This window comes from Meriones unguiculatus, chromosome 14, assembly GCF_030254825.1.
Source record: "Meriones unguiculatus strain TT.TT164.6M chromosome 14, Bangor_MerUng_6.1, whole genome shotgun sequence".
In the NCBI taxonomy this organism is placed as follows: domain Eukaryota; kingdom Metazoa; phylum Chordata; class Mammalia; order Rodentia; family Muridae; genus Meriones; species Meriones unguiculatus.
In genome coordinates, this window is record NC_083361.1 from 62666472 (window position 1) to 63243187 (window position 576716).

The window sequence follows — 576716 nt, forward strand, 5'->3', positions numbered from 1 at the left end:
CTGGAACTGACCAAAGCTCTAGTTACCCTGCTCATTGCCTTGCAAAGCACCTGAGAAACAGCTTGAGAAGGGAGGGTGTGTTTGTACCCTTGGTTGGAGGGAACACAGTTTGGCAGTGACAGAGAAGGCAGAGTGCCAGCAGGGTGAGGCGGCTCGCTTCATAGTGTCCAAAGCCAGGAAGCAAAGAGAGGGAAATGCCGGTCTCTCCTCGTTTTTCCCTTTTTCCTCTTTTATTTTTGTCTGAAATGTAAGTATAGAGGGTGTTGTTTCCCATATTCAGGGAGGGCCTTGTTTCCTCAGTTAAGCCTCTCTGGAAACTCCCTCGCAAGCGCACTAGAGACGTGTCTAGGTAATGCCAAATCCAGTCAAGTTGGAAGATGAACTTCCTCCAGGAGTTTTGGAATGTGCATTTTAATCACGTTCATCTTCACAATGTTGGAGATGTTGCATGGCCTGCCTGTGGGGAAGAGAGGATGAAAACTCTGTATGGGGACCTGTGTGACCTCAGTTTACCTTTGTCCACACTGCATTCCGACAATTGGAGGGAACCTTCATTTTCTGCATTTGAAGTGGTGATAGTCACTTTGACCTGCCAAGCTAATCCGACATTAAATAAAACCTCTTCCCTGGGTGAACGGAAGACTACTAGAGTAATAACTTGTATTGGGCATTTATTATGGGTCAGCCTCTAAGCCACGCAGTGACAATACAGTAACTTATTTGACTCCTATAAGCCCTGCTTCCTACCTAACCACCAAATAGAATTTAGGCTTTGTAGTCTGATCTAAGGCCATGTTCCAGTACCATCAATTGTTTCTTGTGTGACTTTGGTTAACCTAGAGCCTTGGTGTGTCTGATTGCTACTTAATCTGTTTTCTGTAGCTAATAACACAATACCACATCTATGCAAATGATAAAGAAGAGAGGTTTGATTTGGTTTACAGTTCTGGTCCAAGGATGAGAGACTGAATCTGTTGACAGATTTATTATGAATAAAGTGCTAAAGTGACACAGGACATCAAATATTGGGAAACAAGGAGTGTATGAGATGTAGTCAGACCCACACCGGTGGTAACTTTTTAATTCTTTACCTACATAAGGATACTAATTCATTTAAGAAGGCATGATACGAATTATCCTTCCTAAAGGTCCTTCCTGGGAGACCTTTAGGGGGTTTGGGACAGACACATGTCACATCTGTCTTTAACGTTCTCATTGGTGTTTGTAAAAATTCTCTGTTTCTTTCCTGTGCAGTGATCTAGTGGCCAGAAATCTGCTATGACTAAGCCTCAAGATCCATGGCAGAGAGATCTTTGAATATTGTGGGAATCCTATTGTTGAGTTTGATCTCTGTGCCTCAGAAGGTCTCTAACAAGCTGCTGTGCTCATGGGTGACTTCACTAGCTTCTGTGAGAATAATGATAAGATGCATTACATGGGGAAGGGTGTCTCAAAGGCTGTTGAGCACGTCAGTAGAACTGTTGCACCTGTTCTGGTTAGCAGGAAACTGAAGTTTGTGGAATGGAGATCAATAAACTGATGATTGTGATGGATGGGACTGAGAAGAAATCTAAATTTAGTGTAAATGCTATCCTGGGGGTGTTCCCGGATGCCTGTAAAGCTGGTACTGGGGGAAAGGGGAAGCCTCTCTACTACCACATCACTGGCTTAGCTGGAAACCCTAAAGTCATTCTGCCAGTGATTACCTTGCCTAGAATGACTGACATGCTAGTTTAGCTCCATCAGTGGGTAGGTTCTTCCTCGCAGACACTGTTGCCTCCTTATCCTATTGTGGTACATCCATGATTTTCCAGGGCTCATTGACCACTGACCCCAGCACACTGAGGCCCCCCACACACACACACAGGTCACGCTACTATCCTCTGCTTGGATTCCAGAGGGTGTTCTTCTTCCCACACCAGTCATCAAGTTCATTAACATCTCCCTCCTCCTCGTTCCAATGTCAGCTCTTGAATTATTTAGAAAAGTCTGGCTCACTTAAGGAAGCTCTTCATCCCTCTGTGGAATAGTTTTTATTCTGCTACATAAGGAACATGAGAGCTTCCTAGATGGGGTTGGGGCTTGTGAAGAGTTTTTACTTCATTGTAGCTACACTTGACTTGGCTCTAATGACTTTGGCTCTGGCACGTGTGCTGCCCACCTCTGGTCCTGCTATACAGCCTTTGATTTCATCTGGTGAAAACTTCAGGTCAGGCAGCTGCATGGACACTAAGAGTCTAGACAGAGACTAGCCCTCCCATTCTCATCTGCCAAATAGATTGGTAGATACAAAGTTTACGTCACCAGCTCAAGAATAGTTTTCTATGAGTTTAATTTGTACCTGCTTTTCATGATGGTAAGGATGCACTCTCAACTAATTAAGGATATCTTGTTCTTTCTTAGAGATTATATTCATACTCAGAATCATCTAAAACCATCAGTCTTATAGTCCCATTGGTCCTCAGTATCATGTGAGCATGTGCCCTGCTGTCCTCATGTGTGGTCTCTGTTATCTGTTCATATCATTCCCAGATAGTCACCTTTGTGAAGGCTTTCTCCATCTGGAACTCTCTCTTCCCCAGTTCTGTCATATTTTCTAAACATAGGTATCCTCTTCTAATATCATCTAAGATTTTCACCTCCTGTGGTACAATAATAACTGTTTAACAACAAGCATTGGGGTCAGATGGATGGGGGTTTATGGTAGGTGGGTGGGTGTTTAAGTCAAAGTCAGGTGAGAAGGAAGTCCTAATTGCAGTGTTTGTCCACTTCCAGCATGTAAGAGTTCTCAGCATGACCAGTTTCAAGGTAGAAAGGATATACAACCAACTCAGGACCTTCTAGAAATTTCCTGATTGTACTGGCTGTCTGCATCTAGCATGCCACTATGTGTTTCTGATTAGTAAATTTTGTAACCAGTTCTCTGGAGGTAAATTGATTTCTGCTACTCTACCCAGGGAATATAAAAATCATTTTGCTCATCTGTCCTAGGAATGAATCTGATTTCCCCACCTGTTCAGTCTCAGCTCCAAGATCAGGGCATGGTATCCGTTTTATAGGGCTCTGTATGAGTTGCTTTCTCTCATAGCTGTGACAAAATGCCCAGCAAATCAATGTAAGTAAGGAAGTGTGTGTCGTGGTGAGGAAGGCATTATAGCAGGAGAATGAGGCAGTTGGTCACGTTGCAGCTACAGTCAGGAAGCCGAGAGCAAGAATGCTAGTACTCAGCTCATTTTCTCTCATCTACTTATGATGGGACAAGAGCCCATGGACTGGTGCTTCCCAGAGTTAGAGCATTTTCCCTCCATGATTAATCCAGTCTAGAAACTCCATCACAGACAGGCCCAGAGATCAGTCTCCTAGGTGATTCTGGGTCCTGTAAAGTTGACAGTATTAGTCACCATGGGCTTCTTTGTACTTCTTGCAAGCGCACTGTGGCTGTGCTATTTCTTACTGCCACTTCTCTGATTGCTGCTTCTTGAAGCCTGGGGAACATATTTCTCATTGGTGGATGGCTTTGCATTAAAAGCCATAACTTCTGTTTCTCACTCTGGCTCTCCCTCTTGAGTGATTCCATTGCCAAAGGCCTGGCTTTTACAGTGACTAATTCCTCTGCTCCTTTACCACATCACTCTCCCAAAGCAGTGAACACAGAACGAACTATGTGACTGAAGGGAAGAAAGGGCCAAGAGAAAAAAGTAAGTACAAAAGAAAAGACTCATTAATTTTTTTAAGGCACTGTTTCATCATAGATACAGTAATGTACCAAGGGTTGATAGAAAAAAAAAGAAATGATAGAAAAAAATGGGAAGAGCTTGAGGCAGAACATGATATAGAGACAGTTCTGTCACATGGGCTATCTTTCTCTCTCTTCTACAAGTGGGATCACCAGACAGTTCCATTATAGTGGGTCAAGCACAGCTCTTAGAAGCACTGATTGCTCGTTCTATCTCTTCCCCACACTGAGAATGATGTTGACATAGTCCTTTCCATTGAGAAGGGAGAACCAACATAATATAGAGTTTCCAGATCTTGTACATAGTACATTTAAGCTGCAGAACTGAAGGGATAGAGATCAGTTCCACAAAGGGGTTAAACCTGGTTAAACTGCTAAGGACTCTACTGTAACCATTTAGTGAGTCCTCAAAGGTATGTATTCATCACCTTTCTGCTGCTGTCATCAAACACTTGGCTGATACAACTGAAAAGGAAAAGCTAGCTATTTTGGTTCACCGTTCAGAGGTCACATGTGTGAGAGCTTGGCTCAGTGTTCTTGGACAGGTAACATGGTGGCAAGAGCATACACTATAGAGAAGCTTCATTACATGGTGGATAGGAAGAAGAGCAGAGCAGTAGGCTGGGTGTCAGGTGGTATATTACAAGGCACACCCCCAGTGACCCACTTCCCCCAGACAGGTCCTACCTCCTGAAGTTTCCACAACCTCTAACAGTGGTGCCACAGATGGAGACCAAGCATTCTACAACAAGTCTATGAGAACCATTCTATATTCAGACTGTTTCAGGGCATATTGAAGTCCATGTTAAAGGTCTTGCTTAGCCTCTGTGTTTTACTAAGCTGTTTTGAACCCTTTACTGACCGGTACATGGCATGTGTGGCCAGAAAATAGATGTTGAATTTTGTTATTGTTTTTCTGGCCTCACTGTGGCTTTTCTCTATTAGAAGCCATTTCCACTGAAGAAGAGATGAAAAATGTCCATTTTTCAATGTCAACTTTAGTCTTGTAGGCCTACCTAATCTATTATTTCCATTGGTTTGAGTTGTTATGGCTTTCTATAGAGAAAACAGTGATTCTTTCTACTCTGGGAGAGGGATAGAATAACAATTTCAGGTTCAGGCAGTCTCCAACTTAACATCGAACAGATATGGCTGTGTTTTGAAATAGAAATACCTGTTAGAAGCGAGCGAAGGCTGCTTTTCCCTGGCATGGGAAAGGAGGCTGGTATAATGTTGATTCAGTCCCCTGAAGCGCACACTCAGCACAGCTTTGATCTCGTGGAGGTGGAAGATCTTGGAAAGAATGGAGCAGAGGGAATTAGAGATCAGCAGTTGGTAACAAACTTTACTACTTCATCATTGGCTTGGATTACTGTGAGCACCAGCTGCCTGCAACCTTGGATGGGTCCTTGAAGAAAATAATGTGGCCGGGATCCAGCCGGAAAATCAGATCAAGCGCAAGGCCAGGCTCTTGGCAGGGAGAAATAATGAAAAGGACTCTCATTATTTTTTTTTTCCTCCCAAGAAAAAGTTGATATATCTGATATGGCAAATAGGAGAAAGCTTTCTAAAACTTGCTGCAGATAATTTTTTTTATCTGAGTGCCCAATTTTTAATTTTTCAGTATTATTATTTTTATTTTCTTCATTTTTAATTCTTTGAGAACTTAATAGAATGTGTTTTGATCATATTTTTCCCCTCTCCATTCCTCCCAGATCTATCTGCCTTTCTCTCCCCACCTTGCTTTGTGTTCTTTTTTTCTTTCTTTCTTTTTTTAGCCATCAAGTACAATTTGTGCTGCCCATATGCTCTTGGATGTGTGGCTTTCATTGAGGGTGCTCAACCCACCAGGGACTGCATCTTTAAAGAAAATGGTCTCTCCCTGTCCCAGCAACTATCAACTGCCAACAGGTCCTTAGCTAGGGGTGGGAATTCATTCCCATCTCCCCTCTCTGTGCTGAAATTTGCCTGTCCTGAACCTGCACAGATCTTTTCAATGTTATTTCATCTGATGTGAATTAATATGTACAGCTTCCATGGTGTGTCCAGAAAACTGTTTCCTTTTAGTTGTCTACTGCTTATGTCTCTTACAGTCTTTCTACCCCTTTTCCCATTTGATCCCTGAGCCTTGGGAGAATGTTATGTGATGCAGACGGCTCATTTGGAACTGAACATTCCATAGTCTACTTTTCTCTTCATCTTGACCCATTTTGGGTCTCTACCGTCTACTGCAAAAATGAAACTTCTCTATGGGGGCTGGCTGATAACACTCATCTGTAGATATAAGAATGAGTCATTAAGAGTCAGTTTAATACTGTGTCCTTTTAGCAGAGTAATAGTAGAATGTTCTTCCCTGGGGCCTGTGACCTTTTTTAGCCACAGGTTCTTCGCCCTAAGAAAGATGCCGGGTATGAGTTTCAAATTGTGGAGTGGCCCTTAAATGTAATCAGGAAGTGATTGTTTACTCCCATGATATTCATACCACTACTGCACAAGTGGGCAAACTTTTCCAGGCTGGTCACTGATATAGCTCACAGGATTCCTTTTCTCTGTTATTAGCTTGTACAGCACTGTCCAGGACTATGAAAGGTATCAAACAGGGAGGAAGTTTCCAAGTGAGAACCAACATTATTTTCCCATGCTCTATGACTCGTGTGTGGTGTCTCCAACAATAAGGTCTTATAGTCAAGTTCTAGAGGATAACCAAGAACAATGTACCTCATCTGCCAACAAATACAAAAAAGATGACCCATTCTTGGCTGTGGGCTTTCAATTTATTATCTTGTGGTGTCCAGTAAGGAAATTGTTGCTCTATTCTAGGGTAACTCCATTTTAATTTTTATATATGTGGATGTGTATATTATAGAAAACGTCTATAGTATTAAGTTTCCTTATGACATTTTCTAAATGTCTTAAAGTGTTAGTTGTACCTCATTGTGTTCCCTTAAATACCCTGCCCTTTTATCTTCCCAGTAAACCCTTCCTATCCTGTTATTCCACTGTAACTGTTTATTATTTCATTGTGTTACATCTCCCTTCCACTATCTTATTACTTAAAATATTTTTGAGTGTGTGTTAATATGTGTCTTTGAGTGTATGTTCCTATGGAGGCCAGAAGAAGGTGATGGATCCCCTGGGAGCTTGAATTACAGATAGTTGTAAACAATCCAGTGTGGACGCTGGGAACCAAACTCAGCATCTCCTTAAGATCAGTATGCATTCTTAACCACTGAGAAATCTCTCCAGACCCTTGGGTCCCATTCTTCATGACCATGGTAGCATGTAATTATTATGCACTATTGACTAATATGTTTTAATTTGTGTTTATTCCTTATTTTTATCTTTTCCCCTTTAACCTAACCTGAGAAGCATATGATGAGAACAGAAATAGTTAATAGACCAGAAAGAGAGAAGGATTTATGGTCTTCAAACTTTGAGTATTAAAATCTGAGGCAACCACTAGTAAGAGTATCCTGAGATGAAAGAAGTGAAGGTGTGAGAGGAACATGCTAAGGAAGAGATCAACCTTGGAGGTCTTGGGAAAGTTTCCTGTGCCCTTCTGGTTTTCTCAGGGTTGGGGTAACTTAAAGATGGATCTCCTGGGTAGGTCCAAAAGTTTTTGAAGAATCTGTTGTCTTTATCTCTTTGTGTTACCACTACTTTGGAACTTCAGGAGTTGGGAAGCTTAGCAGACTGCACCTAGTGTGGGAAGAATCGGTTAGAAAAGGCTTCTCGGGATGTCTTTATACAGAATGATCCTAAAACAGTCTCATAATTTTCTTAGGCCCCTGGTAATAGTAGATAGGATGCCAACTGCTTCTGAGCTGCAGAACAGAGCTTGGAAGTTGGCTTAGACAGAGCTAGCTCTTGATAGCCTGTGGTGGAGTCGTAGGACACATAGCAGTGACGTGTTCTCTTCTCTAAACCCTGCAGCAAAATCTTTTCCAGTAGTCAGAAAGAGGAGACGTGGCTTCAGTTTTTTAGGAAATCAAGGCCAAGATTTGTTTATGGCTATTTTTCTTTGATTGGGAAACTAAAGGAAGAGGAGGCTGTCACACCAATCAGCCTTCTTCCTGCACGGTTCAGGGGGAAGCTCTAGGACTGTGATGTTTCACAGATGCAAATTAACATCCAACTTAAAAAACTTAAACTAGTTTAAGATTCCTGTCCTTGCTAACACTAGCTATACTTAAGTGCTCAGAAGGCACATGAGGTTGGCAGGATACCCCCTGAACAGAGCACTATACAGAATATTCTTTTTTTTTAAATGATATGACATCTTATTTTATTCAAAAGAATTTCTCAGGATGTCTGTTCTGTCATGCCATCCAATATGGAGGTCTTCTACATATATTTCAAAGGTAAAGATGGAGGATCAGCAGGAGTAGGCCTTTCTGAAGATCATATAGCTCTTTGGAACAACCACATATGCTGTGTAGATACTAATTTTTAAGACAAGGCAGAGTCAGGCTTTCTGAAAAAGTTCTTGCTTTTTCTTCTGTACTTAAAAAGAATCAATGACTTTATAAAAGCTGACTTGATGAAAAGAAAAAGAGCCTGTTAAAATATGGTAAGCCAAAAGGAAGATGTGGCTTATAGAGCCTAAAGATAAGAGGTGCAGTGTGACCTACTGGTGAAGAAAAAAAAAAAATCACCAAAATTGAAGACAGTCACTTTTCCTGCTATCCCATCTTCAGGGCCTTCATCTCTGCCACAGTCTGTATTTATTTATTTATTTATTTATTTATTTATTAACTTTTAAGTTGACTGACTTTCTCTATTTTCATGTGGTAAAAGAACCCCTTGGAAACCCTTGGAAATATATCACAGCAGTCAACAAAGCCTGATTGGTGTTTTCTACTTCTTTTTTTAAAATTAATTATTTTTTTAATTATTTAAATATTTTTTCTTTATTAATTACACTTTACTCACTTTGTATCCCCCCCTGTGGTTCCCTCCCTCCTCCCATCCCAATCCCTCCCTTCCTCCACCTTCTGCCTGCCTGCCCCTCCCCAAGTCCACTGATAGGGGAGGACTTCTTTTCCTTCCTTCTGATCCTAGTCAATTAGGTCTCATCAGGAGTGGCTACATTGTCTTCTTCTGTGGCTGGTAATGCTGCTTCCCCCTCAGGGGGAGGAAATTAAAGAGCAGGCCGATCAGTTCATGTCAGAGACAGTCCCTGTTCCTATTACAACGGAACCCACTTGGATACTGAACTGCCATGGGCTACATCTGTGCAGGGGATCACCTGAGGCCCTTCTGGTCAGTGGTATGACTTTTGCCACTACTTCTTCTGAGAAAATCACCACTGACTATTTTCTCTTTCCTGGACACACACACACACACACACACACACACACACACACACACACCCCTACCTCGGCAGGATGAATCCTGAGAGAATATGAATGTTAGAGAGGTACTTAGGAACTGTGCCAAGAATTGTAACTAGAATGGGTCCAAAGCTGAAGTTCAGGGTGAACAATGTGAGGGTGGGGACAAGGGGATAGAGCAGACTTGAACTTCTACCAGAGATGATGATGGTCTATTAGCCAGATTATGTCTTTGTCGGATGTTTTATTCTGCTGAGGAACATGCATGTCCCATTCCAGAAGACTGACAGCTCCCAAGATCTGTAAAACATTGTTGGGAAATACTCTCCATTACAGAGCTCTATTCCAATTAGGGAGACAAGTCATAGCTGTCTTCTGGAAGGATAGGCTGAGACACAACATTAATACCCAGTATGTCTTCAGGCACCATGAAGTTTATTGTGACCCCCTTAGTCCCATGCAATCCCTGCCTGAGAATAAAATCTTGCACACACAAGGAATGGACTTAAGATTGAATTTCGAAAGATAAGCAGTGTGGCAGAAGGAAAATATTCGGTCTCAAAGGAAAGCATGCCAAGCTCTAGATTCGAGCTATGCCACCCACTAGCCAGGTGACCTTGCATTAACCACTAAATCTTCGGAGCTCCTGCTGTTTTGTGAATTGTTGGAGAATTGAGAAAGATCATAATACTGTAGATAAATCTAAAATCCTGGACACAGTGGGTTGTCAGTCCACAGTACCTGATCTGAATTGGGCTGAGGATATGAACCATAAGACATGGTCATCAGAATATATTATATGTAAGAAGATTTTAATTAAAAAAAATGAAAGGAAAAAGACATGGTCAGTTCTCTCCATCTCATGGTCTTAGCAAAGGTCTAATCAGTCATTAATGTGTGTATTGGTAAAGTACTCTAGATGTCAGGACCTCTCACTGGCCACATAATTTGCCTTTTGGAGTGACTGGACAGAAATATACTTAATATGATTTAAGATATCTGAAGAATGAAGCAGTACACAGAGATATTATCTACAAAGAAATATCCTTAAAGAGGAAATACAGTATATCCATCTAAACATAATTAATAGAAAGTATGGGTGCTTTGACAGCAAATGATTATGGGATCTAGCAGCAAACTCTTATTTCTGGTAATTTAGTATTGGGAGTTGGGGGAAAAGGTACAGCCGCTGGGATCTCCATCTATCATTCCTGAGTTTTCTGGTTTATTAAGACGTTTTATTCCAGTTTCTGCCTGTGGAGTCCAGAAGCATTTCAAAGTGTGTTCCTTCTAGGGATAACAGGGTTGGTTAAGATGCCACACTGAAACTATTACATGAATGAAGTATTGAACCACTGGCAAGAAGTCAAGCTCAGTGAGCTAATCCAAGGAAGCACCATTGTTCCCTTGATATAGATGTATTTGTCTCTCCTTTCTGCACTTTCATTATTCATGGTTTCAGTTACCTTTGGTAAACCACAATTAAGAACATTAAATGGAAATTTCTAGAAGTGAATTGTTCATAAGTTTTCAATTTTGGACTGTTATGAATACTGTCATAACATCTTGCCTGGTTCTACTGAGAAGTGAATCATTCCTTTGTCCAAGCAGCCATGCTTTCATCATGGTGTTTCATAACCTCAACTAGGACAGTGCCCATTAGTCACTTCTTTATTATCAGATTTACTATTGCTATCTTACAGTGCCTATGTCCAAATAGCTTTTAGTTTACTTACTAGTGGCTCTAAAGTTGCTGGCTATCTAACAAGTCTAAGAAGAAGCTGTAATGTATTCAGAATGGAATGTGAAATTTTATCGGATATACATACAGGAAAAAAAAACATGTAGCGTTAGATAACATCTACAGTTTCAGGCATCCACAAAGAGTCTTGGAAGTGTATCCCTGAAGGTCAGGAGAGGGCTGCTATATTCGTGCTGGATGTTGAAGGGTAAGGGGATTTAAACCGAGGCAGTAGTGTTATAACTGATATCTGGAAGAATGGATGGAAGCTGCCATACTCTACATGGGAGGTAAAGACTGAGAATGGCCAGGCACTCAACTCTCAATCACTTTGCAACTGCAATCCTGCCAGCCCTCTTCCTTTACAAAAGTGGATGATGAGAAATAACCATTTCTGTATCATCCTGGGTTTCATTATTATTTATATTTTCCTGGATCATACTGTGTGAGCATTTAACATTTTATAGACAATGCCAGATTTCCTGGAGTGACTGTACTAAATTATGCTCTAGCACTTGCCATGTGTCTTGGCAGGAGACAGCATCAGCGTAAATGTTTTGCCAGAATTTTAGATGCAAACTGGGTAAAAACTGGTTCTTTGAAAAGACCAGTTTTTTTTTTTGCTTTGTGTTTGTTTGCTGAGTGAGTCTAAACATGTGGAGGAGCATGATAGAATCTTCCGAGCTTTTCTGTCAGGTTTACAGAGGCAGTGAGGGCAATGATGGCCTCAGGAACTGTGGGATTAAGCAGTCCTTCTCCTTTCTCCTTCCTTCTCTCCCTTCTTCCACCTTTCTCATCCCCTTCTCTCTTATCCATACACTCACAAACACACAAAAGAGGTTATATATATATATAATCAATATATATTGATTATAAAAATATATAAAAATATAAAAAATAAAAAAATATAAAAATCAATATATATATTGATTTTTGTTTATAGAAATTTTAAGTCTCTTGATTGTGTCTGAATTTGAGAATACACATACTTTAGCTTTGAAATAGCCAGGTCTAACTAGCCTTTCATTTATAGATTTTTGCTATTTTTATATCTTTTGACAAATTCCCAAATCACATATTCTTCTTTCTCTCTAATCTTTATACTTTTCATGCATTTTTTTATTTACGTAAACTGCATTGGATTTGTCTTTGGCAAGCAGTGATGGATCAAATTTATTTCCAGTTTGTTTCTTTGAACTCTTAATTGAATAGTCTAATGTTTTTTTTTCCTCAGATTTGAAATACATTTTTTTAGCTAATATGCTCTAGGTCACACATATATAAATGCCTAAATGCATATATAAATACTTCTCTGGGCTTTTGACATATTTTTCTCATCTGGTCTTGTGACAGTGAGTGCTGCTTTTTTTTTTTTTAAATAAGGGAGTTTTATTAACATGTTTATTTAGAGGGTTCCTATTCTTAGTTAATTTTAATCATATTTTAAAAACTTCAGTGGTAATGCCTAAGTGTGTACTTAATGTGATTTGGGAATTATCTTTCAGTTTCAATAGAAACTGTTGAGCTTTTCAGGGAGACTGCATTGAAATTACTGTTTCATTTGTGGGAAAAAAAATTCACATTTTACCAATATTTAGCTATCTGATCTAGGATTATGGTAATAGCCTGTAGCTTTCGTATTGTTACCTTACTCTTAGAAAATGGCTTATAGTTGTTACAAATCATATTTCCACTAGGTTTACCTGCAGGCATGTTTATAAGTTACATGTGTCATTGTGGGTGAGAAAGCACAGTTAGTTCTATAATGATTGTTACTAAGTATGAAACCCTTCGCACATAAATCAGGCAAGCATGACCTCCATGTAGGTGTGGGTTTGCCTGAAGGCAAGTAGAGCATTCATATTCACCCACTCATAGAAATTTGTTAATACTCGTTGTGCCCACAACAGAAGAATGTACTGATTTGTGCAAATAAGGACACAGCCCTCAATGTGAGCTTACCCCTGCCAGGAAATGGGGCATCAATTCACCACATCATCAGTTTTTACAACACGGCCATCAATGTCTGCAGGCCAAGCTCCATTTGTGTGGACCTGGAACCTGGTTATTTTTTGGAGGCACATGCTTTAAGACAGGAACTCATGATGTAGCTCAGGTTGGCCTTGCCCTTTGGATCCACTTTTCTAAGCCTCCCAAGAGCTGGAGATTGAAGTCGTGAGCTCCAAGGCCAGGTGAATAACTTTCTATTTAAAAGAAAAACAAAACAAAACAAAAACAAAAACAAAAACTAAAACCACAAGACTCTTTCTGATGAAGTCTCAGTTTGGTTAAGCATTTAGAGAGATTATTAAATACCTTCCAAAGGTAAAAAACAGCAGCATCTTGGAGCTGACTGATGCCTAACGAAAGTGTTTCCCTTCACAGCTCATTTTAATGTAGCTTGGAATTCTCAAAGGTAGGCATGGCCTAGTAGCCACAGAGGGCATTCCAGGGATACAGGGATATTAATTACATCCATTCTCACCTCTGCAGGCACTATGGGTACAAGATTCTTGTATCAAGAAGAACAAGTGATTGAAGTGTTTCTTCAGGCCAGTAGCATCTAGAGGTCTTCTCTGGCTGCCATTTTGGGACAGATGGTTCTATTTCCCTTTGTGACAGGAGAAAAGTCAGAACTACTGGGAAGGACATGTTCCCTCTTTGGGATTTATCTGGTGGTAAAATAAAGTTTTATGGTTTCCTTATCGCCACCTCACAGAAGTATTCAGATCACCTAAGATATATACCACTGTAAACTGCCACCAAAATTCACAGATGAAGAACTGCGTACAAATTCATGTGACAAACAGATACCAATTCTCTTGTGGTGCTTAGAATGATAAACAGCAGACACAGATTCAGAACTGGAACCCCAGCCCTATGTTTATAAGTAGAAGAACAAGGATGGCATTAGGAGGAAAAACCATTCATTTTGCTCTGGGTTCACAAACTTGAATCCTATTACTATTTGAATCTATTACTATTTGCTGTGAATCCATGGCAAATACAAAGAATTTGTAAACTGAGTTTCTAAAGATTTTTCAATTCCATGTGTGGTTATTATGTTCTTGGACATTATAACACATATCATGATCTTTGCGTCCTATTTAAAATGAAATTCTCAATCTAGTTGCCCTTTATCTCTTTATAACACTATAATTTATTTATCCTTTAGAAGATTCCCTTCCTCCCATTGGCCCCTTACTAGCTGTCTAACTTCTGTGGTTATTCAGATTGAAGCACACATATCTAAAGCTTAAAAGCTAGCATCCTACATGTAAGAGAAAACACGCCGTGCCTGTCTGTTTTGGATCTGGGTTACCTCAATCAAATCAGGGAACACATCATCAAGATAAAATACTTATTTGCTGAAATTTTTTCATCCAGAATCCTGCCTTATCTGCCGGGACATAAAGATCAAGAGGATTTGTGGCTGTGTGTGGCCGATTGCCACAGCCACAGCCTTTCAGGGGTGTATATTTCTAAGGTGGGAAGCGCGATGATCTGGGAGAAAGAATTAATACATAATTTGAATTCAGACGACAAGCTTAAAAAGAAATATCTTGCTTGGAGAAGCATTCTTAAATATCTCTGGGGAATACATTTCTTTTATTAATCCAGTCAGCCACTGGATGTCATTCTCCCAATTTAATTACGTTTATCTGCCAATGGGTGATTCTGCTCCTTATGCATGTAATTTTAGTCGGTGCAAATGGCAATGGCAAATAATTGTCCTGAGGGAGATAATTGCTATTATAATTATTTACTCATGCAAGTTAGTCGTGTTTGAATTTTACCTCGGTCAGATGATCCGGAAATATGAGTGGGAGGAGCCATTTCTTAGTTCTTGGGTATTTTCTAGATGCGCCATCTAGCCCTAAGTACATTAAGTATGTTATCCCATGAATCCTCAGAGGCTTCCTAGACTGATCACGTGACCTTGAGATTATTGATGAGGAAGTCAAGATTCAAGCCTAGGCTCGTACGGGCTGTTGCTGCTGCTCCTGCTGAAATGGGGTGACAGAGCTTTGTAAAGAAGTTCTAGTGGGGGCCAGTGAGGTGGCTCAGAGTGGTTAAAGGGTGCTTGCCCACAAGCCTAATGATCTAAGTTGGATCCTTGGTACCCAACACGGTAGAAGAGAAGTAAGTTGCTCTCTGACATCCACACATATACACTCAGCACATACACATATAGATAAATGTAACTAAAAGGTTAAAAGTATTCCAGTGCTTAGTAGACTGCTACTATCATCTTATGTCCTGTTACTGCTGCAATCAGGCCTTATGTCCATTCAGACTCTAATTTTCATGAGAGGCTGACTACTAGGCATGGGTCCGGAATGATACATACCCCTAGGAGATATGATAGACGTCCCATTTAGCAATTCAGATATTTGAGATGTTCTCCTCTATGGCATCCCATCATCCTTCCATGTCTCCCATTCAGTGGGAGCACATGGATGTTCTGGGTTCTTACAGCTTCTTTTTCTTGTGTCAGGGCTCGTTCTTCATTCCAGGTTACAGTCTTACTAGATACAAAACCTTGTTAGATCTTTCATTAGGTCTCAGAGAGTGCAGGGCTCTGAGCCAGGTGCTGGATGAATACGCTTTGAGGACGTAGCAGATCTATGCAGAAATAATTAGCTGATGTTGAGAAGGTAGCAGCACATTCAGCGGCAATGTAGCTGACAACGCAGTTTACTTGAGAGACTTCCCGTAAGGTTGGGGCATCTCTCATCACTATCATTTGTTGGCCGCCCTGCCTCTTTGGGTTATTTCAGTAGTTACAGTGGTAGAGAGAGAGAGAGAGAGAGAGAGAGAGAGAGAGAGAGAGAGTTTGAGAGCTCCTTTCAAAAAACTTAGCATTAACACCATCTTTTTCTCTTCCTCCTACCTCTTTCCTTCCCCTTCCCATATAAAGATCTGAAGAAAGGAATGAGAGATCATCTTGTTTTTTGAGGGGAGAGATGTGATGTGCATGAAAAGGGATGCTATCTAGTCACCCTTCCTGCATTTGAGGGCTTAGAAAGCAATTGTTTGGAGAGTTTGTATGTACACACATTGGTTACAGGTCCCACCAACACACAGCACACAGGCTGGCTAACTTGCTACTATCCGACTAGGATGGCATGGTGCATGGAGACACAAGGCCATGGGAGAGAGCATCAAGGACAGCCCTGAAGAAACTTTTACACACGAGTAGGACTGGGCCCGTTTAGATTACCACTTGCTCAGAGTCTAACTAGTCAGGGCAGGTGATAGTGGTGACGTGGGGCTTTGCAGTGGCTTAATACATTGCAGGAGTGGGCACTTAATGTAGAGGAATGAAGCCCCTGGATGTTCATATGTGATGCAACTTAAAAGACAGCAGCAGAACCAAGGCAAACTCCTTCAGCTTGACTCTTCCTTCAGCTAGGCCAGGTGAGGACTGCCTGTCTCCGTACTAACCATGGCTAGTGATGGCAGCAAGCACTGCCCTCTCTTTGGCTTCCACACCTCCTCCTGGAGCCATGTTTGGAGGGGGAAGAAGTAGGAATGGGAGAGTGAAAAGGTCACTTCTCTTCCGGGACTTCGAGTCACAGACCTGACCCGCACTTACGGTGGAAGTGTGTGAATGGAATGAGGCTGGGGTTCTCAGATGAGTAGGACTGGGTCTGAACCAAGAGAGGCAAACCTCCCTTTTCAAGTAAAAATGATTGGAATTCAGACATTTACTGAGAAGACACTATAGAAGACTACAGAATATAATACACAGAGCTGACTTGTGTTTAGGGGGTCAAGAATGCTAACATATCATGAAATTTATTTATTCTTGATTTCCACAGGGGACGCTTCAGCCATGCATTGCCGAACTTCTCATGATATCTCCACCAAGTAGGCTGTCACCTCTCTAATTCAGGGAGGGCCACATAAAGACTAAGGCTCTGAGTCAAGCCTGGCTTGCTAACCCAGCAAAGCAGTAAGCTTCCAAGCCAGGATACCAGCCTGTCGCCTGCGCTTTCCATTGAGCCACCTGGCTCCTCCCCGCACCAGGGTGCCTACTATGTGCAGATGGCTTTGCAGAGTCTTGTTGATGTCTTTAAAGCTGACATGCATTTAACCAGAATTAATTAACCGTCAATGGCACATATTTCCAGACAGCACAGGACACCACATAGTGTGAGACCAATCAGAATGAAAATCTTTATGTATTCATTAAGTCCCTTCCTCAATCTCGTGGGAATCTCATTTTGTATCCCTTCTCGTAAGTAGTTTTCTGGGTGATTTTTCTTTCTAAGATTGACCCACTGATATTTTCTGAGAAAATACCTTCCAATAATTGCTCCTTCAAAAGTCATGTTTCCAAGCACAGCAGTGTTGTAGCTGAAATCTTATTTTCAGTGTCCTGGTTTGCAAATTACCCACTTCTGTAGCATTCTGTTGTGTATAATCACTTGCATGGAACTTGAAGAAGCAGGTAGTGATGATTTTAGAAACAGGAGCAGTAACTGATAATTTCTTTGGACTTCCTCCTCCTTTTTATTGCAGAATAATTCCTCCAAAGAACTTGAAGAGTAGGCTAGAAGGATGCTAAATGGAGTGGTGTGAAGCCCAAATGTAGAGGCTCTCCAGTCCCTCTTCACTGGGAAGACTTTGTATTTGTGGGTCCTTGCTGCCATGGAACAAAGAGAGATGTCACAGGGAAATGCTTCCTCCTCCTTGTAGATGAGGACTTCAGCCACATTAAGCTCATGTCCACTGGGCTGGGCTGTGTGTTGGACTCAGGAACTCTTGTGCTTGTCACCTTGCCTTTGTGTCCTTGGCCGTTTTCTTATTTCACATCTTAATTATCACATGAGGAATAGGGAAGACATGGCATAGCCTCTGTCAGGGATTCTGATCAACACAAGCCCATAGATTCCACAGCTGGAGATGACATTCCAGATAAGAAGCTAGTCTCTGCCTGCACCTTAGCTGTAGGCCATAAGTGCCACAGAAACAGTTTTACCGAAGTTCTTTAAGTAAAAAAGAATACAAAGAACTCTAAAAAAAACATAATAAAATAAAAAATAAAAATGGCTGCACAAGTGGCTATGAGTCCAGTGGAGGCCAAAGGAAGAACCTGCTTTGACTCTGGCTGAACAAAACCCTTCGCTGTGTGACTAGAACACAAGAGACAAGCAAAGGTGACACTGAACCTCATGGTGGTGTATTTGGTTCTAGACCATGGTCACCCATGGCTGTTGACAGGACAGGCAGAAGAGATGGTCATTGGTGTCTAATCTGAGCCAGCTCTTCACTCTGAATTCTTTGAACAATGCTTTTTGAATAGATTTCTCATGTATTATTAACTTCTGAAGTATTCATCTCAACTACAAATAAGAAAGAGTGGTTTTAAGAGATTAAGTGAAGGAAAGGTAATTCTTTCTGTTTCCCAGCACCATCACCAAAAGAACAACATCAAACCCCCAACAAACAAAGGAACCAAAGAAACACCCTAGGGGACCACACGTGCTAATGCCTTGAGCAACAGCTCTCTTCCTTCGACCTCCACCTCCTTTTCTGTGAAGGTGAAGCCAGCTCCCTTAGGAAGGAAGCACTAACCAGTTTTTCAGCTGACTCAGTATCTTTTCACGTCAGGACAGAGGCTCTTGAAATTTTATTTTCTTGGGGCTTTTATGCTGGAGACAGTAAATCATGTTGCTTCATGAAGATAAAAAAAACAAACAAACAATCACATAAATAACTGGAGCATGCTGAACTAGAGCCCCCAAACCCCACTGGTGTGGTGATCAGGCCTTTCAGGAAGTGTGAGCTCGCTCTTTCCCTTAAGCCTGGAGCAAACAAAAATAAAAACAAAACAAAACAAACAAAAAACAAAACAAAAAGACAACTCAAAGATGGGGTGGGTGGGTATAATCTTTAGGGAATGCTGGCTTGATAAGCTTTGATTTTTAGGAGAGCTCAACTACAAAGGGATGAAGGGTAAGACTCAGGCTGGAATGGGAATGACGAAAATGGGTGAGTATTCAGAGCTAATCCCCACAGAAAAGGTGAAACATCTAGGATAGTCAATTGCCTGTATAACAAAGGACAAGACTGGATCTGGAAGTATCTGTCCCCACAGCTCCAGTGTTATTGTACAACAGGACGGAAGTGTCTTTAAGGTGCAGGCTCCTGGCAAAATCAACTTGCCCAACCTGTCCATGGGAAGTGGGAGTCTAGCCAGTGAAGTAATAGGGATGTGGAAGTAAAGCCAGCTTAATGGGAAGAGGCTTGGTAAGCTATAGGAAGGCAGCTGCAGCTCTGTCCGTGGTGATGCATGTGGATCCAGAGAAAGGGAGGTGAGTGCTAGGGTTGTGTTAGACGAATGAGAATAAAGTCAGAATAAATGAGAATGAAGTAGGGTGCCGGGTACAGGGCTGGCTGTTCAAGTCTTGTTTTGTTTCAGTTTATGAACTCCATTTTATCTGGGATGCTTACAGCCTTCCAACCCCCCAATCCTAAGTAGGAAGGACGTTAGTAGGGAGAGGGGGCACGGACCTTTTTAATTCTCTGAGCTGTTCAGGGTTAATGGGTTCTTTTGGGTTATACCAATCTCCCATCAACAGCAAGTGCAGCAAGCAGTCTCCTCCAAGCCACTGCTTTGAAACATTTCCCCTGTCTGTCCAAGCCGCCACACTGTCCATCTCTGGTCTCTCCAAACTGCCACATCTTCTCTTTCTGGGCTCTCATATTTATATCCCAGACCACACCCCTCTCTGTGCTGCACGAGGCAGGCCATTACCAGCTGGCGAAGACCACACTGTGCAGGAGGGAATTATGAGCTGTGGACAAACTAAAGCCCAAACTAAAATCCCACAGTTGAGATTAAAACAAAAACATATTTACATAACTGAGTTTTTAAAGAAACAAAATTTTCCATTACATTGTTTATATACTGAGTAGCCATTGAACATCAGGCACTGTATTTAACAGTGCAGGTATGTTGAGCTGTCGATATTTCCCCCTCTCCTAGCTTTATATAGTGGAGAGTCAGAAAGGAAACTGGGTGTTGAGGGCAGGACCACTGATGTATTCACAGCAGCCATGTCAGTGCAGTGGAATCTAATTCCAGCTTCAGGCTGTGGAGGCAACAATGACAATTTTTGTGCAGAACACTGAATTTGATGCCTTCACATGCATTTTCATTTAAGTCTCAGCACAGTTGTTTTAAAGTTATTTTAATATCCCCACTTTGCAGTTGACACTGAGGCGCCATCATGTCAGATCACTTGATCAACATCATATCAGTAGTAAGTGCTATGAGGAGGATTAGATTCGGGTCTGTTTTGACTCCAAAGCCTGTGCTCCTCTGATCATGTCAAAGCCCATAAATATAGAATGCACACAGCTAGAAGCACATTCTGATTAGGCTTGTTCTGCTCAGAGACACAAGAAAGATAACAGAGATTATAGCCATGAGACAGAGGAAGAATTAAAATAGTGCTTTTAATATAATTTTCAGCAAATGTACAGTATATGCTTTATATCATGTATCTCTAAACTGCTCATCTGGAAAATATAAGCTGCAAAAATACACACTACCTCGCTCAGAATCTATTAAGTATGTGCTTTTAGTCCTCTTCTCTTCTGGGAATCCAGATTTTTACACCCCCTCCTCCCCTGTTAAAGCCCAGCTGATTTCTTTGGAACGGTTAAGAGTGTTCGGTCAGAGAAGCATCCCCAGAGGGGGTTTTCTAAAGCATGTCAGAAAGCCATCCCCACAGAAGCGAGAAGAGGGATAGGCTGAAAGAAATTGCACATCACGTCAACCTTGTTTAGAACTGATGCCCACTTTGGAGAGCTCCTGACCACATGCCACCTCCTTCGTCCTTATCATAGGCCTGTGCTTGAAGCCTCAAAGGACCACACATTGGATAATCCACATGGGAACCCTTGGGTTCCTGGGCAGCACAGGGCTATGTCAGGCCTCGAGGTCTGTGGGTTATGGCGGTGGTGGTGGTGGTGGTGGTGGTGGTGATGATGATGGTAGGCTCTGCCGTAAGAGGGCAGCCCTCAGCTTCGCACAAACGAGTCTTCTGAAGGTGACTGTGACTCAGGGCAGGTTTTCTCAGTCTCAATGTCTTGATACTCTGTGCCTAAAGGGGAAGGAGGGAAAAAGAGCCAAAAGGAAAAAAAAAGAAATGGGTCTTTTCTGCATTTTCTACGTTCTATTAGTCTTACATCAGAGCTTCGTGGCTTTCCAGTGAGAGGGATGTGTAGAAGTAACAGCTGTATAGGGTTAGCTTTTTCTCCATCTCACCCTCAACAGCCCAGATTCCAAGCCCAAGGACCCTGTGAAGTCAAGATCTTTCAAAGCATATTTATCTGTTCATTCATATCAAAACTCATTTTTAGGATTAGTAGGTGTATCCCAAACCTTTTTTAAATTTCACTTTTTTACACAAGTCACTGGTAAAAGATCTTGTGTCCAAGTCTTACTTGGACTCTAAGTGTTGCTTTATGTCTTTAGTGACTCAGAGGAGGCTGAGTGCCAGGGAAAACCACTTGAACCACAGCCATGCTTTCTCCTGTAGCATTCAGGGTCAGTTTATTGTCCACTCATCCACAGAGAGTCACTGTGTGCCAAGCGAAGTAGCCTCATCACTGGAGCCAGGTCTGAGCCCAGGTCATGCTTCCATAAATGATGCTGTGGTTTTATTAAAAAAGCATTAAAAATTTAACTCCTCCCTGTGACAGTCTGTCAGCCATGCAAAGCTCGTTTATAGTGACATATGGCTGTTTTCTTTGTGTTCAATGACAGGTATGGGGAGACCACGGAAATCCTTAGTTATTCATTTGTCCTCTTTCAACTTTGACCTGGTGGTTTAAAAAGCAACAGTCTTGCTAGCAGTGGTGGTGCATGCCTGTCATTCCAGTACTTGGGGAGGCAAGGCAGATAGATCTCTGTGAGTTCCAGGCCAGCCTTGTCTACAAAATCAAGTCCAGGACAACCAAGGCTACAGAAACCCTGTCTTTGTGGCAGGGGGGTGGGGAGCAACACTATTTACTCAGCATTTACAAGCTGAGACTTGGCCCAGAGTGGAAGAAGCCTATGTTCTGCGCTAAACTTTTTGGAAGGCTCATGTTTCTTATAGTCTCTGGAGAACTCATCAGAGAAGAATTCCCCAGATGACAGCTGGGCATGGTGCTGCATGCCTTTAATCCCAGCACTCTGGAGACAGAGGCAGGCTGGTCTAGAGAGCAAGTTCCAGAACAACTAGGCCCTAGGACTACACAGAGAAACCCTGTCTTGAAACACACACACACACACACACACACACACACATGCACGCCATGTCAGAATGCCATCTCCTCAGGAGCCAGAGGAGGAATGGGATGGAGGAAAATTGCATCTGGGTTAGGACTGCTCTGTGAGGCAGGGTAGGAAAGAGAGCTTCTTATTCAGTACAACTGGCTGGGAAATGTTTGATATGGCTGGGAGTAAGGAGGAAGGCCCTGATAGGCTCTATTGGCTGATTGTTCTAGTGGAACAGGTTTTCTCATGTTATGGTCTTGTGTTTGCAGGCAACCTTCTATAGAGGTCTCTTAGCTCTGGCTCAATTTTCTGGGAAACTATCCATATCCCTTCCCCACCATAGATGGCTATTCTGCTGGCTTCCAAGTGTCCACTCTGGTAGTTGTGTGCTGGGCTGGAAAGAGACCTCCTTTGGGAATTATAAAGACCTGGTACTGACTCTTGATGACCTAATTAGATGGTGACCTTGGGGAAACTTGAATTTTCTGGGCTTTCCTTGTCTGATCTGTAAAGAGGGAGGAAATGACTTACCTGTCAGGGATGGCATAAGAGGGCTGCTGAGGTTCTGCATTCTCAGACCTGGCATGAGGCTAGCAGGCTCAATAAACAAGAGCTCCCAACCCCTTCTCCCTCTGAGGCGCTGAATTAAAGCTCAAGCTGTGTTTCAGTTGTGTTCTTCCTACGGGCTCCCTGTATTGCACAGTTGTGTTTCATTTTATGGCCTCAGATTATATATCAAACATTCTTGCCAAATTTATCTCCACAAGAGCCACCTTCTGTTTGATTAGCATGAACTTAAGAGAAACAGTGAGGAAAAAGCACACATTTCAACCTACAAAATGTCACATCTCCTGAAAATTGGCTACATTATTCCATTTGCTCATAGCAAAAATAATAATCACTTCTACCTTATGGAAAAATATTCAAAATGTATGATTATTATCAATCCCTGATTGTCGACTTGAGCTGTTACGATAAAAATGGAAATGTCTAAATACTCAGCATCTCAAAGGCTGCAATCTGGAAAGAAAGACAGACATAGTCAACATTTGGCATGTCTGAAGCCCCTGGGTCAGAGCTGAGCATATGAGACAGGTGCTTTGATGCCTCGTACGAGATAGGGGTTGGACACTTCTGTCTGGTACTGAGAACAGCTCCAGGCCTCTTAGTACATTTCATAATGCATCCCGTTTCCTTTCACCTGCCTGTCTTGTGTGGAACACTTTACATAAATGGACTACTGAGATCAGGGATAAGCAACCCGGCGAAAGAGGAATATGCAACATTATCTCCAGATGACAGCTGCCACTGTGTTCTGCTTATTATACCCCGAGGCATATGAAGAGTGTGAGGCCTCCGGTTCATTTTTGCTGGAGACTTTTGAGGTGAGGCATTCCTGAAGGCAGGGAAGGCTCCCTCATTTTTTGCTTGGTAGGGACAGATCATCTATCACGGCTGCCAACAGGCACTTTAGACTCACAGGCTTGGGTTTGAAGCTCCTCTCATGACCTTGAGTCAGATCTCAATGCTTCTGAGTCTCATTTTCCTCCCCTGTGAGAGAAAACTAGTAACAATTCCTGCTTTGCAGGGTTAGTGTTAAGCTTAAATGTGTTAATGCATGTAAGCAGCCCAGCCCAGCAGCTGGTTCAGAGTAAGTATCTGATAAATGTTAGTGACTGTTATTATTAGCTATTACTACTGCCAACCAATTATTCTACCTGACAGATTTATTGGCTCTAGAGTGCCAATGTTTTATGTTGGTGCTGAGGAGAGAAAGGGTTTGAAGTCCTATTCAGTATCTGGATTCACTCCTCTTTTCCTGTCTCTTATATAACTCCCTCGTGTGTCTATATCCATCAAAAAAGTTTGGTCAGTCTAGTTAAAATGCCAAGTGTCAGGCTAGAAGGGACGATAGGTTCTGTAGTTCAAATTCTCTATTGTGCCCAAGAGAAAAATAAGGTTACCTTAAACAATAAAGTCTATGACAAAAGGACACTTTCCCCCTTTTTGGAAACAAGTGAGATACTTGAATTAGACTTCTCTGGTCAGGGACATTAGGGTTGATGGACACTTACTCCAGGACCCTTTGGAGAAAATGACACAGCCAATACTATGGCCAAGCTATGTCTAGGTGCCAGACCTGCCCTACCTGTGCTGAACTGCTGGTGTCTCCATGACATTACTGCCTTAGCACACCATGGCCTTCCCTTTAGCCACTGACTGCCTCTGTAAATAAAGCTTTGTTGCTACACAGCCCAGGCATTTGCTAATTTATTGCTTCAAGCTGGTCTTGGGTGACAACAAAAGGGTAAGTAGTTTTGAGAGTTGATGGCCCACAAGGCTTGAAGTATTTTACTCAACAATCCCAAACAAGAGTAATGTATTGCCCTGCTTTAGTGGCCCTGTCTGTGTGTGGTGGTAAGGATGACTTTCTCCTTTGTCTTCTTAATACTCACTTGGGAGATACACACTGTTATTTATTATCTAGAACACCACCTTCTTTCTCTCTCTCTTTGATTATTGCAGCTAAGGATGGAATCTTGCTTTTGCTATGAGTCATCTCTGAGTCATCTCTCACATCTAGACAGAACCCGGCTTGGAACGTTCTTTTGCTGAGTTTGTGTTCCAGTCTGTCCAGCTCATTGAGCTGTGAGCTCTTGCAGGAGAGGGGCCATGTACCTAGTCTAGAGGATAGCACATAGCCCAACATTTTCGATAAAAGAATACATCACGTTCAAACACCAACATCCTTGAGAAAAGTAAACACTGCAATGAAAAAAATATGCTATCATAGATGATCTCTGAGAAGTATGAACTCTTGTCTTCATTTCTGAGGCAGGCAAATATTCCTGAGGTAGAGGACCATCTTTGTCTGAATTTCCCAGTGCAGGTATGCTAAGCCATGTTGGTCCTGCCATGACTCGGCAGTAGCTGAGATTCAATACATGTGTAAAGAGCAGTGGAGGCAGTGTAGAGTAATAGCTTCCAGGTGTTTCATGAAGAAGTGATCCCTAGCAAATGCATGTGAACAGTTCAGCAACAAAAGTCTTCCTTTGTTTGTACTGCCAGTGAGAACGTCTTCTAACTGGCTCTCGAGTGGTAATAATACTCCAGAGGAGCTGGGATCCATGGCTTGTCATTTTGGGGCAGTTGTCCTATGAAATTAGGACAATTTGTTCAGAGAGGTAAGATGTGGTGTGAGTTGGGTGAGGCTGAATGCAGTGAATAAGGAGAAAAGAGCAGAAAGTTTGGATCCCAAATGAATTTCCTAAACCAGATTTTATTTCACTGTCACCCTCTCTTGGAAAACTTGGTGCCTCTGAGGTATTCGACCTGGATTCTTAACTTAAAAATTAAGGTTAACTATATTGAAGGGAACCCAGAGGAACAATCATGACCCCACTGTTTGGTGCTTTCCCTGACTTCTGGCCAGACAGCTGTTCCATCCATCAAAACAATCAAGAACAGCAAAATCCAGAAAAGAAATACTTCTTACCCAAGCTTCTTACTTGGGTCTCCTTGCTTATCACAACCAAACACAGCAAAAGTACAGTATGACCGCAATAAATAACAGTACTTGTTCTGTCCTTGTCCTTTTCTTTTGACTGTATGATCAGACAGTGGACTTCTACGTGCTGATGTTTATTATTTAACACTACTGAGTAATGTTTTCAGGACTCTCATGCAGATCTTATGACACATCCCATGGTTGGAAAGCCCCAGTTAATGAGGAAATCACTCTTCTCCAGGAGCAGAAGCAGCATATGGCAAGAATGGCTGGCCAACTACTGTGTTTCCTCGGAGCATTTGTCTGTGAGCCCATATATCCATATTTTATATTTTCTGGGTTCCTTCAGAATGGCATCTCATGGAAGCTACTGGAGAGGATATACTAGTAACCACATTAGAATCTTACACTTAGAAAATCCCCCAGTGGCTCTGTGACTACCTTCTGGTGGCTTGCTGGGTGGCTGTCCTTGTATAGGACATTCTGTGGATTACCTCAGGCCAACCAGTCTTTCTACTGTACGAGGAGAAACTCAGGGTATTACTGGATCTGGGGATCTGAATGGACAGATACTACACAACCCTCTTTGAAAAGTCATCCCCAAAGCAGCTATCCCACTGTGAGGTAGAGAAAAAGAAATGATTATTAGCAAGAAGAGAAGCGCACACTCCTTACTGCTTGTAGTATGTTAACTCTCAAACGGCTCCTCAGGAGCTCTTGGCTTCCTTTATTATTTTGCTGTTAAGCACCAGCAGTGGGGTCCTTAGGGGAACTGAAAAATATGGATTCTCTTGCTCTTTATTAGCTATGAGGAAATTCTGAGCATCCTGTGGCTTTGTTATTCTCCCCGGAGTAATGGAGCTTCATGGCCTTCCTTGTGGAGGTTGGAAGTGAGTAACAAAGGCACGGGTGTTCCCTGACAGCACACAACCCCACTTGAGAGAAGAAAAGCAGGTTTCCCACACGAGGGAAGCGACACAGATACAAATCATAAAACCTGCTTGGACTGCAAGTAAGAGTTACAAATATATGTCAAAGATTGCAGCAGAGACCTTTTCATCCATCCTTGGGTACATTCAACTAAGATGGTGGAGGAGGCGACTGCAGAAGAGACAACTCCAGCATTCATTTCCTAGGTCTTCTCCATCCATCCCGGGTTTGCTTTCTGCATGTTCAAGGGAGATCTTACCAGTTTTCATCCAGAATGCCACTCAAAGCCAAATAGACAACCACGGGGCTGGATCTAGCCTTGGATGCACAGTGTTTCTTTTTATAGATAATACAAAAGGAAAATTAAAAGTAGATTGAATTTTCTCTTTTGTCATACATGACAAAAATTGAAAAATTTAAAGATAGCACAACATTCACTAATATCATTTTGCCACAGGGAGAGTTTCAATTTATAAATAACTGTTGATAAAAGTGAGCCCTAGAGTTGGGTTCCATTGTTATCCTTAAGAACATTTTAGGGGGAAAAAAAATCCAAGATACAAAGAGCTTAAAAATTATTATTTTTTTTCCAAAAAGCAATTTGTGTCATGAAACAAAGTATACATCCCAGGGCCTCAGTTTGGAAAGATATACAACAGTTGAGAGAGGGCAGTAACCCATTAGCCATTCATTTCCAAAACAAGACTGAACCAAAACCTGTTCAGAATGGGACCAAAGCCTTCAGAGCTACAAAACTTCACTTTATGAACTGGTTGGAGAACTGTTTACCCTTTTCTAGTTCTGATATTGATGAGCACCCCGTGCTTCCAAACAAGGACAGGCTAATGCTAGGCAGATAGACGGAAGGTCTGTTTTAGAAGCACCCTGAAGGCAGCTGATCATAGCCACACTGCCAAGCAGCACTTTCTTGGTTGTCTTTGCTTGGTGTCTCCTGTATTTTGGGGCTACTACCCAGACCTCCCCCGCATTTACACTATCTGTCAAAAGTTTGGCATGGCATCCCCACCTTTACTCCTCTGGCCTTATTCTTTCGTTGCTTCAGGTGAACTGTAAGTAGGGATGTTTAAGGTGGAAAATAAAACCAAGCAAACTCTGTGGTCTATTTTAGTATATGCCTTCAACAAAGGTCGAAGAAGAGGCATGATGGGTGAGCTGACTGAGCCCTTTGCTATTCATGTAGGTGCCCCATCTGATCCAGCCTCAGGTGAGAGTGGCCATATTGTCTTAAGTGTGCCGGTGTGAGAGTTTCCCCACACAGGACTCTTACCCCAAATGACAGGGCTATTTTGGGAGGTTCAGCCAATTTCAATACACATCATTTAGGACTGACCTGGGACCTGTCACTAACATTTTCATGCCCTGGATATGTGAACTTGTAGGTGTTTGGTCACAGATATTAAAGCCCACTCAACAGCTGTGGGTAAGAACCACAGTTTCTCTCTCTCTCTCTCTCTTGTCCCCAGGAACATGGCTCCCACCCACATCAATACACATCTGAGTGAGCCTCCTTCACAGGCTAACAGAAATGCCCACTGGAACATGAAGCATGGATATAAAAGGGCTTCCCACGACAGTGCCATCACCATGGGGATTGAAGCCAGAAGGCAGATTTGTAACTTGTCACACTAGCCTGTTATCTCAAATGTGATTATTTTAAAGCTACATTTCCACTCTTCCTGGAGTATCTTTTTCTCATAACACATTGTGCAATTTTTTGCACGGTATCAAGATGAGGATAAAAATTACAATAGATTGATTGCATCCCTTGAATCCCTATATTTTTGGTGCATTAAAAAATGGAGAAAAGTAAAAGCTTTGTTAGTGACTGAAGGATTAACACAGATTCTAGAAGTAGTTAAAAATAGTATTAGAGAATTATACATACAACAGTTGGAAATTCGTACACGTATTTTTTGTTGTTTCTGAAAAAAATGGCAAAATGTTTGGCAAATGTGAGCAAATGACTTGGGCTATATTGGGGCTCACCGGCTCTGAGCGGGTCAGTCATAGCCTGGTGAGGCCCACAGCTTCCTGAGGTCACACTGTGGGGCTGGTAGGGAGGAGGTGCTAGGAGATGGGGAGCTGCATGCCCTCCACCCAGCTCCCCCTTGGGCCCTCAGTCTTAAACATGGAAATGGAGCTGGTGAGAGATGCCAACCACAGACTCTAGCCCGGATCACCCATCAGCATCTCTTAGCGAACTCTGGGGACTTTTGAACCACACATAGACTGGGTGAGTGGTCTACACAGTGACCCATATTGCGAAAGTTAGAGAGAGGAGTGGGGCTTCCACCGCTCCAACCTGCACCTCTCCCACCCCGTTGGAGGGAGAGAGTGTCTCTAGTGCTTAATCTGGCAATGTTTTCAACTTGAACATGTGATTTTAGTAGACTCATATTTTTTTTAATGCTTTTTAAGTTTTGTATGTGTATACATATCCAGAAACGTCCGTCCTCCAAGCTGGCCACAAGTGTTCCCTGAATTTGGCAGTGCCTGTTGCTTGTAGCTGTCGGCATCGTGAAAACCATGAGGTGCCTTCCAAGCAGATTCTGAGCCCAGCAGTGTGCATGTCCTCCAGGGCCATCCCATTCTCTCTTTATTCTGAATCCTGACTGGCTCGGTCACCTGACGTAGATTTTTAGAAAAAGGACAAAGGTCTTACGTGTATGCATGAGTGTATGCATGTGTGCGTGAGAGAGTGCATGTCTGTTTTGAAAACCTTTTTTTCTTTTCCATTTTTTTTTTTATAAGAAAAATGACCCTCTGTTCACAAACACAGAGTTCAGCCCTCCTGTAGTCACTATAAAACGGATTCCATGTTTTCACACCACTCATGGTCTTCCAAGTTATAGATAAATTTTGTCCTATGTGTCTGGTGTGCGGGCACAGGGTCCCTCCCCAGATTGTCTAGGGTCAGAGTAGAGGCAAAGAACTCACTGGTGCTCAGCCCGCCCTCGTGGTTTTTGATGTAGCGTTTATAGTTTTTCCGCAGGCACTGCCACGTGGTGGTGTAGAGGATGAAGGCAAAGGACTTGAGCGCAATGGCGATGCTGACATACAGGTATCTGTAGACCACATTGTCATAGAGGACGCAGGCGCCTTGTTCCCCACAGAAGGTGCTCCAGAACAGACAGGTGGAGTCGATGCCAGCCCCAAAGATGAGAGGTGGGGGGATGAAACCTGTTGGAGGGAAGAGACCACTTCAGTCTGGCTCTGCTAGATGGCCCACTGCAGACAAGGGCTCTTCCATCCCTGTCTGTGCTTTTGTTTACAGGGCTGGGGGAAGATTATGCTGGGTAAGTGGGCCCTCTAATTCGGTGGTGCAAACTATGGGAATGTGGATCCCTGTTCTAACTTCATTACCCAGACAAAACCACTGAGCCTGAAGCCAGCTAAGTTAACATGTGAGAAGTATTTAGGATGGTTATGTATTATACCTGGCAACTGTAACGGTCACACAAGATAAGTGACAGCTGCCTTCATTCTGAGAAGGAATTAGAGTTTTTCTGGAGTCTTCTTAGTATTAGCCTCCTAGAGCAAATTTCAAAGAGGTGTGTGGCTCTGCACATTGCCTTTGGAATGGGGTTTGCAGGGCTGTGTGGGCTGCTACCCAGAGGCTCTAGGGGCCAGAAGTAGAATGTGACTAGGTCATACTGTGTGAGCACATAAATGGACACATTTATGGTTTAAAATGGGAAACGGGACAAACATATTCGTGATTATTCTTTGCCAGTTATTAAACTGGTGTGAATTGTTCCCATGCGGAGCTCGCAGTAGATACTCGCAGCCACCATCAGAAATGTGAGATGAGATGAAAACCGTCCCCATTCTTAACTCAGGTCTGTGGCAATCTGCTGGTTTATTTGCCAGCTCTCATTCCTTCACTCAACGGTTATTTGACTGGCCTTAGACCAACAACCAAAAATTGTGTAGGCTGGTCTTAATTCACAGGCTCATGTAATCCTCCTGGCTCAGCATCTAGTGTATCTGGATTACAGGTACTTGGGTGCTCGCCACCACCCTGGGCTCAGTCATTAGTATTTTGTGCATGTGTGAACGTGGAAATGAGAGGACAGCCATCATTGGTACTATCTACTTTTTCTTATGAGACAGGGTTCCTGACTGCCTTGAAACTTGCCGGTTTAGTTATGTTGGCTGCCCAGGGACCTCCAGAGACTCGCCTGTTCTGCTGCTTCCCTAGGTTGGAGTTGCAACACTGTTTTTATTTGTTTTAATGTGAGAATCAGGTCCTGCCTGCGTGGCAAGCGCCTTATGGACTGGACTGAGCTGGCTTCCCAGCCCCAGTCATTAGAATTTCGAAAACAAAATATAAGCCTTAGGTTTCAGCACTGAAAAGAAAAATCCCAAGTGACTCTAGTCTGTTTTGAGGAGCATTATTTGTAGGGTGAGAAAAAAATAAATAAGTTACTACCAAAAATTCATTGTTCAGGAATCCTAGCATTCCCTGAAGCTAGGATACGATACTCACCACCTTCAGTGGCAGACCTAAAGATATGAGGGCTGCAATTAAGAAGGCGCTAATCCAGAGACTATAGGACTGGACAGCCAGCTCCCCTGGAGTGTCCCTGCCAGGGCCAGTCCTGGCTCAAACTTCACTTTTCACCGAAGGTCTTTCTGAGAATGTGATTGCATGTAGAACCTTTGTGCAGAAAAATATAGGTGCATTTTCCGAGCCACGCACACACTTCAGGGGTTCAGAGACCCACCAAGTCCATCCACAGTGGCCAGAAGCACACATGGTATTTCAGATACTTAGATAATACAGCACCGTGCTGAGGCAGTGGGGGAGGTGGGCTAGTCTTCCCTGAATGGATTGCTGGGGGAGGTGGGCTAGTCTTCCCTGAATGGATTGCTGGGGCCAATGTCACCCTCTTGGTACCAAGCAGCTGGCAAAGCCCTGGCTCCTAGGTCCTTGTGTCTCAGCCCTCTTCCTAAGTCTGCTGCTTGTTACTCCAGAGAGAAACCCTACAAGATGGATTCTGTGGGAATCCTCATTAAATTTCTCAGGCAGCTTGGTTTAACTGGAAGCTCAGAATCCCCTACAAGCTGTTCTTTGCTCCTGGTGCAGACTTAGCCCCTGCAGAATGGAAACATGCCTGCCTCACTCCCTGCGGCCCAGAGGCTGCTCAGGAGCTCACGTCTTCCCCACTAGCTGAGCTGGAACACGCTCGCTCTCTCTGCTCCAACATGGAGGGATTTCCATGGCAACTGATTCACATGTGGATGTCTCTGTGGCTAAATGGCACTGATTTGACCTATTCTCGGGCACAGTGGGACAGCATAAATCCATTCACCTTTCCTGTTTCTTGTGGTTTTATTTCGTGATTAGATGACAAGTGCTCTGTCTACCTATTGTGACCAATCTTGAGGCCATTAGCCTCTGCCCTAGCTACTAGTCACCCAGCAGCGAGGAGCCAATACTGATGGGCACCCTGCTCAAAGGGCATTCTGATGAAAAAGTCTGCCACAGGGAGGAACTAAAAGTTAGGTGTCCCTTACTCCATGATACATGAATTCCTGGACACTATGGCAAACCGGAATATATATTAGCATATCACAGGGCATCAGGAGTGTAAAGGAGCCATTTGCTAGTACTTGTTCCAAGCTCAAACTCATTATGCAATCCGTCATGACTCTGTGTCTGAATGAAGATTCTTATCTACAATATTCAGTTGTCTTTAAGTAGAGCTTGCATGCTCTGTGCTTCAAAGGTGTCAGTTTTATCCTGTTGTCGGGTTCCTTTAGCAGTCAATGATGCTCCTGAAAGAACTAGAAACAGCCTTCAAGTACTTACAAAGCCAAGTGCCCATCAAAGTTTTCCATGCTGTCTATACTCAAGATCTTGGAGACTTTGCTGGTGAAGATGAGTTTTTATTTACTTATTTTAAGGAGCTGAAAACTCTGAGGCAATCCCACCTGATCTCTCAGTGCCTCCAGATACAATGGAGCTAATATCACTGTCTGAGGCTCAAATGAGGCGCATGTTTTTGCAAGGGGCCTGACCCATTCACATGGCCAGAACTTTTGCTGACTCATTCATCTTATACTGGGACTTTAGGCGAGATTTTAGAATAAATGCGAGGCTTAGTAACCAAAGAATAACCTTTGTGAGACTTCTTTTACAGCTCTACATAAAACATTAGCTTTCTTTTCTGCCAAATTAAACTCTTCCCTTTTATTGACTTGTAATTCTCTCCGAAAGCCAGACCCTAAGCTATCATTCGGACTTTTAAGTTCCAAGCTTGGAGAGACTACACAGATCAGATCTGAGGCACTCTTTTTTTTCTCTCTGGAAGTCTTTGCTATTCTGGAGCTCCCCTGAGCGGTGGCTGATCAGACTCTTAGTTTCCTGACTACTTCTCACACCCAGCCATTCATGTGTAAGTACTTATACATCCATTGAACTAAATAGAAGCAAACAAACAACAAGCTGTCTGCAGAAGATGCTGGCTCACCCTGAGACCAAGGAGAGATTTTTGTTCTCTTAGTAACCAGGATATTAATCACCCCAGCACTGCATAGCAGGCAGCTCCATCCACCATGATTCCTTCCATAACTCATAACCTCATAGAGACAAAGAGGCCAGAACCCAGATCTAGTGGTTTACTTTTCTTCTAATTCGAAGTTCATTAATTCAAGAAGATTTTAGACCTCTTATCTGGGATTTCCAGGGTCAGAGAGAGCAGTTTATTTCAAGTGTGAAGGGAGAGAAACACCCCGGAGTTCTGTTCTTTGCCAACTACAGAGCACTCCCTCCCCTGGTCTTGTCAGTGCATGGAGAACCTGAGAGCCTCCTCTGTAAACAGGCTTCCCCAGTACCTGGCAGAATGCCACTGGCAGGGCTGGCAGACACTTGTCAGCAGGAAGAGACACTCAGTCATCAGCTCTCCTCGCCACCCTTCTCTTCAGTCAAGGGGCTTACATCTGGAGGTCCCCTGGTGAAGGAGGACATTCCTCTTCCCATTCTGCCACTTGGGAACCCCGATCCTATGGGCTAGCCCCACAGCTTCGCTGAATCTCAGCCTCTTTATACAACAGGGACATATACTTTCTTGGTGTATTTCAGGTGTGTGTGCACATGTCTGAGTAAACACAGGTGGATATGGAGGACAGGAGTAACATTAAATGTCCTCCTCAATCCCTCTGCACTTTGTTCTTTTTTGAGACTGAGTCTCTCACTGTACCTGGAAGCCACTTATTGGCTGGCTTGCCAGTGAGTTCTAGAGATCAGCCTGTCTCTGCCTTCTAAGTGCTCAAGGGTCACAGGCAAGTGCCACCAAGCCTGCCCTTTACACAGGAGCTGGGGATCAAAACTCAGATCTTCAAGTGCAGTAAGAAATGAGCCATCTCCCCAGTCCCCAATTATACTTTATTCTAGACTTAATGCATTTGTTTATTGAGAAAGTATGGATAGAGAATACTCACCAAATCAGGTTCTGACCCTATTTTTAGGGTTTTGTCCTAAATCCCTTTGGCTAATGACTACCTCTCCTCTTAAAAACCCTTTCTCCACAGGAACAAATGTACTACACAAAACCTTTCAAGCCAAGAGTTGGTGGGTCGCCCCTTAAAAGCGAGTCTATTTTGGAGGACAGTCAGGTGCTTCTAGAAGGGAAGCCAGGAATCCATCAGTATGAGCATCTTCATTCTGATATACTCTTGGTATGGAGGGAATGAGGAGGCAGGGCAGTGATGGTGGAATATTTTGTTAGAAACAGTGTGTTCTGAAGACTCCACTCTTCTGGAAGAGCAGCTCCCTCCCCTTTGAGTCTCCTGGGCAAGAATGTGTATGTGAAACATGCCACAATAGGGCCTCAACATGTGTTAGCAGGGTATTAAGGCAAACTCAATGCTACTTGCTATTTCAAGAAATAGTAAAAAGATGAACTCTTCCTTATACTGTAGCTCACATGTGTATATATCACATATATATATATATATACATGTATGTATATACTTAGATATATACATATATTTGTATACACATACATGTATATGTGCATACACACACACACAGCACACTGTGTGTGAGCAAAAACTGCTATGCTGCTTAAGGAGAATCTGTTTTCCTGAAATCTATTAACAGAGATTAATCCCCAGGGCCCAGCATCTTGGCTTTTTCATTCACTTCCATGGTTGAAAAGGCAAGACCTATTCATATTCTTTGGTCTCAACTTAAAAGGTGAATTGAAAGGCTTTTCTTAGAAAAATAAATCCATGTTTCTTTATGGGACAAAAAACGGAGGCTGAAAATGACTGTGCCATTTACATTTAGAAAGATAATGGTTCCTCTTCAGCTCACCTGCCAAGATTTGAATTCACCCCGGACTCTCTCTATTCAACCTGGAGCAATTACTGTTCCAGCCAGCTCCAGCTAGAGGAGAATGTCGAAAGGTGTATTCTCCTGAAAAGATTGATGCATTTCTCTCCTTCGGCAATGCCAAGGAGGAGATTGGACTGTTGACATCAGCAGGTGCTTTCTAGGGACACCCGCCACTCACTTTTCCTAATTTTGAGAAGTCAGGAGCTACTGCATTCTCACCTGGGCCCTTTGTTAAAAAGTCTGAAAGGTTTCCCTAAGCTGAAGTAGCCTGCCAAAGGCCACATGGACAGGAAAGTCTGAGAGGAGTGAGGTATGCCTGGCTGCAGAGGGGTCTGTGGTTAATGTAGCCAGGCAGGACGAGTGGCATCTGTATATGCAGACAGCAGGGGGTGCCTTTAGAGCCTGGTGTGCAGCTGGTGCCTAACAACTGTTTATGGATTAAACAGGAACAGCAGTGAGTGGAAAAGTCCTCCCTGCTCCTACCCACATGGGGTCTTTGAGGGTACTGTGTTGACTTTTTCGAATAAAGTGTGAGCTAATGTGTGTTTCCACTAGCCCATATACTCTTCCATTCTAGACTATGCTCAGGGCCAGAGCGCAACAAGCCCGCAAAGATCTGCACCAGGTTTCTGAGAAATGCCTTTCTAGAGTCATTCATGATTCAAAGACAAGATCTGAGACCCAGGAATGAGCCTGTATATTGTAGATGCACATGAAGGACCTTCTGGTGAGGGTGGCCCAGCAGGACAGTTCTGTCCAACCAAGCATCGTGATTGGTGGGTAGAGACTTCGTGGGAAAGCCCAGCCTGACTGCAGTACCTTTGAGACCTTTGGTTGGTTGCATCTATTCTTGGTGGTCCATTCATTCAGGGCTTCCCAGAATCACGGGGCACAAACTTAAATCTCAACTTAATCTTGGTCGCTTGTTTCTTCTTTGCTCAAATCTACTTAGCTGGCTATGAGGAGATGGTTTACAGAGATGGTTTACTAGACACTGTCTCTGTTCTATGGCTATCATTGGTCTCTGCCTTTCAGGACTCCCGTTACAGTTCTGATCAGCACAGTCTCACATGGTGTGTGTGTGTTTCCTTACTTGTTCTCTACCTTATTTTTTGAGACAAGGTCTCTCACTGACTCTGGAGTCCACCTATTTGTCTAGACTGGCTGGCTGGCTAGCAAACACCAGCGTCCTCCTATCTCTGCCTGCCAGAGTTGGGGTTATAGCTTTTTCCATGGGTTCTGGGGATTCCCCACTCAGGTCCTTTTACAACAAGCACTTTAGCAAATATGCCACCCTCTCTGCAGCCACACTTTTGATCAGCTGTCCTGCATCCTGCCAGCTTTGCTCTCAGGCTGATCTCCCTTCATCAGACCACTAAATGTGTATCTAGGCTTCTACCCGAGACCTCTGCTCCACAGATGAGCGGAATCTTTCCTCTCAAGGTGTTCTGTAACTCAGCTCACAGTAAGCCTTCCCCTCAGCTTCACCCCTACTCCTAGGCCCTAAAGGCAGCATGTCTCTGGCTCTTTGTATCCTTTTGCAAGAGGATCTCAGTACAGGTTTTTTTTTTTTTTTTTTTTTCTAGGAGTCTGGGTTGATGTGACATTCATGGCAGCGAGCCAACCTCAGGGACAATTTACTATTTGTTTTAGCAGGGCTGGGGGATCAAACCTATGGCTTTATACTTGCAAGGAAGCACTCTACCAACGAACAACACCTCAGCCCAAGGACTGAGATTCTTGATCAGACCCATGAGCTGACCTATATCTCAGACAGAAAAGCAATGATCAGTGCATTTGAATAGTAGGGAAGGGGAGGGATCCATCCCATCAGGAATTCTGCTGAGGGGGCAACCAGTTCATTCTTAGTTGACTGACCCTCCTCCAGCTCTGTGGTCTCCTTCCCTGTTCTGCTTCTTCCACACTGGCCTTTTAACAACTTGCTCTCAATGCTGAGGCAGTTCACCCATTTTCTCTCTGGTCAGCCAGGACTTAGGTGTTGTCATGTCTCAATAACTCTGAGATTTTAAAGTCAGATGCAGCAGCTCTGGCCACAGTTTCCACGTCTTCTTTCATTGTTCACCACATACCGCTAGTTCCTATAGTCCCATTCCCCCCAAAGTCGTATTATTCCTTTATCTCTGCCATTTTCTGTGACCTCCCATTTTACCTCTTCTTTATCCAGCCCAGACACTACCATCAGCCACGCTATCTTCACTTTGGCCACTAGTCTCATTATATTTTAAAGATGGTCTCAGGAAGCCCAGGCTTTCTATGCAGACATGGATGACTTTGGACTTCTGATCCTCCTGCCCCTGACTTCCTCTGTCTGGGACTACACCATCATACCTGGTTACATATACTGCTGGAGATCAAAGCCAGAGCTTCATGCACACTAGACAAAGCATGTGAACAATTGAGTTACATCCTTGGAACCTATCATCCTTGATTTCCTTGCTCTGTTCTTGCATTTCATCTATCACTGATCCCACCAGCTGCAACCTTATTTCTGCCCTAGGGCTACTAGGGAAATTCTCATCGCCAGTGGCCGGTGCCATTGAGGTCCCTGCTCCATCTCTCAGCTCTTCTCCATTAGTGTCTAAAGTAACACAGGGAACCAATGTTACCTTCATTTCTGGATCCTGCCATTTTTCTCTACCCTGCTCATGGCCCATTGTGGTCTTCCATGCTAACCTTCTTCCTTCCTTCCCCATTGAGTATGACAGCCACTCGCCAAATGTTGCTACTTAAATGAAAACCAATAAAAGTTAAGTAAAGCAGCCCACACAAGCCGTGTTCCAAGTAGTGTTCAAAAGCCATATGAGATGCAGAACATTTCTGTTGTCACCCTAGGGTAGCCCAGCCATGGTCTATGCCTCTCCTCACCTGCCCCTTAGCTCATCTGCCTATCCCCAACTCATAATCCTGAAAACTTTAAATGCTCCTGAACTTTCTAAGATACATAATACAATGTAAACACATATAAGATATAAGATAGTTTAAGAAGTAGTGATATGAAAAGCCAGTGTGGACATTCTTAGTATGGACGCTGTTTTTCTTTTAATGAAAATGAAAAATGTGTTTTTCTTCTGATTTGCCTGTTTGAAACCTGCAGAGGTAGAACACTACCACGTGAACTTCAATTCAGAGACCAAGCCATGAAGGTCCTTCTTCATTCAGTGTTAGCTCCACTATCTCAATGCAAACCTCTCTCTCAACTCAACTCTAATGGACTCTACCGTATTCAGTCCCTAGACAGCATCTCTTCCTGAAATATACAGTGGGTCTTGTCCCTCTCTTGGTAAAGGCTACTAGCAGCTTCTACTTGACTTAAAGATAAAGTTCAAAGCTACCCAAGGGGCAGAAGACCTTCCTCATCATGTTCCTAGCTTACTCCTTAGCTCCATATGATGCTGTTCCTGCCTCACCCCACTTTCCTCAATGAGGTCTCTGCAGCCTGTAAGCATTATCCCTATAAGCCCCCCACATGTAAAGCAGCCTTTCTTCTTCCTCTACATCTTCATAACCTGTATTTATTCTCTGCTCTGGACGTCATGCCTGAATCCCAAGGCAGGTAGGTGGCGCTTCCCCCCAGTCACTGTTGTGCTGGTGCAGGTTCCATCACAGATCTTGTCATACTCAACCTCAGTGTCCCCACTGTATTCCCATTACCCACATGGGGCACCCCGAGGGTTGGCAGTGTCACGAGATCTGATTTATTCATTGGCCTTGCATTAATAATAATGGCCGTTAATCTTACTGGGTGCTTGAGGAGATGGAATTAGGCCAGATGCCAAGACTTCTCTGCTAAGCCGCTTTTAATTAAAAGACGAGACAGTGTCATATCCTTTCAGCGCCAGGTTTTCCAAACTGATTTGTGACCCATAATGGGCAATAGAATCAATACACTGGGTCATAACCAACTTTTCAAAATGCAGGGAGTAGAATATCAGAATGTGTTCTACATATTAAAGGTATTTTTCCCATGAAATTTTTGTTTCAGTTATATCTATGCACATGCATTGTGTAACGGGCTATAACGATAAAGTTAACTCCTTGCTTTGGCTTACAGTCACAGGAATGGAAAAATCCCTGTTCCCAGTGGTACCTGCCTTTCCTGCTGCAGACAGATAGAGTTGGGATCAGCTTCAGAGCAGTGAGGGATTATCTTACGCACATCTCCTTATGGTATCTCGGTTTTTATCTCCAATCACCCTACAATTTTCAGAAATAACTTGTTCTTTTAAAATTTTGTGCTATCGAGATTATTATGAAGAACACCCTCTTTCCATATATGAGTGTATATGCATCTCGCTATTGGCCTGCCAGCTCAGAACCCTGGAGGTGGCTCAGGGAAGTGTCGCATAACTGAGTGTAGAATGCTTCCATCACTTTCCAAAAGGAGGCTTTCTAGGTTGTTGGTATTTCATGGCCATCGTTCTAGCCACCATTGTGTGCTGGTCCTCAGGCACCTTCCAAACTTTGTTTGAAAAGTCTTGATTTGTTTGAGATGTTTGATTGGCCTTGTATTTTCCACATAGACAAGGTCAGTGGTTCTCAACCCTCTTAACGCTGAGAGCCTTTAATACAGCTCCTCATGTTATGATGACCCCCAACCATAATAACATTTCAATTGCTACATCATAACTGTAATTTTGCTCCTGTTAGGAATTGTAATGTAAATATCTGATATACAGGATATCTGATGTGCCACCTCCGTGAAAGGGTTGGTCAGCCCCAACCACTGGGCTAGGTGCTGTCCTGGTGTTTCCAGGGATCTATCTGTCTTTATCTCCTGGGCCACCATTATCAGGATTGTTGGCATGCACAATGGCACCTAGCTTTTTACATGGGCTCAGGAGATCTGAATGAAGGTCTTCATTCTTGTGAGGCAAATGCTTTAATGACCAAGACATTTCCCTTACCCTGATGCTTTAGACTGTGTGTAGAGTCCTTAATGTGGTTTAGAGATGCAGAGACCTCTACAGCAACTCTACAGATGAGGGAAAACACCCACATTTTTTGAGCCCTGTTGTGGGGGGCTCTCAAGGGCAGGGTGTGGCCACTTGCCTTCATATGGCTTGGGAACTCAGAACACTGGAGGTGCTCAGCAAATGCCATTTTGTTGCAAAACTATCTGTGGAATGGTTCTACCACTTTCCAAAATGGAGGCTCTCTAGCTTGTTCGTATTTCATGTCTATCTGTCTCTCCAGCTGCTTGACCCTGAGGGCAGGGGACCCGATAATACATCTGTCTATGCTTCCAACGACACAAGAAAAAAAAAATCAATATCATTCTTTCTACTGTGTAGAAATTTTCAAGCTATCACAGCTTCCCAGAAACACCCACCTGTTTTAAGTTGAAAGAGGGCTTAAGGTTTTCATCTGTGGCACCTCCACATCTATGTGTGTCTATTTACCATGAAACAGAAATAAGACACGGATGCCCCTGCGCATCAACACACATGGACTGACCAGTGGGAGGGTTCTGAGATCTGCTCCACAGGGAACAGGGATGATGATGGGGACTGAATACAAGTGCTGACTCTGGAGGGAGACACTTAAGCTGTGTGTTTCCTTCACTGTGGATGGGGTTTTTTCCTCTCTCTTTTATCAATTACATAGGAATTAACAGCATTATAAAACTAATATATTCATGTATGTAGCGATATTCAAAAGTTTCAATTTAGAAAACACATAATCTTATTACTTAAAACTATGTGGTACCATTTGGATGGTCATCCTCCCAAATATTTTTCCCTATGTTTACATGCTTGATAACCATCTAAATCCATTGGAGAGTAGGCCGCCATTGTCCCCACCCCATGTCGTGAGTCCTTTCCAAGTCTATGAATGTTCTTTCCAGAACTTTAAAGGAGGCCTGGCTCCTACCAGGATTACAGACCCTTGCTGATGTAACTAATTCTCTGCTGTTGGACATTTGTGCTGATAGAAAAATGCTTTTTTCAAACCCCACATTTCCAGCCCTAGATCTTTGTGTCCATCCATGACCACAGACTTCCAGTGAGAGCTTTATGCTTACTCTTACTGTGCAGGACAGTTACCTCCCTTTCCACCCTCAGTTTCCATCTTACTCTTACTGTGCAGGACAGTTACCTCCCTTTCCACCCTCAGTTTCCATGTGATGTTCACTCAAGCCATTTTGATCTCAGCTTTGGCATGAGGAAAAAAGTGTGACACAGGTGGGGGCCAGGCCACCTGTTGGAAACCCAAGGTAAATAAATATATTTGAATAACTGGATGAATAATAAGAAGTAATATAAATAAGAAATATTAAAAGGTAATGAAATAAAACAATTCAAGGTAAATAAAAATAACCGAATAATTGAAACGAACATACTGGAAAGGCTGCAAGGTGATGGATTTGTGGCCTCTTCCTCCCAGCAGGCAGCTCAGAAATAAAGCATACCTCAGGCTGCTCAGGGCTTTCTTAATGGGAGGTTTCTTGTCAGTTTGACACAAGCTAGTGTCATCTTGAAAGAGGGAACCTCAAATGCTTCTATCGGGTTGTCCTGTAGGCAAGTCTGTGGGGCATTTTCTTCCTAAATGGCTGATGTGGGAGGGCCCAGCCCACTATAGGTGGTGTCACTCCCACATGGCCATGTGCTGAATAAGAAAGCACACCAGGGAAGACTGTAAAAACAGTGTTCCTCCACGGCCTGTGCTTCAGTTCCTGCCTTCAGGTTCCCTGAATGATAGAGTGTGATCCATTTTAAACAAAGATATCCTTTTCTCCTCCAGGTTGCTTTTGGCCATGGTTTTCATTACAGCAATAGAATGCAAACTAGTTTCCCTGATTTCTTTCTCGGCCCTTTTGTCTTTGGTATATAGGAGGGCTTCTGATTTTTTTTTTTTGAGTTGATTTTGTATCCAGCCACTTTGCTGAAGGTGTTTATCAGCTGAAGGAGTTCTCTAGTTGAATTTTTGGGGTCACTCATGTATACTATCATATCATCTGCAAATAGTCACACTTTGATCTCTTCCTTTCCGATTTGTATCCCCTTGATCTCCTTTGTTTGTCTTACTGCTCTGGCTAGGACTTCAAGTACTATGTTGAAGAGATATGGAGAGAGTGGGCAGCCTTGTCTTGTCCCTGATTTCAGTGGGATTCCTTCACAATAGCCACTAATAACATAAAGTACCTTGGGGTGACACTAACTAAGCAAGTGAAAGACCTGTTTGGGAAAAACTTCAAGTCTCTGAAGAAAGAAATTGAAGAAGATATCAGAAGATGGAAAGATCTCCCGTGCTCATGGATTGGTAGGATTAACATTGTGAAAATAGCCATCCTGCCAAAAGCAATCTACAGAATCAACACAATTCCCTTCAAAATACCAACTCAATTCTTTACAGACCTTGAAAAAAAGATTCTCAGCTTCATATGGAGAAACAAAAAACCCAGAATCTCCAAAACAATCCTGTACAACAACAGATCATCTGGAGGTATCTCCATCCCCAATCTCAAGCTGTACTACAAAGCAATAGTAATAAAAACTGCATGGTATTGGCATAGAAACAGAAAGGAGGATCAATGGAACCAAATAGAAGACCCAGAAATAAACCCACACACCTGTGAATACTGGATTTTTGACAAAGAAGCCAAAACCATTCAATGGAAAAAAAGACAGCATCTTCAACAAATGGTGCTGGTTTAACTGGATGTCTACATGCAGAAAAATGAAAATAGATCCATACTTATTACCCTGCACAAAACTAAAGTCCAAGTGGATCAAAGACCTCAACATAAAACCAGCTACGCTAAATCCGTTAGAAGAAAAAGTGGGGCACAGCCTAGAACTCATTGGCACAAGAGATAACTTCCTGAATAGAACAGCAACAGCACAGGCTCTAAGAGCAACAATCAATAAATGGCACCTCATGAAACTGAAAAGCTTCTGTAAAGCAAAGGACACTGTCATCAAAACAAAACGACTGCCTACAGATTGGGAAAAAATCTTCACCAACCCTTTATCTGACAGAGGGCTGATATCCAGTATATATAAAGAACTAAAGAAGCTGAAATGCAGCAAACCAAGTAATCCAATTAAAAAATGGGGAACAGAACTAAACAGAGAATTCTCGATAGAGGAATATCGAATAGCAGAGAAACACTTAAAGAAATGCTCAGCCTCATTAGCCATTAGGGAAATGCAAATCAAAATGACCCTGAGATTTCACCTCACACCCATCAGAATGGCCAAGATGAAAAACTCAAGTGACAACACATGCTGGAGAGGTTGTGGAGAAAGGGGAACACTCCTCCATTGCTGGTGGGAATGTAAACTGGTACAACCACTTTGGAAGTCAATCTGGCGCTTTCTCAGACAATTAGGAATAGTGCTTCCTCAAGACCCAGCTATACCACTGCTAGGTATATACCCAAAATTTGCTCAAGTACACAACAAGGATATTTGCTCAACCATGTTTGTAGCAGCTTTATTCGTAATAGTCAGAACCTGGAAACAACCCAGATGTCCATCAACGGAGGAATGGATACAGAAATTGTGGTATTTTTACACAATAGAATACTATTCAGCAATCAAAAAAGAGGAAATTGTGAAATTTGCAGGCAAATGGTGGGATCTAGAAAAGATCATTCTGAGTGAAGTATCCCAGAAGGAGAAAGACAAACATGGTAGTATATACTCGCTTATATAGATCTACAAGATATGATAAACATGATGAAATCTATACATCTAAAGAAGATAATCAAGAAAGCAGACAAGGGGTAAGATGATCAATCCTCATTTAGAAAGACAAATGGGATGTGCATTGAACATATGACAGGAGTCTACCGAAGAAGGCATCTGAAAGACTCTGCCTAGCAGTGTTTCAAAGCAGATACTAAGACTCATAACCAAACCTTTGGCAGAGTACAGGGAATCATAGGAAAGAAGGGGAGTTAGTATGATGTGGAAAGGATAGGAGCTCCACAAGGGCCAAATATATCTGGGCACAGGGTCTTTTCTGAGACTGACACTCAACCAAAGACCATGAATGATATAACCCAGAACCTCTGCTCGGATGTGGCACTGGTAGCTCAGTAACCAATTGGTTTCCCATAGTAAGAGGAACAAGGACTATTTCTAACAGGAACTCAATGGCAGGCTCTTTGACCTCCCCACCCCCCAAGGAAGGAGCAGTACTGTTAGGCCACAGAGGAGGACTTTGCAGCCAGTCCTGAAGATAACTGATAAAACAGGGTCAGATGAAAGGGGAGGAGGTCCTCCCCTATCAGTGGACTTGGAAAGGGGCAGGGAGGGAATGAGGAAGCAGGATACAGCTGGGATACCGAGTTAACAAAATGTAACTAATAAGAAAAAAAAAAAAAAAAGAATGCAAACTAGTACCAAACTGCACCACTAAAATTTCCTCCCTTTTGGCACCACTGCATTTTCTCTGTAGCTAATGAAAATTCAGGGTGACATGAGGTCCAGAGTTGGAATACATAACCCCTGTGACATCAGAGGGGTCTAGCATGATGGTGTCTGAACTTGGGAATAAAAAATTCAGGTTTAAAGTGATGGTTAGTTTAAGTTGACAGACCCAGAATCACTAGATAAAGGAGTCTCAGCGCAGGGCCGTCTGGATCACGTTGGCCTATGTGCATGTCTGTGGGGAACTGTCTTGTGCTATTTGAAGTATGAAGACCCTCGCATTGTGAGCAGCACTACTCCATGGGGTTTGAGCCCTTGGCAGTATGCAAACGGGACAGTGGGTAAGCTGAACACAAGCGTTGTATGCACCCATTCTCTCTTGGCTCTGCAAGGCGGGTGAGGCCAGCTGCTTCAAGTTCCTGCTGCCTTGACTTCCGGCAACGATAGACTGTAATCTGGAACTGTAAGCACAATAAACCCCTTCTCCCCCTAAAATTGCTTGTGTCAGGGTGTTTCGTGGTTGCAACGGGAAATGAAAGTAGGACACTAATAAATAAACAGGAAAGAATAAATGACAGGAAAGAAAAGAGGCAAATTCAGGACTTGGGACAGTTTCACCGATCCCCACTCACCTGGTAATACATATCCAATTCATTATGGAGGGAATGAAGAGACAATACGTACCCAACAAACGAAGGAGGAGAAAAAGAACTCCCAGCGCGTAAGACTTGAGTTCAGGGCTGACTGTCCTACATAAAAAGAGATGGAGGGGAGAAAAAAATGATTCTTATCACTCCATTTTAATTAACAGTCTAACAGTCCTAGAGTTATTTGTTGCTGCCCATCAGATCCTACCCCAGAAAATTACTAATAGGTTTTCTTCTTTCTCTTGCTAAAAGTCTGAAAATTGCCTGCAACTGTGGTGCCAAGATACGTTTAGGAATTAAATGCTTTTTTCCCTCCTTTAAATAACCTGAGCTAGAAAGACTGCATGCAAACTCTGTCATGAAGTCTATATTTAGAGCAGCGTGCTTTAGTTCCAAGGAGGACGCACCAAAAGTGTGTAGGGGATGTGCATGTGGGAACAGCAGGTCAGCAAATTATTGAAGAGCAGCTGGAACCATAAACACCTTCAGTGTTCCCGGGTCACTTTGTAAAATCCACCAGATTTTCACTCACGGGCACTCCAAGTGAACCAGCCTTGACCCAGCCATGTGCATCAAGTTTTAGTACCTTGTAATCTTGAAAGGTTCTTTCTAGTCACTGGACTTTGCTTTGAATGACCCCAATCGTCCTGACATGAGTTTACCATGTGCAGTCCCTAAGAATGATCTGACACGTTCTCTAGGGTGTAATGCTTCTTAAAAGTGAGGGTCACCGTAGAGACCAGTTTTCGAGGTTTTAGGTGGGTCCACACAGCAGATCACAAATCTCCCCCATAATCCCTCTGAAGCTTACAGGTGGGATTTATTCAATGCTTGCCTTCTCCCCCCATGGCTAAGGATGACTTACATTGTGGTTACCTTTTGACCTCAACCTTACCTCTGTATCTAACACCCAGCCTGTGCTGAGGGAATTCGTAATTGGGTAGCAGGCTGGGCAGACGTCTCTAACACTGCGCCTGTAGTTTTGTGGTGAAGGACTCTGAGGGAAAGAGACTGGACAATATACACATGGGTTTCCGGTTAATCAGAGTATCACCTCTTCCTGTCTGTTGCTACTGAATTTCCTTAGGGGACAGAGGGATGGGAGTGGCTATACTTCTTGGAAGACTTGGCTAGGCACGGAAGCAGTTCGTTGTGGTTGAGCCTTAAACACGGTGGAGCATTTCAGGGTGACTGGAAGAGTAGAGACCAGAACCACACCATGCAGTGAGGGTGTAGGATCTGGTCCTGAATAAAACAAAGGTGAGGAACAGAGTGACCACTGGATTACCTGCTGTAACAGGTGCACCTCTGTCTGTTGACTGCCCTCCTTGCATGATGGCTACACAGGAGCCATTGTGTCCAGTGATTATGTGGGTGCTGGGGATCTAAAACAGGTCCTTGTGCTTACATAATAAACACTTAACTGAGTCGTGTTCCTAGGCTTAGAATAATACTCTTAAATGACCCCAAGGTTGTTTATTCCTCAACCCATCGACAGTCATCCCGTGATCTATGACTAGGTTGAGCCTTGGTGTGCATGCTTCCGGCTTGTTGTTGTAACGGGTCAAAAGTGACCAACCCCAAAATTATAGACTGACTCTGTTTTCCTCAAAATTTTCTATTCAAGCCTAACACCTAAAGTGATAGTGGGACCTTTGAGAAGTGCTCAGATCCTGAGGGCGGGGCTTACATGAATGATGGATTAGTGACCTTGGGGGAGGGGAAAGAGCCTAAGAGAGATCCTTGTCTCTTTGTCCTCTTGTACTGAAGTGGCCCTTGCCAGTTAATAAAGCCTCAAGCTTTCATTTCTAGCCTCCAGACCCCTGAAACCGTGAGAAACAAATCCCTATTTTTTGTAAACTACGTCTATGGTATTTTGTCATAGTCTGCAAAAGATAATGAAAGAGTAGTTTTTATAATCATTGGCAAATTCAAAGATTTTCCGTAAAGCAAAACAGTACTATTCTTGAGGAATGCACACCTCTTTTTAATTATCGAGAGTGTGGGGCAGGTGAGTGACCCCCAGGGCAGCGTGTTATGACTTCCATTGAATGCTGGGCTCAGGCCTCTGGCTGACAAAGGCAGGTACCAGTTCCAGGTCATGACAGCTGCATCTCTGGGCAAAACTAGCACTCTCTGGAAGATACACATCACACAAGCCAAGTTCCTTGTGTTGTTACTGCCTTCATTTGAAGGTTTAGCTTAAAAGACACATAAATAAAGGCAAATCTCCTTATCAAGAAAACATGTTGCTATAATGAGCTAGACTACTTATCACTTGAAATGTGATTTCCTTTCAGCTGCCGTGTCACTGGGAACAAAGTGAGGAAGGTGCTAAGATCTTTCTTCATATCCTGTGGAGAAACTGGTTCCCATAAGAACTGCAGAGCTTAGTTATGAAGAAATGGAGGGCTCAGGCAGGATGTTATTGAAAGATCCAGGGAAGACCAGAAATGCGGGCTCGGGATCATTAAATTACTGGTGGTGAGACCTTGGGAGTACTGCTTAGTCACTTGCTGGGCCAGTTTCTTCATGTGTAAAAAGGGGGATATTTACAGGGGTGTAGCTCCTACCGGCAACCTCTGACCAGCATCAGAGTGAACCACTGATTTGGGCCAGGGCCTGGGCTGGTAATCATCTGCCGAGGTAGGCCTGCATGGGATATCCCGGTCAGTTCCTACCTAGAATTTCTGTGATGGCAAGCTGGATTAGGAAAGGGGTGGGATGCCATGCTACAATGCGAACAAGAACAGGTGCCTCTAGGTAAACAGGGGTTCATAGATGTATGTGGTCAGCACAGGTCACTGAGACTATCAGCTCTTGATCCATTTAAAGGGAATCTTGATCCATTTAAAGGTCTTGTAGCTTTGAAAAACTACGAGACCTGCTTATCAAGTTTAGGCTTGGAAACAGCTAAAATTTCCACAGCCAAAGTTTTGCCACCTAGAATCTCCCTGGGAACTCACAGGGAGAGAAAGAAGTGGATCATCCACTAATAATGGTGGCAAGGATCCCTCTTTCTGCTGTTTCCTGGAGACTCCTGTGTGTGAATATTACGATACAGTTTCATGAGAATTTCTAATGAAAAACAAACTGCTCCTAACACAGCCACCATAAACCCATACACGAAACCTGATGGGTTTTGTTCATATGCATATAATACTTAATCGCCTTCCACATATAGTTTTAAATTCAATGGCTCATTTCATAAACACTTCTTACATTCTTAAGATTTTTCATTATTCCTTTGAACTGCAGTTCCATAATTTAACTCACAACTTCAATTCAGGTGTTTCTGCCATTATAGTTAACATTGTAATAAAAAAAAATCTGTCTGTATTGAGCTCTTTTTTTTTTTTTTCATTGTACAGAGGCATTTTCTTGAGATAAATGGCCAGGAATGGTGGTAGGTTACTGTAAAGGCCTGAATATTTTTATGGCTCTTGACTCACACTGGCATATTGCATTTCTGAAAGGACTTGCAGGTTTTTCAAGGCCACCAGTAAAAACTGACTCAACTTGATTGACCACAGCCATCCAGCGCGCCACGTATGGATTTGTCAAAGTTCCTAAGTAGAAGATGGCAATTTGCTATTGTTCCCTTAATGCCTCTGTACATTCATAAGCCACTGCTAATGACCATCTGGGTGACACTAGTGCCTCCTATAAATTTACTTCCAGGGCAGTTGCCAGCAAAGAATGGAAAGCGTGGTAGGGAGGCCTCCAGCAACAGGGAAGCTGGGTATAGCAGCTGGTATTGTGCAAGGCATCGAGGTGGTTCCAAGCACCTCATTTCTACCCCAGCCCTGGGCCTTGAGCTGCCTGGCTTATGCATCCAGCGAGGTGAGCCTTTCTGTGGGATATGTTCTTTCTTTGGGTCCAGATGGACACTAGGGTATGTATGGATCATTGCTCTTCTAGGCACCTCCGACAAATCAAGATAGCAACAGCATTGCCAATGATGGAACTTGCTCAGAATATTGCTCAATGATTCACCTTGGAGGCCCTTCATCCACCTCCAGGCCAGCTTCCCAGCGACAAGGGGCTACGGATTTCTGGGTGTCTCACTGCAACCATTTACTCACGTAAAAGCAATCACCACCTGCGTGCCACAGGATCCTTGGCATGGTTAACCTCTCATCTTCTAGAGTGGTTTGCACACATGACCTGAAGGCAGGCAGGCAGGCAGGATGAGTGCTCTTATCTATGTAAGAGAGTCAGAAACAAGTTTGGGGACCATGTTGTGTCCAAGGGCATACGGCTGATTGACAGAAGGACAAGGCTTAGACATAACGACTTGGCTAGTCTAACGCCATTTTTGAGCGTGTGTGTGTGTGTGCATGTGGGTGTTATGAGAATATGTGTGGAGGGCAGAGGATAGCCTAGAATGTTGTACCACAGGATCCTTCCACCATTGGTTTTGAGACAGGGTCTCTTTCTGGCCTAAAACTTGCCCGAGCTAGACTAACTGTCCAGCAAGCTTTCAGGGATCTGCCTGTCTCTACTTCCAGTTTCATAATCATGGTGGTTATACGCAAGCTCTATGACCAGGTTTATATATGGGTTTTGGGAATGAACTTGAGCCCATGCTTGTGAGGCAGGTGCACCAACCAGGCCATGTCCCCAGCCCAATATTTTCACTTTATTGCACCAACAATGCCTCTTGACAAGATCAGTGTGGAATGCTTTTCAAAGTCACCTGAATTCCTGGGAGGCTATGAAAGGAGCCGTCTACTGCTGTCCTGTTGTGCTATGAAGTCCCAATTGACAGAAGGCTTGTAATTGATTCCTCTTAGCCTAGAGCAGCCCCATCTCAACTTGCTTGCAAGACTCACACAGTTCTGATGCTCGGGGACCCTGAAGTTGTGTGTCAGGTGGAGGGGAACAGGCTGGGCTGACTCCCAGGTCCTTGGGGCTCAGTGGACGGCTTACCTGATGAGGATGATGACAGAGGGCGTTTGGGCCATGGCCCCAATCAAGCTGCACACACACATCACACAGAGGAAGGTTAGGAAGGCCTCTTGGCACCCAGGACTGGGACATTTTCCCGGAACCACAGTGGCGTTCTCAGGGGGGACGGTGGTGAGGCATGCACAGCCTGTGAAGTTCTGAAAGGGAAGGTTCAGATATTTCAACTGGGGGTGTCTCTGGTTTCCACACCCATGGCAATCCATCAGCTAAGCTGTCACCGCCTAATTATACATGGTATGGCATTCCATTAATTGGGCCTGAATAAACGAGTTAGCTTTTTAAGGAGGCTGCAAAAAAAACACAGGCAAATAAAGTAATATTTATGGGGAGGAGAGCTGGATTTCCTGTCTCCTGTGTATTTCATTTCCATTCTCAAGAAACCTTCAGTAAGCTGCAATGTAGATAAATGTGCCCCCCCAATACAATTAGAGAGGAAATTGTGCTTCCACAATATGATAAAACATTGCCAAATTAACATCGTAATTACTTGCCAATTTGTCTTCCCTTTATGCAGTTATAATTACACCGAAGTGTATTAAAAGAAGTAAATCAGGTAACCCACATACTGTTGCTGGTTCAGTGCCTGGCATGGCACTCAGAACAAAGAACACATGCTGTCATGCGTGAAGCCATTGTGCCTGGGAGACCCTGATGGTGGAAGCCGAAGGAAAACTTGTCCAGTGGCTGAGGTAGCAAAGGGAGCTAAGAGATTCCAGGCAGCAGTAGCTGACACCAGCTCACAGGGAGCGGAGCGAGAGCCTGATGGGATACATTTATTAATATATGATCAGAGAGGAGAAAGGGAAGCCACCACGTTCCATTTGATCTTCTGAGGGGCTCTGGATCAGCAGCCCCCATTCCCGTGCAAGGTTTGCTCTCGTCTCTCCTGTATGCTTGCTAGCTTGCTCCAGGAATTTCTGATGGCAGAGGGAGGTGCAGGGGCTGGAGGAGGCTGTTCAGAGTGCCAAGCCAATTAAGGTTCAATAATAATAGTGCAGAGGCTTTAATGAATACAAAGTGAAAACAATCATAAATGATTCATTGCCTCCCTTTCCAGAGCTGATTGGCTTTCTGAGCGCATGCCCAGAAGGTAAACACTCCTGAGGGGTCAGGCAAACTCCCCATAAAGCCTGTGTTTCTCTGCCTTTCTCCCTTCACATTTGTTCCTCTCCTCTTCTTACCCGCTCTCCCTTTCTTTCACTACAGGATATAGTACAGATGGGGGTATATTTTCCCATAAGAGATAACTTCCAGGGTGTCCCAAACCCTCTGTGTTCACCGTTATTAGGGCCGCCATGCATGGCAGTGTGAGGCAGACGGTACCCGCTGGCTGTACATCTTCTGAATGGTGTGCCCAGGGTAAGCATCTGTGTGAGTGCTCTTCTTACACACCTGGGTATTTATGGCAATTCCCAGGGCCTAAGGCCTGACAGCAACCGCCCACACCCCATCTCCCAAACCCCTTACCCTATACCTGGAGACTTTACCTGGCTTTTCCGTAACACCTATGATAGACACCACATCCCTTTACTAGCCCTCCAGCGGAGCAGCTCCCCTTCTCCCATGGACCCTCTGAGCCTTGACCTAAACCTGCTCTACAGAGGATATGAGAACTGTCAGTCAGGAACACCCTGAGGCACTTTCTCGAGCATTTCCTTTCGTAATGCTGCAAGGTAATAGACCCGGAAGGTAGTTTGAGAAAACACCCAAGTGGCCAGATTGGCTTCTGCCTTTACAAAGAAGCAGGACTTCCCTCCAGTTAAAGCTCACAATGCCATCCTACCTTCTGCCCAGGGAAGAGTGTATGACCTGATCACCGAAGTCACAGGTAAACTTCTCCAGCTGCTGACAGTGCTCCTTGCTGGACCTGGTCACATCTCATTCTAATTATCTTCTCTCCCTACTAGTTTCAATCAGATCTCATGAAATTCCCAATCGGCATCACATCCTTAGTCTACCATCCATTTTCCCCCTCCCATGGCTCTGTTCTTTGGATTCCCCTTTTCTTTTTCTAGCTACACTTTGCCCTTCTTTCTTGGCATTGCCTCCCCTCTCCCATGCTAACACGCAGGAGCAACTCAGGGCTATGGGCTGGACTTTCTTCCCTTCTTATCCCACATTTTACTATCTGTCCATGACTCTCCTCTTGTCCATATCCTCCCTAGATACTTGACATGCACAGGCATGTTGAGCTGCCAAGCTGAACTTGTGTTGCCTGCTTGGCACATTTTCCCTCCTAAGTCTGGGAGCTGTTTGCAGGGGTCTCTCTCTACCCTGAATGAGAGCTGGGCAGGAAAGAAGCATGGCCAGGAGTCATAGGAGATCAGTGTACTACCCGAAAATATGCTTCTTTGGCACAAGGACTATTTTGAGTTGATCATTTGAGGACATTAACAGATACAGGAGAAGCTGGGATAACACAGAAGACACCAGTTTGAGGTTTCAGGATACCACAGAGATACCAGAGTCTATAGATGCCTGAGTTCCTGATTAAAAAAAAATGGTAAAGAACCTATACACCTCCTTCTGTATACATACAGCCATCACTAGAGAACTTTACATCTAATGTAATGCACCACTATAGACATAGTCATTTTACTGCATTGCTTAGGGATTATGACATAACAGATTCTGGACAGGTTTGATGCAGATACAATTCCCCTGATTACCTGCAGTTCACTGAAGCTGCAGGAATGGAAATTATGTGTGCAAGGTCCTATTTTTTGGAAAGAAACCTTATACTTGTACTTAATGAGGCATGAAGTTTTCTTCAGACTGGCTTCGGACTCTTGGGCTCAAATGATGGTCCTGCAGCCTTAGCTGCTGAGTAGCCAGGACTAGAGTCATACACCACTGCCCTGGCTCCAAATCGCCATCTGTAGAGACATCTCCTTTCTGTACTAGGAAGAGGAGGTGGTAGAGAAGACACTAACCAACCTAGATCCATAGAAGAAATCATTTGCTAACCATTCTTTCCCTGGTCACTTCCCCATCATCGGCCTTCCCATACCCTCCTTTAAGTCTAGATCCAAGGCTACCTCTGTATGATTGATTCATTTCCCTGTGAACCTCCCATGTAACTCCCCTCTCTGTTCTTGTTAAGATGACCTTTGTTAGAGGCCTCCATCCCAGCTAGGAACCACAAAGGGCAGAAAGATAATCATTTCCCCTCCCCTATGAAGAAAAGAAGAGGCCACTACCCTCACAGGGCCATTGGTCAGAAGTAGGGATGGATCCAAATGAAGGGGCCAGAGATGCAGGCCTTCCCTGGTACTCAGGTTGGGCACTTACTGGGCTAACCTGCAGACCAACAGAGCTTCCATCTAGCTCCTCAGGCCTCTCCTTAGATATTCCATTCTGGTTCTGATGGATAACAGCCTCTTATATTTTGCAGTCAGTCCTAACTCACCATGGAGCTAGTTTATTTCCTCTTACCTCACTCCTTCTACAGCCTCACTGCTTCTATTCTATCCCACTTAAATAGCTCCAATTTCTGTATTCAGCCCTTTCTCTTCTAGATGCACATATAAGCTGTTTTCCTGACCAAGCCCAAATGACACTTCTTAGCACCAAATTCCTTTGCTTTACTATCTCTTCTCTTAGTAAGGTCCATCAACTTCCCAGGAACCAGACGGTAATTTTGACACCAGGAGGAAACTCTTTTCCTCCTGACTCTAAGGCTAAATGAAAAGAGCCAATTGTAGTTTTGTTACTGATTTACAGTCACTTTTACTAGACAGGATTTGGCTTACAACAGACACTCAGAAAATGTTTTGAATGAATACCTGATGCCCTCCATATCCTAAAAGGGTCTCAACCCTGTCCCAGGTCTAGCTGCACTTATCACTCTCTTTGATCCCTGTAGTAGCTTGGCTGGGAAAACATTTGTGAATGGGGACCTTCCAACCACATGGACTTAGAATGACCAAGTATAATTGGGGAACAGTTCCTGGTGGGCTGTCTGACTGAATACCTCATGAACTGAGTGCTGGCTTACATGGCTTCTTGGGAAACACTTGGAGACATGACAGGTGTACTGTAACTCAGTGATCAGGCCAGAACCCTGTGAATAAGCCATTTATTCACAGGTGACTTATTACCTTTGCTTGGTTTATCAACCTTGGTGTCTTTATCTGTTTTATTTTGGACCTCCACTTGAGCTATAACCCATTATATTACATTGGCCAAAAAATAAGGTCAATGGGGAGATAGCTTAGTTAGTAAACTGCTTGGTGCTCAAACATGGGGACCTGAATTAATATAGATATTTACATAAGACATATATTTTATATGTGTGTGTGTGTGAGTGTGTGTGAGTGAGTGAAGGCCACAGAGATGCTGCATGTGTCGTATTTTGGTTGCAGGTCATCCCATGAAGTCAAGTGAGTAACATAACTCAGTCGTGTCAGTGCTCGAAACATTTTGGATTTTGGCATTCTGTATCTCACATTTTCATGTTCTTACAGATTTTCAGTGAATCTATAAGACCCTACTCTGTTCCTGTGCTTTAGATTTTTAGTGAAGGATTTATGCTGGGCCTCTTTCCATCCTAAGAAAGAAAAGTACTTTCTTACAGCTGTACAGTCCTCTATCACATTAGCCTGATAGAGTCTGTTAAACCAGAAATAGTGAAATATTCAGATAGCCATCAGTTCTTGCAAGCCATCGTTGGGTCATGCTACTCATCTGTCACTTTGGCCTGGCCAAGCCTATCTGCTGGGTAAGTTCTTATGAAATTTGCAGGCTAGCTTCCTTCTGTCATCTTGTTCAACAAGCCTGTCAGGCCTTCTCTGTGAGCACAGTGGCCTTCTCATTATCCACGTGAAGGATGGCACAGTATTTTAATGACAGGAAAAGTAGATACTGATCCCTCACATTGTGACAGCAGACAGACAATTCAACTCTCTGAGGACAACAGGGACTACATTCCTTCCCAGAAAAATCATACAGTGAGAATATACTGCCTTGAAATAAGGGTAAAAAAAAAATCCCCACTGACAAAAGAGCTTACTCCTGTAATCCAGTACTTGAGAAAAGTACATAATAAGTTTGAGGTTATCCTGGGGTAACTGAAACAAAGACACGGGGGGGGGGTGAGGGGAAGGATGGAAGGAGGACAGAGAAAGAGAGGGAAGGAGGGAGGTAGAAATCAGCCTCTAGCCAGATTGGGAGTCATGAATGAACAGGGAATCCAATACATTTTCTCACTAACACACAGGATTTGGCAGAGAAAGCTCTAGAGTGCATACCCATCATTCAGTCCATAGGACCAGTGGGGCTTCAGTGTATAATCTCAAAGATGCAGGCAAAGGAGGGGGTGTCTTTATTCCTGCAGTTTTTCAGATATCTCTGCTGGGAGCTGGAGGGAGGTCACCCGGGTTGTTCATAATGAGGAACAAGGAAATACCTTTGCCTGGAAATACCAGCTTAGGTATGTTCTAGAAGCATCTTCAGCTTGCTCAGGCCACAGGAGAGAATGTACAGCCTGCCTCCTTTATTACACTAAAGTGAACCTTTTTTTTTCCCCATACCTGGCTTTTCTCTCTTCTTAGACTTTCCACTGCTCAGGGCTACACAGGTTTGGAGGGTTCGTATTAAATTTCCTTTTAACACAAGTTGGAGGGACATCCCCAACTACCTATCTTTAATATAACTACATGTGTGAGTGCATGTGTACCTGCATACATGCACATGCATTAGTCAGAGGAGAGCATCAGGTGTCCCGATCTATCGCTGTGTGCTGTGATATCTTGACAAGGAGCCTCTCACTGAACCTAAACCTTGTTGCTTTTGCAAGCCTGGCAGGTGAGTGAATGCCAGTGGTTCAGCTGTCTCTGCTTGCATTGGTGCTTGGGTTACAGACATGTGCCAGGCTTCACTGTGTTGATGTGTGCTCTTGGCATTCAGGTTCAGGTCCTCATGCTTGCGTGGTCAGAGCTGTTACTCGTTGTGGCATCTCCCCAGCCCAGGAAGCATCTCTCTTGATCAGATCTTACTAATGTCTCAGGATCCATATGCAAATGTTATAATGTCTATACCCCTAAACCCGAAACTATCATAAAGGAATTTCAGACAAGGAACACTCAACTGCATGCACAGTCTACTGGCAGGCCGAGAAGTGGGTGAAGAGAGGGCAAAGGAGGAGGGAAGAAGTCTCTTGTCTTCCTACATGCTGATTTTAAATCATGTAAATGTACTATATTTTAAAAATCAAAGACTCCACTACCAGTGAAAACACAAAAGAAGAAATCAGGGAGCATGCAATAGTCTATGTCTCCAAGTTACATCATGATTCTACATTCCGCCACTGACTTCCACTGAGAAATGTTTCTATCACATGCAAGGCTGGGAACAAATAATCACAATAAAAGCTGGAGACCATAAATGCAAAAACAATTATTCTCCAGGTCTTGGATTTTTTTTTTTTAACTGATGAAGGAAATGGCAAGCACGCTATTTTGACAGCTCATCCTACAAGAACAAGACACTCATCAGCCGTGTTTTACAAATCTTGGCAAATGAAGTTGCTTCTGTTTTTGTTCCTGCCATCACTCAGAAGTGATGGGTCATTTCTTATGAATGGAAGAAATGGATTCCCGGGCTGACAGACTACTTTTGTCAGAGCGTGGTGTGGGAGGGATGATGTCATCGGTGGTAAAGCCTTGCAGAAAAAGTGAGAGGCACGAGGCCGGCCTCATTACTCTGGAAGCATTGGGGAACAATCAAGTCTTCTCAGTATGGTAATGCTTCCAATTTCTGGTCCAGAGGGATTTCTCTAGCATGAGTGCCAAGAAAGGCAGCCTCCCTCCTGATCCTGCCGGGGAGACTTTCTTTTTCTTTTCTTTCTTTTTTTTTAAAATTAATGTATTAATTATTACTATTTTCAACAATAATGAGGTGGTACAGTGTCGACTACAAAAGAAGCAGTAATAAGCAGCAGAGGGATGTGTTGGAGCTTCAGTGAGTCGTGAGGAATCCAGGCACAGAAAAAGACGCTGTCATTCTCAGAGAAATGTCCCTGTCTCCTGGAGGCCGTGTCACCAGTCCTTTGTCTCTTCATTATTAGGATGCCAGGAACAAAACCTAAGCTGGTATTTCCAGGCAAAAGATCTCGTTCCTCATTTTGAAAAACCCAAATGACCTCTCACCACCTCCCAGCAGAGGTATCTGAAAAAAAATGCAGGGATAAAGACACCCCCTCCTTTCCCTGCAAGGTCACCAAGTGAAAGAAAATGACCGGGAGGAAAATATGTCATAGTGAAGGCAAGACCCTGTCTTCCTGCACCTTTCACAGGTAGCACCAACAGTAGGACCTATCTCAACATTGGTGACTTACCTCCTGGTGGTAACCCCACCCCGCACCAAGGGGCTGCTCTTTGGGGAGCAGGGAAGGCCACTTAGGATCTCCCACCGCATGTGGGACACAGAAGACAGCATTGGAAGGGAAGGATATGACTGTAGGTTCAAGTGAATCCCAGACCCTGTGTTTCTCTCTCTCTCTTGTATTCTGTCTCCTGATGTCAGATCCTGCCATATTAGTTTAAACATCTAAATATATTTATTATTACTATTTCAAAATATTTTTATTATGTAGTACCCAAGCCTGGTAAAAGACACACCCCTAGCATAACCCAGTAGACTTCTGCAGGGATGTCCTTCCAGGCTCGTCCAGCAGGCAAATGCCTGCTCACCCTCAGGAGAAAGGCCTGCCCTGGTATAAACAATACTCTCTCCTTCCAGCCAGTTTCACATAGAGCTAATTTCTCCCCTACGGGCCATAACTTCACCAGGCCTCTAAGTGTTCTACCTAGCCACTTCCTTATATTTAAATATATTTTTCTTTAACCTTTTAATATTGGAGCTTAAAAATAATAAAGCTTTTCCTTATTGAAAAAGCATTGTGTGATTATTTGGGGCAATTTCAAAATATGCAGAAAATCTGAAAGATATTGACAAAAACTATTCTTAATTCTCAGTCAGAGGCAGTCATCTGTGGGTACAAACAACTGCTTATCTGGTCATCCAGCTTTTTCTTCATGTTTGTATGTGCACATGTATGTATACATACAGGTAACACTCTCTTCGTCATGTTCAACTTTACTTATAGTTTTGAGTCAGGGTCTCTCACTGGACCTTAAGCTGGCCAGTTTGGCTCCTCAGAGCTCCTCCTGTCTCTGTCCTTACTGAACTAAAGCTGGACAGAGTATTGCGTTTTGGTACTTTCTTGTATACACTCCTAGAAAACACCATAGTAGATGCAGGCCCTGGACCGGATTCATCTCCGTGACACCTAGCACAGCGCCTGTGATGTAGCAGGCGTCATAGCTGGTAAGGCTCTAGGAGGGCTTTATTTGAGTATCCCCAAGGTCCTTCTAGGAAGTCGTTGCTAGGATGAGCATGGACTGTTAAACCAATGTTGGATCTGGACCACGCTATAGGAAACACTTTCCCAGCTCAAGTCTGTGGGGTCAGACAGAGGAATATACATCGAAGAAAAAGCGGTTGAGGCGTGAGGGTGTCCGCTGGTGAGGACTGTGGCTACACAGAGAACAATGAAGGACAAGCCACATCTTGGCTGCAGATGTGCTATAGTCTAGCTTTCTCACGAGGTCCATATCTAGACTCATATATAAAACCTCCAAGCTGAACGCTCAGTTTCATCTGGCTCAGGCCACCAGGAATGCATTCTAATTAGCATGCATTGGCTGCCTGGGCTGGACAGGCGAAAAGGCAATTGTGACACTCAAGCCGGCAGGTGAGGAAGACAGGGCATCAGCTCAGGGGCTGTGGATCTCTCAGCATGCCTCATCCCTCCTAGGGCTGTATTGTCTCCAGGGCTACCTGGCCATTTCCGAGGACCTCTATGGTAGTCAGATAAAGGTGGAGGCTGGTGGCTAACCATCCCACGGGGCACTACTCAGCTCGTAGGGATTGAGAATTGTCTACCTAAAAGTAGCCTCAAAGCCAAGGTGGAGAAATAGTCTACGAAGCACAGTGGCTTCCGACCCTGGTCATATCCTAAGAACGCTTGGGAGGCTTAAAAGTCACATGCCAAAAGAATGAGGAAGGAAGAATCTCTGAGTAGGTATTGTAAACCTCTGCAGGGATTCGAAAATGTAGCTGGATTAAGACCTACGAGGTGGCATCCCCAGCTCCGAGAATGCCCCACCGTAGAATCCACCTCCTTGCTGAGAACCCTCAGGATGCTTATCTCAAACAGTACTTGGTAAATGTCGTGTGGCCTGAGTAGGGGTAGATCAGCCATCTGTCACCTATGCCCCCCAAACTGCCGTGCTTGGCTTACGTTGACTTTTAACCTATTGGTGCCTAATAAAAATTGTTTTCTTTTTCCTCCTTGAGTCAATTATTCAGGCCATCAAAGGGACATAACTTCCGACATACACACATGCTTTCTGCTGGAATAATTACTTCTGAAGGCGAAAAGTAGGCAAACACTCTGAGCGATATATTCACACCAAAGGAGGCTGATAAAATTAACTCCATCTTTTTGTCATCCCTCCTCACCACGGGCAGTGACAAGGTTTAGAAATGCAACAGCAAATGTGGGCTAGGAACTTCCACTGTCATCGCTTGAGAAATGAAAGAGGAAACTTAAAAACAAACAAACAAAACCCAAAGAAGACAGTAAAGACAGGGATAGCTGATGCTTTCATTAGCTGTCTTCGTTTTCATTAGCATCTTAATGACCTGACTGGTTGACTTGTTTGGATCTAATGCATGTCTGGGGCAGACTATGGTGAGACCTGAATAAGGATAAAGGTACGTACCTTTAAATTAGAACTATCCCATCTACCTGCTTGCCAGCTGCTGCCTAGGAGTTTTACTGTCTGGAGTCACCTGATTGAGGTTGCATGGGAGTACCCATGGACATTTAGGAAGTCTGAGCCTTTACCCAGAGCTCTATCTGGCACTGAGCGGCCACAGATCTTCAATACAGCCCTATCTCTGCAGCCTGGTGAGGGACAGAGATGCCTAAGCAAATGAGCCATTGGAACAGATGGGCTTTGAATCTTGCCAGGTGAGAATAGGAGCGGTGGAAGTTGGAAGGGCATGAACATTGTCTTGAAATAAGTGCTGAGGTAGGAGACAGCTCTGTAGGAGCAGGGAAAGGGCAAGATAGGCTAAGCCCTGGCAGGTAGGCAAGACAGGACTCAAAGACACAGGGGAGACTATTCTATCTAGAAGGAATGACATGGGCAAAGCTCCAGAGACAAAGGAGAGCTTGGCTGTTGGGAGAGTTTCGCTAAGTGGCTGGTTAGGAGATAGAAAGAGAAGGGACATTGAGGCAGGAGAGGCAGCTAGGGCAGACATGAAGAATAATTGTGTTGAGTGTGGGGAGTGTGCAGAAAGACAGTTTCATGCAGGCGGGCATCTTGAAAATGAGCGGCCGAGTGGAGAGAAAGATTCTGGGTTTGGCCCAGAGGGCCCCAAATGCCACTAAATTCTACGGTGTGATCCTGGTGGGCTCACACAGCACTGTATGGAATAGTGCAGGCAGAGATCTAGACAGTGCAGAAGGGCCCAGGGAACTGATGGAGAAAGGCTGAGGCCACACCAAGACAGCCTGCTCTCCAGAGACAGGGAAAGGAGCCATGGAAATAGGAGAGGCCAGGAGACCCTTCATGTGGAGAAGAGTTAGAGTATCTAGAGACCAGAAGGAAAGAAAGCTAAAAAGAGAGAAGAGGGGTTGGAGGGGGAAGGGAGTCCCACACCAGGAATATAAGCCTTTGTTTGGCATTTCTTCAAAATACTGCTGCGGAGATTTTAAAGACTCAAAACTGCCTTTTGCTCATTTTTGGACGTCATCCCAAGATTCCTTTTGACTCAAGGCCAAGCTTGAGTCAAACAGTTCACATGCCACCAATGAAGCAGGGAAGACCCATTACCTGGCCTGAACCAGGCCCTTGGCCTAAAGCTCCCGCAAGGTCTACAGCAGCCTTTTTTTTTTTTTTCCCTTTTCTTTCTTTCTTTCTTTTTTTTTTTTTTAAAGGCTCAACTACCACAAGGACCCCATTTAGGATGAACAGGATTCTATCTCCAAGTCCTTCCTGTGGTAGCTGGAAGCCAGGATTACCCAGAGGATTGCCTCAGCGGGGAAGAAGTGCAACCCTACAGTCATCCCAGTAGGCTAGGTGATGCTCCAAGTCACAGAATGGAGAGCAGGTGTCTGGGCAATGAGTATCAACTCTAGCCCACTGTTCTAGAATGACAACGTGGAGCTCTTCAGCTTCTTTTTCTCAAGTAAACATGCAGGAATGGAGAGGCTGTTACTGAACAAATACCTTATTCATGCAAGATCAGAGGAAAGGCAGGTTCTTCAGGTTTGGGTCAGTGTGCCCCAAGAATAAAGGCCTGTTGGGTCTCAGGACACGGCTACTCTGAGTCACTTAAGTTTTCATCACTGCACAATGCCTGAGGTGGAGTGTTAACAGAACTGTCTGGATATTAAAATGTCAATGAGGTTGTTCTTATGAGAAATAATAGCTGGTGTTTTTATTTGAACCGCTCTCTGGGTCCCAACCCCCTTTTAATATTTATTTCTACTCACATAAAGAAATTGCTTTATCATCTAATTTATAAAATCGGGTCCTCCCAGCCCCCAATCTGCGATGATTTATTTTCTTTATAGAAAATGTTAATAACTGGCCAGGAATCTAGATCTTAAAAGCAAGCAAAAATGAAATCTTTGAAAATGAAAACAAATGATTTATTATTATTTTTTTCTTTCAGGGAACTGCTGCTTTTTTAAGATGCAGGAGGCAGGGCAGTGAGGAAATAAATGACTGAATCACTTCCCTGAAGGCAGCCCCCATGACAATTATCTTTTCCTTCCCATCAGTGCACTGCATGAAAAATTATGAAGTATTTCTGGGGCAATAGTGTCCCTAGGTCAAGATACCCAAAGATTAAAGATAGTCACTGCTGGAAGATGGCTAACAGTGAAAGAGACACGCACATCCAGGAAGGAACAGGTGCCCAAAGACTCTAAGGCAAGAACTCCAAAGGGAAAGACAAAGGAGCATTTCAGAGTAGCAGCATTGGAATGGGGTACTGAGGGGTCAATAGGAGGTGTCCGATGGAAGAGAAAAATACAGAAAGAAATAAACAGAACGCTGAACAGCTATCTAGAGGGAAAGAAGGCAGCTGGAGATGTGAGATGAAGACACATGTGGACCAGGATCAGTGCCCTACAGGAAGGCTAGCTGGGTGATGACTGCACGGGTCTAAACAAGAGAAGGGGAGCCCCTGTTCTGGGGCAGTGGTAGTATGATGCAGACAAAGAACAGGTGCAAGAGGAGCTTGGAAGGTGGGAAAACGGGGCTGCTTAGCCGGTCACTTGGCACCCGGTATTCATCCAGAGAATGTGGCAGGCTGGCAGCCAAATTAAAAAATCATGTTAAGGGGAAGAAAAAGCAAAAGCATGGTGGGAGGAGAGAAGGGGTGAAAGACGTTTAATTCGGAAGAAAGGCAAAGAGAACTGAGCAGGGATGAGGCTGAGTCTCAGGCTTTTCCCATCTTTCCCGTTTCTATATAGTTCTGTGGTGGACAGCTCACTACTGCACACAGCCTTATTCCCTGCCACCTTTTGCAAGTATCTTGTGTCACAGCTGCTTTTCCAGCTGCATAGACATTAGTTGCCTTTGACTTTGACTTTTAGTTGCCCCATGAAGTATCTTAGGAACCAACCTGAATCAGCAAAGGCCTGAGGAACTACCTTGGCCTGTTACTTTCCCGATAAAGGAGTCTTCGTTAGATCAGCCACAGCAAGGCACAAAGATGAGACTGCCCACTCTGTACCATGACTGGACTATGAGCAGCCGTGGCTGCCTGAGTCCTTCCCTCTCCCCTGTATCCCAGAGGTTTTCAATTACCGTGCTATTGCAGCCAGCAAAGCAGGCTGACAGGTAGGTGACGCCATCCGCCCCGCACACTGGAGTGAAGGAATCGGTCTGACATTCACAGTTGTTGTTGCACTGAGAGTAGGGGTCAAGGGCCGAGCCACGTGCTGAGCTGGAAGAGAAGGGTTAAGGGGACACATCAGAAGCAGGGCCATCAAGATGGGACAGCAACGGAGGCGATAGCACTCCGCTGTGATGGGAAGCGTGGTGCCCTCCTTCAGAGCGCTGACCTGCCAGGCTTCTACTCTTCCCATCTTGTCCCTGGCTGAACTGCAAGTGCCTGTCCTGACCACTGCCCCCAGCGCAGACTGTACCCCTTCAAACAGTGCTGGGTTGGGTAGCTGGTGGTATGGCCTTTGGGCTTCTCCCAAAGTGAGGAGGATCTTGCATTTTGTAACCATGTGCCCTTTGAGCTGCAGGCAGCTGGGGCCTAGTTCAGGGTTATTCCCTCCGGGACACTTCTCGAGATGGCTGCAGACCCCGCTACACCTAACTACTCCTGCGCTGCTGGATACCTCACGCCCCTCGGTTTGTTTCTCCCTCTCCGGCATGCAGAATGCCCAGCTTGGCTTCACCCCTCTGACTGGTTCAATATCCAGAGCCACAGAATGAATGCTAGCTAGGGTGCACTTGCCTCTGTACTACAAAGAAGCAGCCACCACCAAACTGGGAACAGATACCCAGGGACAGCCCAGTCTGCAGCCCCAGAAGGAGGAAGCGACTTCAGCGGCCTCATTTTCTGCTCTGTCCTCAGGCTCAGAGCACTTCCTGGTAACACGGGTGACACAGGGACACCTGGCTGTTGAAGGAATTCTCTGTGTCGTTTGGTCTGTTCTCCGTATAACCCCACAAATTTTATCAAATGGGAAATCGAGGCTGGGGCAGGTGAAACATTTGTCCGAACATAGGAAGCGCTTGAGTGTTGAGAGTTAGTTAGAGCTGGGCAGTGTGACCGCGGGCCTTCGGCTTTGTTTATTTTTCATTTTTACGGTGTAATGGCACAGTAGTGGCACCCTGCACATGTGCTTCTAATCACTGCAGTGCGCTGCTTGTGAGCTGAGCAGTCCGCAGTGAGGGTTGTTGCTCAGAGCCAAGTACAAGCCGGAGGGTTACTCTGTACACGAGGAACTAGGGGTGACCTGAAGAGCACGTGGGTCTGGGAGAAGCCATCCCTGCTCTCCCTCCTGCTCCCTCTCAAGGGATGGCAGATGAGTTCAGTTCTGCCCAGTCTACAGGCTTCCTTGCATCCCAGTGGCCTGCCTGGAGGAGGACTCTGGCTGTATAACCTACTGGGTAGCCACAGGTCAGGGTGGTCTCTGAGTCCCATTAGGAAAGAGGACATTGGACACAGAGATAATATAATCCCATAATTTATTTGAAGGGGAATTGCTATGGAGACTCTGGTCAAAGTCCTGGGGTAATAAGAAAAGAGACCAGGGGCATAAGAGATCCCATAGCAACCGGCTGATTCCTGCCCCTCCTGCCCCCTCTCACCATTTGCTTCTATTGCTTTCTTCCACTACCATTTAAAGATGCTCATTGTGGACCTGACCTGGTAGCGACTATGTAGGCTGGATGGAAGTTTCTGATTCCTATAGGAATTACTGACACCGATTCTGTCTTTATTTTAAGCTGAATTCTGAAATAAGGTTTATTCTTTTTTTTTTTTTTATTTTCCCGTCTTCATATCATTCCTGAAGTCAAATGTCAGAAAGAGCAAGTGGACCAGAGAATGAATGACTGCTGTTTTTGGGGTTGTCCTGCTGTGTAGGAGAACATCTCAACACACTGAGGACAGGCTGAGTCTTCCAACTGCAAGGAAGAAGCTAAGGCCTCCCGGCCTTCTCTGCTCTGGATCAGCAGAGTCCAAACTGGCTCTACCAGCCTGTGGTAGAGAGTCTGGTGGCTCTGGGCAGGGCTGAGTGAGCTCTATGAACCCACAGTGAAGGTAGCTCAGGTGTTCCTGGGCAGGGTCAAGCTAAGTGTTTAGGTACTTACTTGTTTCCATAGGGAACAGTGACCCCAGCCACAGGGCCCGTGTCACAGCCCAGGAAGAGGAAAGAGACGTAGCAGGCCGTGGACACCAGGTTGACCATCATGGCCATGCGAATGGCCCCCAGGGCAGACAGGCTCAGCTTCTTCACCAAAAGGCCACCCAGGAAGATGCCCAGGCAGGCACAGGGGATTGCCGTCATCCCTGAAGGAGCAGAGCAGTGGGATGTGAGTTAAGGAAGAGGGGCTGGTGGGTATCAACAGGTCCTGTGACTTCACATGACTCTACAGTCTTCATGGAGGGTCTTACCTCTGTTCTCAGGGAACTCCCAGATAACAAAGGGAGACGGGTGGAAAAAGTCAGTTACTGTGAGCCAAAATGTACGCAGCTGGCACAACATACTTGGTGCTACCCAAGAGGATGTATGTGCATAAGCTAATGTGGGTCCAACTAAGAGAAAGCTGGGGCCCAAGGGATGAAACCCAGGAGATTAAATATTAGGAAGCAATGATAGGATCTCTCCATTAGTCTGTCTGTCTTTTTATTTTTTCCTTCCTTTTTGATGTTTTGGTGTTATTCTGTCAACCAGGCTAGCCTCAAACAGCTGGCAATCTTTCTACCTCACTACTCAAGTGTTGAGATTCAAGGCCTATCCTACCAGGTTCAACTTCTCTGTTAATTGTGTGTGTGTGAATGTGTTTGTATGCATGTGCACATATGTGCTTGTGTCCTGCAGGAGCTAGAGGCTAACCGCAGGTGTCATTTCTCAGGCACCCATTTTTGCGACACCATCTATCTTTGGCCTCTTTGTTTCTATTACTTGGGTTCTGGTCATAGAACTCAGATACTTAAGCACCTTGCCATGTGATTAGCTCTGTGCATTCTAAGGGGACTTACGGGTGTTTGGCTGGGGGATGGTTCAGTAGATACAATGGCTGCCATGCAAGCGTGAGGACTGGAGTTCAGAAGCCCAGAATCCACATAAATGCCAAGCAGGCCTGGTGGACCACCTGTGATCTCAGTACGCAGGGGTGGAGGTAAGATCCTGGGGGCAGGCCATAGTCAATTGACTAGTAAAAACTGGCAAAGCTCCAGGCTCAGAAAGAGGCAACCTCAAAAGATTCAGTGGAGAGTAACTCATGAAGACACTGACAGCGACATCATGCTTACACACACAGGCCCACACACTGCAGCTGAAGACAAACTTATACATGTGAACACACATGGATTCATGCCCCCCCCATAAATACAGACTTACATATGTGAACACACACAACACACACACACACACACACACACACACACACACACACACTCAGAATGTGAGAGTTTTCTCTTCCTTTTCTAATGATGCAAGGCTGGTTCATGGGAGGTTCCAACGCTGTTTAACCCAAAAGTTGCAGGGCTCACAAGTCTGTGGAGTACACCATTTAGACAGTTCTGCTATGCCTCAGGAATCATGTCAATCAAATCACTATGTTCTGCAGCACTTGCTGAATAATTGGCGAGCATATAGTCTCTTTCTCTCTCTCTCATACACAGGGCTATCTCCAAGGCAGCAGGCCTGAAACCTGTTTCCCAGGATTCCCAGAGACCCAGGGTGTTGACAGAGAACCAAAGGACCTTGCCATTCCCATCTCCTGGCTTGCTGTGGCTCTGTTCTGATATTTCATCTAGGACGAGGCTTTAAATTACTGAGTGTCATTTATCTGCCGTGTAGATTATGCATGGCTAATTTTCCAGTCTAGGCGGCCTCCTCCCTGCCAATCAACCGACCCCCAGGTCAATTGACTACATCAACCAGCTGGTATGTGCTGAGGGAATGCAAATTAATTTTTCATATTAGGGTAAGAAAATATAATCGGGAAGGCTTAGCTTGCCAAGACATGACCATGGCCATGCTTAAAACAGACATGGACTCGAGTGTCACTGGTTTCTTCAGACATCCAGGCTTAGTTTCTAGGCCTTGGTAATGAATGTGGACATCATGACCTTGTTCTTTGTGCCTCCATCCACAGCCCATGACACAGCCCCCCCCCCCCCCCACACCAGGTTTTCTAACTCTCTCTCCATGGAAAAGTCTAGGTGCCCAGGGTGCTGCAGCTTTTGTGTATGTATTGGTTCTACTCCTAGGATGCTCCTGTCCATCCTTCCTTGGCTGACCTTGCCTCCTCTTTGAAGAGGCTTCATCGACCCCCACTCCTCTGGTGACATGGAAAGAGGACTTAAGATGGATCAGAGGATTAAAAGTGAAGGGACCAGAGTCGGGATCTCAGATGCTAGCTAGAACCCGGTGGCCCACCTACAGTCGCACACTTACGAGGAAGAGAGGGGGCATCCAAGGCAAACTGTCCAGGTACACTAGCTGGCAATGAGGAGCTCCGGCTTCTGTGACAGTGTCCTGTTATCCCCTGTCTGCATTCCTGTTTCCATGGCTCTACCTGCCTCTAAAGCTGCTGAGTTTATTTTTGCCCACCCTGTTTCTTGCTCTCTCCATCAGCATGAAGTTTCCACAAGGAAGGGCACCCTTCGGGTACCATTTAGTCCCGCCCAATTCTCAGTGCCTAACACAACACCCTTCACTGGATGGCATTCAGGCAGCCCTTCGAGAATGAGTGAATCTGTGAGCAGGCTGGGTCTGTGTGAATAAGCCTTGGTGACAACATGCCCACTCCCAGAGAGCATCCTGGGCTTTGTTTCATTTTCTGGTTGAGACAGTGGGGGTGTCGCCTGGTGATGATGGTAACCATGGCAACAACAGGATTTCAGCACCTTTTCTCCCAGTCACTATTAGCTTCCCCTTTTCTTCCTCCCTGATATGTGCACATGTCCTTAGCACCCCTGGCCGTTGTCAGAAATTCTCAGGACCAAAACCTCATCCTCATTAGATTAACTTATGCACATTGAGCCCTTGTAATCTGCACTCATAAATCAATGTCATCAGCCCCTGGACGGTCTATACTCTTTCTCTCTGAACCCTGACCCATCCGCTGATGACGCTGTGGGTGGCCCACAGCCTTGAACGCACAGATTGAGATAACTGCATGCACATCATCTCCCAGGAGTTCGGGGAAGATTCTGAGAGCATCTCTCTCCATTAGGCTCCCTCAGTGCCCCCTGCCAGCTCCTCCTGCAGTGAGCTCTCCCCAGGACACCCTGACTACATCTTTGCTGTGTGGGACAAGAGATGCTTGCTGCCTGCCCGCCCTGAGACTGTGAAGAAGCCCCGCCCCTTCTTTCTTCCCACCTTGTTAAGCGCTCTAACAAGCAGGAATCACCAGGAAACAAACAGATGCGAGGCTGTGGAATTGTTTTTCTGACCTTCTGCCCCGGAGACTATTGATTTGTTTGTCGATAGAAAACTTAGGCATTTCTTCTAAAATAGGATCTGGCCCTGAAGATTCAACTGTGCAGGCACAATCAAAATAGAAGATGCAGCAGAAGAGAAACCAGGAGGTGGGAGATAAACCCTGGGGTGCTGGAGGTTCAAACCCCAGATCCTAAAGACAACAAAGACTGTAGCTTCCATTAAAGGGAGAGGTGTTTTTCTCTTCTCTCCTGCAAATACTAAAAGCTGTTTGAATTTTACTCATACTCACTAAAGAGTAGGTGGCAAGAATGACTAGTGTAAAAAAAAAAAAAAAAGAAAAAACAAACTGCAGACTGCATTCCCTAAACATTTCTAGGAAAAACAAACAAACAAACAAACAAACAAACAAACAAAAAACAACACTCTGGCATTTTTTCATGATGTTCAGGGTTTAAGTTTCTTTTTAAACTGAGATGTAATATCCTGTTACATCACACAGACCACCCTGGTGAAGTTTCCAATATGCAGACACCCCCAGAACCAGCACTCAGGTCAAGGTTAACACAATCCCAGATGCTTCGTGCTTGGGAATGCTCTATCCCTGGCACTTTCACAAGAGCCAGGAGCAGGGCCACACACCTGGAACCCCAGGGCTGGGTTGTAGGGGACAGGTAGAGCCCAGTTGCATGCTGGCCAGCAGGTCCAGTGTGACCTGTGGCTCTGCATCAAAACTAAGGTGGAGAGGGGCTGAAGAAGCAGGTGTCTGCTTGCGATGGACCTCTGGCCGCCACATGCACGTGTATGAATGTGTACCTGCATACACATAACACACACACAGCATACATCTACACAGGCATGCACGCACACACATACACAGCTGCTGGCGAGTCTCTTGGGTACCTCCCCATGGCTGTAACCTTCAAGGACAACTGTGGCTCTGGCTTCTTTTACCTTAATTGACAATTCATTTTTTTTTTTTTAAAGTTCCATAAATACATTCTCTTTGTGTGTGACATCTTTCAACTCGTATCTATTCACAAGGAAGCCTGGGTGTAAATTCGTCCTTTCCAGAGCTGTATGGTATAGAATGAACAGTCTATAGTTTATTTACCCATTCTGCTGTAGACAGACATTTGGGTTAGTTCCAGTTTGGGATAATTATGCATAAAGCTGCTCTGAACGTCGTTATATATGCATATGTAAATGAGTGGACCTAAACACTCGATTCTGTTGGATAAGTGCCCAGAAATGGAACTGATGGATCGCAGCCCAGGCATATGCTGAGCTTTAATGGGTGCTACAAAACCTGCTCAAAGCAGAGGCTCCCTTGTGTATTCTCACTGCAGTGTGGGTTCCAGTTCCTCCTTACTCTCCCCAGCCAGCGCTCAGTGCTGTCATCTGGTCAGTGTGTCATGGTGCTCCCTTGAGGTTTCAATCTGCATTTCCCTCATCACTCATGCTGGACAGCATCCTTCGCATTCATTGGCCATTTTGTGAAGCAAGGGGGTGAATTTCTCTTTCTCTCCCTCTATGTCTCTGTGTGTGTCTCCCTCTCTCTCTGTGTGTATGTCTGACTCTGTATGCCTGTCTGTGTATGTGTGTGGGCACACATGTGCACATGTGGTGTGTGTATACGTGAATGTGTGTTTGTGTGCTTGCACAGGTGCACATGGGTATGTGGAGGCTGGGGCTGACGTCAGTACCTTTATCTATGGATTTCCACTTTGCTTACTTTTTGAAAAAAGTTGTTATGTATATGGACATTTTTGCCTGCATGTATGCTTGTGTACCGTGTGCATGCCTGATGCCCACAGGCCAGAAGAGAGCACTGCATCCCTTGAAACTGGAGATTTTGGCAGTTTTGAGCTACCATGTGGGTAATTTGTCCTGGGTCTATGAAAGAACAGCCAGTGACCTTGACCATGGAGCCATCTCTCAAACCCCTCCACCCTAATTTTTGAGATGAAGTAGCTCACTGAACTCAGGAGTTTACCCATTGTCTAGACTGGGTGGCTGTCAACTCCAGGGATCTGCCTGCCTTCCCTTTCCACAAACCTAAGATTATATGGATGCACTGCCTTGCCAGCCTTTTAAGTAGGTGCTCACATCCATATTCTCATGCAGCAGGGACTTTACCAATTGGACTATTTATTTCTACAACCCAAGGAGGGTTTTCTGTTTTAGGTATGCATTCTTTGCCTGAATATATATGTGTGCACCATGGTTATTCCAGGTACCTGTAGGTCAGAAGAGGGTGTGAGATCCTTTTGAATTAGAGTTATGGATGGCTATGTGCCACCATGTGGGTGCTAGGCATCAAACCCAGGTCCTCTGTAAGAGCAACAAGTGCTCTTAACTGCAGAGCCATGTCTCCAGCTCTACCCCAGGAGATGTTAAAGGGTAAGACAAGAACACACCACCCTCCTATTTCTTTTCAGCAAACAATATGATTACCGCTTGACAAAGAAGATGAAATCTAGGGGTTGGAACCCTCTGCCACCTGGCTATACACTGTACTCATGGCCGTCCTCTGCCCTTTCAGAGGAACAATTGAGCTCTCTATCAGGGCTGTCCACTCAGGTTCCCTATCTCTTCTGCAATACCCTTCTGTTTCACTGCTTAGAAATCCAATTCTGTTTTCAGTGTTCTAAAATTCTATTCTATTAACCAAGATCCTTTTTAAGTCCTCAACTGAATGCAGGACAGTATCAATTATATTCTATTCCTAGCAAATTTAAATCAGGACTCATCATGGTCGACTCTTCCCTCCTCCTCAACTGCTTTGGTTTTGCTATAGCTAGTCAACTTCTGAGACAATCCACTTCACTAAGGCAGCCTGTTGGTCATATGAAGACTGCAGAATAAATTCCTTCCATATGAAAAGCAGACTAAGATACACTCTGTGAACACATTCTTTATTCTGCCTCAGCAATGCTGCTTTTTAGGGACCAGATTAGGTTTTTTGTTTGTTTGTTTTGTTTTTAAGCTCAACTTAAAATGATTAGAAGTAGATGCCTGGTGAGAAGAACAATAAAGCCTCACCTCACCTTAGGAAAAATTCTGTGATCCATTAGTTATGCCCGCCATAGGCAAGGGCATCAGCATGGGCATGCCTTCTTAACTTTACTGATTGATTGACTGAGTGATTGGTTTTTCAAGACAGGGTTACTCTGTGTAGCCTTGGCTGTCCTGGACTCATTTTGAGGACCAGGCTGGCCTTTAACTAACAGGCCATCCTGCCTCCCCGAGTGCTGGGATTACAGGCATGCGATACCACGTCCGGCTTCTTAACTTTATTTTAAAACATATTACTGCACATGTGTATGAGCAGGAGTGATACAGTATATTGCGAAATCCGAGGACAACTGCGTGGGGCTGGCTCACATTCATGTGAGCTCTTGGGATCAAGTTAAGTTACAAGGTGTGTGCAGCAAATGCTTTACCTATGGAGCCATCTCTCTGGCATGTGGATATATCTTCTAAGCTCTGTACTTGTGAAATGTGGGTTTTATGCTGTCAAGATCATTCTCATTGTCTGATAAAAACAAAAACAAAAAACCTACCAATCTTTTAAGATTGTCTTTGGTTGCTTTCTCCCATCATATGTGTTTCAAAACTTTCCATTCGTATCAGTCAAGAGGCTTCCTGACCCCTCCCAATGTTTTGTACATATACTGTGTATTTTTGTTCTTTATGACAATGTGTTTTGTTTTTCTACTTTAGTATTATTATTCTGCCTGTGTGTGCCATGGTACCCATGTGGTCAGAGGACAATTTTCAAAGTTGACTCTCTCCTCTAACCATGGGTTCTGGAGTATTGAACTTGGGTCATCAGCCTTGATCAACAAATATTTTCCCTGATGAGCCATCTCACTGGCCCTATAGTATGTTTTGAATAATTACTCAAGTGCAAAAAAAAAAAAATCTCGATCTGAAATTCCCTGTGTGGAAAGGCCACATGTACACCGCTGCTATTGGCTTAGCTTAGGCCTGTGCTCTTTTTGGACCTCCGAGCATTTGAGTATGTAGCTGTGACAGGAGGGCGATCAGACTCACTCACCGAGCAGCTGGTTGGCAGAGGAAGTGGTGAGGTTAAATTGCTGTTCCAGGTACTTGCCCAGGAAGGCAGCAAAGCCCGCCACCACAGCGATCTCCATGCACGCAGCCAGGACAATGCAGGTGAACACAGGGTTCGAGAGCAGATGCTTGGTGACCTTGGGGATCACTGTGGGAGGGACAGAAAGCAAGGTCAAGGTCATACATGTTGAGTGCCTACTTCTAGACCGACTTAAATCCCTCCCTGATGCATTCTCGTCTGTTCCTTTAAACAACACTCAGAGGGGCAGCACCTGGTGGCCCAGGCCAGAATCTATATCTTGTACATCATTTGTAACCAAAACACTGGTTTCAAAGAGCACACCAACATCCCACAAATTAAGCCATCTTCTACTCAAACAGGCCACTCTGCCTGACTTGCATTCCACAACTTCAGGGGTTCAAGTCACATATCTCTTAAGCAAGAACAAGTTGTTTTGTTGTCCCTTACTTCACTCCAAAATGAAATTGTTTTTGGATTTTATACATCCAAATATTTAAATATATGTCAATGTGCCTAAAACTATGACCTGGATGTATACCGAGAGGATATGTTTAACACCATTTCTTTCTTGACACAAGAAATAAACCAAACTTTGGGCAGAGTGCTGGAAACCTTATGGAAGAAGAGAGAGATAGAAACACCTGGAGGGGACAGGAGCTCCACAAGGAAAGCAACAGAACCAAAAAACCTGGGCCCAGGGGCCTCTACAGAGACCCATACTCCAACCAAGGACGATGTATGGAGAGGACCTAGACCCCCTGTTCAGATGAAGCCCATAGGCTGCTTACTTTCCAAGTGGGGTCCCTAGTAAAGGGTACAGGGGCTGCCTCTGACATGAACTCAGTGGCTGGCTCTTTGATCACCTTCCCTTGGAGGGGGGGAGGGTAAAGCCTTGCCAGGCCACAGAAGAAGACAATGCAGTCAGTCCTGATGAGACCTAATAGGCTAGGGTCAGATAGAAGGGGAGGAGGACCTTCCCTATCAGTGGACTGGGGGAGGAACACAGGGGGAAAAGAGGGAGGGAGAGTGGGACTGGGAGGAGATGAGGGAGGGGGCTGCAGCAGGGATACAAAGTGAATAAATGGTAATAAATAAAATAAAATAAAAATTAAATTTAAAAAGGCTCTCGTCCTTACAAACAGGCGTGAGCAAATGAAGTCCTCTGCACCCTGATCAGCTCTTCCCTGCAGGGCAGGAGCATCCCATGGGGGTCTGAGCTATTCAACCTTGATTGGCTCACACCTTACATAATAACTACTGGGATCAGCTTGGGTTTTCCCCTCTCTCTCTCTCTCTCTGCTCAAAGTCCACAGCAGGGAGTCCCTGGCATATAGTCTGGTCCTTGGGCTTTCGGTTTACTTCATGGTGCTGGGATGGTTCCAGGACGCTCTGTCCCTCCCTCCATTCCCACACTGTTCCTCTCCTGGCTACATCCATTGTCTTACATTAAACTTTCTTCATCTACTGTAATGCTCTTCTCCTAAACTTTTTGCTCATGCTCCCTACCTCCCAGATGGGCTTTCCTCATTGTCCAACCTAACCTGGAAGAGGCTCCCAGACAGCTGCAGATGCTTAAGGATCCATAATACTTGGCTTTGGTCATACATACTCTGAAACTTATGTCCCATGTTACATCTCACAGGGCCTGATAGCAGTTTGAGACTGTTGAATGATGCTTCCATCTTGTTTAATTCACTCTTATTTTCCTTACAGTATGGCTTTGTGAGCCACCGAAGTGTCCTCTTACATTGGTGCTTTTTAACAACTCGAGATTTGTTTTTGTACTTTGAAAGTAATTAGAATTCTTGGCACAGGGTCTTCAACCAGCTTTCTATGCTTTGGTGATATAACCTGTCTTTTCTATAAATAGTAAGGATGGAGGTGAAATATAGGTTGCTGCAAACATTGTCCAAGCGGTGTGCCTGTGATTAGACTTGGGGCCTGCTGGGAATGGGGCTCAGTTGGTAGAGTGGCTTGCCCAGCATGCACACAGCCTTGGGTTTGATCACAAAACAGGTATGTTGGCACATGCTGTAATCTCAGTCCTGTCTGTCTCTTCAGCATTGACACCTTTACTCGTGTGTGCGTGTGTGTGTGTGTGTGTGTGTGTGTGCAGGTTCATGTGTATTAAGATATGTGTATGGAGGTCAGAGGTCAGCCTTGGGTATCAGTCCTGCCTTTCACTTTGAGACAGAGTCATCTCCCCATTGTCTTCCTGCCACAGATGCCAGCCTGCAGAAGTGCTGGGGATTCTCCTGTCTCTGCCTCCCATCTCCATGATATTAAACACTTGTGCTGTTCATCCTGCTTTTATGTAGGTTCTGGGGATTCAAACTCAGGTCCTTATATGTTCATAGCAAGTGCTTTTATCCACGAACCGTCTCCTCAGTCCTTACACCTTTACTTATTTTTCTGTCTTTGCTGGACACCAGAATCTATATATGCTGAAATCTGTTCTATAGAATAGTAAACAATTTATCTATAACTCACGCCCATTCTCTCAGATGACCTTAGTCGCCTCTAAACAAATTACATCAAGTACAAGATAAATGCTGTACAAGTAGTTGCTAGAGCACACTGTTTAAGGGGCTTAGGATAAGGACACAATTTGTACTTGTTCAGTACAGATGCAGTGTTTCATGGAGTACGTTTCAATAAGCAATTGCTTCGGTCTGTGGATATAGAACTTTACACAGATGGAAGCCAGTGGTATTTGCAAAATAATTAACCAAATATAGCTGATTCATTAAGTGCCATGGCTTAAGACAGACTGATTTCGAGTAATCCGAAGATAAGTCTTAGGTAAAGCATAAATGCTTTTCTATAAATAGTAAGGATGGAGGTGAAATATAGGTTGCTGCAAACATTGTCCAAGCGGTGTGCCTGTGATTAGCCTTGGGGCCTGCTGGGAATGGGGCTCAGTTGGTAGAGTGGCTTGCCCAGCATGCACATAGCCCTGGGTTTGATCTCCAAGGCTGCACAAAACAGGTATGGTGGCCCTTGTGAGGTAGAAGCAGGAAGATCATAGTTCAAGGTTGTCCTCAGATACGTAACATGTTTGAGGCCAGCCTAAGATACAGGAGATCCTGTCTCAAAAAGGCGGGGGGGGGGTATATTTTTATTTTGCTATGCTCCTATTACTAATAAAAATGAGGACTAGTGATAGGGTGTGTTTCTCTTGGTGCACATGGAAAAGATCAGACACAGACTCATAGGGAGTTGGACTAAGTAATAGAAAAGGCCAATAAGTGTCTGTGGCCACATAAACAGGTAGGCTGAGAGCCTAACCCTGCACTCCAAGGTGATGAATTAGCCAGTTGTCCTACAGAAGAGAGCTAATTACACAGCCACAACCGCATCTCCTAGGAGATGAAACCTCCAAATGGCCCATCTAATTAGAATAAAATAATAATAGGAGACACATAAGTTTTTAATAACGTTAACAGACAAGCTCCATGCATCAAAATGACAGAACAATAGGCTAGGGACTGGCAGACATACAAAACTTAAAATTTATCATCTCTGGGAAAGATATCAAGTTTCCAAAGGGAAACTCTCCAGAGAGGAGGAGGATTGAAGGGTTTAGTTACAGCACTGGGCTGGATGACTAGAAGCTCAGGATTACTGTGGGCTGAGTCCTGGATCTCGTGTCCAAAGGGATAAAGACAGTAACCAGCGTTGGTGGCCTTGGCTTTTCTACAAATGTTTCTGAGGCTTTTGAAAGGCAGCATTAGGGTTAACTGAAAGCACAACAAAATTAAAAGCCAAAATTTTACAAAGGGTATGCACAGAGACAGTAAACAAACAGCCTCAAGTCCTTGGACTTTGTGCCTGTACACTGTGCTAAAGAGTTTCCTGGTCTTTATGGGCATGCTGTGTGACTACTTTACAGGCCTTTAAACATTTATGGCAATCTGACTTTTTAGAAGTATCATTTCAAATAAATGCCTGGGAGTGTTTGCTTTTAAAATCTGTGTTTAAATGTTAAGAAACTTTCCTTTGTTAAATCCATATTGTTTTAAAGTATTGTGCAAATACTCGGAGAACTGTTGACTCCTCGGTGTTTAAAATGCGGCTTAACAAATACAGAAACATGGAGCGCAATGGGCATAAACAGAGGGTGATCTGTTCTTCACCGGCAAAGGTGTCATGGGTATTAAGACTCCATCATGGTCGATCACTGTTGAGGAGCCAAGGCAAATTTGAGACAGTGTGTGCCAAGCATGAGGGCAGCCAGGATAAGGTTCTGGAAGACTATAGCCACAGACTGCAGAGAGAGCAGTATGGATCACACTGCAATCACAGCATCTCTTGGAGTGGGTGAGTATGAACACAAAAGTCCTGACTGCTTCTACACAAGAGCAGACACAGCTGTTACTTCGTCACTGTGCTCTTTTGGAATGATGACCTCTAGATCCCGGAAGCACCTTCAGCAGCGAAGCGGCAGGCTTAGGTCAATCCAGGTAGATGACTCTCCACCATGCTTTCTCTGTAGGCTTATTTGCCTCAGTTGGAGTGCAGTCTCTGCTGAGTGGGACTCCAGAAGAATGGAAGGCTTCACATGCTGCCTGGTTATACCACTAGGAGCCCCTGACAGCAAAGTGTATCTGGCTCCAAAATGACACTGACAATGATCTGAGTCAATTATCACATCCCTTTAGATTTCATCACTGCCTTAAACTTCATCATAATCCTCACGATCTGTTTGGGGGTAGCAAGGGCATTGGTTCCATGAAGGCAGCTTCAGTTAATAGGATATTTCTGTACTCCTATGAGGTTTTTAATTACTCTGGAGTTCATTCCATTCTGCAGGAAGGGCTCCTTGTTAAGACAGGAGTCTTCCTGCTTGTCTTAATGCCTAACGACTAATTTCTCCTTGAATTAGATGTGAACATCATTAAATTCATTGGACTGAAGGAAGGCCCAGGACACCTTATTTGCATGACCCTCTTCTCTTTGTGGCCAAGCTGATTTGGCTTCCAGCAATGACAGTTTCCCCTGAGTTCCACTCTCTTCCTCCCACATCTTTCCTCCCATCTACAATTTTATTACAACAACTTGTAGCTATTAAAAGCTGATTCCATTTTTACAGGTTCAGCCCACCTTCCACACCCCAGCTTGGAAACAAAACCTTAATTAGCTTGATTGTAGGGCTGTCCTAGTGCCCAAGTGGATGGCTAAACCCATAAAAGCCAGTCTTTCAAGGAAGAAGTGGTCCAGACAAACAAAGACTGGTGAACCACAGCCATAACAGGCCACTGAACATCTGCATCCCCCTAAGCCATTTAATCCTCCCTTACAGTTTTAGCCTTGGTACTGGTACTGGAGGTTGAAGGGGTTTGGCTTGAATCATGCAGTTCTATCAACCGGGAAAACCTTTTCAGCTCTCTCTCTGGGAGCCCACTGCTGTCACCAGTAAATAGTACAAAATTGGAAACAGCACAGGGGAGCTGGCTCTGTGGAAAGCAGGCTGGCTACTGTGAGCCCTCCAAAGACATTCCTGTGGGATGAAGGATTGCTGTTCACTGTGGAGGGAAAGGGCAGATTTGGGGATGTCCTGAGGACTAATGTCATCAGAACATCGTCTATGTGCCAAACAGCATCCTAAGTGTTCACCATCAACTAATAGACTCACAGCACAACCCTCACAGCAAACATGATCTTGAAGCCATTGAAATACTCCATTTGCAGATGAGAAAACCAAGGGAGAGAACGGTCCTACAATGAGAGAGGCGTAGCAGAAACTCCAGCCACAGCAAATGCCACCACAGCATGCCCTTGTGACAAGTGTGCTGTTCTGTCCTGGAATCTGTGACCTACTATTTTTATTATGAAGATTAAGTAGACAGGCTAGACCTGCCAGTCAGAAGTACAGCTTCCCTCTCACAATTAACAGCAATGCAAATTCCCATTGAACTCGGGTGCCCCAGCTACTTTTTTCTATTCCTGTGTTAAGACACCATGACCAACACAACTAATCGAAGACAGAGTTTATTTGGGGCCTAAGGTTTCAGGGTCCATGACCATTATGGCAGAGGGCATGGTGGCAGGTGGGCAGGAATGCTTGGCACTGGGGCAGTAGCAGACAGCTCACATCTCTTCAGACACAACCCAGAGAGGGGGTGGAGAGGGAGGGAGAGAGAAAAAAAGAGAGGGAGGGAAGGAAGGGAGAGAAGAGGAAGAGGGAGGGAGGGAGCTAACTGGTAATGGAATGGGCTTTTAGGGCATTCTCATTCATGTCATCTCACTTGCAAAAATGACCTGGTGTGGTGTAGACCTGGAACTCAGTCCAAGATTTTTTGAAGAAAGGAGCTGAGAGAGGGTTAGGGGAGGATGAAGTAAGTAAGAGAAAGAGTTGAAGGGCTGAAGAAGCTCAGTACCATAGAAAATGGTTTGCCGAAGAAAGCTGTATAAAGTCAAATCAGGGGCCATGCTCGAAAGAGGCAGGTGCTGCGGGTTTAAATTCTGGATTCAAGATGACTTAGTAGGTCTGTGACTCATCCCTGACCATCTGTGAAGATGAAAAGATACCTGAGATCAAGAAGCATATGCTCACCAGGCAGGAGCTAAATGAGAACCACGACTAATGGGCAGAAGTGAGCGCAAGGGAGGAGCCTCTGGTGTTTGTACAGTGTGTTGTGGCGTCACCAGCTTGCTTTGGGAAAAGACTGGGGCAGGGGTTACCATGGCTATGGAGGTGTTATGCTGAATCCTGGGAGTCATCATTGGAGTAAGGCTTCCCAAATAGAGTTACCTCCTCCACAGAGCCAATCGACGGGTCAGGTTAGGAGTCAAGTATGCTAACTCAGTACTCTTCCACGACTTGGAGGAGCCCCAACATCGGTTATCCTGGGGCTCCGTGGAGACCCCACTAGCTAACACTCTGAGGATTATACTTTTGACTGTCTACTGAAATTGGCTTTGACTTGCTTTTCTTTCATTAAGGCTTGTTGCCACAGCACTGCTCCTACTGTCAGGAAAGGAAGATGAGGCCAGAGTATGCAGCAATTATAACCACAACAGCCAACCTTGTCAGGCTTCCACCGCTAGACAGGACACTGTGCTGAGGGCTTTGCATCCATCATGGTGGCAGGGAGGTTTGGCAACGCTACTTCAGACACAGGTACCAGGAGCCTTTTAACTCCACCTTGCATAGGAATGCCGAGCTGAGGGGTGAAGGAGTGTAGATCTGAATTCACTTAAGACTGAACTCTAGAACACAAATTCTGAACCTCCAGGCTGATATGGGGATTTGCACCAAGAAAAAGACAATTGTTTTTCTAAAAGCTGAGTGGTCATGAAGCGTTATACAACAGGGAGGGCCTGAGAGAACAGAGGAATGGAGAGAGCCAGGCAGATCATCAGAAATCATCATAACAGGATGGAAGGAAGAAGGAGAAAATGGAAAAATATTAAGACGGAGGTACAAGAGTGATTCTGAGGTTAAGGGCACATCCTGGGAAAGACAGAGCATTTGAAACGTAGCGGTCTCCCAGCAGATTTTCCATGTGCCCAAACCAGAGTGGCCATTACTGGCAACAGGGCCTAGCCTCCTTATTTGCCAGGTGAAGAGCTACCTAAGAGCAGGACTCAATAGACAAGGGCACCATTTCCCAAAGGAGAATCTGCTTAGAAAATCCAGGGGTGGGGGCAAGGAAGGTTAAGGAATCCAATAACTAAATGAGTGAATGAATCACAAAGGCTTGGAGGAGAACTGCTGCAGGCTTTTGGGAGACAAACGTAAATTTATGACCAAACTAGCAGTGAAATTCTACAGGCTCCCGTCTGTGGTGGAGGTGTGACAATTAACTTAGTCCAGGTAAATAAGGTCTTGGCTCTGGGGCCAGAAATCCAGAACATTGTCTCTTCTCACTCCCACTGACAATTCTGTAGTTATGGAGACCATTCCCTTGGTCGAGAATGGAAGAAAATCCAGGTACAGGAGGAACCCAGTACAGTCCAGGAATCTTCTGGAAAGAAGCACTTATCATATACTGGCCTCAGACTAGGCAGTGTCTGGCTGCAGCCATGGGCCTATTGTGGACTCATCAGTACAGCTGAACCTGTTCACTAGTCTTTGACCTTGACCTTTCTCCTTGCACGCTTGCAGGAAGTAGCTCTCAGGTATCCTGTCCATAGAAGGGAACAGGGACATTGGCAAGCTTTTCTTTCTCTGTAAGGAGAAAGTTGTGGCCTGGGTGAGCAAACAAAAAACCATCAGCCCAAAACAAACACTTAAAAAGAACCCATAGGGTGAGCTGCTGTGCACTGGCCTGGGCAGTCACAGCTGAGAACTGATGCCATTGATTCTTTCCGGACCCCCAGGAGGGCCTAAGAGAAAAGGAGTGGTGGGGTCAGTCACAAGTCCGTTAAAAGCAGTAACTGTGAGCATGAGGCTGTAGCTCCACATGGGTATTAACCAGTGTTTTCCCTTTCTCCATGGATGGCCCAGGCCTACCCAGGGATGACAGAGCAGACGGGAGAAAGGAGACCTGGAAGCAGCAGCTGCCTTTTCAGGTACATGCCCTGTATCTTTCTAAGGCAAAGACAGCAGGGAGAAAACAACTTAGGCAATTACGAGCCTTGCAAGCAAACAGGCACCCTCACTTCACACCTGTGTCTAAAAGCTTCCTCTGAGAAAATGTACTCTGCCCTGGTGCCACACAGGGCTTGCTGGCCCTACTTCTTCTGGAAGTGAAAACTCCAGCAATGTGAGAATTCATTCCTGGAAGGTCTCCAAAGGCAAGCAGTAACGTTCTGGTAGAGCAAGCTGGTGCACAGCCCTCCTCAGAGCCCAGCCCCTCAGCTACTTTCTACTGTGTTTGCTTGTAGCAGGCCCTCCTTTGTAGTACTCAGGTCACAGGTTGGGGTCCATCCAGCCCCTGCTTATTTGTGACAGTTCCCTCAGCACCTCACTTTACTCAAATCCAACTATGGGGAGTCAGGGGCACAGCTCCGACCTGTCAGCCCTTCCTGGAGACCCAGCAAGGGTCCTCCTTGTCTCTGGCATTCATTTTCAGTTAGCAATTTACTCAGAATGGCTTCTGGGACTTCCAGACATAGCCACGCCTGAACCTCTCCTCCTCCTCCCACTCTAGGAACAGAACTTCCTGTAGGGCCCATGCAAAGCGGTATTTCAAGACACCTTACAGGTGGTGTGGACGCAAGATGCTGGCGGGGAAAACAAGGGCTTATAAAAGTCCAGGCACTTTTGTTTGAAGGTCAGTGCCAAGGCTTTGATGATCCATTCATAATGCAACCAGGACTTCTGAGCCGTTTCAGATACCAGACACTGCTACACAAGAGACTGTCCCCACCTGGCTTCTACCGCAACCTTTTCTAAATCACATACCACAAACTCGATGCTCCTCCCCCAGCCACACCTGAGCACATCTGCCTGTGCATTCTGCCTCTGCCTGTGCACCCAGGACAATGCTATTGTCCTCTCCTCACATCCTCCAGGTAGGCCTTCAATGCTGAGTCTTCAAGCACGCATGCTCTATGGCCCTTAGTGCATCCTTCTGAACTTTCTGTGGTCATCTCCATCTTGTACCCTGCACTCTGGCGGTTTTTGCCAATGATCATAGAAGTAGCTTAGTCTCAGTCATACATTTAAGAGAACTATGGATTAAAGTGAAGTCATCCAGACTTTCCTTGGAGCTGGCCTTCTTAGAGCTGTTAATGTGCTGACATAAAGCATGACACTCAGATGGGGAAAGATGGCTCAGCTGGCAAAGTGCTTGCTATGCAAGCCATGTGGACTCAAGTTCAATCTCCAGCATCCATATAAAAAAGCCCGGTGTGGTGATACCTGTGTGCTGGCTGGTCTAATGTCAGCTTGACACAAGCTAGTTAGAGAGGCATTTTCTCAGTTGAGGTCCTCTTCCCTAATTAGTGATTGATGGAGGATGGCCCATCCCATTGTGGATGGTACCACTCCTTGTCTAGTGGTCCTGGATTCTGTAACAAAGCAGGCTGAGCAAGCCATGGGGAACAGGCCAGTAAGCAGCACCCCTTCATGGCCTTGGCATCAGCTCCTGCCTCCAGGTTCCTGCTCTGAGTTTCTGTCTTGCCTTCCTTCAGTTGATGAGCAGCGATACGGAAGTATAAGCCAAGCAAACTCTGTCCTCCTCATCTTGCTTTTGCTCACAGTGTTTCATCATAGCAACAGTCAACCTAAAACCAGATGCTTGTCATCCTAGCACCTGGAGGGTAGAGACAAAATCTGAGGTGGTCATAGACAGGCTTTCACTTGTTTGGTTAATCCATCCTGATATGGTTGATCTGTTTTAATGATCCTCCTCTGGGAAATGCTATCTTCTAGTTATCTCCTTTGCTTATTCATTCAACAGACATTCTGATACGCCAACCATGCCTGGCATCATGGTGGGTGCCCTCTCATGTCTCAGTGGTTTTGCTGAAACAGCCAGAGGAGAGTAGCACACTAAGGAACATGTGCCCAAATGCTGGTCGCCAGCAGGCCCTCAATAATAAAGACATTATGAACCCATTGATAAGCCTGGTCCCCGGGGAACCGTCACCATACTCCTGTGACATAGCAGCGTGTGGGCACAGCCTGGCTCAAGACATTTGGGAAGGTGGAATGCTTCTTAAACCATGGAGGCAAGAATGTGGAATTTCACAGCATATCTACAGGAGGAGAGAGGTCAGCTCTGGAGACAAATCATATAATAAGCAGTGTTCAGCAGGTAGAATGAGCCTGCTCAGACCACCAGGCTCCTTACAAACACAGCTGAGTGAGTGGTGCAGGCTCCTCAATAAGATAGATGTAGCAGAAACCAACTGCTGAGCTGAAAATGAACGGAAGCCTGGGCTGAAGTGGGGTCCTGCAGACCCTTTCTGACACACATGGGTCATTTGTGGGCCTGTGGCTGCACACAGACATGTGTGGCTCTTGCCACATGTTCACAGGTGGGCTATGTGAAAGGCAGAGCCTGGGTGGGTTGGAGCGGAGATGGTCAGGATGCTTCAGGAAACCAAAGCTGCACTGGGCTTGGTGATGCTCCTTCCGTGACACCTTCACTTCTCCCCTTACCACACCGAAGAGTGTAGTACTAGGTACCAACAAAAATGGAAGTGTCTCTACCTTCATGGAGGCACAAAGGAAGGGACCTGTCACCCACTAACAAGTAAAATGATCAAACAAGTAATGGGAGAGATGACTAAAATCAGGTGACATTTGTTGAGTGATGTAAAAACCTAATGCAGTGGAAACTCTTTGGACCCTGCAAGAGTGACCCTAGTGAAGACTCCTAGTAATGGGGGATAGATAAGGAACCAGAATAGGCCATCTTCTATAACCAGGCAAGGCTCCCAGCAGTGGGACTGGGACTCCAAACCAACCACCTAACATTCATCCTACAATCTGCCCTGCCTGCAAGATGTACTGGGGTAATGGAGGTGCAGAACTTGTGGGAATGGCCAACCAATGACAGGTTCAACTTGAGGCCTATGCTATGAGAGAGAGCCCACACCTGTCATTGCATGAAGGGCCAGGAACCAGAGGCTGGATATCCCAGAGACCTAGGATAGAACCAAACACAACTGGCAAATAACAACAGCAAACAAAACAAGTGTTTCCTAATGCTTTTTAGCTATATCATAGATTGGAGCCTAGCCTAATCATCAGAGAGGCTTCATCCAGGGATTGATGGGAGCACATACAGATACCCAGAGCCAAACATTAGGCAGAGCCAGGGGAACCCTGCAGAAGTGGGAGAGGAGGGATTATAGGTATCAGAGGGGTCTAGGATAAAAGGAGGACAGGGCCCACAGAATCCACTGAGCAAGGCTCATAGGGGCTCACAGAGACTGAAGCAACAATCATGAATGCTGCATGGGTATGAGCTAGGCCCTTTGCAAGTACATTATGGTTATGTTGCCTGGTGTTCTTGTGGGACTCCTGGTGGTGGGAGTGGGGATTGTCTTTGACTCTTTTACCTGCTTCTTGGGACCCTTTTCCTTCTACTGCATCGCCACATCCAGACTTGATATGAGGGTTTGTGCCTAGTCTTACTGTAACTTGATAAGACATGCTTGATTAATATTCCTCAGAGGCCTGCTCTGTTTTGAAGGGGAATAGAGGAGCAGTGGATCTGGGGGGAGCAAAAGCTGGCGGGATTATTGGGAGGAAAGGAGGAAGGGGAAACTGTTATTGGGATGTAATGTATGATATCATCATCATCATTATCATCATCATCATCAGGTAAAAAAAGTAAAATGAGGCCATGCCAGAGAAGGGGTCCTGTGAGGAAGTCAGGAAGCTGTACTTTAGAAAAGAAAGGATGCTGATGTGTACGACAGGATATGAATTCCAGAGAAGGACATGGGAAGCAGGAAGCAGGTAGGGTACAATGGGGTGGTTGGAGAGTGGAGGACTGGCATGCAGAACAAGGTAGGTGTGAAAAGACCTCCTCAGAGAAGACACAGTGGGCTTTGCCACCATCTCTTTAAGCAGCAGGTGGCAACAGGATCAGATGCTATTATCAGTTACTTTTCTAGTTGCTGTGACAAAACACATGACTGAAGTGACTTGAAAGAAGGGCTTATTCTGGCCCGCAGTCTGAGGGAACCGTTTGCCACGGTGGGGAAAGTGCCACGGCAGACATGCTGGGTAGCTGGTTGGTTATATTGTTCCCATAGTGTAGAAGCAGGAAGGATAAATATTTTTATTAAGTGTGGGGCTGACTCCTGGGATGGAACTACCTGTATTCAGGGTGGGTCTTTCTTTTTGTGGCAGCTTTGACACACTCGTTGTTTCAGTGATGATTCTAAATGCCATCAAGCTGCTAATGACGGGTTTAGGTTAGAAAGGGACCCTGGCGGATGGCAGCTGGGAGAGTCCAGGGACAGGATGCAGCAGCCGAGGTTTAGTGCAGAGGGCCAAATGACCACAGTGCTGGGCTCTGCCGGGACAGGGTGAGGTATCAAGGCAGAGCTGTGTTCTTCTCCCAGTGAGGCTCCACCAGAGCAAGTGCACAAGGCTCAGCAGTCCTTTCAAGGACACTGAGAGGCCACTTGTCTGTCGGGGTGAAGGGCTGAGACAAGAGTGCTCAGCTTCTCACTGCCCCTCTCAGAGCGAAAAGTCAGGACTTGCCCTGAGGATTCTGAGCCTTGACACAGGCAGTTACCCCAGTCTCAGCAAGTCAGGACCCACCAGTGCTGGCAGGGAGCAGGCGCTTCCTCTGTTCCAGCTGCAACCCCTTTGAAGATGCATGGTTTCAGGGGACATCTGTGCTACTGCAGAAGAGTTTCAGTACACTCCGTGGAAAGGTCCCTTAGCACCTGGTGCTGCCACTTGTTTTTCAGGAGAGTCTATTCAGCCAAAGAGGCAGAGTCACGTCAAGCTTAAGGAGACAGGCATTGATTTTCTACATTGGTTCAAATGTCTTCCCTTTCCATCTCTAAGTTTGATTTCCATATCTGTAACATAGGACCAATGGCTCATAGTGCTAGAGAGATTCCCATGGGATAATGGATGAGAGCAAACATTTTTGTTATTGCTTCTGTTTTTTGGTGGTGGTAGTGTGTGCATGTATGTGTGTGTATGTGTGTGTGTATGTATGTACGTATGCATAAGCAAGGATGCCATAGCATGTATGTGAAGATCAAAGATCTTTTTGTCTACCCTGTGAGTTCTGGGGATCAGCTCATGTAGTCAGGCTTGGAATCAAGCACCTTCACCCAAAGAGCCACCTTTTTGACCCTGGATTATTTATTTCAGTCCCAATGAGCCATTCTTTCCTTTAGGTAGCCTTTCATAAATTCTACATACACTGGACAGCTACTGGGTGCAAGAGGGTCACGCCAGGGGCCAGTATATAACTTGTTGGCATGAAAGGGGAAGAAGAAGAGTACTAGGCACTAGGATGAAGGGGACAGTGTGGCGACCTCAAGTGTGGGATCATCATGGCAGAAGCATCTCAGGGCCAAGGCTTAGAAGCAAAGAGATCTGGTGGCATGTTGAGATCTCAAATCGTGCCTGGGTTTGGCAGCCTCCCACCTGGGGGGTGACACCGCAGCTTCATAAACCCAAGTATTTGTTTGTCTGCCATCTGTTTTATCAAAATGCTTGTGTGACAGCTGCTACAAGCTGGGGACTTCCAAGGTATTCAGAAACCAGATTCTATGCTTTCTGTCTCTCATCTTCAGCAGAGAGTTACAAACTCAGCCGATGGCTAGCTTTGTTGGCAACAGATCTTCAAAGCCTATTCATTATTATTATTATTATTATTATTATTATTATTATTATTATTTTGTGGGAGAGGATGTTTCTTGAAAATTGAACCACATCCCCAGACCCCCACATAACCAAAGCATAGCCTTCTACTCTGTATACAGTGATAAATAGCAACACCAACCTGAGGGAATTGCTGTAAAGATGAAACTAGATCTCCCATTTGAAAGCCAAGTGGAGCTAAATGGACAACCAAAATGGTACAACAGAGATGTTGCTAAGCTGAGGTACAGTGCAGGATGTCCCATACAGACAGGCTGCTCTATCGCTCTCTCCCTAAGAAACCTGGGAATGCTGCATGGTAGGGTTGAAAGACTGCTGTAGACAGATGTTCGGAGCATTGCCCGGGTAGACTCTACAAGAAGAAAAACCTTTGAAAGCTCCAAAGGGATGCGTGAGAAATGGCCATTGAGATTTTGAGAGGCATGCATTCCTCTGATTATATTTGACAAATAAGTGTTCCACCTATTTGTACTCACATGCTTGAAGACCACCAGGGCTTCCGAGATTATTGTGTGTGTGTGTGTGTGTGTGTGTGTGTGTGTGTGTGTGTGTGTGTATGAATTAGATGAAGAGTTAGTGTGGGACACCAGCATCACTGACGGGTGTGTTTTGGTGGACGTGTTCCTACGGCAGAAACATCCAGCTCACAGAGGAAGATAAAGGATGTAATACAATGGGTCCTTCTCTGTGGCCAGCACCTGGATGGTTGTTTGTTAGCATAATAGCTCATGGTACTGGAGTCTCTCTTGCAGAAGTCTTCTGGAGACGCAGCTTTCCTGCCCTGCTGGAAGAGCTGGCCTAGTCCATTCGTAGGGCAACTAAGTAGAAACTGCTCACTGTAAATGAAAAACCACTACTCATGGTAGTGTGTCCACACAGATACCATGCTTGACCACTTCTGACCTAGTGAGTTCTGAACCCATGGAACCGAAGGCATACCTCTCATCCCAGCTCAACTACGTACTCAGTGCTCATCTTCACTTGGGTTTGACCTCTCATGTTGCACGCCTCCTCTAGTGAAAGGTAAGTTCCAGGACACAAGCCACTGAATCATTGCCATGTCCACAGACCCTAGCAGGGAGGGACTCCTTAAGTGGAGAAGATGAAGCAAACCTGGGAATGCACTCTCAAGTTGTGACAGCCCCCAGCTCAAGATCCAACTGAGCTCAGCCTTTTACCCACCCTGGCCCTCCACAGATCTATCACTGCCTGTACCACTGCCTGTCTTTGCTGCCTTGCTGATGAGGTCACTGACGGCCCGGTTGCTTACTTTTTCATCTTTGCATACCCCGAGATGAAAAGGAGGGCTTATGATTATGGTTTGTGAGAGACAGAACCATCACCTGGACAAAGAACGATCTGGAAAGGTCGCCAGTACTGGGATCAGGGTACTCTCTTGCCAGACCCACTCTGATGCCACCTTGATAGATTATTGTGGGTCTGGGGCCTGAATTTACAGTCAGCTGTGCTCTGAAGATAACAGCAGGCATCGCTGTCCAGCTGGCTAGGGACTTCTGGAATCTGCCAGTTCCAAAAGTATACGTAATTTACACAATTGGAGGGGATGGTTCCAGCTAAGGCAGCCTCCAAGGACATACACTAGCTGGACCTGTCATCTACTAGTGCACTCCTCTTAAAAAAGAGGAGTTTTAAGGCCATCAGTTGGCTCGCAGCACTTGTAGATACAGACAGAGAACATTGGACCAGACATGACATTGGGTTATTAAATTAGTGTCTTTTCAGAAATAGCACTGGTTCATTCTGCTCCTCATGGGCTCCCAGGTTTGATTAAGTGTCTCTGCAGGCAAAGCTTTTTTTCCTCAGGATAATGCTGTCATAGAAGAACTGTGTCACAGTCTTAGCCTTGTTGAAACATGGCGGGGAGAATGGAGCAAGCTTGCAGCCGGTGTGGAGGGAAACGATGAAGGAGCATGGGGTTAGTCAAGGCCTGTGAGCATCATCGGCCACAGGTGCACCTCATCCTAGCGGTGCTCACCTTGCCTTTGATTTGACCTCAGGGAAATGCTGATGGTGCCTTGGAATGCAGTCCATGTCGCTGATAGAGGCTGGATTAGAAGAGGTGACTGTTCATCTACCTTCCTTCCATCCCAACTTCTCTAAGAGGAGGAATGCCAGCCTGGCTCATGCCCAGGTACCTGTGAGTACCTGTGGGCCAATATCTCCTGTCTAAACTCCATCAGGTACTCTGGCAGGTCCAAGCAAGTTAGGGGACACCACAAGTAGCTCCCTTGGTGTGAGTGGGGGGGGGGGGAAGGGGTCATGGAGCAGCCCGAGTCTGCTGGGCTGTATTTAATATCACTGTCATTTTCTATGTCTGTAAGGGACCATGCTGAGAGTGGAGACAACCCAGAAAAGATCTCTCTCAATTGACATTACTATTTGCACCTTCCCATTTTGTCAGAAAAGCTGCATTTGTCTTTATTTTTTTTTTTTAAAAGGCATAGGGCTTTGATGTTTCCCAAAGTGAGACTTTTCTGTTAGCTGCCAGGATTTGCTCAATAAATGGTGGCTACCTTCGTTTTGCATTCATTGACTATGTCTGGTCATAAGTTAAGCACAAGGTTTGTGTAGGCCACTTAGGTAAAACTCTCAAGTCCTCCAGTGGCCACCCTTTCCCTCATCCCATCACAATATCCCTGTGGTTCTGACCGTCAAGCTCTGGCCCCTTACCTTTTAGCTGCTGGAAACAGGAGGCACTGCTGTCTGGCTCCAGGGGGTGTCTCAGGACCCCATTGCTGGGCTTGGGCCTCTCGTATTCTCTTTCCGGAAGCATAGCCTGCTCACTCTCCATGCCGGGATCTGAGTGTGGGGGCAGGGATTGTGGGAACCCAAACATCAAGAGGGACGAGAAGAAGAGCAAGGCACCGCAGAGCAGAAAGCCGGCCCACCAGGCTCCGATCCAGCGCGGGTCATCAGGAGTGATGTCCAGGTTACCTGCCAACAGAAAGGGCACAGCTTAGTGGATAAGTGGGCTGTGAGGGCTGTGCTGAAGAGAGGTCCAGTGCACATTGTTCAAGGGGTGTAGAAGTTGACGGGGTGGGACTGTGAGCTCGGAAACTATCTGTTCCACGTTGGTAGTCCTGTTTCTTCCATCACTGGGGACCAAACATGATTCCCCTTTAATTTTCTTGTCTGTTCTGTGCTTATAATCTGTCTAAACAAAAACGGCGAGGAACCAGACAGCCAAGGCTGGAATTGACTCATTTCTCTGCATTGCCAAGCTGAGTGCACAAAAACACAAGCAAATATCCACTAGTCAAGGGTAGACTGTCACCAGGTACATGGTTTCCCACCGGAAACAGTTGGTCGGAAAACTCACTCCATCACTCACAACACGAATTAAATCAAGTTCATGGCCAAAAAGGGAAGGTTCAGGATGCAGTTCAGGAAAACGGACGGTTCAGGACACCTGCATTAAAATCCTGCCCGCTTTGAGACTTTCTGAATTCTATGCTTCAGTCTACTAATCTAAAAACCCTCATGATGATGACAGTACCTGGCTTGTAGAGTCATTTGGAAGGGTCAGAAAAACCACACCAGATATGTGTTTGCATACTTGGCGGACATCAGTCTGGCATTTATGGTGGGGTCCTCTGTCCCCAAGCTTCCACCGGCTCAGCTGATTCAAGTCTTGAGGGTGGCCCTTGGCTTGGCCCCAGCCCTCAAAGAGAAGGCTCTGGCACAACCTCAGCACTCAAAGGCACCAAGTGTATCCCTGCAGTTTGGCTGCACAGATCTGGGCTGCTTGGTACTAGCGTTTCTTTGATTTGCCAACTGAAGTCATGGGAAGAGAATGGAACTGCAGCTTACTCCTCTCCTTGGTTCTTGCGTTCCCCTTTACAGCTGCCCTGCAAAGTGGCATGTCCAGGGTGGCTACTTAGAAATGTCTCTTTGATGATAAGCTGTGCTCCCTGAGATTCTTGGGGACAATAGTATGTGAGGCAAGAACAATAGGGCTGCTGGCTGGGACCAGATGGATGGGCAGCTTGGGGAAGAGTGATGACTGCAGACACCAGATGAGCATTTCTCCATTTATAAAGTGGCCCGCCCCCCAAAGACTCTTAATGACAATACCAGCCGTTACTTTCCCTGGGTTTCCTCTGCACTGGGATTTACATACAACATGGACCTTGTTGTTTCAGTAAATTCTTCCTACAAACCTATAAAATAGGAATTTTAATCTCTCCACTTTTTGATTACAGAGCCTATGTTCTTTGCCCAAGTTCATATGAGTGTGGCCTAGAACACAAGGCTCTTTATATAGAGGCTCCAACACTCGGGTCTACTTTTTAGATTTTTTTTTTAGTTGTTTTAAACCCCTTTGTGTTCCCTGGAGGACCTGGGTGAACATCAGATTTATGTATTCTACGCAACGAACCCATGGCTACCAATTGTTCTGGTAATGTGCAAATTGGCTTTGGAATACTGATAACCTCTACCCTCAATACCCTGATTGATGCTCAGTGGCCCTCACTGTGCTAAGATGAACCATTTGCTCTTGTGTAGCTATGCACAGGAGAGGAGAGAGCTGTAGAGGGCAGCTGGGGAGGACATTGAATCCCAGCTCTGCAGCTCACTGGCCTCAGCAACCCTCCCCCAAAGCTTTTCATCATTTGTGAAATAGGAATGCTACCCTGGAGTGGCTGTAAGGATGAAAGGTAACAAGCAAGAGTCCCTTGGCATATGCGGACGCCTTGGATATGGCGGCTCTTATTATTTTCCCCCTCTCCTTTTTTCTAAGTGTATGAATGGGCATTTCCACGTATGGGTTTTATTTTTAAAACAGTATGCCAGGGCACAGGAAACCCGAGATGATTCTGGAAGCATCTTCATGCAAATGAGGAAGGAGAAAAGGAAGTACAATTGCCTGCGGTGGTTGAATAGGGCTGTTTTCACTAGTCACTGTCTGCGCTTCTTCACCTGCTGCCAAGCAGTGGGTGAAAACAAAGAGAAAGGGAGCCACCACTGCCTACAGGCTCCAGATGTGGGCAAAGACAGAGAAATCCTAGCAGTTGTTGGAGGGAAACAAAATTAGTGCTGTGTAGAAAGTCACAGAAAACCAGTGATTCTCTTGAATGTGAGAGAAAGCGTCCCGGGGAGATGGGCTGGCATTGGCTACGTGAGCTGTCTGTATCACCATCTCTCCTGTGGGCATGCGTGTACAAAGCTGACTGTCTGACCAAGAACTAAAGGACAGCAAGGAACGTGTCACCCGGGTGAAAACCATAGCATCCCTGCCATTTGGGTCAGGCCAGAAGAGGCTCATGTGAAGGTATGTGGAGGGCAGGGTTCACAAAACCACAGGTGGCTCTCTTGGGACCTACAGTCCCCCCCCACCCCCGGGAATTTTACTTACACAGGGCATTGTGGCAGGAGAGAAACAGCACTGCCGAGACACTGCTCAGCTTCAGCATGTTCATGGGAGAAGGCTTCGTGAGTGAGTTTCTTACTCAGGGAAGCCAGCTCACACTTGAACCTGTCTCAGAACCACCCCCACCAGTGTCCACACCAAACAACAGTGTGGCGTAAATAAATGCCCGTGGGCTTGAAGGTGCCTGTTGTAATCGGTGCGTAAATGTGCCTGGAGAGGCCGGAGGTCAATCCTGGGCATTACGGCTCTGGGGCTAGCTACTCTGTTTGATGAGTCAGCTCTGACTGGCCTGCAGCTCACCAATTTGGCTATGCTGGCTAGTTAGCAAGCCCCAGGGATTTTCTTGTTCCTACTTTTCTAGTGCTGGGGTCACAAGCATGCCCAACTGTGCCTGGTCTTTCTATGTGGTCCTGGGGGTTGACCACGTATCTTGTGCGGCCAGCGTTTTAGCAACTGAGTTATCCTTCAGAGTCCTCAATATCATCATGAGGAATTTTGACTACTTAACAGTGAAAAGAAAATCTCCCTTGCATGGCAATGCTCAGGAGACACCGTTCTAGAACAACCGATACTGAGATAGAGGTCTCTGTGTGTGCCAGCAAGGACCTGAACAGCAGATGCCATTCAAGCCTGCGTGCAGACAGGCTCTTCTTCTGGACACATAGTGTATGTCCCCTGCTTTGTGAAGTGTGTCCACATACTAGAATTTTACAGGAGGAAATGCGAGCAGGGGAACGCACGTCACCTCTGAGTGTGATTGCACATGGCTGGTGTGTGGTCCCCAAGTCTCTTTCTCCCAAGCTACAGCGAACACAGTGTTCCCACTGATCTGCTCTGGATATGTGACAGAAACAAGGAATAAACGTCTACCATCCTAAGCCACAGACTGGGGGGTATGTTTGTTACTGCAGCAGGACATGGCCTACCCTGAGCACAAATGGCTTGGGAAACAGACACCCTTCTCTGCCCTGACAGCAGTCTTCAGGGAGGCTTAGGATAGCACAAGTACTGTTGCAGGCTGGAACAGGGGTAAAGCTTGAGAATCTATCCGTTTTCCTACCCACTTCTAGTTCCCGTATTGACCTGTAAAGCTTGTTTCTAGCCTGTTTGAAAGTGGCTGTTTACAAGATGTCCAGAACAAAACTGAAAAGCACCGATCTGTCTCATCGACTCAGATACAGAAATACACCAGTGACATAAGACACAGGAATGGTGGCAGCTGTGGGTCAGACTAGAGTAGGGGTTGTGAGGGGACTGCCTGAGCTGGGCTGTGCTAGAGGAAGCAGGGTAGACAGAGAAGGCACTTACTGCCACTTATCTTGTGTGTGTGTGTGTGTGTGTGTGTTTCTAACAGCTGTTTGTCACCTCTACAGAGAACAAGTGACTACAAGGGTCCTATGAAGACTTTGTCCCCATTTCCAAGGTAAAAAAAAAAAAAAAAAAAGAAGAAGAAGAAGAAGAAGAAGAAAATCAGGAGGAACAGGAAGAAACCAGCATGCAGCTGATTAACAGGCCAGGCCTACCCATGAGACTATGAGGAGAGTGCCTCAAAGAAAATCGGGGACAGTCGCTTCTTTCTCCTGGGCCGTACTGAGGGCCATAACGGCTCTCCGGGCATTTTTAAGTTCATGTACCTTATTTGCTTAAACTCCATTATCAGAGTTTTGCTATGGGACTTGGGAATTCCAAGAGCGTCATTAAGTGACAAACCTAATTAGAAAGTGAAGGTGGGGAGTGTTTGCAACAGTCCAGATCCCAGCCGTCCAGATAATCAGTCCAGGCTGAAGCAAGCTGGCTGCAGTGCCAGTGCTCTCAAAAGGCAGAACAGGAAGCCTGGCCGGTGACCTTTTCCCACAAGTACACAGGCTACAGCATCTCGTACCTACCAACATACAGGCCCGCGCCTGTGTGCCTTCCCACAAGTGTCCATAGGGGTGCTGGTGAGGTTCCAACAACGAGGGGAAGGTTTCTGTCCACGGGTGGGGGAAGCCTTCTGGTTAAGTTCAGGTTTCAGGGGGGGCGGGCTGTTAGGCTGAGTCAGGGCTGAGGGTGTGCTGGATCCTTCAGTAACTGAAGACGCTAGCAGGCTCCCAGACACCCCACTGGCTCTAACTTTGATGGCACACTTCCCACACGCCAGCCAGTGTCTGGGCACTCTATGTGTTCTCCTGCCTGACCCACGCAGGCTCAAGAAGAGGAAGGGCTGCCCTAGGATCACAGAGCTCATGGGAATGTGGTCTGGATTCACCGGGCTCTGGACTCTTCAGACAAAACACAATGCTTTATCAAACAGAAGTCACACTCCTCTACAAGGTCCCAAGCTCCCAGAAAGTCAGCCCGTGTGCACCTTTAATAACTCTTTAATCATGGCGGCTGCTGTTCCTAATCCCCCTCTCATAACCCCACACTGGCTGATTCAATGCTTAGGGGATACACCCTGAAACCAAGTCCTTTCTTCCAGGTTCCCTTCTCACTCAAATTTTACCTTTACCAAGATGTTCTGAAAAGGGAATTCTGGAAGTCTCATTGTTTCTTCCCCCAGCTCTCACAGGAGGAATCTGTTCACCTTATGAGGGACCAACAGAGCCACACAGGATCAAACGGAGATGAAAGGCAGTGGCCGCTGTGTACTGCGCCTGAGCCAGACCAGATGAGCCTCTGGGTAAGCTGCCTGCTCCCCGCCTCTCTAGGGGATCCTCTTCCAGGCTGCTGGCTCATTCCTACAAGCAACCTGCTCCCCTATACCTGCAGCTGTACTGACTCCCAGCTTTCAGTCAGGCCTCCTTTCTCTTTGTAATGTTACCTCCTCAGCCCCTGCTCACAGGTCAGGGGAAAGGACACTTTCCCTCCATCTGTCTCAAAGCACAGGCCTTCTGTGGCTGTCTTTGCCACCTCCACACAAACCCCAGGCCAGAGATTGCCTTCCCTGCCTGCTCCCCAGCCCCAGACTTCAGAGATGCACGTGCGGCTACGCATACAGACATTCACGTAGAATGTAACGTTTCTGTATGGCAGGCAGCCCTAAAGAAAAGAAGAGCTATTTGAGGAAGCGAGGACAAGATAGAGGGCCCCCTAAAGAACGGAGAATTCCTGGCTCAAGATATAGCCAAATGAACCCAAACACGAGGAGGTTCTGCCACAAGAGCAGAAACAATAAAAATTGCTTGGAAAGGAGATTTTCCTGGCAGACTCCCTAACAGAATTAGTGGCGCTCTTCTGCCCTCTAGTGGTGATAATAAATACCGACCTTCAGGTACCTTCTAGAAGCTGTGACTCACTGACACCCCCTTTTAGCAACAGTTCCCTGTCACCCTGTGCTCAGGAAGCATGCTACTAGTAAGAAGCCCAGACAGTAAGAAAAAGTGTCCACCTGAGGTATACGTGGGAGGCATCAATGCTCACCAGCCTAGACGTGCGGAGGAGGCTGCTTTACTTTCCACAGGGCTTATGAGAGCAAGAAGAGATGGCAAGAATACTGGGGTCTGCCTTCGAAATCCGAGGTGCACAGGCTAAATGCTCCCTGCTGCACTCTGCTGGTCGGGTTCCTCCCCTTCCCAATCTGGGATTTGGTTTCCTTGCTAATAGAATGAAAGATCTGAAAAAGAATGCTGCCCACAGTTCCTTCTGGCTCAGACATTTTGGCCACGCCTAAGGCCTTGGTTTGATGGGTCACTACTGATATGCCCAGTATAAAATCACCGTACACGTCATCTTTTCAAGGCAGCTTCCTCACCGCAGCATTCCCCTCCAGCCTCTGGGCAACGCTGCCTTTGGTACACCCGTGGGAGCTAGCTTTTCTGTCTGTACGTGCTGGCAGCTGACTTTTCATATGGCGTGTCCCTTGCCAGTCCGTCCTTGCTTGCTAGGAGTGGATTTCAAAGGGCCAGGCTGCTGGAAGACAGGAGCCTCTCCCTTCCTGGAGAGGTCTAGAGCTTGGCAAGAATAAATAAATAAGGCTGCATCTGATTTTATTTTCTACTTGGAAATTTGTAACATCATTAGCGACAAGTAAATATATCAGTGGGATTAATGGAGTGAATCACAGAGCAACTTGATTGGATTTAAGACCACATTATTTCTTTGGGGTGAATTAGTAAATTTAGCACTGTCAAGAGATGATGGATTGGGAACCCGGGGACTGAGAGTTCTTATTGATCCCGAGAACAGATCAGCTTAAGAAGCAGCTACGGCAGCCCCCAACCTCTGCCTGCAGAGAGAGAGAGAAATGAGATGCGGCTTTGTTACTGATGGAACTTTGTAGAAATCCAGTGCTCTCTTTTAGGCGGTGGCCACGATCGTTGTGGATACATTGGTTAGGCAGATGTCGGGTGACGGTTTGAATAAAATGGGCTCTGTAAGGCCCCTAGGGGAGTGGAGTCTTATTGGAGTAGGTGTGCCACCAGGTTGTGGGCTTCGAGGTCTCAGAAGCTCAGGCCAGGCCCAGCGGCTCAGTCTCTTCCTGCTGCCTATATGGATGTAGAACCCTCGGCTACCTCTCCAGCACATGTCAGCCTGCATGACACCATGCCTCCTGCCATGATGACACTAGACAACATCTCAGAACTGTAAGTTGGCCCCAACTAAATGTTTTCCTTTAGAAGAGTTGCTGTGTTCCTGGTGTCTCTTCACAGCAATAGAAACCTTAACAAAGACAACCCCCAAATCCCTGCCCCAACCTGGAATTAATATTCTTGTATAAAAGTCCTTCTTCTTAACTGTGGGCCTGCATAACGGGGTGTTTTCCAGCAAAGGAGACTGCAGACAATAACACAATGTCACCTTGAAGACTAGCTTACAGAATACGATGGCTCCTTGCCTCGGGTGCTCTGGCTTATCCTCTCTACAGGATGATTGATGGCAGAGTCCAGGAGAGAGGATCAGGAGCGTCAGCCTGGCCACCGCCAGCATGGACTCTGAGGTGGAGCCTCTCCTTCTTGGTCCCTAAGAGGACTGCAGGTCGGGTTGGTAACTTGGTTGCATCCCACTACAGCTGAGACCCTGAGGGACTCCTGAGACGGAAGCCAGGTGTGGTGGCACACACCTTTAATCCCAGCACTAGGGGGGCAGAGGCAGACAGATCTCTGTGAGTTTGAGGCAGGCCTGTTCTACACAGCAAGTTCCAGGACAGCCAGGGCTACGCAGAGAAGCTCTGTCTTGAAAAACAAAACAAACAATCAAACAACAAACAAAAAGAACTATGAGACAAGATGTGTCCAGCATGAGTCACTCTGCGCATGGCGACACTGTCATGGACTTGCTTTGGTAATGAACTAGGATAGGACAGGGTGCATCGCTTCCGACCAGAGGCTTTAAGAACCTATATATGGTGTGAGGCCATTGGCTCTCTGCCTGGAGACTATAAACACCGAGATCAGGATACAGGTCTGTGGGCCTGGGCCCTGGAATGGCATGGTAAGCTAGCTCCCACCTCTTTCCAACGCTAATCTGTGTCCAACAGCTGATCTACAAAATTAATTTTCAGGGCTATTTGTCACAACACAGCCATGATGGGCAATCCCTTTTGCCAACCTGATGGGAGGTACCTGGGAAACAAGCCTCTGGGCATGCCTGTGAGGGACTGTCTAGATTTCGTTAACTGAGGTGGGAAGATATGCCCACTCGCCCATTCACCCACTCACCCATTGTGGGGTAGCAGCATGGTTGGGTTTCCCCCAGCATGAAGAAAAGGCATGAATTTGTGATGCTTTCCCGCCCTCTAGTGGTAAGAGGAAGCAACAACTCTAAAGCACCTTTAGGAAGGACTAGCTAAAGGAAATGTGATTCCAATACCCAATGATTATTACTTAGCTGTAAAGAAAAGTGAGATATGGATAAATAAGCAGAGCCAGAAATAATCATTGTGAGTGAGGTAACCCAAGCCCAATAAGAAAAATGCTATGTTCTTTCTTGTATGTGGGTGCTAGATCTGAAAGCTTGAATATGTGTGTTTAAACTGGAAAGCTCTAAAAACTAGAAAAGGGCCCTGGGGAGTGGGGAGGAAAGATCTCAAGGGGGTGGAACGTTATTTTCTGGTCATGACAAGGCTGTTGTACACACAGACTCAGTGGCTGTGACTATATACATAAGGGAAGGATGAGATCAAAATAGGCAAAATCCCAGCATGCACTGGGGGTGCTCATGAAGTCTTGCTCTTAGCTGAGAAGCTGCTGTCAACTGATGGTGGCTGTGGAGGAAGAGGAAGTGTTCATCAGGTATGTGGCCCCTGCAAGGCTACCCATGCTCTATCACATGCACATACAGGTGGTATGAAGTGGGTTCAGTGGGTTAGAAGGGGAGAGAGAGAAAGCTCATGAAGTTGTGAGGGAGATGAGGTGGATATGGGAGGACCTGGAGAAGAGAGGGAACAGGGGATGGACTTGATCCATCTATCATTATATGCATGTATGAAATTCTTGATTGAAAACCCCACTGCCAAGATGGCAGAAGACCATGAAGAGCAAAGATGATGGTTCACTGCTCCCCACTTCCCAACGATGGCTGCATCGTGGTAGGAGCCTCACACTGAATCTTCCTGCTGAATCTTCCTCACCAGGGCGGCCTTCTCCACGTTATAAACCAGAGTAAAGTTTTCCTCTCCTAAAATGCTTCCTATCAAGTGTTTCAGTTTGCTTTTCTGTTGCTGAGAGAAAACACTTTGACCAAAACAAAAAAAACCCATAAACCTGGGAAGAAAGGGGTTCATTTCATCATACATTTTTAGTCATAGTCCTTCACTGAGAGAAGTCAGGCCAGGAACTCAAGGCAGAAACCTGGAAGCAGGAGCTGAAGCAGACGCCATAGCAGGATGCTGCTGCTGGCTCATGCCCAGGCCCACATCCAGCCTAGAGAGCCCAGGCTACACAGTGGTCTAGGCCCTCCTATATCAGTCAACCATCAAGAAAATGCCCCACTAGCATCCCTGTCGGCCAATCTGATGGGGGCAACTTCTCATTGAATGTTCCCTCTTCCTGAGTGTGTCAAGTTCACAACCAAGATTAGCCAACCCATGAGACCCATTGTTGTATCACAGCAATGAATGAGATAAGTAACTAACATGAACAATATCGTTTAACCTGACAGCCTCACAGTTTAGCTGCAGACGCACAGGTGCAAAGCCCAGAGCAACTGAGAAACATATGTCTTCTTCCCATAAGAACACAGCAAACTTCGCTTAAGATAGTTTTGTTTTCATTTATGGTTTGCACGTGTCTTGTATTTGCACGTGTCTGTGTGTGCATGTGTCTACACACACACCTTTGGGAGCTGGGAGCTGGGGCCTTGTGGCAAAACTTACTTTGTTGTGGTGTGCCTTTGAAGAGGATATAGGGACCCTGGCTTCTTCCTCTCTCTTCCCTTCATCGCCACCATGTGGTAACTAGCTCTGCTATACCACTATCAAATTATCTATCTATCTATCTATCTATCTATCTATCTATCTATCTATCTATCATCTATCTATTCACTTTATATCCCTTCTTTCCTCCAAGCCCCTCCCTCTCTCCCTCTTCCCCCTATCGCATTCCCCCTCCAACCACCCTACATCAAATCGCATCAGGACTGGGTGAAGTTGCCCCTCCGGCGGGAAGTGATCGAAAGCAGGCAATGGAGTCCATGTCAGAGACAGCCCTCACTCCCCTTACTAGGAGACCCACATGAAGACTGAGCTGCCCATCATCTACATCTGTGTAGGGGGCCTACATCAAGCATTATCGTACCGGAGGCCCCCAAACAACAGCCAGACAAATGTAGGCTCAGAATAGACCCTTCTTGGTTTTTGACTCGATTGTCTCAGGCATATATGTCACAGTAATAGAAAGCCGAGCAGCACAAGAATATTCTTTAGTAGGAGGGTCTTAGAAAGCCATAGGCTAAGGACGCCTTTATGAGAATGGAAATGCTTATAGGCGTACTTAGCAACTACGATCTGCTCCTTACTTGTGTCAATGAAGACGGCATCCACGTAGATTTTGGTACAGAATGAGCCCAGAATAAACCCACAGGCTGGTCCAAATACCAACATCGTGAACAGGATTCCTGAAAGAAGAAAAGGAGAGGTCATGTTAAAACACAGAAGCCCTTCAAGGAGCAAAACCACCAAAGGTCCAAGAGATAATGCTACGTTGGCCAGATAAGAATCCTGGTTATTACAAATGGCATCCCAAGGAGCTAGTCAAAACACCAGAGAGGGGCACCAGTGTTTCTCATCTTTGAGAACCCCTCCCATGCCAATACTGTGTATCATGCTGGAGTTCCACAGGATGTTGTTTGTCTTAGCCTGTATTTCTAATTTTGAATCATGGGTATAAGTCTGGGGGGGGGGGTGCAATACATGTGAGTCCTGCTACCTCGGAGGTCAGAACAGCACTGAGTCGCTGGGAGCTGGAGTTAGAAGTGATTGTGAGCCACCTGGTGTTAATGCTGAGAACAAACGTGGCTCCTCTGCAAGAGAAGCAAGCACTGCCAACCACTGAGCCATCGTCTCCCCAGCCCCTCCACGAGAATTTGGTGGGCGGCTCTAACAAGGTATTCACAGGCCCCACTTCTCTAACCTTTAGAGCTTTGTGCCACACCGATCAGAGATACTAAAATAGTCCAAATCTACCACGGAGTAGCCTTTCCGCCCTCTGAAGGGGAGCGGTGTTGGACAGACGGCTCAGTTGGCAAAGCACCTTCTACGTTAGTGTAAGGACCTTCCTTTGGGTCCTTAGCATTCTCACAGGAGCCAACGGTGGCAGCCAGTCTCTACCCCCGGTACTAAGAAGGTGGAGGCATAAAGGTCCCTGGAACTCCTCAGTCACCGACCCTAGCTTATTTGGTTCAGTCAGGCACCCACCGCGGCTAAGAAAATAAGGAGTAGAGAACCAGGGAAGACAGCAGGTGTCAACCTGTATCTTCCACACGCACACACATTCATGTGCACAGGCACCCACATATATACATGCATAAGCCCTCCCTACATGCACATACACACTACACACACACACACCACAGATAAATTCTTTTGAGACAGGGTTTCTCTGTGTAGTCCTGACTGTCCTGGAATTCACTCTGTAGTCCAGGCTGTCCTTAAACTCAGAGACCACCCCCTCCGCCTCTGTTTCCCAACTGCTGGGATTAAAGGCATTCGCCGCCACCCCCACCTCACCCCCTCGGCACACAAAAGATTTTGAAAAGATTTTTACAACTCTGCTTTTATATTCATTTCAGCTATAAACACTTCTCCCCAACCCTCTCTCTTTTGGCTACAATTCCCGGCACGGATGCAAGCTCAAGAAAGAATTCTCGGGATGTGAGAAAAATCTAATCCATAAATTATTTTCAAATGCAGTGAAATATTTACAGTCTCTAAATATAATAAAGATCAAAATCCACACAAGGGTATACTTGGGAAGGAATGACTAGACATCGGATAATTTCATCTGTGGCACCTCCCCATTTCGGGATAACTGCCTACTGTCACTGGGATTATGGCTGTTTAGTACTCGAGCCTGTCTGTGACGCCGGAGACGGTGGCAGGCCTTGGCTCTGCATTTCCTTACCTGGCAAGTATCGTACAGAGGCTCTACACGAAACTTTTTGGATCGCTCTTGGAAAAGCACCGAGCCTAAAGCAAAACTCACAGGCTGTAACTGCTTAATACATTCAGTCTTCAGAGACATTTTCTGAGCGCTGATAAGAAATGATCCCCCAGCACCTGTGGATAAAGTGAAGCAGCAATCCCTCGCGACAGAGGCAGCCACTCAGTGTGGACAGCTGGTAAGGTATGCCCAAATAGATGGTCGAGAACAGTGGGTCTCCTTGGGAGTCAGTGTCCTACTGGGAGCCTGAGCTCACAGGAGGACTGGCTCCTCAGGAGGCTCACTGGGGGCGTGCCTTATACAGGTTCATTTTATTCCCCAACCTGTCCTATCAGTCACTCCGCTTCCTGCCCACCACGAAGCCAGCAGCTCTGTCCCGCCATGCCCTTCTGCTGGGGCATTCTCCCTCACGGCAGGTCTAAAATCAATGGAACCCAAGTGACCGTGTCTGTGAGAAAGGCCCTCTCACATCAGACCTCTGACCACAAGAGCTCAAATAAGTCCTTTGTCCTCTAAGGTGCTTCTCCAGGTGTTCTGTCACAGCAATGTGACCTGTGTAACACACCCACAAGCTCCTTCTCTGAGCCAAGCATGGCCCTCAGGCTTGGGGACTGACTTACGGAAAGGCCGAAAAGAAAACTTCTGACGCTACAGGCCCAAGTTCAGATGTTTCTGTGTGTCTGGCAAAGGAAACCAGGTCTTTACAAACAGGAGCCCAGAGCCCCAAAGCAATCACTTGATCTTGCCCTGTGACAGTTAGACAGACACAATGAAAAAACCGTGTTTTGTATCACAAGAATAGACTGCTAGAAAGAAATTAATCTGTTTTGAAATACTCTAAGGACAGCCTCAGACCCCAAATCTCCCAGCTATTCTTATTTAAGGGGGAAACGTGTTAACTTTCCAAAGGAACAATATCCACACAGCGAGCATGTGAGTCCGCTTTGTCACGGGACAGACAGATTATGACAGCTGAACAAAGACTAGAGCACACACTGATGTCTGCACGTGGTGTGTGTCTGTGTGTTTGTGGTATGTGTGCATGGTGTGTGCGCATGTGTTGTGTGGGTGGCAGGTGTGTGTATGTATGCATGGTGTCTGTGAGAATGATACTATGCTCTATCACTGTGGCACTCCCCTAGCCCTTCTGGGGACCAGGTGGCTCCTCCTCAGAGAGGTGTCCCAGTAGGCATGCTGGTTTTGGAGCGTTTTCTATGGACAGCCCAACAGTGTGATGTGGAAAGGGCCCTCTCATATCAGGAGGCACTGATCTCAGATGGAGAAGCCTTGGAGCAAGGCCCTGGGTCCTGAAGGACAGTCAAGGGTCTGAGGCGCACAAGGATCTCACAGAGATCCTGTGAATTTGTTTCCCTAGCTCTCCTTATTATCAAGATGTGTGCTCTTTTTCTCTCTCTCTTTTTCTTTCTTTTTTTTTTTTTTTAAGTAAAACTACTTCAACATGTTCTGCTGTGAAGCAAGAGGCAATTTCAGACACAGGGCTATAGCACCCTTGTCCCTAGTCTCGGGAATGAATTTATTGCTGGTCTTTCACAGTTGTGGCTCAAGAGTGCACTCTGCTGTCCACTTGGCTTCTGTACACCATGGGAAGGGCATTCGGTGGAAGAGAAGGAGAAAGGAAGCCAGGAAACCAGGAAGCCAGAGTTGTTGTCTTTCTCCTATTATGGGTTGATGTGTTCTTGAACATAACTTCCTTGTCTGCTGCAAGTAGCTAAAACGCATCACAAGGGACCAGAAGCCACGGTTCTCCAGTCCGTTAAGGGGCCGTACGAGTGAGGGCTGGATAGCCTGGACTGAAAACCCAGATCTACTATTTTCTATCCTCACCAGTGCTCCCTTGCTTCCTAGTGGCAACACGGTTGCAAGGAGGAAGCAGCACAACAGGAGGGAACGGAGGATGCTGGCGGCGAGGCTGTGACTTCCTTGAACTCAGCGCATATCTGCCAAATTGGGGCCTGAGGGACCTTGAGTCACCCCTCCCCACCAACTCACCGGATATGGTGGAGTAACTGTTAAAAGCAGCTTTGTGTGTGTGTGTATGTGTGTGTGTGTGTTAGTTTATATGTACATGTCTGCACCTAGGTGTATGTATGTATAGCATGTGCACTGAAGTGCCTGAGTAGGCTGGGAGAGGGCACCAGGTTACAGGCGTGAGTCACCACCCGTCCTGGATGTTTGGAACCAGACTCAGATCCTGTCCAGGAGCAGCAAGTGCTCTCGACTGCTCAATCCTCTTTCCATATCCATGGTTTCAGGATGGGCTCACACTACCCCGTCCTATGATTTCCTGACCTTTTCATTTTGTTTTTAGTGTAACAGATGTATTTTTCCTTGATTTTTTTGATACTATAATATAGTTTTATCACTTCCCCTTTTCCTCCCTCCCCTCCCCTTCCCTCCTAGCCCTCCCATACACCCTTTTTTGATCTTTTTCAAATCCATGTCCTCTTTATTTTTCATTAATTGTTGTTGGTGTGTAGGGGTTGGGTGGGGGCGAATGTCCCTGTCTTTGTCTCTCTGCATGTATGATTTTTTCTACAGCTTCTACAAGGGAAAGCACTTGGAGATATCATTCAGTGGTAAGCAATGAAAGTAGCACGTTAGACTTTTAACTACCATCTGTCAGTCAACAGCGTGTTCTGGACATGTACCCTGTGCCACAACAGACACCTTGGTCCTTATGCGGTTTGCATTCTAGAAGCTGAAAGGCAACAAACCAGCCAGTCTACCATGTTCTTTTAGTGGCAATAGCACAAGACAAGAACAGGTAACTGCAGCTAGGGCAAGCGGTTTCACATGCAAATTCTATGTTGCTCTTTTGATAGGAAAAATAAAGCCCCTCCTAAGGCATCCATAACTCCTATCCTCAAGAAAATGTGTAATTAAAGTCACCAATAAGGTAAATTGTGTGTGTGTGTTGAGTGTGTAAATGTGGGTGTGTGGACACATACACAGTGTACATGCATGTGTGTAGAGGTACTTGTGGAGGCCAGAGGTTAATGCTGTGTGTCTTTCTTGGATGTTCTCCCCTTTACGGAAATGGGTCTCTAATTGGAGCACCCCCCCCCCCCCCGTGTGGAAAAGGTGCCACTCCAGAGGGAATGTTCTTGTTCTTTTAACTTTGTGGCTCAAGAGTGCCCTCTGCTGTCCGCCTGGTTTATGTACACTGCGGGAAGGGCGTTCCCTGGAAGAGCTGGTCTGGCTAGCCACTGTGAGATGAGGATTCCCTGTCTGTGCTCCTTAAGTACTCCTACCAGATGTGGAGGATATAGAAGATTCAGGGTAGGAGCCACGGTGACAGACCAGAGAGATGGCGTCAAGAAAAAGAGCAGACCACTCACACTGCCTTTGAGCAAGACAAAAACATTCATCTTTCGAGAAAGGATTTCGCTCTGTCCATTCTGATTTTAGTGGCCTGTTACGGACTTGAGATCTCCAGAATTATTAGATAGTAGTGCTTAAAGTCACTCTCTCTGTGGCCTATTATGGGCATGCAAATCAATTGCTTTGGCAAAACTTTGCCAGTATCTAAAAACAGTCGAGGATAAATCAGCCCTTTGACTTGTGGTTCTTGTTCTAAGGAAGTAGTCCATAAACAGTGTGCCCATGTATACTGGAAGACACACCCAACAATGCTCCCAACAACACCCTGAGAGACCCCTGATCTAAAAAGGAAATGTCTGCTCAGATAACTCGGGGTCTCTAACATTCTGTAATTTTTTTTTTTTTAATGTAGCAAAAACCGCAGATCCCTTACAGAATGATCACTGCCAGCCAAGTCACAATAACTATGGACAAATCTTAACGAACACAAGGGGTCTAAGTCTGTATATCCAGGTCTGGGATTGCAAAATAAAACAAGCGAGCTGTAGCCAGGGAGACAGGCTATGCTGGAGACTGGGAAGCTACCTCCTACAGAAGTTAGGACTGAAGCCACCAGGGGGGACAGAAAGTGAAATATTATCGCCATCATTACATTTGTGTGTGTGTGTGTGTGTGTGTGTGTGTATGTGTGTGTGAGAGAGAGAGAGAGAGAGAGAGAGAGAATACCATACCCTTTCTCCATTTCTCATTGGAGGATGATCTGAGGCTAGAGCAGTAACAGAGGAGGAAAGCTCACCAGTGTATTCCCGAACACTGACCCTGGCTGGGTGGTCAGGGCCTGATACGCCAGCTGTGCTGCCTTTGGAAAGCTCTGGCCTCCACATGCTCATCTTAGAGTGGCTGTTCTAAAAGCCCCTGCCTTGCAGGGCTGCTTTTGCGGTTTAAGTGATTAATGAACATCAAAGGCCTTTCACAGCTTGTGTAAAGAGCTTGATACGTTTTTTTTTTTCCTCGTGATTGTCAAGAACGCACACGTCAGCATCTCTATCATCCGGAGAGAAACACTGATGTGCATTTAGCTAAGCCCTGCTAGGCTGTTCCTGTGTGGAAGGTTCATTTTTAAAGGAGTAATTAGAGAAGACTGACACAGATTTCCTAATGACTAAAATCCCAAGAACAAACGAGAAAAAATTTAAAAGACTTTCTTTTTTAAAAAAACTGTGTGTATGTGTGTATGAGAGAAAGAGAGAGAGAGAGAGAGCAAGTGAGCAGGAGAGCATTTGTATATATGATGTGTGTATGTGTATACATATGTTTGAATGTGTGAGTGCAGACACACAACTGCCTCAGTGCACACATGGGGACATAAGACAGTCTTGGGTATTCATCTCACCGCCCACCTTGTTTGCCACAGCGTCTCTTAGCCCTCCCTCACTATGGATACCCGTAGAACAGGCCGCCAGCTTTTGGGGGGAATCTCTCCTTTCATCTTACAACCACTGGAATCTGGCTTTACATGGGTTCTAAACTCAGGAGCTCACACTTGGGAGGCAAACACTTTTCCCTCTGAGTCACCTCTCCAGTCCCTGAAGACTGTATCTGAAGAGCAGAATTTCAGAGAGCGCATCAGCGTCGAGGTGCCAATCAAAGGGAAATCAAGCAGCAGGCGCTCTTGGCTGTCCTTGAGAAAGTGGGGGAGGATCTAATGCCCAGCCTCAGGAGGGCATCAGAAGACAGAGGTCTCCTGTGACAGCCTTGACTTCTTCACCACGCTGAGACATCACAGGGTGGGGAAAGGCAGAGCTGAACATTCTGCACATGACAAAAACTTGGACCTTTGAAGGCAAGTGGTTTTCTCGGGAGAGATGCAGAAACTGCTCTCAGAAAGTGTGGCATCCTCTGGGCTGGCACATCCTGGAGACTGCTTCTGCCCCCTTGGGAGGAAAGTGATCCAACTCATGACTAGTTTCTGTAGCTGTAAAAGTAATGCGCTCTGAAAGCAGAGCCCCGCTAACCCTGCCACTCCATCTGATAAAAGGCGTGGTCCAGGAACAATTCTGAGAAGTATGGCTAAGGATTATGACGAGAAACTCAGAGAGGTGAGTTAGCAGCTCTCAGGACACCCGAAGTCTACAAGGCGGGGGAAGATATGGCCTTGAGACCTAGGAACTGGTTCTACAAAATGCTAACATGGCAACAGAGAAAGAGTGCTATTGAATTGGTCAGAACCAGCCACTCTGGCTCATGCCTCAATTCTAGATGACCAGTGATACCCCAGTGACTATTAGACACAAGTGGGTGCCCACAACATGATGGGTGTCACCTAGAACTGCATCAGGATTGAAGAGTTTGGGGAGAATGGCCTTGACAGCTGCCCCTGCTGAGTGTGTTTCTGTAGCTGGGCTGCCTTCCAATTAACCCTGCCCTTTGGTGGGACTAGGAAACTCAGGCAGGCTGTGACTCCTCCCACTAGAGGGCAGCACCAGACTGGAAAAGAAGGTGCTCCCAGCATGTAAAAGCTCTTCAGGCTCTACTTGCCAGCAGCAAGTGAAACCTGTAGTCAGAATGGTGGTTGCTCTCCTCATCTCACACTGGCCTTCCTTGCCCTGGATTTATACAAATACAGTCCCTCAGGTTGAAAATTCTCCCCTCTTAGGGCGCCTTCTGCATGCAATGCGCATGAATAAAACATGATCCCTAAACAGCAGGAAGCCTGCAAGACACACAATACGTATTTATCTATTGCTCACTGCCCACATCCTGACAGCATTTTAACCGAGGTGCTTGAGTCCGAGGAGTAGGAGGAGGGAAAGAAGGCAAGGAGGGGTGGCAACCATTTATCCAGCCAGACAGTGCACAATTTATGTAATAGAATTATCCCTGTTTGCAAAGTTTATAAAGACAACACAGCACAGGCCACATGGTACATGACACAGGCAGGGCTCATGCGTCCCTTTCCATGGTCTCATACCTCTTAAGTCAGACTTATCACTAAACTTAAATACTGACGAAGGCAGACTAGGATACTGCCTGGGCACTTCTCTCCCCATCCCAGTCGTACAGCTACTTTTCTTGTCCATGTGACCAGATAACCTGACAAAGGAAAGATTCCTTTTGGCTCATGGTTTGAGGGTACAGTGTGCCTGGCAGGACAGCACAGCGGTGGGAGTTGGTGTCTGTGGCTTCAAGAGCTCTGGGCTACTTGCTCAGGTCTGAATGGATAGAAAGAGAGAGCGTGTCTCCAGCACCACAACAGATACATGCTGATTTTTCGTGTGAGGAAAACGAGCCACAGCAAGATCCAACTCAAGACTGGTCTGCCATGGGCAGTAAGTGGAAATAAGAAGGAAGAGGATGTAAGGAAAGTGAGGAAAACGGAGAAGAGGGCAGTACATGGTACAGACGGGCAAAGGCAGAGAGGCAGGAGCCTAGGATGTCATGTGGATGATGGGAGGAAGCCCCAGCCAGCAGTCTGTGGTATAGCTTGGCGGGGCAGGCTGAGGTTAGCAGTCAGGCCATAGAAGGACTGGTGTGTGGAGCAAAGGTGGTTCCTGGCCTCACACACGTGCACCGCAAGATTTAACCTCGTGAACAATAAACCTACAGACAGCACACACATGCATTGAAAAGGAAGGCTAGCTGAGGTACAGAGGGTAGCAGGCTGAGAGCATTTGCTGGGCTTCAGGTGACTGGACTGCAGGAGATCCTGTATCTCATGTCCCCTCTGTCCCAGGTGGCATTGCGTGCTGAACTCCCAGGGTCAGCAGCAGTGAGGACTTAGAAGCCCAGGTGGGTTGTTTAGTGTCACTGGGCATGCAAATGCTAAATACCCCAAGATCTGGTTGCAGTCCAGAGGGGTATGTTCTCACACCCACTGAATGATGTTGTGTAAACTTTGCTCCCCGATATTCTCTGATTGGTTAAAAAAAGTCACTGACAGCCAATTACTGGACACAATAGAGGTAGGCAGAGCATCAGTTACCTTGGCTGGGAGATTGCAGGGAGGGACCACAAGGCCAGGAAGAGAAGTAGAAGGTGAGAGAGAGAAGGAAAAAGGAGAAAGAGGACGTGGCCTCATAGAGCAGGTCCAGCCCAGACAGGACGACTTATTGACAAGTCATTTGGGGAGTGTGGCTGGGACGCAGCCAGACTAGCTTAGAAAACTAGCTGGAATCATACTTGCCCAGTTGTTGTGCTGAGGCTGTTTAAATAAAGCAGTAGTTCTCTGTCTCAAATTATTGTGGGGTAGCCAGGTCAAAGGACAGCCCCCCTAGAGTTTAATAAATATTCAACAACAATGACCTGAGACTGTCTTCACCGTGGGGAATGGAGCCCACTGTCATCTCTGTCTAACCCCAACGAGGCAGCAGTTACTACAACACTAAAATCTCTCTTCACTCAATGCTTCCTGGGCGCCAAGGCTTGGAAGACTGTTAAATACCTACAACAACACTGAGACAAAGAAGGTGACATGGGGAAATTTAGAGTACCAGCCCGCAGGCACCTGACAGGATAGAAGCCTCTCCTACTTGTCACTCCCAAGGGAGAAAAACAACAACAGGATGGCTGTGACCCACAGAAATCCTTCTAGTAAGTTCTAAAGGAACCAGTCTCTTTGTAGGGCTCTGAAAATGAGGATTTGGCCATGGCCCAACTGTTGCTGAGAACCTGTTGTGAGGGAAACAGAACTGAGCTTGAGTTTGATGGAACTCCACTCAGGATAGGCTTCTCAATCACAGAGTGGAGGTCGTTGTCCCCACGTCCACCTATCCATCCATCCATCCCTCAAGCCTCTGGTGGAAATGGTGGTAAAGCACCATCACCGGAAATTGTCACTAGAGGGAGCTAGAAACCTTCACATGCCAAAGAACTTCCCCTCCCTGATGTGCTTTCCAAGGCTAGGCTGGAGGGTTTACAGATTCCTCTGAAGGTGGCTCACAGCCTAGAGGTCACCAAATGAGGGGAGGGCTGTGGTCATTAGTGAGTATCTTCATCAAAACACCTAGGAAGTGAAGAGAGGTCTTTACCCTAACAGGCCTTGCAGGCTGCACTTGCCTAGACTGACCTCTGGAAAACTTGGCAACTCAAACTCTCCTCTTTTAAAACTGTAAGGATTTTGATATTTCATTAGGAACATTCAGAATGATGTAGTGCAGCTGTGAATTCTGGGTGGACTAGCCTCTAAAAGTAGGCCAGAGATAGCAAGCCGGGGCAGGGGCAGGGGCAGGGGCAGGGGCAGGGGCAGGGGCAGGGAGAGAGGCCAACTGAAGCCTTCTGCTGAGTACGGGCGATGCAGGGTGGGAATGCCCCAACTCTGTCCTGAGGCAGGAATCCCTCTGAACTACATCCTGCATCCAGAAGCACTGATAAGGAACAAGGGCTGAGCTGCAGCTGCAGAGACCCCCTCCTGGCTGGGAGGGAGGGCTGGAGTCTCCAGGACCCAAACAGAAGAAGCAGACTGCAGAGGTTGACCGCCAGGTGAGCCAACTGTGGGGAGCAGCTGTGATCTCGAGCCTCCCCAGCCATGCCTCCAGCAGTGCCAAGACACCAAGCGTTTTGTTTGAAGAATTGTGGCAAGAGAGTAAGGGTGTGTGTGTGTGAAATGCTAATTTCACCCTGATTTATCATCAAGAAGGACAAGGCTGTTTGCTGACATGACAGACTGGTGATTTTTGAAGCCTGGCGAAATCCAAGGATGGATTATTAAACCCTGGATTTATGTGTTGTGTGAGCAGGGAGCTGTTTTGCCGTCAGGTGTGGACAGGGTTCAGCGGGACAAAGTCAAGCCACACCAACTTCATTTCCTCTGTGGTTTTTTGATAGGGTCAGAGGCTGATTAGAGTGGGGAAAGCCATAAACACACTGTGTGGGGAGGCAAGTACAGACTGGACAAACTGCTTGCTCAGTGCTTAAGAGAGGGAAAAAAATGCATAGGGCCAGAATGAGAGCTAGCTGAAGCACGTAGAGCAAGCAGAGCAGGGGGTGATGGGGGGGAGGGGGAGTGTGCCTGGCCAAGCTGAACAGGGGTCTGTGATGTGCCCAGGAGCTTTTTTCTAACCTGCTTTATCTATGCATGCAATGAAACACATCTATCCAATGTGGTCATTTGAAAGAGGCAAAGACAATAAACTAAAGACAGAACATGGATCCAGGATGAATAAAACAGGCTAAATCTGTGGACAGGAGAGGTGTAATGTACCCACCATTCACATGCAGGTGCCTGAGGACAGGCTGATCAAAGGCATGGTGCACTAGATCTTCTGGGTAGGAGGAATTTCACTTGACAACAATCTTAGAATACAGCCCTATCAGGGAAGCAGTTATCCTAAACTCCAGTGTAACTTACATGCATTGACAGAGCCAGAGGGCAAGGAGTGGGCCCCTTGATCTCACACAGTCATTCAAATGACATTGAGATAGGGCCACTGCCAAGTTGCCTTATCCCCTGGACGGGTACTTGGGAGAGGGAGGGATCTCAGTGATGCACCGAGTAAAGAGACAGATACAGAAGGTTCAGCCTTCAAAAGAATGAGCAGGAGGCATGACTGAAATGCCCCCATGGGAGGGAGGGGGACCAAGAACTCATCCTCTGGGCTTCTCTGCATAATCCAAAGGTAGATCCTTGATCTAGTTATGACAAGGCAAATGACCAGACAGTTCAGATACAGGGAAGCAGAGTATCCCGAGGCTACTGATGGCCTCCCTACCAGGCATGTTCCAGGGAGCCCATACACCTGGGTAGCTGACTAGAAGAGAGAGAAGATTACTGCTAATTAGGTGGCTTTCAAGATCCTGAGATATTCATCTGGGCATACTGGCAGCCATCTCTTAGTTTCTCATATGTCCGGATCTGTACGATGCAGAATCCTCGTCAACTTCTCCATAACCAGCTATGTGAAGAAGCATCCTCCCAAAGGGACCGAAATGGCTGCACACAGCACTGTATGAGTGCGGGGTACAGGAACCTACTGGAAACGGTGTCAACACCTGGCTGCCAACCCGTCTACTGATTTCTCAAGAGGCCCACACCTCACCAGTAGCAGCCACTGGATTTCACTGCACCTTCAGTCTCCAAAAACCACATTTCTGGAAAACTCTTCTATGAAGACATTTTTTTTTTTTGTTCCTCTAGGAATTTGAGACATGGCACTCCAGTTCAGACTGAGAGTGAGGAAGAGAAGTTGCTGAACAGAAACTGCCGTGGGAAAGGCAACAGGACAGGCAGCAGGACGGGGCAGCTGGCATGACAGGTCAAATGGCAGGCCTTTGGACCACACCATGTCCACCTTGACTGTGGGCAGGGATCTCCAGGGCCCACCTGAGAACAGAAATGGAGTGAGCATTTCCATGCAAGCCTTTTTATGTTAGAAAAACACTTCTGACTTGGCCTGGAGATAGGAAGGGAGGAGCGAGTTGTACAAAACACTGGTTCTGCTCTGTGACTCAGTCTGTGGACATATCACATCTGAAACTCTGGGCAGGCAACAACTGCAGCATATTATTATTTTTTAATTCTAGAAAAAAGAGCAGCTAGAAAGTTTTGGTGTTCAACAGGTTGCCTATGACAAAATTCTTAAAGTCTAGAGCAGTGGTTCTCAACCGGGGCAGTTTTGTCCCCATAGGACTTTCAGTTAATCCTGGAGCGAAGAGCATTGATCATGACCTAGGATTGTTGATTTCATTTCAACCTCACACAAACACAGCGGTACATACAATATTTTATTTCTCTTAGACACAGATGCCATACTGTCTTGCCCAAGCTGTCACCTGCCTTAGCCCCTGTCCTAGCCTATGACTTTCACTCAAATACTCCCCAAACCTTTCTGTTAAAGCTTTAGTTTCAGGGCTCTTTAAAACTGGGGTTCCCATGCAGAAGGTGGGGAGAAGAAGCTGAATGGATAGATACAACTGAAGGATACTACTGAAGAAGCTGACATAACTTGGGGTCCCCATAGCTTTTTGTTTTGTTTTGTATGCTAGGTAGATTTCTACATAAAGTTCTTAAGAGGGATGAATAGTTGGTATCCTACCCCTAATATGACAAGATCCCACAACCTGTGAAAATGATCTTATTTTGAAAAAAAAAAAAAGTGTCTTTTCAGATATAATCATGTTAAGAATCTGGGGGTCAGATGATCATGGGTAAACTCTTTCAGCACCCAAATGCAAGCATCTTTAATATAGAAATGAAGAAGAGACAGGAGGAGGAAAAGATGCCATGTGAAAGCATCCACAAATCAAGAATGCCTGAACCTATCTAAATCCAAAAAGTATAGAAGGTTCTCCCTCGGAGCTTTTGGAGGGAATGTGCTTGCTGACATGACTTTGGGTTTCTTCTGGTCTTGAGACACATGAGAGAGAGAATGACTGTCTGTTGTTCCAACTTACTAACTAGGCTGTGGTAACTTGTTGTGACATGGTCAATCTATCTCTATATCATATATATCTGTATCTATCTATATCTATACCATCCATCTATCCATCTGTCTGTCTATCTATCCATCTGTCTGTCTATCTATCTGTCTATCTATCTATCTGTATGTATCCTCTATATGTCTGTAGTCTGTCTGTCTGTAAAGATACCTATTGCCAAAATTTGGAGGCTATAGCCTTCACTGGCTTTTCTCTGAGGTCTTCTATTTACCTGTGTCTAATACAGAGGCACACATAATTAATCCTAAACATGGTGGAGTAAACAATGATTTGGCTAAATCACCTTTTAAGAATATGATTCAAAATCCAGTGAAGGAAAAACAATTAAAGAACAAGACAAATCGAACCACCCCTGTGTTGGCTAACCTCCACTATAGATCTAGAATCACCAAGGAATCTGCCTCTGGGTAAGCATGTCTGTGAGGAAGTTTCTAGACTGAGTTAATTGAACTGACAAGACCCACCCTAACTGTGGGCAGCACCATCTTATGGGCTGGAGCCTTGGAGTAGATAAAAAGGAGACAGTGAGCTGAGGTTCAGCATTTACACTTTTCTGCTTCCTGACCATGACCAGCTGCCCCATGGTCCCGCTGCCATCCCTCTCCGAAGTGATAGACTGTACTATGTCACTATGAGCCAGAGTAAACCCTTTCTTTCTTAGGTTCCTTTGGTTAGGGGCATTTTGTCACAGTATCAAGACAAGCTACTAGCACACCCCTCCCCCCAATGAAGGGAGGCTGTGCTATTTAGGATTGCTGCTCCTCTTTTCTCTCAAGATACCTTTGTTTTTTCACTATCTAAAACCCTTTGAAGCTTATCAACTAAAACAAAAACAACAAACAAACAAACAAAACAAAACCACAAAAACAAAACAAACAAACAAAAAAACAAAACACCAACAACTCAGGAGTAGCACATGCCTCTGACATGTGCTTTGTTAAAGGCTAAAAGGGGTGTGTAAGCTCCTTTACTTCTGGTTCCAAAACTCTCCACCCTGTCTTCTGAATCCTTTGGCCAGCCATCTTTCATGGGGCCTGTCACAAGAGCTGACTAGTGTCACTAACTTACCCTGGCAGTTGAAAAAAGAGGACCTCTAGTTAAGAGCCTCCCCTGGTCCTAATCAAGTTACTCAGTAAAAGGGGCCAAAGCTCATCACACTCAAGCCCCCACAACACACCTGAGACACAGCCAGTGTCATTCATGTACCAGGAATGACTGTAAAAACAGGTACCAATGGCCTGTCATCACAAACTATTCGGCTCACTAAATAAATGGGAGACACCAGAGAAGGCTCAGCTTTTCATTCCCAGCACTCTGCCAAAGTTTGGCTATGAGTCTCCACCTCTGCTTTGATACCTTGATCAGCAGAGTCTTTCAGAGGCCATTTGTGGTAGGCTCCTGTTTCCTGTCTTCTGCTTCCAATGTCTATTGCATTTGTCCTTCTGAATGAGGATTGAGCATCTTCCCTAGGGTCTTCCTTGTTGTTTAGCTTCTTTAGGAGTATAGATTTTAGTATGTTTATCCTGTGTTATTAGGCTAATACCCACTTATAAGTGAATATGTACCATGTGTGTCTTTTTGCTTCTGGGTTCTGAAGGCCGAGGGGAAAAGTGACAAGTGTTCAGAACGCACTAGTGAAACATTATGGACAAAGGAGAACAGACACCCTACCAAGAAAGAGCTGCTCTGTCACAGTGACCCTCACTGTCATCCTAGAACCTTCTATCAGGATGAGTACTTGGGGCCATCAGGTACCCTGTGCAACCTCATGCCAGGGGCAGTGTTCCTGGTAACACTTTGCTCTCACATGCTAAACCCTGCCTCTGACATGTGCTTTGTTAAAGGCTAAAAGGGGTGTGTAAGCTCCTTTACTTCTGGTTCCAAAACTCTCCACCCTGTCTTCTGAATCCTTTCCAGCTGAGAGGATTCTGTTCACTCATCTGTAACCCCAAAGACTGGGAGATGGCCCAACTCAGGGCTACCCCACCTATGTCCACACCCCAGAGATTGGGGACAGGGCCCACAACAACCAGCTTTCTGGGAAACAACGTTAGGGATGGGCTGTTTTTCTCTCTCCCACCTCTGTGAACACCAATTCCTCAAGGTCTTACTCAGGCTGTTGCCCTAAACACTGATTGCAAAGGTTCTGCCTTAAGCCCACTTCTCACCCCAGTGTCCCCAGGCTTGCTTTCTCCTCTCCATAGTTCCTTCTTTAAAAAAATTGTTATCATTTATTACAATTTATTCTATTTGTATCCCGGCTGTGGCCCCCTCGCTCATCTCCTCGAAATCCCACCCTCCCTCCCTCTTCTCCCCCTATGACCCTCCCCTAGTCCACTGATAGGGAAGGTCCTCCTCCCTTTCTATTTGACCCTAGCTTATCAGGTCTCATCAGGACTAGTTGCACTCTCTTCCTCTGTGGCCTGGCAAGGCTGCACCCCCACCCCAGGGGGAAGTGATTAGAAATCGTGAAATTTGTAGGCAAACGGTGGGAACTAGAAAAGATCATCTTGAGTGAGGTAACCCAGAAGCAAAAAGACACACATGGTACATATTCACTTATGAGTGGGTATTAGCCTAATAACACAGGATAAACATACTAAAATCTATACTCCTAAAGAAGCTAAACAACAAGGAAGACCCTAGGGAAGATGCTCAATCCTCATTCAGAAGGACAAATGCAATAGACATTGGAAGCAGAAGACAGGGAACAGGAGCCTACCACAAATGGCCTCTGAAAGACTCTGCTGATCGAGGTATTGAAGCAGAGGCGGAGACTCATAGCCAAACTTTGGGCAGAGTGCTGGGAATCTTATGAAAGAAAGGGGAGACAGAAAGACCTAGAGGGGACAGGAGCTCCAAAAGGGGACTAACAGAGCTAAAAAAGAAAAATGATACCCCAACCAAAGACAATGCATGGAGACAACCTAAAACCCGGGCTCAGATGTAGCCCATAGACTCAATATCCAGTTGGGGTCCCTAGTAAGGGGACCAGGGGCTTTCTCTGGCATGAACTCAGTGACAGGCTCTTTCCATAGTTCTTAACAAGTTCCAAGAAAAGGGTTCAGAAGAGTTGAATGCTTGACCCCCAGATTTCTGTTTTTCTTTCTGTCTTACATCACCGTGTCTCTGCACTTTTCGCAGTGTGTACGTGCGTGCGTCTATTTGATGGTGGAATGGCTGACATAAACTTTACCATCTGAACTACTCTATTTGTAAGGGAACGGTGCACTCACACTCGTGCAATCAATCTCTACAACTCTCTTTCAAAAGATAATTTTAAAGGATGCCAATTCCAACTTGAAAAGAACAGACCAGAATAATGAAGGTCCGGATACCCATCACTAGCCATAGCCATCATCATCCTCACCTTCCTATGATTCCTCACCTTCCCCTCTTGTCCTGCGGGTTATTAGTGTCCATCCCAGTTACCACCTCAGCCGTAAGCACTGTAGCATCTTTAAAAGATGACATGACAGACACAATGATGCCCTCATACCCCAACATCTAATGCTGATTCTGGAAGGTTGTTTAGCTTTCATGGCCATAACTTATTGCATCCTGAAAACATTTTTTTTTTTTTTTTTGTAAGTGGGAGGTGTCTCTAAAACCAACTTTGCAGACCGGTAAGCAGCGGGACGCTAACAAGCCCAAGTGATTTCATAAGAAAGCCACTGGTATGATAAGTCTGGTTTTATGAATCAGAGGCCACGTGATCTTTCCGCTCTGCTTTCACCTCTCTGAGGGGCGGGTGCCTTGCTTGGAGAGCAGCTGGTTCTGAATGAGCTTCATGCCCACACAGCACAGCCTTCAGTCTTCATTGTGTTCTGCCCTTCCTGAAGCCGAGTGGGACTCTACCCTGGGTGGCTTCTTTTAATGTTCTTTATTTTTCTTACTTTAACAGTATGAAGTTATGGCTGTACTCACGTTAACGACTTTCTGCTTTCTTCGCAGTCTTTTGGGAGAGAGGCAGGAAAGGAACGACAGACCTTGTTGCCTGGGTGGATTCTCCAGCACAGTCGCTCCGGGGAGGGCATTCCCCAGTGATTCACGGTGACTCATTCATAACTTTGCCAGCAGAGCTCAGCAGAGAAGGCAAAAGCAAAGGAATTCTAATCACTGAAGACTGCTTCCTCCCCAAGAGCACTGGGCTCCCACAATGGGGTCCCTCTGGCCTTGGAATCTTTCATCTGGGGGTGGATTTTGACTGGGGAGGGTTAGAAGTGCACACTGAAATCTCTGCATTCATGGGATAATACTGCCAGCGTATAACAAACTTGTGGGTGCCAAAGACATCTTCCTCAGACCCTCCCTTCCAAGAAGAAGACTGCAGTTCAGCATTGATCCAAAAACAGCAGAAGATGACCTCTCACTGAGAACCACGGTCTCAGCCTTCTGTGTGCATTAGTTCTCCAACTCCTATCACACTGCATCCGAAGTACCTACGTGTACATCTAGGTTAGTCTTTTTGGGGCAGGGTCTTTGAATCCCAATCCTATGGTCACAAATGGTATGTTATTTCTGGATTGAGGGGGGCACACTGTCCTGGGCATCTCAGGTACTTAGATGGACGCTCTTCCTCCAGTCATGATAACCCAAATTGCCCAGATATTGCCCAGGATCCCAGGGAGAGTAGAAATGTGCCTGATGGAAACCCCCTGATTCACAGCACAGACCAAGGTGGCCTTCGAGCTCCCTCTTAGTTCCCTTTGTTTCAATAATACCCAGCATGGTCGACTAGGAGTAGAAGTCTCACAGTATGTATGGATTCCTACGTACTGCCCTGGGAAGCAGGTTGGGAGTATAGTGTACTACACATGGGAAGGTTCTGGTTCTCATTTCTACCACTGGTAGGGACATGGCACATGAGCGCAGATACACACTTCCCAAACCCTAATGAAGGGAAGGGAAGAGAATTGGGAGCTCAAAAGAGGAGCTGCTCTGGATCCCCCCAGCTTTCTGGCTCTGACAGCCAAGGAACCAGGCAGATAAGGCTACAAAGACAGAACACTCTAAATGCCTGCAGATGTTAATGATAGAGGAGCATGTTGTGAGGTACACTTCAGTCTGGGGCCTCAGTGCTGCCTGAAAACTGCCTGGAGCTCTGTGGTCCTACCACGCAGGGTAAATTCTTATAACCCTTCACTACTGCCTCAAACTACAGAATCAATGATAAATGAAAACGATTTGGAACACGTGTGCATTGTGAGGTGGCCAGAAGAGGCTCAGGGCCCCAATGCAATCGGTTTATGAATGAACTTAGTTCCAAGGCTGAAGCACTGTCTTCTGATTCTGAAAGGGAAAACAGAACCAAGTAACTAATCTGATTCACATTTGAAGGTAGGGGAGGCGTGGGGATTGGGACTTCAGGTACCAATTTGCTGAGCAGGAAAGTCTAATTCTAACTCCATGTAGGATTTTTTCTTTCAGCATCATGCGGCTGCTGAAGACACCAGCTTCCCCCATTGGAGCCTGCATGGCAGTGTTGTTAGAAGGTAGCCGGGGGGTAAAGTTGTTAAAGAGGCAGAGGGCTGTCATGCCCTGATGTTTCTGCTTTCCTGAAATTCCCATGTTGAAAGCTTAACCCTCAGGATGAGGATGATTAGGATGAGATGATTAGGTTATATCACTAATTTCTGAATGAAATTAGTCACCTTATAAAAAAAATACCTTGTAGGTTCACTCACCACGCTTGCCACAGTAGGATACAGCAAGATATTCATCCTCAAGCCAAAAAGTAGCCTCTTGTCTGGATACTTATTCTACCAAGGCTTTGATCCTGGACACCCCAGCCCTTAGAACTACAAAAAAGTTACATTTCCATTTGGCAATCTATGGCTTCTGGAATGAGCATAAGAGCTCAGTGCAAGTGTGTGATACCTCTCCTTGAATGGTTGGTCTGAGGAGACAATCCAAGTAGTACAGGCTACTGCCATTGCTCTTGATTGCCCACCAGAACTTGTTGGTAAGACCCTATTGCTGATGATACCATAGCCTTTGGTCGCATCATGCGGATAAACCAGTTGGCACGGACCGTGAAACTTCTTCCTGGCTGACTAGCTTTCACAGTACTGTTGAAGGGAAGGTCATCAACAGTCTTACCCAGCTGTAAACCATGTGAACTGCAATGTGAAAATCAGGGTAAGACATGCCCATGGGTGCAATGGTAGAATGAAAGTTATGGAGATAACCAATTGGTGATTAGATTTAGGGCTTGTTCTACATGGGCAAAAACATGCCTGGTACTGTAAACATGGCCAAGAACCCATGGCTGGGGAGTCTACAGGACAGAGGGGTGAACCTATTGCTATTATTTTGCTAAATGGTCATAGTATCAAACACCCTCTGTATCTCTATATCTTAAATTCCTATCTTTATATCTCAGATTAGTGCAGCTCTCAGACCTCATCAGTAGAGGTGTGTGATGGTTAATGCAGAAACTCACAACTGGTCAAAGAGCAAAGTGTAAGTGTCACACATGCATGTCACACCTTCCTTAAGGCTCAGGGACCATCACAAAAGGGTGGAAAGACTGAACGAGCCAGAGTTCCAGGAGGACTGGAGCGACCTTCTGGACATGACAGGACTGCTGTGTTCATGAGTTCACAGCAGGCGTGTTTGCCTGCACAAGACAAGATCAGAACAGTGAACATTTGGGTGTGGAGTGGGAACATTTGGGCATCGAGAGGGTTCACGAGCCCCAACTCTTAACTGAGTAACTGTGGGAAGCTGATGGGTTCTAGGGAAGAGAGAAGGATGTGCCCCTGATAGGCTGATCATGCTCCACTGGACAGCTCCACATCCAGGAGCATATGGGTGACATCAAATAGAAGACAAGGACTTGAGGATATAGGGAGGAAGGGTAGATCTGGGAGGAGCTAGGGGAGAAGTGTGTGTGTGTGTGTGTGTGTGTGTGTGTGTGTGTGTGTGTGTTTAATATGACAAACATATAACATTCTCAAAGAAATTAATAAAAATATAATAGAAGAAAATTATTTTCTACTGTTAGAAAACTGCCCATTCTCTGGGAATTTGTGATGGCAGCCTGAATGGACAGAGAGCATGCCTTCTTAGGGAAGGCTAGTGGCTACAAGGGGAAGCATTAACATACTTTACACTGATTCTTATTATTCTTGAAGGCCTGTCTGAAAAGGTAGAGTACCGTGTACTTGCAGGCAGGCGATTAATGAGTTATTTAATGATCCAGCTGATGGCACCTGACATTCCATTAAAGTCTTTACTCCATAATGCTTTTTTTTTTTTCCCAGCATGTGGGGAGTTCCTCCATGTGCCAGAGCAAAAAGACAGGACAGCGATGCTCATGGTTCTCATTCACTACCACAAGGCCATATCCTTGCTTTGGCTTGTTTGTGCTGTGTGAATCCAGCAATGTTTCCCTCAGGGATTCAAGAGAAACAGCCTGGGACACACAGGCCACGTAGAGGCTTTTCGGTTCAGAGGGGACCAAGCACTCTGGGCTCTGGGTCTCATGAGAGGCAGTGAAAGGAGAGGACTGCCTGGCTTTCTTTGTTGGTGTTCACTTGTTGCAGGAACTCCAACACTCTCCTTCGTCCTTATCTCAAATCAGCAGTCATGAGCTCACCAGACCCAACAAGGCTATCATACAACTTTTTATCCACTTGAAAGGAAAAAATAAGAGGGCTGTTGTAAAGGCTTTAATATTGATTGGTGGCAACAGTTGCACAACTCTGTAAATTAAGCATCTAAAACAAGTAAATTTTATGGCATATAAATTATATCCCAGTAACACTGTTACAAAAGAGGAAGGGAATAACAAGATTTTTTAAAGGGCTATAAAGAGGTTTGAGCAAATGGAACTCCTGTAATTACTCTGGGTCTGCATGGGAAAGGCTAGCTGCGCATTTATGACATTACTTAGCCTTAGCCAATTCTCCTTTTGTTAGAGTAGACAGAGTAGAATAAGAACAATGCTTTGTCTCAATTACTTTACAAAATTTCAATTGCATTTACTTATTTATTTGTGTGAGTGTGTGTGTGTGCGTATGTTCATAGTACATTGTGCGTGGGGGGGGGGGCAGGGAGCAAACTGTGACTCTGTTCTCTCCTAACAGGCAGTCCTGGGAATCAAATTCAGGGTACCAGACTAGGTGGCAAGCATCTTTATTGTCTAAGGCATCTCACTGACCCCAACTCCTTAAGCTTTTTAAAAGGCTAGCAAACGTGCAGTATAGAGGGGGGTGTTAATAAACCCAAAGGAGAGTGCAACACAAGCCTCAACTGTAGGGAGTCATCCATCGGAGGCCCTGTTAGGAGGGTGCCTGTCTCTAGAGCAGCCTCAAGGTCAGCCTGCTGAAGACATTAACTTGTCCCCAGTCACAAGTTAGCACAGAGTAAACAGCCTTAAATGTCATTCACACCCTCTACAAAATGGGGCCAACTTAGGCATCTATTTTACAGAGTTATATAAGAAAGTCCACAGAGAAAGCAAAAACTCAGAACAATGCTGGGCTCTGTGGTATTTTAAGTATTAATAATTCTACTAAAAGGAACAGTTCATGTGAACCCTCACTGTGTACCACGATGTGATTTTAACTGATTCTCCTCCATCACCACGATTCTTGTTTTTACTTCCCCCATTTTCTAGACAGAAAGAGAGGCTCGTAGGGGATAGAAGACCTTTCCAGGTCATCTAGTTAATGGGTGGCAGAACTGGTCCTTGTCGTCAGGCCCATCTGACTTTGGGGCAATTGTTATTCCATTATGCTCTGTGCCATATGTCAAGTACTCCACCTCTTTTTCCAAGGCACAGGCTGAAATGTCTTTCACTGGTGATCTATGCATGAAGAGTCCAGACTATATTATGTGACACTACCTTTTTGAGGTCACTCTCAATTGCCATTACAATACTCTAAAATGAATTACACACCAGGACTTTATCCAGGTCCAAAATGGTTAAATTTCCTTTATCCTGGAGCTTGATACCACACGCAAAATCAGAGCTAGCTGTGCAGGGCTATTTTTAGCTACCCATTTTGGCTGTCCCTTTTGGGTGACCTCATGGCACAGGCCAAGCTGGTATTTGGGCAAGATACCCTATCTCCAGCTCTCATATCCAGAAATGTGCAGATTCCAAAGGACTGCTGTAGGACCTATCTGCAGCTTCTGACACACTGGGAAGGAGTACAGCAAGAAGGAGACAGGAGGCACTGGTCCAGAAGGTATCCCCAGGAAGCCCAATTGTGGGAGAGAGCCAGTATCTTTGTGGCACACTGATTTCCAGAGAACACCTTGATGAGCATGCAAAAGAAGGGTAACAGTGGTGGTGCTGCTGTGCACCAAGCCTCGGACTGATTATGTAACAGGAGCCCAAAAGAGTGGCCTGCCGTCTCAGGACTTTGATGCTAGATCATACCACTCCAAAAGCCCCCTTGGTTATAGCTGCTAGCCCACTATTAGAAATTCTCTCCTTGAGCCAACTGGTCTACCTCTGACAATCCCTGCCCCTTCCAATCCCTTCCCCCTATGTTGTTTACTGAGTCACCCTATCCAGGACTCAAGTGTGACCATATTACCCACCTACTCAAAGCTCAGAGAGTCTTCAGGGCCTTGCAGATGACACACTTCCTCAAATGTCACCTCCTCCATAAAGATGCCCCTGCCCTTCCCACTGAGCTCTCAGAATTTTATTCCTTTGAGAAGAATACATGCTCAACCCAAGTTTGCTGCTCTGAATTAATTTAAGGCATCTGCCTTCAATTAAAATATGCAAATTCTCCTGGAAGAAGAAACGTCCTTAGTCACTGGCATTTCTGTGGCGGCATGCTTCTGTGTACTTTCCTGTGACAGCGGAGCGGACACCCAGAGCTAGATGTGGGGGGACTGAGGAAGGCACAGGATGCTCTGGGAAGATCCGTCCTCCCTGACAGGGACTCTGAGGCGAGATCTGCAGAGAGCCCTCCCTCCAGTGCAGAGTCCTTTTAATATTGACTTCTACAACAGTATACTGAGAGTCATTAAATAAACAGTGCAAGACCCAACCAAAAGGTTGCCACTGTGTGACAGCAGTGTGTCCTGTGGGACTGAAACTAGAGCAGAGGTGCTCACGGTCTTGTGGGAGAGAATGGCATGGGCACTTACCCTTTGGCCCTGGAACCATGGCAAGGGTAGTCTGTCAGAATGTGATGTAGTCAAGAAGTGTCCTTTAGCTCATTTACAGGTAAATTACACTTTTTTTTATACAGAGGATATAAATTACCCAAACCTAACAAACTTGTAATTAAAGAAACCGGGCCCAACACTTGGGATACAGGTCACGCACCCTATATAGGAATATGCTTCTGACCGGAGCCTGTGAGGCAGATCACTGAGTTGGACTATCATGGGCAGGGGGACTGGCTCCTTCCTTGTTACTGAAAGGGCTGTATGTTAGAAATTTATCTTGACCTCAGGATTATGGCAACACTCACAAAAGAACAGGGAAAGGGCTGACCTGGGGACTGTGCTGAGCCTGCATTTTGGCTAGACACAGTAGTGGCTGATAGGAGTGCATGTCACCTCCCTGCTGTGTCCCAAAAAGCTGCTACTTCTGGGAGCCTGGGCAGTGTCTGTGTGTGTGTGTGTGTGTGTGTGTGTGTGCCGAGTCCTCTGTCCTCTGGCCATGGAGAGGCAGCAACGTGACAATTCCTGGGGACACAGAAGGCTCCATATCATATTCCCTTTCTGAGTGACCTATGAAGAGCCTAACTTTTACCTATCAGATGTTCATTGTTAAACCCCACCCACCCACGTAAAACAATAAGCAAAAGTCAATGTGTCATAGATTATGTACATCTCTACCTCACAGGTAAAGAACTATCAGCGAGGGAAAGCCCTTGGACAGGGTCACACAGACACTAGCCAGAGAAAGGGGTTTGAACTGGAGAGAGGCTGCCAGACCATCTCATTTAACCACAAGAGCAAGCAGGAAACAAGGACTGGATTTGCTTTTCCATGCACAGCACAAGGCCTGTTCCCATAGAATATTTATGAATGAGCCACTGATGAGCCAAGTTAACTTATGGTCCACATTGCCTTTGGGATTTTCCAAGAGTTATATTACCCAGAATTCCCCAGGATGCATTCAGTTACCCTTCCCTCCTCCTCTGGAGAAAATGTTCTTCTCATGGCCAGGATGCAGAGCACCTATTCATACTGATGCTATGGGAGACCTACCTGCCTGTGCTTGGCTCCCTTGGGCACTCTCTTTTCTCCACCCCTGCTTGCTTTAAGTCAGAAACACCGCCCCTTTCCCAGAAAGACTGACACTGGAAATGGCAAGCTTCTGGACTCATGGGACAAATCACAGGAAAAAGGTCAGGTAGGCTGGGAACTCGCTGCTTTCTGCAGTCTGGGGCGTGCTCCAGGAGAGAGAAAGAGCAGCTGAGGAAGGTTTTTCAGAGACTGGAGTGCAGGAGTGCCCATTCCTACTGTCAGACCCCACTTTGGGGTTACAAGGGGCCTCATGGCAGGTGTCACTAGACGGGGTTCAAGGGAATCATAACTTACAACATGTGTCTGCATTTTAGTCAGGTTGTGGGCCCTACTCAGAAATGCCATGGTTTGCGTAGGCCAGTCTTTCATCTCCATGGGCTGCTGGGATGGATAACAGTCTTGGGGGAATTCATTGATCCTGACCTTGCTGTTTCCTCTGAAGGTAGTTATACTCCCTGACTATGCCAGGACATTCCAACCTTTCTACCCGGCAAAGGGCAAGCTGCCACTTTCTCCACGTTCCAGGGGCCATCACTTTCTTTCAGCTGTTGAGGAAGAAGGCAAAGCTAGGGTCTGATCCCAATTCTGCCATCTATCATTTCCTCTTACCTGGATCTCAACTTTACTAATGATTAGAATTACTGATTTTATTTTTGTTTTTGATGTGTATGGGTGTTTTGCTTGCACATATTGCACATATGTCTATGTATCATGAGTGTTCATGGTTGCCTATGGAGGCCAGAAGAGGGCATTGGATTCCTTGGAACTGGAGTTTTAGACAGTTGTAAGTAAGCTACTATGTTGGTGCTGGCATCAAACTCACATCTTCTGGAAGAGTAGCAGGTGTTCTTAACCACTGAGCTCTCCTCAGCACCTACCAAACAGCATTCTAACATGGAAATACCATCTCCCTCCTCCATCTTGCAGGTGTTGAAGATAAATTATAGCACCAAGCACATGCAAAGCCCTCTGATGCTGTCAAGACTCTGGCAAAAACAAGAACCGGAGACTGCTGGGATAATTAGAGGTGTGAAACTCTAAAAGTCTAACTTCAATTTTTCACAGTGGCCTTTTCACTGAAGATACCACAGGTGGGTTTAAAGTCCCCAAAGTAAAGTTTGTCTTTCCAGGATCTCCTGTTCCACGAGTTCAAGGCAGGACATCTGATGACTGACTGATGGGGAGCCCCAGCTCTCAAAGTAAGGGACTGTCTCCCTGTCTGGGGCCTGATTTCCAGGAAACTAAGGGCCTGTTTGTTCACTTTGTAAGATCAGAGGCTATTGAGAAGGTCCCCCACCCACTACAATTAGTAGATTATAAAACCAGAACTCTATAGATCAGAGGAATGGGAACTGAGACTTATCTGTGGCCCTGGGAGACCGTGACATTCTCAACTTCCCAGAAGGACTTTAATTGGTAATTAGCCAAACCAGCTTCCAGGAACCTTAAACCTTCTAAGATTACTAACTTGCAAGAGGCTTTCTGATAAAGAAGAATGATATATCACTGGCCCCTCCTTAAAGGCCAAACCAGTGGCCTGCTAACCACTTGGATAGCACAAAGGCCTCCAGGAAACAGCTGATTTTGGAGACTTTAGAAATAATATGAAGCCTCCTTAAAATGCGTGGCATTTTAAGACTGGCATGATCTCTGGCTACTGGCAGCTCTCGTGAGAGGCTACTATCATCCTCCACTCCAGAATACTTTATGTGTGTGTGTGTTTGATTTCTCTGAATAGAGAATGCAAGGCTAGGGCACCAAGGGGAGTCTAGAGTGAGCTCCCTGTCACAGAAAGAGTTTCACACAGGTAGCTGAGTTCAAGTCTTCATGAATTCCTGTCTAAATTCTGGACCAGAGCTCAGCAAGTCCACCCCTTCATCTCTATCTGCATTCATGTCTTTCTGAGCTCAGGATGGTATCAGCAGTCCTGTAATTCTTAGTGCTGAACAGTAATCATGAGGCACACAAGCTTCATATATTCTTAGACCCAAGGAGGGGCCTAGTGTAAGACTCGTTTATTCGACATCTTCAACATGCCATTCCCAGTGCGAAGGTAGAAAAGATAGGAAATATTTACCAATTCACAGCATCCAACAAGCGTAAGGCATGTCCTCAGGTTCCCCAGATACCAAAATAGTCAGAAACCATTCTAACCTACAAAAGCCTAGATTCAAATACTCTAATGTGAATTCATCAGAAGCATTTCCTGGCACCAGCTCTAGCCTGGGTTAGAGCTACAGCTCAAATTGTGCTGGGCTAATGTCGTCACAGGAGCTGCTTGCTATACGTGTGGGGGCTTCTGCATCTCAACAGCCCCTCCTTGTCCTCAGCTATGGGTTTAGTTTCTAGATGCAGGGAACTGGGCCACTCGGCTTACAGTGGAATGATGAGCCCTGGACTCCCTATGTGCCATCTGGTCAGGGACGCAGAACTCATAGTGGGCACAGTGCCAGGCCCTGCTCACAAGCTGGATAATGAGTGAAGTGGCAAGCTTCCCCAAGGCCAGGCACGTGTCCTGTGAAGTTCGGGGAGAGGTGCTGGAGGAGGGGGTGGAAGGAGGGAGCCTCGTAGGACATGCACACGGAGTTAGAGAAAAGGTCCTATGCCAAGGCTGGGAGGGTTTGGAGAGTTATTGATCCCAACCCCAGCCTTGGGACAGAGGGAAAGCTAAGCCAGTCGGCTGCAGGGCTCCCATCTGCTTCCTGGGAAGAGAGCGACAGTGCAGCGAGGAGCTGGCCCAAAGCTCTTCTCTTCTGATGAGTTTGCTCTACCATGGCTGGAGTAGAAAGAGGCCTGTCTCCTTAACCCCAAACTTTGCCACGGTTTCCTAACCTGATGCCAAATGGAGAGAGAACACAGACAGAGCAGATTGAAGAGTGTCAGTGTCCTCAAGCATTGGCTTCAGTACCTTACACATAAGATCTGACCTTATGTGTAAGGGTGTGTGTGTGTGTGTGTGTGTGTGTGTGTGTGTGTGTCACTGGAGATGATTAAAGATCTCATGTAAGATCCTCTTGGTTTGAATAAATGCCCTTAAAAGAGAAAGGAAGCTGGAGACACACAGAGGAGAAGCCTGGTGAAGATGGAGGCCAGGTATGAAGTGATATACATTTATAAGCCAAAACCCACCAAGGATACCAGAAGCCACCAGAAGTTAGTAAGGTAGCTTGGAACAGATTCTATCTTAGCCTTTGGAAGGAAATAAACCTACCTATGCCCTGTTCTCTGAATTCAGGTCTCTAAGAAGAATAAATTTTAGTTACTTTAAGCTACCCAGTTCATTGTACAGACCCAGAGAACAAATACTACCGATGGTTGTAGCCATACAACACCTCCTGATGGAGATCCTCCTCACAGAGCCTTAGATTAATGAATGTCTCCGCATCACCCAGTGTCCACAGGCTGTCATATGGGGTCAACCAGTGGGATACAGCCACCCTGAGAGAAATCCAGTCTCCAAGGTTATCTGAAATACACCTTCCTTTAGCAAGAGAACAGGCTGAGGCCAAGGTTGAATGGGAAAGGTTGATTTTTAGTCTTCTGGGTGATTTTTAACTTCATAAAGTAAAAGGAGATAAAGTCAATAAATCAAATTTTGTATTTTTTGCTGTGTACATGTATGTGTCTGTGTATACAACTTTGTTGTGGCAATTCTCTCCCTACCTCCCTTACGTGGATTCTTGGGTCTGAACTTGGGTTATCAAGCTTTCACAGCAAGCCCCTTTACTCACTGAGCCATCTTACTGGCCCAAACCTACTTATAATTTCACCCATTTTCTGGGTTAGAGCTTAGTTCTAAATAGTAGAAAGATCGTGTAATTTACAGTTTCACTGTGACCTGTTTTCTAAAGTAGGAAATATCACTCTACCTCCCAGGGATGCAAAGATGTGACACAGATAGGACATGCCCTTGTGCACACAGGAGCCCATAAACCTAAGAGATATTGAACTTAACCAGTGGAGGGGACAAGGCTTAAGTCCACGTGTATGTCCGTGGGACCACATCCCAGCATGCAATAGGACGCATCTCTTCTCTGTTCCCTTGCCCATGAAACCAGAACAAATGTGACATATCAAGTTAAAATAAAAAGGAAGACAATGAATAACAGGAACCTTGATTAACATGGAGCTGGGCTTTCACTGACAATAGGCACAGTTATCAGTCACTGTCTGGATAGGAGCCAAATGTAAGTTCTGTTGCTCTGTTATCGTAGGGGCAGGAAAGCTGAGATCCCTGTAGCTTTTGCTGAGGACTGGCCTGGACCAGGAGCATAAATGAGAACTCATATAAAGGAGTAGCAAACCCTCTTCCACTGTCTGAATATCACTCTTTCACTTTCCTCTCTGATGTCTGAAGAGTAAAAAGCCACAGGGGCTCAAGAGCAGGACTCAACTGGACTGTCACTCCACCTCAAGTGAGGCCCAGAGGAGCTCATTCTCTCTGGGGGACTCCTTACACTGAAGGTACGTTACAGCGCTTCTAGGAAGACAGGTGAATACATCCAGAAAACAGTCTGCATGTGCTTATGGGACCTTCTGCACACTTCTTTTCTCTTCCTAGGTGTTTGGTGCCTGCAAACTTTTAAATTCTAAACATTATCTTCATGAAAATCTGGGCAGCCCCAAAGCATAAGAAAACATATCTCTTTACAGAGCTTGCCTTTCCTGGAAACCCTGTGCTCAGTGAAAGGATGCATTGTGGGGCTCCGGCATACATGGAGTGTGGGACCTAACATTTCCTATGTCATTGGCCTTGGCCAGAACCTTCTCGTCTGTAGTCTGGGTAGATAGCAGCCCTGGGAGCCTGAGCTTTCACTGACAAGTAGCTGGGTGTGCTGACAGATAAGAAAGGCAATGTTAGGCAAAGGCTGCCTTCTGGAAAAGGACAGGCAGGGAGAATATAAATTCTAGCTGGAAGGTGAAGACAGCATCATATTTTGTCTACCCGTTATGAAAAGCCAACCAGGTGATACAATAAAAAGCCACCTACAAGCAAAACACGTCCAGACACGAGACTCAGACAGGAGATGAGAACAGGTTACGACAAGAAAGGATTCAGCGTGAGAAGCAACAGAGAAGGGAATATCTTCCTTTGTAGAAAAATAATTAGGAATTTTACTCTAAACAGGTGTTTCAAAGATAAAAAGACTAGATCTTTTTGGCTCAAGGAAATGTTCTGTGTGATGATATAGCAGTTTTCAAACGAAACCAAAATGGAGAGCTTACATAAAGAAGTAAGCAAGGAAAGACATATTACCTGTAACTCAATCTTCCAGACATCTATATAGGAGGCGAATAAAAATAGATCCACTTCAACAAAAGGTAAATATGGAGCCTTTCTCCTAGTTCTAGACAGTAAAAAATTACCCCGAAAAGAAAACTTATGGTTATGTGTCAAAGTAATGTAGTAGTATACTGAAAAAGCCCTAAGGTCCAAAGCTGGGATAATTTAAGCAACAGGATATTGTAGTGCAAATTAAATACCTATAAATCCACAGTGCCATAAATCAATAATTGACTCAAACACACAGAAGCAGTGTAGACAGATTCCCGATGTGGGGGAATTCTGAGTAATTAATATAGACTGGCCATGGTCAAGGAGCCTGACCATGTCACCCACCTTTTAAGCATGAGCTACACATGATAGCTTCTTCCCAGAAAGCACAGAGGGATCAGAGGAAAAGAAAATAACACAGGGGAGAAACATGCCAGCTCAGCTAGGTGCCAAGGTCAACATGGTGACCTCCAGCCCGACAAGTCAGTTGGCTCCTTATGCATGAGTACCGGGTGAGGAGGATGGTGCATTACTTCTGTCTTTTCTCCACACAGCCCCATTTTGATCACTGGAGAAAATGGTCAGAAGAATCACAACTAAGGGACTGTCTATATATGATATGAACAGTATCCCTCGAAGCTGTCAAGGTCATCAAAAGCAAGGGGTGATCTCAGTCAAGAGGACCCTAGGGAAACATGGTATCTAAATGCAGCATCATGTCCTGAATGGGATACTGAGGCACAATGATATTAAGATATTGATGAAAAGTTAAGGCCCCCCATGTGTAAAGCCTGGGGTTTAGTCAACAACACTGCCTCAATGTCCATTCACTGTTGTCCTAAGTACCATGACGTCAGGTATTAGTAACAGGTGAAAGTGGCTCAAGGATACACGCATATTCTCCGTTATTACCTTCACAACTTTTCTTAGAGCTAAAACTGCTAGTAATACTTTAAAAATACATTGAAAAAGAGGAAAACCAGACTTTGAAGCTACATTGACAACGTGGCCCCATCTGGTTTCCATAGTGCCACAGTAGCTTCCTTCTGAGACTACTTGTTTGACATCTATTTTCCTTCCTTAATCTATAACCTCAGTAGAGAAACAAGCACCTGTCTGCTTCACCGTCACATCCCATCTGCTGCCATGCAGATGTGGTTTGCTTTCTAAATGTTCTTGAGGCAGAATCTTGGACTCTGGTATGGGGATGTTGAGAAGCAGTGGGTCCTTAAGAGATGGGGCACGCTGGACCTGCACACCACACCCCAACTTATGTCTTCACTCAGCTTGTTATCTACCCATCTTGCTTTCTTGCCATCATGGCTTCTGATCATGATGCCATTTGTCCTGGTATGACAGAACCAGAGGGCCCCTCAACAGAGCCAACACGGCTCCCTTTCAACCTTAAAACCTCTTGCAGTTCACTCTCAGGTATTCTAATGTAACAGAAAAAGGACTAATAGTCTCACCTAAGTACCTAGCCCGGTACCAGTCACATAGTAGTTACTGAACCTATGCTTTGAAATAAATGACAAGAAAAGAACTGGAGGTAAAAGATTCAGCCTTAAACATAGGGAGGGCTATCAGGCCAAAGGGTGGACTCCAGTTATGTTAAATATGTTTAAGGCAGCTCTTTTCAGGGATAGTAGAGTGGGAACCATATAACTAGTTTGGATTTTACTATCGTCACTTTACAAAAGTAAAATGACACAGGAGGAGTTGATTTTCATCATGTTTTATTTAACTCAACATATATTAACTATTATACATTATACGAGCGGCCAGAGAGACAGCTCAGTCAGTATGGTGCCTGTTGCACAAGCATGAGTCTAATGCTCAGAAGCCAAGTAAAAGGACAGGCATGGGAGCATGTGCTGTAAGCCCAGTACTAGAGAGGCAGAAACAGGTAGATCTCAGGGGCTCGCTGGCTAGGCAGACTAATCTGATAGACCCAGTTCCAGAGAATGCCTCATTTCAAAAATAAGGTCGATGGCTCCAGGGACATGATGCTTTGACCTCTGGCCTTTATACAAACGTGCACACAGCCCCCTCACAGAGAAAAACCACAATAGTATTTGACCATGAAAAACAAACCTAATAGAAAATGTTTTAGTACAGATAGAAAATGTGTTTACATATGCATAAGCTTATTAATGACACAGTCTATAAATTCTCCAGAAAGTTTGCAAAGTTCCACGGTGTATTTTATGTTCACGCTGTGTGTGTTGCTGGAATGAAGAATGTTGGGAGGACTGATCTCCTCATGATTGGAGGTGTTCAAGTAGAAGCTGCATGACTCCTGGCAGGGAGCCTTTGAGCCTCAGTGGCATGGGGTTCAGACTGGAGGAACCCAGGAGGCTCCAGCCTGTCCGAGCACAGCTCTCCAGGCAGGACCCTGTGCTTCGGACATCTGCTGCATTCATAGGACAACGGCTAGCAGAATGCAGAGAGCCACAGCATACACCACAACATTGGATTCCCTTCCAGCTTTGCAATCCAGTCAACACTGTGCTGCTCATTAGGATAAAGAAACCAGGCACAGAGCAGAGAAAGCCCCCCACTACCCTCCCAAGGTGGAGGCAAGATACAGAGGTCCCTGGTAACATACAGGGGCCCTGTGTAAGGAAATTTCTTTTAAGAGTCCACAGGAGTCACTGGAGCTGTGTGCACTCATCAGCTAGGTGTGTGGGTAGGGGAGGATTGGTGGGGAGGCGAGGAAGGCCTGAGGCTATGTTGCTGACCTGAGCAGAGGCAGTGGAAAGCTTGTGAGCAGCGGACACTGCTTTTGCTGTGAGTTTGAGGTTCATGGAACACAGGGCTGGGAGAACAGAGCTAGCTTGGCTCCCAACAGCTGTGCCATTTGGTCTCGAAAGTCACACCCTGGTGAGGTCATTACCAACTGCTCCACAGAATGCTGGTCCAAAATAGCACTGACATCTGGATTTTTTTTTTTTTTAAAGCACTATGGCTGTGGAATTATAAAGAACATCTGACCCTCATTATGCAGGGCTTTTGCCTCTGTCCAGCTTGAGCCAGTAAAGGCAGCAGAAAACTATCAATAGAAACTGTGTGAGCACCCTGGGACAGTTAATCTGTGGGTCCCCCTGCTGTTTCCCAAAGCTGCAGATCTCTGACAGTGGTCCACACCCAGCACACATGGGAACACCAAGAGGATTGCTCAAGATGGGGTTAAAAACGAATTTTTATGGCTCCGGAGTCCTTCCTTGGTTCTCAACCCAAGCTGTAGCTGCTGGTATTGGCATATTCTATGTAGCTTACCAGGCTTCATGCCCAGATACCCCAGCCTCTTGAAAAATACCCCACCCCCACATTCAAACCATATCTGAACCCACTGTGAAAATCTAGGGCATCTGCATATCTCTCCCTGTGTGGTGACTTTTCCTGCCCACAGGACATAGTTCAAATGCCACACTAAGTTCCAGTCCACTGGGGTCTAGGCTATAATACAGGCACATGGCTCAAAAGCCATGTTCCCAGGGCAGCATGCCTGTTTGCCTTCATTAAATCTATTCCTTCCCTGAAAAGTCTCTTGGCACAACCTGGCAAAGTCACATTTCTGTTTCAAATCACATTGCTTCCTTCTCACTGGAGTGTCATCTTGTTGGGGTCTCTGGGCACAGTTCATTTCTTGTCTGCTAATTTATCATAGCCAAATAGCAGGTTAAGATAACTCTAGGTAGGAAAACACAGCATGGGTATGTGACCCAGTGACATGCGGTAGGGGACAATTCTGGAGCAGTGATCAAAGATCCACTCTAAGGACGTGGAGGTACAGTGGAAAATAGATGTCTTAGGCAGGAGTAGGATTTTAAGAGAGGTGCTGGGAGCCTGTGACCTAATGAACAAGGGTGAGGAAGAAAGGTTCAGGTCAATGAAACAGCTCTTGGGCAGTCTGCCATGGATCAGGGATGTGACATAACAAACAAGTGTGGTTGCTGAGTGAGTAAGGGATTAGAGGATGGGCTCAGGAGAAGGCTCTGGGAACAGTGGGTAGGACTTAGGCTAGCGAACCCGAGATGAAGAAATGTGGCAGACTGCAGCAGAAGGTGACGTCAGAGCCGAGGGCTTTACTCATGGGTCAGGTGTAGGAGTTAAGAAGGACCCTGACAGTGTAACACAGCTAGCATGAAATTCTGGAGAAAGGAACCCTTTATTGATGGACCTGCGCCTCCTGAGCTGAAGGTATAGTGCCACAGTGGCTTACGTGCAGATAAGAGCACTTCTTACTCCCAGGCACCTGAGAGTCCCCATTTCATTGCATGTCAATTGTCTGCTGTCAAATGGGTCATCCCTCTGCGGCTCAGAACTCCAGAAGGGCAACGGTCAGGCAGGATTTCTGTTCACAGTGGAGACCTTATCCAGCTAGCACAATGCTAAACAGCATCACTGGTCACAGTCTAGAGGTCCACCACCAAAAGCACAAGGCCATACTCATTTGCACATGATGTCACCTAAGTGTGCTGTTTCAGTATCACTCCGTGGTGAGGCAATGGGCCCCAGAATCTCTATGTTCAGTACCAGGTCCTATGGGAGCCTTTGGGTTGTTACCACATTAGAAGAAATCCTAAAACGCCATATTCATTCTTTTCTAACTTTTCTATGATGAAAAGTCTTCCAGGACAAGCTGAGTTTCTGTTCAGAGTCCAATGTCATACATGGCTAAGCTGTCACTTTCCTGTCCTCTGTTCTTGCCTTGCCTGAAACAACTCTGAATATTTCCTCCTGATGTCTTCCTGAATGGCTCAGGATGTCAGTAATCTCTAGGAAATTGACCAGTGCTGCTGCTAATATCTGGGCTGTCAGACCCCTAACAGCCTTTGGATTTGTCACGGGTTATTAACTAGCTAACTCTTCATTAAGTGTTGGTAAAGATCAGCTTCAGAGGCACTGATCTGGCTTCTGTTGTTTGCTAAATGAAAGGAACAGACAGAGCCCCCACAGCTGCACTTTGCAGGAAGCTGTGGTCAAGGAACCATTGGCCACTAAAATCTCTGTTCGGAAGGAGCTGGGGAAACTGGGGCCTGTTACCATGGTACCTGCTGAGCAAGGGCAGCTGATGGGCATTGGCAAGCTTACAGGGTGTGGAGATGTCAATGACTTCCTCTCCTCACCTACCCCAGTCCCAAACTCATGCCATTGATTGACCTAGGAGTTAATGATTTACCAGAGCAGGGCCAATCACAGTTTCTCTTGGGAAAATCTACTTGAAGCACAGGGGCTAAAGAATTTAAGATTGTGGGTAGGGAAGGTAGTGAAGTTTCTGAGGAGCAGAGACTATGAGGGGACCTGTCATGTAGAGAGATGCAGGCAAAGCAATGCCACGGTTGTGCCGAGAGACAAGGGGGTAAACTTGCTTCTCAACCTGTCCTTCCAAAGCCCAAACCTTTTTTCTTCTTCTAGATGCCTGCACTGTCTCACTGTATCCTTAAAATAACCCCCTAGCACTGGGGTGTCTTCTCCAGGTAGCCATTTGGCCTGAAGACCACAGGCTTTTCCAAGCCACCAACCAGGATTCAGATTTTGCCTCTGGTTCTTACCATGGTGACAGCCCAGTCACCCATGGCCTCTCCAGGAATCATGTTCCTCATCTATAAAATGGGGCCCAAGACACTCATTCCATAGGTTTACTGTGAGCATAAAAAGAATCAATATTCACCGAAGAACCTGCATCATAGTGATGAATAACCTGATAAATGAACACTGTATTCTGAAACAGTAGAGCTGACCTGGGGGGCGGGGTAGCTGGCCACATCTGGGCAGATTTTGGCTTCTTACAGTTGGAGGAAGAGTTACACCTGTTATCCAGTGGATAAAACAGCAGGATGATGCTAAAGACCCTACAATGCACAGGACAACCCATAACCAGGACTGATCCATTGTCATATCTCCACATTGCTGAGGCAGGGTCTCCCACGAAGATCGCATCATCGCTGTCAAGCCCAGGGACTACTTCTGGTGAGAACATAGCCATATCCACAACAGTGGGATGAGAAGCTTTTGGGGCTTTCCCAGGGAGAGGCCAGAGAGGACTGTAGCCCAGTATGAGAGACAGAAGGAGAAGAGCTAACTTGGCTGCAGCAGAAATGACTGCTGGTATGTGTGGTGGGGCAGGAGTGGTGGTGGTGGTGCGGGGGTTGCTTTAGACTATGGGGTCAGGATAGAGGAAGCCTCACGCAAGAGAGAAATCTGGGAATCAAGAGTTGCATATTAGCCTTACCAGGCCACAGTAGAGGACAATGCAGCCACTTTTGATGAGAACTGATAGACTAAGATCAGAAAGGAGAGGAGAACCTCCTCTATCAGTGGACTTGGGGAGGGGCATACATGCAGAAAGGGGAGGGAGGGTGGGATCAGGAGGGGAGGAGGGAGGGGCTTATGGGGGGATACAAAATGAATAAAGTGTAATTAATAAAAAATTTTAAAAAAAGTAGGACTTAAAAAAAAAGAGTTGCATATTGGTGGCAGGGGTCGGTGGGGGTGAGGGTGTCTCGGGGTGCTTGTGGCAGTATAAACTAACCCCTGATATGGCCTGGCCTGGCCAGCTTGCTGAGAGTGCAACTCGGGATGGCAAGATCTGCATTGCCCTTACGGCAGCTACTATGGGTGTCTGGCATTGGAGAGGGCAGATGAAGGTGCAGAGTGGGGTCAAGCTAAAGTTGTCATGTGATTGCCTAAGGCTTAGCAGGAAGGGAAGAGCTTTAGGCTACTACCGAGGCAAGAACAAAACACCCAAAGCACTCTGCACTTCAAATGGTGGAAAGGAGGAACACCATGGCCCTTTTATCTCTCCACCTTTATCTTTGTTTGTTATTTGGGGTGTTTGTGTTTTTGTTTGAGGCAGGGTATCTTGGAACTCGCCACAAAGATCTTATCTTGAGCTTACAGCCATCCACCTGCACACCTCCTGAGTGCAGGGCGCCATCATTCCTAGCCATCCTGTGTTTTGAGACAGGACTGCCCCCTGAACCTGGTTTTGGCTAGACTGGCCTGGCCAGTGAGCTCCTAGGATCCACCTGTCTCCACCTCCCCAGCATCAGGGGATTACAGCTGTGTGCTGCAGATTACAGATGTGTGCACAATGCCTGGCTTTTATGTTGGTGCTGGGGATACAACCTCGGGTCCTTGTGCTTTCACGGCACACTCTCCCTTACTAACAGAGCCATTTCCTCAGGCCATGCCATTTTTAAACTGAAATGCCAACGGTATTAGAGTTACTTGCATGGCCTACCATCCTAATTTTTTATTGTTATTATTTGTGTGTGTGCATGTGCACGCATGCAAGCAGGGTTAGACGTCAATTCAGTGCCTTGAACATGCTAAGTTAAGTGTTATTCTACCACAGAGCTATTCCCACTTTCCTAGTGCTGTTTCAGTGACCTAAAACAGTGGTTTTCAGTGTGTGGTCCCCAAATAGCTGCGTCAGCATCCTTTGGGAGCTCTTTAGAAATGCCCTGGTAGCTCCACTGAGTCACAGTGACCTGGCTCTACAGTCTAAGAAACACCTGCCGATGAGATGAAAGGAGACCCAAGTAACCTGTTCTGAATACCCAAAGATTTAAGACTTTGGGAAATATATTCCTAGGCTGGGGTCATACCCTCCTCCTGACTCTCTTCTTCCTGGAGTAAACTATGGCTTTCAGAGGAGAATAAGAAGGTACGGTGGCTAGAAACTGCCACTTTGTACAAGATAACCCCTGTTGCATCTTATCATAGCTACAAATTCTGACACGTCAGCAAAGAAAAAGCAACATATAATACTACGTCACGTACACAGGCACTGGTCCAGACAGCCATCTTTTAAAGATCCATAGGCCTTCCAACATCTTCCAGTGAAGACTGGAAATGCCCTTTAAACCTCAGGACTCTCTTCATAGGATGACAAAGCGCCTTTCAGCTCTGATTAGGTGTGAAGGTAGCCTTAGAAGCATTTATCTGATACACAAGGGGAATTGCATCATCCAGTTTGGGGGTAGCAGAAATAAAAGCAGAGCCAACAAATGCTGGCCACTCCTTTCATCAACTCTTAGCACTTGTCTCCAAAGCCTAGGGCTGGGCTGACCTCCACTTGCCAAGTGGGAGATGGTAGCCAAGGGGCTGGAGAATATTTATTTTCTTATTTTTTATTTTGCAAAGTGGCCCTGAAGCTTATGTAAGAAAGGAAAGCTTGTGGTGAAGAGGCTGGCACCCAGCACACTCAGAAGTGGCTCCAATAAATGTGCTTTGTCTCTGCCATATAATGAATGTGGCCTCACATGCCACAGGAAACTAATGGGCAGTTAGAGAACACGGAGGAGTTGATTTATACTGCCGAGAGGCTAGAAACCACCAAATCGCCTCCAGGAGAAGACAGATGAAATCAATCAGTTGTACTTCCCTGGGACAGGGCGTTCTTACTCTGCTATTAAAAATGCCGTTTAAAGACAAATTAGTGAGAAAGAAATTTCTCATAATGTAGTAGTTAAAGAACAAAGATATAAATGGCCTAATACTAGTTATATAAAATAACATGTGCCTTATGTACGCAAGCATATTTAATCTTCAAAAGATAAATCTACCTTGTAATATTCATTTCTGGGTAGGAGAGTAAAAAACTGTCTGTAATCTGTGTATCCTATTCTATTACTGAGAACACACTTTTCAGGACTGGGGACCCAGCTCACTGGAAGCCCACTTGCCTAGCATGTACCACGAGGCCCTGGGTTCAATCCCCAACACAACAATCAGAAAGTCAGTCAATCAACCTACTATCCAATCAATATGCAGTTTACAGTATGTGTTACTCTGAGAGATACCATTATTAATTTTAGGTATACTGAGGAGTAGGGCTTGAGTCTGTTCTGGGTGATGATTGGAGATGGGAGGTAGGAAGAAAGTTAGAGGGAGTGTTCAGGGAAGCAACAAGCTGAAAGAACTATAGCACACATATGAGAAAGGTGAAGCATGGGAGGACCTAGAACCACTTGCGTGAAGTCAGAGGCTATGCAGGGAGGAGAGAGAAGAATCCATCAAGGGGCAGATGAGGGCAGTATGGACAAGTGCTGAAATACTTAGGCAGACTATGAGGGCCTACGTGTAGGAGGATCAGGAGACCTAGGAGGAGGAGTTAAGATAAGCTACTGAAAGTGGTGGACCTAGGGAAGGAAGCTGGTTGGGATACTATGGGAATGAAGAAACGTGGGACTTACTTTACCTGGAGCCAGGACAGAGGCACGTTCGGTTTGCTGGCTTTTGAGACTAAGCAGGTGGCTGAGCTGTAACTGAAACCTCCCAAGGACTAGAGTGGTCTAGCAGATATACAGGTCTGGAGTTGTAGACTATCTGGACAAGATAGGAGGCGAGAAGATCGGTGTGGGGTACAGTGCTAATATAGCATGCATAACAGTCTGGGCTTAGTCCTCAGCATTGCAGAGAACTGCAGCTCTCAAGAGATGGGAGCAGGAGGTTCAGGAGTTCACGGTCATCTTTAGCTACAAAGCAAGTGAGTTCTAGGCCAGCCTGAGATACAGAAGACACTGGAGAAAGAGACAGAGAGATGGGGTGACAGAGTCAGGGTGGGTGGCATGGGGCAGAGAAAGGGAAGGAGAACAGAGACCTGTGAAATTACTTAAGTAGGTAACTATGAAATTCCGTAGGTAACACTTGTCCCTACCTCCAGAAAGCCAGCAGTATTTTATGAAGGGTGATAGCAGGGACAGGATGGGGGTCTCTGAGGGGTGGAATCTTCATGCTAAGAAGCTAAGAATGAAGTCTCCTTGGCCATGAAACCACTAGACAGGTAGCAGTAGAGCAGGAAGGGACCTGTCGAAGGTTGGAGGGATTGGCTGGCTCAAAAGGAAAGGTGCCTCCGTGCAGAAGGTACAAAGTGGGGCTCTTTAAGGGGACAGTGAAGCTACTGGGGAGATGGAGGAAGGTAGAAAGGGATGCATAAGCTTCCCTGAGCACCTCCCTGGGCTCACCTCTAAGACTGGGGTTGTTCTTTCACCCTCTTAGTGTTCTGAGTAAGGAGTAACTGAGTTAGAGTGCCAGGCGGAGGATTTACCATGATGTGGGCTAAAGAAAATAGCTTAGATGCAATGAACAGAAAACTGTGAACCAGGGACTACTACCTAGAAACTTCACCTAAGGGGAAATGCAAATGAAACCAGATTCCTCAACTTGTGGGAACGTATTCGCCAGCTGACATTCAAATGTAGGCTATCTGGAACAAAAGGCACAAAGGGCCTCAAGGAGCTCTCTGTAGCTGTTAACAACTCCCGGTGGTCAAAGAGGTCCCTTTATTTCGGGGACCTGCTCTTTACAGCTATGGAGGCAGAGTAGAGCCTTTGCAGCAGTTTCCCCTCTAATCCTTATTGGCTGCTGCCCAAGTGGAGGGATAAGGGTCCTTTCTGAATTTCCCAGTTGCCTTCTGCAGGCTCAAACCTTATCAAACGCCTCTTCCCGAGTTCAGATTTGACATGGAGCTGAGGTGTGCGGAACACAGGAAGGACTGAGCATCAGTCAGTGGTCAGCTATTTGTTTCATCTCCTCTCACAGCCTCTGATGGACAGAGAGAGTGCCTATAATACCACGAAGGCCTGCAGTCAGTTGGTCACGGTTTTGTGACTGAAACAGGTGCAAGCACTTCCTCCCACCCACCTGGCCCTGGGAGTAAGGCCAGAGCTAGGAGGCTGCTTTGGCCAACCAACAAGGTCAATACGTGCCCTTGGCCAGTCACTAAAATTGTAGCCCAAACAACAGGGACAGAAGACTCTCAACTGATGAAGCAGCCACAGTTGTGACAATGATACCAAGGTGGGTCACAACAAATTACACAAGACTAGAACAGAAGGGATCACCCTATACATCTTTCTTCTAGAGCATCCCTCTTATCTTTCCACCATTCTCCGGCCACCCAATTCATGTTCTTAAAATACACATCTTAAAACTGGCTGATGCCTTCCTGTACCCTGACAGAAGCCCTGGCACCCACAGTCTGCGAATGGATGTCCATAGCCTGACATCACCTCTTACTTCTCCTTAGCTTGTCTGAAGGGTCCTGGTTGTGAAACCCCTTTAGTTCTTCCACACTTTTGCTTCTTTATTTCAGCTCTCACCATCTCCTCTGCATTAGTCATCTCTTTGGCTCACTGGTGAACTCCTCACCTGGTTCTGCTGAATTCCCACCTTCACTGCCTGCTGTGCTCAGTCAGCACAGTAAATCAATGTCTTACTCTTTTAAGTCCCTTAACAAGCTTGGGACACCAGGTACCTCTATAAATTTCTCCCAAGAATGATGTCATTCTGACCTCTCCCACTGCTCAGTGTGGAACCCGACACATAGATTGGGTATTCAGTGGATGGATCAAGAAGCTAAGCAACCTTATAGCCTGTAGTTACCCAACTATCCAAGTGCTCCAAAAATCAACTGTCTTTTAGAAGCTGTAAGTAGCTAGTCCTCAGTCCTAGTGAATCCTTGAGGTCAACTTCCAACATTTTACCCTTTTAAAACTCATTTCAGGTTCACTAAACAGGATGCTCTGCAGAGGCTCGGCAGACGTTTTTAATGACTGACAACGCTAAATGCTAGCAGTAAAAGCAAGAGTTGAAATGTTTGCCACTGGCTGGGGTGAGAAGCTGGTGGTGAGGCACAGCATATCCCATTGAACACTCTGGTAGAGAGAAGAAAGGGCAGACCTTTGGAGAAAGCCATTAATGAAATTCTGAACTGCATGGGGTTACTCTGAGAAAATGACCTCTTACCTCTCCTATCCACTCTCTATAGAAGGTGTATTCATCCACTCACTTAATTTGTAGCTGAGCCTCCTGGTTAAGGAATTCAATAAATGTCCCTACTCCTTCTTATCAATCCTCCAAATAAACGATTAGGCTGTGTTCAGCATCACTTAGCTAGGAATCTAGAGCAGATTGATTGCTGGAGGAATAAAACTAAGCATTTCAACACCATTTTACTTACCCTCTGTCTTCAAATACACCAGTCTAAAACCCTTTCTGTGTTTAGGGCACTTCAGCTCCTTGGCTCTCTATGGCTTCTAATAGGTATTTGCAGCAGAGGTGGAAGGTGACGGTGGAGTTTTGAACAGGTGTCGTCCTCCACATTCGGCCACCATTATTCTAATCATGCATACAGACAATGATGTCCCACGAAGCCTGACTCCTCCATCATTTAAAACACACACATCAAGACCTGACAGCTCATTCTGGAATCCATGAGTGGGGATAACGCAGCATTGCTCCCCCTGTCTCTGAATTCCCCAGACACCAAAAGACAGTTGAACTTAAGTCTCTTCTCGAACATTAGCTGATTTCATAGCAGATCTATTCATTTGGCAAACACCATTTAACTCCTGTGCAGAGGCGACATCCCTCCCCCACAAGCCCTTCCAACCTATAGAGCTTGTAACTGCTCCTCACACATTATCTGTGTCTCTCTCTCCCCCAATGCAATGGTGCTGGTAACAGCTTCTTGCACACATGAAAGGCAGGAGTCCTTTCATGCCTAAAGAGGGGGTAATAGAAACAGATTGTCTACTTATATTAGGATCCATATGAAATGAACCCAGTTCTACTCTTCCTTCATTTATTTATTTTTAAAGTGGAAGCTCAGGATGGCCTCATATAACCAAATTCACCCTCGAACTCCCTATTCTCTTGCCCCATCTCCGCAGTAGTGGGATTACAGAAATATGACACCAAGTGGGGCTCAATTCTATTGCTAGATCATGGTCCTTCCAAGACAAGGGCTAGACACCAAGATCTATGGTGACTTTCTGAAGACTAGACACTTTCTATAAAAACAAAACAACAACAACACATCAAGTTCAAATTCATGTTCAAAGCCATTCTACAGATGAACACATCAAGAATGAGGATGAAGGTCTGAGGCAAGAGGTCATGCTGCGAAGAACTAGAGCAGGTGAGGATATGCTGAGAAATTAACTCTTTCCTTCTCTGTTGCCTGTCCTCAGCCCCTCCCCTTTCCTGGCTCTTGAGATGTGAGGAAGGAAGATACACATCTGAGTACATCTCCTCTTGGGAAATCTCTATACTAGAGATTCAGAAGTCTACTAGGAAGCAGGAAGCCCCAAAGTCAACAGCCAGACAAAACAAGCAACATCTGAGGGACTGGGAAACAGTCGGACCACTGTCTATTGGCCTCCAGGGAAAAATATCTGCTTTCTGAGATTGTGACATGTGGCTTTCCTGAACACATTAGGGTCCATGGAGATGCAGGGCTCACACTAGTGTTTATAAAGTCCTGTAACGAGATCACACAGGACCTCCAGATGACCATCTTCTGCACTCCCTTGCAGAATCTATACCATAATTCATTTTCTCTGTTTATGCAGATAAACTAATAATGATCTCTCACACTGGTATGGATTTGTTGACTTACCAAGTCCCCCCCCCCTTTTTTTTTTGATTGTAGCCTAGGCGAATATGCCATTCCCTTTCTTCTGCCTCCTAAGTAATGGGATTACAGGCATATGCCACCACACCTCATTTTCCTAGTACTTTTATACTCATTTTCCTAGTACTTTTATACTCATTTTCCTAGTACTTTCATACACAGGAACTCATGGAAAAACCATCAAGGTTTTCCCACTAGAGTCATTATTTCCATTTTATAGGTAAAGACACAGCATGGGAGACATGGGATATACGCCCAACCTAACTGGCTCTTTAGAGAAACGTGGTCTTGAACACTGGTCTTCCGGTTTCTTTGTACTTTCTTCCTCTGTAATTCTCATGAGAGCCTCTTATTTACCTCTAGACAGAAGCGATTTTGGTGGTAGGAAAACCTAACTTTAGAGATTGTTAACCAAAAACATGAGGTTAAAAGTTCTCCTCATTGCCCTAGAGAACAGTATGTCCTTGATCCCATCTTCCTCTGGAAAATCCCCAGGTACCATGGTTCAGATTAGAAACCAGTGCCTCACTGACTTGAATACACCTGGACCAATGGCCATCTTTAAGGGTGGATTCATCTGTTCCTTAACAAGCACCAGGACATGATGATAAGTTCCTGATGATAAGTTCTGCTGGAATCATCACCTAAACCATGAAGTGAGGAGGGTTCAGAGCCCCCAGACGGCTTTTCCTATGTAGCCTCCTGTGGCACTTGGCAGGTCTTAGAGTCTTGCTAACATCATGGAAGCCAGATGAGCTACTCAATCAAGAAGATGTGATCTGCTGCATAACTCAGGTCTAGAGCTTTGTCTTCATGGGGCCACTGAGTCAACTGGGTATTGAGGATAAGAATGAATGGGAGGCTGGTGAGAGAATGGAATGACGGCTGTCATTTTGGCAGCTCAAAACTGGAGTCACAGGAACAGAAACAGCATTGTTTCAAGCATGACTCCTGCTAGGGGATGAAGATGGGGTCAAGATGGATACATAAGATCCATAAAACAAGTTTTAGATTTTGATTTTCATAGAGGCCAACTTACATATGGACACATGGCTTCCTTTTTTTTTTTTTTTTTTTTTTTTTTTTTTCCTTAACTGAGAAAAATGAGTGAAAGAAGCTTTCTTAGTGAAAGAAGCTTAGTTGTAAAATGAGCAGTCTGGGAGGGTCAGCTATCTGAGCATTTCTTTCAAATGTAATCAGGTACCAACATCTGAGCCTCAGGTTCTGCTCTGCCCACCAGAGGTCTAAGGAAGAGCATAAAACTCCTCCAAGTAAGGGGATGAAGACAGTCCCCCCCCCACACACACACCGGCAATAAAATCACCATACTGTGAAGGTGAATGACAGCAGATCTTCAAGATGGTTGTATGCAGTACAAATAGAGCTTGAGGGACCAAGGCTGTAGGCATTACAGAACACAGTTGACCATCCCAGGACTTCGTGTCTCAATCAATCTATGCTCCAAAAGAGTTTCTGTTGTCTTTGTTGCCATGTCCATGGCACTCAGGACACAGAGAGAGGTGCATTCAGATGCTGTTTGTCAAGGTAATGTGTGCCAGAGCTGATCTCATATAACAGAAGAAGCAGAGATTGACTTTTGAGTGAAAGTTTACCAACGCAACCTGCTGTCATCTGCCTTTCTCCCCATGTCTAGTTCCTTCTTTTCTTTCTCCCCACCTCCCTTTTTTGTAAGATCTCATGTATCCCAGACAGGGTTAGAACTCACTCCTTTGTAGCTGAGGAGGACTTTGAACATCTAATTCTCCTGCCTTCACCTGCTTGACTGCTAGGATTTGAGGCATCTATCAGCACAGCCAGTTTATACAACACTGTGGATGCAATCCAGGAGCTTGTGCATGCCACGCCACCTGAGCTACATCTCAGCCCTTCACATCTGCTTATGGCCGTCTTTGATCACATCCTCATCAATTATTGGAAAAAAAAAAACCTGCATTAACCAGGAGTTTTGGGTGCTTCCAAGCACAGTAGAAGGCAAGACCTATAGCATTTTAAGACAAAAATTTTGGAGGGTTACCTCTGTTAAAGAGGGTACACAGGGGCAAGGGAAGATGAGGTTCTGCCATATAACTGGTTTGTCGAACACTTTCCACATAGGGCCAGGGGAAGGTAACCAGAGCACCGTTAATTTTAAAGTAAAATAGACTTGAGCTTTGAAGGAAGCAAAGAGCTTCCTATGAAAATGGATATAAGGTTGACTTAATTAAGATCTCTGCCCAAGTATGGAAGGTGCCAGGCTTAGATCAGCCTTCAGGAGCTGAAGCCCCCTCCCCCACATTTTTGGCAAAGTATAATTTTCTGTGAGAGAAGAAGAAAAAAAAATACTTGAACAGAATCATTCTGGAAAGCCAAGAGGGTTTCTCAGCTGCTGAGGCAGCTCTTCTTCAGTAAGCTGGCACCGGAAGCACCCAGATTTTCACAAACCAATTCTCATATTGTGTCTGAAAGGAGGAAAAAGAAAATCTGCTCCAGGCAAAGGTTCTCTTTGGGTTTCCTGAAACTGAGCTGGCTAGGGAGGCTGTCACACACAGGAGAAACCCAGCAAACAGGGGAGATGTCATCTTCTATTGGAATATGACCATCTTCTATATGGAATTCTGTGGTTGTAATGGGACTTAGCAGTGTTGGTGCAGACTTGGGATAGTGGGAGTATAATTACTCTGTGGAAAACGTCATGTCACAGAGAGACAATTGGTGCTTGTGGCCGTCTGTGCTAAGCAGCGTGAGCAGAGACTCCATTGTCAAGATGCCCAGGCTGAGGAGCACCTTTGTAGCCCAGAGGTGCCCGGTGTAGGTTAGTCTGTGGACATGCCTTTGATTATCTTGATTACTTAAATTTCAGTGGGAAGACCTGCCCATTGTGGATAGCACCATTCCCTGGGCATGGGGTTCTAGACCTTATTAGAGTGTGAACTGAGTACCACCATGTTTGCATCAATTCATCGTTTTCTTTTGCCACTGTGACTTCCTTGTCATGACCTTTGTGACCTGGAATTGTTAACTGAAATAAAACTCTTTCTCCCCTATGTTACTTTTGCTAGGGTATCTTATCACAGCAACGGGAAACAAAACTAAGACAATGGGTTTCTATATCTCGTAGATGAGTTTCTATACCCTTAGGCCATACAAGAAGGATTTTTTTTTTTTTTTTTTAAGCGAACACAGTTTGGACAAAGGAAAAGCAGTGAGAAGAAGTGGCATTTCGTACTTGTGAAGTGTACTTTTGTACCAATATGTACTTGAGATACTTAGCACAGGGCATTTTTACTACAGTCACTACCATCCTGATCTCACGCCTTACACAAATTCATGGAAATGTCTCCAGGGAACTCGTGATGCCACCGGAAGAAGTGGAAGGCAGCCATTTCAGGAGGGGGAGCCCAGTGAACAATCTCCTTGCGGCTGTCCCTAGCCTGCAGTGGGAACTCCACCGAAGTAAAGACTACATCACTGCAAACCCCATTCCCACTCCTCTGACTTCAGGCAATCCACTGCATCTCTCCAGACTTGAACTCCCTCAGTCTCAAGATGTGCTGAGCATACAATGCTGGGTTAGGAGTCAGGAGAAGGAGAGAACATGGCACCTGGCATATCTTCAACAGGAAGTCAATACATGACCATTAGGGCTAACAGTATTAAAGCAGAAACACAGCTAACAAATGAGGTTAATTAATACTGGATCTCTCTCTCTCTCTCTCTCTCTCTCTCTCTCTCTCTCTCTCTCTCTCTCTCCCTCTCTCTCTAATGTGGTATCTCTGGTGGCTACAGGCCACCACTGGAGGGGCTTTGGGAATGAATGCTCCTAAGCCACTGATTGGTGACCTGACACACACAGTGTACTTTCAGCCAGCCATCTTCTCCCCAAAAGAGTCTCTTTCTTATGCAGCAGGATTTCTGTGTGCTTCCTAGCTGGTCTCTGGCATGGATCCTATTCTTCAGATGGCTTGGCAATGGGGCAGGGGGATGAAGGCTCTCGTATTTTATTGCTATCCACTCTCTGAACTATGTATCCAACCAGGGCTCCAAACTCACACTTATTCTGACCTCAATCCTACTCAGTATCTCTACTTGGCTGTCTGTATATCTTAACATGGAGTAGTGGCTGATGACTATAATTCTAGTACTCAGGAGGCACAGGCAGGAAGATGGGTGAGCCAAGGCAAGCCTGGTCTACATCATGAGGTCCAGGTCAGCCTGAACAATAAAGAAAGCCTGTCCCCACAAAAATTCAATCAATCAGTTAGTCAGTCAGTCAGTCAGTCAGTCATGGGGAGAGACTCAGTGAGAAGGAAAGTGTGTAAGCAAAGATCTGAGTTTGACTGGCATATAACAGTAGGCATGATGGCCCATGCTTGTAATCCCAGCCTGAGAAGGTGGAAACACAGCATCCCTGAGGTTTACTGGTCACATAGCCTAGATAATTGTGAGATCTATACCAGTAGGATAATTTATCTCCTTTGATGGATGGTTCATGAGGAACAACAACACCTAAGGTTGGCCTCTGGCAGGTGCATGTGCACACACATACATCACACACACACACACACACACACACACACACACACACACACACACGGTCGAGTAGGGAAGGAGAAAGAAGATAGAGAAAGGAGAAACAAGGAAGGGAAGAAAAGAGGAGAGAAGGGAGGGTAGGAGGGAGGAAGGAATGAAGAGAGAGATATTGAAAAAGAGAGATTGAGAGAAATTGACAGAGATAGATAGATAGATAGATAGATAGATAGATAGATAGATAGATAGATAGATAGAGATTAGCTTGACCATAGAAGCTTGTGTTACCTGCCTAGCCATTGCCAGCCCTACCTGTCCAGTTCCTTAGGCTGACCTGGATGCCTGATCTCTCCTCATTTTCCACATTGAATACATCAGAATACAGCTAAATGGGTGATTGCATGCTGACAGAGAATGGGCTGGAGTCCAAGCACAGAGGAGTTGGAGTCCAGGAGGGATGGAGAAAGTTCTTCTGAGCTCTAGAGACAGTCAGTCACTTGTGCCCTCTGATAGGTACAGAGGAATCCTGAAGGAGAACACAGACAAATCTAGACATTTCTGACTTTTGTCTGCAATACATTTTAAGGCAGTTATGGGCACAGCGGGGAACCAGTTTGGCCAAACTACAAATAAATCCATTTTTCTTCACCAATTTCAGCTTGCTAATCTCTTAGAATACAGGGAACTAAGGCAGCAGTGTACTGACATCAGTGACATTCCTCCTCCGTTCCCTCTGGGAAACACCCATATCTCCTCTGCTCCACAGCCCCAGGATCTCTCCCATTGGGCTCATGCATGGAACCCCCTCCACACTCTTCTCTCATCAGGGCCTAGGGGGTCTCATGTCATAGCCATTTCTCTGCTCGGCACCTTGCGTGGCTCTCAGCTCCTGTGTGAAGCCAAGATGGCCCACAGTTAATAAAGCTCTATGTGACTTGCTTCCCCCTCCCTCTCTGCCTCTGTTTCCCAGCCTTGTTTTCTTACTTTCTTCTCCCCAGCAAAGCATGGTGCCATTCCAGTCAGCTCAGGACCACACTGACCTGCCAAGAATACTCTCCACCAAGCAATTTCATGACTAGTCACCGGCACACTGGAAGTCCTGTGTCAGCATATTCAGAAGGTGGCATTGGGGAGGGATCAGAACCCAGCCTGTGCAAGTCAGTCTAAATGAGACCCACACGTGTCTGAATTCAGTAGTTCTTCCAGCACTTCACCTTTTTTTTATTGCCATTCAGCTACCACCATTCTTTGCAGAATTATTCTTTACTGTCTGTCTCCCCGGCATTATGAGATCTGAGAGGGGAGGGAAAATTGTCTGTTCTGTTCACAGTCTTATCTTCAGCTCTTAGAACAGTGCGTGGCATCGGGTGGAGGTTCTGGCTAAGCCAGCACACCCCGACTCCAGCAGCTGCAGCCTCCATTCTGCTCCATTCTTCTTTGATCAGGCTCTCAGTGTTTAATCTCCCTGCAGGCTCTTGCTCCGCATGTCCCCCTAGCTGCACAGGTCTGAGTGGCTTTACTTTCCCACTCATAGCACAGGAAGTAGAAGGAGAATAAAGACAGGATGTCAGTGTGAAACACAACCTTTTCCTAAGGGAAATAAGAGCCAAAAAAATATGAATGGCCATGGCTGAGGAACACGAGTTCAGGTTGCCCTGCATGATATGATCCAGTAGGAGATGGTTATGTGAACATTTTGTAGTCATGGAACAGAAGGAGAGGGGTTGTGAATTAGTCAACATATTTGGCACATATATTGGTGGGCACTCCTGGAAGTGGGATACAGAGAAGTGAGGAACTACTGTAGGTGTCATGTTATTTGATGATATTAGCCCTGGGGTGGGTGAAAGTTCGTGGTCCGCTAAGTGAAGATACTATAAAGATTTTCCCTGATAGAAGCATGTTCAGTTGGATAGCTGGCCATTAAGGAGACTAAAAATAGTGCAAGATAATTTTAGCTCTGGATCTGCAATGTTTCAACTCTCCAGAATCACGAAGTCTAATCAATCAACTACCTACTGCAGTCCTTATCTTAGGTTGGGGCTTCTTAGGAAACTTCAATTGATAGGTATTACCAGGGATATGGGGTCAGGTTAAATGAAGCAGGACAGGAAGACTTCAGAGAGAAGAACAGGAAGAAATAAGTGTGAATTTTAACATTTCCAAGGTCTTGGAAAAGATATTCAAATACCTTTCAACTTGACTCCTTGTAATTATCACTAGTTGATCTGGGTTCAATTGTCCTGATGTATATAAAACAGAAGAGTTAGAATATATGATGCCCTGAAGAGAGATGGTTTCTGGTTTTGTTTGCTTCTTACCTCTGACAGGCTTTGACAAATGCTGAAATTCTATGTAAATGCAAGATTATAAGAGTCAGTACACACTTTGATCTATCTGCTGTGTTCCGACCTGTCCCTGACACCACCTGCTGTGTATATGAACACAGACTCCTTCCTCCAGCACCTGAAAACCTGGCATTCAAATGCAACTCATTTTCCCTCATTTCTCCTCCTCCCAGCCCAGTTTCCTATCATGGGGCATAAGCTACAGAGACTGAACTATAAGAGCAACTGTCATCTCATTTTTTTATTCTTATTAACTCAATCCATACAGACCCCAAATCCCTTCAGCATTGCTTCTGTGATGCTCTGAAGCGCCATCTCCTCGGTATATCTGTGGGCTTGATAAGAGGACCCCAACAATTTACAGCTCTTTTCCACCCCAACCCCCATAACCACAGCCACAGAAAGCCCTTTGCCTGAACAAAGGACAGCTCCATGATCCCAAACTCCTAATACTTCATCTGTTACAGTCATAATAAAACCTGAAATCCCAGAACCTTATCCCAAATTTCTCCCTTCCCACCTCATTTGTAACCACCGACCTACCCTAACTACTCTGGCATTTACTCCATGGCAGCAAGGGCACAGCCTGGGATGCCTGGGGATGCTGCCCCTTCCACTTGGATACTGTGGTGGAGTCCCACACTAGGACTCATGAGAGGTATTATAAAGAAAGTTATCTGTGCCCTTCCCTTTGGACATCTGCCTGCCAATTCAATAGACCCCAAGAATAGGAATTTCCCCAGGAGTCTCGTGGTGGGGAAGGAAAAGCCTGGTGCCAGCCAGGAAGAGCTGTCACACAGTTCTGATGACCACCTGGCAGGAGAGCCGGGGATAATGAAGTGCCTATAGTGGGTGAGACCATGACTTGACCAGCACTTCATAGTTTAACAAATCTCTTGTTCTCGACATAAACCTAAATGTCATGTTAATATCCCAAAGATGGACTTAGGGACAAGGCTCACTGAAACTGTTTCTTCCTTTTCCCATGTGACCACACTGAGTTGATTTTCTTTGCTTTTCATTATTACTCATCTCTTTAGTTGGCCTGCAGAGGACGGGTGGCTGAGCCTTGCTCTTATGGGGGTACCAGGCTCAGGCTCTGACACCAACAAACTCTGATAACGCTGGGGTTCTGCGTGGAAGAAATCAAGGTGCTCCTGGAAAAATATTCCCTTTCTAATGTCTTGTCCTCACTATTTCTTCATTCCCTTTTCTCTCATAAAGCTGACAAGGTCCCTGAGCTTAAGACAACATGGTACACAGTTTAACGTCAGCCCGCCTCTTAGGGACCTTTTCATCCTGGTATCCAAAATAGGCCCAAGATCACTCCTGTGGGGACCTTGTGACACAAAATGAAAACCATGTGGACAGTGGCTCAAGAATAGGACATACTGAGTAATGCCACTACTACCAACTACAGTGGCCACTGTTGTCCTCAGTCCAGTCATCTGGGTGTCACAGCAGACGTCTTGCTTGCAAATGTTCAACTGGGGCTCACAAAAAAAGGTTTAACCACTCACATGGCGAGCACCACACTGCTAACAAGAGCTGGGGTTTGCCTGCTGCAAAGATGCAGCTCCTGCCACAGGACCAGAAGTGATGGCAGCCAGAGGAGACACAGATCCTGTTCTCAGACATACCACTTCTCCGTGTGGTGATTCCAAAGAGCCAGGCATAAGGGACTCATGACTCCAACTTCAGGAGACAGAGGGCTCACTAGCAGAAAAATCTAACAGCCATTCAGACCTTTAGTTAGACTTGCAAAAAGTGTTACTGTCAGATGGATGGCTTCAAGCAAACAAAAAGGGCCCCTGTCCTGCTGTGCGCTGAACAACTTCTAAAAGGTTAGCATAATTAACACTCTTCTTTTCCTGCATGCTCGTCAAATTATCTTTATACCGCTATTATTTCTCCACTGAGTCATCTCTGGAAAAAGAAAACCCTGCTGGTGTTTAGCTCCTTCAGTTTTTTTCTTTATTCAAGGCTCGGTCCTTTGTCTCTTCCTTTCCTGTGGCTTTCCTCTGGGGCCCTGGCACCTCTAAATAAAGCACAGGGGACACCCAGAATACACACAAAACATGCCTTTAAAAGCTAGGACATTTCAGATAAATGACCTCTTCCCCTCTGTTTCTCTGGCGATGTGACCCTACTCAGACTCCATGTTGCATGGACGGCAGCTCCAGCTGCTGTCGTATTGATACAAGCCTCTGAGTTTTTTAAGTAGGACTGTGTGCTGGCTACCTTTACATCGACTTTACACAAGCTAGCGTTGTCTGAGAGAAGGGAACCTCACTAGAGAAAATGCATCCATAAGATGGGCCTGCAGGGCATTTTCTTAATTAGGTGTTGATGTGAGAAGGCCTGACCCATTGTGTGCAGTGCCACCCACCCTTGAGCTAGTGGTCCTGGGTGCTCTAAGACAGAGGAAGCCACGAGGAGCAAGCCAGTAAGCAGCACCCCTCCATGGCCTCTGCATCAGCTCCTGCCTCCAGGTTCCTGTCCTGCTTGAGGTCCTGTCCTAACTTCCTTCGATGAATAACTATGATACGGAAGTATAAGCAAAATAAACCTTTTCCTTCCCAAGCTGCCTGTGGTTACAGGGTTCATCACAGCAACAGTTGACCCTAACTAAGACAGCACCACAAGTTTTGTGGCATCTCTTCTCAAGTCACTGAGTGCTGGGTCTATAGTTTTCAGAGAATCATATGGTTCCACTGCAAGTGTCTCATCCTTAGCATGCAAGCACTGCAGGTCAGACTTGGGCACCAGTCTCCTGCCACAGCTGTAACTATAGGTGGAATTTTTAGAGCCTCAGTTTCCAAATCTGTAAATCAAAGGTCAAAGAAAAAGCAAAGCCCTCTAGAGGGCTCTATTTAGATCTAAAAGGGTCCAAGTCATCACACAGATGTTCTCAACTTAGAGCGCAGTTCACCTTGGGTTTCCCTGGTTCAGTCAGAGGTCAGGATGGCAGCCTTACATCTTCCTGCAGTGGGATACTGGCAACTGTTCCTGACTGAGAAGCTGGCCTGAGGCACTGACTGACAGCTCCCTGGCAGCCCCAGAGCCATTCTTCTCACCTCAAAGCCTCTGCTACAAGTTCTTTAGAAAAGAAGAAAAGTGTCCACATTTGCAGGATGAGAAATCTACAGAAGAAAGAAGAGATAGGGGAGAGAGATAGAGATTGATTGAGAGAGAGAGAGAGATTGGTTTTCAACTCTTTCCAATATATAGCTTTTGAAAACCAACTAACCCTTTGGGGTTATTTTGTGAAATAAAATACACAGAAAGAATCAACAGGAGGAAGGCGTTCAATTATTCAAAGGAACATCATTAAAGCAAACTGCACTTCGCTGGTGGGAGCCTGGGCAGGGATTGTGTTCAAGGCAAATACCCAATTCCTCTGAGACCCTCGTTACTGATGGTTACAAAAACATAGCCTGGAATATTTTATTAGCATCATGACGGTAGAATGGCTGAGCAGGCAGGCTGAAATTCTCAGCTGCTCTAAGGCAAGGGACCTGTGGTCTTCTGAGGTTCCCAGATCCCTCACCTGGGCTAGAAAGGTGCGTGATTGAATTACACGTCTGTTAGCTTTTGTCACAGGGAATAGAAGAAATCTATTAAAATATATGAAGGCAAAAGCATGAGCCTCAGCTCCAAGGGACACCCAGATCATTGGATCAGAGTCACTTTTCCTTCAAACAAAATCCTCAAAAATAACTCATCGACACAGGGTCAGCTCATATATGTGTTTTTATGGGGAGGGAGGTGGCACACAGACAAAAGATGTACTTTATCCCTTGGTTGTGAGAAAATGGATTATGCCTACTATTTTCCTTCTTAAGTGTTCAAACCTTCTACAAGGAGTATTTGTTCTTTTATGAGAAACTATAACCAGTTTTCAAAAACAAAACATCTCATGGGCCTGGGCCCAAGCAGTGACTATGCCTTGATAAGGAAAGGGCACAAAGTGGAGTTTTATACAGCCAGATCTCTAACCTGGGAACTAGCCTTGCTTTGGTTCAATGCAAATGTCTTTATCCTCCAGAGCAAAGGGCCCCTGGGGCTCATGCCCACCTCAGCATGGGATCTGGCTGGTGGGAGGGCATGAACAGGCCCTGGGAGTCCTTCCCACACCACCAGTGACAAACCCGAAATTTGGCACCCACTGGGAGTGAACAGGTTCCCTTTCTTTGCCCCAGAGTCCCAGACCTGGCATGGAACTGCAATAGGGTATAGTTTTCAAATCAACGTTTTCCTTCTGAAAAACCCTCTCCTGATTTTAACAGAACTTTCCCAGAAGACTCCACCCACCTACTGCCTCTTGTTTAAGAGATTACTTGGCACCAGGATGCAATTTAATTAACGTTTTTTTACTTAAATGCGTGCCCTCTGGGGCCTAGAGGAAACAAGGGTATTTTTCTAATCAACTGGCAGCATGGGGTTGGGGGTGGACCATGGGAGTCAGACTTTTTATAATGTACACACACACACACACACACACACACACACACACACACACACTTATTCTGAAATAAGACTCTCAAGGCTGCTAGGTTGATGTACTAGCTGAAAGCAAAATTCCCAGAGTTTATGAAATTCTTCAGAATGCCAAACTTCTGGTATTTGCTACTTGGCTTCAGGAAGGTATGAGAAAGTGCTAGATTTCATTGTTTCACTGTGGGATAGAATGTCCTGTTATTTCTCTTTCCCCTGCTTAGTCTAGGGAAAAACTGTTGTCTCTTTATGCTGCATGAATATTACACTGAGTTTAATATCGCAATAGTTTTCCTTCTTGGCTAGACTGACTGCCAGTTTTGTGGACTGGTATTCATGCCTTTTTTTTTTTTTTTTTTTTTGGTTCCTTTATCTGTATTTTATTAAAAATGTGTCTCCCGTGGATAGACTATTATTCTCTGGTGCTGCCAGCCTTAACTACATATTTACCGAATGAATGCACCTGCTGAGTGGAACACAAAAGAGTGAGAGAGAGAGTGTGTGTGTGTGTGTGTGTGTGTGTGTGTGTATCCTTTGTGCCTGGGGCCAGCAGAGTGCCAGGGCACACCTCAGCATGTAGGCTTCAAGAGAGTAGCCCCAGGTCCTGCAGCCCTGAATCCTGGTAAGGATGTAACTACGTCTTGGCTGGTGACTTTAAGGGCATCAATGACAGCCTCCAGGGGACATCCAGCCATTCCTGCCCAATCATGAGCTGTCAGGTAACTAACCAGGGGCCACTCTCTGGACCTCCCTACAGCAATCATCACCATATCCTCCACAATGTTCGGAATCGGTACAAACCATAGCAGGTCAGCAAAATGAACAGTTCTGCTCACCACTAATGTTCAGCAGAAAATTTAGGGAAATCCTCAATGATATGTTTTGTGGACATTGAGAGGAACACACTCCAGGGAACATGAGAGGGCGAGTTCTGAACTCACAAACTGCTTTGGAGCCTTTCTTGGTCACACACATGTACCCCACAAAAACTAGAACGCAAAACCACTCCGCAGAGATTGGCAAGAGTATGACTGGCTTCTGCTCAAGTGTGCCCCAGATGGGGTTATTTTATGCCATCCTGAGCAAGATCTGGTCTTCTTGCCTGTACTAATAGATTCGGTGAAACAGTTAAGTGTGTGTGTGTGTTGTGTTAAAATGTTGGCTACCACAAAGAGAAGAGCATGCCAGCATTCCTAGTGTGTAACAACAGCCCATTGGTCGGTGGAACAGAGCAACAGGGTAACAGCGTAACAGGGTCTGTGAACCAGGAAGACAGCCTGGTGTCATGGCCAAGAGCACAGGTAAGAGAGACACAGACACAGGTGATATTCTTTCAGTGCTGTTGTTGGCTCTGGAGCCTTGGCTGAGCAGTTAATCCGAATTTCAGGTTCTTCATTGTCTACACATAAAGCAGTGATGGTACTTTCTTCATATGGTTGGATTAGAGGATCATGTGGGAGGAGGTGGGGCTGCTCTGTGTCCGACTCGCCTCATACCTCTCAGGAAACAAGAGCAATACGATGCAGGTGAGCGAGATCCTAGAGATGTAAAGAAATGTGCTGTGCATCTCTAGGAAATCACATTTTGGGGTATCTACTTGATATAAAAGCAAACATACCAAAATGGTAAGGTGGGCTGTTTGACTTGGCTTTTTTGGAGAGAGTTCATGAGAGCTCCTGGCAATCTTCTATCCACACTCACCATCTGTTTCAGAATCCCCTCCAGACACATGGTAAAAAATGCTTGCTAGGTTGCTCTCTGCTGCCTAGCTTTTCAAAACCCATCTTCTCCTGCTTATTAGCAACCATAATAAAATTGTGTCTGTCTTTTTCATGCTTTTTCTTGTATTATTGATTGCGACTTTAAAATGTCCTTATGGGGAACCAAGTGGTATCATATCACACACACACAAACCACGTAATGTTTAAATCATGCTAAATAAATTATCTCAAGCATTCAAGCATCCCTTCTTCAAACACCATTTTAGTACCTTTTTGCACATTACAGCATATTATCATACTTATTACCTGTGATCTAAAGAATTTCTTACTCTTTTTTAACTATAACTTGGTATCCACAAGGCTACGTTCTCCTTCCTCACCATCCTAGCTTCTGGCAACTATCACTATACTGTCAGTTACTATGAGATCAAAAATTTTAGACCCCATATAGCAGAGCCAGGAAGTACTTACATTTTGTGCCCACTTACTTAACTTAAGGATCCAGGTTGTCACAATGAGAAGATCTCATTCTTTTCATGGCTTCATGGTATTCTAGACTCAATGGTTTCATTTTCATTCAGTAACCATTTATGACATTCACCATGTTTTCACTTATTGGTTACTATGGATGCTGCTGTAATGAGTACTGGTGGAGTGGGGTGTGAATGGGCATGGGAATGTCAAGCACATTCCTATTTTTCTCTCTCCCGCCCCCCCCTCTACTCATAGATAAGAAAACCAAAGGTCTTGTCTGTTGCCAGACCTCTGAAATTAACCCAATTAGGAGAGTGACCCAAGCTGTAGTTATCTTGCCAGACTTTCTTGACCACAGTGACTTAAAGAGCCACTGAGTGTAGATCTAGAATTCCATGCCTGAACTCAATGTCTACTGGTGGGATGCTGGCTTATCCTGTACCAGTACTTGGTAACTGGTGACGGGCCCTGTTTTGCCCTGTACCTATATGTGGTGAACCACAGGAAAGAAAGGAGACCCATTAGACATTGGCAGGACAAAAATGTGCAGCAAGGCCCTCCACTGCATATCAAGCAGAGCTGCCAGGGAAGCAGTCATATGTGCAGAAGAGCAGACGAAAGCAAAAGGATATGTAAACAGCCAGTGCCAATCATGGATCACCCTAGTTCAATAAAACGTCTTTATGGGGTAATTAGCAGTTCATAAAATCTGTTGAGTAACTTGCAAACCTCTGTAGCTCCCCTTCAGCGCTCTTGCTGCCAGTAGGCCCTTGGGAGGCATTAGCTTTCACTGTGATGAATCATAAGCCATCCACAAGGTAGACAGCAGCTGCTCACGCACGGGACAGTACACAAAACATCTTTCTTCTAGCTGACTGCAGAGACAGTCCCCAGACATCCCAGATGAACACTTACACTGTTGCTGGAGTTGGGGGTCAGGGAAAGAGGAACTGATATTTCTCTCATCTTCAGATGCCAGAGTCTCATCTTCCTCACAGGTGGAATACAGTAGAGGCCTCATTGCAGAATTAGAATGCAGACATATAAAGTACATGCTTTAGTGCTTAGCACAGCCCTAGAACAACCTAGGCGGCTCCTACCTGTATGTCCCCTCAAAATGGTGATGGTGTTGACAGTCAGCATCTGCTGAGCACTCCAGTCCTCAACCCTGATTTTTCACACCAACCCAGTGTTGACCATCAACACCTTCAAATAAGAACCTAAGACTCAGGAGGGGTGAACTAGGTTTATCTTTGAGCCAGTATCTCTAGTGCTTCCTGAATTTAAAAGTATTTTGCAAATGAAAAACTACTTAAAGTACAGAACACGAAAATAATTCATAGCAGAAAACAAATATTCGTTATGAGGGGGAAAAATTACAAAGGGGAAAATGCTTCTACTAAGTTGGCTCCAAGGAGGTGGCAATTATTGTCCTGTAGCAGCTAACACGGCATCTAGTCATATGCAGGGTGCAGTGTCACTGCAAGAGGACATGCCGCCGGGGAGATGGAGGGAGTCTGGGCTGGGTGAGTGGTTAGGAAGATGAGTAGGTGGTTGCACAGGTGGACGAATAGGTGAGATAGATGCATGGACAGCATAGCTAGATGGACAGATGAGATAACAGGGGGAAGGCATAAGAGTGGAAAGGGTGACATATGGGTGGGTGATGGATACACAAGTAGATGGTGGGACAGATGGGAGGATCCGTAGATGTGTGGATAAACGTTTGGGTGATGGGAAAGGCCTCTGTGCTTATGGGGTTCCTGTAGTTGCTCTACTTGGTATAATTCTCTATTTAATTTCATCTTTCCATTGAGGCCTTTTAACCCATCTCTTTTTCTTAACAAAAATATTTCACTTCTTCCTTGTTCTGTAGCCTTGACCATCATTTTTTTTTTTTTTTTTTTTTTTTTTGCTTTAACCAGAGCATTTATTACTCCATGAAACTTAATTTTAGAACATACTTGTTTTCATTTTAGGTGTATTAGTGTCTGCCTCAATCTATATCTATGGGTAACATTTGTACCTACAGACATCAAAAACAGGCACAGGAATCCCTGGAACTGGAGTTAAGGAAGGTTGAGAGCCACCATCTTGGTGCTGGAACTAAACATGCATCCTCTAGAAGAGCAGCCAGTGCTCTGAACCTCTGAGCCATCTCCTCAGCCCCTACTTGATACTTTAGCATGTTCATTAATATCTCTCTCTCTATATATATACATATATATATATATATCTTATATTAAAATGAAAGCACCATGAAGCTTCTAAATTGGCATGGTCGTGGTTATGCCTAAGACCGAGAGGACTATCTAGCCCAGAGTAGGCTACAATAACGCTTCCTCAGATAGATGGGTTGATAGAAGAATGCAGGCACATACATGTCATACAGCAACATATGTTAACACAAGGCCTATCAACGCCTTGTAAATGCATATTGTCATGGATTTCCAAAAACAAAAGAGGTCAGAACTTGTGGCGAACTAAAGCTCATTGGGCTTTGGGCCTACAGCATGGGGCCAGAGTAGGAAGAGCTCAACTCGTGAGCCAGCTGTTTCCATGTGCCAAACTGTCATTAGGACATGAGCAGAAAGAGATTACGCTCAAGGGGTCGCCAAGAACGATGGCCCACGATGCTTACAAACTGGCGAGTCACATAGCTTCCTTTTTTTCTCTGTTGATTTTTACACTCAGCCCTAACCGCTAGGTCAGAATCCTACATCGTGATGGACCCACAGTGAGGAAGGAACACCTTCAACACTAAGTGCTGACCAGGCACAGTGTGTGGTTCCAAGAGGCTTCTAGACCTGGTCATGACTCTAGATGTTGTGCCTGCATCTACAGAAAACATCTCTATTCTGTCTCCACTTATCAATCAGAGAGGAGTTCCATTCCTAAAGACCGAGCTCAAAGGTCATCCAGAGTGAAGATAGTGTTGATAAGAACTCAACTCTCCATAGCCACTTTTCAAAAAAAGGTGAATCAAATCTACTGCTACTACTATTATTATTATTACTACTACCACTAGTATTACTTTTTTGGGTTTCTTGAGACAGGGTTTCTCTATGTAGACCTGGATATCCTGGACTCGCTTTGTAGACAAGGCTGGCCTTGAACTCAGAGATCTGCCTTCCTCAGTCTCCCCAAGTGCTGCGATTACAGACATGTGCCATCACGCCCACCTGATTATTTTTTTATATAATTACATCATTTCCCTTCTCCCTTTCTACTTTGTCTTTTTAGGTTATGTTTACGAAGAACTAAGCTGGTTCTTTTTCAGTCAAACTTTCTAGAAAATCCAGTTTCCTTCCCATACAGAGGAATAAGAAATGAAAGTGTTTTAAAGATATAATGATTCTCAGTTCTCCAATTTTTAAAAACAGGGCCACTTGGTACAATGTATTCACTTAGGATGCAAAGAGCCGCTATGCTTTTGCTGTCCTTCTCCATAGGAAAAGTGGATTCAGCTTCAGTTGGTTCCCCTTGGAAGCACCAAGGAAACCTTGAGGTACCTTAGCCCACTCAGGAAACTGGTTCTCAGACCAAATTTGAAAGAACCAAGGCCTATGTGCTGGTTCTGATTGTCCCCAAGAAATGTGTGTGATCTTGGACAAGCCAACCAATTTCTCTGGGTTTCTTTTCTTATGAGAAGGCTTGCTTGGAATAGTCCTCTGTTCAGCTTGATTTCATGACTCCTGTCTGCGTCCTGGAACTGAGTCTTCCCTGGGCTCTGCCCAGTGCCATGCTTTCCTGACCACAGGCTGCTTTGCAAGCTATCAACTTCCACTATCTCTTCTTTCTTTGGGTGACCACCTATCTATGCTTAAAGTGGTAGTTTAGATGTCACCTGCTGTTTCCAATCGGTACCCTTCAACAGATCATGTATATGGAAAGGCTCCCATTTTACTGCTTTGTGTGTGTGTGTGTGTGTGTGTGTGTGTGCATCCAATTTTACATGCATGAAAGCATCTTTTTCAGGCCAGCTAACTTCCCTGAGAGAGTGCAAGAGATCTGGTACGAAGAAAAAGAGGATGGGCAGAGACTTAATGGATGAATTCATAAATAGAAGAGCACATCCGTTTAGCTTTATGTCTTCTCTCCCAGGCACTTAGCAATAAGGCAAAGACAATGCATCCTGAGAACGTCCGTATTTCTCATCTTATTGTATCATAGCACATCCTTCATCTTAGAGAGGCAGCAAGGGCCAGTGGTTAATGATTTTATGGATGACTTGAACCCTGTCTCCCTAACAAGCTGTTCTAAGTCCTACTGAGATGAATCACTTGTATTAGCCTTAAGACATCCCAGCTCTATCAGAAGGATGTGGTTTGTTTTATTGTCAGTCTGCACCCAAGTCAGTAAGAAAAGCATAACAGGTAAAAGTTTAAAATATTTGAACAAACAAACAATTTCTGAACATCCAATCTTCTTTGCTAAAATTTCATCATTTAAAAGACAATGGTTCCTAAGTGTCATGCTAATATTATCAACGTTTTTTTCTCCCCAACAGGGGTCACCTCTGCCTTCTAGAAACATCTAGCCCCAGAGTCATGAAATGTCTTGATTTTGTGTTTCCTACAGCTCCCAACAGATGAGAGTCTTTGATTGCAAACTGGTCTTGATCCTAGCTTTCTGAAACTCAGGGTGGTTGCTGCCTTCATCTGTGTAGAAAGGCTGGGGAGGGGACTCTTGACATGCTTGTCTCCACATCAGTACCGTCAGAGATCTGCTCTGATTCTTAGTGTTCCAGTACCTGTTTTCTGCAGAGTTAGCTCTACAGGAAAATGCTCCTTGAATGTGGTCATCTTTCATTACAGTAGGAATATCCTGAGGGCAGGGCTGTGTCCTGTTCATGTTCATTTGTGTAGCTTTGATAGGAACTCAATAAATCTCAAATGGATAAACAAGGACCAAATCTATACTGCAGACTTCGGCTGCACTAGCTGAAGCACAGCAGATCTGGTTACCAACAAATATGAGGGTACAGTGACAACAGGCACAATCATACTGGCAGTCACGGTAGTCAGTGGAGTACCTGCTACATGTCCAGGGAAATTCATGTTATCTCACCATCCTGATAAAGGCACAATGAGTAGCAACTCCAAGACAGAAGTGCATTTGAAGAGAATACGTAATTTGCATGACACCACAGATAGAGCCCCAGTCCTTTATGCTGTCATTCAAACTAGTTCCTTATCACTAGCACAAAAATCACCAAGTGACTATGCCTAAAACAGGGTGACAGAATATATGATTTTGGACAACGTGCTATACTCCTTTATGGAATGACTTATTGTTGTCTATGTTAACATGAGGTAGAAATGGGTCTCTTCTGAGGGAAGATGGAGCCAGCCAAGCTGCCATGTCCATCACTGGTCTGGCTACCAGGCAGGCTTTCTCTCTATAGGAAGTGGCAAGTAGAACATGATACCTGACTATCCCCTTCAGCTGGCCATCCATCCCTTTCACTTTAGACACCCATAAGATGGTATAACATGAGTCAATAGTCTTCACGGTGTCAAAACAAGTAAAGGAAAATAGCATCCAGCTCCTTTCCAGTGAGAGATAATTCTGAAGTCTGCGGTGGAATGTATCACCTTATCAGGATGGTAGTCATAAGGACTAGCCAGGATGGCTGTAGGAGTTTAGTGTGTCTGCCAAATATAAAGATGAGATGGGACTGTGAGTTAACTGAGCAGGCAGATGCCAACACTGCTTTACACCAGAGCATGGCACACAAGTGTGAACTGTTGGGGAAAAATACACACACACACACAAATGTGCAATCATATACCACTTAACAATTGAGGTTGATTTTAGAAAATTTCTTTTTCCTGATTTCCTAATTGTGTGAACATCTTTAAAGTTCTTATCCCAAATAGGAAAGTTATAATGTCATTGCAAGATAGTCATTATTATTATTTTTAATTCAATTTACATTTCCGTCATAGGCTCCTCCCTTCTCTCCTCCCAGTCCCATCCTCCCTCCTGCATTTCCTCTCCCCTATTCCTTAGAATAGGTGAGACTCCCTACCCAGACACCCCAGCTCATCTATTCACATGAGGACTGAGTTTGTCTTCCTCCCCTCTGGCCTGGTAGAGAAGTCCCACCAGGGGGAAGTGATCAAAAGGCAGGCAACCTAGTCCATGTCAGAGATATTCCCTACTCCCCTAGGTAATGGGCCCACGTGAAGCCTCTCCCTTGTTCTCACTATTCAACCAATGCCTCTGTCTATTCTATTTCCTTTTCTGAGTGAGATTTACATGTCCTGCCTTGGGTCCTCCTTGTTTTTTATCTTCTTGGGGTCTGTACATTGTAGTACATCTGTCCTGTATCATACAACTAAAATCCACTTATAAGGGAGTATATACCATGTGTGTCTTTTTGGGTCTGGGTTACCTCACTCAGTATGATCTTGAATTTTCTAGTTCCATCCATTTGCCAGCAAATCTCAGGATTTCCTTGTTTTTAATGTTTGAGTAGTATTCCACTGTGTAAATGTACCATAGTTTCTTTATCTAGGGTCATCTAGGTTGTTTCCAGTTTCTGGCTATTACAAATAAAGCTGCTATGAACATGGCTGAACAAATGTCCTCGTTGTATGCTGGAGCATCTTCCATGTGCATGCCCAGGAGTGGTCTTGAGGTAGGGCTATTTCCAGTTGTCTGAGAGAGTGCAAGATTGATTTCCAAAGTGGCTGTACAAGGTTACATTCCCACCAGCAATGGAGGACCCTTCTCCTCATCCTTTCCAGTATGCATCACCCCTTGAGTTTTTGATCTTAGCCATTCTGATGGCTGTGATGTGAAATCTCAGGGTCATTTTGATTTGCATTTCCCAAATGACTTAGGACACTGAGCATTTCTTTAAGTGTTTCTCTGCCATTCGATATTCCTCTATTGAGAATTCTCTGTTTATCTTTGAACTCCACAAGGAGAGCAACAGAGCCATAATGCCTGGGCCCCAGGGGGGTTGAAGAGACCTATACTCCAACTAAGGACCATGCATGGCAAGGACCTAGAACTGCTGTTCAAAGGAAGCCCATTGGCTGCTCAGTTCCCAAGTAGGTTCCATAATAAGGGGTACAGGAGCTGTGTCTGAAATGAACTCAATGGCTGGCTCTTTGATCATCTTCCTTTTTGGAGGAAGGCCTCAGAGGAAGATGATGTGGCCAGCCTTGATGAGACCTGATAAGCTCAGGTCAGATAGAAGAGAAGGAAGTTCTCCTTTATCAGGGAACTAGAGGAAGGGCATAGGAGGAGAAGAAGAAGGGTGGGTAGGACTGGGATGAGATGAGGGAGGGGGCTGCAGTGGGGATACAAAGTGAATAAATTGTAATAAACAAATACATAAATAAAATTAAAAAAAAAAACTATGACCAAAGCAAAAAAAAAAGATATGAACTGTACCTTCAACCAGCTCACGTAGACTTGGGCAGAACCTGGCCATAGCCATGATGAAAAAGTGTATAAATATAAGGACACCCCTGGAAATGGGGTGGGAGTACAGACATATGAGGCTCCTAAGAACCGAGGGCTGCAGACCTCAGACTCCCACCTAACCAATGCCTTCACTGCCCCACATTGCCCCTATTAACATGTCGGTAAACTGAGGCTTCCACATGAGGCCAAAGGGCATCATTTGCCTGAGAGTGCAGATCATGAAAGAACCAAGATTCAAGGGCTGGCAGAACTGCAAATTTTGTGACAATTGAGTCCCTGCTTGTGGCTCTCAGAGCATTGAAACAATGGTCCCCAGGAAACTGGAATTTCCTGAGTGTCTCAGGCTAGGAGACAGGAAAAGTGACAGCCAAAGGAGGTACTTGTCTCCTGGAAGAGAGTCTACACATTCTGACATTTTTTCGGGCCACCTTGCTGGAGCAACTGGAGCCCGGATCATGCAGATAAGAGGGACAGCAGTGAGTGAGAGTGCACAGTTCCACATACCTTCTATTTAAACCCAAGCCTCGGGCCAGGACCCTAAAAATAGATCAGAGAGTGGGGGTTCCCTGGACTTCGTTAAGCCTCCCTTCAAAGTGCTGCATCAAGTAACTTTCCTTTTTCTGCTTTTCACTATCAATTTCTCTTCCGCTGGCTTACAGCAGATGGGTGGCAGATCCTAGTTTGTTAGGGCTGCTAGGGTCCAGGATCAGAGAGTAAAAATTTGGGTAAGGGTCTGACCTCTGGACCCACAAATTCTTACTCCTATAGATGACTGCATTTCTACCTGCACAAATAAGATGCACTGAGTAATGCCAGCCTAGCAGAGACGGAGTTTCAGCTGCCAGCTCACGCACACACCAACGTAAGGAGCAAGAGCATCCTCACTGGATACACACACCTGTCTTGTTAATGACGCACATGCGCCTCATTAGGATAGACACACAGTTCACAGTGGCAGCTCGGTTCAGTTAAGAGTGCTCTAAAAATAGCCTCCAGGGAATAAACAGCTCCATTGGCGGCTTGTTCTAGGCTGAGCACCAAAGACGAGAGACAACGGCAGCACTCTCCCAGGCTGTAATCATGTCACTCTAACTTCACCCCCCACGCCCACACTGTATCTGGCAGGCACAGTTTTAGGTAAAGTGACCTGTTTGCAAGCTTGTTGAGATCTTCCCCCTGTGTCCATTCAGTCAGGTGGGGCCCACAGGTGACCCTCCTGGTGGACGAGAGCCACAGTGGCCCTCTCCCCTCTTCATGTCACTTTGAGGGGAGTAAATTAACCCCAGCTGGGAAATTTAGAAATGGCAGTTCTTGCAGAAGGGAAGTAGTCATGAGACCATAATGGCCACTTGCAGATGTTGCTCCCTCTAAGAGCAAGCCCCGTGGGGCATGTGTGGACCACAGTAGGGAGGGGATAAGGAGGCACTGCATTCTGGGAGTTACCAGGATCAGGTAGGATAAGTTGAGGCAGATGCAGCCCAGACCGCTGCTGTAAGTTACCATCAGGGTCCCCACTGTGCCACTAAGATGCTGCATAGACAGTGGATGAAAGTGATGGCAGCAGCTCCAGGTGACTTGGCCAAAGACACAAAGGCACTTACTGGAGAACCCGCTAAAAACCAACGAGTCCCTGGCTCCGGTCCAGGAGTCCTACTTCTGGCTTTCTGTCTATCTTCTTCAGTCTGTCCCTCTCTGTCCCCTGGTACTACAGAAGCCACAATCCAGTCCCAACCCTCATCATCACCACTGTTTCATGTTGCTTTTGTTTGGAAGCTCAGCCCCCTGCATCTCCAATTGGACTTTCACCATGTGTCATCATTCATTTCACTTCTCCGGAACTTCTTCTCCCTGTCTCCAGATAGCTCATTGCTGGAAGTCTCCATCAGGTTCTGTCTCTGCCATCTGGTTCATATGCGTCCATCCCGGCCACTGCAAATCTTTGATAGCCTAGTCTGCGAGATCAAACCCTGTGTACAGGGTGAACCTGTGTCAAGAGGACAGTCATACCCTGATGTTTTCGCCTCCCTTTCTCTTCTCTTCAGTATCCCTGAGACAACCCATACACATCATACTGACGTTTCTCCTCCCAGCACCCATACCCATGGCAACTAAGTGCAAGGGCCCCCTTTTCACATTCTGAACTCCAAGTAGTGTCTTCTACTTCTGTTTCCTTCTTCCAGCCTTGAATTTCAGAAGGGGAATGCAACTGATTCCCTAAGGATAAATACCTCCTCTATCTTCCCAAGCAAGCCTCATACTACATCTCTCTTCTAGCCAGCCAGTTCCACACACCTCCTTTCCGAGGAGTACACTATGGCCTCAGCACAGAGATGCTGAAGCTCATCCAGTGCCCACTCCATTCTTATGCTACATACATGACTACATACACTGCCTCAGTATCTGCTGTACCTGCTTAGACATGGAACCATATTAGAATGCATTGGACCTGGGGTGGGCGTGGGGGAGACCACAAATGGAACACTGGATCTTCCTTCCCTTGGGGGAACTCAGTCTTCATTGCCAGATTAGCTTTCTCTACAGTAGTGCTGGGGCTGGTACTCCATCTCTCTCTTATTCTTCCACTCACCAATTAATGTTGCTGAACTCCCAGAATACCCAGGGTCTGAAAACCCCCAGGTTTATTATTCCTTCATGTGGTAACACAGTATCCTGAAAGTTCCCATGTTCCCCTCTGCCTCCCGTACATAGCCTGGCACATTAGGAGATTAGCAACTTGAATTAATGTGGTTTCTGGAGGGAAGTATCTTAGTGAGCACACACTGGACAGGACAAGGGAGGTTTTCTGTGGCAGAAGGCAGGGGGTAGGTCTGCACTCTCTCATTGTTCTCTAGCCCTGAGGCCCCTTTCTTAGCTATTGGCACACTGTTGCTACCAGGCCTGGCTGATTTCCCATGTTTACAGAGCCTAGGGCAAGCACAGTTCAGTGCTCATAATAGCAATAAATTATGACTGTAATTTAAAGTACAGGCCTAGAAAGAAACACTAATCGCAGACCATTTCTGATCTTGCAACCTTCCCAAGAGAGCTGGTTTTTCTTTCTAGCTCTTGTTTTATTCTACCTTTGCTTCAAGGCCCTGCCCAGGTATTTGGCTTATACTCTCCTTACATTAAAAAGAGTCAGCAGGTGGTCAGTTGCCCAGAGCAGTTCAATGAACTGTGGAGACACAGGTGACTAGCCTGGCAAGGCTTTTTATTTTTCTTCAAGGAGGGGAAACAATAACAACAAAAAGTACTGCTTTTTTTTTTTTTTTGCATGTATTTCTCTTCTGCCAGGGTTTGGATAGATGAGATTCTAGGGAAGCTTTAGGCTGAAGCAGAGATAATGAGGCCCCTTAGCCTCACCCACTAGAAGCAAGGTCGTGCTGCATTAGTTACAAAGTGGATGAAGGGTAGAAGTGACCGGGAAAGGGAACAGTATAGCTAGAAAATGAAATATCCCCACCAACTCCCTTTTAAGAGCAGGGTGGACAGTTGGTGCAACTATTTTGCTAGACTGTGGCACTTTAGGGGCAGGGCCTAGTTGGAGAGAGTAAGTGATGAGTGAGGAGGGCCTTTGGAGGTTCTGCTTGGCCCTTGGTTCCTACTACCCTGTCTTCTGGTCCACCAGGCTATGAAGAGCCTCTACACACACAACCTCCTACAGGAAGTGAGTTGTGGCACCCTGCCTTCCCTGCTGTTATAGGCTGAAACCCTCTGAAGTCCCGAGCTGAAATAAGTCTCTCCTCTCTTAAGTTGTTTCTGTCAGGTATTTTGGTCACAACAGCTCAAAAATGACAATACAGGGGAACCATGAACCATCTGTTTTTTATAAATGTGTACTACAAATGTCTAACCTTTTATGTACCCTCTCCTCTGAATCCTAGTCAAGGTTGAGCTGCTCCCGGGTGTACAGCACTGTTTGTGCAAGGCAGTCAAGTTCAAACACGGGTAACTGGTACACAGTGTACCTGCCATAAATGGCACGTGCTAACAAAGGACAACCATCTTGAGCAATAGGGGGTGCTGGCATTACTAGCTCGTTTCTGCAGGGCTCTGCCTTCTGCCTTTCTCCTCTTCCTGCAGTGTTTGTGCTGCCTTCCTCCACCCCACCCAAGTAATGGTGAATCTCTGAATCTCACCCAGCTGCGTCAGGCTCCCCCTTTTGAACCTGGGGAAGGCTAGCAGGCTGAGCTGTATCCAGATATCATTGTAAACTGAGACACTGTGAGCTTGAGACAATGGCTGCTTATAACTGATCCCATTCACATCAGCATCTCTAGGTGATAGCCAACAATCAATCCTTGAGCTCAGCCAGCACATCAAGCAACATTGTAGGAGCTCAGTGCACTGCTGTGAACAAAGCCAGTCCTACACAGATGATGAGCCCGTGATAGAAGAAGACAGACAGTAAACAGTTGACTGAGTTGATGTACTACACAGCCAGTATATAAATATAAAAAGCAGGAAAGAAGTTCGCCAGTAGCTGTTGCTGAAGGGTTGGGTAGAGGAGAATTGTTCTACGTGGTGGCACAGGAAAGCCTATCTGATACCATGACATATGATAGACACTGGGAGTAAGAGAGGAAATGAACCACTTGAACATCAGAGGAAGGTGTCTCTGGTAGAAAGGGAAGCAAATGTAATGGTGTCAAGTAGTACCATTTCTGGAACATTCTAGAAGGACAGAGGTATAAGGATGTTTTAGCCCAGTGGATGCATTACAGAGTGGCAGATAACCTTGCTCATAATGGGCCTCAACTATGTGCTTGTAAGAACTTGGGCATTCAGGAATAAATCAGTCAACTTTCCATCACCATGACAAAGCAGCTGAGGTAGACCACTTATGGTGCGAAGAGAAGTCCACTTATCTCACAGTTCTGGAAGTTTCAAGCTTAATATGAGGAGATCTCAAAGGTGTGGCCTTAGAGGAGGGTGGTCGGTTGGTGACACATCCCAGAGATAAAATGTTGTAACACATGGTTCACATGTTGAACTAGAGCAGAAAGAAGGAAGATGGGCACAGTCCCACCATCTCTTCTGGGCTGGGCACATCCCCAGTGACATCAGTAATTCCTGTAAAGCCCTTTTTGATGTCAATAGCATCTCTTGATACCAGTATCCAGGTGACTAAGACTTTAACACATGAACCTTGTATTAAATATACCGCACCGCACCACACCCAAACCAAAACAAAACCTAAACCAGTGTTCTATCAGGATTGCTCTAACTTCTATGTTATAGGCAGACTAGTCAAGCTGGCTACTGTGACAATCATAGAAAGAAAGAATGGTGGCTTGGTGTGATTGCTTGACAATGAAGGTATTGCGGAGGGACATCTCAGATACACTTCCACTGTCATGTTGACTATCTGACAAAGATGGCTGATGAAATATTGAGAGACTCCAGGGACTATCCAATGGCTCACTTACACCTGAACATGGGACTTAAGGCAACAAAGTTGTCAATGTTTCATGAGATTAAAAAAAAGCTCCCCTGTGGAAAAATAAATTTGTCAGAGCATTCTATCTCTGCTAACAACAAAGTTAAGGGAGAAACAGTTGAATAAAATTTTATAGCCAAGAATAGGTAAGGTAAACTGTAGGTGAACACCTACATCAAATTCTAGTTGTGACAGATGTCCACTCATTACAGAGATGCATAAAGATTTATGATTATAGACCAAGAGCAATCAGTATGCCCTGCAGGAGCTGTTAGGAAATGTGAAAAGGGCTGAGAAACACTGGGTTGACTGCAGCTAAACTGGCTTTTGGGTACAGAGATTCTTCAAGCTTTTCCTATGGTAATGGGCATCATTACTCTCAAAAAGAGACCTTTATGGAGGCCATATATCTTGTGGTTGATGTTTTAATAGAGTCCCTTCCAACAATAATGATGCTAGGAACACTATGGGGAAATACTGAGTAGATTTACAAATATCATTTATGCATCGATCCTGAGGGCCTGCAGCCCAAAATTTGGCAAAAATGTTTCTGAGATCCTGGGCTGGGTGCTGGGGATTTATAAAGAAAAAGACATTTATTATACCATAGTGATTTGTCCCGCAGGGGAACATGCACCTGCTCTCGTCTACTATCTGCTTAATTCCATCCCTAAAAGAGGATGCTGCTAGAGAATGAGTCGAGAGTAGAAGGCTGGCAGCAGATGCTTCTCTCTTTAGCATTCTCCATCCCACGGACCATCTATGAGCACCAGGATAGGGAAAAGGTTTGTATGAGATGCTCACCTTTATAAAGCACATTCTTCAACTCACATCACTTGAACTTGGGGCATTTAGAAAGTATAATTTGTGATTCACCTTTAAACTGTTCCTCTGACATAGACTACATTCTCTGTGTTCTTTACCACAATGCCCCAGTAACAGGCATCAATGCTGATGAAGTTTATGGTTGGGGAGAAGCCTTATCTGAGTGCCTTCCCATTTGAGCACTTGAAGCGGGTGAAAACTGTTATTCAAATGGCAGGGAGGGAAGTGAGACTTGTAGATATCTGGAATCTGCCCAGTATCAATCATATGTACCAGAATGGTGGACACACTCAAACCCAGGCGAGCTTGGTGTCAGCCTGCTCACTTCTAATTATACACACTCATTTCTGGTCTGCTTGTTATTTGTTTGTTTGCTTATCTATCTATCTATCTATCTATCTATCTATCTATCTATCTATCTATCTATCTACTTATGCAGGAAGCAGAAAGCTGTACCTTTCTGAGGCCTTACTGACCTCAGCAAAACACCCTGGGAACAAGTAGGCTGAAAGATTTATCTGTTCTGGACTTCAGCCATCTAGCCAGACCCCACAGTGGCAGGAGGACGGAGGTGGCATCACGTCAGTGAGGTGGAGGTGTGTGCCAGCTGACAGCCCTGCAGAATTGACTCTCAGTTGTTTCAGCTCTTTAGCTGTTCCTCTATAAAGTTTGGCGAGACAGAGGCTCACAGACTTCCCAACTGTAACCCAAGTGATAGCTCCGTCAAGCATAAATGTGGTGCCCATACAGCCTCTGACCTTAATTTGGATGATGGCTGGGTCACTGAGAAGAAAAAAAAAATGATGGTGTGTTGAAACATCAAAAGTATACAAATGTCATTCAAAAAATGTCAGAAGTAATTTATTTTTCATTGTCCCTATGAATGAATTCCATCTGTGATATGGTCCAAAATAATTTTACACATCAAGAAGGCCATGAAATCTCTTGAAAGGAAGCTGAAATATTGTTCATTTTGGTAGATAGGGTGCTTATCTGCATGACTGGTGCTACCCAGTTTTGATTTTTTTTTTTAAAGATGGTGTTTAGTCTCATCATCTTTACATTTTGTCTTTACATTTTCATATGTTGTACCAATAATTATAGTCTCTATTATTGTTTCCTTCTTAATAATTTTATTTATTATTATTGTATGTGTATGCATAATAAAGTGGGAAGCTATAAAGTGTGTGTGGAGGTGAGAAAACCAATCTCTGGAGTGAATTCTCCCTTTCTATCATTATGTGGGTTCTAGGGACTGAACTCCAGTCACCAGGCTTTTGTAGTAAGCACTTTTACCCACTGAGCTATCCTGCTGTTTCCCCATTGTTTTCTATGCATAACAACTAAATTTACCGAATTCACTGAGAAAACAACTTGGACCTGTATTTGCATGATGTATTTTATGTATGTATCAAAGTGTGTAAATGTGTGTATACATGTGTAAATATACATGCGTACATACATACTCACAGATTAAAAACATTTATATTCTACCAACTTGAACACAAATGATTAAACTAATTCATTATTCTGTTATCCATATGGACTCTTTTTAAAAAAAATCTTAAAATTCTTTTTTAGATTTATTACATTTTATTAGATTTATTACTGCCTGCATATGTGCCTGCAGGCCAGAAGAGGGTACCAGACCTCCCCTATCACTGGACTAGGGAAGGGGCATGGGAGGAAAAGAGGGAGAGAGGGCAGGATTGGGAGGGGGTGAGGGAAGGGGCCACAGCTTGGATACGAGGTGAATAAATTGTAATAAAATTTTTTAATAAATAAAAAATGTTTAGATTTATTACATTTTATTAGATTTATTACTGCCTGCATATATGCCTATAGGCCAGAGGAGGGCACAAGATCTCATTATAGATGGTTATGAGCCACCATGTGGTTGCTGGGAATTGAACGCAGGACCTATGGAACAACAGCAGGTGCTATTAACCTGTCTCTCCAGCCCCTAAAATCTCTCCGGAATTTAGGGCTCTTAAATTTGTGAAAATTACTCTGGATTACTATACTAGCCCCCAAAGGAGGTCATTGGTCAATAAATTTAAAATGAAAAAAACTTCACTACGTTCTTTTAAAGCCCATTTTATGTGCCATTTGGCTGTAGTTTATAAATGCTGCCTCACCTTCTTCGGAAGTCATACAGAGTAGGCATCATCCATGTAACATTACAGAAGAGGCAACTAGAATTCAGAAAGGAGACACGGAGACATGCACTCAATGACAGACACATAGAGGCAGAGGTGTGAGCCTCTGTTGCATGACCTAACACAGGAGTTCCAGGGAGATCTCAAGGGCTGAGGGCAGGGTTTTAGATCTCCGGCACCCATGTAGATGCTGGGAGGAGTGTGGCAGCTCAACTGTCATCCCATCATGTGAGGTGTGGAGGCAAGAGCCCCTTGGCAAAAGTTAGCTGGCTAGTCTGGTGGAACTTACAAGTTCCTGGTTCAGGTGAGAGACTCAGACTAAATATATAAGGTAGACAGATATTGAGGACAATACCTGATGCCGCTCTGGCATGTGTGTGCATGTGCAGGCACACATACACACGCGTACAAACTCACACTTTTGCACCTTCACATATGCACATCATATACACATGCAAAAACTTGTATATTATTAACATCAACTAAAAATCCTATTTTCCAGCTCCTCCCTTACTTCCCATGGAACTAATGGTCATTCTATGCAAAGCACCTCTGGGTTCTTCAGTGGCTCTTCCTTAGGTAACTGTCTATTTACACTGTACAGTGCTCTTCTTCCTCTTCCAGCTCTAGGCCTCTTTTTTCTCTTCCCCATCTTTTCCTGAGGTCCCCTGCACTGTAGAATGCTGTTCTGAGTCCTCGATAGAGCAAAGCCTGAACATATTTGACCCTCATTGGTACAGTAACCAACTTTAACATCACTCAGACACGTTTTAGGAGAGCAAACAACACCACTCTTATTCTTATCCTCATTTATTATGAACTGGGTGGGCCTTTACCTAAGGAAGAATTCATACATGATGACATTCTAAATGTTTTTCCCCAGCACACAAACTCCTGCTCTAATCTTCAGAGGGCTCAACAAATCAAGACACCGATGTGTCCCTAGGTTCAGTGAAAACTCGGGAAGCTTAAACTTGAGCTCTTAGACTTAAGAAATAGATGGGGGAAGTTGAGCAGCGGGAACTACATTACATTTAGATAGATGAGGATGTTCTGGTGGGCTTCTGCACAGCAGAGTGACTGCAGCTAGCAACTGTGTGCTGTATTTCTCAAACAGCTAAGGGAGAACAATGCTTTTGAATGCTTTTCTCTTAAAAAAAAAAAAGGATTACTATTACAGGAGGTAACTATGTTTCACCTTACTCAACAGTGCATACAGGTATTAAAACAACTTATATCACCCTTGTGTTGTAATATACTACTTTTCTACTAGAGAATTTGTTTTCTTTATGCTGGAGATTAAAACCGGGGCCTTGCACAGGCTAGAAGGGTGCTCTACTACTGGGTAGCAGCCCAGCCCTAGTGTATCACTTAAAAAATAACTGTGGGTTTTTATTTTTAATTAAAAAGTCCCATGTATAAACAAAGGTTCCTGGGCTCAGAGCCACATCCTCTGGTTGTCACACAGCCCCAAAGTGCAGCTTTATAAAAGCCTGAAGTATGCCTTAGATATTTCTAGAACTGGAGTTATCTAAGGTCAAAACAAAATCTCAAAGAATGACAGTTTTATCATAGAAAAAGAATCCTTAGGTTTTAGACTAATATCTTTGAGAAGTAAAGATGAGGAGGCTCCATTAGGGGCTTCTGGGGCTGTATCTGTGTCATCTTTCCAAAGTTCTCACTGGCATCCCACACCTACAAACTTGGCTAAAAGGCTTTCATCAAATCATTCTGGAAAGTTAACTGGCAGGGAGAGCATGATGACATCTTAAAAAAAAAAAAAAAAAAAAAGCTAGCATCTTTGACTTTTAGTGTTCCATTTGTCAATAAAATGGCCAATTAATTCAGTCAATTCTTCAACACCACTCAAGAATCTCCTGTGTTGAGTACTTTGGAGGACAAAATTAATGCAATACCGACCCCATCTTAGTAATGCCACCATCATTACCAACTCTGTTCACTAGCTAATGCCTACAGCACTCACTGTAGGACATACACTGAGCTATGGTGTCTTACATGAAACGGGCACTGTAATCATCATCCATATTATGTAAGAAGACAAAAATGCTCAGCAGAGTTGCATGCCACATGTCACACAGCTAAGCAGGTGTCAGAGACTGGACTCTCACCCAGCTCTTTCCAGCTTCAAAAGCCAGAGACTATGAAATTTGCCTTACTGAGTAAGGATTGATCATCTTACCCAGAATCCTCCTTCTTGCCTAGCTTCTTTACGTGTACAGATTATAGTATGTTTATTCTATATTCCATATCTAATATTCACTTAGAAGTGAGTATATACCATGTGTGCCTTTCTGCTTCTGGGATACCTCACTCAGGATGATCTTTTCTAGATCCCACCATTTGACTGCAAATTTCATGATTTCCTTGTTTTTAATTGCTGAGTAGTATTCCATTGTGTGTAAATGTACCACAATTTCTGTATCCATTCCTCAACTGAGGGACATCTGGGTTGTTTCTAGGTTCTGGTTATTACAAATAAAGCTTCTACAAACATGGTTGAGCAAATGTCCTTGTTGTGTACTTGAGCATAAGACAAACTGGATGGACATAGGAAGAGGGAGAAAACAGGGAACACGACAAAAGCCGACCATAGAGGGTCCCTGAAAGACTCTACCCAGTAGTGTATCAAAGCAGATGTTGAGACTCATAACCAAACTTTGGGAAGAGTTCAGGGAATCATATGAAATAAGGGGGAGACAGAAAGACCTGGAGGGGACAGGAGCTTCACAAGGAGAGCAACAGAACCAAAAAATCTGGGCACAGGAGTCTTTTCTGTGACTGACACTCCAAGCAAGGACCATTCATGGATATAATCTAGAGCCCCTGCCGAGATGTAGCCCATGGCAGCTCAATATCCAAGAGGTTTCCCTAGTAAGGGGAACAGGGACTGTCTCTGATATGAACTCAGTGGCTGGCTCTTTGATCACCTCCCCCTGAGGGGGGAGCAGCCTTGCCAGGCCAAAGGAAGGCAATTCAGCCAGTCCTGATGAGACCTGATAAGCCAGGGTCAGATGGAAGGGGAGGAGGACCTCCCCTATCAATGGACTTGGAGAGGGGTATGGGAAGAGATGAAGGAGGGAGGGTGGAATTGGGAGGGAATGAAGGAAGGGGCTACAGCTGGGATACAAACTGAATAAACCGTAATTGATATAAAAAATGTAATAAAACACCAGAGACTTCAAGTTCATCCAGCATGGCTCTCAATCTTTTCTGTGAATTAGAATAACCTGTACCTAACATATCAGGAATCCAAGATAAGAGCTGACATTTTCGGGTGATGAATAGTAAGAGCACGGCCCTTATGGGGCTCACTCCTAGCTGAGCAGTGCTAATAGATAACCTTGCAAGGCAATGCCTACCACAGTGCCATCTCACTCAAGCCAAATGACAGAGGTTGTGGTACAAGGCAAGGAAACTTGCCAGGCTGACTCAGTGTCATCTTCTGGCCAGTGAAGGTCTTAACCCTGAGCCTGTCTTCATAACTCGCACAAGGAAGAACCATCCATTAAATGTCCTTGGCTTGTTTGCTGTCATCAGATGAGACACAAGTTCCATCAGTTAGGACAGCTCTTTGCTCCAGACAGAGGACACTGCGTTGTTCTAAAGAATCTGATTTAGCTCTCACCCTCAACTCCTACCTTTTCAATAGGATCCGGGGATCTTCAACAGTGTAACAAAGAAAATTAGAATTGGTGAAAAGTGTCCGGAGATTTCTACCCTGCAGTAGAAGTAGAAAGAGTAGGTTTATTGGCAAAGGAAGAACAGGGGAAAGAAGGGTACTAGCCACAGGTATCTCTTCTTCAGCCACAGATGTATCTCACCACTGGGGGAGGGGCAGAATAGGCATGTGTAAATCTTTTCTATGAGTCAGCACTCAACCATCAAGTGGCATTAACTGAACTGCCAAGTGTAGGGAACAGAAAAAGCTCTGGAAGAATGAACTCCCTGTCAATATGAGCTATGAACATGGGCATGGCCAAGACAAGGGCCCCATGGACACAGGCTCAGAGAGATGACAAAGCCTTTCTTGGTGGACCACATATGAGCGTTGACAGTGTGTATAGAAAAGTGTCTTCTGGCCTAAAAATTGTTCTCCTACATAAACCACTCTTGCCAAGATTAGTTATATCTATCTCCTTGATCCAGCTATATATTATCATAAACCCTATCTCCTTTGTTTATCTGTATGTGATAACCCTGCTTCCTTGTAAAGTTGTGTACAATAACCTGCCTCCAGTTCAATGAACACACAGAGCTTTCTAGGTGCTTTGGCTTCTTCATCAGCAACCCCAGTCCACCAAATCCAAGCTTATCTCTGTGTATCCATGTGTCTGTCTTTTCTTGATTCTCTCACCATCCTCAGCCAGGTCAAATCCCAAGAGCCACAAGGGACACAGCAGCCATGCTTGTACATGTGCATATATAAGCTTATCCAATTAACATTTACAGAGTCCCTGTGATGTGTTTTGACCATTCTAGACAGATACAACAGTAAATAGCCTGACGGGTCAAATCAATGAAGTACAAGATGAATTTGTGATGACTGAGGTTGCTCGCCAATTATGTCAAATTATGTCATTAAAATAATAATTATTATTATCATTGTTACTATTTTACAATTTATTCACTTTGTATACCAGTTGCAGCCCCCTCCCTTATCTCCTCCTGGTCCCCCTCCCCCCCCTTCTCCCTTAGTCCACAAAAGTGCTGTCATTTTAAGGTAGGAACAAGAAGATGAAGGTGGCCTTTTGTATCTGATTTCCATATCTGTAGAGTCAACCAATCAGAGATTAAAAATACTTAAGATCATTCACCTGTACTGAACATGTTCAGGCTCTTTCAATGTAAATAAGGCATTTACATTGTGTTAGGTATTAAAAGTAATGTAGGTGTGATTTCAAGCATATAGGAGGATCTGTGTAGGCTTTATGCTAATAAAGTGCCACACTTAGGGGTTTAAGCATCCTCATGTTAGGATATGCCTGGGGAATCCTTGAACCCATTTTCCATGGATATCAGGGGCTATTTGCTTCATTCATCATTATGGTACTCTGCTATAAGCAAGTGTCCTCACCCCAATTTTAGACTTGAATTGAAGCTCAGGTAGTCTAGCAACTTGGGGTTTACACAGATGATAAGCACAGGTTGGACACAGTAACTGATATGATTCTGTATAGAGCTGATGTCGCATACGCAATGCCATGAGCATAGGTACCCTCAGTGTTCTGCGAGAAAAGATGTGTTAATTAACTAAGTTTATTTAATTGAAAGAGAAATACCTTGGGGAAAGCTTAAATCAAATAGTACAGAATATTCAATAAAAACGAAATCCCCTGTCTACTCCTGGCCCCGTTGGATAGAAAACGGCTATTACAAGTTTGGAGAAAACCTTTACCATGAAGCTCTTAATCTACCACGAGCGCATCAAGCAAATCAAATTAATTGTTTGGAAAGGCTAAAATCAGTGAGAAGACGAATTCTCAGAATGACAAGTAGGAAGCAACAGACTTGCATTCCATGATAATGGTTTTCTTTGATAAGGAAGGTAAAAAGCACAAACCGTGCCCACCTGCTATTTTTACCACCTGGCCTTTACAGAACTACAAGTGCTCCCAGACTAATAAAATGCCCATCAGTTTGTACAGACAGGTCTCGAGTGCGTGCATGGCTCCAACGCCTTTTCAGGGCAATCCCAGGGCTGCTATCTCCCTCCTGGCTTCTCTCACTGATAAGGGCTGTACCCAGATGTCTCATGTCTTAGAAAAGAGCCCTGGCCTCTTACTTGGGTCAAGTAACTCCTGTGGCATGGCAGTGGCAGGTGGGAGCTTTCTTTCTCTGTGGATGTACACTTGGAGGGAGACAGAGGCAAAAGCATTCCATGAGTTAAGAAACTTCTCCTTCCCATTGAGTAAAAACACTGTGTCCCCCAAGAAGACCTCAATACCAACTCCACAGTTTCTTCTCTAGGAGCACTGGGTCTCGGAAACATGCTGGGAGAGGAAGCTGTCAGATCCTTAAACTCCAGGATAGTGAAACCTCCATCGAGTAGTATGAAAGAAGCCACGCAGCCTCCTTGAACTTCATGCTCCACAATTCTGAGATGCCAGGCAAAGGCAAAGAATTCACTAAATAAATACCAGGCAACTGGTCAGTTGAGTAACACCGAAAGACCTTTCCCCTACGGGAAACGACAGTATTCTAAGAATGCACATCGTCTTGTGATGAAAGTGTACACATTCCTGCTGTGTCCCTTGGCACAGCCTCCCTAGCACAAGCCACTTTCCCTCAGCATAGCTGAGACTCACAGCCTGAGCGGCAGGAAGGTGTTCTTACTATACCAGATAGGGTTTTTAGGGATGAGCTCTCCAAGTTCAGGCTGAAGTAACAGGTGATTGCTCACTCCACCCAGCCCTCCAGTCTGGACAAGGTGGCCCTTAGGCCGGAAAGCTCCTAAAGAGCCACTGCAGCACGAGAACAGGCGCTCCCACAGTGAGATGTTCTCCTCTGCCAGGGCACATACAGTGGCTTCAGTAGAGAATGTACAGAGACAAGTCATGTACAGTGCCTTTCCTTTCAGCTCTGTATGGCCAGCTCACTGCTTATTAACACAAAACGGCTTACGGGGATAAATTGTGCTTTTTTTTGATTAGGCATTCATAGTTACATCTTGGCGATGAGTGGCTGAAAATGAAGTATGCTAGAGAGCTGGGGAGTAGCTAGCAGATGAACCTGACAAGGTGAATGACAGCTTTAGGGAACAGAGACAATGACAGACGAACTTATCAGCCTCACTCCTGATTACAGTCCTCTAAGGGAAATGAAAAAGCCAACATACAAGGCCCCTTTAGATACTCCCAATTCACAGATATCATTGCATCCCCAGTTGCCAAGGCAACACCAGCTGAGCAGCAGATAAGTACACATGGCCATGGGGACCCATACCCATGCACAAACATTTTTCTGTACAAAGGGACAGACCCAAATGGAATGTTCTTCACTAATGGGCAGATCTCTACGTAGATAGTGTCTGAGGACAAATCTGAAGGGTGCTGGTCATGAAGAATTTGAAACACACACAGAAAAGAATTCAGTTACCATTAATAGCCCTCAACCTTAAGGAACATTGACGGTGAGCAACAGTGACTAACAGTTTTTTTATTTTTTCATTGCAGAGTTGAAGCTTCCTATTTATTGAAGTTTGATCCAAATTCATCCCCTTCACTCCTGAGCTTCTAGATGTATTTCTTAAACATGGTTTTATATTTTGGATACATTACCATATATTGCTAAAGTATTGATGAATAAATTACATGTCATCAAACTGGGGTCCTTTACTTTTGGCTGGCAACCAAGCGCAGGCTAACACCTCAGAAAGACTCTTGGGCACAGTGTTTTTAAAGGCAAAAGGCCATACAGACCACAATTACATCACTATTAAATGGATCAGGGTAACCTTGCAACATCTGTTTTGGCAGAACATAGTTGTATTTCAGGTACAACGTGACATTTTTTTATCAGTTATTTTAACTTATGTTTAGTTTATCCAAACAGCAATTGTTTTGGTTAATGGGTCTGGGCCAGGGTAAGAGGCACAGAAAACACCCCAAACATGTTGACTGAAACACCACACCAACTATGTTGACTGTTAAGGGTTATAGAGGACCAAGAAGTATGTAAGCAGATACAAAATGAAGTTGGGACAAGGTGGTGTTACCTTATTCACTACAAAATAAAGCACCACTTGATGCTTCTCAAAGAGTTACTTAACAGAATATTACCGTAGCTCCTTTTCTGAATCTGTATTCTATAATTCAAATCCATCCAATTCATATAAAATATTTACAGTACTATTTTTCCATATAAAATATTTTATCTATTTCCTACCTGGTAGGCATCTAGACTGTCTCAATCTTCAGCTCTTACAAGTAATGCTATAGTGGATGGTACATCAACATGTCTCCTCAAACATACACACTCTTCTTTCAGAAGCGTATTTACAGAACTGAAGATTCGTAATAGAAAATGGCACCTACTTTTCAAAGTTGATTTGGATAGCACTCACTCCCAACAGCACTGTATAGAATCTTTCAAACTTCAGATTTGGGGGCAACCTGTGGTGTTATCAGGTTCTAACTATTGGCAATCTGAGAGCTGTTCACCAGTGCCTGCCTGTATTATTGTTTTACATTTATATCTGTGTGACAACTTTGGGTGTTATTCTCTCCTGACTTCACCTTCCAAGGCGAACTCACAAGGTGTGGTCTCATACCTGGTATTTTCACAAGAATTCTGGGGACTGGCCCTTGGTCCTCAAGTTTGCCTTAAGTCTCACACCAGAAGGGACAGTACTAAATTTGAACCCCTGTCTCCTGATTCCATGCTGTGCTCTGCACTGTTAATGGCTTGCTTCCTCCACATCCCCCACTCTCCATAGAGAGCCAAAAGTGAGTTACCTCAGGCCCCACAAAGCAGACCCCACAGAGCCAGCAAAGCCATTTTCCTTTCTTTGCTTATTTTTGTCTCTCCAATCACTCTGTAAATTACTGGTTGGTACTCCAAACCACCCACTCTGGAGAATGCTGTGAATAACATAATTAAGCACAGGAAACGGTTCTTTGTTGTTAGTCTATGTCCTAACAATGAAGGTCATGATGCTCAGGAGGTAGTTCCTTATGTGGGAATGAATCAGCAGAGAGGCCCAATGGGAGTCTCTTTTACAATTTTTGGTCATATGGGCTTGGATCTGGGCACTGCTCCCCATGGCCCAGAGAGCAGACAATATGTGCATAGGGTCCATGGCTAAAGAACTCTGTGAGAGAACAATCACCTGACACAAAACAAAGTCCCCACTTAGTGAACAGGTGACAAGTAGGGGAAGGAAGCAGTGTTGACTCAAAGCAGAGGGCTTTCAGGCATTACTCTATTTAATCCTCAAAGCATCCCCAAATGGGAGGTGGTGTTATCTTGGTTTTATGGGCGAAATGGGCAAAGGTACCAGAAGTGATTTATCCACAACACTTCCAAAGCCTGAACAAGGCTCAAACTAGATTTGGTACTAGATTTCACTTCTCTCTTTGATATCAATCCCCTACACTACCTCAATCATCTTCTCCCGAAAACAGGCTTCCTAAAGACAACACACCAGTTATTGAGAACAGGCTAGACTGATAAATTTAGATCTCAACTTAACTTTTTGCAAATTTTGTGACCCTGGGTTAGTCATGTCAACATCTCTAGGTGTTAGCCTCTAGATAGTAAGATGGGAATAACAATTCTCTGCAAGTATCTGAATCAAAGGGATGTTTTGTGGATTCCTGGAGTTTACATCTGCAAAAACCTTAGAATAATCCATGTTACACATTAAAGACCTCTATAATAGTAACCAACTGCTGTATAGGAAATTGCCTTGAAACATAGAAGCTTAAAACATAACAGACGTTTATCATATTGTACAAGTTTTGTAAGTCATGAGTTTAGCTCTAGTTTCTGGACCCTGATGAAGTTGCAATGAAGACATTAAGTAGACTGCAGTCTACCGAAGGTTTGACAGGTACTCGAAGAACTACTTTCAAGGTGACTCAACCACCTTGGCAAGTTGAGGTTACCAGCTGGCAGAAAGCCTTGCTCCCAGAGCTGCTCCAGAGCTTGCCCGAGCAGTTGACCCAAGAAAGAAAGGTGGAGCCTGTGTTGCCTTTAGGTCTCAGTCCAAGAATTCACATAGCATCATTTTTGCATTATCTTATTGTTCACATAGATTAACCGTATTTGTTTTGAGAGGAATCCACACAAGAGTGCAAAAGAGTCTACAGTGGCTCAGGTCTGTTAAAGGAAGGAAGTGGATCTTAATTGTACTCATATTATACATGCCTGGCACATCTTGAGACCATCAATAAACATCCATCAGAAGAGCAGATGTATGTGTAGACAAGAGGAATGTCCACAGCATCGCAGCCAAGTACCATTTTAGCTCTCCCACATCTTTACTATCTATTTTCTCAGCCACTTGCAAGGAAGGAAGTATTTGCTTTCAATTTCTACCCTAAGTCATTATCTCTGTATTATATTAGCTCTCAAATTCCATCTTGATAAAAAGAAGCCTGGAGTGGTAACCTCAGATCAAAACTGCTATGTAACTTTCTATTTCATCAAGCATAACAGTATAAAACACTTCCTTTGAATTCAAAAGGCACAAAACAAAGACAGCTGAAACTTTATGCCCTGGTTGAAATGTGTGCACCACGTGCTCCTACAGAGAGAAGAAGGTTTCCCAAAACAATGGTGGGAAAGTTTCTCCTTGCACAAAGGCAGGCTTTTGGCTTCCTCTTTTGCTGCTGGAGCTATACTTAGAAGACTAGACTGGATGAAAGCCCCGTTCACTGAAGCCAGTGAAATACCAAGAGGCTGAGAAAGCAGTGGCTGAGGAGTGGGCAAACTAGCAGCCCAGGATGGGACCCAGGTCTTCATGGTCCCGCAGATGTCAGTTCTCTCAGAGAAGATCCATGGCAGAGATTTTGGATACAAGACTCTGTCACAGAAATGACATGGTAGGATGAACTTTCCTACCACATCAGCAGCCAGACCCAGGTGACTTTATCAACCTCCCCTTTGCTTTAGTGCACTAGATGAAAAGCCATTTGCTCCTAGAGTGTGTTGATGGTACATACATCCTGTAATACTGAAGTTGTCACAGACAGAAACCAGATACTCTCCCTGGCTACCTTGGGTAGCAAATGACTGGAGAGAATCATGGCCTGGCTGGCTGTGGTGGTGTGCACCTTTAAATCCAGCTCTCAGGAGGCAAAAGCAGGCAGAACTCTATGAGGCCAGCCTGGTCTATAAAGCAAGTCCAGGACATCTAGAGCCATTACACAGAGAAACTCTGTCTCAAACTACCAAACCAACCAACCAAACAAGCAAAAACACCACTACTATCAACAACAACAACAACCAAACAAAACAAAGAACCATGGCCTGGCCTTTCCCAGCCACGGTGAAGCCTAGTGTTGAGCATGGTGTATCACCCTTAGGTAACAGGCAGCTAATGTACTCCCTATTGCCATCCAGCAGCTCACATTTAAACTGCTGTCCACCATCTCTTGGTTTGAGCTGGAGAGACTAATTTCACAGGAAGCTAGAGGCACTTCCGGGAATGAAGACAGGTAACAGGGGAATGTGATCATGGCATGGGGAAATTCGAGAAGGCAGTTAGCAAGAGCTGTGAGTTTCAAGATGTGACTGACCTTGGGATTATGTTTATGTTGGGATTATCAGTCTAAGTGGAAATGTCCTAACGGCATGTGGTAGTACATCCCTGAATACAGAGACTAGAACTAAGAACACTGCCTTGGGAATGCCCAGAGGCAGGAGGAAAAGAGAGGAAAAGAACCAGTTCCTGCATGCTGAGGACGGGCAGTGTCAAAATGGCCTCTGGATTTAGCGAGAACAGTTTACAAGAACCCAAGCTTCCTGTAAGAAAGGGAGCGAACAGTAGGCACCAAATGATACACAATCCTTGGACAGACCACCACAATTAGCCCCAGCTCCCCTCTGCCCATCTTTAAAGACATTGCTTCAGCTCCCACAAAGTCCAAGTGGAAAGATGACAAAATTCAGCCTGCAATTCCACAAAGCTCTAGCAATGTCTGCCCAAAGGGTTAGCGCCCACAATTGCTTCAAAACATGTTCTCCTTCTCTTTCACAATACCCCACTATCCAAGGTTTGTCTCTCAAGAAAGAAGCTGCATTTCTTTCATCTTGAAGCAATGCCCCACTTTTTAGTCTATTGTATGTACACCATGGATGCAGAAAGCATGGCAATTGCCACTGAAAATACACATCAGAGCTGAGGTCACAAACACCTGAAACATTCTCTTTGAATATAATCCTGCCTTAGCCCCTGCCACGGTAAACAAAACAAGCCTTTATTCTTGTAATCTTTTCCAGTCACAGTGGACATTTTCCGAAATGCCTCTGTTTGAATAGAAGTTAGGATTCAGACCAACGCTAGTCCTCTGATTGATCAGCGACCAAATATGAAGGCCATTATAGAAATTTATGGTTAAGTTTTCTGTGATATTTACTCATGCCTCTGGGTTAGTAGCAGCGAATTGCTTTTCATTAGTAAATAAAAAATACTCCAGTTCTCTTCTAAAACAATTACCCTAAGTATGGCAAGATTCGGCTGCTGCCCAGATGTGGAACAACAATGTAATGGGTATCTCAGGGCTTCTCTCATTAGTGCATCATTTGGTCCACGACTCTGTAACTCTTTTTCAAATATCAGTGATGTTAGCTCTCCGAAGCCCCTTTATTAGCCAGGATTTCATCCTGTTCACTTTTTATAAACTAAGGAATCCTGCGATGAAAATCACACACTAGCAAACATTTACTTTGCACCTGCTACATGTAGGTGGGGACTAGGGTTCCAAAACCAAAGGCACGGTAGCTGATGATCCTGAACCGCCCCCAGGACAGTAAGCAGACACTCAGTTACACACACGTACAAATACACACACACAGCTCCAGTCTCATATAGTTAGTTGATAAACCCATCAAAGCTTGACTATTGAAGCACAAATGTATGGGCAACACCTAACTTATTAATTAATCATCTCAGTTCAGGGTACCACATGTTTCTACCACGATGGGATGGCGTGACGGGGCGCTATGGCATCAAGAGAGAGAAGCACACCACACCACACCGTGTCAGCCTGAGAAAGACCAGAGGCCACATCCGAAGTATGAACTGACCAAGTGTGTTTCCCTTTTGTGCTGTTGTACAACACGAAGGGCCTAAGTTCAACCTTTGTAAATCAGAGTCTGAATCCATGTTGCAAACAGCTTCGAGGGAATCTATGTAACACACAGAAAGAGTAGGAGGGGTGGGCGAGGCAGAGATGAGGAGAAGAGCTGCTGTGGGAGTGGCAGCTGAGAAGGGTTCTCGAAGGTCTGTGTTAGAATCTCCAGTGGCCAAGTAAAAAGCCAGGACTTTAACCCCAGCATTGGCAGGGGCATTGAGGTGGCAAGAAAAGGAGATCAGCAGAGATTCCTAGGCAAATGGGTGAGTTTCTGGCTCAGTGAGATGGTCTTAAGATAACAAGGAAAAGAACAATAGACAGAACCACCCATCATCCTTCTGTGGTCTCGGAACGTATTCATAAGGGCACTCATACACTCACATACATACAACGTACATCTACATGCAACCATCACACACCTGCACTACACACACACACACCCAAATTCCTAAAATTAATGATTTCTCCAAAAAAATGTGTGAATCAAAGACAATAATACAAACATAATATCAAATAATGGTAAGGTCTTTCATTCTCCCACTAAACACGTATGACAAAGTTAAAGCCTTGATTCAGACAAACCAATGTAAATCATGGAGCAAAAGATTTGAAATACAGATATATACCCAAGGTCATTAACAGTAAATGTCAGGTTGAGTTTATATTTTTATGTCTTTACCTAGCAGCTGTTCATGGTTTGAAGTCATCAGGGCTAGGCATATGATTTAAAATACGTTCCTTTTACTGTTAATCTCCTCTTTTTATGTGCACATTAGACAGTTTTATAATATGCCTTGTATATTAACAGAGAATACAATATAAATGTATCATTTATATATAGATATCAAGTATTATTGGGGCTTACCAAGACTCCCACTGCTGGAGTTTAAGCAAAAACCCTTATCTCACCATATAGGTATAAATATTCCCTCTTTTCTCTGAGGGAAAGGTCTTTAGGGTATTGCAACTTTGTAGAAATTCCCTGATTTTAGAATATTTGTAAACCTCCAATAAGAAAGATATAAGTCTCATCCAGGAAATCTTTAGATTTTTTTCAGGGTTGCTTTGTTTGTTTGTTTGTTTTACTTGTGAAAACACAGTTGAAGTGGGATGTTAAATTTAACTCCATCTTACTTTGAAGCTGAAGAGATAGTCTGGAAAGAGGGTCTCTGTCACAGCCCCGAGTTCCCACTGCAGCATCTTGATAAAGGCCAACAAAGGGGACTCAGTGGCTCACAAGTCAGCCAGACAAGTAATTAACCGGGAAGGCGCAAACAAACCCTCCTGTACAATGGGATGGACGGAATGCGGGTCTGACCCTGTGGCTCCTGTCTGGGTAAACAGAACCTTGTCTGATCTGGAGCTGGTTGGGGTGCAGCGGCTGAACTGGACACGTTGTGGCCAGCAAACATGTCTATTCTCACAAACACCTGCTTCGTGCATGCATGTGCACCTGCATGGTGCCTATGTGCAGCTTGCATATGGAAGCCAGAGGACTACATCACACGTTCTTCCTCAGGTGTTTTTCCCTAGGTGCCAGCCATCTTGAGTTTTGAGATAGGGTCTCTGACCAGGCTCCAGCTCACCAATTAGGCTAGGCTCCAGCCCTGGGGGATCCACTGCCTCCATCTGGCCAACAGTGTAATTACAAGCACTCACCACCAAGCCCTCTTTTTTTTAATTTTTATTACAGTTTATTTACTTTGTATCCCCCGTAGCTCCCTCCCTCCTCCCCTCCCAACCCCTCCCTCTTTCCCTTCCCCTTATCCACCCATGCCCCTCCCCAAGTCCACTGATAGGAGAGGTCTTCCTCTCCTTCCTCTCATCAGGAGTGGCTTCATTGTCTTCCTCTGTGGCCTGGTAAGGCTGCTCCCCACCTCAGGGGGAGGTGATCAAATAGCAGGCCAATTAGTTTCTGTCAGAGACAATCACTTTTCCCATTACTATGGAACCCACTTGGACACTGAACTGCTATGGGCTACGTCTGTGCAGGGGTTCTAGGTTATCTCCATGCATGGTCCTTAGTTGGAGTATCAATCTCAGAAAAGACCCCTGGACCCAGATTTTTTGGTTTTGTTGCTCTCCTTGTGGAGTTCCTGTCCTCTCCAGGTCTTTCTATCTCTCCCTTCTTTCATAAGATTCCCTGCACTCTGCCCAAAGTTTGGCTATAAGTCTCTGAATCTTCTTTGATACCCTGCAGGGTAGGGCCTTTCAGAGGCCCTCTGTGGTAGGCTCCTGTCCTGTTCCCTGTTTTCTCCCTCTTCTGATGTCCACCCTCTTTGTCTTTCTGAATGGGGATTGAGCATCTTAGCCAGAGTCCTTCTTCTTGAATAGTTTCTTCAGGTGTACAGATTTTAGTATGTTTATCTTGTATTATGTATCTAATATCCACTTATGAGTGAGTATAGACCCTGTGTGTCTCTCTGCTTCTGGATACCAAACACTTAAAGAAATACTCAACGTCCTTAGTCATTAGGGAAATGCAAATCAAAACAACCCTGAGATTTCACCTTACACTTATCAGAATGGCAAGGATCAAAAACTCAAGTGACAAAACATGCTGGAGAGGTTGTGGAGAAAGGGGAACCCTCCTCCACTGCTGGTGGGAATGTAAACTTGTACAACCACTCTGGAAATCAATCTGGTGCTTTCTCAGACAATTAGGAATAGTGCTTCCTCAAGATCCAGCTATACCACTCCTAGGCATATATCCAAAATATGCTCAAGTGTACAACAAAGACATTTATTCAACCATGTTTGTAGCAGCTTTATTTGTAACAGCCAGAAGCTGAAAACAACCCAGATGTCCCTCAAAAGATGAATGCATACAGAAATTATGGTACATCTACACAATAGAATATTACTCAGCAATAAAAAAAACAAGGAAATCACAAAATTTTCAGGCAAATGGTGGGAACTGGAAAAGATCATCCCAAGCCTACATTTTAATATAGGTCCAGGTTCCCCTACTTGCAAGGTTAGCACTTATCTATGATTTGTGTCCCTGTAGCTGTTTGATTAATCAGCCCTGTTACCACAGACAGGTTCATATTTCCAATTCACGGCAGAGCCTTCTAGACCTATAAGAGAGATGCTATGGTTTACAGAATTGTCTGGTTGAGTATCCTGTAAGAGGACACATGAAGTCAGAACTGTGCACACATATCCATGAATTCCAAACTTCCTGCACCCTGCTTTACCATAATGGCCAACTGCAAATGGTTCTTGCTCTCTCAAAATTAAAATATAATTGCTCATTTTCCTCTATGCCCTTTCTCTCTCTTCAACTCCTATGTCTCTATCTCTTACTACCCCACAAATTCCTGGCCCCCTCTTCTTTACTTGTTATTGTTTTACACACACACACACACACCAGTATGAATATATAAATACATTCTGCTGTGTCCATCACTGTTGTTTGTATGAACATGGTTGCTCAGGGTTGCTCAACTGGTATTGGATACTCTGTTAGGGAGCTCCTGGATGGAGCAAGACTACCCACTCTCAAGCATCCCTTGTTGCCTGAGGTTCTTTGTTTAGGGGTGGGATCCCATGAGATTCCCATTCTACAGTCATATGGCTATTAGATTTGAAACGTTACTTTTACCGAGTTCTACTCCCTACAGCTGCCCCAAGCCACAGCAAAGCAAATGCACTTTTCATTGCCACAAGAAGAAGTTATTTGTAAAAGAAAGCCAGGTTGGGTGTGGGGGGTGGGCAGGGAAAGGATACAGCCTTGGGCTTTCCTTTTGATGGGTTTCAGTTCTCAGTCTGTCCAGTAAAAGTCCATTAAAGATGAAGTAGGAACTGAAGAGAGGCTTTCCAGGATGGCTTAGGTGGGCTGCTCTTTTATTAAGCCAAATAAGGTACAAAGAGGAAAGACGGAATCAGGTGACCTAAGGTATGCACAGAACAGACGGCTATCCCGACATGGAGAGCACACTTAGTTAGAGATCATCACAACCAGGTCAAAAGGTTAACTGTATCTCAGTACACTAGCCCTTGAGGAAAATGTGACTATCACTTCTGACAACTCTCTCCTTTTATCGGAAGCAGTACTGGGAAAGTAAAAGAGAGAATAGTTAGTTGTGAGTGGTCCCAGCTTCTCGCTGGGATAATCACAAGCAAGGGCTGTTGATACTTTACATATCAACAACTCATGTCATCTGCAGCTCCAGGAAACCGGTATTCCTTCCTAATTACAGAGCAGTGAGTATTAAGTTTCTTTCTCAAATATACTGTGCAAGGACAGGTGGGGGGGGGGCTAGGGGCACCAAAGACATTGAACCTCATGTCCACCACCTACTTCACCCACTTCTCTCAGTTTATCTCCGTTGTTTTCCATTTTGGACATCTATCTAAGTTTTTGTTCAAACCAAGGAATTTCTGCGGGAGGGGGGTGTCAAGTTTGAAAAACCAGTGCTGAAGGGAGGATTAACATTAAGGACCCTTACAGGGCTTCAATGGGAGACTCTTAAAAGACTGGAATTGTCTTGCCTATGGCAATGCCTCACTGGGCCTCCCCAAGGTCAAGGCCAGACAGTGAACTTGTTACTTCAATGAGGACTCTTGTGGCAGCTAAGTGGTCTGAAGGTAAGGGCCTTTCTCAGCTTGCTAACACTCAGTGTTAGTAACATTCTCGGTTTCCATATAAAGGAACACGTGGTGGCTCTGGCCTGGAGAGCATTCCTCCCTGGTACCTATCCACTACATCAACCAATGTTTTCACTTGCTGGAGGCAGCTGGGCCATGCCTTGCATGGCACATCCTTTGGGGCTGTGTGAATACGCCTCCCTTGCTTATGTGTGTGACTTCAGTGGGTTGTGCTGGAATGCAGAGGAAGGTGCAATCACAATTGGTTTGTGACACTTATTTCTGGATGGCCCCAGTTGGACGAGAAGTTCAATGACCACCTTCCATGTAAACTGGCTCTTGCAGTACCAATAAAATGTCCACAGAATGACCATAGACTGGGGCCATTCTACAGTGTGGGAAGAGCCAGAGAGAAGAATCCCAGGAGGCATGATAGCATAGGGATTTGATAAGCGTGCCCAGGAGGGGTCTGGTTTGACTGAAGCCCACAATGAGGGAGACCACAAGGAGAGACTGGAAAAGACACTCATGTACTTTAGTGGGCCTGGTTGGTTGAGTTCAAGCTACCCCTTTCCTCGATGCCCAGGGAGCCTGCTGACACCGAAACAGTGTGCTCAGAGGTGGGCTGTAGTCAAAAGAATTGGAGAAGGATGGGAGAGTTGAGCTACAGGAGAAAAGTGGACACGACCAGTGGGAAAGGGACCCTGGAATGTGGTCAGACTTTTGAGCCATCACGCCCCAGCCCACTCACTTGACCGGCCACCTGACATTGTGAGGAATGCGGCTCATTCTTCCTTCATGCCACCACTTCCTGGACCTCTACTGGCTCTGGGGCTATTTTCGGTTATCCCAGGCCAGGGCCTGAGAAAAAGGCACAGCTGCAAGGCACTCCCTCGCTAGTAGGATTTGTTCCAAAAAGGGTTGTGTCATTTTCTGTGTATGAATTATGGTTACCTGGACACAAGGGCAAAGGAAGGTTAAAATTTCCATGTGCCCTGCCTTTCCCAGGCCTGGGAAAAACAAAGAAATGCCTTTGAAATGCCTTTGTTCAACTTGTGTGGAAACAAAGAAACAATGTTATCTATGCTGTGTTTGTGGGGTGAGGACCAGCGCACTGAGGGTACACTCACAGTCTGCCCTGCCTACACCAATAAAAGCCAGCCCTAGTTCAGCTCCCTCTGGAACAATCCCCGAGGAACAAAGGACTTACTTTCCAGAATATACGTTCAGAAACACCTCCCTCCAAACAGGAACTTAGAAACTTCACAGATACTAACTTCCAGGATACCCGGTTCCCTCTTCCCTATGTCACTCTATTCATCTATTCACTCTCGGCTGCTGAAATATCTTTAAAACTCTCAGTTCCCCCAGACCCCAAGCCTATGAGATATACTCTCAGAATTGGGGTTGACAATGATGAACCAACCACTCAATCACTGGCAGAACCAAGTACTACTGATCTTTGATTCCTCTGTGTCCAGTGCCAAAGTAAGTGTCTAGGGAATGGATGGACAGAGGAGTGAACCAATGTCCACCAGAGCGGTGCATCCTCTCTCCGTACAAGCTTCTGAGAACTGGTGTCCAAGAGCAACCAAGCAGGGCTGAGAGGCCAGGCCACCAAAAGAGCAGCTAGCAGGTTAAAAGGGAGTCAGTTGGGTTGAAAGGCACGGGCAGGCCAGCCTTTCATTTGGATTTCCTTTCAGAGAGAGTATCTAAACATGATAGCTGAGTTTATTTCCCCAACAAAACGTGTCTTGGTAAACTCTGGGTGCGAGACACTGTGCCAAGCATTGGCATTCGCCATTTTGAATAGCGACAACAGAACTGGAAGGCGGGCGCCATATTGTTTTTGCTTCTAGGGGTGGCTCCTCGGGATGACACAGCTCGTAAATGATAGAGCCGGGATGGAAACACTGGGTACTGACATGTTCCTCTGCAAAGCCATGTCTTCTGCGAATGGTGTGAATGGTCACACTCACTGGAGGACGCTTAGGAAGTGAGATTCACACCTAGGGTCTACCAGCTGCTGGCCATTATGCTGGGCGATGTACCTACGGAAACGCACCTAGATCCCGTGGATGAAACACCTGTAGCTCAGAGGGTCTGAAGTGAGAAGTGATAACTATGGCAATCTAAGGTCAGTAGCCAACGAAGAGGACACATGCTGAGATGGGTTGGTTGGAGGCCCAAGTGTTGGGACAAATCTGACACTGTAAAGGGCAGGAGAGTCAACGGAACTTGGTCCATAAGCCACACTCATGATCTGATGACTATGGACTAGGCGATAAGGACATAATTGAAGGTTAAATTTTATGCAACTTCTAGTTTTTTAAATTTATTCTTCTACATGTATGTATTTATGCATGGATGTGGATGGAGGTCAGAGGACAACTTATACCAAGCACAGCAAGTACCTTCTACCAAGTGGATGTTGGGGTACCAACTCAGGTGTTCTGTCTTGGCAGCAGGTGCTTTTTTTTTGCTGGTCCTGAAGCCTCTGGTTTTTTTTGTTTGTTTGTTTGTTTTGTTTTGTTTTAAAGATTTGTTGATACATGTATGGCTCTTCTGCCTGCATGTATATATTGCACCATGTGCCTGCAGTTCCCAAAGAGGCCAGAAGATGGCACTGGATCCCTTGGATTGGAGTCAGAGGCACTTTTGAGGCCCCATGTAGGTGCTGAGAATCAAACCTGGGTCCCCCAAGAAGCAGTAAGTGCCCTTAACTGCTAAGCTACCTTTGCAACCTCTACACTGTTTCAGATTCCCTTCCATGTTGATTTTGATCCTTTTTCTTTCTCTTTTTCTCCTTTTGTTTTTTTGTTTGTTCTTCTTCTTCTTGAAGTAGTGTCCTACACCATAGCCTGGAATGAGCTGAAAACGCACTGCATACTCCAGGCTGACCTTGACCCCTCAACAATTCCCCTGCCTTAGCTGGGTTATAGCCATAAGCCATCACATCGAGATCTCATTCAAAACTTCTGAGAGCTCCTTTTGTTGTGTGAGCTTCCAACTGCCCGCACATTCTGTCAAAAGGCAAAAGTGGGTAATTATGAAAATCAACTCCAGTGAGAAATCTCTAAGGTGCACACAACTTTTTATAGTGGGAACAATGAAGAACGGTATTTCCCACTGGAGGAGAAAAGGGTAACATATTCATACTCTGATCTCTAAATACATAACAGATGCTAAGTGGAAATTGACATCCAAATCCTTTGGTCCTCTCTACAGTAGGGACTAGGGCTTAGACCACTGATGCTTTGGATATGCAAGTCAGCTGGAGTCTCTGTCTAAGAGACAGGTGCTGAGAGACCACTGGCTTTTATTCCAAAAGGGCCTCCCACACTTCCACAAGATTTTCCCGTCTGTGGGTGTCAGACATAGACATCCAGCACATATGTACTAAAGAATAAAAGACTTTTTAGTTCATGGAAGACAGAACTAAATTGCTGGAACTGTGAATAAGAAAAACCCACCTTTACAAGCAGCAGCACAAGACAGAGTTGGCAGAACTGCCTGTCATTTTCAGGTAAGTAAATCTCCCCCTCAACCCCTGAAACAGATCTATGGGTTAATTTTTGATTGATGACTTCCAGGCAGACGTGTTTCCTAGTCTGGCGAGGAGTCTAAACAAATTCCCGAGGAATGGGTGATGGGAAAAATGAGTATGAAGTACAAGGTTACACTTGTTTCGAAAAGGATCTTGCTTGGGATCTGGCTCAATAATCGATGTTTTGATCACTAAGGTCTGAATCAATATGGAGGGCTTGATGGATGCTACTCAGTGCCTTGGCTCTCAAGGTTTAGGGAAACAAGAGTGACCAAGATAAAAGATAGTCTCTGTCTCTGAAGAGTCCGCTGAGACCAGTGGTAACCTCTTCCAATAATAATAATAGTAATCATAATAATAATGCTTAACTGCAGATGGTCTACACACTTACCCGTGTTCACTGCAGTCTCTTAGATTCCACGTCACTAAGGTACATTCTCAACATTCTTCCCCCTCCTAATAACTCCACATTTACTGAGAAAACTAGTGGGCCACTAGGAGACGCCACCTAGAAGCTACTCCACCAAAGAACACACCATGATCTCTTCAAATAGCTCCTTCACTTCTCGCAGTGGACCACTGGACATGGCCAGGGGTCATTACTTTGAGTCACTACTATGCAGATGGACCTTGGTGCCTGTATCCTGTAAGGTGACAATCAGGAATTGTTTAATTGACAGAACACTAAAGGCAGTTCTCTAAGATCTACTCACCCATCCATCATCCACCCCCACCATCTGTCCATCCATTTATCCATCAGCTTATTTACTCATTTTTTCTTTCTTTATATGAGTTTGTGGTGTGCTGTGCATGCATGTGTGGTTTTATGTTCACATGTGTGTGGCTGCACATGCTTATGCACAGTGTATATTAACATGTGTGTGCACGCATGTAGAGATCCATGGCGGATACTAGGAAACTTCCTTGATTGTCCTTCCAACTCATCAACAAGACAGGGTATCTTAAGCCAACCTAGTCAGCAAATCTGTTGATCAATCTTAATCAAGTTTCCCCGATACAGCCAGTCGCACTGGCAGGAATTACAGCAGGCTGTTACACCCTCACAGTATTGACGTGGGTTCTGGGGCTCCAGCACTAGTCCTCTTTCTTGCATAACATGTGGTTGAACCACTGAGCCTTAATTCCTCATCCTTCATTTTTTTTTAACTACTGTAAAATACACATATAATCTCTCACGACATTTTTATGCCTACGATGCTGAACAATCATTAACATTATGAGCACCCTAATAAGAATGTCCCAAGTCTATTACAGAGTCACACCTACACCCCCTCTCCCTTGGCAACCTAACTAATATGCATTCTGTGAAAACTGAGTTGACCAGGCTGGCCATTTCCCATGACTAGCATCAGACAGCATGTGGCCTCTTCTGGCTTCATTCACGTGGTTTTTAAGGTTCATCCGGGTCGTGGCAAATATCAGCTGTTTATTCCTTTTGCATGGCTTATAAAACTATATAATAATATCATTTGTGTGGATATAACACATAATGTCTATCTTCTCATCCAGTGATGGACTTTTGGGCCATTCATCCTTCTGACTGATATGAAAAGCATTTCTATGAATGCTCATATTAAGTTTTGGCTTGAACTCTTATTTTCAGTACTCTGAAGAATTTATTGATCCAGGTTTGGCAGCACTTGAACCCAGGCCTTTTAGATCTACTACTGAGCTCCACTTTTAACCCCTTTTTATTTCCTTACCGTCATTTAAAAAACTTCTATTGTATTCCAGACATACTGCTTTCAGACATAGATGAAGAGGGGCTGATATTAGAAAAGCAATCAAACATGCATGGTTTCTGCCTCCAAGAAGTTGTATAACTTCTTGAAGTTGTGTAGATTATAAACACTAGTAAAACACTAGTCACAGGGTACCACTGATGGCTAGATTGCACTGCACACCTACTGGATGACAGGAGCTTCATGTTTTCTCTTGTTAAATTCTCACAACAAACCTCTGAGAAAGGTATTTCTAATATCAGTTTTCACACCAGAGTGCTCAGGATATACAAAAGAGGAACTGATCTAAGTTCGAGAGTGGGACCACAGATGAATGCTCAGCAAAGACCAGGCAAAAGCGGGAAGAAAATGACAGAGATACCTAGAGCCAAAGGCAGAGAAGAAAGCATTCCAAAGGAGAGCAAGGAGATAGGAGTGGAAGAGCAAACCCTTGTTATATGTCCACGGAAGGAAGGCCCAGAGAATGACTCATAACAGAGGCTTAAAAGATGACATAGAGAGAGAAAGAAAGAAAGAAAGAAAGAAAGAAAGAAAGAAAGAAAGAAAGAAAAAAGAGGTCAACAACGCCAAAGGCAGGGATGCCTAGGTGTGCACTGGCAAGCTGGTCCGCTATGGCTAAGAGTAGAGCTATAGAAGACAGCAGCCGCCTGCCAGTACGCTATACAAGCATGCATGTACTGAGGCAGAGCCAGGAGGAAATGGGAAGTCACAGGGGCAGAGAAACAGATGGCTTTCCAATGCATCAAACTGGAAAGGTAAAAGGAAGGAGTGGGCAGAGGTAAGAGAGTTTCTGATTGGCCCATTCTACTATAGCAGAGCAGGAGAGAAGCTAATGACACTGGGGAAACAGAAAGGAAAAGATGCAAAGCCAGGTTGTGGGAGCCAATTCTGAAGCAGGAAGAACAGCAACTTCCTGCAAAAATGGACAAACAAACAAGAGATGGATATGCACACACACCTAGACATACTTGGGGTCAATGAAGTGGGCCAGGGGACAAATCACCTTCCCTTAAAGAAGCCTAGGGCAGAATAACCTGAAGGCACTGCCTAATCCCACCAAGAGACAACAGTTGCATAATTACAGGAAGGAATGAGCTGGGGCAAAGGAGTTTTCTCCAGGGATAATTGATTGCTGAGATATGAAGAAACACCAAAGCCTTTTCAGATTCTAAATAACCCAGAAAACCCACCACTCAAATGTTTTAACTGGGAAAGGGTTCAAAGCCATTCTAAATCAAGAAGTCCATCATGGGCACATCCCAGTCTGAAAGCAAAGGCAGAAGGCAATGACATTATTGGAATTAGGGACTGAACAAAGGGCCAGCTGAGATTGCTCAGTGATAAAAGGTGCTTGCTTCCAAGCCTGACAACCTGAGTTCAATTCTGGGACCCACAAGAGAGAAGGAAGAGAGAATTGACTCCTGGGGGCTGTCCTCTAACTTGCACTCTCACATCCTGGCACATGTGTGTAAACATGCATGTACAATGTGCACATCCACACACACACACTAAACCAACGGAATAAAAGATCTGCACACAAACAGCCATTTTTTAAGGTAGGTTAAAAATCAATAGAAAAATGAAAAAGCTTGGAAAAAATATTCATGGAAAAATAAGTATGTCATAAAGTACTGAGTCTGTGTGGAAGCACAGACTCTACACCTTCAGAACATAATAACTAGAAATTGGAAGGAATGAGAAAGTGAGTATAATGCATTGGTTTTATTGCTGCTCCTCTCTTTTCTGAGGTGCTCAAGGTTAGAGGTGTGGGGTGCAAGCTGATGCTGAGGTGGAAAAAGCAAGCTTTGAATGAAGGAAAAAGAAGCCATGTGGCTTCCCAGAGGTATGGCTGTGGATGCTGAGAACAGTGCTGGATCCCAGAAACCTACGAACACTTCCTCAAGTCTCCTAGAAAGGGTTCTTGTGACTAAAACCCACACCGTGGAAGCTGATGGCCACTGAACTCCTAGGTTGCACCCAGCACTTGAGAAGACCTAAGTGCTTTAATGAACAGCACGCACACCCAAGTATGTGTGGTGACAGCTGGCTCATTGTGAGGCTAACCCTGAAATAGCATCCCATTCTCTCCTCTCTGTTTACCACAGCTTCCTGTGTCCTCTGTGTTTCTGTTCAGGGAGCTAAGAGCAGCGGACGATGCATGTGTGAGGCAGAACTGGGTTTTGACAGAGGGCTGTGGGCCATGCCGGCCCCCGGCAAAGGCATCAGAACACAAATATAAAGCATGCACACCTGCCAGTCAACCATAGCCTAGCTGGCTGCCCGTCCATATAATCTCAGTCCCAGAACAGGGCCCTCTCTTTTGCGTTTTTTTCCACTGACTTCCTTAAATGGGAACAGAGGCCAGCACTGGCTAAGGCTGTATTTACTATGTCCCAGGAGCTGTTTGCACGAAACCATTTAATCTCATAAATCATCTAGGATGCAGAAACACTTATTCCCTTCTCAAGAGGGGAAGTACAAAACAGAAGTGAAGGGAGTGGTTTAAGATTGTATAACAGGCAGACGGAGTAGCAAGGGTGGGAACTCAGGTTCCAGGGTCAGGGCCAGGGAGCTTTAGCAAGGAGCCCAGCAAAAGCGCCAAGCTCACCCTGAACAATAAGTTATCCCTCTTCTTGTGAGTATTCAAAGGAAGCTCCGCGGCCCCAGCTTGGCCCCTCAGGCCCAAGGATGCTGACCACTCATTGGTAACTTACTATCTACCTGTGCCTGCAGTCCTGTGTGGACTTAACTCCTAGACATACAGAAAGTTTGTAAGAAAAAGTCAGCCTGGAGCCAGGAGTGATGACAGGCCAGAGGAAACACCTTTGCTGAAGTTTTGAGATAAACTGTGGAATTTTCCAGCACAGGAAATGTAACCGGAACCCACAGTGAAAACATTATTCATGGATGTCACACCACTCACTTGTCCTTTGGCCTGTCTTATAGGCACCCTGGGCTGTGACCCCAGATGGCCAACAGACAGACTTCCTTCAAGAAGCTGTTTTTATCTCAACCAGGGATTCTCGGTTTTAGCATTACTGATGTCATGGGTCAAATGACTCTCTGTGTCCTGTACGCTGTAGGCTGCTAAGTCACACTCCCATCCTGTAACCCTCAGGTTCTGATAGGAATGTTCCCACCTTCCAACCACACTGTAACAAAGGAGCCCAAGAGAAGCTGGTTATTCCCAAACATCCTGTGGGGAAAGACACTGTCTCAAGGAGTGCTGTGCCCAACTCACAACTTCCTCATTCTCCTGGATAGCACCATTACTTTAGACCGGCGGTTCATAACCCTCTTTGGGGGTCACATAGCAGATATCCTCCACAACAGACATTCACATTATGATCCATAATAGTAGCTAAATTATCTTATGGAGTAGCAACAAAAATAATTTTATGGTTGGGGGTCACCACAACACAAGGAACCATATTAAAGTGTCACAACATGAAGAAGGTTGAGAACTGCTGCTTTAGACACTCGGGGAAAAGCTGCGTTTCTTTGATTTTTTTTTTTTTTTCCAGTGTGATGGTTAGCATCTACTACCAACTGGGCAGGATCTAGAATCACCTCGGAGACAACCCTCTGAGTATGTCTGAGGGGTCTAGGTGAGGTTAACTGACATGGGGACATCGGCTCTATATGAGCAGCAGCATCCCACGGGTATCCCCTGAGGGCTGCGGTTCCAGACTGAACAAAAAGGAGAAAAAAAAGGAGAACATGAGCCCCATCATTCATCCCTCTGCTTCCTGACTGTGACTAGCTGCCCTGACTTCCTCCTGCCATGCCTGCCCAACCCCAACGGACTGTGCCCTCAAACTGTGATCCAAAACAAACCCTTTCTTCTTTATGTCACTTTTTTGAGGTGTTCTGTCAAGGAAACAAGAACGTCAATGAATATATCTAGGAAAACCAATAACTAAAGATAACTGCATTTTTTGGTTAACACATGTTTGACTTTATATTCTATTTTGTATTAGCTGTGTGCCTGCTGAAAATTTGGGTCATCTCCCTGTGCCTGAAGACCCACTGCATCTTCTGCTAGGAGTGCAAGAAAGGAAAGGAAAAGGCATCCTGCCTCCTGCCTCAGCGCTACCCAGTACACTATCCACTGCCCTTTATCTATGCATAGTGGACCCTCAAGGACCCAGAAAACACCAGAAACCAGACTGGAGGCTTGAGAGGACAAAGCTGGGCCTCTGCACTGAATCAGGTTGCACAAGCCCATGAGCGTAACAACCTTGTACAAGAGCCGACAGGAAGAATTCCTCTGGAACTTGTGCTTGAGTCTGTTCAGCTGCTATAACAAATTACCATGTATGGGTGGCTGGCTTATCAGCACAAGTTTATTTCGCATGGTCTTGGAGCTAGAAATTCCAAAGTCAAAACATTGGCAGATTCAGTGTCTGATGCTGGCCATTTGCTGTGTAGTTACAGGGTAAAAGGGCAAGGCAGTTCCCCCAGAGCATCTTTTCTAAGAGCCCTAATTCCATTCTCAAGGCTTTTACCCACATAGTCTTAATGCCCTCTGAACCCTCACCTTAGGGGTTAGAATTTCAATGTAAGTATATTGGGGGTGGGGGGAGAATATAGGAGAAAGCAAACATCCAGACCTCAATACCTGGTTTACAGAGGAACTCTCAACTCTCATAGCCACCTTCCAATATGGCACAGCAGCCTGTGTGAAATCACACACTAAATACTGATGACCCTTTCAAATGATTTCATCCAAGTGTTCTCAAGTACTGAAAACTCGGTCCTTCATTGCTTTGACCTCTGAGGAGGTTGTGCTCTGTAAAATCACCACAAACACTGACCTGGCAAATACTGGACCACTGTTCCTTGGGGAAAATGCTGGCTACACTCCTGCAAGCCTTGGTCATGAGCATCTTATGGACACCAATCAATATAGAACCTGGCCTTCTTTTAAAGACACTTTAAAATATACATAAATATAAAGAAAACTGGCCTCTTAATTAACACTTCCTTTAACTGACAATGCTGGTTCATTAGCATTGAGATTCAGACCAACAGAGTTGTCACTCCTGTCTGACAAATATTCTTCCATAAGGTATATCACAGGCCATTCTGTACCTGGAAAACATACATGGCATTTTAGCACAATGCTTGAGGGCGATGTTAAATAGCAAAATCGCTCACAAAGGAACAGCTCACAAATGTAGGGCAAATAAGACATTAAGTAGACCACAGAAAGCACATGTGTTTATAACATGCTGTCGCGAGAAGGCAGAATGTTGCCTTATTTGACCTCAGCTGAGAACATGAGCAAAAGGCAAGCAGCTCAGAAAATCCACCATCTCATCCATCTGCATTATAGCTCCTGGGCAAATCTGTAGGCATAAATTCTATGAATAATGAGGATAGAGTGAATGTGCCTATGCTTATAGCTATGTAAGGATTCTCTCTGTTCTTCCTCCTTCCTGCTCCTCCTCCTTCCTACTCTTCTCCCTTCTTTCCCCCCTCCTCATGCCTGTGCTTATACCCATGTAAGGATTCTCTCTACTTTTCCTACTTCCTCCTCCTCTCACTCTTCCTCCTCTCCCTTCTTCCTCTCTGTCTCTCTCTTTCTCTGTCTCTCTCTCACACACACAAACACACTGGTAGTTGGATATAAATTTCTGGGGAGATAACACCCCAGCATTCCTGCTAAGACTCATCCCAAGCCAGGCAGTATGGAAGTTCTGTCCATTCTTCTGGTTGGAAAGGCTGCTGGATTCCAGGTGGAAATTTTGTGTCTACCTGGCCTCAGTCTATCCAAGATGGCCACCATCTAGCTTAGACACTTAAATGTTCAGGTTCTACCCTCAATATATGCTTTACCCCAGGAGAAGCTAGAGGGCTAAGGACAGAGAAGGGTCACCTTTAAACAAAGAGAGAAGTAAAGGACTTCATGCCTCCCTCCCTGAGGTCCTTGTTGATAACACCCTGAGGACCCCCATCCTGTTTTAGCTCCCTCATCACAGGCTCAGCAAGCACTCAAAGACCTCAACCTTCATTCACATTGCCTTTGCTTTGAGTGTGGGGTAGAGCAAAGGAAAGGAACCTGGGCCCTATGTACCCTCCAGTCTCTTCCACCTCTCAGGCACTCTGGCAGCTTTGCTTCAGCTCCAGCTGGTGATGAGACCTAGGCTCCAGTCTTGGGGCCAATTCCCAGCTGAGGATCTCACCACAGTTCTTGCTGTGTTACAAGCAGGGTCTACAGTCAGGCTCAGTAACACCAAGCTGATAGACAGACAGGGAAGAGGGTACTCAGGATCACTTGGAAGGCATCTACTGCTCAATGAAGGGCCTTGCTCAGAACATGTTCCAAGCAGCTTTTTTCTAAGCAACTCGGGATTCTGTAAACAGTATAAAAAAGCCCTAGGCTTATAAAGAATGAGAATGACAATAACTAAAAACAGAAATTCTAATAGTCTCCCATCCCACCTTCACAGACCCGTGTTTCAAGAAACAGAGCCACAAACTCTGTTAGGTCCTAAAATCAAAATACAAGGTGCATATCACAGACTGCCAAGTTTCTTGTGGAAATCATGTAAAAGGCATTGTTTAGGAGACTAAGAAGTGGTCAATCCAGTTAATAAATAAACACACAAGTCTGGTGTAACTAGTTTTTTCTTTTTCCATTTTGGAGTTATAAGGTTTTCTAAGTGAGAAAACTATATACACACACAAGTATATGCAAATACAAAAGTTCACACACACACACGCATGCATGCACACACATACACATAGATGTATGCACACATGCATACACACATACCTACAAGTCTTTTGACTTTTAGCTTTTAGAAGAAGGCTAACTAAGGACTATGCATCTTTGGTCAAATGTCACAGTAGAAAATTTTAGCACATAAAGAAACTAACTAGGAAGGTAAACATTCAACCTGACCATTGCACTGAGTTTAAATTTTCTCCTAGCCAGCATCTCAAAGGGCTGGTGTTGGTCGGGTCCCTCAACTCTTCATAGATCTGTGCTTAGTTTCTACCACCAGAAGGCCCAAAGATGCAGCTAGGCCCTCTCTGGGGAGAATGGAGACCTATCTTGAGATAAGCAAATGGGCAGTCTGCAAGCTGCCACAAGCTGCCACAAGCTGCCTAAGACCCATAGAGTATCTCCACCAAAAAAGGAATTATTGAGATTGAACACTGAAGGTAAATGTAAATTTGGGTAACATGCTTGATAGAAAAACAGTGATAGTGCTAAGAAGACAGACAAACACCTTTCTCCACAAAAACGAAGAGTTCTTAGTGTACAGATCAGGCTCACTCGCTCATTCACCAAGTATCTCCTAGATGCTTGTATGTTCCTGGCACAGATCATGTATGTGCAATGGCAAGCAAGACAAGGTTTACCCTTTGAAGAGGTGGGGGGACAGGTGCATGGGCCACTGATGCATCCCCCTAAGCAGCGATGAAGGGTGAGGAATGCTACAAGCTTAACTGGCATTGGAAACTGAGACCCGTGTGAAGATGGGGTGGAGCAGAGAAGGCTTCCTAGAGGATGGGAGAGTAGGGCTGACTCTACATAGAGCGCCAGGGGTTTGCCAGATCCTCTGGGAGGAAGAAAGAGAAGGGAGAGTCTATGTATGGTACACCAAGTGCACAAGCACAAGTAAACAAGGCTGACCTTTGAGTGACCACAGTTAATTTGGTGCCTCTGGTCAGGACACAGGGATACGTAATGGGTCAGGCAGCGTGTGCACATGCATAAATGCTGATTGCAGGGTTCTGCCTGTATACTGTGTGTCCTGGTGGAAAATGGACTGATACTGCTTGGACAGAAAACGAAGGGCCAGGCATCACCACCCACCTCCACCTCCAGTTTTTTCCCACTCCCTGTCAGTGGCCAAACTTTCCTCTGTAGTATCCAGATTTGGTGTGATCATTCAAATATTATTCATTAGTTACAGAGCCCCATTCCTCTTACCTGGAGAGCAGGCGTGATCACACAGAGGCGATGCTCTGTTCACAACCTCTCTAGGACAAAAACAAAACAAAACAAAACAAAACAAACAAACAAACAAAAAACAGGTCCAGAGGGCTGAAAAGATGGCTCAGTGGTTAAGAGCACTGTCTTCTCTTCCAAAGGACTTGGGTTCAATTCCCAGCACCCACATGGCAGCTCACAACTGTCTGTAACTGCAATCCCAAGGGATCTGATACCTTCAAACTAATGCACATAAAAAAAATTAAATAAATAGAAACAGGTCCAGAAAATCCCAGAAGACTACATTATGACTCAAACTCCCTGAAATCATCCAAGCAGAGCTCAACAGAGTCTCCCTCAGAGTTTACAGAGCTAGAAAGTACCCAGTTAAGACGCTAGATAAACTGCCCCTCAGCCTTTTTGCTCTTTCCATGCATAGAAGGAAAGTAATGCAAAGAAGTCAGCTTTCCTAGGTTCTGGTACTGTGCTCAGAGCCATGCACAGGCTCTCCTCTCTGGACCCCTGCAGTTACTTCCTCTAAGAAATGAGCCCTGCAGTGCACTTTGATGGACAGGCAGCTAGTGCTGGCCTGGGTACTTCATTCATTGGTTAGACAGGACTGGAGAAAATGCTCAAAGCATCCGAGCAAACAAGCCAACGAGGAAGAAAAGAAGACACAGGTATTCCAAGCCACCTCACAAGTCTACAGAGAGTCTGGGGAGAAGGAGCCCCGCTCTCCATGTCACTGCCGGAGGCTGTGTTCATGAGAACTCCTGGCACTGAATCTTGTAGGCAAAGAAGCAAGAAGAGAGCATCGTAGCAGTGAGATGTAAGAGAGGGACCAAAGTCTTCATTCCTGCCACCATGCCCTAGTACCCCCAGATAGCAGGCTGACTGATAACAGCACAGCCCTAAACCTTGTTTTTGATATTTGGTAAGTAAAGGTGTATCTGGATATGTAATACAAAATAGGTACCAGGATCTAGGAAAATAAACAGACAGAACCAGGACCAAATAATCGTTCCATCTGTAAAACATGTTCAACTAATTTCCTGTAGAATTATTTATAATAAATGTGATTCATTCACAAAGATCCCATAGGTGTGGGTATGTTTGTGTGTGCAGCTACAATGTGCATGCAGGTTCATTTTCATACACATGTATATCGAGGCCAGAGGACAACCTCCTGTGCTGCATCTCACGAGGCATCTTGTTCACTGAGACAAGGTTGCCCATTGTCCTGGTGCTCACGAAGTAGGTAGGCTAGCTTTGCAGGGAGCCCCAGGGCTCCGCCTGACTCTGCCTCACTGGGATTACAAGTGCTGCCACCACATCCCGATTTTTAACTTGGCCTCTAGTCCTTGTGCCTGCAGGACAAGCCCTTTATATACTGAGCTACCTCCCCAGACTCTGTGTAGATTATCATTGCATGTCAAATGCTATCTGTCTGCAAAATGAGACAGTGCTTCTAGTTCATATCCCCAAATCAGATTCTGTGGACTTGGGATAGAGGCAGCGAGGAAAATGACGTACATCATCCAAAAAAAAAAAAAACCAAAAAAAAAGTCACATTGGAGTATATATTCTGCCTCAAATCACATACACAGCAGGGGCCTCTCTGTGCCCTCCATAATCACTTAGAGCACAGTTCAGTTCTGTGAAGAGCAATTAAACTGGTAACTGTAACCTCTGTCTCCTTATCTTCTGCAGTATGCTCAGATTACTGAAAAGGTCTTTGTTGATTGGAATTTTTATTAGATAGATTTAAAATAAATATCTGAGCAAGAACTCCCCAGCCTTACCTGGACAAATTAATTATTCATTAACTAATGATTAATTGATTTATTTATTAATAATTTATTTAATTAATGATTACAGATATTGAGATAATGATTATAGATACTGATTTTTTCACTTTCAATTTTTTGTTTTGTTTTTGTTGTTTGAGACAGCGTTTCTCTGTGATGCCCTGCCTCTTCTGGAACTCACTCTGTAGACCACTTTGCTGGCCTTGAACTCAGACATCTACCTGTCTTTGGGATTAAAGGTGTGCGCTACAACTAAGGGGTGTGTAGGTGGGGTGTGTGTGTGTGTGTGTGTTTGCACAGCAAGTGCAGGTGCCAGCAGTGTTCAAAGAGCGTATCTTATCTTCTGGAGCTGGATTTACAGGCAGTTGTGAACCATTCTATGTAGGTGCTGGGAACCAAGCTCAAGTCCTCTCAAGATCAGAACAAGCTCTTAACTGTTAACTCATCTCTCCAGCCCTGCAAAATACCAGTCCTACCGATAAAGGTGTATAGAGATCAGAGCTCACTACTTCCAGACCATTTCCAGAGACAGTTTAAATATGCTTTATGATAACATTATTTAAAAGCTGTATTCAAAAACACAGCTTATATCCCAGCTCCCTTGCTGTCCAAGGTAGGTTATGCACACAAGGCTTTTGGAAGTTAGATGCCATGTAGGAAGTGATTTGTGTATTACAGGCAAAGAGCACAGAGGTGACAGTTTGATGTTTATATTCAACCAACTCCCAGCTTATCATACTGTCCAGGGAGGAAACCACTTCTTGATATGAACAGTGGCAGTTGCTGGGTTTACTAAGTGTTACTGAAGCCCAGGCATGGATGTTGGAGCATCCTTATATACCAGGTTAAACGGGATCAGTGACTAAGATTGTTCCCCTGGGCTCCATTTAACTTAATGTTCCAAGGAGTTGCCTTCAAAAAGCATATCACTGCATAATGATGCAAGGCAAACCTGAGCCTACAGAGCTAGAGTACTGATAAGGCCATGTTCAGAACTGCTCAAAGATTCAAGTTTTCAAATCTCCTTGTCTGTGGGGTGCGCACTTGTTCTAGGGTGCATACGTAGCAGTCGGGGGACAATGTGTCAGCTCCTACTCCACGCTGGTTGGGAGTCAGGGTTGTTTGCTGTTTGCTGCCACGAACTCCAGGCCAGCTAAGGATCCTCCTGTCTCTGCTTACCATCTCATAGTAGGGGTGCTAGTATTTCAGACATGTTGCCACACCTGGCTATAAGTGTGCTCTGGAGCTCTGAGCTCAGGCCCTTACGTTTGTGTGGAAAGTGCTTTCCCTACTGAGTCATCTCCTCAAGGCCCTAGAACTGCCCATCTTGGCTGAGCTCTGGCAGATTTTCCATCCTCAGCACATGGTGAGGCTGGGGTGTGATGCTGCTCAAGGACACATTAACACGAATCTGAACACAAGCCATCAGCATCAGCTTCAGCTTCAAACTCTGGGCTGACTTCCCCGGCTAGGCACATATAGCTGCTTAGGCATCAGAACCGGACCGACCAGTACAAAGGCTGAACTCCTTTCTCCCCCCACACTGTCCCCAATCTGTCATGAAGCAAGCATACCCTGGCCACAGGGCAGCCACCATGCAGGCAGGGCTGCCAGTCCAAGCCTCTGCTTCTGTCTGGGTCATTTTTCAACCTATCTCAACTCCAACCTTGTTGCTTCAGATCAGAGCTGCCCATAATTAGTCGGGCACAAATGCCCTACGGCTGCCAAAGTGACGAGGCTCCGATGCCTTCTGGGTGACTCACTGGATGAACCAGGCAAGATGAAATGCACAGACTTTCTAAGCAGGGCTGCAGAGGATGACACAGAACACACAGGCTCCACAAAAAGCCCTTCAAGGCTTCAGTGTGAGTGTCCCTGCCTGCTGCAATCGGGGGGCTGGAATAGAGGCAACCAGGACCAGATGACCTCAGATAGCTAGAGTGCCTTCCTTCCCACTGCCTCCAGAGGAGGAATTTAGAGACATGCTCTAGTCACTCTTAAGCACCATAAGCTCTGGCCCCACACCCTGCTCACTTGCCATAATCTGCACGTTCCTTTAAGGAAGGCATTCCCTCTCACCTCTGCACCTCTCTAGCAGGGCCTCCCCAAGGCCAGGACTGCCAACTCCTGCTTCACATGACAAGCAGGCCAGGGGTGGCGATGTCAAGGCCAATAACACAGCAAAAGAAAAACTAAGGTAAGTGCGGAGGGGAGCCCGGATCCCGTGTTACAGAGTGAAGGGTGTTGTTAAACAGCCTGAAGCAGAATGGCCTTACAGCCCACCCAAGACTGCTGCTCACCTCAGAATGCACTCATTAGGATGTGGCAAGGTCCAATAGTCCCTCTATGCACTCATCAGACATCCCATCTCCCAGGGATCTATGTCCCAGATAAGGGTTCCCTGAGAGGCTACAGATAGGCTTTAGTTTTTCCCAGACTAAAGTAGATGGGGGGAGGGGTTACATACATGCACATTTTTTTTTTTCTCCAACTCTCCCACACTCTGAAGACTCCACCACCCTACTCAGTAATATTATCAACTCTCTTTGCCCAACCAGCCTGCTGACATTGAGGACCCGAGGGTCCAGGTGTCCTCCATCATAGTAAACCTGATCTTCCACAGAGCAGGCATGACAATGACACTCGGAAGAGCATCTGGTCATCCGGATTCTGGTCACACTCCAGTCCTCGTGGAGAGCAAGCACAGAGTCAGGTATTGGATGAGTCTGAGCATGGTGGATGCTAGACAGGCAATGGGTCCTCCCAGGCTTTAGGCACGTCACTAGTATTTCTTGACTTTCCATGCTCTCACTTGCAAGTTGGGGAACAGAGATAAGAATTTCTAAGGAACGCTCTGAATCTCCCAAGAAACTCTGGGTTTAGTACATTCACACTGACTGAGAAAGACACGAGCCAGCTGGCAGCAGAGCTTGGATCCGCCATTTTCTGGGCTCGTGGCTCAGGTATCTCACCCACAGTTTCAGGTTTGGCCACAGGACTAAGCTCTGGCTAGTGATACTCAAGAGGCAGCAACCTGTGCTACTTCCAGCCTGGCTCACACGTCCCATACCTGGATGCAGACAAACAAAGAACCTTGAAAATAATGTCCTATTGACAATGACAACTCTAAGAAGGCAAGTGCCACCACTAGAGGAGGGCAGGCCACGTACAGCCAAACCTGCTTTGGACTTCACCTCTACATAAAACAGTCATTTCAGCAGCAGTGTGTTCGAGGATCTACTTGTTATAGCAGCTGCCAGGACTCATACACTAGAAAGAGGAAACAGTACGAGACCCTCCTAAATGTTTCTCCTAAAAGTGAACAAAACCAACAACACAAATTACAGGGCTACTGCTCCTAGTTTTAGAGTTCAGAGGACGATGACTCAGAGCTCATGTGATAGAACGTTCCAGGAATTTTGTCATCTAAAGAGTTTTCCTTTGCTTTAACTTTCTTTGACACATGGGGAACAAGCAGAGTCCCCATGCCGCAGTTAATTGCTACTACATTAAAGTCTCACCTCACATCTCTCTAAGGGAAGTGAGGGTGATGCTCTCACTGGCCACACCTTCTTCCACCAGGATGTCCTCCCCTCTCCTCCCCCCCACTCCAGGACCCACTGGGTATATTGCTGGGTATGGAGGATACTGGCCAGCCCAATAGGGACCCATCACATGTCACTCTCAACTCATTTATGAAAACTTTTTAAGGACTGGAGAGATGGCTCAGCAGTTAGGAGTGCTTTCGGATTCTTTTCAAAAGGACCCATGTTCTGTTCCCAGCACCCTTACTGGGCAGCACACAAACACCTGTAGTTCCAGTTCCAGATCTGACACCCTCCTCTTAACTCTGTGGGCACTCATACTTGTAAATACCACACCCCCGCATAGTTAAAGTAAAATTTTCAAAAGAGTAGAAACAACCCAAACGTCTGTCATTAGCAGATGAATAGGTAAACACAGTGTGGTATATCCATACAACGGCATATCACTTGCTCAGAAGGAAGAACCTGTAGGTTAATGTTACAGAGTGAAGCAGTTATATCTCAGTGAGGTTCCTCAGTGAGAGAAGCTTTCCCTTTTTCATCTAAAATGAATGAATCCAAAATTAAAATATTAAACATCCAGGTGTGCCACTGCACTGGACTGTCTGAGGAAAGAAAGGGGTGCTCTGACAGGAAGCTAAGAAGCCCCGCCCAGTGGGAGGCAGAACTGCTCAAATTCAAACCCAGGGCTTCTTACAGCTGATGCAGGATTTATCTTTCTTTACTTCCTTCCACTGTTCTCATATATGTTAGCAGGGCCTGTCTGAGGAGATCATGTCTTAGCCAAGTAAGAGAAGGCCATTAAGACACTAGAGTAAGATTACTCAGGGGACGGGAATAGCAGGTGCAAAGGTCTTGAGTCTGAGGTTCGAATATGCCTTATGTAGATGGAATGCCACCAAGGCTACAGTTAAAAAAAAAAAAAAAGAAAAAAGAAAAAAAGAAAAAAAAACAAAAGAAAAAAAAGGGACCAAAAAGGAAATAAGGTCAGAAAGGGAAAGGGAAGCTGGGTGTGGCGATGGCTCTTACCTATAATCCTAGCACTTGGGAGGATGAAACAAGAAAATGACTGGGAATTCAAAGCTAATGTAAGCTATATATCGAGTTCCTGGCCAACATAGGATATACACTAAAATTCTCTCTCAAAACTCTGAAGAGAAAAAAAAAAAGTAAATAAACAATGGCAGAAGGGCTGATCCCATAATGCTTTGCAGGCTTCAAGATGGCAAGGTTTTGAGTATGACTGACAGAGGAGGCATCGGGGGCCTTGCTCCATACCTGGGACAAATCTGGAGCATGCTTACTCTGCTTCCACAGTTAGTGGCTGCAGTCTACAGGGGCTTCATGTGTGCCCAATAGACATCAGGAGAGGTAACTGGGCAGAGAAAAGAAACATCTTCCCATAATACTGAATGGTGCTGTGTTGGGGTTCAGCTCTGTCTCCTATGGGTGGGTGGCACTCTGGCTTCAGCAAGAGCCAATTTCTCAAAGATGTTAGAGGAGGGCCAAGTTCTCTTCCGCAGGTTCACAGTATGTTAAATTTCCTGCACATCTAGGTCCCACTGCCAGATGAGCTATTTATCCCAACTTATATTCTTTTCATCTTTTGTAAACTGCTTCCCTTTGAAAAATTCCACTTACTCTGCTTCCAAATAAATATGCCAGCTGATATGCAGAGCTGGAGGGCAAAATCCAGAACAGCACTGCCTGGGCTGACCAGCACGGTGAATGTGGAATTGCCAACGTCAGCCTTCTGTCTCCCACCCTTTGGGCCTATTTGCAAAGAACATCCCTCAATCATTTGCTCCCAATGGTGAGACAAGGCCACGCCCCCTACCCTGAGCCATAAGCATTTCTGAAGAGTTCAGCAACCAGCCAGCACCAGCCAGGAGTCAGAGATAAAGCTAGGAAAATGGCCAGGCCTTTGCTGGTTTTTCTTCAGAAGCTGGTCTCTGACCCCAAGCCACATTCTAAAGATGTGGACAGAAGGTCACTGCCTTGATAAGTGTTTTTCTGGGCTTCACGTTCTTTCTGGGAACTCACAGTCCAGGTCTGGGCTTAGAGAATTTCCGTCCCAGGAAGCTCTGGTTTTGGTAACAGAAAAACAAAACAAAACAAACAACAACAACAAAAAAAAAAAAAACACCTTCGGTTGGAGAGCATTTTAAGACAATATAAAAACCCATCTCAGGAACACAGCCCCTAGCACCTAGCACAGTGTCAGAACCTGTCCTGTGTTTAAGACCGCATGACCTCCAAAGATGCCACCCTTACACATGGCACTCATTCGGTTTTGTTCTTTTCATCCTCTCCATTACTCCCTTCTTTCTTAAAGTCAGATGCATGAGGCATGATATTCAGGAGCAGGGAGGATAAAGACGAAGACAAGTGTCAAACTTATAACAAGCACCTACTGTGTTCCCTGGTCCAAGGACACAAACATGTGGCCCAGAACTGGAGAGACTAGCTGAGGGCAGCAGCCTAAATTCTAGCCAGACCTCAGGCTCTTGCCAGTCTAACTGGAACACACTCGGAATCTTCTTTTGCTCAAAAGTTGTTGGTCCTCAGAAGAATTTAGGGTCACTGCTCATCTCCCCAGTACATACTGATCAAATATCTACTGTCTACTTTTCGTAATCCCTGCCATGCTCCAACTTCTATCCCAGGCTGGCCTTGAACTCACTATGCAGCTGAGGATGATCTTGGACTGCTAATCCTCCTGCCTCCATCTCCCCAGTGCTGATATTACAGATATGCACCAACAAGCCCAGTTTTATGCAGTGGTGCACATCAAACCCAGGGCCTTGTGCAATGCTAGAAACCAAGCTATACTCTAGTCATATTTCATGTCTCATTAGTTGGCATACTGGAATAGGGGGCTAAGCCCAGCCTATTGGGGTCGCTGGGACCAGAGTCTTTACCCTAACATTCCATCCATGCTATCCTGCCCTAATTACAAGGCCTTCTGATGTTCTGGGCCTTTGTTTCCCTGGCTGTAATATGGAGATAACTGCCGGCACTAGCCCACGGTGGAGGACCAGATGAGGGACTGAGTGGAAAGCCCAGAAGAGGAGCCCCAGTGTGAAAAGCTGCTGTTATGCTTATGAAAGAGGCAAGATGGACACGAAGCATCATCCATGCATGGGTGGGTGAGTTGAAAGGAAGACTGCTGAAAAGAATATGAACACACGTAGTGTATGACTAGGATCCTAGGCAGAGGAAACAATGGTTTGTGGGATTGAGCTGGGGAAGATGGCTAGAATAGGGACACATGATGATGCCTTGAGGGTCAATGGAAGGTAAGGGGCATCCTTGGGGGAACAGTTCTCTGGTGTCCAGGCAAGCCAGGGACTTCTTACTCTGGGGTCTTTTCTGTGTTGAAGGAGGAAGCAGAAGGCCCTTGTCCTCTAGTGTGCTCTCCTGGCCACCAATCCCAGGGACTCCTATCCTAATAAAACTCCTTCTCAGGACACGGCCTCAGCACACAGTGCTTGGTACCCAGCCCACACCTTCCTCTTTTTCTTCTGGTCTCTTTCTAGGTTCACTTCTCGGAGAAGTCTATGATGCTCGAACTACACCCAGCCACTTGTCACTTCTTCTTGTGGTCTTATCATCGTTATGACATAACTACGATAAACAATGGCCCCTCTGTCTAGTCATAGAACCACAGACTCTGGAAAACACAGAGGCCAAGACATCAGTGTTCAATATGGCAAGTACGTCCTCACAGAACAGGGACAAAGCTAGGGGAGAACACCTAAGACAAGCTTAGTGGACAGAGCTTGATCTGAGAGACATTCAATGCTAGATAGCTACGATGATCCTAGTGGTCTTGAAGATCACTGAACATGCCCCCTCCCCACCTCATAATAAATGACTTGTTATCCAGGAACTAAAACTGCAGGATTTTGATTACTGATCCAAAGAATGGGATCTGAGTTGTATCTCAGGCCCTGGACGGAGACTTACCATCTAAACTACCCAAAAAGATTGTAAGAAGACATACCATCATCCACCCCTTCCTTTAAGATTAGTCCAAATGGATCGGCCTATCGCCCAGGCAGGTAAAAGCTACTCAGGAAAGCTACCAGATCTGGGCCTTCAAGAATATAAAGACCATCGAGGCTTAGGCTGGCAACATGGTGCCTTTGGCCATTGTTTATCCTCACCCTGGACAGTCTTTTCCATTACAATGACATCCCTGGCCAGTGTCTACTCTCACTTTTGAGAGACCTCATAATTTTTATGCAATGCCCTCTTTTCTGTCCTCTGTACTATAATCTATCTCAGAATTCACAAGAATCAGGAGCTGAGGGGAGGCCAGTACACAATCCCGGTAACAAATACCTTAGACAAGTTCGGATATGTTACAATGAGGTACCCATGTGCCTTCCAATCCAGTGGGATGCTCAAAGAATAGCCTGAGAATTAAAAAGGTTACCAATACCTTATGGCGTTATCTGAGAGGTCAAAACCATTCACAAGACAAAAACAGAATCAGCCACAATGCTAAGATCAAAACTGCCTTTGAGCCCTTGTTCTCTGATGAGCCTGCAATGCAGGTTTCTGAAAGGCATGCTCAGAGACCTCATACCTGTCTCTTTGAACTCCTGACATGGTAAATATCCATAGATATAACCTATGTCATCACCAGGTGTTTGCGGTCCTCAATAGTTTGGCAGAGTCCCAGAGTCGCCAAAGTCACTATTGGAATCCCGCCATCCCCACATTCTGACCAGCAAAGAAGGGTCCATAGCAGAAAGCAAAGAGTAAAGTGGGGATTCCAGGCTCCAAAGCAAGCAATTCATCTAGATATTTACAGCCACTGTGGGCATGTGGTGTCACCTCCCCCCACAAATATCCCTGAAAGCCTAGGCGACTCCATTTCTTCTGGAGTTCACCAGTAGTGAACCACTAACCTACCCTTCTCTCTGCCTGGGTGATGTGAGGAGACACCACTCATACACTTTGCAGTTCCTCGTGACAGGCTTCCACAGGAGAAGCTGCGACCCCACCATGCCAGATCTTTTTAATAAAACACCCCCCCCCCTTTCAGCAGCTCTACCTTTCCCCTGGAGAAAGCTGGACTGAAGGACTGAACCCCCAGTCCAGCTCCAGCCTGTGTTTCTCTCAGAGATCATTTCTTTGCCTCCTGTCTGGGAACTCCCAGAAGGATATAACCTACCCCAAAATTATGGGTGCATTCCATTTACCTCCTCAGGTAGGTTTCAACCTCAGCAAGAACCTACACCACAGATGAAAAAGCCAGCAAGTAAGCAAGGGACAGGCCTCTTCAACTTATGTAATGCTGTCTTCCCCCACTGGGATGAGCAGGGCCATCTTTCCAGGACTTAGGAAGTCTCCCCCTTATCCTTATCTGCAGGATCTTAAGTCTTCCCTGTAAGGAGTCTCACAGAAACCATGAAGAGGGCATTTGAGACAGCTGTCACAGAGAGTAATGCCAACCCCCAAGGAACATGGACCCACCATGTCTCTAAATCTGAGAACCTCCAAGCTCTCTCTCCCTGACCTGTTTTGGGTGCAGATGGCTCTCCATATCAGTATGTGATGTGAGGGATAGGATATGATTTTTATCTCATTAAAAGGATGTACCAGCCCCTTTCCCCTTCTGCACCCTGCAGTGTGGTGGGAGCACCGCACCCAAGACTCTGGAAATATCACAGAGCAGCGTCGCCTCGCCAGAGGGAAGAAACCTATAAATGTGTGCTGAGAAGAAGGAATCAATACGTGACAACTGTAATTCTTGGTGTGATAATTACACAGCGTTTCTAGGGCTCTACAGAATCGCTCCATTGATTTCAGCCAAGTGTGTTTGCTGCATCCCAAACACAGCTGCAAGCCCAGCTCTGCACCCCCGTCTCCCCTTCACTCATCTTAAAAAAAAAATAATATCCAGGTACAAGGTGCTTCAGAAAGCAATCTTGTCGCTTTGGCCTCTGCGGTTTTGCTAGGTGATTCATTATCCACTTTGGTCTACCTTATCCCATCCATTCTGACCCTTAGAAAAAGGCAAAAGAGAACCTGCGTGTCTCTCTCCTCAGCTCCATGGCTCCTGCTTCATGCCAGGCATTCACCTAAGCACTACTGAGGCAAAGACACAATGAATCTTTGGTGGAGTTTCTGAAGCGCTAGCACTCTTGGCAGTGTGCCAGAAGCTATGACTGGTACAGTGAATGGTGCAAAAAGCTCAAAATGTACACTGAAGATACATCCCAGGATGGGAGGAGATATTTAGGGCTCAGTAATTAGACAATGTTAAGAACTCTTAAAACTCAACAATAAAAAGTATCGCTTGAACTTTTAAGTGGCATAAAGGCAGGGAGGGGGCTCAATCCCCGACCACCAACAAGAATCCATGTAGGAAAAGGCTGGCACCGGAGCAGCCACTTGCAAACTCAGCACGAGTGAGGCGGATCCCTAGGGTTTCTGGGCATACTGGCAAGCTCCAGGCTAGAGAGAGATCCTGCCTCCTGAGGCACGACCGTCAAGTTCGTCTTCCCAATATACCTGATGCACAAGCAGAGTCTGAACACACATGAACATGCACATGTACACAAAATAAATCAAGGACATTTGTCAGATGGACATCAGGAAAACACAGAAATCTCCGATAACTCCATAAAGGGATGTTCGGTATCATGAAGGCTGCTCAAAAAGCAAACCATTTCACAGGGCAACAACAGTGACACTCAGGATGGCAGGGATCTGGGCTTCTAAAGCTGGGAAGAAACTGCAAGCTCTCAACGGGACTGCTGGAGATGTCAAATGGTACTGTCACTGTGGGAGACCGACAGAGTGACCTGTCACCGGACCGTCACCTCCGAGTTGTTCATCTAGGGGAAAGTGAAACGTATGTCTACAAAGAACACTACATAAGAGGGAGCACAGCTCTATTCATTAAAAAAGGTTTTATATATATATTTTTTAATGTGTGGGTGTGCGCACTCATGTGCAGTTGTGTCTGTGGCATCCAGAGGAAGGTATAGGATGCGATTTCTATCTCATTAAAAGGATGTATAAGTGAGAAGCCATGCTCAGCTTAGAAGCCATTCACCACCCCCACCACCCCCCTGGGAACTCTAGGAACTGACTGCAGCGTGAGAACATGAGAGAGGCTTAAGCCTCCCTGTCAAGTGAAGAAAAAGTGAGGGAAGCAGTTCTACTTTGTTTTTGTCTTTCTCAGGCTGGAGATTAGCTAGCTGTCTGTCACCGGAGTCACACCCGGTAGCTCTCCCTGGCTGTACTTCCCAAGATGTCTGTCATCAGATGGCTGAAGAAGAATCAGCATCTTGCTCACCATGAAATTCAACAGTGCCAATGACATTCAGGTAATGACACATTCACCAGTGCTCACGCCAAAGGCAGGGGACGTCCGAAAGGTTGTGAGGTAACAGACACAAATAAAACCAGACAAAATGAGTATCTACCTGCTCCAGAGGAACAAACACCAGCAGGTGTGGAACATGAGAAATCCAAGGGCATTACCTACAAGCTAGGAACTCTGGGTGGCTACAAAGAATGACGTAGGTCACAGAAACACTGGCAGAAGCCTGAGGCATTTACATACCCATGTGAGTGCATCCTACCTCAATGCACAGCACCCTCTATGGCAGCCCCTGTCCGAGCCTGTGGCTGCCTCGTTTTACAGGGCTTAGGGACTGCATTTGTTCAAGAGAACAAATACACCTATTTTCTGTCAAGAGTCATTCATCCATGCCCTGCCCTTCCACTGAGTGTGTAGTTGGGAAAACACTGGAGTGTGTCCTGAAATCCCCCCCTATGCCCAACTAATGATGCCTGCTACCCTTCTCAGTGGTGCCACAAGAATGTATGCCTTCAGGATCTGGAAGTCACAGGAAGGAATGGGGTATGAGCATCCTACCACACACGTGTTCTGGCTGTATCTTTAACTCTCAGAAGTCTTGCACCTCCTAGCAGCTGGACTGAGGGTGCACATCAACCTACTACGGAGAGGGAAGTGGTAAGAAAGATAGCCCAGAAGAAAGGCTTCCATTATCACGTTCCAGGGCCTTCTACTAATTTGCTGGCTCATAGGTTGGAGTGTGGATGGTTTGAAAAGGAAGGCAAAAGCCAGTCCATCCTTCCTTATCCCTAGTTAGCCCTGTATCTGCCATCTAAGGTCCTCACAGCACCATAAGCACTCTCCCCTTTGGAACCAGAAAGGCTACTAACAACTAGACTGCTGCCACTCTCTAGAGTTTTAAGGGCACAGGGATTTGTGAGCAGCTCTGTCGGGTACAAAGCCAGGAGAACACTCTGCATTGTGCAGATCAAATAGGAATCACAAGATCACTTGCAAGCATGGGACATGAACATGAAGGCCATGAGGGTAGGTATGGGTAAAAAGAGATAGCCTGCCTTGGGTAGGACAGCATTCCCTGTCTCTTGCATGATGTTCCAGAGAAGCTAAGATCAGAGCTGAGGCCAGAAGCTGACTCTGCTTTACACAGACTCTGAGACTGAGAGAAAAACATGACTGAGGGCCAGGAGCCAGGCCTGCTGCTCCTGCCACAATAGAAAGAAACACTTTCTGCTGAGCCCATTTGCTACGGATGACAATCAGCTCCTACTCTTCTTATCTGCCCAAATGAGAGCTATACCCCAAAATGCACCATAGACCCCCCCAGAACAGAGAAGATGCAAGAAAAAGTGTGGGGGGGTATTACAATAGCCATGTATGGGACATGAAACCAAACTAAGGACATAAGGACACAGGACTCTCTTCCAGAAAGGTCCTAAAGAGCACAACAATGCACAGGGTGTCACACATTCAAGCTGAATCCCCAAGTCAAAGATCAACTGCTCTTCCTGTGTGGTTCTCACTGTGGGCCACACATCCTGAAAGGACCCTCTCTGGCGTGGAAGGAGCTTATCATAGGAGCCTCACAAAGGAAAAGTGGTCCCCCAAAGGGTAAGTGTGGCTGCTTCAAAAAGCTGGGCTTCCTGAGCTCTGTGTCCACATGAAACAGAAAAGGAACTTCAAGGGGCAGAGACCAGCCAGCTCACACAGCCTCTCATCCCCATCCTTTGCTGTGGTCACCCAAGCTGCACGTAGAGAGCTTCCTCTGCTCTGGGGTATGGATGAGGATGAAGAAGTAGACCTTCTGGCTGACTTTGCTCACACTCACAAACGTTTGACCCTAAGCTTTTCCCAGGAACACACAATATAGACACTACAAGCCTCTTCCAGGGGAAGGATCCTGGAAAAATGTAGCCCCACCCTTTCTCACAGGAGAAATTTGGTAACCTGAAAGAGAATTTTGGTAACTCAACTCAGTAGAACTTGCTTTGTAGACTTTTAAGTATCACTGAAAGTAAGGTGGGAAAAATGGATTACAATGGCTGTCTTCCTTATGAATGTAATAATACTACAACACAGACACATGGTTGGGAAAAGCTAATTCTTCTAAGTCTTTTGGACATTTCAGAATCTGGTGTGTGTGTGTGTGTGTGTGTGTGTGTGTTTTACTTTGTTCTTGTCTTAGTTGGGGTATCTATTGATGTACTAAAATACCATGACCAAAAGCAGCTTAGGATAGAAAGGGCTTATTTCTTCTTAAAGCTTGTAGTCCAAAATCTAGGAGAGTCGGGACAGGAACCTGGAGATAGAGGCCACAGAGGAATGCTGCTTACTGGCTTGCCTCCCATGTGTTGCTTAAGCATGCTTTCTTATAGCACCCAGGACCACCATCCTCAGGATGGCACCGCCTACAGTGATCTGGGCCCTCTCCCATCGAGCATCAGTCAAGAAACGGAACAATGTCCAGTCCTGGTGGGGCCGTTTTCTCAACTGAGATCCCCTCTTCCAAAATGACTCTAGCTTGTGTCAACTGATATAAAACCAGCCAGCACCATTCTCTAATATACATTCCAAAGTTAAGGAATACTTCCCGAACCATTACCCCCATGAGTTGCAAAATATTCCATGTTTTTTCCTGACTTGTGAATTCTAGAAGTTAAGGTCTTCTGAAGACAATTCAGTTCTTAGTGAATAGTGATTTCATGCTGGTTTTGTGAGAGCAGGTACATTGAAAATGTACGGTGTCAAAGGGAGTTGGGCTACCTTCCTCTGCACATGTGCTGCCTTCCTCTGCACATGCAGACTACTGGCCCTGTATACGTAGGCTACTTGTGGTTTTCTCATTCTTTGCATATTGGGAGGCAGAGGTCAACATCAGGTTTCTTTTCCAATTTCCACCTTGTTTTATAGCTTCTCACTGAATCTGTGGCTCCCCAGAATCAGCTAGACTGGCTGGCCAGATAAGAGTCCAAGCAGGAGCCTCCTGTTTCAGCCTCCTCAGTGCTAGGATTATAAGTATGAGCTACGGTACCAGGCTTTTTCATGTGCCTGCCTGGGATGGAAGGCAGGTCCTCATGCTTGTACAGCAAGCAAACACTTTGCCCAGTGACCTGGCTTCTTAGCTCCCTCTCTGCCCCCCGTTCTTTTTGAAGAAAACTTTCTGTCTTTGATAGACCTACCAAATCAAAGGTGCTTTTATTTTGTAACTTCTTTCAGGCTGGATATCTGTCCTGTGATGTGTTTGGGATGAAAAGCATGTCCAAATTTGGAAGATCTGCATATATGTAATGAGATCTCTTGGGATGCATCCCAAGTCTAAACACAAAAGTCATTTATGTTTCATGCACACTTGACACACCTCGCCTGGAGCTAATTTGATACTAAGTCTTTAGTGCACCTGTGTTCTGACTTCAAACCGCTATACGAAGTGTGGAATTTTCCATTTACAGCATCGTGTGGCTGCTCAAAAACTTTCAGACAGTAGAGCACTCTGTGATTTTTATTTTTGGATCGGGAATGCTCAACCTGTATTTTAATGTTTTGGCTAGAAACATCCCCCTCAGAAGGAAAGTTTAATTGCAGACTGACATTTTTTGCCTCCTGGGATGGTGAGTTGGGCCTTGGCTTTTTTATCTTCAGACATTTTTGAGGGGTGCTTTTCTGTTAGACTGTGGTAGAGAGGAGTGGATTTGGGTAAGCCACCTAGCAGTGGTCATCCTCAAACTCTGTCTCTCCTCTGGCCTCAGAGCTCCTGACTGGCTCCATGCTGCACGCAGAACCCAGGGTGTCTAAGGCAGACATGTGACAGGCTCACAGTCTGTTCAAGGCAAGAGTGTAGTACACACTCAAAGGCACTTAGCCTCGTTCACTGCCCTGAAAAAACCGAACTGGTTATGGCTCTGTCTTCTCAGTGCTTGAAAAATCAGAAAGTAGAGACGTACCCGGGGTCTTCTGCCCTCCCCCACTATCTGCTAGGACTCCTCTGACCTCACCTAAGAGAGATCCCTTTCAACTCTAACTCCATCACCCTTCACTTCCTCCTCCAGTTCTTGGATTTCCATCTAACTGCTGAAAATACATCCCCTGTTCCTATGTGGCAACACAGGCACAGATCACCACTCATACTGAAGATAGATATGACTCCTATAAGACCCAGGAATACACGGTAACATCCTAACAAGGCCCACCAGTCCCTGCAGTAGCAATTGTGGCCACCTCTTGCCTCCTCTATCTCTTTCCTGGTCACTCAGTCTTGGGATTTTTTTTCTCTCTCTCTATTTGGTAGGTTCCCTTCCTCTCTGCCACAGATATTTAAGCACATGGTTCCCTCTGCCTGCAGAGATAATCCCCATTCCCACCCCTAGCATTCACTAGAATTTGCAATTATGCTGTTTCCTCATTCCTTTTTTTCCTCTGTCCTGCACTCCACCCCATCCCAGACTAGAATGTAAACTCCATGAAACTACTACCTTTGTTTCTATACTCATAATCACATACCCAGGATGTAACTGCACTCAAATATTTAATGACTATTCGTTGAACAGGTAAAGCAAGCGTACAGGTCACAGCTCAGCAGGAAACCCGCCTAATGTCAGCTCCACTTAGGTTTAAGTGCTCACTCCAAGGTATAGAGGCTGATGGAGAAAACTGTGATCTGGGTGTGGCAGGGGCATCCGCATGGGAGGCTTTGGAAAGGGTGATGCTTCTGCTCTACCTCAAGTGTGCATGTGCCTGTGCATCTGTGTGCATGGGTGTAAGTGTATGGATGGGTGTATACACAAATGAGTACATGTGGAGCATGAGTGCCATGAGCATGCACTGTGCACCAGTTCCCTGCCCCCGGACAGTCCCTCTCAGTGTCCCTTGGCAGATACCTACACTGGCCCTCCCTCCTGCTGGACTCAGGTATCCTACACTGGCCCTCCCTCCTGCTGGACTCAGGTATACCAGCTCAAATGATGCTGCTGCTTCCCGGATGGGCCCTTCGCTCAATGTCCTCCACATCAGAGTTCCAAAACCTCAGGAACACACAGTAGCTCAGCATCATCCTGCCGTCTGCCTTTCAGGGGGAGCCTGGGACAGCAGAGCACAGGGAGGATCTACTGGGACAGGAGCAGCTCACCTTGGTGATGCCGGAGCCTCTCAGAGCCTCTCAGAGCCCAGCTTTGCAGATGCACTGCCCAGCACTGCCCAGCTATGAGGTACTAAGACTAAGGCTTTACTCCATCTAGGATCCTTAATCTCATTGTTCTGTCTTGTCACCCTTGACCTCTGTGCCTCCAGCCCAGGGACCAAGAATTGCTGAATCTGAAGGATTCACACTGTCACAAGGCAGTTCCAGGTAGCCCTGTGAGCTGTAGGTTTAAGAGGGACTCTGCAAAAGAACACAGTAATCATTTAATATTAGTGTAAGATCTCAACCATGGGGCAAATGACCCAGGTGCCTATTTAACACATCAAAGTGGACTATGGCCACCAAGTTCTTCTTGTTTCCCTCAGTCCCTACCTGTTACAGGGCTCTCCTAGCTGGCATACCCCACCCCAGTCCTGAACATTCTAGAGGGCTCGGCTGCTCTTCCCTATATAATCCAACCGCTTTGGTTACTCCACTTTCTTTTGGACCTCCTAGCTGCTGTACCTAATTCCCCTCTCTCTGCTCTTTTACTCCCCATTTCCCTCACATGGCTCAGGGCCATGCCCACTCTGGACTCTCCCAGATGTCTCTGCTTTTGGCCATACTCTCCCACATATCTATAATAAACTTTCTCCTCTATCATACGTAGGAGCAGTCATGGCCTTCCTTTTTTATTTCCCCTCTTTCTCATTTATCTGATGTAGAAACACTTTCCTTCTTTCCTTCCTTCCTCTCACTAACAAACACTGAATGTAGGCTTTTCCCAGTAGGCATGTCAACAACAGTAGGGAAACAGATACAGATGAGGGAGGCTAAGGTAAAAAGTGGTTGCTGCATTATGCCCAGGTTCTTTGCTAGTAACTGGTCCCATCCATTAAAAAGCACATTCTAAGGCATCCACTGAAGTGTACCCATGAGAAGACAGTTGCTAGAGGGCAGCGAAGGGCTAAGGAACCCACCGAGGCTCACTAAGGCACTGCGGGCTGGAAAGAAAACACAAGCCTCAGCCCTAAAGAGGGAAGAGGAGTGATGTGTCTGAAGCCAGCAGGAGAAAGCCTGGGGACAGGACTAGCTTCAAAGAAACCATGGCTCAGCTGGGATGACGAGAATGCACCCTCAGACTTCTGAGCTCACTCAGGGTTCAGATTTCTTGCTGGAGCCTCCCAGTGGCCCTCACTTCACTATCAATGAAACAGAGCAACTATACAGTGACCCTGAAGGAACATGGAAGGGAACACAGCAGTTTCATTAAAAACCAAATCACAGAACATATTACAATTCAGCATTTCCACTTCCAGATATACAGCCAAGAGAACAGAAACAGAGATTCTATAAGACATCTGCGTGTGTATTCAGTGCAGCATATTTAAAATAGCCCAGAGGTTGAGGCAACAAAGGCAGATGTGGAATATATATCTAATGGATTGTTATTATGTCCTTTAAAAAGTAAAATCTGTGGGCTAAGAAAATAGCCCAGCCAGTAAAGTGCTATGCAATCATGATGACCCAAGCTTGGAACCCCAATATCCTGAGTCAGCAGAACACAGCTATAACCCCAGGGGCAAACTACTGAGGTCTGGTGCTCCCTGGCCAGCCAGCCTAGCCGAATGAATGAGATCCAGGTTCAGTGAGACATCCTTTAAAAATAGGGTAAAGAATGACCAAGAAGTCACCTAGCACTGACCTCTGCCCCTACCCACCCCTGGGCATGCACACATCGATATAAACATGTACGCACAAAGGAAATTCTAACATACAATATGCATGAGCCGTGAAGGTGCAACATCAAGCAAAATAAGTGTAAAAAGAATCAGGATGAATGGAATACTTAGAACAGTGAGATCCCATAGAGACAGAAAATAGAAGGCCTGCAGTGGGGGGTCAAGGATGAGATGTAGGGTAAAGGACAGAGTTTCAGCTTTGCAGGATTAAGAAATCTGTTAATTCATGTTATGATAATCCTTAACGCTAAACTGTACACTCATCAATGGTTAAGATATCAAATTTTATGTTTCGTGTCTGTAGATAAGTAACCATAGAAAGTACAATGGACCACAGATGCTAACAACATATTTTGTGGAGTCAATGAATTGCAGGCATAGAGGGGCCCCACAGGTGCTTTTAGGAGAGAGTGGGGAGGCAAAGGAGATGAGGGGAGTCACCCAGACGGGATGCCACGCTTAACTGGCAGAGTGGCTCTGCTGAACCTGGGTGACGCCAGGGTTCCGCTGAAGATTTTTAACAGGCAGCGTGCCGCTGTGGCCCAAAGATAGGCACGTTAAATCTAGAGAGAAGGCTTTCAGACCAGAATCCAGGGCATGTGGTTGAAAATTGTCTCTGCGTAGCACCCCCGGCGAGGGTAGCACCGAAGTGCCAAGAAGCCCAGTCCATCTGCACAGTTTTAAGGCAATGCGTAAAAGGCAAAGGGGAGGGGGAGCTGGGCTTCACAAGAGCACCATGCAGTGCTCCTAAATGACCCCTGCAGAGGGGTGACAAGGATGCGGCCATGTAGGGTCTAGCCTACACTTAAGGGTGTCGCAGTCTAACCAGATGCCAATAGTGTAGGGCAAATGACAGAGTAGCCTTCTTCTATTCCTACAGTCAAAATGTAAGGATAATAGCTACTGTGAAGCAAATGATTTCCTAAAACTAGCAGTAAAACTATACCCCGGGGGGGGCGCGGGGGGACGGACACATTTCTGGATAAAGAGCAGGACTCTCCATGCTTATACAAACTCTTTTACTGTGCTGTTTTTTTCAAGGTTGCCCTGGTAGGTAGAGATGGCAAGCAGTTCCCAGCTAACACACATACTGGCACTCTAGGCCAGTTCCAGCCCTCGCTTTTCGAATTTCAGGTTCCTGACATTAGGTAGCATTTATGGAACTCCTGCAGTACACAAAGCTGAGCAGAAAGGGAAACTGGATACTCTCAGACATGATTCCATAGGAGAGAAATTCTACAACGGTTAGTATATATAAGTTAGTTTACACTGGTAACGAAGGAAAAGAGAGGGGGGAAGAAGGCTGTGCAGTGTAAAGTCAAAGAGTGAGGAACAAACACCCGACGTGGGAAAAGGCCCAAACTCATGGGAGACTCAAAGCTCCCAGCCCTGTGGGTGACAGAGAGCTCAGACTGTAAACAGACCTCCAGTTCATACTCATTTCTTTCTACCTTGCACAAAGGCTGGAGAAAGGGCTCAGAGAAGCCAAGCTACTCAGCCAAGAACACTCAGCCTTCATCTAGAGTTGAGGTCTGTCCTACCCAGAGGTCCTTCACTGGATAATCAAGGAGTGCTTGAGGGCTGGCCTATTGCTTCCCAGAGACTGTTAATCTTCAGGGCTGAGCCCTGATTGGTCATTTGTCCTTCTCTCTGCTACACACCTAAATCAGTTCTCAGCCTTTTCCCAGGAGAACCCCACGACCTTCCCATAGAAAGAAAAACGCTTGCTTGCCTGCCTTGTCCCTGCCTGGGAGCTATTTCACCCATAACCTGAAGGCATCCTGAAGAATTAATTCCACATTGTAGCTGCCTAACAGCCTCTAATTGCATGGCTGGAGGCTCCCACAGTAATGCTGAAGAAAGGGCCCATAAATTTAAAAGGTTAATTTCCTCTCCACTCCCCATTCAGACTTCTGTTCAATAAATTACCTTCCCAAACTGGCAAGGTGGCAGAGCCCAAGGACAAAGGTCAAGAGCTCCTGATTGGGTCCCTCATTAACATTCGGCAGCCCTGGTCCAAGACATTCCCTAAGGCTTGCAGAAATGCCAGGTGGACAGAAAGTGACATGACACCTTATTCAGGGGAAAGGTGGCAAGACGCAGAACAGAGCCTAAGGTCATCCAAAGACAGGGACACTCACTCAACAACCAGCTGAGGCTGGCACAGAGCACACCTGAAAGAGTAGTGGTCCCAATATGATCCCTAGGCACACAGGCAAATAGCTAGGAGGGGCCATCGTTAGGAACATACAAGTTTGCATGTCAGGCGTGATCTGGGGGTCAAGGGTGCTGGGCAACTGATGTTCTTTCAGGACCATAGAAAACCGTAAGTTTAAGCACTGGCTTGAGATTCACTGTTCTAGCTGAGCCGCTTCTGAACATACAGGGAGATGCCTAGCAACATGGTAAGGGCCAGGGTCTGTGACCAGGGCCCCACATTCAACCCCACTGGTCCAAGCTAAGTCACCCCACCCCCTTCTTCTCTAAACAGACTATAAGGAAAGGCACAAGGCCAATAAAGACTCTCCTGGAGCTGATTTATGTAGACTTGGTAAATACTCACTTCTATGGCTACTGTTTATATTGAGTACAGGTAAATGTCAGGCCCCCAAGGAAGGTACTAGAAACAGAGATGAGGCTGACCTGAGCTTGGATCAGGAAAGAACACAGAAGCCCAACTCTCTCCAACCCAGGCAGGTATGGTTGTGACTAAGTAGGGCCCAAGAACGGAAAGTTCAGGAGATGAGTGACAGGGACCCAGAAGACAAGAAGGGAGAATGGCCACACATGGAAGGACTAGGGCAAAGGGCATGATGGGAAGGCATGGCAATAATCCCTGGTGCACAGGGAAGAATCAGGCAAAGGCCAGGAATACTGCTGTAGGGGCAGAGTGCCTAAACTCAAGGCATGATACTATTCTAGCTGTGTAGCTTGGGGAAAACAACTTTGGCTGTCTGTGCTACCTGCTGAGGCTCTGGGGGTCCTACAGAAGGGCTCAATGGCTGATGCAGGCTTCCATTGCTGTGACATGGGGTGGGTCTGAAGGTATGTTGTTTTACAGCAGCTGGCAGGTTTTAAGCAACGTGCAGAGAATGGAAGTAGAAAGGCAACGAGGGATGTGAAGGGTTCTAGCAGACCTGAGAATGGCAAACATAGTAGCTCTGGCAGGCCTTGCCCTTACCCCCATTCCCTGTGCCCTGCTGAACTGTTAGATTATATTCCTAAAGCTAGTCACTAAGATCTATTCCATTATTTGGCCACTTCTTCCCCCTGAGGCTGACTCCAAGGTCTATCAAGCTATCAAAGTGTTGAAGTCCAGCAATCAAAAGCCACCTTTGGCTCACTTATATAACATGCCCAAACCAACTCATCCTAACACTGGCCTTCCCTTTTCCCCTTTATAAACTGTCATTTGCCTAAGGGTCAACAAGTCTATTTCCTCTCTATAAAGGAGCAATCCTTTGAACCTCCAGGACAAATATCCTTTCCTCCTCTCCCTTGCCCCCTTTCTCTTCTCTCTCATCCTTTATCTCCTGTTTCTGTCTCCTATTCCCTGACCTTTGTTCCACTGGAGCAAATAAATCTCCTTTGTTCTGAGAACTTGGTCTTGGTCCAAGTTGTGCCAATCATGGTCCTTTCAAAATGATTATAAGCTGTAGGCCAAATCCATAGAGAAGGAAGCAGCAGCAATGTGGAATCCATCTGCCTTCCTTTGCTCACCTTTACTTACAGCTAGATCTGCTTATAAGTAGATCCCATGAGGGTCTTATTTAGGGGTGCAGGGTGCATGGTCCCAATGCAGCCATGCCTGGCTGTGGGCGCAGAGTAAATGGAGGCTAGGTGTTTTCTTCTGTAAAGCACAAGGAACACCTACCCCGAAAAGCTGGAAAGTAAGAGTCTTGCTGCTGATCCATGGCTTCTTCAATGTCCAAAGCTGATTCTAGGAATATATCAGGCCATAGGCCAAGGGGGGCCTACAAGGTGGAGCATCATGGTCCAATCTCGGGAAGCCTACCCTCCCTGGTTCAATGATCCAACGTCCTGGGCAAGGCTGGAATCCACCTTGACTAACGTATGCTTTTTCTTCACCCATCTTCCACCTACCTCTGTGTTTCCTAATCAGAGGTGGGTCTGACATGCTCATGAATGCTAAGCAGGGAACGCAGCTCCCACCGCTTCCAGAATCTCTGAATTATCAGTCACCTAATGAACGTATTAATTAATTTCTCACTGCTGTGACAAAACGTCTGACAAAAGCAACTTGGAGTCAAAGGACTTAGATTGTTTGAGGGCACACTCCATCGTGGCGGAGACGGTAGACCAGCAAGAGTAGGAGATGGCTGGTCCTGCTGTGTCCACAGTCAGGAGACAGAGAGATGAACGCCAGTGCTCAGGCTCAGTCCCATTTCTCCCTGTTAGTCAGTGCAGGGCCCTAGCCTGGGAAGTGGTGCTGCCCACATCTGGAGTAGGTCTTCCATCCCCAGACAAACCTCTCTGGAAATAGCCTCCCTGACCAGTTGGAGGTGTGTTTCCTAGATGATGCTAAATCCGGTCGATATTAACCATCACAGATAGGAAACATCGATTATGGGGTCCTGAGCTCAAATTAACTGGCCCCTGGCTGAGGGAGTTCCCTTCCCAGTGTCTTCATTTGTGATATGAGAGAAATAATCACTTTTGTGGCTTTCTAGAGGCTAAATCAGCAAACTTCAGTACAATGTTAAAATCGGATGAGAGGAATACACTCCGCCACTCCATGGCACAGCAGAAAATACAGTTAACAGTGATGCGCTGTACACCTCAAAAGAGCTACACGGAGGAGCTTGAAAGCTCCCATCATAGAGAAATGATAGAAGCTGAAGGTGAGGAGTATGCTGATTATCCTGATTTGATCATTACCCAGTGCATGCATGAATCAAAACATCAGATTATGCCCCATATGTATTCCAATTATTGTGTCAATCAAAAAATTTAGTAAAATAAAAGGTTATAAGGCAGCTCAGGGTCATAATTATGCAGATCTCAAGTGGCTAAATGAAAAAAATCTAATAGAATTTTATACGATTCTATGTCATCTCTACTGAAAGCTGATGGCTTATACTTAGAAACCTGAAATTGAAGTTCTGAAAGCCCTTATAATTTGCTTGCATAAAAATGACAACGAACATACATACACACTATCATCATCATCATCATCATCATCATCATCATCATCATCTAGAGTAGGATGGCACATGGAAAGAACCATTACACTGTTGAAAGGAACCATTTTGTAACTATGACAAAAATCCCCAGATGCCAACAGGCCATGCACTGAGTTTGCTAACAGCATTGCATGCAGCTCCTAGATTCACTCCATGCTAGATTTACCCTATCACTTGTCAGCTAAACAGGAAGGATGCTTCTGAATGGGAGGGGGAAAGAACCTAACATTCTCCATGTCTAGCCTGCCTCAAGGATCTTGAGGACATTAAACTTCACAAGGAGCTTCCTAGAGGGTACTCCTATGTTAACGATGACCAGACTGGGCCTCGGCAGGCTCTGAGCAAATGGCACAAGCCGAATGGCAGAGATGTGCTTGGACTCAGCTCCAAAGGCGATTTCTATTCTTTGCTTGTTCACAGATTCAACTATTCCCAGGTGCATATGTGCACGTACATTCACATACGTGTGCGTGCACGTACGTGAGGGTGCGTGTGCGTGCACGTAGGTGAGGGTGCGTGTGCGTGCACGTACGTGAGGGTGCGTGTGCGTGCACGTACGTGAGGGTGCGTGTGCGTGCACGTACGTGAGGGTGCGTGTGCGTGCACCTGGGGGCTGGAGCCTGACCTCACGTGACATTTCTCAGGAACCATCCACCTTGTTTCTTGAGATAAGGTCTCTCAGTTTTATCTGGGGCTCATGGATTTGGCTAGAGTTGCTGGGCAGGAATCCCCAGGAATCCCCATGTCCCAGCCACCTCAGCACTGGGACTACAAGTGTTCACCACCACACCTGGCTTCTTCCTGTGGGTTCTGGGGATTACAGCTCCTTACACTTACAACTGTATCCCCAGCTCTTATTCCCCTGCCACTTAGGATAAAACTATTAAGAGGACAATTATGACAGTGAGGGCTTACTGAATACCAGCTGATGCTTTAAATACCTCCCGTTCTTAAGTGATCACTACTTGTAAGGTTCTGCCCATTTCAGGGATGTGAGGAAAAACAGTAAGCACACAGTCCCAAATTGTACATACTCAGAAGTTGGGGATGTATTCCTGTGTCACACCGGAAACACGCGCAACATGCTGTGTCTGGAATATCCCCTCCCATTCATTCCTATCCACCCATTTCCATGCTGCACCCTCTTTTGTATAGCAGGCTCACAACCTTCCCCTCCCCTTCCCTGTGTGTTCTGTGGGCAGGTGTAGTCACAGCCTCCCACAGGGCCTGCCACCAAGAACGCAGGGCTCTGCTACCTGCTCAGTAGGTAAAGCAGGAAGATGACAGCTGGGCACAGAGCCATTATTAACATTGTCTCTAATGAGCCCTCAGGAGCCTAAGTAGAAACATGTTTCTTCATGCCAGTGGGTGGCTTCCTTTTCCATTCTCAACTAGGAAGACAGCAGTTATTTAGCTACAAAATGCATACCCTTCTCCCACTTCTCACACAGAAAAAATAGGGAACTAAAATGTCCTGGCCCTTGGGTCTCTGCAGGGTGGGTCTGTACTTAGCTCAGGAGTGAAAGGCTCCATGTCCCATAGTCATAGCAACCTTATTTGTAGAATCCTTAGAGGGTCATTTGGTAGCTATGAGGGAAAAGGACAGACTATTAGAATTCAGGAACGTGCAGCCTTAATACCCAGAGAGTCTGTCAGCACAGAGGATCATGGGGCTCAAGGGCGCTTGGGGACCCTTCTCGCACCTCTCAAGACAACCTCATCCTTTTCCTTGGAGGAGCTCCCTAGCTCTCTGCTGCACCTGCCAGGGCCTCATTAGCTCTAGGAACCTGTGGTCCCTGGAGTCAGTACACTCCATTCTAATTGTACAAAAAGGCCTGGTGCCAGGAATAGAGCTTTAGACTTAAACGCTAGGTTCCTGCACCACTGTTCAGATTCTCAGAGCTCATGCACTGCAGACCAGAGCTGCATGGAAGAACTTTTGGAAGGAACACGTGTGTTCCATGACCTACATTCTCCAACATGGGATCCCACAGCTACTTGTCGAGTTGTGAATGTTCTAATGCAGGTGAGGAACTGAATGTTCAATGTCATGTGGCTTTAATGAGTTTACAGCCACATGTGGCCTATGAGTGTCCCATTAGTACATCCCTAGATGGTACTTGTTAAATCTATAAACTCGATGGTTTGTAGGTTGGGCTTGTGATGACATTTAGACCTCTGTTTAATAACTATTACTTCCTGAGTGCCAGCAATGCATCTTTAAGCCAGATCTTTAGTAACAGAAATACCATCACCCCTGTATTAGCTATAAAGAAGCAGCCACAGAGCTGGCAAAGAAGCAGAGAAAATCCAGCCAGGGAAGCCGAGTGTCTAGCCCTTCATCATAATCCACTGGGGCCTTACTGTGGTTAGCTTAAGAAAGGAGACTTATGGTGCTCTTGCCATGAACAGCTGTGAGGATTTTAATGGTCCAGACTTACATCTCCTCTCCTGTTCCCAAGGATAATAATCTATCCCCTGGAACAGTTTGGAGGTCTTGAAAGATGCCATTGTGCCTGCTTAAGCAGAAATTCTTTCCAAGAAGAGGCAGAAGAGAAGCGTAAAATCTCCTGAATGAGCGACTATCACAGGCTCATAACTGCTCAGCAACAATGCTGCTCATGCCCTAGAATCTGAGAAGTCACTAAAAGGAAGTGTTTTCCAGGTACTCTGAAAATGACCCTTTCTCATCCCCAAACTTCACGACATTTCAATAAGATTCATAAACATTTTTGTTCAGATTTTTTTTCCTTAAAAATGTAGAAACTGTTGAAAAAATTAAAACTCAGGAAAATGCATTATTTTTCCATTAAAAAAATATGCTGAGGTTATTCTGATCCAGCATAGCACACCCTCAATGCCCAAGCTAACCAGAATTAAATTGTTCTCTTCCTAGAAGCTAACAGAGATAGACGAGATTTTAGGGTGAAAGGAATCCCCTTCCTTTCCTGCTCTAGGACATCTGCTTTCCACCTCTCTCCAGCATCCTCTCTTGACAGGTCCATTTCCCTCGTGTGTGCCTGCTTCCCTCATTGGAGCCCAGTTAACAACCACATCAGCAAGCACACACCATGTTGCTTTCCTCTCTTCTGACTTAAGAGACGACTTCTCCCACCATCTGTAGGGAGACTGGACTTTTAACGTTTCTCAGTGTTAAGGGTTCTCAACCCAAGAACCCTAATTAGTAAAGTCACTGGATGTCAAACTGCTCAAGGAGGCACCCTCCAAAGACTGTTTCCACCCAGAGAGTGCTGAAGTTATAACCAGGGCTTCAGAAGGGCAGTGAATCCACAGAATAATAAAGAACATTGGCAAGGGTTCTTCACCAATGTTAATACAATAACAAAAGGCCTGGGCTCCCACCAAGTAGTAATGAATTTGATCAATGAATTCAAAGTCATCCCTCTGGCTGATTCCACAATGGTCTCCATGACAAATAACAAATAAAGACCTCGAGTTTCAGTGTGGCAAGGTTTAGAAGCATCACTGGAAGAGAAAACTGCCTATCATGTGTCTCATGATGGATATACACATTGAGAACTCTTACTCAGACCCCCAAATCAAAATTCCCCAACCCCAAAACTTCTTCCAGTATCACAATGGCACTCTAAGTCTTGTGCACACATTATGACAGTTTGGAACTGCTCAGGTCCAGCTGTTGGAGCATTTGAGGTTCCAAATTTCTAGATTAGGTCTGCTTAAGCAGTAAGGTTCATACAAATATTCCAGATGGTGAAAGGCTCGAATCTGGACTGCTTTTGGTCCCATGAATATTACAAAACAGATGTTCAAACTTTGGGGTCATTCCATGTATGGGACCTCCTGCTTGAACCCGTTAGGACTATAAATCTACAATAAATTGAGGATGAGGGTACAGGTAGAAGACAGAGGGTGGGCCAAAGAGCAACCATGAGAGTACAGAAGACTGCAGGGTAATAGGCAAATTTCTTTAATTCTGTCAAAAAAAAAAAGTGGTAGAAAGAACTGCTCAAGGATAAAAAAAAAAAAAAAAAGAATTCCAAAGACAAGTTCACAAGCTAGGCAGGGAGGCACACATGTGTAAACCCATCACTCAGGATGCTGAAACAAGAGAATGGCCTCAAGTCCAAGGCCAAACAGGTCTATACAACCAGATCTAGAACAGCCAAGACTACAGGGTAGGTGTCTGTGTTCAACAAATAATAACAGAGAAGCCACTAACCAAGCAGAAGGCATTTTACATTTGACTTAAGTTGTTTTATTTCCCTCTTGGATATACTTAACTTGAACACTAACACTAAGTATATATTACTTACCATTAAGAAAGTATTAGTAGTGTTCTGGTATTAAAAAAATAAACTCTTATCTGAGGATAGAGAATTGGCTCAGTGGTTAAGCGTACTTGTAGCTCTTGCAGGGGACCTGAGCTATGTTTCTGTCACCTACAGGTGGCTCACAGCCATCTGTAACCATGGTTAGAGGGGATCTGACACTGCCTAGTAGGCAGGCACTAGGCATGCACGTGGGTTTAAGTACATACACACAGACGAAGCATTCATACGCATAAAATAAAACAAATTGTTTAAAAGTTAGGAAAAAGCCTTATACTTTAAAAGTAAATATTGATTATTATTTCTAAAATGTGTATACAGACACATACACACACACACACACACACACACAGAGAGAGAGAGAGAGAGAGAGAGAGAGAGAGAGAGAGAGAGAGAGAGAGAAAATTACCAGCTGTATAAATGAAGGAAAACTTGACAATTATGCAGCCTGGTTGCTCTTGAGGATATACTTCTAAGTGAAGTAAGCCAGTCACAAGACGACACATGCCACACAACTCTGTCTATATGAGGCACCTACAGTGGTCAAATTCATAGAGACAGAAGTAGAACAGTGGTTTCCAGAGCCTGGAAAGGAGGCAATGGGGAACCTTTAATGGGTACAGCTTCAGTTCTGAAAGATAATCTGAGTTCAATGTGAAAGTTGAGAGGGTCTTCAGCTCCTTAGGAATTATGTCCTCACGAAGGCTGAAAGAGGCCTTTCCCTCTCCTAGTCTTGTGGAGACACAGTTCATGCCCAGGGTCATTCACTGCTGAAAGTCCTTATCACACCCCAGGGCAGAGCACTATAAATGACAAGTATTGTGCTGGGTTGGGAGGTTTTGTGCCTGGCACGGCCTTAACTAGCAGAGCTCTGCTTGTTCCCCAATCTTCCTCACGTGTCCATGTGTGATCCAGAATGTCTTCCTCCCCTCTACCTGTCCCAGATATCATCTGGAAGGATCAAGTCATGCCTGACTTGCACAGAACAAGGCCAGTAGGTAGAGCCTAAGTGTGGAAAACTGAAGTCCAAGTTGCATAATCACCAGGAATGTATACTGATTAAATGATGCTGGGACAAAAAACAAAACAAAACAAAACAAAAAACAACGTAAACAAAGCCATCTGGTGAATGAGATTTTCTTATTGTAGGAAAGGGGGGTAGGTGTTAAAAACAACTCTCTCTCTCTCTCTCTCTCTCTCTCTCTCTCTCTCAAAGCTTCATTTAATAAAGTTTATAATTTGCCGTGAGCTAAATTCTGAGAACACCAGGCTTCTCATAGACCAGAAGCATCTGAGTACTTCATTTGTTGCTGATGACATGACAAAGTTCCCAGTGTAAAAAGAGACAAGTACCAACAGTGAAATAATTGCATTAACTCACCACGGACACATGTGTGCATATAGGTGTGTGTGTGTGTATATGTGTATGTCACTGTGTATGTGTGTGCATGCATGTGTGTTATGTGTGTGCTAGCCATTGCATATGCTGGTGAGCCTTATCAATTATGGAAGGAGAGATCAGTACCAAGTGTTTTCCTCAATTATTCTTCACCTTGCTTTTTCAGGCAGCGTCTCCTTAAACTTGGAGCTATTTCACATAGCCTGCCTTCCCCATCGCTTAGTCCGGGGCTTATAGACAGACACACGCTGCCACATGCATTTCCTTAGTCACTGTGATACTTGTAGTACTGGATTACCTAGGTGGTAACAGAAGCACATGCAGGGGTAGGAAGAGACAATGACAGGAAGGTTAGGCACTAGGAAAATGGACATCAGGATCAGGGTCATAATCTCTGCCTTGCCATTCATTCACCAGCCACAGGACCCTGAATAAGTTATTCACCCCATTATAGCTTCAGTGTGAACGTTTATCACTGTGGATGTCATGAGGAGAGCTTGAGCAATGTCATCTATGGGTCAGACTCCCACGAATGACAAGCCGGTGCCTTCAGTCTCATGATGGTCACTATCCAAACCCGCCAGCATTTCTTACACTTGCCTAAACATGTAGACAGCATTGAGAGTTTCGTTGTGAAAATAATGAATACTAAAATTAAATACGGGCTTGTTGCCAGTAAGAAGGCCCGTACTAAAGACTAAAATTGGTTTTACCAATACGGGCTACAGCCTCTGCCTAATGGGCTCTGAACCTTGCCTTTGGCACTAGGACCACAGGTATTAATGTGTACTTGGACTGATGTGGGAGAGCCACCTAGATGAAGGCAGTCTCTTTGCCCCGAGACACCAGTGTGTACGGAACAAGGCCAGGGTGGGCAAGCTGACTGCAAGCTGGTAATACATGCTGCTGGGTTGCAAATAGTTCCAAGTGTCCGTACACAATTCTGGAATATATTAGATCCGCACTGTGCTAATGAGACCTCTTACTGGGAGTTCAAATTCCTTTTGTAAACTCCATTAGCAACCCACAAAGCAGGTGGGCAAATATGAAGCTTTCATGGGAGAAGTAAAGTCTTGTCCAGAAAGGAAAGCACAGCCGTGGCTATTGTATTTTCAGAGCATCAGAGAGAGAGAGAGAGAGAGAAAGAGAGAGAGAGAGATGGGTTGGCATCTTTCCTTGGAGACAAGTCATAATGAGCCAACCTTTCTCTCTTTCTCTCTTCTGAAAAAGGATACTAAGATTTAAAGCCATCTTTAGCTGCAGAGGAATTTTCTCAAATGCAGCCACTATCCTCCTTAAAGTTTTGCCAAAGACTGGGTCCAGTTCATTTGTTTCCCCAGATGACTTCCTGGGTCCTGCATGACTCTGTCTTTGCTTTGCAAGGCCCCCAGAGACTATTCCTTAGTAAGAACACATGGAAACTTTTGACTCTGAGAGTTCAAGTTCTATTAATGATTCCAATGCATTTTTAAAATGTTTTTCCCCTTAAAACAGCATAAACAGCATTTTGATCTTATCTGTGTATTAGTTCAAACCAGCAGAGAAAAGCGCTGAATACCACCCAAAATATCCACAGCTGGCCTAAAAGAAGGGATGGAAAATTTCAGCTCCAAGAAAATGTTTTGCAGGAAGTGATGAGATGAGGGGACACAGGAAGAGAGCAGACAGGTGTCATCAAGGCCACTGGGAACACATTCTGATTTCCCACCCATGTTGCCTAAGTGATGCTCAAAGCTTCTTGTGGTTAGGACAGTGACTCTCCAGGGAGTAACTCAAACTGAGATCCCAAAACTGAGTAACAGTCAGCCCATCTCACTACAACCACCTTGGATGTATCTATTCCACCACACATTGTCTGTCACCAAGGTCAACCCAACATTAGCACTTACGGGGCTTTAACTATTTGGGAGTCATGAGTCTTGCTAAGATGCAGGTGGAAGCTTTCCCTATAGGAGGATACATATGTCTCAGTCTCCATAGACATTCAGAAGGGCAAGAACCACTGTACCTAAACTAGATTGCAGAACCTTCAGCTTGAAGAAACCCAGTTAGGCAACCCTCCTTGAGACCTGGCATTTGTAAGCTAAGTTCCTGGATTCCAACTTTAAAGATGACACTTGAGGTTTTATGAATGTCCATTAACCAGCTAAGACTTTATTATCTGCAGACTGAATCTGTGTGTGGACTAAAATAAGCATCTGTGTGTGCAAGTTCAAGCACACACACACACACACCCCACTTGGAAGAAGTGAAATGGCATAGCTGAGCTGATGGAACATATTCATTTAGCTTATTCATTCCCAACAATATAAAGTCATTAGAGGGAGTGAAGGCAGCTTTGGCAATCGCAAGCATGGAAAGAGACCAGGGTTGGTTATCTTTCTCCATTCAATAAACAGCCATTGACTAAGCTGTATGCCCTCACTGCTCTCTGCCCACATAAGTAATTTGCTATTAAATACATACTGCTCCTGTAAAAAGCATGACAATGGGTTATTTTTACATGCTTGAGTTTGGAGGCACAGAGGCATGGGGCGGGGCATTCCTCTTGACCTCTGGTCCCTGACCTGCAACTTAAATGACTATGAATTAACGAAATAAAGCACTAGGCCAAAACCTTCAGCCTAGCACTTATTCTTTTATGTAGTGGGTCAGGAGCTCTTCAGAGAATTACGACCAATATCTTGGTGTTGGGATTGTGAAAGAGCCAGCACTTCCTTCAGAGGCCAACCATATCACAGGGTTTAGTGCTAGTTATGGTTTGAATGTGAGGTATCACACCTAGGCTCAGGCACTGAATATAGTCTCTCGTAGGTGAAGTCTGGCAAGGGGAAGACCTGAACGTTAGATGGTGAGGCTGAGCTGGAACATGCAGGTGAAGGCTACTACCTTCTAGATTCTGTTTTGCTCTCTGCTCCCTGTCCCTCGATGGCATATCCTCCTCTTTCTGTGCCACAATGTCTCCCTCATCATAAGCATAAAGTCAAAGATTATGGACAGAAATCTCTGAGCCAAACACAATAGACCAGAGCCCTTCTCTGTGTCATAATTGGCTATACTTGGACCATATGATCATTCCTGCAGCTCACAAAACCCACCTGGACCAGGAGAAGCTATTCCTCAGTATGAGAACAAGATGACGGACAGACAGACTCCATTAAGTGTCTAAATTTTCTTCCAATACTTCTCTAACAACGAAGGGTTGTTAACCCAAAGTCATGGTGACAACAACAGCAAGCAGCATTGTTTTCCACATGCCAAACCCTTGACCTCATCAGTTCTTACAGAATGCTTTCTTGGGGATGAAAAGAACACAAAGAAAGTCAAGATTGTTCTTAGAAAAGCAAATAGTCTGGAAATAAACTAGATGAAAAGTACGCCTGTTATGGAGGGCTATCTCAAAATCTTTTATTTGAGAACAATACTTGTGCTACAGTTGAAAGGAAAGATAATAGCCCTGCATTCATCAGCCAGGTGCACGGAGCCAGCAGTAGTGAAAGTCAGTCTTTGATATTCTGGTGGAAGGAAACTGTTTTGTGAGAATCTGTACTTCGTCATGTCCTCCTGGACCTCTCTCCAGTCTTCTAGCCCATCTATCACCCCCTTCAATGCTACGTCTGAATGGCTCTTTGCAAAGATACAGTTATCCACACAGTAGACATGTATGCCCCCAACCAGTACAATTTGTATTCCTTTTGCATTCCAATGATTCCTTTAGAGAACTGTGCTCTTCTTGATCTTGTCCTCCCTAGTTCAGAAAAATGGTTTTGTTCCTTTTTCATACTTTGTGTCATAATTGACTCATCTTTCTTATTTTTTATAAGGCATTAGGCATGGTGTCAGCATGATCAGTACCAGAAAAGCCACGAGCAGTCTCCCTCATCGCTGCCAGGAAGTCTTGATACAAGCTCCCAGTGTTGATTCACTGTTATGATTTGAATATGAAATACCTCCGAAAGGCAAATGACACTGTTTGGGGAAGTTTTGGAACTTTTAAGAAAGAAGGCTTAGCTTGTGGAAGTAGGTTGCTGGGGAAGCAGGCTTGAGGTTGTATGGCCCAGGTCCACTTCCTCTTCTGTCTACAGACTTCCTGTTTTACCAAGAAATGAGTTCAAACTGCACCCTCCTACCTCCCACCACCATGCCTCCCCATCACATTGGACTTTGTCCTCTCAAATCATGAGCTAAAATCAGCTACTGTTACCTCAAGTTGCTTTGTCCATTATTTAATCAAAGGCTGTGGGATTTCAAGAAGTTGGCAAAGCAATCTGCTTGAAACATAAGCATCTTCAGCGTCTCTTAAAAACCAGCAGCTCTAAGGGGGGCTGGAGAGATGGTTCATCGGTTCAGAGCATGGCTGCTCTTGTAGAGAACTGGGGTTCACTTTCCAGCACCCACACAAGGGATCACTGCCACCTGTAAGAAGTGTTCCAGGGAATCTGATGGCCAATTTTGACCTCCACAGACGGCAGGCACACAAGTAGTGAACAGACATACATGCAGGCAAAACATTCATGTGATAAAAATATGAAGATATAAGTTACAAATCAGTAGATCTTAAGTGATAACAACTGGCTTTGCAGCTTAACTAAACTGAGGTCAAGGGCCACCTCACCTTAACTTACCATGAGGTGCATGGGTAAGGACCAGCATTACAGAGCTGGCTCTGTCGTTTGTTAACACAGCACCTAGACTGCAACCTTGGAGCATCAGTCTGCATGATGCACTTAGGCAGCATTCCTTTATCTTTTAGAAAGAGCTACAACAAGCCAGAATAGCAGGTTTTTCAAATCTGATGGTATACGAAGCAACCTGAGCTTGAACAGTTTCCAGCTAAACCTACAAAGACATTGATCATCTAAACATCCAAAGAGCAAATTAAAATATTTCTAGAATGACAAAACATTTTGTAATTATATACATATGACATTTTTATTGCCATAAAAAAAAGTTTACATGGGTTGACCAGTCCTATACCATTGTGCTCCAAAATTACGTTGGCACTCAGGCTTTCCATTTTAGAACTTGTTAGATAGGATTTCTAGGTTAGGGCTGCTTAGTCCTAACATCTCAGCAAACGTTCCAAAATTTGCAAAACCAAAAGCTGAACTATTTCTAGTCCTTAGAACAATGGCTGCCAAACCTGAAGTTGCCAAATAATAAAACATATTTTTATTTGTAGCATGGTCATATCTAAGTAAAAATGTGCACAGAAACAACTGAAATGAAATATAACTATGCAAATATTGACTGTAATTTTCTACAGGCACCTAAATTATAAATTGCTCATGTCATTTTCCTCCCAATTTTGTTAAAAGAAGAATTCACTATTCTTTTTTTTTAAATTGAGCAACTATGCTCCCAAATTAAGAAGCCACATGTCAGAATTTGGAATGCCATGCTCTGGGGGTACCTTTCAATTCACAGAGACATGCTGCATCCTGAGGCCACACTAGTATTTCATGGACTGAGATTAGCCACAGATGAGTGTCTGCAGGAGAGGAAGAGCTCTGAGAGTTTAATTCAGGACTGAAAAGGTTGCTTTTCCTGTGGATCATACCCGATGCTGAAAATCATGACCCAAGGACTCTTGACACCTATTCTAAATCCAGATTTGCCTGTCACTTATCTATGCCTCTGTTTCTAGATGTGGAAATGGAGAAACTATAAAGATGATCAAGAAAGTACTTATTGATTCTGCCCTCCCCTTTAGATACACACTACTTGATGCTTAGGAAAGTGTGCCTACCAAAACTCATTATAACATGGTAGGGTGATGAGTTCATAGCAACTGGACACCCAGCCTCACCAGGAGTGAGGTCCACAGAACAAGCAGGATTCAAGTCTTGAAACGACTGCAAGAAGCCTGATTCAGAATGCCAAAGCTAACCCAGGTGGTGAGCATAGCCATGACGCCATGAGCCACTGAGTGTGAAAAATATGCATTTAGAAAAGGAATGAGAAACAGCCCAGGGAATATGGAAGCGCCAGATAAGGACAGCGCACGGTGAGGATAAGCACCGGATAAGGACACAATGCCAAAGCACACTGGAATGGCACATCACCAGCAGCTGAGATGAAGAACTGGAACATGGCCAAGACAAGCCGACCGCTTCCAGTGCCACTTAGTTCAGAAAAAAAGAAATTAAGGAGAGAAACTTCAATATCAATGAAATCACCAGAATATAATGAGCTACCCCAGCTCCCACAGGGAACAGCTTTTCAATTATTTCTTTTAGAAGAACTGCAGGCACAGTGTATTTGATCCATACCCGACCTACACTATTTGGAGAATTAAAACACATTTCACCCAATGTCAAGTTAAAACAAAAACTCATCAGAAGCAAAATAACCCTTTGCTCCCAGGGATCTAAAAAAAATTAAATAAATGTGGTTATCTTTGGTGGCTGCCTGTGACCTTTGTACTAAACTAACACTTGGCAGATGAAATTTGAGAATAATTCTCTTTGCATCATTAGCTGAAACACGGAGGGCTGCTCTGGGTTTCAATATAAGTGATAACAAAGAAAACATGAGACATTAGGTCTAATAGATATGCCACTAAGCTCCGAGTGATTGTCCTGTGTAATCAAGCACACTGCCTGGCTCCCTCCTCCCCCCATAGCTCCTCGGCAAGAAGCCCTCAGACAACCACTTTGCCCTGGCCAGATCCCACTTCCTCCAGAAGAGTTGTTCTCAAGAGACTCGGCCGCCACGCCTCTGTCTGTGTTCCCCTCCTAGTGCACTAGTATGGTGCACGAATCTACCAAACACACATGCACAATTCAAACTGATCTGCCTTCACCTTGATCCCAATCTGCATCATTAAAACTACATCACATTCATGGGGAAAAAAAAAATCACGCCTACAGCCCACTTTCCCAATTAATGATTGCACAGCAAACAGGAGGAATTGAAATGGACTCTTCTGTGCTGCCCAATGATAACTCACTCTTTGGGACACAGAAAATGCTTTGCTGTTTGCTTGGTTTTACGGCACTTTTGCATGCTACCACATATTCTACCACTGAGCCACATCCCTCTCTCTCTCTCTCTCTCTCTCTCTCTCTCTCTCGGTGTACGTACACCCACATTTATTCCTATATGTGGTACATGTGTATAAGCCAGAGGACCGCCTTGAGAGTGCGTCCTCAGGCACCAGCAACCTCTGGTTTTGGTACGTGTCTCACTGGTCTGGAGCTGGGCAGGTAAGCTGTGTTAGCTGGTCAGATAACCCTGGGGTCCACCTGTCTCTTCCTCCCCAGCACTGGAACTACAAGAACAAATTGCCAAGCCAGGGTGTTTTGGAAATATGAGGTCTGATGGTCAAACTTGGGTCCTCGTTCTTATAAAGATAGCCCTTCACTAACTGAGGTATCATCATATACCTGAGGAAAAACTAGATGAAAGGTACAGGGAACTTCTCTAGATTTTTAAAACAATCTGTGATTCTATCATTACTACAAACTTAAAAGTTATTTGAAAAAAAAAAAAAAGCTACACCCTTAAATAATTAGTTGTCTAGGGACTTTGAATAGGTCATTGAGGTCCAGCCCCCCTCCCCCCCATGAATGGGCCCTAACACAATCAGACTAATCCTCTTATAAGAGAGGGAAGTTGGGGTTACAAAAGTGACCTTACCGTTATAGGAGGCTAGAGGAGCAGCTACAAAAAGAGTCAGTATTAGGGTGGCCTTCTGTGAGCTACAGAGAGAGGCTTCAGGAAACACCCACCTTACCTGTACCTTGACCCTGAACCTCTCCAGACCTGGGAGGAAACGTGCGGTCTTATCTCCCAGTGCAGAGTGTTTTGCCCTGCAAACTGATGCACAAGCCCTCCATTCACTTGCTTTTTGTCTTATAATTAGTCTAGCCCTCCAGCTCTTGACATCTCTTCGGAGGAGCAGAAGTGAAGCTGGAACCCATTAAGCAAGGAAGACGTAGGCTTTAAGCAGCCTTCCTGCCCGTGCAAGGCTGGTACTCAGGGGAGTCATCACATGATGGAATGGTTGTAGGGGAGGGGCAGAAATGTGTCTGTAGGGCCCAGGGTGTGCCATAAGAAAGAGGGTTAGAGGAAGTTGTAAGGAGCAGGAGCTCCAGCACTGCATGAGGCAAACTTCCTGATGGTGCTGCTGATGGCTACAGCAAATGGAAGGAAAAGACAGGCTTGCACTGTCCACAGTGCTGGAACAGAAGGAAGATTCCCTCAGCTTTGTGCCGAGGGACAAGACTCTGATCTAGATTCACCTTTATACATATAGAACAATACATATAGAACATCACCTTCTAGAACCTTGACCTGAATACAAGCGACGCTCGCCTCCTGTCTCCATCTTTTTCTCCAGCCCCTATTCAGTTTTGGCCCCCACTATTCACAACAGCTGGCCCATTTTTGGACTTCAAACACAGTCCCATCCCTGCCACCTTCATGGCTCTTAGCATTTCCTGAGGGCTTAAAGCTCTCTGGTAAAATTCCTTGGCTTCTTCTTGACCCTGGATCACAACCCCACCAACCAACTACTGCCTTCTGGACAGATCTCAGATCCATCAGGAATGCACAGCACACTCACACCAGAGCCCAGCCACATCCAGATCAATGATTTCTGGCAAGGAATTTAACCTCTAGGAATCACAGTTTACTGACATGTTTCATTTACACCAGCAATAATCCTGACAACTCCTTTTTCACAATAGATAACATTTCTAGTACAGTATATGTTCACAAGGGAATATTCTGTATGCAGCCAGAGCCATACAAGAATATTTAGTAACATGGCAAAAAGCTCATAAAATATTAAGAGAAATGAAATTACAAAATCTTGTTTATTATGAGCACATTTTTGCTGAAAAGCATATCAATGCAGAAAAAGAGACTAGAATTACATATACTATAAAGCCGGGAGTAACTATTCCCTCATTACTCTCTTCTCTGTATCTCCAAAATTGCCAATGGTAAATGTGTAACACTTTTCCAAATTGTTTTTTTTTTTTTCCTCAATCTTTGTCATTTCATTTCACCTTTCTTCTTCCAAGAAGTAAAAATAAACAAATAAATAAAAATAGGCAATAACAAACTAAAGAAGCAACCTATTTAAAGGCCATGGTAAAGAAAGTCCATTACCTCACCTCACTTACACTATCATAAAAAGTAAGTGCCACTTGATCTATTTTGAACTTGGAGAGACAAAAGGACACCTAAGAAAACCAAGTTAATAGATAGTTACAACATGTAGCTAAAGCATGCCTGGACTCCTAAAGGGTTGATTCTTGGACCTCCCGAGTGCCCAAAAGGTTTTCACCATGACCATTCCCATTCCTTATGAGAACAAAGAGTGCCACGCGCCACCCCCAGGTCATTACCCAGCCATCCTGTGAGGCTGAGCTCCACACACTGCTGCTGTATTGAAATGTCCTGAAAAGGCTGCCGGCAGAGCTGAGTCCCCATTCATCCAGTTTTGTCCCTTGGTAATGAGCTCCCTCAAGTCCCCCCTCACTCTAGAAAGGACTGGCCTCAGAACAGGGCTAGCCTTGTTAATGGCCCATGCAGAAATCCAGGGGCTCGGCAAGAGTTCAGCCACAAGAGTCAGAGGAAGCAATGGTTTCAGTGGGAAATGCTGGAGGGACTTGAGCTGTTCTGCTTCCCTTTTGTGGAAGTCTATAACCTGGCCATCGATGTGTGGCTAGCACCCACCTTCTGACCTACTATGCAGGCAACGAACAACAGGTCTGGTTTCTGGTGACATGTAGTCTAAACAGTGCATGCTGAGGCTCCCTGGCCCATACGGAACGGATCACTTGGAAACAGGCCTGTATTTTCAAGCCTGCATATTTTCCATATGCAAGATGTACATTGTTTCCGTCTCCAAACCAGGGGTAAGCAAGGCATGTTGACAAAAAGGCTCCCCCTCGGCCAGCTTTTCAGGTGACAAATAGTCTCCCTTCCTAAACAAGTCACATCTACACCTAGAGTCCTAGCTTAATTTGTTTCTGATAGCCCTCTTCTGTGTAGTGCACTCCCTCAAATACTTCTAAAACCAAAGTTAAGCGGCTTCCAGAAAGGGCCTAATTAGAAGAGAGAAATGCTGTTACAGTCTTGTGACCGTGGGCAGGTCTTTAACGGCCCCTGCCATAAATGAATGCACCAGCCATTCATTGCATATGCTATAGTTTTCTGAAACTGCTCCTGGAGAACTCAGTAAAGAGCAACCTATGGAGGACAATCTGTGCAGAAGCCTTGCTCTCAGCTACTCTAAAAAGACCCATGAAACCATTTCGGAGAGACAGCTGTGCACTGCTTTGTTTTGGAATTTGGTCAGACGGACTAGAGCACTACAATATCCATACACTGTGCAAAAATCCTGCTGTAACAGTAAAAATCTTGCTGAAACAATTTTCCTACAGATCTCATGGAGCAGACCGGAGAATTCAAAAAAGCACCTTGCCTTCTTTTGTCCTACTAATCTTGGGTCTACCTCCCACCTGCAAACTCAAATGCCCTTTCTATCATACAAATAATACCCTAACCAGTGGGAGAAATATCAGAGTAACTCATGGGAGAACATCTCCTGAAAAAGAGAGGTTCAGGGAATGACCGAGAAGCCCTAAACCTAGGTATCTAAAAGCTGATAAGGTGTCTGGGGTGATTTCTAGGGAGAGATTTTTCTGTTTCATTTGACTGTTTGGGAGACAAATTCAGCTTTTCATTGCCCATTTCCTTCTGTTATTGCTACCAGAAAACAACTTTCCCAAGGTCCCAAGGCGACATCAGTCAAACCAAAGGCCACTTGTCAGACTATAGTTCCAGATACTGTTTTAACAACATGCTGGTTTCACAGCAGCAAAAAAATAAACCACCATAGTCACCACCTCAGGGCACCCACCCCCAGGGTACAACACAAGCCATACGGAGAGAGGGGACTAGAACTGTGCATCTTTGCCTCAGCCGTCGAAAGCCCTGTCACACAGATAGGTCCTGGATTCACCATGTTCCATGTCTGGATAGGGGAGCATACACTCTCTACTTTTCTCACGCAGAGCCTCCTCTCACAGAAAGGGCACACATCTATATATAACACACTTGTTCAGTCGAGGCATCAACTCTGTGTCAGGCCTATGGCTAGGTACCTGCTCCCAGCCATCCTGTCTCAGAAAGCTTGGGCTGTCTAAAGTAGAAGCTTATGTCAACTTTGGTTCAAATTCTATTTTAACTTAAGCCCACAGCATTAGCCTTATACCTCAAGGCACAGTCTTTCAGAGTTCCACACTCGGTGGCTGGAGATGTCTTCATTGGAAGCAAAATTTATCCTTAGTAAGTCAGGGCCGGAGATATCTGGCAAGCAACCATCCAACTGTCCACCAGCACTTGGTCAAGGACATCATTTGTCACATGAGCAAATTACCGCTTAGCTGTTTCTTGAAACCCTAGACCTTAGGGCTCTTCCATCTTTGAAGTATAAAATAACAGAATCTACTTCAGCAGAAAATCGTTCTTTAAAGTTTGCACATACTTCATTTCTTTCTCAATACCCAGTTCCTGAGCAGGTTGCTGGTTGAAAACATGACCAGAAGCTATCTACTCTGAGTTATACCAAATGCTGACAATGAAATCAATCACTCCTTTAGGTCAAAAAACAAAACAAGAAAAGATAAGAGGCAGTTTTGATTCTTCAAAGTTGAGGTTTCTTAGCTGAAGACCCCAAATTTCCTATGTAGTGGTGAACACTACACAAACCCAAATCTCTCTGCACCACAACACACACACACACACACACACACACACACACAAAACAGACCCCAAACCCCTCCAGACCAGATCCTCCCCTGCAAGTTCTGGTTAAGATGCAGGCAGCATCTAAGCATCACTCGGATTTTCAAAAGTGCACTAGTTGCATTGCCCCGACATCAAGCATGTAAGACTAACCATGGAGACAGCTAGTTCTGCGAACCAGCGCTCCAGCAAAACAGGGACCCAACTTTGTAGCGCCACAGCAACCAATGAAGCAGGGGCAGTGCCTACCTATGTAGAGCGAGGAGTCCTTTCTCCGTACGTGGTCGTCAATGTAGGAGACCCCCAGGGGCTGCACGGGGGTAGCACCGATGCCCAGGAGCACCTGAGCCCCAATGAGCAGCAAGTACATCATGTTGGTAGCTGTCCGGTTACGGCAGATAAGGTCAGGGTCAGGCCCCTCATCACTGCTGGAACCATTGGTGGCGCAGACATCCCGGCCTTCTGCTCCCCAGTGGATCTCGCCAGCCTCATACTTGTACTGGTGGGTGAGGAACTCGGGCAGTGCTGAGAGTAGTGCACCCAAGGCCATGACGATGCCACCACAGCCGATGAGGCGCGGCCGGTGCCCACGTGCTCCGAAGTAGCTCACAAAGAGAATCAGCGCCAGGTTCCCGATCTCGAAGCTGCTGGCGATCACGCCCACGTCGGCGCTCTGAAGGTTGAACCTGCGCTCCAGGGTGGTCAACACGCTCACCTGAGGGCGGCAAAAGGAAATGTCAAAGTCCACGTTAGGAGACACCCAAGGGAACCCTCCCTACTCTTCCTGGACCCTAAAACCTGCCTAGTAATGTGGTACCGGATGCAAAAGGCAGGCAGAAGCCCGATGAACCAGACAGGCATTCCCTTCATTTGCTAGCCCTAATTCAACTTTCCTAGAATTCGCTTTCCTAGTAGCAAAGATGATTTTTCCCAGTATCTGCTTCCGTCTTCAAGGGCTCCATGTACCTCCACAGGAGTGACCTATGAAGTAGTCCTGAATAAGTCCCAAAGTCGATGGTTATGCTTTCCCCTATGCATGCTATGTTCACAGCAGGAACCAGAGGCTCTGTGCCAGGACATTAGCCAAAAACCACCCAGCTGGCAAAGCAGACCAGCAAGGTTAGCTCAACGGAATGTTTTTGCCCATTCATGCATTCACCCATCCACTCATCTTCAGATAGTAGGGACTGAATTTAAAGCCTTATACCTGTCAGGAAAACACACTACAACTAAGTTACATTCCCGAAATTCTTTTCACATTTCTTTAACAGACTTTCACTAAGTTTGCCATGATGACCTTGAACTCACTTTAGGCCATGCAGGCTTTGTACTCACTCTTTAGGCCAGATAGATCTTGAACCTATTTGACCCTCCTCCTTCAGCTGAGACCACAGACTGACACAAACAGGCCTTGCAGTGGGATCACATTTAGCTTCATTTCCTTCTGGAAGTTTCTAAATGACATAGGTTTCCCTAAAGGATATCTGAGAAAACACGCGAACCAACAAACACCAACAAAAATCCCTCTGGATTTTTCTAAGCACTGTAGTTCTGCTGAGGATATTTTTTATATTTCCCTCCTCTTTTGTATTCCTGTCTGCTGCGTTTGTTCAACAATATTTACTAAACATATGCTATTTGCCTGCCAACGGTCTGGATAAAATGGACAAAACATATGGACACCTGGTCTTAAAAGGCCACCTGGCAGGAAGGTACACACAGACACAACTAGATCATAAATTCAAGGGACAACATGTTATTACAAGGCTTATTACAGGGAGGATGGAGTACTTCTCCTGTTTGTGGGTACCATGACCTGTATCACAGGAAGACAGCTGTCCCTGTCATGAGTGATCTAGCAGATGATTTGAGGCCCTCACTGGTCAGAAGAACACTTTGAGCAAAAGTATGAACAAGGGGAACAGGAGTTCCTGATGAAGGAGAGAACTGACCCAGATCATAGCAACCCAGGGATACCACTGTGAGCAATGGAGGCAATCCATGCAGCGTGGTGGCGGACGTGCAAGCACACAGAGAGAAAACAGAAGTGAATCCCTGCTATTTCCTTAATCTGCTGTGACCCTAGCCAACTCAATTACCCTCCTTCAGCTTTGATTCTGAGAAACCAGAATTCTAACAGCCCTAGTGTGATGGATATGAACATTGAAATAATGGCAAAAATCTACTAGCCAGGGAAGCCTTGCCATTCCATGACCTGATATAGTACCAAACAGTAGTAAAGTACAATAGCCTGGCAGGGTATCTGTGCTCAGACTGCATGGTCCATCCTAACTGCAGGTAACCAAGTTAAGCTGTACATTAGCTTGCACATCTGTGAAATGACAGTAAGAGCTGGGGCTTGGATAAACCCAAACCATACATGTATGGCTGCTAGGAAAGGGCAAGCTGTACCCATTATGAACATTCTAGCATTTATGTGGTTCCTTTGGTGCACCCAAGGTTTTAAAAGCCTAAGAATCACACCAAATATGGGAAAGAAATGCTGGGAGAATGAAGAGGTGAATGCTTTTGGACCAAGCAGCCAGGCCCTTATGGAGGTTGAGGTCCTCATCAGCTCAAAGTGACAGGCAAGAAGGCTGGGTGAGGCAATTTAGGGGCAGAGCTTTATTATAGGCAGACTGTACTAGATCTGCTGACCAAGTGGTTATGAGGGTATGGAGGAGAGTCCCAGAGAGGGAGTCTTCCTCTAAGGCTATCCACAGGGATGCACTTAAAACACTCACTCACCCGCAAACTTGAGGTCATGTCCCATCTGCTGATATCCAAGCACAGCCCCCAAAACCCGTGATAACATGACTAGTGTGCCCTTACTATCAAGAGGACAGTGTGGCCAGGTCCCCAGTCTTTGCTTCCTTTCAGTACATGAAATTAAGCCCCGGAGTGCAGAAGATCTCAGCCCCACCAGAAGAGCTGAAGCACTTTGTGAGCACTTGCACTCCCCAGAGCATTTGTGACTCAGCTGAGCCCAGGGGTTAGTTTTGAATCTGATCCCCAGCTGACCAGAAGGAAGGTGAGAGGCCAGGCTGCTAAGGCGATGACACATCCTGGGGATCTTTCCTTCAGCACTGGTCCGTGGGCCAGCCCCACGGTGCAGCTTTGAAGCATCTGTCACACCCTTGATCACCAAGGTTCCTATGCAGGTTCCAGTTCCACTGTGCTTTCCAGCCAAGGCCAACCCACAACTCACTCGGCCCCTGCTACGTGATTAGATGGCTCCTTTCTCTGCATACCAGACTGCACCTATTGAGAAGAGAAGTTGAAAGGGTCCTGGCTTGGTTACGATGGCTCTAAAATCCTCCCAAAGATGTTCTTTCTTAAAGCCCCAGGAAAAGAAAGGCTTCAGGTATTCACTTCTTTCTGCTCTAACAAAAGCATGTCTGGTAAACCAAATTCTCTGGCTGTAAACACACGATTCAGTTTGAAGAAGGAATTGAGTAGGTGGCCTAAAGGCCTGGGAGGTGAGTCTGGGAAGATGACCAAAAGAGGCTGAGTGAGAAGAGAGCATGGACTAGTCAGATCAGAGGCCCCAGGCAGTGACAGGCACCATGAGCAGAGCAGTCTGTTTTAACAGGTGGTGTCTTAACACCCCATTCTGTGACAAAATACCTAAGACAGACAACGTAAAGGAAGATTTACTTGAGTTTGTTTTGAAGGTTTCAGTCCATAGTCACTTGGTTTCCTTGTTTTGGGTCTTCAGGATAGGCAGAGAATAACAGTGGGCACCACTCACGCAGTGGAACAAAATGCAAGGCCAGGAAGAAAAAAGAGAAAGGAAGGAAGAGGCTAGGGACCCATGATCCCTTCCAAGAGACCATCCCATGTGACTTAAGTATCCTTTCACTAGGAACTAACTTGGAAAGGTTGCCTGCCTCCCAACATCACTGTAGCCTGCTTTAAGCATGTGGCCTTAGGAGCACTTAAGATGCAAGCCTCAACAGGCCGATCTGCAGGTGACATCCCCCACCATGGTGGTGGATGCCTACAGAGTGCAGCGGGGGCTGAGGTGAAATATCATTTTATTTCTGACATGAGGCATGAGGACAGACCCAGCAGACAGCTTCTCTGAACCCTGGAACCCTGCCAAGAGCTCCAACTCAGCAAACATGCTCCATCATAAACCGTCCCACAACGCGCACGTTTATGATGCCAGGTGATGGGAATACAGACAGCTGTAGGCAAGATGCAAAGCAGTCAGTTCTTGTAGAGCCAGACCATGATGCCTAGGGCTCTTATCCTGCCTGACACTAGGGCCTTTCCTCTCTTGCAGCCTCTGGCGGGCCCTGGTGATGCTCGAGGAGACCAACACTTGAAGTTACTACAGCCATCCTGAGACGGTGCTTTGTGGATCAATTAGATCGGAGGCTAATGCCTTCACTCATTTAAAGCACAATTTTCGGAAGCTGGACTAATTAAGTATGCATGAGGCCATAAAAGCCACTTGTGGCTTTTTATGTGGCAGAGAACAATCTCGTGCTGAGGGAGCAGAGTGCTGAAGGGAATGGCTGCCTTTACTTAATGGGTACCAGGACTAAAGGAAACAGCTGGGTAATTAGAGACAGAAACAAAGGGCCAGTGACTCCAGGGGGGAAAGAAAGGAGGAAGTGCTTTTACCCTGGGCCAAGTGGAAATGAGGTTAGTACAAGAAGCCTGCAGGATCCATCAGGCTTCTGCTACAATAACTAACTGGAGGGGAAGAAGAGGCAGTGGGGGAGGGAAGAGAGAGGGAAGGAAAGAACGAAGGAAGAAGAAAAGGAGGGAAGAAAAGAAGGAGGAAGGGGGAGATCTGCCTTTTAGAATCCTATGAAAACAGGTTCCCAGGGCTGGGTGATAACTCGGTGAAAGGCTTGCTAAGCAAGCAGGGGAACCCGAGGTTCCGTCTCTAACAACCGTGTGCAGAGCTGAGCATGGCCTGGCATGTGTGGAATCCTAGAGCTGGGGAGAGGTAGTAGCAGGCAGACCCCGGGGGTCCCTGGCCGGCAGGCCTAGACTAACTACTGAGTCCCAGGTCCCAGTGAGGCCCTGACTCAAAGAACAAGATAGATGGCTTCTGAGGAAAAATCCCTGAGATCTACACGCACACACCCAAATGTGCAAGTGCACCTGTACACACACACACACACACACACACACACACACCCCTAAAGAAAGGACTTTGGTCCATGTTGGCATTGTTGACATTGTACTATAGGACAGGATGGCCTACGGGCAGGCATGTCTGAATCTTCCCTTACTCTCTAAAGAAGTGGCCCAGAGGAGGTTACCAAGCAGTCTTGAGCAAGAATCCGGGTTGTTAGGGCAGACTTGGTGGAAGACTGAGATCGTCTAAGAGATGAGCCCACATTTTCACTCTGGCTTGAGTGGTGAGGCTGAGCCTAGCTACTGCAATTATCTGGGAGGTTGGAGCAAATGACAGTGCCTGCTCCCCAGGCCTCTGTCACAAAGGTGATGAACACCTCTAACACCCAAGAAAGTAGAGGGTGGTATGTTACCTAGGATGTATGTGTGCTTAGCACCCTAGATAGCAATTGTAACCTGGTTCATCCCCGTAGCTTTGCAGCATGAGAACCCTTCAGTATGGAACTCCTGATTTGAGGGTACAGGGTCTTATCAGGGAATGGATATATCCATTCCAGGGTGACCATGAACTCACTCTGTAGCCTAAGCTGGCCATAAACTGGGATCCTCCTACCTCAGCAGCCTTCGTGCTAAGATCATGTACCACAATGCCTGACTCCAATCTGGCTTTGACAGCAGATAGTCAAATCAATCTGCCAGAGCCTATTTTCAAGCCTCTGCAATGGGAACAACAGTGCACGTTCTTGCGTGCACCACTGGGTTCCCGTAGCTAGCACTCGGTGGGTTTACATAAAAGAGCTACTCTCAGCACTGGCGTGAATGCTCTGTGCACCTTCTTCAGCTTTATCAGATTCCACAAACCCCAGTGCCTGCTGCGTGGGCAGCCGAAGAAGCAGACAATCCATATATGGCAGAAGAGATCCACTTAGAAACAGCATAGGCCACAGCACCACAACAGAGTGGCAGAGCAATCAAGGCAGTGACAACAGCAACAATAGATCCGAGACATAACAAGGATGAGCGAGATTTTTAAAAGACAGGGTGCGAAAGAAGTTGCCACAATATTTCAAAAGCAATGATCAGTGGCACAAAGAAGACGCACAAGGTGGCAAGTTCTGCCCAGCCTGGGACATGGGGAAATAACACACAAGTTCGGAGCGCTGTGAGGAGTCATGTGGAATCAGGTGGCCTTGAAGGCAACACTAAGGATCTACTCAGGGTTTGGAGGACAATGGGAGAAGGCTAGTTCCTGAGCAGAAGCTATCCTTTAGAAACAGCATAGCATTCCACACAGTACGGAGCTGGGAGACTACCTGTCAGCTATTCTAACGGTCTTGGGGAGAAATGAGACTCACTTACTTATTGCTGATATGTCATTAAGGAAGGGCACATGAGTAGAGGTGCCTCCAAAATCAGGTTCAAAAGCCTTAAGCATGGGATGAAAGGCCCACATCAGGAAGCAGAAACTAACAATACTGCAAGAGATAACAACCTCGATGTGGTCACGACAAAGAAATGTGGGTGCCTCTCTCAGGGGTTCCTGGAAAGAATCTGACATACTTACTCTGAAAAGAGTCAGAGAGTAAATATTTTAGGCTCCAGGGCCATGTTGGTCACCATAGTAACACTGGCACCTGCCACTGTAGCCCAATACAGCATCCCATGACAACTTGTACGGCAGAGGGCCTGATTTGGTCCGTAACCCTTTGGAGACTGCACAAACCTTGGCTCTACACATTATATCTTCAGCTGATAATAAAAAAAAAAAATGCCCATTTACAATAACTTTATGAAACACTCTTTTTACAAATGCCAAAAAAATCATTTCTAGGCCCTTCAATGCCAGTTTGTGAAGGTTTGGGGGAGGGTTAATCCCATGCGAATGATTTGTAAAGTAACATTCATTTCTTAATCAGCCCTTCCAAGGACATGTCTTCCTGAACTAAGGGGAACATTCTCTGCTCAACAAAGCCAGTAATCAGTTTCTGTGATAAAACTATAATGCTAATCTCCACTGAAGGAGGCCCAGTGTGGTGTCCTAATTCTCATCTAAACAGCAATGCCTTGTGGTGGGGAGTTTGGTACACTGGGAAAGTGGTGTGCACACACACTGACTTGACATCCAGGAACCCAGGTCTGCCCAGCCAGGTGGCTCAGGATGCCGCTGTCCCAGCCTCTGGCTCTTGCCCCAGCCACGTGCCTCACAACTGGGCTAAAGGAAGGAGACATCTGGTAAGGCTGCTCTATGGCTGCTGCAATGATTTAGCACAAATCGGGCTCATGGCATAAATGGGCATGATATTCAAACCAGTCTTCTTCAAAAGGCAGAGAACAAGTTAGACGGAGAAGCTTTTGAGACACTGTGGCCCCAGGCAGATACAAGAGCATATATACACGTTAACCAAGCACTGCCGTTATTAATCCGAAGCATTTACCAAACATCATTAAAAACAAAACAACAGCAATAACAACAACAACAACAACAAAACATGAGAATAATCTCAACGTAAATTCAGTCTCTTATCTGTCATGCCAAGGATATGTCTTTTCTCTTTTGAAACACACCCTTACAGCGAAGCCCAGGCTGGTTTCAAACCTCAGCCTCCTGTGCTCTGAGATTACATGTCTGTACCACCAAAGCACTCTAGAATGTGTCTCCTTACAGACAAGCAGGGGACATATAGGAGAGTATAAGAGTCTCCCCAAGACATGCCCTGAGACTCCTTTTTCTAGTCTGCCTATGAGTGACAGTCACTGTTGAACAAAAGCCCTGGTCCCCAGGAGGCATTGTGACCACAGGTAGGCCTGCCTGGTTTTCAGCATGCTCCCCAACCCCATAGCAGGATGCTGAGACAACAAAGTTCTCTCATGGAGTCACTCTTCTTATCTTGATCTTACACAGCCTTGCTGTCACCTTTTCAGATCACCTGGCATGACAGCGGCAGTCTCTGCCTGCCTAGCCTCATGGTCTCTCCTTCTCTCAGAAGCTATCTCTACCTCCTCCTTTATGTTCCTCTTATCATCTGCAGCTTTCTTGGACTAGCCTACCCCATCACCAATGGGTCCTCTCATCTTTCTTCTCTCTCCATCTTCCCTAAACCAACTGGGGCAACACTTTTTTTTTTTATGATTCCTTATACTCTATGAATTTTATGTCCAATTAATTAATTCTAAGAGAATGTGCAATCGTTTATGATCCTCCCACTCAAAAAATAAATAAAATTAAAAGAACCACTAAATGTAATTGCTTCCAATATGTAAACCAACTCCTTGACTCTCCCTCCCACACAGATTAGATAAACAAAGGTCCCAGGACCCACCAGCCTTACTCAGCAGAGTTCTCTGCGCTCTGTGCCTGAGCTGTAGTCATTGGCAGTTATTTTGGTATCAGGCCAAGTCTTAAAACAATTTGTATTGAACCTTGCACACCTCAACTGAGAATGCTCTTTAAGCTCAAAATCTGTACGGTGCCTGCTCTGTTTTACTGGAAAAACCTGGAGAACATGAGGAACTCAGTGATTTCCTTGGCTCTCGACCAAGCATGGGGGCCAGGCATAGGCCTGCACGAGATCTTGGAATAAGGCTCACAGCAATCATTTCATCACAGGCTCCTTAAGAAGAGCTGCTGCGTGCTGAATCAGCCTCTCTGCATGCCCCAGGGCCCCACAATATCATTGTGTGGATTGAATGCCCTCCCCCATTTGGGCTAAGGAAATTGCTTCGTCTGTACAGTGTTTGCCACACAAGGCTGAGGACCTAAATTTGGTTCCCCAGAACCCACATAAAAAGGCTGGCATGAGCCCTGTGGTGGTGGCTCATGCCCTTAATCCCAGCACTTGAGAGGCAGAGGCAGGCAGATGTCTGATTTTGAAGACAGTGAAATGAGGATGCACACAACAGATATTAGATGAAAGAGCCTTACTAGATGGAGAGAGAGAGAAGGAGAGAATAAGACGTGATAAGGGGAAAGGAGGGCGTGTCCCACCAAAGAAAGGGAAGAGGGCAGGCGACATCAGCAAGCGCAAGAGCAAGAAGGCAAGAGAGAGACAAAGTGGCACATTGGTCCTTTTATGGCCTCTGAGCAGCTGTGCCTGCCAGGTGCATCTATCTGGCGGGTGACACATGATGACATGACAGGTTACTAGGCAACCCAGAAGCAGGCTGCCTAACAGCCAGCCTGGTCTACAGAGAGTTCCTAGGCTATACAGAGAAACACTTTCTCAAAAACAAACAGCCAATCAATAATAACAACAACAAAAATCACAGAACAACAAAGTTGGTATGGTGTTACAGTATCCTGAAAACAGCACTCAGATTGATCCCTAATCCCCATATACATATGGAGGAGGGAGTTAAAGGAAGAAGGGGAAGAAGAAAGGAAGATCCCACTAAGTACCTGTCCCTTGCCAGGAGAAGATCCAGGGGTTTGAGATGCATAATTTGACAAGACTTGGACTCCACTCTCAGCTAGGACAATGGAGGTATCACTATGAAAATAGGTAGTTATATACAAGGAGAATAAAATCTATCTCCACATGCTAAAAAAAAAAAAAAAAAAAAGGCCTGGTCAATCCCCTAAAAAACAGCAGTTAGCCAGAACCAAGCATCAAGGACAAAGGGTCTCTAGGAGAACTCTGGAGTGCCGGTCCTGTTAATTATGACCATGGTAGAGTTCATTTCTTATGTGTGGTCCAGTTCCAAGTGCTTTCCAAACGAGGGCACATTTTTCTGCAGTATAAATCCATGTGCTGCGTAACCGAAGAACCTAGGCGGGAGAAGGCAATAATTCCACAGACAGGGAGCAGAGGAGGGGTCAAGACTGAAGTTCACATCCACCAGTCTCGCAGAATGCAGGAGACAAAGCATTGTGACCCTGCCTCAGGAGGTGGACCCCACCTAAATGGCAGGAGCTAACCTGTGTTTTCAGGTTTGCAGAAGCATCCCTAGGCAACGGATGACCAAATCTACTAGGAAGAGCAGGGAAGAGGAAGGGAGTCAACAGAAGTAGAACAGAGGGGAACCACCAGGGTGGCTGAACGGGAACATCCAGGTAAATATGTATGTTTACATGGGTGAAGACCGTTAGTATCACATAATTAAACCCATCATTATGTATAGATAACGTGCTAACATAAAAGAGCTAACAGTGTAGGAAGAAGTTTGTTAAATTTTTCATAGGGAAGTAAGGAGTTCTAAGCTCACATGAAAATGTTTCAGTTTGAGATATCTGGAGGGCGCTGTCCCGTGCTTTCTGTTGTTGTTGAGGCTGATCTCATATAGCTCAGGCTGCCCTCAGCCTTTCTATACAGCTAAGGTTAGTCTTGAATTTCTGGCCCTCCTACCTCTCTCTTCTAATTCCTGGAATTACCAGTGTCCATATCGTATCCAGCTCTTAAACTCTGGGTTAAATAAAGATAAACACAGGCATGGTGGCACACGCCTTTAATCCCAGCACTCAGGAGGCAGAGGCAGGAGGAAGATCTCTGTAAATTCGAGGCCAGCCTGGTCTACAGAGTCCAGAACAGCTAAGGCTACACAGAGAAACCCTGTCTCAGAAAAAAAAAAAAAATAGGAAAGTTTTTCAAATGGCCATTGATCATTATCAGTCAACCCTAAGATATATAACTTATGTAGGGACAATTTTAAAACGGTGTGTGAGCATTTTATTAAGGAAAATTGTTATTAGGGCTGATCTGAAAAATACTTTCATCAAGTGCCAACTGGAAAGTATTCTTCCTCTTATAGAAATTCTGATATTCTAATTCTGATATTTCTCCCATCTACCCAGAAACAAACAAACAAAGCAATGGCTCTAAAGCTGCATTTCTCTTTTTTCTTTGTATACTAGGAATCTCATACTTGGATTCCCAGCCATGCTACAGCATCGCATCGCTGGGTGTCAGTGCTAAGCATATACACAGAAGTGTGTGTATTCGTGTGCAGGTGTACATGTGTGCATACATGCATATGTGTATGTGTTTTTCTAAGAGAATACTTCGAAGAGTATTCTTCTAAGACAATACTGCTGAAAAAAAAAAAAAAAAGCCCTTACCAACCTAGAGAACAGAATCATAATATATTAATTCCTCAAGACCAAATTACCGGGCAGGTCATACCAGGATTTACCAGAAAGGTTAAACCCTAAGAACCAAGATAATCTACTCCATCTAATCACACCTTCTCTTGAGAATGAACCCCATTAATAAGCTGGTAAGAAACTAAAGCTGTGCCTCCAGGTAGAAGATAAACACAGGCCAGGAGCAAATAGCACCTGCCCCGGGGCAGCATCCACAAGCTTCGAGAAGGATGAGGAAGTCTAAGTCTGCTGTCAATGCCGTAAAGAAAAGCGACACACATTAGGGACTCCTCTTCCTCAGCTTGCCCACACAGCCCCCTACTTTCATCCTTGTCTATGTGTACCTCGGGCACCCAACATCTCCAACTTCACCTAAGATGCACAGTGCCCGACAACAGGCCCAACAGCCACCCCTGCTGCCATGATCACTGCTGTTGACCAAGCCTGCACTCCAAGGTCTGCAGGGACAAATACTGACCTCAGAAAGGCAAACAATTTAGGCTCACACACACTGCCACAACAGGGCCATCTCCTGATGCCCCCTTCAGCCCCCTTTCCCTTCCTGCCAGAAGAAAGGCAGACATCCCCCACTTAGCCTGTCCCACTGCTAAGCTGCTGAGCTCACTCCTTCCTGGCTGCATGCCACTAGTTCTGGCCACTAGGAATGCTGTACCACCAAGCATCAAGATCGTGCCTGTAATGGGAGCGTAGGTCGGAGAGGCTGCGCTAGCGTTTGAATGAGAGCTGTCCCCTATGGGCTCTTGTCTCTGAACATTTGGTCCCTAGCTGGCGGTGCTGTTTTAGGAACATGTGGAATCTTTACCTGTTTCTAGTCTCTCGACATTGTGACACAAAGCTATCATTCACAAATCTACTTTTTGAAGAATGACAACCGAGTTGAAAAGAAAAAAAAAAAAAGTTTTCATAATATTTTAGGTAAGTTGACAATTTTGTAACTTAGTGTTGGGCCACATCCATTGCTATCTTGGGGTACGTGTGACCACCAGGCAACCGACGTGACATGTTTGCAAGGGGGTGGGGCCTCACTAGAGGAAGTGGGTCAGTGGAGAACAGACCCTGAGTTTTAATGCCCAGCCACACTTCCATACCTCTTGCTGCTTCTGATGCACTAAGATTTGGTAAGCTGTGCCACTAAGAGCTCCAACCACACCTTCCATGCCATGATGGACTATGTCTCCTTCAGCCATGAGTCCAAATGCCAGGCATTTTGTCATAGCAACAAGAAAGTAACTAATATGGTTTGGTTTCAGCAGAAGAAAGGGGTGCTAGTAGGGGGAGGGGCCAAGGAAATGGGGATAGAGTGCCCAGCTCATCTCTATGAGAAAAAGACATGTCTTGCTCATTATTAATCCTGTCCCTTCTTGTTTCCTGAAGGCCTTTCTCCATCATTGCTACCATCATTTCTCCCTGTGCCATCCCACTGACTTCATCCTTATCTTGTCCCTACGTGAGTACAAACAACCAAAAAAAAAAAAATCACACAGTGCCTTTTTTGTCCCTGTCATCTTCCTCCTTTCTTTCCACCAGCATAGTCTGTAAAGTCCCCCTTTGCTGGGTTCAGCTCCCTGCTGCCCACAGGTCCCATTCTTATCACGACTTTGCTATGGTCACAGGAAGCTGCTGGTGATAAATGTTTCCTGTGTGCTATGTCTTCTCTGATGCAACTGCTATTTTCCTTCTCTTATCACACTGGGTTTCTCTGTGATCTCTGGCACAGCTGACCTTCTTATGACAGGCACGACCTACAAGTTCTTGATTCTCCTAACTAAACATCTTTCTCCCCGCTAGAGCCAGAATTTGCCAAAAGCAGTGTTACATACCGGCACTCTCCTGTCTAACTCTTATATACTGATGACACCCAGTCTCTCCCTCGGGCCACTCTGTCTCTCTGTGGTGCAGACTCCTGAAGTTGACAAAGACCAGGCCTCTACTTCAGGATGGCCATGGTGCCCTCACCAATGTAAAAGAGGTCTGTCTTTTTCCAATCAATCAGCCTGCCCTGCTCTCCCGACAGCTCCCTTCATGAACATCAGCACCTCAAACAAATGCAGGCATCCCAAGTCCCTGACCCATAAAAGCCAGAACCCTCCAGCTGCTTGCTAAGTTCAGAGCCTGCCTGTAGGCCCCAAGTTCCTTACAAATCCTCTCAGTCTGACCCTCTCTCCCCATCCTGTTTCCTTTCTCACTTATCCCATTCATTCTCTTCACAATCCTTATCACTTACCACCCTGCTTAAAACTTTCTAGTGAAAACCACAACCAATGGAAAAGTTCAAGTGCTTTGGCTTAAGATGACAGAGCTGCTGTGATCTAGTCACACTCTGCCTCTCTGCACTAATCCCAAGAGATAGTTCTCACTCCCCAACCTTCAAATGGGCCAAATGTCCAGCCTTGTGGGTCTTCCTCTTCGCACACACATCCACATCAGCACTGGGAACTGATCTGCCCATGGCTAAAGGTGCCAGAAGGCAGGGGACTTCTAAAGAGTAGCAACCTTGTGAATTAGTGACTTGGGAGCCCAAGTGTATTGGCAGACCTGCTCTCCGACCCAATACTGCGTGACTATGGCATGGACATTGTGGGCAGTTCCGTGGAAGAAGGGAAGACACACTAGCTGGGCTTCAGTTCCTCTGCTGTCTTTCCTCTCGGCACCTACAGTTCCCCTAAGAATTACTTACACTTCTTGGGGATATGGAGTGTCACTTAGAGGATGGGGGGGGGGAAGGCTGATCTGACTGTGTTCAAGGCATCAGACAAGAACTGAGAGAAGGGCATGAGTCCTCCAAACAACCAAATGCTAAGGGACATGCGACATCTCCCCTGGCTGATCCAACAAAAAGAGGTAATAAGCTCCGTAGCATAACCTGCAGTTGTTACAGTAAGTTCACTCCATCCTGATACTGTGGTAACTAGGGGGTATTATTTCTAACCTACAGATACAAAAACAGGCAGAGAGGAGAAATCTTTTGCTCAAGGTCTCACAGCCAGAAAAGAGCAAGCCGGGACTCAAACAAGTCTAGATAGCGTATATCCAAAATCCATGCTGTTTTTTTTTTTTTTTTTTTTTTTTTTTTCTGCAATTCGAGTTCTCCTCCCTAGAGGGTAGGAAAAGAAAACAGGGCTGGGTGAAAAGGTGAGAAGCCCGGCAAATCTCCTTTTCGAAGGACAACGATGCCTTCTGACACCTACCAGAAGGTGTCAAGCAAATTTCCACGGGAGGGAGGCAACCAACAGTTATAATCAGATATGACACCTGTGAACAAAAGCAATGACTGGCATGAGGCGTTATCCCTAAGGGTGCAATAGTGGCATAACATGATAGTAGCCAACAGCTCTCTAACTGGACTTCATGCTCATTCAACAGGAGGGAAATTATATTTGATACTGGAAATTTAGCCAACTACTTAGGGCAAGTGAAATCACGTATCTTGGACAAGAACATAAAACTATCATTTTACTAAACCAGCCTGATTCCAAGCTACATTCTTAACTAAGTATTTATCTTTATACCCACATATAAGTATAGGTCAGGTGGCTTATCAAAGAAATGTCTCCTTGATCGCTGAAGTTATGTATTTGTAAATGCAGTCACTAAGAGAATTTCCTAAGCACAAGGAAAAAAAATGACCTAATTAAACAAATACAAAGGAGGCCAGTAATGAAGGAACAGAGAAACAAAGACTTGAGACACAAAACAAATCACAACATGGCTGCTGGAAACTCAGCTTCCATCAACTTATAATGGTCTCAAAATACATGAAGGAAAGACTGACAAAAACCATTATTCAGCCATAATGGTTGGAGAGGTTAACAGCCCACTCAAAAATTGATCAAAACAGAAGACCAAAAAAAAAAAAAAATCAGTAAGGATAAAGATGATTTGAACAAAGCTACATCCTGTCTTAAACTCAACAATTAAATGACAAGCATCTCGCCTTTCAAAAGAGGCAAGTGTCATTTGAATAGACATTTCATCAAAGAAGATGTACAAATGTCTAACGAGCATCTGAAAAGATGCTTAGCACCATTAATCTCAGAAAAATGCCAATCAGAACCATAATGGGATACTACTACCCACCCACTAGAGTGTCTGTTTAAAAAGACACAGAGAGCAAATCTTCAAATACTGCCAGTGAAAATGTGAATTCAAAATGCATACAGATGCTTTGGAAAGTGGCTGAGCAATTTCTTAAAATATTAAACTTTATTTTACGACAGAGCTACCTTGCTCCAGAGCTCTACTGAAGAACAATAAAAGTCCACATTCCACAAAAACCTATAAATTGTGGCATTATGAATCACAGCCAGAAGCAACTCAAACACCCATCAACACTCACAGAGAAACAAAATGTACAATAGCCATAAACTGGTGGCAATGTCATTACTAAGTCAATATCCACAGAGTTCAGCAGTGAACCGAAATAAACTACTGATAGGTGCGCAACATGACCAAGCCTCAAAAGGACAACACTAAGTAGTCACATGTAACGGACACAATACGGTACGGGTCCATTTATGTGAACATCTAGAAAAAGACGAATATATTTTAAAAAGAGACTGGGAGAAGGGTAAACAGCACCCACGCGGCAGCTCACAACTGCTGGTAACCAGAATGTCTCCAAATCTGGTGCCCTCTTCTGGCCCCCTCAGGTACTGCATGCACACAGTGCACATACCTGCAGGCAAACACTCAAACATTTAAAAAATAAAAAAAGTAAATATTTTATTTATTTAGAAAAAGAAAGTACACTGCATTGAGCTGGACTAGAGTAGGAACTGATGGGAGTCTGAGCCTGAAAAAGCAAATCTGTTGAACAGACAATCTGTTTGTTTTTGCTTGGTTTTCTGAGTCAGCATTTTACTATATAGCCCAAGATGGCCTCAAACTCCCAGATTTGCCCCTATCTGCCTCAAAATGCTGCGATTGTAGGACTGTACCAGTATAGGTAACGGAGAACCAATTTTTACAGGGGCATTTCAAAATAGAGTGTGATGATGGTCGTATAATTTAGAATTCTGTTAAAACTCATTGACTGTAAGTTTTGAGCAGATGAATTTTGTTACATAAATTGTGTTAATTGTTTCTTTATTGCTGAGATGCAGCTAGCTGACACAGAATATTTAGGGTTTACTTGAGGGCGCATGGAGTCAGAAGGTCTTAGTCCTCAAAGAAAGAGAGTGCATGGAGGAGCTCATGGCAGTAGACAATGCCAGCAGCAAACAAAGCAGGGCTGGAACGGGAGGCCCAGCATAAGCCCCAAAGGCCCGCCTCTAGAGTGCTAATTCCACCAGATAGACCTTCCCTGGTGGGTTCCTTTTCAGCTTGACACAGGCTAGTTATCTGAGAAAAGGAACCTCACTTGGAAACATGCCTCCATGAGACTAGCCTGTAAGCAAGCCTGTGGGGTATCTTTTTTTTTAAATTATTGATTGATTTGGCAGGATCCAGCCCACTGTGGTATGATCGACTGTGGGGAGGTTATCCAGAGTCATATAAGAAAGGAGGATGAGCAAGCCAGGGGGAACAAGCCAGTACATCCCTACATGGCTTCTGCTTCAATTCTTGTCTCAAGTTTCTATCCCGATTTCCCTCAGTTATGGACTGTGTGACCTGGGAGTTGTAAGATTAAATAAACCCTTTCCTCCCTATGTTGCTTTTGGTTGTGGCTTTTATCACCGCAATAAGAACCCAAACTAGGATACATTTTGTTCTGGACAGGTTCCTTTGGCATGGAGTTCATCACATAAACTGTGTAAGCCCCAGGGACCTTTAGGTCTTGCCTCCCAGTGATGGGAATATAAACATGATCACCATAATCAGCTTTAAAAAAAAAAAAAAACAAAAACAACACAGATTTATTTTTCTTTTACGTGTTTGAGTTTTTTCCATGCATATATGTTTTATACCACAAGCTTCTAGCTTCCTGCAAAGATCAAGGCAGGTTTCGGATCCCCTGTAAGAGGGGGCTATGAGCTGCTACACGAGTGTTGTGATGCTCTGTAAGAGTAGCAAGTACTCTTAACAATGGAACCATCTCTCCAGTCCCAACACCAAGTTTTATTTTAATATAGATTCTGGGACTTGAACTCAGGTCCTCGTGCTTTCAAGGCAAATATTTCAGGGACTAGGTCATATCCCCAGCACTCTGTACCTTGTCTCCTTCCTCCCAGCCATCTTTCAACATATCTCACACCACAAGTCTTCTTTTATCTCGCATCCTCATGGACACAGGTGTCTCGCTTCCCTACACACTTGGACACCTCATGGATAAATGATCCCTTCCTAAAACATCATCTAGGGTCACCTCAGATTCATGCACGAGACAAGACAACCCACTGGGCTGCCAGGTTCCTGGGAGACTATCAAGAGGAGAGACAGTGCCAGCATCAGCAGGGAGGTCAACTACCACAGTGTTCTGAGAATCAAAGGACTCAGGGCAAGGAAACAATTAGAAATCCCAGGCTATTCATGCCCTGTTGTTGATCTATGAATGTTGAAAAGTTGGATAAGCAGCTACTAGTGGGAACATCTAACTTCTTCATGTTTTTGCTTTAACTTTTGTAAAGTTAACTATTTATTATTTGTAAAAAGAAAAAGAAAAGAAAAGAAAAAAGAAAAAGTGCATTAGTCATTCCCCAATATGACTAGCCACCATGTTTTTTCATCATGAAGAGATACCATGACCAAAGGAACTTATATAAGAGCTTATTGGGGGCTTACAATATCAGAGAGTGAATTCATGAGCATCACAGTGGGGAGCCTGGCAGCAAATAGGCAGACATGATGCTGGAGCAGTTGTTGGGTACATCTGACCCACTAACAGGAGGCAGGGAGAGAGAGCGCTAACTGGAATGCCATGGGCTGTGGGAGCCTCAAGGCCCACCCCCTAGTGACACAGCTCCTCCAACAAGGCCTCACTTCTCATTCCATATAGTTCTACTGGGGACTAAGCATTCAAACGGATGAGCCTCTGGGGATCATTCTCATTCAAGCTACCACACAAGTCCATTATTGTGATTTTTTTTTTTCTTTTACAACTTTCCAGCTGCCAAGAAGGCACTGCTATTTTCCTCTTCCCGAGGTGACTTGGGGACAGAGAATCTATCTAGCTTTACAGAGGTTACCCAGCTAGAAAGTAGCAGATACAGAATTCCAGCCCAGAGTCGGGCAGCATCTAAGCACATAGTGGGGTCTCACTCTGGAGAACAGGCTATGCTGGAAATCACGATACTGTTCGGGCTTGCTGCAAATGTGTGCAGTCCTAGGACCACAGACATGAGCCACCATGCCTGCTTAGGCTGTGGACCTTTTATTTTGTCATCAGATCAAAGTCTTCTCTGCTGTGGTACAGGGTCATCACTGGGTCCTTATCCAAAAGAAGCACAGGGAGGTGGTGCATACGCAATCACTGGACACATTTCTACCAACACCAAAAAGACCCCTGCCTTAGAGAGAGAACCAGGCTATGATCTACTAGCTGCTCTCTTATACCATCATTGGCTCTGTTTTCCTGCTTTTTTTCTTTTAGCCAATTATCTCTGTAGAAGACTAAAATATCACCAGTTAGAAGAGAAACAAACAAGAAAAAGCAAACATTGGGAACTAGAGGATTCTGCCTTCCTTGGAGGAACAAAACACACCCAGAGTGAGTGGTCCTACTCAACAGCTTTCTACTTAGAGAAAAGAACAGATATTGGTCCTGTGGACTGAGGCCGGGTTGAGACACCTCAGTGTCCCCCATGCTGCTCCAAGAATCAATGTGGGCTCCAAAGGGAAGGTTTGCATTCGTTAAAAGTGAGGCACATCATAAAAATGCAAAACAGCGCATGCTAACTTAATAAAACTGTAATGATAAATGGTGCTGCGCTCGGGAACTTGGAAGCAGGGTACGTACTTGCTGAAATCACCCTCGGTGTTCAGACGGGAGGATGTCAAGAAAATAGCTCCAATCTCTCAGCAGCATTCGAAAGGGACCAGATTATGAAAAACTACTAGGCGCTCCATGAATCAATGGTATTGGCTGAGAAACCAGATGTCAACCCAAAGTCATTTTCTCCCAGTAATCAAATGCTAGTTCCATTTACAAAGCACTTCCATATGGAATCCTCCCTCAATAAAACATCCTGTGCTGGCCCCTGAATGATCAATACGGTTGAACTAGCTCTTCCTATGCAAGGGAATACACTCATTTCCAAACACCCCGAGAACCTCCAGCTTCCTAATGGGGTTCACTTACAGCGATGCTCACAGCAAAGAGCATCTATTAAACTTGACATTTCCTCTGAGCATTCATTGTTTCCTTAAGGAACGGACCCACGACAAGAAGCAGGCCTTTGGAGTCAAAAATCCTCTCTGCTGAAACTGATCATCCCACTGTTAACATCTCTAGTGAGTCAACGTCCTTTTTCCCATCCAACATCAAGTAAATATGTTGTGTTAATGACACAGGGGTAAATTTACCCAGGAATCATGCTCACTGCCTACATGCCCAGGGGCCATGAAGCTTTTAAGGCTTCTATTTCATGTAAAATATATCCCCTCAAATGCACTTCTAGAGATTGGACTTGAAGAGAGGAGCCTGCACTGCCACAGGCTGTGAAATAATTGCCAGGGAAGTCTGTTCCTCAGGGATCAAAAAAAAGGATCAGGGACTTCTGTGCTCTTACAAAGCAATTTTTTTTTGAGTCCCTGGAGACACCTAAGCCACAAGTCCCAGGTGTCTATGTGGATCCAGTGCCAAGAGCTCAACCTGGTGTCTTGAGTGTCCTCTAGGCTAATGACAATCTGACCCTTTAAGGCAAGCAGTTCTGAACATGTAGGTCATGACCCTTTGGGGAAGGGCCAACAAATCTTTCATAGAAGTCACCTAAGTCCATCTGCATATCAGATATTTACATTATGATTCATAACAGTAGCAACAAAAATAATTTTATGGCTGGAAGTCACCACAACATGAGGAACTGTGTTGAAGTGTTGCAGCATTAGGAAGGTTAAGGGTCACTGCTGGTTGCTTTTATGTGGCAGAAGCCTATACAGAATGAACAGCCCTTGATAGTTCACAGGAGCTCTCTAGTAGTGACATCCACTGAGAACCTCTGCAAAACCAAACTCTGCCCAGCACACAGGGAGGCAGAGGCAGGTGGGTCACTGTGAGTTCAAGGCCAGCCTGGTCAGCAAAGTGAGTTGAGGACAGCCAAGACTACACAGAGAAATCCTGTCTTGAAAAAACAAAAAGGAAAGGAAAAGGACAAGAAAAGGAAAGGGAAAAAGGGAAAGGCAAACAGGGAAAGGGAAAGGGAGAAAGGAGAAAAGGAAAAGGAAAAGGGAAAAAGAAGGGAAAAGAAGGAAAGGGGAAAGGGAAAAAGAAGGGGAAAAGGGAAAGGGGAAGGGAAGGAAGGAAGGAAGGAAGGAAGGAAGGAAGGAAGGAAAGAAGGGAAAGAAAGAAAGAAAGAAAGAAAGAAAGAAAGAAAGAAAGAAAGAAAGAAAGCATGCAAACTCTCAAAATTGCCATACTCCTGGGTCAGATTCTGTATTTTAGCTATGTCTCCAGGTAGTATGGTCTTTCATGAAAGTCAGAGGCACACATTACCTCTTAGCAGACATCTCACAAGCTGTGGCACTTCATTCCAAGGCAACCCAGAACTCCTAGCAACCTCCCAGGTGAGATGGAAGGATGGGAGCTCACCCAAGTGAGGGTACTCTGTCCCAAAGTCTCACCTTATCAATGGACAAGTTCTTTGGGAGCTAAGACAATGGCTTCTACGGTCTAGAAGAGTAAGGAGGATAGAGTGAAAACATGAATAGATTGGGAACACAGATGAGAGAGTTGTGGTTTAAGAAAGAATGGCTCCCATAGGCACATATGTTTGAATGCTTAGTCGTCACAAATTGGCACTACTTGTGAAGGATTATGAGGTGTGGCCTCGTTGGATCAGATGTAGCCTTATTGGGGCGAGTGTGTCACTGGAGGTGGGATCTGAGGTTTCAAAAACCCAAGCCAAGGTTAGTGGCTTTCTCTTCATGCTGTCTGAAAAATCTAGATATAGAACTCTCGCTACCTCTCTAACACCATTTTGCCTGTGAGCCACCATGCTCCTTGCCGTGAGAATAATGGACTAAACTCTGAAACCATAAGCAAGCCCCAGTCAAATGCTTTTCTTTATAAGAGTTGCCATGGTCACTGTGTCTCTTCACAGCAATAAAACACTAAGTGGATTAAATGAAAAAAGGAAAACATTGGCCATTTTTTATTCTAGTCCTATGGATCTCAAGTTATGTCTAGATTTTAATCACTCATGTGTTTGAAACACAGCAACATTGGACTGTTAGTATTTGAAGGTTTGGACCCTGACACTGCCCCCAACGCTGAGAAACGGTGACATAAAAACCTGCTTCCCAGGGTCAATGGCACTGGGAGGGAAGGCCTTTGTGAGGTGTGGAAAGTGATTAAGTCACAAAAAAACAACCCTCACACAATATGGAAGGTAGTGACTGTGAGCAGGATGCAACGCTGCTTACTCACTAGATCTGCCAATGTCTTCGTTGTACACTTGCAGCCTCCAGAACTCTAAGAAAGGACTGTCTGTGGTTTGTAAGCTCCTTTAAGGTTTCTTGTTAATAGCAGCCCAGCATGGCAGAGAGAATATGGCACAGACAGCCACTCTTCAAGTAACTCATGCTCTGTGAGTCTGCAGTCAGCTTTGGCCTTTTGCCGATTTTCTCCAACTCATATGAAAAACAAAAACAAAAGCAAGAAAAGAAAGAAAGAAAAGAAAATGCACACCAGTGACACCATGACTTGTGCTCACAGAGAAGGAACACAACAAGCATCAGGTTTAGATAAAAATCTGACATCTACCTAAGAAACTAACCCATAGGCAACTCTCCTCTCAGCTGCTTGAGTATCTCTGAGACTTAAACTTCTTAGGGGCAAAGATTCAAACACACAGGTGATTAAAGTGCAGACATAGCTTGAGATCTATGAGACTAGTGTATAAGAAGGCCCTTTCTTCCTTTAATCCACCTGTCTTAATGGTGGGGTTGGGGGAGTTCATTCCTTCAGGGTCACACAGAGACAATTTAGTAGACCAGTCCAAGAAATGGTTTATCTGGGTCAGGGGTCTGCACACTGTGACCCTCTGCCAAATCTCACCAGCCACCTGTTCTGCAACTAGAATGTCTCTGGATCACAGCCATGACCTGTTTGGGCAGTCAGCATGGTTGTTTGTTCACTCCGACACAGATCGGGGAAGTTGTGAGGATGCAAGAGGGACCCTATGGCCTGCAAAGCCTGAAATATTTACTATCTGCCTGGCTGAAATAAGTGTGGCAAGTTGTTACGTAGAGGAGTATAGCTGGGCTTGGTGGCACTGTTGATTATACATCAAAGACACTGTCAAACTACAAGTCTCACACACACACACACACACACACACATACACACACACACAGAGTCCCACCTGTCCCAGGCTGACTTCTGATTTCCCAAGCGCTGGTGCCACCATGCTTGGATTATGAAGCACTAGAGATTAAACTCAGGGCTCCCCTTTCCTGGGGAAAAAGGGAGAGGGGAAGGGGAGGGACTGGGGGAAGAGGAGGGAGTGGGCACCCTTGGGATATAAAGTAAATAAACTGAAATTTAAAAATAAAGAAAGAAGACCATACTTACAATATTTTCAATTTTAAAAATTGGGAGTCTATAATAATCAAAGGGGCATATTTTTAACTTTTTAACAATTGTGTTTTGTGTTTTGGGAGAATGCATGTCTTGAATAATACAAACGATATTGATAAATTATTATGTGTTGTTTGAGCTCACTGAGAAGACTGGAATTGGGGCTTCCCCACCACTTCAGACTGGAATTGGGGCTTCCCCACCACTTCAGACCCAAGTATATTTGTCTAGAAGTTTCCTCCAAGGGACGCTCCCTTGTCTGTGATGGGCTGACTGTCTTCCTCTGTGACAGGAAGAAGCAAGAACATTGAAATAGCTCAAGAATAAAAACACTGCCATTGATAACAGCATCTCCAAGAGATGCTTCTGTTATTGGTCCCAGGATATAAAAGTGCCTGAGGTGGGAAAGAGAAGCTGGTGATTCAGCAGAGAGCCCTGTATACAATCTGCCTGGTTAGAGGCTGTGTGCCAGCCTCGATGGAAAAGGATGTGTCTGGGCTTAGTTTTGTCAGGTACTCCAGATGACCCCTCAACTTCCCCAGTTGCTTTCTGGTGGATGCTGTGAGTGTTGGATGGGACAATGGGACGATGTTTCTGCTATCTGTTACTATTTGTTCTTTGACTCGGAAGTGGACAGGCACTTTGCTCTTTGCCTGGGACTATGGAGTACTCCAGATGTCAGCCTGAAGGGGACTTCCCAGAAGTCAGTTCCTCTGTGGGTGTTGCGAGTGCCCAATCTGATGGTATTATACCTGTTTCGATTTGTTCTTTTACTTAGAAGCATCTACTGAAGGGGACATTCTGCTTTGCCTGTGTAATCACACTTCCTTAATGGAACTTCCCTAGTTGGTTTCTGCTAGATATTTGTAATAAGCCTTTGATGTGATGAGTTGCCTTTCTGCTTTTATTTGTTCTTTTACTTGGGAGTCACACCAAGGGGACTCTTTGCTCCACCGGGAATTCTCTCCATAGGGAACTCCAGCTGATTGCCTCAACAAGGTTTCCCCAGTTGATTTCTGCTGGCTGTTTTGAGCACTTGATTTGAGGTTGTTTTGCTCTGTTGTTCTTTATCCTTTTACTTTTGGCTTGCTATCCACTCAATAAACCCACACATTCAAAACTGAAAGCATGGCTAGAACAGGTCAACCTCAGGACCATACAAAACTGACCATGATCGTTACACTATACTAGGCACTTGTTTAAAATTAATGGATATTTGGTCCCCTTCATTTCTTCTGGGCCTCAGAACCAAAAGAAGACAGTATCTGGGCATCAGGAAGGGAATATATAGTGAGTGCCTGCTTCTCAAAGAGCACTAGAATGTCTGGCAGAAGGTTTAAGAAAGCATCCTTGACCAGAGAGTTCTAGGGAAAAATTTTACCAATGCTATGCCTAATGCTATAACAATGGGCTTTTGTGGGAGCTTTAAAAGACACCAAGCCCCTTCCTGTGTGCGTTCAGGTGAGTGTTCAGGAGTGGGGAGCAGACAGAATTTTCTCAGAAGTTCAGTGATGTCTCTTTGTCTGGGTAAAAGGCAGTGAGCACCAGAATGTCAAAGGTCAGGCACAGAGGGATATCCCTATTGTGGGGAGGCTCTGTGCACCATTAATAGTCTCCAGGTCTCTGCAAGAAGTGCCAGGAAGGATCAGAGAAAGCCCAGAATATAACAGAGGCTTCTTGCAAACTAGCACATGGTCTTGATCACTGAGAGCCAACAATTTACTTAGAGATACAATGGTAGCAAGAAGATGGAAATCTATAGACTCAGGGACAGAAAGATGGAAATTTACATAGCAAGGCATGGAGAGCAATGTGTCTGTTGTGGAACCAGCACAGGGGACATACAGGTGTCAACCAAATAGTTCAAGTTTTCTTTACGTTTGAAATGTCGTATATAATACTGAGGGGAAATGACTATATAATACTGAGGGAAATGCAGACAGCAAAAAATAATTTCACCCTCTACAAGGGTGCCCACGTTTGTAAAATATGCATATCGACATGGATGCTTATAGAAACTATAACCAAGACAAACATGAATGTGTAAAGTGCAGCAGTGTAAATGAATAAAGCGCATAAATATACATACAGTACCGGGCATGAGCAGAAAAGAGAAGCACTCGAGCTGCATCTAGAGTTTGTTTCTAGCTTGAAATAAATGTCACGACGCTTCACAGACTGTGTAAATTCAGGAAATTGTAAACTATTTTTCCCTTAAAGTAAGTTATTCTTCGGTGTAACAAAAGCTGCTCGGGGCAAACGGTATTTACGAACCAGAAGCCGGAGAATCATAACAATTCCGAGTGACACCAAATGAAATCACGCCCAACAACCCCAAGAAAAAGAGCAAACCCCAAACAGCAGACCTCCACTTGAGTGGCACGGCTGAACTGCCTGGGCAGATGAGCAGGAGGAGTATCCGTGAACCAAAGGCCCATCTCTTTCCCTACGTACAAGCAACACCAGCGACACTTAGCGACACTTGTCGCTTACAGAGAGGCCAAAGTGGACCTCAGGTGTGGTAACTATCAGTGACAGGAGGGGAGGGGCAACTGCATTTGAATCAGGCCTCTCGCTTCCTGGACCTAAGTTCGTACATGGAAGCACCATGGATCTTGTCACCCTCCACCAGTGGCCAAAGTGACCCTGGGACTCAAGGAGAGGCAGGGTGAGCTCAGGACCTAAGAGCCAGGGATGTTTTAGGGGTGAGAATAATGAGTGAGCCATGGGTAACAGCCTCAGAAGAGACAACAGAATCATGCAGCTGCTGGGAGGCCTTGAAGTGTTTGCACTTCACTCCAGGTTCCCTAAGGCTGCCCAGCCCACTCCCGCTGACAGTTTAGAACTAACTTTACACAAGGAGTGTGCCTCTCCACTCAAACCAAAAAAAGCCTCCATGGCCTGTGAGATGGCTCAACAGGTAAAGGCACTTGCCACTAAGCATGATGACATGATGTGGGTCCCTGGGACCCACAAAACAGAAGGAGAAAACCAACTCCTACAAGCTGTCCTCCACATGCATACCATGGCACATGCCTGCCCTCACATACATATACAAATGTAACAAAATTTAAGACAATAACCCCTCCGGCTGGGAGACAGGCCAGTTGGTAAAATGGAAGGTTTCTCTCAATTGCCAGATCCCATGTGAAAATGCCAGAACTGGCAGCACACACTTGTCTCAGCACAGGGAAGGGAGACATGGTTAAATCCCTGGGTACCACTGGCCAGCCAGTAGGCCAGCTCCAAGCCAGTGACAGACTCTCTCAACACAGTGTTTATCAGTTCCTGGGGAAGAACAACTGAGGTTGTCCTCTGGCCTCCATATGCATGAGGACATACACATCCTGGCACACACATGTGAACCCACACAAATGAACACATACGTGTACAAATTAAAAAAAAATGCACTTCAAAGAATACAGGATCCAGCGTGCGCAGCCACTTACAATTTACTTATCTCGACATGCTGACTGTGCAATAATGAGTACTCAAATTTCATCTATTGCTGATGTTAATCCAGGTAACTTCTACAAAGCACCCCTTGAGTACTGAGCACATTTACAAACTGATCTTCCTCATCCGTCCCCCTGCAACGCCAAGAAGCAAGCACTGTCACTACTCCACTTGGTGGGAAAAGGGAACTGAGGTTTCTCATTCCTGGTCAAGCCAGCCAAAGCTTGACCAGGCACAAGGCTTGGAATCCCAGCCTCACCTCATCTGTTTCAAAAATCCAATAGTGACGTATATGTCAGTTGGAGTGCTGCACCACACCACAAGGATAAAGTGAAAGAGCAGCAAGGAGCAAGAGTGGGAGTATCTACCAGGAAGAAAGAAGACCACACATGTGATAAGATGTGATGCTGTCCCTACAAAGGTGCCATTAGTCTCTGAGCCCACTCCTCATCAGCCCAGTCTGGTACCAAGGGTGCTGGGAGCCCTGAAGAAAAAGCACTGACTTCTGGCTCCGGATACCAGCCTGTTCTACATTCCAAAGAGCAATGGGGTGGGAGCCGCATTCTAAAAACCATTCGTCACAACTGCAAGCAAACCACAAATGTGGGTATAATTAAAGTCTTTTATTTTGGTTGAGAAAAAAAAATCTGAAACATGACAGATCACTACAGATAGCAAAGTGGTATGTCATGGAGTTTGTTTGGCTTTTTCCTCTCTTTCTTGGGATCCTATCCGAGGAAGCTAATTATCTACTGAGTCCTCCATGTGTGCCAGGCCCTGGGCCACAGTGCTCAGCACAAAAATCACCTCATTAAATTCTTATCCAAACACCGTGGGCTTGGTATTACTGACTTCATCTTAAAGAGATGGAAGGACAGGCTCAGAGAAGGTAAAAAATGGGTCCAAAGGCTCATAGCTAGCATGACTGGGTGATTATTTTAAACCTTATGTTCTTGCACTCAGAAAACCATGTGACTATCTCAGACCTTTCATCACAAAGACAGAGAGGAGGAAGCAGGTTTTCAAGGTTCTGAGAATTCAAATCTGTCATTTATATGAAGTGACAAATCACCTCTGCAGGGTACCCCTAGCGCCTGCTGGGTTTCTGAAAGGCAAAAGCTGCCAGGCCATTCTGAGAGGCCACAATACGACTAAGCACTGTGTGGTCCCAGCTGCTGTGGGGCCTGTGTGCACAGAGGCAGTACTATGTCACTCAACAGGAGAAGGAATGGGAGTGACTGCAGGGTCAAAGTCATTAAGGCCAATGGGGGTCCCAAAATCGGAGCCTAAAGGTCACCACTGAGATAGACAGTAGCACTCAGAGTACGAAAGCAAGGCAAGAAATCCAGTATATCCTGCATGCCAAACAAATGACAGCAGCAGGAAGAGATAGTATAAAGAAATGCCAGCACTCTGGATGGGAGGAAGAAGGTTTGGAAACTACTTACACACCTGTTCTTGAGCGTATCTCAGATCTCGGACACTTTAGAACCTGCCCAAGGCCCAGCACTCACACAAACCCCAGAAAGTGTTCACCAGACACCTGTTCTGTGCACACGTCAGGCCATTTGCCTTCCCATAAACAGCCATAAAAGCCAGCACAGATTCCATTGGGAAACTGAGGTTTCATCACTACACAAGACCTCAGAAGGGAGGAGTGGGCATCCTCCTTCCCACCGTCCTGCTCATCCACCACACCAGCTGTCGGCAGAGTTGTTAACCTTAGTGTCTGGTTCCAAAGGACCGCACCACTTTGGAACAGTACATCAGACACGCGTCAGCACTCGCCATCCAGCTGGGAGTCATGTGATTACTTACAGTGCCAACATTTAAACAGACAGGCAGAGTGTCATCACCACACCCCACTGAGTTCCTGCCTAGATTTGAGCTCAGTCATTCAAAACAAGGAAGAGGAAGTGGGATGCTTTGAATCCATCATGGTTAAGATACCTAACACGGTGTCAGCGTGTGGCTTGGTAGTCAGTACGTTCATAAACGTGATGCCACTGCAGAAATGAGGCTGAGGTTGGGACTCAGCACTCACCCTCTCTCAAGAAGTGTCTCTACAAGTCAGTGAGTCCCTGAAATGGCCAAGCAGAGCATTGTGGACTAGGGCACTACACAGAGTCACATGGCTAAGACTGAGGCACTGACAGTACAGGAGCTCCCCTGTCCCAAGACAGGCTCAGCAGTCCCTAAAAGGGTGACTCTAGGAGCTATCAGTGAGAGACACAGGATGTGACAGCTGATGTCACTGCCCAGCTGATAAAGTCAGCTGGTGAGAAAAAAAGAAACATTCCTTCCAGCTTCCCATGGGGATTTTGTGCTTTGTCACTCCAGAAGAGAAATACTTTCCACTGCATAGTTCCAGGAAACCAAGGGCAAGGGCAGGACACACTGAAGGAAGGAGACAACTAGAGGCCAAGGGCAGGGTTGGGGACAAATGCTGGAGACATGGACTGATCAGATCTTCTCAGGATCTTCCCAGTTATCCCCCTGCTCTCATCCTCTGCCCTCTGCTTACTGTGCTGGGGACTCATCATTCTTTCTAGTCTCTGATCATAGCAAGAATGCTCTAACTCCAGGGCCTTTGCATTTTCTACTCACTCCATCTGAAACATCCCAGCTCCAAATAACTATTAGAATTTGATGCTGAACTTCTTTTAAATCAACTTCCTTTAAATGATACCTTCCCAGAGAGAAGCCATTATACCAAAAGAACAAAACAAATAAACAAAAAAACCAGAAAGTCCATTGTGTTAATAGATCCCCTCCCCATGCCTTCAGAGCCAAAAAAGAATAAAAAGGGAAGGAGGGATGGAGGAACCCATTTAGACAGTCCACACCTCCCCACTGTGCATGGAATCAAGATAGGGAAATTCTGGGACAATTTGTCTAACTGACACTACAATGGATGGAAGAGGAAATCTTGAAATGTTGCTAGTCAATGGGGGGGGGGAGCAATTAGGGTATGTTTTGATGTTCTCAGATGAGGAAGTTTGACAGGGGATAAAAACATACTCTGATCGGTCCACCCAGAAGAGTAAATTGGAAAATATATTTGAATTTCAGCTCTACCTGCACGCCCTGCCCCCCTATGATTGAGGCCAGCTCCTTCACCATGAACCTCAGTATGCTCAATCTGTACTGGAAACAGCCATGCTTGTCATTCCAAACGCAGCAGATAGTGAAGAAAGCCAAGAGAGGTAGTGATTGTGGAAGCATGCTGTAATGAAGCCATGATGGACAAAACCCTTGGAAGTCCTTCCCTCTGGGTTATGTCCAAACACAGGGTTCTGTCTGAGCATCACTGCATGGGGTGGGGGGAGGACACACAACTGACAGCAGTCAGGGGCTACTTTTTCTTGTTTCAGGCCATCCCCAACACGACGGAGTCAGGCCACAGGAATAAAGAGGCTCCTGCCTGAGACACAGTAGCTTGGAGAAATATACTTTCACCTGGGGCAGCTCCCAAATTGACCACTCATTTAAGGAGAGGTGGTCCTTATTACTGTTAAGACTGGGTCCTCAGAAGGGAGCCATAGAGCGCACAGATAAAGAAAAGCCACCATAGCGCAGGTTCTTGCCTTGGGCCTGATGAGTAAAGTGCAAAGGAGCCAGGAAAGAGGAGACTCATGTCTCTTGTAGACTATCAGCAAGGTGACCCGGAGAGCAGGAGAAACTTGGCACCACTGCCTAGTACCACCAACTGTTCTCTGCATGCCTGTGTGAGGTGGCAATGTCCTTTCCCGCTGAAGAAGTGCCAACTGCAAAAGCATCAGGCCATGTGCCCTGAAATATAGGGGAGCTCTGGAGAAGAAAAGCACCTGTGGAAACCCAGAATGGGACAGATGCTGACTAACATCCACACACTCAGACGTAAAACATCCCTGAGATTTAGTTGAACCTGTCCAGCTGGCTTTTGTGAAGATCCAACAGTTCGATAGTGTCATAGTTCCCTCAGATGACAATTTTAACACAGACCTACACTCATCTGGGAAATGGACAATATGAATGCTGCATTGTCTCACCAGAATGGTCTATGAATATGTGTGTACAGGGCATTTTATTGACTAGTAACTGATCTGGGAGGGCACAGGCCACTGTGGGCGGCACCATCCCTAAGCAGGTGGCTCTGGACTACGTAAGAACGGTAGCTGAGACTGAGTCTGGGAGCAAGACAACACACAGAATCCTCTGTAGTTACTGCTTCAAGTATCTGCTTTGAGTTCCTGACTTACCTGATGGACTGTAGCCCACAAACCAAACAGCCCTCTTCTCCCCAAGTTGCTAAACTTCCTTCTCTGCTAGAGACAGAAATAATATATATGGTAGAGATATAAATGATATCTATCCTTTCCTTCTGTGGTCCCAACCCCACACTAAGGTACCATTTTACCAAAGTCTACTCTGGAAAACCAATGAACTAACTATTCACAGAGCAGTAGGTGAAGGTTTATGAGCAGAAGCACGAGTGACTTTAAAGCAACCACAGTGGAAGGTCTGCAGCCAGCATGGATGATGACTCCCCTGTGACCATGAAGATGGACTCTTCTCCCAGTCCTCCAGATTCCATGGCCACGTGCCATTGCAATTAGGACTGACATGCATACAACTGACTAGGAGGGTTGGCCAGGTGCTTAGGTGAGAGTCCCATGGTTCTCCCTGCCTCCTCCTCATATAAGAAACATCAACAATCAACGAGCCCAGCCCCAACCAAACTCCTCAATATGATGGCAGTATGGCTTGGAGAATGGTCCAGTACAACAGTTATGGTATATATCACAGCAACAACAACAACAAAAATAAATAAATAAAACTAGAATAAACAGAAAATCTTTATAACAGTATTAGACATTAACTACTAGTGGTGGCATCCCTGGAGTTAAATGAGGTGCAGACAATACTCAGGAAGGAACCTGACATAGAAGAAAACCGGGAAATAAAAAGCTTAAACGTGAATAAATCACCCGGATGGTGTAAGATGTCAAAAGGAAACCAGAACCTAATTATCAGAGCTTCTGGAGAGATGTGAATTAAGAGATCACTTAAACTCCATTTAATACCAGAAAATCGACCAACTCAAAATAATTTCTGATTTTAGTAATTCACATAATGTCTGCTAAAAAAAAAAAATCAATAATGGAGTCTTTAAATAAAGATGATCTTTTTATTTTACTTTTCAAGAAGGCCCTGGAGAGTGGTGATATGGCTCAGAAGGTAAAAAAAAACACTTGAAAGTTCAATCCCCAGAACTCATATGAAAGAAAGAAAGAAGAAAGAAAGAAAGAAAGAAAGAAAGAAAGAAAGAAAGAAAGAAAGAAAGAAAGAAAGAGCAAAAAGCAGATGCCATGGTGCATACCCGCATTTGCAAGGTGAGATTGAGCCATAGGAAAACCCTAGAACTATATCATATTAACTATTCATCTTACATTCCCATCCCCATTTGGCCTCACACCTCACTGTATGTGTGAGGCTGTGCTGGGAGAGCGGTCAGGCTGCCAGCAGGATGGCTTATATAGTCAGCATAATACCACTTACAACCAGGACACTGCAAACACCATTCTGCTTGGAAACAGTTAGAATCAAGTTTTTGCACATCAACCAGTAAAGCACATGACATCATTTTGAGCACATGAGTTGTGTGGGGATGTACTGTTTATAACTAGGGGTTATAAACACAGACTGGAAAGTTATTACCCACAGCCACTCATAATGACATAAAGTAAGATAATGACAAATAACTGAGAAAAGAAATCTCGATGGAAATGGCTGCTATATGGAAGAAGGTTTCTAAAGATAGAGATAAAGAAAGGCAGGTACCACAGAGGGGGATTTTTATGGGGAAGGAGCCTTGGCATCCAGGCAAGAAGATGAGGCAAGGGACTGCATGCTTCAAGCCCAATGCGGTGCCGCTTTACCAAGGAGCCTGGGATCTGTGGCATCTCATGGTACTCCAGCTGCTATAGCGAAAGTATAAAGGAGACTGTAAGGTCTGCAAGTTTCTTCCTCCGTCCTAAGGACAAGTGGGTTTCAAAAACAAAGCATGTCCAACCCTGGTGTAAGTGAAATGCAGACTGTTTATTGCCAGGTATAAAAAGGGGTAGGTCTCTTGTTATTAACTAGCCTCAGAAACATGAAGGTTGCGATCAGCTGACACAGGCCTGGAATCTTGACCAAGGAGAAGCACAAAGCTTCTTCCTAAGACCTTGTTGCTTACCTCTTTGCTTACACAGGACCCTGCCTGCCTGCAGTCTGCCTGCTCCAGCCATGACTTTCCTCTTCACGGGCACTACCAGCTCTGCCAACTTCTTATGGAGTAAGGTGATACTGCAGTTCCTTGGGTAACGATGATACTGCAGACAGAATCAGAGTGGTCCAGTGCTCTCCATACCACTAGTCAACTATTCTCCTGGTATATTTTCATCAAGAGCAGTGAAATCAGAGGGTCTCTATGGTAGGGTTGGGAGTGGGAGATGGAAGGCCTGACTCTACACCGTGTATGTGAATTGCATAGCTCTCCACTTGACCATCCCTTCACTGGTTTAGCAAGTATTTACTAAAGGCTATCAGCTGGCTAACCCTGAATGGGGTTCTTTGAGCACAAACAAAAGCAAATACAGAGTTTCAACAATACATCCTTTAAAGTGCATGAATGGTTTGTCCCCAAGTCCCCTCATTAAATGTTCCTTCTGATCTAGAACATGTTTTGGGAGGGGGCATGGGCTTCCTGTCCTCTCCCTGGTCACCATTCCTCACAAACCCTCCTCCACATGTGTGGATCTCCCTATGTAAGGGGGACCCTAGTCTTCTGAGGTGATCCCTGTTCACAGGCCCCTGTACCGGAACATACTGTCTTCTAGACAGCCCCCCAGAGAGCAGCCTACCTATATACAAGGTTGGGCCCATCTGCTGTTTTAGAACCAAACTCTCAATAAAGGAACATTTATACTTGAGGTACTTGAAAGAATTATATTTTTAAATGTATTAGAGTTCAAAGAGAGAGAAACCAGACTTAGCCAGGAAAGGACAGGAAAGCTGGTTGCACTTATGTATGACAGCCCAAGCTAGTACTCAAAGATAAGAAGAGATTTTTGCAAGATAAGAACTTAATATCTGAAAGGAAAGAGAAAAAAAAAGTCCCTCCTCATCCATCTCTGTTGGCTACAGGGTAGTCACATCCTGTCAGCTTCAGTAGAAAGTCCTAGAAAGCCTGTGCAGTCACTACTAGGCTGAGTCCCTGGTGGTAAAAACCTCCACTACACCACCAGGGTTTTTTTGAGTAGCTTTTAAGAACCCTGTGTTAGTGCAAAGCCTTCTCTTTCTGTGGGTGGAGGTGGAGGGAAGAGCATGAAGGCTGCCTGTTGTAGAAGACACGAGGAAACAGTTTTGGGTAGCAAGTCTCTGAGTCTGTCAACTTAGCCCACTTCCTGACTAACCTCAAACCAGAAGCACAGACCTGTGTCTGGGGTGCTGAGAATAGTTTGGATAGTTAAATGCTGCAACTGACCTCAGGGCTTTTTTTTTTTTTAAAGCCAAGTGGCACACAGGTTTCTAGCCAATAAGACTAAGGAAGACACTCTTCTGCTTTCTGTCCTATGGTGAGGGTCAACATCTCAATGATCTTCCCCCAAAGGGTCTTAGGGGCCAAGCAGCTAGTATCACGTCCTCTTTCGTCACAGACTCGCTTTCCAAGAAAGCTAACTGCCTGCACCTCACCTGTGAGCTCCTTTAAGATGAGTGCAGATGCCATGCCTGCATGCAGGTTTTGGGGTGCAGAGCGCTCTGGCCACCTTTGTAAGGAAACTCTACCACACAGGAGTTCCATCCTGGGGCGGGATGCAGTTAGCTGGCTCTCTGCCATGCTTTCTCTACAAGCAACACTGGTCCCGCCATTGCAGGATAGAACCCTGCAGAGCACCCTGACGGCTGGATTCTTTCACAGTGCTTCCCCACTCTGCACTGTTAGGGCCCCCATCCATACGCAAGGTCACCTCTAATTAAAATGATAAGCATGGCCCAACATCTTTCTAGGTGGGACTGATACACCAAGCCAAAGTTCTTCTGCACCAAGGACTATCACCCAGCAATAAAAAGGAATGAATTATTAATACATGCAACAACTTGGATGGATCTCAAGAGATTTGTGCTGAGTGAAGAAAACAAACCTCAAAGGCTTGCATGATGAATGATCCCATTTCTATTCCATTCTTAAAATGACGGCATCGGAGAGATGGAGCAAAGATGAGTAGTGAGGGAGCAGGGGAGACTGTGACTATAAAGGAACCTACATGAACGAATGTGATGAAACTACTGATAATCAAACACAGGCACATGCTCAAAGATGCACACACACACAGAGGAAGAGAGAGTGAGCGTGTGTGAGTGTGTGTGCGTGCGCGCACTCAGGTAAAATGGTGATGTGTGGAGGCCAGATCACTCTGGGTTTCCTAGGTAAGATGGCACTGCCAATAGATCCTTGGCTTTAAATGAAAAACAAAAACAAAAACAACAAACAAACAAAAAGAAACAAACAAACAAAAAGAAACAAAAAAAAACCAATAACAACACAACAAAAAAAAAAAACACCTATGGTGGAATATCTAAGCATCTGTAGTAATCTGAACACCTCCTAAAAATCAATGTGCTCAGCAGTTTGAATTATATAAACCCTCCGGCTTTCCTTTTTGTATTTCATTTCTCAATTTGAAAGGTATGTTGTCACACTAACGAAGATCTCTGTTGTGCGCACACGCATCATGCTACCTAGAATTGGAGAAGTTCACTGCTCTCTTAAACATTCTCATAATTTCCCCCAAGTGCTGTATAAATTTCAAACCATTAAGTAAGATGATTTTATATTGGCCTTTTGGATGTTACTAACCCTCACCTCCTCAGATGACATCAGTGTTTCCATAGTAACTAATGTACTTCAAAGTGGCAAATGCAGATAGAGGCTTTAAAATAAAATAAGTGACAGAAACCAAGCACATCACAGTGTCCGTGGTAATGCAGGGCATTGGATTGTGGGCGCCAGTTCAGGAACAAGAATAAATATTTCAGGAGAACCTTTACACTACCAGATACACTACATAATAGTGGCCTATTGAATTACACTATTGGCTTTAAAGAAGCCAATAGTGATTCAACCTGCGAACTCCTGAATGTCTACATGTGGGTAAAAAGCATGTAAGTACCTACATGTAGACCAAAGGCTTGTTTTCAAATCATTCACATGACTTTATAAATAGGCTGTTGGTGTGCCTAAGAGAGAATGTCTGCTTCCAAAATATTGTAGTGACAGGAGGAAAATAATTAAGAGATTATGAGAGAAAATTGGAAAAAAAAAACTGGTAAGAAGAGAGAGGAGGGGAAAAAATAAACAACAACAAAAGCCTCAATGCCTATGTCCTAGATATAAGAAGATTTAAAGTGAACTTTCCAGGACATACGGCCTTCCTCTCCTTGTGGATTTGGGGAAGCTCAAATATGTTCTCCATTCCTTTAACTGACTGGTTGTATAGACATCTGTGAATAAGGGCATTTCTGGGTATGGAGCCTTATGCTATGTGTCCTGAGACAGAGAACTTGGAAATAACAGTTCTGGTTTCACACAAACCAGAACCTGGTTTTAAAATAACCAAGTAGGGTGGGACTATTGCTCTGTCCCTGTCAAAATGTCACTCTCAGCACTGTCACACACAGAATAGAAGCACCAGGAAGTCTCCTCAGCTGCTGCCCATCTTGCCAAAATCAGTGTCTAGGAGAGGGTGTTGACAGAAACCCTGTTGTGCACACAGCCAAGGAGCTCATTTCTCTTGGTGACCTTAAATTGCCACCAAGGACAAGGAACACACTAGAACCCATGGAAAACACTGACAAGAGTTATCAAGTCACTTGGTAACAGTTTTACCACACTTTAGGGCATGAGACTTTGCCTCATTTTGCGATACAATCTCTGTGTCCCTACCCAGCACCGCCTTCATGAAAACTGCAGTGCCATCCTTTCCATGGCATGGTATATGAATGTATAAATGGCCCCATCCATGGGGGGTGAGAGGACAACCCACCTTCATACCTCCTCCTATGTCTAGCTACATACTCAGATGAGGCTGTCGTCCTCGGGTTAGTTAGCTTCTGTCACTAGAATACATTCTTGAAATGAACACCTTAGAGAGAGAAAAAGTTTATTCTGTCTCACAGCTTTTAGTCCATGATTACCTGGCCCTGTTGCTTGTGGGCCTGTGGCAAAACACGATGTCATGGGAGGAGAGGATGGCAAAGTGAACCTGCCCACATTAGAGCCAGCAAGCCAAAAGCCTAAGTGCCTACAGTGGACCTTCAAGGGCATACCCACAGTGACCTAAACATCTTCTACTAGGTTCCACTTCTCAAAGGTCCAACCATCTGTCAAAAACATCAAGCTAGGGACCAAACATTTTACATACAGACCTCTGAGGAACGTTCGAGAAAAAAAACTATAGCAGGTCTTAAATGCTTTGAGGCTCTCTGAGCTGTGCTCCTCCTGGAACATCTTTTTCTGCAGGGTACAATGCTTTCAAAATGAAAGGATGTTCACTTTTGTCTACTAGGCTAAGCCTAGAACTCAAGGCTTCTCATTATCTACCCATACACTTCATCCAACCCAGCCATCTTCTTTCACTGTCTAGAGTTTCCCTTGAGATATCATCCCCTCCTCCACCACAAACATTTAGCCCCTCTGCTGTTTCTCATCCATTTTGCAGGGTCCACTTTGATCTCTGGCCTATTTCCCATGCAGCATCAAAGGCTTCCCTATCTGTACAATGTCTCTGTTACATTCTTTCAGGAGTAGCATCCACTCCTCTGTTGCCACCAGGAAAATACCACAACTCACATACCTTTACTGCATTAGTTCCCATGTGATTTTATATACTATCCCAACAGTGTCTGGAAGAACAACTAGTAAATCAGAGAACCTTGACAGTCAGAGGTCTAGAATGAATAAAGTAGCTTCAACAAATAAAAATATTTAAGGTTAAGTCAAGAGAGAGAGAAGTCTGATACTAAAATAAGAAATGAGGTCTGGGATGTGGCTCAGTTGGTATGGTGCTTACCTCGCAAGCATGCTGGTAGCCCTGGATTCAGTCCTCGGTACTGTGTAAACCAGATGTAGTAATATGTAGAAGGGTTCATGTTCTTTTCTCTTGGCCCCAAGATCCCAGAATAATGACTCATGAGACTCAAAACATATTTACAAATACATAGGCCACACAGCTAAGCTCTTCTCTGACTAGCTCATAACTTTTATCCTATTTATTCTCTTCTAAGTTCTGCCATGTGGCTGGTTACTGCTGCCCAAGTACCATATGTCTGTCCTCCTCACATCTTCCCAGGTGAAACTCCCACATCTGGCTCTATCCCAGAATCCTTTGTGTCTGCAAGATATCCTGCCTTCTAGTCTACCATTTCCTATACGCCATAGTTTTGTTTTTTTTTTCCTTTTGATTGCATCCATACAATACATAAGATAGTCTCTCTACAGCTGTGCACGCCTGTAATCCCAGCACTCAGAATGTAGAGTCAGGGAGATCAAAAAATTCAAAGTCATTCTCAGCTGTATAATCAGTTTCAGGCCAGCGTGGGCTACATAAGCCCTAACCTCAAACAAAGAAACTAAGTATATAAGAATTGCCATCTTCACTTTAGATTAATTTAAGCATTAGGTAGTTCTTTTAAGTGGCTGGGATAATAAAATAAGAGAAAGATTAATTCTTGAAATTAGATTAAATTAATAGCTCTGATTTTTTTTTTTAAAAAAAAAAAAAGCTATGTTGATGGTCAAGAAAGAATAGGAGTAACAGAAGCTGACCCCCAGAGAATGACAACGGAGACAAGATCTGTTTCTATCTGTTTCTATAAAAGGAATTTCTAGGAATGAGTTTTTTATACTCTGAAAACTTCAGTGAACTACATTTGAGCCAAACAGAACCCCAAACATAATGTCAAAAATCACAGTGTCTATAATTAACTCATATGGTTGGGCCAGCCACATAAATAGAGAGAAGGCCCCTCTCTGATTAGACAGCATGGATGCTCCAGAACAGAGGACAATCACACGGGGAAGTGGACAGGAGTCAGGGGAGCATCTCCTGATGTTATCAGGAAGGTTCTTTCTATCCAAAACCAAGTGTAGGCACTGAACTGATTACTTGGGGGAAAAGGCCTATATGTCCAAAGAGCAACTCTAATGGAGGACCCTTCAGGATCTCCAGTGTCCTGGCTAGAAAGACCCCTAAGAGTCATGCTTACAGATTTTGCAACAGGCTAGACAAGGATGTGCAAAGGGAACTTTGAAGGAAGGTGCCTTCCTTTCAGCTCTAGTATAATATACTGAAAATGGTAGGTATTGACACCCAGGTAGTTAAAGCTGAGGGCAGAAAGTTAACAGCAGGCAGCCTCTTACCTGGGGAGCTGAGTTGAAGAAATTTGTGACTCTGAAAGACCAGTGTGAGGCCTATAAACCTATTCTGGAGAAGCCCAGGCTAAAGGACTTCATGGGCTCTGTGGTGTGTGTCACAAGATACATAAAAGAGTCAGCATGGTTGTTATTCCAACACAGCTTGGCTCCCATAGTCCGATGGCAGACTGGATTTGTCTGTCACCTGTGGTTTATGGTGCCTGCTCTTGATCTACTGTTACCACTCCATATTCACTGACTTTTAGGTTCTACCCCAGTGCTTTTCTACCACAAGGGCCTATTAAGCCCTTCACAGCAATGAAGCCCCAAGTATCCCAGTGACCTGTGGAAGAGATGGCAGCAAAAATGAAGCAGGTGCAATCACACACATGGTCCAGGTAACCATACTCCGTATGTCACATGTAGCAACACACTTCATACTGAGGAAAGCCCCTGTGGCAAGGGCTCTGATCATCCCCGGGTTATAAATGAAGAAACTAAAAAGTTGAAGAATGAGGGGCCCACTCAGAATAACCCAGTAAGGGCAGATCTTGACTGGAATCCAGACAGTCATGCTCAAGAACCAAGTACACTGGAAAGGCAGTGCTGACATCAGACCCCTCAGCTGAGGGAAGAGAACACGATACACAGAGAGAAGTAAGAAAGGAGAAGATTACTAGGGACAGACCTCAGAAATAGCTTCATTATAAAAATGCAGCAGCATCCTCAATACATGTGCAATACTTCCATGCTGGAGGGCTAACTAACCCAGACGACATGTGCTGAGGACTCATTCTGGGCCAGGCAGGGAGAACTCTCGGGATATGATAGACATTATGTCTCCTGGTAAGCACCTCTGTGAAAAGGATAACCACTCAGATGGCTTGTCACCACCCAGAGAATGAATGTCTCTCTCCTATGAAAAAGTATACTTTTCTGAGTAGGGTAGTAGGCCTACTTCCCTTCTCAACTCATGGTCAAACCACACATCGTGACCTCGGACCACCATACACTGTACCATGGGGTTCTTAAATTCCTTACCAGTGTTTAAAACATCAAGTAAAACTCAGAAAGGGTAAAGCGAAAAATAAGCTTCGAAGTGCAAAAAGTACAGGGACAAGAGGATGGTTGGAGCCAACCAGAAAGAAATAGCCGGGTTCAGAATAGGTAAGAGCGTTCTAGGGAGATGATACCCATAAGCAAAGAATAAAATAAAATAAGAATAAAAGCTGAACATACTTCAATCCCAGTACTCCAGAGGCAGAGACAGGCAGGTCTCAGGAACTTGTAGAATTCCAAATCTTAATTATTCAGGTCTAGGCAGTGAGGAAAAGTTTATTGGCTATATTCTAATGCTATTTTTTTTTTTGGCTTTGGCTTAGAGAAACTAGAACACAGAATTACAGATAAGTGCAATTACTCTGACATGACATGATTTCCATCACTCCTTTGAAGTCTACCAAACATGGCTGCTGTGCCATGTTTAGTTCTGAGAAACCTGAGCTGCTCCCATAAGAAGTCTTATAATACGATACAAACGTGACTCTTAGTGCATCCTGAGGAATGTGTTCTAAGCAGGGGAAATGCAAATCCATGTTAAGATTTGGAAAGGTGACCACTTGTTGAACAAGTCAGCACTCCTGAGAGTCGGCTCACTCCAACAGCCAGCACGCTGTGATTCTGTGGGAATCCTGACAGCAAAGCTCTTACATCCTGGCCCTTGCTTCTGAGTGGCTGGCTATTCAGACAAATTCGCAAGTGAGGCTGAACATGCAGGTGACAACATGATGGGAACATTTTTCAAAAGGCTCTTGCCAGCTGTAGGAGCCACCAGGCCCTCCCTGGGTTGGAACTGACAGCCAAGGACAAAACACTCAGTATGCTTGGGCATTCCGCTTTGCTCTGGGGTAGGGTGATGTGTTCTCTCTCTCTCTCTCTCTCTCTCTCTCTCTCTCTCTTTCTCTTTTAGAGCAGATACAAGGATAGATCTGGAAGGGAAGCACTGGTTAAAAGAAGCAAGTTCTTTCACTTGGGAGAGCCTTCACTCAGGGTGAAGAGCCCTTATCTGAAATGCCCAACACCGGACGGTTGGGATTGATTCCGAATTCTAGAGTATGTATAGATAAACCATGAGAGACCCTGGGGGCTTGACTCAAGTCCCAACAGGAGAGTTACTCAAATTTCACCCCCTCCTTCCACTCGTCCTAAAGGTCATTTCATGCAGCATCTTTGTTAGGCCTGCACTGCTTTATGTCGACCAGCTACACAGGGGCACAGCCATGGGTGGAATTTTCCACTCACGTCCTCGCGCTGGTCCTCCCTTCAGGGTGTCTCGGGATTTGGAGGTATTTCAGATTGTAATGCATCTTGAACTTTCACCCTTAGAGTTACAGACCACCCTTCAAGGAGACCTACGTTCCCACAGCTGTGAGAGCTACATCAGAGCCACACATACTTCCCCACACATACCACATCCTCAAGACATCGGTTCCCCTCCCACAGAGGTTCCATCTTTTAGTCCCCCTTAGACCACCGCATAATTCTGGACATCACAACAGGGAACAGCAGACACCTAAACTAGGAAATTACCACCCAGAAACAGGGAGCTGGGATGGAGGGAGGGGGGTACTATACACCAGATTTTTGGGTGTTTATCAGAGACTTTCTAATTAAAATGAGACAGTGAAATTTACATTTAAAATCCCCAAACTTAACTCAATTTAAAGCAGAAATATTCACAGGCCAAAAAGAGTGAGAACTGGGTGGGGGTGGGGGGCCACACCTCAGTGTCAAAAGCCTAAAAAGAAAAAACTGCAGGAAAGGGAAGGTGACAGGGAGAGGAAATAGGCAATGTCTGTAGTGCCACAGCCCCACCCTAAAGAGAAAATTTCAGATAATTAAAATCACCAAGTAAGGAAGGGAGCAATGTGAGGGGTTATTTGTAGATTTCCCTTCACCTGAAGAACAAGAAGAAAAGGCAGGAAGGCTGCCCACAAGCCTGGTACTGGATCTCTTCTGGAAGTAGATGAAGACTCTGAGGTACAGAGTGAAACTGGGGGTTGACTTCATATCTGAGCACCACCAGAGGGTACAGTGTGTGTCTGTACCCCACTTCACAGGACTTTAAAAAGATCCAGAAGTAAAAGTCACATCTCCCAGGCAAGCTGACCGGTACCGGCAATCCCACCTTCACAGCTTTGCGCCACCTCAACGGCAATGTCTCCCCGGGCTGCAGAAAACAGGGCCAGAAATGAAAAAGCAGGCTTCGAACTTCAGCTTGGTGGCAACAGAGAAAGAAACGAGGGCTTCCTAACAAAGACACGAGCTCACTTACTTAAACAATAACAAGCAAATTAGACGTGTTGTACAGCTAGAAACACTGATTCCTAGGGTAAACACAAGGCAGTCAGAACTAGGAACTCAGCCTAGCAGAAAATATAACCAAGAAGGTCTCTGTGCTACAGAATTTAAAAAGGGTATGAGATCAATACACAAAAAATGAAAGGGGGACGGAGGGGAGGAGAAGATGATGATGCCAACTGTGAACCTAAAATAAATAAATAAATAAATAAATAGGGAGCCAAAGTAAAAACATACAACGGAATCCACAGAGAACTAAAGAAACATCAGTTTGCTGATGGGAGACTTAAAAACAAACACAGTGGATTTAGAAATAAACAAGGGATCCAAGCAAAACAAACAACTGCACAATCCAAAGCCAATTTAGGACACAGATAACTAGTGTCCTTCCTGCAGAGAAATAAGAGAAAAAACGAGTCAGAGAGATGATACCAGAAAATGCTGAATACATTGAAACTTTATTCTGTTGGCTCTAAGAATATATATAACAAGTTCCAAAGGAGAAGGCATCCACCATGTATGAGTAAGCTATGTTGGGATTCAGCTATAGGCCACAAATTAAGAAATGTTTTTCAGTCATATAGTTTGCAGGCAAATACTACAAAAACAACCAGTGATGCAAGATGATGATTTGAGTTTCACTGAATGAAATCCTCGACTAAATTTCAATGAAACTAAATGTACTCCTTTGTATTTTAAGAACATGCATTTTATATGTTATATCTAGTCTTTTTTTCCATGTATAATAGAAAGAACTCAGAGATGAGAAAGGTGCCCCCAATTTACAAGAGCAGAGCGAGACTTATAAGAGTTTATATTATAATTCTTTGACTTCGTGGTGGTACAGAAATATTCCACATATCCTTCTGGATAATTCATCTTTAGTACAGTATTCAGTAAATTAGGATAGTACAGAGTATGTTGTGATAGGCAATTCTGCCCTGCTTTCAGGAGGCATTCTGAGCTCATTTAAGGTTGCCCAAAACTATGATATTCAGTGGATGGAGGGATAGCAAATGCACTTTAGGCTGATGGTATTTTCAACTTAAGATGAGTCTATCACCATAACCCCACAGTAGGTCAGAGTGCGTCTGTATTTCTGCCATAGCTTCTTTTCCTGTTGCTGCAACAAAATATTCTGACAAAAACAAGTAAAGGGAGAAGTCTTTATTTTGAAAAGTTCCTAGTCCAAGGCCTGTCTACCATGTCAGAGAAACTGGAGAAGCTTGAAGCAACTGGCCATCTTACGTCCACAGTCAGAAGAGAGCAACAAATGTCTGCTCACTGTTTTCTATTTTATACAGCCTAGAATGCCATGCCCAGGGAGCAGTGCCACCCATAGACAAGATGGTACTGAAAAAAAAAATGGCAAGATCTAAATGGGAGGTGATTAGGTCACGGGAGGGTACAGTCCTTCGAAGGGATTAATATAGCTCTCACAAGACCATGTTAGTTCTCACGAGAGTAAGGGTAATAAAGTGACGTCATTCCATGTGTCTGGCCTTTCTGCACACAGCCACACTCTTTCTGCTTCTTTGCCATGTTGCAATGTAACCAGGAAGACCCTTACCATATGCTGGGACCATACTGTGTGAACTTCCTAGTTATCTGAATCACAAGCCAACGCCTCCTTTTTCTGTAAGCTACCTATCCTGGTTATTTCATGAGAGTAACACAAAACCAAGAAAAACAATTGACTTAGTTTAAAAAAAAAAAAATTAAAGATGGAATTCTGCACCTAAGTGGCATCAAACAATGATTCAATACAAAACTGCACCTCCTAACATGGAAGGGATATACGTTGAAATTCTAAAAACTGAAACTAACTAAATAAACAAACTAGACTAGGACACGTTTTTGCCCAGAGGGAAACTATGCTAAAGAAATCCTCAACCGGGTTCCCAACTCCCATTCGCTCTGTTCAGGGGCCAGCTTCTCTCTCTAATCCTAATGTTGTGTATGCCAACAAGGGGGTGCCCCTCTGCTCTTCATTGGGTTCTTTCATAGGGCACGGCCGAGGAATTTTTAAACCATAAACTGCACACTGACTTTTTGTTTGGAGGTGTTTCCTGTGTCCAAACACAATTTGTTCTTTTAACCAGCTTTAAAGTTATCCAGCACCGGTATCTCCAAGGTCAAACTGAAGCGTTTAAAAGAAAGAAAGTAAGATAGACATACACGAAGAACATTTTCCCTAATCTTAGGTCATGTTGCAGAATTTTCGTTTGCAGATAATTCAAAAGAGGATTCTAGTACAGGCGGGTCACTGTGTCCTCAGGTCCAGGATCCTAAACACAAGGCCTTAGCATTATCTCCCTCCTTTGTCACCCCCACCCTAGTGAGGACCGTGTTTCAGAACAACTGAAGTATAGAGCCCCTAATCCTAGTGACTGCCTATGACAACAAAAGGGCCCCCCTCTACTCTTAACCAAAGCATGCCTTCAGCCATACTGTGCCAAGGAGCCATAGCCATCTCCCTGCCAGTGTTTGAGCATGCCCGGATGTAGCCTCCCTCCACCAGCTGGCAGGCTGGATTCCAGCAGCAACTTACCATACCACTTCAAAGCTGGGAGGCAGAAGGACAGAAGCTTTGCCAAGTCAGGTGCCAGCAGCTCCCACACAGCTGACTGGAGTGGAGACTCCAGAGTACCAAGTCTGTGGCTGTGGGACTGGTTTCCTAGCCTGCCCCTTACTCTAGGAGTCCCAGTCCCACCCATCTCTGAGGCCTATCTCTGCTCACCTCCCGTTAACGCTATATCTTACCAAGGATGAGAAAGTCATCTTACTTCTCCGACAGTAAACAGCATCCCTACCCACCCAGGTTCATCTCCAACATCTCCCACTTCCAGCCTGACACTTTGCTTCTGGGATCAGATACCACAGTGGACTGTGGAAAAATCAGACCAGACGCAAGGTTCAGCCCCTACTTGGGACCAGGACTAAAGCCATTGTAATGAATGCATCATTAATGAAAATCTTATAAATAGGCCGTCTTACCCCACATACTGTATATTGCCTTCTTCACATAAAAAGGTTGTCAAAATTAATGAGTTTGGCAGAGACCAAGCTAATATCATTTTTAGAAGGAGCTTATGCTAAGGAATTATGAGACTCTGACCACTCCTATCCCCCCAAAAGCATAGAGAGAGATAGAACCAGAATGCAGGAATCTGGTCCTAATATGACACCTACCTGGCCATTCTTTGAAACACAAGGCCTAAGACCATCATCTCACAGTGTTCTTACTGAGCCCAAAACCCTTAAGGCAGTGGTTCTCAAGCATCCCAACTTTGTAACCCTCTAATACAGTTCTTCATGTTATGGTGACCCCTCAACCACAAAATTTTCATGGCTGTTTCATAACTAATTTTGCTACAGTTATGAAACATAATGTAAACATCTGTGTTTTCCAATGCTCTTAGGTAATCCCCATGAAAGGGTCATTTTACACTCAAGGGGTCACGACCTACTTACTGAGAACTACTGCCTTAAGGGGCCTTAAAGTCTTTGCACATTCATTCTCATAGACACTCCTCTATTCCTCTTCTTCCCTGGCACTACAGGCTTAAAAGCCTCCCTCTCCTAAAGAGATGGTCAAATTCTAGTTCCCAGGGTCCATAGATCTGAACTTGGAAGCAAGTTCTCTGCAGAAGTAAACAAGGGAAAATGAGGTCATTAGGGCACACCCTAGCCCAATCTGACCTGTGTCCTTATAAGACAAGAGACATAGGAGACATGCCATGTGATGACAGGAAGAGATGAGTGCGACACAGCTGTAAGCCGAGGAGTGCCAGGGGGGGTCAAAGGATCACCCCCAGAAGCTGAGCAGACACAAGGAAGGGCACCCAGAGCCACACAGAGCGCGTGAGCAGTTGGCTTCACACATGCATCCTCCATGCCTGAGAAAAAAAATGAATCTGTCCTTCTAAGCCACTGGCTTTGTGATAATCTAGTAAGAGTCGCCCTAGGAAGTTAAGACACTTGGTGTCTTCCTTCATTAGTGCTCAGAGAAACACATCTACAATGTGTCCATCCACCTACTCACACCGCCAGAGGAGACTGCAAATCACTTTTTATTTACTACAGAAATATATTTGTATGCATATGTGCATATAAATATCATACATTATATATGGCTATCGTAATATAGTTCTATGATAAATCTGAGACACCAAAAATACTTGGGAACAACAGTTCTATCCTATGACCTCTACACAAACAAGGATTTAAATAAAGCATGAAGGGCCTGGCCCCAGTCCTGATCAAGAATCAAGTACAGGAGAGCCGGCCTGCAGACTTGGGTGAAAAGTGGACCTGGCGTTCAAAGACCTGTATGCAGGAGGTGAAGAACTCGGCGGCATGGTCCACAGAGAAGGATTGGTGGGGACAGAGAGAAGACGGTGCTGGAAGGATGACAGCACAAGCCTGGCTGGAGTGACCAGGTCCCCAGTGCCATTCCAGAGGACCTGTACCTGTGTCTGTGATATCCTGCCAGGGCAAAAGTGTGACCCCAATAGTGTCAGGGGCAGTGAAGAGAGTAAAAGAAATGAATAAATAGCCAAGTGGTAATAGGGCTGTGCTCAGCACCTGTGACCAGCATGGCTCAGTTCACTTGGCACAAACAGAATCTCACAGCCACAAAGGCAACAGACCTGAACACAAGACACCCTGCCTCCTCACCTGCAATCAAAAAAAGGTCCCCTTTGTCATTCTGATAGCCTTAGGCGCCAAGAGGCCTTGGGATAGTTTTAATTGCTGTCCTTCTCTAGCACTTTTGATAATGAAAACCCTCCCCAAAGTGTCAAAAGTAGGCAAATATGAATGTATATATTTTCACCTGCTCCCTAGATGAAGGACTGATATAGTGGTATCTACTAGAAAATGTGAAGCCTGCTTTTCTCTAAATCAAACAAACAAACAAACAAACAAACAAAAAAAACTGTGGGGGGGAGGGGGTATTTTTTTTTTTTTACAATGTAAGAGAATTGTGTGGGTTTTATTTGTTTGTTGTTTTGTTTTGTTTTGTTTGTTTGTTTGTTTGTTTGTTTCAGTTTTCATCAAAGCCATACAGGCTCAGCAGAATTTTTACAAAATGCTTGGACCGAATGTTTCACGTTTGGTAGATTTTTTTTTTTTTTTTTTAATTTTTGAAATATTTACACATACACGGTGAGCTAGCTAGAGAATGAGAGCCAAGTCTAAACATGCAAATCATTTCTGGTTTGTTTTTAATATATATATTCCTCATACACACAGTACACACAGTCTGTAGGTAATTTTATACACTAGTTTATTGCAGCCACATTTTGACCAACTGTCACACATGACATTCAGTGTGGAATGTTCCATTCACAGTGTCTCGTCAAAACTTTTGACAACTTGGGGCACTTTAGATCTCAACATCAAAGACACCTAAACATGGTTTTAGTTTAGACGTGTTTATGGCCGTTAATTCTAAAAGATCTTCCGTCTCTGCTTCCGGGCTACCTGCCACACCTGCCAGGTGATGGAGGCAGGTTTAGTGAGGCTGCACATTTGGGGAAGCGTTAATTCAGTGCCCTAATTTTGTCTGACATGAAAGCAACCAGTGCAGACATAACTGTTAGATGATGTCCTTCTATAATCTCAAGGGGCAGATTCTCAGAACATCCCTCATACCAAATCTACCTATGTTCAAATCCCTTCTATGAAACATCCTAGAGGAACCGGGGAATGTAGCTCAGTTGGTACAGTATTTGCCTAGCCTGGATATTCCACAGCACTCCATAAAAATCATGCCTGGTGGCACATGCCAATATACTAGAACTTGAGAAGAGAAAGCAGGAGAGTCAGAAGTTCAAGGTCATTGTGGCTACATAGAGAGTTTGAGGTCAGCCTGGAATGAAACCTTATACTTAAGAGAAATTTTAAAAAAATAATTTTATGTGTGTGCTTTACCCACATATATGTATGTGTACCAGGTACATGCCCAGTGCTCTTGGGAGGCCAGAAGATGGTATCAGATCTCCTGGAACTGGAGTTTAGAATAAAATAAAATGAATAGACCTATATTCATCTCCTTGTATACTTCAGATTACTTATGATAATTACATGTGATTACTATGTAAATAGTGACTACACTATATTGCCCAGGGGACACAATGGTGGGACAAAGTCTATTCACCTTCAGTTCCAATGTGATCTCTTTTCCATGTTAGCCCTGGGATTGGTTGAACTGGCTACAGAGAGCCAAGTATACTTAAGAAGGCCTATGTACAGACCTTTGAATGACAGGCCCAGGAATATTTAGGGCACAGAGGCAACATGCAGATAGAATGATCCACTCCATCTATGAATGCAGCCATACCTGGACTTGATCTGATGGCTGCAGATCTATGCGGCACTCTGGGCTGGGGTATAAAGCTAGCCTCCCCATCTGCTCTGCCAACTACCAGCTGCAGAACTACAGAGCTGCTCACTGACTTTCTGGTCTATTTATACAAATCTCCATGGCTTGGCAAAGGTAAAAAGAAGGTGCTAATTTATGTTTTGGGTTTCTAAACGATACCCTCTTTTTGGCTGGCTGAGAAAGTGTGTTGTTGGCTTATTAAGCTGACTCACCTACGCAAGAATTTCCCTCCTAACCTAAACAAGTATTTACCAGCACTGGAAAGACCATATACATGGCATAATATTATATATATATATGTACATATATATATAATATATATTACATAATAAATCAGGAGCCATGCCCTAATTTTTTTTTTCATAAGGACAGGAATGTCTTGTCTAAAGCTCTTCTAGATCTATTTCAAGACACCTAGTTCCGTTGAAGTCTTTTCTTCGCAATTCTCATCTTGTCAGAAAAAAAAAAATTTAGCCTGCATTTCAGGAGATGCCTTGCTTGACTCAGTTCAGTGTGGAGAATGCTGTGGACCCTCCCCATACACATACCTTCAAGGGGAGGATGGCCAAAGTTGGTGGACATAGCTCAGTTGACTGAGTACGTGGCTAGCATACACGAAGTGCTGGTTTGACCCCCAGCACTGCGTAAAACCAGGGTAGTGCACAGCTGCAATCTGAGTGCTTAGGAGGTAGAGATAAGAAGAGCATCCTCAGCTACCAAGTAAGTTCAAAGACAGCCTGGATTACATGAGACTCACAGTTGGGGAGAAGACGGGTGGGTGCCACATTGGAACACATGCAAGTTATGAACATTATCCCACAAGACACAATAAATTCCCAGGACCTGAGGAATGTGACAGGCCAAGGATAATGTCTGTCACACAACCAATGTTGTACAGTTACACATGCAGATGACCACTGCACCCTGAATATAGTCTCTAAAGATGGCCTTCAAGGAGGAGAGCCAAGGAGTACGGGAGTAACCACAGGCCAAGGGCAAGCCTTGGTGTGTATCCCTGAAGGGTAGGGAAGCTCCTGCTGATGCCATGGCCAGCCAGGATGCTGGGGGATTGCTATAGATGGCTCTGTGGATCTACTTCAAACAACACTGACCCAAAAAGTTAACGGAGTGCTTATTTAAACAGCATCATTCTTATTTTTACAGGGCTGGATCACAATAATTGAATCTTACGTAAGAAAAAAACATATGGGTCCAGCTGTGTAGAAATTTTCGCCTTCATTAAGGGAATTCTTAGCAGAGTAAACACTCAATTTCAGGTACAGTATTTCAAAGCTTATGTAATCAGCCCAGGGCAGTTTTCCAACTTGCTTTTATCCAAGGTGGTAATTTTTCATTCTCATCAGCAGAAGATGGGAAGGCAAATCCAACAATTAGAGAAAGAGCATGCCTGTTTTACATAAGCCTTTTGCAAAGGAGGGAAAAGACAATAGCCATTCCCTATGAATAATTTACAATAGTCTTTAATTGAAAAACACCATGTGACACTGTTCTCCATACACCGAGCCTACACGTAGAGGGGCAGAGGTAAAAGAGTCATTTCTCCCTTTGGAGAATTTCTTGGCCTTGAGGCCGGTGATGTTAGAAGTGGCCCATAACATTTCTATTCTAGGCTGCATCCCCAGAACTGCTTACTGAACGCCTGTTGGGACTCTGCTTATTTCTCCTAGCTACACAGGCTTTAGGTGTGTTATGGCCCAGAAATGAAATGTCCCCTTAGGCCAGTGGTTCTTGACCTTTCTAACACTGCAGCCCTTTAAAATATAATTCTTCATGTTGTGGTGAACTCCACCCATCTGATGATTTTCAATCCTACTTCAAAATTGTGATTTTCCTATTGTTAGGAATCATAATGTAAGTATCTGATATGCAGATGTTCTCAGGTGACCCCTGTGGAATGGTTGTTCAGCCCCCAAAGGGGTCACGACCAGTGGTTGAGAACCTGTGCCTTAGCCTCATGGGTTGAACATATGGGCACTATTCTAGAAGGTGGCAGAAACTTTAGGAGGTGGAGCCTAGCTGGAAAAGTAGGCCTTTGAAGATTATACCTTGTACTCGGTCCCCCTCACCCCCTTGCTTTCTGTTTCCACACATGGCCACTTTCTTGATGTTGCACGCAAACACATTGTGTTCAGTGACAATGAACTGAGCCTTCTGGAAGAAGAAGAAGAAGAAGAAGAAGAAGAAGAAGAAGAAGAAGAAGAAGAAGAAGAAGAAGAAGAAGAAGAAGAAGAAGAAGAAAAAAAAAAAAGCAAAATAAGTCTTCTCTTGTGCAAGTCGTTCTCCCACGTATTACATTCTGTCTCGGTCACAAAAAAAGTAATTAATACAAAAGCTATCAAGGAAGACTCCCAAGGGACACCTGGACAGCCAAGTCCATCATCTAGAGACTCAAAGCTGTCCTGAAGGGCAACTTGCCAGATGAACTAGAATCAGCCCCGCACTGTAAAGTGCTCACAGGGAGTGTGGAGACAGAGGTGGATGAACAGATGCATCACTGGTAGGACAGGTGAAGGGCTTAAACTGGGCTCTTCAAATGGCACAGCAATGAACTGCTACTCTTTGTCCCTTTTGCCATACACTAATGATGTGGCGGACTCACTGCTGCCCAAGCAAATGGGTTTATAGCCTGCTCCCAAGGTTCTCAAAGAGTTCATGGCAACGATTTAAGTAAAAAATCAATGCAGTCAGTGTTCTCTTCAATTCGTTACCAGGTGAATCGAATGTTGCCTTTCTTGTCACATGCCTGGGGAACAGAGTGCCAAAGAGTAATAAGTAGCTATTTATGGAGGAAACAGGAAGCAAAGAGAAGAATGAGCTTGCACACTACCCTTTCCCATCAAAAGTAGGGCCATTTTCTTTGAAGTAGTTTTAATATCTGACTTTTGTATAAACCCAGAAAATTTCTGGTGGTCAACTATCATACCTTAAACAGTGAAACTACTATTCAAAAGTCTGGAGAGAAATCTCCCATGCCAGGAAAAACGGCTGGGTGGGTCACCATCACTGTGATTAAAGGAAGTGAACAACTAGGTCCTCAGTCAGGAGGGCTTTTCATTTTACAGAAGAACTAGACTTACAGCCATAAAGAAGTACCAAATGACCTTGGGAGTCACCGTATGTTGAGATTCATACCCAAGGGAATGTTTCCTCTATCTGTGTTGTCACTGGAAAGCCAAGACAAGGCTCCCCAGCCTGGCTCACTATAGGTCATAGCAACAGAGGATCCAGTGCTTTTAACAGGGTCATCACCGAGTCATCAGGCTTTGGGGATTTTGTGGTCCTCTGGGTATCCATGGTCCCTTGGGAAACCCCAGGGTATCTGAATAGGGGTTGAAAACCTTACCTGGGCTATTAACTATAACTCAAATCACCAACATGAACCCATTTCCTTCTTTTCCCTTCCCAAGCCCAGGCTCAACAAGCCTACGGCAGGAAGGCTGCTGTACAGACTACACATGGAAAAGTAGTGCGGAGAAGCTGTGCTCAGGAAACATGTCCCGGCAGCTAGGAGCAGAGAGAATGAAGACACTGGATGGGCAACAATTGACCGTGTCAAAAGCTCCTCGGTTCTGCTTCTGAGAAATGAAAGGCTGTGTCAGGAGACGTGTGCAAAAATGTGCTTGCAGAGCATGATTACTGCAGCAAGAAGCAGCAAGATGAAGCAGGGGAACGGTCCATCCTTGAGCCCTTCTGGGCATCCCAGCTGAGCATCCATCCACGTTTCTTATCTGATACAAGGCTCCATAAAAGGCAGCATCTGCCCTGGACATACATTCTTTGGTCACCTCCCTCCTGACATCTCAAGACCCCCTCAACTGGACACTCAGCCTTTTAACCTAAAGTAGAACAAGCTATAAGCTAAGATCACCAATCTTGGAAACAGAAAAGCAGGCTATACACCAGATCACAAATCCTCAGGTGCCTCAAAGGCACCTGTTGGTACTTTGACCAGTGTGACAGAAAGTACTCCCCAGTGTGAGACCATCAGCAGACTTGTCTTTCCTGATCAACAGCTCTTCTCACCTGAAGTACCATCACCCAAAAGAAGACATGCATAAATGACCACTGCTGTGGCTCCCCTACACACGCGCACGCACATATAACTCATTTCTAGAATCTTTAATACAAAATAAATTGTTGCAATAAGCAAATAAAAGAATTAGCAGCCAGGATTTAACTTATGTCACATTTCCAAAACCATTTTTTTATTCCCACACACAAGTGTTTATTCAGAAATACAAACTTCCTACGTTTGCATCTCACTAGACCAAAGCCAGAGCCTGAATGAAATAATTTCTATTCAGTGGTTGGAACTACAACATTATTATTTCTTCGGGAAATATGTACAGCCGTGTTGACAATACTAGCTAGGCTGTACTTAGGATGCACCAGAAGTAGTTCAAAGTGCTTTACAGACCTGCAGCAGTATCACAGGAAGATCATAATTATCCTCTCTCTCTCTCTCTCTCTCTGTCTCTCTCTGTCTCTCTCTCTCTCTCTCTCTCTGTCTCTCTCTCTCTCTCTGTCTCTCTCTCGGCAGGGTTTCTCTGTACAGCCTTAGCTATCCTGGACTCAATCTCTGACAAGGCTGGCCTCCCTGAGTGCTAGGATTACATGTGTGCACCACCGCGCCTAGACAATTATCCTCATTTTAAAAGGATAGATAGGCCAGCAAGCAAGAGGTTAAGTCACTAGCCTCAAGGTCAGAGAGTTGGAAAGGGACAGGTTACAGGAATGAATACCAGGTGTTCCGATAAAAGTCATCCAGTGGACCACCACTGTCAGACACATGTCATTCTCTACCTTGGACTTCTCATCTTTTAACCAGGAGTTCTAGTCACTGACAAGCAATCTCTCTCACACTCATACATGAACATGCAGGCTGCCTTAAATACATGTGTCTTTGAAACACATCAAATTCACTTATCCTATGAATAAAGGTCAATAATTACCCTCCTGTAGATAAAGGAGCAGAAAGAAAAGAATACAAAACAAAACAAAAAAAACAAGGGCAGGAAGCAAGGCTATCTTGCTGGGGCACAAACTGCCAACAGCACTTCCGAGAGGCAATAAAATATAGCCAAGTTGTCTCGAGGGAGCCTAGAGTCTAAATCCATTTGAAGACTTACAATCAAAATTACCATTAAGGAATCGGGAGCATAGCTCGGTGACAGAGCCCGTGCCTAGCACGTGCAAGGACCTGGGTGCAACCTCCAACACTATAAGAAAAAACAAACTCTACAAAAATCACCATTGCGGAAGTACATCACATTCAGAATTGCCCAGATATGTATGCAAAAAATGTAAAGCATGCAGCCATGCACAGAACAGGAGTACCTATGCAAAGCAGGAACAAAGTGAAGGTTAATACCAGGACTCTTCTTCATATGCTTATTGACTGATACAGCCTGTGAAACTTGTCCATTTTAAACTTGTCTGTGATGCTGGGAGACACACAAGAGATAGGTGGCCAGTAAGGATCTACACTCTCCTCCTGCAACAAATGAGACTCAGTCCTCATCTTTTTGCAGCGGTACATCTACACAAACCCTGGCCATGCTGTTAAGGGAGCGAGACCCTGATCCAAGCAGAGCCTCCGTGTCTGCCATCAGAGACAAATCCAGAGAGCTATCTGCAGGAACTGTCTGCCCAGTGGTTCACTGACCAACTGTGTAGGAGGAACCTCATGCAGCCTGCCCTAGGAAGATGCCCTTTCGGCAGCAGGTGGGAGGAGCCAACGTGGCAGAGTACCCATCAGCAAGATAGCACCACATAGCCAGCTCTCTGGAGTCCTTTTAGGAGGTGCTGAAATTGAACAGAGTCAGGAGGTGGGAACAGAGTTAACAAAAGAACTCTTGCTCACTGTATAAGTAATCCATTTAGATTCCTCCATTGTTAAAAACACAGGCACCCCCTCCCCCACAATGCACCCCAAAAGAACCAAGGTATGTCCACAAACCTGGTTGAGAGAACTTTCAGGAATGCTCTTTTCCTGTAAGGAGTATTAGTTAAATATTTCAAACTACACTATAAGAAAAAAAAAATCAGAATAATTTTTTTTTACTACCGGGGGCTATGAATTATGCAAATATCAGGGAATTGTCATTATGAGTAACCATAAGTGCATAAAGTAATTTGATTAAGTAAAATACAATTACTCTACTCATCATACTAATCTGACAAGATCTTTAAAAATGTTTTTCAGCCATCAGCTTCTAGACTAGGTATGCAAAAACCTATCTTCAAAATGATGCTTCTTCAGAGAAAAAAGAAAATAACAACCGTGACAGCTTCACCTCACTCACTAACTGTAAACCTACTGATTGTTATCTGGCCTAAAAATAAGTGACTATAAAGCAGAGAGACAGTGCCTCATTCGCCACACTCAGTCATCAATGTCTTCAGTGTGTACTCACCACCTCAGACACACTTCTGTCAACTATATAGGGAAACGCCCACCTCAGTTTCACAGGAGTGGCCTGAAGACCTGACTCCAGAGACCACAACTGGCCTTTAGTCCATTCATATCCCCCAAAACTCAAAAACATCTGTCATGAGTTTCATTCGTAATCGCCTCAGGTGTCAGCAGTTTTAATTTCCTGTACACATCCTTATCTCCTTAAGTCCTCAGTAATTTGATAAGGCACACGAGCCAGTCTTTTCAGGGTCACCTTCTGGGAAAGGCTTGCCACATCTCAGTAGGCCTCCATAGGGCACTGATAAGGTCTACGCAAATGACTTTCTCTCCAGCCAGTTCTCACATGCCTGGATGTCCTTTCAATAGTCAGAGACTTCCAGGGCAGCTATATCCCTGCAAATAGGATGACGCGGACTGGAGCTACTGAAAGCAAACAGAAGTACACATGGCCTTGTCTTGGTATGAAAATGTAAAGCACAATAAATTCAGTGGACCTCTTCTTAGTCAAAACAATCACCACTACCACCATCATCAACAATAACACCTTCTCGTGGTCATCCAAGCTTTTTAAGATTCTGCAAAACAACCTTGCTCTAAGTGCTGACTTCAGACTTCCTCACTATGCAGGGCAGCACCTAGTTTACCTTATCTACATTGTCCTACCAAGAGCTAGATGTCAGGTTCCAGGTCCTTCTTCACTTCCTGGAAGGCCCCAAGACCCTAGCAAAAAGTTGCAAATACTCAGATTAGCATGCTTTGTCATGTACAGTTCTTTGAGTCTTCTCCCCAGGCAGGTTCTTAAAAAAAAGAAAAAATCTGCCCCACTCTTTCCTCCCTTTTGCTTTCCTCTTTCCCACCTCAACCTTCCCACCCCTCTCCTTCTCAACCCGTCTGTAACATCCCCCACCCACCCGAGGCACAAGGGGGATCCTGCTTTTCAGGGCGGCTTCTCAGATCACAAGCCACTTCCTGCCTCACTTCTGCAGTTGGGAAACGTACACCAATGTCGCCGAGGACACGCTGAGGACAATGAGAAATCTGTCTTTTCAAAATGAAAGAGAAAAATGAAATGACATCTATACTTAAAAACCAAAAAGTACCCAAGGAGATTTTTTTAAAAAAACACAAGATAGTTGCATGGTCTTTTGAAACCAAATAGGAAATAATGGCATTGGCATCAAATTTGCAGCCATCTTCTTTGCTAAGAAAGGAAGCATTGTTGGCACTGTCCCATAGCAAGCCCTTCATCAGATATCTGAAAATACTTTCTTGGAAGAGCATGGTGATTCCCACTGAAAAGATCACCAGGCACACAGCCCTTGCACATGGACCACCTGTGTTCATCTACAGACACAGGGTCTCAGGTTTCCTAGGGTAGACACAATGACATTTTAAAAGGAAGAAATCTGCCTTTCCCTCAGCACGCCCACCCCCCCCATCAGTGATCCCCCAAATATCCACTAAGAAGGCTCCTGTGGCTGAAAGAAAAACAAAACTTTTTCCCACCTGTCAAATGACAGAGGAAGAGAAGCCTCTCTTAAGAGACCCAGAAGATGAAGGCAGGTGGCAAGCTGACCGACCAGTCCTGGTATGCCCCTATTCTTCAGGTGAGGTGCTTACAGTGAAGGGACCTCAAGGGCAGCCGAGCAGAGCAAGGCCCTGAGAACCTCATGCTTACACTGCTAGTCATCAAAATTAATTCAATTTCCTATGCCTGCCCTTTCTTGGGCCCCCATATGCTTTATGCAAGGCACCTGTTGGCTCCTGTTACCCATCAGGAACCTCCAAGCGTCAGACTTTCCACCAGGGACAGACACAAGTGCCCAGATGCCACCAGCAGGTGGACTGGCTGCCTCCTGGCCTTGCCTTGTCCTGAGAGTCATGGTAACCCTTCATCACCCAGAGCAGGCACTTCCTGCAAAAGTTCCCCACAGTGGGTAGAAGCACTTTGCTTACTTTTTAAAACATAATTAATTTGTTTATTTTTATTCACTTTACATCTCTGTGGTAGCCCTGAGGAGAGCAAGGGCGAGAGAACAGTAGGACTGTAGACAAAAGAGAAACTGGGGGTAGGGTTATCTCTCTGACACGCTGGAGACTGAAGTCCGGGTAGGCTCCTGGGAGGATTGAGAAGTACTCAAGCAGAGACTCCTTGTAGCAGAGGCCATAGAGACTGAAGAGGACACCCACTAACTAAACTAGTCTCCTACCACTTTGCTTTTTAACTTTCCCAAAGAACAAGGCCACTCATCTGTTTGAGGTTTGGCTTCACTTCCTTCTAAAACCCTTAAGTCACTGCGAGCGAAAACTCCTCATCACAGGCATTCCTTATTCCTGGGATGAGAAGGATAGCCTTGCTGTTTTTGCCACATGTGAATAAGGTACTCTTTTAGGTGAAACTGGTTTGAGGCAAAGAAACTGTTAAAGGAAAGCCAGCTGTTCATAGAATTGCCTCCTTCGACAGGAAGACCTGGTTAGATACAGTTTAGTTTGCGAATACAGTAGTTCAGAGTCACACCTATCAGTGAGATTTGCCTCTAGTAACACAGGTAACCTGTGAGTACTTCCACAGTCAAAGCTCTTCTACAGAAGCCACTGCTCCAAACATCCTCCTCCTCATCAAGCAAACTCCCAAGTCTGCAGCTTAGTGTTACAACTATAGACAAAACGAATACATTAGATAAAACAGAATACTCAAATGCTCTTTCAGCCCCAGGGTTCAGTGACAACATATATGCATAGGACAGAAACGGAGATGTAAAAGCTTTTCGTCTGGGGAGGAGTGACAAAAAATACATTTGGTTTCTCAAATGCCCCAGAGTTCTGTCACCCCCGAAACAGAATTGACTCTGTAGAGGCCCCAGCCCAGCCCTTGCAAGTGATGGCATAACTAACTTTAATCAAGCAGAACTTCCCTTCACCTTAGCGTGTGGCAGCCTTGGGGGATTGTTGATGGGTACTCGGCGCCTGGCCCTCATTATCTCTAACCCAGGGCCAGGAATGAGGGATCCACGATAGCATCAGGATACACATGGCTCTATCTCTGGATGTGGTTATCCAACCGCTTTTGAAATCTTGTCCGATTCGATCTCCATCAAACGTGCTCACTAACACTTAAAATTTATGACATTTGATTCCAGTTTCAGGTCAATAGCCAAGTAATGATTTAACACTATCCACTCTGAGACATCTTTTTCCTGTTCAGACAAGGCAGGGCTGGAAGTGCACTGACTGAAACTCTAGTGCGGACCACCTGAGCACGGCAGGAGAAAGCAACAAAGTAGGGACTTGACAGTGCTGAGTCATTACAAACCGATTCCTTGGGTATAGTAGGCGTCCATGGGCCTTTTGAGCATCAATAATCCCCTTTCTAGAGGCAAATAAAACAGATCCATGTTGTACGCAGTGATCCACTCCCCGTGTAGGCGGGCGACCACGGTGGGGAATTAAGCTACAACTACACAAACTCACAGCTGCTCTCCAGGTACTAGAACTTTATCCCAACACTGAAAGATGGCTATTGGGATTTGGGTGGGACCAGTCCCCCTGAAGCTCGGCTTGGGGCCACACTCCAGCGCTTTTTTACTCTAAGCTGTTAAATTCCCCGGCAATTGGCGGATGGAGAAAGAGCCTGGGGAAAAAATGATGCATAACGATTTGTTCTCCGGGCGGATGAAACGGAGAGTAGAGGACGCAGGATGCTAACTGGCTTTTCCTCCCAAGTGCAGGTCACCTGAACCGCGATGCCTCCCAGTCTCTGAGGAGGCTCCCTGAACTCGCCATATGGCTCCGTTTTCAAGAGGAGGGAAGAAACAGTTTTGTGCCAACCTGCCCGCGGCAGGCAACCCCTTCCCCAACCCCTGCCCTGAGCGCGAGCTACTGCCGGCATCCACGGTCCCGCCCGCTCCGGGCTGGGGCCGGCAGCTCCCCCGGCGGCCGCCTCTGCACCAGTCGCCAACCTCCGCGGCGGGCCGAGGTCATGCCCGCCTGCCCCCCGGCGCCGGCGAGGCCCCCTCCCTGTGCCAGGCGGCAAGCCGGAGATGCGCCGGCAGGGAAGGGGGATCGGCGGCAGAGTTGGCACCCGGACTCACCAGGTAGGCGCCCACCGTGCCTTGCGCCAGCATCAAGGCGCACTCGGACACCAGGAAGATTTTGATGTTGGAGAAGCAGGACACCTTCTTTTTCTTCTTCTTGTTCCTCTGAGCCTCGTCCCCCTGCAGCTCGCCGCTCCGGCCGCCGCCCGACGAGCCGCCCGGCTTCTTTCCCTGCATCCTTCCCCCGCCGCCGCCGCCGCTTTCCCGCTCGCCTCGGGTGTCGTGGCCGTTGCCGGGCGGGGGTGCGCGCCGCGAGGCTGCGTGCTGTCCCCGCCCCGGGCCCGCAGCGGCCGCCCCCGTCCTGCCGCGGCCAGGGAGGTTGAAGGCTCCGCTCCTCGCCGCCGCCGCGCTCGCCCCCTTCCTCCTCCTCCTTCTCCTCCTCCCTCCGCCCTCCCTTCGCCGCCGCCTCCGGCTTGGGCTGTGCCAATCACAGGGACTCCTCGCGCCGCCCGCCGCCGCCTTGCCTTGCCTCTCTCGGACTCCGGCCGCTACCTTCCCCGGCTCTCTCTGGCCCGCCGGCCTCGCCTACCTTCCTTCACCCCTAGCGACCCAAACCGGGGCAGGGGGCCCGATTGCCGCCTCGAGCCCCGGGCTGTGCCTCTGCTGGCTGCGGGTGCGTCCCTGGGAGGCACGAAGGGATCTGCTGGGGCGCTGAGGGTTGGCTGATGGTCGAGGTCGGCGGGGTCTAGCTACTCCGAGAAATCGCAGAATCGGGGAGTCCTTGTTTTGGGGGGCGGGGGGGTACTGAGAGAGGAAGGTGCTACCCGGCCACTAGGAGGCGCTGTGGGATCCTGGGCGCCACGGCGGAAACTGGGTGGTACTGCGGCGAGCAACGGGGCGCCGAGATGGGAGTGCCCAGGCACCCTACTTGGGGTGCCAGTACCTAAAGCTTAGGAACCCGAGTGTAAGGCAGGAGAGGAGGAGCTGTTTCCATAGAGAGAGAGCCCCGAGTACTGGTGCTGTATTCGTCTTGGTTTGGAGATTTCTAAGGACAGTTGTTGCGCCCTGGGGCTCCGGAAGATGCCAGAAGTCGGAGCTGCCAAGGGCTTCTTGGTCGGGCAGCCTCTGCTTTTTCACTCGGTGGCTACTGGTCCTATCGAAATAGCCCATTCCCCGAAAATGGGAGAAAGAAACCGAAGCTCTGAGAAGGGAAGTTAGATCTTAAGGGAGTCTCGCTGACTGATGGTCTGCCCCCAGCCCGGGAGTGCAGGCGACTGCAGGTCACAAGGACCCCAGCAGAGGGCCTTGTTTAGTTCTCCAACTGCCTGCAGACGGAGTTCAGGAAGCAGTGAGGCACCCTCTCCTGACTAGGTGGCCCTCCCTCGTCCTGGCCTGAAGGTCTGCAAACAGCAGTGCCAAACTGTCATCCGTCCTCACCCGCAGCATCCCCTAGGACTTTGGTCCGCAAGGCACTTCTGATGGAATCCACCAGTTCCGTTAACAGCGTTTGGAAGCAAGGGGGAAAATGGACAGGAACAGAAAATACTTACAGTTGTCCACTTTAGGAACTGAGAGGCCAAACCCATTTGGAATTTTTTTTTTTCTTAGTAATCATATCAAAAAAGAGACTCACTTTTCCGAGGGCCTATATCCCAATGCCAAGGCTATCATTCAAAAGTGCATAGCAATTAGCATGGCCATAATATCTACTTTCTTCCAGAGAAATTGAGTAAGAATAGACGGTGGCACAGTGGGGGTGTGTTGTTTGCCTTACCATTTAAATATAAATTGCTTCATCCATCTGTCTTCCAGACATGACCTCACCTAGTCTTGGTGTGGTTTTCAATGTCCCCTTGTCTGGGGTACCCTCTGCCTAAATTACCCCCTGGCATCACTGGCTACACTGTTCTCCACAAGTGCTATTGTAATTGGAGTTGTTAGGGTCAAAGCCTGGGGCCCTAGCAGCCCTAAGAAGCTAGGCTCAGCCACCTGTCCTCAATTTGCCAATTAAAGGAGCAAATAATAGAAGCAGAGAAGGAAGATTATTCGATGTGGTTACATTGGGAAGAGGAACAGGAGACGGGTCCAGTGATCTCCCCTCACTCCAACTTCATCTTCCTTGTTCTGCATGAGCTTTACTTTAGAGTACAAAAAGATATGTATCACTAAGCAGTCCTGATCAAGATGCAGTCCTGTCTATCATTAACCCATCACCCTCTGCGCTCCACTCTCCTATGAGGTAGTCTGACAAGTTGCCAGCCTATTGTGAACTAACTTACTGGTATAGGCAAGTTCCTCCTGTTCTTCCCCCAGCATGAGACTGGTAGGGAGATTCTGATTCCTTCGGAACTATTAATTCAGTAGTCTGATTGTCTAGAGCTATTACACCATGGCTGAGATCCTTATTGCCTGGCTGCCTTTCCTCTACCACCTCTGGGCATGTTTAGCCAGCTTTCTTCAGGATCTTCAGCCTCTTGCCCTTGCTCCTTCTCATGACTCTGGCTGTACAGACTCCCTCCTCTCTAAGAAAGACCCTTGATGAGCTTGGCCTTCCCTGCCTCTGAATATGAGTTACAAGGCTGCAAGTTGAAAGGTCATTAGGAGTGCACCAAGCTCTAAGTACAGAGATGCACTTTACTGTAACCCTCAGCAATGGTCTAAACTAGAGGTTTCGATCAGCCTTGTTTATCGAGAAAAGAGAGATCTAAGAAGGGGAACCAGCCTGACAAGTGCTACTTGCTTACTGGGTAAAAGTTGGCAGAATCAACAAGGTGTCTGCTGTCACATCCTACAGTCTCATCAGGAAGGTGGGATTCACATCCTCTGCCTTAGAAGCAGAGATTCAGAGAGATAGATTCAGAGTAGAAAGCCCAGTGTCACATGGTGAAAGTAGGACAGGACTTGAATGCAAGCCCGGCTGTCTGCTCTAAACCACATTGCCTCATATAGACAGAGGGGAGGGCAACTTAACTTTAGATTTATAATATGAACTATCTTTAAATAAATTTAACATTGTTGGAGCTAGGGTTCTAGATTAAGACTGTCAAGTCTTCCTATAAATAACACAAACTGGCTATGAGTGCCACACTGCACCAGAAGACTTAAGCATCTATCAAGTCACCTGCAGGCTTAGCCAGTGTGAAAGAAGGCATTTTGAGCACTTAGTTCAGTACCCTTCCTCCTTTACTAGTCTTGATCAAAACTGTGGCTCTGGGGTGATGGAATAGGTCTGTGAGCAACAAGTGCTCCTCCATTTTGCCATTCCAGACACACAAAGAAAGAGGCAGAAAACTCATCACCATTGGGTCTGCACAGCATGCAAAAAGCTTATCAAGTAGTACTTGGATAGCTGGTACCTTCTCCAACCCACATATAGGAAGAAATGGGTCTACTGGGCCCTTTTCTCCAAAGACAGAGCAACAGGTGGTTTGTGGCATTCATCTCAATTGCCAGACATGGAGCCTGTACATTTCAGCAGGAATTGGTAGGAGTACCTAAAGAGAAATGAGATAGGAAGAAGCAAACTACAGGGCCTACCTTTCCTGAGGCCAGCATTACTCCTTCCAACCAGCTTTAGAAATAGTCCACAGTGACTTAGAGAGCAAGGAAAACAGACCCTACTGCCCACGGGGCATCTCCTCAACAAGATGGCCTTGATATTGCCATGGAGAAACAGGAAACATCCCAGGGCCCACCTGAAGTCCTTTCATTCTACCAGTCCCCCTAGTGGTGAGTAGTGGATTTAGGAATGGGTCAGTGGTCCGTCTCCACAGAGATCTTGCATTTATTTTTATTTTCAACCACTTTCCTGGGCTAGGTAACTCTTTAGAGTGATAAGAAAATATTGATAGTAAGGCCTCGGCTCTCAGATTCTTGTCTTGTTGGTTAGAGGCAGTATTCTGGATACTGCGAAGCTACATAATCTTGAAATCTGACCCAAGAAAGCCAGAAGATTTCCTGACATGAAAATAGTTCATGACCTTGAAGTCATAAACTACTGACATCTAAAGAGTAAATATGAGTGGTTAGGATTTAGAGAACTTGTCTCTTCCACTGTAGAAGAGAAGTGGGTTAAAACCATGTGTGCTCACACACACACACACAGACACGCACGCACACACAGTAACGAAATCTTCTGCTCTCACTGGGCTCTGACCAGATATCACAGCACGTGGCCTCAATGTAATTCAACACAATGAGAAACTGTTGTTCAAGCAATTCACACGAGACCTCTTTTGCCATCTCCCATCTTGTTCACAGGGAAATACAAAGTTTAAGAATAAATGCGTAGAATGATGCCTTGTTGTCATTGGAATAAAAAGTAAATGCATAGATTCCTACCCTGTAGAAGGCATTTATATTTTTTTAAAAAATCGTATATATATAATGTATATATATAATTACTAATTGCATACTATGTTCACCCAAGTATAGAACTGAAGTGAGGCCAACTTTAGCTTGAAAGTAATGCTTGTGCTGAAAGTAAAGATTGCTTCTTTTCCATATAGCCTTTCTCTTCCCCATACCACTTTCCAGTTTGCCTGGTCTATGTCTTTCTACCAATATCCTCTGTTAGATATCCATTATATTCTGAGATCATATTTTAAATTATATCTCTTAATTTAAATGCGTCCTGACTTGACAAAGAATAAAAAGGATAAACATCCATGTCGATCAATTTGCAAACATGCGAATCTGAAGTCTAGGTGGAAAAAAAAAGGATATGAGAGCATTAACTGAAGATAAGTAAGGTTTTTGAAATATGCTTTATTCATGACAGATTAGTTTTGAGGTGAAACAGAAGGAATAAAAAATATACTGTTATCTCTGTGCTTTCAGGATCTCCCCTCAGGGTCTCCTGATGCTTTGGAAGTAAATAGAATTTGTTTATCCAAATGGATTATTTGATTCTTAGTATAGAAAATGTATGTACATATGCATCGTGATTTAAGAAAAAAATCTGCCTAAAATCAGGTGGAAAGAAAACAATATTGGGTTTTATTTTAATGTGATATTTTTATTTGTTTCTGGTTTTGAAAACTGGTTAGAACAAAGGAACCATCTTCAAGGGACATGCTGGTTATTTTTATTCTGATGGAGTCATCACACTGGGGAAAGTACTTGGGCCACTAGTGACAGAGCTGGGCACATGGGGGGCAGAGTCCACTTGCTGTCTATCTTCTGTCTGACTGGTGTTTGGGCAGCACATCTGAACTTCGGAATGAACGCGAGGATGCTGAACGGCAGATCACAATAGTTGTCCTGATGTTTCTTTTCCAGTAGTTATTCAGATACCTGTGAGCATTCCAAAAGGCTGCAAGGACATAAAGGGATTGAGCATCAGGATGCTGAGTACAGCATGACAGATCGTGAGGTGGTTGCTATTAGCATAGAGACAAGGATGAGTACCTTTTCCCTTCACAGGAAGAAAGAAGATGCCTCTGTGTAGGGATTCAGGCTGGTTTCTCAACCAGAGAGCCGAAAGGATCCATCCTGCTCCATCCACACACCCTGCATTCTCATCTTCCTGGGTCTACTTGTACAGTTGTAGCTCCTAGTAATGCACTGTGGGATTGGGTGAAGGGAAAGGTTATTGTGTAGTGAGATGTCTAGGAAGATGTTCATACGGACAATGTGGACAGTATTGTAGTTGTTATGTAATGTCATATAGCAAGCCAAACTTAGTGGTTTAAAACACTTGGTCTGGGAAGCCTCAAATACCTGAGAGCAGGAAGAGCTGGAACTTTCTATTAGTTATTTTGCTTGCTGTCATGACCAAGTTCCTGACAGGAAGCAGCTTAAGGGGCTTACTCTGACTTACTGTTAAAGGTTCTATAGTATCTTGCATCAGAAGGGGTATGGCAGCTGGAACAGGCCATGGCTGCACACATTGCATCCATCATCAGGAAGCAGGGAGTGGACAGGAAATCTCAAAGCTTATCCACAGTGACACGCTTCCTCCAAGGAGACTCTACCTCCTAAAACTCCCAAACACTCCCATACAACACCTCCAGCTGGAGGCTCAAATGTTCAAAAGCATAACCCTGTGGGGGAACATTTCACATTCAAACTACATCAGCCTGCTTGGACAAATAACAGAAGGCAAATTTGAGCTTGATTTAAAAAAAAAAAAAGTCATAGTTTAAAACACTACACCACGTTTTAAGCAAAATTGCTAAATAAAAAATGCGAAGACATAATTGTGAAAATTTGTTTGCATATAAAAGATGCTTTTAAATATTCTATAAACACCCAGAGAAAATACAAATGCTACATAGGATAAAATGAGCTCAATGAGTTGACAATACGTCACAAGACTGGGTACCAAAAACACTTATGGGAAACAAACACTTATGACTAAAATGTCAATCTGTGAAGTCAGTACAAAGAGAAGCAATCTAATGAAAAAGACCCCCTTCTGTACTTTTATTGGAAAGCCAAAAAATCCACTCTGAGGGAACAATATATAAAAGACAAACACCTCATGGGTAGCAACAATACATTCAAAATGATTGTGACAGTTCCAGCTAAACATACCAAATTAAGTTCTGAAATGTTGAAAATAAAAGATGAGCTTTCTTGAGATTACTAGAAATAAACAGTTTATTTGTCCCTGACTTTAAGTGATGTTTAAAATAAAATGTGAGGAATGGACACTTTTAAGAAGAAAGGGAGGATTAGGATGGCTGTCCATTGGTAAAGCATTTACCTAGGCAAACAGAGCCTGGACTCCATCCCTAGGACCTCACAGCCTGGACTCCATCCCTAGGCTCACATATACCATGTGTGATGGTAGATACCTGTTATCCCAGCACTTGGGAGATGAGAGCAGGAGGATCAAAAATTATGGTCATTCTTTGCTGCGTAGTAAATTTGGGGTCAGGCTAAGCTACATGAAGCCTGTCTAAAGGAAGGAAAGTCCTTATCTTACCAAGAAGGGAGTTGAAGCTTTTGTATTGCTGCTGGGCTCAACAGCATGCACCTATAACTCTTTTGGGAATCAAAGACAGGAAGATGGCAAGTATGAGGCCGGTTTGGGCTACAGAGTAAGCTGCCATCTCAACAAACATTCCAGGCTTGGTAGCCACACATCTATCATCCTATCATTAGGGAAACAAAGGCTTCAAATTCAGTGCTAGTTTGCGTTAGAGAGTGGTTTCTGGGCCAGCCTACTTAGCAAGAACTTGTGTAGAACAATAAAAGTTATAGTATTAATGAAATAAAGTTATGGTATCTTCATGTTCAGGGCAGTGATAAAAACAATCTCAAATTCAGGGGCCAGAGAGAAGGTAAAGGTACATGCTGCCAATCATGGTGATCCGGTTATGATCCCCAGGACACACATAGTAGAAGGGCATAAAGAGCTCCCACAAATTGTCCTCTGACCTCCACATACCGTGGACTCACATGTACCCCTATGCAGGCAAGCTAAATAGATGTGATAATTTTTTAAATCTTAAATTCAAAGAACTAAAAGGACATGATGTACTTAGTATTGATGATTACTGTTGTCATTTTGATGGATTCTAGAATCATCAGGAGGTGATCTTCTGTGCATACCTGTTAGGGATTATCTTGATTATGTGAATTGATGTAGGAAGATCCATCTAAACAGTGAGGCGGACACCTTCCTTGGCAGGGGATGCTGGCTTGAATAAGATGGAGAAGGGAAGCTGATCCCTAGCTTGCATCCTCCCCTCTTGCTTTCTGGATTGTGATGCAATGTGACAAGCTGCTGCCTGGAGCTGGTACTGCCTTGACCTCCTACCCCTTCCCACTCAAGTTGCATTTTTCTTTTTTCCTTTCTCTTTCTTTCCTTTTATTATTATTATTATTATTATTATTATGGTTTGATTTGGTTTTGGCTTTGGTTGTTACTGCAGACAGGGTTTCTCTGGGTAACCCTGGCTGTCCTGTAACTCACTTCATAGACCAGGCTGGCCTCAAACTAAAAGGTCTACCTGCCTCTGCTTCCCAAGTATGGGGATTAAAGGCCTGCACCGCCACCACCAAGCTCAGGTTGCTTTTCTTCAGATTGAATTTTAATTGCATTTCTTTATTTCTTTTCCTCCCTCCAAACCCACTTTCCTTCAAATTCATGGCCCATTTTTTCATCAATTGTTATTTGGGGGTATCTTATCACAGCAATGGGAAAAGACACCAAGGCACTTACAAAAACAGAGAAAATAAAAACAAAGGAAAATGAAACAGCAGTGTGGGCTTCTGAGTCAGAGATGCCTCGTGTAGAAAATCCTATTACCGGCTCTCAGTAGCTTTGGTCTGGGCACTTTACTGGTACTTAGGACCTGAAAAAGTAAGACCAAGACTGGAAAAGTAGAAAAGAAATATACGTGGGAGAATTTTATAAAATGTTAGAACGTTATTTAGGATATATAACTCTGAGAAGCTGAAGCAAATGCATGTTTTCGTGGCAAATCTCACCTGGCCCTAGAGAGAGGTCATGAACAGAGCATCCACACACGAGTTTATGTACACTTGTCTCGGCACTGGGGGTTACAGGTGTGCTGCCATACCTGGGCTCTAGGGACCTGAACTTTGGTCTTCATGCTAGTAAGGCAAGAACTTTGCTCAGTGACCCATCTCTCCAGGCCATGAGTTATAATTTGAAAACATTAAAAACAATCTTTTGAGAAAGGAAAATTGGAACTGTTAATTAATAGGCATGTCCTCCTCTATATTAAAGCAGCGGCAGCAGCAGCAAATGAAATCGAATACCACTAGCTCAGTAGCTGGCCAGCCGAGTGACAGCACAGAGCAACCACTCTGACCCAGACTCTAATATCTATCCCGGATTAATAAAAGAAACACAGAAGGAAATGTTATTCATCAAACAACTGGGGAAAATTGATGAGCTCAAACTATGGTCTCTCCATGATCACAGCCTCAAACCAAAACAATAAAAACAGATGGATTAAAGAACCACACATAGACAAACTATTTTTAAAAATTAATGGCTCTCTGGTGAAGAAAAGACATTCTTTAAAAAAAAAAAAAAAAAGCATGTAAGTAATTACCAAGGAAACGCTAGACAGATTTTATCCCAACACCATTAAAACTGCTAAATGCTCTACCTCAGGAAATGTGACTCGAAACAATCAAATGACAAATTGGGAAAAGTTGTTGAAGCAGCAAGGCAGACGGAGGGTATCATTAAATGAGCACAGAACATACTCTTTCAAATCGGTAAATAAAATCCTAATACTGCAAGGAGATACAGACAAGATCCACTCAGAACATGCAAACTCCAGTAAACAAGAAAATGTTCTCACAACTAATCAAATGGGTATGAGATGTATTTTGTTCACCCACTCGTGTGGTAAAAAACTTTACATTTATTGATGAGAGAGAGAGAGAGAGAGAGAGAGAGAGTGTGTGTGTGTGTGTGTGTGTGTGTCTATGCATGTATGTTGTGTGTGGGCCTGTGTACCTATGTCACTCACATGTAACAGAAGTCAACAGCTTGCAGGAATCAGTTCTCTTCTTTCACCATACGAGTTCAATGGATCAAATTTAGGCTTGGCAGTGAGTGCCAGTTGAGCCACTGTCCTGGCTGACTTACTTAAGAGAATGTTCTGTGACAGTCTTGTGCAAAAAGCTGCCTCACCATTTGCTACCCCCCACCCCCAGTGTGAACTAACACAAATTCTGTGCAAAGTAATCAGCTACCATCTACCTGGGTCCTCAAATTACTCCCTTCCTTTTCTCCCTGCCCCCAACTCCCTGCTGATGCATCTAGTTAGGAAAGTAATTGGAGACACAAGTACAAAAGATAACTACTATGTTTTACTGTACAATGTTTATCGAGTGGTTTTTATAACACGGAGAAATTGGAGGAGTCTACCTCTTACAAGACTAGCAAACTTTGATTTCTTTTCTGTTCCTTTGTGTTCTTCCAGCTAGGTACCTACCCTGCCTTTTTCTTTTGACACAGTATTTCACTAAGATGCCCAAGCTGACCTTAAATTCACTCTGTAGCCCAGCATGCCTTAGGAAAGCAATCCCCTGCCTCAACATCCGAAGTAGTTGAGATTACAGGTAAGTCATATCAAGCCTGGAAAACTTACATTTTTAAACAAATTAAATTCTCAACTTTAAAAAAAATACTTTAAAAAGAAAGGTATGATTGGGTAAATGTTCTTCATAAGGTGGGTTACAAAAGGATTCCAAACTGTAGCACTGCTCTATTATAACACACACACTTGAGATTATGGGTTCTAGAATCAGGCAGGCTGTTTGAATTTGAATCACAATCTGCCACATGCTGGGTTTTGGCTATTGATAAATAACTTATACAGGCCTCAGTTTACCCACCTTGAGGATGGGAGTAATGGCCACAGTTGGGTCAGCACGCTAGAAAGATCAAAGCATTTAGTGTTAAATATCTTCTACAAACCTAGCCTATAAGTGGAAGATTTTACATCCAAACATTTAAAAATTAGCATGTTTCGGGAGTATACTTTTTAAACATCTTCATTCTTTAAAGTATATAGTACACATTTAATCATATATGGGCTGAGTTGTCCTGGTTAATGGGTAGCCTTTGAGAACGCTACATCCCTCTTGGCCCCACCCAGTAGGATAAAAGTGAAAATGGAACAGCTGTCTGCTTGCTGTCTTAGAGTTCAGATCTGACCCTACTGAGCTCTCTACCTTCTAGCCTATGGCTTCCACATCCTTATCCAAAGCCCTCTTCATAAATGGGAAGATTATAAGGCCCCAAGATGGTGCCCGCTCAACCTGTTGAAGGAAAATAAATGAGCTCAGACCACTGCATATCTTGGACATTTTCAGGTCTCCTAAATGAAGAGCCCTGCAAGCCTGAGATAGCAGCCCAGGGGATCACTTTCCAAAACTGTGTGAAGCCAGCATCTACAGAAAGAAAACAGACTCAGTGAGATAAGCTGGAGGGCTGTGTGGAGGGGCAGAGCACCGGTTCTCCCCAAGAGCTATTGAGAATTTCTGGAGATGGGATTTTTCTTCATACTCTTATAATTCAAATGGGAGTGTCAGTGAGGAAGAGTAACACAGAGCGGCAAAAAGCTGCTGCCAGAAGAAGCACAGACGAAGGGAAGAAGGAGGGTCTCCAGATGGAGCCCAAATACAGAAAGACACTAGTTGTGAGCAAAGCCAAGCCCTTGAAAGAGACAAAGCCAACATGCCATCATCCTGAACAATTACTCTTCTGGGTCGCAAAATGCATATGCATTCCAGGTGGGCAACAGCCTATCATGTGGCCTGAGAGTTGAACTTGGATATGTTTGCTCCTTGGGACCAGAGTGAGGTAGGTAACAAAGATCGAGTGTGAGGCTCTTCAGATGGTAGCTTCCTGAAAAGACAAGTAGGAAAGCTAATTTAATCCAGGGCTAGAACTACGAAAGCCTGAAGTTAAAGCTGCAGTCATTTGTTACATCCCTATATTAAAAAGTCTAGTGGTCAACAGGATGCACAAAAACAGTAAGGTATAGTAGCTTAAAGATGATAATAGTGATAATATTGTTAGAATATGGTAATGAGTAGCCTTGGGAGCAGTTTTCTGAATCTAACAGCAGTAGTTCTTTGTTGTCTGTCTGTCTTTATGGCTCTTCTCTCCTTCTCTCTCATCTTACTTTCTCTCTGGAATACCCAGGCACTACAGACATCAGAGATACCAAAAAGGTGCCTAAAGGACAAATAAGCCAGCATAGAGGTTTTTTACTAGCCAGGCTACAATTTGAGCATCATAAAGGACATGATAATTGTGGTTAATTGAAATATGATGAGTTTGTGGAAGGCCATAATTTCATAATGATATTCAGAAAGAAACTTAATTTGAACTATACTATAGATAATTAGGATGAACACAGAAGTTTAGCTATAAAGGGATATGTTTAATCTTTTATTAATTTTAATGAGAAGTGGTTAATATAAATTGGTGTTTCATTTCTTCTATTAACTCTGCTTGATTTTTAAAAAACTAGTGAAGCTCATTTCTATCTGCTTAAATACAAAAAGAAAAATATCAGGAAATAGTGAGTTAGGCAAATTGCCTTGGGAAGACATACAGAATCTCTAGAAACCCCAGGAGAGGCAAACACGCACTCATGGACACACACAAAGTCAGACAAAGGTTCAAAACAGAATTCTAAGAGGAGAAATTTGTCAAATGTTTTATTTATTTTTATTAACTTTTATTAATTACACTTTATTCACTTTGTATCCCTCCATAAACCTCTCCCTCCTCCCCTCCTAATCCTTCCTTCCCTCCCCCTTCTTCACACATGCCCTTCCCCAAGTCCACTGATAGGGGAGGTCCCCCACCCCTTCCTTCTGATCTTAGTCTATCAGATCTCATCAGGAGTGGCTGCATTGTCATCTTCTGTAGCCTGGTAAGGCTGCTCCTCCCTCAGGAGGAGGTGATCAAAGAGCAGGCCAATCAGTTTATGTCAGAGACAGTCCCTCTTCCCATTACTATGTAACCCACTTGGACACTGAGCTGCCATGGGCTTTATCTGTGCAGGGGTTCTAGGTTATCTCCATGCCTGGTACTTGGTTGGAGTATGAGTCTCTGGAAAGACCCCTGTGTTCAAATTTTCTGGTTCTGTTCTTTTGGAGTTCCTGTCCTCTCCAGATCTTACTCTTTCCCACTTCTTACATAAGATTCCCTGCACTCTGCCCAACAGTTGGCTATAAGTCTCAGCATCTGCTTTGACAGTCTGCAGGGCAAAGCCTTTCAGAGGCCCTCTGTGGCAGGTTCCTAACTTGTTTCCTGTTTTCTTCTTCTTCTGATGCCCATCCTCTTTACCTTTCAGGATGGGGATTGAGCATTGTAGTCAGGGTCCTCCCTCTTGATTAGTTTCTTTAAGTAGATGTACAGATTTTAGTCGGTTTATCCTATGTTCTATTTCTATATGAGTGAGTATATACCATGTGTGTCTTTCTGCTTCTGGGACAGCTCACTGAGGATGATCCTTTCCAGTTCCCACCTTTCACCTGCAAATTTCATGATTTCCTTATTTTTCATTGCTGAGTCAAATGTTTTAAAGAAAGGACTCCTGGCACTACCTCAGTTCAACACGAGACCATAGTTGGTCCTGCCATTGTGTGATTTTTTTTTTTTTTTTAGGGAAAACAGGAACAAACCTCTTCTTGTCCTAGTTAAGACACAAGTGACAGACTGAAGACACAAGTCAATCCAAGTGTATACAGCATGGTAAGCCAATTACTTTATTGGGGTTACTCCTAGAATCATAGTGAATGGTTATGTAATAAGGAGCGTGGTGACATAAGAGTCTTTGTTACTAGTGAACTCATACTAGCATGGGCTGAAAGTGGCACCTAGAGTTCCCCACACACCATGTCAGCAACTACACCAAAGAGGCTTCTCTTTGCTATAACTGCTTGTTGTTCAGATCGCCTTATGAAGACTGCTCTGATTCTGATGACCTTCTTAGAAGTTTTGTGAGCCTCTGTTGTTTCTAGTCTGTGAACAAATACTTCAATTCAAAGAAAACAGCTACCTAAATTCTCATGAAATACAATGAACACCATTCAACAATATTTTGTTTTTGTTTGTTTGTTTTGAGGGGATGGGTGGGAAAGAATGTTTTGTTTTAGCTTATAGCTTATGGGAACTCAAGCAAGGAAGGAACCTGGAAGCAGGAAATAGAGTAGAAAACACAGAGGAGTGTTGCTCATTGGCTTGTTCTCCACTGTTTACTTAGTTTGGTTTCTTTATTTTTTTCTTTTATTGAAAATAGATACTTTTCTCATACAATACATATTTCATATAGATTCCCCTTCCTCTACTTCTCCCAGTTCCTCCTCACTCCTGTTACCTCTCCATCCACTCCCTTTCTGTCTCTCATTAGAAAAGAACAAGGTTCTAAGAGATAAAAACCAAACATGACAAAATAAAATATAATAAGATGAAGCAACAACTATCATATTGAATTTGGTCATGGCAATACAACAGAAGGAAAAGAGTCCCAAGAGCAGGCAAAAGAGAGAGAGACCTACTTGTTTTCATAGTCAAGAATTATAAAAATACTAAGCTAAAGGCTATAATATCTACACAGAAGACCTGGTGAAGAACAATGCAGGCCCTGTGCTTGTTGACTAAGTCTCTGTGAGCTCATACACACCTTGCTTAGTTGATTCAGAGGCTGCATTATTCTGGTGTCCTCTATCCCCTGTGGCTATTAAGATGGGGTGCAGCCTTACCAGGCTACAGAGAAAGACAATGCAGCCAGCCCTGATGAGACCTGATAGGCTAGAGTCGATGGAAGAGAAGGAGGACCTCCCCTATCAGTGGACTTGGGGAGGGGCATGGGAGGAGAAGATGGAGGAAGGATAGGATTGGGAGGGGACAAGGAAGGGGGCTACAGCTGGGACACAAAATGAATAAATTGTAATTAATAAAAAATAGATTAAATTAATAAAAAACCTAAAAATTTCTGTGTCTTCTGTAGGATTCCCTGAGCTCTGAGGAATTTACTGATGCCTCCAATTTCGATTCTCTTTCCAGATAATGTCTGGTTGTGCATCTGTTTTCATTTGCTGCCAGTGGAAGCCTCTCTCATGTTGACTGGATAAGACACTGATCTATGAGTATAGCAAAATATCATTAGGAGTCATTTTATTGATTTTTTAAACCAGTTATATTGGTTTTACTCTAGGTCCCTGGGCTATTTAGTCTCTGCTTCTTGGTACCTGAGCAGTACTGGGTATGGGTTCCTTCTCATAGTGTGGGCCTTAAGTCAAATCAGACATTGGTTGGCTACTCCTACAATTTCTGTGCCACCATTACCCTAAAATATTTTGCAGGCAGGACAGATTGTTGGTTAAAAGCTTGGTTGGTGTTCTCGTTGCTCTTTTGGTAGAGTACCTTCCCATACCAAATTGTATAGAAGATATGAGTGTAGGCTTCCTGTAGGAACCAGATTGGCTTCTTAATATTCAATGAGTTGTGTGGGTGTTACCTTCAGCAATGCTGTCAGTTTTGGAGAGTGACCCACTGTCTTACCAACAGCCTTTGTTGTTTGGGGATTTCCATGTGTTCCCTTGGCCACTAGCTCAGTTGAATGCAACCCAATCCTGCCATGGAAGTCTTCCCACTATACATTTAAAATAATTCCAATAATTCAGACAGTTATGCTGTGTCATGCTGGCCAAGAAAAAAATGACATTTCATGGGAGAGTTCTAGATTATTCCAAACCAAAATAATGCACATAGAAAGGACTTAAATATTTTTCAATTAACATATAAATATCAAGATTACCTTAAAAAGAAACTTCCAGCCTGGTTTGTGTCTTGGGATAAGTTCCACAGGCACATACCCTAATCAGGAGGTCAACAAAACCCTATGATCTTGGCTGTTTCTTTTTGTCTTGGAGCAGATAAGAAAACTTTAACTGAGACAGAGAAATGGCACAGTGGGTAAAGGCACATACTGTTCTTACAGAGGAACCGAGCTCAGTTATAAGAACCCACATAGAGCAGCTTACAACTGCCTATTACTCTACTTCTAGAAGGTTCCAATTCCTCTAGCCTTTGAAGGCATACTGCCTAAACACACACACACACACACACACACACACACACACACACACACCAGTAAAAATGAACCTTAAGGAAATGTAGGTAGAATTTAAAAAATAGGGAGAAAGATAAGATGTTTGACATTTGACATTTTAGGAAGGTATTTAGGTGTAAATAGAGTGATAGTTTATATGACCATTACATTTGTAAGTATTCTAATTGATTGTTTTGTATGTTTAGAGTGCTTTAAGGAATGCCAAGAAAAACCCAACAAATTTTCCCTTAAAACAAATGGCACATGTTGAATTTTTTTATGAGCCTTTCCAGGTTCGTTTCTGTTACAAATTGGAGAGTAAATGTCAGGATGAAGTGGGTTATAAATTAATATAAAAAAGTGAGGCAAAAAAAAGGAAAAGAAATGAGGCAGTTATCAAGTTATCATGGGAGAAAATTGTAAAAGAGTGCTAATAAACTGAGGAATCAAGACTAATATTTTAAGGCAATCCTTTAAAAAGGCAAAACCAATGCAAAAGAGTCTATGGTGAACAAAATAGTGTTGTTTTCAATGCAAGATGGAAACTAAGGTACCTATAATGGGTTGTTTTAAGGAATTAGTTTATACAAGAAATAGGAGAGGTTGTGTGAAGAAAAGAAACTACAAGCCCATGAAGGCAAGTTGTCTTGCTTGCTTGCTTGCTGTAGAGTCTAAAGAACCTTTAATCCAACTATCCTAGTTAGCGTGAGCCTTTGAGTTAACACAGCCTAGAGTTACATAGGGGAGTCTCAATTTGTGTTAGGAATTGCTCAGATTGGATTGTGGTCATATCTGTAGGGATGTTTCCTTGATAACTGATCTAAGAAGGCCCAGACAACTGTGAGTGGTACCATCTTTAGGCAGGGCATCCTACTACTGTAGAAGCTTCTTAAAATATATATGAAATAAATGAAAATGGAGTCACCAAATAACAGGGGGAGATAACATCCCAACTAGACATCTTTTGCCAACAAGTGAAATATCCAATGCCAGAAATGGGTTAATTCATTGGCCAAAGGGGACCCATGGAAACTTCCAAATAACTCAGGCTATTGCCAAATGTTTCAGTTGCTTTTTCACAAGCTAATGGTAAGGCCTTATTACTGAAGGGAACATTTACATAACTCATTGAACATGGAGAAGTCGAGCTGGCACCTAACTAGAGACTTCGCCCCTACTGACTAGTGTTCATGATACTGGAAGGTGCTCACATGCTGCTACAGGAGAAAGGCAACCACCAGCCCTGCCGCAAACCCTGGAATCTATCATGGTGGTCTGGCTGCATGATATACTGGTGCAATAGTGGCACAGATGTTGTGGTAGTAACCCACCACTCTCTGATGATTTTAAAGCCACCCCATGAAATCAGACATACGACTGACACTGCTTATATGACCAGGAACCTGAGACTAGATAGGTCGTGGGTCTAGAAGACAACCAAATACTTCCATTCTATGAAAGAAGTAATAGAAATAAAATGACTCCTAACAGCATTCTGCTATGCTTATAGGTCAGTGCTCTGCTCAACCGTAATTAGGTAAGCTTCCTCTTGCAATAGATTGGAACTAACACAGATACCTACAACCAAATAGTGTGCAGAGAGTGAGAAGCTTTAGAACACCTTTTCCTAAATTGGATATCTTCATCAAATACCTCCTATCAGGGCTCAGGGAAGTATGCAGAAGAGGAGACAGAAAGATTTGACACCAAGGAAACTGTCTTCTATACATAACAGGACCACTGCAATATGATCTCATAATGAGTACAGTAATGCACCAGGCCTGCACAGGTTCAAGTCAGATTGGGGAGGAAGGGGGGTTCTGAGACAGGGAAATGGACATGAGCTCCTATCCCTAATCAAGAAGCTATGTGCAATTGACATCTGCTTACAAAGAAAAACATTGTCTTCTCCAATAGAGTCTCAATGAGTGATACTTAAGGGCAGGTATTGGCCATGCCTAGCAGTAAATGGCCAATGCTATTTTTGTAGACAATTTGTCTTTTGCTTGTATATTATGGCTTATGATTTTATGTTATGGTTTTGGGGTTTGTTTGTTTTTTCTGTGTGTATATATACTGTCTCTCTCTCTCTGTGTTTCTCTTTGTTTTTATTTTGTTTGTTTGCTAGAGAAAGGGGAGAGAGGGGAGAGAAAGAAGCATAGAGTTGGGATGGTAGGAAGGTGGAGAGGATCTAGAAATAGTTGAAGGAATGTAGACCAAGATCAGAATATTCTGCATGAAAAAAAAATTTCCTTCAATAAGAAAAGAACTATTTAAAAAGAGAGAGAGAGAGAGCTGTCTGAGACTAGAGAACCAGCCTCCGGGCACTGTTGCCATGTGGTTTCTGCTTCAGCTCTTGCCTGAGTGCCTGTCCTGACTTCCCTCGATGATAGATTGTGACCTGGGAGTTGTAAGATTAATCCCTTTCTTTCCCTAAGTTGCTTTTGGTCGTGGTATTTATCATAGCAATAGAAAGCAAACTAAACACTAACATATCTGGCCCTGTCCTTAGCGGGGAGGTGGAAAAGTTTGGGCATTCTGGTTGCAGATTCAAGCAAATGGGGTCTTTTTGTGTGCAAGGTACCTGAGTAGAAGACTGATATAAATATATATTTTTTCCTGACCAGAGACACAATGTGATTAGCCATTTCATGCTCCCACAATCATGCCACGGCCCTCGAACCACATCCTTTCTTCATTTCTTCCTTCTTCCCTCTCTCCCTTCTTTTCTTCTTTCCTCTCTTCCTTCCTTGCTTGCTTTATTTCTGTTTGGAGGGGAGAGATTGGTTTATTTCATTGCTATTCTATCATTGTGAGGAAATCGAGGCAGGAACTTCAAATAGCTGGTCACATCACATCGACAATCAAAAGCAGAAGGAAACAAAAGCATGCATGCTTGCTTTCTCAATTTCTTGACTATTTTTCCTTTTTTTTTTTAAGGGAAAATAGAGTATCTTTTATGAATTCTTGGACAGCTTCATACATATAAACAGTATATCTTGATCATATACTCTACCAACTCCCCTCCTTTACCTTTCAGGCACCCTAATCATGTCCCCTTCCCACCTTTATGTCCATTTAGATTTTTTGTGGGTTTGTCTTTTAAAGAATCAGCTGAATCCAACTAGTGTTGCCTGTTAGGTTGAAGACGAATCTTGTTGCCTTGATGATATTTGTGTCTTCTGCAGGTAACCATTGCTGCAGTGAGTTCCTGAGTGCAAGGCCGTGTCATGTCAGAAGACAGAACTTCACAGCATGCCTCCCCATCCTCAGCCTCTTATATTCTTTCCATCCCTTCTTCTGTGATGTTTCCTGAGCCTCATGGGGAAGGGGGAATGGATATGGATGTTCCATTTAGAGAAAAATGCTGAAAAGTCACTTACTCTGACCAGATATTTGCCTCAGCATCAGCTGCTGACCATTACAGAGAGAAGCCTCTCTGGCCAAAAATGTGGGCAGGGCTAATCTATAAGCCCTGCCTTTCTTAAGTTTTTTTTTTCAAATTCTTTGTCATAGTGATGAAAACTAACTGATGCAGATGCGTATCAAAGCAGTGAACTTTGAGAATCACTGCCTGACACCTCCCCAAGTCCTCCTTCTAAACTGCTCCACAGCATTTATAGGCAGGTGGTAAAGAAAGCAAAAAGTAGTGAAGGAGAAAGGGAATAACACATCTTCGACTTTGGATAATAGGCAGGCAAGATCAGGTTTCTCTGCCAAGAATCCTGTGCCTCCAACTTTTTACACATTAAACCTAGTCAGTTATCTGGTATTTGTTGTCATGTTCTGCATTGTCCTAGCCTTGGGTCCCCCAGAGCCTGAGAATGCAGTAGCAGGGATTTCTTACCTGCTTTCATCTTTCTTTGAAATCTGGGCCAGCACTCTAGAAAGAAACAGGCCTTGCATGCTGAAGTCTTTTGTACCCAGACTTCAAAGTTTAACACTGGAATGAAAGTCTTTTTCTACATAAGCCTATGGATTTTTCCCAGGAGAAAGGGAGAGATTTAAGTTCAACCACATTTGGGGAATGATCTTCGTGTGACACAGCTTTGCTGACTTCTCTCTGGAAGAGCATGAGAACTGTAATAGCTGAGCACGAATGCTGGATTTGAACTTGCTGGAAGTGCAGCAAGCTGCTCCACAAACAAGAAGCTAACAGGAGACATTGAGGTTTATTTCCTGGCCTCTTTTTGTTTCAAACCAAAATATAAGTATTTGAGCTAAGAAATAGCCATTTTGTTATACCAAACTTCCAGGAGGCTGGATGATGCCTTCTGACACTAACTAAGGTTGGATCTTGCCCATTCTGTTCACCAGGCTATATACAGTCTTTACCAAACATCCTCATAGAGCCACCTGGGGAAGCCAAATACTCCATTTAAACAGAAGCTACCAAAGGTTTCCTTTTTACTGTAAGAGAAATGGGATTGGAGTCTACTGAAACATTGGATGCAAAATGCATCACCAACTACTGGAGTGTTCCTTAATTCAGTCAATTTTTGCCACCCCAAATCAACCAACCCAAGTATGTCTGTCCATTTTATGTTGCTGCAAACAAGAGCTTCACACTGGATAACTTAGAGGAAAAGATGTTTATTTTCTCTTACATCTAGAGGTTTGTACAATCTAAGCTCAAGGTACTGTCAGGTTGTCTAGTGAGGATGACACTCTCCTTCCAAGATGGCACCATAGCCATCCTCCGTAAGGGAGGAGTCCTCCATCTACACATGGCAGAAGAGCAAGTGAATGCGAATGCTGCACAGCTTCCCTTTTTAAGCCTTTATTCCCATTCATAAAAGTGGAACCCAAGAACTTAATAGCCTCATAAGGCCACATTCTTAAGACAGTGATGGTGGAACACCTGAGTTTTGGAGGCCACACACTCAAACCATGAAACAAATATAAATGTTAACACAGGAAGGAAGAAGAGTAGATGTAGCATAAAGCAGTTGGGCTGATGATTTGTTGAAGGAATGAGTGAGTGAGTGGGTAAATAAGAGAACCAACAGTTGATGGCTCTGCCACCCACGGCCTTATCTCAAAGCCAAAGGATCATCTCTGAGTAAAATCCTCATGGCAGCATTAGTTAGGGACGGAAGTTGGAGAGGCTTATTTTTTTCTAGGGTATAGTTATTTACCTAGAGTCCAGATGAAAGGAAATTAAGGTAGTCCTCCTATCTTTCCACCCAGTGTTGAATATAGGTGCAGTGAAGGAACAACCCAAACTCTGTTCCTGATGGTAACTTGTCCTATTTTTATTTGAGGATGGCAGACAATTGGCAAACACGGAACATTCTCTAATTTTCTTTAACCCTTTAACCATTCCCCTGGTCCTAGGGAACACACACACAAACACACACACACACCCTGATGTCTCACCACCCAGCACAAACGGAACAAGAAAAGACTGAGCATATGTTCAGAAATCCATGTGTCCTCATCGTTTTGGATGGCAAAAGCTTGGTTGAGAAGAATGGCTTTCGTTTCATCTCAGCTGCATGAGCTCTCCTATAACTCAACAATTGTGCGACAGAGTGGAGCGGACAGCTCTTCATTGTACCGTTTTATTGTGTAACTCTTAAAGCAGAGCTGCGGAAATACAAGAAAAGGTTCTCTTGTTCCTTGGTTTCATAATGAACTGGAATATCGTCTTTACGATGCCCTGGGTTTTGCTGGTTGTAGACTCACACTGTGAAAAAAATGTGTGTGCTTCTTTTGCCATCACATATTTGAAGTCACAGAAAACAACACATCTGTAGAATATCTGGGTGGGCACTGACTTGTGCTCATATGAAAGAGGATTGCTGGACTGGTGCCTGCCACACACCAGCTTGTAGGAGCCTGTTTCTAATCATACTTCTCCAATGCCATGTTTCGCAATTCAGCCGAGTTCTGACATCCGAAATTAACCAACCCAAGTATCTACCCATGAACGTTTCTGTAACAAAATACTTAAAACTAGATAACTTAAAAGAACAGAATTTTATTTTTCCTTAGTTCTAGAGGCTGTGCAGTCCAAGATCCAGGTATGGTCAGGTTGTCTAGTGAGGACTATGCTCTCCTTCCATGATGGCATGAATAAAAATGACATGGCTTCTAGTGTGGGGCCTTCACCTTCACTGTTGTTGCCCAGCCTCTCCTACATAGTTGGTGCTGAGTATGGAATTCTGATGAGATTCTGTCTTCGCTGTGACTGTCCTCTCAATAAAAGATCATGACACTTTGGCATCCTTGCAGCTCTATCAGTTATTTTTATGTAGTAATGGAGATGGCCACTGATAGTAGATAAAGGGTAAGGCAGCAAGTCTGAGCAAAATGGAACATGATGGGAAGGAGCAGGTATCTGTTACATAAGAAGTTCCGTGCTCTTGATCAAGGTGGAAACAAAGAGCTGAGGTCAAGGCAAATTGTCTGCAAGAAATGAGGTAGAGTTGCGTGAAATAGGCCCAAATAAAGCCTGATGCCTTGAGTCAATTGGAAGACAATTGATGGGCAATCAGAAGCCAAGGAATTCTTCACATACAGAAAGCAAAACACAAAGAAGAATGCAAGGAGCCAGTGTGATGGAAGCAGCATGTTGGCTGCTGCTGCTGCAGTACCAGGAAACTTCCGATTCATTCTGCCCAGTCCTGCATTGGTCAGGGCACAGATTTTTCCCCTGAAAAAAAAATCACACCTCTATTTGGCCCCAGACAGATTTCTAGGACCATCACTGTAGGATATCAACAGCTATCACACAGTTTGAATGTGAAGCGATTGATACAGGCTCAGACGCTAAACATTGCATTCCTATTTGGTAATGCTGATGGTAGGTGACTGTGTCATGAGGGCATCAGTTTCCTTCATCTCTGAGTTCACAGCTGAATAAACATTGAGGCAGTAGGACTTGTAGAGTCATCTCCTTAGAGGACTGTCAAAGACATCTAGGGACATGTCTTTGAAAAGTGTACCTTGCCCCTTCTCTTTCTCTTCTCTCTCTCTCTCTCTCTCTCTCTCTCTCTCTCTCTCTCTCTCTCTCTCTCTGTGTGTGTGTGTGTGTGTGTGTGTGCTGGGGGGGGGGTCATGAACTCATATGCATGTTGATCCAAGCATCACTTTATACTTATTACTGAATATATTTTGAAAAGCCTACCTTTCAAATTATAGCTAAGCATGCAGAAAGGAAACCACATATCCAGGGAAAGCTATCCCACAAGCATAACCAAGCATTGTGAGCTCTGGGGAACCTCAGTAAGTGCCTGCCTCATTTTTGAACTATACTCTGGAAGCCACAGGGCAGGTGAGGTGGAGTAGTGAATTACTGATTATATCTAATCTTCACTTCTTATGATTGGGGGGGGGGTGTGTCCATTACAACACTCTGTTCAGTTGGAGCTGATGGATCCAATCTGAGCTTCCCCACGCTTAGGGACATCTTTCCTGGCTATGTTGCTGAATTACATTGAGAATGAAACTGGGAATGAAGGTTAAACTTCTTTGAAGGACAAGGAAACACTGTTAATGGGAAGTGATCAAGCTAATACTGGAATCTCTCTGAACAAGCCCTGGGGCTTGGTTGATGGACTAAAACAAAGAGTCAGACTGAGACCCAGGCTGTACATTCTTGGAAGGAATTAGAACACTGAACTAAAAGAAATGTTCTGGGTGCTAAGGTTGCACACCCAAGTTTATTAAGGAAGAATGTATTCAATGCAATGTTTAAAAATATTAAACAAATATGTAATTTATTCTCCTTTGTAAGTTAAGAGGCAACTCTGCTTGAATCCCAAAGAACACTGAGCTGTATATGCTACTTCTGCAAAAAGAAGCTGTGTACATAAGCAAGTCCCAGAATAGAGAACAGGGAAAATCCTCTGCACAGCCTTTGGTATCATGGGAAGAAGGAAAGAAGGAAAATATGTACACTAGAAGTTAGACCTAACCATACTGACATCCTTGCCCAGTGAGTGCCCAGGGAACACATGCCTAGGCAACCGCTTTTGCTGACTTCATTCATACTGACCCTTGGCTTTCTCTTCTGCATTGTGTGTGTGTGTGTATGTATGTATGTATGTATGTATGTATGTATGTATGATTTTGGCATATGAATGTTTGCTAACCTCTGCAATCTCTTGCAACAAAAGGAAATATACATTCATTACAAGAATATGTGAAAAAATGAAGAAAGATGGTATGAAGACTCAGGATAATCAAATGCTCTTCAGTTTTGGAAAGAAAAAGGACTGCACCTGTTTAGTTCGTGAATCTAGGAAATGTTTGGGTGTGCATGTGAGTGTGGGTGTGCCTGTGTGTATGTGTGTATGTGTGTGGTGGAGGATCTGCAGGCATAGAGTTGATGCTAAGGTTGGTAAATACTGCATGGGAATGAAAGTGACAATTTCCCATTTCTTGTACATTTTCAAGGAATCAGAACTTGAACACACACACACACACACACGTTATTGTTCATAGAATTAGAACATTATGGAGTTCACTTAACACTAAAATGTGCTTCACATAATTTTAATCTCTCTTTTATTACTATTTTAAGCTCCTGTCCCTCTGGGTTATTACTACGAATATAAGTTATTATCATGCAATTCTGAAAAATCTAGGTTGTTCACACTTTCTGGTTATTTTATCCTGAATGAATGAGAGTTTCTGAACACTACTTTAATTACTGTGTGAGAATTAAAGTTGAATGTCCAGATCATTTTGAGATGTGATTGGGAAAGCAGAAACATATGCTAAAGTTGTGAGGAACACGGAAAACTGCAACTTGTAACTTTTTAGTGATGATTTCTCAAATCCAATCCACAAAATTTCCCAAGGAGGAAGAATTCATGTTTACTTAAGGAGATGAGAACGCATTTTAGTGGAGAGATTGCTTTTTAGCAAGGTTCGCATATAGCAGTCAGTTCCCTGGGACCAGAGGCCATTTCATGTAGAAGTAAGGATGGATACACAGAGCTGAGTAAAGACTCTTACTCCTAAAAATGTTAAAATGACAGCCTGTGGAATACTAACACATGCATCCCTAGGCCTGGCTAGAAATGCAGAATCTGAGACCAGGCAAGGACTGAGCCATTAAGAGCAATGTTGCTCCTTTGGAGGACTAGAGTTCATTTCCTAGCTTTGTGTTTCACTGAACTCTGGCTCTAGGGACTCTGATACCCTCTTCTGACTTGATGGGCATTTTTGTACATGTACATACACACAAGGTGTGAGTGGGGGAGAGAGAGAAAGAGAACTTAAAAAACAAAAAACAAATGCACAATCCCAGGCACTCACTCCAGCCCTAATAGAGAGCTTAAATCACTCAGTGATTCACAGGCAAGTGAACTCTACAGAAACCTTGGCTTAGCATGTTGCTTGTATTATTTGTAAATGAGGCTGAAAGTATTGTCTCATGGTGAAAAGCCCTGACACCATAAAAATGAATTTAAACTTTTTTTTTGGTAGATTGTAGAAAATATTGATATCTTAGAAGCAGATATTGAATTGCAGCTTGGACACTAATCCATCAGGATTCTTGCTGCCCTTACTATACCATGATGTCCAAAGAGCACCCTGATGTGATAATCCTCTTGAATTCTGATGTCCTGACAGTGTACAGCAGGCTACAGATAATCTAGTCACGGGACTGTCCATGCTTATTTGCCACCTGCTGTTCTGACTGTTATCAAAGGAGAGTATCGCTCTGATTCCTGAACTTTATATGACTATCAATGTAAAAGACTTAATTTTTTAACTAAGCAGGATGTTTTCTTCAGAAATTGTTACTATAATAGAATATCTATGCCTGAATAATTTAAGGAGAAAAGAGGTTTATTTAAGCTTATGGTTTGGGGCTTATAACATCTGTTAAGATGCTGGTGGCACACTCATAAAATCAAGCGTTTATGTGCAAAGATACTCAAGTGTACATGAGAGAGGAAACAAGAGACTAGAGCCTTGCGTTATAGCAACCTGCTCTTGTAGGAACTACGTGAGTTTCTTGTGATGGGGAAGCCCCCATGATCTAATAATCCATTAGAGGTCTCAACAATATTACACTGAGATTCAAAGTTCAGCCTGAATTTTGGAAGGAACATGCCACATCGAAGTCATAAGAGGAGGCTTCAGTGAACATCTAAAGACATGTGATAAATGAGCAAAACACAGCATGGCATTTCTAGCAAGACCCGACATTATAGCTATGGCCTACCTAGCATTGTGTCAGGCCTTGCGGAATCAAAATGAAGTATGCTCTTATAAAGCAACTCAAAACCAGATGCAGAAGCAAGCAGGAATCCGGCAGTTTTCAAGCAGCAGAGGAGAAGTCCAGTAGTTTCCAGGAGGCACAAAAGATCCCCAAGTGAGTGACTGAGGTGTGGAGCATGTTTTACTTGTGGTGGAAGGGCTGAACGCTGCATCACACATGAGGATGTGAGGCTTCTGGGTAGCAATCATGGGCAAGGATGCAAGAGTAAGTGGGAACAGGAGGTGAAAGGCCTTCCTACATACTACAGTGTTGGTGAATGTAAACCTCACCCCATAGGAGAATGTATGGGGACTCTAAAAAGATAGGCAGAATTGTTTTTTTTTTTTTCAGTAAGAAATTTGTTCATATCAAGGATGATGAGTTAAAAGACAGTAACACAAGACATTCTCCACTTAGAAGCCTACCTTTGTAATACAAAGAAGCAAGGGTCAGAACCTGAATATGGGCGATGTGAGGGGCAAGGTGGCTGCATTTCTGACATGTTAGGAAGTCAGGAGCTAGAGCTTGTCAACTAGCTTGTTATGAAGGATTTCAAAGGGAGAAGAGTACAGTGATGCACTAAGGTGCAAGGTGAGCATTTGGGGAAGACTAATTTATCTCGGGGCCTGAGTCTTTGAGGCATCTTGTAGCATTTTGGTGGAGAACTTCGAAATGTAGATCTAGGAGCTTGGGGGAAGCTGGGAGAGAAGATAAATGCTTGTGAAGCATGGAAGGGTTAAAAGGCAGAGGAAAAAGAAGTGAGGTGTGGGAAGAGGAACTTAGAAAGACCTTCCAAAGGCAGGAAAAAGTAGGCATTGTGGGAAGACCTTAAAAAGGAACCGGGCCAGGAAAAAAAAAATAAATGGACCATGGGATTAAGTCAGAGGACTTGGGAAAAGTACAGACAACTCACTAGAAACAGCCAAGAGACCAAGTCCAATAGGAACTATAAACCAAAGGTCATTTTGTGGATGATGTAAAGGTTCTCGATATCCTTTGAGATGATAGACTCAGTGGAGAATGGGTACATGATATAGAGCTAGGAAATGGGGAATACGTATTGCCGTGAGGTTATCTGCAGCCAGTGGGACATGAAGCCTTTTAAAGACTGCAGGGATCACAGACACATGCTTTTTAATGTATCAAGTTTTCCCCTGTGGAAATAGAATATAATGCCTTACAACCTATATCCCTTACCTCCCTTTTTTTTTTCTTGGAAAGTGATAACTATGTAATTGATAACTATGAAATGAATGACTTTTCAAAAGCGTATAAATGAGACACTTTGGTCATTTTACTCTCCCATGGAGTATCGTAACACTTCAAACACAATGTTTAAATGTTTGAATGAGAATCACCTTACTTTGCTGAAATGAAGTTCCCACTTAGCTTTTTGGGAGATGGTAATTTTGGAGCTTAATGCACTTGACCAAAATTGTTTTAGGTCCTCTTCTTGCCAGTATTATCCAATTTTATTAAACGTCAATGACAGACAAGAATATTCTCCCCACCCCCGAAGAAATGTATTTAATGAATCAAGCTGGGTTTTAACTTTAAACACCTTTGAAAGGCTTATTTACTCTGGGATATACAAAAGTGGATGAGGACACATTGGAATTAAGTAGCAGAGGCATAAAATATTTGTATAAGAACATCCAACACATTGCTTTTATTGACAGAGAAAACCAACATTTCTTAAACACGAGCCCTGTCTGAGTTATTCAGCAGCTGTTACAGTTTGAATCTGAAAATGTCGCCTACAGGTTCATATCTTTCTCCCCTCATCTGCTGACATGTTTTTGGGAAGCTGTAAAACCAAAGGAGGTGGATGCTAGCTAGAGGAAGAGGCTCACTATAGTGGAGTCATTGAAATTCCAAGTGCCCTCTGCTTCCCGGTCCACCACAACGTGAATAGTCTCTGCCACACACTCCTGCAGCCATGCCTTCCCCTGCCACAAGGGGTATAATTATAAAGCTATGGTTCAAATAAATGTTTCCCTTCATAAGTTGTTTCTCGTGGGTATTTTCGTCACAGCGATGAAAAAGTAAGTAAAATTCTGTTGGTAGATGACCTGTGTTTCACTTCCACAAGGAACCCATGACATAGTTATTTCCAAGCCTATGAGAAAACCTCAGGGCATGCAAAGGTTGGTATGAGTTATTTGCTCATGTTTTCTGAGGTTACCCGGTTCTGACTTAATCTCAGAGGCCACACAGTATCACACCATGCTACCTCCAATTATTTATTTACCTTACTGACTGTGAGCCAAATTATAGTACTAAAATCTCAGGACTCCTGAAGCCTAAGATAGTGGCTGTCACATAGAATTGGAAGAGAGGAAGATGAAGGCCCAGAGAGAGGAGAAAAGAAAAGGAAAAGGGTCTTATTAATAATATTTAATGGTCCATCATTCTGGTCTTTTCTGCAGGTGAATAAAAATCTTTCTGCATGCTTGGTGTTTGTTAACCTGCATTTTAACTTAATAGCATACAATGAGTTTCTTTCATGTCATGATTACTCTACAAAATTGACTCACATGTTAGGAAAATAGTTTATGTAATCCTCCTTTTTCTATTCAGTGGAAAACAGCCTTTTTATTGAGAGAAAAATATAAAAATGCATTACCTTGAGATTCTATTATGAGCTGTATAAACGCTTAGAATTTTACTTTATTTCTAACTGAATCTGCGCGAGTGTATGACACACACACACACACACACACACACACACACACACACACACAGACCATTCTAAAGGAAGGAACAGGCAGAGTTATAAGGACAAAGATTGAAAATGTTTTTGCCAATTTTATCTCATCCCAGAGTCACAGCACTTGATAAAATGGAGTTATGAACTCTAAAACAGCATAAAGGAGAACTACCAAACTCAATTTATCATGCCAGCACTTCCAGAATATTTTTGTTTTGTTTTCAAAGTCTAAAGCGGCTCACGGCAAAGACTGCATATTTCGGCGTGCACACATGCAGCTGTGTAGGGCTCATCACATGGCTCAGCCATTGATTTGGAAGCTGACTCTCCTGAAACCTTGCTTTCAGTACTCATATTTTCCTATCAGGCCTTAGGGACTTGGGGCCTGATGATATAATCCCCACCGTGGGTGGGTTTTGGAGAGTCCAGCCCATTTTAGGACATCTGTTGAGATCCAGACAGGTGGTGCCTGTTCTGAGCCAACCAGCAGCCTCACTTCTAGCGATGGAGCTAGAATGGCCTCACACAACCACAGGAGGTAGAGGGACGGCTGAGCGGGATGATGGCTTGTTTCCATTCACCTTGTGCAAATCTTGCCCATCCTTTCACCTCTGGAGGCACACTTGACTCATCCCATGCCAGCTAGCATTGTTGGTCCATTGTTCTTGCCATAACAAAATACCTGGTGCTTTACAAAGAAAAGAGGTTGATGTAACTCACAGTTTCCAAAGTCTATGACCAGGCCACCCATCTGCCTGGCCTCTGGTGAGGGTTTCCTTCACTACATCACAACATGGCTGAAGCATGGAAAGGGAAATAGTCAAGAACAGAAGCAGCCAAAAAATTCAGACGAGGCTTTATAACCCAGTATTCAAGACCAGCATTAATTCCTTAGAAGAACAGTGACATCAATGATTGACCCCAACTGGACCCCACCTCTTAAAGCTTCTACCACCTCTCACTTTGCAGCATGGGTAACCAAGCTTCCAGTGCACGAACCTGAAGAACAGGTTACATTCAAGCCATAGTGAGCCACGGGACTGTCGCGATCTTCACTTGCCTGCAGAAGCTTTTGTTTGTTGCTCCTGCATGGCCGTGGGAAGATATGTCACACTTTGACCTCACTTTCAGAATTCTGAGCAAAGGCTCTCGGGGGGGGGGGGGGGGAGTAGAGCTGAATGTCTTACTGATTGTGCAGTTCACACACAAACATCCATGGATGTGGGGTTATAGAGATTTTGAAATCTGGCAACATAACCCCACAAAGCCTCAGAATGCCTCTCCAAAATAAGAATAATAAATGCACTTTTTAATCAAAGCTATGAGAATTAAGTGAGAAAACAAGTGCAAAGTAATAATGCAACATTAGTCATGTAGTAAGGTTTTATTTGTTTATTTACTCAATAATGTGTATTAAGTATTGACTTTATTCCAAACACTGAGAATCCAGTGATGAGACAAACAGACATGATTTTTTTCCACAAGGAGATTATATTCTAGTAAATTTAGCAAGTGATAATGAGATTTTACTGCTATCATATGTTTCATCAGTTATTTACTGCAATGGAAAACATAGCAACACTCAAAGTTTAAATCAACAAAACTTTATTATCTGGATTTGAGTGAGTAGGCTCTTTGACCAGCCAGGCTGGGTGGTTATGGCTAAGGGCCCTTAGTGATATTCCAGGGCTTGTAGCTCTCTAAAATCTTAACCAGGGCTGGAGAACCTTAAAATGGTGCCACATGGCTGTAGGTGAGAAGTTTCTCTTTCTCAGCACACAGGCTTCTCAACATTGATGCCAGGGTTTCCTCATAGCATGGCAGCCAACCTCACCCAAGAATGAGCGTCCAATAAAAGAGACCCATATCCTCTCACTTCTACCATAGTCTATTTTTCAGGAACTAGAGTAAGAATTCTAACCATATTTGAAAGGAAGAAAATTGGCATTCACCTCTTAGAGCATGGAGTTTGGAAGAACTTGTGAAAATATTTTTTTAACTACCATGCAAATTATAATGAAGAATTGAGAGAAGAAAGTATGGTGGTTGACGGGGACCAGACTCAAAGACACCAAGCAGTGCTTTTTAAAGGGAGGGGCTTCCCCTTAGAGGCCACAAGATCTAGCTTGCTGGTTTTGTAGAAAACAATGTATGACTATGAACTTGGGAAGGAAACATAATGGTAATGAATTTGGACTTTTTCTGAGTTTGTTCTGATATACCAGATCCAACAAATATTGAAGACCTGTTTTCTAGAAAGTTCCTAGCTTCCTTTCCATTCTTGGTTCTCTTCAGACCGATGAGAAGAGCCTTGATTTTTCTGAGATGAGGAGGATGGAACTCAAGTTTATTAAGTCTTTAAAGACACTTTCAAGTAGAAAAACTTAACATTCCTGAAATCAGAATGCAGTGTTCAAGCACATAGCACAATATTTCTGATTTTCTTAGAAATGTTTCAAACTGGAGACACTCCAGTCCTCTCTTACAAGCTGTAGTTCTTTCTGAGATGATGATCATACAGCAAAGAGACTCTCTTTTATTTGCCTTCTTCTGTTGATTTATTCTTCCTAGGAGGACATATATATCTAAAAGGGCCTGGGATCCTTTAATGCAGATAGAAAAATTCCCACACATCACATAAAACTCTGCTGATTTGAAGCTCAGGGCATCTGCAGAGAGGCATGTAAGCACATGTTAGTTCTTGGTAGCCACCATACTGAGTACAGAAGATTATCCTGTTTTTCTCCTAACTGCATTTGAGGAGAGAGAATTGGTGAAAAATATCCATTGGCAAAGCATCTTAGCAGTCAGGTGGGGCCCTTTGTAGGTCTTCACAGAAAAACTTTTTAATTTATTTTTATTACAATTTATTCACTTTGTATCGTAGCTGTAGGCCCCTCCCTCGTCCCCTTCCAAACCTGCCCTCCCTCTCTCTTCTCCTTCCATGCCCCTTCCCCAGTCTACTGATAGGGGAGGTCCTTCTTCCCTTCCACCTGACCCTAGCCTATCAGGTCTCATCAGAGCTGGCTGCATTGTCTTCCTCTGTGGCCTAGTAAGGTTGCTCCCCCTCAGGGGGAGGTGATCAAAGAGCCAGCCCATGTGTTCATGTCAGAGACAGCTCCTGTTCCCATTACTAGGGCACTGAGTAGTCATGGGCTACATCTGTGCAGGGGTCCTAGGTTATCTGCATGAATGGTGCTTGATTGGAGTATCAATCTCAGAAAAGACCCCTGGGCCCAGATATTTTGGATCTATTTTCCTCATTTCTAATTGTCTTTGATTTCCTCCACTCCCTATCAGGCCCTGTTTCCCAGCAGCAATATAAGAAAGACATTTTGTGCATCCATTGGTAACTCCATGTATTCCTGCCCATGGGGCTCTGTTCAGCCTGGTCCTGTCTCTTTTCTGCCTTCCCTTTTAATCAGTCTTCCTTTCCTCTCTGTTCAGTCATGCTCCCTCTCTAGTCCCTTGTGATTCTTTTGTTGTCTCCTGCATAGGACTTCTGTACTTAAATCCCAGCTGAGTTCCCCATGGCCATTTAACTCTTCCTTTTAACCCTTGTTTGCTGATATCTGAAAATATACTGATTTGTGTTCTAGTTGGTTCATCAATGACATAACATGGAATTATCTGAGAAGAGAATCCCAACTCAGGAATAGCCTAGATCAGATTGGCCTGTGGGAATATATGTTGGGATTGGCTTGACTGTTAATTAATGTAAGAGAGCCCATCTTAGAGTGGACAGCATCATTTCCTATGTAGTGCTCTTAAACTCTAAGAAATAAGTAATAACAAATAAATCCGCCTTCCAGACAGCAAGCAACACCCTCCTGCTACCCTTCCCTGGCTGTGAAATGAATTCTTTAGTCTGAGGCATTGCTGTGTGGCCTAGCAAGTAAACACACATTAAAGTTTTTGCCTTGAGTTCCTACTTTGACTTTTTCTCAATGATGGACCATAACCTGGATTGTAAGATGAAATAAACCCTTTATTCCTTCAGGTGACTTTTTTTTTTTTTTTGTCAGAAATGAAACGCAGACAACTTGTGTAATTAATTCTCCTTCAACCTTCTTGGCAGATGGAAAGTAAAGAGGAGCCATTTTTAATCATGCTGTTCCCTTTGTACTTTGCTCAGTGTCTGGGCCATCACAGGCGCTTAACTGAAATTTACTGAGTAAAGGTGCTGAGACACCAATATTTGACTTCCATCATTTGCATTTTTCAGTTGAGTGAACTTGGGGCCATGACTTGACTTTTCCATGGCTAAATCTGTCCTCTGTCAGATGGAGGTGACGATGCACACTACCCTCTCGGGGTTGCTATGAAGATTAAGTGATGTAATTAATGTAAAAACTGGCACTTAACACAATGCCAGGCATGTGGAAGGAAATAAATGTTTGAACACTTACATTAATCTTCAGCTATCACATAATCCCTTTCAAAAGCACAGTGGCTTTCCTGGGCTTAAAAGCCAATATAATGTTTAGTTCAGCCCAGACTAATGCAAAGTGAAATGGAGAAAGAGAAGGGTTTACATTCTGGCCAAGCCCAACCGTTATCTAAAGTCCATTGTTCATTTTGACAAAGTCATCATTACTTTCTTAAGTGACAAAGTCTGTGAAGACTTAGGGAAGAAGGATTGCCATAGATTTGAGGCCAGCCTCGACTACATAGCAAAACCCTACGACCAAAACAGCGATCAAACAAATGATGTGCTTAACATAAAAGGTTAGTTGCTTCTTTGTCACTTTGACTTTCCCCTTCAGAGCCCCTCCATCGTTTTTTTAATGATTTGTTTTTCTAGATGTATCATTATACTTCAGTGAATGAAGCACTAGGAACCCTACTTTCAAATAACTGAATTTGGGTCTGTTGCTAAGAGGACCAAGATTCTATGATCTGCTTTTTGGTTTACATTTGTTACCAATGTACTGCTGATGCTCTGGCAGGGCAAGGGATGTTGCCTCTGTGAACGCAAGACAAAGCAGGAGTCCCACCTCACCCTAGGCACTGGGGAAATGTTAAGCATTGTAAAACTACTCTTCGAATCTGTTAAAAATCATTATTAGTATTAATGATATGTTGTGAATGTTTATGTTGCAAGCAGTCCTTCAAATATTTGTTTTCTTGCAAATAAGAAAAGACATTGGGGAATAGAGTAACGTATCTCCCTGGTGAGCAGCTATTAGACTCTTCGTTGCTATCCTGGCTGCCATGAGCAAAGAGACTGTGAGACAGATTACCCTCATGGCAACATCAGCCATCATGAATACTCTATGAATGACTTTAGAAAATGAAATGGGGTATCTGGCTTCAATGCGCTACCAGATTAGCGTGGTTCTCAACCCTCATCAGAGAAGGCTTTTGTTTTGGTTTTTGTTTGTTTTGTTTTGGAGTAGATGGCACTTAATACAGCCACAACCATTCAAACCAGAGAAGATAAGAGACTATGAAATGCTGGGTCCTAAAAAGGACATCTATATCACAATACCTCCCACCAGACTCCACAATCATCTTTTAAGAGGGGCAGAAAGACTGAGAGAGCCATAGGTTGTGGAGGACTTGGGTGAAGCAGGGTTTTCTGGATATGACAGGGTATGTACATGTGCATACGTGATGTCTATGGCAGCAAGCAGACCTGCACAAGATCAAACCAGCTAACAGTTCAATATGGACTGGGGAGGAGTTCATGAAGCCCCAGCCCTATTTGAGGCGCTCTTGACATTTGATAGACCCCCGTGTAAGGAAGAGTCAGGGTTTTTCAGGAATGTAGCTTTGGGTAGATTGCCCATCCTCCAGTGGATGGTCTTAACCTCTGCACCATCTCTCCAGCCCCCTAGTGGGTGGTCTTATATGTATGTATAGACCCCACAATGCAGACTGGATTCAGTGATTTTTAAGAACAGAGTACATGACACTGAGAGGAAGATCTGGAGGAAAGTTCCTGGAAGGAATTTTTAGAAGGAGTGTATTGATCAAAACATATTGTACACATGTATGAAATTCTCAGAGGAAGAACACATCTATTTACTCTAGCTCCTGAAAGCATAGCTCTACCAGGAACTCTTTGAAATAGTTTGCCCCCAGAATTTTAGTTACCACAAGCCTTGGTGAACTCTATGACTTCAACTGCCTGCACCTTTGTTGGAGGAAGATCATGTCCCCTGATAGCCTAGTAGAAGGGCTCTTATGACTAAAGCTAAAGAGGCAAGGCTGTGACTAGTCTGAACACAAGCCTCAGTGTCTATGGCTGGTGCTGAGAGGCAAAGATATGATTGGTATGTTTGCTCAAAAAATGCCCGTGAATAGTCCAACCACCCCTTCTTGGGCTGCATAGCAGACTGATCAAACTTCCTCAGTACATCAGGTAGGAGACTGTCTTGTGGTGCTTTTTCTGCTGCTGCAACATTAGGCCCAAGTAATGAGAATTTTGCTCTCTTTAAAAACACAGTTATGTGATGTGAATATGTTTTTGTTTTAATCCCAGGTGTGGGATATTGGGCTGATTCAGACTGTCCACAAACACTAACTGTGGTTTGTCTCATGCTCTAGGAGGACATTACCTTTTGCCAGCTACAGATAGTTTTATTTGGCATTCTGGGCACTCTTGAGAGGGTATAAATGTGAGAATCCCAAAAGGACTGTGATCCCTGCTACTGTCCCTGCTGCTACTTGTTCCTGCTTTTGCTGTCAGTGTTTGCTGGATTGCTGGTTGGAGATATCCTGATGACAAAGATTGGATTTGCCCCAAGGAACTTGATGCCACTAATCAGCTATTTAGAAAATAGTCTAAAGAGATCTATGCCCCCTTTCCTCTTTAAACTTTTCTCTCTCCTACCTAGTGTTGGGGGATTAGAAAGGATTGGGGTGGAGAAGAGTGGTAGATAAAATAACCCAATAAAATAACCAAAAAGTATGATTACAGCTCTGACAAAAAGTTTCTCTCCAATGATCTTTTCTCTCCTGCTTTTACAAGTGAGCACTGAGTGGGCAACGCCAAGCAAGAAGCAGTGGCTAACAGCACAGGCACAGGGCCAGGCTTCTAAAGGTAAGGCCGTCAGCCTTCAGCCGTTTAAGGAACAACTGAACAGTTTAAGGTGGATCAGGGAGGAGGAATGGTAGTAAATGTAGAGAGGGGGCACAGGGCTTAGACTTGAGATAGATAAAGGCTATGTAAAGAGCCAGAGAAGAGACACTGAAGGCCCTGGTCTTCTGGAACCCTGGAAGAGTTCCAGAGAGCTGTCAAGATCTCAGACAATGATGTAAAAGCTGGACCACTAAGCACTAGCCAACCTGGAAGCATAGCAGCTACCTGCAAGGGCTAAGGAACCACAACAGCTGCTTACCAGTTCTGACAGCTGAGGGTCCTGATACCTGGGATCTGGACACGGACTGTGACACTGTGAGTGCCTGCTCCCTCTGCTGCTCCCACCCACCTACTGCTGCCACTCCCTGCCACCAAACACCAACAGAAATAATTCATATGGTTTAAAATATTTACATGAAATTTTATTATGCTCAATTCATAGGGAAGGAAATTGAAGGTCAGATACATGAAATGACATTCTTGAAGTCACTCAAACTGTAAGTGGCTGATATGAAGTTTGTACCCCAACGCCTCTGACAGAGAAGCTTTTCTCCCTTTACTAAGTCACATTATTTCTGTGAGGTGTTATCTTCATTTACTCTTTAGTCTATTTCTGTTTTTGGCTTATTTGCTTCCTGTACTCAGAAGCCAATCTCTGTATGCTGTTCTCATTGGACCTACCCTGTCCTTAGAGAACTAAGATTGTATTAAGCGCTAATGGGTATTGATAGTACTATCTTAATATTGAGTCTAAAGTCTTTCATAGACTCTGCTGCTGAGCAAATCAGAAAACGAAGTGGGATAGAGGCAGAGAAAGGTGATGTAACAGGAATGGTGGGAAGGATTAAGAATGAGAGTATGTCAGAAGAAACTTGTTGGACACAAAATGATATTCATAGACAAGCAAACATTTCTTCTATGGGTGACATTTATAATGAGACATCATTCAATGGTTATTTGTTTAATTATGAGCCCATCTTCCATCCTCAGATCCCTAAATTATTCTTACTGATAACACATAGTTTCATTTCATGATTGACTAGTCCCCAAAAGCCTCAATGGTACGGAAGGAACTATCACACTAGAAGAGTAACCAACACTAAAATGTGGGTGCTTTTCTTTTTATTTTGTTTTTGTTTTGTTGTTGCTTTATTGCTTTGTTTTGTTTTGTTTGTTTTGTTTTGTTTGTTTGTTTTTTGAGGCAGGGTTTCTCTGTGTAGGTTTGGCTGTCCTGGACTTGCTTTGTAGACCAGGCTGGCCTCCAACTCAGCGAGATCTGCCTGCCTTTGCATTCCCTAGTGCTGGGATTACAGGCGTGTGCCACCGCACCCTACTGTGTGTGTGCTTATCCAAGCATTCGGGACCATCGTGATGAAGCTCCAGGGAACAGCCTGTGCTGATTTCAAGAGACAGTGTTAGATTTCAGGATCTGTAGAGCTGTGAGCCATTTTCACAGAGCACAATCCAGCCACGGTCTCAACTGGCTGTTGCCATTTCCTGTTAACCACAGCTTCGTCTTTTTCTATCCAGAAGCCACTCCAGGGCTCAGGGAGAAGTATGGCCCAATTTTCTGTTAGACAATGTTTTCACTGAACACCAAAAGATGACAGATAATCTGTTTGTCTCAGCCTGGTTACATTGATGGACCATTTGGCAAGGGCCTTGAGAACTTGATCCACTGTTTCCCTAAGAGCATCCTGAGGAGTCATGACAGACAACAATCCTGAACTTTCTCATCCAGTGACCATTGGTTCTGGATGCTGATGCTCTAACCTCCTAGACTCCTTGGACTTGACCTCTTGGACCTCACAATGGGCCTCGTAGACCTCCTCAGTGAATTATAGAATATAGGCTGAGAAATGGAGTTCTCTACTAAGCTGGACTGACAGTTTCCTTTCCTGACAATGAGGAGGTCAGTGCTGTACCTGCTCCCAATTAGCAGCCCATGGAGGAAATGACAATGATGATGATGATGATGACGATGATAACAAAGCTGTACATTTCTAGTATGATTTCTGCTTTTTAGTAGACTTTGCTCTCTGGCAGCAGAGGAGAAATTTCTGGTTGAGGTCGTTCCCTTCTTCTGATAAGAAGGTAGTGTAAGTTTTGATGGTTCTCATGAATCTCTTCACATTTATTTAATAATGGTGAAAGCAGTGTTTCTGAAAGCCATGCTTTGTCTTTCTTATTATTTATATGTGCCACGTTATCGATGCAGACCCCAGCCTGCTTTTTATTTCTCTCCCTTATAGTCTTTCCATTCTCTAATGACTTGATGACTTGTTATTTATCTTAGTACCTGTCATTTTTTTCGTCGTTTCTCAGCTGATAGACAGTTTCTTCACCTCTCATCCTGCTCTCAGGTGGACTCATAGAGGAGCTTCAAACCACCACAATGGAGGCAAACAAATAAACAAAAAAACAAAACAACACTCAGTGCAACCATCATGATAAAAACCACAAAGAACAATTCTCACCAACTGCCTTTGTGATTTCTTTTTTTTCCTTGCCACACACAAATAAGAATTCTAAAAAATAAATAAATAAATAATAGAAAACCCCAGATACTACCGTCTTCAACAAGCTCCAGTACTCTTTAAACTATCTAACATATACAAATGTCAACCTTAATGAAGTCAGTACTGGGAGCTGGAGATGGCATGAGAACAGAATATTATCTGAGACCCTGGGTTCAAACCTCAGTACCACCAACAGTTAAATGGCATCACCAAAGTTGGCATTAATAGAATAAATAGATACCATAACATTGGAAGTATTCTAAACAAGATAACCCTTGTTTCTGGTCTGGAGAAATGTGGGGCAGACTCCTAGAAAAGCCAGTACAACGAAAGGAATGTGATCTTTTCTTTATTTCCCCCACCCTTGCATGCTAACCCCCTGGTTGTATGCTCATTCGTACATATTTCCATCATATGCTACACTGGGCGCAGACAAAACCAGCACCCAGCTGCTTCTGAAATCAAATGCCTGCTAGCAAGTGGAGGAGCCACTATGTCTTGTGTTTAAACTGGGTTATGAACACACACATTGCCACAGGCCATTTTGTGATGCGCTTCCATGTCTGCAGAAAGTATAAATCCAAATCAAATAAATGTAAACAAAATCATCTTGGTAGCCTCGAGGCCAATCTCAGCCTGTATTATCACCAAGGGACATAACTCGGGCTCAAAAGAGGTTTGAAAAGTGGTGCATTCAGAGAAGTTTTTTGGAGGAGACAGAAGCAGAGAGTAAAGATGCCGTAAGAATGAATCACAGTACTCAGACCCTTTCCAAGAGGTTGATTTGCTAAATTCAACTCATCATTAGCATGAGTTCCACCCAATGCATGCATTCTGTTTGCAATTTTTTAAACTCGATGCTGCATATCCAGATGGTGAACAAAGTTATCTGGCCCAATAAGATGGATACAGATTCAAGGAGAGATGCTGGCCTCGGTACACTTGGCAGTTGCTTATTATACAAGACTTGAATCTCCAGAATCATGATTTCTGCTGTACATGAACTGAACTATCCCAAAAGAAGCACATTTTATGGGCACCACACTTTCACTCTATAATAAGAAATTTCATTTTGGGAGAGGATAAGTTTCAGAGTGGGGGGAAAAAAGCCCTTTCCCTGATTCTGTCTCTCTCTCGCTCTCTCTCTTTTTTCCATTAAAGCAATGATTCTACTATACATTTAAAAATATCTTATACAATAACATAAACTGTTACTTCCAAACTGGGGAGGATTATTAAGGTATTGGTCCATGTTTCTCTCTCCCATAAGGAAGAGCCATGTATATATTAGTCATTCTGTTCTTATAAGTGGCTTGCTACTGAGTGCCATCCAAATAATGCATATTTTTCCTTCAAGATTTAGATTTGTACATCAACAAAATAAAATATTATCACTCTCTCTCTCTCTCTCTCTCTGTGTGTGTGTGTGTGTGTGTGTGTGTACGTGGTGCGTGTGTATGCATGTGAACTGTAGTGGGTGTATGGAAGTCAGGGGACAACCTCAAATGTGAGCCCTTACTTTTCTCCTTGTGTGAGATGGATCTCATGTTCAATACTGTGTGCTCCAGGCTACCTGACCCTTGGACTTCCAGGTATTCTCCCATGTCTGCCTCCTATCCTGCCCTCGGAGAGCTAGAGATCCAGGTGTAGGCAACCACTCCCCAGCCTATAGCTTTTGTTAATCCAAACTCAGCCCCTCACAATTCCACAAGTAGTTAGCTCACTGAGCCATCCTCTAAGCCCTAAGATAGATTCCTCTTCTTCCTTTCTTCTGGGGATTGAATTGAGTGCCTCATGCATATGAGATAAAACACGTTTCTTAAAAGAAGAGCAGAAACAAGAGTATCTTTCTTAGCATTTATTTTTTTCATTATTTTGAAGGAAGCTTTGGGATCAAAAAGGATTCATATCTGTACTTCAGGTGCACCATGTTTGCTGGAAAATAAACAGGTTGAGGGAGAAGAGCTGTAATGTACAGTCAGTGTAAAAAATGGATGCAGACCTATTCTAGAAGACCATCAGCTTAGAGATCTTTGTAGTCTGGTTAGCCTGAAAGGCCTCTAGTTACATAGAAGACTGCCGATTAAAGGAGGGGTCATGAAAGCTGATTAAAGGAGCTGGGGTAGGAATGGAGAAAGACGAGAAAGGAGAAGGAGCTTGGGGCCCTGGTATGCAAGCAGAATGTGAGAGGCAGTCCTTACAGAGCTCTGGGTTTTGTCAAGACTTGTTGGTTGGCTTCCTTCATCTTTTCCCCAGGTGATGCAAAAGTGGGTGGGAAAAGTAGCTCAGCATCTCTCCAAACCATCGTTGGCACGGCAGAAGCAACGGTTATTCATGAACATACCTCAAGTATTAGCTGAGCTTGTTAGTGTTCAGCAAACTTATTTTCCAGACCTTCTTGCAGCTGGAGGAAGGCGTGAGACTTTCCATGAGACTATAAAGAGATCTGGTGTGTGTTACTTCCCAAAAGCACCCTAAGAAGAGAAGTTGTGGTCTTCTACTGTTCTCTTTGGAATGTGGATGTAAAGGCTGGAATGGAGAAGGCATCTCGCACCATGCAGTCAAGACTTTCTGTTAACAATAAAATACAGCATAGAGAGAAAAAACACACTTTTCCTTAACTTAATATATTTATTTTCTTGCTTTTAAAATACTTTGTTTTAGAGCAGTTTTAGGTTCACTGCGAAACCCAGAAACTACAAAGAGTCTAATATCTCCCATCTCCCACTCATCTTTGACCTTCCTTATTGTCAATATCTCTCAACAGAATGGCTTGGCCATTTCTACCACACAGATACATCATTATCACTCAAAACAGTAGACTTCATTCTTGGTTCATATTTTCTACGGCTTTGGATAACCAGATAATGACTCATTTTTTTCCTTATAGCATCAGAATATTTTCAGTGGCCTACAGATTCTCTGTGATCTGCTTTTGCACCCTTTCCTCTCCCTACCTCCCGGTAACTCATATATTTTATTTGTCTTTATAGTTTTGCCTTTTTTCAGGGTAATACACAGTTCAAGGCATACAGTACACAGTCTTTTTCTGTTGGCTTCTTTCATTGCATCATATGCCTTTAGGTTTTCCCCATTTCTTTTATGATTGATAGTTTGTATTTCATTATCTAGATGTACAACATTTACCAATTGACCTACCGCAGGACATCCCATTTCTGTCTATATTTTGGCAATTATGAAGAAAAGCCACTTTCAGTATGGTTTGGGGAAATACTGGGTAACATGATGGCTGGATCATAATGTAAGAGTATAATTAGTTTTGTAAGAAGCTGCCAAGCTATCTTCTGAATGGCTGCAGCATTTCACATTCCCACAAGCAATGAATAAGAGTTCCCGTTGCTCTACACCCTTGCCAGCATTTGGTGTTGTCAGTTTTCTGGATTTGGGCCATTCTTTGGCAAATATTTTTTTTTCCAGCTTGTTTAATTCTCTTGACAGTCAGGGTCTTTTGCAGAGTTAAAAAAATTAATGAAGTCAAGTTCATTCATTATTCCATCCTGGAGTATTCCCATCTTTCTCTACCACTCAGGGAAAGGGTCATTGCCTTCCTCTTCAGCCTCACTTGTCTTATTGTGCTAAAAAGTAGTGTCAGTTTTAAGTTTCTTCCATATTGGTAGGTTGGGATGGTAACTTCTAGGTTCCTCACACTCACAATTGAAGTCAGAAGTTCAGAACATTTCCTTTTGTTATTTAGGCATCTGTTACTCTCTGTTTTCAGTTGCTCTCAGGCAGCAGAAAGTGATACAGATGGAGAGAGAGACACACACAGACAGAGAGAGACACAAAGGGGGGAGAGATAGAAGTCTGTTGTTTTTAGACATGTGATCATAAAATTCCTTCCTATTTTACTTTATCCATTATCAATAGGTGTGTATGTGTGCATGCATGTGTGTGTGCCTGCATGTGTGTCTGTGTGTATATTTTTGTGTGATGACTAATCATAATTGTCAACTTGGTAGGTCCAAGAATCCCTACAGTAACAGTTCTCTGAGCGTGTTTGTGAGGTGTTATCTAGATTATGTTAATTGACATAGGAAGACCCACACTAACCACAAGTGAGGCAATTCCATGGACTGAGGTCCCAGACTGAGCAAAAAGAAAAAGCAAGTTAAGTGCAGGCGTTCATCATCCCTTCTCCCTGCCTGTAGGTACAATGTGATCAGCTGCATCCTGCCCTGGCTGCCATGACTCCCATACCATCACGGCCCATGTTCCTCTGAAATTTAAACTTCTCCCCTTAAGTTGCTTCTTCTTGGGTATTTTGTTGTACAATGAAGCAAGTAACAAATCTAGTGAGGGGGTAGAAACCTGATGGGAAATCTTGGAGTAGGTGAGAGATGATAGGGTTAAACTGGTGTCCTGGAATTTGAAGGATTATAAAGTTACTCTAGGTACCCAACTTGAGTTGTAGCAATATGGAAGGCATGGTAAGTAAAAAAGAAGGAAAGACCAGTAGATCAGACAGAAAGATGACATTTTCCTGGTATGTTGGAGCCTCTTTATTCTTTGTAGGATGTACTTCAAGTGATATGTGAATTGTTCCCAAATCTGTAGCTTCCTTCTTTTTAAGTCCCCCTAATACCTTTGCTATGATGAAGTCCGATCATAGTCTCTAAGGCAGTGAGAACTGAAAGTATAGGGTCAGGACTTGGCTTGTAATGAGGAATGAGTTCTACGTTTTGACACATAGCTATGCTCATTTGTTTACTTTCTGTCTTTGGCTGGTTTCACATTTTATTGGTAAGGTTAAGAAGTCAAATCAAAGAATATGTAGCCCGTGAGGTCTAAGAGGTTTACCATCATTCACTTTATAGAAAAGATACTTGTTACTCCTACAGTGGATAGAAATGGTACACTTGGTTGGAACTCCATATGCTATCATCTCCAGCTCCCACATTTGCCTTAGACAAGTCCTTAATCTCATTTCCCTTCAGTTTTCTCATCTCTTCATTTGATCATTGTGTGAGTAAACCTTTGGAGACAAAAGTAATCCAGGTACAATAGTTTCTGTTAATCATTTCATAATAATAATAGTAATAATAATAGTTAATAGTTTCTGTCAAATGTGCTATTCAACAAAGTCTATTGCTGATGTTGTTGGTGTTGGTGGTGGTGGTAGTGGTCTGTGTGTATGTGTTTGTGTGTGTATGTGTGTGTGTGTGTGTGAGTGTGTGCATGCTTTAATAAATGTGCAGATAAACACCTGTGTGGAAGTCAGAGGAGAACTTTCCTGAGTCTGCTCTCCTCTTTCACCATGGTTGTGGGATGGAACCCAAGTCTTCAGTCTTCCATGGAGAACATTTTTTTCTCATTGTGCCATAATTCCCTTCTCCACAGGCTTTTAGATTCACTAAGATACCTTTCCCCATGCTCACACACACACATTACATTTCAGATTTCAGTCTGCATAACTATTAAGATTAAAGGAAAAGGCATCCAGGTGAGACTAAGATATTTGCACCTCCAAGGGGGTTTCTGAATTTCTGCAAGAGTTCCTGACATACAAATTGAGTGTGAATCCTCAGGTAGTATTGCTCTACCCTAAGTTAAGACTCAATTGGTCCTTAGTGACAGCTGTAGAATCTGTCCTTCCATCCCTTCTTTTCCTTATTAATGTTATCAATGTTCCTGGAGACAAACACATATAAAATTAATGGCATTATTTGTTCCTTCATTGAGTGTTTGTTAGGTTCCTAGCCTAACAAATAGTAGTGGGAGACACTGTTGGTATTATAGTGACAATTAATAATTGTGACAGTTATGGCCACTTTCTACAGTCTCTATCGGAAGTCATAGTAAAGTCCTTAATGTTTGGTCAGCTAGACCTTCGGGCCACTTCACACTGTTAGTGAATCAATCCTCTTTGCTTATGGGAGAATCTGAGTAAAATGACTAGGCTTAAAGGAGAGTTGAGAGGGCTAGAACAATCTCCTCTTCTGAATTTGATATTATTTCCATGGCTTTATCTCACAACTGTCATAAGGTATTGTGAATTGTAGTACCAAACTCTACTAGGTAAGGAAGTGTGTGTGTGTGTGTGTGTGTGTGTGTTTTGTATGAAGTAGAAGTGCTTGACAAAAATTCTATATTTTACATATGTTAACAAAACTATCCTGGGTATATGCCACGTGATTCCCGTGACTGGTTTTCTCTAATCCTTTAAACTTAGTTATTCTTCTCAATGAATAAAATGTTTCCTGTTTGTAATACTAATATCTTGCTCTCACTTCCTTGGTAACCAAACTGGAAAGATGGCATGCAACGATTATATATCTTTCTGTCCCCTTGCCAGCCTTTATCTTCTACATAGAACTTGATACTACCTGGAGTACTAGAATGTTATTTATTTATTTTGTTACCTTACATTTGCTGTCTCCCAAACCAACATGAAAGGTCAATGTTCAGGAGGAAGTTGACTCTGTTTAATACCGGATCACTAAAGCAGGGGTTGGCTTTCATAAACGCTTGGCGAATATTTGTTGAATGAATGAAGGAATGGTAATAACATTGTATTTATTCTTTCAAATCTCTATTACATACTACCAAAACCCTTTAAACTTCCATTCTATTGATGCTCTCCTAGGCACTCACACTTGAGATGACTTTGGGCTTCCCATGAGGAAATTGCTGCTACTTGTAAACTATTCCCGTGTGGAGGAACTAAATTAGATTACTGATGACTCTGAGAACTCCTGGGTGTGGTGTCCCCCTGTCACTGATCAGAGCCCTAGCAATGGCTTTGAACACATATAAATTCCTTAGTCATCATCATCATGTCAGTGATTGTAAATTTGCCTACTACGTGTCCCAATTTAAGCACCACAACAGTAAAGGATGAAAAAAAATGTGGCTCCTCTTTCAAAGGCAGTGTTGTGTAAATGAGGATTAAAAACAGACTTCTGTTTCTGAGGAGTACTAAATCCTTTTCCTGACACACATACACATGTAGAGGGCTCTCCATTACAGAGTTCCTGGCCTTTCACCACCCTTGCTAACTCACACTTGGAGGAACGGAAAGGGCTTTCAAGTGGGACGCTTTCCTAGTCTCTTGTCTCAGGAGGTGGCTTCTGGGAGGATTCTTGTGCCTGAGTTAGGTCTCATGTTATGTGGTCTCTCACAGTCAAGGCTCTGCTACTTACTATTGTGGGAGGGCATTGTGTAAAGCTGCCCACTACTCAATAAGGGTTTCTGATTAATTGTGGAGATGTAATTAGAGAAAGCTCATTATCTAAGACGTCTATTGATTCTTCAATAATAGTAATATGAGTTTTTTAACTTTGTCATCAGAGCACATTTGTCTCTTCTTAGTTGACTTAAATGTGGGCCATAAGAATGGTTCATTAAGCCACTAAGATCTAAATAAACTTAAAAAATAGGAGATAATAAGGTTGTAATCTCCTTTTCCACTCAGGAATTACTGGTGAATAATTCTGTTCTTGGGTCCAGCAAAATGATGGTGTCCCTATTTCTGTTTCTCTTTTTCTATGCATATACAGCAAGGCATAATGGAAAATAGAGTACCCAGAGATCAAAGACATCTTCTGGAGTTTGAATGCAAAGGCTGAGGTGATGGGTATTCATTAGGCTATTAGAAAAGTGGCCTTTTCCACTTTCAAATATATATGGAGAATGCCTGTGTCCTTCTTTGAACTCATGACAAGCATTTCCTGGAAGCTCTACCATATACCCTAATCATCCTTTTCCAGTTTTCCTCTCATATACCTGCCTCTCCTCAGAAAAGAGCCTGTCTGGGGATAAATCCATTGCCATTACTCTAATGGCTTTGAATTTTATTTGGATTCTAAGAATGAGTTAACTTATAATGGGTGTAGGGTATGATTCATAACTCCTAGTATCATTCAAATGTTCTTAATCTCTCAGAACAAGGACAGTAATGACTATCCTAGGCAATGTTTCAGTTATTCCATCCAGAGGCCAAAGTGCTTGATCAAGAGGAAGACCTAGAGAACCTCTTTGTAGCCATTACTTTGCAACTTGATTTCTAGAATCCCTGCCCACCATCTCCATCCTCCACTACTTTGAATGCTCTGGACATGCATGCCTTTGCTTGTTTCTTGTCAGTTCCAGGTTAGCTGTGCCCTGAGTGTCTGATCTTTACTGCTTCACATATTCTATTTTTGTTAACCATGACAGAATCATATATAAACTATAAACATAGCTAGTTGATTATCCTTGCCTCATAAGAGGAGGAACAGATTCTAGAAGCAAATCAGAATAAGAGTGGAAGATAAAATTAATGTACATGTAATTTTTTGCACAGTCCAATCCACAGAATTGTTTTGTTGGTTGGTTTTTGAGGCAGTGAAAAAACTGTTACTCACAGAAATGAGTAAGTGGCTAGGAGGAAATGATTTTGTGGAGAAGACAAAGCTGCTTTGAGAAACAGGCAGTAAATGCAGGCTTTAGTAATTTGGTGACTGAGAGATGCTAAGATGTACAAGAGAGGACATTTCCTTAATTACTTATCTGAGGCTGCATAAATTGAAGGTAGGGCCTGATCATCCCCAGAGATAAGAGCTGGAGGCTAAATCAGACCCAGCAGTGCGTTTTCTCATCACTGACAGGCCTAGGTGCTGTGCATTCAATACATTTTATGTATGCTGCTGTGTGCCATGTTCATGGCTTTCCAAGTAGAACGTAACGTACCTTCTCCACACAGAAGAGGCGCAGACAAAGATGGCGAGAAGCTACTTGTAAAGGTATTGGCAGAGTACAGGGCTGGATTCAACAAGATCAATTTCTTTTTCCTGAGTCCAGAAGCTTCACACCTTCCCTTCCTGCAGCAACCTGGATGCTCGCCACTTCCGTCCCATCCACCACAGTGAGGCTCTTGCCCTCTAGAAGGTCACAATCTGGTGTTTGGCAAGAGATAGTAGAGCCAGAAGCTGAGGTTGGGACTGTACGGTGCCCAGGGAGTGCTGGTTCTGGCTGCTCTTTAGCCATGGTACACAAAGCATTTACCCAGGATAGTTTTATTTTTCCTAGGAGGAAGAGAGAGATTCTAGGAAGGTGCCAGGTTGCTTTTATCGTAGGCCCCAGGAGAAATCCATTCTTTGAGAAAGAAGCAGATCTAAGCACAAATGAGTAAAGATAATTAGGCAGAGATCAGGAGAGCGCTGAAGGCTCATAGCTTGCTCATTTCTGAAGACTCCAGCTCAGATGGAAATAAGTAGTGCTCCCTTTTTGGAGAGACCATCCACACTTGCCTGTGAAAATCAAGAAGGTGAAACTTCATCACTTTGCTGTCTATTGATTACTTGTTAGGTCTCACTTTGGGAAAGATCAAATTATAAGATAAAAAATAAGGCATACAAAATCAGTACAGCTATTCCTCTGTACCTGTACTTTCTATATTTGCAGATTCAACAAACTTAGATTGAAATATTACAAGAGAAACCATAATACAGCAACAGAAATAATATAAGTGAAATCATGGCCTCTCATTTATTTAGGTAGTACTTATATTATGCTCAGTACCAGATGTAATCTAGACATGATTTAAAGTTTATAGGGTATATTTAAATACTAGGCCACTTGCTCTCAAAGTCTAGGACCTCACACATTTTTCTGAGAGTCTGGAGATGAATGCATTTGAACTGTGACACCAAGGCACTTTTTTTTTACACACTCTAATTAAGATCATATAGAGCTTTGTTTGGGCTATGCATATTCAGAGAGAATCAAGGTTTATATCAAAACTACTGACTACAAAAGAAACAGGTAAGCCAGCTTTCCCATCAAGTTGAAAGCTTCAGTGAGAGAATGTGGCATAAACAGACTATTGTAAAGACTGAGATCTATGCCTAACCTCTCTCTGAGGCTAACAGAATTTTTAAATCTGCAGGTGCATCCTTCCTGTGCTAAGCAAAGTGACATTCTAACCTCTTACCTTCTTGCCCACAAAATCTGGGACAGCCAGCAACACTATCCCCACTTGGGATGATGGAACAGTGAGCACCCGCCAAAGGGCACACTTGGGCTATTTCGCCAGAACCGTGTCAGGTAGCTATTTAAAATTTTAAATCCACTCTTAAACCTTGGGCCCCTGACCAGCTCTGGTTCAATGACAGGGCAAGAGGAATGATCCAAGTTGTTTGTGTTGTTGAGGCAGGAGGATCAGATGAACCAGTGGCCCACACAGCACTGGGGTCATACAATCTCTGCTATCCTTTACTGTAGCTCATATCACAGCTGCCAACATTCACCTCTCAGGGTTAGGGACTTGAACTAGCACAGGCATTTTAGAGTCAACAATGGCTTCCTAGAAGATCACCTCAAAGACAAACCCTGGACCAGGTACATTATGATTACTGACCTACAAGTTCTGCGTTCTAACAGGTTCTTCCGTCTGCTTCTCACTTGAATTCATCAACTGGTCAGACCGAGAATACACTACCAACCTCTCCTCTGGAAGTAAGCCTGCCTGCTTTTACCATCCTACCCAGATTTGGCTTTCATTTGGACATTGACACCGTAGTCTATTTTTACTTGCATTGGACTGTTATCTCCGGCACATTGCCTACTGCTTGAACTATCCCTCCCAGGAGTGTTAGGAGGGATAACCACTGCCAAATGTTAACACAACCTCTAAAGCCGTAGTAATTAAAACAGACTAACGCACAAATACACAGCTAATCCCAGCAGCAGAAGAGGTAATCTAGAAAACATAGGGTAGTCTTTTCTTGGTATTACATGAGGTTGCTTTTTAGATCCCTGTTGCCACCTTTATATGAAGATGCTCAAGTCCCTCATAGGAAATGACGTAGTATTTGCATAGAATGTATTCTCATTCCCCTTCATGCTTTGAAATATCTATTTATTACCAATGTCTAGAGCAAGTATATAAATAGTTCTCGTGGTATGCTGTTCAGTGAGTAATAACAGGAAGAAAAGCCTGTTCAGAAGCAAGTTCTGGTTGTTTCAAGATCAAGTCTCACTCTGTAGCCCAAGCCGTCTTCAGACTCACGGCAGCCCTCTGACTCAACATCATTTTACCGAGATGACAGAAGTAAAATTTCACCCAACAGCCCTGAATCATAGTTAGTTAAACCTATGAACACAAAGCTTGTGAATGTAGAAAGCTGACTATGTGTATTTGAATACTGTTTAGTTAGATCTATGGACACAGAGCTTGTAAATGTTGGAAGTCAGCTGTGTAGAAAGATGTCATTTTGCGCATTTTTCATTATATAAATACTTACTGAGCAAGTCTATGCATTAGGCATGACAGACCTTGGAAAACACTGATGAATAAGCCGTTGATAGGCCTTGTTCTAGTGGGACTGCCAGTGTGTGGAGGAAAAGGAAGACATAAGAATGTGGATTTATCTTAATGAGTGCTCATGAAGAATGTGCTTTATGTTCCCATGTCAAAAAATTTGGGCTCATGTCTCCCTATGTTTTGACTTTTTTGCCCCTTTTCAAAGATATTTAGATTGTTTGTCACATCCCTTCCTTCACTAATTTCCTGAATTATCGCCTCTATAGAAAGTCCTAAATATCAGTCCTGATCTGGGATTATAGCTCAGTGTTAAATGATTGCCTAGTGTGTGCAAGTCCTGAAGTTCAATCCCAACAGAGAAAAGGGAGGAGGGTATCTTAAATGCCAATCACTGTTATTTTCTGCAATGACTCTTATTTTTCGTTGTTCGAATTCTCACTACCTAATCGTATTTTATTTATTGTATGTCTCCATTACTTGTTCTTGACCCTAGCTTCCTGAAAGAAGGAACATTGTTCACATCTGGATGCCCACCATTTGGAGCAGTGTCCACCTAGAAGCATCTAACACATGCATTGTAATCGGTAAACACTGGTGTTGCTCATCTTTCAAGTCAGCAGCACAAAGACCCATTAATCGGTAGGCAACTTAATATAAAGAGTGCTCTATGCATTTCTATATGTTTTATTTATCAATAAAGACTACTTTGAATTAAATGATCTATGTTTAGTGAAAAAGATGTGAAAAAGGAAGCAAATCTTGGCTTATGCATCTCACAGGCTGATAAGCATGTAACTATCACTTTGATGTTGGAAGAAATCACACACCCCAACTGAAGCAGATCCCCCAACCCTGAAACCCACCCATCCCAGTTTCTGAGGACTGAACTATTTTCATCAATCACTCCGTCTTGCAAATAGCTATAGTTCACTTTTACCACCACTTCCTGCCAAAAATACCCCTCCCCTGATGACCACTATCATAAGTTAGCTTTAACCATATTTCTACTTTATGCAAATTAACTTCTTTCGTTATTTTGCTCAAAAGGGAGTTTCAAGAGTGTTATTCATACTTGAAAAGTAGAAGCAACTCATCCATCCTGTTACTTCATAATAGTTTCTTCATTCAGTCAGGTTACTCTTGATGCGTGTGTGCCCTATTTCTAGTTCTCGGTGAGTCTAAGTACAGCTGATATGTGTGTTCTTGAACATGTTTGTTGGTGAGGGCAAGCCATTATTTCCATTGGGTGCATCTTTTACTGTGACTAGAACTTCTGGGTCATGAATACGATCACATTAACAGACATTGTCAGAATTTTCCAAAGCATGTCCAACTTTATAGTCCATGACAATTTCAGATACCTCGCTACTGACCAGTATTTAATATGGTTGATCCTCTTAATTTTATCTACCTTTTCTGAGTATCTTAAATAGTATATTATTGTGGATTAAATCTGATTTTTTTTGGCTGATTTTGTATGTCTTTTAAGGTGCCTCTTAAATTCTTTTCATCTGATTTTTCTTTTGAATTCTATATCTCTTCCTTGTTCATCTATCTTCCATGTATTTTGGATATCAATATGTTTCTATTTAATAGATAATGTATTCAGATTTGTAGCACATAACCATATTTCTGTGTATCCAGTGAATTTAATTTCCTTTTTTTATGAGTACTTATATTTTCTTTTCATATTTTTGTAAGACTCTCCTATAGTATTCAAAAGGTATAGCTTTAACTTATACTTTGTTACATATTTCTATTAAGGAATTCTACACTAAAATGAATTCTGAAGATAGGGTTCTTTGCTATATAAGCCCATGTAAAATTGAGTTTTCTTTGTGTGTCAAAGCAGGGATCAAATTTTGTTTTGTTTTTGCTTATGCATAACACATGATTCAGCATCACTTATCGTTAATATGATCCATCCTGTCTCCGAACTACGGTGTGATTTCTGTTATATGTCAAATGTTTGCATATGGGTATACTGTTGCATTTATGTATTTATTTCTCCTAGTACAAATTGGGGAATCTTAATTACAATGTCAAATAATGGCTTGATATTTTTTGGTAGAAGCATTTTAAATTTATTCTGAATATTTTTAAATTTTTACACATACATATAAATTTCAAAACTCAGATTGCCTATTTCTACACTCTCACAAAGAAACATTCTGGAGTTTAGATCAATTTGGAAAAATTAATCCTTCTAATACATGAATATGCTATAGCTCTTTATTTATTTAGATCTTGTTTATATTGTTCCATGTTGCTATATATGTTTACTTTTAAAGGTCTTTTATGTGAGCATACTTAAGCGTCTGGAAAAATTGGATACTAATCTATATGAATTATTTATTTAGTTCATTTTAAACTTGTTCTTTGCTGGTGTATGGGAATTCAAGTTAGTTTTGATATTTATCTTGTATTCTGTAACTGTTAAATTCACTTACTGATTCCAACAGCTTTTAAACGTTTATAATTATGTACTCTTGGAACAAAATGACAGCTTTATTTCTGTTTATTGCTCTCTAGTCCATATACATGTGTTTTATGGATTATCTTACTTATATGTTACGATGGCCATAGCCTGTAAAATGGTATGGACTAGGTATAGAGAGAACTAGTAGCATTCTTTAGCTCCTTATCTCTCTTAAGGGTTGTAACAGGAAACATATTTTCTCAGAGACAACCTTAAACTAAAAATGTTTTAAACTAAAAATGTTACTTAAACTGTATATTGAAAAATTCAAGGTAAATGGCTGAATAACAGTCGTAATATTTGGTCTCTTAAATGTTTTGAGATAGAAGTTTATTCAGGTTTTAAGACTTTTTGTATCATAATTAATGCATATTAACTTATTAGCACGTGTCTACCTAGAAAGCTTGAGTGCATGTAAACAATGGACCAGAAGCTACGGCCTTTCACAATCACCTGCTGACCTCTAATCCAGATGAATGCTTTCAAGGAGTCACTTAGGATTATTGGTAGTTGTTTAAATCAACTTAAACAATTTTAACATCTTATTTTCAAGTGGAACAAAGCAGACTTGAAAACAACAGAAAAAAATTATTTTCAAAGTAAGTATTATTGCATGAAACCTTTGTCTTGTATGTATATATGCAGACATATGTTGCATATGGAATTTGATTTATGGTGTTGACAGATTATTTCATACTGTAGGTCACATGACATAAGAAAATTTAAAAATACTGACCTAGAAAAAGTACTTTTATCTGAGATGTTTTTGAGATGCATTGAAAACCTCTAATTCTCAGACTTTAACTTTTGCTGCCATTATCACTTACGATTAATAATAATGATGAACAGTAGTAGCAATGTAATGTCATCATTTCAACATGCTTTTAAAATACATATCCTTACAAAATTCTCATGCCTAGTTTTGGTAAAGCGAGTACTGACTCCTGGTTTAGAGCTGAATATACTACTCCCAGAGTTTAGTTACCTTGGCCAGTTGTCCAGGCCATGGCATATCTTGAACCCACATCTTCCTACATGCTCTGTAGCTTTCCCATCTTGTCCTATCGCTCCAGAGCCTCAGAGCTCCTTTCTTAAATGGGCTTGGGCTTTCTAGGATTATCCTCTGGATATGGCACTTCATACTCTTGGCTCTGGAACCCATGGCTCAGAGAACCCTCCCTCCACAACATATAATTCCCTCCAGGAGTCTAGCATTACATGGTAACTTCACGGTGCTCGTGCCGGAGGCCACCAAAGACCCTTCACTTGATGACAAGGCTGGAAAACAGAGGTACAGGGCTGGTCTCAGATGCTGTCTTGTCTTTGTCCTCTGCTAGCTTCCTGGGATGGGGGTAATGACTTATAAAAATATCAGACATATGGCACTGAGGTTTATTGGGGTCTCTGAGTGTTGGATAAGTCCTTTGGTGACTAGGAAATGTCCTCTGTCCCTGGAGAACTGGAGGCATTTGGAGAGAGACAGCAGGAGTTGGCTTCGGGCCCAGCCACTGACCTTGAGTGTTCACTTCCCTGGATGTCTTTACCCGTGTGTACTCATTGCAGGCCCCAAGGCCTGCATAGCAGCTGTTATGATTTGACTGTAAAATATATCCCTTCCACTCCCACTCATGTTTATGCAGTTGAGTATTTGGTTCCTAACTAGGGCACTGTCTGAGAGATTATGGAAACTTTGAGGAGATAGGCATGGCTGGCAGAGGTGTGTCACTTGGCAAAGGCCATGAGAGCCGTAGTTCTGCCCAGCTTCTGGGCCTAAGCTCTCTGTTTCCTGTCTGCCACCACAGGGTGAAAAGCTGCAATGTCCTGCTGCCATGCTAACTTCCCGGCTACCCCCTCTCTAATGAACCCCCTAAACTGTGAACCAAACCAAGCCCTCAAGTTGCTTCCATCAGGTATTCTGTCAGAGATGAGAAATGAGGTAATACAATAGCTAGCTGGCCTTGCCCACAGGTGGGCGGAATCCCAATGCCAAGGTTTTAGCCATTGTGATACTGAGTTACTTTGGCTGGCCCATCCTCTTTGCTTCCAGCATCTTGAAGCCAGGACAGTTGGAGGCAGGACGAAAGAGTGGCTGTTTTCCAAAGAAAGTCAGAGAGATGAACCAAAAGGAAGAAAAATTGAAGAAAAAGCCCCTTCCAACTTTAGTGAAAATGGCCATAAGTGTTAAACTTTTCCTCTTGTCACTCGGACACACACCAGTTGGAAGATTGTCTTAGTTTACTGAGTCTTCTGAAGCACAAAACTGGATAACGTATAAACCACATACATTTGGTTTTCATTACTGCTGCTCAAAAGCCTAAGTCCAAGGTGCTTGCAGATACTGGGTTTGCCAAGGGCCTGTTAATTGGTTCATACCGTATCTTCACATGGTGAAAAAGGCAAACAAGTTCTTGAGCCGATCACATTCATGAGGGAATGGGATACTTCCTAGAGAGCCTATTTCCTAATACTATGGCCTTAGAATTGGGTCTTAGAGGCCTATGCCTCCCAATACTGTAGCCTGGGGAATTAGGTCTTAATACTAGAATTCAGGAAGAAGGTGAGGTCACAGACATGGAAATCATAGTAAATTTGGTGGCACGAAGCCACCATTCCTGTCTTCTCTTCCTGGAAAGCAACAGCAAGCAGGATGAAAACAAGCACTTAAAAATGCTAACTGAGTTTCTTGTGATAGGACCCACCCAGTGGAGAAGAATCTGGATGAGGTCCAAGAGCGCAGGGATATCCCATAAGCCCTGGAATCTCTCCAGACTCCACTGCTTTGACTGGTCGGGGAGAAACAAAGACAGGGTGCCCTTCAGCAGACACAGCTAAAAAGCTCTTCAGGATTGGCTGGTAACTAATACTGAGGACAAAAAGACACTGGGCTCTCTTATTTGTTATTTTATTTAATAACCACTGTAAACCAGAAGGCATAATCAAAGGTATAATAAATTTAAGAAGTCTCTTCTACTTGGAAGTAGGGAGCCAAGTTAAGTCTGGGGTGAGGGGAGTTTCCAATCAGCTCATCACTGTCTGCCTCCTGCAGACTGGCAATAGAGAGCTAAGAAAACCCTGGAATAAAGGAAAAGAGGAGGAAGATAAGAAAGAAAGAAAGAAAGAAAGAAAGAAAGAAAGAAAGAAAGAAAGAAAGAAAGAAAGAAAAGAAAGAGGGAGAGAGAGAAAGAACTGGGTAACCGCTGACCACCGTCATGGCTGAGGAGTAAGGCAGAAGACAGTAAACAGGAGAGGCAGTAAACATTTTTCTCGAGAATCATGAACCAGCAGCCTTGACATGCTATTTCATGCTGTTGGATAAGGGTTTTAAAGTAGCTAAGCATCTCATGTATTGATTGGGTAAGTTACTCACTGGCAAATGGTTCAGAGCCTTCTGGGGATGCTTAAGTCACAGCTAATTTTCAGCTCTAATGGTCCACAATAAGACCAAGAGAGATGAGAGTGAGGGTGGTGACTGGGAGAAGTACCAGTTTTGATACAGAGTCAGGAGAGAGATGGTCATAACCTTGAGGTATATAAGGATGTAGTGCCAGTCAATATAATCACCTATGACTGATTGTCTAAGCATCTTGTCATGGTGGAGTGACACTTGGTACCCTTTAACACTAAGATCTTTAAAACAATTTTCTAATTTTAGGTCTCAACCAGAAGATGTGATATACAGCCATCTATCTATACAGCCATCTATCATCTACCTATGGACCTATCTACAAATTCCCCATAATCTATCCCTTCATCTACCTACTCATCTATGCACTCATTCATCTATGTATCTATGTATCTATCTATCCATCCATCCATCCATCCATCCATCCATCCATCCACCCCTGCCCATCTATCATTCATCCGTCCATTTAATTGTGTGCTAGAATTAAATAAGGCAAGCACTGAAGACAGAAATAAAGAAGACATACTCCATTGTACACAGGTTCTCAATGTATTACGCAAGAGAGATGCAAAACAGCACAAATAATTACAGTGAAACTAAACTAGTGATATGATCTAGTTAATAACCAAAGTACATCAGAGAAACTGGGGGTGGGTGTTCTCCTCAAGGTGTGGCAAATGTTTCTTTCCTTCATGGAGGCCCAGACCCATACAAGGCATTCCTTCTCTTGTTTGAGTGCTGGAACAAATCCTGCTTCTTAGTCCTGTCAAAGGGCTGTGCAGTGTTCCTTTCTTGTTGTTTGGTGTACTGGGGATGCTGGTCCAATTCAGCTAACACTAAGTTTAGAGAGTGGCAACGAAGGGAGCCTGGGGAAACTCTTGCCAGCAATCGTGTTTACTATGTTAAGGTTAATTAAGATTAGCAGTGGTAATTCCTTAGTGAGGCGGGACTGGAAATTAATGCTGGCACTAAATGCTTACCACACCTACAATTAATTCAAGGTGTCTGTGTGTGTGTGAGAGGGGGGGGAGAGGGAGAGGGAGAGGAGAGGAAAAAATGAGAAAAGTCAGAGTGGAGAGAAAGAGGAGAGGAGAGAAAGAGAAGATTAGAGAGAAGAAAAGGAGTGAGAGATTATGTACACTTGGGTATATAGTCTGGATATATGCATAAATATATTTTCTAAAAATGTGTCCATGCCTAAGCTTAAGTCAGCTTTTTAGCAAACCAAGCATAATTTTTTACATCCAAGATAATTTATAAAAATTGCGTTCGGGTCTTCTTAGGAACCATTTTCTTTACAATTTGGAAAGTTCAAAGAAGTACTATTCTGCATATGTATGAGCTTGCTATAGCCCCGACTTGTTTTATATTCACAGCTTTCTAGAGCAGGTACTATTACTCTCATTGTGAAAATTAACAGACTTTAAAACAGTTAAAATTTAGAGTTTTGCTCACACAGCTAGTGATTACCAAATGTACTAAATGGAACAGTGGTCATTTCTCTTTCTCTCACTTGATGCTGTTTCAGCATATTGAGAGGACAGAACTTCAGCCAAAGGATGTAAATTTGGTGGGTTTTAGGACTTTGTACCTAAGCTGAGTGGTCCACAGAGGGCTTGTACATGGAGCTGAACAAGACTGCTCATACACAGGGCTGTCTAACACAAATAGTTAATTATATCAAAAGATTAAAGTACTCTTTCACATCCTAATTTGTCAGCCATCTAGGCCAGTATTCAGGCTATATGAAGGGACACTGTCTCAGGGCCTTTGAATAGATGATTATACCAGATGACCTCTCTGTCATCAATACAATGTGAAGAGAGAAACGTTCTTGAGACAAACTCCCATGACAATGTGTATCTTAGAGCCCAATGTATATCTTAGAAGCCTCTTCCAGAATGCTCACACAAGAAAGAAGGTGGTGATATGTGTGTCCCAAATGACCATTCAGTTTAACAAATGCTTCCCATGCGATAACAAACAACCCACTTCACCAATATTCTTTATATTGAAAGGGAGACTGTCTTCCTACCTCCTCTTCTGGGAATATGACTGCTTGTGGCTTTTGGTGAAGAAAGATCTTGTAACTCTAGCCATTGGGTCCTGAATTTTTAACCAAAGGGGAATCAGCAAAGAAAGCGGAGGAATCTTATTTTAAACTGCTCTACAGTGGAAGGAATACTAGTGATATCTGAGAAAGAGCATGTTTCACTGGAAAAGCAGACAAAGTAGAGGAAGGCCTTCTGAGGTCTGATGTGGGCATGGGGATGACAAGAAGTTTTGACTCCTTGACTGGAATGGGCCCAACACAGGGGACAGGTGTTAGGAAAAGAGATATGACCCAGGCATGAGGCTCATTCTTACAAATCCTGCTTCTGGTCTAAGTCCTCTTTGTGCTTCTTACGTTAAAGCAATGAACTATACAAAACTCACCAAATCAGCACTGACACCTTACTCACACAACGAGCTCTTCTTCTCTCCTATCCTTGAAAGCTCTTCTCCACACCTCCACTGGGGTCCATATAATATGTGGCCTAATATTTGAACTATCTCTATTTATGTTCTAGCATCTTCAGTCATAAACTCAATAAGGGAGAGTCTAGGCTTCTAACTCATCATAGTGGGTTTTGCCTCTATTCACAGCAGAACAGGGCATGTCACGCAGTTTAATAGCACCAATGTTCAGGGAAAAAAATCACAGTAAATTCCCAAACAAGTCTTTGGTGAATGAAAGTGCAACATGCTAAGTGATGGAATGTGGGAGGAGCTGGTAATACTGTCAGTTTCTACAATATGATAACATGTAGGCCTTGCCCCAAGCTTTGACAGGATCAGTGACTCTGTCATCTTTTTAACTTGTAGTCTCTCAATCTAGAAACCAAAGACAACAGGGTCCCCTGACGAGATTAGCCTCATTATGGACCCGGGCATATAAGAGTTAAGGATTTATGCCTAACAGTTCTCTATCAGGCCAGGCTTGAGTAGGACCCTCTCAAGGATCCTGACCCTGTCATTTCCCCAGGGTATGTGTGTGTGTGTGTGTGTGTGTGTGTGTGTGTGTGTGACTGTGTCTCATCCCCCAGTTTCTAATTAGACAGAGTCTGGCTCTGAACAATCAGGCCTCCTCTGGCCTTTCTTAGACATCACTGGATCCCTTCTGTGTTTCTTCATACTCTCCAAGTACATCTGGTTCCTTCTCTTTCTTCTTTCTTAGTTACCACTCCTAACCTAGGCCTTGGATTTAGACAGATGCTTATTTTAGGCAACTTGTCATCAGATGCCAACCTTGGTATCAGGCTAGATCCAACAGGGCAGGTATGGAGATCCTCAGCTTGCTCTCAAGGCAGGAGGAGATGTCAGGATTCTGATTTAGTAAGAAAATCCTGGAATCTTCCACAAGCTCTAAGGAGTGGATCATTAAATTTTGCATGCACCTGGCTCTTGTCCTGGCTACCTATGAAAATGTTTCACCTTTTCTCGACCTGGGACCAATGGGGAATAAAGGAGAAAGCCAACACTTTGGAGATCATTAACTAAGGCTTAAGTTTAGCTCCCTCAAAGGGCCATTGGGAAAGTTATTTGAACTAATTAAGCTCACTTCTCAACTGTACAAATGTTGATGTTGTCATATGTAGCCAAAGAATGCTAACAGCAATTAATTGAAAATTCTTGAATTCAGAATCAAGCCTAGTGTTTGGCATGGAAAGTGCATACCATCCAAGATCCCTTCCCCTTTCTGCACCATCTGCGATGCATTCAAACCTAAGATTTTCTAAGTATCTTTCACCTGATATATATATATATATATAATTGCTCATATTTGGTAGCATAGTTCAGTATTATGTTTAGTGAGTTAGCTGATTCGTAACCTCTGACTCTAAACTGTGAACTTTGGAGGAGGCATTCTTCAGGTTAGAGGCAGCCTGAGGCACTGAGAGGAGGTAATGGGAGAAATGGTCATGGCTCCAGTCAGGCAGACCAGATGGGTCACACTTTTACCTGGACACTTCCTGCCTCCGGTCCAGGTCACTGTGAAGGATCTTTGGCATGCTCCTGAGGTGGGTGCATGCCATCAGAGCTAAACATTAATAATGAAAGGCCAGAATCTTCCATGAGCTCTAGAGAGTAAAGTGTCTGGAACTTGGCTCTATTTTTAATACCAATTTTTTTTTCTCCAACCTTGCTCCTCTTTCATATATAAAGATGACCTCAACTGCAACACTATGATTCCCCTAAAGTGGGAGAGAGGCAAAGAATTTCTAGTTGATTAGACTTGGGAGTTTTCCCTGTTACTGCTACAGTTAAATAGATATTGGCAAATAGTATAACCTGCAGGGAAGCAAGCCGAGAAGAGCATGGCCGGATGTAATTAGAAATATCCATCATTCTCCTTCCCCAGAGAGCAAGAAAGTGGTATTCAAGGGGACAGTGAGGCACAGTCCATGACCAGCCTTAACTCAGCAACAGCTGAGAGGCACCTTGTAGATGACTGCATATTGTGCAAGGGTAGTTAACTCTTTCTAGTTTTTAATAACGCACCACACGCCTGCTTGATGGGCATTTCAGAGACGAATCTGGGGGCCTGGAAGCGCAGGATGGCTTTCATTTCAGAAATGAATTGCCTCAATATGGAGCTGTTTTCACAGTTTGTACCGTGTCTGTATGCACTGATGGAAAGATGATTACCCTGTCACTTAGAAAAAAATAAAATAAAACAAATAGATTTAAAACCAGAACACATAAAAAAAAGACCCACTCATTTGCCATGCTCTGAAGAAGGCACTAGGATAATATTTTCCTCACCTATAAACAACTGTGGCCAGTTTAGTTGCATTAGACAAACACTGATTCAACCAACCTTGATCCCCACTTAGAGAGATCAGGGCAATGGATGATGGGCTGAAGGATGAGGTAGGCAGTGTTGTCCAATGGCTAGGGAGGAAGATTTTGGTGCCTGAGTGATTATATGTAAATTTTCTTCAGCTACTTTCTAACATCATGACCTAAAACAAGTTACTTAATCATTTCTATCCTGGGATTCTTTATTTGCAACTGAGAATAAAAATACCTCTTATGTTTTTAAGGCAGTTAATATGAGAGATTGCTCAGTGACCACTGGCCAATAACATGGGCCCTGGGACATCATGGAGAAGGCCTCCGTGGCAGAGGTAAGCATGCAAATACAGGTTGCCTATCTCTTCTCTAGAATATTTGGGACCAACAGTGTTTCAGATTTCACAGCTTTTTAATTTTTATATTTGTGTAGGCTTTGCTTGTCGAGCATCCTAAACAGAAAATCAAAATCTAAGTGTTCTAAATCTAAAACTGCTTTAAGCATCAGGTCTATACCTCAAAAGTATTCACGCTGGGCCACTTCGGATTTTTGGACTAGAAATACTCCAACAGAAAGATATTATTTATATAATCTAGCAAATCCCTATGGTAGCACTAATTGTTTGCCACACAAGTGTCACTTGGGCGCAAGTACTCTGGAGTTGGCACCTACCTGATTCTAAAATAGAAGAAAAATGGTGAGGAGGAGGAAGATGAGAAGAAGAGATAGTCAAACAGAATGATCGTCATAGATACAGAGCATGAACAGCATAAAAGCAGAGAGGCACACAGTTCTAAAGAACAGGAACATTGCTGGTATATGTTAGGAGTCTACTTTATTTGGGTTCTTATACCTCCACTACCCTTCCAGCACTTATATACCTTAATCCCTTCTAACCTCCCAACACTAGGTAGGAGAGAAGGAAGGTTGGAGGGTAACGGGGAAGTATTTCTCTTTAGAATACTTTCTGCTGATTGGAGTTGTCATGTTCTTTGGGGCAAGTCCACTCTTCCTAGTCAGGGTCTTGCCAACTTTTCATCAAACCACAACAGTAGCAACCAGGACCATCAGCAACCTTCTTCTTCTCCTCCTCCTTCTCCTTCTTCTTCCCCCTCTTCTTCCTCTTCCTCTTCTTTCTCCTCTTCTTCCTCTCCTTCTCCTCCTCCTCTTCTTCTTCGGAGTACTCCCAGGCCCTTACCAGGCTCTGGCAATTGTATCCTCTCAAGACTTCCCAGAATTAAACTATTTGCAACTCGCACAAATCGCACCCCTGCTAGTGCATGAGAGACCTTGTAGTTAATTGTGTGGACAATCTGAAGCAGCCCCCTATCTCACACCTGGGATTAAAACAAAAACGTAGTCACATAACATAATTTGGATTTGAAAGGAATCAAATTCTCACTACCAAACATGGCAGTGTACAGGTCCTCCCAGGAGCTATGAGAATGACAGCGCAGAATAGTATGAGAGAGAAGAGAGAAAACCAGGGCAGGGCCAGGTGATCAGGAAGACACAAAAGGACAATAACGAAAGCTATGAAACACTTGCTCATCAAAATTCTATGAGGCCCAGGAGGCTTGAAAAGGAACATCAAAGAAAGCGAAGGAGAAAAGGGCGTTAATTGTGTTGAGTTATTGACACGGAACCCTGCTGCTGATTCCTTGGATTATTTTACCATTTTTTTTTCTTCAACAAACACTCAAGATATTGGAATTATAAAGAAAAGCTTACATCATCTAGGTTTTGTTTGTTTGTTTGTTTGTTTGTTTCTGCTTGGTTGGATCAGTCTGTTGCTTTTGGACCTGTGATATGACATAACCCTTCATGGACAGCATATCTAGGGAGATGGCTGCTCACTAGGGAGATGACCAGGAAGAAAATCGAGAAAGAGGAAAGGGGGAGGTTAGAGTCTCCATATCCTTCCCATGTGAGCAGGCCCAGTGACCTAACCTTCTTCCAATAAGCCCTACTCCTTAAAGTTTCCACCAGCGACACCACGGACTAGAGTCCATTTGTTTAACGTGTGGATGTTTGGAGAATATTCAAGGTCTAAGTGGCAGCATGCCTGGTATGGTTGTGAATTTACTCTGTAATGTACTAGAGTCTGGTAAAAGTGTGGTCATGGTTCCAATACAAATAAACAACAAACTAGAATGAGTAAATAGATGAGATAAGATGCAGTTATACCCGTTTCTAGTTCTACTCCAATGTCTGACCATTTCCTTTAGTTCAAATCTTCCTCTATGCCAAAGATTCCTGATGCAAGTCCACCTCTGTGTGTGTTCTTCTGGATGCTTCGTGTGTGTGTGTGTGTGTGTGTGTGTGTGTGTCGGGGGGGGTTCCTAACTTGTTCTCAAGACTGACGTAAGGATGTGGATGTGAAGCACAACATATAAACTATGTTGAGATGCTCCCCTCCCTTTGCACAGTGAATTTCTCCTCAATTTCTCCTAAGCACCCATTATCTCATTTTAAGGAACTGTCTCCTTGCTTGTTCATATTGTCCATCCTTATGTTGTCCACTGAAGAAGCATCAGTAATTGGAGACTCACAAAAATAGCTCAACGAATCTACTACATTAAGTGTATTTTTGTGCTGTGTTTTGTTGAGACAGGATCTGACTCTGGAGCTCAGGGTGGCTCTGAACTCATTATGAAGACTGGCCTCAGATTTGTGGCAGTCCTCCTGCACCAGCATCCTATATGCTGGGATTTCAGGCATAAATTGCCAAGCCCCGGTCCTAAATTTTGGGGTGAAGTAGGAAATTTCTGAGAAGGAAATAAAAGCTACACACACACAGTTCATGAAATTCTGAAAGGCTCATTGACACCTAAAGCAAATCAATGGGCCTTTTTCTAGACAGACCAATGTTGATCTCTTCAGGAGGAAGAGCAGCAAAAGAGCTTACTGCAATGAAATATCTAAACTTGGCATATTAAACATAGACTCTAGTGCCCCAGGGATTTGTAAAGATTAAGTTTTTGATCTGTTAATATTTTGTTATTGTTGGTAATATATTTTAATATAAAATCCCAATAATGTTCTATGGTGTTCCATTTTACATGCAACATGAAAAGTGCTAGGAGTGTAACAAAGCCAAGTTCATTGCTGCTTCTCCTGTCCTGGACTCTCTGCAGGAGGTCCTTTTTCTCATATCTCAAATAAACTCATATTTCAAAGGATTCTCTTGAGATTTAATCAACATTTTCTTAGTGTTTGGAAAGTGGTGAATATTTAACCAATGTTGGTTTTCTCTGCCCTTATGACTCATCCAGTAGATACTATGCAAAAAAAAAAAGGTTCAGATTTCTCTATGTGGTGTGTAGCTTTAGTGAGACCATGTATGGAATATGTCCAGTGAAATATAGACAACATCCATAGTGATTTCCTGAAAACCAATCCAGTGGACATGTTTTGGGGATCAGACCAAACTTCAATATTATGTAGTTCAAACATTGATTTTTATGCTCAGAGGATCTTCTAGCTTGACAGTCATCACCAGCCTCAGGGCTTCTCTGTAGCAACTGTTTACTTCCTATTCTATCAGGGCTGTGGCTGCCTTCCAGAATCTCCATGGATTCCTGAAACTGTTTTGATCGGTCTCAAAATGGATTCTTGGGTTTGGAGGGAAGCTCCTGATTTTCCAAATGTCTTTTCATGACATGCATTGCTTCAGACACTTGTACAAATGATAGCCATGAGTTATTTATAAGTCAGTAGTAATGCTGTATTCATATGGAATCCCTTCATATGCACAAGGCCTCAAATAGATTTAATAGAAATTTCCTCCTAAGTCATAGATTATTTATTCTGGCAATTCAATAAAATCCATACCCTCAAAAGCAACATCTCTGACGCCTTTCTCTTATAAACATTAAGAAGAGGGTTTTTGAAAAAGAAATATGATTACTACTAAACCTGTTCTATTCCTGACCCTGTCAATTTTCAAGTTCCTGCCAAGAACTGCTTGTTTTAAAAAGAGAGCCTCCATCTTAAAGACATAGATCTACATAACACCCCCATCACCAAACAGCTCCTCCCCTGACTAAAGGATCAAAAGATGCCTGGCAGAAAGAATCCGCCTGAGCTTGGTCACCTCAGGTCCTTCATTTTCCAGGGGCTAGAAGGACAATGGGGTGATTGGCTTTAGGTCAGTCAAGGGATAATGATGAGTAAGATGTGAGACAGTATGTCAACAGGTGTCCATGACCACTGGGCCACAGGTAGGAGAAAAGAAAATGAATGCAAGCTCTGTCTTTTATGTCACAATATGAAGGGGTAATGTTTTGTTTTGTTTTTTCTTTTTCATAATAAAAATGTAGTCAACACATGGAAACTGTCATCCTTAAACAGAAAGCTTCAGGTCAGTTACTGAATCAATAAACACAAAAGGTAAAAACCCACCTAGAATTTTCTCTGACTTAAGTTTAACCAGTTGTTCTGTGTGTTAGCTAAATACACAGATAAATAGGTAAACTGAGGAGCAGACAAATGGGTATGTACATAGACAAACAAATAGATAATAGAGGCAGAGACAGATAGGTGATTACACGAGTTAAATCATCAATTCATTGATTCTTTTTCAGGAACTTCTGATAGATTTTATAAAACTATAGTGGAAATATGATGAATCTTTTATTACATAACCAGTGAGCCATTTTAATGGAAACAGATAGGATTTTTCCATATTACTGACTTTAGTTTACCCGTGGGAAATCTGCCATTCACAGAACTTGTTAGTGACATCAATAATAAAACCATCACTGTTCATCCAGACTATATATCTTTCTGGGAGGTCAGTGCTCCTCTAAGCACCATTGACTCATTCACTTCCTGGTTCCCAGGAGACAGAGGGCGTAGTCCCTACCCTGGAGGAGCTAAATGTTTAGTTTGTAGAACATGGAAACCGGCAGGGGAAACAAATGCAAAAGTTGACAGAATTAAGATGCTAAATGATGTTGATGAGCTAGATTTAGGACCAAAATTAAATACGGGTATAAAAAATTGTGAGGTCCTGCTGTTGAACATAAAAATAACACAGAGTGAGGTAAGAAACACTTGGTTTGTTTAAACCCATCTTTTATTGATGTGTTTATTTATTTGCTTATTCCTTGTTTGGTATGTGATAATACCCTCCCATTTATACCTCTATGGTTGAGTGTCCTCTCATGCTCGTATGGACTCCGGAGGCCAGTGTCAGGTCTTTCTCCATTTTCCACCTTATTTTTGTGACAGTCTTTCACTGAATCTAGCTTGCTGATCAGTTAGATAGTCTGACAGCTGACTCAAGGACCTGCCTGTCTCCACGCCTCCACTCTATGCCCAGTGCTAGGATTACAGACACGTGCCTAAATGCCCAGGTTTGTATGTGAGTGTTGGAGATGTGAGCTCAGGCATTCATACTTACACAGTAAACATGCTTTACCCACTGGGCCATATCTTTGCCCCCTTGAAGAAACTGTCTTGAGTGACTGATTTCATTTACTAGGACTGCTATAATGAAACCCCACAAACCAAGTGGTTTGCATCCTAATGTATTCCTTCACAGTTGTGGAGGCCTGAGGCTGATCCCCCAATGGAGATGGTCAATTCTGTGTGCTGGGAGTCTCCACCTTAGCTTCTAATGGGCTACAGAAAATGTCTAGTGGTTTTTGACTAGTAGACCTATTTCTGTGGTCTCTGCCCTTGCTATCATGTCATCTCCTAATTTCCTATATTTTACGAGAGCACTATTCACTTTGACCATCCCTAACAATTGTATCCTAGCAAAATGCATTTGAGTGTCCTTGTTTACAAGCAAGTTCCCCTCCTGAGCCTTTGAGAATTAGGACTTCAGCACAGGTTGGGGAGCAATACAGTTCAGGCTGGGGGAGGTGTCAGTCAAAATTTAAATCACTGCTTACGTGACACTTATCAGCCAGTTTTCCTGTTTCTCCCTCATTTCATTATTTTCTTCAATCTTCACTTATATTTTGTGTCTTCTGCAAACTTCTGAGTGTCTGTCCTCTCATTCTCCTCACTAATTATTTCTTTCAGTGGTAAACAATAGACACAAACTCTGGACGTTTGAAGCAAAATGGGATTTAGGGAAAAAGATAAGAAAAAGAATCAGAAATTAGAGAAAGCAAAACAGAAACCTCACATAGAAGCAGGGCATCATAGCATACTGACCCACCAGAAATCTTTGAATGAATAATGCCCACATATTTTCTTCTCTGTCCATGTATCATCTAAATATGAACAAAGTCCCAGAAAAACACTAGCAGGTGGCCAACCAAGGTGGCATGTGCCATGTGAGTAAAAAGAAGCCTCCGGAAGAAGAAAGGCTTTGCAGGGATCCCTCAGCTTCTGTGGTGAGAACACAGGCCATTGGTCCAAAGAAAATGGGGGAATGGGGGAATATTTATGAAAAGATGGATGCCAAATGACCAGAATTTTCTAAAGCAGTTGTCCTGTATGTGTGTTTAAACCCACTTTTCACTTTTTTTCCCACTTAAGAAGGCTGTAACATGCCTCCCCGAGCCAGTTTTTCCTGGTGTAGGTCTGAGGCAGTATGTCCATGGCCTTCCGAAACCAGTGTGTTATATTGCATAGCATCTTGCAATCTATCATATATTTGCATATCTTTTATCTCATTGCATATTTAAATTTACTCCATGTTATAGGCTGAATTGTGTTTTCCCTTTGAAAACTAGTGTTACTAATTTTTTAATTCCAGAGACCAGCATGTAACTCCATTTGGAGCTGGAGTTCTCAAAAAGGTTATCAAGCTGAAATGAAGCTGTTATGGTTGGGTTCTAATCATTTTTGACTTGTGATGTCTCATGAAGTAGAAATTATATACAGATTATCTAGGTGTGTAAATAGACAAAAGGCCATATGAGGACACAGAGAGAAGGTGGCCATCTGTGTGCAAGAGCAGAGGTTTCAGAAGAAACCAAACTTTCCAATGCCTAATTCTGGGTTTCTAGGCTTCAATATGACCAGAAAAATCAAATTCTGTTGCTCAAGTAACCCAATTTACAGCATTTTGCTATGGTAGCTGAGGGTACTTAATACAATTACATGAGAGAACCAAGGACTAAAGAGACCATGACATTTGCACAAGACCCACAGCAAACAAATAGCAGAGAAACCAGATTCTTTGGTTTCATTTCAGCTTTCTCTCAGTTCCACCATCCTATTTCTTTCCTTCCATTATCAATACACTTTCTCTTCTTTAGTCCATCCAGTACTGATAAAGTAAGACTGTCCGTAAACTCAGTGACAGCTGTTGGCAATCACCAAGATGGCTGATGTGGTCATCACTATCAGGATTGGAATCTCTCCCCACAATATAGATCCCCAAATAATTTCTCCATATCACTGACTTTTCAATAGATAATCTTACATCAATAGTTTTTAGCAAGTTGCTGAAAAAGTCATAGTAAATGTGATGATGTATTTTTTAAGATTACATGTAATGAAGAGTGAAGTTATTGTTAAAGGGGCCCTGGATCAGAACAAAGGTAACATGTTTGTAGCCCCAGCCAGACTGCATTTAGTTACCCCAACCTTATCAGGTGAACTTTTTTTTTAAAGATTTTTATTTATTTATTAATTACACTTTATTCATTTTGTATCCCCCCATAAGCCCCTCCCTCCTCCCCTCCCGACCCCACCCTTCCTCCCCTTTCTGCATGCATGCCCCTCCCCAAGTCCACTGATAGGGGAGGTTCTCCTCTCCTTTCTGATCTTAGTCTATCAGTTCTCGTCAAAAGTGGCTGAATTGTCCTCTACTGTGGCCTGGTAAGACTGCTCCCCCCTCAGGGGGAGGTGGTCAAAGAGCAGGCCAATCAGATTATGTCAGAGGCAGTCCCTCTTCTCATTATAATGTAACCCTCTTGGACACTGAACTGCCATGGGCTACATCTGTGCAGGGGTTCTAGGTTATCTCCATGAATAGTCCTTGGTTGGAGTATGAGTCTCTGGGAAGTTCCCTGTGTTCAAATTTTCTTGTTCTGTTGCTCTCCTTGTGGAGACCTTGTCCTCTCCAGCTCTTACTATTTCCCACTTCTTACATAAAATTCCATTCACTCTGCCCAACAGTTGGCCATCAGGCTCAGCATCTGCTTTGATAGTCTGCAGGGCAGAGGCTTTCAGAGGCCCTCTGTGGTAGGTTCCTAGTTTGTTTCCTGTTTTCTCATAGGACAAACCTACTAAAACCTGTGCATCTAAAGAAACTAAACAAGAGAGAGGAACCTAACTAAAATGTCCAATCCCCATCCGAAAAGGCAAACAGGATGGACATCAAAAGAAGAAGAAAAGAGGAAACAACCTAGGAACCTGCTACAGAGGGCCTCTGAAAGTCAGGTGAACTTTTTGCATGAATCCAAATTATACATTTTTAATTTGGGTATGGCATGTACACTTTATTTACAAATAAAAAAATCTTCTAGCATGACCTGTGATTAATGAGTTAATACATCAAATATCTTCATATTCCATCATTGTATTCATGTGTATTGTGTATCTCAATGCTCCTGTGGCTTTGACCTCTGTTACAGCCAATTCTACCTAGCAAGCTACCTCAGAAAATAAATGGGCACTTCATGTCTGAAACCTTACTTTTCAAAGTATAGAGTAGGTCAAGATAGTTTGCCCCTCATTTTAACTATCATGTGTAATAGTTGTCAATCAAACACATACACGCACACCCTCACATACACACACATACACACTTCTGAAAGAGCTACGTGTTCTTGGACTTAGAGGCTCCATATTGTATTTGTGATGACATTTTTAGGACTGTATCCTCACTAAAACACAAAATTACAGTAATATAGTTTAGAATGTGCTGAAAAATCCAGAATCTAAGCATTGCAGCATATTTAATTCCACTGTGAACCCCAAGACTGTGGACTGTAAAAACCTGTTTCTTGTTTGGTGTGGCTCAGCCCTAACACACACCTTTAACCTTTCTGTAAACAGGATTAAATAAGTTAAACCTATGTCAAGAGGCATAGCAAGCAACCAGTTTACAGGGATTAAACAGAAATTAGGGACATTGAAAGAAGGGTATATAAGACATTGTAGAGAAATAAAAAGTGCATTTGGCTTTTTCCTCCGAGACATGAGCTGGGTAGGAAAGCTTTTTTTTTCCTTCTGGCATGTTGATAGAGTAGGACGAGCATCAACTGGATGCTTTCTCTGACTCTCTGAGCTAACAGGCTTTCAACATGGCATCTGGCTCCTGAGTCTTCATTGGTAAGAAATGAATAATTGGAATTTTCTTTCTTTACAAAAACACTCAAGTGTAATTGTTTCCTCCAGGCCAATGGTTATGCCTAACAATTTTCAACCAATGAGCAATGCTTCTGACATGATAGAAGATATATTTTCCCAACATGTAGAGGCTCAATGCCAAGAGCAAAGAAAATGGGAATCTGATGAGTACAAGTCATAACAACAAAGCATGATCTGATGGTTAGGATTATTTATGTCATTTCCATGAACTAGCTCCCATTGTCTTCATTTATACCTACTTCATGAGTAATGTTCATAGTACAATTAACATATTTTTACAGAAGAAGTTTGCTTTTTTGAGCATGTGTGTGTTGATGGGTATCTGCATCCCACAGTGCTTGTGTGGAGGAAAGGGAACAACCGCAGATGTCAGTCGTCCACGTTCACCTTGTTTGAGTTGGGTTCACTTTGTTGTTCTCTGCTGGGTTATGTCAGGCTACCTGGCCCATGAACTTTGCAGAGTCTTATTTTTCTGCTTCCTAATACACTGTAGGGGCACTGGGGTTAATATGTGCACCACCATGCCCAACTTTATGTATGTCCTGGGAATCTAAAATTTGGTTGTTACACTGTACCCACTGAAGCATTTCACCAGCCCAGAAGAAAGAATTATGAAGACTTTCATGGATTACAACATTAAAGCCAAAGAGATAATTGGCATGGGGTTTTAAATCTAGCTGTATATTGGGCAAATACTAAGACAAAATGTAGAAAAACACATAGATCTTTTCAAACTCTTGAGATGACCAAACTCCTGATGTTTGAAAAATCAAGTCATTGGTGGTAGTTTTATTTTTAAATGTGTGTATACACACATGTTTGTGTGTAACCCTGCATGCATGGATGAGAGTATGTATGTCATTTGTTACTTTGAAAATGAGAGCACAGAGTGAGAGCTTATGCATGGCTTTTCAGATCGTGAATATATGTCCGTAATATAATTTTAATTGTTGGGTGGGTGGTGTTCTATAATATGAAGTGATTTATTTAACTAATTGCCTATTTCAGGGAACTTAAGGAGCTTCAAAATGGCAAGAAATATTTCTGTAGTGAGTAGCTTCACAACTTCACAACTCTGTGCTTATCCCTTGCAAAATATTTATAATGGAAATACCAGAAAAGTGTGTATGTGCAAATTTAAGTCTTTGGATTGCTATTGCCACAGTGTCATATTAGAGGAAAGAAGATGGCTCACGGGGTGAAAGAACACACTGTTCTCACAGAGGATTAGAGCTCAGTTGCAAGCACCAAGCCAGGCAGCTTACAATTGCCTGTCATTCCAGCTCCAAGTGGAACCAAAGGCTCTGGCTTTGTGTGCATAAATTCAAGCCCATACACACGTACATAATAAAAAAACAAATCTTTAAAAATGTTATACTCAAATTTTTTCTCCATTGCAATACGTGCCAAAATGTTAGAAGAAAGAATTTTAATGTTTGTACCATAAAGAAGTGAAAGCTAATTGTGTTTGGCTCTATCCTAGGTCTCTGGGTCATTCGGCCTCTGCCTTCTGGTTCTCCAGGCAGCATCACAGGTAGGCACCCCCTTGTGGCATGGGCCTAAGGCTGGACCAGTACCTGGGTAGCCACTCCCACAATTTCTGTGCCACCTTTACACAAGAACATCATGCTAGCGAGACAAATGGAAGTAGATGGAAGTTTTTTTCTGTCCGGGTTAGTGTCCCAACCCTTGTTCTGGAAGTCTTGCCTGGTTGTAGAGGATGGCTGGTTTAGGCTCCTTATCCCCCATTACTAGGAGTCTTAGCTAGGGTCACCCTAATAGATTCCTGGGGATTGCCATTGCTCTAGGTTTCTAGCTTTCCCCAAATTGCTCTCAATTCCAGTTGTCTCTCTCAGTACAGTCTCCCCCATCTTCTGTTGTGGACTTTTCGGTTTATGATATGTAAACATATTTTTGTTAAAATTCCAAGTTGGGGATTTTAGTTTGTCCACATCTGTTAAGTGTCACATGTGTAGAGTGTGGTCTTTTCCAGGTAGAAGTAGTTGAATTCTGAGGACTTAGAGGGGTATAACTATGACAGCCCAAAGGATGGAGGCGTAGCTGCTTGGAGGAGGATTTCTTGCTGCTGGTTTGTCCTGTTGCTGCATTTTCTGTTTACTGATTTGCTGGTTATCCGGACTTTTGGATTTCTGATACCTGATACTGGTATTGCCCTACCCATAGAATCCTATGACTGTACCCAGCTGGAAATACCAGAGAGAACTCTGCCCCTCTGTCCCTCCTACCCCATGTTGGGGTTGGGAGATAGAAGCCTTTAATGAACCCTAATAAACTAGGTTTGTTAAAAAATCAAGGTCAATAATCTTCTCCTCATCTGATATCTTCTGTTCCTATTTCCCAGTCCATCTATAGTGTCTATTTTATTTCCTCTTCCCAGGGAGATTTATGTGTCCCTGCCTTTAGTCCTCCTTGTTATTTAGCCTCTCTGGGTCTATGGACGGTAGCATGATTATCCTTTACTTTACAGATAATATCTATTTATAAGTGAATACATAGCATATTTATCTTTCTGGGCCTGGGTTACCTGGGTATTTTCTAGTTCCATCCATTTGCCTGCAAATTTCATGATGTCATTGTTTTTAACAGCTGAGCAATATTCTATTGTGTAAATGAATCACATTTTTTTATCCATCTTCAGTTGAGAGACATCTAAGTTATTTCCAGTTTCTGGCTATTACACATAAAGGTGCTATGAACATAGTTGAGCAAGTGTTCTTGTGGTATTGTAGGGCATCTTTTAGGTATATGCCCAGGAATGGTATAGCTGGGTCTTGAGGTAAATTGATTCCCAGTTTTCTGAGAAACTGCCATATTGATTTCTAAAGTAGATGTACAAGTTTGCACACCCGCCAGCAACGGAGAAGTGTTTCCCTTGATCTATATCGTCGCCATCATGAGCTGTCACTTATGTTTTTGATTTTAGCCACTCTGACAGATTCAATATGGAATCTCTAAGTCATTTTGATTTGTATTTCCCTGATGGCTAAGGATGTGGAACATTTCTTCAAGTGCTTCTCAGCCATTTGTGATTCTTCTGTCAAGAATTCTCAGTTTAGATCTGTACCTCATTTTAAATTGGATTATTTGGTTTGCTGCTACCTGGTTCCTTGTGTTCTTTATATGTGTTTGGAAATTAGCTCTCTGTCAGATGTAGACCTGGTGAAAATATTTTTACATTCTACAGGCTGCTGTTTTGTCCTATTGACAATGTTTTTTGTCTTGCAAAAGCTTTTCAGTTTCATAAGGTCCCATTTATTAATTGTTGATCTTAATTCCTGAGTGGTTGGTGTTCTGCTCAGAGAAAATGTCAGTGAAATGATGCCTAATAATATTCTGCTATACTTATAATATATGTTATAGTTGTGTTGGTTGTTGTCTTTGTGGGACTCCCAACAGAGGGAGCAGTGGCCATTTTTGATGTTTCGCCTGCTGTTGGGACTTCTGTCTTCCTACTGGGTTGTCTTGTCCAGTATTAATATTCCTAACTTTATTAAAACTTTGTATGCCATGTTTGGTTACTAGTCCTTGGAGGCATGCCTTTTTCTGAAGGGAAATGAAGGGGGAGTGAATGGTGGAGGGAGGGAGGGAAAACTTCAGTTGGCATTTATGTAAGAGAGAATAAATGAATTATAAAAAGAAGCGATAGCTGCTCGAGCAGGTAACAATGCATCACACAAACACATACACTATATAGTATATGTAAACCTATGTTATATATAAATATATTAGTATATCTATATATAAAATATATAATGTGGTATATAATGTGTATGCATGCATTAATGCAAATGTGATACAATGATTCACCATTAATTTGTATAAATTTTGTTTTATGTGTTATTTTTTATGTTATTTAAGAGATAAATTTAATTTGTATTTCAGTAAATAACTAGTAAAACATTCAGCCAGGCAATTTTGATTGAATTACCCATTTTTTACATTTAGACAGTAATGATCCTGCCAGTTCTATTACCACAGTGCATACTCAATGCATACAGAGGGGTGTGTGTGAGAGAGAAGTTTTACCAGGACTAGACTGGACTGCACCAATGCCCTCAGCAAACTGCAATATAAACAAGTGCAGTTGTGGTGAACATGGATTTGTTATGCTGTATTTTCTGCACTCAAGAACACAATAGTGAGTGAAGGATCCCAGAGATAATCAACACCAGTGTAAAAGAACCATCGTAACAACTTTCCAGTATCAGAACACTCCAGAGTTTTGTGGGCTTTTGTTTCTGCCTAATGCCTGTCAACTACCAGTGAGACAGTATGTACACATTTGCATTGTCTGTAGGTACACTTAAAGAAACCAGAACTTGGACAGCATTACTGATAGCAACAGATGTAAAAACAGAGTCCAAGAGGTTCTAAAACCTGGGGATGGTTGAGAAGAGGTTGGCAGTCAGGAGGCTAGGATGAAGGATACAAGAGAGGCTCCAGTGGCTGCTACCATTGTTGTAGATACCCATTCTGCACACCCAAGTTTCTGAGTTCCTCTCATTTACATGGTAGTGGTGGGCTGTGAGTGAAAGTAATCTTTACTACTTCTGGGTTGTGGCTTGTGAAATACCGAAGCATAAGACTCTTGGTCTTTCTTGCCCCATGATATTGGCGTGGGAAGCAAGGGCTGAGGCATTAGTCAGTCAACCTGGCTCACTGAACACTTACTGGAGCAGACCTCTGCTGACCTGTTGGCCATGTAAGGGGTAAGAAATAAACCCCCTACTGAGATCTGAGGATAGACATTTTGTAGTTTAATTAGTCTAGTTTAATTAACACTAAGGTCACAGGGGGTAAAGGGAGACAGCTAGATTTATAAATAGCCACCTAGAAAATCTTACTAATCACAGATCTGTCCATCCCACAGTGTGTTTTGGAAGCCGTGTACATAAGAATTGGAAGTCGGGCTGCATTGGGGAGCTTTCCTTCCCTATAGCCCTGGACAAGCCTCTTAAGACTGGTTTGGAAATCACTGGCCTGACCATAAAAAATGTCTATAGCTGGAGAGAGTGTCTGGCTCATATGGACCAGCCTAGATTAGGAGATGACTCAAATTGTGACAAGTAAGCCCAAGATCCTCAGCTTCCTGACTCATAATATCACCAGTTGATCAAAACAAGGCATGGACATGATGCTGGAATCATGTCCTTAAGGCCATGTGTCCTGAAGGTCATTGAGGTACCAAAGAGTGGTCAAATGGACACTTTAAGGGAGGAGAAAATTTAAGTCCCCATTGTCTTTCTATTTTGAGAAAAGGGCTTTGTGAGAGATATTTGTACAAGTTTTACTTTTTGTTCCTAAGCAAAGCACCCTGGGGAATTTCAAACAGCAGGAGCTTCATTGGAAAGCTTGCAATTAACCAATTAATATGATGGAATGCAAAACAAAAACTCATAAATTGGGCCAAGAGAAAGATCACCCTGGCCCTGAACGAAGAGAACTGGCTGTTTATATCTATCAGGCTAGCGAGGTGAACGCCAGACTCTGCCTTCGATCATGCTGTGTGGGAAGGTACACGGGTCTGCTTCCTCCGGGAAGAGGATTTTAATGATGTGTGTTTTATAATGAACGGCCACATGCTGCCTTGGAAACTTTCCTAAGTCAAGTCTGCTGGCACCAGTGTAGCCTTCCCTTCTTCAGTTTGGAACCCTTGGGCCTCCTTGTCATAACCTACAAATGTCTAGGTCCCTCTTGATGATAAACGTCTGCTGTGCTACGCTCTGTTAGAGTTGAGGAGACACAAATCAGGACTTCTGAAACCAAAGAAGTCTTTCCTGGTTCTGGAGTTCATACCTTGGATCATTTTTATTTTATTTTATTTTATTTTATTTGCTGTTGAGACAAATGTTGCTTAGTTAAGTTAGGGTTTATTGCAGATCGCCATGCCAGGGTACAGTTCCTCATGGTAGGGAGGTCACTGCAGTAGAAGCTTCAGGCAGCTGGTCACACTGAATTTTCAGTTTATAAAGGAGAAAGGGATAAATGATAGCATTTATCTCAGTTTCTTCTTTTAATTCAGTCCAGGACTCCAGCTGGAAGGGTGCCACCCACACAAGTAGGGACTCCAGTTAACCTAGACTAGAATCTTCCTCTTGGATATGCCCAGAGGTTTGAGTCCTGTCCCAGACCCCGTCAAGTTGGTAATCTGCATTGACCACTGTGTACCTTCTGCTTCTGGTATATCTCACCACTACTCCAGCTAACATTGTTTCTAGGGGTAAAATGTCCACCTTATGGATATCTCTGCTCATCAAAACATTGAACCAGCACAAGAGATGCAATGGCAAATTCATGTGTCAACCCAACTTGGCTACAGGGTACCTGGTGTTTGTGGAGATATTATTCTGGATGTATCTGGGTGAGATTAGCGGATCAAGTAAAGCAAAGTGTTCTCCCCAGCGTGAAGGGGGTTCACCAAACCCTTTGAAGGTCTGACTGGGGCAAAATAGACACAGCCTCCAGAATGCTAAGATGGTCTCCTGCCTGCCTGCCTAGAAGAAGGATATGAACCCATTCTCTGATACAAGCCCCTACCTGAGGTATCAGCCCCTTCTGCCTCTCAAGTCTTAAAGAGTAATTTTCTTCTGCTTTGGGTTTAAAGCCAATCTGGCTTCAGAGAGCAAATTAAAGCCACATCTCCTGGGTACCCACCTCTGATTCCACATCCTGAGACTTGCCAGCCAGGATAATCACAGGAGCCAATTCATCAGAATAAATTATTTCCTTTAATGTAGCTACCAGTTTCTCCAAAAAAAAAAAAAAAAAAAAGAAAGAAAAGAAAAGTCTGACAAAGAACCTAAATGACACTATACTGCACAGGGAGTCATAATATCTTTGCTGACTAGAAAAAGTGGCATTTAAAATTAAAATTAAAATTACCTTCTTGGGTATTTAGGAGCTGATGTCATAGTGGACACTGGTGAGACTGAGTGACCACTTCGAAGTTTGCTTCAGGGTTCCCCTATCCTTTACTTAATGTTGTTAATTTCCAGAGAAGGTTTGGCATTTATCCATTGCTGCCAGACTCCTTGGCTAAAGGGCAGGAATGTGGAAGCTTTCTGTGTATATAACCCAAGGTACCTATCTCTCTAGAGCTAACATGTGTAAGCTGGTTCTCATCCATTTAAGTTTTGAAGTTTTTGACCCATGGGGCCTTGTGGAGACAGAAGTGACAACCAAGGAGCATGCATGGACTGGAACAGGGCCCCCTACACATGTGTAGTCAATGGGCAGTTTAATCTTCCTGTGTGTTCCCTAGTGAGTTGAGTGGGTGCTGTTTATGGCATGGACTCTATTGCTTTCAATCATTTCCTCCTGTCAGGGCTGCCTTGTCTGGCCTCAGTGGATGAAGATGAGCTCAGTCCTAATGCGACTTGATGTGCTGGGGTGAGTTGGTGGGTGGGGGCCTCCCACTTTCTGAGAAGAAGGGAGGGGTGATATAGGGGAAGAGGGTGGGGTTCCCGGGAGGAGATGAGGGAGGGGATTAAAATCAGGATGTCAAGTGAATATATAAATTAAAAAAGAGTTAAACTTCTGATTGATTTTGCATTTTGCTTCAAATGAACAACCTTAGAGTAAAGAAACTGATTTCTCCCCAGTCCTGCGTAGGGAGGCACCTTTGAATTTTTTTAAATGCTTTTGGCCAAAATACTTTACAGAACAGCTATGTGGGAAAGGTATTCCTCCTTGATGTTCTAACTCAAATGCCTTTTCTGGAAAAACCTTTTCTTATTCTTTAGAAATCCAAGGAAAACTCAAGTTACCACGTGCCTCCATTACAGCAATCACCATATTTATTTTATATTTTGATTACATTTTAATGACTTCTGTAATCTTTTCGTTTGTTTCTTTTGAAGCAAGGCTTCCCCATGTGTTTGGGATTATAAGCATGCACTGCCATGCCAATACTTATTTACACTATTGGGTACAGTATTCTTCTCCAATTGGTGACTCTATAGAATAGTTCAAAGATGACTATTCTAGTTAAGCGCTCCTTAAGTCCCTTAAAAGGTCAATAGTTTACAGCACTTTTAAAATGTAATTTTTTTTTACTACAACTACACACACACTTTCATATTTCCTACTTATGAGAACCTTGGAGATATTAGAGAGAATGATTGTAAGAGAGAGCTATGAGGGGAAGAAATAAAGAAAGAAAATATTTCTTGTTCAAACTGGATCTACATTTTGACCTTTACTTTTTCTCGCATGACCTCAGTTCCTCAGTGGATTCTTAGGGGCTTGGTGAGGCCATGTCTCTTGGTGAGCTAAAGTAGGCATGGGGATCCTTCCTGAAGCATCTGAATTCTGGCAGGATGTCCCATGTATTAAGGGGAGCCTCTTTCTCATGAGCAGAAACCATGGACCTATTCATTTAATAACAATAACATGGATGATCACCATAGAGCATCAGCACACAGAGTACTTGACAAGATGAAACAAGGTTGAATTTCATCCTCCCCCATAGAGACTTACATGTGGGCAGGCCCTGACCTAAGATGGTCAAGGCAAAGTCTGAAGACTACAACTTAGAAATAGTTTGATCAAATGGAAATCAGGTCTCTGTGTCTAGCAAGGGACTTTCCTGCAGGCTTGGCTCACTCTATCCCTTCCTAGCATCCTTCAGGTTATGTTGTGTTTCTCACCATTTCCTCTGTGTTTTTAGGAATGAGTCTGTCTACCCACAAAGGAAGGACTCTGAGTAAAACATGGAGTTGTGACTGAAATAGCTTGAAAGCACGGCTGGCCTAGAAAAGGGACCTCCAAATCCCCAGCAAACCTCTGTGGTGGCTCTGGGATGCTTTCTTTAGATGAGGTTCCAATTACACTTAGTGAGATGTCTCAAAAGACACCAGTTTTCAGAGCGGATGTAAAGTTGCTTTCCGGCTCTTGAGAAAAGAAGAGAAAACACCTCTTCTGAAGACACTCTGTGCTAAATGCCTATATTGTTTTATGATCCTTCCCAGGCCCTGGGAAATAGACAAGACGCTGTTGAGGGGCTGGCTTAACCCTTAAGCAGGAGAATCTTACAGAGATTCACCATCTCACAGAATGTTTTCCCTTGGAGGCAACACCATTTCCAGAATGCTTCAGTTATGGCTAAGTGATGCCAGGAATATTCCTTGTTTCGTGGTGAGCTAAGAGAGGCATGGGGAGTTTACTTAAATTCGGAGATGAACAGAACATAGAAAATGAAAATTCAGATTCACTGATCACTTTCTTTTTTTGTCCACCTGCACGCCACCCTTTTTTCATGTCTTGTGCAGGTGACCTTCATTGCTCTGTCAGATGAAGAGACTCCAAGAGCCTTACCCGAGAGGCTCCTAGGTTCTTCTGTGTTTCCTAGCCAAATAATGTCTTCTTAGCAAGCCCTTTTGTATCTATGAAGGCCATTCCTGGTGAGAGTTTATAGGCATGTATTTTTCCACAAGATAAACATGGTCAGAAGGCTGCGTACATTCCTTGCTGGCTGGAAGAACCTGCATTCCCAAGGGATAAGTAGGAACATTGAAGTAATTTGGGTTCTAAACAAGCATTGCAGGTAGCGGGGCCCTGACACAGTATACTGCTCAGTGTACCTTTCAAATGACAGGCCTTTCCACAGAGACCACAAGCTCCAGACAAGAGAGGTGACAATCAGAACCTTTGTCATTTGAGTCGATCTAGACCACTGTGTTCCTGAGAGGGACTTTGGGGTATCAGTGACTTCCTATGCTCTTTAGAAAGAAGGCAGAGTCCCAGATGACCTCATCGCACTTAAACTTGATATTCAGAGCCAACATGGGAGCATCCTCCATTATGATTTCATGCACAGCTATCACTGTGACCAGGGTGAAAAGAGACTTGGTGACAGGGGTTTATTTCAAATGTCCTTGCCAGTCAGCATAGAGCATGGACCATAGGAGACTTGGAGCTGTTCTTTTCTTGTAAAAAAAAATGTAGCTAATAAATATGTAAATCACACTATCTTTATTCATAACCTGGCAAGGATCAGACATGAAAATAACAGCCAAAACCCACTATTTTATCTATAATATTATGTTGAATTAATATCTCAAAACTTCAAACACCGAGAAAACAGTGTGGAAAAAAAAGCATTATTTTCTTAGTCAGCTTCTTGGTGAGCAATATTTAAGAGGCCTGTCAATTCTTTCTGTGCAAAGCCCTGGAACCTGAAATTGTACAGACACACATATATTATCTGTATCCCTCCCTTTCCTTAGCCACCTTGTATTTTCAGCTGAGCATACATCGCCTCATTTTTTAAAGGCAAAAGCTCATGTTGCTTCCCTCTGATGATTACGCTGCTGCCAGACATTGCTCCTTCAGCCATGGCCCCATCCTTCTTACTATTATTAGGATGTTTGGAAGTGTCAGAAAAAAATCCCTCATGCTTTTATTTTTTTCCTTAGACTTCAGGACCCCCTAGGTGGAGGAAGTCCCCTGGGACAAAGCTTTCACTGTTGTTTCATCCATCCTCACTCCCTAGCCTGTTGGTATCTTTACCCCCTCCATCCTAATGCCAACCCTAGGGACTCATTCACATTGAGAGTGGGATTGAAAATGACCTTCCTGCTTTCTTTGGAGCCGTGTTTTGCTCTGGGTCATCCAATTATCCTCACCACAAGAGTAATTACTATGATACCATGGGCTTTCAGAGTTGGACGACCTCAGAGGTTACTGATCTGAGATGACACTTGCATCTCCTGAGGAAAGAACTTCAGGAGGATAGAGATGGATTCTTGACCCCTCCGTCATTTCTTCAGCTTTGTGACCCAACCTCAGCCTGTTCTCTTTTTTTCTGAGCCTTGTGGTCCTTAACCACAAAACTGAGCTGATGATGCACAGCTCAATACATCATTATGGATGGAGGGAGCTCCTGAGGTGAGTGTTGGCATGGTAAGGGGCACAGAGGAGGTGTTCATCATGTGTGCATTTCAACCCTTGTTGTTTTTCTGTCCAAATGAGTTTACAAACTTTTACTTAACTACTAGGTCATATGGATGAGACACTTCTTCAAATAATAAACATCTGTTTAACATAGCTGTTCTTTTCATGTGTATTGTCTCATGTCATCCTTGCAAGGGGGAGCTGGTGAGCCACTCACATTTCATATATGAGCATGATAACTCTCTGAGAGGTTAACCTGGTTTTGAAGCTCTTATATCATTGGCTTATTCTGCTTGTGCTCTCTGAGTTACTTCTTCCATGGTCCCAGGGATTTTCTAAAGGTTGGTTATATATTGTCTGTCTATCTTGGATAGAACCTGAGTCTCACTAGGGCAGTCCACCACTCTCAATTGATCTAACCCAAGTGCCAAGCCCAGTATGCTGAGAGCATGTTAGATTCTCAGATCAAATCAGATGATTCAACTGGGCCAGTAGGTATAATGAATGAGGGAGAAAGAAAGGGTCAACCCCAAACTCCTGTTTTTAAGTTTCTCTTCTCCAGATGACAAAGATGTAGTATTGGCTAACATTTGAGTCAATCAAAATAGGAAATGGAGAGAGAGCAAGCAAGAGAAAGACAGCCAGCTGCAAACACACACACACACACACACACACACACACACACACACACACACTGGGGGGGGTGGGAAGGGAGAGAATGAATGGGAATGAATGAATGAATAAATAAATAAATAAATAAATAAATAAATAAATAGGGGGAGGAAGGAAAAAAGAACAAGTGAGTACTTGTTAAAAGGTGAAGCCCCCAAAAGCTTTTATCTTCAATGCATGAGGTAGGTGTCCTGATTCCCAAGGCAAGACTTTCAGGGGCTCTGGGGCTTAATTCTTGACTTAGATGAAGACCTTGATGGCTAATATTGTTTGTCAAGTTGACTGGGTGTAGATTCACCATAGAAACACACTTTGGAGTACATCTGTGAGTTTGCTTCCAGAAAAGTTTAACTGAAGGGAGAACTCCCCTCCACCAAATGTGGGTAGTACCGGGACTGAGTAAATAAAAGAAAATGAGCCGAATGCCAGCACTCATCTTTCTCTAGTTACTGACTACACATGTAATATGATCAGCCACTTCATGTTGGTCCACCATGCCTTCCATGCCATGATGCATTGTGTCTCTACAAACCATGAACCAAAATGAACTTTTTCCCCCTAAAGTTTCTTTAGGCAAATTTTACATAACAACAAGAAAAGTAATGAATACAGTGGACAATGAGGTGTCTGCCACCCAGATGTGGAATCAGATGTGGAATCAATAGATGTGGAGACCAATACAGCCAAGCATAGCACCACATGGTCTCCTTCTCAGACTCCTGTTTAGCTGAAGAGCGAAGATACAGCTCCACAGGGACAGAAGTGGTGACATGATTTTCTAAGTGTGAAAATTCAAGGTCACATTACCAGTATTACCAGGCCACAGAAGAAGATAACACAGCCACTCCTGATGAGACCTAATTGACTAGGATCAGAAGGAAGGAAAAGAAGTCCTCCCCTATTGGGGGATTTGGGGAGGGGCATGCATGCAGAGGGTGGATGAAGGAAGGGATTGGGACGGGAGGAGGGAGAGAACCACAGGGGGGATACGAAGTGAATAAAGTGTAATTAATAAAGAAAAAAAAACACAATAAAAAAAAAGGAAAAAAAAAAGAAAATTCAAGGTCACATCCCCATGCACAAAGGCAGTGCCCAGGACTGGCTCCAGAGTACAAAGATGGACACGAAGCAGTGGCCTCTGAGGACATTTCTATACCTTCAAAGGCTTAGAGGAAGACAAGATACTGGGAGGTCTTGACAATCAGGAGTTACTTTCCAGAAGCTACACTAGGCTTTCAGAAAGGAGGAAGGAGACTAGAACACAAGTCATTTTGAATTTTTATAAGGCACTTCTGGAAACCAGAGTTCCCTCAAAGTCCAGAGTCCATTCCCAGAAAAATCTTGTTATACTAGTTACGGAGGCTTCTTGAACTCAAGCCACTGTGGAATATTTTCTGTTTCCTTTGAGTCAGCAAACGAAAAAGCAAGGGATTTTCCCTATCCATCAGAGCTTGGCATAGGACAGCCTTTTTGTTGCTCAAGAAGTCTCAGCACACTATGCTGGGCCAAAAAATGACATACACTTTGTCTCTATGGGTCTTTTCCATTCTTGCACAGTCAATTTCCACAATTCAGCAGGTCTATAAAGTTCCCAGAAACACTGAATTAGTGAATGCTCAACTGTTCTTTCTCATGGAAGTTCAGGGTTAGCTTTGGAACCCCTGGCCACACATTCACTCACCAGGTTTTATGTGATCTACAGAATATATGTATGTACATGTATGTATGTATATATGTGTGTATATAAACATATATGTAAGGTGTGTGTATATATATATATATATATATATATATATATATATATATATACACATGTGTGTGTGTTGATTGGTTAACATAAAATTTGTGTCACCCAACACTTTAAGTCCCTCATGCCTGAATAACGCTATGTATTTTTCCACAGGGTATATTCCAGCTGCCTTGCATTTAGCAACACTGGAGATCATAGTACTATGTACTTAGGGGAACAGTCTAAATAGCAACCCCCCACACAAAATCAACAACAGTAAATCATGTTTGTGAAGAGACTGCTAAAAGGCAATTGTTTACACTATGAGAGCTTGTCAACAAAGCGGTCCATTGCTTCATTTAACTTTTAGGTGAGTGTGTGAACACTGAGTGTTGCAGACATTTCTGACTCCGTGCACATCCAGAGAGAGCAACCAGGACAGTGCCATGAGCAACACTGTTGGGCTTCCAATTGAATTTTAGTGTATATATGAATCTACTCAGAAACTGTGGATAATGGACTATGCTATCAGGGATTGGTTGGTGGTGCTGTGAGGTTTGGGGGGAAGAGATCAATGAGTCAGTGCCCTTTAGCAATCAGTCCATCAAGCCAGCATTAACCTTATCCAACTCTGGAATTTGTGCTAGAGCTGGCAGTGGATAGTGTTTGTCTGGATATCCTTCAGATCAAGAATTGCCTTTTTTTTTTTTTTTTTTCTGAAAAGTTCCTGATAGTAGTGAAGACTTGCCAGCCATGTGCAACCAAAGACAACTGAATATGGATGGATGTGACTGAATTTCAAAGGAGCATTAGTTCCAGAATCAAGTGGGGTCCTGAGTTGTCCTGGAGATTGAAGTTTGCTCACCTCTAATATTTGTGTGCAGAAAGAGTGGTCTCCTAGCTGCATCTCAGATGTGTATTTTTTTTTTCCCCACAAAACTCTACACGATGGCAAGCAGGACAGTCTTTAAAGAAACTTTGCTAGGAAAAGTAATAAAGCATACAGTAATGTTGTATTCAAATTATCCTGTTTTCCATACAGCATCTTGGAAGCTCAGTTGTGGCATTATGAGAGGAGAGACAAATAAGTAGAAGTTATCATCATCACCATCATTATCTTTAGTTCACAGCACTGTCATCCTGACTACCAGTGCCATCACCATTAGCAGAACCGCCACTATCACTTTCCATTGTCATGGTCATCATCTTCAAGTCACTTAATAAACACTGTGTGTTGACAGTACTCTCTGTGATCACGTAAGAACTATCACATTAGATTCTATTTTTATATTAACATTATCAGAGAATAAATGAAAGCACAGCGATGTTAAGCACTTGGACAATTAGGATTGTGCATCTCATGTTTACAGCTGATGATTTTCTATTCTTTTTGCATGCTACATGTGGAAATTACATATGTAGATCCATCTTTATTTTCAAAAACTCATCCAATAGTAAAGCCTCTAGGCTATGCTACTCCTTTTGTCTCAATGCCCTTTCACAGATGTCTGCCTACTCACCCTCGAGAACATGTGGAGAGCATACTACATCTCCTCTGTGAATTATTTCCCTGTCTTCTTATTCTTACCCTCTCCACATATAAAAATAGTGACTTCCTCCTCAGAAGCAATTCTGAATCTCTTACTTATGCTTAACATAGGACATATGAGACAGTGAACTGCAAATATTTGTGGATTGTGTACATTGGTCCCATTCTTGTTTGTGTCCTTCCAATGTCATATAGTCTTTAGCACACAGTAAGGACACAATACCTGCTTTGTTGGACATAAATATATTACTGGCCGATTTAGAATAACATTCAATGAATGGGCTAATAAATGTAAAGAAAAAGAACATCACCTCTGGTTGGACTTGTGTTCCTCTGTAGCTCAGAGGGTTATTTGAAATGGGCGATTGCTTTTTGCTCTTGGGGAGGCTGCATCATTCTCTGGAATGTCAATCTAAAAACCATCTAGGATGTCATCCATGAAATTACCTCAACTGCTCTATAATAAAACTGACATTCTCATTTCACTGTGTCTACGTTCATCACTTTATTGCCCCCTTCAGGGGGCAGCAGTTGTAGGTGGCAGCAAAACGTGGCCACACGGCTGGAGAGATCTAGTTCCAGCACCCACATTACCCTGCGAGGCTCTGAGGCTGTGGACAGGATCTTAGATGCTTTGCCTCACAGTCTTCTTTATAACATAAGACTAAAAATCCCTTCTTTGCAGGGCTGTCCCAGATTGCAAATGTGACATTACATGCCAAATGTGTTGGGAATGTGCAGAGCATTTTGAGAATAGTGTTTCTATAATCAGGTTTATTAGTATTTCGTTCATTATGCGTCTTTGTAATATCTGAATGTATCCCATTTTCACAGGCTCCATGGCACATTATGGTATGTGTGCCATTGCTCCCTACCCCAGTGATCATCATGGCAGACAGCACTAGCCACCCACAGCACTATCTGGTCTTCTGATCTCCTCAGTGCAGTGCCTCATCAAGGGCAAATTTCTCAAATTATTGTTCCTGGATAGCCAAGGTTATGTCTTTTGTAAACGCCAAACTCTGGCACACAGTATCATGTTCCTTCCGCATGAGACTATTGCAGAGCCCATACTGCACAAGAACCGTGATGCCAGTTTGAGAACACTGAATACATCCCATGACCTGCTGACTGATCACATTTGTTGATTTTGTGGTAGCATTGAATTGTATGAGGAGTTCCTTAATGTCTATTTTCAGCTTCTGATCTTGGGTTAGGCTTTGCAAATTGTTCCTCCATGAAGCAGGTCTCCGTTGATAGGGGTTAGTCTATGAAATTAGCCCCCTCTGAGACTTGTGACCCCAGTTCTTCCTCTGGAAAATGAGATGAATACCACAAGCCTTGAGGACTGTTAGGTGAATCAAAGGAGACAGCACACAAAAGAGCTCTTTGTAAACTCTACGGTGCTATTCAAAAGTTAGGTTATGACTTTGATCCTGATATACATTCTGTAGTCCTTGGAAATTAGATAACAACACACGTAAAAGCTTTGCTCAGCAAATGCACCGACTTTCTCATTATTACAGTTTTCTCCTTGTGTTTGATTTTCTACACCAAGGATATTCATAATTTTTTTTTTTTTTTTTTGCTCATCCTGCTTTGCTAGCTCTTCAAGCCTATTATAAGAGGATGTTGAATGTCACTTGCTTTCAGGAGCGCCCCCAAACTATAAAAATGTGTTAGGTGTCAAGTAACCCACATCTTTGACAGGGCATGGTGGATGACTGGAAAAATTGTTCCACTTCTAGGCCTGAGGTAGGAAGGCCTGGGAGAAAGAACTTTCGCTGCACTGAGTGACTAGGGTGAGGGCTCCCCTCTGTTCTCTGAGTGCGTGGAAGGACTTCTGCATAACTTGAAGTGAAGGGATTGGACACTGAGGGAGCTACACATAGGGACCAAGCAGAACCCCCAGAAGCCTGTGCTCTGCCTTTGTCACATGAAGATTCAGTGAGAGGGAGCAACAAAGATGCCCTGGAGAATGAATGTGGTCCTGAGAGGTGAGTGAGAGATCAGAAAACCAGAGCCCGAGAAGAGAGGTCCGCTGGTGCTGGGAGAGCCGTTTCTAGAATTCTCTCTGTGTGAGGGGAGGGATTTCTTCCCAGATGAGGAAAACAAAACAAAATGTGTGCCTCCCACCTCCATTCATAGCGATCAGTGGCGTGTGGCAGCAGTACCTGTCGGGAAGCCTAGTTCCTTTAGCTGCTGGGATTTGGCCTGTGGGGTGCAGAAACAGGAAATGGATGGCAGATACCAAGTACTCAACCTGAAGCAAACTTGAGTTGAGAGAGGAATTCCCTGTGTTCTGATAGTCCCGCTCTCCCCTGCTGGACTGACTGTTTTGGAATGGGCTTGACACGATGGCTCTGAAACAAAGGCTTCTTTGTTTGCTATCTCAAAGGCGTTAAGAAAGTGATGGCCCTGTTTGAGTTTTCATTCTGGATAGGACATAAGTTTGGATTTCAAGAGACAAAGGAAGGAAAATTAAGCCATATTCAAAGAGTGAATTTCACCTATTGTACTGGGCTCTCCTTCCTGGACTACGACAGTTTGTGCTGCCTGACAAATAACTGTATTAGGAGGGTTAATGGGCAACATTATGGTTATGAAGAACACTGCGCCTGACACAGAGCCATCTGACAGCATCTTTCCTGGGCTCTTCCTCTGTCTGCTCTATCAGCATCATCCTGCCCTGACTCAGCCACAGCTTGAAGGTGCCTGGGCAGCTTCCTTTCTCTATTCCACATACTTAACATTATTACATTTTATTTATCTATTTTGTATGTTCAAGGGCATGGCTGGGGGGAGTGCACCACAGTGCATTTGTGGAGGTCAGAGGACAGCTTAGACCTGTTAGAGTCCGTTCTCTCCTTATTCTCAGACGGATCTTGGTTTCAAACTCAGATTCTCATGGTTGTCAGTAGGAACCTCTATATTTCCAACCATCTTGCCTACCCTACATGTGCTTGAACCTGGGACTGGAATTGGATTGGTTTTGTTTCTCTTAACCTGTGTTCTTTGCCTGGTCCCTCTTGTGGATAGTTGCCATGTTTACAGTAATACTGGTGTGAGTGTCGATGATGAAATTAGCTAGGTTTAGAAGTGCCACTTTATGGTTGGAAAGTTGGATGCTGTTTGAGAGACAGGCATGGAAAATGTGGCTTTTTTTTTTATTGAGGAAGGAATACTGATTGTAATAGATGCTTAATCTCTTGCCATGTCATTCTGTCCTTGAGTGCTGGGTCATGAAGAGGAGCACACAAAATGCCCCTGCTGTAGGCTGAAGGCTCTTTGTGAGAAGCAGCTCCTATGTTCGATTTTTGCTTCAAGCGAAAGTATCTTCATGTCAGAAAAAAAAAACAAATGAAATGACATTTTTTTTTTTACTCACAGGGATGGAGAAACACTCTAGTTACTCAGAAAATTTCCTAAAAATACACAAAGTGAGACTATCACTTTAAATAAAGCTGACAAATTATGTTGCCAGTGTCAAAATTCAAGTGAAAATTTTCTATTTGTCACTGTGACCTTGGCAGTCTTTTTGATGAAATTATTGGCATTGTTAACAAATCTAACTTTTTGGTACTGTGAAGAAAAGACACTTATAAAATCGTCATAACTCCATGAATTAATGTATGTATGAAGGACTAAAAAAATGTTCATGTTTTAAATATATATGCAAAGGACAAAACTGAACTCGTAGAGTTTAATGTAATCATGTTTAGAAAAGTACATTGACAGCAGTTTGAATCCTCTGCTTGAACTAATCCTTAAAAAAAATCCCCGTTTTCTGGGTTTGGCTGTGCTAGTAAAGAAAAATATTCCTAATTCTTAAAAAATGGGAAGAATATTAAACTATCTTCCATTTTCATCTACAAAACTGAGTGGAGCTAAAGAAGCAGCAAAAGTTTTAAAGAACACACGGCAGGGCAGTTCTTTTTAACTATTTGTTCTAATTTGATGGTCTGAAAATTGCACATGAACAGTATGGTACTTATCTGTTACTTGTTGAATTCGTAGATGGGGTAAAATTTTTGGTTTTAACTCTTTGGTAGTAAATTTATAGTATAGCTTGGATGAACAATTATTTTTTGAGTCTTCCATGAATTTTAATGAGGCAAAGTTCCCTGAAAGCAAAATTCTCAGACTTAGAAAAGATTGCTGTATCCTGTGTATCTCACAGAGACCTCAGGACAGACACAACTGTATGTTATGGCTGAAAGTTAACTGTACACTTTGAGCTATGTAAAGTCAGGCAGGAGGGTATGCAAAGAGAAATGGACAACGACAATGACCTTGTTGTTAAGGGACTTAGAGTTTGGTAAGGTGGACGAACAGCTAAGTAGTTACAAGAAATTGATACCGTTTTAAAGCAAATATGTTCAAGACCCTAGGCTAAGAGTAAAGACGACCAGCATGAATCTGAGAAGCATCTTCTCACATTCAAAAAAGATGCACTGTGGCTTAGCCAATCATCAAAGGGCAAGCGGTTAAAGCTGATGATTAGTTAACGGAAGATGCTGCTCCAGGGGAGGTAATGACCAAACAGCATCTCCATGGAGAACAGCACTTAAACTAGGGAGGAGAAAGGGAAATGAGAGGAACAGGTACTGACCGTCTAAGGGACCTAATCAGGAAGATACTTTCTTTCTTGGTGTCACTTACTGAAAGTTATCTCCTTGAAGATGGGGAAATCAGTCACTCTACTATTAACAGATGTTCCTTGGTCATTTCAAAGTCTCAAACAAGATCCTTCATGTTTTACTGCACTGAGCAAATACTGTCATTCCTTCTTGGACTTTCAATTCTTTGTTCTCTTGGACAGATAATGTAATTCATTACTGACCATAAATTCTTTAGTAGGCAATCAAGTTCTTCAAATAAATGTTCTCAAGTCTCTATAGAAACAGCCTCATGGAAATGGATAGTTTTAAGCAAGGTCCACTTTTCTTCCCAGGGTCTGCATCACAATGTCTCTCTGTCCTCCTGAATGCCACCAGGCCCTCTCCTCCTTTGCCAGGTATAGAGCAATTCTTAAACAGAATACACATTTGTATTCAGATCTAAAATAAGACAAGTCATTCTGGAGTATTGTGAAGTGGGGTTGAGGCGGTCCTAATCTTTAGTGGTGAGGAGTCTCCTTCCTGAAATGTGGTTGTTTTAAGGTGAACTCAGTTGACTGCTCTTTGATCACTGCTCCCTGATGATGCAACCTTGCCAGGCCACGGAGAAGGAGGATCCAGGGAGTCCCGATGAAACTTAACAAGCTGTGGGCAGATGGCAATAGTGGAGAACTCCCCCTTTCAGTGGACTAGGGGAAGGGGATGGGGAGGAACAGGGATGGAGGATGCAACTGGGAGGAGTTGAGGGAGGGGACGTCAATCGGGATATGAAATGAATAAATTGTGAAGAAAAAAAATAAAATTAAATTTTAAAAAGGGTGAAGTCTCATTTCTAGATTGCGTGTGTAATTTTTTCCTTTATCACAACATCAGATCACAGAATAGGAAGGGAATGATTGGAGGTGGGAGTGGAGAAAGCAGCAAGGGCTCTATTCTTGGAGGTTCTTTAGTTTGGGGAGACATTTTTATTTTTATGTCTAAGAAGAACAGGGAACCATTGAAGAGTTAATTTTGGACAAAGTATGGTCAAACTAGTATTTTAAAAATGATAAATACACCTAGAGACAGACGGCTAGAGGAAGGAAAGAGAGGTTGCTGAAAGACCAGCTGGAGCTGCTGAAGTGCTCCAAGTGAGAAATAACGGCTTTACTCAGTGACGCATCCCCAAATATCAGCAAATTAGAGGAACGTTTTACATGGAGAAACAATAAGACTTGATATTACAGTAGGCTTATATTGTGGCACAGATGACTGTCTTTCGTACGAAACAGGAAGAGGACTGTCATGGAGCAGGAGTCCTGTGTTCTCAGTGAACACACTGACCTTGAGCTGTCAGATCATGCTAGACATGCTAATGGACAGCTGGACAGACAGCTCTTGAGTTTAGAAGAACAGGCTGGAAGGTAAAGTGGATGCTTGGAGAGTCTCAGTGTGTGGACTGTAACTGAAGCAGTGTCATGGAAAGACTTGACTAGCTAGAACATACAGGGTAGAGAGGGGAAGGGAGGGAAAAGAGTGCATAAAATAAATCCTGGGTAAGTGAAGAGAACATAGAGGCAGCTAGCAGCAGGAATGCAAACCGGCACATCACATCATATGAAAAGAACATGTAGAAAAGTAAGCAAGCAAACTTAAGAGAATGAAGAGAAAAGAGCCATGTAAGAATTAAAGGAGTATTTTTTTTTTTTTAGATGAAAGACTTCCTTCTCCATTCCTCAGCAGGTCGAGGACAGTGTCCAGATGGAATCTTGTTGAGAATCTTCTACGATACAATCGCTTATTGGCTTAGGAACAAAATCTGTCTGCATCAATTTCATAGCAAGAACAGCAACGACAAGAAAGAACAAGAATGTGCTCCCCTTTCCACTACTTAGTTTCATCATGGTCCTTTAGGGTTCTTTGCCCAGCATGTAGTGATCTGAGTTATAATAAAGGGCAGTTTGGGCCAGTGAGAAGTCTCAGTGTGTAGAGGTACTTACTGCCAAACCTGATGACTTGGGTTTGATCTCTGTGAGCCACATGGCTGAAGGGGAGGACAGCTACAAGTTGTCCTCAGACTTCCATGAGCATGTTCAGGCTTGAATGTACACGCACACACGTGCACTCATATGCAAACGAATGCACAGGCATGCATACACACAAGAATAAATATAAAAATATGAATCTCTTAGAATCCTCAAAAACATTGTATGAATGCTTTGTTGTATATTTAAAGATCAGAACGCAGCGGAAGAAAGTTGCCATAGACCATCCCTCTTGGCCTTGATGTGGGTTGAAGACCGGGGAGCAGATAGGAAAAAATTAATTAATCTTGGAGTTTCACTTCTTCCCATCTGTCTTGGGTTTTATTGCTGTGAAGAGACACTGTGACCGATGCAAATCTTGTAAAAGGAAGCATTTAATTCAGGGCTGGCTTAGTGTTTCAGAACTTTAGTCCACTATCATTATAGTGGGAAGCATGGCAGTGTCCTGGCAGACGGGGTGCTGGAGAAGGAGCTGAGAGTTCTGCATCTTGATTCTCAGAAAGCAAAGAGACTGGATATGTTTCACACTGCGTGTAACTTGAGCATTTAAGACCTCAGGGCCCTGCTCCCACAACGACACATATCTTGTAACAAGTCCACATTTCCTCCCATAAGGTCATACCTCCTACCAGTGCCAGGTCCCAGCTGGCCAAGCATCCAAACACATGAGTCTATGGGGGCCAAACCTATTCAAACTACAACATCATTAGAAACAGTTTTGTTCTTGATTGCACCCAAGGCTCAGAGGACTAATTTGGTGATTTTTTTCAGCCTTTCCTCCCAGCTCTGATTTTGGCATAAGTGGTAAAATTAGCAGAAAGATTTAACTTGGACAGCTTTTGTTCTTAAAAAAAAAAAAAAAAAAAAAAAAAAAAAAAAACAGAAAATAGCCAGGCCAGATAATCCTAGCACTCAGAGATGACAGGATCAGGGGTTTGAGTCCAGCCTGGACTACACAGGAAGATCATGTCTCAAAACAACAAGCCAAAATGAGTGAATGAATGGATGGATGAACTAATTATTCAACCAGTCAATCGAAATAAATGTTAAAAGAAGCAAGTGAGTAAACATTGCCCTGTTCACCTTTGTGGGACTAAGCTGCTTGGATCTTTGTGAAGACTGTCCTGTAAATGGCAAAGGTGGTCTTTGTGGCTCCTCTGCCTTCTCTTCCACACAGCCCTGTGGTACAGGGAGAGTAAATACTAACACCCACCTTGCGTCACCTCACCCTGGTTTTCTGATTTGGGGGATCATTCCACTAAACACAGTCCTGGTGTCTAGAGTTCTCTGGCCTTACATGTCTTCTCACAAACAGGAGTGGAACCAGGAGGGCAGCTTCCAATGGTTTCCTAAGAAAATCCTGTGCTTTATTAACTTCACAGATAGAACATTTTTGTTAATGTTTTTATAAAGTAAAAAGAAACTCCCATACTTAACGACAGGCTGAATGGTTTATGCAAATGCTTGAATGGCTTCAGACCCTCTTTTTTTATATTTAATCTTTAAGTTGAACTATTCTCTGGTGTAGTGTAGTAATATCTTTAGATAGATCCTCCTCTCTTGCCTCTCAGAGAAATAGAACCGAGTGTACCAAACCTGTGTGTGAATTACATGTAAACAATGTTCACCTCCTCTTTTTTACCTTTTTCTTCTCCATTTTCTGAATGCCACTTTCCTCTTTGTTGTACTGCATCAAGGAAAATCAAATTTGATTTTCTGTGCATGATTTCTGTCTAGAGAAAAAAAAAGAGAGAAAAACTCCATTAAATCTTACTTTACCTCCTATTGCAAAAACAATAATGATGCTGACAACCAATAAATGTGATGGCAGTTGTCAAAAAAGAAAATGAGAGCACAGAATTCAAGCATCACTGAGAAATGCATAACTATTATGAGCATTTATGTACTTTTAAGACATTTAATTTGTATTTCTGTGTTGCATATGACACATCAATGACATCACTGCCTGAATTATGAACAAAATACACCTTGCTTTTTTTTTTTTTGCCTCTTAGCTTTTTGTTTGAGAAATCTGAGAACAAAACATTGACTTTGCTGAGGTTTGTAGCGCTGAAGGTCATGTAGCTTGCTATTGGTGTGGCCAATGCTACCTGCCTTTGTGGTCACAAATAGTTAAGGATGTGAAAATCAGAGAGGCTTTATAATAAACAAGCAGAAGAACACAGAACAATATGATAAGTTGCAACACAGCAGCCCTGAATTGGGACAGTGCAGGAGATGGCAGAGAGCCATACAAGAATGCAGAATGCAGAAGTGGGAATCCCACCATGCCAGCATCCCAGGTTAATGAGATCTGTAAGTCCAGTGTCCAGAGATACAGGCTTCTGCTGCCACTGTTGTTTCTCAGAAACTATGACTCCCTATTTCAAGAAAATAGATACAGATCAACTGTTATTTTCACTTTGGTGCCCTAAACATGGTGTCATTGGTGTTTTATTTGGGTTCTTTGTCATGGGAACCAAATCTGAGCCAAGACAAATTACTTAACAACTCAAACATTGGTTTCTTCTATGGTACCCGGTCTCCTCAGTTCCTCTATGGCCTCAAGTAATATGTTCCAGTGTATTTTACTCTAAAATTTCATGAAGAGAGCTAGAAATTTTAAGGGCTATGATTTTATAGAAAATGTCTGAAAACACATGTCATTTTTCCAACTATAAAAATGAGGAAAAACAGGAAGCTCTCCATTCATTTGGTCTATCTGCAATTTACGTTTAGTAGGTTTTTTTTTTTTTTTCCCTCTGGCAATTGCCACTTGCTTTGAGGTCATTGAAATGACCTCCCCACTCTCCTGGCTCCTCTGGATCCCTGAGAGTTTAGCTGTTGATGACAAGTACAAAGGTTTCTGGAAGGCTAGTTAGTAATTACTGAGTAATAGTGAAGGCAATGAAATGTTAGCCTGAGCATAAATCTCCACTGCCTGGTTTATAGCCCCAGTCTTCCAGCATTGCAGTAGGGGCAATCAGTGGCTGAAAGTCAACACATGGTCTGAAGGGAATTTCTTCCATGTAGCCATACTCTTCAATAACTTGTGAAGGAATAGAACTCAGTCTGGTTACTATGTGAATAGTCCCTACTTCTTGGGTTCATCTTGCTCAAAATCATGTGTCATAGACTCTCCTTAGTCAATGTTTTGATATCTCTCAATGGCAAAAATCTAGGAGCATCTAATAGATGTATAACTGGCAATCTAACAGATTCACATGAAGACACAATAGCAACTTACTCTAGGCCTAGCAACATATTTCTTTGTAACAAAACTTTTCCTTCCAAAAGTGAATATTACAAAGCCCACTTTTTAAAGGGGATAATTAATAACTTTCCCTCAATAGATGTTTCTGTCTTTCTCATATGATTTCTTGTAGCTGTCAAAATTTTCCTTGGCTAATTCCCACTTTTCCTCCTTTGTTTCTGTTTTCTTTTTCTTTACTTGCTTGTTTTGGTTATTGTTGTTTGTTTATTTTCTGAGCTAGAACCTTGCTTTGTTACCCACTTGTCTAGGCTGGTCTTGAATTTGTAGGATTAAACAATCTGCAGAGTCTCTGAGATCTAAGTAATTAATATCACTTTGGGTTCAATTCTCTTCCTTGAATATCCATGTAGATGGAGGAACAAAATTACCTGGGGATGTCTTTAATCCTGTCCATAGCATTTATCGCCAACTTCTGTGTCTGACTTAGTATTTTCTTCAATACAAGGCAAAACTTTGGACCGTTATTCATCAGACGATCATTAACTCAGTAGCTTCTACCACCCCAAATGCTGAGAATGTCATCAGAAAACATTGGAAGCATACAGCAAAGATTTCTCATTTTTGTCACAACCTACCTGCTTGATATTGCCACCAATGTAATTGGTCAATGTATTGATTTATGATTTGTTTTTAATCCTGTGACAACAGAAAGGTTATGGAATTTCTATGGTACAACATGTCATCTTGGGGCAACATGAATCCTTATTCCTGTACCATAGCCATTTATTCAACGGCTCGGACAGAACTCTTATTTTCTTTGAAGTAAGACCTAAATTTCATATGGAAAGATACATTCTGGTCTTCTTTTAATTCATTATGAACAACTTTGTTCCCAGAGCTGTTTGATGTATGTTCATTGGGTAGAATTTCTTCTGGCCTGTACTACTTGATCGTGTTCTGGTTTAGTCTTCTTCCTTTTAATTTCCCAGGTTGTATGATGGAATAAATGAGAGTGAGATGTATGTAAAACAAAAACCAACCCCATCCTGTCTGTGGATCAAATTTTGTTTTTATGTTTTTCCAGGCCTGACTGTGTTGATCATTCGCTAAGATCTGGAGCCTTTGGAGATTGAAGCTTTGGCCGGCTTGGTCCTTTGTGTTTTGTTTTGTCTTCCTTCCTTCCTTCCTTCCTTCCTTCCTTCCTTCCTTCCTTCCTTCCTTCCTTCCTTCCTTCCTTCCTTTTTTCTTTCTTTCTTTCTTTCTCTTTCTTTCTTTCTTTCTTTCTTTCTTTCTTTCTTTCTTTCTTTCTTTCTCTCTCTCTTTTTCTCTCTTTTTCCTTTCTTTCGTGCCTTTCAATGATTTAAAGGCAATTGTTCATGGAACACTGTTTAGAAACTGGAGGGCTCAGAATTCAATCAACATGTATAAGCAGACAAAAGTCAAAGCTCCATTAACACAAGATTTGTAATTGTTTTTAGAAATCCTAATGGCGAAGCTGGGGAGATGGCTTGGTAAGTGTTTGTAACATGGTTGGGCACTTAAAGATGGATTCCTGATGCCCATATTGAAGCTGGGCACAGCAGCAAATCACCTGCAACCCCATTACTGGTATAGTGCAGACACCACAAAGCCTAGTTGAAAACATCAGCTCTGGGGATTTTGAGAACCTTGTCTCAGAAAACACAGCAAAGAACAACTGAGGAAGACATCTGATGTCAACCACATACATGTATACAAATGTCTATGAGCACTCATTTACACTCATACAGCATACAACACACACACACACAAAAGGGATTGTGACAACCTGTCAACAAATACTTAGACTTAGGAAATGAACATAGCAGATGGCTTAAATTGTCTTGCATTTACTCACAGTATCATTACGTGAAGTGTATGGGCCTCCCAGAAAGGGCCTCTATGAATATGCATGTTTATTTTAATTCAAGATGTTCTGTGGCTTTCTCATATTCTCAAGGCATTCAGATGCCAGCCTTCAATTCATGTACCATTGTTCTAGGGAGATTTTCTTGTCCAGCCTAGGGATGTCCCCTGATTGACTACCCATGATTTTTCAGTTAAAAAAAAAAAAAGACAAACTTGTTTATTTTTTCAAAGTAAAAATTATTATTTGAAACAATTTGTTTTATTTTGTACTTTGGAATTATGTATCCACATGTAATTTTATATTTATATATATATAGATAATTGTATGTCTATGTGTATAAATGTAGTTAGTTATATATGGCATAAAATTTATCAGTCTGAGATATTAAAAGTATTTGTGTGTACAGATATAATAAACATTGCACACATTTTATACACACACTTGTAGACAAACACACACATTTGAAGGTTAAATATTTTTTAATCCAAAATGTTTCAGGCCAGAAATATTCAGATTTTGGACATGACTGTTTTTAATTCTAAAACTTTGACCTACATCTAGAATGCTTGGCTTATATCTCCTTATATGCATAACGGGCATCTCAAGGCTGAAGTCATTTGTGTTCCACATATACCTGACATGCCAAGCCTGATTGTAATTTTATATAATACCTTTAATAATTTTGGGCATAAAAATTCTGTGTGTTAAAGGATATTCACGGCGAAGGTCAAGCGTGACATTTTTCATTTTCAGATATTTGGGTGAGGCATGTTCAAAGCATATATGCGGCCGAGTCACCAAGAGTGCCCTGAGTTTGAGTCATCTGTGGTTGCCCTGTGATCTGCTGCTGTGATGCCTTCTGAAGAACTGGCGCCTCTCCTGTTATCCAAGTTCTCAGGCACCTTCTGCACTGTTCAATGTTTCCTGTTGCAAACACCAAAACTGCTGTTTGTGCGTTTGTTCCAGTGTCTGTTTTCGTGTATCATGCACATACATTTTTGTTACCGTTTTTAAAAAAGAAAAGCAATTTAGGTTGATCCAAGGGTAGGAAAAAAAAAAGCTGAGAGAGATTCCCTCGAGCAGGTGGCTCACGGAGGAAAAAACTCACTTCTGTTCAATGTTTACATGGGATTTGAACCATACTTTTAGAACGAAAACAGAAGCGATTTGAGCTAACTAACACCGAAATGTTTAACTTGTCCGTGTTTTTGTCTTGTGTTTTTAAAGGCTTGCTGAAATAATGGCTTCTCCCCTGGGCTCTCATTTGCTTTGTCATGGGTGTCAGGCTCCATGTGGAGTTGCTCATGTAAAAACAGCTCTACTTGTCATGAATTAACCGTGTTAAGTCTCGGGAGTGCTTGATGCCCAAAGCGAAGGGAATCTGTATTTGAGGCTCAACTGATAGTATGACTTAGTCCTTGTGAATTTCAATCACTTTTTGTTTAGTAGTGGGGATAAAGTTAGATAAAATTATGATTCTCAATAAAGCAACTCTGTTTGTCTTTTGTATACAGATGGGATACTGATTTTTATTTTGAGTTAATTTTGAATACAGCCACTTTGCTGAAGATGTTTATCAGTAGTAGGAGTTTCCTGGTAGATTTTGGGGGGTCACTCACGTATACTATCATAACACTTGCAAATAGTGATACTTTGACTTCTTCCTTTCTGATTTGTATCCCCTTTCTCTCTGTCTTATTGCTCTAGCTAGGATTTCCAGAAATATGTTGAAGAGATACAGAGAGAGTGGGAAGCCCTGTCTTATCCCTGTTTTCAGTGGGACTGATTTAAGTTCCTCTGTGTTTAGTTTGAAGTTAGCTATAGGCTTGCTGTGTACAGCCTTTACTAAGTTTAGGTATGTGCTTTGTATCCCCAATTGCTGCAAGACTTTAAACATGAAAGGATGTTGGATTTTGTCAAATGCTTTTTCAGCATCTAAGGAGATGATTCTGTGTTTTTTTTTCTTTCAGTTTGTTTATATGGTGGGTTACATTGATGAATTTCTGTATGTTGAACCACACCTGTGTGCTTATGATGAAGCCTACTTGGTTGTGTTGGGTGATATCTTTGATGTGTTCTTGGATTCAGTTTGTGAGTATTTTATTGAGTATCTGCATCAATGTTCATAAGAGAGATTGATCTGAAATTAAAGGCCACTGCCAACAGAACAAAATGACAGCCTACAGACTAGGAAAAGATTTTCAGCAGCCCTACATCTGACAGAGAGCTTATATCCAGAATATATAAAGAACTCAAGAAATTAAACACCAACAAACCAAATAATCCAATTAAAAACTGAGATACAGAGCTAAATAGAGATTTCTCAACAGAAATATCAAATGGTGAAGAAACACTTTAAGAAATTTTCAGTACCTTAGTCATCAGGGAATGCAAATCGAAATGACTCAGACCCATCAGAATCGCTAAGATCAAACACTCAAGTACCAACACATGCTAAAGAAGATGAGAAGAAAGTAGAACCCTCCTCCACTGCTGGTGGGAATGTAAACATGTACAACCACTTTGGAAATCAATCTGGTGCTTTCTCAGAAAACTGGGAATAGTACCACCTCAATACCCAGCCAAACCACTCCTAGGCATATACCCAAAAGAGGCCCAACCATACAAGGACATTTGCTCAACTATGTTCATAGCAGCTTTATTTGTAATACCCAGAAACAACCTAGATGTTTCTCATCTGAAGAATGGTTACAGAGATTGTGGTAATTTATGCAATGTAATACTGTTTAGTATTAAAAAGAAGAAAATCATAAAATTTGCAGGCAAATGGATGGAACTAAAAAAGATCATCTTGAGTGAGGTAGCCCAGAAGCAGAAAGACACACATGGTATATACTCACTTATAAGTGGATAGTAGCAATATAACATAGGATAACATACTAAAATCTACAGACCTAAAGAAGTTAAACAACAAGGAGGACCGCAGGGAAAATGCTTAATTATCATTCAGAAGGGATAACAGGATAGACACCTGAAGTAGGAGGAGACAGGGAACAGGACAGGAGCCTACCACAGATATCCTCTAAAAGACTCCACCAAACAGGGTATAGAAGCAGATACAGAGACTCACAGCCAAACTTTAGATAGAGCACAGAGAGTCTCATGGAAGAAGTGGGGCAAGAGCCCCACAAGGAGAACAACAAAGCCAAAAAAGCTGGGCCCAGTGGGCACTGCAGAGACTGATGCATCAACCAAAGACCTTGCATAGAGAGGAACTAAACCCACCGATTGGATGTATCCCATAGATAGCTCAGTCCCCTTGTGGGTCCTCTAGTAAGGGGAGACGAGACAGTCTTTGACATGAACTTGCTTCTTGGTCACTTCTCCCTGTTGGGGCAATCTAGCCAACCTACAGAGGAGAGGATCCAGATATTCCTGATGGGAACTGTTAGTCTAGGGTCAGACAGTAGGGAAGGAGGACTTCCCCTATCAGTGGACTAGGAGAGAGGGATAGGGTAGAAAGAGGGAAGGACGGTGGGACTGGGAGGAGATAAGGGAGGGGGCTACAACCGGGATACAAAGGGAATAAATTATAAATAATAATAATAATTAAAAAATAACACAGTTGTGCTAATACATGGTGCTGACTACTTCTGTCAATGCTCAATAAATAGGCTGTCATTTAATGCGAATTGTATGGGAGAGATTGGCATCCTGCTGCAACTGATGACGACAGGTCAGAGCCAACTGTTTTCTGGATCTTGGTTCTGGGTGATACTACTCCATCTCCTTTGTTTGCTGAGTTCATTTGCCTCCCGTATTGATTTTCCAGCTCAGGGTGTCTCATTGGAGCTGGTTTTGAGAACTACATTAAAAATATTCACCAAAAGACACTGATTTTTTTTTTAGGCAAATATGTAACGAAGCTTCTGATGGTCAAATGATGTTTCCCAGTGGCTATTCATCATGGCCAGTGCCTAATTTTGTGGGCAGTAATATTGGAGATTTAAGCAAAAGAGACAGGACTTGACCTACTATGAGGAAGGGGTCATGGAATCTATTAATTTGTGGGGGCATGTTACACATACAGTCTCTGTGTGGTAATCTTTATAAACAGGACCAACTGTTTTCTACAACCACCTTGTTTTCTCCGTAATTAGGCAGAGAGGCAAACCCTCTTTAGTCTGTGAGTGAATGTTCCCAAATGGAAAGTACCACAAGAAGGTGCTGTCAAATTTTATGACTCGGAAGTGATCCCATACTGTGGTCCGTGTCTGTGATTTCTGAAAAAAAAAAAAAAAAATCTTAATTTTAAGCCATTTACTCAGTAATGCTATCAGATTAAAGAAGAAAACCCTGCACAGTCAGGACAGAGAATATACTCAACTTTGCCAGCTGTTAACATCGTACAAAATTGGTCTACTTGCAGAAGTGAAGAAATTCATGCTGCTACAGTACTACTATCTAAACTACTTATTCTGCCATATTTAATGGCTTTCAGTTCTGTATTCTAGCGCACTATCTCGCATGTGAGTGATCTCTATTCTCCAGTCTGATCCAGTATCTCAGCTTTTCCTTGTTTTTCCTGACCTTGATACTCTCAGAGGTGAAAATACTGGTCAGATATTTCAGATGGTTTTGGACTTTGGTTTGTTTGAGCCGTTCTCATGAGTATCTGGGTGTTTGGGAATTTAGAGATGGGCAAGATACTATGGACTTCGACTTCTTTCCTCATTGTACCATTTTGGGAAACACACACTATCAACATGATCAGTCAGCCTTGGTCACTTGGTTAAGGTAACTCTCTGCCTGGATTCTCATTGAACAGTTACTTTCCTATAAGCTTCTTTGGGGACATTGGAAACGAAGCATAAAGTAGACTTAGGGGACTAGGCATTAGTTTCCACCTCTTTGAAGAGAGAAAACCTGCATGCATTATTGGTGATTCTATTAGGAAGACAAATCCCTTTTCCTCCATGTGCTTGTTGGGTCTGTTAATTATATCATTAAGGCTTTTTTTTAAGTAGATAATAACAACTTCTATGTCATGGGATTGTGGTGTGGATTAATCCATGTAAAGGATCAAAAACGAGCTCTTGGGTTTATGTTCTCATTGCCTTCTTTCCTTTGCCTACAGAAGAAGCTGTGAATCATTGCCTTCTTTCCTTTGCCTACAGAAGAAGCTGTGGCAGACACACTAAGAAGAGAGAAAAGCAATTCTATATGTTCTATCTTCAATGGAGTGCTTTAAGAATTAGTGTAGGAAAGGAGAGCATATCCATGTTTTGGAATATGTATTAATCACTATGAAAATAATGTAAATCTCTCCATGATATAAGAATCCCAATGTATCAGTCTATTATCCTTTGCCAGATGGGTCCCCAAGGGATGGCTCCATGTTGACTTCCAGTAGATTAACTCTCAGCAGATGAAAAAGTCTTGGACTTTGAGCCCATGTGGGTTTCTTTTCCCATTAATTACCATCAAGACAATTTGTTTGCAATCCCTTCACAAATACTAGTATACAAGGAAAGGACACTGGCCAGCATTTGCAAGACAGATAATTTTATCTCACCTTCAGGATCTGGAAGCTAATTGAACACCTGATGCCGGAAGGAATGTACCATGTAGATGATCTCATTCCAAAATCTTGTGGCCCACACAGTTCTTCTCTTAAGGTTCACCAACATTTTCTGAATGCCTCTTTCTTTCTGTCTATACATTCTTTGGCTGTCATTGATTTTATTCGGTTGTAAGAGCTTCCTGGAGATCTGCTTCCTGGGGCACAGTGCTGGCAGAGGAGACTGGACAAGAGGGATGAAGAGGGACAAACAGAATAATCAATGAAGACCATCACCCTGACCACCTTATTGAAGGATTCTCTTTTACCCCTCATGGTCTCCACCATGCCACATCTTGCCACAGTGGCAACTCAGAACCAGCAGAATCTATCTTGCTTATTCATTTACTTGTTCCCTGTTTGGCTTTCTTACTAGCATATAAATTCTACAAGGGAGAATAACCTTTCTGTCTCATCATTTCTGTACTCTAGTGCATGAAACAATGGCTATTGCCTAATAGGTCCTCTGTGAATATTGGTTGTATCTGTGATTCATGGCAAGATCTCTTCTTGTTCTGTAGGCCATCTTTCACTGTGTCAATAAGTGTTCAGTGACTATAAGCTATTCTGATGATGATAAATTTTGTTTCAAGTCATATTACAATCTGCAGAGCCCAATGGTTCTGAAGAACATTATTTTCTGTCAGTCTAGAACATTATTTACTGGCTTTTAACGAGACAGCCAGCTGTGGTGGAGATTAGCTGTGCTGTTTGGAGTCAGGCAGATATAACTCAGTAGCTATGACCCCGTGTAAGGCCATGAGGCACTTTTCAACTGTTTGGCATGTATTCGTAAAAAATTCCAAGAAGGGCACATGGATGCCATCTTTTACCCCACTGAGAATGGGGCTTTGTAGCTAGAGAAAGAACTGGTCCCCATCCAATACAGCCCTGGGAGATTCCTCAGCTAAACATCAGGAACAGGACTGCATTGTTCTATTTACCCTTGTGCCAGGGTTATCTTAACTCCTCAGTTCCCATATCCTCTTGACCCCAATAAGTGCCAAAGGGACAACAACCAATCTCCACATTCTGGGCAGTTTGAGGTCAAATCAGTGACTGATTCCCTTAGACCTCCCTTCTGTGCTCTTCAGCAAATGAAACAATTGTATTCAAGACCGAGCCACCCAAGGATCACTAGCAAGGCACAGTTTTGACGCAGGATTCAATTTTTATTTAACTATCAAAATAAACCCAAAAATCTGGGTATGAAGGCATCTACATATAATAGCACTCAGGAGACAGAAGCAGCAAGTGTGAATCTAGCCTTGGCTACATCACGAGTTTTAAGCCAAGTGATGGTACAGAGTAAGACATTGTCTGTAAAAACAAACAAGATGACCGAACAGGGAAGAACAAACACAGGATTCACGCAGACACTGACTAGAACACTCGCTTTACTTCTCTTTTGGTCTCTGAGTGCTTTGTTGTGGCTACGTGGTGGGATTGGCAGATTCGGGGCCATTCTTAGTGCAGTGGGAAAGGGATCACCTGTGTGTTAGTTAGTTAGTTAGTTAGTTAGTTAGTTAGTTAGTTAGCTAGCTAGCTTGCTTGCTTTTTCTTTGCTCTTTCAAATATCTAATAAGAGGCAACCCAAAATTCTAAGGGACACTGTCCATCATTTAGGGGAAGACATAGCAACAGGAATGAGGCAGCTGGCCATACTGAAGCCACAGCTATGCAGTCAAGTACCCCAGCCCATAGAATTATGCTCCCCTCATCGAGGAGGGGTATTCTCACATTATTTAAGCTAATCTAGACAATCCCTTACAGGCCAGCCCGGAGGCGTGTTTCTTTTGATGATTCTAGCTCCTGTCAAGTTGACAGTAATAGCCATTAACAAATACGTATGTGTATTATCTCTCAGATCCACTTTTTCATGGGGTTTCCACGTTCTAGAGAGATGAGATCCACCTGTGCCCTGTCTGGGACATCGTAGGTCTAGAGTTATTCCTGTTGGTCCCTGAGTATGTGATGCCATAGATCGAAGAGTCTCCTCTCTCAATGCTGAAAACTTACGGGGCAGGGAAATTCCCATCCTCCTCCTGCTATGCCCATCTCTGTATCTATAAGACTGACACATGAGCCCATGCAAAACTCTTTGCTAAACAAAAGCAGACATTTCCAGGAGGGAAGTTCAAGGGAAGAAAGGGAACAGAAAACATTGCAGCTATTTTAAACCTTTATGATTTCTTTTAGTCAACAAGAGTATAGACCGGAATGTATTGGCAGAGTTGCTCTTTCTAAGAGGATGAAGAACAAAGTAGCATAAAGGTGCATTTCTGGAAGAAACTCTAGCAACGGTATTTGTAAGTTCAGTATAGTTCTCAAAAGTAAGACATTTTAGTTGCAGGAATCACCCTCTATTCCCATCTCACTATATTATCTGTGGCAATCGCACACATCCTTTGATTCCTGGGGTTTTGTTATGGCTGTGGGTATCTGTGAGATGGGCAATTGTGCTGAGAATGTATTCAGTTTCAATGTGATATGTAGCCTAAAACTTTCAAAAATCTATGAAATACATGCTTCAAATAGGGGAATTATCAAAACACTGTTTTATTTGCATGTTTGTATGTTGGTAAGTTGTTTAACTTTTACAATTTGTTGTAAATTCTTCCTGCACTCTAAATAAATGACTATTTATGAACTAATTTAAAAATATTGATAGTAAATGCAAGGATTAATGATTTTTCTATCATTTTAACCACACATCCATCATGCATTTTGCAAATTAGTTCTCCCTAACATTTTCTTGCCCTTTCCACACTTCAATTTTCCATTTTTTTAAATCATTAATCCCTTCTGGCTTTGAGATTGTCATCAGTATTTCTTTTTGTATTCCACATAGGAGAGAAAGCAAGCAGTATTTGTTTTTGTGTGCTTGGCATATTTTGCTTAACATGATGATTTTTTACTTCCATCAGTTTTTTTTTATATGCCACAACATAATCTTTGGTTTGTGCACATGCTCCACATCTTATTTATCTGTTCATCTGATCGTTGGCATGTACGCTGGTACTGTTATAAACACTAGTGTGTTGCTATCCCTTTCATATGCTGACGTCATTTCCTCTGTGTGTGTACCAGGAACTGGTGAGTCTGGACCATGTGGGATTCGTGTGACTGATTTCCTATTCTGTTGTCTAATAAGAATTTCTAAATTGCAGGTCGCAAGTCTATAAACTCTCACAACCATGTGTTGTGCTTGGAGCGAGCTCTCTTTCAATAGTGGGCTTGGTCTTTTCTTTTGCCCTTAGCACAGATGTAAACAACACTTCTGAAACTTCAAAGCCTGATGACTGTAACCCACTTGACGAGGGCCCACTCTTGCCTCTATTTCCAGTCTCTGAGACTTATCTTGACTCCAGTCAGGTGATCAGTATTGAATCTTGGGTGCTGAAGGTAGAGAGAAATTCAAGAAATGAGTGTAAGAGTAAAGGGTGCTTCCATTTGAGCCTCCTTTACAGTTAAGATTTATGATTCCCATTGCAAGTCTATCTAGAAAACATACTGTCCCACACAAGCATTTTTATGTCTTTATTTAATCATTTAATCACATGTACGTGTGCCTGGGAATGTGGTGGGGTGAGGGTTAGTGCATGTCGAGTTCAGGTGCTTGAGTAGTCTAGAAGGCTGGATCAGATTTCCTAGAGCTAGAGTTACAGGTGATTGTAAACCACCCGATGTGGTTTCTGGGCTCTGAACTCAGGTTCTCTGGGAAACTGCATACGCTCTTAGCTGATGAGCCATCTCTCCAGCCTTCATTTGTTTCTCTCACGGAGCGAGAAATAGGAAATCACGAGAAACAACTGTTTTATTTTATGTTCGCAGGGCTGCAGTCCTGCCCTTAGAGACAGAATGATGGTGTCGTGTTCTTTAGCACTGTTAGTGTTCTGCCTGGCTTTGTCTGGGATGGATGTTAACATGGGCATGGCCTCCTCAAATGATTGCACTGAGATTATGGCCAGCTTAAAGGAGATTTGCTGATGATTCTTCGGTTTAGTATTGCTCATGGCAATTACCTTTGTTTTGAAAGCAATAGAATTGAATGGGCCCATTTTAGATATGTGGTGAGTCAAACCCATTCAATTAGCTGAGCACCTGAGCACCTGCTACAAACCAAACACAAGAAAAATATAAATGTATTAGTCTTTTCTTTATTTGTGTCAAACAATTTCAAAAGTTAATTAATGGGCTGGTGAGATTGTTTGGATATCAATAGCTCTCATTGCTCTTGCAGAAGCCTCAGTTTGAGTTCTCAGCACTCACATAGTGGTTTATAACCATCTGTAACTCCAGGCACATGGAGTACATCACCCTTTTCTGATATCTATGACATCAAACATGCATGTGATGCATAGCATATAGTCAGGCAAAACATTCATACATAAAATAAAATAAGACAATTTTGAAGTCTTGTGAAGTGATTAAAGAGGGCAAGCATCAAAAGGACACAGACATAAATGCAAATAAAATAAAATAAAAATAAAATGGTTCTTTGATGTTAGACAACACTTTGAATTACGGCTGTTTTAGGTATGGGTTAAGTACTTTAGTAAAGTTTTTCCCTGTCACAATAGGCCTGAAGTGGGTGCCACTGTTATACTTCAGATAAGTCTGTTGGTGTGCAAAGAAGGTCCATAGAGTCACATGGCTCAACAGCAGAGTTGTAGTTCAAGGCCAGATCTAATTGCAGATGCTATTGATGCAGCCAACTGCTTTGTATCTCTAATGTCTGTCATTGTATGCCAGGGGTTATCCTCATCGCCCTCCCAGTATCCCATTACCATAAAAGAACAATGAAGGATGGTCTGATGTGATGTGAACTTTAAAGCCACGAAATGGACCTCTTTGGTTATAAGTAGCTTGCACCTGCCAGAAACTGAATCTTCAAAAATCGGCAGGTAATACAAGCAAGCAAGACAGCAGTGACCCAAGAAGAAGAAGAACAAATTAAGGTGAGCTGGGTGTCTGCCAGGGTGTCTCCCCAAGTTCATTTGATAATGTGTGTCTCAGAACAGAGAGATTAGACATTGCATCTTGGGCAAACAGGAGCTTAGGGTTGGTAAGAAGTCCAGATTTGAAAAGCCCAAAACTCCAAGGGAAAAAACAGTATTGCAGAGGAGTGAAGTAAGATTTTAACATGCATTAAAAAGTAGATAAGGGAACATCATCCATCCTATTCCCAGCTTGGTTTATGAGCTTACAAGGTTAAATGCCTTAATAAGAAAACCGAACCAGTATATCATTAGAAAACACATTATCTTCCAACTCTCTCATTAACTTAGGTCTTTTTCAAACTGTTACCAACAAGAAGTGATATATAGAGAGGTTAATATCTTACAATGGAGAGAGGATTATAAGAATTCGAAGTTGGCTTAACATTTGCAGATCAAAGGGTACAATTTACCAAGTAATGTGAAAACAGGGGCAAATCATGTGCTCATTTCAACAAGTGCGTTCAATGTGTATCAAAGAATTCACATTCATTTGCAAATAAACTCTTCAACTTTTTCAATTATTTCATGTGTATGGCGATTTTGTCTACATGTGCGTCTGTGTACCATGTGATGTCTAATGCCCTGGTCTAATGTCGTGTACCCTGGGGTTTCGTGTTACAGGAGTGATGAGGCCTCAGTGTGGGTGGTGGGAATTGAACTGGGTCTCCTGGAAGAGCAGGCAGCGCTCTTAACTATTGAACCATCTCTCCATCCCCTTATGAAAAAACTCTTAACAACAACAACAACAACAAAAATAAATAAATAAAAAGAAATGTACTTAACACGATTAAGGTTATCTAAAGAAGTCCCACTGTTTCTCTCAGACACAGTAATGAAACACTGGACTTCCTCCCTAAATATCTGAAATAAGAACGTGGATCTCTACTAGTATCATCTTGGACCAGGGAGGGTCCATGTTATGTAGCCCAGACTGGTTTTGAACTCATGACCCTCTTGCTTCAGCATCTCCAGTACTGGGCTTATGGATGTGTGTCATTAGGCCTGGCTCACTTGTAATTTTTATCTAATGTTATACTTTGAAAGTATTACCTAGTGCAGTAAGTAAAGCAAATAAATGAAAGAAGGATTGAAAAGAAAGAAATAAACTATAATTATTCATATATTACATATACAAATAATATAGATAAATGATCAGTAAAAATGATCATGCATAGAGAGGACCTAGACCCTTTGCTCAGATGTAGGAGAAACATCTGAGAAATGATGACAGAAACATGATGGTAGCAGGAACACATGACAGAAGCTGCTCGTTTCACAGCATCCAGGAGGCAGATATGCAGAGGAGGCTGGGCACAAAGCTTGCATTTCAAAGGCATGCACTCAGTGGTTAACTTCCTCTCATCAGACCCCAACTTCTACAGATTCTCTCCCAATAAACCCAGCAAATTAGGGATCTATCACTGGATTACCCAATTGATTACATTGGAGTCCTCTTGATATAGTTATCTCTTAATGATTGGCTCCAGAAACAGAGGGACAAGCTTGATCAGGAGTTCAAAATCAGCCTAGGCTACAAAGTGAATCTGAGGTCAGCATGAACCATATGAGAGTCTCTAAAAATAAACACAGACCAAAGAAGTAGTACAGATAGTAGAGGGCTTGCCTAGCATGCAGGAGGTCCTGAGTTCCATCCCCAACACTACATACAGTAGGCATGGTGGTATGCACCGGATCTCAGCACTCAGAAGATAGAAACCTTGGAATTAAGAAACCAAGGCTACCCTCAACTAGATAGCTAGTTTGAGGTCAGCCTGGGATACGCGAGTCTCTAAAATAAAATAAAATAAAATAAAATAAAATAAAATAAAATAAAATAAAATAATAAAATAAAAGGATTAACAATAGTGTAGCAGAGCAAATATCTAAAGAGTCTATTACAAATTTCAAGTGCTACAAAGCTTCAATATTAGAGTGGTATTAATGTAACAGTAGACAAACATACCTAAAACAAAAGAGACAGACAGGAAATACTGGAAGGTCAATAGCCAAGATCAGGAAACCTTCTTCAAAGGGCCTATCTGCTGCATTGACTAGCGTACTGACTGGACTGCCCTCTCAATTGTGCCTGCCTAGATCCCACCATTTGCCTGCAAATTTCATGATTTCCTTGTTTGTTGTCAAGTCAAAGTGAAGACCTTCGACTTGAGGTACAATGCACTCAGGCCTCTGGAGCGCTTCAATTTCAATGGCTCAGATTTTTCATTCATGGGTGGCTCCTGGAATGGAAAAAAAAGGAAGCCATCTCTTATAGAACATCATAGGAGATAGATGGAGTGATTCAGAGCACACCGCTGTGTGGATGGATGGGTGGAAGGCATGTTAGCCAAATTGGTGGAATTCTGGGTACTGAGAAGGAAGAAACTGAAAGGGTGGAAGCATGGTGAAAATGTTTAAGAGAAGTGTCTGAAAGTAGTAGAGATGCTGTGTTGGAATGAGGAATTTCTTCTTTCTCTGCAGGGAGGGATGCTTAGAGGTCAGTCAAATTGCAAGGAAGGATGCCTGAGAAGCCACAACAGCCACTTACTGAGGACACCAGATGCCAGGCCAGCTCCAGACCTCCTACTGTTCTCTTTTCTTATTATTGGTCTGTTTGAAATTCACACACACATGGGGGGGTGGTTTTAGATTTTTACCACAATGACATATAAGAGTCTCCTACTTCCACTGTTAACTTGACAGAGCCCAGAGTCACCTGAGGGAGTGTGAATCGCAGAATTTTCTTGATCAGACTGGCTTGTGGGCCATTTTGTTTTCTAATTGCTGTAGGAAAGCCCAGCTCACCATGGGTAGTGCCATCCTTGGGCAGGTGGTCTCAGATAGCATAAGGACACTGGCTGAGCATGAGTCAGAGAGAGCAAGCCAGTAAGGGCTGTTTTTCTATAGTTTTTGTTTCAGTCTCCTGCCTTGAATTCCTGCCTTAGCTATTCTTGACAGTGGACCACAAGAGGAAGTAAATCCTATCTTCCCCAGACTGCTTTTGGCTATGGTGTTTACCACAGCAACAAAAACCCAGCTAGGATAAATGGGTCAGTTGTAACACTGTGAAATGCCTCCCCTATTCTTAGCATATGGGTCAAAAATTCCTTGCAGTGTCCAGAATGGCAAAAGCCATAGTGGGAGGGAGATGAGGGAACACAATGGAGGTGAATATGATCAAGGTACATGGGACACATGTATGGTAAATTCGTAATGAAACTCATTTCATCTAATTATTTATAATTAATATATTCTACCAAAATACACTTTGAAAATGAATCTTTTTGCATGCTAATGAAAAGGCTGGTGGCTGTCATTCTTTGGGTAGTTTCAATATGGGGGATGGTCACAAAAACGCTCAAGATATCATTGGGTGGTTAGGACATTCAGCTTCTAGGAAGTGCAGATCAGAGGAGAGCCAAAGTTGGGTTATTCATCCATGACCAATGATGCCTATATCACTGTCATGTCTACAAAATGGAGCCTCTATAAGAACTCAAAAGGACTGTGCCCTGGGTACTTGAAGATAGATGAATGTATGAAATCTGAAGAAGGGCACCTGGCTCGAGAAAGCATAGAAACTCCATTCCATGCAGTTCTTCCACCTGTATTTTGATTAAATCCACTGTAACATCCTTTAAAACAATTGGGTAGCCACAGGTAAAGTGTTCCCTTGAGTTCTGTGAGCCACTTTATCGAATTATTCAAGCCCAAGGATAGTCTTAGTTAGGTTTATATTGCTGTGATAAAACTGCATGACCAAAGCCAACTTGGGGAGAAAGCTTACAATTTATAATTCATCAGGGACAGAAGTCAGGGTGGGAACTCAAAGCAGGAGCCAAAGCAGAGGTCTTAAGGGAATGCTGCTCACTGGCTTGCTTCTCCTGGCTTACTCAGTTTGCTTTCTTATATACCTCAGGATCATGTGCTTAGGGATGGCACTCCTCACAGTGGGCTGAGCCCTTTCATACCAATAATCAATAGAGAGAATGTACCACAGGCTTGCTTACAGGCCAATCTTATTGGGATATTTTCTCAATTAATGCTCCTGTTTCTCAGAACAAAACAACAACAAACTTAACCAACACAGATAGAGTCATAAGAACCCATAGTTGATGGTTGGTTGGTCCTGTGTTGTGGGTACATCTGAAGCAGGGCTGCCTTAGGACTTAGGACCTTTACTGTGGGGTCTGATGCTATCTCCCAGGTGGATGGTGTCAGCAATGAACTGAATTAGAGGACACAAGCTAGCATCTGTTGCAGAACTACATCATTTCTCTGTATGTGTGGGAGGGTGGATCCCGATACATCCACAGTAGAATTGATAGCTGGAATATGAACATGAGGAAATCTCTTTAATGAGCTTTCTTTCCCACTCAAATCATTCAGAGGGGTTTGGTGTTGCTTAACCTCTTGTTTGCCGTGCTGCACTCTTCTCAATCGAGGGGTCCACACTCTTGTGGATGTAAGTAGATATCCCTACATACTATGACCTATCTAGCGCAACCCTGAATATAAGACACTGAAAACAGCACTTGGAATTCCTCAGATTGCCTCCAAGACAACTTATCTAGTCGTCTAGTGACACAGGGAGGTGAAAAAATGCACTCTTCAAGGGCTCTGGCGAGCCACATTGATGTGTTCCTATTCTTCAGGAATTGGACAGATTCATTTCATTCTGCCAAGTTGTCACGTAGACCTGAGGACCTCTTTGGAAGCCAGACTGAAAAAAAAATAGAAACGATTTCACATTGACTAAAATAACTTGAGTTTGCAACTTAAGCTCAGAGTCTGAAAAAAAGAAAAATACAATGAAATTCACCAATATGGATTCATCCTTACTCAAAATGAAAGCTCAGTCAAATAGGAGAAGTGCAGAATTGATTTGGTTTTTGAAGACTGCCTTAAGAGGAGGGGAAGAACTGATCTCTTACCCTTTTTTGTACTAGAATATTGCATATTCATATTGGTAAGATGAGTGTTCAGTCACATGGTGTTCAATCCTGATGAGCTTGGCTATTCTAATCATTACTGGATTTCAGTCAATTCACCTGACAGAGATGACTGAATATGTGACCCAGGAAATTAATTAAACAAATCTCTCCTTGTTTCCCTTCTAAGCTAGTCCATCAGTAGCCATAATTGATTTCTCTGTCATCTTGGGTACAGCCATTTCATGTCTTATCTCATGAAAATTTGATTGTATTGTATACTTATGTCTTGTGGCTTGAATGGGAATGCCCCATAGGTTCATATATTTAAACACTTGGTCTTGGCTGGTGGCATTGGTTTGACAAGTTTCACTTTTGTCCAGCCTTGTTGGACAAAGGCTGTCAGTGGCAGGCCTTAAGGTTTATAGCCCATCTTCCCTCTTTATCCTGGGATTTTTTTAAATTCTAACTTGGGCTTGTACAGGTTTTGTACATAATGCTACATCACTGTGAGTTCATATGTGTCTAGGAAATGCTGTTTTCTAGTAGTCATCTATTACCTCTTAGAGTCTCTCCACTCTCTTCTTAAACCATGAGCCAAAAGAAATGCCTCTTCCTTAAGTTGCATCTGGCCAGTTATTGGGCCACAGCAAATGGAAAAGTAACTAACACACTTATCTTTGTAAATACTTTTTAGAATAACAAATAAATCAAGCACTCCTGTATTTTAGTTCTATTGTTGCTGCTGTGATAAAATATCCAATAAGAGAGTAATCCAGAGGAGAAAGGTTTTTTTTTTTTTTTTTTTTTTTTTTTTTGGCTTATAATTCCAGACTAGAGTTAATCACTGAGGGAGAGTCGAGGCAAAAACTCAAAGTTTCATATTCATAGTCAAGAACAAAGAAACATTATATACCATGTGTATCTTTCTGTTTCTGGGATACCTCACTCAGGATGATCATTTCTAGATCCCACCATTTGCCTGCAAATTTCATGATTTCCTTGTTTTAATTGATGAGTAGTATTCCATTGTGTAAATGTATCACAATTTCTGTATCTATTCCTCAGTTGAGGGACATCTGGGTTGTTTCCAGATTCTGGCTACTATGAATAAAGCTGCTACAAACATGGTTGAGCAAATGCCTTTGTTGTATACTTGTGCATATTTTAGATATATGCCTAGGAGTGGTAGAGCTGGATTTTGAGGTAGTACTCTTCCTAATTTTCTGAAATTGCCAGATTGATTTCCAAAGTGGTTGTACAAGTTTACATTCCCACCAGCAGTGGAGGAGAGTTCCCTTTCTCCACATCATCTACAGCAGGTGTGGTCACTTGAGTTTTTGAACTTAGCCATTCTGAAGGGTGTAAGGTGAACTCTCAGGGTTGTTTTGATTTGCATTTCTCTGATGACTAAGGATGCTGAACACTTCTTTAAGTGTTTCTCTGCCATTCGATATTCCTCTATTGAGAATTCTCTGTTTAGCTCTGTACCTCATTTTTTAATTAGATTACTTGATTTGTTGTTAACTTTTTGAGTTCTTTATATATTCTGGATATTAGTCCTCTGTCAGATATACAGTGGGGAAGATCCTTTCCCAGTCTGTAGGCTCACTTATAAGTGGATATTTGACATCCAATATAGGATAAACCTACTAAAATCTGTACACCTAAAGAAGCTAAGCAAGAAGGATCATCAATCCTCATTTAGAAAGGCAAACTTGATAGAGATCAGAAGAGGGAGAAAAGATGGAACAAGACAGGAGCCACCACAGAGGGCCTCTGAAAGATTCTACCCTGCAAGGTATCGAAGCAGATGCTGAGACTCATAGCCAAACTTCGGGTAGAGTGCAGAGAATCTTGTGAAAGAAGAGGGAGATGAAAGACCTGGAGGGCACAGGAATTCCACAAGGAGAACAACAGAACCAAAAAATCTGGGCACAAGGGTCTTTTCTGAGAGTGATACTCCAACCAAGTACCATGCATGCAGATAACCTAGAATCCTTGCACAGATGTAGCCCATGGCAGCTCAGTGTCCAAGTGGTTTCCCTAGTAAGGGGAACAGGGGCTGCCTCTTTGATCACCTTCCCTTGAGGGGGAAGCAGCCTTACCAGGCCACAGAAGAAGACAATGCAACCAGTCCTGGAACGATGGAAGGGGAGAAGGACCTCCCCTATCAGAGACTGAGGGAGGAGCATGGGAGGAGAAGAGGGAGGGAGGGCAGGATTGGGAGGGGACAATGGAGGTGGGAGGTGGCTACAGCTGGGATACAAAGTGAATAAATTGTAATAAAGAAAGAAAGAAAGAGGGGCAAGATGGCGGTGCCGGGAGGACTCTCATTCTGAGCAGCAGCACAGCAGGATCAGCACAGTGAACAGCAATCAGAACTCTCAGCCATAAAACACAGTCATTGTGTTTCCCAGGTGAGAGGATACCCCACGGTGGAGGATTCAATCAGCTTTTAACTCACCCGGCTAAACCTCGGAAGAGATCCCGGTTCCGCCAGACGCTTGGCTGCCGGCCGCCAACCCCAGCCCCAGCCCAGAGCCACAAGCCAGTGTCTCTGGTCACGGTCCCAGACTGAACCTTGGGCACCACACTATCAGAGACTGGAATTTTCAGTCGAGAGATAACCCCAGGGTACAGGAAACGATTGGGACCGGCCTTAGGTCACCCAGACATCCCCTGGAAAAGACTCGGGCGGGTTCCACGGGCACCCCAGGAGCCAGCCCGAGCCAGAGCCGGGGACCCAGGTTCCGACACAGAGCCCTGCCTGCCTGCGCGCCTGATTCGCCGCCGGAGATAGAAACGGCGGGTCTGATCTCAGAGCACTCAGCTCACCCCCAACCTGAAAAGGTCCCTGGAAAATTACCCAGCTTAGGGAGCCACTCAGGCTCCCAAAAGCCGCAAAGGCAGACACAGGCAGTTTCTGCGCACCAGACAGCTGGCAGAGACTGAGCCGCCATCACACAGCTGTGCTCCAGGCACAGGCAAATTTCTGTGGCCAGCCAGCTGGCGGACACTGAGCAGTGTGCACCAGGGCAAAAAAAGACACTAGGAGCCCGTGTCTCCAGAGAATCCACGGGGAAGGAAGGAAACTGTACTGATCTAAATCACCCAATCCTTCCCTAGAAAAAGTCTAGCAGTCTAGTGGGGCCAAGGCGCCAGCACTCAGCTGTGCTCCAGACACAAGCACAAACAGTTGAGGCGCGCCTGATGTCCAACTGGGTCACAGCAGCTGATCATTAAATTTGCAACAAGAAACCCAGAAACAGGGCAGCTGCCCTCAGGACTTCCCTGGGTGAGAGGAGAACCCTCTCGACTAACAAAGACCACAGTTACCACTCAGGTCTATATCCCTGAGGTGAGCAACTCCTGAAAAAACACCAGCCATCCAGGGATTATACCCAAAAAGCTGAGAAGACATCCTTCAGGAAAAACCAGCTTTCTGCAAAGGGGATTCTCTCCACCACAGGATCCCCAGGAACCACAAGAAAATAAGCCCAAACTCCTAAGATAACACAATGGGTAGAGGCCAGCGTAAAAGCTCAAGCAACAAAAGACAGAGCAATATGGCATCTCCAGAACCCAGTTACCCAGGGGCAAGTAGCCCTGGACACCCCACCATAACTGAAATCCAAGAAGATGACCTAACAAGTATGCTCATGAAGATGATAACAGAGGAAACAAATAAGATTCGTAAAGACATAGAGGAAGATAAACTCAAACAGAATATTGCCATCCGTAAAGAAATAGAGGAAGCTGCAGCCAAACAGTTTATGGCCTATAGAAAGGAAATGCTTAAAACACTGAATGAAATGATAGAAACAGAGTTGAAGGAACTAAAAGAAAAACAGGAAAGTACAATCAGACAGGTGAAGGAAGTAAACAAAACAACTCAAGACCTGAAGATAGAATTGGAAAAATTAAAGAAAACACAAATGGAAGAAATAATGGAAAGGAAGAATCTAGGGAAGAAAACAGGAACTACAGAGGTAAGCATAACCAACAGACTAAAAGAGATGGAAGAAAGAATCTCAGGTGTAGAAGATACAATGGAAGAAATCGATGTATCTGTCAAAGAAAAAGTTAAATCCGAAAAATTCCTGACACAGACCGTCCAAGAAATGCAAGACAATATGAAAAGACAAAACCTAAGAATAATAGGTATAGAGGAAAAAGAAGACTCCCTTCTCCAAGGCCCAGAAAATATTTTCAACAAAATCATTGAAGAAAATTTCCCCAAGCTAAAGGAGAGGCCAATTAGAATACATGAGGCCTACAGAACACCCAACAAATTTGACCAGAAAAGAAAATCCTCCCGCCACATAATAATCAAAACAGTAAGTATACAGAACAAAGAAAAAATACTAAAAGCTGCAAGGGAAAAAGGCCAAGTAACATATAATGGCAAACCCATTAGAATCACACCTGACTTTTCAACAGAGACTATGAAAGCCAGAAGGGCCTGGACGGATATCATGCAGACCCTAAGAGAACACAGATGTCAGCCCAGGCTACTATACCCAGCAAAACTCTCAGTCCTCATAGATGGAGAAAACAAGATATTCAATAACAAAAACAAATTTCAACAATACCTACAAACAAATCCAGCATTACAGAAGACACTGGAAGGGAAAATACAACCCAAGAAAGCTAGCTACATTCAAGAAAACACAGGAAATAAATAACCTCACTTCAGTAAAACAAAAAGCAACCAAGCACACAACCTGATGACCACAGCCAACATCAAAATCGAGAGATCTAACAGCCACTGGTCATTAATCTCTCTCAACATCAATGGACTCAACTCTCCAATAAAAAGACACAGATTAACAGAATGGATACGTAAACAAAACCCAGCAATCTGTTGCATACAAGAAACACACCTAAGACACAAAGATAGACATTACCTGAGGGTAAAGGGTTGGAAGACGACTTTCCAAGCAAACGGACCCAAGAAGCAAGCAGGAGTAGCCATTCTAATATCTGATAAAATAGACTTTCAACCAAAATTAATCAAAAGAGATGGGGAAGGACACTTCATACTCATCAAGGGAAAATTCCACCAGGAAGACATCACAATCCTGAACATCTATGCCCCAAATACAAGGGCACCCACATTTGTGAAAGAAACATTGATAAAATTTAAAGCACATATAGATCCACACACATTAATAGTGGGAGACTTCAACACCCCACTCTCAACAAAGGACAGGTCAACCAAACAGAAATTAAACAAAGAAACAATGTCTCTGACAGAGGTCATGAATCAAATGGACCTAACAGACATTTACAGAACTTTACACCCAAACACAAAAGAATTTACCTTCTTCTCAGCACCTCATGGAACCTTCTCCAAAATAGACCACATAGTGGGTCACAAAGCGAGCCTCAACAGATACAAGAAGATTGAAATAATCCCATGTATCTTGTCTGATCACCATGGAATAAAGCTGGACCTCAACAATAACAGAAATAACAAAAAGCCTACACACACATGGAAACTGAACAACTTGTTACTAAATGACAGCTGGGTCAGGGAAGAAATAAAGAAAGAAATTAAAGTCTTTCTAGAAATCAATGAAAATGAAGACACAACATACCCGAACTTGTGGGACACAATGAAAGCAGTGCTAAGAGGAAAGTTCATAGCACTAAGTGCCTTCAAGAAGAAATTCGAGACAGCTCATTCAAGCACCCTAATGGCTCACTTAAAAACCCTAGAAAAAGAAGAAGCAGGCACACCAAGAAGGAGTAGACGGCTGTAAATAATCAAACTCAGGGCTGAAATCAATCAATTGGAAACAAATAAAACAATTCAAAGAATCAATGAAACCAAGAGCTGGTTCTTTGAGAAAATCAACAAGATCGACAAACCCTTAGCCAGGCTAACTAAAAGGCAGAGAGACACCACCAAAATCAACAAAATCAGAAATGAAAAGGGGGACATAACTACAGACACTGAGGAAATCCAAACAATCATTAGGACTTACTTCAAAAGTCTATATGCCACAAAATTTGAAAATCTAAATGAAATGGACAATTTTCTTGATCGATTTGACTTACCAAAGCTGAACCAGGACCAGGTAAATCAACTAAATAGACCTATATCCCCCAAAGAAATAGAAGCGGTCATCAAAAGTCTCCCATCCAAAAAAAGCTCAGGACCAGATGGCTTCAGCGCAGAATTCTACCAGACCTTCAAAGAAGAGCTAACACCAATTCTCTTCAAACTATTCCACAAAATAGAAACAGAAGGAATATTACCAAATTCATTCTATGAAGCCACAGTCACCTTGGTACCTAAACCTCACAAAGACTCAACAAAGAAAGAGAATTTCCGGCCAATCTCCCTTATGAACATTGATGCAAAAATACTTAATAAAATACTTGCAAACCGAATCCAAGAACACATCGAAGATATTATTCACTATGACCAAGTAGGCTTCATCCCAGGTATGCAGGGGTGGTTCAATATACAGAAATCCATCAATGTGATCCACCATATTAACAAACTGAAAGAAAAAAACCACATGATAATCTCCCTAGATGCTGAAAAAGCCTTTGACAAAATCCAACATCCATTCATGTTCAAAGTATTGGAGAGATCAGGGATACAAGGCACATATCTAAACATAGTAAAGGCGATATACAGCAAGCCTATAGCCAACATCAAACTGAATGGAGAGAAACTTAAAGCAATCCCACTGAAATCAGGGACAAGACAAGGCTGCCCACTCTCTCCATATCTCTTCAACATAGTGTTGGAAGTCCTTGCTAGAGCAATAAGACAGTTGAAGGAGATCAAGGGGATACAGATTGGAAAGGAAGAAGTCAAATTATCACTATTTGCAGATGATATGATAGTATACATGAGTGACCCCAAAAACTCTACCAGGGAACTCCTACAGCTGATAAACACCTTCAGCAAAGTGGCAGGATACAAAATTAACTCAAAAAAATCAGTAGCCCTCCTGTATACAAAAGACAAAAGGGCTGAGAAAGAAATTAAGGAAACAACACCCTTCACAATAGCCACAAATGACATAAGGTACCTCGGAGTAACCCTAACCAAGGAAGTCAAAGACTTGTATGAAAAAATTTCAAATCTCTGAAGAAAGAATTAGAAGAAGATATGAGAAGATGGAAAGATCTCCCATGCTCATGGCTTGGTAGGATTAACATAGTAAAAATGGCCATCTTACCAAAAGCAATCTACAGATTCAATGCAATGCCCATCAAATTACCAACACAATTCTTTACAGACCTGGAAAGGAAAATTCTCAACTTCATATGGAATAACAAGAAACCCAGAATTGCTAAAACAAGCCTCTACAATAAAAGATCTTCTGGAGGTATCTCCATCCCTGATCTTAAGTTGTACTATAGAGCAACAGTTTTAAAAACTGCATGGTACTGGCATAGAAACAGAATGGTGGATCAATGGAACCGAACAGAGGACCCAGAAATAAACCCACACACTTATGGACACCTGATCTTTGACAAAGACGCCAAAACCATACAATGGAAAAAAGATAGCATCTTCAACAAATGGTGCTGGTCTAACTGGATGTCTACATGTAGAAAAATGAAAATAGATCCATACTTGTCACCCTGCACAAAACTGAAGTCCAAGTGGATCAAAGACCTCAACATAAAACCAGACACATTAAATCGGCTTGAAAACAAAAGTGGAAAATACCCTAGAACTCATTGGTACAGGGGAAAACTTCCTAAACAGAACACCAACAGCACAGGCTCTAAGAGCAACAACTAATAAATGGGACCTCATGAAACTGAAAAGCTTCTGTAAAGCAAAGGACACCGTCATCAAAACAAAGCGACCACCTACAGATTGAGAAAGAATCTTCACCAACCCTTTATCTGACAGAGGACTCATATCCAGTATATATAAAGAACTAAAGAAGCTGAAAAGCAGCAAACCAAGTAATCCACTTAAAAAATGGGGAACAGAGCTAAACAGAGAATTCTCTGTAGAGGAATACCGAATGGCAGAGAAGCACTTAAAGAAATGCTCAACCTCACTAGCCATTAGGGAAATGCAAATCAAAACAACCCTGAGATTTCACCTTACACCCATGAGAATGGCCAAGATCAAAAACTCAAGTGACAACACATGCTGGAGAGGTTGTGGAGAAAGGGGAACCCTTCTCCACTGCTGGTGGGAATGTAAACTTGTACAACCACTCTGGAAATCAATCTGGCACTTTCTCAGACAACTAGGAATAGCGCTTCCTCAAGATCCAGCCATATCACTACTGGGCATATATCCAAAAGAGGCTCAAGTACACAAAAAGGACATTTGCTCAACCATGTTTGTAGCAGCTTTATTTGTAATAGCCAGAAGCTGGAAACAACACAGATGCCCCTCAACTGAAGAATGGATGCAGAAATTGTGGTACATCTACACAATGGAATATTACTCAGCAATGAAAAATAAGGAAAGCATGAAATTTGCAGGTAAATGGTGGGATCTGGAAAGGATCATCCTGAGTGAGTTGTCCCAGAAGCAAAAAGACACACATGGTATATACTCACTCATATAGACATACAACATAGGACAAACCCACTAAAACCTGTGCATCTAAAGAAACTAAGCAAGAGAGAGGACCCTAACTAAAACGTCCAATCCCCATCCAGAAAGGCAAAGAGGATGGACATCAGAAGAAGAAGAAAACAGGAAACAACCTAGGAACCTACCACAGAGGGCCTCTGAAAGCCTCTGCCCTTCAGACTATCAAAGCAGATGCTGAGCCAGATGGGCAACTGTTGGGCAGGTGAACAGAATTTTAGGTAAGAACTGGGAAATAGTAAGAGCTGGAGAGGACAGGGTCTCCACAAGGAGAGCAACAGAACAAGAAAATTTGAACATAGGGAACTTCCCAGAGACTCATACTCCAACCAAGGACTATTCATGGAGATAACCTAGAACCCCTGCACAGATGTAGCCCAGGGCAGTTCAGAGTCCAATTGGGTTACATAGTAATGTGAAGAGGGACTGCCTCTGACATAATCTGATTGGCCTGCTCTTTGATCACCTCCCTCTGGGGGGGGGGGAGCAGCCTTACCAGGCCACAGTAGAGGACAATACAGCCACTTTTGATGTGAACTGACAGACTAAGATCAGAAAGGAGAGGAGAACCTCCCCTATTAGTGGACTTGGGGAGTGGCATGCAAGCAGAGGGAGGAGGGATTGGGAGGGGAGGAGGGAGGGGCTTATGGAGGGATGCAGAATGAATAAAGTGTAATTGATGAAAAATTTAAGAAAAAAGGGAAAAAAATAATTTAAGAACCTTAAATGACTTTCAAAATTGGAGGAAAACATGGAGTTAGTCAATTGGCATGGAGCACATCTTGCCCCTGGGGCAATGGTCTCCTGAACCTACTCAGACCTCGGACACCACCACTGCTAGTTCTAGAACTGACGCAGGATGTTCCAACGAGGGGTTAAGGCTTCTCATAATATTTCCTATAAGCCCGCAACTGTTTGTCTATATCCCCCATTTTTATTCATTATTAGCCAGATAGAGCCAAGTAATTGTGGTAATGATACTTGCTTTTTTGCCCAATGCTGGAATGCTAGTAAGTTTAGGTATGCCCTGGTTATTCGCATGCCTCACTGGGTGCCTGTGCCCATTGATGCCCCTCACGCTATGACTCTCTTCAGACAGAAAAGGGATCTTGGAACTACAGCCACCATTGTTACTACCATCTCATTGACGGCTGTTGGAGCTACCACCAGGGCATTAGCCATGAGTCATACTGGGCAGACTGCTCAGACCCTGAATAATCATTTAGCCAATGTAGCTCATGCCTTAGTTGTACATAAAGGAATTAATGCTCAACTAAAAGGAAGCTTGATGGTGTTCAATCAGAGGATTGACCTCTTGCAGGAGCAAATTGATACCCTATGGCAAATCGCTCAACCTGGCTGTCAATGAAAGTATGCTGGACTTTGTGTCACTAGCATACAACATGAGAATTTTTCCTGTGCTGCAAATCTGTCTAAACAATTGTCGAGCTATATTTTAGGTAATTGGACTGGAGAATTCGATACTACGATGGAACAGCTGAGAGTGGCCATTGTCACAGTAAATTCTACCGGAGTGGACGCAGGACTAGCCACAGGATTATCAACATGGATTGCTGCAGCCATGAATCATCTGAAGGAATGGGCGGGCATGGGAGTGTTAGCAGGCCTTCTGGCGTTGGTCTCCTTGGTTTGCCTGTGGTATATATGCAAGATTAGAGTCTCACAACAGTGTGATGCAGCCATGATCATTCAGGCCTTTACAGCCATTGAAGCAGGACATTCTCCCCAAGCATGGTTGGATACCATAAAAAGCTAAAATGATATGCTCAGGATGCGAGGCTAAGCACTGCACTCAGGGTCAGCCGCTTTCGACCCAGAGAAGAGCATGTCTGATTGCATGCGGGTTGATGCCCCAGGTCCCGCCTCTGAGAAAAAGGTATCGGTCGGGTCTGATGCTCTTTGGGTGGATGACACCTAAATGAACATCTGTACAAAGTCCCAATTTATTTCTAATATCAGAGATCAGACCTCTACTCTTGCCTGATGCGTCTAAAACAAAAAGGGGGAACTGTAGAGAGCTGCGGAATGCTATGCCTTAAAGATGGAGCTGGTTTCTGCCTTCCACCTTCCCGATGGTGAGTGCTCTCTGTCATGAACAACTCCACATTTGGCTAAGGCCGAGGATCTGGCTTGCTTCCATGTATGTGGACCTATCTGCATTGCCCCCGTGGCACGCCTGGGTTGGCTACCCAGAGGCTATTTAAGCTGTGGGCTGGCTTTCCCCGGGGTCCGAGGATTGTTCAATGTTCCTGAATAAACTGCATTGAAAAAAAAAAAAGAAAGAAAAAAGAGCAAAGAAAGAATAAATGCACGGATATTTGTTTACTTGCTTACTTTCATATAATTGTCTTCTCTCTTATATAGTTCAGGCATTCTGCCTAGGGAAATGTACCACCCACTATGGCTAGTTTTCCCTCATCAATTAACAATCAAGGCAATCTCCCACAGACATGCCCACAGGCCAGCCTATTCTAGATAATTCCTTACCAATATTCTCTTCCCAGGTGATTCTACATTGTGTCAAATTGACAGTTAAAACCAACCAACACATCACAGAGGGAGGGTGGTGCTGGCATTTCATGATGTACTTACTATTTGCTGTTAAGCAGTGAGCTTAGATCATACCACAGACAGGTTCCCATGACATAATTTCTTATCCTTTTCCTCTGAGGCCATATTATCTTTCTCTGTTTTGAAAATTCAACCTCCTTGAGAGTGAACTTTCTTATTTAAAACATCATAATTCATAAAATTGGCAAAGACTGGACACTGAGCACCACTGACACAATATAGACATTAGCACCTTGAGGAATCTTGTGCTGTTCCTTCCCAGAGTTAACTGTGGCTCCTTGTATAATGTCAAGGAGACACATAAAGAAGATCCATATTTATATTAGCTTCGTTGTATCGTATTAGCTTCATTGGGAGTCTCACGGAATGCGCTGCTTTTGTTGAGTTAATGAATCTAGTATTTAGAGACATTCATGCTGGCCGTACTATTGGTGCCCTCTTTCAAAGACGCTTCATGGAGTTAATGCCAGTTTAAATGTGGTTTTTTAGATGCTAAATGTGGGCTCCTTGGCCTGAGAGAAAAGTGCTCTTTCTGTTGCCTCAAAGCTAAGTGACAAGACTGTTAAACGTGTCCAGATCCTAAAGCGTTTCTTGTGACCATCTTTTATGGTGGTAAATCTTTGTCCTTTGAGTTTGGTGATGGTGATGGTGATGGTGTGTGTGTGTGTGTGTGTGTGTGTGTGTGTGTTTTGTTTTCTTTTGTTGTTGTCATTGTTTCTAAACAGCCTGAAGTCATTTAGAACAAATCTGGTGTGAAATAAGGAGGGCAGCCATGCTTGGTGGTGAATACCTAATTCTGGTCAGAAATAAGCAAATACATCAAATAACAAGAGTAGCTTCACTTTCTTTTGTCTCCTTCTTATGGGGCTGAGCAATGAGTTCTGCAAATACTTGGGGCAGGTTGGGCAGGCTGACCTTCCTCTGTTTAGCAAGTGCAGTATTATGTCATAAAATCAAAGCCCTAATGGCTACGAGATAGCTTGCAGTGGCCGTAGGACATCAGTCTTAGAGTCAGACCACCCTGGGTTTGGCTCTTGATAGTTAATTTGTTGGCCTTAGATAAGTCATTTAATCTCTTTAATTTTTCATGACTACTTCTAATAAAATGGGAAGCCCCAGACTCATCTCAAGTATATTGGGGGCATTATATGATATAGTATTTGTGTTTAGAGGTTCTGTTTTATAACAAGACTATACTCACGGGTAGTGACTATTATGGTTAGCCTCCAATCTCAGTCGGGAGTAATCTCTAGGGTGTGCCAGCTTCATCCATGGGGTACTTTACTGATAGAGCAACAAACGCACTATGTTTGTATTATACACTATGCTATGGCTTCCTCTGTATTTTCCATGCTCCCTTAGCAGGTAGTGGCCTCCTTAAATATGGGAATTCATTTTGTTTACAGTTGTTGAAAATGGATGTGAAAACATTTAACGAGATGGATGAAAAACAAAGACAAATTTCTTCAGATAGAGAGACAAGATCTGGCAGTCAAGAAATGAAGCAATGGTGGTTTTAAAGGCTTTGCTTGTTTCTTTCTGTCATAGGTGTTCTAGCTAAGCTGTTCCTGGTCAGCGCTGATCCACATGGCCACACAGGGATCACAATTTCCTCGTGCATGACTCCCCCTTTCCTACAGCATCTTTTTAGTGAATGCTGACACTCCTCTGCAACAGTCATTGCAGGGAGAAAGAGCTCAGAGACTTGCTTCTCTGATATACAGTTCAAGGGCCCAGAGGCTACTTAACAGTAGTGTTCACGTCCCAGAGGAGACAAAGTCAGATGACACAGATGGGTGCAAAGGAATCTAGTAAATGTAATGTAGTATCATCCCCAGAGGGCCTGGTTCATCCCCTAGTCTCTACTCTGGAAATCCCTAACCCAGACTCCCTTGCTCCTTGGATGTGGGTGGGGCTGTCCATTGGAGATCAGGAGCAAGAGAGAAGGATGTGAAGTTGTTTCCTTTTCTACTTTACCTGTGTTTCCTCCATCTCTTTTTCTCCATTGTCCTGGATCTCTCACCCCATACCCACAAAGGTGTTGGTTTGCTGGTCTATGAAAACATTGGGTCCTTTTATCAATTTCACTCTAGAGATACGAGTACTTGTCTACTGTGAGTGGTGTCTGCATTACCTCACTTCATGTTTGCCAGTTCAAGTAGTCAGTCTCCTCTGAAACCAGTTCCCCATGTTAATCCCCTCTCTTTAAATACTTAAAATGTGTTTGATGGCTCAGTCAGATTATCTGGTCACTCCAAATAATCTGTGTGCAATACCCAGAATGCACATAGTGGAAGGAGAGAACCAATTCCCATAAGTTGTGTTCCGACTTCCACATGAACACCACTGTCCTGGTTATTTTTTATATCACTTGACATGAACTAGAGTCATCTTTGAAGAGGGAATCTTATTTGATAAAACGCCCTCACTAGATTGGCCTGGAGTTTGTTTTCTTGATTTATGATAGATGTGAGAAGGCCTAGGTCACTGTGGGCAGTGTTATACCTGGGCTGGTGGTCCTAGGTAGTATAAGAAAGCAGGCTAAGTAAGACAAAGGAGCAAGCCAGTAAGCAGCACCCCTCTGTGGCCTCTACATCAGCTCCTCTCTTCAGTTTCTAGCATGAATTCCCTGGGTGATAGATTACAAAATATAAGATGAAATAAACCTTTTCCTCCCCAAGTTGCTGCTGGTCATGGTGTTTTATCACAGTAGTAGAAATCTTACCTAAGACAGCTGTAGCGTGCGCATACACACACACAAACACAAACAACACACAAAACACTCTATACGCACACACACTACTTTTAAGTGTAAGCACTGACCTTCCAGCCTGATCTCGTGTCTTCATTATCAGGAACCTATTGAAAAGTCTTCTTAGGTGCACACACCTCAAGCACCCTGCATATATAATAGTGAAGTAAGAACAAGAGGTCACACAGTCACACAGACAAGGAGAGACTGAGAATTACAGAGCCAGGAAATCCTCAAGGCTGACATTTTGAAGACTTTCCACCTTGAAGCGGAGGAACAGGCCTTCAAACCTAGTCAAAAGCAGATCTGACCTAGCGATTCCCTGATTCTTCCGTCCAGAGTTAGGAAACACTTTGCCAGTGCCGTAGCGGTTCAAGCCCACAAAGCTGGTCATTAGGCACTAGAATGTGGATTTCTGCTGTTCTGAAAGCCCACATCTGCTGGGACCCAGTTGTCAGCTTGCCCTACAACCAAGAGGCCAAAGTCTCCCTGTCTTCTCTTTTCAAACCTGTTTCACAAATATTTCAGGGAAAGAACTTGGAAAACCTTCCAGGCAAGGGAAACTGGAAGCCATATGCAGGATGTGTGAGAAGCAAAGACCAGTACAGGACTGGCTGTGTTTGCTATGGCTCAGAAGAGTGGTCTAAATGATACATATATAAAAAATTTTAAAGAAGGAAACTTCACATCTCATTGCATGCCAGACATCTGTGCAAGGGGTAAGAAAGGAGAATTAGGCAAGACAAGTCCAGACAACTCTAAGTACAGCTTGTCTGGGCACTTGAGGTGTCTTCCTCCTTGGGGCAGGAGTGGACATGTGAAAGTACCCTTGCTGTGCTCTGTCACTGTCCATGATGGTCTCAGAGCAAATGTGGCAGATGAAAGGGAGAGGCATCAGGAGCCATAAAGCAGACTTCTTGTAATAAGTTCTAGTCAAGATAAGAGAGATGCTCCTTCATAACCACCAACAAAGGAGAGACGTGGGTGGAAAAGGCAAGCAGTTATTCATTTCAATAGCTCCTGGTACAATATCCTTACTGGCTGCTCCTCAGTGATTCTTTCCTCGTTTATACCTGGACTAGCAAGAATCATGAATTTTTTTTTCTTGTTTCCGATTTACCCGAGCTTTTAGATTAGCATTAAGTGAAAACAAAACTAATGAAAAGTTATCTAAGCTCTTGAAAGAAGCTCAGCTTAGATGCATAAACTACAGAACCTTTGTGGAATTCTTTGAATACCAGTATAGTTTGGCCTGCTTTTTTTGTTTGTTTGTTTGTTTGTTTGTTTTGTTTGTTTTTGTGTGTGTGTGTGTGAGTGAGTTTTGCTGCAATGCCATGTTCCTTATTAAAAGGAATGTTCATCTACATGTAAAAATGCAGTAATGATACTAAAAGCTAATGCTTTGTATTTATTATATATCAATTTACCAAGTGCTTTCTTTGCATACATTAGCTGATTGAGTTCTCATAACAAGTGAGTCTGTGGCCTCATCGCACAATGGGCAGCTGAGAAAGGTTGTGCACTCTTCAAGTTCATGCAACGAGGTCATGAAGTGCCTGCAGCTGCCCTGGTACCCTGGTCAGCATTTGAAGAGCCATTGGTTTCTTATATGAGACTCTGGTGGTCAGATGGATGTCCGAAATCAGACATATTAAAAAGGTTAGAATGGTCAGCAAGTTATACATTGTTGGGATGAGGGGACAGAGACCACAGGTAGTTCTACACCCCCACTTTCAGTAGCCTCATAAATTTCCCTATACTTTTAGGAATTAGGACTCACATCAAACTTGGATATATGGTTTGGACAATAAAATGAATTTCAGGACTAGTGTGTTGGTTAATTTATACTGTCAACTTGATACCACTAGGGTCACATGGAAAGAGGGAACTTCATGTGGGTTGGTCTGGTGCTCTGTATATAAACATTAAATTCTGGGTCCCAAGATCTGGTTGCAGTCCAGACAACTGCATTCTCACATACACCGGTCTTTGCTGTGTAAACTTTACTCTCTGATTAGTTAATTAAAAGAAAGCCAGGAAAGCCCGGAACTGAGCAGAAGAGAAGTAGGTGGGGCTTCATTTCCAGGCCTTGGGGTCTCAGGTAGTGACCACAGGTGGGAGGAAAGGAAGAAATAAAAGAAGAAAGATGGAGGGAGAAGAGGTGGCCTGAAGGAGCAGATCCAACGCTTATGGGGCTAATTTTGGCAAGTAACTTGGGGAGTGCAGCTGGGAGGTAGCTAGCTGGGAGGTAGCCAGACTAGCTTAGAAAATTAGTTTAACTCAGACCTGCATAGTTATTGTGCTTAATGCTTGTTTAAATAAAGCAGTAGGTTTCTGCCTTAATTGCTGGGGAACCAGCTGGGTCGTAGAAAAAGCCTTCTAGAATTAATACATATTCAACAACAGAAATCTAATTTGAATGATTGCCTAGATCAGAGTGGCCTGTGATCAAGTCTGGGGAGTGCTGTCTTGATTGGTATGTGAGGGAGTGGCCCCAGCCTACCATGGGTGATATCATCCCCTAGGCAGGTAGCCAAGGGCGGTAAAGGAAATCTAAGGTCTCATAGGCCTCAGAGAGAACCAGTGAGAAGGGAGACAATAAACATTCTCGCCATGGTTTCTCTTTCAGTTCTAGCCCTGATTCCCTCAATGATGGACTGTGACCTGAAAGTGTCAGCCAAAAACCAAACCAAAACAGCCAAAAGAAAACCCCTTTCCTCTTCTAAATTGATTTTGGGCCAAGGGTTTTACATTGTGTTTACAGCCACAGAAAAGAAACTGGAACCATTAGCCAGTTTATGATGAAGCACGGTTGGAGAATTTTAAAATGCTTCTTAGTGTAGGGATAGCACCCATCTGAGTACTTTGGTGTTCTCTAAGAAAGTTACAAAAAGTAAGGCATATTTAAATATGGGTCTGGCTTCTATAAGGCGGAATCACAATTACTTGTCAGCCTTAAACTTAAATATATTTGATGTCTCCCATGTTGCATATTGAATGATTTCTAAGAACACCCCACTTCCTCTTTTCATAAGTAAAGTACGTGAGGTGACTCCAGAGGTGCCTTAGATGGAATTACAATCTGATAAGGCAAGACCAGGAGCCACTAGAGCTGCACAAGAGATTTAATACACATCCTTTCTCTGAAAACGGAGTTTCTGTGAGATTCCTACAAACCTGCAACTTTACAGCTGCGAAAGGAGAAAGGCCTCATACAGCTGAGATTGTGCTGGAATTCTTGCTTCTCTGATGAAGGGGATTTGACTGGATTCCTGAGGTGAGAGGCTGATTTTTCTTCTTGCATCTTTTAGATCTTCTCTGCCTTTCTCTCCTGTCTAAGATATGACATACAGTACCCCTAGTGTGATCAGAGGTGTTCCTCCATATTTGTAACCTTGTCATATTTGGAACAATAAAGGTTATTCTTTATTGTCTCCCCAAACTGTGACCCCAAATAAACCCCTGCCTTCCTGGAGTTTCTTGTTGTTAGATATGTGGTAGCAGGAATGAGAAAAAAAAAGTAAGTAGCATAATAATTGATGCCGGTGTTTATACTAAATGGGATAAATGCGAAGGAATACTGATGTCGGCCTTAATGCAAGTAGCACAGTTATCATTTATCAAATAGGTGCTGAACCACTGCTGCTTTTTTGAACCAAGATCTGGGTTGAGGTTGGGTCACTTTCTATGCTCCATCCTTCCTCTCTGACATGCAGTGGTACTAACAGCACTTGTTCACTGTAGGGAGCACAGTGCTCACCATTCCATGAACCCTCTCCATATAAATCCTCTCATTGGCCTCAAAGAATAGGAACCATCTCCTCTTCTTTTTGTTCTTTTTATTTTTTTAATATTAATTACAGTTTATTCACTTTGTAGCCCCCCTCCCTCGTTACTATCCAATCCCACCCTCTCACCCTCATCTCCTCCCATGTCCCTCTCAAGTCTGCTGATAGAGGAGTTCCTCTCCCCTTTCCATCTGACCCTAGCCTGTCAGGTCTCATCAGGACTGGCTGCATTGTCTTCCTCTGCTACCATAGAGGGCCTCTGAAAGACTCTGTCCCTCAGAGTTCCAAAGCAGATGCTGAGGCTCATAGCCAAACTTTGGGCAGAGTGCAGGGAATCTTATGAAAGAAGGGGGAAATAGAAAGACCTGAAGGGAACAGAAGCTCCACAAGAAGAGCAACAGAACCAAAATATCTGGGCCCAAGGGTCTTTTCTGAGACTGATACTCCAACCAAGGACCATACATGGAGATAACCCAGAACCCCTGCACAGATGTAGCCCATGGCAGCTCAGTCTCCAAGTAGTTGTCCTAGTAAGGGGAACAGGGACCATCTCTGACATGAACTCAGTGGCTGGCTCTTTGATCACCTCTCCCTGAGGGGAAGCAGCCATCTCCTCTTTTTAGTGGAGGTGGCCAAGACTCAGATTAAGTCATTTTCTTTTGGTCACAGGATAGCACATGACACAGGAAAGATTTGAATGAGGCTCTGGTGGACCCCAAAGTGCCACCTCAGCTTAGTTTTGATAATGAAAGCCCAAATGGAGTACCAAGGAACTGATGAATTGTCAGTTGGTGCCGTACTAATTTGCTCAGAATCACAGCTTTCAGGCTGTTGGAGATCTTTGGTCATGATGTCCATTGTCACCAAAATGTGTCTGTCCTCATGCTCTTGGTATCTCACCAGTGCAATGATCAATCTGCAGTTTAATTGCATAAATACTCAACAGGACACCTTCATGTGTGTGTCCCAATCTTTTTGGAAAGAAGCCTGAATGTATCAAATGTGATTATCCATCCACATTTCCCCCCAAGAGGCTTCGGAAAGTGGCTATACACATAGTGTTTTGCCACCACCTGTTTTCCAGCTTGTCTTGGTGTCTGATTATAACAAAGCAGAAATGCAGAGAAGGGAGTAGTTTTCTACGATTTTCTCTGGCTGAGTTAAAAGGCTGTTGAGGAGCAGAGAGGTGTGATTCAGAGCATGGCTACAAGTTGCCCTTCACCCCCACATCGCACCATTTTGCTAAACATAAAATATTAATATCTGTGTGACTATTTATAACAAATGGTTGTCTTCCAAGTAAGTGACTCTGAGGAAGTTTTGAACTAATGTCTGGGTTGGGGCGTGAGCCCTTCCGTGTGCTGGGTCCTGGTCTACATGCAGTGGTACAAAGGCAGTCCACCATTTAGTGCTATCTAACAGTTAATGACCGAGGCATATATCCAAACAACTTTGTGCAATGCCCTCCATAACCTTGATAAGGATGATTATGGGGTGGCTCATCTATTTTATAGATGAAGATTCCCAGAGACTCAGTTTCCATAGATAACATGAGCCATAGAACCAGGATTCAAACCTGCACCTGCCTGACACTAAAGCCCCCATTACTAACTCTTGTACCTCCGACAGTCATATGCATAACCCCTATATTAATGGTACCTACAGTTGTACCACCTGCATGATATTTGATGTAGAATGTCTCCATTTTTTATTTCATGCAACTTTTACTCTCCTTATATTCAGACCTCTCTCTGACGTCAATGAATATTTGGTCTACTGATTTTAACATGTCCTCCAAACTACCAAATAGACAAAACAAATGCACTGATGGGCAAAGGGACGCTCTGTTCCATTGCCATAAATCTTCTTTGGCTCAAAAGTATTTTTATATAATGAATAACAGTAAATAAAGACTTAATGCTGCTCAAGTGGCTGAGAAGATATGACAGTTGTAGGTGCAATCCTGAAGAAAGTATTTTTTACACCACCCCATTAAGGCTCAGGGAATACCATGGAAGAGGAGGTGTGAAGTATGTAAGAACCAGAAAATAGGATGAAGGGCTTCAAAATGTCATCATCTGGACTCAGTACAACCACTTCAATATTAGGTCACAACAACTGTGGTTACCTTCACTAGGCCCACAGAAAAACAGCTCTATGATCAGTCATGGAAGAAGAAGGATTTCATGGGGATCTACCTTTTATTGTTGAATTTTGGTTATTGATAGATTCTAGGAGAGGGTGATTCACTGTCTTTAGCTGTATACCTGCTTCTGAGCCTACTTGACTTCAAAAGGTAGCTCCAAACACATGGACACACAGTTGGCTCTATTTAAGCACAGTGAGGCAAAACAAAACAAATAGATGTGTGTGTGTGTGTGTGTGTGTGTGTGTATGAGAGAGAGAGAGAGAGTTGTGAGGAAGAAGAGGATAGAGAGGGGTATTAGAGAGATAGGAAAGAGTAGGGGAAAGAGTGGTCCTTATACAAGGTGTACATGTGTAAAACTGCCTAACTAAGATATAATATGTGGAATTATAATAAGTAATAGTAGTAGCATTATGTTGCTATATGTTTGCATGTATATGTACATATAAAATTACCCATATATATGGAGGATATACATGTACATATTTATACATGTACATATATATATTTAGTGCATATATATGTGGGGAATGTACATATACATATATGTGCGTGTAATTGAACTCCTAATGACCAGTACAATGAAAGTGGCCTCATTTTGAAGTCATATTTACACCAAGGCACTCAATTTAAGGAAGTCCTCAGAATGGATTCTGGCATCACACAACTGATATCTTATTTAAAAAGAGAGATTTTGCATGGAGAAGGACATGTGCAGAGGGACTAGAATGTGAAGACAAGGGAGAAGTGGACCCTGTGGCTTCAGCAAGGCATCTGTACACCAAGAAGCTCTGAGAATGGATGGCAAATGCTAGAAGCTAAACAAGGCCAGGCAGGGTTCCTTTCCAGGACTGTCAGAAAGAGCATGGTCCTGCCAGTTCCTTCTCTCAGGTTTCCAGCCTATGAAATGGAGACAACAAACTTCCTGAAACCCTCTATTTGGGGTTATCTTGTCATGGCAGCCTCAGGACCCTACTAGTACCATTAGTCATGATGTCTGCTGGGATTCAGGCTCTGTACCAGGCTAGAGAAAGAGTAAGATAGAGAATTTACAATCGAACACTAGTGGCAAATACCCAATCAATTGAAAGAATTGATATCCACAATTGCGGTGCACACAATGAAGGAAAAGAAGATTCTGGGCAAGGAGAACTTGGGGTTTGGACCTCACTTGGCCATTGAGAAAATTATTCATGGGAAGAGAAGTTCAAACCTCAAGGGTCTCTGGAGTTGGGAGGTGAGATTTGATGGTAGGAATGAGCATGACAGGGAGAGGAAACATAAAGTCATGTATGAAGGGATAGAAAAAGTATGGGGGTGGATAGAGGTAGAGGGAAGAGCTGAGGTGTTGGTTTTGTTAATCACGATCAGTGTTCAGCGCGAGGATTCGAATTCCATGTTGTCTTGGCCATTCTAGCCCCTCACCTGACCTGAGCACTGCTGTGAAGAAGCAATCTTGACGAAAAAAACACCATGAAGACGATGTGTACTGCTCAGCCATCTTTGCCCTTGGCCTCTGAAAGCCTTCAGGTCCCACCTCTTCTAAGCCTCAGTCAGAGGTGCCAGCTGGGAAGATTAATGCCTGCCTGGGGCTTCACCGCCTTCTCGTCAGACTCAAGGGTCTTGGAAAGGTCTCCTTTGTTACAGTCAAATGGTCTGTAACTTCAGCTCATGGCTGTAAATGTCTCTTTTCAATTTCTTAGATTTCGGGACTTTGAGCTTTGCTTCAGTAAAGAAGTGTCCCGTGACAATGGGAAAGGAAGTGATTGATTGTCCCTATCGCCTAAGACACAAAGCCATGGAGGACTGAGGCTTCTTGCGTGGTCTAGGATTGTACTTGCCCTGGAGCGCACATTCCAGCTGCTCTGTCAGTCTCACCCTGACCTTCAACTCAGATTTTTTTCCTCCTGTTAAAATAATAGGTCTGACCCAAACTAAAGCTTTTATGGGGATAAAACAAAGACTACTCAGAATACCTGGAACTTGGAAAGGCCTCACTTGCTACTCAACATTATCATCATTATGGTTCCTCCCATTCATTAAAATCTGCAACAATATGCACAGACTTTCCGACTTTCAGGAGCCTAAGTACATTCACATGTTCGTTGTAATCAAGTCTAAGCGTGGGTAAGTGATTATTGGCCATGATGTTAATTAACTCTCCACAGCAAAAAGGGACCAGGGAGAGCCCTGCACTTAGGCAGCTGACTGCGATGGAACTGTTCTGTTCTGCAAAGGCTCTCGACGGGGGCTCTCTGCTTTCCACTCAGAGCAGACAGAAGTCAGCGAGCAGGAAGATCACCACTCCCCTCCTTTTTAATTAGAAAGCACTAAGAAGATGAAAATGCATAATAAGGCTCCGCAGTAGTTAAGTGTAATTCAAGTAATGTGTGCCTGGGGACCCTCTCCATCACCGCGCCGGCACGCAGAGCAGTGCAGTTAGGAGCTGGCTTGTCGGAGCATGGGCACTACCTGAACTTATTCCTTTGTCAGCTCCATTAAGTGCTATCTGTGGGGCATTTCCGCGTCACTTAACCTCACCTGGGCCTCAGTTTCCCACTGATACTGTAATGACAGTAGAACTGACATCTTGGTGTAGTTGGGAGAGTATGACAATGGGACAAACCATATGAATTACCTTGTGTTTAGAACTTAGAGCAGGCACGTGGTAGAGACACTGCATAGTGTCATGGGGGGGGAATCAGGCATCCAGGGAATGAAGATCATTATGGTAAATGAAGTAACCACACACACACAAAGACAAATGCTACCTGCTTTCTCTCAGAAGCAAACGAGCTGCAAAAACTGCAGTAAATGGTTCCTAAACAGAAGGAGGACACAAAGTTGGAGGGGTAGGGAATTGGGGTGGCTCTAGGAGAGTTGGGGGAAATGGGGTGAGTGAGATTAAAGCACGTTACATGAAAATTTCAAAGCTACAATGAAATATTTTATTTAATTAAGTTATAATTATATTATTTGCCCTCTCTATTCCCTCTGGCCCCTATGCTTACCCTGCTCCCTTTAAAATTCATGACCTTTTTCTTTAATGACTACATCTACATATGTATGTGTATGTATGCATGGGTATGTGCATGTGTGTGCACACACGTGTGTGTGTGTACACATGTGTGTATGCAGATAAATACAACCCGCTGAGTGTATCTTCTCTGTGTGTAGGACTGACTGCTTGGCATTAGACATCCGTTTAGGGGACTCATCCTCAGTAAATACAAATTCTCCTCGAAATAGTCATCAATTGTCTATAGCTCTTCATCTATGGGTAGGGCCTGGCCAGATTTCTTCCATTACCTGAAATCTTTCCCCTGTCAGATAGCTAAAAAACCAACCAACAAGAACGCTAGAGGGGATGTGAGGAAAGAGAATTCTCACTCACTGTTGGTGGAAATGAAAATTGATACAACCACAATGAGAATAAATGTGAAGAATTCTCAAAAAAAAAAAAAACTAAAAATAAATCTACCTTATGACCCAACTATACTGCTCCTTGTCATATGCCTAAACATTCTACCCCACAAGTATTTCTCAGAAGTGTTCACTCCTGCTCCAGTCACAATAACCAGGAAATAGAAAAAACCGAGATGCCCTTCAAGTGATGAGTGGATGGGCACATGTACACAGGGAAACACTATTCCACCATAGGAGGCTTTGTTGTACGCTACCACCCGAGGCAAAGGACTACAGGCAGCTAATGACTGCTGGGAAAAGGAGAGTTAGCTGCTCCTAGGGCATGAGCCCCTTTATTGACTGTCTAATCCAGAATGGTCAGTCAAGGAAAGTTGACTCATCAGGTTATAGATTTGTATATAACGGTAATTGTTGGTATAATGTTCTTTTGAAATGTATACACCTTACCCTAGCTCTCCTCATGCCCTTTCTCCTCCCACTCATTTCCTGTCCTCTGGCTCCTCCCAGTTCAACATTGTGTCTAGTTGCTTTATTTGGAAATTTACACCAAGTTGAGACAGGATGCTTAGAATTAAAACCAGAGAGAGAGTGTGTGTGTAAGGGGGGAGAAATCAGCATTTGAATGAACAAGGGTAAGGTGTATACATTTCAAAAGAACATTATACCAACATTTCCCCCTTTAAGTCCAATAAAAGGCTCCTTTTCTTTCAATACAATAATTATGAAATTATGAAAATTGTTAGGTAAAATCTACATGTGCAATGTCCTGTCCATGATGTGTATTTAGCAACCTAGGAGAAAATATCTGATTATCATATCTATCTTGACAAATTAAACGTTCTATACCTAAATTAACTTTTATCCTTATTGGTATTACCTATATGAAAAGATTTTTTAAACTTCTAAACCACTCAAGCTTAATTGTGGCATAATAACTATTTGGTCTTCAACCCTATCAGAAACTTGAGAAGGAAAAAAATTAGTTATTAGAGTAAATAGGAAGTGCATGTTAGCAGCTTCCAAAAAATAAAAATTTGACAGAGACAGTTGGCTGCCTAAACAGTCACCCATAACTTTCTGTAACGTTGGAGCATCATCTCCAGCCTTCTGGCTCAAATGTGGTTGTTAGAAAACAGACCATAGGACTCTCCTAATCACCATCAGGTGATGGGCTAGAGTATGACTTGCTCTGTGAGTTCAACTGGGTCCCCTTTTCAGGTCCATATACCAAAGCTCCTGATGGGATGGTATTTGGAAATGAGGCCATTGGGAATTGGATAAGCCCACTTTCCATTGCTATCAGGAGATTATGAAAGGCTAGCTTTGTCAGGAGAAGAGGGTTATTTTGTCCAGTGTTTTGGGCACTAGACGTCCAAATGGCACGGCTTAGGCTTTTTGGCTGCATCAGCACCTGGCAGATGGCAATGTGGGAGCAAGAGTAGGTGTGAGTAATGGTCTTTTAAACAGGAAGCAAAGACTGGTGGGGTCAATCTTGGGTCTCCATAACAACACAATCCCGAGACTAAACAGTACCAGAGTCCTTTCTAAGAAGGGCCCAAGGGCTGCTCACTAGGCTATGCCTTTTGATGATCCACCACCTCTCTCTCTCTCTCTCTCTCTCTGTGTGTGTGTGTGTGTGTGTGTGTAGCAGATATGGCACATGCTTTTAATCCTAGTACTCAAGAGGCAGTTCTGCAGATCTATGTGTTCGAAGCCAGCTTGATCTACAGAGTGAGTACAGAGACAGCCAGGGCTACACAGAGAAACCCTTTCTCAAAAAACAAACAAACTAAAAACAAAGCAAAAAAAAAAATCCAAGAACAAAACAAAATAAAACTCAACAATCAACCAAACAACAAAACAACCTCCAACCCCCCCCCAATAAAACAAAAACAAAACAACAAAGCTACCAATGATGCAACACCTCCCAGTACCATCATGTTGAAGATGAAGCCTCCAGCATAGCAAACTATTAGGAAGACAACAGTAGCCATACCATAGGACATAGAAATGAATGACCTCATGAAGGTAGAGGTGAGTGTCCCTCTAGGAAGATACAACAGAAAGCTGGTTCTCTCTCTGCCTTGTCATGATATAGCAAGAAAGAACCTATTAGTAATGGAGAAACAGCTCTCTCATTTACAAAAAAAAAAACCTCAAAGGACCTTTACCATGAACTTTCAAGCTCCCAGAAGAGTAAAACTTTCTTCCAGGAGAGGAAGGATAAGAGGAGCTAACACTGCAGTCTAGGGATCAGGTCAGCATGGAGCCTGACAACCAAATATCTGAACAAACATCACCACCACTATATGAAGCTCTGAACACCGAAATGCCTTCAAATGCAGCCAGTATCAGCCGGGGTACAATGGAGAGAGATCAAAGAGTTATTTATTGAGAGAATTTAATAATAAGGATTACTGTCTAAGTATAAGCTAAGTGAGGAAAACAGGCTGTCCCAAGCCTTTGGAATGCCACACCAGTAGAAGAAGCAGCCTCTTCTAAAACTGGAGCACGGCAGGAAAGAGGTTGGAAATGTTACAAACTTAGAAACTCAAATGGGGCATACTATGGAATTGAAACTCAAGAGACTTGGGTGTGATGTTGTTGGGCCGAAGTTGGGTTTATGGGGATTAGGGGTAGCAAGGGAACAGTTCTGGCATGCTGAAGAGCTGGATTATACTATTGTCGCAGGAAGGCGCTGCTGCTCTTGTCTTGGAGAATAATCAAGGCCATGGAGGCTGCCAAGAGCTGGAGAGAAACAGGAAGGGAGAAGGAAGTTCCTCTTCCACCTAGCACCTCTTTTCTGCCTCACACATCCTGCCTATGCAGCCAGTGCCTATCAGGTCCAGGCAGGATTTGCAGAGAATCTAGATAACCTGCATTTCAGAAGTGTTGTAAAGACACCAATGATAATGAACCCCAGATGCGGGTAGGAACAGGAACACTGAGTTCAGGGACAGACAGCTTCTGTCCCTCCCCCTGCTCCCCACATAATCTGAAATAGAAAAAAAAATGTGATGGCATACACTGGATTGACCTCTCTACCAGTTTATGAAGGTAAAACAGAAACACACACACACACACACCAAATAACAGCAATAATAGTACTTCATCTTTTCCTAGGCTTAAGGGGTGATGTTTGGGAAGTGAAACACAATTCTGAAAACAAGAACAAAATATTGTTGATGTCTTAAGGAGGAGATGAACCTGTGTGAAAGAAGCCTGGAAAGTATATGTGGCGTCAGTCTCTGTCCAAGTGGTCTGTTTAAAGCAGTTTTCTGTTAAGCTGTTTTTGTACTTAGTGGAAATTGAGTCATCTTACTGTTTGTGATTTTAAGTCATGTTTTACATTTTAGGCTCTCCTCTAATATCCAACTGACCTCCTTTCTGAAAAGCATTTGAAACATTGACATTTCTACCTTTGCATCCAGTGGTTATCAACAAAACCTTAGGAGAGCATCTTTTCTCATGACAATACCGCTTTCAGTGGAGGAAAAAAAAAAACTGTATCCTTTTGGAAGGAAGGTATCCTAGCAACTGAATCTCAATAGTTACATCTACTAGTCATCTCCTGGGGAGGGGGGCAGACTCCTGCGTCAGAGGCTAAAGGGTATGATGGTGAGGAATGCACAGTCCCTGCACGGAAGAGGTCACACTTTAATGGGAAAGAATGCAGTGTCCGCTGTTCTTGCAGGAGCATTAACTCTGTGTGTGATGGGCACAAGAAGTAGCTAAAGAGTTGGAAATGCCCGGGGAAAGAAGTGGTACGCATGGTGGCCTCTGAAAAATAAGAAGGTCCTTAGTTGGCAAGGAGAACATTCTAGGCAAAGACAGCGCTCAGTTGTGGGGAGGAGTGGTGATAAGACCACCTCTGAAGGCTGGAGAACAGCTTGATTGGTGGGCTTCTGGGCTGATTCCGTAACTGGCTATAGTGCGAAGGATCATGGTAAACATGAGTATGTGAGTGGCTGCTGGCTGATTCTTGGGGTATACGTGTCTAACTAGTTTTGCCTATTTTTCAAGCTCTGGCTAGCGATTACTGTGCCTGCCTCTGATAACAAGGCTGACTTGTGCTAACCCACACCATCTTTCCCCCGTGAGCTGGACTTCCTACTTCATGTGGCTCACTGGGCCAAAACAGCTGCAGAGACCGAGACATAGTCACTTCTGATACGTGGGGAACTATATGGCAGTCATTGAGACTGTTATGAATGCTGAGTTTTGGCTGCTCAGTGCAGGGTCTCCGGAAGCCTCCTCTGTCTGCTTTAGATTATGTTAACTGTATTCTTGTGGCGCTAATAGCTCAAACATGAAAAGAGCTCCATGAACTCTGATGGCTCATGCACCTGCCACAGGGCTGGGCAGTTCTTCTCCCTGTGCTTAGGAAACTTCTTCTAGGGACAGTGGGCTAGCCTAAACTTGTTCTTCTCAGACATAGCATAAGAATAGAGGTTGGATGGAACATGCATGGCCCCTTAAGGTCTGGGTGAAGAACCATTTCCTGTTGCTTTCATTGTTGTGTTTGTTATGTGGCATCCTAAAATGAAATTGAAATGAAAACAACAGCTGTAGAGCATTTTAAAATAGACATGAGAGGCCCGAATGCAGACATACATGCTGCTATCATGCTTCTGCCTGAGGAAATGAACCTTTGAGCTATACCCAGGTATGTGACTGCTTGGACTGGATTAAGTCTATGCAGGCCACCAATATTTGTAATGACAGCTCAATTGTCACAAGTGGACTCTTTAATTGGAAGAGTTCTTTCTACCAATTCATCATCTGTAACCCAACATCTGTAGTGATGCATGGACTAGTGTGAGGATAGCTTTCTGCAGTGACTACGTCTTCTATGTAACTCATGGAATTTTATCTTTGTCCCTTCAATGGCCCTGCAGCATTTAAGCTTCTTGGAACCACTCAAGCAGCCACTCCGGAGCCCATGTTTCCCAACTGCAATCCCAAAGACTTTAAATGGTGTTCTTTAGTGATAGTTGGCCTTTATAAATTGATATCTATTGGCCAAAGTAAGTTTCATGGGTGGCCACATTTGGCATCAAAGTTCAGCATGCAAAACTGTGGATACAGGATGGAGTGAGGAACAAGAGCAAGTGGCATCATCTATTGCCTGCTTATTGCTGTTTGCTCCTGATACTCCAAAGTGGATAGCCATCCTTATAATAAGGAAGCACAAAGTGTTACAGAAGTCAGAGACAGGTGCACACCACAACAGTAGACTTTCCTAAGAGGACTCAGACAAGCTGGTGTTTGGAATATTAGCAGGGCTCACCACTTGGACTAGATGGGTGTCCTAGTCAGGGTTTTATTGCTATGAAGAGACAGCGTGACCATGGCTATTCTTTTATAAAAGAAGACATTTAGTTGGTGATGGCTTACAGTTCAGAGTTCATCATAGTAGAAAACATAGTGGCACACAGGCAGACATGGTGCTGGTGAAGGAGCTGAGGGTTCCGCATCTGGAGCAGCAGGCAGCAGGAAGAGAGGGTGACACCTGACCTGGTTTGAGCATCTGAAACCTCAAAGCCCATCCCCAGTGACACACTTCCTCCAACAAGGCCACACCTCCTGATAATGATGCTTCCTATGACCCTATTGGACTCATTCAAACTATCACACTGGGAACAATTTAAGGGAAGCCATCACCATACCCACTTTTGAGAACCTGTTACTGACAGGCTTTTAAGTGTTTGAAATGGTAGAAAAGTAACAACAAGCCCTCTTTCAGAAACTTTTATCTATTCCATGACTCTGAAGGCTCTGAACGATATTTAGGATGATTTAACACCCTTATGTACTTTCATAGTTCACTGTGAGAGACAGTTCTTTTCTCTTCAGCCCCCACTTACTAGTCTGAATGCTCTGTGAAAACAGTAAGAAATAACTGGCTGTAGAACCATAATTAGGAGTTCCAAGTTCAGTCGTAGGGAACTGTAGAACTCCAAGTGGGAATCATGACCCTTCTATTTCTTGGGCCACTGGTATAGAAGAGTTGTTCCCATTTGGCCTGTCTGCCCAGATGTTTAACATAATGGGATTCTTTGATGAGATAGCATCACTCTCACTGTGATGGGACATGCTCTCCACCAGAGAAGCCAGATGTATCCTGACAGAGCTGACCAGAAATCCCATTTTTCTCCTCTTCTTAGCAGTTCCTGTCAATTTTTAAATTCTTCCATCCCTTCAGCTGCTCTCCACACTAGACACAGTCACTGTTGCTAGGATCTGCTCTCACCAACAGGGGCTGCAGGACCAGCTATGGCCACTTTCTGGAGATCGATCTCTTTCACATAAACCTGCCACACACACACCCCTGCCCCCCCGCATTCCTTTTCTCTTTAGCGGTACAACCTGTACAAGTTATTTAAACTAAGTGCCTCTGTTTTTATTATATTAGGGTAAAATATTGCAATGCCAACGGTGCTCATATCATCGGGTTGTACTTGAAAGATCCCTTATGTTAATATATGTAAAGAATCTAGAAGATGATCTGCTCTATTCCGTGAAGACTGGAGAAATAGTGGTAACTACCATGGTAACTATCCCAGTCACCATCCCTTTTTGTATGATTTACTCCGTTTGTTGACATCACTGTCCAGGAGCAATAGAATATCACAGTGCAAAGCAGCGAACAGCTGGAACAAAGGTGTGAAAGAACACAGAGTGCCTAACTCTGAAATATAATCAGTCTAGCAAGACAAAGGGCTAATTAACTCCAGAGTATGAGCTGCACACAACACCTATCACGGCAGCAATTGCATTTTTAAATGGTGCCTTGTCTTATCTCTTTTGCCCTTTGCAAGATACATTGTATGCATACAAGTTCTTAGAGACCACATTTTGTTACGATAAAACATTATGGCAGCAGTCGTGGCCCTAACCCAGACAGAAACAATCAGTGTGGACACACATCTTAAATCAGAGCTATTTGGCTAACAGTGATCAGGAAAAGAACTTAGAAACTGTCAGAATAATGGATTTAATCAAAAGAGAAACCTCATGAGGAGGAAGATTATAGTGGTGCAGAGGCTGAGCTGTATTAAAAAAAAAAAGAAAAAAGAAAAAAACAAAGAAAGAAAGGGATGGGTAGGAGAGGGAGAGCGGGGAGGGAGAACATACTCACTGACAATGAGGCAGATGATTTGCTGATATGATATTGGCTGTCGTGAGGGAAGAGGAAGCAACAACAGTTTAGGTGAGAGCTGAACATTCCAAAGTCATTTGTGGGTGTATAAAAGAAGGAGGCCACAGCTTTCTTAGAACTCAAGCAGTAAGAAAAGAAAACCAAGTTCAGGATCAGGCAGAGAGATGACTAGTTAGAAAGGAAGTGGAGGTAGCATTAGATCCAAATAGAGGTTTAAAAATGAAGGGAATGAAGGAAATAGGTTAGAAAGCCACTTGTCAATCAAATGGCTTTGGGGATCAAGGTGAATGAAGAACGAAAGGTGGGGACTAGAGAGATGGCTCAGCAGTTAAGAGTATTTGCTGATCTTCCAGTAGACCCAGGTTCAGTTCCCAGCAGCCACATCAGGTAGATTACCCAGTTTCAGGGAATCTAATGCTCTCTTCTGGCCTCAGAGGGCACCTACATACATGTGACACACATGCATACACTCAGGTACACACATGCGCACACACACACACACACACACACACACACAAATCACGAAATAAGTAAGTACAGAACAGAAGAAGTGGCTCACTTTCCATCACCAAGTTTCATGGCATGTCTTTTTGCTGCTCTATTCTATTGCCTGGTCCTAGGCTGATTGCGATGGAAGAAGAAATCTCCATGCTCATCATTGTCAAAGACTCTGGCATGTGCAAAGCTGACTTTGCTGGTGATCATGACCCCAGAGCCATGTCTCTCTCTCTGTTATCTGGTCCTGTTGATAGCAGGATGTCATGGTAGGCATGGGCCAGAAGGAATCTTATGTGGGTTATGAGCCCCAGGACAAGAAGAGTTTCCTGACCCTGAAACTCTATTGAGCACCACATTGTCACCAACTGGGAGGACAAGGAGATCTGGCACCGCACCTTCTAAAATAAACTGCATGTGGCCTGCCTTTAACACCTCAACCATGTACATGGTCATCCACATGGTACTATCCCTGTATGTCTCTGGGAACACCACTGGTATTGTCATAGCCCCTGGTGCCTGGGTCACGCACACAGTCACTATCTGTGAGGGCTATTCCCTTCCCTATGCCATCTTTGGTCTGGACATGGCTGGCTGGGACCTGATGGACTACCTCAGGAAGATCTTGACTGATCAGGGTTACTGCTTCACCCAGTGGCTAAATAGGAGATTGTGTATGCCATTAAGCAGAAGCTGTGCTAGTCCTGGATTTTGAGCAAGAAATGGCCTCTACTATGTCCTCCTGCTCCTTAAAGAAGAGCTCCCACCTGCCTTGTGGGCAGGGGATTGGCATCAGCAATGAGAGATTCCAGTGCCCAGAAGTTCACTTATAGTTCCTCTTTCCTATATACAGAGTCCAGTGGCTTCCATACCACCTTCAACTCCACCACCATGTACCCAGGCATTGCAGACAGCATGCAGAAGGAGATCAAGGTGCTAGCCCCCAGCACAATGAAGATCAAGATCACTGCTTCCCTGTGCATAGTTCCTCTGAGGACAAGTACAGAGCGAGGACTGGTGGCTCCATTCTGGCCTCACTGCCCACCTTCTAGCAGATGAGAATCAGCAAGTAGGAGTATGGCAAGTTGGGCCCCTCTGTTGTTTGCTGCAAATGAGCTGTTTCTGAAGCATCAGTTTGTCCTAGCTAAAGTACACACCTCATGCTAGTTTCATGACACTGAAATAAGCCTTTGAGAAGAAATTTGTCCTTGAAGTTTGTGTCTGATATCAGCACTGGATTGTAGAGCTTGCCACTGATTTATTTTTATTTTTTTAAATTTATTCATTTTTATATCCTGATTGACCCCCTCTCCCTCAACTTGTTGCAGTCCCACCCTCCCTCCCTCTTCCCCAATCCCCTTCCCCTAGTCTCCTGAAAGGGGGAGTTCTCCACCATTGCCATCTGTCCATAGCCTGTTAAGTCTCATCAGGACTGTCTGGATCCTCTTCCTCCAAGACTGCATCACCAGGGGCAAGTGATCAGAAATCAGTCAACCGAGTTCATGACAGAGGCAGCCCCTGCTCCCCTCACTCAGGGATCCACATGGATACTGAGCTGCCAATCGGCCATATCTGAGCAGGGGGTTTAGGTCCTCTCTATACATGGTCCTCAGTTGCTACCTCAATCTCTGCAGGATCCCCTGGGCTCATATCCCTTAGCTTTGTTGGTCCCCTTGTGGGGCTCCTGTCCCCTCCATGTCCCTCTATACCCACACCCCTCTTCTTCCATAAGACTCCCTGCACTCTGCCCAAAGTTTGGCCGTGAGTCTCAGCATCTACTTCAATTGCTGCTGATTTTTGACAGTGTGCTTGCTGTATGGTTAATATGCTATGCATATCTTGATTTAGTCTTTAGCCCATGTGGCTCAATCACTTGGCGGCTGTGTAGAACATACTATGGAAGAGAAATCTGTAGCCCGATGGCTCCATGTGAACACCATGAAATGTTCTGTCTAAGGTATTAACTAACAGCTGACCAATCCAGGATTTCTTGAGGCCCCAAAGGGTCCCAAACCAGTGACCACATCCATCCTGCTATTTAACAGGGTGAGAAAGTCACAGCCTTGGGACCAAGTTTTCATTCTGTTGTTTTTTTTGTTTGTTTGTTTTTGTTTTTTTTTTTTCCTTTCCACTGTGGCTTGTTAATTTCCCTGAGTTTGGAACACTTATGATTACACCTATGAATTTATTTGTTTTTTTTTTTAAATTTTTGTATTTTTTTTTCACATAATTCCTTAAGAAATGACAAATTTTGGTTTTCTACTGTTTGGTGAGAACATTAGGCCCCAGTAACACATCATTGTGTAAAGCAAAACAAGTGCTGGCATAACTAGAAAATAAGGAAGTAAAACAAAGGGAGTGAGAAGGATTTCTGAAACAAACACAATCAACCCCATGACTCCAATCAAAAGTATTTACTGAGAGCCTGCAATGGACCATATGTTGAGGCCTTTAAACAGCAGGGTCACTCACTTGCATCATCACCATCGCTGACCTCACAGATTGGCAGTGTCTACTGGTACACAGATGAAAGTGCCTACATTTCCATTGGTTTTACAGATAATGTTTTATCTACCTTCACAATAACCCCATTGGCTATAGAGTACAGATATGGTTATTTTAATTTCACACATGAGGAAGTGAGAGCTCAAGGCAATGGAGTGATGGTCCCTTGGGCACAGAGGGCACATGCACAGTAGGATCAGAGGTCTCTCCTGCCTACTGACTCCTGTCTCTGGCAATCCACACCACTTCCCAGAATGGGTTGGTGCCCACTGTGTGGATTAAGCCCAGGGCACTTCCTGTAAAACTTAGAACTCTTCTTCCTTCCTTCCTTCCTTCCTTCCTTCCTTCCTTCCTTCCTTCCTTCCTTCCTTCCTTCCTTTCTTTCTTTCTTCCTTCCTTTCTCTCTCTCTCTCTCTCTCTCTCTCTCTCTCTCTCTCTCTCTTTCTTTCTTTCTTTCTTTCTTTCTCTCTTTTCCTTCCAGAATATAATTCTCCTAAGAAGCCTGCGGCATTTATACATTTAAAATTCTGATCCATTCAATTCTCCTTAGGAGACACAGAATGGCACAGAATTCCCAAGTAGTAGGTGCTTAATGGAAAACCAAGAAACACAGCAATTTACATGTCTGCATGTGTGTGTGTGTGTGGGGGGGGTGTATGTGTGTAGGAAAGTAAATGTGAATTAGGAATGAAATGAGGTTAGAAACAATAATGAGGTCAGGACAGAATGAGATTCCCAGCACAACACTGAAATACTTATATTTAAAGGATTTTTTTGTTGTTTTGTTTTTGTCCCTCCCCACCCCGGAGAACCCCAAAGCTAAGAATTTGAACAAAAGGCCTGACCACACAGAATGGTCAAACAAACAGGATCAGAGGAACGCCAGTGAAGACATCAGCCTGGAAAATCCTTTCACAACTCAGCCAGTTTCCTTTCTTCTGATAATTGCATTTGTCATGCCACCGGGTCAGAATTAATTGTTTGGGTTTGTCATAGGCTCACATATATTGAGGTTGTAAGCTCTGCTCTCCCAGATATTTGCTTTACTTTGCACAGGTTTAATCTGTACCAGGTAAACAGAACGTGAAGAAATAACCTCAACCTTCATATAAAATGCCTTCGTTTTCTAAAAATGCCTGTTTGTGACTGATTGTATTTACTTACTGTTCAGCCTGGAACTGGATTGCTGCTTTCTTCCTGTTCTCCTCCATGTAGCGTTTGTCTCTGCGGGGGAAACACTGGGTCCCTGGATTCCTCTGCCTTGCCATTCTGTGTGTGTGGAGGAGTTCCCAGTGCTATTCTTATTCCTCAAACTAATACCAGGCAGAGGATTTCAAAAGGCAGCTTTGCAAGTTCAAGGCCTGTCAGGGTTACAGAGTGAGTTCAAGGCCACCCTGAGAATCTTAGGAAGATTCTGTTTGTTTGTTTGTTTCTAATGTTTTAAAAGAGCCTTGTGGGAGGGGTAGGCGAGATGGCTCTTTGATTTAGAGCGCTTCTTCTTTTGCAGAGGACTCAGGTTTGATTCCCAGCATCCACATGATGGCGCACAACCATCCTAATGGCAGTCCTAGGGAAACTGGTGCCCTCTTCTGACCTCTGCTGGTACACATACATTCACGCAGACAAAGCATTCGTATACATGGAATTTTAAAAATAAATAAAAGCACAAAAGAGTGGGAATACAACTCTGATAGAGCACACGCTTAGCATGTGTAAGGCACTATATTCAAGCCCTAGTGTCATCTGAAACCCAACCCACCAACCAAGAAGCAAAGGAGCTCTGACCATGTTGTTCTTTTTCTTAAAGACTCTCAGAGGCTCCACATTGTCTCAGAGTAAGCTTCAAATTCCATCCTTTGGTAGAGAAACTGCTTTGTTTTCTGACTGGGTCTTCATACTCAATCGTTGTTTAAAAATTTCAGATTCACTCACATCCTTCACGTAGGAGGCTTCCTTCTGCCTCCATGTGTTTGCAGGTGTCAAGGTGTCTAACTGAGCCCACCTTTTCCTCTCCTGCTTTCTCAGGCCTGTGAACTACATCCATTTCAAAAGAGACGCCCCATTTTTTTGTCCCTTGCATCTCTATCTCATGTTTGTCCCATAAAATTGACATTTTAAAAAAAATTTCCTCACCTCTTTCTTCCCCTAGAGAACCTCTACCTAAGACAATATTCTGTGAGTGTCATTTTCAAGTTTCTCATGGTCACATTAAAACCTGTAAAGGCTTCAAGTGATTAACCTTAGCAACCTATCTTTATTGGCCCTCATATGTTCAAAGTATTTTCATTTTCAACATGGAATACACACATAAATTATGAGATTTTTTTTATTCTTTACCTAATTTTTCTTAGACACATTGTGTATATTTTATACACATGGCACATGTCAAGTAAGATGCTAAAAGCATGTACTTCACAGTTATGTGAGTTTCATGATATTTTAGAGTTCAAAAGGGGGATCGAGGCAGAGAGATGAATCGTCAGGTAAAAGCTTTCGGTTTGTAAATCTGAGGATCTGCGTTTCATGCTCAAGTTGTCATTTACACTGTGACTCACAGATACCTCCTCTCTCTCTCTCTCTCTCTCTCTCTCTCTCTCTCTCTCTCTCTTCTCTCTCCTCCTTCTTTCATGCATGAGAGGGTACACAGTCATACAACTAAACAACTAATGAATAAATAATTTTTAAAGGAAGCCTATGTTTCTATTAATAGAAGCCAAATCTGAAAGTTTTCTAAACACCGGATTATTCTTTTCTTTTAATTGAAATTAAATAAAGTCACAAATGTTTCTCCATTGAATTAGCCGTATTTCGGCAGTGTCATGTCCCAGGCAGCCAAGGCTAGACTATGCTTTGAGCAGCCCAGGTCTAGAAGGTGAGGTCCTTGAGAACAACCGGTCCTTCTAGTTGCACATTCCCTTATGTCCTCCCACTGGTTCTGTGTTGATGGCGCTGCCTGGACATCAAACACCATTTTATCTCCATGCCTCACCCAGCACAAGGTTACAGTCACACGGCAGACAGGTGTTCACTGTAGCAGCGGAGAATTCATTGAACTTAAGGTGGGTTCTCCAGTGTTAGTTCTTAATGGGGACATTTGAAGCACAAAGAAATAATCAGATTCTCTTTCTATTTGATGGGAGAGTGTGTTGCATGAACCCCAAAAGAATAATAATTCATCAACTAACTTTATTCTCAGAAAGTTTGCTCATTTTTTATGTGACTCTGTGATTCTGGATTCTAGACAGACCCCAAAATAGCGCTGTTAGTCAGGAAGAGAGGGAGGGGGTGGGAAAGAGAGAGAGTTCAGTAGCCAAAGGGGAAGGAGTTCCAGACATGTGGCACAGTTTTAGCTGTTTTTATTTGGGGAGGGGGGTTGTAAGAACTCTGAAGACTTCTGTAGCAAGCTTTCAAGGCAAGGGCTCAAACAACTCATTGCTTTGGGCCTTGGTTAGGGATCATGTTTGAAGAGGCAGAGGTAGGTGGCATGTTTCACTTTCTCATTCCTTTCATATAAGGGGGCATTCCCTGTGGGACGACTTGAAGGGCAGAGAGAGCATGAGAAATTGAAGAGGAGCCCAGAGCCCCAGAAAAATAGAGCGCAGTTGTGGTCACACACTTAACTACTTATTTAGAACAATATGTTCATAAATAACGGTCATCTCTTTGGTGTGTGTCATTGGTGGAGACAGTCTGTCCATCTTTGTTGAGTGGCTGCAAGTAAAGCCACGTAGATAACTAGCCTAAATCTGAGTTAGGGAGCACCTGGGCTCTTGAAAGAAAGATGAATAGCAGACTTGTCTGTCAGATATGTCCCAACTCCACCCAACCCCAGCTACAGCTGCTCTATCTGGTTTGAGACAGAATTTGTGAGACTTCAAGAAGCTCTGGAAACTCCCTGCAAGCCATCTTTAGCATTTCACCCAGCAATAAATGGTTTATTCCAGAAGAATGACCCAAAGGGATCAAGAGCTTTGGGCCACATCACTGCACTTAATTCTTCAAGGGGCAGACTGTCTCTTCTTGCCTTTACCTGCCTGTCAGAACATGATGAAAAGGGAGAGGATAGATTTCTGTGAAGCAAAAGGCGCCTAATGTCTTTACCTCTTCCCCACAGCCCACTGTGTTATGTTAACAGTGCTGAACTGGAGAAGTTCAGGGAGGAGGTGAGCAAAATCATCACTATTAAATAATATGCTCCCATCTAAAACAAACAAACAAAAAAAACTCTTCAACTAAAAAGAAAAAAGGAATGCAAGCATTGTGTTCATTTCTGTTTACCTACTGCGTAGTGGGTACTGGAGTGTTCTCCCCAACCCAAAGATATTCAGTCCTCTAGCTGTGTGTTTCCTGTCCATTATTCACATTTAAAGTGCTCCCTGAATTGCCCTCACATTAGAAGAGCTGCCTCACCGAAAGGCATACCTATGTCTGGGTAAGCCTTTAGGTAATAACTCTGGCTAATGTGGGTGTTCAGTGGCTAGCCCAACCCTTCAATGCACAGAAACTCTAGAGTTTCCTAAGAGCTGGCTGACACCTTGTTGAGACTTACTGCAGCTCACCTCCTGACCCTGTCCTCTGTTGGGCTGTCAGCCCCCTTACCTCTGGATCTAAACATCTTTGCTTCAGCTGAGCACCAGCTAAGTAATGGGCCTGGAGGAAGAGTCCAGGATCCAAGGCAAATAGCTATCTTTAACACAAGAGTCAACTTTACTGCAGAAATACACCTGTAGGACTGGGTCAGACTGAAAAGACAGAATATTTAAATCTTCCAAATCATGCTGACGTGCAGTGGAAAATGTGGCACGTGAGATATATTGTGGAGGAAGCTGAGACACATATACTTGAGCTTCTGTAACTTAGAAAATGTCTATAGTGTGATTCTAGTGTTACTCTGATACGTATTTATGGCACATATAAGCACTCAATGTTTGAACTGAACCCAAAGTACCTCTTGTGCCCATATGACCCTGAATGTCAGTGATCCTTCCAATAACCATTTATCCCTAGCCTGCCAATAGATGTTGCATCTATCCCATGCATAAGTTAAAGTTGATCTTTGTTCTTGTAAAATTTACATTGCAGAAGATACTAATGTAAGTATTATGTGAGTTCTATGTGGCAAGAGTTACGATGAATCCCTCTAAATGCACAGGCACCATGCAAGCAGAGCCTACAAGAGGGGACTGAAGTGAGTATGGAACACAGCAAAGGCTTATCTTGGGAAAAGACATTGCAGCTGGAGCTGGCGAGTGGGTAGCATCAGACTAGAGCAAGGGGAAGAAGCCAAAGCACTCCAATCATGTGTGCACTCTGGAGACCAGGACGTGTGTCAAGGGCATGAAGAATACACTGGGAATGAGCTGGGTTGGTCTTAGAATCATAGATAAGGATTTGGACATTATTCCAGGGGACAGAAGCGAGTCCTTGAAAAGTTGTAAAAGATGGTGACATGATCAGATAGAGATTTGTAAAGTATTGCTATGCTTCAAGCACTGGACAAGGATAAGAAAAAGCCAGGGACAATAACGCACAGGAATTGTCTTAAGGAAAAGATGATTGTCACTTGGGAGAGGGTGACTCTTAGAGATATTGTGAAGAGCAGGAATGGAGACTGGGAGTCCAATCGGATTGACTGACTATGCACAAGGCCAGATCCCATTTGCAACTATTTTCTCCCTAGGAATTGTGAACTCCTGGCTCATAAATTCTTGTCTGCTTCTAGCGTAAGTAAAATTACAAAAGTTGGGAAAATAAAATTATACAGCATGTCATTGAAAATCATAACATTTGCCACCTAAAATATAATAACTTTCCCAGAGAAAGAGTTATAACTTGGTTCTAAAAGTTGTCACTGTCACTATGATGAGAGGAGCCATAAGAATAAGACAATTTTTTATTTGATTGTTTCTTACTCATGGGATTTTGCAATCAAGTCTCAAGTCACATAATCAATCAACAGGTTATTAATCAGGGTGGTTGTAGGTGTGTAGAGTTGTTCATAAGACTGTGGACATCTTACCAATGGCTACATTGTTGAAAAAAAGACTCCTCTTCTTCCAGCAATGAAAAACTGTCAATAGCTTCTCAGATAGGGGTGGGGTCTTGGGACCCCCTCCTCCATCAATGCTAGAATTAAAGAGGTATTTATTGAGCACACAGTATCGTGTGAAGAATGATGCCAGCAAATAGAATGTATGAGCGGAGCTTCCTAAATGGAATAGTTAATAAGAATGAAACTGGTCCTATCACAGGGAAAGAGCAGCAGCAGCAACAACAAAGGATGGCTGAGACTCATCCACCTTTCATTAAATTAATGGCAGCATGAGGTGGTATCCAGAGAGAACAATAAGGGTCTGGAGCTGAAAGACACTGAAAACCCAGCCTCAGTCTCTTCTGGAGAAACTTCTCATACTGACTCATAGCCAGAGACCTGCCAACCAGACCATCCACTTCTCCGGGTTCTGTGCATCCCTGCTAAGCTGCTCTTGTTCTTGTGACATACCACGGCCACCCCTAGCAAGAAATCTGCTTCACTGAAGGGAAAATGAACTTTGTGGCTAATGAAGTCTCTGAAAAGACCTCATAATAAGTGACATCACGCCACTGAAAGGAGAGAGACAAAGTGTGGCTTCTTCCCAGCCTAATCCCAGCCCAGCTCCAACTAGATCTGGTTTAGAAGCAATATTTTGAAGGTCAGATTTTCCCATGCCTCTGTGTGCAAGAATGCCCAAGATAAAGGGATGTTGACAGAGGCATGGAAAAACTCCTGTCACTCGTTCCGAGGACATTGCTGACACAGTAGGCAAGAACCCTAGGGGCACCCAGTAAAGGCCCATCGACCGTGAAGCACGGTCCTCCTCGACGAAAATGAGGAATGCTGCCACCTCTGCAGGCAAAGTGCCAGTTGGTGTGGCTTGGCGCAACCCATTCTTCTTGGCCTTGGGGAACATCAATTTGGATGAAAAAGTCTCTGCTATTGTTTTTGTTTGTTTGTTTGTTTGTTTGTTTTACTGTAAGTGTCCAGAACCAAGGAGAATAAAAGCATCACTGATTTCTCGTTCCTCAGCAGTGTTTTGGAATGGACTTTTCCTCATTTGCACCAGATACCCAATCACACAGCCTGGGTTTTCATGACTTCGTGTTAAATTAACCTCTCGTGTGTGCGGAGACTTCTTTCTGCAAAGCAAAGATTGGGAGAAAAACCAAATGGAACCAATATGTAGGCCAGGACTTAGCTCCCACTGCAGGCCCATCTGCCTCCAGGACTGAATCTTATCTGATCATTTCCATGGCAACAGCTGTGGGATTAGAATAGGATGAAGGTTTAGGAAGAGTTGCTGGAATTCAGTCCTAGACAAGTGAGGATTATTTAACTACACTCTCACGTTACCATGGAAACGTAAATTTACAAATCAGGCAGGATTTTTGTAGCTCTGTAGCACAGAATCATATTCTTAGGGCTGCTTCAAATCCCTCAGTCCCATTTTCTGTCCCATTGTGGGGGGCGGACGTCATAATTATCCCACTGGACACAGTTTAATTATTCCACAAGTACTTTTTATTTTCATTCTAAAGGCAAAAAAACAAAATGCATGTAGACCAACTTCAAGATCAAAGTGCTAGGACAAAGTGCTATTCTAATTTTTTTAAAGGCAAATTTAATTTGGCCCATAGAGAAAAAATTTAAACACACACAAAGAAACATATACGGTGTCATTAAGCCTCATGTATGAATCAAAACCAAAATTATCCTCATTAAAATTGGTATTTATTTCTCTTAATGCCAACCAGCCCTGAACTTTTGATTTGCTTAATAGAAAATGAATGTCAATAAAGCTTCGTCTCTGAGCACTGTCTTAGGTTTACAAATCACGTTGGACAACAATGGCTTGCCTTCACCTTTTAAATATATACAATTTAATTAAAAAAAAAAAGAGCCAAAAGAATACCTGTACCTGTCTCAGAGTCAAATCACAGCTGTCCTATATCAGGGCATCTGCAAGGAAGCCAAAGATGCTGGCAACTGCATTTTATTCTTAGTGATTTCCTTCCAACTCACTAATACCCGATTACTATTTTCCACTCCCCACCCCTTCCTGTGGCACAAATACTCTGAGCCTCCCACATGGCTGACACCACCTTCTCTTACCATTATCTGCACCAGCTGCTTAAGGCGGTATAGGTACAGGAGCCGGTCAGGAGTGGAGCGGCTTCCCTCAAGGTTAGGCAGGAATCCTGAGGGAGAGCTGGACCATCAGCCAGAGCTATAACGTCAGAGTGGGAGCCGGGGTGGCTCTGTTTTAAGCAGCGTGGTAAGGGGCTATGTGCACATTGATGGTAGCTGTGTCAGAACTCCTGGAGACCTGGCTGTCAAGAAGGAAAACTGCAGACAGCAAAGCTGAGAGATCATCTTTGTATCAAGAGGATGCGGCCACACGTTTGGGGGGGGGAGGACATTGCATAAACCCGAGCATGCCCGGGTGTGTTCAGTGCGGGGCTCTGAGAGAGAGTTCGGCTCAGCTTAGCCCAAAAGAGGTTCTGAAATCTATGCAAGGTCTTGTATCCCAAGAGGATGCAAGCCCACATCCGGTCATTATTCTGTAGGGAAATGTGGTCACGTTTAGTAAATTCAAAGTCATGTGACTTTTCACGCCTGATTTCCCAGGAACCGCTACTCGGAGTTATTTATTTTATATGATTTGTAATAGTAAAACATGCAATGAAACCATACATGCGGGAAGACAGCCTAAATATAAATATAAATATGGCAGAAATATCAACAGATGCTACACCAGTCAGGATGTTTAATTGGTACATATGTGCAAGCATGAAAATAGCTCCCAAATGCAGCGCTCCATAAGGCAAGCATGGTGTAGGATAGGATGCATCCCTGTGTATGAAGGGACCGCACAGGTAATGGACTGTGAGTGCGCCAATGAGACCTGAAGAGGACCTTATGAAATCATGGACAATAAATACACACAGAGAGTGGGACAGCAGATTCTAAAGGACAAGGGAACATTTATTCGTCATTTGACAAATTTTAGTGGTTTTTATTTTTAAATGTACATGTTTATTTTACGGTAGTTTTGAGACAGGGTCTCATGAGCACCGAGTTGGCCTTCAATTAGCTATGTAGGTAAGACGAACCTGGGATTCCTAATTCTCCTGCCTGAAGCTCCCAAATGATGGAGTTACAAGCTTGGACCACCATGCCTGGTTTTATGCAGGGATAGGATGGAACCTAGGACTTTGTGCATGCCAGACAAGCACTCTACCTCATGGGTTCTATTCCGAGTCCTACATGTATTCTTCGGTAGTAAATATTACAGTATTGGGAAATAATGGGATGGCAGGGATTGAACAGGTGCAGCAGACTCACCAAAAGGTGGGGGTGGTAATAAGATACAAGACGAAAGGAGAAAAAAACACAACCTGCTTTAATTAGTAGATGCCAAATGATCTTTATAGTATCTTACAAAAAAATATGAACAGCTTTGTTGGCGTATAATTTACATTCTATAAAATCCCAGACAATTTTAAAGTATAGAAGTGCATGGATTTTAAAAACATATTTATAAAATTATGCAGTTTTGGCCACACTCTAACTTTAGAATATTTCCATCACACTGAAAGAACCTCTTTACCCATTAGCTGCCATTCCTCATTATCTACTCCTGTCACTCCTTCTTTGGCAGTCACTAATTTGCTTTCTGTTTCTATAGAACTGCCTTTTCTGGACACATCCTGTGACTGAAAGTTAACAGTATGTGGTCTTTTGACACTAGTTTCTTTCACTTGGCATAATGTCTGTAAGATTGACCCATCTTGTATCTTGCATTAATATTTCATTTTTTATTACTGTATAGCTTTCAAGCATAAAGCCATGTGATCTTTTCTGTATCCATTCATCAAGTGATGGGCTACTATGAGCATGCATCTAAAATTCTCATCTGATTCTGTATTTCCTTTTTGGGTAAATAACATAAGTTTGGCTGGATACTAAGCATTTTAAGAAAGTGCCACCATACTTTGCGAAATGAACTCATTAATATTACATCTCCACAGCAGTGTATGAATTCTGGCTCCGTTCATGTTCATGGACTTTCTCATCTGCACTGTTTTCACAAGTCCTTTGCACATCTATTCAAATCCTTTGCCTGTTTTGGGGATGGGCCAAGGGCATGGTTCTGTGGGAAACGTGCAGGGCAATCAGCATGGACCTGAACTCAGATCTCCAGAACTCACCTATAATGCTGAGTGTGTCCTTGTGCCTCTGATGCTAGTCCTGCTATGGGGATGGGAGGCAGGCGCAGGAGTACCCCTGAAGCTCCAGGTCAGTGACCCTGGGGTGTGCAATGGTGTATTACAAGAGATCCTGTTTCAAGCAAAGCGCAAGTCATGGACCTCCACATATGGGTTCCCACATTCCTAAACTGACGTGGACTCACACACATCACACAGCCCTCCCACCCCCACACCCCTGAACATGAAAGCTGTAAAGAAATCTGTATATATAAAATCTAAGACTTATCAAAAATATGATTGCAAATGTTTTCCCACTCTGTGTAGGTGTGTTTTACCTTCATTATTTGAAGAAAAACACCCACCGAGTTGGAGGAAGTGTCACTGATCAACTAGTTTTTCCTTATCATTTGTACTTTTGGTATCGTATCGAAGAGAATATTGCATAATTCAAGGTCATAGATGTTTTTACCTTTGTGCTCCCCTAAAGGTTTTATTATTTTCAGGGACAATGAGATGGTCTAATGAGTAAAAGCCCTTACCTCACGAGTCCATACCTGAAATCTGTGGTGGAGGGAGAAAGGGCACTTAAGAGTTGTTCCCTGACCTCCACACACCAGCCTTGACACACACACATGGCTGCACTTACACAGATGTATAACATAATGTGATCATAAATATAAAATAAGTTTTATTATTTTTAGTTTCTATGTTTAGACTTTCGATCCATTTAAATTCATGGACCTAAAGTAGACTGGGGTCTAACCTCCATTCTTTGGCATGGATAACTTTTATATCTGTTGATAAGATCTTTTTTCTCCGTAGATCTTCTTGGTATCCTTGTCATATGTCAGTCCTCAAGAAGCCCATGAGTTTATTTCTTGCCTCTCCTTTGCATTTACCTGTCTATGTCTACCCTGTTGCTAGGCTAGTGTCACTCTGTTCTGTAGTATCTTTTGAAGCTGAGAAGATTATTTTGGCCATTCTAGGTTCCTTCAATTTCTAAAGAACTTCATCCTAATATTGTCAATCTCTTCAAACATACAAGCAGGGCTTTTGTTGTGTCCATCTATAGCTCAGCTTAACTAGGCTTGCCCCCTGAACAACAATACAACTTCTGATTCACTGACGTCAAATGCCTTTCTTTTTATTTTAGGTCCTCTTAATTTCTGTCAGCAGTGTTTATAGCATTCAAAAATATACAGTTCACATTTCTCTCCTTGAATTTCTTTATGAATATTTTATTCATTCTGTTCTTTAAGACGGGGTATCTTCTATCCAAGGCTGGTCTTAAATATGCCAGGAACTCAGGCTTGTCTTGAACTCTTGACTCTCCTACTTTAATTTCCCAAATTTTGAGAGATCAGGTCTCATGACATTCTGACCTTTGGTTTCACTCCTTTTTATGGTGTTTAAGTGTGACTTCATTTTCTTATCACAAACCTAAAGATACAACATTGAATTTTTTGTGTATTCATCTTATATAATAAACATGCTAATTGAATCTACCTCTCTTAATAGATTTAAAAGTAATTTTCTTTTCATTTTTTTCTTTTTTCTTTTTCTTTCTTTCTTTCTTTCCTCCTCCTGCTCTTCATCCTCCTCCTCTTCTTCTTCTTCTTCTTCTTTTTGACTAGTAACTTACATTTATTAAATACTTACCAGGCACATCATATCCAAAAGAAGTAGAATGAAGGCAGATAAGAACTTGAAGAATTAAATACACATGGTAATCACTAATTCAAGCTTCTGGAGAAGTACAAAATCTGTACAAGTTAGATTTTACAACAGAATTTTGACACCTGCCTAAAGAAAAAATAAACTACACATATACTCCAGTTAAGAAAGCACTTTTTAAATTGTGCTCACCATCATGGCCTGCTGCAGAGTACCAACTCAGAACACAGATGTAGTTTCAGGAAAGGCTGCTCCAGCAGTGTGTGTACTTTTTTTTTTTTTCAATGCAGTTTATTCAGGAACCTTGAACAATCCTCGGACCCTGGGGAAAGCCAGCCCACAGCTTAAATAGCCTCTGGGTAGCCAACCCAGGCATGCCACGTGGGCAATGCAGATAGGTCCACATACATGGAAGCAAGCCAGATCCTCAGCCTTAGCCAAATGTGGAATTGTTCGTGACAGAGAGCACTCACCATCGGGAAGGTGGAAGGCGGAAACCAGCTCCACCTTTAAGGCATAGCATTCCGCAGCTCTCTACAGTTCCCCCTTTTTGTTTTAGACGCATCAGGCAAGAGTAGAGGTCTGATCTCTGATATTAGAAATAAGTTGGGACTTTGTACCGGTGTTCATTTAGGTGTCATCCACCCAAAGAGCATCAGACCGTCCGATACCTTTTTCTCAGAGGCGGGACCTGGGGCATCAACCCGCATGCAATCAGACATGCTCTTCTCTGGGTCGAAAGCGGCTGACCCTGAGTGCAGTGCTTAGCCTCGCATCCTGAGCGTAACATTTTAGCTTTTTATGGTATCCAACCATGCTTGGGGAGAATGTCCTGCTTCAATGGCTGTAAAGGCTTGAATGATCATGGCTGCATCACACTGTTGTGAGACTCTAATCTTGCATATATACCACAGGCAAACCAAGGAGACCAACACCAGAAGGCTTGCTAACACTCCCATGCCCGCCCATTCCTTCAGATGATTCATGGCTGCAGCAATCCATGATGATAATCCTGTGGCTAGTCCTGCGTCCACTCTGGTAGAATTTACTGTGACAATGGCCACTCTCAGCTGCTCCATCGTAGTATCAAATTCTCCAGTCCAATTACCTAAAATATAGCTCGACAATTGTTTAGACAGATTTGCAGCACAGGAAAAATTCTCATGTTATATGCTAGTGACTCAAAGTCCAGCATATTTTCATTGACAGCCAAGGTGAGCGATTTGCCATAGGGTATCAATTTGCTCCTGCACGAGGTCAAGCCTCTGATTGAACACCATCAAGCTTCCTTTTAGTTGAGCATTAATTCCTTTATGTACAACTAAGGCATGAGCTACATTGGCTAAATGATTGTTCAGGGTCTGAGCAGTCTGCCCAGTATGACTCATGGCTAATGCCCCGGTGGTAGCTCCAACAGCCGCCAATGAGATGGTAGTAACAATGGTGGCTGTAGTTCCAAGATCCCTTTTCTGTCTGAAGAGAGTCATAGCGTGAGGGGCATCAATGGGCACAGGCACGCAGTGAGGCATGCAAGTAACCAGGGCATACCTAAATTTACTAGCATTCCAGCATTGGGCAAAAAAGCAAGTATCATCACCACAATTACTTGGCTCTATCTGGCTAATAATGAATAAAAATGGGGGATATAGACAAACAGGTGTGGGCTTATAGGAAATATTATGAGAAGCCTTAACCCCCTCGTTGGAACATCCTGCGTCAGTTCTAGAACTAGCAGTGGTGGTGTCCGAGGTCTGAGTAGGTTCAGGAGACCATTGCCCCCAGGGGCGAGACGTGCTCCATGCCAATTGACTAACTCCATGTTTTCCTCCACTTTTGAAAGTCATTTAAGGTTCTTAAATTATTTTTTTCCCCTTTTTTTTTAAATTTTTCATCAATTACACTTTATTCATTCTGCATCCCCCCATAAGCCCCTCCCTCCTCCCCTCCCAATCCACCCTCCCTCCTCCCTCTGCTTGCATGCCACTCCCCAAGTCCACTAATAGGGGAGGTTCTCCTCTCCTTTCTGAACTTAGTCTGTCAGTTCACATCAAAAGTGGCTGCATTGTCCTCTACTATGGCCTGGTAAGGCTGCTCCCCCCCAGAGGGAGGTGATCAAAGAGCAGGCCAATCAGATTATGTCAGAGGCAGTCCCTCTTCACATTACTATGTAACCCAATTGGACTCTGAACTGCCCTGGGCTACATCTGTGCAGGGGTTCTGGGTTATCTCCATGAATAGTCCTTGGTTGGAGTATGAGTCTCTGGGAAGTTCCCTGTGTTCAAATTTTCTTGTTCTGTTGCTCTCCTTGTGGAGACCCTGTCCTCTCCAGCTCTTACTATTTCCCAGTTCTTACCTAAAATTCCATTCACTCTGCCCAACAGTTGCCCATCAGGCTCAGCATCTGCTTTGATAGTCTGAAGGGCAGAGGCTTTCAGAGGCCCTCTGTGGTAGGTTCCTAGGTTGTTTCCTGTTTTCTTCTTCTGATGTCCATCCTCTTTGCCTTTCCGGATGGGGATTGGACATTTTAGTTAGGGTCCTCTCTCTTGCTTAGTTTCTTTAGATGCACAGGTTTTAGTGGGTTTGTCCTATGTTGTATGTCTATATGAGTGAGTATATACCATGTGTGTCTTTTTGCTTCTGGGACAACTCACTCAGGATGATCCTTTCCAGATCCCACCATTTACCTGCAAATTTCATGATTTCCTTATTTTTCATTGCTGAGTAATATTCCATTGTGTAGATGTACCACAATTTCTGCATCCATTCTTCAGTTGAGGGGCATCTGGGTTGTTTCCAGCTTCTGGCTATTACAAATAAAGCTGCTACAAACATGGTTGAGCAAATGTCCTTTTTGTGTACTTGAGCCTCTTTTGGATATATGCCCAGGAGTGGTATGGCTGGATCTTGAGGAAGGGCTATTCCTAGTTGTCTGAGAAAGTGCCAGATTGATTTCCAGAGTGGTTGTACAAGTTTACATTCCCACCAGCAGTGGAGAAGGGTTCCCCTTTCCCCACAACCTCTCCAGCACGTGTTGTCACTTGAGTTTTTGATCTTGGCCATTCTCATGGGTGTAAGGTGAAATCTCAGGGTTGTTTTGATTTGCATTTCCCTAATGGCTAGTGAGGTTGAGCATTTCTTTAAGTGCTTCTCTGCCATTCGGTATTCCTCTACAGAGAATTCTCTGTTTAGCTCTGTTCCCCATTTTTTAAGTGGATTACTTGGTTTGCTGCTTTTCAGCTTCGTTAGTTCTTTATATATACTGGATATGAGTCCTCTGTCAGATAAAGGGTTGGTGAAGATTCTTTCCCAATCTGTAGGTGGTTGCTTTGTTTTGATGACAGTGTCCTTTGCTTTACAGAAGCTTTTCAGTTTCATGAGGTCCCATTTATTGACTGTTGCTCTTAGAGCCTGTGCTGTTGGTGTTCTATTCAGGAAGTTTTCCCCTGTACCAATGAGTTCTAGGGTATTTCCCACTTTTTTTTCAAGCCGATTTAATGTGTCTGGTTTTATGTTGAGGTCTTTGATCCATTTGGACTTCAGTTTTGTGCAGGGTGACAAGTATGGATCTATTTTCATTTTTCTACATGTAGACATCCAGTTAGACCAGCACCATTTGTTGAAGATGCTATCTTTTTTCCATTGTATAATTTTGGCGTCTTTGTCAAAGATCAGTGTGTGTACTTAAGACTTCACTGCTGAGAAAGCCATGGCCAGGGAATTCACACCAGCTCCTCTTAGAAACATCACAGCATCTGTACCAAGTCCCTCCTCCCGCAGTCTACCCTGCTTTCAAGATAACTTACTTCACACTGTTTATATATCTTTTCTCCACTCAACTTCTTCAGGTTTTCTGAGTTTGTTTTTAAAATAATTTATTGCTTCATGACTTTCTTTTTTTTTATTTTTTATGTATTCATTTATTTTATTATTTTTTTTCAATGCAGTTTATTCAGGAACCTTGAACAATCCTTGGACCCTGGAGAAAGCCAGCCCACAGCTTAAATAGCCTCTGGGTAGCCAACCCAGGCGTGCCACGTGGGCAATGCAGATAGGTCCACATACATGGAAGCAAGCCAGATCCTCAGCCTTAGCCAAATGTGGAACTGTTCGAGACAGAGAGCACTCACCATCGGGAAGGTGGAAGGCGGAAACCACCTCCATCTTTAAGGCATAGCATTCCGCAGCTCTCTACAGTTCCCCCTTTTTGTTTTAGATGCATCAGGCAAGAGTAGAGGTCTGATCTCTGATATTAGAAATAAATTGGGACTTTGTACTCATGTTCATTTAGGTGTCATCCACCCAAAGAGCATCAGACCCGTCCGATACCTTTTTCTCAGAGGCGGGACCTGGGGCATTAACCCGCATGCAATCAGACATGCTCTTCTCTGGGTCCAAAGCAGCTGACCCTGAGTGCAGTGCTTAGAAAGCCTATGACTTTCTTTTAATCTCTCCTTAAGCTCTGTAATTTTAAAGCTTTCTTTTTTTTTTTTTCTTGGCAGCTTCCAGTTTTTCTCTGGGTTTCACTTCAAGTCTTTCAAATTCTGTTTCATCCTTAGAGGCTCCTAATGTTAGCAGACAAGAAGGTGTTGTTAATTTTGCATTGTTGCTGTTGGGCCTTGAAACACCATCTCATCATAGAACTCTGAAAACGCTTTCTTTCCCCCTCAACATTGCATTGCTGTCAGGCTGGAACAGTGTTAGTAAATGATCCTTTCATTAGGGTCAAGGAAAACTATTTTGATGATTATTTCAAATTCATCCATCCTGTTTCAGTAATTGCATATGGAGACTTAGTGATGATTCTTTAAGGGAGTGCCAGAGCTTTCATGTAACTTCAACTATTTCTAGGTGATTTTCTTTTTTGTTTTAAATTATTTATTAATTATACTTTATTCACTTTGTATGCCTCCTGTGGTTCCCTCCCTCCTTCCGTTACAATCCTTCCCTTCCTCCAATCTCTGCATGCATGCCCCTCTCCAAGTCCACTGATAGGGGAGGACTTCTTTTCCTTCCTTCTGATCCTAGTCAATTAGGTCTCATCAGGAGTGGCTGCATTGTCTTCTTCTGTGGCCTGGTAATGCTGCTTCCCCCTCAGGGGGAGGTAATTAAAGAGCAGGCCAATCAGTTCATGTCAGAGACAGTCCCTGTTTCTATTACAATGGAACCCACTTGCCTGTGCTCAGAATTTTTGGTTCTGTTGCTCTCCTTGTAGAGTTCCTGTCCTCTCCAGATCTTACTGTTTCCCACTTCTTTCATAAGATTCCCTGCACTCTGCCCAAAGGTTGCCCATAAGTCTCAGCATCTGCATTGATAGTCTGCAGGGCAGAGATTTTCAGAGGCCCTCTGTGTCAGGCTCCTGACTTCTTCCCTCTTTTCTCCTTCTTCTGATGTCCAGCCTCTTTGCCTTTCAGGATAGGAATTGAGCATTTTAGCAAGAGTCCTCCCTCTTGATTAGTTTCTTTAGGTGTATAGATTTTAGTAGGTTTATCCTATATTATATGTCTATATGAGTGAGTATATTCCGTGTGTGTCTTTCTGCTTCTAGGATAGCTCACTCAGGATGATCTTTTCCAGATCCCACCATTTACCTGCAAATTTCATGATTTCCTTGTTTTTTATTGCTGATTAATATTCCATTGTGTAGATGTACCACAATTGCTATATCCATTCCTCCACTGAGGGGCATCTGGACTATTTCCTGCTTCTGGTTATTACAAATAAGGCTGCTACAAACACGGTTGAGCAAATATCCTTATTGTGTACTTGAGCCTCTTTTGGATATATGCTTAGGAGTAGTTTAGGTAGATCTTGAGGAAGCGCTATTCCTAATTATCTGAGAAAGCGCCAGATTACTTTCCAGAGTGGTTGTACAAGTTTACATTTCCACCAGCAGTGGAAGAGGGTTCCCCTTTCTCCACAACCACTCCAGCATGTGTTGTCACTTGAGTTTTTTTATTTTAGCCATTTTGATGGGTATAAGGTGAAATTTCAGGGTCGTTTTGATTTGCATTTCCTTTATGAATAAGGACGTTGAACATTTCTTTAAGTGTTTCTCTGCCATTCTATATTCCTCTATTGAGAATTCTCTGTTTAGCTCTGTACTCCATTTATTAATTGGAGTATTTGATTTGTTGCTGTTTAACTTCTTGAGTTCTTTATATATACTGGATATTAGTCCTCTTTCAGATATAGGGTTGGTGAAGATTGTAGGTGGTTTTCTATATACTGTACACTGGTGGCTGTGTCCATCTTCTCTTTTCTTTCCAAAATATTAGGCAACATTACCATAAACAATGGTAACTTCTTTCACTCTCCTGCCAGAGTCAGGCTCAGATTCCCGAATTCTGCTACTTTCTTGATCCTATTGTTCTAGGAAAAGAGCACTGGTTACCTCCAGGGAAAGAGCTCAGGGCAGCTGGGTCTGAGTTCCTCTCAGCAGCCAGCTTCTCTGGGACCAGGGAGTTCAGGCTAGGGGAAGGCAAGTTATCTCGAATTGCAGTGCACCTCATAGGCCACCTCCTCCACTCCTGTAGTGGTAGGAGTCAGCCATTCTTTCAGGGGTGTATCAGGGCAAAGGTTCTCCATCTTGTCTCAGCTGAAGCCATCTTTGGTTTCTGCATCACCCCAACCCCCTCTTCCCTCAAGCACACTCTGAAAAGTCCTTTGGGAAAGCACCCAATCAGATTCTAGAAACTCTGGGTCAAGATGCCCCAGCTATCTGCATGTTACTGGCTTTTGTTAAAACTGCTTGCTTTACTCACTTATAAGTGGATAGTTAGTCATAAAGTACAAGATAACCATTCTACAATCCATAGACCCAAAGAAGCTGAGTAAAAAGGAGGGCCCAAGGGAGGTTCCTTAAATCTCACTCAGAAGGGGAAATAGAATAGAAAGTGGAGGTAGATGGAGGTAGATAGAACTGAGTGGGAGAGGGGGTAGGGAGGGGATAGGAGGGATCAAGTGTGAGGAAGACTGAGGCAGAGAAAGTGGGAAAGAGAATTGAAATCAGTGGGAAGGGCAGCTCTGGGCCAATCCAGAAATCTAAGACAAGGGAAACTTCCAGGGTTGCCCTATCTAAGACTCCTAGGAACTGGGGATATGAAACCTGAAATGGCTACCTTCTATAACCAGGCGAGACTTCCAATGGAGGGATAGGAACAGCAACCCAGCCACAAAACCTTTGACCCAAAATTTGTCCTGCACATAAGAGGCACAGGGAAAAAAATATGAATTAATGATGGAATTTCATTTCCTCCAAGAGATTGATGGAATGGCCAGCCAATGACTGGCCGAAACTGAAAACTCATCGCATGAGAGAGAACCAATCCTTGACACTACTAATGATATTATGCTATATTTACAGACAGGAGCCCAACATAACTATCTTCTGAGAGGCTTCAGCCAGCAGCTGATGGAAACAGATACAGAGACCCACAGCCAAAAATTAGGCTGAGCTTAAAGAATTCTATGGAAGAGGGGGAAGAAGGATTGAAAGAGCCAGAAAGGTCAATGATACCACAAGAAAGCCTACAGAATCAACTAAACCAGGCCCACAGAAACTCACAGAATCTTAACCACCCATCAAAGAGCATACATGTGATGGACCTAGGCCTCCCACACATATGTAACAGATGTGCACCTTAGTTTTCATGTGGGTCCCCTAACATCTGGATCAGGGGTTGTCTCCGACTCTGTTGCCTGCCTTTGGATCCCTTTCCCCCTATCTGGGCTCCCTTGTCCAGCCTCAATAAGAGAAGATGTGACTACTTCTAGTTTAACTTGGCAGGCTGATATCCATGGGAGGCCTCCCCTTCTCTGAAGAGGAAGGGAGGGCCAGTGAGGGAAAGGAGGAAAGATGAGAGGAAGGGACTGAAAAGAGAGGAGGGAGGGGAAGCTGTGATTGAGATACAAAGCTAATTAATTAATTAATTAATTGGAAAAAACCCTGCTTGCTTGTTTTCCCCTGCTACTGCTAACCAGGATGTAGTTTTTATCTGTGCTCTTTGTCCTTTAAATCTCCTTGTATGTGCATTTGAGGCATTCTGTGAAGCTCATTTCCTGAGTGGCTGACCAGCTTAATACAGACTCTCAGTTCAAACTTGGTCATGCTGAGTGGTCTTTGAGGAGAGTCCTTTGAATTTTCCACAGAACATATTACATGATCTAAAAGTCATAACGGTCTTTCGTCTTTCTGGAGCCAGTACGTATTTGATTTAATTTTCTTGTTTTTGTGTCAGTAGCTGAGGACAACCATGTTTTTCTTGTCCCTGCTCTTGGTGGTGATGATTGGGGGATGGGGCACTTTTCCCATCTTTCAATACTAAGTTTGGTATTGGCTGTAGAAATTTTGTAGACAACTATTATTAGGATGAGAACTTTCCCTTAAATTCCTAGTTTACTGAGTTTAGATGTGATGAAATAAGATTATATTTTGTCAAATTTTGTTTTTTACATCTTTTTATCTATCTTTAGATCATCATGTGAATTTTTGTCCTTCATTCAAGTGACATAATGTATAACATTATTTGAATTTTTAAATCATTTTGTGTTTTTTTGTTTGTTTGTTTGTTTTATTTTACTGAAAATAGATATTTTTTTTCATACACCACACATTCGGACCCACTCTCTTTCTGTTTTTCCTTAGAACCAGTCATCTAAGGAATAATAATAAAATAAAGGAATCAGAATATAACAAAATAACCAAACAAGGAAAAAAAAGCCAAAGAAAAAGCACAAGAAATGCGTATAGATGCAGAGGCACAGATATTTGCACACACAGGCTTCCCATAAAAACTCACAATGGGAAGCCATAATGTTTCCATTTACTATTATGAGACCAAGACCCTCCCTCCAAGGATGTTGTTGAGTTTGTTTTGTGTTGCTGTCTACTGTTGGGCATGGGACCTACACTTAAGAGTGATTTGTATCCCCAACGAGAGTCCCTTGGAGGAAATGAAATTTTCATTTGCAAGCAGCTCTCAGTTGGAGAGCTGCATTAGGGGTGAAGGTGTGTGTCCACGTCTCTTTTTATTCAGTTCTAGAGGGTTTTCAGTTGCTTTTCTAATTTCTGTCTTGACCTATTTTTCATTCCGTAGTGAGTTGTTGAGTTTCCGTTGAGTTTGTAAGCTTGTGCTTGCTGAAATCCGGCTGTAATCCATAGTGTTCTGATGGGATGCAGTGCGTTATTTCCATTTCCTTGTCTCTGTTTGTGGGAACATGGTCTCCAGACTACCTGACCAACAACTCAAATGGAAGCTTCCCATGCCTGGTGCTGGGTTTTTTTTTTTTTTAATTTTTTTTAAGATAGACTATGAGCTTTTTTGAGGATTATTACATGTAAGTGGCATGGCTTCATTTAAGATGTGTTATTAAATATGTATATCGTATGTATGTATGTATACACATACACTTACATGAATTATGTATAATTATAAGTAAATATAAATTAGTTTGATTCCTTGAGGGTTTATCAAATATCTTCAGTGTTATTTGTCCCTTCTCCAGACATTTTCTTCTTTATTGACTTACAATAAAGAAGAAAACCCACCCTATGGTCCCTTTATATTTTTTGGTTTCCATGGTTACTACATGTATATTCACTTCTGAGGATTTAGAGCTAGGAATCACAGATGAGAGAGAACACGCATTATTTGTCTTAGTGAATCTGGATTACTTCACTCAGTATAATCTTTTCTAGTTCTTTCCATTTACCTGTAATTTTTGTCATTTTTGTTTTTGATTTACATTTGAATAGCATTTCATTGTATGTATGGTATGAATCACATTTTCATTAACCATTCATCTGTTGAAGGGTGTCAGCTTGTTTCCATTTTCTAGTATTGTGAGTAGAATGGCAATGAACATTGCTAAGGAAGTATCTATGGAACAGGTTGTCAAATCCTCAGGGCGTATGCCTAGGAGTGGTATAATAGCTCTCATTCCACAACAAAGAAGCTTCTCTTTGCATCAAACAAAGATCATTACAGAAAGCCACAACTGGTGATAATTCAGAGATCCATGGATCCTGGTGAGGCCAGCCACAATGGATACATCTACAACACAACTCTTGCACCAAAGACTCAAGGAACATCAAGGAGTAAAGTGTGGAAAGATTGCAAGAGCCAAAGGACCAGGGAGTCTGATGTGAGAGTATGTTTCCTAGAAATGACAGGAAAGGTACAGCCATGATACATCAATATTGTGGCTACCTAAACAAGACTAAATACTGAAAATACCAACAGACATAGAAATGTGAAAAGAGAAAAATTGCACTTGTTCCCACCACTAGAGAGAACATCAGACAGTTAATGACTATAGAGACAGACAGACACACACACAGACACAACATACATGAGACAGAGAGAGAGAGAGAGAGAGAGAGAGAGAGAAAGAGAGAATATTAGTGTCTCCTAGGGATAAGTCCCATAATTGGACAACCCTAACTAGTTATCCAATACAAAATAGGCAGTGCTAAAATCATATACACACAAACACTGGTAAATATACTTTTATATTTACATATACATAGGTAAGAATAATAATCAAATAAGAAGAGGCCATTAATTTGAGAGGAAATGAGGGGGAAGCCATGGAGAACGTTAGAGAGAAGAAAGACAAAGAAGGAAGTATTGTGATTATATTTTCACTAAAGTTTTTCAAAATATGAGGACACAATATTCATTCTCCCTTAAATGTTTGATAGAATTTACCACCAGGACCATCTGTGTTTGGAGGTTTCTATGTGGGTAGTTTTGTTATTACTAATTTACTTGCCTTATAACAGATGAGTTATACTTTTCTGTTGATTCCAGAGTGAATTTTGCTACGATTACAGGCTGAAGCACTACCTGCCATGCTTAATTCAATGCTTTTATAGAGCCTACATCTAGAAGGGAGAGCACCTCCCTTGCTGTTACTGGTAACTCTAGCCCAGCATGACCCAAATTAATCAAATATTTTAAATATGTAAGTGGGTGGGTGGGAAGGACCCAGGAAGGTGAGAGATGGCACCATGTTCTTCAGGCAATAGCTTTCACCAAAGACTTGAGCCTGGCTTCACCAATGATGGCTAGGGGTTGCCTCTGCCTCGACTGTGGTGGAGACAGCAAGTACTAGCTCAATACATGAGGGTCCCTCAGGGGTGAACAAACAGATACTTGTTATGGAATGAATTATGTCCTCTTAACTTTGAAGCCCCAACTCCTTGCACCTTCCCATTTGGTAATAAGATACTTGCAGATGATACTAGTAAAGTGCATTGGGAAAGGTACATCCTAGTGCAATGAGAAGAATGCCTTCATAGAAGGAAAAATTTGACTACCAGGACTGGCATGGATAAAGGAAAAAATGATGTAAGAAAAGAAAGAAAGAAAGCAGTTGAGGAGGGATTGCTGTAGGTCCTTCCTGTATGGTCCTTGGAAAAATCTGAGCTGATAATATTTTGATTTCAGACTTCTGGCCTCCTGTGCTGGAAAACACCTTTGTTTTAGACAGCTTTGTTATGCTATGGGCATCCATGTTAATGAAACATCTGGGTATTTTTTATTCCTTAGTGCTCCTGAATCTCATGGGTGGAAAAAAAAAAAAAAGGATATGAAAAAGGAGAAACAAGGCAAAGAGCTAGCTCTACTAGAAAAAAAACACACCAAAAACAAATGATAAAACAACAACAAAATAACAAAACTGCTTCCAAAAGTACACCAGCTTTGTGGGCTATTTGCTGATTTCCATGTTAATGAAGGTGTGGTGCCTTTTGCCTCCAGCTGTCTGAAGACTGAAGTCTTTTCTGTAATGTTATTAAAAAAGCATGGGGTTGGCCAACTGATATTCTCTGCAAGAGGTTTATTCAGAGAGAGAGAGAAAAGGGAAGGGGTGCCCCAAGAGAGAAAGAAAGTAAGAGAGGAGAGTAAGAGAGTGTAAGAGACAGTAAGAGAGAGACCATGTGTTGGGGTTGGCCCTTTAAGGGGGAAGGTAACCATGCCTTTCAGGTGTGGCTGACATTGTAAGTTGCTGGGTAACCCAGGAGCAGGTTGTGTTCCAAAATACTAACATTTTCTTTTTTTTTTAATTTATTTCCTTTTTTATTAATTACAGCTTATTCACTTTGTATCTAAGTCTTTTCTTTAAGGCATGATATCTTGTCTTATTTTCCCTGCTAGCCCCACAAAATACTCTGCTGAAAAGGAATAGCTTTGCTACATTTAGCATTTTCCAAAGTTGCTTATGCTTAAGGCCAAAATATACAAACCCCCCCTCCCCACTTTTAGGGACAAAGGTGGTCAAGTTAGGCAATCCAGAGCAGGTTGGAGAGATGGAAGTTTAAAAAGTAGAAGCAAACCATTTGTCAGGGAAAAGGTCATTTCACTTCTCTAAGTTTCCTGAAGGCGGCTAGACTTAAAAACCCTGTGGGTAGTTGGCTGGTTTCCCACATGTCCAAACTAAGCATTTCTCCATTAGTATACATACTGTCTTCTCTTTAAGTGGAGCCTGCTGAGTCTTGGAAACTGGCAAGGTGTTTCAATTCTCGTCTTCTTGGGGACAGTTCTGAGACAAATGGACAAATGCTGGAAACTCTGTGAAACCGGAGCCAAGACAGTCTTCATGCACCCCTGGTTGTTTGAGCGAGCAGTGGATCAGAGCTCCTTAGCAATGCTGTAATGAGATGCCCATCACACCGCCTTTTAACTTGTCTAAAGTGGTCCCGTATGTCATAACTGAAGTCCAGAAGAGGAACTCATTAGCAAAGGCCTAAAGTCAAAGCACCTTGTCTAGAAACGCTGCTCTGTGGAGGGTCAAAGGACTTTATATAGTGTATTCCATCTCCACCACCTGCTGGGGATTCAAGACAGAATAAACAGAACGATGCCCCCCCGGACTCTTTCTTTTGCTAAGTTTTTCTTGGGTAAATGAACAACGCTGAAGAATGGGAAGAGTGTGTCGCTGGCCAAGGCTTCTCAGGCTGTTCTTTCGGAGTCAACCGTTCACGAACATTTACTGAACACTGGCTATACGTCAGGTACTTTGTCAAATCCTGGTGAGGTAGCGAAGAATGAGACAGGCAAAACTTACTACTCCTGCAAACCCTGAATGGAGGAGGACGTATGGTAAAAACCTGAATAAGGAAAGCAGGGAGTACACCATCTGTGCGGGAAATAAAGCTAGGGGGTGGTGTGCATGCTCAAGTTTGGAGGAGGGCGTGTGGAATCTTAAACAGGACGGTCAGTGCCGAAGAGTTCTGTGAGGAGGCCATTCAGCATTCGTATCCAGTCATAGAACAAACACCATGCCTGGAACCCCAAATGACACCTGCAGCTGGGAACAAGCCAGGAGCTGGAGGACGGAGGTGCACCCCAGGCTGTTTTGTTGTAAGTCACACACTGTTGTTTTCCAATAGGATCTTTTGTTGTGTGCTGTGAGTCAGTCCCATAGAGTGGGCGCTGTCACACATGGGTCATAAATGCCACCTGAGTGTGGCTGGGACTTGAAGGGGCCCTTGCTGCCACCTGACACACTCAAAGAAGGGTGTGTGGTGCCTGGTACAGCACGTCGTGCTTTGGAATTTCCACCACGAAGCTCTCCCTTGTTTCACACCCCCGAGTATTTGGAGGTGGATCTTCACAGGAGGAAGGGGAGAGTGTTCTCAGATGAATTTCTTGCTGGGACTTTGTTGACTTATGAGTTTGGCCCCAAACTGGGTGCATATTAGAAGTCAGAACTAGGGTTTCTCCATATACCACAAACTGTAACCTAACATGATATTTAAAGAGAGTATGACCAACTATGCAACCCATGGTCAAATAAGAAAGATAAGAGTTGTAAACAATGAGGTTGATGCCACCTCACTTTCCCTCTCTGACTATGAATGTAACTTGCCCATTTGGTAAGACAGAACATTGTGAATCTTTTTTGTTCTAGTCTGTTGTCTGACTCCAGAATTAAAATTAAGGCATTTAAGACTTGAAAACAGCAACAACAAAACCCTGTAATTTTCTTTTACAGATTGAGGTAAATGAAGTTACAAACAATATGACAGAAAACAAGGGCTCTGTGGCTGTCAAAAATAAGGGAGAAAGGGGGCAGGGAGAATAATAAGAACAGAGGCCAGATTAGAAAAGGGGGCTACTGTATCTAGATATGGCGACCTAAGAGCTGGGAATAGGATATGCTCAGCAGAAACGGACAGACCATCAAAGGGACAGGTCCTTCTAACTGAATGGGAAATCTAAGAAGAGTTGAGGATACAGGCCTGTCTGATTTTTTGGCTCTGGACCAGGGGCCTTGAGCTGAAGTCCTCTCCTAGTCTCTAGGGTTTTTTTTCTCCAGCAGAAGTTGGCAGAATCCCTGTTTTTAAATGATCTGAGCAAAAGCTGAATGAGTCCTGACACTGAAATGCAAATTCCTGATTAACGTGACCAATGAGGATGAATTATGCCATTTGCCTAGTCAATGAGCAAGCATTAATCTTTCAGTTAAAGAAAGCATGGAGTTTTTGGTTGAGACTTTCTTGTTCAAAGTGAGGCTCCCAGACTGTGTTAATAATATAGAAGCTTGAGCTGGCGAAATAGATGTTTCAGTGGTCATGAGTGCATTCTGTTCTTGCATAGGACCTGAATTCAGTTCCAGTACCAGTTTTGGATAGCTCAAAAATGCCAGAAATGCTAGCTGCAGAGGATCTGACACCTTCTTCTGGCCTCTGCAGGTATGTGCACTCACAGACAGGCTTTTACATACATATACATAATGTAAAAATGGAAATAAATTTTAAAATAAGACATTCAGAATTTCAGGTCTCAAAAAGATCTGCTGAGCCAGAAACATAGGGCTAGGATAGAGAGCCCTCTAGATCTTAAAAGTAACTAAGAAACTGCTCTGAATCCAAATTGGAGAAGCCCTGGGTTTCAGTCCTAGTCCCTTAGCACCAATGTGACCTGGAGTAACATTCCTCAGTGTCCTTATTTGAAAATATGAAGTGTTACTAGTCTGTGTGTTAATTATGCAGTGCTTGGCAATCAGTAGGTTTTATTATTATGGAGTGGTTGCTGCAGGCTGAGTACTATGACACTGAAGAGATGGAAAAGGCTATGGTTTCTGCCTCTTTGGAAACTCCTTTCTCTTTAGAAAGATTATAATTGATGATGATACATAACCTTCATGTTAATTCGTGCGAATTTTATTCAATACCTTTACAGCTTGGGTTGTATATAAGATGTGTGCCTCAGTTTCCCCACCTGGAACATGGAGAAGAATCAGTTATTTTCTCAAAAGATTACTACATGAATCATTAAAGTCTTAAGCTCTTGACATAATTATTGAGTAAATGTTAAATTCTTAATAATGTTAGCCATGATTATTCCATGGATAGCAGGTAAATGAAATAAGAATAGTTGAAGCATTGGGGATTGAGGGATGAGAATAGTTGGTAATGCTAGATGGATAGTACTAATGGGAACTGTAAAGGGAATCTGTATTCCTAAAGTGCCGGAGTAAGTCACTGTTGGGCTCACTGAACAGCATTTCTTCGGCTAAAAGCCCTAGATGCAGAAGGTAACTACTAATTAAATAAACTAAGCTCCCTCTAGCTAGGAATAGTTAGCTATTTTAACTAATGTTAAAGAAAAGGGAATGAATAAATCAATGAAGGAATGGATTACTCGAATGCAATGGACAGATGTGTAAAGCCATTAATGTAGTAAACCTGGATTTGAGGCAAAGAAAGTGGGGAAAGATGGAAACTATTTCAGAGGGTGTGTATTTCAGAGAATTCAGAAGTAACTGGTACAAAGATCACCTTCCAGGTGTCATCATAAACACTAGAGAAGTTGTGAGCATCATAAACATCAGTGATGCCCAGAGGGAGAGCATGTGGTCTTTTCAGTGATGCTGGCTGGTAGAGGAAGTTAGCTGGGAATGAAGTCAGTGGCACAGGGGCAAATTCAAGTCAGAGAAGCGGGCAAACTGTTTAAGGAGACTAGAACCAGAGAAAAGAGATATTATCAGGCTCTGGGGAGGAGGAGAGTACCTGTGAGTAGCAGATAACAAGAACATCAAGTTAGTCATTGTGCAGATGAACACACACTCCAGGGTCAAGGGGGGTGTTTAGGCCCCATTCAACTTTCCCTTCCATGACAAACTATACAAGAGCCGCTTAGCAACTTTTCAAAAGTAGACTATTTTTAGATTGGTTCAGGGTTCATAGCAACATTCAGTGGACACCCCAGAGTTTTCCCTGATTTCTTTGCCACCCATAGACAGACAGACAGACAGTCAGACACACTCATCCCTCCCCACACACAAATGAGGGAGAGAGAGAGAGATGAAGAAACAGAGACAGAAAGACAGGGACAGAGACAGAGAGACAGGGTGTGATCGACACCACCCACTGGAGCAGTGGTTGTGAAACTTCCTAGTTCTGTGACTCTTTATAGTAGCTCCTCCCGTCGTGGTGTCCCCCAACCATGAAATTACTTCATTACCTCTTCATAACTCTAAGTTTGCTACTGTTATGAATCATAATGTATGTATCTGATATGCAGACTATGGTATGTGACCCCCAAAGAGGTTAAGACCCACAGGTTGAGAACCACTGCCCTAGAGTGTTACAGCAATCAAAGTCTTTATTGACGCTGATGAAAAGTGGCGCCTCGTTCTCATTCAAAGTGCGTAGCTGTATTAGCAGTTGCTTGTGGTGTTGTACAGCTCACATCTAGGCATATTTATAATGACTTGAATCAGATACTGTAGTATTCTATAGAGTCATTTTGCTGCACTCCCCCCCATCCTCTGTGCTTTCATCTCTCCTAACTCCTGGCAGCCAATGGCCTTTTACTACCTCTGTAGCTTGGTCATTTATACACTGTTGTATAGACTCACACAGTGACTAACTGCCTTCTATAGCTTAATACAAATTTCTGTTCTTTCCACATGTTTCATGACTTGATTGTTTCTATGTGTAATGGAATGTATACCACTGTCTGCATCTAGCAGAGTTTATTTATTCACTGAAGGGCATCTTAATTGCATCCGAGCTCTGGTAATTATGAATAAAGCTGCTATAAACATCCATGTGCAGGCTTTTGTGTGGACATGCTTTTAATTCTTTTCAGTAAGTTCCAAAGATTGTGATTGCTAGATTGTATGTTAAGAGTATGATTACTTCTGTAAGAAACTGTCAGTCTTCCAAATTAGATGGGCCATTTCCTACTCTTTCTTAAGATGAATGAGAGGCTCTGTTACTGCACATTTTTGCCAGCGTTTGCTGTTGTCTCTTGATGGATTCATAGGCATATAGCGGTAAGTCCTTGTTTTAATTTTCGTTTCTCTGATATCATATGATGTGCTACAACTCGCCCTGTGTTCATTGGCCACCTGTATATCTTCTTCAGCTTGGGTCTGTTTGGTTCTGTGGCTCCCTTTTAAGTTCAGTTACACATTATCATATTGCTACATTTTAAGTGTTCTTTGTATACTTTGGAAATACTCCTTTATCAAATGCATCATCTACAAACGTTTCCTCCACATATGTGACTTTTTTTTTCTTGTATTGATATTTAACAACTTTTAAACCTTGGAAAGACTACTTAACCCTTTCAATACTGTTTCTTCTTCAGGTCATGCTTTTAGCTACTGCCTGATGATAACGGCAAGACTTAAGGGATCACACATGGAATTGGGCCCTGCATGTGGTTTGGCATGTAGTAAGTGTTCCAGACAATTGTCAGGCATTGCTGCTACCACTGTTCTCAATACTCACCATCAGATTACATAGCGAAGCATCTGCTGGCATCAATGTCTATCCCAACACTGTCAACACTTTTCCCGACTCTTCCTCATGTGTTTTGTTTTACATTATTTTCCCCCTGCTTTCCATACAAGACCATTTTCTTAAATTTTAAACACTTTGATGGACAAGAAAATTTATTTTCTACAAGACTCTATAGACTGAAAACAGCCCAGTGACCGAGCCAATGTAAACATTCAATAAATGCACGTTTTTGCCCCAATGTAATACCTCTTATTAATTATTTGGGAATTTTATACAATGCTTCCCAATCACACTCGCCTCCCTGTCATCCTAGGTCCACCCTCCCATGCTTGTATGTCGAATAAAGAAATTAACAGTATTGCCAACCTGGGATACTACTTGATGCCACCCTTCTTTTCTTAGGCCCCTCCCATTTCCCTAAAAAGGTCGTAGGCTACTCGAACTGTCATGGAATTTCATTTTCGTGTCTCATAGCACTTCACAATTGGATTTCTAGGTTCATTTCTTGACTGTCTGCCTCGTCTGCTGTTCTGGCTAATGCTGTCAATTTGACAGAACCCAGAATCACCTGGGGGATGGAGCTCTGGCTGTACCTGAGAGGATTATCATGACCACGTTAACTGAGTTGGGAAGTCCTACTCATGGTGAGTGGCACCATTTCCTCTGCTCATTGTAAGTGGAGCCATTTCCTGGCTAGGATCCTGGACTATGTAAGTAGAAAGGGGAAACTGAGAATTCCTTCATCATTCTGCTTCCTGATTGTGAATGTGATGTGACCAGCTGCTGCAAGCTCCTTCCACTTCTCTGTCTGGATGGTCTGTTATATTGCACTTTGAACTAATAATACATGACTTTTAAACAGACAATTACATCTTAGAAAAGAAAAAAAAACCCAACATTTTGTATTCATATGCATAAGCATTATTCCATCTGGTGTCATAAGTTTCAGCCTGTAGAATTTCCTTCAGCAGTCTTTGTCATGCCATTCTGATTGTGATAATTCTCTCTGTTTTTGTGGTTTAAAATGCCCATGTAAGCTGGGTGTGGTGGTACATGCCTGTAATCCCAGCACTCGAGGAGGCAGGGGCAGGTGGATGGCTGTGAGTTCTAGGCCAGCTGGTCTACAAAGTGAGTCCAGGATAGCCAAGGCTACAGACAGAGAAAGGCTGTCTCAAGAAAATCATACATACCTACCTACCTACATACATACATACATAAAATGTTCATGTTTCACTGTTTTTTTTGAAGGTCAAAAAAAAAAAATAAGTGCTAGGTTGACCTAGTGACTTTTAGTGTATTAATAATATAATTCCATTATCCTCTTGCCTGTACAGTTTCTTTTTTAAAGTCTATTATTCCCTCTTTCCTCTCTTGCATAATGTGTCACTTTCCCTCCAACTACTACTAATTTCTCTACTATAAGTTCACAGCGTCCACGTCATAAATCATTTTGGAGTGCCTTTATTGTGGCTACTCTGCTTGGGGTTCCTTGAATTTCTTAGATCTGTGAATTTTTCTTTTTGTTGCCATATCTTGAAAATTTTCAAACAAGGTTTCCTCATGTATTTGCTACCAATTATCTCTTTTCTACCAGTAGGTCAATGTTTTATTAAAGGCCTGCTGTGTACTAATGATATGATAGACATTGCAGAGCAGTAATAAATCAAAAGGGGAAGAGGTTGCTTCTGACTTTGAAGGAATCTTAATACAACCAATAGACAGAATAGCTAAAATAACCGAAAGGAACTGCAGTATTCAGCATTCATGCTGGCAGTGGTCTGGAGTAGGGGTCAGGAAGACTGGATTTAGTGTTTCATCTCTGTCACCTTTAGAAAAACTCTGAGCCCCAAGAACCTCAGTTTTCTTTTCTGTAAACCATCTACTGTTTCTTATTTTACAATTCTTCCTTCAAAAACTTTGATTAAATCTGTGAAGGGAGCAATCTTCAGCAGGATGATTGCTAAATGCCCCCAGCTGGCACTGTTTTGCACCTCAGGTTGAAAACCACTGGGCTGTACAAAAGGAGAGAAGTAGCTGAGTCAGCAATGATAGACAGCAAAGCAGAATCCTAGCACATGGGTCTAAGCAAACACTGAGTAGTTCCTAACCTTGACATTTCTTAAGGTTTGATGAAGCAAAAAAAAAAAAAAAAAAAAAAAAATCAGGAGTTTCTCTGAAGTTGTGGAGCCTGTGATGAGGTAGAGGCCTGGCATGGAAGACATGAGACAAAGAGGACAGTGGTGTGGACATTCTGACAGAGGCTGCCATCTTCAGCTGAGTGATGCAGTCAGCCGATGGCAACCCTGGAAAGTAAGATGGTGAAATAAATATTCTTCACTCTCCTTGCTCCCTTCTGTCTTTTCCTGGTGTTTCCTTGTGATGATGGAGCCCACTCAGAAGCTGGTGGGGAGAGAGCTAAGTCTTATAGCTCATGTTCCCTCACTTTATGAGGCTCAATGCGGTGTGCACAGTGGACTTGAGGACAAATGGAAAAACATTCAGTCTATGTCTTTTTCAGAAGCCAGAACTAAGAGACCAAGATAAGAATAATACCCATCCCCTTTCCCCCCAAAAGAGAGTTCAGGGTACCAAAGGTACTGGAATGGAGAGAAGGTTGAGCATTCACCATTTGTCTCTCAGCATTGCATCATGGTCCTAGGAGAATGTTCACAGAGTAGCCTTGGGGTATTCATACTCAGCTGGCTCAGCACCTCGTGCTCCGGGAAGTCTGTTCCAGAGAAAGGGGCTCGAAAATTTTAAAAAATACAATTACATGCAAAGGATATGTCACCAGACATCCTTGAAAAGATGGCATGTGAAACACTTTGTACTCTCCAGAGCCTAAAATGTTTGAGGGATAGCTATTTTTCTTCTCAAGGACAATGGATCTAAGGCTGAAATAGCTCAAGGTCTGGGCATCAGCAGTAGCTGCAGAGATGGCAGATGGCATTCTGGAAGAAGTTATTCATGGCCTTCTAGGGCCAGGTGAGATACATCTGCTGGTAGCCACCAGTCTCTGACTGCTAGTGATAAAGAACCAATCATGATGAAGCAACTCAAAAAGAAACGTTTTAGATAAAAGGAGATGTATATATCCCATAGAAACAGGGCAGGAATGGCAGAAGTAAGTCAGTCAGTGAGGAGCAAGAGAGCATTTAGAATCAATACATCTGCTCTGTACAATGTCACAAGCCTTTGGCTCTCTGCACATGTGTTACCATCTTGTCTCCTCAGGGGATGCTCCAGGGCACTCTACTTCTATGGGTTGATGATGAAATTTAGCCCCCACAGACCTCTGGGGTTGAGACATTATTTCAAATTTGGCCTGTGTACCTCACATGAAACATTTAGATATTAGATCATTGCAGTTGTAATCATTTAAGAAGTAGGATGCTACTCCGACCAAGCACCATGCATGGAGATAACCTAGAACCCATGCACAGATGTAGCCCATGGCAGCTCAATCTCCAAGTGCGTTCCCTAGTAAGGGGAACAGGGACTGTCTCTGACATAAATTTAGTGGCTGGCTCTTTGATCACTGATCACTTCCCCCTGGGGGGGGGGGTGCAACCTTACCAAGCCACAGAGGAAGACAATGCAGTTAGTCCTGATGAGACCAGACAGAATAGGGTCAGATGGAAGGGGAGAAAGACCTTCCCTATCAGTGGACTGGGGGAGGGGCAGGAGAGGTGAAGAGGGAAGGGGCAAGATTGGGAGGGGTTGAGAGAGGGGGCTACAGCTGGGATACAAAGGGAATAAACTGTAATACATTTTTTAACAACTTAAAAAATGCTGGAGAGAAAAAAGAAGCAGGATGCATCCCTTAGCCAATATCAAGAGAATGGGAAGAGAAAAAAAGGACATAGATGTTTACACTGCGAAGAGTCAGCATGACAGCTGAGGCAGGGACCAAGCGATGCACCCACCAAGGATCACTGCCTAATCCACCACCCAGAGGAGGCAAGGAATGATTCCTTCAGTATAGATATTGGAGGGCCGCATAGGCTTGCTATACCACCTAGAATTTGGGTTTCCGCCATCTAACAAATCGCTGCCCTTTAAACAACATGGATCGTGGTCTTTTGCTACAAAACCTTAGAAAATGAATATTCTAGGCTTCAGAGTCTGTACGTGTCATGTATGAAAAAATTTCATTGAATATACTTGCCTCAGACCCATCAGCTACGAGTGTCTGGGTTGCAGTATAGGGAGCAGGGTTGTACAGTCACTGCCAGGTCTTCAGAGCTGTGAGTGGCTGGAGTCCGGACAGTTCCTGGAGAAAAGAACAAGAGAGGCAGCTGAACTGTCAGTAGTTCCACTAATAGGAAATGGGACCAGAAACAATTTTTTGTTGTTGTTGTTGTTATTGCTGTTAAAGATAGTCATATTCCAAGGCTTGTCTGGAGTAAGGCAACATGTATTATCAATAATGAGTTTGCATAACAACTGTAATTACTGTAGTTTTCCCACACTCTGGAGAAGTATCCCTCTACTAGACATCTGAGTGCATACTGGAGCGAAATGAGGAGCTTTCATAAATGGGTTCTGCCCACCAGTTCTTCTTCCATTGATTCATGGTGTAACTCAGGCATCGGGGGTTTAAAAAAGCTCCTCAGGTGATTCCAGGATGCAGTTATGTTTGAGAACTACCCGGATTAAACTCTGTCAACGAGCCTGTGAGCTTCAGGTATTTTTTTAAACCACTGGTAAGGAATAAAATTTCTTTGGACTGAGTTTTATGGGCTAAGAAAATGACAGGCAGGGTTTAACTCAGTGCTGTTTGCTTTAGTAGAGTGAGGTTGTGTCTGTTCTTATAAGCAACAAGGTTTAGCTCAACTCAGCATCCCCTGAGCTCTTGGTGAGAAAAAAAAAACACAGTGGGACAGATATCACCCTTCCATTTCCCCTGCCTCTCTCTCTCAGGAATCAGATGCACAGTGAAGACTGGGATGCTGTAGTGTCTCTCTTCATTAAGTTCTCAAGTGTTACTGCAAAAACATATGTGATGGTCAACTGTCCATCACTTTGACAGAAGAGCTGAGGCAAATAACTTAGGAGGAAGAAAGAGTTCTCTTGGCTCATGGTTTCAGAGGGCTCAGTCCATGGCTAGACAGCTTCATTACTATGAACTCTACAGCAGCGTAGAAACTTCATGGTGGCAGGAGGGTGTGACAGAGAGGCCGCACACCTCATCATAGCGAGGAAGCAGAAAGAAAGAGATAGGAAATGACAGGGGATAAGATATACTCTTCTAAGGTGCCCATGTTGTGAAATGCATCCTCCAAGTAGGTTCTGCCTTCTCAGATTTCTACAACCCAGTAATGACATTATTAACTGGAAACGAAGCCTCCAGTGCATGCCTTTGAGACACATTCCAGAAAGAAACCGCAACAGTGCATTGATGAGACTGATTAGTGCGTTGTGTATGTTATGAGCCAAAGTGGAAACACCAGAGATTGCAAGAAATTTAATCTAGATTTTAAAGACTATTATATGCTCACAACCATGTCCAAAATCATGTCCAATTGACCACTTAAATCCTAGTGTTAAATGAGAATCAGAGATAGTATTATAATTAGGAATTCTTTATTAGCTATAAAGTACAACACACATCTAATCCACAATTATATATGAATGATGCAGTCACGTCTGTAGTTTGGCCAATGTTATCAGTAAAATCAGCAAGGCAGCGTATCAGTTTGTCACATATATAATCACAAGATAAGTGAGAAGTATGTGAATGTTGCAGCAGCAGGAATATGGGTTTAGGTCTGTAATTCTAGCCCACTTGGGAGATGGGATATGGAGGATCACAAGTTCAAGGCTTTTGAGCTCAAGGTCAGCTTGTGTAGCTTGGTAAGATCCAATCTCAAAATAGAAAGTGACACAAGGAGGAAGGATGGGTATGTAGCCCAGAAATAAATAGTGATAAATAGTGTACCTCTCTACCTCTCTAGCAGGGGCAAGGGCCTCCGTTCAAGCCTCAGTACAACAACAACAACAACAAGACTTAATAACTAAAAGATGGAGAGAGTACTGATGGAGACAGAGATCTGGACAGTGGGTCCATGTGGCCAAGTAGCACCTGAGAGTTTTATGAAAGCTGAGGCTTCCCCTCTGTGTTCCCAGTGGCATCCAGCCACAGGAGGTCCTGTTGAAGTGCTGAAATCAGAGGCAGTTTTCTGAATAATTTGATAGCACTGCATTGTCCTCATTTTAATGTATAAGGACAGGAACAATGGAAATGACAAGCCTCTTCAGAGTTTTGTACGAAGAGGACTAACAGGTCAGATGTAGCATGCTGCTAAAACATTAGCCTCCTGCTCAGGCTCTGAAGTCCCGTGTGTCCTCACACCAGCTGCTCTAGGTTTTCCTGCACTCTTCTTGGCACCGTAGGAGAAAGTGAATTCTTATTGTAATAGTAAGTTTCTGGGGCATTGGTCCAGATGGACCTAGCTTCGGTCACATACCCAAAGGGATAGTATTAATTGCAAGAGCCAATTCATATATTCAGCCCATGAGGAACAATAGAGGCTCAGACAAATTGGCTGAGTAGGGGTGGGGTAGGGCATGATTCTCCTAAATAACTGGTTGGGGTTTTTTTGTTGTTGTTGTTTTGTTTTGTGGTTTTTTGAGACAGGGTTTCTCTGTGTAGCCCTGACTGTCCTGGACTCACTTTGTAGAACAGTCTGGTCTTGAAATCACAAAGATCTGCTTGCTTCTGCCTTCCTGAGTGCTGAGATTAAAGGAGTGCACCAGCTCTGGATGCTATTTCTAACTCCACCAATAGGTATGTGTGTGTGTGTGTGTGTGTGTGTGTGTGTGTGTGTGTGTGTGTGTAAAACTGGGCATAATGTAAAGTAGGTACTATATGAAGAACTGGATATTCAGACAAGTAATTTGTTCAAAATCCTACAAATAGAGCCAGAGAAGGAGGTACACTCAGCCCACTGGTGTCTGCAGCCAGACTTAAGATTTATAATCTGGGAGGCTAAGAGACTGTAGATTTAGGGCTACAGATGCACCTGAAGGTGGCATCACCAACAGAAGACAAAAATTGCTAAGCCCTTTCTCTAGAGTGCTGTGATATCCTACATAAGCTTAAGGTTACCTGACTCCTGTTTAATTCCTGCTAGCCTTTTTTGCATCTGCTGTCCCTATCACCTGTCTTAGGGAACATCTTCCCCAAATCCCTTTCTCTGGGTTCCATAGTCAAATACCACTCCCCATGCATGACCCTTTCTTGCAAGGTTTTCTGCCTGCTGTAATCATTTTATGTCACATTAACCAAAATAACTGAGAGAAAAGACTTAAGGAAAATTCGGCTCACAGTTTTGGGAGATTTCAGTCTGTCACAGCATGGAAAACGTGGCCCAGTGGCCCCACCCGTGATGGTAAGAGTGGGAGACAACTGAGGTGATTCACATGAAGAGGACCAGGAAGCCCAGAAAGTGCCATGGTCACAGGCCAACTTTCCAGAGGTTCTGCTGCTTCCAAGCTCTTTCCATCAGTTGATGACACAATCACACCAAACCCAATCCTGACGGCTGGACAGATGGCGCAATGGTTGGGAGCACTTGCCTCACTTGCAAAGGATCTGGGCTCTGTTGCCAGTAGCCACATAGTAGCTCTCAACCCTCAATTCCAGGAAATCTGCTGTCATCCTCTGGCCTCTGTGTGCTCCAGGAGTGCACAAGCATACTCAGAGGCAAAATCACTCATATTCACAAAAAGTTTAAAATAATTAAAATATGAATCTGCAGGGGACATTTCATATTTAAGCAAAAGCACCCAACATGACCATCAGGTGCTTTTGATTTGTTGCATATCTTATTTTCCTGAAGAAATGCAAGACATTCTCAGGGAGATTCCACCTTTTTCATGGTCTCCATGAAAGCAAGCATATTAGTAACTAAGACTATGTAGCCGGTCCTTCCCTGTTGGATGGATAAATACAGGATCCACGGGTGCCAAGGGCTTCTTTGTTGATTTTTTTGAACGCCTCCATTAAAATTTTTATATCTGAAGGCAATACTTCACTTGTTTTCCCCAAACAGGAAATTAATTGCTCGATGCCAGCGAATGTGGAAGATTTCCCCAACTACAGACTTTGAGAGATAAAGGTGTGAAATATATTGCAGACAGATATTCATCTTGAATTGCAAGGGCTGTAAAGAATGCAGTAGAGGAGTCACTAGAATGCTTCATAATTTCCCTGCTCCTTCTCCTCTGGGACATGTTGCCCATTTCTGTGAAAGCTGAAGAGGCAGTACAGTTAGTGTTAACTTTTTGCTGATAAATATTTAATTAGGAAGAGCCATCCTTTAAGTCTCTCAAATGCTATAGGTACCAAACAGTTCTAAAATAATATACTTCTCTTAAATGCGCTTTGAGTTACTCGAACAAAGAAAACACAGCTCCTCTGCAGAACCTACAAGGCTATCTTCTACACTTGGTAGCTATTTCATTTTTAAGTTGAGTAAATCTCTAAGTACTGTATATCTCTCTAATTACTTTTAAATGTATTTTGTTTTTACTTATTGAAAATGTAACACGTGCTCATTGTGGGAAAGGCACAGAAAACACAAATGGGGGGGAACTATGCCTGTGGGAGCATTTCCTTTTGTAGAATTCTTAAATGCTTTGACCAAGGGCTCTGAGTGCACTGGTAGAGAATTGCTAATTTGCTTCTCCGAGTATGTCTTTGCATGTGCCCCCACTGAGACCTTAAAACGCTATTTTAGAACAATCGGAGAGAAACCATCAGTTCACCCATCCGTAGAAAAAGCCTTACCAATCTGTTAATGAATATGATTTAGACGAAACTAGCAAGCTCGAGAAGTAGGTGTACATATGTCAAGGAAGATGAATCCAAGCCCCATGGGCCAGAGCTGCAGGCAACCTGATTTGCATGCAGACTGTAGCTACATTTCAATTTCCAAGAGCATATTATACTCTGAAAACATCTATTGTTAGACTGACTTCTGGATTTTTTTTTTTATCATTGCTAATTTCTTCCAATAAGAGGGACTTCTGTAAGATTCCTGGATTGTTTAGAGTGAAATATGAAGAGAAATGAGTGTTTGCCTCAGAAACAGATGTAAGAAGGCCAGATAGAGTGGTGACCCTTGACAGGATTGGTGGTCTGGAATGGGGCAGGGGTGGGGTGGGGTTAGGACTTGGGATCAGGGGATTAAGTAGGTAGACAGGAGGGGACAGTTCTCACTGACTATTCCCTTGGAAACCTGCCATTTACCAGCCCTTTGTGGATGTCAATCAAAATCTAGATTAAACCTGGCCAGCATTAGCCTGGACTGTGAAAGGTGACCCCCACGTGACCATATTCTTCAAACTTAATGTGACTTGTCTTCTCTTACTAACATGCCACCCATCCCCCAAAATTTCAGTTCAGAATTACAGTCATTTGAAACTTGGCGAAAAATTATTTATTCAATTATTTAAACCTACTTTGTTGAAAAATGATTGACAAGTCATAAGCTGTGCATAGTTATTGTAGGCATCTTAATGGCTTTGAGGAAAGCATGCAGCTATGGAACATTTCCACCTCATGGCTACATTATAACACCACCTCCCAAAGATTGCTCCTACCCATTCTCCGTGCTACTATTACTATTGTTATTCTTTGTGAATTTTATCCACAACACAGTATTCATAACATTCATAGCCATTATGAAATATATATGTATGTACATATCCCAGAAACTTATTTACCTTGCATAACTGATATATATGTATATAAAATTGATATAACTGATATAATTTATACACACACATATATACATATATATGGAGAGGGACAGAGAGAGCACATGTGATGTGCTTGCAGAGATCAGAGGACATCCTCAGGTCTTGTTTCTTGGGCATCATCCATCTTTTTTTCTGATACAGGGTTTCTCACTGATCTGGAGCTCAACAAATACACTAGGATAGTTAGCCAGTGAACCATAGGCATCTGTGCGCATCTGTCTCTCTCAGTCTTCCCAGCACTGTGATTACAAACATAAGCTAACTTTATTAATTAACTAATTAATGTATTTATTTATTTATTAACAAGAGTGTCACTACAGAACTCTGGCTGCTCTTAAACTATGTTGACCAGGCTGGTCTGGAACTCATGGAGATCCACTTGTCTCTACTGCACAACTGCTGGGGTTAAAGGCATGCACCACCATGCTCAGCCCAAGGCTCTGCTTGGTGTGTGTGTGTGTGTGTGTGTGTGTGTGTGTGTGTGTGTGTGTGTTGGGTTTTAGGATTAGGATTCCAGTTCTTGTGCTTGCAAGGGAAACAATTTACCAATTGTGTGTAACCATTACCTTCCCATTTTTTTCCAGGACCAGGTAACACTATTCAACTCTCCCTCCTCCAAATTTGACTGTAGATTTCATATACATGTGAAATACTGTAGCATCTGCCTTTCTGAGTCTGTCTTATCTCACCCGGCATAACGCCCTCCATGCTATGTATAAGTCTATCCATGTAGGTCATTGTAGGAGCGCCTGTCATTTGCCTTCAAATGCAATCTATAAAAGAAGTGTTTCACTCATCAGTATTCCAGGCTGGACAATAGAGGGTAGATTAAAAACTGAGAAGAAATAAACTGCTAACTGCCATGCTACCCATAATAAAAATGTTTTTCATTGGGATTGTGCCTAGGTTAACATCTTGAGCTTGTTTTCTGATTATGGGTATAAGTGAATCAACCCTTGGACCCACCCCTATATTACCTTTTAGCTGTTTTCATCATTGTTCATCAAATATTACCCCTCTAGCTGTGAAGTCACAGTCCCTTTGAACTTCTTTATTTCCTTGTATTTGATTGAGCCAATGAATTGTGAAATAATGTGAATCTGAGAGACATGTGGAGAGATGCTCAGCATATGGGTGTTTGGGAGGAGTGGAAAGAAGAGAGGGCAGTGATTTATAGCCCTTCGCAGTTTCTACCGTGTAAACATTCCCGCTGCAGCTGATTTCAAACTACCATCCACAGATGGGGAGATGTACACATCTGTGAGCCAATGTAAGCTATCTCCAGCACAGCACTGGGCCACTTTGGTGTCAAAGCACTTAGCTGCTGGTCCTCGAAGGCTCTCTTTCCTGGTGTCATGGCAATTGTTAAAATTTGAGATGGTATCATTTCCATCAGGCTGGATGCCAGTTCAAAGAGCAAGAGTTCACAGGTTTCTAGTAGTGAGTCATATGAATGAAAAATAAGTAGTCATTCAATTTTTTTTAAAGTCATGAGAATAACATAGCCCACGGAGACTGACAGGTCCTAACTAACTTGCATGGGGGGTACGATGGACAAACTGACTTCTCTGGTCATGTCCTCTTCCTGACTCATCGCTAATAAAGTATTTAATTATTCCAGTCTGCCCCTTTCCCTGCAACAAAAATATAGCTTCAACTTTTTAGCTCAGTGCCTCACAACTCTGCAAATGTGTTTACATGTGCATTTTCTTTTTAAAATTTGTCATTACTTGTGTGTGTGTGTGTGTATGTGTGTGTGTGTACGCGCATGTGCATGGTGTGTGTGTGTGTGTGTGTGTGTGTGTGTGTGTGTGTGTGCATGATGTGTGATGGGGAGGGGATGTACAGATGCAAGGCATCCTTGTAGAGATCAGAGGGCAACTTTGGGGAGTTCACATTTTGTGCGTTCTCTCCTTCCAACTTTATACGGGTTTTTGGTATTGAAGTCAGGTTGCCAGGCTACAAGTGTTCAACCACCTCCCTCACCAGCCCCTGCAGCTTCTCTCATTGCTAACTTTCTCTGTACCACCCCACCCATCCCATGACGATTCTCCTACTTTTGCACATCTTACCTTGCCTCTACCAGAAACTTGCAGAGTAACTCAAAATTGGAAGGTTGTGGAATGTTCTTTAGCTTTGTCTCTGCTTACCTCATCAGACGACTCTCGTTTCAAATATAATGCTAAATACAGTTCTGTGCATAGGCTTCTGGAGTGGGGGTGTCTGGTTACCTGCAGATACAGACAGGCATGAGAGCTACAAATAAAAGAATGTATGGCTTTCGTCTTTCTGGGTCTGGGTTACCACGCTGAGTATATTTTCAAATTCTATTCATTTTCCTGAGAATCTCATCATTTCATCTTTCTTTACAGTAGAATAGAATTTTACTGTGACTGGGTGTAGTGACACACGACTTTAATCCCAGAACTCAGGAGGCAGAGGCAGGTGGATCGGTGTGGGTTTGAGACCAGACTGGTTTACATAGTGAGTTCTGGGACAACCTGGGGCTATACAGAGAAACCTGGACTCCGAACAAGCAAAAAAAAAACAAAAAAACAAAAAAACAAAAAATCCAAAAATCAACAACAATGAAAACTTCCATATTTATTGTGTTTTCATTATTCATTCATCTGTGGAAAGGCATTTAAGTTGATTACATTTCCTAGCTTTTGTGAATAGAGTGGCAATAAATTGGACTGGGCAAGTGTCTGTGGAGTTCCTTTGGGCGGAGCCCAGGACTGGTATAAGTAGACCATAGCGTAGATTTACTTTGAGCTCTTTGGAGCACTCTACATTGATTTCCAGAGTGGCCACCATCTGCAGTTCCTAACTGTGAGTAAGGGTTTCCTTCCCCCATGTCCTCACCAGCATTTGTTGTCAGTTTATCATCATCGTCATCATCATCATCATCATCATCATCATTATTATTATTATTATTTAAGCTATCTTAGTCACACTGACTGGGGTGAAAAGAAATCCCAAAGTAGTTTTAATTTGCCTTTCCCTGATGGCTAGGGATGTTGAACACTGTAAAGAAATGAATTAGCTATGTTTGTTTCTTCTTTTGTGAACTCTCTGATCTGTCTATAGCTTTTCTTTTCCTGAGTCATCTGTTTTCTTTATTTTTGATCTTTTTGTGTATTCTGGATATAAATCATTTATTGAATGTAGAGCTGACAAAGATTCTCTCCCACTCTCCGGGCTACCTTTTCATGAGCTTGACTGTTTTCTCTGCCTTCTTAAAGTTTTATGAGGTCCCACTTGTTAATTGTTGGCCTTCATTCACGGAATGAATGGGCTCCTATTCAGAAAGCTTTTTTTTTTTTTTGCATATATACCTTGCAGGTTCATGCCTATTTTTTTTCTGGCAGTTTCAATATTTTGTGTTTTACATGAAAGTATTTGATCCATTTGGAGTTAATTTGGGGGCAGGGTGATAGATATAGGTCTAATCCTATTCTCCTACATGACACTATCTAGTATTTCTTGGCATCTTTGTGTCAAATGTGAGATGGTCGTCATCAGATGCACTTATATTTTGGTCTTCTATTTTGTTCCACCAATATACATGTCTGTTTTTTGTTTGTTTGATTGTTTTTTGTGCTGTACCATGATATTTTTTCACTATAGTTCTGTAAATTTGAGTATACAATATGAAGTAACCACCAAAGCTAGAAAAGTAGAATGGGGCTTGATGAATAGGGGAGAAGAATTCTTAAAGATGGAGATGGTGGGTACTGTGAGGGAGCTGGGAGAACCGTGGAGGACAACTTTAACCAGAGAGAGAGAAGGAAAGATAATACAGAGGAAGAGGGAGGGAAGAAAAATAAGTAATATTAAAGATATTTGAAACAGCCATAGGGAAATATTTTGTGAGATTACTTCCCCATATGCATATGTATTATATGTATACGTATGTATATACATGTATACACACATTTAAATGGAGTTGTACCACATGGGGTGATAACGCTCATTCTAAGAGCCATAGACTATCTAACAAAATTCTCAATGACAGATATGGGAAACCTCCCTTAGAATGGTTGGTTAGGGGAGTCCAAGAGAACCCTTCAAATAACCGAGGCTATTGTCACTGCCCTTGGTTGCCTCCCAGAACTTGATTTTAAGAGCCTACTGCTGAAGACACCACCCATGTAGGACACAGCACATGAAGAAATCAATCTGGGACGTTGAAGTCTCCTCATTGAAGACTGGCTCTCACAGTATCTGAAGGGGCTTTGCAAGCTGCCAAGGGAGAAGAACAATTGTGTTAAGGTTTCTATTGCTGTGACAAAATGCCACGACCAAGCACAGCCAGGGAGGAGAGGGTTTATTTTAGCTTATACTATTATATTACATACAGTTCATCATCTAAAGTCAAGCAGGCAGGAATTCAAGGCAGAAATTGGTATAGGTCATGGGGTATTTCTGTAAGAGACCTGACCGTGTGTTTTGGGGAGAATTGTGGTGGCATTTGAACCATGTGGAATGCATGTTATCTATTTTAGTGGAATGCATATGATGGGAGCAGTATGCATATCTGGTGTGTATGTGTGTTGTGCACGTGTTTATAGTATGCACGCGTATGTCTTATGCATCTGTAGAGTATGCACATGTACAGGGTATGTGTAATATGGATGTGTGTGAAAATGCACTTTTCTGTGCATCCATGTGTGGAAGTCAGAGTTTGACATTGGGAGTGTTTATCTTATTTCACCTTATTGTTTTTGAGACAACATTTCTCACTGCATGTGGAGCTCACCAATTGGCTAGACTGGCTGGCCAGCAAGCCTGCAAGATAGAGAGGTCTCTGTCCCCTAGCACAGGGGTTACAGATGGGTACCATTGCCCCTTGGCTTGTATGTGTGTACTGGGCATTCAAACTCAAGTCCTTATGTTTGGGCAGCAAGCATTTTACCCACCGATTTGTCTCTCCACAGTTTGACATAAAACACTAATCTAATCTAGGGCACTTGAATTGTAGAACTCTTGTAGAATGTAAAACCCTAAATCATCCTTTAAAATAAAGCAGAAATTAAATCCACATCATCTTTTAGCTCCAGTGTTCATTCTCTTTAAAAGTCTACATCTCTTTCCTGTGTGGGCACTACCTGATGTTCATGAAAATTACTCTAGCTTATTGTGGTCAAGGTACATTTTCTTATATGACACTTCATTTTCTTAGGCAAAGAAATATGTCAGCTATTTTAAAATGGATTTTCAAAAGGAAAAGCATAACTTAAAAATGTTAGTCTTCTTTATTTTCTTAAGTTTCACCCATTCAAAACTAATCCTTTACTCTTTAAGATACTCATTTACTAATGATTGTGTCCGGCTCAAAAGTAAGCAACCTTTGAAGCCTTCACCATGGTCTCTGTACACAGGGTGCTGGCAAATGTTATGTTATCTAGTACACACTGTGAGATATGTAGGCTCCTTAAAAGATGAATGTGATACGAGGTCAGAGGAATATCATCCATCAAACAGAACAACCTATCCCAATGGTTTGTGGTGATCATTTATATTCGATGCTCCGTCTCTGATAATAATTCAGGTGGCAAATGTACAGTGTGGCTTATGTAATATGTACTTTCAAGTGACACTTGAAGTGTGTCAGGGTGCTTAAAAGCTTCCCAAGTGCCTCACACCTGTAATTCCAGCACTTGGGAGCCTGCTGCAGGAGGACTGCTATGATTTTAGGGCAGGACAGGGTTACACAGTGAAACCCTGTATCAAATACCAGAGAGAGGGGCCAGCCAGGGCTTCATAGTGAGACCCTATGTCAAAAACAAAAACCAAACAAACAAAAATGCAAAAGGGGGAGGGAAGCAGGGGCAGAGAGAAAGAGAGAAAGAGAGAGAGAGAGAGAGAGAGAGAGAGAGAGAGAGAGACTTTATGGTATGAATGAAATACTGAATATAATAACAATATGAATTTATAATTGTGTCAGAGTTCTAAGATATAATAGTAACTTATAAAAAAAGAGCCATAGAATTCACCTTTTAAAGGAGTCTCTTTAGACAAATTCATCTCTTTTCTTATACTTGAACTCTGGAGATTCACTTGGTGGAAAATGGGATCATACTATACAAAAAAGGCATTATGAATACAAATTTATTCCTCAAAATAAGCACACAAAATTTAAGGAAGGCACTCATGATATAAGTTTGGGACCCTGGAATTTAGTGATACAGTAGCAGCATTTCAGAACCATGAGTTCTGATGGCAGGTGGGTCTATTGGTCCATCTGAACTCATGACTTGTGGACACTGTCCAGATGTGGACACAATTATGGAAGTGACATGATTATTGAAATGATCACAATAGTAACTCATATAGACTCACTAGAAAAGGGAGTACACATTTTCAGGTGGGCAAACGCAGGAATAAAAGATGATCATGAGGGCCTCTGAAAGACTCTACCTAGCAGTGTATCAAAACAGATACTGAGACTCATAACCAAACCTTCAGCAGAGTGCAGGGAATCATAAGAAAGAAGGGGGAGTTAGTATGACCTAGAGAGGATAGGAGCTCCACAGGGACCAAATATATCTGGGCACAGGGGTCTTATATGAGACTGTTTCTCCAACCAAGGACCATGTATGGCTATAACCTAGAACCTCTGCTCGGATGTAGCCCATGGTAGCTCAGTATCCAAGTGGGTACCCAGTAAGGGGAACAGGGACTATTTCTGATGTGAACTCAATGGCAGGCTCTTTGACACCACCCCCCCGCCCCTGAGGGAGGAGCAGCCCTGCTAGGCCACAGAGGAGAACTTTGCAGCCAGTCCCGAAGATACCTGATAAAACAGGGTCAAATGAAAGGGGAGAAGATCCTCCCCTATCAGTGGACTTAGAAAGGAGCAGGGAGGAGATGAAGCAGGGAGGGCAGGATTGGGAGGGAATGAGGGAGCGGGATTCAGCTGGGATACAAAGTTAATAAAATGTAACTCAAAAAAAATAAATAAATAACAAAAACAATGATCATCATGCATACTGGTAGCCTTTTGGTGGGATTGCTGGAGACATTATTACAGGCCACACAGAGGGTGGGAGATATTGAGGAGATAAAGTGAGATGCCCTCAGGGTCTAGGAAGAAGACTTTCAAATTAAAATGGCCTACAACCTTTTATGTAAGAGGAAGCTACTAGGAAAATGGGAGAACTTCCAGATTTGGGTTCTGAAGACACAAGGTTTATCCGGTGTGCAGAAGGAACAGCAAATGGCCCTAGAACTCAGGGAATGCAGCCCACCAGTTAGCAGACCCGTAATGGGTGTGTCTCAGCATTGGCCAAACCCTTGAGGACTTTATGCTGTTATGGAGCATGGCTCTGCTTTTTGTTCTTGTGGTCAGCACATTCCACATAATGTATGAGTTATATAAAAACTCTAAGGGGGCTTCCAGCCCCTCACTGGGCAGTGCCACTGGCACTCATAATAACATAATAACATAGTAATTGCTTGATCTCTTTTAGGCATAGATGCTGGATTAATGATTTTAACAACCACCCTTGAAAAGAACCCAGAGGTGTAAATTGTTAGCAATGACCTTAGAAAGAACTTAGAAAAATAGATTGTTTACCAAGGTTAGGTAAAGATGTTTTTGCTAGTGGCTCTGATGCAGAAAATCTTAGGGAACGATTCGAAGTTAAGAAAAAGTACACTCTTAATAGTAAAGCCAGGAACTTTTTGAGGTTGGTGAGCAGAGACAATAGCCCAAGGTAGCACTGGCTGACATGACACTCTCAAGCTGGGCCAGTGACCGAGATGACAATTAATTTTCTTATGCTTGCTTTGCCCTCAGCTTCCTGATATTATTTAATAAAAATGATTACTGAGTAGGTGCACAGCTTAAACATTGAAAGTAGAGAGAGCTGACTCTTTTTTATATAAAATTTAGTTTGTGATTCTTTTAAGATTTTTGTAAGATTACTTTAGTTATATTAAGATGAAGTATATTTATTTTTTATATTAATTACAGTTTATTTACTTTGTATCCCAGCTATAGCCCTCTCTCTCATTCCCTCCCAATTCCATCCTCCCTCCCTCCCTCATCTCTTCCCATGTCCCTCTCCAAGTCCACTGAAAGGGGAGGTCCTCCTCCTCTTCCATCCGACCCTAGCTTATCAGGTTTCATCAGGACTGGTTGCATTGTCCTCCTCTGTGGCTTGGCAGGGCTGCTCCCCGCTCAGGGGGAAGTGATCAAAGTGCCTGCCACTGAGTTCATGTCAGAGACAGTCCCTGTTTCCTAGTAAGGGAAACAAACAGGGTTTGTTACAACCAGGGGTTGTAAACGGGTTACAAACAGGGATGTCAGAGACAAGTCCCTGTTTCCCTTACTAGGAAACCTATTTGGAGACTGAGCTGCCAGGGGCTACATCTGAGCAGGGGTTCTAGGTTATCCCCATGGTCCTTGATTGGAGAATCAGTCTCAGAAAAGACTCCTGAAGCAGAAACACACACACAGTATATAAGTGGATATTAGACATATAATATAGGATAAACATACTAGAATCTGTACATGTAAAGAAGCTAAGCAAGAGGAAGGACCCTGGGTAAGATGATCAATCCTCACCCAGAAAGACAAATGGAATGGACATTGGAAGAAGTGAAAAATAGGAAACAGGACAGGAGCCTACCACAGAGGGCCTCTGAAAGACTCTACCCAGCAAAGCAGATGCTGAGATCATAACCAAACTTTGGGCAGAGTGCAGGGAATCTTATGAAAGAAAAGGGATATAGTAAGACCTAAAGAGAACAGGAGCTCCACAAGGAAAGCAACAGAACCAAAAAATCTGGGCACAGGGGTCTTTTCTGAATAATATTACTTTTTAAGAAAATTAATTCTTTCTTCGTAGCTGCAAATTGCAGCCTGCCAATAAAGAAAATGCTGTCTGAGAAATTACCGTGCTAGCTCACACTCTGTTAAGATATGAACAAATTGCTTAGTTACAAATGTATATGGGTTCTTAGAAATACTTTGTTTTTCTTATTTGTTTTTCACCTATAATATCTAATATACCTTTACATGAAGGTATTGGGGAACATGTTTTTCTTACATGGTCTCATTGTAATTGTTTACTTAAAGAAACATAGAATATAATCACATTGTGATTTCTGCACTGCTTGAGCTATTTTGTTGGGATATATTAGCTGTGGGAAAAAGAATAAAAGCATGGTTTGGAGCTTGATCTTTGGGGTTTGCTCCATCCATCAAATGTATCTATGTGTATATGTACAGTAGCTGGTGAGGTTGGAATCCGTTTTCATCCACCCATTATGTGAATGTGTGTAAATGTGTATGTATGTGTGTATGTATGTGTATGTGTAAAGTAAGAGAAGCTTGAAAGATGCTTGATGAAACCTCCCTGCTGGAGTCTGTCTTGCTTCATTAAGTGTAAGTGTGCATGTGTGCATGTGTGTGCATGTGTCCTTTTCCTCTCCTTCTTTCTTCTCTTATTTAGACATTTTGCCACTACCAGTGGAAAGCCACTGCTAGAGCCAACAACCGTACCTGGAGCTTAACATAATAGGTGTAAGCCCATGCTAGGAAGCTGCCAGCACTGGCTGAAGCCAGCAATTTAATTATGGACCTCAGGTTGCTACTATCAGTGGAAGCCAGGGTCCATACCAGCCTGGAGAATTGCCCTCAGAAAAGGTCTGATGGGTTACCAGCCAGCAGCTGGATCTATGCCCCACCTCAGTTTCCCCAGGTGCATATCATTCGTAGGGGTTATGCCAGGCCACGACACGTCCAGTCCATCACGGGTTTGCCGACTGGTGGGTCACATTCCATGAGTTCTAGAGCCTTTTGCTGTTCCTTCTGCAGAGCTCCGGACAAAGGTTGAGTTTTAGACCCATTCTGTCTTCAGCGGAAACCTTTTCATTTACTTGATTTTGATGGTGATAACTATTTACCTTCCCTGCTGCTAGGCAAACCAAGCGGGTTACAATATGTAGAAATACCAAGCACAAGCCTGGCAGGGAGAGGCCTCCACGAGTGTTTCTTCTCGCAAGCTCTCCAAAATTAAAACACACACCCATCCACGGCAGTAACGTCACACTTATTTCTTGTTGAGAACGCATGAAGGTCAGAAAACCATGAGACAGTCAGTTTCCAGCAATGTCGGCAGATCTCAGTCCCAGGAGCTATCACACATTCAGGTGACCGTCTCTCCTCTTAAGTAGGTTACTTGTACAAATAAGCATATTCCAAAAGTTCTGGATAAGGAAGTCCTGCAGCAACAATGCTTTTCTTAGTCATCAGTCCCACGTTAAAACCATGCTAATCACAGTTTCTCCCTCAATCTTCTTTGGCTGTGTCCCTGACCATCGACGGGTGGGATGGGTGGCAATATGCTAGATGATCTAGAAAAGTTTTTTTTTTTTTTTTTTTTTTTTTTTGTGGAAAAGCTCCCTATCCCTAAAGTTTGGACTGAACGCTATCCAGCATTGTCATCAAACTGACAGCACAATTTATCTTTTGCCCAACCACTGTAATTCTTCTTGCCCACAGAGTATTGTGGCCCAATTTCTTTCAAATATCTCAGGAAATGCTTTGTGAGCAAATTAAAAAGAAGTCAAGAATAACTGATCATTATCTATGCACCAAACAGCGTATTGCTCGTTTCTACCCGGGCCGCAAAGAAAAAGCATTGGAAATGAGAAACACCCCACAGCCCAGCACTACAGCAGGACTCAGAGGCATGTAGTTGTGTGGAAGAACATACATGAATCAGGTATTTTGGTGGCAAAATGTTAGCAGCCAAGAAAGCAGCTTCCAAACTAGTTTCATTCTATTACTGTAGCAAACAGCGTGACTGAAAGCAGCTTATAGGAGGAAAGGGTTTACTTGTCTTACATCTCATCATCCATCACTGAGGGAATCCAGGGAAGGAAAAAACTTAAGTGGGAACTTGAAATAGAAGCCATGAAGGAAAGTTGTTTGCTTTATTGCTCACAGGTTCATGCTCAGCTAGTTTTCTCATACAGCCATGGACTACCTGCTAGGGAATGGTGTCACCCACGGTGGGCTGGGACTACACATCCAACATGGTAGCCACTAGTCACATGTGGCCATTGAACATATGAAATGTATTTAATACAAACAAAAAACTTAATTTTAAATTAAATTAGCCATATTTCTATAGTAATGACTCTATTAGAGAGCACGTGGATATGACCTAATCCAATTTCATTTCTTGGTTACAGTCTTTCTCGGAGTATCCAATCTTGTGATCCATTGTTTGCCTGGCTATCTCTCGAGGAGCAGACTATAATTATCTCCCAAGGCAGTCTCTTCCACTTTGGTTCCCTAGGAGAAATGACTTCTCACTGTCTCAGAATAGCATTCTTCTCCACTGGGATCCTCTGGTCCTGGCTCTTTCTTCTGGAGTTCCCCATAAATTCTACTCCTCAGTTTAATAGGGTAGCTTTTCATAATGTGAAACACTCAGTGTCACTGGCTGGCCTCCACTCCTAACAACAGGCTTTGAAAAAAAATCTACTTGTTAAGGGAACAGTTTTTGATATCCAACTGCCTGGTTTTAAATCTCAGTTTTGACATTTACCAAATACATGGTGGGGGACAAGTTATTAATCATACCTTCCATTATGATTTGCATCAACTGTGAGACTGTAAGGGGAAGTGAAAGAATTATATCCACTGTCAGAGTGCACAACCTACTGTAAACAGCCAAGATGTGGGTTTTCTTGTGGGTTTCCTCTGGATGCTCTCCCATTTATCAGTGTCCTCTTGAATTACAAGATCTGGATCTGTGAGCAGGTGCACACAAGTGCTTCATAAACTAAAGCGCCATAAACCATACAGTTTTGGCCTTGTTGCTATGGATACAGGGCTTCTCTCTCTCTCTCTCTCTCTCTCTCTCTCTCTCTCTCTTCCTCACAAACGTACCTTTCCTACTTTTAGTCAACACAGTATTTTGAGATTTTTCTATACCTTAATACAGTACCTTCTTGGCTGGAAAAACTCTAAGACATTTCATTGTTTTAAGCCTGATGTGAAGAGTTATTTTCACAAACATTTTTAAAGTCAAAATATGGATGTATTTCTCTATCTCTGTTTGTGGGCTGTTTGTTCCCATTCACTGAGCCACATGGCAGGAAGATAAATGAAAGGAGATAGCCACAAGACTTCGTTCTTTTTTGTGTGGCAAAATCTATACTCATCCATCAGCCAAGAAGCAATGTACTTATATTTTGCATATCAGTGTAAGTGAGCAAAAGTAATTACGGACAACCTGCACACCAAAACAATAACTTTATGTAATATGTAATCACCAAAACCAGTGTGAGATATCATGAGACCTGTGCCTGGGGTCTCAAGTAACGGATGACCCTGCAATCACTGTGCAATCAGCATCCAAACTTATAGCACCTGTCTGCTCTACTAAAGCATTCCGTTGCCTTTTGGTACACCCACCCCTATTCCCAGAATGGAGAGCTTGCCCAGGCTTAACCACTCCCTGATGGTCATTGTCAAAACAAAAAATAGCTTCGTGCTTGCTGAGAAGTTTGTGCAAACCTTACATTGGTTCTTTCCTTGTCCTGGCTTTTGCTTCTTTCCTGTTGGCAGAAAGTAATGGACTAGAAGGGTATCAGAGAGATAATTTAGATCAAGGGAAAAAAAAAAGCTAGAGGAACTAGAGTTCCTGCCTTTCTGGGTGGTAGATCCGTTGATTTAAGGGCGCGTAATTGGCTAGATAACGAGGTAGTAGGGAGATTCAAAGGGACCTAGAATCACTGAAGTAATTTAACATTTTTGTAAGTAAGTTAATATACATTTTTATACTGAATGCTTGACTGTAGGAATTCTGAATAAAATTGTATTTGATAACACTTAGCAAGTGCAGTACTTGCTAGCGGAACTTTGAAAGCCAGTTATTTCAGAGTTAGGTATGGTATTATGTGGGATGAGATGTCAGTGCAGCCCCTTCTTCCACTTAACATTGCCTCATGCCTAAGGAGGACAGGTGTGTGGTGGATGTTAGGAAGATATATGCTCTTCATGTCTCACAAATTCTGGTTTGCTGTTCTGCACACTGCTTGTACAGAGTGTACTGTTTGCAAGGCCTCTTTAATCAGTTATTAATCTCTTTCATGACCATTCCTGGATTATGCAAACTCTTTCTCCTCTTTCTGATTCTTGTCAAGGAGGCAGTATGACAGCAATACTAATTTTTCGAAATAAAAATCTAATCTCAGCCAGGTGTGGTGGCACATGCCTTTGATTCCAATACTCAGGGAGGCAGAGACAGGGAGATCACTGTGAGGTCGAGGCCAGCCTGGTCTACAAAGTGAGTCCAGGGAAGCCAACACTAAACTGAGAAAATGTGTCTCAAAAAAAATCATTCTAATCTCTAAATACTAATATTACTTTTTCAGATTGAGATATAGTTCCTAGTGTTGGCATTCATCAATCCAGATTTATGATAGCAGCCAAATTTGGTCCAAAATTTAATATTTTTAAGCTGGGTGTTTTCTTAGACAGATGGCCAATTTCTAATGTAGTATTAGAACGCACTTTAATATTTTGCTCTATCTGAACACCAATGCCAATAGCATACAACTATCATTGAATAGATTTTATTTCCTCTGTTACAATGAATGCAAAATAAAGACTTGTGTGGAAGGACTGTTATTTAAGTGTACATTCCTGATCTCAGAATGAAGTTAAGAGACGGTTGGCACTAATAATGTTTAAGAAGTAGATGGAGGAATGATACTTTCAATCCCTTCTGGTGAAATATTTCTTTTGTGGGTTGGATTTTGGTTTGGTTTTGTTTTATTTTTTATTTTTATTTTTTGAAATAGGTTCTCTCCATGTATTCCTGGCCAGCCTAGAACTCACTAGGGAGATCAGGCTGGCCTTAGACTCACAGAGATCCACTTGTGTCTGACCCCTGAGTGCTGGAATTAGAGGAGTGCACCACTATACCTGATAAGGTGAACAATTTCTTTGAGATAATTCTGTAGGATAAGAGAGACCATTGCATCTAGGGAAATAAGCATGCTGCGTTTTTAATATAAACACACACGCACACACACAAATACATACACACACAAGGACATTACAAAAAATCATTGACATTTTCATTGTTATCATTATTCAAATTTGGTGACCTTGAAGTTGCTCGATTTTCATGTGAAATATATATAGAATGACCTGGTTGTATAGTTAGAGATTATTTTATTTGTTTCTTCCCCAACCTGGGTGTCTGGAGAATGCCTTGATTGATTGTTAGGTCCACACAAGGCTCAGGATGTAGAGGATGTTGGATGAGTATGGTCCTTGAACTGTAGGGCACTTTGATCATTTATGCTATTCCTTGTGTTGTCTTAGGACATATGAAGGAAAACAAAACAAGAACAAAGTTCAAAGCCCAAGCCCCAGACGCAGGCTATGAATTCTGCTCTCAACTTTTTTCTCTATGTCCTGGAAGCTTCTGTCCTGTGGAGATATTAATATGTTATGTCCTCAAGTCCCCGTGACTCTACCATGAGTTGACATGAGCGAATGTTTGATTCAGGAAAAACATCCACCTTTCTATCTGATCCATTTAGCCTTTTTGATTCTTAGAAGATGGAATCAAAGACCTCTTAACATGCGGAAAATATTAAGCTTTTGTATTTCTCCCAAAATTTAATGCGGATGCTTCCAAGTTCATAAGATTAAATTTCGAATTTAGTTTTGTTACTATTATCAGATAAATAGCTTTTTAGTATTTTACGTATTTAAGATAAAATGGCGAGTCTTTCATTTACTAACTCCTTCAAATTTGTACTGGAAAGGCCTTCATCGGTTCCTCAGTGCTTACCATCTTATTTTAGTTGGAGTACATTTTTTAAACTAAAATCAAAGCTCTGTTGAATTCCTTAGTGTTGTTTGAGTTTTCTTTGGCTAGCATAATATGCAGACCTAAGTCTGCACTTTTTCTTCAGGATGCTACCTGAGGAAAATGCCTCTGCCCTCTTTTACTTAAATATGGTAAGTACTCCCACGTATTTATCTCTTTCTAGGAATTCTTTGGAGAAGGCCCCACTGTTTAGCTCATTTTCTTTTATCCAAGTATTCTAATAGTGAGTGACCGCTTCTCCTCTTGTCAGGTCTCCGTCACCCCTTTGACCTTACTGCTCACTATTATTCTTGCCATACAGAATTATAATGAAAATATGTTTGACTGCTGCTGTGGTTTGACTATGGAATGTCTCCTTCAGGCCCATGAGTTTTTAGACATGGTTCACAGCCGGGAGTGCAGTTTTGGCAAATGTTGGAAAGTTTAGTTGGTGAGACCTGGCTGGAGGTAGTAAATGACGGAGTGTAGGTCCCTCGGGTTATCTTGTTCCTGGCCCTGCCTTGCCTGATTCCTCATTGCTTCCTGGCTGCCATGACACAGCAGCCTCCCCTACTCCCGCTCTCACTCCCATGATGTTCTGTCTCCTCTCCGGCCCAAAGCTAAGGAGGCAGACAACCACACCGATACCTGTGAAACCATGAGCCAAAACAACACCTTTAAAGAAGTTTGAAGTGCTTCTATCAGGAATTTCCACAATGGCAAAGTTCACTACTGACATTTTGATTGAATTTTAAAAAATGATTAGCAAATTGATAAGCTCTGCCTTCTCAAAATACATAAATCCTCCTTTCTGGAAATTACTAGCTTTTCCAAGAAGATGTTGTTATATTTAAAATGAACGTGTCAGGCTAGAGAGATGGCTCAGCAGTTAAGAGGACTGGCTGCTCTTATAGGGTAGCAGGGTTCAATTCCCAACAACCCATGGTGGCAGACAACTGTCTAAAACTCCAGTGGCAGAGGATCTAGCAGGCACTTCTGGCCTTCCTGGGCACTAGGCATGCATGTGGTACACAGGTAAGCATGCAAACAAAATACAAACACATACATATACGTGTGTGTGTGTGTGTGTGTGTGTGTGTATGATGCAAACAAATTTTTATAAAATAAATAAAATTCTCATGTCACTGTTCTGAAAACTTATTTCTAAGTGTGTTGAAGCTTTTGATTTGGTATATAGTCCAACAACTTCTCATTATGTTTTCTAGATGAGTGGCATTCAGATACTATGATCCTATTGAAAAATTCTTTTGTCTTTTAGTCTTTTCAACAGGTGCTTATAATTTTAGCATATGATCATAGCTTTTTTCATGTATTTAAATGTACCTCAGAAATAATGGTAACCTTTTTTCTTGACTGACAGAAAGGAATGGCTTAATTTTTCTTATTGTTAAGTGATGTGCAATTTTAGTTTTGGAAGATCACGGAAAAGTTCTGGAAATGGGTGATAATAATCATTGCATGACCATGTGAATACACGTAGTGGCACTGGGTTGTACATATGAACTGTTTAGATGGTTAATCATCTTTTTATCTCACAAAATACATAATAAATGACAATGACTACCTCTTAGGTATACATCGAGCTCTTTTCTCTAGGGGTGTTTGTATATCTATGTAAATCCCTTGTATAAAAACAAATGTTTTCCACTACTTTCTCTGTATTTTTTCATTGGTAAGTCACTCTACACTAACACATTTTCCTGGTGTATTTGCAATCACCTAACATTTATTTAGAATTTGGCATGTGCCAGACACTCTGCTGGAAGCTTTATTTACCTTGAAAATGACAGATGAATTTTACAAGTGCTGATGTGGAGAGCCCAACAGTCCACGAGAGCCCACCCATACTGCATTAATGGTGCTGGGGTCCCTTGCTGACTTCTAAAGCAAAGATCCTTATCTTTCATTAGCATCAGCTGAATCCCCCACACAGCATTCTTTGCCTGAATGAGGTGTGTTAGATTTTATTAGCCGGTATTAATATTTTTTTGGAAGATTCTCATTGAATCTGTGTGTGTACATGTGGAGGTCAGAAAATACCTGTATGAATCAGATTACTCCTTCCACCATATGGGTCCCGGAAGTTGAGTTTATGTTGTCAGCCTTGGCATCAAGTTCCTTTACTCTGTAAAGGTAAAGAGAGACATATCCCTCTCATCCCCACTCCTTTTTTTTTCAGCTTTTTATTCATTCTTTGTGAATTTCATATCATGTCCCTAGCCCCATTCATTTCCCCTTCCCTTCGTATCTGTCCTCTGCCCTGGCAACCTCCACCCCCCCCCAAATGAAAGAAATAAGATAGATTTTTTTTTTAATAAAAATCTTGTTGTGGAACTTATTGTGTGTCACAGAATGTCACACAGTACATCTTTACTTACAAATGTTCATTGCAGTGAATCATTGGTTAGGTTCAAGCCCTCTAGCTTCTGCTACACTATCTATACTGAATCCGGATGAGCATTCCTCTTGGGTATCCTTTTTATTGCCCTGTGTCATGGAGATCCTGCAGCTTTGGATCTGCCGGACCAGCCTTTTCACATGCTCCAGCAGATCCTAGATGAGGTAGATATTGGGGTGGGCCAACTCCAACCCCTGAATCTGGGCCTGGGTGGTAGCTGAGCTGATAAGCCCACCAGTTCTCCCAATCTCACACCCCCAGGACGAGCTCTCCAACACTGCCTCAGCTAGCTCACCCAATGCCATAGCCAGCAAGGGGCAGAGTCAGCTCTTCTGCCCGCAGGTCCTTGGGGCAAGCTCACCCTTGCCTTCCCAACAAGGGCCAGCTCTACTGTGATGCCCAGGTGAGATGCAGGGCCAGCTTTCCTGAGTAGTGCAGGCAGGGCCAACACGCCAGCCCTCATGACCCCAGGGCCAACTCTTCTGTCTGCCACAGGCAGCAAAAGGAGATGGGTAGGAAAGGGCATCTCTTCCTAACCCAAAACACCCCAAGGCAGACAAGAGGTGGGTCAGCTCTCTGCCGCTCATGCCCTAGAGGAAGGTTTGCCAGCTCCACGACTTTCAAATTCAGCTCTACTGCTCTGCTCAGGAGAGGGGAGGGGCCAGCTCTTTCTAGTGTGGTGGCTAGAGAGGGTTGGGGCTAGCTCAGCACAGTGCCTCGGGTGGCAGTGCAGATCAGTGATATCTGCATGGCTTTTGGTGGTAACACAGGCCTGGGGCAACAACACAGACCCTGGCTGTCTTAGAACCATGGACCCAGACATGAGCCCCTGGCAGCAGCCTGGGCCCGGATGTCACCATGGCTGTCAGGTAGCAGCGGAGGCCACTCAGATCAGCATGTTCCCCCTCAGCAGGACAGCCTTCAGCTACCTACGTGGTCTCCAATGGCAGTCTAGACCACTGATATCCACTGGGCCTTTGGTGGTAACTCGGGCCATAGGTATTGTCTCTGAGTCCCCAGCTGCAGCAGGACTATAGACCCAGACATGACCCTTGGTGGCAGCTTGGGACCAGAACCTCACCATGGCTTCCTCGTATTTGTTTGTTCCTTATAGCCATTGAGTCTCTAGTTTCACATTTCTCCACAGTGTACAAACCCTTTGGTTGCACTTTCTCTTGTGTCTCTCTACTTTTCCAGCTCTCCATCATGCATTCATCCATCATAGTGGCACCTGTGCCAGGTGCTTGGGTGTCTTTCTTCACATACACACCCCATCTTTTTGGCACACACTGGTGTGTATTCTGCAGTCAACTCTTGTTGGGTAGCCACACCCTTTGGGATGGAGCACCTCCTTAATAGACTTTATAGCTGCAGCCACCTGCTATTCACTGAACATCAAAGGCAACCATGGTAATCAAAGCCATTACCCAGGTGCTCAATAAAATATTGTTCTTTATAGCTGCAAAGTATATTTTGCACACATGCACTTATGAAAATTAGGAAAATAAAAAAAAATACACTTGGAGGGGGAGAATCAATATAACTACATAGAAGAGACATTCATACCAAGGAGCCTGGCATGAAAGTCACCGGTCCACTCCTTCTTAGAAAAGCAGCAGGACAGCAGGAAGAGAGCTGGAAGAAGACCCTCAGAGAAAGAAGAGAAACTCAAAAACAGGGAACTGAAAGAGAGACCAAGAGAGTGACAGAGCATTGCAAGGCAGAGTGGGAATCGGGGAAGATGCAGGGATGGGAGCAACTCTGTACTGGGAGAATTCTCAATGTAGGAATTTTGGAAAGTGAATGAATTTGAAAACGGGTAGGCATTTATTTCAGTTTTTGTTTGGTTTGGTTTGGTTAGCTTTCCCCTAGGTTTGGAGGATTCCCAAAGGAGTCAGGACTAGAAATAATGTAAGCAAACAGCTTCCATGGATATGGTGTTTGAGAAGTGCATACTGCCTTTGAAGTACATGCACTTTAAATTATAATAAAATACATAGAATATAAATTTTTTTAAATGCTGCAAGAGAGGAATAGCCTGCTGGGCCCTTGCAGGGCTTTCTTCCTAGGTTCAATCAAATTTCCTTTCTACTTGACCACCTTATAAAATATGTTTGTTGCCAAGACTTAAATTAGAAAGGTAATTGAGTCAATGGAGATAGAACCTCTCATTTCAGTCTGGAAATGCAACATCACCGCCTTCATAAATATCAAGTAAAGGTATTTGCATAGCTGTAACAGAACAGCTACATAATCCTGACATCACAATCAATTAGTGCTTTTATCTGGCAGAGTTTATGTGTGGAAGGGTGACCTTTCTTCTTCTATCCTTGACACTACAATTGGTTCAGGCACTGTCTCCTTCTTCCTAGATTTATTATTTGAGGAACAAAGCTCAAAGTCACTTAAACATAGCTGGCTTATCACAAGCCAAAATTGTCCTCCAGCCTGAGCTGCACATTCCAACTGCTGATTATCATATTACCAATTCAGCTGTCGAGACTTCAAATCACCTCCCCCAATCAGTCAGCCAAGTGATCAACCACTAGTACAGTGAACATCTGTAGACATAATGAATGCTTTAAAATGTTTTCATGCCTTCCAAGGGGGTAGTTAAGAAGGAGAGAGGAGAGGGGAGGGAAGAGGAGGGAAGAGTGATAGAGAATAGGGAGAGGGAATAAAGAAAAAGGAGGAGGAAATAAAAGGAGATAAGGCAGAAGAGAAGAAGGAAAGAAGAAGGGAGGAATGGAGGAGACCAGGAAAAAGGAAAAACACTGTTTTCATTGGCCAAGGCTGCCCTAACACAGCACTGTCCTGCATGTGAATGGTTCCTTCTGAGGCTGGAGGGAGGGGTCTAGACCCAGCCTATCCACCTGGTCTGTCTGCAGCTGTGCTGTGGATTCCCTCTATAAGTAAGCGTCTGCAGATTTCTTTTGCTTCTAAGAACACCAATTATATTGGATCAGGGCCCACCTTAATGAACCATTTTTTTCCTCTTTGAAAGTCTGTCTCTAAGCACACTCACATGGTAAGGTCTTTGGGTTTAGGATTTTGACATCGAAATTTGACTCTAAAGCAGCCCTCTCTCCTGCACTCATCAACTCACCAGAGATGGTTAGAAAACCTCCAAATAATCGGAAGTGAAAATCATTCAATCCTTCGCAGAGTGACTCACTGTCAATATTTTGACATGATTTTCCTTTCAATTTCATTCTTTTGGTTATGTGTAGTTTTGTTTCCCTTACATGATTGAAATCACACCCTGGACACAATCTTAATCTAGCTGTTGGGACATATGCCTGCTTAGGCTCTTTATTTCATGAGTATTCAATAGTTATGCTCTTTTAAAGAATATAGATTCATTTCTATATTCTGTTTTAATATCATTTATTAATATAGTAGCTGTAATTATTTCATATTGAGTCAATACCCTTTCTTAGTTTAAAATAGTTGATTTGTTCAAGTTTTCTACTTGCTTATTATCTTAGTCATCAACACCAATTATTTTAGGATTTTCAAATATAAAATTGAGATGTTTATGATTTGCAGTTTCTTTTACATTTTTCTAAATTTCTTTCTTTTGCTTTTCTTTGCTTCCTTTGATTTTCCTTGAAATGATTATGCTTTTAATATTCACAATTCCAACCGAATTTACAGATCAGAACAGTTTTCTTTCTTTTAAAATAGCTATTTTTGGGGGCTGAAGAGATGGCTCAGCTGTTAAGAGCACTGACCGCTCTTCCAGAAGACCCGCGTTCAACTCCCAGCACCCACATGGCAGCTCACAACTGTAATCCCAAGGGCTGACATCGTCACACAGATGTACATGCTGGCTAAACACCAACGCACATAAAATAAACATAAATAAATTACTTATAAATATTTATTTTATTATAAAAGATGTATGCATATATGTGAAAGTTTTCATGGGAATGTGTGCACTACATGCATACAGGAAAAATAGTGTTGGGTTCTTTGGAACTGGAGTTACAAGTGGTCATGAGCTTCTATGTGTTTACTGGAAACTGAATCCTAGTTGTCTTCACGAATAGCAGGTACCCTTAGCAACTGCCCAGCTCATAATTATTATGCTTTTTAAGAAATAGATCTTGAGTTCTACACTGCCAACTACCCATAAATTTTATATTGAAATTCAGTTCTGTTTTATTAAATTAGGGGCAGGGTTTTGCTTTGATACCTATGCTCCTATGTCATTCTCTTGAGAGGCTGTCGCTAGAGATGAGTGCCATCCTGCCCAGCTTTGCAATATATTATGATTACTAAGTATTTTGTATATATAAGCTTAATAACAAACTCCGTAAGCGATGGGATTTTTTCCTTTGAGATCTTTCTGATCCAGCCTTTGGAAAACAACCCAGAGATAGATCAGTGTACTGGGTGATCCTATACAGCTATGCAAGCGGGCTTTGCATGCCACTCACCATAGAAAGCTCCGTGTGAAGGGGCCCCGTGGGTAGAAGCCCCCATTAGGATATGCCTTTTTTGGTCTTAGTAGTCTCAGTCCTAGAATTTATCTGCAGAAAATGATTCTATTGAAAAAGAAAAGAATACATTGCTTCTTACTCATGGGGGTAAAAAAAATGAGAACAAAGATATTTCAGTGTTGGCAGTTGTTGTTAGAAATGGTAGTAAATTTCATAAACTTAAATATTCTGGACCTTAAATAGATGATCTATTCTATACTTACTAATAACAATGCTTGTTTTTTTAGTGATTATGTGTGCATGAACGTGTGTGTGTGTGTGTGTGTGTGTGTGGAGGGGGGAGAGTTCCTGTCCTTGTTGGTACTGGTGCATGTGTGTGTGTGGGTACATACATTGCTGTGTATGTACATGTGTGTAGAGGTCAGAGGACAGTCTTGGGTGTCTTTCCTCAGGGGACTTTCACTTTTTATTTAAGACACCATCTCTCATTGGTCTGTAACATCACCAAGTATGTTAGGTTGGCTGGCAATGGACTCCAGGGATCTGCCTGTCACTCTGCGGATCTCAGCGTTGCTGGGATTACAAGCATGCTCCACCATGCCCAGCTTTTAAATGTGAATTCTGTAGATCTCTCAGGTCCTCAAGCTTGAGAGGCAAGCATTTTATAATGAACTATCAACCCAGCTCATGATACCTGTTTTGAACACACGCACATATACACACACACACAGAGCAAAAATTTCTGGTACATTCTTAAACCAAGAAATACAAATTATTGCATCAATTCTGATTGTAACTTTTTATGTCAATATTTACTCATTGGGAAAAGCGGAAAACAAAAATTATGACAAATTCCTTTTTTCGTAAAAAAATATTCTCAAATTTTGTGATTACATATAGTGGTTTTTTCTTAATGCAACCAAAAGAAAAGAGAGAGCCATAGCTCTAAGAAAATTAGCAGTTGGTGCTTTTAAAAGCATTATTCTTTTGAATGAAAGGCACTTTTAAAAGGGGGCACTGCAAGCTCTAAGTGCCCTACCCAGGCTTACCCTGGAGAGATTGTGTTTTTTGTCCCATGTTGCTGCAGTCGCTCTCCCTGTCACTCTGCAGCTTTTCACCATATCCTCTCCAAGAGGGCTACCCAACCAGTTGACCATAATCAATGAGTGCGGAGTCGTTTCTTCCCCTACCAACAGTAAGAATCCACTAGAAAGCTGGTTTTCACACAGGGAAATAGAAATGGGTGGCAGGTGGTTTTCAGTCATTTCGACAGCACCTCAGTTGAGCTGGCTCCACTTTCTAAAGCTCGGCAGGGGTTGGGGATTGGCGAGGTTGACATCACTGGGTGAAGACTTGCCCTTTTGAAGAATGTCCCTCAAAAGCTTGCGTAATGTATGATAAAGCCAGTGCCTGCCTTAACCAGTAGATAGAGCATTAGAACAATGTCATGGAGTTACTTAGTTTCGCCTGAAAGGTGTTTGCAACTGCGTTTATTCCAGGTTATATGGAAGCAGTTTATACGGATGCTGTATGTAGATCTAGAGTAGGAAACTGATTTTTCTGATAAGATCAGGGAGATTCCCATTTCTGACCCCAAGACCAACACCTTTCTTAATGTCAGGCTCCTGAAAAAGAAAACATAGTGTAAGCAGACAAAATAAAAAGACAATATGTAATTCCTTACTATGACATTAAACCATTGCTTACAATGGTAATAGGGCAGAGGTAAGCCCTTCATCTAGGACATGGCTGGCTGAAGAAGCATAAATATTTGATCGTAGGCTAATACCTCAAAAAAAAAAAAAAACAACATACAACACATGATAAATGATAAACATGATGTCTTGGCTTCAGACAGATCTCAAGACCTGTTATATGGAACTGTTTGGATGTTCCATAGATATGGAGAATAATTAGATTTAGATTTACAAGTTTGATATAGTCAGTTGCCTCATTTGACCTTTGAATTCTCTTTTATGTTTCTCATTACTTTTACATGTTATTGCTAAAATGAGAACATTTGGCCAAATATAATCTAAGGGCTAGGCATTGCTTTTCATAGCAAAAAAAAAAAAAAAAAAAGATTTGCTTAATAGATGTGAATAATAGATTCAGAAATTTCTGAAAGGCTTGACTCTTGTCTTTCTCTCATTTTCACAGCCCTAGTCTTTATCCTGCCCAGGGGGAGCCTAAGACATCATGGAATGAGAGGGCAAATCTGTATTTGAGACCTGTATCTGAGAGAGCTGTAGGGCTGTTCAGGGGCAGATGGGAGGTAAAAGTCAAGAGTTTAGATTCCATGCAGGAATCCATACATACCTTGAATGGCCAAAGAAGATGCATAGTTGCTATAGAGAAGATGTGAAGGCCAAGCCCAGCGAGAAGACTTAAAGGCAAAACTGCAGTGGATGGAGAATGTACTCTCTGTCCTTCTGTGCCTTGTCTGTGCCAAAAACAGTTTGAAGCAATAACGGCAGGAAAAGGAGTTTTGGACTGTTATAAAGACAACCAAATGCTAGGAATTCACTGACACTTATTCCCATAGCTCGTGAGTCATGAGTAACTAATGAAATGTGGCTGAGATAATGACCCCCAAAGCCTGGGCAGAAGAGGACAGGGATGAAGCTCCTGCCTGGTTGACTGGAGCACTAGACCAGCATATATGAATAGTCAATTTGACTTCCTGGGAGCAGCTGTGATACTAAGGACCCCAAGCCATGCAGTAAAGCCTGATGTAAGAGCTCTAACCAACTACCCCATGTGGTATCAACCACCAGACCCAACAGCAAATGTGCCTTAAAATAATTTCAGGGCCAATATTTATGTCATCACCTGCACTGAATGTTTTCAGCTAAAATTCCAGATTGCAAAAACAGAGTTAATCTGTCTCCAGTGGGTCCTGATTATAATCAAATAGTTTTGTGTGTGTGTGTGTGTGTGTGTGTGTGTGTGTCAGTCATTTTTGAAGCCCCATTTTAATTTATCAACAGTTGCTTCAAAATACAAACAAAATTTGGGTGTGGTCTTACAAACCTGTAATTCTAGTACTCTGGCCCAGAGACAGGTAGATAATGAGTCTGAGACCAGCCTAAAAGCCCCTCAAGACACACAAGTGGCTTGGCCCTGTCCCCAGAGTACTCTAATAGCTGTAAAGGCCATTTCCAGCATCCTTGAGACACAGGTGACCAAGCTCTGCCCCACAGGGAAAAAAAAGAAAAAAAAAAAAAAAGCCCAAGATCAGGTCACCGAATCTCACCAACCCCAGGCCACCCTGGAAAGCTCTGTGCAGCACTCCTCCAACCAAGAAAAGCTATATAAAACCTGACTCCTGCTCAGTTCTTTTCTGCTTCTCTTCCAAGCAGCGGCAGCCACCCTCTTGTATCTTTCCCAATAGATCTCTTGTGTGAGGTTTGTTGTGTGGTATGACTCTGTGGTATTCCTTGGCTGCTGACTGACAAGGTACCTGACCCTTCATAGCTTTAACATTCACACAGCCTAGACAATGCAGTGAGTTCTAGGCCAGCCTACAGAGAGGCTGTACCAAACATACATACAAACTAACAAAAAAAAAAAAAAAAAAAAACGTAAAAAATTAAAAATATTGCAGTTTAATCAGCAATCTGCAAGTTCACTTTGCTTTTAAAACCAGTATTCTGAAAGTCTCAAGTATGCCTTTCTGCTTTAGAGAGGGCAAAAAGGTTCTTGTGGACCCATTTAAGCTACTGGAGAAAATCCCTAATTTGGGGGGGAGGGAAAAAAGAGTAGGGTATTCTGATGTTACAAATGTCAGCTGAGCTTCTAACAAAACTTTGGTTAAATTCAAAAATCACATGAAAAAAATTAAAAAAAAAAAAGAAAGTTGAAGTGAGTGGAATTCACATTACTCTCTATGTTGGGGGTTTTGGTTGGTTAGGCTTTAAGATTTTTATTTCTTTTGTGTGTGGTTTACGTGCCCGGTGTATGTCTGTGCACCACTCACAGTCCTGGTACCTACAGAGGCCAGTAGAGAGCGCCAGTTTGTAATGAGTTACAGACAGTTACCATGTGGGTGCTGAGAAGTAAGTATGTGTCCTCTGGAACAGCTAGTGCTCTTAGCCACTGAGCCACCTCTCCAGCCTCAGGTTTTGTTTGTTTGTTTTTGTTCTGTCACTGGAACACAGTATATGAGGGAACAACTTCAGGGAGAAAGGATTGTCTGCTCCAACATTCCAGTCCTGGTCCTGAGCTCCACTAACTCTCTCCAGATGCAGAACATCATAGAAACAGGAGCATGTAGGGTTGGATGCTTCTCATCTGAAGGGAGATAGGAAACAGAGTGAGGAAGGCACCGGGGACCAGGAACAAACTCCAAAGCCCTGATCTTGTGACTACATCCTCTAACCAGGCCCCACCTCCAAGCATTTTCAAAATCACCCAAAATAGCTGGAGAGCGTTCATGTGTTAACATGAACCTACAGAGAATAGTTCTGACCAAACCACAATAGCTTCCTCACATTTACCTATAACTCCTCATCTATTCATATACCTATAACACATATACCTACACACAAATGTACCTATCATACTTTATATATTTTACATACTTTATATATTTTATTTTGAGACAGGGTCTCATTTTCTATTTCAGGCTGGCTTAGAACTCATAATGAGACTCAAGATGGTGTAAAACTTGTAAAAAGCCTCTTGCTTCAGTCATCCTGCAATGCATTTTTAAGTGAAAGACGTGACAATGTGTGTCTGAGCAGAACAACATGGTGTGTGTGTGTTTGTACAAGTGTGAGTGCCTACCACAAGCCTGTATGCCTGTGAATGAATTTATTTTAAGCTGAAAAAGGTAAAGTCGATGACAGAGCCAATATAGGACCTATCTACATAAAGTTGCATTACATGATGGCTTTTGTTATCTTACTCTTAGGGGCCACCAGCAATATGGTACCTGACTGACTTAAGCTAGACTTCAGCTGCCCTTTTGTAATAATTTTTATTAGCATGTTCTTACATTTTAGAGATAGTAACCTTAGCCTTCCAACCTTTAAAGATGCAGTCACACAAATATAGATAATTGCAGTAGAGATAATTGACTACGGTTTAAGCTACAAAGTTTGGAGTGACTGAAGACGGCTGCTTAGGATGCTTAACAATGAGTGAATAAGCATGACTATGAAAGTTGGTATCTTAAAGCTGGTGGGGTGGCTCTACAGATAAAGGTACTTGCTGCCAAGCCTGTCTACTTGACCTCACCTCCCAGGGCCTGCACAGTAGAAGCACAGGACCAGCTCCTGGAAATTATCTTTTGATCCAGCACATACATGATGGTGTTCTCCGTATTCTCTCAAAAATTAGTAAATAAAATTAATAAAAATTGATAAAAAAGAGAAGATTCTGTCTCACCTTTAGGAGATGCAAAGTAGACCAAGTGGTCTATGAACTAGTAAAGGATGCTGAAGCAGATGATTTGAGAACATAGCACAGAATGATGAATGTGCAAAAAGGGTCCAGGTGAAGTCCTTTCATTTTAGAAAACACAACCAGAGCCATCTTCCTAAGGAGATCGTCTTTGCCATTTTGGTTGAGATTGAGTACATTACTTCGTGATGAATTGTTCATCAGTTTAACCCATATTTTGACTCTTTGTTAAACCCTAGGGTTAAAGCTATAATAAAATTTAGGCATGTCAATAATGACATAGATCACATGTGTCTAGATGGCAGTTTGAAATAATTGGAACAGAGTTCCTCATAGTCTTGCCAGAAAGATCAGGAAATCAAACTTTAGAAAGTGGACGAAAGGTTCCATTGGCAGAGCCATAGCACAAAGGATGGATTAGAACTGTTCCTATGGGAACTGCACAGCTTTACCCTGCACAGTGGGTATCAGATACTGATACTCATGATGTTCAAATTGATGCTGTCTTCCCTCCTTTCATTCATCCCTCCCTCCACCCTTCTCTCCACCTATCTCTAATCTCTCTCTTTCCCTTCTTCCTCCCTCCCTTCCTTCCTTCATTCCTTCCTTCCTGTGACCTTCCTCTGGCATACAGTCCTTCAGGTGAAATTCTGAGCAGATGCATCAGAAAAGTCAATCATAAAGTAAATGCATCTGCTTGGTTAAATATGGCTGTTGTGGAGCAGCCATATTTCTCTGTGACTGAAACATTCCACCCTGCAGGGAAGCTCTTTTAGACTGAAAGTAAATAACTCAAGCCATCTTTGGGAACTCCCCGAAATTAGCTAGATTAGCTGGGCCCCTCCCTTCCTCCCAAGAGTAAACAATAAAGACTGAGATTCACTCTCAGAGGAGCGAAACTACGAGGAAGACGCAGAGAAGCCCAGATGCCTGGAAGAATAGGAGTGGCAGAGCTACCTCCAAGAAATTTAGACCAACCGATTCACCTGGAAAGGTCACCCGCCAGCCTGCTGACCTGCCTGCAGGTTGTGCAGCTCCAGATGCTCCTCTCCTGTGAGCAGTGACCCAAGAGGTGGATGGCTTTTGTGATGCAGCTGTCTTTGGGTCTTTTCTCATGTAAATAACCCTTCACAGAAATCACTGGAAGTAATGCCAATAAAACTCATTGGTTAGCCAAGTTGAAGTTTGGTAGTATCTATACAAAGATCTGACTTCTAGGGTGAGTAGATGTGTATATTGTATCTCCCCAGGAAAGGTTTGTCACACAAGAGCTGAGCAGGAGCCTAACCCTAGCTTCAAGGGATTCCAGGAAAATGATAATTACAATTGTCCCAATCAACATTCAAAATTTAGGGGATTACTTAAATATAGGAAAAGAGATCGTTGTTGTAGTTTGGTTGTGGTTTGAGTGCATCCCTTCAATGGGCCATGCGTTGGAAGCTTAGTTCCCAGCATTGGCATGTGGTGAAAATGTCCAGAGGTGGGGCTTAGAAGGAGGTAATCCAATCATGGAGGCATCACTCTTATGAATGGACCAGTGTGGCCTGATGGAAGTTGTAGCTCGTATGAGATGAGATCAGTGCTACAAGAGTGAGGTGTTGCAAGACCTGACTTATCCCCATAACCATGCACACATGTGTGTGCAGCCATTTATATTTCTTATTCTCTGTTAGGTTGTAATGAAGCCCAGGGGGGTCCCTCCACAGAAGCTATAAAGATGAGACCGCCCTATTTTGTTCTCAGCCTCCAAACCTGTGAAAGCAAAATCCTTCTTTCTCCAGTGCGCAGTATTCTGTGACTATGACATAAAACCCATGCCACATGAACAAAGGACGAAAATATAACTGAGAGTTAGATCTTTCCGAATGAAATCACGAGGTGAAATTTTTAAATTTATCACTTTATTTACTGGTTTATGTGTGTGCTTGTGTGTGAGAGACCTGCCTCATATGAGTAGGTGCAGAGGTGAGGAGAGAGCGAAACTTGCAGGAGTAAGTTCTCTCTTTCTACCACATGAGTCCCAGAGACTGAACTCAGGAAGGCATGGCCATGACTGCCTTTGCCCCTTGGACATTTCCCCAGCTACTAAATGAACATTTTGCCAAACATGATATATTCATTTTCTTGTTAATTCTCACAATCATTCTTGTAGAATTACTGATGTTTACTACTCACATGTAAGATGAGAAAATTGGTATTTAAAGAATTTAAATAGTTTTTCAAACTTATAGATATAAAATGAAAATAAAATCCCGGGTCTTTCAGATAACAAAATCTGACTAGAAATGAGGCACTTGAACAACAAGGCTTGCCCCTTGCAGCGGGGGGAGGAGGCTAGCAAATTTATTCAAAGCCCAGCTGAGCCTAAAGTTTATGAGATTTAATTTTTTGGATGAAATGGATTTTTAGTAGCAAATTTAACTGATGAAATATGTAAATGAAAATCATGAGTATCAAAACGATTCTGGAGACTGGCTTAAGTGATTGATACTAGTCTAAAAGCTCTGGAGAACTATGGTCAAGGAAACTGTTCTAGGCTTCTCATCCGATGGGTACCAAAACCATCTTTTGGGGCAGTGGATTCTCACAGGATTTCTCTTGCCCCACTAAATATCTGGTAGGTTGCATAGGCTGTATATTGACATAAATCCCACTGACTATATTTTTTAAAAAAACGTGTTGAGGTGCAAAGCATTACAGCCAGAGGTGTCGGTAGAGATTCCAACAGACTGATAGAATTGTTTGTTGTGTTACCCGGGAAGGCAGGATGACATTTTGGGGACCTAAGCATCAGTGAAATAATTTAAGAACTGGCTAAAATGGAAGCTTGTGAACATTTTCTTTTATTTGAATTTAAAAAAAAAAATCCCAGGGTAGGCAAAGGGTGATGTTGGCAGCTGCCTGGAGGAAGAGAGTGGAAAAGAGGAGAGAAGACCATTCTGTTAGAGATGAGCCAGTATGGAGATTAGCTACATAGTGAACAAGTGGATAGGAGAGATCTTTATAGATGGAATAAGGAAGCTCAAAGTAGTTTTTACCAGCATATGAAAAAAGTAAGCTTTTACTAGCACATGAAAGAAAAGTATGGAAATGAAGAAAAGGGAAGAGTTAATACCTTTTTAAGTTAGTACTCAAAAAAGAGGGCGGACCCACCCAAACTTTTTGCCAGTTCCTACAGAGTGTCAGGATTTGTGAAAGGAAAAGTACATGATCTCATTGAATGAGTAATTATTCCTCTTACATCTTTGAGCATAGGTTAAGGTGGCCCACTTCCTGAAGGGTGGTCCCTTGGTCAAGTGATTGACCTGTCCACTAGATTTATGCTTAAATGGGAAAACAAGAGCATGTCTCCACATGGAGTTAGATTCTGTTAATCCCAAAGGTGGGAGGAAAAAGACCACAGATCCAAATAATCATGGCCAAATTAATTAAAGCAAGCAACTAATTAAAGCAAGCTTTTGGCAGAAAGACATACACCGTATATACTCACTTATAAGTGGATACTAGACCTATAAGATAGGATAAACATACTAAAATCTGTACACCTAAAGAAGCTAAATCAGAGAGGTTCTGGGGTAAGATGATCAAGCCTCACTTAGAAAGAAAAATGGGATGGACATTGGAAGTAGGAGAAAACAAGAAACAGGACAGGTGCCTACCATAGAGGGCCTCTGAAAGACTCTACCTAGCAGTGTATCAAAGCAGATGCTCATAACCAAACCTTGGGCAGAGTGACCTGGAGAGGACGGGAACACCACAAGGACTAAATATATCTGGGCACAGGGGTCATTTCTGAGACTGATTCTCCAACCAAGGACCATGCATGGATATAACCTAGAACACCTGCTCAGACATAGCCCATGGCAGCTCAGCATCCAAGTGGGTTTTCCTAGGAAGGGGAACAGGGACTATCTCTGATATGAACTCCGTGACAAAATTTTTTACCCCTCCCCTCCCCCAAGGGAGGAACAGCCTTGCCAGGCCACAGAGGAGGACATTGCAGCCAGTCCTGATGAGACCTGATAAACTAGGGTCAGATGGAAGGGGAGGAGGACCTCTGCTATCCGTGGACTTAAAGAGGGGCATAGGAAAAGAAGAGGGAGAGAAGAGGGGATTGGGAGGGATTGAGGGAGGGGGCTACAGCCAGGATACAAAGTAAATAACCTGTAATTAATATAAAAAATAAAAATTATAAAAAATAAATAAATTGCATAAATTATAAAAATAAAAAATTAAATTAAATTTAAAAAGCAAGCTTTTTCATTACTGTACAAAGGCTGCCTCCCTCTAAGTGGGGGTGGGGTTTGAGAGGTCAGCATTGGATGTGAGGAAGACAAACAAGGCTTTTATAGTTCAGGGGTAAGAGGTTTCCAAATGGGAAATTTGGTGGCCAAAATAGGCAGGGTTTTAAGAGCAAAACATAAGCATAACAAGTTAGTCCTAATGGCCTCCTGAAATAGAGACATGATTGCAAGGTGGTTGTAACAATAGGCAGTCATAAACAAACCCTTTTGAAACAAAGGTAGAGTCTTTTTAAACAAAGACATGATTTCCATTCCTGGAACAGGCAATACAAAACCATTTACAGTGGTTACTGTATTTATAATACAGGTGGGGCATAGCCTAATCCTTGAAAAACAGAGGTTTAATCATAAACACGGATGAACCTCGTTTGCTTTACGATAAGATGGCTTTGAAGCCTTAGATGGAGGCAGGCTGGTTCTTCGATTCTATTCTTTTCTAAAATATTCCCACTTGAGGACTCCAATATTATTTCATATTGGAACTATCACCTCAGTCACCAGTCACCTAGAAACCTCAGAGTGTCTCTCTTCTGGGGCTATATTGCCATATGTAAATGGACTGTAACCTTCAGCTAATTTTCTTATATCTCTGAGCTTGAGGGGGCCTTAAGAACACTTTCCTTCCTGTCGTACAATACATTATGGCTATAACTGTGCACCCTCGGCTTGAGCTGAGTGGGTCTATGTCGGGGGAGGGGGGGAAGGTCATGCTATCCAGTTCTTCTGTACTGAAGGAGGGAGTGAGGGGAAAGAATGAGGTATATCATAAATTTTTGATGAAAAGAAACTGAGGTACAAAGGTGACATTCACTCAGGAGCCCTATCAATCATATCTTCATCCCTAATACACTTCTTCTGGCATTGATCCCCTTCCAGTGATCCCTCATGGAGTTCACAGCATCCTTTGACCTTGGTGGTTCATTCTCTAGTTCATGTTCTACAAATTCAAAGTCTAAATGATGGCATCCGTATATAGGTTACTCATTTGGCGGTCACTACAGAAAGATGGTGGAAGTAGGCCAGGAAGCAGACGAAAATAAATGAAACAGGACGTTACAGATCAGAGTGTCTCTGTGGGAATGCTGGACACTCACTGAGTGCTGATGTGGACAATAAATTGTGTTCATCTCTGCAGGCTGCTATGGCAGGACACCTGAGGCTGAGTGTAAACAGCAGGAATGTATTTTCTCACACTCTCAAGGCTGGAGTCTATGATCAGCTGACTGTAAATTTGAGTTTGAGTTTGAGTTAAGACCTGTGTTCTAAGCAGTTATCCTTTGCGCTCTCTTCAGACACGTGCCCATTGAAAAAGCAAGAGCTCTCTCAGCACATGCCCATTGAAAAAGCAAGAGCTCTCTCAGCACATGCCCATTGAAAAAGCAAGCGCTCTGAAGCATAACTTCTTACAACACTTATCCTATTGGATCAGGGCCCCTGATTCATGATCGCAGTCAACTTTATTTCCTCCTTTAGAGGCTCCATCTCCTACAGGTACTCTGGAAGTTAGGGCTGCAGCCTATGAATCTGAAAGCAGTTAGCTCATTAGCAATGAGACTTGAGAGATTTCCCTACTTTCTTGTGGACCTAAGCACACAGGACTGCTGGATAAAGGCAGCCAGGGAACACCCTGAAGCATAGATATGGGAAGCCAGTAACTTCATCAGATGAGTGCCACAGTAAGACTGGGTGATTTGGCACAGTCATCGTGGTGCCTGCTGGTGGCTGTGATAAGGCTGTACAGTCAACTGACTGCCTTGTGGTGCATTAGCCTTAGGGACCAGTCTTGGATCCTGAAGCCCTAGACATACTCATATTTATGACTGTACAAATCCTGGTGGCCTTTAACAGTTGGAGGGGCCTATGGTACATGATTCATGGCTGTCAGCCCTCCAGCAGTGGGTAATAGAGTAAAACCAAGGAAGGAGACACTAAAGGAAATGAAGCTTTATAGCCCCAAACCAAATACATTGCCAACTCTGCCTTCTCAGGACCTTTTAAGAAGTCATTGGTTGGAAGGGTAGCCTAGGACACTACTGTCACATTTTTTTGTCACTGGCCGTTCAGCACCTGGGTTGCTCCAAATACCCAATTCCATGTGTTTCTCATGAAAACTTCCCAACTAGCAACCAGACACTTCATTATATAACCTCACCCTGAGAATGTGCATAAATGCATGTGCTAAATGCCTCCATAACTGGCATAAGTCAGCTGGGAGTTCTTGAAGCTTTTCCTTTTCTACAGAATCTACTGTAAAATGACCTTGTGGTTGTTAATCAGCAGTTAAACCTAGTGGACATTCATGTACACCAATGTCATTTACACTGTGTGTAGGTCAGCCTTCTTGGAACAAGAAAAGAGCAGAGCTTCTTCTTATATATATTTTTTAACATGGAATTCATATCGGGAAGAGAAAAATAAAAGGATACCTATTTGTTTGGGCGCTTCCTCTCATCACAACAGGTAATACTTTTATGGCACTCACCAAGACCCAGACACAGTGTAACAGTCATACGTATTTAAATTTTTAAAGTCTTAGGAAAACACCTTGTAACAGGTTTTATTATTTTCAGATAAAGAAGCTACCTTACTGGGAGATTAAGCAGCTTTCCAGTCATACAGCTAACAGAGGAGAACAGGATGAAGACAGGCAGGCTGACTCCCTGGGCCAGTCTTAAGTGCAACTAGCTCTTCTCCATATGCAATTATGTGTTAGAAGGCCACTTAGAAGCCTGTCAAACACATGTAGATGAAAATTGGCGGGCTGCTTAACTGCCAACATTTCCATTGTGTACTCTGAAGTCATAACTGGGCAGCTCTTCCTGCAATAAACGAGCTTGTTTCTACCAGCTTTTGCTTGGTATTTTCCCGACAGATTTTCACGAGGATCGTTTTGATGGAAAAACTCTACACATTCAGTTTTTATTTATTTCTAAATCCGGAATGAAGCTTACTTTATAGAGAATTTGACACGGCTAATTTTCAGTCTATTTCTCAATCTGGATTTCTGGATTTGTTAAACTTAGTCACACAGAAAACGGGCTGGTAGATTAGTCAAAGCAGCTCGTGGGAGATACATTTAGGACAAAGACATATAAAGATGATATGGAGCGCACTCTCCCAAGATAGGAAAATATAAATAGGTTCAAAGACGGCTAAGATAAATTTGTAAGTGACAGCCCTTAAGGATGTTATTAACAGAAATTGTACATAGATAAAATATGTCTCGTCCATTTATGGAGTTTTGCATAGTTGCATATTCCTTCTACCATTTTTGGAATGACTTGCCTTGGTCTCCTAACAGGTTTTTAATAAGAGGAAGGTTCCAGGGCCTCCAGATTTACTCTGTGGCTAGTAGAATTCTTCAAAACAGAGAACTAACCTTAGAGAAAATGCCTTGCACCTTCGCAGAGTGAAACCTGCATCCACAGTATGGTCTGGCTATTACACATCCCTGTTCTATGGCAAGCCCTTGCCCCTAAGGCAGTAGCTCAAAATGAATTCTTTGTTTAGGATTATTATGAAGACCCCTGCAGGTGCATAAAGGTTAAGCCTTTTATTTGTTGAGTAAGAAAAGTGAGGCCCAGTGTTTCAGTAATCCGTTGTTGTGTAATGAACGGTCTCTACATCTAGATTTTCAAATAATAGCTATATTTATTGCATCTCACAATTTTGGAGGTATGAATTTGAATAAGGCTCAGCTTGACTGCTTACTTACTGTACCGTGGCTGGAGGAGGAGCCTTCCATTTCCCTAGATTCCAGATCAGGACATTCAAGTTAGTCATGGATCACTTTCTCAAAAGTGCAGGGCCATTTAAAGAATTCCAAATTGCTTTCCAAAGATGTTTTCCAATGACCAAAGTCCAGAAGGTTGTATCATGTGCTATATCAAGGCGTTGTAAGGGGCATACTTCTTCTTTTCAGTTCTGTACCCTGATAGGTCTTCCATTGTCCTCTTTCTCTTCTTCCCCCTTCACCTACTCCTATTCCTCTACCACACCCCTCCACAACCTTCTTCTAACTTTTTTTTTGAAAGTAGCTCAATCTGATCCTCAAACTGAGATCTTCTTCCTGTGTCTGTCTCCTGGGTGCTGGGATTCTAAGCATGAGCCAATCTGGGCCTCAGGTTCTTCTCTTCAAAAGAGGTCAGCATCTAGCTGGTTTCTTTGCTTATTTTCATCTTCCCACACCTCCTTTTGGCTTCTGCCTTCTCTCCTTCTTGGCAATGAGCACTTGCCTTTTTCAGTAGGTGGCTGGACTAGAAGGAAACAAGGAGCTGAGAGATCCTGATCTGTGCCACTTAAGCCAGTCGTTCTGATGTATGCACTTCGATTGCTGTTACTTGGTGACAAATAGGTAGCAGGAGCCTATAAAGTCATTATTTCTGAGTAAGCCAGCTTTTCTGAACAATGCTACCTAATATGAATCTGGGACCAGGCATCTTCAGACCTTGGAATTTACTTTTACTTCTTCTCAAAGACAAAATGTGATGATGCGTACACAAAGAAGCCATGCTGATGAGTGACAGTTGATTTCTTGGCTCCAAGTGGCTGTGAACATAAGGGCTGAGGCAGAAGCTCAAAAGTTCCTTTCTTGCTGCAATTTGAATGCTAGGAATAATAATACCAGTTCATTACAGATAACAGTTAATAATAATAATACCAGTTAATTACGATGCTAACAGCACCTATGAAGGAATTGTTTGGGATTATAATGGGTTTTGAGAGTGCACAGAGCAATACTTCTATTTGACAAGTTGGAATGCTGGGGGCCAGTCTCTTCGTTTTCCATATCCATGCTTTTATTTTTTATTCTTTCTTTTTTTAAAATATTTATTTATTTATCATTTATGCAATATCCTGCCTGCATGCCAGAAGAAGGTGCCAGACCTCATTATAGATGGTTGTGAGCTACCATGTGGTTGCTGGGAATTGAACTCAGGACCTTTGGAAGAAGAGCCAGTGCTCTTAACCTCTGAGCCATCTCTCCAGCTATTTTCCATACTTTCAACCCTCAGCTCTCTCAAGGACTAGCAGGAAGCATCTGTCAGAATTACAGGTATACCCATTCAATGGGGATGCTTATTTTAGTTTTGAAATAAAATAGTTGAGAGAAACGAAGGACTTCCAAGTGTGATAGAAATAGCCATGCTCTGGCATTAGAATGGGCTGATACAACTTTGCTTTGTCCCTTGTCGTTAAGTTTCAGCCAGTTTATAACTTCTGAGACTGTCAATGTGCTCATTTGCCAAGTGGGCATAACTACCTATTTCTGTGTAGTGATACTAAGGATGGAACAGGATAGCAGCTTGGCACTGTGTGACATTCAAAAATTGCTAATACACCTTCCTCGTGCAAGAACTGTGAGCAAACAAGATAGACAGACATGAATGGAGGCAGCTTTTATAGAACGAGGCCTAGAAATGTGAGGTCACAGTAAGTTCTTCTCAGCACTCTCCACTTTAGACACCATGCCAGGGTCTGCGGACACAACGTAAAACAAGTTTGCAGCTCTTCCACAGGGGAAATGGAGGCCTGCAAAAGAAAACCCACAAACCACACCATAAGAAGATTATGACCGTCAAGGGGTGTGCAGACTTGGTGAGGGGCTAGGACTGTGTTTGGTGGAATGAAATCCCTCTGCAAGTACAGGAAGTAGAACCATGGTATGCAGAGTTCATCTTAAACACCATGCCATTTCATTTCACTTTGAATTTGGAAGTCAGTGGCTGTAATGATGTATTTTGTCAGCTTGATACAACCTAGAATAAGAGAGTTCCAGTGGAGTGTCTAGATCAGGATGGTCTGTGGGAGATTGTCTTTGTTGCCTGAACTGATGGGAAGTCCCATTGTGAAAGTGAGTGGCATCACTCTCTGGGATGGGGCCCCGGACTATGAAAGAATAGAGACAGAATAAGTATTCTTGACTGTAGGTGTGAGGTGACTGGCTGCTTTGAGTCCCTGTTACCTTGACTACCCTGCTCTGATGAAATGATTTTTCATGAAAAAAAAATTAGAATTTTAGAACATGTAAGTATGCTATTAAACTATTATTTAAAAATATAAGAACATATAACTGTACATATGTTATGTGAAAGGATTTGTCCCACTTTAAAACCTTTTTATTGAAAATAGATTCTTTCATACAATATACTCCAATCACAGTTTCCCCTCCCTCCACGCCTCCCAGCACTTCCCACCTCCCCTCTCTCCCAGATCCACTCCCTCTCCATTTTCTTTCAGAAGAGAGCAGGCCTCCAAGAGACAACAACCAACATGACAAACCAAAACACATTAAGACAAGGCAAAAGCCCTCATGTGGAGACTGGACAAACCAACCTAACAGGAGTGAAAGAATCCCAAGAATAGGCAAAAGAGTCAAAAATCCAGCCACTACCATTGTTAAGAGTACCACAAAAAATATCAACCAAACAGCCACAGCATATATATCCAGAAGACCTGGATGAGACCCCTGCAGGTCCCATGTTTGCCACTTCAGTCAGCCTCCGTGAACCAATGTGCCCTGCTCAGTTGATTCAGTGGTCTGTGTTCTCCAGCTGTCCTCCAACCTTTTTTTTCTTCTTTTTGGTTTTTTAAATTTTTTTTGTTAATTACAGTTTATTCACTTTGTATCCCACCTGTAGCTCCCTCCCTCTTCCTCTCCCAATCCCACCTTCTTTCCCTCTTTTCCACCCATGCCCCAACCTTTTCTGAGTACTGCAATCTTTCTGCTCCCTCTTATTTGGGATTTCCTGAACTCCAAGGGAAGGGACCTGAAGGAGACCTCTCTGTTCATAAAGTCTGGCTGTGCATCTCTCTGTACCTGCTCCTGTCTGCTGCCAGGGGAAGCAGCTGTCTCTGATGACACCTGGACAAGCTATGGATCTATGAGTCTAAGAGGCTATCATTAGGAATCATTTCATTGATTTTTTTCTTTCAAGTCATGTTTGGTTCTACTCTAGATCTCTGGGCTACCCAATCTCATTCTTGTCCACTTCAGCAGTGTTGGGCATGTGGACCTCAAGTTAAATCAGACATTGGTTGGCATTCTCACAAGTTCTGCGCCACAATTGCACCAGCCCATCTTGCAGCAGGACAGATTGTAGGTCAAATATTTCTGGCTGGGTTGGTGTACTGGGTTGTCTTTTGGTAGCCTGCAGAGTACCTTTCCAGTCCAAAGTGACTAGAATGTAGAGGCGAAGGCTCTATGCAGGCACCAGCTCTGCTCCTCCATGTTCAATGAGCTGTGTGGATGGTATGCTCAGCAATGGGGCCCTGTTGTCAGTTGTCAGAGAGTAATCCTCTGTCCTAGCATCGGTCTGGGTTCTTTGGGGATCTTCACTAGCCAACAACTCAATCGAACGCAACTCAGACCAAATTGGAGCCTTGCCTGGCTACGAGAGATGGCCGGTTCAGACTCCTTATTCTTCATTACCAGGAATCCTCCCTAGGCTCACCCTCATAGATTGCAGGAAATTTCCTCTGCACTAGATATCACACAACTCCCAAATGCTTTCCAACCCCAGTTGTCTCTCCCTCCTTACTTTCTCTTAATTCAGATTTAGATAAAAGTAGAAAAAAAAAAGGACTCAGAATTGTTATATAAATGTCAATCTTGTACCTGAGAAGTTGATGTCAAGGCAAATAACTTTTGACAATATTCTTATAATCTCTGTCTCTGTCTCTCTCATTGGTATGTTTACTTACTCATCACCTAGCATCCATTTTCCTCTCTTTCTTTGAACTGTGTTAAGTGAATGATAGTCCTATACCTCTTAATATTCATCTGTTTTCTAAAAACATGAATGCCATCTAACATAACCACAGTGTGATTATCAAAATCAGGAACTTAACTTTGATACCATAATATTGAAATTTAATTTTCACCCTTTGTCCCACCACATGTCCTATATATCAGAGAAAACTTTCTATGGCCCAGAATCCTGTTCAAGATCATACACTGCCATTATCTGTAATGTCTAGTTAGGTTTGTTTTATCTAAAACAGGTTCTAGTTTGTGTGTGTGTGTGTGTGTGTGTGTGTGTGATTGTCATTCTAGAATAATACACACATTTCTTTTGTGACATGTTTGTTTTTTTCTGATTCTTCCTTGTATAGAGAATCATGATAAGCATAAGTGTTGATCACAGCATGTCACATCAGGAGGCATGTGATGATGAATCTAATTTTTGAGGCTATAGATTGAGTATCTGTGCCTTTCATTCCATATGTTAAAATACTGACCTTCACTATCCCTTCACAAAATACCTGATAATTACAAGAAGAAAAGGCAGTGTTGCCGTGGGAACATGCTGTAGACATCACCCTAAGCCATTAGTAAATATCATTATACACGATCTTGTCACTGAACTACCGTAGCAGAATATCAGAGACTAGATGTCTTATAAAGAAAATGAATTAGGGCCTTTGGAAAGTGACGTGCCATGTGGATGGAAGCCCAGTCAGTGGAATTAGTGTTTTATAGGAAGACTTCTGAGAGCCTTACTGCCTCCTCCACCAATCAAGAATGCAACAAGGAGATACATTTGTGGGCAGGAAGTGGACAGAAACTCTGCGGACACTTTGGCCTTGGTCTATCAGCTGTTGGACTCTAAGATATAAATTCAGCTTGTTTATAAAATACCTAGTCTATGATATTTTGCTGTGGTAGTTCAGTGGCAAGATCATGCATGTTGATTTATACTAATAGGTTAAAGAGAGAGCTACAACCTGTTTTCCCTGAAATGCTAGTTTTTTTCTTGTAATTATCAGGCATCTATGATGAGATTATATTCATATACCAATTTTCATCATATCATTGCCCACTAGCTGTGGCATTCTTATTTCTTTTTTAAAATGATTTTTAATTATTTTTATTAATTACAGTTTATTCCCTATGTGTCCCAGCTGTAGCTCCCTCCCTTTTCCCCTCCCAATCTCACCCTCCCTTTCTCTTCTCCAGCCATGCCCCTCTACCAGTCCACTGAGAGGGCAGGTCCTCCTCCCCTTCCATCTGATCCTAGCCTATCAGGTCTCATCAGAAGTGGCTGCATGGTCTTCCTCTGTAGTGTGGTAAGGCTGTACCCCTCGGAGGGGAAGGTGATCAAAGAGCAGGCCAACTAGTTTATGTCAGAGAGAGTCCCTGTTCATATTACTAGGGAACCCATTTGGACACTGAGCTGTCATTGTTTATATCTGCACAGGGGTTCTAGGTTATCTCCATGAATGTTCCATGGTTGTAGTATCAATCTCAGAAAACACCCCCATGTCCAGATTTTTTATTCTGTTGCTCTCTTTGTGGAGCTCCTGTCCTCTCCAGATCTTTCTATCTCCCTCTTCTTTCGTAAGATTCCCTGCACACTGCCCAAAGTTTGGCTATGAGTCTCAGCATCTACTCTGATACCCTGCAGGGTAAAGCCTTTCAGAGGCCCCTCTGTGGTAGGCTCCTGTCCTGTTCCCTGTTTTCTCCCTCTTCTGATGTCCATCCTCTTTGCCTTTCTGATTGAGGATTGTGCATCTTATCCAGAGTCCTCCTTCTTGATTAGCTTCTTTAGGTATACAGATTTTAGTATGTTTATCCTATATTATATGTCTAAAATCCGCTTATGAGTGAGTATATACCTTGTGTGTCTTTCTGCTTCTGGGATACCTCACTCAGGATGATCTTTTCTAGGTCCAACCATTTGCCTGCAAATTTCATAATTTCCTTTTTTTATATATAAATTGCTGAGTAGTATTCCATTGTGTAAATGTATCACAATTTCTGTATCCATTCCTCAACTGAGGGGCATCTGGGTTGTTTCCAGCTTCTGGCTATTACAAATAAAGCTGCCACAAACATGGTTGAGCAAATGTCTTTGTTGTGTACTTGAGCATCTTTTGGATATATGCCTAGGAGTGGTATAGCTGGGTCTTGAGGTAGCACTATTTCTAATTGTCTGAGAAAGTGCCAGATTGATTTCCAGAGTGGTTGTACAAGTTTACATTCCCACCAGCAATGGAAGAAGATTCCTCTTTCTCTGCATCCCACCCAGCATGTGTTGTCACTTGAGTTTTTGATTAAAGGTGCATGATGTAGAGTAAGGGTGAGCAGAGACCCCAGTTAGCTCAGTGTGTAATATCTCCAGTAGGATTTTATCTAAACGGCCTTGCGTTTGGAGTTATCACTGCCTGCAGTTTGTGCTACTTCTCAGCACCCCGTCCCAAGCTAGTTTAATACTGCTTACTAGCTGGAAATCACCCTCTTAGAGATAACATTCCACCACTGGCCTCTCTCTGGCCGTCTAGCAAGTGTCTCCACACATGTACTGCATTTCTGGTGAAGGCACTGGACACAGTTGGGAAGCAGGGACCACCAACACTCACGAGGAAGTGTTTCAGACTCCTGCTATGTGAGACATGTATCATCTCTGCATGCCGCTGAGGTAAGGACCCCAGGTTCTGAGCACCTGTTTACATCACCTCTTCTTCATACTTCAACTCTGAGGTGGATGTTTTCCCTGTAATATTTTATTATGCATGCAGTTTTTCCTAGACATCCAGGGTGGGTTTGTTCTGGAATTTCCCAGATACCAAGCTCAACTGACAGAAAGTGTAGGTAGCATTCATGAGGCTCTGGATTTGATCCTTAGTACTACACAAATAAGATGGGCCTGGACTGTTCCAGTCTGTTTCCAGTGTCAAAAAAAGGTCAAATGATCTGGCCCCACTTCTCTGCCAAGCTCTTAGCTCTTCTGGGTAGATAGGGCAGGATGGCAAACACAAAACTTCCATCATGTCTTTCTGACCATGACCACACTATCCTCTAGGAAATCTTGCCTATTTCCTAATGAATTTGTGGTTTTGGTTTATAGGTTTGTTAAAAAGAACAAAAGGAAAACATTTGGTAAACAATTACTGTGCTTTTTGTTTTGTATTTCACAAATGAATTTGGACATATACGTAGTAGAATATTATTCTTAATTTGAAATTCAAATTTAACTGGACATCCTGAGTTTTGTTTAGTAACCACTGTCTTGAACAGAAGCCAGTACATACTTCTAGCCCTGTGATTTCTCCTTCCTGAGCACATCAGAAGCCAGTAGCCCTCAGCAGTTCAGTCTCCAAGTGGGTTCCCTAGTAATGGGAACAGGGACTGTCTCTGATATGAACTCAGTGGCTGGCTCTTTGTTCACCTTAGCAGGTGGGAACAGCCTTACTAGGCCATAGAGGAAGACAATACAGCCAGTCCTGATGAGACCTGATAGGCTAGGGTCAGAGGGAAGGGGAGGAAGACCTCCACTATTAGTGGACTGGGGGAGGAGCATGGGAGGAGAAGAGGGAGGAAGGGTGGGATTGGTAAGGGTCCAGGGAGGGGCTACAGCTGGGAAACAAAATGAATATATTGGAATCAATAAAAAATAAATTAAGTAAATAAAAAATTATAAAAGTAAAAGATACATTCATTATATTTTTGCTGGCAAAAATAACAAAAAAGAAGCCAGTACCCATTCTAAACGCTCAGCAGAACATGCCCTGGACCCCCTGTAGTTCTGCAGTATGAGGCTAAGGCTAAACTGGATATTGTAGAAACTTTTAATCAGAGATATATATGTACTCCCCAAGATAAATTGGCCATATTATTTTTTACTTAAACTATAATTGAATATGTGAATAGAAAATTAGTTTAATGTATTGATGCCATCTGGAGCTCTAATTTTATGCTACTTTTTTCATCTGTCTTATTTTAAATGAAATTGAATTTCCCACCTATATATAATTTTGTTTCATTAATTACTTTGTTTTCACTAAAATTCCATCATGTTGATCATGAGCTGAATTGGATTTAACAATTTGTAAACAACAGAACAGGGACGATGTCTGTCATAAACCAATGGTCTTGCTACTTGTGCAGCTACTGAAACACCATACTTAACGTGCATACAAAGATTGAGTGTCTTCCAAAATAACTTTGCACCTATCCAGAGATATATTTCAACAGAATCCAAGAAATTGACTCACATATGCTTTCTGCGTCTATCTACCGGCCACCTACTGTGTGCCAGAGACTTACTGGGAACAAAGGAGAGAAAAAAAAGCATAAAGCATAACCCTGATATTTTAAGCTGACAAGAGAACCAGACAGACCTACAAACAGATAATAACTGTGTGATCCAATAAGATACAATTTCAAGCTCTGGGGACATAAAGAAGAGTCCTGATCTGATAAAAGGAAGAGAAATGAGCAAGGAAGAGAGATAGCCAGAGAAATGAGCAATGAGGCAGCAAGGAATGGTAGTCACACAACTCCATTTTCTAGCTCCATTGTTGCTTAGAAAACACACACACATGCACGCACACACATACACTGGAAAGGAGCAGAATAAGATAAAGGCAGATGAAGTTGGCAATTTGGGAACTTTGCAAAGAGAACAGGAAAGTAGAACATGGTCATCTCATTTGGCCTGGGGTATGGGCTTATGTAGATTTGGTCCTTCAGATTTATCTGTGTTTTCTGAAGTTTCTGTCTGTAACTTGCATTGCTGTTGTGAATATTTTTAATTTTTTTATATATTACCACTTATCACTTTGTATCCCAGCTGTAGCCTCCTCTCTCATCCCCTCCCAATCCTGCCCTCCCTCTCTCTTCTCCTCCTATGCCCCTTCACCAGTCCACTGATAGGGGAGGTCCCTCTCCCCTCTACCTGACCCTAGCCTATCAGGTCTCATCAGGACTGACTGTATTGTCTTCCTCTGTGGACTGGTAAGGCTGCCCACCCCCTCAGGGAGAGGTGATCAAAGATTGTAAATATCTTTAAAGGAATAATGATGAAATGAAGAAAAGCTATGGAAATTTTCCAGATTCAAGGAAGCTAAGAAATTGCATTTTGCTGACACTAGTCCATACTGGAAAGAAATTCAGTGTGAGTTCAGATTGAGTGAGTCCATCGATAAAATTACAATGTGAGTTGTGTATGTGTATTCTTATATGTATTCATATATCCATATGAGCACTGAGGTGGAAGCAATAAATGATGAAGTTGATAAGGTAGAGTATTGATAATGGGTGAGTCTGGGGTAAGGCATACATGTGTGATTTATGCTATTTTTATTATTGCAACCTAAAATTGTTCTCAAATGAATTTTTGGAGCATCACTTTTATAACAATCTTTTAAATCCTCATAACCACCAGGTAATAAATACCCTATTGACAGATGAATAAGTCAAACTGAAGTGCCTAAGATGTCATAGACATAGGACCAGAACTTTACAGGGAGAGCTGCCACTTTCATCGCCCTACTTGGGAACCACACGGCACACCTTCCGTAGGTACATGGGAGGGAGAGCTTCTTTCCCAGGGCACCTTGTACTTGTACAGATCACACTGTCTCCCAGCACCGTGGATTAAGTGACACTTGCCCTTCCTTCTAGCACCCACTGTAGAACATATGCCTTCCCGATGAGTTGATATTCCAAGGCTCGTCTCTGAACATCACTTCAAGATACTTCTGTGCCATGGTGAAAACAATTTTCTGTATCTTTCTCCTCAATCATCTTCACTTTCTTTGAGTTCTTTGTAGTAGCTGAAACCTGTTTCTGCCATGAGAACAAGGCTCCCACACATTTTCCCTACATGGCGGACACGGTGTCACGCTTACATTCTGAATGTTCTTTCTCTCTGTTGCTTGATCCATATCCTAGCACCTTCCTGTGCCATGTGAACTTTCTGATAGATTTTAGTGAGCTTATTCCATCTCCAGCCCCATTCTCTTCACTGTACCCAAATGATCCCATCTCATTTTCCAAAGGGCTTGCCATCTAATTTACCATGTACCTTGTCTGACAATTTTATTTTTCCATCACCTTATGTGAGAGTTTTGGGCTCTCCCTTGATCACCTTCTCTCCAGTGACACACATCTTTACCACACTTCCTTCACCCACTTCCAGGTGATGTCTCGTAGTCCTTCATCCTGCAAAACAACTTGTTGGTATGGAGGGGTCAAGGTTGTACACAGTAGAGATCAAGTCTGGGCCACTGCGACCCAAGAAGGAGTCACTGGGAAGAGCCATGCTAGCATGCAGAACGACAGGAAAAAAACAAACAAACACATAATTATGAGCTAGAAAACATCCCAGGAAAAGTACATGACTTGATCCTTGATGCTGGGGCGTAAATCAAACACCGCTGTGCACTGTCACTGCAGCTGGCACTTTGAGTTTTTGGTATTCATGGTCATAGTAACATACCAGCTGCCTCATCACATCTGTTGTTAAGTAATCACAAACTGCCCTCGTTTCTCATCCATGTTTGTTTAATATTAGGAATCTCAGGATACAGTTATAATTTATGTGAACATGCCTTCCTATCTCTAGAGACCTCTAAATAGGGCTGTCTCCTTCACTTCAGCATCCCCAGAGGAATTGGTGATATGTCTTCCCTTTATAAGATATTCCTCAGTGGGAAGAAATAATGGCTACTGGCAAGCCAAATGTGTTCAAGTTCTTTATGATCACACCTGATGATCAAGCACACATCCTCATCTGCTCTTCTCCACCAAACCATCTTTCAAACTCACCTAACTGCAAACTGTTCTTGAATGCTGAATTTCATCCACGCTCTGGCTCACTTGTAGCTCAGCTAAACAGATGTCACAATCTTTCAGCTTAATTCCTCTAACTCTGAGGTCAGGGTTTCTTCAAAAAGCATCCTCTACTCTTACTTATTGCTCAATCTCACTTCATATTTGTAAAATTTGGATCAGTGAAAACCATCATAAAAATTCGTATGTGAGCAATCAGGTCCCTTGTACCATAGCTTGTTTCAAGGTTATGGCTAATACATTTAATATGATACTCTCTTTGCTCTCTAGGCCTTTAGTCAGCACCCAAGGTGATCACAAATGTTTATCTAGTGAAGTGACTCAAACCTTCCTTCCCCTAGCATGTTGGACCTTTTGTGGTCCTGACTACTTTCATGTTGTGTTCATCATGGCTGAACTAAAAGGTACCCAGGGGCCACCTGTGTTCCATTTATAATTATTCACAGTCCACTGCTTAATTAAACACTGTTTTTTTTTTTCTTTGTAGGATTAAGTACCCAGCCAATGATCTAGCACCTTTTTTGATGGTTGGGTGAATAGCACAAGGATCTCTGAGTGGCCAGATGGCATTCTAAATTCTGTGGCAATACGGTTGTATTCATGGGTGTGGGTAATTTTCTAACTAGGTTCTAAGACTTCTAACCTAAAACACACTGCAGTTGTGAATTATGTAGGAGAAAAGTATAAATTTTACCAGGGATTCACTAGGTTTAATTATATAAAACCACAATTAATTACTTATCATCTGTGTAATGTAATATGTTTGCTATTTTTTGTCATATGATCATGAGAGTCATTGGATGATGCATTAAATGACATATGAGAAGCTCACTTAAAAAGACTATATGCCGTTCAAAGAAGGTGTTCTCCATCAGTTAGGTTGCAGCAGTGGTGGGACTGATGAGGAAATAAGACTCAAATTTGGAACTGAATGTTTCTGAAAAGGGATGGATAATGCAGATAATGAAGAGGACATCTCAGACCTTTTACCTGCTACGTACCTACCTGCTTTTCCATGATACTATAATACAAATTTGTGATCAGTTGCAAATGTAGGGAAGTTAGCTTCTCAGTAGTGGATAGCCACATGAGGTTTGCAAAGGGAAATCAAAGCTGCTGGGTATTCACTGGAAGGACACTGGGAGCCTGGGGGAACTAGGATGATGAACACTCCCAGATGGGGAAGGTTTTCTACTGATATTCCCAAAGCTTCTTTGTAGTAGAGTGTGGGCACTTTTACCTCTGGGAGCTATTACAGAAGCCCTGTTAACCATCTTCTCCAAAGTTTTTGGTTACCAATGCTCTTGCTTCTTCCAAGCTCCTGACTATGTGAGCAAGCTTTTAGCCACTACTCATGAGTCAGGGTAAATCCTCATCAAGCTATTTGTCCTTTTTCATCAATTGGTCAAGGAAGCGGGCTGCTGGATCTTATTCACTGAGCCAATTTGCCTTCTCGTTCCATCTCAAGATCATCTCTGCATAATTGTGAAATCATTTTTTAAAATATGTCAGTTTAGCCTCGCATCCTGAGCGTAACATTTCCGCCTTCCACCTTCCCGATGGTGAGTGCTCTCTGTCACGAACAATTCCGAATTTGGCTAAGGCTGAAGATCTGGCTTGCTTCCATGTATGTGGACCTATCTGCATTGCCCACGTGGCACGCCTGGGTTGGCTACCCGGAGGCTATTTAAGCTGTGGGCTGGCTTTCCCCAGGGTCAGATGATTGTTCAAGGTTCCTGAATAAACTGCATTGAAAAAAAAAAAAGAAAAAAAACACAGGCTTCTTTATCAATGTAATAAACATGAAAAGGAGAGACAAATAAAACTTAATTTTAAAGAACAAAAAAAAATATGTCAGTTTACTTTACAATTGTCAGACTATCATATACTATCATTCAGTTTTTTCCCCCTCTTTATTGGCTTGCAACCCTTGAGGACACAGATGTGGGTTGGGAGAGAATAGCACACACACTAATATTCCTCAATACCTGGTTGTTTGTGAAACCCAAAGCCACCAGGCTTCCTATATTCCTAGATTATATACATACATACATAATATTTATACAATATATCCTGATCAATAGGTACCCTCACACTCCTTCTCCTAGATCTTCCCCATCTCCCCACTCGCACAACTTTGTGCTGTTTCTTTCTCTCTCTTTAGAAAACAAGCAAACAACAACAACAACAACAAAATACCCAAACCAACCAACCAGAATTTAAAAAACAAAAAGAAAGGAAAAAGCACAAGAAACACACACATATATACCCCCATAAAAACACAAAGTTGGAAACCATAGCACAGGCGAGCAAGACCAAAAATTGCCCAAACAAAGCAATATAAGAATATAAGACAAAGAATACAATAATAGCATTGTAAATGTAATTTTTATTTTCTCACATGAAGGGATAAGATGAAAGCCATACCCAAGCTATGCAAATGTATGGCTTGATGTGAGGCCAGAGCATTTTTCTCTCTGTTCTAACTATCCCTAGGCCTCGGCCTGGAAGCTTTTAGCCTCTGTACAATCTAATCTTCCAGCCTCCATCTGCTAACTTAGGCCTATACTATTTCCAGTCTCTGTGAATTACTGCTGAATAAGCTCACCCTTTTTATCTTTCTGAACTCTGGCTTGCTGGTTCAACTCAGCCTGAAACTCCTCTCCAAGCTGACTGATTCATTCAAACTGGCTTCTCTCTGCTTCTAACTGAATTGCTCTGCTTGCTGTCATACTAACTTGGGCAATATGTTCTAATGTTCTGGCTTCTTCTTATGCTTTGTCTCATTCTGTCTTTACCTCTGTCTAGGTTGTGCCCTTTCTGCAACCTGTCTCTGTATAACTCTTCCGGTAAAACTGCCTCCTTCCTCTCCTTGCTCTGCTCCCGGAAGCATCTTCCCTTTCCTGTCGGTTTTCATGAGAGTTTGGCATATCCTATTTTGTCAGATCTTAATCCAATTCATCACTTTGTCTGCCACTCAATTAGACATCACTTTCAAACAAGGGTGCTTCTTTCTACAAACTGATTTTACCATCATTGTTTGGGAATAAAGGTGTGTACTAAGGGCATGCTTGTATTCCAGTCAGAGGGATTAAAGGTGTGTGCCAGGGGCATGTCTGTGTTCTAGTCAGAGTGGCCATGTTGCTGGATTAAAATCCATCTTCATACCATTAAATTCATTTTGTCTTGTATATTGTATGCAGTTTTTATATGTTTATGCTCGTGTTCTGCATGCATATATATTTATATATGATATGCATCTATATGCATATAAATCTTGAATGCTTGCAGGTATATAGAATGCTTTTTAGAGTTGGGAGGGTGTCTGGAGAGATAGTTCAATGGTGAAGAATATTTTCTGCTCTTTGCAGAGAACCAGAGTTCATTCACTTTCCAGTATCCATGTCTGGTGCCTCACAACGCTTGTAAGTCCAGCCCCAGGAAATCATGCCCGCCCTCTTCTAGCCTTTATAGGCATTTGTACACAAACGTACTTTTACACATGGGCATATACACACACACAAGCACACACAGAGAATGATAATAACAACATGAAAATAGAAATATTTAAAAAGTAATTTTGAGTGATCCCATCAGGCTCCAAGGAATGATTTCAAAGTTCTGATCATACAGAAGGTACAGGTTAAAATTAGTGAGTCATAAGTCAAAACAAAAACATAATCAAATCAGAAAATGTAAGTGAGAGAAAGGCACCTCTAAGGAACAGGAAAGGTCAAAGGGGTGGACGAGAGATAGGAAAGGGTGGAGTTGAAAGTAAATAGAATGCATTGCATATATCTATGAAATTATTGAACAAATTTTATCAATAAAGAAATTTTGAAGAAGAAAAATCACCTCTCTCTTTTTTTTCTTAGACAGGGTTTGGCTGTGTAGCCTTGGCTGGCTGGAACTCAGTAGACCAGGCTGGCCTGGCCTTGAACTCAGAGATCTGACTGTCTTTGCCTTTCCAGTGCTTGGATTGAAGTCAGGCACCACCATGCCTACCACCACCTGTCATTCTTAATTACTTTGTCTTCCCAATACCTGTATTATAGTAGTAGTATTAGACTCGTCATTTAAAAACTTAGCATAGATATCCAGTTAGACTAGCACCATTTGTTGAAGATGCTATCTTTTTTTCAATTGTTTGGTTTTGGCATTTTTGTCAAATATCAGGTATCCATAAGTGCATGGATTTATTTCTGGGTCTTCTATTCGGTTCCATTGATCCACCATTCTGTTTATATGCCAGTACCATGCAGTTTTTATTACCGTTGTTCTATAGTACAGCTTGAGATCAGGGATGGAGATACCTCCAGAAGATCTCTTATTGTACAGGATTGTTTAAGCAATTCTGGGTTTCTTGCTATTCCATATGAAGTTGAAAATTTTTTTTCAAGGTCTATAAAGAATTATGTTGGTAATTTAATGGGAATTGTATTGAATTTGTAGATTGCTTTTGGTAAAATGGCCATTTTTACTATGCTAATCCTGCCAAGCCATGAGCATGGGAGATCTTTCCATCTTCTGATATCTTCCTCTATTTATTTCTTCAGAGACCTGAAGTTTTAGTTATATAAGTCTTTGGTTAGAATTTTCATACAAGTGCTAGGTTAGACTTACACCAAGGTACTTTATGTCCTTTGTGGCTATTGTGAAGGGTGTTGTTTCCCTAAGTTTTTTTTTTTTTTTAGTTAATTTTGTATCCAGCCTTTTGTTGAAGGTATTTATCACCTGTAGGACTTCTCTGGTAGACTTTTTGGGTTCACTCATGTATACTATCATACCCTCTGTGGCCTGGTAAGGCTGCCCCTCCCCTCAGGGGTTGGTGATCAAAGAGCCAGCCACTGAGATTACATCAGAGACAGCCCCTGTTCCCCTTACTAGGGAAACACTGGTGGATTAATGGAATCAAACCAAAGACCCCAAAATAAACCCACACACCTACAGACATTGGCTTTTTTACAAAGGAGCCAAAACCACACAATGGAAAAAAAGATACCATCTTCAACAAATGATGCTGGTCTAACTGGATATCTTTATGTAGAAACATTCAAATACAGCCATATTTATCACCCTGCACAAAACTAAAGTTCAAGTGGATCAAAGACCTCAACATAAAAACAGATACACCAAACCGGTTAGAATAAAAAGTGGAGAAGAGCCTTGAACTCATTGGCACAGGAGACAACTTTCTGAACAGAACACCAACAGCACAGGCTCTAAGATCAACAATCAATAAATGGGACCTCATGAAACTGAAAAGCTTCTGTAACACAAAAGACACTGTCATCAAAACAAAATGGCAGGCTACAGACTGGGAAAGAATCTTCACCAACCCCATATCTGACAGAGGGCTAATATACAGAACATATAAAGAACTCAAGAATTTAAACAGCAACAAATCAAGTAATCCAATTTAAAAATGAGGTACAGAGCTAAACAGAGAATTTTCAATAGAGGAATATCGAATGGCAGAGAAACACTTAAAGGAATGTTCAACATCCTTTGTCATCAGGGAAAGGCAAATCAAAACATCCCTGAGATTTCTCCTTACACCATCAGAATGGCTAAGATAAAAACCTCAAAGGTCAAGACATGCTGGAGAGGATGTAGAGAAAGGGGAACCCTTCTCTATTGGTGGTGGGAATGTAACCTTGTACAACCACTTTGGAAATCAATCTGGTGCTTTCTCAGACAATTAGGAATAGCGCTTCCTCAAGATCCAGCTATACCACTCTTAGGCACATATCCAAAATATGCTCAAATACGCAACAAGGACATTTGCTCAGCCATGTTTGTAGTAGCTTTATTCATAATAGGCAGAATCTGGAAATAACCTAGATGTCCCTCATTGAGGAATAGATACAGAAATTGTGGTGCATCTATACAATGGAATATTACTCAGTATTTAAAAACAAGGAAATCATGAAATTTGCTTGCAAATGGTGGGAGCTAAGAAAGATCATCCTGAGTGAGGTATATCAGAAACAGAAAGATACACATTGTATATACTCACTTATAAGTGGATATAAGATAATCATACTAAAATCTGTACGCCTAAAGAAGCTAAGCAAGAAGGAGGACCCTGGGTAAGATGATCAATACTCATTCAGAAAGGCAAATGGGATACATACCTAAAGAGAGAGAAAACAGGGAACAGGACAGGAGCTTACCACAGAGGGCCTCTGAAAGACTACCCTGCAGAGTATTAAAAGCAGATGCTAAGACTCATAGCCAAACTTTGGGCAGAGTGCAGGGAGTCTTATGAAAGCAGGGAGAGACAGAAAAACCTTGAGGGGACAGGAACTACAAAAGAGAGCAACAGAAACAAAAAATTTGGGCACAGGGGTCTTTTCTGAGACTGATACTCCAAGCAAGGACCATGCAAGGAGATAACCTAGAACCCCTGCACAGATGTAGTCCATGGCAGCTCAGTGTCCAAGTGGGTTCTCTAGTAAGGGGAACAGGGACTCTCTCTGACATGAACTCGTGGCTGGCTCTTTGATCACCTCCCCATGAGGAGGGTGGGGGGAATAGCCTTGATAGGCAACAGAGGAAGACAATGTAGACAGTCCTGATGAGATCTGATAGGCTAGGGTCAGAGAGACGGGGAGGAGGACTTCCACTATCAGTGGACTGGAGGAGGTGCATGAAAGAAGAAGGAGGGAGGGCAGGATTGGAAGGGGACAAGGAAAAGGGCTATAGCTGGGATATAAAGTGAATAAATTATAATAAATTATAAAAATAAACAAACCAAAGTGAATAGATTGTAAGAAAGAAAGAGATAAAGAAGCAAACAAACAAAAGCTTAGCATAGGCAGTTGCATTTGAATTTCAAATGAACAAATATATTTTAATGTAAATATATCATTTTCCAAGCCATATCCAGGGTGTATTTGTACAAATTTGTTTGTATCAACTTCATACAAACCTAGACTTCCCTAAGAAGAAGGAATACATCTTGAGAAAATTCCTTACTCAGATTACCCACAGGCAAGTTTGCAATGCATTTCCTTGATCAATGATCTATGTGCATGAGCTTATCTCTTACCTCTAAGCTGGTAGTCTTGCCTGATATAAGGGATGACATAAGAAATCAGGCTGAGAAAACCATGAGGAGCAAGCCAGTAAGCAGTGTTCCTCCATGGCCTCTGCTTCAGTTCCTGTCTCCAAGTTCCTGCTTTGAGTTTCTGCTCTGCCTTCCTTTGATGATGGACTGTGAGCTTGAAGTGTGAGTGAAATAAACTCTCCCCTTCCCACTTGTTTGGCTCATGACATTCATTAGAACAATAGAAACCTAACTAAGACTTAATTTGTGATTAAAGATATGTTTTTGTTGATATTCACATTTAAGTGAGTAGCCTATATGATTGTGTAAGGTCACCTCGAAGTAGGTTCTAAACAAGCACTCCTGTATAAAACAAGCAAAGTAAAACAGTTTGAATCCTGGGATTCACTTAGTTTTTACTCTACCTGGTTCAATTTATTTATTGAAATTTCCCATGGGTATATTAGTTGGTGGTTGGTGGACATGACATCCTTTGCTCTAATTGATAAGTTGCACTGAAGAAGTCAGAGAAGGAAAAACAAAACAAAACAAAACAAAATGTAAAGGATTCAATGTAAAATTCAAAATTGCTGAATGGCTTCAAAACCAGTAGTGTGTGTGTGTGTGTGTGTGTGTGTGTGTGTGTGTGTGCATGTGTGCCTTTGACATGAGCAAAATGAAATAGAAATTGAGTCAGCAGTTTCATTGAAAAGATGGCTGCTATGTGTCTAATTAATTGATTGACTGATAGAGGATTATTAGAATTTACAGAAAGTAAATTGAGTGGATCTAAATATCAAGAAGATTCCTGCCCCAATTATTTCCTGTTTTCAGGAAGCTGGCTCTATGTACAAATAGCTATAAATCTTTGGGCCTAAAGCACTAGGTATCTATTTTAGCTCAAAGGCTTGAATGTTACTAGTCATAGTCTGTTTCAGACTGAGGGTCTCCTCCTTGTTCTCTTCAGGGACAGAGGGTCAAGAGACAGTGACCCTGGTAAAGGTTGCATATGAGCAGAGGCACAGTGGCTCTTTTGGACTAGAATCCTTCACTTCTGCTTGCATGCTATGGCTCAAAATGAGTTCAAGGCCAAGTTGAACATCAATGAGATCAGAAGATCATTTTGTTTACAGAGTGAAAAGGAAACAGGTTAAAAAATAGTCAAATAATAACTGAATCAGACAGTAACCAGACAGTAAACACTTGTAAAGAGTATTAAAATAGAAGGGCTGAGTCAGTCTCACTGAGACCTTAGATCCTTTCTTTGGAGAGAAGGGACAGAAAATAAATTCCCTACATGTCCTGGAATGCATGCAAACTAGGTAGCATTGTGCCTGCATTATGTAAATCTCATATACATTTGCATCATTTGGCAGCTCTGCCTTAGCTGTGTTTTTGATCATCCTCAGCTTGGACAATACCTATTGGCCACGCTAGCTCCATTTGTTCAAAGAAGGCACCATTTTTATCTTAATTAGATTTTCTACTCAGCTTAGAAAGTAATCTCAGTAGTGTTCCTATCTCACATGCAAGAAGACCAAGGCTGGGGAATTTGAGTGATTAGCCCAGGAGCTATGGTAGAAGTTGGAAGAGCTGCTTCCAGAAACCATGAGGACTGGGTAGAAAGCCTGTGGCTTGCTTCCCCCTGTGCTCTGTGACTCCAGGTTGCTGTCCTCTGAAGGTGGTTCTCACAGATGCTATGGAAAGACTCTCAGATGTCAGCTCCCAGCCACAGCTGTGTAAAACTGCTGAGAAGGTTTGTGGAGTAAACTGAGCCCCTTTCTTGATGGGAGTTTTGTGAAGGACTGGTAACCCAAATCACCATAGCCCAGAAAAGCATCCCCTCCACCAAGCGCTGGGAAAGCAGAGATTGCTTGCTTCCAGCCAGCCTGAGGAGTCTTCCTGCAGGCAAATGAGACTAGGTTGCTATTGGCATGCACACTGGCAGGCCATAACACCAGGCTTGGCAGGCTGTAACAGCTGCCCTGAAGTTTCAATACCTCTAGTAACACTCTATTTATTGAGCGCCTGGCTGTGCCTGTGGCCTTGTCAGCTGCTGCTGAGTCAGTAGGGTTGGTAGTTAATTAAAGTCATGGTGGTGCTGTAGAAATGAAAGACTGGGAAGGCAGCCAGTCTTAGCAGCCCTTGTTACCAATTCCACTGCCAGGTCTCAGCAAACAACACAACCAGTCCCTGTGGGAGGGCACATCCCTCCTGGAGTGCTCAGATACAATAGTGTGGCATTGAACTTTATAAAGCCATGCACTTGAGTGGAGGGGATGCAAGATCTATGTATTGAAACAAATCAGTGTTCAGAACCTGTGGTCATGGTTTAAAGTTTAAAGTTTAAAGTTGGGTTATAATATTACTACTGAATTGTATTAGGGACCAAACCCTGCTTCTGGAGTGACACACACAAGGGACAGGGGGACATGGAGAACCAATGTGCCTCTAGTTGCAATTGCGAGATTGGATTTGGCCCTAAACAGTAATCACAAGCTCTCCTGTAATCTGACCCAAGGTACGTGGCCAAGGCCAAGGTGGAAGGGTCCTTCTTACTTCCTAAGCCCAAATAAGAATGTAGATGTGATCACTCTCAGACAGCTGTGAGGTACCACAAGTGCATGAGTAGCTGAGCTTGTATGAGCAGAAACAGAGACATGGGTGGGGAGGAACAGCAGACCACCTGGCTTGTTCTAGCCAGTTAAAGTAACCAGCTTGCTATTAGATGGAGCACCATCTGCTACCAGAGCCTCATTGGCTTACCTATAGGCAAGTGGACCAGCCCAATATCAACTCTTCCTGCCAGACCCAAACCCAAGAAGTCTGATCTGGTAAGAGATAGAGTCCCATTGTAGGTGTTTCCACCAGACTAGAACCCAGGATTTAAGTGTGACATGTAGCACTTGCCTCCAAACAACCGATTTTTTTTAAATGGACATTAATGAATGTTAGAATTAAAGAATGTAAGAATGCTAGAACCTTTCTAAGGCCTCAGCTCCTTTCTAAGGCCCTCTTCCCTCTTCCATCTGTGAGAACCGTGGGGAGAATGTCCCTGTGTCTTAGTTTCCATATGTAAAACGTGGTCATGCTACTCTACCCCTGAACTGTGATTATGACAACCAAATGAAATGCTCTGCAGTTTCCCTCAGTATCCATGGGGGAATGACTCTAGGACTCCCCACCAAATCTTTACCAAAATTCTACAGTGTTCCTTTCTTTCTTAGAATCATCACAATATCCTCCTGTCATAGTTTCTTTTTCCTGTTGTGATAAAATAATCTGAAAATTAATGGGAAAATGGTTTATTTTGGCACACACACTGTTCAAGATGAATAAGAGTGGTCACAGGATTGGGGATGGGGCAGCGGAAGCTTAAAGGAGGTGTTACAGTGTATCCATGATCAGAAAGCAGAGAGCAGTGCTTGCTTATGCTCACCTCCCTTTCTCCTTTGTATAGGGTCCCAGATCCCATCCCAGGGAATGGTGCTGCCCACAGTGGTCCCAGATGTATATTATTAGACTCTTTCAGGTATATATTTTTAGAATCTTTTTTATCTACAGTTTGTTGGGTCCACAGACACAGAATCCACATGCAGCTGACTGCGCTGGTTGCATCTTGCATTTCTAGTCTTGTTATTCAACATCCACCTACGCACTGCATGCTTCCTTTGCCTACTTTGACTTCTCTGAGTGACGTAAGTTTCCCATCATTTCAGTGGTATAAAACAAAATTCCCAGCACGCCATCTAGTTAAGCAGCCAGGTGGTTAAACTAATCTATCCATTAGTGCCTGATTGAGATTCTTAAAATGCAGATCTCTCTGTCTTTTTTGTCTATTATCACGGAAAAACGATCCACAGTATTATGAAGTTAGCTACCCTATATATTCATCATTGATATGAGTAAATAAAGTGGCAAATTTGGAGGGAAAGCCCAAGTAAAATGACAGCAATTGCCTCTGCACAGCCTGATCTTAGATGTATTGACATTCTGTATAAGTCCTAACTGATTCATCTCTTAAGTGAAATCACAAATAAAGACCATATTTGTGAGGCTTAAAATGCACAGTTGCTCTCAATCATTCAGTGCAGCCAGAGTTCCTCAGGAGAAAATTAGCTGCTGCTGAAAAGAAATGAAACAGAGTGTGCTACTCTACACAGCCTGCAGGCTTTGGCTCAACAGCACCGATGCTTTTAATTTTTCTTGAACAGCAATGGGAGCAGGGGCAGTTAGCCACCATTTTTCGTGGTTTCAGTCTTTGAAATTTGGCAGAGGCTAAGAAATGGAGGGGTGATATCCTGACTTCAGAAATGGTTTCTATAAAGGGCAGCTCTTGAGTAAAGCCGGGAAGTACTTGATTCTTAGGGCTTTCTTATGCCTTGATATTTTAATAGAAGTGAAAGTTTTGTGTGGAGCAAAAGACACTGAAAGGCAAGGACTGTTCATTCCAATAGTTAGCCTTGGCCAGGCTTCCTGTGAACAGCAGACTTCAGGTAGCCAGATAGTCTTCAGGTAGTGTTTAACACACACACATACACACACACACTATATACATATATCACATTTACATATATGTATATATATATATATATATATATATATATAATTTAACATACATATATAATCTTAGGGTTTCTGTTACTGCAATGAAATACCATGAACAAAGAAAATTGGGGAGGAAAGGATTTATTTGGCTTACACATCCATATTGCTATTCATCATTGAAGAAAGTCAGGACAGACACTCAGACAGGGCAGGAACCTGGAGGCAGGAGCTGATACAGAGGTCATGGAGAGGTCCTGCTTACTACCTTGCTCCTCATGGCTTGCTCTGCCCACAATAGGCTGGGATCTTTTCCATAAATATCTAATTAAGAAATTGCCTTACAGATGGATCTTATGGAGGCACTTTTCTCAGCCGAAGTTTCCTCCCTTTCAGAAGTCTCTAGCTTGTGTCAGGTTGACATAAGACTATCCACCACATATATATTATAATATATATAATAATATGTTAATAAAAACCAATATATTAATTATTACATGTGTTAGTTATACAGATTAATGGACTTCACTGATATTTCCACACATAGATGAATTTCATAAATTGTTCATTGCCACCGACCCTTGTATCCTTGACTGTTTCTTTCCCAGCCCTAGAAGTCTCATTCTTTTCCTTTCTTTTCCCCATATACAAGAAAACCATGTGTGATACTTTCTATCTTTATTTTTGAGATCATACAACACCCTCTCCCTCTCATGGGACTTTTCAGAACCATACTCTCATGTTATAAATAAGCCACCTAGAGAAACAAGGAGCTACAAATAGTGTTTTAGGAATTTTTTTTTAAGTATTGGGTCTTACAAAAATTTTTTTGTTGTCTTGTAGGATTTAGAGGTGTCATATAGGTCTATCCTCAAGATGTGTCCAATTCTGTGGTCAGTTGTAGGGACAAATAGAATTCTAAAAATAAAAACTAGCTACTGTGGAGCTTAGAGCAGATGCTGCCATCACCTCTCCATTCATTAGACAGCATTTAACATCTTCTTTACTTTGTGACTTGAGACCTTAAGGTGTTCATGTCTTCTATCTGATGTAAATACTTCCATCAGAAATACAAGCCATAGTTGAGTGGTTGAGAAAGCCCAAAAATGACTAGAAGATGTATCCAAAGCATCTCTTTACATAACTGCATAAGACATTGTTGGGATATCTTCATATATAAGAGTACTTATAAATGATATGTCATTATCACAAAACTCTCTCTCTCTCTCTCTCTCTGGCAAATATTTTGGCTGTGGGCTCTCAAGTGATTGAAGGGAAGTTATTCAGTTTAGAAAGCTAAAGATGAGGACTTGAGGACTGGCGGGAAGGGCGAAGTTACTCCTAGGATTGTATGGTGGCTTGCTTTGGGACAACAGATCTCACATGGAGCCATTTTCCCTCCCAGGGGTTACTTGGCAGTACCTGGAGACATACAATTGCACAATAGGGGACATACTATAACCTGTGAGGCAATATTGCACACAGACAAGTGCACACAGATACACACATCAGTGTGCGTGTGCTTACACACACATTAGTAGTGCTGAGTTTGAGAGCTCATTACTTAGAAAGTGGTAACCAATCTCCGAGAGATTTTCCTGGAAGAACAATGGGAAAGGCTGAATTATTTCTGCTTGGATTGAACACCACCGTACTGAGGAGGGCCTGCGTGTGGAGGGACTTGCTTGGATTCTAAATGAGTTCCCCTCAGGGCTGTATTGGAAATGGAGCTGAGAGAAATCCACTTCCTCTTTGGAACTGGGGTTATTAAGCCTCTGTAATCTCCTCTACCCTTAGCACTCTCCCCTCCTGTGAGCCCTTCTCTCAAGACAGAATTTGCTATTCTAATGAGAAATCAGCACACACACTGAAAAAAAAAGTGATAGCAGTGCAAAACACATCTCTCTTGAGTAAAATTAATTTAGGCATATATAATTTCAATTGAAATATGTCTTTTTAAAATATTTTTCCAGATTTTTACCTCGTAATAAATGTGGCATCCATGGTATCCCTAGGAGAGAGTTGCCAAGGAAACCAAAAGCTATCCTCACTGCTGATGCACTCCATCCCATGGATTACCATTATGGCCCATCAGTCATTTTGAGAGTTAGAGACACCACAGTGAACAAAATGATGACTTTATCTGTTTATCCCAGGAGAACAGTTTTGAGAAATAGATTTACCCAATGCCATCAGAAGATTATCGAATGACCCATCCTGGTAATGAAACAGAAAATAGATGTTGCTCACAGTAATGCCACCTTGGAATACATTTCCAAGTCCTTCATACTGTTTTTATAAAGATGCAACGTATAGCTTCCTGTATGCTGAAAGACTACATCACAGTGGTGATGCCAATTATACAATGGTTATCCACGTTCATTGTTTGGAGCACAGTACATTAACTAAAACATAACCCTTGTATTGTTAGAAAAGCTGACCAAACCAACCAAACAAACAAACAAAAAAATCATGAAACTCATCCACAGAGTTCCAGGAACACAAAAAATATTTTTAGGGAATTTGTGTTACTAGTATGACTATATTTGGAACAATACAGCAAACAATGGCTAGAAAAAAGTTTCAGTCAATGTGACCAGGATTTCAGTGTGATAGCTAGAAAGGCCCACTGTTAGGAACTGGAATAGCCCCTGTGCTGGGGATTGTTATATGAAAGTAAAGGTAGTTACTTACGATCAGCAGGGCTGACTTGCTAGTGAGCCCATGCTGTCACCCGGAGCTACGGCAGCTAAAACATGGAGTGCCCTAGGTTCCTAAAGATGGAGGGCTCCCCAGCTCCTGTCTGCAGTGATTTCAGGTTGCTTGGTTTGTTCTTGGCTTGCCAGCTTCAGGGGGTTTGTTTGCCCAATATCTAACAACCTAGACACTCTGTGCTCCACCCTTGCACCCAAGGCAATCCCTCAACTTCCTTATAGGGGGGTGACCTTAGTTCTTCTGTGCCTTGGAATTTGTTCCCAACCTCCCAATATGTATACCATACACCTCCAGCATGACCCTGACTCCCTCTGCCCACCTGCTCCTGGCTTAAGGCTTATGGATAGCCTGCATTTTTGCTTGCCCCATACCTATGAAACTAGTTCTGCCCCAAAGCCAGTGGAGCCTCTGAGCCACTGGTGGATTTAGCTCACCTGTACCTGCTTTAGTGAGATGGCAGTGAGACAGTAGCCTGCTTCAGTTTGTTTCTATTTTCTGGAAATAAACATCATGATCAAAAGCAACTTGGGGGAGGAAAGGATGTATTCCTCATCACGGGAAGCCAAGGCAGGAACTCAAGCAGGAACCTGGAGGCAGGAACCAGAATGAAGCCCAGAGGAGTTGCTGCTTATTTGCTTGCTTTCTCCTGCTTGCTCAGTCTGCTTTCTTATGCTACCCAAGACCACTTGCTGAGGGGTGGCACTGCCATAGTGGTCTGTCCCCATTCTATCATCAATCAAGAAAATGCCCCACAGTCAGGCCCACAGGCCAATCTGATGGAGGCAAATCTTCAGTTGAGTTTGCCTCTTCTCAGATGACTCTGCTTTGTGTCAAGTTGACAAAAGCAACCATCACAAAACTCCTTCCAGGTTTGTTCTTATTGGGGTCACCTCACTTTATCATAGGTTTCTTTAGTTTACTTCTTATGTTGGCCATTATTCTCCATGAAAAGCTGCACAGTTATACTGTGCTGCTCCCACTTAAACTACTTCACAGCATCTGCTATCTGGTTGTACACAGAATGATAAACCTTTCTCCCTGCTCTACCAGCATCCTTGAATTGCTATCAGACCATAAACCTAGAAGTCTAGGTTATTGGTCTTGTTGTCATGGGCAAAATCTGTGAATGGATACAGGCTGTGGAAGCTATCTCAGGTTTCCCAGGGACTGGTCTCCAAGAAGTCAAAGGTGGATTGCTCTATAGACACTTAAACTAGAGAAAATTCAGCCTGTCTTGCCCCTGAGGAAATACAAATGCTCTTCAGACAGGAAATCTGCCTTTGTTCCAACAAAGCACAGTGATTTCTAAAATCATGTTACATCAGAGTCCCAGTTCCGTGTTCCTTAGAAAAACAATGTCATTTTCTCCTCTCTGCTCCATGAATATCAGCCGCTGTGCCTATGTACACATATTTCCTCTTCCCTCTGGGTCTGTACATTTGGGGGGGGGTGCATGTGCCTGTGGTGCGGTTACAGTTGTGTAGTATTTAGCAGGTGCATTAGCTTTGTGTATTAGCTCATTTAGCCTTAACCACACCATCAGACAGGAACAATTAATACTCCTATTTGCAAATGAAGAAATAAAGGCCATGGGGCTCAGTTCAACTTTCATAAGGCTGTATAGTCACTTGGCATTTCTCAGTTCACCTGTGCCAATATTAGGGCTAACTCCTCTTGTATCTAAAATAAGAGAAAATAAGAAGTTAATGAACTCATGACCCTCGGGATGTGTCTCTCTGTTATGCAGGATTAAACATGGATGCATGTAAATCAGCAATGTGATTTCCATTATCTCATTTGTGTTTAGCCTGGTGTGTTGAAAGATTGAAAATGAAAACCAAGTCAGGCTTTTTCTGCCCCTTTCCAGGATATCCTTTCTAGATATCCCACCTTTCATTTTAAAAGGAAGGTTGAAGAGAGCAAGAATGCATTGGCCAGGGGAATCGCTTTTCTGAGTTTCAAGTTCACAAGCACTTGGGAGCATAGTAAATAGAACAAGGGGAGCAGGAAAGGATGGCTTTATGGTTATCATAGTAGTTCTGAGAGTAAATTTGGCTCCTGAAAATAACCATATTGATACAAATCACAGAAGCTAGAACTGACCTGGCGAACCTGTGTAACAGTCAGGTCTGTTCAAAGTAGGGGATATTACATCCAGGAGCCAGGACTGAAACAGGACTGGATTAGCAGACTGAAGGATGTTAAAGAGGGGGCTGAGATATGGGAGGGATGCAAAACCCAATGCATTAATATTAGCAAAGGAAGAGTACAAGCAGCAGGACTCTCCCACTATTGAATAGAATGAGCTGGAGGAGAAGAGGTAGGACATATAGAAACACCAACATGGCCAGAACTAGCTCTGCCTCCTCCAACTCTTGATCTGTGTGAGATACTTACCTATTGACTAAAGTCGACTTGGAGCCAGAGGACAAGGTAGCCTAAATAGAGATCTAAGAGGAAGTCAGTCTCTTGTGAACCAGGAGAAGATGTAGGATGGGTTTAGGAACAGGGTTATACGAAAGCAGAAGTACCCTAGCAGTTCCTTGACTCTCCCTTTTCCATTAGGCAGTTGATTTTCTGTACTGATTTGCTGACTGTTGTTGTGACAAACCCCGTTGCTGAAAGCAACCTGGAGCAAGAAAGGGCTTGTTTGGTCTTCAGTTCCTACTAATAGTCTGCCACTGAGAGAAGTCAGGGCAGAAGCTCAAGGCAGGGACTGAAGCAGAGACTGTGGAGGAACCCTACTTATTGGCGTGTTCTCTGACTCATGCTCAGTTAGCTTTCTTCTATAAGCCGGGCCCACCAGCCCAAGGAAGGTGCCACTGATGGTGGGCTGGGCCCTCCTACATCAATCACTAACCAAGATAATATCTCACAGACAGATCTCCACATTAGCCTGATTTTGGAAATCCTTCAATAGAGACTCTCTCAGACAACCCTAGGCTGTGTCAAGCTCACAGATGAAGCTGACCAGGACACACTGTAGGAGGTCAGGTTCTCAGCTAGCTTCCTATCACCTGGTGACCCATGCTAGGAACTACTGTACTAGTCCTTGTCTGACTTCCCACTGCTGCTCCCAACTCTGACGCTCTCCCTCTGTGCTTCTGAAACTTACCAAATCTTCTTTGTCTTTTGGCTCCCTTCTCAATGCAACATTCATCTTTTGTTTTACCATTGCACTGTGCATGCCAGAAGCAACAATAAGATACCAACCGTGCCATCCCACCACTGTATCTCCCTGTGAACCTGCATATATGTTTCTATGAATGTAATTTTTGTGCTCCTTCTTCAGCCCCCTCTCCCTTAGGGGTTTACCTACTACTTGTCATAGTTATATATGATATGACATATATACACACCCCTCTTCAGATAACACATGCATTTCTCTGTCCCCTTTGAGAAGTATCCTTCAAAGTTTGTGGCTTAACTTAGTCACAGAACTTCAGTGTGGCTGTTGTTAGGTAGTTAGTCTGCTACACCAGCAGAACTGTGGTAGCTCAAAGGTTGGTAATAAGAGTTATCTCACCTGGTCACTCACAGAGTACTGGCTTTCCAGTGAGGACACAGACGGGTGGCACTTGACCCTGCTATGTGTCTATTCACATACAATTTGGAGGCAACTATATCAAAGGAGCCAAGGGGTGGCTTCACTGCCATTTCTGACTTGAAATTGGAGATCTACTGTGTCCTGCTCATGGAGGACACCCCCAGAGCCTTCCCAGCACTAAGAGGAGGACATAATCCTCCTGAGTGAATCTCAGTCTCATCATTCAATACAATAGACACAATCATCTTTGAAATAAAAACCTCTCCCTCAAAGATTGTGATTTAGGTTTTAACTACCTTGAGTTGAAGACAACAACACATAAGAAGGCAATAGCAGGAATGGAGCCTGCTCTGGTGACCCACACAACTTTCAAACAAGATGACACTGACTGGGGAGGATAAAAGAAGTAAGAAATGAATTCAATGGCAGTTCAGTGTCCAAGTGGGTTACATAGTAATGGGAATAGGGACTGCCTCTGACATAATCTGATTGGCCTGCTCTTTGATCACCTCCCCCTGAGGGGGGAGCAGCCTTACCAGGTCACAGTAGAGGACAATGCAGCCACTATTGATGAGAACTGATAGACTAAGATCAGAAAGGAGAGGAGAACCTCCCCTATCAATGGACTCGGGGAGTGGCATGCATGCAGAAAGGGAAGGGAGGGTGGGATCAGCAGGGGGGGGGAGGGAGGGATTTATGGGGGGATACAAAATGAATAAAGTGTAATTAATAAAAAAATATAGTAACACACACACACACACACACACACACACACACACACACAAAAGGAATTTAAGATTTACCATCCTGGCTTAGAATTAGGCTACTTGAAAATACCAAATGACTTCAAACATGAAGGAAGAGCAGTAAGGAGTAGTAAGAATAATAAGAGATACGTTCACATGGCTTTAGCAATAGCTTAGGTTAAAAGCACTTAGTGCTCTTCCAGAGGACACCAGTTTGGTTCCCATCACTCACGTCTGGACAACTCATTACTGCCTGTAACTTCAGGGGATGTCATGCCCCCTTCTGGCCTCCACAGGGAACGAAACAACATGTGGCATAAAGACACATACATACACATGAAAGGAAGGCACATATTCACCTACAAAAACACAGTTGCCCTTACGGAAACATATTTCTCTATCTTCCCAGCATCCCCCAAGAGTTTTGGAATCCCTAACTGGGTGCTATGTAAAGGTGGAGGTGCAGGTTCATTGATACATTTTTAAACACTTTTTTTTTTGTTTTTTGTTTTTTTTTTTTGAGACAGGATTTCTCTGAGTAGCCTTGGCTGTCCTGGACTCTCTATGTAGACCAGGCAGGCTTCCAACTCACAGAGATCCATATGTCTCTGACTCCCTGAATGCCGGGCTTATAGGTATGTACCACTGTGCCTGGCTATCACTCATATTTTGAATGGGTGCCTGGACTTACTATATGAAATAAGACCCTGTGACTACCCAAAAGATATTCTACCATACAATAAGGACATTTGCTCAACTATGTTCATAAGGGCTTTATTCATAATAGCCAGAAAGTGGAAACAATGCGGATGTCCATCAATGGAAGAATGGATAAAGAAACTGTGGTATATCTACACAATGGAATACTACTCATCTATTAAAAAGCAAGAAAATAGAAAATCATGAAATTTGCAGGCAAATGGATGGAAGTAGAAAAGATCATACTGCATGAGGTAACCCAGAAGCAGAAAGACACACATGGTGTGTACTCACTTATAAGAGGATATTACCCATTTAATACAGTATAACCATAGTACAACCCACAGACCTAAAGAAGCTAAGTAACAAGAAGACCCTAGGGAGAATGCTTAATCCTCATTCATGAGTGCAAATAGAATAAACACCAGAAGCAGAACAGGATGGGAGCCTACCATAGATGCCCTCTGTAAGACTCCACTCACCAGGGGATTGAAACAGATGCTGAGTGACTCATAATCAAACTTTGGGCAGAGCACAGGGAGTCTTATGGAAGAATGGGTGGGGGGATAGAAGGACTGGGAAGGAACAGGAGCTGTACAGAAAACCAACAGAGTGAACAAATCTGGGCTTGGGGTGGGGATGCTACAGAGACTGATACACCAACCAACCAAGGACCATGCATGGAGAGGACCTAGGCCCTCTGATTAGATTTAGTTGGTCGGCAACTCAGTCTCCAAGTGGGTCCCCTTGTATGGGGAGCAGGAGCTGTTGCTGACATGGACTTTGTTGCCTGCTCCTTGATCAGTTCCCCCTGGCTGGGTGTTTTTGCTAGGCCAGAGAGGAAGAGGATGCAGAGAGTCCTGATGAGACTTGATAGGTTATGGTCAGTTGGTAGAGGAGGAGGGCTCCCTCTTTGTGAGGAGTAGAGGAAGGAGAGGGGGGAAGAGGGAGAGAGTGTGAGGCCAGCAGGAGATGAGGGAGGGGGCAACCATCAGGATGTAAAGTGAATCAGTTAAAAAAATTAAAAAAAAAAAGTCCTGTGATTGACTAGCAGGTGAAACCTCACCTTTGTAATAGAAGAAAAATACAGAAAGTTGCCTCTGTTTCTGCAGAGAGCATGTAAGCAGTCTGTTTTAGACATAAGCTAGAGTCAACACAAGGCCACTTTGGCTTTCTTTCCAGACATATACCACTACCTTCTCTCTAGCAATAGTAAGTTATAGTCTCTAATAAGTACCACTGGGGGTTTTGGGAAACAATGTTACCATTCTCATAATCCACCAGTTCCTAACCTGTGAGTCATGCTCCTTTGGGGCCTTTCTGCATGTCAGATATTTATATTATGATTCATAACAGTAGCAAAGTTACAGTTATGAAGTAGCCACAGAAATAATTTTATGTTTTGCGGGGATCGCTGCAACATGAGGGACTATATTAAAGAGTCTCAGCATTAGGAAGGTTGAGAACCACTGCCATGGTCCATTGCATATCAATGAAAACAGTCCACACCTGTTACATTAAGCTTCTTCCTTTTCAGAAACATACCAAAAAGGCCACTTGCTTTTAAACTAGTCAGATCTCAGCTCCAGCTTCAGATCTCCTGCTTTCCAACTGTTTGACAATTAGCAAGCTGTTGAACCTTTCTGGGTCTTAGTATTCTTCCCTGTGAAATACTAATAAGGACTATGCATCATGAGGTTTACTAGAAAGATTAAATGCAACACCAAGTAATACAGGGTTTGACACATTGTAGGTGTTCAATGAATTGTCGTGGCAGTTATTATCCATGAAATGGATTATCATTATTCATTATCCATGAAATGACTGAGATGCCACACTATTTAGCACTCCATTGCTCAGTTCCTAACAGCTGGCACCAGGCATCCAGCATGCTAGAGAAAGACGCCACTGCCTGCTGGCCGCGGTCATGTTGCATCCTTTCATGGCTCAGTGGCTTAACATTTACAAGATGGAACTTTCACAGTGAGAGCAAGCTGAAAAATAAGTAAAGCTCCAGAGAGCACTTAGGCACAAACCAACTTAGATGCAGGTGGATTTCTTAGCTCTGCCTGCCAGCTGGTTGGCTTTTGCATTCTGCCCAAGCAAAACTATTCTGTCCCAGAGGTTTTTGCAAATTCACCAGAGCTGAATGCATGTCAGAAACCCAGGGAGAGATTAGCTTTGAAAAGCTGACATTTTGGTACATATCAAAAAATCCCGCCGCAAATGGGGGTCTGAGAAACACTTTGAGGGCCCTCACAGGGTCAGTGAGAGCTGTCACCAGACCCAACCTTGCAAGTAGCAGGGGAAGTACAGAAGGTCATCCAGGTCATCTAGAGACCAGCAAGCTGCAGGCCCTTGGAAACACCCAGATGATTGGATTTTTTTTTTTTAACTCTTCTGTAGTCTTCTATCAGATAGCTCAGTATAGCCTAGCTTAATGCATTCCAATGGATCTGTCAAAATCTAATCTTTTCCTGGGAACTTCTCCTGATAAATGAGGCTTTCTTCTCACTACCAGCTATGGCTACTTCTCTTTGAGCACCCCAAATGTGGTAGGTATATAACTGATTTTACATCTCATTTCTCCCTATGGAGATCATCTATGGAACAGAAATTAACTGTCTATGAGGTGGTGGTCACAGGGTGCCATGTTATCACTGACGCCATCAAGTTTCAAAGGAGAGTGATTTGTGCCAAGTCCTTTAAGCAAAACCTTTAAAGGGTGGGCGGGAGGTTCAGAACCTGTATGAACCCACTTTCCACATTATTTCCAAGAAATTGTACTTCCCAGGAATTGGAGGGTGGGGCTAATGCTGGTCAGCAGTGTTGATGGTTTGTGAGTGTCCACAACGGGATTTAGAACCACAACGGACAGTCTTGGGTGGGGTTTCTAGATTCTCTTAATTGAAGTGGGAAGATCTTTCCTAAGTATGGGCAAGACCATTCCACAGCCTGGGGTCTCAAACTGAACAAGAAGAGAAAGCAAGATGAGTGCTAACATTGCATCTCTGCTTCCCGTCTCCAAATGCAACGTGACCAGATAACACATGCTTCTGCCACCACACCTTTCCTACTATTATGGTCTGTATTCTCAAACTGTGACTTGAAAGAGGCATTCCTTAAGTTGCTTTTGTTGGGTGTTTTGTAGCAGTAACACAAGTAGCTAACGCAGTGGGCTGATGCCCACTGTCTTAAATCAAAGGAGCGCAACCTGGTTAAAGTCTAGAGATCAAGGGGTTCTGCTTGGCTAATTACTGTTCACGGTCTCAGGAACACCCTTGAGTTTATGCCCTTTTACATCTTCATCTCCATAGCAAACTCTTATTTCTTTTTAAAGCTACCTGTTGGTGTTTCTGTGAGAATGAAAGGCCACAATGTAACAGCATAAAAGAATATGACAGTATGTCATATTTACTAGGTGCATACTGTATGGGCCCACAGAGATGTAGACACACAAGCAAGGGAATGAGAAGCAAACCTTTTGCTTTCTTCCAGGGAAATTTTAGGAAGCTACAATTGTACAAGAGGCAGTTCTGAAAATGCCTTATTTTTAAAAATCATACACAAGAGAAGAAAATAACAGATGTACTATTTCATTGAGTATGGTTTCAGCACCCCACCCTCTCTCTGTCTGTGCTCAGGTGTGGCTGTTACTCCTCAGGGAAGTCTCCGGGTCTAGGAAAAAGGCAGAGGCTGAGGTCAGTAAATATACTGAGCTTTCAAAGAATCTCAGTTCTTTCTTGCTTGCTTGGAAGCATCATTGGTGGAGTTGGTAGAATCTGCTCAAATGATGGCCATGTCAGGGAATTCACTACTTTGGAAAACTGTGGTCTAAGAAGTCATGTTTGTCACAACCTTCTCTCCTGCAGCTTTCACTCAGTGGCCTGTCATGACACCAAGGGAGCCTATGCCTATTTTCTTCCTCTCTTCAAACTTGTAATTTTTCATTTAAATCTACCATTATTTAATTCAATTACATAGTTACCCAATCTTAAAGTTACCATCCTAAGATAAAATATACACAGTAAATAACACAACAGTTTTTCTATGATTATATCAATTTTCACTTATCAAACTTTAACATATGGTTCCCTTTTAGTGCCTTTAACTATGCCTAGGTAATTTTATTTTCATCCTTTATTTAGTATAAGTGTTCTTTTTATTTCCTCAGATGAGAGGATGAGATGCAAAACCTTCCCAAGCCTTTCTACTTCTTTCTAAACTCTAGTTAACTGGTTCAACTCAGCTGTTTCATCCTAAACTCCTCTCCAAGCTGACTGATGCAAACTGGCTTCTCTTGCTTCTGACTGAATCACTCTGCCTGGGCACAAACTAATTCTGGCAATATGTTTTAATCTTCTTGGGATTGTTCTGTCTTTACCTGTGTCTAGCTTGTTTTCTCCACAACCTATCTCTGTCAAACTGTCCTAGTAAGAAATGATCAGTTTAAAAAGAACTCTTTAAAATTTATTTATTTAATTAATTACATTTTATTCACTTTGTATCCCACCTGTATCTTCTTCCCTCTTCCCCTCCCAATCTCACCCTCCTTCCCTCTTCTCCATCTATGCCCCTCCCCCAGTCCACTGATAGGGGAGGTCCTCCCCCCTTCCTTCTGATCCTACTTTATCAGGTCTCATCAGGAGTGGCTGCATGGTCTTCCTCTGTGGCCTCATAAGACTGCACCCCCCCGAGGGGGAGGTGACCAAAGAGCAGGCCAATCAGTTCATGTCAGAGACAGTCCCTGTTCCCATTACTGGGAACCCATTTGGACACTGAACTGCCATAGGCTACATCTATGCAAGGGTTCTAAGTTATCTCCATGCATGGTCCTTGGTTGGAGTATCAGTCTCAGAAAAGACCCCTGTGCCCAGATTTTTTGGTTCTGTTGCTCTCCTTGTGGAGCTCCTGTCCTCTCCAGGTCTTACTATCTCTCTGCCCAAAGTTTGGCTATAAGTCTCAGCATCTGCTTTAATACCCTGCAGGGTAGAGTCTTTCAGAGGCCCTCTGTGGTAGGCTCCCGTACTGTTCCCTGTTTTCTCCCTCTTCTGATGTCCATCCTCTTTGCCTTTCTGATTGGGGATTGCGCACCTTACCCAGAGTCCTCCTTCTTGATTAGCTTCTTTAGGTGTACAGATTTTAGTATGTTTATCCTATATTATATGTCTAATATCCACTTATGAGTGAGTATATACCCTGTGTGTCTTTCTGCTTCTGAGATACCTCAGTCAGGACGATCTTTTCTAGGTCCCACCATTTGCCTGCAAATTTCATAATTTCCTTTGTTTTTAATTGCTGAGTAGTATTCCATTGTGTAAATGTACCACAATTTCTAAATTTAAAAAAATCTCTCTCTTTCTCTTTTTCTCTCCTCTCTTTCTCTCCCTTCCTTCCTTCTTCCCTCCCTCCCTGCATGACTTGACACAACCTACTTTTAATTTCCCAAGTGTCCCATGGGGAAAATGTACTGCATGGATATAGTTAACCATAAATCTATGAACCAAGGAGCCACCATTCACATTTCATCACAGTCCAGTCTTCTGTTCTACCTCTATGTTACATCTTTGATAACATTTACATAGGAAACTCTATACTCTAATCTTATAGTTAATGCTATCATCTGGGTATTTTTATAATACTATTTAAAATATCCTATAGATACACGAGTGGCTCCTTTTTGCATTCTCATTTGCCAAAATAAACCACCCTGAATTTTGAAAACTTTGTTATTTCTTATCATTAATATTATAAATCTCATTGTAATACATGTCTTTAGGCAGAAGACTCCCAGCTTCCATTAATAGAATCCCAGAAATAGAATTTCCAAGGGGAGGGTTACAAATCTTCTCAAGTCTCTTGAATTGCAATTCACCCTCTTGTCCTAGAGGCTAGAAGTGCTTAACATTCCCTCCAGCTGTGCAGGAAGCATTCAGTCTCTAAAATTGATATTGACCCCCTCCTTTTTTAAAAGAAAACAAAATTCTACTAATCTGATAGATTCAGCAAGTAAAGTTAAAAACGTTTAAATGTTTATTATGATATATCTCAGCTTTAGAATGAGATATATCACATCTTTGTTCCTTTCCCTTTATTTTGTGTGAAATTATGCTTCTCCTAACTTTTGAAATGAATTGCTTATGTATTAAAAATATATGAGCCAGAGGACTGGCAAATCTGCTCCGAGAGTGTGTCTCCTAGAAATAACAGGGCAAGTACTATTTTCCCATGACATTACAACAGTCAGGCAGCCTGAGTAAGAAATGAACAAGGACAATACCAACAGACATGCTAATGTGGAAGGGGAAAGCCTCAGGGGCCACACTCCTACACTAAGAACCACAGGTGACTAAGGAATGCTGAGTGTGGGACAAAGATTTTTTCCCAGGGAAGAGCACACTTATCCTATTTCTCCCATTTAGCTTAAAAAAAAAAATCCTCTCAGTCCTAGTTCTAGGTTCGAACATTATTTTCATCTTATTTCATCTAAGTATTTCTTTTAAAACAAAGCTCGCTGCTGGGTAAGGTCATGCCTTATATGATTGGCATTTGATAGGAAGTTATCACTTACATTTTGCTTTGTTCTTTTTTGGGAAATTCTATTGAAGCTATTGATTGTGCATTTTAATAAGGTGCCTTGTTTCCAAGGCAGGTACAATTGGAAACATAAATAATAAAGAATAAATTGTTTTCCTCTTACTTCATTTTTCAGATGGAGAAATGCTAATTGTTGCTAAGGCATGAAGCATATCCTGTTTTCAGCACAACAAGTTTGATTTATAGATATTGGGGACCATGCTAGTAATCAATTGAATTGTTGAATTATTAAACTCTGCTGTTTTTCAAGTAGCTATGTGCAGTGTCTGACATCTGCGAAATGAATTCTATCCCAAAGTATTTCTTTGAGTTGTTAACCAGAACTCAGTGACACAGACCAACATAACTTTGCAATACAAAAGAAAATGCCAGGCGAACTCCCGCAACCTGGACTATTTATCACAGTTTGTTGAAGTGGAGAAGTGCATAATTTTTTGATCCAGCTGACACATTCAATTATCTTTAAAAGTTTCTATCACAGTCCTCTTTTCAGCTATTTATTGGGTACAAAAACGTAATCCATAATTATAGATATTTCATGTGCCCTGTATCAAACACTCAGCAATCCCATTCCCCAGGCTTTCTGCCTACCAGACAAACTGAGAAAAGAAAATAAATGCTTAGCAATCAAGATTTGCAAAGTGGCCGTGAGGGGCCATCAAGACACTGACAGCTGAAAACAAGGGGAAGAAATATGTGTGGCATAGCCTGGGGTCTGGACTTGCAGAGGAAATTATTCAGTGCATAATCGTGGATTTGCAGATATCTGGGGCTGACAGGAGCTTTGTGAACACTAACTCAGTGCCTTTGCTAGATAGCTTTTAGCCGTAACGAAGAGAAATCTAGTGAACGGCGTCCATGTCTTGAAGATGAGGGGTGCTCAGAAAGGGAAGGCCAGGTTTAGCATTTCCTTGGTTACTAATGGGTTTTATTAAAGTAATTGTGGATTCTTTCCTGAATACATAGAAGGTTACTAATATTGTCTGAATTCATGTGATGTTAATGAGATACTATGTACGGTTAAAAAATATATGTCAAGTTTTTATATTCCTCTTTCACCCCTTCCTCTAAGGGATTTGGAAAGACAAACGGTCAACTGTCAACTAATTGAGATATTTACCAATGTTTACCAGTCTTAAAATATGAAATTTCTTTGCATTCTCTTTCTCTCCCTTCCTCCCTTCTCTCTCTAGTCACACACACACACTCACATATATGTATACACACACACACACATATATATCCTACTTATAACATATAAACACATATACAGTACATGCATGTGATTGTATGTGGACATGGGGTTAGGTATGTTTGCACATGGGTGTAGAGGACAAAGTGAAATGGGGCATGTTTCTTACCTACTCTTAGCCTTATTTTTCAATACAAGATCTCTCACTTAACCTGGCATTCATTGATTCAGCTACATGGCTGGCCTATGAGCTCTAGGAATTTCTCTACCTGTGCCCTTTTTCCCCATCACTGGAGTTACAAATAAAGGTTAGAAAGCCTGGCATGTATGTATGTGGTGGTAGGGAATCTGAACTCAGATCCTCATGCTTGGCCTGGTAGGCACTTTACCAAATGAGCCACCTTGACAGCCCTTATGTTATATTTTTCCTATAGGAGCATTGGTGTGTTACTTCTGGTCTATTATGAAGTTAATTGAATTAATTAGTTGAGTAGAAATGTTCAAGCCTGGGGAGATAAGTTTTCTGCTGATGTTTGTTGTAGCTTTGATGGTGGCCATTAGCGCATTGTTCAGGACCCTTCTGTCCTTTCAGTAAGCCTTCAGATGAATGAGAAATGGCAAGAAGATTGTATTTCTGAATAGTGCCTAATGATGACCTTCCTTTTCTCTTTCCCTGATAGCTTGCTCTCAGTCTCCACACCATACATTCTGTTTTCAGAATTCTAGGAAGGAATGCCCAAGACATAGAGCGTGTTTTCTGTTGGATTGCCATCAAACTGTCTGTCCAGTCACAAGCCAAGATATGTTTTGAAGTTCAGGGTGAATAACTATGAGTTAGCTTTTGGCTGGAATGATCTTGATCCTAGCCTCACCTCAAATGGAAGTTGTCAACTGATTGCATCAAATACTTTTCTGTTCTGTTGAAAATGCATGACGCTGACTGTTGTGAAGCAAAAAGTTGTTCATTTATGGGAAATGTTTAATAAAATAAGGAGAGCTTAACAGACTGTCTTTTCCTTTTCAGATCAGTTGACTGAAACTCAGAGAGGTCTGAAAAATATCAAGAGGTTAAAGTAATTATCCAATGTTAACTGAAAAATAGGCTGGAATTGGCCACTTATTTAGTTTTCGATTTTCTCAATTCAAAACTGACAACAAGGATTTGCAGAATCCAGGTTATTGTCTCTGTAGTCACCGTTTAAAAGCACTCATCAAATTTACTAAGCGATAGGAGAAAGCTTCACATTGCTTGGAAGAAAGGAAAAGGCAGTAGTTCTTGGCACACAATCAGCAACCAATCAAAATAAGAGAAAAGAATCCATCAATGATTGTGTACCCAATAATTATCATCATTGTGATTGTGTGTTTGTGTGTGTGTGTTAAAGTGTGCTTGTTGAAATTATTGACAAGCATGTTGCTGCAGATCTATTGTCCAAATCTATAGCTACGCAGGAGGCTAAGGCAGGAAGAACACAAGTTCAAGACCCAACTGGGATGCAGAACAAATTCCAGGCCAACCTGGGAAACATAGTGAGTCTCTCTCTTTCTCTGTTTCATGCTCTATCACTCTCCTGCTCTCTCGCTCTTGCTCTCTGTCTCTTTGTCTCTTTCTCTCTAGTAAATAAAAAGGGTAGAGTGTTTACCTAGCAAGTGTGGGGTCCTCGGTATTGGTAAGGGAGAGACAAAGACAGAAAGACAGAGAAGGGAGACACACAGAGAGATAGAGACTGAGAGAAAGAGACACAAATAAACAAAGAGAGAGGGGAGGAGGAAGGAAAGAAGGGGGAGAATGACTAAAGGAGGAGAAATAATTACTGCTCATCAAATATTCACTTCCTTTCCTCATCCTCATCCTGCTGTCAATCAGTTTTTCTTGCCCCACAGATGCTGGAATTGCTCAGTAGTTTGCTTTGACCAGTGGAATGCAAGTCCAGGTGACACTAGCAGTGACCTTAGATGTGCTAGTGTCTTTGGCTTTCCCAGTTCTATAATGACCCGATGTGTAAAGGGAAGGTAGTTACAACTCCTTCCTGTTTACTGCATGTTCCTGAAGTAAACACATAGAAATAGACTCTTCTTGCCAGAACCTTGGAGCTAATCCCAGCCTAATGACAGCTTAGAGCAGAGCTGCCCAGTCAAGCCTACAGCAACAAAATCAACCTGCAGAGGTTTGAAACATGGTAACGTGTATGTCTTTGTGATCCACTGAGCTCTGGGATGGCTTGTGAAACAGTCTAGTTATGTCAGTAGCTAGTAATTTTGATAAGCAACCTGTGACTATGAACTATATGATGGACCCTGATGACAAGACCATTAGGTAGGTAATGTTCTTAACACTGTTCTACAGATGAGATTAAAAAGCTCGATTAGTAAACTTACCTGAGAAGATGCAATAACAGCAGCTCACACATACAACTTTAATCAACCTTACTAATTTCAACCTCATTGTTATATCGCAACTCTATTTACACCGGACATAAGAGAATTTAAAGTCATACTTGGTATCTCCTTGGTAAAGTCATACTTGGTACAAGGAGGTTATGCTTTGAGCATGAAACCAAACAACTGCTTCTCGGCCCTTCTATTTCATTTTCAACTGTTACCACAGATTAATTGTTAAGGGTTGTATTTCAACCTTTGCCAAGAACAAGCCTGACTCAGCTCTTGGAAGTTCATCCCAAGAACTAATCGGCAAAGAATTCTTGTGGGGAGACAAACAACAGAGCAGCTCCTCAGATGACTTACACAGGAAAATAACAAAATGGGAAAAGGATGTCTTGGCCATGGAAACCCTGAATGAGAACACAGCTCTGCTGTTTGTTGCCATCTCTTGAATTCTTTGTAGCAATGGCAATTATTGCCATATGAAATATCTAGTTTCAGAGGTAGCATGAGAAACCTGACAAGATACTCTTATTTCAAATGAATGACAATCTTTTTTTTTTTTTTTACTGGGTCCTTTGGTATTTCATTGTCATTTTGTGTACTTACCTTAAAGCTTCAAAACCACTTCAGTGAGCTCCTGTTACACATTTCTGAAAATCTCAGTTTTCTTACAGGGCAGAGGAAGACTTTCTTTTAGAACTTTGCCCATCTTTTTTCCAGTGGCATGATTCCTTCTTGTCTCCTCTTCTACAAGAGACAACAATGGGAGGTGTCCCAAACTATGAGGAAAGGGCTGGGCTCTTACCTTCTTAGCTGTAGTAAGGTGGGTTTTTTGTTTGTTTGTTTTGTTTTTAAGAAAAGAGATTATTGTTCGTGTATCTTTTTAAAGTGATGAGCTCTATGTGGCATCTCTGTGTGGAGTGGCGCTTCTTGTCAGCAGGAAGGATGTAGGCAATGGCCAGTAGACATCAGTACCGAAGGGAGCCTTTTTCCATTGTCAGGAATAAAGCTCACAGTAAAGTGAGGCTACTGAGTCATGTGAGACTCTAGGAGAAAAATGATTTGGTATGATCACAGAACTGCATCAACGTCAGGAAGGAGAATGGTAAGAGGAATAGTAGTAAGAGATCAGGTGGGAAAGGGATATGGGAGCCTATTGTAGGATGCACTTGGATTACCTTTCTAACTGCTGTGACAAAATAATTGAAAGAAACAATATTTAAGAAGGGTATATTCTGGTTCACAGTTTCAGCCGTCAACCCAGCATGGTGGGAAGGGTGAAGAGGAAAAAAAATCACATCATTGAAGCCACAAAAAAAAATAGAACTGTGGCTATAAGAAAAGGCCAGGGCAAAATACAGACTCCAAGGAGACTCAGTGATTGCTTCTTCTAATAAGATCCTTTTTAGTTGTTTGGTTTTATTTTGTCAACTTGATACAATTAAGGTCATTCGGGAAGAGAAAGAGCTTCAATTGAGATAATGCTTCCATAAAATGGGGCTGAAGGTAAGTCTTTAGGTTATTTTCTTGATTAATGGTTGCTATAGAAGTGTCCAGTTGGTAGTGCGACCCTGGGCAGGGAACCCTTATCTATATAGGAAAACAGGTTGAGCAAACCTTGGGGAGCAAGATAGTAAGCAGCATTCCTCCATGGTCTCTGCTTCAGTTCCTTCCTCCAAGATCCTGCTTTGAATTCCTGCCTTGGCATCCCCTGATAATGGATATAAGCTAAATAAATCTTCCCCAAGTTGTTTTTGGTCATGGTGTTTTATCACAACAAAAGAAAGCAAACTAAGACAGATCTTATTCCTGTCTTTAACTACCTGTCAATAACAACATCATATCATAAAGCCATCAAGGGATTTGTCTATTCATTATGTCGGAACAATCTCATTTACTGATATGTAGACATGCTATCACAGCCCCACAGATATGCTTTACTCATCTCCTATATAATTTTAAATTTAATCAACATGACAGGATTAATTATCACATTTTATATTTATGTAATATTGGATGCCACTAGAAGACTTTAATTAGGAAAATGTCAGGAGAGAGTATGTAGGAGAACTAAGGAGCTCTCTCTCTATGTTGATCTACCTGATAGACATCCAAATGAAAATATTGCAGAAAGAATTGAATATACAAGTTTGAAGTTCAGGGGATGGAAGCTGGTCAGATAGAAATTTGTGAGCCAATAAACTATCTATCCAGAGACCATGCAACCAATGTTTAGAGGCTGATAATGAGAAGGAGTCAGGAAAGAGGGAAAAGACATTAGATCAAAAGACACTCAAGGTACTGATGTCCCAGAAGGCAAGAAAAGAAAATATTTGAGCAGCAGACATTTCTGAGAAAATCAGTCTCTTAGGATACTACTTTGGGATTTAGCCATGTTGATGCCCCTCATGATTTTCACAAAAGTTGTTTATTTGGAGTGATGAAAGTGAAACAATTAATGCAATTGGCTAAAGAGAGGATAGTTGTAAAGAATTTTATTTTTCTTAATTATCACTTAATTCAATTTACATCTCGGTCATAGGCCCCTCCCTCTTCTCCTCCCAGTCCCACCCTCCTTCCTGCATCCCCTCTCTATTCTTCAGAACAGAGGAGCTCCCTACCCAGACACTGCAGCTCATCTATTCACATGAGGACTGAGTTTGTCTTCCTCCCCTGTGGCCTTGTAAGGAAGTCCCATCAGGGGGAAGGGATCAAAAACCAGGCAACATGGTCTATGGCAAAAATATCTCCCCTCCTCTATCTAGTGGGCCCACACGAAGCTTAAGATGCCCATTGAGCTTCTCTTCTTGGGTTCTGTGCATTGTAGTACGCCTATCCTGTACTCTATGACTAAAATCTGCTTATAAGTGAGTATATACCATGTGTGTCCTTCTGAGTCTGTGTTACCTCACTCGGGATGATCTTTTCTAGTCCCATCTATTTTTCTACAAATTTCATGATTTCCTTGTTTTTAATGGCCAAGTAGTATTCCATTGTGTAAATGTACCACAGTTTCTGTATCCGTTCTTCAGTTGAGGGACATCTAGGTTGTTCTAGCTTCTAGCTCTTAGGAATAGAGCTGCTATGAACATGGTTGAGCTAATATCCTTGTTGTATGTTGGAACATCTTTTGGGTGTATGCTCAGGAGTAGTATAACTGGGTCATGAGGTATGAATATTCCCAGTTTTCTGAGAAAGTGCCTGCATCCTAAGCTACAATGATAATAACCAATTATGTCAGTTTGTAATATTACATATTGCAAAATTCATTATGTAATGAATATTACAAATATACTAATAAGTAGTAGAAATCTGAATAAACTGAACAAAGCCTTCTATCAAATTTCGTAGTACAAAGGTCAAAGTCATGGAGAAACAAACCTTCCTCTCTTGACTGCAACTCCACAGACAACTCTTTTTTAACTCCCAAGGATAATTCTTTTTTGATAAATTCTGCTTGAAATTCCTTTCTTTCCTTTTGGCCCTCTGTGTTATTTCCATTCATTTTATTTCTCTTTTTCTCCTTCCCTCCTTTCTCTCTCCCTCTATCATTCTCTCTCTGTCTCTCTCTCCTTCCTTCCTTCCTTCCTTCCTTCCTTCCTTCCTTCCTCTTTCTTTCTTTCTTTCTTTCTTTCTTTCTTTCTTTCTTTCTTTCTTTCTTTCTTTTTTTAAAATTTCCAGTCACCATTAAGAGGGGAAGAAAACACCTCAGTTTTATATTGCAGCAGCCCACGTGTTTTAAATCCGCCACCTCTCCTTTCCTCTCTTCTCTCAAGAGCTTTTTCTGATTATATCATTTCAGAACTTGGAGAGTAACCATGGTAACTGTCTTCCAACCTTTTCCTTTGAAAATAATCCATTCTGCCCTGAGAGAATCTCCTGCAAAGTAGCCATCCAGCTGCCTTTGTTCTGCTCTGTCTGGCCTTCACCCATTATCTGCCATCAGAGTTAGGTCAAGAGCCTTTCCAGTGACTTGTGGAGTAAAACAGCATCCCTCTGTGGCTGGTCCCAGTCTTCACTATAACCTGTACTCTCCTCCTCCTGCCCTTGCAATAGGTGGATTGTGTCTAGGAGCAGGGCCACTGGGAAGTCTCTCTTCAAAAATGCCTGGATTCCCTTTAAGCTACACCCAACTTTTAAGGAATGGAGCTCAGGTCCTAGAACAAGAAAGATTTTGACTTTCACAAGTGGGAATTTTTCTCTGCATTAGGTTTTCTAAAAGGCAAAAAAAAGGTGACATTAATCAACTGTAACTTAAATTATATCCATCATGTTTGGCTCAAAGGATTCTTGTCAGAATTGGAAAGTTGTGTTCGTCAGTAGAGAGGAAGAAGGCTGGTCATGATAGCTGGATTACTGGATGGATTCTGCCTTGCCTGCTCTCTGCCCTTCTTCTGTTCTTCCAATAATCCTTCTCATCACTGTGGTATGATCTTTATTTTTGGTCCAGCATTTGCCCTTTCATGACAGTTGTGTAAAGAGATCAGAGATGAATGAGGTAGTGGTGAAAGTAAGCCAGAACGAAAAGTGCAGTAGTTTACCTAAATGACTCTTTTTGTTTGTTTGTTTGCTTGCTTGCTTGAAAACCAGAGGGACAGACACTTATTTCCTGACTGTCTGTTTCTTCTCAGACACTATCACAAAACTGATGTAGGGATCAGTCTTGGGGCTGCTTTGGGCAGTGTCTGCATGTCTATGGTTGGTCATTGTCTTTCCAGTCTTGGTTAGAGCCTCAGGTAGATCCAAAGTTAGGGGCTAATGCATGCCAGTAGCCTTAGCCTTTCCCTGTAGAGGGGGGAAAAACCCTTGTTTTTTCAAACTTTTTTATTAAGGTAAAACTAAGTTATAAATAATTAAAGTAGAGGGAACAATACAGGAATATAAATTTGTATATAATACTGAATCCACTTTTCTTATGTTTACCTACACCATTTAGGCTCCTTCCTCTTGTACTGCACAAGTTGAGGGACTGATAAAAAAGCCTGGGATTGCCCCAGTGGATGTTGCCAGAGCCACCCAAGGACTAGCTTGGCATAATAGCTTATGCCTGTAATCCATTTGGACTTTAGTTTTGTGCAGGGTGAGAAGTATGGATCTATTTGTATTTTTCTACATGTAGACTTCCAGTTAGACCAGCACCATTTGTTGAAGATGCTGTCTTTTTTCCATTGAATGGATTGGCATCTTTGTCAAAAATCAGGTGTCCATAAGTGTGTGGATTTATGTCAGGGTCTTCTATTCGATTCCATTGATCCACCAGTCTGTTTGAACAGTTTTCTTTAGGTTTAAATTGGGAGTCAAAACAATTACAGTGAAACACTGAAAAGAAGACATCAAAGTCTGTTAAATACAGCAGCCTATGGCTGCAGATCCATCAACAAGAAACTGAGCCAATCTGCTTCTTCATTCATGAGTATTATTATTTTTTTATTAACTAATTCAATTTACATTTGTTATATAGGTTTAGTGTTTTGATTATTATGTGGCTGGAGGAATTTCTTTTTCTGGTCTAGTCTATTTGGTGTTCTCTAAGCCTCCTGTATGTTTAAGGGCTTATCTTTCTTTAGGTTGAGGAAATTTTCTTCTATGAAGTGCAGGTGGTGTGTTGGTGGTGAAGGCAAGAGTGCCTTGACAGGCAGGGGTATGGGCATCTCAGGTGGAAGCTGAAGGGGGAAGAATCCACCTCAGGTGGCAATTGGGAGAGATCCAGTACCTCAGATGGCAGGTGAGCTGTGGCTTACAGGCCTACTAGGCACAGAGCTCTTGGGACTCAGATTCCTCTAGGCTCTTCCATCTTGGATCTGGGGTCCCTATGATTTTATCGTCGACCTGGTCTCCATAGAAGGACCAATAGAACCCGGGAGGTTGAGATGCTGTCCCAGGAATTCAGACGCTGCCCTCAGTGGAGCAGGAAGAATCAGGTGTTTGAGTGCTGGAGCTGAGTGTTGGTCTTCTATTTACAAGCTTTTTTATTTACATTTTTTTTTATATCTCTTACTCCCTACTCCACCCCAATCCCTTCCAACACCCCAACACCAGGTAGGAGAGAGAAAGGGTTAGTGGGAGAGAGAGCACAGTTCTCTTAACTGCTTCCTGCTGGTTAGGGTCCTCAGGTTCAATCCTTGTTTCAGGAGATCTCCAACTTCTTGTCTCACTGATGGGGTGAAAAGCTGCTAGCTCAGAGGAAGTACCCAGCTGACCTTCCTTCTCAGTTCAGGTCCAGATGGAAAAAACTTAAAAGGCTCACTAGCTTAACTGTCAATCCAGGAGGAAAAAGCCAAAGAACCTAAGACCAAAAACTTTCTAGATCAAAGCTCCAAAAGCCAGAGAGCTGAGGAACTGAAGCCAAAGGTAAATCCATAGCTTGTGCTAATCACCCCTTCTCCAAGCTGTCTTAAATACCCCTCAACTCAAAGTCCCTCCTACTCTTAATCCCTGTCAGCTGGTTTCTTGCTCTGCCTCTTGACCTAGGGTTAATTTTATTAAATTCTGTGTACAGAAAGCTGTTGGATTAAAGGCATATGCTAGGGCTAGGCGAACCACACCATAATCACCTGTTTACAACAAACACAGAGTTGTTGGATCAAAGGTGTGTGGTAGAGCTCAACCACACCAAAGAACCAGAGTTTTACATCCACAATTTTGGGGTTCACAATGGGACCAAACATCTTGCAACAGTGGAGGGTCCCTGCACCTGAGTGCCTAAACTCTCTTGAGTATGTAGAAAGTGCAGGGGGTCGCAGTTTATGACTCCTGGGCCCAGGAGATGGCCACAGATGTGTGTGTGGGGGTATGTATCTGTTCATCTCCAACTACTTGAATGTCCCCTTTAGTCCAGGAAGCACCAAAGTTGGTGTTTTCAATTCAGCTAGCTGGCGGTTTCACAGATTCTGATCTTCTGCCCCTTAGATATGTTGCACACATATCTAGATATCTTCTGCCCCATTATGTTGCACACACACACACACACACACACGCACGCACGCACGCACGCACGCACACATATATATATACATATATATATATTACATATACTATACTATAGACATATCAGTGGTAAATATCAGTGGTAAAGTATAATGGCTGGTAGGCATTGTGGGTCTGTAATCCCAGCACACAGAAATCTGAGTAAAGAAGACTGAGAATCCTGGGCCATCCTTGGCTTATATACAACAGATTCTGTCTCAAAAATAAGACAAAAAGTATCAAAAGTGAAGTAACAAGCCTTAAAGGAATCAAAGACTATGAGATAGAATTGAAAATGAGTGCTAGTCTTTCGGGATGATGTTGATCTTAGAATTTTTACAGGTTATTAAATTAATGGAATTAGTCTTTATCTGGTTTTGACCATAAAATTTTAAGATTAGGGCGAGCCTCATCTCCAGAATATGGAAAAAAAAAGTAATAATCATATTTGGCTCCATTACCTGCTAACTTTGCCTCAAAAAAATCTTCATGAGGAAAAAAAAGGAGCTGATTATCAAAGTACTTCCCACTGTATTGAAGAATAATGTTTGCAATTCCCTGAGAAAGTCTTCGATAGACAGCTTGTCAGCACCTGTGTGCTGACAGAACATAGCAAAGCACTTGACCCTGACATCAGCATTGTACTTAGCCTTATTATATTGAGTTTTGTGAGGATAAAAGACTGGCCTGTGAGGCACTTTAGAAAATTGGTGATGTTTCTGAACGTGTGTGAGCGGGTTGTCAGTTTTTAGACAGGAACACACATAGGGACATTTTTATATCTATTCATCCTGTTGATGACACTGGAAATGGACTTGGTGTAAATTGCATAAAACTGTAAAGTGGGGACTCTTAACACCCCTGGATTTGGAGACAGACTCTGAAGTTGGGCATTGTTTCTGTGTCCAAGAGAGAGTCCGGTTAGCATATTCTGTCCACTGAGATTTTTCTGAACATCTATGCTGTTCATTTCTTCAAGTGAAATTTCTTCTTCCTAGAAATGAATGGGGGATTGAAAGTGGTTTTATTATTTCTTGGGTCTGATCAATGAATGTGCCCAATTTACAATCTTCAGTCCAGATTTATAAAGGTCATTGAGAGGTGAGAGCCCGCTCAGGCAGAGGAAACAGCATTGTGGCTTGTTCTGAACTTTTCTCTCTGACAAAAGGAAAGGAAAGTAGGAAAAATACACTAATTGAGACCAAACCCTGGGTTTTCCTAAAAAGGAGCTCTTTAAAGCCACCACTTCTAGCATATAGCGAAGTGTTATACAAGCATACATACAGAATGCAGGGGGCTCCCACTGTTTCCGAGAGTTTGGAGCAGAGAAATCCATTGGTATTGTGCAACCTCTTGTTCCTTGTCTGCGAAAGAGAGATATATGATCAGTCAATTCAAGAAATTTATATTTTATCAATTTAAATTCAATTAACTTCCATTTCATTGAAGACATAATGAGGACCAAAAAAAATGTGAAAAAAAGTTATTTTCTTTCGAATAACTACTCAGAGGATTAAAAAAGGTCCCACAGTGATACCAACTGTAAGTTCATTATGAAACATAGGAGGAAAATAATGCTAATATATGCAGAAGATTATGAAGTCATAAAATGACATTTTCAAAGAAAATGCAAACTATACTACAGGAAGGAATATTCAGCATCCAAAAGTATGTAGTCATGAATTCATCTGTAAATTCAGTGAAAGGGTAGTGAGAGTTTCAATTACAGATTTCATCAAACTCTAAGTTTTTTCTCTCTTTTATCTGAGGGAATAGTACACAGAATTATACAGGACATTTAAAAAATAAATTACATCATTTATAAAGCCATTAATTATTGACAAAGTTTTAGATTAAAAAAAATCCACACTGTCAGCCTCAATTTTCAGAATCAGACCTAGATCTTCTTGAAACACAGAATATAGGGGGATAATACAAATTCAACTTAAAAGTGGTGATTAATTTAATAAATGGGGTTAAAACCATCAATTATCATATTTCCATAAGACTATCATCTTACCTTAATATACTTTTAACTAAATAACATTATAAGAGTATCAGGAAATAAGAAAATATATCTTTAATTTTGAGGTATAAAGTCCTAAACCTGCCAAACTATTTAAAAATAATGATGTACTTGATTAGACAAATAAAAGACTTTGGAATTAGTAAAATAATTGAAGTTAATTGGACAGCATTTTACCAAAATCAGTAGTATGTCTATACACTACAAGTAAGCAATTAGAACTTAAAGTTTGAAAAAACATTTATGATTCTGTCAGAAAAATTACCAAATACATATGAAACTTTTTACAAAACACCAGCAAGACTGTCCGTTTTCAGCTGACCAGGATCATGTGCCCTCTCACGAGTTTGTTTTCAACTGAGGACAAACTAAAAACATTTTCACATCCCACATTTGAACCAAAACAAAAACAATAACAACAACAACAACAAAACACATAGAAGAAACCAAAATTTTCACTACAGCTCATTGGTTGGGAGACAGTGTAGATCAAAAGAACAAACTTGGTGCACTCAAACTACCTAACTTTAAGACTTACTGTAAAGCTACAGTAATTGACAGTGTCTTAGAGTTGACAAGTAATCAATGGAACAGAATGTGTAACCAGAAATAAAACTACTCTATATGAGCATTTGATTCTTCACATGTTTTTCAAAGCAAGCCAGAGAAGGATACAGAACCTTTTCAATAAATAGGTTTAGAATAACTAATAAGTGTTTAACATAAATGAATACCAATGTTAATCTTGTGACAGAATTAATGTGAGATGAGTCAGAACCCAAGTGTAACTATGAAACTATCATTCTTATGGAAGAATATTTATGATTCACTAACATTCTAAGCTTTCTTAGGACAAAAGAAGTGTTAACTTTAAAGGAAAAAATGATAAATTGCTTGTCATAAATATTAGATTTCTTATCACCAAATAATTTAATTAAGAAAACTAATAAAGTGCTAGACTGGAGATCAATGATAGAGTGCTTACTTAGTTTTTGCAAGGCTCTGTGCTTGACCTCCAGCACTACAAAACAAACAAACCTAATGAGAATGTTGTTGCTTCAGAGAAAACATTCACTTCATAATCCAGGAAATATTTACTGAAGCACCCTGACAGGGGTACTTTGAATGGGCTGGTTATACAAGACCTGTGGACAGTTAGGATCGACACATGAACAAAAATAAAGTAACACAAGTGCTGTAAAATGTTAATTATAGAATCTATGCATAGGTAATTGATTCTCAGCTGCAAAATTCTAGAAATAAGAGCTAAGCCAGGCCCACAAAATTAAGTAGCACATGTATTCTTTCTAGGGGCTAAAAACAACAAAGAAAGATTTTTCCCTATATTTGAGATTTTTCATAATAAAATGTTTTGAGGTATGGAAAAGTATCAAAAAGCTAAAAGTAGGTCTACCTTATGACCTTAGCTGTCCCAGTTCCAGACATAGAAAATATCCATCTGAGTTGAAGGTCAGGGGCATGCAAGAGACTCCCAGAAGAATATCAGGACTTTCTATCATTCTAGCTTGTGTCATAGAATTTGGAGGTTAAGATTATGTTGCTGAAGATCCTGCACACCTCAGACACGAGACTTAGAGAGTAAAGCTAGGGCTTGCCTGGAAGCCTCCTCCTTGAGGACCAGCTCTCACAGTATCAGAAAAGACAGTGGAAGCTGCCAAGGGAGGAAGGCAAGTAATAGTCCTATTTAGTTGCAAAGCCTGAAGACCTCAACAAACACTGAACAGGCAAGATACCCCCCCCCAACACACACAGTACAATAGGTACAATTTACTTTGGAGATAACCAACTATTGTCTAATTGGATTTACAAGGGAACTCATGCCAGTACTGAAAACTCAGCCAACTTTAACTGTGTCTGAAGATGTCAGAGACCTTAAAGGAAAACCTATTACTGTCATTTCCCTAAACCAATATAATTTCTAAACTTAGAGTGTTCTAAATGCTTAACTTTATACCCACAGGTGAACATAGCCATTACCCTTCATCAAAGAAGCTTATTTCTGCAGTAGATGGTGACTATTACAGGGGCTCACAACTGGTCAAAATCAGTGATTGCAGGGTGTCCATCCCAAGCTGATACATGTACAATACACCCATACAGCAAAGGCTCATGGAAATGGCAGAAGAGGGGTCAGAAAGACTAGAAGAGCCAGAGGGTCAGAACACTTTCTACATGACAGTGTCCTCTAGACATGACAAGGAAGCTGCACCCGTGAAACCTCAACAGTATAGTTGCCTACACAAAACCTATGTAATGACAGTACCGTGTAACATGCTAAAACTAGTGGGAAAAATCTCACAAGCACCTGCCTCCAGCACACACACCTAGCTGAAGATTTGCAATCAAAGGCTGCAGAGAAAGGAAGAACCAGTTTTCTATAGTGATGAGCCCCTTGATAGGTTATGGAATCCTAAATGGTCATTTCTAGACAAATGTACATACAGACAACAGTAAATGGACTCAGCAGGGCACACATACAATGCATGTATATACTTGTAACAGTAATAAGGAAGAAGAAGTCATAAATTTGAGGAGGAGGAGGAGGAGTAGACAGGGGGTAATTGGAGGGGGATGGAAGGGGTGGAAATCATGTAAATAAAGTAGAAAATTCTTCAAAAATTTAAAAATATTTAAAGTTAAAAACTGTTGAGAGGGGACACTGAACATAATACAGAACAGAAAGTAGAAAAAATATGTATTTCTGACACCAATAAAGAAGGGAATCAGTATAATTCAAACCCACAAAATATGAAACATGCTCACATGTGCTAGTCAAACTGCTTATTTTTTTCTCCAATAATAATCCATAAAGAAGGAAAATTACTAAGGCAGCCCTTGAAATTGCTGAACTTCAAGGGTAATAAATAAGTAAATAAATCTTAAAGCTAACCAGGTAGAAATATCTTGAAATATCTTGAGCACGTGAAAGTTGCTTTCATGATCCTGTGCTCCATTACTTGAAGCCAGAGAGAGTGGAGGAACAGAGAGTGTGATCCTCTAGCTAAACAAAGCAAATTAACTGCAGAAATTAACAAGTTGTCACTGAATGTAAAATGTTCCCTGTGGGTACTTTTGTGTGGATACCTGTCTCTTGGCCAGGCTTTTGGGCAGATTATAGAATCTTTAAGAAATGGAGCCTTCTAGAGGAGCTAAGTCATTGAGGTGGGGTTTATAGACATGCTAGGCTTCCAGTGTGTGTTCTGCTTCTTGGTCTGGTGAAATACAAGGACTCCCAGGCAGATGCTGGTGCTGCCATGCCTTCTCCCCAAAGTAGATTCAACCCTTTCAAACTGTGGGTTACCTATTGCCATGTATTTGATCA

General features: G+C 43.3%; 1 protein-coding gene and 2 long non-coding RNA genes across 7 annotated transcripts; 2 read left to right on the forward strand and 1 right to left on the reverse strand.

Annotated features, from left to right (window-relative positions):
- Nucleotides 1-20262: 20262 nt before the first annotated feature.
- Slco3a1 (solute carrier organic anion transporter family member 3A1) lies at nucleotides 20263-305216 on the reverse strand. 5 transcript variants are annotated; one of them, XM_060367352.1, is made up of 12 exons: nucleotides 304547-305215; nucleotides 245755-246220; nucleotides 99820-99918; nucleotides 89184-89447; nucleotides 72194-72358; nucleotides 64829-65027; nucleotides 62804-62942; nucleotides 49872-50047; nucleotides 44977-45041; nucleotides 29488-29730; nucleotides 28455-28472; nucleotides 20263-20931 (listed from the first exon to the last, which is right to left on the reverse strand). In XM_060367352.1, exons 1-12 carry the CDS (start codon nucleotides 304724-304726, stop codon nucleotides 20849-20851), a joined length of 2097 nt encoding a protein of 698 aa, XP_060223335.1. In that variant the 5' UTR covers nucleotides 304727-305215; the 3' UTR covers nucleotides 20263-20848. The 5 variants fall into 5 exon arrangements, with proteins under 5 accessions (XP_060223335.1, XP_060223337.1, XP_060223336.1 ...); XM_060367354.1 differs by having other exon boundaries at nucleotides 28436-28472; nucleotides 304547-305214; XM_060367353.1 differs by lacking the exon at nucleotides 28455-28472 and having other exon boundaries at nucleotides 304547-304945.
- On the forward strand, nucleotides 304123-326283 carry LOC132647236 (uncharacterized). The gene is made up of 3 exons (XR_009585584.1): nucleotides 304123-304549; nucleotides 317613-317699; nucleotides 323250-326283. It is a non-coding gene; the product is annotated as an uncharacterized LOC132647236 (long non-coding RNA).
- A 30562-nt stretch (nucleotides 326284-356845) lies between these two features.
- On the forward strand, nucleotides 356846-372823 carry LOC132647068 (uncharacterized). The gene is made up of 3 exons (XR_009585344.1): nucleotides 356846-356940; nucleotides 364832-364915; nucleotides 372770-372823. It is a non-coding gene; the product is annotated as an uncharacterized LOC132647068 (long non-coding RNA).
- Nucleotides 372824-576716: the final 203893 nt, after the last annotated feature.

What these genes read in the sequence shown, in the direction of transcription:
- Slco3a1 (XM_060367351.1), bottom strand. Translation starts at nt 304,726, where the DNA reads ATGCAGGGAAAGAAGCCGGGCGGCTCGTCGGGCGGCGGCCGGAGCGGC. An exon ending in CTCTGCCAACCAGCTGCTCG is followed by an intron (nt 65,028 to 72,193) that starts GTGAGTGAGTCT and finishes CTGCTCCTTCAG; the next exon opens with GGATGACGGCAATCCCCTGT. An exon ending in TCTCCTCCTTCGTTTGTTGG is followed by an intron (nt 29,731 to 44,976) that starts GTACGTATTGTC and finishes TCCCTCCAACAG; the next exon opens with GTTTCATCCCCCCACCTCTC.